The following is a 534,874-nucleotide window of genomic DNA, read 5'->3' on the forward strand; positions in this document are numbered from 1 at the left end:
TGATTATTTCTGGAAGATATTTGCTTCTCTCCTTCCTCACAGCTGCCTTCAGTCTCACTGGGACACCCAGGAGCCTCCTAACTGGGCCTCCTGTCTCTCTCAGGCCTCCACAAACCACTGTCCACACAGCAGCAGAGGTGATGTTCCCAGTGCAGAGCCCCCCAGAGCCCCCCACCTCCACCCCCACCGGCCCTCAGAGGCTGCAAACTCAGCTGCCTCTAGGTCTGGGAGGTGACGTGGGGGACTGAACCGAGGCTGGGCTGTCGAGGCCCACGGTGTTCCCCAGAGACCCCTTCGGCTGGAGGCCCGGGGCAGCCACCAAGGGGGCGGGGACCCCACCGAGCCCCGCAGGCCCTGACCCTGGATCCTGACTGCAAGGCAGGCTGGAGACGGGCAGCGTGATGGGGGATGTGGGGGGGCCGCGCTCGCTGGCGGCCACAGGGAGAGGCAGGGGTAGTGCTGGGGGAGGAGCAGGGTCCAGGAGGCCAGGCCACAGCCGTTGGGACAGAGGGTCCAGATGCGAGGAGAGACGGCAAGCAACAGCGTGGAGCTGCGGGGACCGAGAGGGGTGGCCGGGCACAGCTGGGAGGCCTCCCTGAGGGACTGGGTGCGGGATGGAGCACAGCCACCAGCGAGCCTCGGGTGGACACGCCGGCTGGAGGCTCAGAGTGGGGTGCATCCATCCCAGGATCTTCCTGGGATGTGTCCAGGAGCCCTTGGGGGCCCTTGGGCCAATAAGCAGGTGTCCCAGCCTCCCAACCCCCTGGGAGGTGGGGGAGGGAGTCGGGCTCTCATCTCTGCCTTCCCCCAAGGCCCATGGTGAGAGGGTGCGAGGTTCCCTAACGTGGAAGGGGGTTCAGAGGGTGGGGGGCTCAAAGGTAACCACGTCTTCTGTGTCCGCCCGACCCCCCGGGTCCTCCTGGGGGGAGAGGCAAGTGGACTATCCTCTCCATCCTTCATCCTCCTTGCAGGCTGACTGTCCCTTTGCTTTGCCCCATCCCGCCTCCTCCCTGTGCCCACCTCCAGGGGGCCCCAGGCCAGGTGAGCAGATAGATGCTGAAGGGACACTGGCAGCTCTGCGTGGCGTGATGAAGGGACCTGCGGGGATGGGGGGCGGGGGGAGGCAGAGGAGGCACCGATCCTGAGGAGGGCATCCAGGAGGGCCTCCCGGAGGTGGCAATGCTGTGCAGAGAAGATGCCATCCCAGGAAGAGAGAGCAGCTTGAGCTAAGCCGTAGAGGCACGGAGGGAAGCTCTGGGGGGTTCAGGCATTACTGGGGGTGCCAAGAGATGAGGGCCCCACGGGTGGCAGGGATCTGCTTATGGGCCCATCCGTGGGTCCCAGAGCTGAGGAAAGCCTGACACCAGGGCAGTGGTGTGACATGGTCAGAGGGGAGCTTGAGAAGGGCCCCCTGGATGGTGGGACCTGGGGCAGGAGGCCGCGCAGCTGGGCTGGGGCAGGGACCTCAGGGTGCAGGGCCCGGGGTGGGGTATGGGGGCACGCACAAGGGTGCCGCTGCTGCTGGGGCGTGGCCAGGTGTGTGGGAGGGACAGACAATACCCGGGCGCGTCCTTGGGGCCGGTCTGGGTCCTCAGTTTCCTTGTGTGTAACTAGAGGGGATGGGTTGTGGCAGCTCTGGGACAGGGAAGGGGAGCCAGCAAGGCCACCCTGCTTCCTGCTCCCCGCCCTCCAGCCAGGGATTGGGGGAGGACAGAGGAGGCTGCAAGGGCCCCCGGGTCCCCACACGCAGCCTCCCTCCCTCCCGCATCCCGGGAGCCCGGAGGGAAAGAGATCTGAGCTATTTACAGCCTCCCCCTCTCCCGGTGGGGGCCACCCCAGGCCAGATTTCTCGGGACAATTGATGCCATCATTCCGGGAAGCCTGCCCCAGAGAGGCCCTGGTCCCCCTGCATTTGCATAACCAAGCTAACAGGAAATAGGACTCCGGGTCTGGGCCGGCCAATGAGCTCCAGGCTCCCCCAGGACCCAGCCGCGCCCCCCCCAACCCCCCAGCCGGTAGGAGCCCCAGTTGGGCGCCCGGGCGGCAGCGGAACAGGTGGCCGGATGGGCACACCTGGATGTCCGATGCCAAGCCTCCCAGCAGGCCAGCTGCGTTTCCCGGGGAAGGAGGAAGGTGCACAGCAGCGACAGCTGGGTGCTCCCCGTGGGGGTCAAAGTGCACTGAGCTATCACTGAGCCATCCGGGTTCCCAGAAGTGATGGGGCGACTTCCCTCCTGCGGGAAGCGGGAAGCGTGCAGCTGGCTACCTGGCTCCTCCGGGTTCCTTCCCGGCTCCCCCACCCCCACCCCGCTCCTTTCCCGAAAGAAAGCCGGACTTTGGGCAGGAAGCCTATTTCTCGGAGGCCCCCAAGAGGTGCGGGGCGAGGCTCGAGACACCCCGGGCTCAGCTGGACTCTGCAGCTGGGAATCCGGGGTGCAGCTGGGGCTCAGCCTCGTCACAGCCGGGTGGGCTTGGGTCCCCCGGCCTCGCGGGCCTCAGTGTCCCCAGCTCTATGGCAGGAATCCGCAGGCTCACCTGTCAGGGCTGACAGGGTGGAGGGGTCAGAGAAAAGAGAGCCAGTGCAATTCGGTGGCCCACACCTGCCTTTAGGTGGCAACGCTCCGGGCCTCTGTACGAAGCTGTGGAAAGAGAAATGAGATGTTCGCAGCCTGACGCGGGTTCGGATCCTGACTGCTGCTTGCTGCCTGTGTCCGCAGGCAGGCTCCCTGGCTTCCTGGAGGCTCGGTTTCCACGGCTGTAGAATAAGGGTCACACATCGTGTGGTCCCCCCAGCCAAGGTTGGTAAAGGCCGCATCCCATAAGACATGCAAAGGCCCTGGGGGGAGGAGGAGTGCAATTCGAGGTGGCCACGAGCCCACCAACAGGCTGGTAAGCTCCCCTCTGCAGTGCCCCCCCACCAGGGGAAGGGGCTGGAGTTCCAGAAAGGATCCCCACAAGGCCGGGTCTGTGGGCCTCAGAGAGATCAGAGATGAGGGGAGGAGCGGAGGAAGCACCGTCTTATACAAGGAATCAGGGAGAAGGAATGAGGAAGGAAAATGCTTGGCTGGCCCAGAAACCCAAGAGGCTTCCTGGAGGAGGAGGATGCCTGAGCTGGTTTTGAGGACTGACAGGTATGACAATGAGGGTGGCAAGGGAGGCCTCCCCGGCAGAGGAGTCATCATCCCAGGCACCCACTGTGCCTCCCCCCAGGCGCTCCCGCCCCGCAGGGTGCCCGAGCCTCCTCACCTGCCACCCACTGCACTTGCTCCCCTGCTTTGGGGCCTTCAGGTCCCCATCAGTGGGGACGCTCCTTTCCCAGCATCGCAGACAAAGCAGGACGGCTTGACAGCGCCACACGTGGGGGCTGGGCCCTGTCTTTCCCCCTGGGACCCTGCCCTCTTCTCCTCCAGGTCACTGCTGCTGCCCGGTTCCAGCACCACCGTCCTCTGGCCATTATTTCTACGCAGACTCTTTCTAAATACATGAAAGCCTACTGAAGTTCTCAAACTCTTGCCACTTGCTTTTTCCTTTCCGTATACACCAATGACACTTTCCTAAAGGCGGAAATATGCTAAGGGTTTTATTTATTTATTTATTTATTCATGAGAGACACACAGAGAGACAGAGACACAGGCAGAGGGAGAAGCAGGCTCCATGCGGGGAGCCCGACGTGGGACTCGATCCCGGGTCTCCAGGATCACGCCCTGAGCCCAAGGCAGGTCCTCAACGGCTGAGCCCCCCAGGTGCCCCTGGAAGAAATATTCCAAACCACCATTTACATGGCTGGGGACGGTCCACGGTATGGATGGGCTGTACCGAATTTAGCCAGGTCTGCAAACACTTCTGGGGGCAGCTGGGGTGTGCGTGGGCCAAAGTCCTAGAATCCTTTCGTTCTGAGTTTGGGTCCTAACTCCCCTTCCTAGAGCTGTAGGCCTCTGGATGAGTTCCTCATCCTCTCTGGTTGTTCCTGGCTTCCTGGAAGATGGGGAAAGAGCAGCCTCTTCTCGCGCCTTGTGGTGACACTTCCTGGACACCTTGCATGTGAGGTGCTTAATTAAGCACAGGGCCCCGCAGACAGCCCAGAGAGGTGCCCCTCACCACCACCCCCACCACCCCCCACCCCCGTCTGGGGCGGTGAAGGGTGAGCGTGGTGAGGAGGTGGCAGAGGGAGAAAATGCTCCGGGATGCCTCCTCCCCTCCACACCCCTTCCAAAGAATACCTCTGCATCTCCTTGAGCTTGGCTGGCCTCCAAATTCCCAGAACCACCTGGGGCTGGTCCACCCAGAGGCTGGTGACATGTGTGCCTCTGCCCCGCGGGTGCCGGCCTCCTGGAAATGCACCGTCCGGGGAGAAACCCCTACCCCACCTTCCGTCGTGCACCCCTTCCTGGCCTTGGCTGCTGTCCTCTCTCCCTCCCCTTTTGTTGTGCAAACGAGCATCCCAGGATGGCTCTGTGGACCCTCAAGAGAGGGTCACCACTGGGGACCCAGGGGTCCCCTCCCCCCTGCCCCCGATGGCGGGCAGATGGCTGGAGGCACAACCACCCGGCTCCCGAGGGGGTCCCAGGAAGAGGGCGAGAAAGCCCCGGCTCCAAAGCCCCAGCACCAAATTCCCCTCAGGGGATGGCCCAAGGCAGCCCGTGTCGCCAGAGTCCTTGCCACCAGCCTCCGTCCCTGCCTCTCATCCCCCAGGGCTCCCGGAGGGTCTCTCCGCAACCAACCGCCCCAGAGCCAGGGCTGCCCCCCGCCGCCCCCTCCCAGCTGCTCCGAGCCTCAGTGTCCCGCAGAACGCTGACAGTGAGCCTAGCAGATGGAATGGGAATGGGGGGCAGAAGGAGGTCAACGCAGGCGGGCGCCCATCCCCCCTGCCCCCGCCCCCCTGCCTCCTGGTAGGTGGCCTTGGCAGGGCACTGGGCACAGTCCCTGCTATTATTTATTATTGTGGTGGGTGGGTGGCGCTGACGGTGGGGTGGGAGCTCAGCGCCCAGAGCAGGGGACACAGGAGGGCCACCCCCGCCCCACACCCGGGGATCCCCGTGCTCCTCAGGGCCCGCGGGCTCCCCTGCTGGGGCTGCACACTCCTTGCTGACTCTTTGGTTCTCATCTCTCCTGAAAAGCTCTGATTCATGGTCCGCCAGGCCCAGGAGGGGGGGAGGAGCTGCTGAGTGAAGCCCCCCCCGCCCAGGCCCATGACTCAGGGGGACTCGGGCTCCTCCGTCCCCTGGAGTGTTAGCCTCGGGCCCAAGTGAGTAAGTGGGGCGTCACGGTGTGTGCCATGTGCCCCTCAAGTCACCGCCTGGCCTCTGACCTCCTTGTGACTCAGGGCAGGCCTCTCCTCCCCTCCTGCCTCCCGGCCGCCCCTCACTGTGGGGCTGGGGAGGCGGTGCCGCACCCCGCTCATGCCTTCACTGTCCTCTCCATTCACAGAGTTCCATCGATGGCGGTGGCTCATTCAGGCGACATGGGCTGGGCCCCCGCTCATTGGTAGCAAGCCCCGCAGCCTTCTGTGGGCAGTGCTCCCGGCAGCTGCCTGCGGTCCTCCCGGTCCTCCCGGGGCCCAGGAGGAGGGCTATCGCCGCCTCCCCTGATGGACAGGAGAGCAGAGCCGTGCCACCTGCCCCCCCCAACCCCAGGCAGGCCAGCACCTTCCTCCAGCCCTCGGAGAACTTCCAGAGACTTCCAGCGATCCCACGTCTCCCCCCACCCACCCAGGCTCTCTCTGTTCCTCATCCCCTGGAGCCAGGAGGGAAGACTCAGCCCTTCCGTTGATGCCTGCAAACACACCCCACGCTCCCACGAGGCATTTGGGAGAAATGCGGGTTTCCCGGGATTTGGGGGAGTGGGCAGGGAAAAGGGGGGCAGCGGCGGCAGGAATACCTGTGGTTTCAGACCGACATCCCGTGGCAGATGGCAGAGGAGCTGGACACTCCGGCTGAGACCCCCGGGTGGGGGTCCTACAGGGTGAGAGCCCTGGGTGAGGGCTGCCGGGTGAGAGCCCCAGGTGAGGTTCCTGCAGGGTGAGAGCCCCAGGTGAGGGTCCTGCAGGGTGATGACCCCTCTCAGATGAGGGTCCTGCAGGGTGAGACCCCCCCCGGGTGAGAATCCTACAGGGTGAGGACCCCCGCCTCGGGTGAGGGTCCTGCAGGGTGAGGACCCCCCCAGGTGAGGGTCCTGCAAGGTGAGGACCCCCCCAGGTGAGGGTCCTGCAGGGTGAGGATCCCCCCAGGTGAGGGTCCTGCAAGGTGAGGACCCCCCCAGGTGAGGGTCCTGCAGGGTGAGGACCCCCCCAGGTGAGGGTCCTGCAAGGTGAGGACCCCCCCAGGTGAGGGTCCTGCAGGGTGAGACTCCTCCAGGTGAGGGTCCTGCAGGGTGAGGACACCCCCGGGCTGAGGGTCACCCCATGAGCTCACCTGCTGTGGGCAGATGCGGTGCGTGTGCCGGTCTCGGGATGGGACGGGCCCTGCTACGTGTGTTTGCAGGGGGTTCAGGGGGTTCACAAGCGGGAGACGGGCTTTCCCACCCCTGCCTTGGCTGGAGATGGCAGAGCCCTCGGTGGCCCTGAATCAGACCCCGACCGTCCACCCCGCCCCTGCCCTTCCTGCTTAGACTTTGTTTCTCTGCAGAGCCGCCTTCCTGACCCTTCCTGTCCTTTGGCTGCATCCCCAGGCCCGTGGGCAGTGAAGCCCCCTTTCCTGGAGCGGGATTTTTTCGGGGTCCTGCCTCCGGCTGCTCCTCTCACTGTCCCCTGTACGCTTTCTGTTCCATGGCCACGACCCCTGGTGCCCGATGGGCAGACAGAGGGCCCGGCTTGCGTCATGTCCAGTTTGTTCCTGGGCCCTGGGATTTCCTTTTCTTTCTTTTGAGTTTATCAATACCTATTTTAAAATTAGTCCTACTAATTATAGTTTATCCCCCAACCACCCTCCCCGCCGGGCTTCCCATAGTCCCCGGGACACAGTCCAGACTCCTTGAAACAGCCCTGCCAGCCTCATGCTGGGCTTCCTTTGATCTGCACAACTCCGGGAAAGAAGCATGGCTGTGCCCATTAGCCAGATGGGGACACTGAGGCACAGACGGGCAGAAGGAGCCCTGCCTGCTGTGGGAGGGGTTCGAGGTCCAGGCCTCCTGCTCCACCTCCTGTGGGGCTGGCAGGACCTGCCTGAGGCCACCTGGCCACCCCCTCCATCCTCACAAGTGGACACGTGGCAGGACCTGCCGGGACAGTGGCTGAGCAGGTAAACACCGGGCGAGGCCCTTCCTTCTAGGAACGGCTGCCTGCAGATTTCCTTCAAAGAAGTGGGCGAGTCCTGCCCATCACCCCCCACACCCAGCCGCCTGAGCCTCTCCGTGTGGGCCCCCCCAGCACCCGGCTTCGCCAGTGAGCACATGCGATGGTGGGGGGAGGATGGGGAACCCAGGCTCTGATGTCAGGAGGGCTGGGTCCTGGCCCCTACTCTGCCCTGAGCAGACCTCGGGCGGGTCCCTGTCGTCCCTCGTCCCTCTGCGGCCCTGGGCTTGGTGCAATGGGCTAGAGTGATGGGCCCTGTGGGCGGGGGTTGGGGGGGTGCTCGGGGTCCTCACGCAGCCTCTCTGGGCCTCTGCTTCCTCCACTTCCTCCTCCGTGAGTTGGGGGAACAGGGCCTCCTGGGAGGGAGGGTCGGGAGGAGCAGAGGAGCCCCCATGTGCAAAGTGCTGGGACCAGCCCCTTGCTTGTGCGCCCCCCTCCCTCCCTCCCTCCCTCCCTCTCTCTCTCTCTCTCTCTCTCTCATGCAAATATATAAATAAAATCTTTAAAACACAAAATGCCTGGGAGCAGGGCGGGGCAGTGGTGTGGCTGCAGGTGCCACCCGGGACTACGGTCACCGCCCAGATGTGCCGAGAGCAGGCACTTTCACACTCACTCCTGCTGACCCCGAGGCCCTGCTCTTGCCACTTGCCAGCTGCTTAGGGTGGCGCAAACGCAGTCCCTTCAGGTTACCTCTTCCAAGGGCTCGACTTGGGGTTCCTCCCCACCCTGTCCCTTTCCCCAGGGGAGACAGGCTGGCGGGCAAACCCCGTCTGCACCCCTCCAAAGGCCCCCCGGGTGCCCTGGACTGGCATCTGTCCATCTGGCCAGCAGGCTGCTCAGGTCTGGGCGTCCCCTGGGGCGTGGGAGACATCACTAGGTCCCCACTCCACATCCCCCAACAGGTCAGTGTGACTCGGGGGCATGTGAGCAGGTGTCATGTGGCGCCTCGGAGCTCATGCCCACGCGCGGGGGCCCAGGGAAGCTCCCCGAAGTTCATGTGGGGCTCATGGCCACGGCCGCCTCCAGGAAGCCCCACCGAGAGCAGGACGCCAGCCTCCTCTACCTTCGCCTGCACCCCTCCACCCTCCCCGGGCTTCCAGGCCCGCGCCCCTCATCCCCCGGGGGCCTCCCCGTATCCCACCCGCGGCCACAGGTCTGATCCCCGGCTCCGTGCGTTTTTGGCTGTGCTCAGGGCTCCCCGTGTGAGTGAGACGGCAGCTGCCTTATCCCACCGAGCCCCCCCAAGAGCCCCACGGTTGATCCCTGACGTCACAAATGGCAGGACTGCCTTCTTTTCACCTCGCGGCTAATAGTGCCTGGTGTGACCACGGGGTCTTTACCTGCCCACCCACTGGGGGCACGGAGGCCGCTCCTGAGAATCCTGCCGCAGGACCATGGGACGCGGGGAGCACTTGGACACAGCGATTCCTCTGGGCCCACACCCAGACAGGACACCTGCGGGATCGGGGCGGCGGGGTGGGGGGTGCACGGTTTTCTTAGTCGATTTTTTTTTTGAAGGAGCGCGTGCCCTTCTCCGCGGTGCTGTACGGGTTTGCGTTCCCACGACGGTGGACCAGGGTCTCCTCTGGCACATCCTCGCCCGCAACTGTCCTCTCTGGCCTCCTGGACTGCAGGGGTGAGATGGGATCCCGCTGCGGTTAACAAATTGAGTTTAAACCCGACGCTTTGAAAGAGCAATTTTGATTGAAGAGGATGCGCTTTACGACCTCGCCCCGGGTGGAACACGCGCCTGGCTGGCCCCATGTGGTGGCGAACTGTGAGTCCGGGAAAAATTAAAGACACTGGTCCCTCTGGCTGCACAGGTGGCCCTGCTGAGGGTAAGGGGGGGCCTGCAGATGTTTAAAGATGGGGAAGCACTTGCTTTCTCCTTTATTGGACGGACTGAAAGGAAGTGCAGAAAGGGGGTGGCTGTGTCCCTTGTGATCTGGGGTTACGGGGGATCCCCCCAGGCATATGTGCTGCCTGGGGAGCCCTGGTGGGGTGTGCAGAGCTCCCTGGGCCAGGCTGGAGGAGCCCCAGACTCAGCAGCCGCCCCCTCTCCTTGGCCCTCCACGGAGGCAGCGTGGGAAGAGGGCTGCCCCCTGGGGGGGGTGGGAGCACCCTCTGTCCCTGCCCCCTGGAGGCGAGGCGCGGGTAGTGGGGTAGGCCTGTTGGGGTGGGAACCCGCCCCAGCCTCATCTCCCAGCTCCGTGACCCTGGGCAAGTCTCCCAATCCGTCTGTGCCTCGGTTTCCACATCTGGAGGACAGGAGATCACGGTGCCCACCTTGCCGGCCGAGAGGTTACGCGACACGGGTGGTGACAGAGCGCTCCACCTGATTCAGAGGTGTTGCTGTGTGGAGGCTGGTGGCCAGGACACCGGGGACGAAGGACATGGCGCACGTTTGCCGGGGCTCAGCCTCCGGGGGGTGCTTCCCACCACGTGTCTCACCAACACCCTCGCCGGGTGCATCCAAGGCGGGACCGTGAGCGGCTCTGGAGGCTGCGGGGGCATGGCCAGACCCCGAGGGGGGTGGCTACCGGGGGGGGGCTGCCTCTCTGAGGCCGGGGCTCCCACGGGGCGCAGGTGGTCTCTGCAGCCCCCTGCCCAGCCGCTCCCTGGAGCCTGAGGCCAAAGACACCCGTGCATTGGCCGCCCGCGGCGTTGCGGGGAGGACAGGGTGTCCGTGTGAGCGCCTGGGGGCCTGCGCCCCACCTCCCCTCCCCGGGCAGGGTGCCAAGGGTACCTGCTGGCACTCTGGGAAGAACATGCGATTGCCGGGAAGAGCAACTGAGGCCTGGTCACACAGAAAGTTGATTTTGGAGGCGGGGGTGAGCCCAGGTCTCCGTGTCAATGCACACGTGCGTGTTTGCACATGTGCATGTGTGCGCGTGTTAACACACGTGTGTCGCAGCCCTCGGGGCGAAGCTGCACAGCCCGTCGGATCGTGAGCTCTCCTTCCAGCACCTGCCTCCCAACTGGCCTCTGGCCTCCGTCCTACCCTGACCCGTCATCTCCAAGCAGCAGTGTGCACGGTCCTGTTAAAACTGAGGTGGGGAAAAAACAAAAAAAAACAAAACTGAGGCGGCCCTGCTCCCCTCCCCGTCCTCCCAGGCCTCCCCCTCCCCCAGAGAAAAGTCCTAGTCCCTCCAGTGGCTGTGGCTCTCCCCTCGTCTCCGTCTTCACTATCACCTTCCCTCGCTCCCCTCCGGCCACGCAGCCCCCACGGTCCCTCCAATGTACCCCAGGGCCTTTGCACCAGCCTTCCCTCCACCTGGGACACTCTAGCCCCCCCAGGCATCCCTTCCCTACCTCCTTCAACCTTTCTCCTTCGTTGGCACGACCTTCCCTGACCTCTGTTTAGAGCTGCAGCTCCTTTCTCCCCTGGCCGGCAGGCCTGACCCCCCTTCCTCAGCCCTCCCTGTACTTCTTCCCGCACTCGCAAGTCACCGAGTCACCCGTGGAATTTGTGTGCCTTCCCTGCCTGGGGGCCCCGCCATGGGTGGGGGCGGCGTGGAGTTTCGTCCGACTTGTTTCCTATTGCCTCCCCAGCAGCTAGTACCATGCCCAGTACACAGTAGGTGCCCAATCAGTGTTCGCGGAATAAATGTTCCAGGGCCGGGGAAAGTGAAACTGGTCTCCCTGCCCACAGGGGCCTCCCCAGGAGGGGCCGGAGGGCAGGAGGGCTCTGCGGTCCCCTCTCCTCGGTGACGGATGGCGCTGGGGCCAGGGTGCAGCTCCCGGGTGTTTCGGCAGGAGCCACCCTCCAAGGACTGTCCCTGCCCGGGCGGGTTGGCAACAAGCCCAGGGGCGACACTGAGGGAGATAAGCCGGTTCAAGAGACAGTGGTGAGATAGGGCACATGCTCTGGGTCGGTGCCGGCGGGGGGGCGGGTGTCCCTGCCAGGGCAGCGGAGCCAGCCAGCGCCCCCCATCGGGCCCAGGGGAGCCCTGGGGCGGGGCTCCGGGGGGCAAAGGCTGTGACGGGGAGCCTCACGGACTCCAGGCTCTGCGCTTCTGAGCCGGGTGACCTGTGGCCTCAGAGTCAGCATCCGAGAAATGGGGGGTGCTACGGTAGTGCGGTGGGGTAGGGTTCGGGGAGACATGCTGGGTCGGCATGTAAACCGCGTAGCCGGGTTTAGGTACCAGTGTCCAGTAACGGGGAGCTGTTGCTAGGGTAGCCCCGGCAGCAGTGTGGCCCGGGCTAAGCCGCTCAGCCTCTCTGGGCCGGGCCTCGGGGGGTCCCTGTTCCAGGGCATGTGCCCAGCTTGCGGGATGTTTCGGGGGGCTCCTTAGCAACTTATGGATGCTCAAGTGCGCTGGCTCCTGGGGCTGGGGAGCTGCATGGAGGGCTCATCCGCCTCAGACAACGTTGCACCCTTTGCCCGCAAATGGTAGGACAGTCTAGGGGCGAGTGGGGATGGGGAGGGACTGGCCAGAGGACAGTGGGGGACCGAGAGGGACGCCCCACGGGAGGCGAGATCTGAGCTGTGCCAGCCGACGGAAAGGATCTGAAGGCCAACCACAACGCTGCATGCTGGGGGCGCTGGGGCGAGATGGCGGGGTGATGGGGGCGCTGGGGGCGCTGGGGAAGATGGCAGGGTGCTGGTGGGGGCGCTGGGGTGAGATGGCGGGGTGCTGCTGGGATCATTGGGGAAGATGGTGGGGTGCTGGGGGCACTGGGGTGAGATGGCGGGGTGCTGCTGGGGGCACTGGGGTGAGATGGCGGGGTGCTGCTGGGGGCACTGGGGGAGAGATGGCAGGGTGCTGGGGGCAATGGGGTGAGATGGCAGGGTGCTGGTGGTGGTGCTGGGGGCACTGGGGGAGAGACGTTGGGGTGCTGATGGGGGCGCTGGGGGAAAGATGTCAGGGTGCTGGGGGCACTGAGGGCACTGGGGGTGAGATGGCGGGGTGCTGCTGGGAGCACTGGAGGCACTGGGGGAGAGATGGTGGGGTGCTGGTGGGGGCACTGGGGGAGAGACAGTGGGGTGCTGGTGGGGGCGCTGGGGGCGCTGGGAGAGAGACAGCAGGGTGCTGGGGGTGGGAAGCCACTCTCTGACCTGAAAGCCAGAGCCTCACAGTGACTCCTGTGTCTACCATCTGGGGGTTCCCGCGCTCACTGCGTCCCCCCGGGATAGATGACTTGCAACCTGGACAAAGGTTCACGCATCCAGACGTCCACCGCGGGGTGGTTCTGAATAATAAAAGTGAAAACAGCTTCCCCGTCCACCCGTGGGCGGCAGTGCACCCGAGGGACACATCCCCCCAAGGGCCTTTGATGCGCTTCAGAAACGGAGTTTCCAGGGGACACGGGGAGATGCTGAGATGGTGGGGGGGGGTGCTGCCGAGCGTCAAAAGCAGGACAACGAAGCGACACCCACTTTTATTTCGATCGCTGAGAGGCGCGGAAAAAAGGCCAGGAGGGCACCTGCCAGCCAGCACCGCCGGGGGCTGTCCCTCAGCACGGGAACTCTGGAAAATGCTACTTGTCCCTACTTGGCCAAAGTGCCACCAAAGCCACGCCATCCTTAGCCCCTGGGTGCGGTCCCCACCAGGTGCGCTCCTGCCTCCGCGGCCGTCTTGCTCATCGCCCGTGCATGTGGAGCCTGCCCAGCCTGGAAGCCACCCCTGCAGCGTGGGGGCCTCGGCGCGGGCACCGGATTGGGTGAACTAGCAGGTGTTCTCTCCCCTCCTGTGTGGAGGTGGGGAAGCCAGGGGACCCTCGGGGGTGAGCCGCCCCCATGACACCCATTCTCCAGATGAGGACACGGGAGCCCCGAGGCGTTGTTGCTTGTGCCTTTTGTGCAGGTGGTAGGGACTGGAAAGTAACGGCCGCCTGCCCGCCTGTCTGGGTGTCTGTCTGCAGGGACAACCTGGTCTCTGCAAGGTCAGGGAGCGTGTCCCTGGGAGGAAGCCCAGGGTGGCACTCGGCGGCACTCAGTCTAGTGCTTCCACGTCAATCTGGACTTCAAAAGCTGAAGGACCAAACCGGTACGCTCCTGTCCACGGCTGCCTCATTGGGCCGCCCCAAGGGGGACACAATCCCGTGACCGACCACAGATGGCGGGTAAGCGACAGGCGGGCCATCCGTGCAGTGGAGTCCTGCTCAGCCTTCCAGGGAGGCTGACGCAGGCGACAACACGGACAGAGCCAGTCACCAGAGGTTACTTCCCAGGCAGATCCCGCAGGGGCGGGAAGGTCAGCAGGGGACGCTGCTCGGCGGGCCCAGGGCTTCCTTTGGGGGTGATGAAGATGCTCTAAAACTAGACGGGGGTGGTGGTGGTTGTATCACACTGGGAACGAGCCTGAAGCCCCAGAATCGCTCCCTTCATGCTGATTAATTCTTGGTTATGTGAGTGTCACCTCCGCGAAGAATAATGACAAAGAGCTGGAGGGGGAGCGGCCCCGCGACACCTGCCCGCAGTGCCAGCCCTGCTCCTAAAAGCGGGGAAGGTGGGTGCAGGTGAAGCCCCCGCCCCGCCCTGCGCTCTGGCTGGGAAGCGGGGCGCTGCCTCCATGGGAAAGGGCCGGTCCCTGCACAGACCCAGCTCCTCTCCAGCGCCTGGGCCCAGAGAACATTCCCCATCTGTTTGTGTTGTTGCCGTCAGTGACGTTTTGGGGGTGCGGCCTGGAGGGAGCCAGGACAAGAGAAAGTGGAACCCCAAGGGTGGCAGTGGGGACACTTCCCGGAGAAGAGGGATGGGGGGCCCCCCGGGTGGTTGGCCTCGGTTTACTCACAGGGGCTGGGTGGCACGCGGATGGGCTCCTCCAGCGATCGGGGGACAGGGTGCTGGGCAGAGGAGGGCTCGGCTGCTCGAGCCTGACATGGGCTGCACACTTGGGGTGAGGGGCGCGGGGCAAGGAAGCCCAAATCACTCGGCAAGCCGCCGGGACCCAGTCAGGACTCCAGGCCGGGGCACGGGGAGGTGCTGGGGGTGGTGGAGCCATGCACACTTGTGACGGTCACCACGCGGGCCCGTGGGAGAAGCCATAGGCCCAGCTACCTGTAGGAGAGCTCCACTTCGAGAACATTGACTCAGTTTCTCTTTAGAAGCCTGCTCGGGCCGCACGGAACCTGCCGGTGGGTTGCCCTGGGTGGTGGGCCAGCGGTGTGCACCCGCCTCTGAGGCCGGGCACCTGCCCGCCAGCGCCCCAGCTCCCGAGCTCCCGTCTTCAGCCCAAGGACGGCTGGCCTGGGATGACGTGGGCCCCACGCAGGGCGGCTGGGGGAAGCCAGGCCCTTTGCACCCCGAAACCAACGGGGCGGGAGAGTCGATGGTGGGACCCGACCTCCTGTGCTCCCCGAGGCGGTCGCGAGGTGGTTCTGTGGGGTTCTGCGGAGGATCCAGCGGGGCCCGGGCGCCGGGTGCCCGCAGCAGTAGCCGGTCCGGCCGCACCCTGCGTGCTGGCCTCCTCTCCTCTCCCTTCTCCGAGCACCCACCACACTGTCCCTGCTCCCACCCCTGCTTACTGGGGTCACCTCCTGAACAACCAGTTGGCACCCACGGCCTCACCTCTGGCTCTGCTCCCAGCGTTCTTCGTGCTAAAAACATGGCATTTGGAACATATTAAACAAACAGAAGTAATTTGAGGTGACAAGTGCCAGGAAAGAAGCGAGCGGATGCTGATGGAAGCAAGCAAGGGATTGACTTTGGAACGGCTCTGGCAGGTGACAAGCCCGCGGTGCTGGGAAGGCCGGAGGAGTAGCTGCTGCAGGTGCAGAGGTGGGGGAGGGGCGCTCGGAAGGAAGGTGGGGGCACCGGGCTTGTCCCAGGAAAGAGCTCAGGCCTTCTGGATATGGCTGCCATGAGGGACAGAGCGTGGCCGAGGCTTGTTCCCATCCTGACCACCCTTCGGTCACCTGAGCGCCATAAAAGGATTCCATGGCTCAGTCCCCCACCAGAGGCACCGGCTCGAGGCACCTGCGAGGGGCCTGGGCAGCGGGTACTTTCTGAAGTCCCTCCTTGATGGCAGGGACTGGCAAGGGACTCCGGGCCAGGCCGGGTGCTGAGGGCCCAGCTGACTTGTCTTCACCACACTACTGAGGCCCCTGCCAGGGTCGGTCCTGGTGCAGTCATGTGCTCAAGGCCGAGCGGCCTTGAACCTGGTCTGCCAGCTCTGAAGCCACGCGGTCCTACGTGAGGCTTCCATGGAAACAGGGACGGATGAGCAGCAACTGTCCCAGCTCAGACACCTGCGGAGGGCTGGGGGACACAATTTCTAATGGTGGCAAAGTCGAGCCCTTGAATGCTCCTGTCCTTGTCACCTGGCCCCGGCAGATTCTTTCAAAGGTCTCTGGCTGGCCTTGGGAGGGCCGGCAAGACCCCAGACCGAAGACAAATAGGATGAGCCTCAAGGCCGTGGCAATGGGCACAGACACATGAATGGAACTGGGGACTATGTCCAAGAATGGCTCCATTCATCCATCCATCCATCCATCTACCCACCATGCATCCATTATCCAGCATCCATCCTGCATCCATCCACCCACTGTCCACCCACCATCATCCACCATCCATCCATCCTGCATCCATCCATCATCCATCCATCCATCCATCCATCCATCCATCAATCCTCCACCATCCATCCATCCATCCATCCATCATCCATCCATCAATCCTCCACCATCCATCCATCATCCATTCTCCACCATCCATCCATTCCTCCATCCATCCACCATCCATCCCTCCATCCATCCACCATCCATCCTCCACCATTCATCATCCATCCATCTATCCCACCATCCATCCTCCATCCATCCATCCATCCATCCAACACACATTCAGTGACAGCCCACAGCATGCCAGGTACCCAGCCTTGGGGAGACTGGGTCAAATAAGACACAATCCGGCCTTCAGGTGAGTCTACCAGAGAAGGAAGATGGAAAACAAAACAAACAAAACCCCCAAACAAACCCATGGCTGGCACCACGCTGTGACCCGTGGTGTGTGTGTGTGCCACAGCAGAACCTGTCGTCTGGTGGTCGGGAGATTTGAAGGGGCACAAGGACACACCCTTCAAACATGGAGTCCCAGAGTGAGCTGCTGCTTCTCTTCGATCAGCCCTTGTGATCCCGTTGGAGAGAAAGTCTTGGTTGGGTGCTAGCAGGTCCCAAACACGAGCTGGTCTCCCAATTACAGAGAGAGGGTGGGCCGTGGGCCCAGAGCCCGTGGGAGGTAATGGGAGGTGGTTCAAATTTAACCACGTGGACTTGCTTGTCTTGTACGTACTTGTAGGGGATCTTTAATTTCCGGCAAATATAGCAGGTTGAATGGTGACCCGCTGTATTTTTGGTCCCCGCCAAAAAGATATGTCTGTATCCTGACTGCCAGCACCTGGCAGAGTGACCTCATTTGGGAACACGGTCTTTGGAGATGTAATGAAGCTTAGCACCTCTAGGCGAGATCATCGTGGGTCAGACGGAGTCCCGGAGAGAAGGGCGGTCTGACCCAGAGGGGCAGGGGGAGGCGGGGCCGTGAGAAGACACAGGCAGAGACTGGAGAGGGAGGCTGCGCGTCAGGAAAGCCAGGGCCACCAGCCACACCAGGAACCAGGAGCCAGGGCGGGGAACGGATGCTCCCTGAGCCCCCAGAGGAAACCAGCTCAGCCGATCCCTTGATCTCAGACCCCCGGGCTCCAGACCAGTGCGAACACGCTGCCGCTGCTGCTGCGAGCCACCCTGTGCGAGGTCACTTGTTACGGCGCGGCCCCGGGAAATAAATACAGTAAATGGTGCTGGTTTTGTGTTTTGGTTTCCAGCAGTCAAGTCTCTCCCTTTCAAAACACGTAGAGTCTACGAGGTCAGTCAGGAGTCGGGGAAGTAACAGTTCAGGTGTGTCCAGGCCGGCAGCGTCTGCGGGGAAATCAGGCTGCGCCGGGGGGATGTGGCCCGGGAGGAGGGCGGGCAGGGGCCAGAGCGGCTGTGCTAAGGTCCTGGGGTGGGTGAGGTGCCTGAAGGGCAGGGGAGGCCTCATGTGGTGCCCCCAACTCCCTGCCCAGCTCTGCACACTCCAGTACCTTCCTGGGAAGCCCCACGTGTTCCCGTCTTGCTGATTCAGACCTACCTTCCTTTGGAGAGAAGCACTTTAGCTGTGGAGGGTTTTTTCCCACGGCTCTGAAGTGCCATGAGGTGTCAGGAGAGGAAGGGGGTTTCCAGCAGGCGGCCGGCCGGGAAGCCGGCTTCCCTGAATGCGGGACCTGAGGTCATGGGCCGGGAGGACACTGCCCGCCCACCCTCACCTGCTCCTCCACCTGCCGGGCGCCGTCTGGTGAGGGAAGAGGCAGGGACAGGCCTGCCAGGCGCCTCCAAGAGGCAGGGCCCCCGAAGGCTTCACCTCCTGTTGGACTCCCGCGAGGCACCCCGAGGGTGCAGGGCACCCCGGGTGCGGCCTCTGAATCTGGTGCAGGGGCTCCTCACTGCCTTACACACAGGAACCCAGGACGCAAATGTAAAGCGACTAGTCCCAGGTCACTGCACGAGCCCCACTGCACGAGCCCCGCTCCTGGGGGCCTGAGCCCTAGGTCTTGGGTTTGCACCTGGGCTAGGAAGGGGGTAGGGGAAGCCATCACCGAGGGTGTCACGCCCAGAGCGCCCCCCAGGGCCCCAGGCCCCCGCCCTGAGCTGAGCACTCCGCCTGACGACCCACGAGGCAGGCTCAGTCCTGTCCTCACTTTGCAGACGAGGAGACCCTGGTGGCAGGGAGGAGACATGGCCACGGCCACGGCCACAAGCCTGCCGACCGCGAGTCTCGCTCCAGATTCGCCTTCTGCGATGCCGGCATTGCCCTAAGCGCCACTGCTGACGGAGCAGCCCCTCCATGGCCGGCTGCAGCGCACGGCTGTGTTCAGGAACAAGAGTTCCAGATGGTTCCAGCGCCCGAAGCCTGCGAACCACTGCTTCACCCCCCCTTCCCAGGGGCACTTGGCCCGGCGGCCAGGGTTCTGGGTGGCGTGCGCAGCACGAGCACACGGGCCTGGAACGTGCACCTGGGGCCCCGGGAAGGTGGTTGGGCCCCACTGGGCCTCCGGGGGCTCATTTGTGCGGAGGCAACGCCGTGTTGCCGGCACCTGCCCTTCGCCCCCCACTTCCCCGGGCCTCTCTCCACACCCTGCAGGCCTGGCCCTTGGCTGGCCTGGAGACCCTGTGGAGGGGGTCCCCAACAGCTGCTGTCCCCAGGGCTGCCCGCCCCTCACTCCCCAGGCCTGTCGTCCCCCTTCTCCCGGAGTATCCTCCCAGCAAGTTCCTTTTTCTAAACTGAGGTCACGGAAACGCGTGAGTGCCCAAGTGCTTGCGAGGCAGGGCGACTCTGGGGACGGGTGAGGTGGCAGGCCTGGCCCGGCGCTGGGCATCCGGGACGGATCCTGGTGGCAGGATCCAAGCTCGGCCCAGGGACTGCCCCCCATGCCTGCGCAGCCCCGGGCCTCACGGGCGGACATCGGGGAACTGAGCCCACCCTCAGCAGCAGCCGCCACCTTCTGCCAGAAACGCCTCGACTCTTGGCACGAGGCACGTGTCCCGTTTATGTTCTGGGCTCAGTTTGGGTTTTACCTCAAGGCCCAGAAGCCCCTGCCTGCTTCTGCGCCAGGTTTAAGCCGGAGAACCTGTGAACCCATTCCGTTTCCAGGGGTGCGTGTCGATGTGTTCCGGGACAGTGCCTGCCCCAGTACAGACTTCACCAGACTGTCCCCGCTGGGGAGCCCTGGGCTCCCACTTCCCCGGCCCCGCAGCACGAGGGAGCAGTGACGCCGAGGCTCCCTGGCCCTCCTGGCCCAGGCCGTGTGCTTACCCCATGGGGTTAGGCCTGTCACAACCGCACCCCACGGATGCAGGACCTGAGGCTTGCCCACGGGCTGGGGGGACGCACACAGCACAGACGGGGGTCACTGCGGCTGGCCAGGCCTGGAGCACCCTCTCAGGGCAGCCAGCTGCACCTGAGCTTTCCCGCCGTGCCCCCCACCCCCACCCCGTCGGGAGCTGGGGAGGGGACTACCTGGGTGGGGGCAAGGAGAGGCCCTGGGGCCACTGCAGGCCACTGAGCAGCTGCCAGGGGCCATGGGGTCAGGCTGCAGAGAACCTTCCCACTGCTGGGCCACAGCCTCCCTACCCCAGCACCACAGAGCAGCAGCCACATCCTTGGTAACTTTTTCTCTTTTATTGCCAAGTTCAAATTTACCAGGAAGTTCCAGTTTTCATTTCCACCCTCGTGTTCAGTGCCCACAGAACATGAGTCACGCTGGCGAGAGCAGGTACTTCCCTGGAACGGGCCCTTGGCCCAGAAGCATGAGGGTTTCCCAACCCTGGCTCTTCCTTGGGACGAGAATTATTTACATATTTTCACCTCAGAGGAACATAAGGAACCCTGATAGCTTATGCCCAACGTCAACACGACTACATTAAATATTTCTTATTTATTGCATCTAGAGAAGATGAGAATCCGTTCGCGCCGTGCCTTTGTACTTAACAGTGCATCTTGAGACCTTAGAGAAATCTAGTGTATGTCTTTAAAGAGGTATGTCTCTTCACTCCTGCCTGGGGAGGGGCGCTTGCTAACGCGGGGGCTTAGGTGGGGAAGCTGCCTCCACCGGGCAGGTGGCAGACAGGGTGGGTGGAGGCGAAGGTAGCAGAGAAGGCCCTCCTCCCGCCCCCACGTTCTTGCTGCGGCTTTGGGGCTGGTCCCCGAGAGACCTCTCGGCCTCACCCCGTCTGACGTTCAGTGAGAGGCGGCCCTGCCGTTAGGTTTTGGGGGTGCTCCTGAAGACTCAGTGTGCTCACTGCCACCAGGACGGTCACGACCTAGCAAGGCAGGTCCTTCATCAGAGCCAAGACGCCTCCAGACCCCATCCTCACCCGAGGATGTATGTACGCTTCCTGCTCGCCTGGGGTCAGGGCAGTGCCCGTCCCACCCCTCACGGCCCACTGGGGAGAGCTGCAGGACCAACACTGCAGGCCCCGCTCAGGGACAGTCCTGTCCTCGGCAACTGGCACCTTTTGTTCAACTGGTCCCGGAGACTGGGCTGAGCGCTGCGCTGTCTGGGCCCTGGCAAGGCTGCCGAGCTCCTCCGGCCACACTGTCCCCAACTTCTCCTCCTCACGGCTCGGGCACTGTGATGACAATCGGAGCCACGGGTTTCAGATGGCAGGCTGGGGGGCCCAGAGAGGGGCTTGGGTCCACCTGCAGGGACTTGCTCTTTATGGTAACGCCACTGGGCTGGGAGATGACTTGCCTTCCGGCATCTCTGCTGCCCCGGAGCCACTGCTAGGCCAGAGCGCCGGCCTGCTCTGACGTCCAAGCAAAAGATCAAGTGGAACGTGCGGCCGGCGGCTGGCACCTGCGGCCCGATGACCTGTCCTTTCTCCTCATTGACCCGCTGGCCCCTTCTTCCACCCCACCTGCCTCTCCTCCCCGGGAGGGGGGCTCTCGTGATGGTCATGGCTTATCCCTGCCCGAGATCCCTGAAATTTCTGCCTACACGGCCTTCTTTTCTGAACCGGGTCCCTCCCCCGTTGAAGCTATGTGGGCACACCTACGCAAAGGGCTTCTGATGACAGGCAGCCCTGTTCCCACAGGGACCACGGCCCTCTCTGCAGGACCACCGAGTTTCTTTCTTTGACTAGGCAGAGGGTGAGCACTCGGAGCACCTCCCGGGGCCACCCCGATAGCTGGGCCCGTGTGCTGGCACTCCTGGCGGGCACACAGGAAAGAAAGTTTGGAGAGTCTTAGTGCTGACCAGAGAGAGGCGAGTGTCGTGTGGCTGTGCCTGGCTAAGCGGAGGGACGGCGGAGGTGCTCGATGAGATTTGTTGGAGAACTGGCCTGCACGTGCGTCCAGCTCAAATGAAGCAACTGTGGAGTTTTCATTTGAAAAATAAGCTTGTGTCTCTGCAGCAGTGGCTGAGAGGGAGAGCAGCACATTTGAGCTCCCGGGACAAGGTCGAGATGGGACATGACCCTGCAGTAGGTGGGACCTGGCCCCTGGGCGTCGCCCTGCACACCAGCCTGTGCGCACACGTGGCCATGGATGATGGCCTCTGCGGCTTTTTTCCCCCCCATCACGGTCACAGGGCCAGAGTCTGCGTGGTCCCAAATGGTTCTTTCCAGACAAAGAGAGGTGGCAACAACTGAAGGTGACGCCGGGATGCCGTCCGGACTGGTTTGAGTCCAGAGAGATGAAGGATGGGTCCTGAGAGGGGAGCTGGCTGCACTGGCCCCTTTCCTGGGAAGATCTTTCCGGAAACGACGGGCGCCTTGGCTACCAGGACAGAGAAACATTTGGCTCTCTCAGCTCTGGGTGTACCTGAGAATACATGTATCTCCTTTATCTTTGTTTAAAAAATAATCTAAACTTTCCAGGAAGGTACTTTATCATTCCACAGGCTTGCAGAGTTAGCGAGTGGCAGAGAGGTAAGGAAACGGGGAAAGCCAAACTAAGAGCTCCTGAACAAAACACTGGGAAGTTCGAGGAAAAACGAAAATGAAATCTTTACAGTAATATTATACTGTTAGCATGACGTCAAACCTTAAGGGTTGAGGATTTTTTTGGACTTTTTTTTTTCTTTTTAAACACTTTTTAAATAAATGCTTTTCATCTGCTGCCAAAAGCGGAAATAAATATCCAAAGGAGATGCTTATCAAAGTTTGTTTCTCTACAAATCTCTACCCAAAGTGACTTGGTCCAATTGTTCCGTGCACACTGGGTGTGATGGCCAAGAAGCTTCCAGACTGGAGCGGCTGGCTGATGGAGAGAGGGGGTGGGGGTCCTGCCACCCCGGGGTCATGAGGCTCTGAGACCAGGAGGCCAAGCTCCTCCCCAAGGCAGCACCTCGTCATCTGGGCTCACCGCGTTCTCCACCGGGTCCAGCCTGCTCTCCGAGAGGTGCAGAGTGAAACAGGAATTCAAACGGAGTAAAAGAGTGCAAGGAAAGACGGCAGCGGTGGTGACTGGGGCCACGGGGGGCTGTGGGTGCTCCCCATGTGTCTCTGAGCTGTACCGGGTCCCTACCAGCGGGGCCACACACACAAGGGGAGGCCACACGGTGCCCGCTCAGTGCTCGGCGGGGCCCGCCGGCTCTGGGCCTGCGGCCTCCTCGCCTGGCTTCACTGTGCCCTCTATGGCCGGTGTGGGTGGTGGAGGGATCCCGGTGAGGGTGTGGAGGCTGTGGGGGTCGACGGGAGGGACGAGGGTCAGCGACTCCACGCTCAGTGTGTCGGCAGTGTCCTCACAGAGCAGGGAGATGGTGGGCTGCTGGGCGGGGATGAGGCTGGGGGACAGGTTGACTGTCTCTACGTCTGCGCTCCTTGCCAGGCTCCTGCTGGGCCTGGCATCTGCTTCCGTTTCGTTGACGATCACCAACTGGCTGGGAAGATTAGGTGGAGGCTGTTCCATAGTTATGGGGTCATCTGGGTGGGGGGAGAAAGAACAAGGGTACACTTAGTCCCGAGCTAGTCTGCTCACGCTGGCACCCTCTGCTCCCGTCCTGGACACCGGGGAAATCTGGGTGGGAGATGGTGGTGCTGGGGGGACAGCTTGTTTCCACTTCCTCCTTCTGGGGACACAGGAGCTGGTAAATCCAGTCTTACCTGGGCCTGGGGAGAAATCGGCCAGGGCCAGGGTTCCCCTGACTTGGGATGTGAGAGAACAATTAGGGGCTTGTGCAAAATCAATGGGCAGATTATGTCGCCAGGAAGTGGCCCAGGCGGGCTCTCCGTTAGGGAGAGTCTTGGACCACCTGCCCAGGGATTCAATACGTGTTTAGGGAGGAAATGGGCTTGGGTGTGCTTATCACTTCAGGCCATCTCCAGAGCCTACACTTGGTAGCATTTGTCCAAGAGGGAACTCATTGTGATATTAAAACAAAACAAAACAAAACACCAATAAAAAGGAAGTCTATGGAACTTTTCAGCTTGCAAAACCAAACCAAAACCTCAGACCGTGGTTTGTCTCCTGCTCCTTCTCTAGGAGTTCAGTTAGCACCCAGAAGGGGACCATTCCCATCCTGAGCGTCCCTTACAGGGGTCACGGAGAGAAACCACCAGGCAGGAGGAAGGCAGGCTGAGGCTCCGCCCAGTGCGGTTATTTTTGGAGTGGCAATTTCTTTTTCTGGTGCTTTTCAAAATCCTTGATTAGATTACAGACAAATGGCTTATCTGCTTTCCAATGGCGAGTCTGCCTGGATAGGAACAGAGCAGAGATTGGCGCTCACAGTGGAAAAGCATCTTCCAGGCTTTAAGCGCCAGTAATCTGAAAGCATCGACAAGAAGGCCCAGGGCATCTCGCTCAGAAAGCAAATCTCTCGTTTGTACAGATCTCGGGGGTGACAAGGCATCAGCAGAAGATACTGATGACGGGGTGTCGAGCCGTGAGTCGGAAACCTCTCTGGACCCTGGGAAGGATGGTCAATAGGTTCTGTTCGATGTGATTCAAGTTAGATTGGTATTTTTTTTTCCTCTTTAAAGTTAAGCCAAAACAAAACAGAACTGCAAACTAAACATACAGCGAGAGAACGGGAAAACCAAGAGCAAAAGAAAACCGAAGGGCATAGAGAATGGGATGCGGGAGAGGAAGAGAATCCCCACCGTGGAGAGAAAGCACAAGCAACAGACTGAGTTTCCCAGAGAATACGACGGCATTTCTTCCCTCAAGGCTCCTGGGCAAGGCCAGCTCTCAAAGATCCCAGATGACTCCTTCCTAAGGCCTTTTGGTTTTCCTTCCTTTATTATCATTGTGTTTTGTTTTTGTTTTTGTTCTTTTAAAAAAAAGTGAAATAAGGCCCAGAGAAAACCACTGCATGGGGCTTTGGGTCTGTCCTTGCTCCGGGGGTGGGCGGGCAGGGGTGGTGGTAAGCACTAGTGGAAAATGTGATTTGGGGTATGAGCTGAGCTCAGAAACGCTGAGTAAACAAACACTCCACGCGCACTCTGGTTTCTCTGAATCTCACTGAATTTGCTCCATTCAGCAAGGACGTCCCTGCAGCATGTGTGGCCTTCCACGTGCAGGCTCCCACTCTGGTCCCGTGAGATCTGTCTGCTGCTCCTTGGAGCACGTGGGTCCCTGTGGTGGCTCGCCTGCCCCCGTGAGGGTGGGCACGTCTACGGGCCTATGCACCTATGGATCCACACGTAAGCTCAGCTGCTGACAAGGCAGCTCAGAAATGCAGAAGTGCCATCTGGAGACAGAGCTGCCAAGCATTTCCTTCACTTCTCATGAAACTTCTATGTAAGAATTCCCTCTTTGCTCAAGTCTGCATTTGCATGCAGATATTCAAAAGAGCTGGCAAATCTCTTTCCCTGGTCCATGATGGGGTTTTCAGTAATGAGCATCATCAAGGATAAGGGAAATGTGCCATCAAATATATTAAAAAAACAACAAACAATACCACACACACACAAAATTGGTTTCTTCCTTGAGAAAAGAACCAACAATTTTATTAAAAGGCTCTAGGGGGTTTTTCGCCTTAAAAATAGCCTTTTTCGATTTTTTATAGGAAAAAAATAACCTCTCACTCATCACCCCCAACTCTAATTTTTTTTTTTTAAACTAAGAAGTGCTTCCTGAATGTGGTTTACAAATATATCCATTCCAGGGGCCCAGGGGGATGAAAAAGAACTTTTTCACCAGAGGAAAATAATCCAACCAGGACACACTTTCTCGTTCAGGGCAAAGGTAACTGCTGAGCCCTTGGTTTTGCCTGCCTGCTGGTGTTTCTGGCTCAGAGGCCACAGGTAGGGGCCTGGCCGAGAATGAGAGATTTGAAGAACATTCTGGTTTCCTGGCCAGGAGCCAAGGAGAAGAGTGGAGAGTCCTGGGTGTCCAGGTTTCTGTGAGAGATGCTCAGCCTCCCGCAGCTTTGCCCATAGGTAAGACTGAGGCAGCAGGTCCCCAGGTCCCCAGCCAGTACCCTCCAGAAGCTGATCTCCGGCTTTGGGGCAGGGGCTCAGCTGGCCCTTGCCAAGTGACAGTTTCCAGGAAACCTTTGGGTTTGCCGCACTCAGGCTGGGAGAGGGGAACTGAGTGGTGGTCGGCAGGGTGGGGGTGGGGGTGGGGAGCAGAGCATAGCAGGGAGGAAGCAGAGTTCAGAGGAAGCAGCTTCGAAATGCAAAAGAACGCAAAAGGCTCCTGACTGGCAAGTGGGAGGCCCACAAGGGAAACTCTAAAAGGAGCAAGGGGATGAAGGAGGGGCAGGCCACAGTAAGGGGCCCTATACTGCCACAGGCATGCAGGCTTGGGTCAGCAGCCCATAGACCAGCATCAGCGGCCACCCTGGAGCACTGGATATAAGAGTGGGGGACGGTGGAGTGGCCCCCGCCTGTGCCTGTCAGGTTGATGGCTTTGGCTCCTGGCTGAGGTGGGACTAAATCTACTACCAGGCTTTGAGCAGGGCTGGGGGGCAGTGGTGGGTGGGGAAGAAAAAAAGAACCTAGCTGATTTCCTGGCTGTTTTTTGCAAATTCCACTGCTCAACCCTGATGGCTTAACCCAGGGGGCCCCCCGAGGGGCTGGGCTGGAGAACCCCACCAGCTCAGTAGTCCCCGGAGAAGGACAGTGTTTCCAGGCTGCTCGAGGCTCGGGGCCTGGGGATCTGGTCCCCAGCCCAGGTGAGGCCGGAAGGGGACGGAAGAACGGGCATCGGGGAAGCTGGGGAGATGGTCCCCCGAGGCCTAGCGAGGCCGGGCTTGCCGTGTGGGCCGAGCAGGCTAACGGACGAGACCTGCCTGAGTTGCCTGCGAGAGTTGCCGCGACAGCTGCCGTTCGAAGCACTAAACCCAGTGGCCGCCGTGACTGTCGGCCTCCGACAGGCTGAACACTCGCCGGCGTCCTTTCCTGCCACTCCTGACTAGAGGGAAACACAGCGACAGGTCATAGAAAGCCTTTAACAATGGGACAGAGAAAGGTGACACGGAGAGGGGTACAGCGCAGTGACGGACGCCAAGCATGGACGAGAGCGCGAGGGAAGTGTGGCGGGGCCCCGGCAGGTGCTTGTGACAGCTGGGGGAGGGGGAGACATGCCCCCCCCCCAGGCGGGTGAGACCCCCCACTTGGCCCCACCAGGATGAGCACTGTCACAACAGCTAGGGATCAAATCGTGTGCTCACTCGTGGGGCTCAATCGAGGGTAAAGACAGCAAAGGTTCAGTCCTGTTGGAAAGGAAAGACTCAGGGTCGTCAGCAACATGTGGTGTCTGTCGGAGAGAAACCTCCAGGGGCAGAAGGACAGAGCTGCCGGTCAGTTCCACAGGCGAACCAGCAGTGAGGGCGAAGGCCCTGCGTCTCTGGGCCTGAGGAGGGAAGGCTGTGTGGTTGGGGGACGGGAGCCAAGCCGGCTCGTGAATCCAGCAGGTTTCTGAGCCCAACTGATGAGGCCTGTGGATCCTGACGTCACCACACTGGAGCCAAGAGCGCAGCTCAGCCAGTTCTGGGAAAGGCTGGGAAAGCCCTGGACGGGCGAGGCACTCCAGGACCCCCCCACCAGCCGCGGGGCGCCGCTGCCCAGGAGACACTCTGCTGGTCTGAACCTCTGGAAACCGAGACTGAGCCACAGCAGGGAGGCCTGAGACCAGGTGCTGAGCGGCCAGGGTGGGTTCTAATCGGCTGAAACAAAAACATTAGGAGCATCTCCCTGGGAAGGAAGGAACCGTCATCTCTGACACAAACTCGGGATTCAAGCAAAGCTGAAAATTAATGCCATAGAACACAAGGTGAATGTACCCCATGGCGCGGGGCTGGATACTTAAACAGTTGTTAAGATGGTACATTTTACAGTATGTGTATTTAACCATGGTTAAAAAAAAATTAGTGCTATGGAGAAAATTGGGGAGAAAAGAACATGCTTTGTTCTGAGTTTGGAACTGAGTTTGGTGACATGGGGTCAGTCTCGGGCTGTCTGGCTCCCACTGCACAGGGAAGGAACCGTGTGCTGGGGTGAACGTCATGTGTTCAGACAGCCCAGGGACCAGGAGAGGATGCGGAAAGTAGGACCCCACCCCTGCCAGGCCTCGACACTGGACCTCCAGGAGCCAAATCCTTCCTTCGACCTATAAAACCTTGAGGGAAGGTCAAAGTGCTCATAATTCTACAAGCCTTAAAAACGGACGACGGAAACACCAGGCTGGCCGTCACGCTGACTTCATTTTTTAACAGTGTTCTTTTCTCAAAGCAGCTCACCCAGACCGTGTGTGAAACACAACAGAGCCAGTCGCAGAGCTCTAGTACCCTGAGGAGTTCTCTTATCTGAGCCCCACACAGAGAGTACGTGTGTGAGCGTGTGCACTGGGTGTGCATGAGTGTGTATTTGCCTGTGTGTCCGTGCACGCGCGCGCGCGTGTGACAGCTGTAACCTAAAAAGGTTTTCTAAAGTATTCCTACTGGCCCGACATTTGGTGCCAAATTTGGTCTTATTTTCTCTTTCCTGCCATATGTCCTCTGCAATTTCAGCTTCTCAAAGCCATAAACTGTGTAAGGCAAAAAAAAAAAAAAAAAAAAAAAGAAAACCCCAAATCCTGCTAATTCCAACCCTGTGATTTTCTCAGTGGGGAGCAAGCTAAGGCCTAGTAGGGCAGCTGCAATGGACAAGTGGGTGACACAACACCAGGTCCCAGGACGTTGCCATGGACCAGGGCACCAGCTTCCCCCAGGAAGGCTTAGGGTAGTCCCACTGTACTTTCTTTCAAGGACTAGGGGAACAGGTCAATTCGCACACCAGGTGTTAAAACTGGACAGTAATACCTTCTGCACAGCCTTAACAGGTAAATAATTATAATGATGAAAGTAAAATATCCTGGCTCTCAACTCCTTCTAGTTGGTTTTTTTGGTTATCAGGGATTTCAGCTGTGATCTTTCCTTCAGCTGTGGGTGTCTTGTGGCCCTGATTTGGAGTCTAGCGCTTGTGAAAAAGCTGCTCACAAGCATCCACACTCTGTCCCTGGCATGTGAAGGAGACTCAGAAGTAGCTGCTCACAGCATAGAGGGCAAAGCAGTGACCCCTGGGCAGGTTCCTCCCCCTGCGGTGAGGGGTCCTCTGCCAGACTGGGCCAGAGGCCTCGGCCCCCACAGGCACATGGGCTGTTCCTCAAAAATAAACTGCCCCTTGTGGTCTGTATGTGGAAGGGCAGGATTTATAGGTAGACCCCAGGGAGACCAGGAAAAGGAATCAACTTGTCTCCTACCAGATGCCAGGTACAGCTGGGGTGGGGATGGGGGTGGGGGGGCTGTGTGAGACCCAAAGGCCACCCTCCTAATTAACCCCTCTGCCTTTGGCTTCCGTCTCCAGTGCTGTGGCCCCTGGGAGCCCGCCGGGCCCTCCTGCAGCTGTTCTGTGCTGCTGGAGCCCCTTGTACCTCTCCTTTGTCGCTAGCCTGTGTGTTCCACACTGTACTACCCTCTGTCTCTGGCACTGCACGTAGCAAAAACCTGTTTGGTTAGAAAAAGTTAGTACAGCAGAGATAGGGGACCCAAGGCTGGCGTAGATAAGATGCAGACAGAGGGCGGACGTGAGGGCCACCCTTGGAGAGACCCTAGTGAGATAAGGTCTGATATCCACAAAACCTGAGTCACTCAGACTCAAGGTCACAGGGCAGCTGAGAAAATCTCTATTTGTGATAAACAAGTGCTTCTTGCAAATCCAGGCAGAGAACTCGAGGTCCCCTGGGCTGGACAGACAGTGGAGGTGGAGGACAACCTCTTAACAATAGAGTTTTATGTCCTCATTGGGAGCATGAACCCACTTGGGCTGGCAGAGGAGGTCGGGCCATCTGGGGTCTGTTACTGATTTGGGGGGACTCCCGGGATTCTGTCCACAGGGGCCACAGAGCCCAGTCTTGGTTGACTGGGACTGCAGTCACTAGGGTCTCTGTGAAAGGGCTGTGGCTTTTCGTTGGGGATCTAGAGCAGTCATGCACACTGGAAGGAGAAATGTATGTACTTCACGGGCTGCCCCCAGTGGAGACCTGACCCTGAGGCCCAGGTCTCTGGGATGCCACACGGAGGCACCCAGAGACAGAATTAGCAGCTGCGTGGATATTCTGCTGGCTTACATGGGAGGGTGGAACAGGGGTTGGGGAGTTGCCAAGGCTGGGGCTCAGGTGTGGGCGTCTCTGCTTCCTAGCTGCACTGTCGTGGCCAGGTTGTATGATTTTTCCAAGCTCCCGTGTCTTCCCCTGTACAGCGTGAGGTGCAGGATGTCAAGTCTCAGTGAGGGGATGTCTGTCAAGTGTTTATGAGCACAGTGCCTGGCACACGGGGGGGATTAGGAGGTGCTCTGGGGCGGTACACCTCTTGGGATGCTATGCAGCAGGTGCCCATGCTCTAGCTACTGCTAGGATAGCGTAAGGCTCACCCCTGGCTTTCAGGGATATCCTTGGATAATTCCGGGTTTCAAAACCACAGAGACATAGAAAGCTGGGCCTGTCTTGTCCCTTGACGGACAGCATCTCTTGTCTGCTTCCCCAACCAAACACCTGCCCATGCAAAGTGTGGCTTTGAGAGCAAAGAGGCCAAGGGAGCTAATTCTGGCTGCAAAGGGCCTGGCAGCTGCTCTCCACACTGGGAACTTCCTGGACTCAGAGGCTCTGGACGTACAGGGATAGGAATGCTTCTGATTCAGCTCTGTGTCCTCAAAAACCACTTGGAGGACAAGTGGCCCCTTGACTGGGCCGCAGCTGTTTCTGCTGTCCAGGCTGGGTGGGCTGTGGGGAGAGGCCCTGGCTTGTCCTGCTGCCCAGCTGGCCCTCCAAGGATGCCGCCTCAGGCCGACTGTGGCCAGGCCCTGCGGTTGAAAAGTCTGGTGAGGAGGCAGCATGGGGCCAGCCCGTGCCAATCAGAAGCCTAAACACCGAGCCACCACTCCGGGCCGACATCAAATCAGGAAACTGGCCGAAGAGCACTCATCCTGACAAAACCTGCCTCCCTTCCATCCTTCACTTCCTGAGCACGGCCTGGTGATGGTGGAACCACCCAGGTAGACCTGCCCTTATGAGGAACACAGAAACCTCATGTGCTGTTCTCTGGACGGATCCAGGAAGCTGGAGCCTGGCCTGGAAGTTTGCCATTGAGAGACCAACTGAATGGTGGCCCTCCCAAGACCTGCCACCCCAGCCTGTGGTCCTGGGGACGAAGCTGACTCCTGTAGCCGGGTCCCTGTGACAGGGAGGAGTGTGTGGGTTATGATGCTTTCTCTTTCTAGGGACCAAAAACTGGGTCCTCAGTTCAGAGTGAAGTACAAGCTGCCTGATAGGCTGGCCCTTCATCAGGGGGTAATTTCAGTGTCTTCAGAGATTCGGACAGACAGGCTGGGCCTCAGGCTTTTACTGTCAGGCAGCATAAAAAATGGGGATTGGACACTTGTCTCTGCAGTCCTGCCAGGGACGCACGGAACGGGGGCAGACACCCAGGAGAGCCCATCACTTATCGACTGGAACCGCCTGGCTACCTGACAGCCAGGCTGACAGCCCATGAATTTCTGAGATAAGAAGACAGGTCACTGGCACCATGCGGGGGGTGGGGGGGTGGGGGTGGGGACAGAGGGGCTGAGGGAGGCCAAGGGAAAAGAACTTCGCATCGTGGGGACCCTGAGCCTCTAGGGGAAGGTACAGAGCCAAAGCCCCAGGGGCCTTGCTCAGGAGAACACCTGCCGGTACAGACCTGATTTTGATGATTGTGGGTCTTTGTTGGCTTTAGTTTTAGGCAAAGAAGTACATGGCTCATTTGTTTGCTTAGCTGCTGTCCGTACCTTCTTAAGCATGAAAGAAAGGCATACATAGCTCCACAGGAAAAGACCTTCACCCAAAATGTAATTCAAGTACGTGTGTGTTGGGGTGCACACAACACAGACACAGAAGCGTGCACACACATGCAGGCAGCACGTGGGTGCACACACAAGCACATGAACACATAGCCCTGCCCTTCAGTTCCCACAGCCAGTGTGCGATGAGGCTGCAGAGGGAGGTGGAGGGCTGTTCTCAGCTTCTGGGGAAAGCTCCATCTGAATGCCCCGCCGTGGGCCTGGGAACGGTCCAGCAACACCTGCAGCCAATCTCAGCTCAGGCTCAGACAAGGCGGCCATATCCTCCCAGCTGGCACGGGGTGGGGGGCAGGTGCCAAGTGGTAGAGGGTCTAAGTGAGGTGGTGTGAGGGTGACTCTGCTGCCTGGGCCTCGGGGACATCGATGTCAATGTTGATAGAGACGGACGTAATGGATGCTCTAGGCGGGGAGGGGGGCTGCAGGCAGCAGGCATGGAGACCACGTGGAGTTAACCCTTTGCTGGGGAATGCGGAAGCTGACGATCCTGGAGGGGTGCGGCCACCAAAGGAGATCTTGCGGTCCAGTGCTGAGGCATTGGGAGCCAGGGGCCGGTAGTTTCCTGGCACCACTGGGGTTCATGCCGTGGCACATGGCTTTTATCCTGACCCCCCGATCCACCACCTAAGAGGAGTTCAGGTGCCTGTGAAATATGATAGGTAAGGGCTCTGGATGGGACCCTGAAGGAACAGCAAAGGACAGCAACAGTACCCAAATGAGGGTGCAGACCAGAATCACTGGGGGCCTCCCAAATCAGACACACCCAGGGCCCTCTGGACCCAGGGGCTGTGCTGCTGGGCCGTGGAGCCTCACTCACCCTCCAGGCCATCCAAGCACCCCTCCTTGGGCCCTGCTCCTCTGGCTGCACTGCGTGGCCACATGGTTCAGGAAAAAAGCCTGGTACCTCTCTGGGCTCTCACATGACACAATGAGGCACTCACGTGGGAGGGGCTCATGTGGCTGAGAACACAGGGGCACCCGCTCAGTCCTCTCACTGTGGCCGCCTCGCTCATGGGGTCTGTCCGTGCCACGCCTGCACTTGTATGAGGTCCAGGAAGGCGAGATGGGACTCTAGCACATCCTAGCAGACTCTCAAAAGGCGTACACCTGGTCACAGACGACTGGAATGCACCGAACATTTACAGAGAAAACTGGTATGTTATGAAGGAAAGAAAAAATTAGCAGGCACACGATTCTTTTGCCAGGTTCAAACAATCCTGTCTGGGAGACCCCTCCTTGGGGAGGTGATAATGGGGGCAGATTCAGGCTCGGCAGCCATCCACCCCTCCAGCTCTGCAGTCAGGGAAGGCCTTTCTTGGAGGGCCAGCCTGCAAAAGGAGTGACTCCTCCCATGCCGGGAGCTACACCAGCCAGCCTGTGTGTGACGTCACAGCAGAACGAACGCGGAACCCCAAGCGGCAGTGTCCCCAAACCCGGTGGCAAGGAGGAGCTGGGGGTCAGCAGTCTTGGCATGGAGGGATCACAGAGTTCCCCGAAGCCCGCCCCCCACACCACGTCATGTGGCCAATACCTGATGGGCTCTGGGTGGCGGAAGGGGTGGATGACGAGCTGGCGCCTCCAGAGTCACAGTGGCTGGTGCTCCCGCTGGGGCTCCCACTGGCAGATGGCGAGGACAGGGATGGCGAGCTGTGCTGGTTTATGCACTGGGCCACGGCAAAGCCTGCAAGATAGGTGGTGAGGTGACCAAGCAGGAAGACACAGCTGGCCTAGCGGGAGGGGGTGCCACACTCCCCAATTCCACGTGAGATGCCACAGGGCAAGCCAGCCACACCCTCAAAGGTGGGGCTAGAGACCTTACCGTAAAGGCTCCACTAACCAACCCAATTCAGCCCCTTGAAGAGTCCCAGCTGACCTCTCTGGACATGGGCCTGACCTGGACATACTTCAAAGCTGTTTCAAGGAAGAGGGTGCAGCCGGCCATAGAGCCGAGGGCTGGGAGCCATAAATCTGAGTCCCCGATGCTGGCTCAGCAACGGGCTGGCTGTGCCCTTGAAGGGGACATGCAGCCTTGGGGCTTTAGAAGCATCTTGGTGAAGTTCACACAGGCACTCGGGACATCCTCACAGCAAAATCTTGGGGGTCTGCTGATGCATCTGAGTTGTCAAAGGCAGGGCACTGGGCAGGAGGGGAAGAGCCCCAAAGACTTTCCCTGCCACAGAGTTTGCTCAGCTCTGGAGGCTCTGGTGAGTTGGTGTAGGAGGAACAAAAGCTCTGGTGAAAAGCTCCCAATTGCAGCGTTCCACATGGCCCTTGGAGCAACACTGGGCCTGTGGCCTTCCCGGCACCAGGGAGTGGGGGAGCACCACACTTTGGAGACGCTCAGACCTGGAAACACTGGAATACATGCCTAGCGCCACCCCTACTATTAGCGGAGAGTGTCCTCACTAAGTTATCATTGCCGCACTATGTGGGGGGGGGGGGGACAGTGGGGCACAGGGCTTGGCACACGGTGAGAGTGGAGTATTCTTTATGACGAGCGGAGGCCCATCTGAACGAGCCCATCTGGGAGCCCCTTTTCTGCAGACCATCACTTTCTGTCCTTTCCACACTCTGCTTTTCTAAAGGGCTGTGTCTTCTGGTTTTATTCACTCAATACAGGAAAGCTCCTATATGGAGCAAACACCTTGTTGATGACCCCAGGGGACTACGTGGACCATGGTGGCTTCTGCCTCGGTCCCTACATGCTAGGCAGAACCACAGTCAAGGTGTTCTGTGGAGCCTGATGCTTGCCCCCGCAACTCAGAAGTGGCACCAAACTGGAGTGGGGGGTTGGGCTGGGGGTGAGGGTGGGGGCATGCTCCATGTTCTCCTGGCTGAGGGTGGGGATCCCAACACTCCTGGCCAATGACGTCACACCTCTCCACTCCCTGAGCACACTCACCCCAGCCAGCCCCAAATCCATTTGTGCCGCCTATGCTGGCTGACCTTCATGGGGATGCCCCTTCCAGAAGGTTCCCTAGGCTCTGACCTTGCTTTCCTCAGAACTCAGGAAGGCAGGGTGTGGAGCAGAGGGCAGTGGTCAGCAAACTATGGCTCACTGTTTTGTAAATGAAGTTTCACTGGAACACAGGCATGGCCCTCTGGTTGCATACACAGTCTGTGGCTGCTTTCAAGCTACACTGGCAGCACTATTTGCCATGTGGCCCACAAAGCCTCAAAGATTTTACTCTCTGGCCGAAGTGACACACCGAGTACATCCTAAGCCCCCTTCCCTTCACCTACCTGTGGGCAAACCTGGGCCTAGCTGGGGGGTGGGGATCTGCTGCTTCACCCCCCGCCCCCTTAGGACTAGTGGGCCCCCGTACCAGGCCACTGCGGGGTGGGGTGGGGGCTATTTTGTATTAATGTTTGTGTGGTTATTTTTGTCTAAGGATTAACTCTCCAAAAGCCAAGTCTCTACTGTTTTATTGTGTTGTATTTTATTTTATTATCTATTTAGTTATTTTATTTAACTTTGCTTTTTTTTTTGAGAACGGCTGACACACATTGTGACCTTGGTTTCAGGTGCCCAACATAGTGACTTGTCAAGTTTCTACATTATGCCGTGTTCACAGCGTAGCTCCCATCCGTCCCACGACAACACTATTACAATATCACCGACTATATTTTTTTATGCTCTGCTTTTTATTGCTGTGGCTTCCTCATTGCTTCACTGGAGGCCTGTATCTTCCTCATCCCTCTCCCCTCAGGCAAACCAGGTCTTCACGTACACCCTGAACCAGGCCATCTGGGTTTTGCAATGTAACGGCAAGTGGATGTGAGGCCTTGTGGCAGTGTGGTGGGTTAAGCTCACCAGCTTCTCTTTTGTGGAGGGCAGCACCCCCCACCCCCTCCACCAGTTTGTGCAGACAGACGTCTGCTTGTAGGGAGAACAGCAGGACTGACCCGCTGCAGTTCCCAGGAAGAGGCATGATGTGATACACTGTGTGTGTCTGTCGTGGAGGGGGAGGCTCAGATTCATACGGCAAACATCGAGGCAACTGCAAACGGCAGTCAGGAAGGTTCCCAGGGGACCATCAGCTGCAGCCCCACAGCGTCAGCTTTATGGCTACTTACTTCTTAATCACTTCAAGTGGTAAAACCCCCAGGTTTACTAGCTGTTAACTTGACTCAAAAATGAATCACGCCTTAACAAATCAAAATGTCAAGATGGCTTTTCCCCGAGCTGCTTATTTATCAGAGCAGTGAACACAGGGGCCACTGACGGTGTCGAAGCCTTTTATGCCTCCGACAAGGTGCTAGCCAGAACAGAGGGATGGTGGATGGCGTAGCTGTCACCAGGGTGGTCGCCATTCTCTTAAGACATGCTCTATAGAGCCCTGGTTTATTGCCGTAAGATGTCTGGGGCAGGGCGTGTGGGGTAGCCGATGAGAGGCTGAAATTGTAGCCAGGAGACTGAAATGCCTTCGTTTTGGAAATGGATCTGGGTCAAGCCACATAACTTTTGTTTGTGCTGAGAAACAAACAGAAACAAAAAAAATCACCAACTTCTGATACCACCTGTTGGCAGGATCTAGCTGAGCAGAGACAACTGAGCACATCTTCCCCTTGCTTGCTGGTGCTAAAACCTCTTGTACCCCTTTCCCCTCACCCACGGCGCTGGGGACCCAGAAAGGCTCAGTGATATTTTCTTTTGTTGCCAGGTGCCCAGATTCTCCCTGTCATTTCAAGGGGCTCCTTCCCCAATTGAGGCGGCGGCCACTTTGAGAGCCAGTCTGACATGTCAGAGGGCCAGGAAGGCTCTGGAAAGAACTTAGAAGTGCCTGTGGCCAGAGAGCCTGTCGGCCAGCTCTTGCTTCATCCATGCGAGGCAGTTCTTGATGAACCAGCTTCAGTGGAGGTGCCAAGAGGCTTTCTGGGCACGGGTCAAACACACATGGACTGCCAAATACTTGCAAACACAGACCAGCCAGAGATCATGGGACAAGGGCACAGGCGGAGAGGCCTCCCTGAGATCTTCTCCAGCAGATAAAATGCTTGGCTCTCCCTGAGTATGTGTCAAAAACAGCCTGTGAAATGTGTATCAGAGGCCATACGATTTTTCACGCCATCTGACTGACTTCACGCCTAGAACTTTATGCTGTGGATGGCACTGTGGACGGATCTCCAGAGTGAGCGATACAAGGTCCAAAGCACTGGTGTGTGTACCAGGGAGCTGGAGACTCGAAAGGCCCAGCAGTGGGGGAAAGGCCAAATGAATTCGAATACGTGTAGGTGGTGAAATCCTCTGCTGCGGCTAAACATGCTGGTGTGAGAGAAGATTAACTGTGGAAGAAAATACTCAAGACAGTAAATGAGAAAAGATTAGAAAAAGCACATCCCACATGTTCCTATTGTAAAGGAAGGAAAGGAAAGGAAAGGAAAAGGAAAGGAAAAGGAAAGGAAAAGGAAAGGAAAAGGAAAGGAAAGGAAAGGAAAGGAAAGGAAAGGAAAGGAAAGGAAAGAAAAGAAAAGAAAAAAGAAAAGAAAAAGTTCCAGCTCTGCCTCCCTCCTTGTGCAGAGCTGAGCAAACAGATTGCAAGGATCAAAGCTAAAGTCATGGGAGAACTAGGTGGTTTTATTACATGAGTTTTAGTTTTAGTTTTTGTGCTTTTCTGAATTTTGTCAAGATTCCTATGATGATTGTTATTTTGTACCAGAAATAGAAGGGAGGATGAAGGCAGGGACGCGAGCTGGAGAGGCTCAAGCTCCCGGGTCCCTGGGGCACCCCTGGGATCGGATCTGTCCTGGCCTCCAACATCCTCTCCCCTGGGCTCCCCAAGAACCTCCCCAGAGCTGGGCCCCTGCGCAGTGCTCCTGAAGCAGGCTGGCCTGTGCCGAGGGCCAGCCACATCCCCTGCTTTCCAGGAGCAAGGGTGTAAGGGGGGGGCAGGCCGGGGTCTTCCTGCTGCCCTCTGACCCCATTCTGCCAGTTATTCTGGGAGGATGAACTCATGAGTAACTCTCTGGCATTTGTCAAGCACAGAAATACCACAAAAAAGGTCAGCCTTCTATTTTAGGCTCCCTGATAGAGGGAGCACTGGGCTGGGAGTCAGAGCCCCAAGTCTGGGTTCAGGCTCTGGCCCAATGGCTTTGTGGCTTTGGACAAGCCTCCTCTGCTGTACGAGCCTCCACGTCTCGATGTGAAAAACAGGAACAGTTGGTGAGGATCTCTAGGCTTCAACGGCCAAGAGCTTTCTTTTTTACCTACAAATCTCCATCTGGTCTGAACCCTAGGACCCTTTGGGGGAAGTAGGCCAAGGAAAAATGTACCTTGAGCACACTCTGTACAACCCCCTTCTCTCTGGATAGAACGTCCACTAAAGCGTTCCCCGCCAGAACCAGGCTGCAGTGCGGGTCAGGGTCCAGAGCTGGCCGCTGCGGCACAAGGGCTCACAAAACGTGTTTTGCTCCGCTCATACCAAGGTTCTGGTTCGTTTGTCTTCTGGGTCCCCACGGACACATTGGGAGATTTTATGTACAAATCTGGATTTCTGGCTTCTTAAAACAGATCTGGTATTACTGGGCCCCATTCCCCCCGTGGCAGCAACTGGAGGGAAGGAGGGAGCGGATTCCTTCCCCTCCCCACCCTGCCTTGTCTTGTGCTCCCAGGTGTTTTTGCCGGCTTGTCTCCACTTATGCTTACTCGGACAAGTCCCCAGACTCAGGGAAGTTCCCAACCCCAGAGATCTCCTCAAACCCTACCCCCTAGAATCACTGGTGGGGCATTCTGAGATGGGGGCGCCTGCCCCGCAGCAGCCCAGATGGGTCCTCAGACCTCAGAGCGACAAGAACCCCTTGCTCTTGGCCTCAGCCGGGCTGTTCCATTGGTTTGGAATTCTCTTTGCCTCTTTTTCTATCTCCGTAAATCCCTTCCCCATTCTTTAAGGCTCGTGCAGCTCAGGGTCAGCTTGGGCCAAGAGTTTCCGCAACCAGCAGGGTTACTTCTCTGTACTCCTGCAGCCTGCCCTGTCAGCTGTAGAGGAGTTGGCCTCCTCACGTAGGGCATAAGAAACTCCACTGCCAAGATGCTTTGGTGGTGCATACAACAGCTTTCCTTAGTTTAACAGCTAACACCTGGGATCGTCTGGGGTTGAGAGGGCTTTGGACAGTACCTATTTTCCCCTTGGTCTAGTTACAGGCCCTGGCAGCTAGGCATGGCCAATGTGGCTAAATTGTGGAGAAGGACATAGAAATGAAAGCAGCATGTTGGATTTCCAGGAAGGTGTCTCTTAAAAGGAAAGGGGGTATACCTTCTTCTGCTGTGCTTCCTGAAACATGGATGTGATGGCTGGAGCTCCAGCAGCTATCTTGGACCACGAGGATGAGTCCCATAGTAGGGGCAGCAGAGCATGGAGGGGGTAGAGGCTTGGGTCTGGTGCTTTGTGGAGCACCTGACCTTCATCCAGGCTTCCCTACTTGAGAGGGAAATGAGCATCTCTCTGGGGTTTTTCTTTACTATGTAGTTGAACCTGATCTTCACTGACAGTTGCAAAAACGCTTTGTTAAAGCAGGAATGTGAGCTGGGCTCTGTGGAGACAGAGACTGGCAGGTCTCCAGAGCTGGTTAGGGAAAGCTGCCCTGCTCTTTCTGCGGGAATTTTGGGAGTGGCAGAGTGTGGGGAAAGAAGGAAAGGGACAATAGAGATGGGAGAGGAGGCCTTCCTCACACCCCCCCTCCCCCGCCCAATCTTTAGGAAATGTTCCTTCAACTCTTTCCTTATATGGTGCAAGTGGACTTTTTAGGTGGAAGCCTGGGAAGGGACTGAGTTTCCATCTGCATTCCTACCAGGCCATGCAGAGATTATGCACAAGGGCCAAGACCTGAAAATGGGTGTGTGTGTGTGGGGGGGGTGGGGGTGGGAGGGTGTTGGTGGCGGCAGGACTATGAGAGACCAAAGGGTGGGAAGGCTTACACGTGTGTGGCTGAGGGGGTTTGAGCCAAAGGCTTCCTAAATCTCTGAGGGGTAGTGAGGGGTAGGGAGGCCCTAGCTGACCTCTGTGTGCTGCCCAGAGCCTGTGCTGTGTGGCACTCTGATTCCTCCAAGGACATGGGTTACATGCAACCACTTCTGGTTAAAAACAGGGGCAGCCCGGGTGGCTCAGCGGTTTAGCGCCGCCTTCAGCCCAGGGCCTGCCTGATCCTGGAGACCCAGGATCGAGTCCCATGTCAGGCTCCCTGCATGGAGCCTGCTGCTCCCTCTGCCTGTGTCTCTGCCTCTCTCTCTCTCTCTCTCTCTGTGTGTCTCTCATGAATAAATAAATAAAATCTTAAAAAAAAAAAAAAACAGAAGATATGAAAGTTAGCTGAACATCTGGGAATTCCATGGGGACCCTGCAGAGGGTCGAAGTGGAGAGAGCCCACTGGGCCTACTGCTCATCAGAGGGACTCTGCACACTCTTAAAGGGCACGAGTCTCGCCCTGCAGCCTCATCCCCTACAGATGCTCTTAAGTATGACTTGCTTCCAGGAAGGGTTTGAGGTGGCTTAGATTTTAAATCCCAAACCCACGTGCTACAAGGTACTGAGTACTGACAACACTGAAACATAAACGGAATGACAAGAGTCCAACAATGAAATATGGGTGGAAACTGAAAAATCACAGCAGAACAGCCTCCACAATGGGAAGCTGACATCACCATTTGGCTCTGTGCTTCCTGGGAGCCAAGACCCCAAGGAAAACTGTCCTGGGTGACCTCGCTCCCATGACACATTGGCTCACATGCACAGTTCCTGTCCCTACACCCTCTTGGACGACACAGCTGCTTGCCTGGGGATGGTGCCCCATTCTGGAAACATAATGCCATCTCACTGCACTCTTCAAACGTTTTTTTCTGAGCAGTGAAACTCTCATTTACACATGAGCTAAAAATGGAACTGTCCGGCTGCAGGGTACCCTACCAGGGGTGGGCTTGCCTGCTTGCCCGGATACCTCTGCAGATCTGACCTCTGAAAATCACAGAGACGGCAAGAAGGTACCTGGAAGGCTGAGGCCTACAAGCTGCAGACTCGGGCACCCCGGGGCTGGACCAGTAAGGTCGGTGAATGAGGAGGGACCCACATGAAGGATGGGCATCTGCTTTCCCTTATTTGGTTAGGACGTGGGCACTGAGAAATGCTTCCCTTCTGTCAGGACAATAAACATGGCACACGGACATTCAGCATCTGTGTCGGGGGACGGAAGGCACTGGTCACACGCCTGGAAGAGGCAGGAAAGCACAGCCTCCCCCCCACGCACCCCCCCCCCCCCCCCCCCGGGCCTCGCCTGACTACTCCTGTCTCCGAGCAAGAGTCTTCATGAGGCCACTGTTTCCTGTCCTGCAAGAGAAGCTGGATATCCGGATTTTATGTAAAAATTCCTGATTTTTAAAATCGTTGACAACTTAATTTCTATTCCACTTTCTAAACAAGAAGCAGGCCACCCCAGGCAGGCCAAACCCAGTGCATCTCTGGGCTGCGTGGGCCACGAGTGCCTGGCCTCTGTTCTGGGCTAAGACCAAGGTGTCAGTGTCCTGGCCTCGTGGCCAAGGACGTCTGAAATGGGTGACTCTGAGCCGTTTCAGTCTCCTGTGGCTGTGCTTCCGGGAAGCTCAGTTTTTAAGAGCTCTTTTAGGAAAAAGCTAAGACTGTAAAGCCAGGGCTGCCCATCTTAGCAAAAACCAACATTCATTTGTGCTCGTTCCCCACTGAAAAGCACAGAATGAAGCCCGCTGAGGACTGCTGATTCAGGAGAAGCAATCCAGGCATTTTTGACCTTCCCCAGTGCAAGTGAGGGCTATGGGGTGAGGATGCCCTGCTTGAGCTTGCCTTGCGTTGGCAAATTCACAGCACCCGCTGCAGCTCAGGTTTTCATGATGCATCGTTCGTGCTTTCTCCTTCGTGCTGCTGGGAAACAGTCAGAAATCAATATGCCTTGTGACCTCATGCACAGAACACAAGACAGCAAGTGTGCCGCGGCCTATCTCCCTTCAATGGCCCCTTCCCCGACGCTGCCCTTTGTCCTCCCACTGCAGTCAGCCGGGTTCTGGGTGGGACTGAGTTTGGAGCCTCAGCGTGGGGGGTGGGCTCTGGGCGGACTGCAGCCTATGGGATCTACAGGCCACACTACATGGACTTGGGAGGCTGGCTCTGAAGCCTGCCCCCCACAAGAGGACAGTGATGCCCAAGAGCAGTGGGGGCCGGGCACCACGGAGTTGGCGGCCACACCAGAAATGCCCTCAAATTACCCTCAACTCTTCAAAGAGCACGTGCATGGGAGGACGAGGAGGCAAGGTGCAGATTCAAGCCTCACAAGAGTGCACCCACGATGGGCGAGGCCAGGCCTGAGTGCTCACTCGGGCATCCTCCAAGCAATTCACACAAAAATGAAAGAATCTACCAACACAGGAGTACGGTTCAGAGCCCTATAGGCCAGCAGGACCCCTGGGAGGTCCCCCACAGTTCCTTCCCCTACTGCTATGACTCTGAGGTTTGGGTGAAGGTAGAAGGCTCTGGAATCTGCACAGAGACCCTTCCAGTTTCCCTTTCTGGTGAGTCACACGTGATGTCCTGTTTCAGGGGGATATGCACAAAACTCTGGGCCTTGGGAGCTGTCTATGGGCTTCCCCCTCAAGTGGCGATTGGAAGCGATTTCTGATTTTCTTCATGTGCACTTCCTATCCGGTCTAGGAGGCAAATCAGGCGCTTGGGAAACGGGGTGTTTCTAATATCTCCCTTGGCAGAGCCTGGGCAACCTCACCACAGATGACCCCTAGATCACTGACTGGCTGCACCTCGAAATGCTTAAAGGCTTTTATTTTTGGTTGCTTTTAAAGGGATAACATGTCCAACATACAAAAATAGCTGGGAACTTGCAGAATCTCTTAGCCTATAGCTCTTTATCCATGGACAAATCCTCTTGGATTTTAAGGACTATACTTGAAAACCTGCAGGAGAGAAAAAATGGGTCTTTCAGTATCTTGCTTCCTTTTTGCGCCATCTCTGTCCTGTCCCAGCTTTGCCCCTCCAAGTTTCTGCTCCTGGGTGGGGCCTGGCTGAGTGGGCTGCCACCCGCGGGAGAGCCAAGGCCTCTGTGTCCCCGTGAACGCCGGGGTGCATCTAGGCGGCGGGAACACCAGCACCTTGCTGTGCTGGCACCCTTGTGCTGCCCTGGATGTGGGGGTCACAGGTGGACTAGGTCTCTCAGAGGATCTCTTAGGATGGCATTACCTCACTCTGCATTTTTAAAACTGAAGGCTGCCAGGACTTGGGTGTAATTCCCGAGGCCCGGGCCCCTGCCTCGCCCAGCCCCTGCCCTTCCTGGTGGCATTACCGTCTATACATTAGTAAGCACAGAACTCCACAACAGTCTCTCAGGGAAGGCACTAGAAAGCTCAGCAGTGGCCATCTCGGCTGCCTCTCTACTGAGGCAGGACACAGGGCTGAAAGAGCAGTGAGAGGGAGGCGGGTTAGAGAGGGGTTACCGACCCCTGACTCCTGCAGTCCCAGCATCAAAGGGGGTGGAACCTGGGATGGGTCGGCTACAGCCTCACTTGCAAAGGACACTCCCCAAGGCTCTCGCCAGCCCTTGATCACATGGTCCTTTCTGGCAAGTTTCTCATCTCACCAGCCCTGCTCTGTGCTCTCAGGACACACTTACGGGTACACTAATCTTGTGTGTTCTACAAAGTGGTGGTGTGCAAAGGGGCCAGGGAATCAGTTCTGATCTTCTGCAGGAAGCATGTGCCCTAGGTGCACACTTAACAGGTTCCCGAAGCCAAGCTGTAGACCTGTGTCCTGGACTCAGGCTCTACAGTGTGGGGCGGTTAATTTCTGCACCTAGGCCACATCACTGAATTCTCTCTTACTGTGTGTTCCGATTAGGGTCAGGCCAGACCAAGAGATGATGACATCCTATTGCACGTCATAAAAAGACCTGGAGATACTATCTGGAACCACATGAGTCAGATAGAATCAGGGAGCATGTGTAGAGCCATACAAAGATTGCGATGGGGGCAGCCCGGGTGGCTCAGCGGTTTAGCACCGCCTTCAGTCCAAGGCCTGGTCCTAGAGACCCGGAATCGAGTCCTGCGTTGGGCTCCCTGCATGGAACCTGCTTCTCCCTCTGCCTGTGTCTCTGCTTCTCTCTCTCTCTCTGTGTCTCTCGTGAATAAATAAATAAAATCTTAAAAAGCAAAAAAAGATTGCGATGGGTGCTGGCCCAGAGCAAGTTTCAAAAGCCACAGCTGAGGTCCTCAAACAGACAGGACTTTGTCACCTTCTATCATGGCAGACCTGTGGGACATGGGAAATCAAGTGGTTGTATGCATGGCTCTGTCATCTATAAGGGGGAGCGGTGAGAAGGGCACATGCCCTTTGCCTCGGCAAAGGGGACAGGGTTTGTGAAGAAAGCGCCAGGGATCCAGCCACCCCACATGGGCATGTGACTGCAAGGGAACCATTCACCCTGCAAACCGGCATGTCCTCATGTGTCAAGGGGGTGACCAATGGCACACCTCCCAGGGCAGGGAGGCCCGAGGGAGTTGGTTTAGCTCAAGAGTACAGTCAGCACTAGCTGTCTGGGTTATTTACCTGGCATGTGTGGTACCTACAGCTTGGGTCCAATGAGGCAAGAACTGGGGGTTTTCATGTGTACGTGTCTTTATGCATGTGGGTATGTGGGAGAAGAAATGGCTCAGCTCTCTGGAGAAACTGCACAATGCAAAGCAAGATTCTTCCTCATATGAGTGGTTATGGCTGAAGGCCTTAGGAGTTAATAGAGCCAGATATCAAAGTTTAAGGGAATCATGTGCAAACAGTACACAAGGGGTGCCTGGGTGGCTCAGTCAGTTAAGTGTCCGACCCTTGATTTCAGAGTCATGAGTTCAAGCCTGGCCGTGAACTCCACGCTGGATGGGGAGCCTACTTAAAAATCAAACCAAACCACAGTATGTGAGAAGGTGGTGTTCTTGTTACTTGTTACGCCTGGCTCAAGGCATGCATGAATGGGTTCTGTCTCTGTTGGTTTCTTGGCTGGGGGGGAGGGTTGTGAACGCATTAGGTGGAGCCGAATGAAATCGTCCTTAAAGACGTGGGATAAACTCATGGAGGAAGGGGAGGCAACAGCTGGCTGGGCATCCCAACAGGTGGCTCTCCCTTGGTCTCCTTTTCTCTGTCCCCGTTGCCTCCTGTGTGTCTGTGTGTACCTCCGTGTGTCTGTGTGGGCTGTATACAAACACACATGCACTCCCCTCTCCAGTTTACTTATTTTTAAAAATTTTTCCCCCCTCTCCAGTTTAGATTCGTCTTTCCATTTCCAGAAGGCAACTGCTTCAACAAAATGCTTGGAAATGATCTTGGCACTGAAGGAGGTGTATGTCTTCTTGATGGAAACCCCCCGATAAGGGGGCTTGCAAGGCCTCAGAGGGGCTTCTTGGATGGGCCCTGTATGCTCTGCTTTCCCTTTGTGTTTCCTTGCAAATGCTAAGCTAATGTGTTCGACGCTGAAATCACCCGGCTGTTCTGCGTTTGTAGTTTTCACTTATTATGTTTTTTTAGTATTATTAATATTTCATCATAAAACTATTGATTTCCTTTAACTAAGAGACTCTAAAGTTTGCTGCATCCTTAAGCATGATTTTATTATGTCTTGGGGCCAAATGTTTTTTCCAACCCCCTCAAAGGTATGCTTTTCCTTTTATATAATGTGTGTCAAGAAGAAAAAAGGAATTGATTCACACAATTCTGCTTTACAGGCAATTTTTAAGGAACGTGTATCTAAGAGGGTAGACTGAATAGACCTTTGCTAAATGTGACCACGCATCTCTCTGTTAAGCCTTTTTATCTTTTAGAGGTTAGAACCAAAGCACAAAATTTATATTAAAATATGCAACAGTTCCAAAAAATATGTATATACATATATGATACTGTTCTAAGAGAAGCCAATATGGGACAATCGAGACAATTTCAGACATGACCTCAAAGCTTTTTAAAAACTCTCCATGAGCGCCCCATCAAAGTCTCGGTTTTCACCATTTTCCGTCTTTCTCTCTTTAAAAGCCAAGAGAAAGTAAGAAGACACACTGCTGGGTTGGGGTTGCCTCAAAGAGGCTCTGCTACCCTCCCAACCCGAAGCCCCGGGGTCAGAGGCTGGCCACAGAGATAGGCAAAGGGCGTCCAGTTTTACAGAACCTGTCCTGGCCCCGGGCAGTAACTGGCAAACCAAACGAAGAGCTCTGAAATGTTTAAATATTGAACATCCTTTTTCTCCTTCCTCCACATTTATTATTAACTCGGACCCGCATCACTGTGTACGTTGATCGTTGACTTCATTTCTTCCCAAGAATCCATGACCCGACGGACAATGCTAGGGGCTGCCGAGTGGGGGCGGGGGCTGCGATTTGGGTTTTTTTCCTTTCATACCCTCGCTGGAAATCCTTTACGGTCAGCTTGTTTTTAGAGCCATGAATTCCTGGAAACGTCTCAGCCTTTCAATGACCCCTGGCGCCCGAATGCAGATGATTAGTGCCCCAAATATTGACAGACTGGACTTTTTTCCCCTTCCCAACAAGGGAGCAGTGTCAGCGCGAGGCAGCACGGAGGATGCTGTGGCCACCGGACAAGTGAGGTTGTGCAAACATCATTCAGACAGGCGCTCTATTGTTTGGGACCGTGGTTCTGTTGGCTTTGCCCAGGTAGAAACAATGCCCGTTGTGCCAACATCAGAAGTGCCTGGTTTTTTGGTTTGGTTTCATTTTGAAAAATAAATCTGTCTATGGCTACCAGATGTCCTCTGCTTGGTTCTGACAGACAGGGAGGAGGCTGGTGGTGACCCGGCTCTGACATACGAAGTGCATCAGATGTCAGCAGCCTGGGCCAGCCGCCAGCAAACTCAGAGCCGGGCCCGGCGTCATTCCTCATGAAGAGGAACCTTCGGGTTTGGAAATAGAAACCTAAAAATCTTTCCAGAAGACAAGGCAGCACCGTTTCTTGGGAACAAGTCAGGGGGGCTAGTGTGGGCCATCCATTATGCCCAGGCAGAGCGCGGCTGCCCTCCTGTCAGAAGGAAGCTCCTCCGGACCCGCCAGCAGGGCAAGCTGGCTGTACGCATTTGCTTTTCCTGGGCTTTTATCTGTTCAAGTGAAATTGTCCCAAATGACCGGCCTACAGCTTCCACTTTCTTTTAAAAGATGGTACTACATTTGAGATCGATGTTTTCCCCTGAAATGCTGGCTAAATTTATCCTTCCCTGCATCCTGCTCTCCGGTCTCTGCGCTAAGCTGGCGAGCAGCGCTGGCCTGGCCTTGCTGAGTGAAGCGTCTGTCTTGCAACACTTGCTCCTCGCTGGGAGGACCCGAGCACCTAGCCCCTGCCTGTCCTTTTGTTCACCACAAGCACCAAAACCCCAGTTCTCTTAAAGATGTCTCCTCTGTCTCATTCTCTGAGGTCCCCATGAAGTAAGCCCCAGCTGCCGGGGCTCTTTACCTGCCCTCAGCTTCCATCACCTACCCTGAAAAGCCATCAGGTTGGCTGGCTCTGAACGGCTCCTGAGAACCCCCTCCCTGGCCGGCCCCTGCCCCCCAGAGTGGCTGAGTGCTCATTATTCGACTGCCTTTCGAAGTAGTGGGATGATGTAGCGGCTGTGGGCTTTGCAAACTGGACTAAACCAGAGAACTTACTTCTGCCTCCTGGTCTTGCTTGGCAAGCTGCCCTGTGAGTGAAATTTCACTGATTGATTTAATGCCTGATGCCCAGAAAGCCCAGTATTTCTGAAATCTTTATTCGTATATGCGGTTGCAAGAGAACATGCCCTAAACAGACACTTTGAGCTACGGCTTCTATTTTGCTGTTAACCTGTGGACTCTCTTTTTGGCAGGAATAAGAGACAAAATAAAATGAGGCTGGGTAGAAAGCATGCACGTGCCCATGCCGGCAGGCACGTGCACACACACCGTGGGGAGGAGTTCTGCCTTGAAGCACTGGAGAGCCCCACTGAACGAAAGTGGGGGTACAGGTGTGGCCATCCCCCTGGACGTCCCCCACCCTACTCTACTTCCTGGAAAGCAGCCTGGCAAGGTTCTATCAAGAGCTTTAGATATGGCATTCTTGTTGACCTTAAGAAATAGTTTCCAAAGGAGTAACTGGAAACATGGAAAAAGATTCCTGTGTAAGGATATTCATCATAGGTGATGCAAAGTGCAGCAGAAACAATGTTAAGCAGCCAATGTAAGTGGTTTGGCTAGTAAATTTCAGCTGAACTTCAGACTGTTAAGAGCTGAATAGTGTCTCCCCAAAATTCTAATGCTGAAGTAACCCGCTAGTACCTCAGAATATACCTTTATTTGGAAACAAGGTCATTCTGCAGATGTAAGGAGCTGAGATGAGGTCATCAGGGGTGGGCCCTAATCCAGGGTCAGTGGTGTCCTTATATAAAGGGGAAAGGTGGGCCCATGGCGTGCAAAGGGGGAGCTCCATCTGAAGATGAAGGCATAGATCAGAGTGACGCTTGTACAAGCCAAGGAACCCCAAGACTGCCAGCAAAGTACCAGACCCTAGTAGAGAGAGGTATGGCTTCTCCCGGCCTCCTTCAGAAAGAACCAACCTTCCAACACCACGGCTTCTAGATTCGAGAGACGATACATTCTTGTCTAGGCCACTACTTCTCCAGCACTTTGTGACGGCAGGTGGGAGAGGCAATACTCAGACCACGGACTTCTAGGCAGCCATTGGTAACGAAGTATAGGAAGAGGTATTTTGCAGCACGGGGACGTGCTTCTGACGTGACAGCAATGTTGGGATAAGCAAAACCCCACAGCCCAGCAGCTCTGAGCTGCACGTGTGCACAGAAAGGTGCATCCGAGGATGTCCAACTCTGTGCTAGCCTGGGACAGTGAAAACCTAGAAACGATCAAATGCCCAGCCAAAGACACCCCATGCACCCATGCTATGGAATACTGCACCACCATGAAATGGAAGGAGTGAAATCTGTACCTGTTCACACAAAGATTTTTACTCACAGTGGTGAAAATTAAGCTGCAGAAATGTATTTGGAATTAGAATTCTGTTTAGGTTTAAAAAGTCGCGGGGGGGGGGGGGCAGCCCAAACCATAAGACAATTACAGATTCAGGACTCCTTCTCCTAAACCCTTGAGGCTAGACGTGTTTTAGAAATTAGAGTCTTTAAGGCTTTAAAGGCCATGTGGCTGACACACATACTAAGTCACACCCTCAGCCTATCTCTGACAGCTAAAACCCCAAATATTGCATTTCTGCAGGAAAAACACATGCATACATTCACAATAAATGGCATCTGTGATTCTTATAAACACCTTACAAATAGATCGAGGCAGTTTCTGCCACCAAGTGAGTTATGAAAAATCCTTTGGTTTTCAGTGCTGTCTGGATTTCAGAATTGCAGAGAACGGGCTGTGGTCCCATCCTGTCTGCTGCTTATGGGCACAGATAGAAAGCAATGGCATGCAGAAGGATCTGGAAGGAGAGAAGCCAAACTGTGGGGTGTCTGGGGAGGGGTGGGAGTAGGAAAGAGTACTCAAAGGGGACTTAAGGGGAACTTAAGTCCCATTTCGAAAGCTTTTTTTTTTTTTTAACTTTTCTAAAAGAAGAATCAACTCATGTATTTCTTGGACAGCTAAAAATTAGGGAAAAAAGAAGACACAGATGAAAAGAAAGCAGAAATATTAACAATGCTTTTCTCTGCTGTGGGAGGATTGTGGTGATGCTTTCCTTCTTGCACTTTTACAGTTTCTATTGATAAGTTTCTACATTCGGGTAAGAGTACACACAGATGAACAGAGCAGGCCCGTGGTGACGGCGGGACAGCTGACTGCTGACCGGTCCCGTCCCTCCCTGTCATCGGCAGCTCATCCCCCAGGGCCTTGGTGACCTTGCAGGCCGGCTCCCAGACTTGCTGCCACCGCTACCCCCGGGGCTGCTCCTGCTCTGAGACTCAGCGTGCCTCCATCACCATGAGATATGGCCTCTTCCCGGGGCACTACTCGCACACTGGCCACTTTGATTCATCATCTCTCTTACTCTCTCTCTGTCCTTTATTCTTCTGGCCTCATTGGCCTTTGATTGCTTTTCGGGAGTTTATCATATTGAACTTTTATCCCTTTCCAGGAAACCCTATTCTTTTTTTCTCTTCCCTTTCACAATTAATAAATAATCGTGAGAGCACTTATTTGGACAGAAGCACATCCTGCCTTCTAAACAGAACGGCTGGAGTGTTTCTTTGGGGCTCCTCTGGGCCTGTGAAGGGCACATCACCTGTCGCAGAGAAAGAGCATTTCAGTCTGTCACCGTGCTGCAGGGACGGGGGTGGGATGGGGTGGGTTTGGGGTGGTGGGATCAGTGCTGTTCTCCTTAGGTGAGCGGCTCCCGACTCTCCAGGACCTCTGTGCTTTCCCAGCCATCCTCTAAGGAGGGGCCAGCCAGGGTGGGTGCTGGCTGGGGGTACTGAGCGCTGGGGTAGGGACAGGGAAACAGAAGTTCAGTGTAAGAGTGTGGGCTTTGGGAGCAGACAGATGGGTTCAAATCCCAGCCTGCTACTGCTGGCCTGTGTTGCCCTGAGCCTCGGTTTCCCTGGGAATAATATGGAGGAAGTCATCCCTGGCTTACACACTGTTGTGAGGACTTAGCATGGGGACTGATAGGTAGCAACTGGCTGATAAAACAGCAGCAAGCACTGCTAAGTGGTAGCTCCAGCCGCAGCTCTGAGCACTTATCTCCAGACATCCTTCACCGGTTTCTACCAGGCAAAAAGAGGAGCACAAATGACCCTAATCATCTCCAAGAAGTAACGTGGAGCCTTTGGGATCACTTTTTTTTTTTTTTTGAAGTCACTGGAGTGAGCTGGGCAGAGTGGCTGCCCGCGTCACCTACCAGCACCAGGGAGGGACCCCCGGAGCAACAGACAAAAACTAATCTGTTTTTGTCTCACATCCACAACACAAATCGTCTGCCACCTCAGAAGTTTTCAACAAATGCTCAAAGCAGTGATTTTAATACCTACTTTCTTTCCCAGAAGCCTCGCTTCTGAGGTCAGACCACAATCAAAAGAGATTTCTGGAAAGGTATGAAATGCAAACTTATCTCATAATTTACAGGAAAGGAAAGGGAACGGGAGACTATTTTACCAGTAAGAACAGAGTCTTCTCTTCAAAGTCAAAAATAAATGGAAAAAAGGCAAATTTTGGGGAAGAGGAAGGGTGCCAGGTAAGTCTGCACTGCATCAAGGTTTCCAGATTATTCCTGTGTTGCGCGTTCCAATTTTTTCCCCCCACATCTGGACTACTTTAAGGAAAATGCTGCATAAATCGGACTATTTTATGATCAAAATAGGATACAAATGAGATAATCCAGTCTTTAGAAAAAGATGACAGCTTTGTAACAGGCTGACTAGTTTAGAACTGTTTTTAAACATACCACAGCTTTTGGGGCACCTAGGTGGCTCAGTCAGTTAAGCATCTGCCTTCTGCTCAGGTCATGATCCTGGGGTCCTGGCATAGAGCCCCGAGTTGAGCTCCCTGTTCAGCAGGTGGTTTGCTTCTCCCTCTGCCTATCTCCCTTCCACTGCTCATGTGCACTTTCTCTCTCTCTCTCAAATAAATAAAATCTTAAACAACAACAACAACAACATACAACAGCTTTCTCAAGATATACTTCACACACTATGTAATCTACACAATTTAAAGGTACAATCCCATGGTTTCTAGTCTATTCACAGAATTATGCATCCATCACTACAGTTAATTTTAGAACACTTTCGTCCTCCTTCTCATTAGTGCGATTATAACTTGTAGCAGGGGTTACAAACACATTTATCCCCAATCATATGAACGAGGCTGCAAGCTGGCCTTTTAAAAAACCTTCCACTCCAGATTCTGACATTTGTTCTCCTGCGTGTGGTGTAAAACATCTCATTCTTCATGTCAGGCCGGAGTCCATGAACTTCTATTCCAAAAGATTCATCAGAAATATGTCCTGGGGCAAATTCTTCCCTCCAGGCTCTGTTCACATGGGAAGAGACTTGGGTCATTGCTGGGAGTGAACCCAGCCAATTATTGGGCTGAACCCCTTCCTAGGAAATAGGCCTGGGCTCTGTGCCCCACTTATCTGGTCAGAGCGGAAAGTGACAAAAAAGGGGAATTCTGTGCACAAACTGGTGGAGGTTATCACCTGGACAGCAATGTTTTCATTCTTTGGGGATATGGGCAGCCTGCAGGCCCAGGCATCAACAGCTCTCCTGTCAGGGATGGATTCCTGCCCAGCTTTGCTCCTCCACTTCCTCCCAGGCCAACAACCCTTCCTCAGAGATGCTTTCCTGGTCTCCCTGTCCAGGTCAGATCCCTCTATTGCATACTATCCCAGGTCTCAGCTAGTTCCTTCACCGGGTCCCAGGTGAAGTTCCTAGTTCCTAGGACCCTGATCATGGTTCATATCTCTGGAATCCACAGTACCTGGGGGCTCCAAAGAGACTAGTCTGTTCAGCATACACTCTGAGTCCACAATGAACAATGTCTTACACGTAAAGGGGGTACTGAAGATTTGTTGGTTCCATTCGTCTATCAATCTTTCTTCCTGTACAATCACCCACCCATCCATCTATCTACCCACCCATTCACCCATCCTTTAACCTACCCATCCATCTATCTACTCACTCATCCAATACTTTCCAAGTACCACCTATATGGCAAACCTCCCAATGCAGCTCCAGGAGTTGGACATTTAGCAGGAAACAAGACAGTGTCTGCTCTCTTGGAGCATACAGTTCAAAAATGGGAAGGGGAAGGACAGGGATTGGGTGGGCAGAAAGTGGAGAAACAGAAAATGTTGGTAAGAAACCAATGTTATGAAGAGAACTGAGCAGGGCAGGAACATCTGGAGTGCCGGGAGTGGGGCAGGGCTGTGGGTTACACATGATGGTCAGGAAGAGCAGAGACAGAGAGGTCTGACAAACAACCCTAAGGCAGTGAGGACAGAGCCACGCAGGTACCTGGGATGAGAGTGCTCGGTGTAGGGGCTAGGAGGCAGGCACACTGGGTCATGTCAAGGCTCAGCTGGGGGCTTCTGTTGTTGCCCTGGAGTTGGCCAGGGAGATAGTGGAAAGACATGAGGTCTTGAGGGTCTAGACTGTGGAATCTTGGGGGCCCCTGTAAGGAATGTGACTTTTATTCTGAGTGAAAGGGAAGCCAGTGACACATTTAAGCAGAAGACACACATAATCTAACTTATACCTGAAAAGGATCTTTTTAGCTACCGTGTTGGGAACAGACTGAAGAGGCTAGGGAGTCAGGGTAGGGGGTGGGTGGAAGTTGGCAGGGTGATGGGGACGATTCTGAAGGCCAAGGTCAGGAGTCAGCAAACAACATCCTGCAGGCCAAATCCCAAAAGCCTGCATCAGGCCTGTTTTTTCCAAGTGACATTTTACTGGATGGGGCCAGGCCTGCTGATTTACATATTATCCAAGGCTGTTTGGCTACAATGGTAGAGTGAGACTATGACAAGGACCACATGACCAGCAAAGCCTAAAATATTGACTACTGGGCCCTTTAAGAAAAGTGAGACAATCCCAGCCTAGGAGATGGGGTACAGTGCTGGGAGAGACTGGGATCCTGACTACATTTCCCAGGTGTGCTAAAAGGCAGGGAGAGCTCTGGCCCTGCGGTGGACAAGCGCTCTGATTTCCAGCTGCTCTGTGTGAGAGCTGGTTTTCAGCTACTGCTTCTTTCCAGCTAAGTGTAAGTCATTAGATCCCATGGGCAGCCCAGCCTGGGGCCGACGTCTGTGAGCGACTACCTTCTTGCTGCCAGCCCAGTGTGTGGTCAGTTTAGATGGAAGCCTTCCTGTCCCAAACTGAAGCCATCAGCAGCTCCCATGGGCTCCTTGATGAAGTCCAAGACAGTCACCCGTGCATGAGAGACTGTTCCCACACGTCTCATCTCTTGCTGCCTCCTGCCCTGCATACCTCAGGCTGCTTGCAGAACCCACACACATACCATGCTTTCCATAGCCTAGAGCCTGCCATCTGCCCAGCATGCCCCATGTTTAACCCAACCTATCCATCAAGACCTCCTTCTGGAGCCTTCCTCGCCCTCCAATTCTGGTTGGGCTGGCCTCCCTGTCCTGGGCTACTACATTACAGCAAGAATCAAACCATGTAGAATAGTGTGTTGGGTGTGGTCTTCCCCAGGACACCATGAACTCCTGAAAGGTGAGGCCCACCCAGAACCTTCTACTCTCCAGTTCCTGGCAGAATGTGATGCAGAGCCCATGATAGGTGTCCTAGAAGCACATTGAGCACTGGTCTCTCCCGAAATGGGGTCCAGGGCACCAGATATATCTTCCCCCAAACCCTGAACATCCCTAAGGAACAGCTGCTCTGATGGAGGAGAGAGCCTGTCTGACCACACCTCCAGCTCACCAAGCTCTCAATCCATCTCTGGGCTACAGCTGACACAGCTGGTCACAGGGGCGCATCAGATCTCTGGAGAAGGGACCTCAGTCAGTCATGCTGGGCCCTGTGTTGTACAAGGCAATGGTAGGAGCATGGTGAAGATTTGTGGATTAAAGAAATGACAATCAGGCCACAACATTTGACCCCAGTGGTCACCCAGACTCTCTTCTTAAGCCACCTAAGGGAAATTCAGTGAGATCTCTTCATCTCTAACAGTGTTCTCAAGACTGGATGGCCTCTAGAATGAGCCAGGGAACTTCAAAAAACACCGACGACCCTCTCCTCATTCTGATTTAACTAGCCTATTCTGGGCTTTTCAAATGCTCTCAAGGTGATTCTAGAAATGCATAGCCAGAGCACGGAGGGCCACAGGCAGGGTTGGGTTGGTTCAGCCCAGGGCCTCAGAATGGGAAAGATCTTGCATGGGCCAGGATTCCTCTTCCCCCAGGAAACTATGAGGACAGGTCCCACAGGATCCTCTGGCTGACGGAAGGGGTCCTAGTTGACTGCCTTTCTGACCACCCAGTTGGCCATCTCACAGTTGACATGGAGCTACTGGACAGGGCCACCTGCTTGCAGGAGCAAGGAGATGACCCCAAGGCCTCTCCGAGCCGAGCAGATCCTATCGCCTACAGCAACAGGTGAATGAGGCCACTCTCCAGGCCGAGGCTGGAGGGACACCCCCGGACACTGCCCAGCACACTTGGTCCCTTGACTCCTTGGGGGTAGCACTGTTGTGCCTTGTTTGGATGGGGTTCTGACCAGGGCTCAGGGATGTGCTTACTCTAAGGAGGATGAAGTGGGGTTGGAAGTCATCTGCACGAGGCGTTTGCTGGAAAAAAGCCATGTGCCAGGGATAGGAGACACCTGCAAAGTGCAGTGTTAGGGCTTCTAGCTGTTTGCAAATTGGAGGTCAGTAACTCAGAAGAGTAATTATCACCCCATGGGCTTGTTAGTTATGGGGTGCTGATCCTTCTGGGGGGCCTCTGAGCTGTATCAGTGATAAGAGAAGATGGGGAATAAGGGTAAGAACACAGAGAGGGAGGCTGGCAAGAGCATGGGCCAGGTCTATGCAGAACAGGACACAGGAGTTGCTGACTCACTGTGTAAGTCTAGGTAAGTTCCTTAACCACCCTGGGCCTCAGGAAACTTCAAATGCAACATGAGCAGAGGTCTGCCTCTCTCCAGGCAGGTTCAGAAGGCGAGATAATGAATCCGTGGAACATACTTGGTACAGAACTTGAAGCACAGAAGATGGCCCATCGATGGGAGCAACATCACTGTCACAGTGATGGGGAACCAGGGAGCCTGCCCCTGTGGCAGTGACAGGGAGCCTGCCCTCTCGCTCTGTGCTCAGCTTCCTTACACATGGTGTCCCTGGCCTGGAACACCTTGTCCCCTCCCATCCAGTTGGCTGCACTGAGTCCTCCCACTGTCAGCTGACACCACCTCTGTAGGGAAGCCTCCCTGATCCCCGCTGGAGAAGACCAGATTCCCCATTATTAGCTAATCACTGGTTGGTACAATTATATGAATAATGTTATTTCTACCAGATTGCAAGCTCCATGTGGCAGGGCCATGAGTGTCTGGTTTGCTCCTAGTTGTCGCCTCAAACCCAAGCCCAGCCCCTGCCACACAACAGATGCTGAATACGTGTATGCTAACCTAAAGACTGAATAAAAGGATGAACTGCATGGATTTCCACAGAAGCCCATCTTTGTGGAGCCATGACGACAACAAGCTCACATCAATGAAGAGCTTAACTACATGCCCTAGAACCTCCCAGAAAGTTTCTAAATTCACTTCTGACCAGTAGACCTTAAATCTTCACTGCAGAGGCTTCTGTGCTTAGCTGGCACATCAGTATTTCCCACTGCAGGTCAGTGCTTTATTATTATTATTACAATTTTTTTTTTTTTAAAGTGTTCTGGCTGAGAGCCAGCCCAGGCTGCAAAAAGTAGGAGAAAAAGCTGTTGATACATCACACCTAGTGGGCAGATGTCAACTAGCCTGGAAAGCCTAGACAACCACTTAGTGCCACCGCCACGCACAGGAATCTCGGGCCTGATTTATCAGTGTGCTCTGGCAAGCATGCTCAGAAAACCCTTCTTGGCCCAGGAGCGAGGCTGGGCTCAGGAACCACGTACGTGTAAGGGGCTGCGGTTGAGATTACGGTGTCCCAGCTACCAAATATGGCTCCACCAGGGCAAAACTAAGAATTTCCTCAGGACCCCAGGCCCTGAGGAGGACCCCAGGACACAGGACTGGGCAGACTGTGGGGTCTGGGAGGAGTGGGTTTCAGCAGCACCACCGATGACTATGTGACCTGGGACAAGTTACTTAACCTCTCTGTGCCTGAGACTTCTCAACTGTTAGGTGGGGATAGTAACAGGGCCTTCCTCCCCAGGCTGTTGTAACCTGGATGGTGGAGATACTTAGCCAGACTGACGAGCTTCAGAAAACGCTCTTTAGTGGTAGGCGAGCCACTAGACATTTCAACCTCATAACAGCTCGAGGGGTAGAGTGCAAAGTACACCAGGGCTTCCCGGAGGTATGGCCTGGCTGGTCACCTCCAGGACCTCAGCTTCCCTCTCCCCATGGCATTATTGAGAGGATGAATGTGGAATGCTCTGCTGACCCTGAGGGGCTACATGAGGATGAGCATGTAAGGGGACAGTGCCATCCTTAGGAGCACATCTGTCACAACCAGGCAACCTGCATGCAAACCCATCACTGACTGCGCTAACCAAGGGTGCACCCACCCTGCCCCGGCTCTCAGCTTCTGATGGCCCCATCTGGCCCCTGCACTGCTGTCTCCAATCCACTCCCCACCCAATGGCACAAGGATTTCAGACAAACACGGATCAGGCCTGTACTCCCCGGCTTGAAGTCCGGAGGGTTCAGGATGAAATCCACATCTCCCCCTAGCCTGCCACTCCCGCCTGAGCTATCTTCTTCTCTATCTACCTCCCCTCACTCCCCACATTCTAGCAGCATCGGGCCTCTAGGCGGTCCCCTGTCCCCCCAGTAACTTCTGGCACAGTGGACACCCCATTTCTAGGTCTGCTTCTGCCACCCAGGCTGCCAGCTGGACGAGGGCTGGGAACGGAGCTGCAGGAGGTACTCTGCGCACTTGCCGGAAGAATGCACAATGGCTGAGGTGACGCTGGCTTTGGTGGCTCTCGCAGGGTAGGTGCCCAGAAGTCCCCTTGACTGGCAGAGCCCAAGAGCACCAGCTAGAACACTTGAGAGTGGCCTAGAGGAGCTGGCCAGCTGCCCCATAAGGGGCTAGAGTTCCAGCCACGAGGCTGAAGTGTTGGCCTACTACCCCCAAGGTCGACCTGGGCAGGCTGCTGCAGCCCTCTAGGCCCTGGCTCCCTCTTCTCCAACATCAGAGACTGATACTGGGATGTTGTGGGACCCCTTACAGGGGGCTGGCCCAGGGCTAAGCTCCTGCCTTTGGGAGGTAGGCTCTATCATACAGAAGAAGAAATGAGGCTCAGGGGCCTTTCAGAACTTTCCCGACAACACATAGTTGTCAATAGGTAGGTGCTGAAAAAGCTAGGTGGGCTAACTCCAGGGCGCGTGCCCCTAACCTCCTCACAGTGAGAGCTCCCTGGCAGGGCGGTAGCATGGTTTAAACAGCATGGTGGCATAGTTCTGGTATACAGCAGATCCCAAATGTTGGTAGCATGTAAGCTGCTTGAGGCTGTGGGTATCCCAGTAGGCACGAAAGGCGCCTCTGCTGACCCAGTGGGGACACAAGTCGGTGCAGGGTATTTCTGCATCTGCTCTGAGGTGGAGTGAAGAGGTCAGAGAGGGGACAACGAGCAGGCCATGCCTCCACCACATGCAGGCATTGTTTTAGGAGGCCAGGACGCTGCTCTGAGCTGTTGGATGCTTTCCTTGGGCATCAGGCTGGAAATCTGTTTTTGTTTTGTTTTTAAAAAGCATTTTTTCAGAATGCCCAAGATTTTATAAAATGTCAACTATCCCAGAACATTATCCAGGATACTAAAGGTAGGGGTGGGAGGCTCATTCCATCAACATGGACTCTTCCCACCATTGGACTGACCCCATGATTTAGGAGGACCTGTTCCATCTGGGAGGCTGGCGTGTGCATTGTACCCAGCACCTGAGGCCCAACTGTCAGCCTGTGAAGTCAACATACTCAGAAAGCCACAACAAAGGACTATTTGATCTCAGAAGCTCCAAAGAGCCCTTAAGTCAACTTAGCAAGAAAGGAAAGAACACTGAACAAGAGATAACCTTCTTCTCAGGAAACAGGTAGAAGCATTACAAAGAGCAGGAGTTTGAAACCACGCTCAACCTCTCTGGGACCTTGGGGAGGGCTCTGCATCTCAGTCTTGCTTGCCCCAGTTGCAAGAGTGGGGTTAGTGACATGACAGTTTTTACACACTTCTCTATTTTACATAAAGCAACTTGCTTATTACCTAGCAAGCACATAGCAGGCATTCAATACATGGAACTTTCATCCTGCAGCTTTACAGAGTCTGTGAAGCTAGAAGCATACCACATATGGTATGCACCTGAATTTTTACCAAACTTGCAACTGTTTTCAGAGGAGCCATTGCAGATCACAGCTCAAACTTCGTATTTCGTGCAGTTGAAGCATCTACTGCCCAAATCATGGAGTGATTTCAGGGACTTGAGTTCACGGCAGGCAGCAATGGAAACAAAGTCAAACAATTCATCAGCCCCGATTTGACGGGCTCTGGGATCTCTTTTTGCAATTACTCTGAGGCTTAAGGAGCAGACTGTTTAAGTGTGAAGAGATGTCACAAGACAGCCATTCCTGCCACAGTGGGATAATATTGACTTTTGGCCCTCTGGGAATCTGAGATGTTGAACAAATAATAATACTCTGTATGTGTTTCTGGAGACAAGCACATTCATACAAAATGCCATAGCTGGACAGCCACGAATACAGAAGGCTGTACTGAGTCATGGGATGCTGGCTACAGAGAGAAAAGAATCGAAGACAGTCCTAACTCCAGTGGAGATGCCAGGAGGTAGGAGGAGAACCTACGGGGGGTTACATCATGCCATTATGCCCTGTCTGCAATGACAAGCCACGTGGAGGGCAGGCCAGCCCTTGGAGGCCCCACGCCCACTCCTGGGAACCTTTCCAGGCCTCACAGCTCCTGGTGGCCTCCTGGACAGAACAACATCTGCAGGAATGAAGATTTTGCTGGCTCAGAAGTTGGGATCGTCAAAATGCCCTTGGTAGCCACATGCACACAGAAGGTCCAGAGAGAAAGGGAGACTCCTTGATGTTTTGCCTTAAACTAGCCCTGGGAACCTCCCTCTTCCTCTACCCACATACTTCATTGGCCACCAAGTCCTGTTAGGGCCACAGCCCCAGATATTTCTGGACTCGCTTCATGGTTACTTACTCCAGGGAAATCCTTGCGCAACGGTGTGCAGAGCACTCATTATTTGTTAAGGACAAGAAATTGGCCATGACCTGAACGTCCATCAGTGGGGGACTGGCTAAATAAACAGTGGTTTGCCCACATGACAGACTGCTCAGCAGCAATAAAAATGAAAGTGGAGACTCATGTAAACTAATAGAAAAAAAAATCCAAGACATAAGAGTGAAAACGACGTTCGCTTGTGTGAAAAAATACAAAGGCCATGCAACACGGTAGTACAAGCCTAGTAGGTACATACACAGAGAAAGGTATGGAAGGGGGTGCACCGAGGTGAGAAGGGAGTAGCTCTGTGGAGAGACCGCTTCTCACCCCTACTGTGCAGGTGTGGCACGCCAATGGGTGGGCAGAGAGGGCCTTCTGTCTCTGCCGCCCGTGCCCTTCCGGATTCCAGTGAGGAAAAGCCCAAGTCCCCTGACTCCTCATTCCTTGGCCTTAGCACCTCCAAGGGCTTCCTATAGCTCCCAGGGTACAGTTTAACTCCTCAGCAGGCTGCAAGCCCCCAGCCACTGGGACCCCAACCAGCATTGTGGCCTGTCTCCCTGCCACTGCCCTACCCAGGCCACGCCACCAAGTGTCGCCTGCTCCCTCAGGCCTTTTGCATGTGCTATTCTTGCCACACCCACCTCTTTGCTCTGCACAACCTGTTCGTGTGCCCCTTTCCCCTATCCAGTCCCATGTGCTGGGCATGCCATTATTTGACTCGTAAAGAAACCTCAGGAAACAGTTGCTACACGTGCCCTTACTTTCCTGACCCTCTTGGGGGTATTTGTCACAGAACTTCCTTGGAACTTTTAAGGTTTCTCTGAAAAAAAATACCAGTTCTTTCATCTCCTGTCCTCTTCAGTTTTTCTCCCTGGCCCTTAGGAGCTGCCTTGCTTCGAAGAGGCCACAAAGGAATGGCTTAAAGGAAAGAAATGTGTGGAGGACCCAATGACTAATGCCTCTCTGGGAACACGCAGCACCAGCACCACTATTGTGTCCCATGCCTGGCTTCTGCTCTGGTTCTGGCCACTCCTAGGGGGTCCTCATGAGTTAACAATTCCTCCTTATAGCTGTCTGCACACTCAGCAGGGCCACTTAGTTGGCATCTCATTCTCTGGGATCCCGAGGCAGGCACTAGGGATGGGTTCCTGGGAAGTGGTAAAGGGCTTCTCAAACCCAGTTCTAGGGGACCCTGGGGTTCCTTGAGCTATTTCAGAGATATTTTAAGGGGAAAAAAAAAAATCAAATCAGGGTGGTCTTTTTCCAATTCACAGATAAAATGAAAGGTTAGGCTCTTCTCTGTTTCTGGGTTTTATCCCACGAATGAGCCTTTGATCCTTGCCATTCGCTATCACTTGTCTGTTAATGAGAGGCTGTCGGTCGGTGGTAGGACAGATGACTCAGCAGCAAAAAATAAACATCTATAGGAAAAGGCTCATAAAGTTTATTCAAATAGTTTTATGGATTCTTCCTTTGGTCGCAGACACTTGTATCCACAGAATACAGTCATGTTCTCTAACTGATTTCCATGCTCCTGGCTCACACTATGGGATGGAGCACAATAGCTCATAGGGTTCCCAGAGCACACCTGACTCCCAGGTGTTTTGCCACTGAATAATCTTCAGCACTGAAGACATGGGTGTGGGGAGTAGGCCAGGTGCTCCCCTTGCCTGGGCTGAGGTTCCCTGGTCCACAGACTGAGGAGTGGCACCAGCCTCCCAGGGCTGTCGCGGGGTTCTGTGGGCACGGCCCAGCGCAGGCAGACAGGAAGCACGGATGGTAGTTGGTATCTCAGGGAGCGGGCCTGTGCTGGGCTGGGGCCATAGGGCAGATTTCTGCTCTTCTCTGGCTCTGCCTGTAGGAGCTACGGGGCCTCAGGCACGTTCCAGAACCAAAGTCTTCATGGCCCTCTGGCAGGAGGCAAAACCTACCCAGGTGTTTTATCAGCACCCGATGCAAAGTCTTTCTAAATGAGCAAATCTGTACAACGGTGGTGTGTCTTTGTTATTTACAGCAGAAGGTGCTGCTGGATGATTAACTTTGTGCAAACTGTTTTAACACGTAGAAAGGGAACCTATTATTTAGGGTCCCGAGGGTCAGCCCTGACTAATCAGTGACAATAAAAAATACCAAGAGCCTAACCTTTGCTTTACACTGCACACACATGAGGTGTCCTGCTAGGCACTTATGTGGATTAACTCCCATCATGCTCAAGACAGCCTAATGAGGTGGGTGACATTTTCATCCCTGCTATTTTTTCTTTTTAATTGTGGTAAAATACCCATAACATAAAAGTTGCCATCTTAACTATTTTTTTTTTTTAGTGTATAGTTTAGTAGTGTTCAGCACATTCCCAGTTCCTCTGTGGATAAACAGGCGCAGGGCGTAAGCCGAGTGGCCCAAGGCCACATAATGAGTAGAAGGTAGAGCCACGTCTTGAACCCTGATGCTCTAGTGCTATGTGACGCCACTCCCCTCTGCTGACTCTCACCTGAGCAAACATCATTGCTGAGAAAAGATACCCATGAGGGACGAACAGAAAGCATGATGGGAAAGGACACTGGATTTGTTTCATGGACAACTCAGGGTGGAGATATTTAGTGCATCCTATCTTTCCTTGTTGCTCTTCTATTTTTTCCAACTGCCCCGCCATAAATGTGCTCAACTTGTACTAGAAAGGCTGACAGTGCCAAGGGGCGGAAGGAGCTGCATTCTACGGGGCGGGCACAGGCGTGTGCCGGGGTGCACACACGGGCACGCAGCCATGCCACTTGCTCTGACACACGCCCGCGCATTCTGTGCTGCCAGCAAGGCTGCCCCTCGGGGGCCTGCCTTAGCCTAAAGAACATTCCAAAGTGCAGTCAAGGTCAAAGGGCAGAGTGAAGCTGGGGTCTGGTCCCTTCCCACAACCTCCAGCATAGGCTCTCCACTCTCTTCTCCATATGCAGCTCACGTTGCATTCCCTGCTCTCTGACATGCTGTGATCACCAGAAGGCTCCTGGGTACACAGTACCCAGTGTGCCCAGTATACACACATTACCCGCAGTGAGGTGGGTAATGACCTGGAAAGGTGAAGCAACACTTAATTCTGTGGAACTCTCTCCTCCTCTCTGTCTCCACCCCCTAGGGAGGCCCATCTGGGACCTGGAGGCTACCTCTGCTTGCTGTCTGTTCTGTTTTGCAAGAGTGCTCCTCAGACACCAAATGCCTGTGTGTCGACTGGGAGACAGTCCAAACCTGGGGGCATGTTCCAGGTGAGGGAACCTTGCAGGCCCTGATTCGGGAACGTGACTTCCTGTGGGCTGTGTGCTCCCAGCTGGACAGTGTGCCCACACTCCCTCTTCACGGCCACCCTGGGGGCTCCACAAGGGGGCGTGGAAAGCAGGGATCCCTGGGACTCAGCACAGGGATGATTTTTGAGTGGAAGCTGATCCCCACACCCCTGATCCAACCACTCAAAGGCTGTTCTCTTAGACACAATTGCCAGAAAGCTTTGAAGAGCGTTCAAATGCTGCTGCTTTTGCACAGGCAAGATTTTTTTAAGTCTCATTTCTGCTTTTTGGTCTTAATGGACCAGGAACAAATCTATACAAGGATGGGCTTTTACATGACTGTGAACTCTATTCAGTCTGGAGGTGGGGGTTCTAGGGGAAAAAGAGTGACTTTCCATATGGCTGCTGTGTAGGCTTATCCCTCATCTGGGGGGTGGCGGATGGGGGACTCTGGTGGCTGACAGTGTGAAGAGCAGTATACAGATGACAGGAACGGGGAATGTTCTGTCTATGGCCAGGGCCACCTGACAGCCCGCTCTCTAATGAGGGTCTGTCTCACCAACCTCTGACAATCAAAGACAAGTGGCAGAGCCATCGGGGTTCAGCCGCCACCAATGCCAGCCTTGAGATGAGGGGCATTTAGAGGCAGGTGGTGGAGCTATGGCTCTCGGCCTGCCCTGTGTGAGCTCTGCAGCCTTGGCCCAAGGCTTGGTTTCCCGTATGTAGAACAAGACAAGCGGTACCAGCTCACAGCATTGTCCAGAGCATAGAATCAATGCATACAAACTGCTTGGCACAGTTCATTCTTCCGGTCAGCTATATCCCATTGCTCCTGGAAACCTGATGTTTTCTGTCTGAAACACACCCACTTCTGGAGCCAACAACGTGGTTTTGCCAGATACTAGTGGGGCATCAGGTGGCTGTGGGGAGGTCACCATTATCTCTAAAATTGGAAAAGGAGAATTCACTTCAGATATATCAAAATGGAGTGAAGAACTAATAGGCGCAGTGGCAGTGGTGGTGGCAGCGGCTCAGGGTCTGATGCAGGCCGACCTGAGTTCATGGCCTCGCTAGAGGAAGGGCAGGGGCACTTGGTGTAACCTTGGGCAGCCAGTTTCCTTACATGCACAAAAGGAAAATGGAAAACCTCCCTTCTGAGTGTTGTTGGATCAAATGAGAAAATTGCATAAAGTGCTTAGCAGCTCAATACATCTTGCCTTTAAAAAAAAAGGTCTTGGGGTCAGAATCAAGTTTCTCTAACTCAACTGACCCAGTGGTTAGTCTCTGGCCAGGGAACTCAAGGCTGGGAGGGGGGCGGCACTGAGGAGACCAGAGGAAGGTGGCAGGGAGGTTCTCCTTCCTGTGTGACTCCAGAAAGGGCATTTTTTGCCTTGGGGAGCTGGAAGGAGAGAACTGACTCCAGCATTATAATCGGAAACAAGAAAAATAATGGGCCTAAAAAATTAGTTTCTGGGAAACACTGTCACGAGATGACATTAGCACCTAGTACATTATCCCAGGAGAGAAGTCAGGATTGAAGTCTATGAATTAAACATTGATTTTCTTTTTTCTTTTTTTTGGCTGTCAGTTCCGAGGCTTCGTGGTCAGCTCAGCTGGCCCTGAGCACACTGTAATCTTTGCATTCTTCCTCAGTTACTCAGCTGCCAACAGTTGGCTCTGGAACTGGTTGCCTTTCCACAGAACTATTAAGTGTTCTGGGTCAGTGACTGATAGGGCCGGTTTGTTTGCCTTTGATAAAGATAACACTTGTGGAAAGCACAGTGCTCCCCCTGTGCTCAGGGATTTCAATGTTTGCTCAGAGACAGATGGTGCCCTGGACCCAGCAGGACCTGAAGTTGGGACAAGAAGACTGTAAAGTAGAGCTTGGCCCTGGCAGGTGAAGTCTGACTCTTCAGGTGGCATCCTGAGCCACCACCAACAGGTGCCGGACTGAGGTTCGAGCAAGACAGCAACGCCCTGCCGCAGGAGTTGATAGGCTGCTGGGAAGATGAGACACTGAACAATCCATCAGGCCCTGCCTCCGTCCAGCGATCCATGTCCCTACCCGGGTTTGACAGTCACTGAGCACCTGCTCACTCAGTATCAGCAGCTGAAGGCGAGCCAGACAGGGACCCCAGGACCTTCCACGCAAGAGTAGGGCAAGTGACCAGACAGGAAAACCAATGGGCCAACTTCAGCCAATGGCAAGGGCTCTGAAGATCATGGGAAAACCATTCCATTCTGATGTAGCTATTCCAAAGAACTGGGAACAGGTGTTCAGATAAAAACTTCCACAAGCACACTCACACAGTGTTGTCTGTACTTGCCAAGAGGTGCAAACCAGCCACGTGGCTGTCAGTGGGTGAAAAAATGGATGAGTGGAACGTGTCCTATCCACACAGTGGCTAGCTCTGACACAGGCTACAATGTGGACAAACCTCAAAAACATGACGCTAAGCGAAAGAAGCCAAACACAAAAGGCTATGCAATGGATGATGTATATGAAATGTCCAGAACAGGTTAAGTCCATAGACAGAAAGCACAGCAGTGGTTGCCAGGGGCTGAGGGAGGGTGAATGGTGAGCAACTGCTCAATGGGAATGGCCTTTAAAAAAAGGGGGGGGGGATCCCTGGGTGGCGCAGCGGTTTGGCGCCTGCCTTTGGTCCAGGGCACGATCCTGGAGTCCCGGGATCGAGTCCCACGTCAGGTTCCCAGCATGGAGCCTGCTTCTCCCTCTGCCTGTGTCTCTGCCTTTCTCTCTCTGTGTGTCTATCATGAATAAATGAATAAAATCTTAAAAAAAAAAAAAAAGGGAATTGCCTTTTATTGGCGGGGGGGAAGGGTGGTGAAAGTATTTTGGAACTAGCAGAGGCGGTGGTAGCACAAGACTGCAAATGTACTAAATGCCACTGAACCATATCCTTTCAAAAGGTTTTATGTTATGTGAATTTCCTTCATGTAAACAAATAAAAGCCACCTGCCACACAAAGAGGGCCTGGGGGTGGGTCAGGGTCCCCAGCAGAGGGCACCCCCTCCCCAGGAGGTATCTGAGTGGAATCCTAATGCTGAGAAGGAACCAGCCACACAGAAGGCTCCAGGAAGAAGTTTGGATTAGAATGGGGAGGGGCAGGGGAAGACCTGAGCAACAGGGACTGTGGTGTTGTGCCCCCCTCCATGTCACCATGACCAGCATGCCAGGTGAACATCTGTGAACAGCCTCTGGGCCAGAAGGAACCTAGCATGGGGGACGAGGCTGCCCTGGGAGGTAAGGACAGAGCCCTGGCCCTGTGACTGGAGACCGCTGCCCATGCCCTCCCACGGGCACTTCTGGGAATAGCTTCTGCTTGGGGGTGGGCTGGTCCACTTGGTGTTTGTGGAGAGATGCCTCTACGGTCTAGTTCTGGACATCCTACCTCCGTTGGCAGATTCCAGCAATCAGCTGTCACTGTGGGTTGGTGGCACATGTCCTTGAGGGCACTAACTATGGAAGGCTGTACCCCAAAGGCAGATGCTAGATCTGGCCGTGCCTGTGCACCTGGACACGCTGTTTCTTGGTGACCCTCCTGGCGCTAGCCAGTCACGCACCCAAGCCTCTACCATCGGGGAGCAGAACGTTCTGCAGGGGCGAAAGCCATGAACATAAAATCGGCTAACAAACAGAACTTGTGATTCCTCTCCAAGCCCAGTGGAAGAAGAAAAATATACCAAAGTGGCTAGTCACTTAAGAGCCCTTGATTTATATTCTACTTTAGTATCTCTTGCAAGAAAATGGAAGATACCTTTTCTTCAAATATAATCATTTCCAGCTTGAAAGGGGGAAACAACTGCTCTGTAACAGCCACCTGGGCCTGCAGATGAAATCGGAAGGTATGTCCTAACAGAGCCAGCTTCTTTAGCAGTTTCCCCAAGGCAGGCAAGCAGAACTGTTTTCTCACTATTAATTAGCCCCCAGGGAGGAGTGAGGATCCTACGCAGCCTGGGGTTTTTGCAGCCGTATGGCCTATGGTGAGGGACACAGAGCAAGATTCCCAAAGTGGGCAGGGACGGCAAGGTGGCACTTGTGGGCTGCCAAGCATCAGAGGCCAACCGAGGCCATGCTTCTGATGGACCCCCTGTGGCCCCACGCTTTGGCTTGTGAAAATTTTCAAGGTGAGGGTGAGGAAATTCAGTTGAGTGCAACCAAGCGAAATCTATCACGTGGGTGCACTTGCCCACCCCGGATGTACATCTTGTTCACTCTGGTGACAGAAATGAAGCAGAAGAATGCTTAAGATCTTCTGGGGTCTCTGTTCCCTGGTGTTTCTTCCCTAGCCCAAGTGCCGCAGACTAAACAGCCCACGGCTGGGACCCCAGAGAGAACTTTATCTTCCCAGTGTTCACTCAGGCGGAAGGCTTTAGTGGGAGCTGCTCTAAGGCTGTGCAGAGCACAAGTGCGGGCTCATTCTCCATCTAATAAATACTGAAGGAAGGTACAATGCTAGGCACTGAGATACAGCAATGAGCAGGACAGATCATGTCCCCATGGAAGTGACGTTCTTCGTGTGGAAGAAAGGTCACAGCCACATACCCAAATATGTCATCCAGGTAAGGAATTGCAGGGAAAATAAATCAAGCTAATGGGGTAGAGGAAGGAGAAGTGAATCAGGAAAGACTTCTTAGAGGAGGCAGCCTATGGCCTGAGGCCTGTGCCGTAAGAGGAGGCAGCCACACACAGATCCGAGGCAGACTATTCAATAAGGGGGCCGTAAAGGCCCAGTAACTTGGAGGAATGGTTCTCAAAGTATGGCCTGCGGAACCCTGAGGGGCTCCCAGGGTCAGAACTACTCATGTAAAAAATAGTAAGATAGCATTTTCCTTTTACGTTCACTCTCCCAGGAGTATATGAAGGAGATTTTTAGGGGCCACACAATGTATGCTATGACAATGGATTGAAAGCAGAAGCAGATGCAGGAGCCCAGCTGCCTTCTATTAAGCCAGATATTACAGAGATTTGCAAAAATATAAAACATGAAGTTTGGTTGTTTTTTTTGTTTTCCTTTTTTGCTTTGGAAAACAGAGTTGTTGTTCATGAAAAAAACTGTTATTTACATTTACATGTGGTGGTTTATTTTTATTTTAAAAATAAATAAACAGCTAAAGCATTTCGCAGATTTAATTTGTATCACCTGAAATAGCAATAAATATAATCCATATAAATTCCAGCTCTTTAGGATTCTTAAAACTTTTTTTTAAGAGTATAACGGGGGGTCCTGACACCAAAACTTTGAGAAGCATTGACTTAGCAGCAGGAGCTGGTATAGCTTGGGTAGGAGACAGAAGGAAGTGGGAGGGAGCTGTTCATCTCAGAGACCAGCTGGGGCCAATCTCACAACAACCACATTAGACCAGAGTGAGAATTAGGATTTTCTTCCAAGTGCAATGGGAAGCTGCTAGAGGGGTTGCAGGGAGGGGTATGATGGGATGTGATTTATGTTCTAGAAAGATCCCTCTGGCCAAAAAAGAAGAGGTGAGGCTGGATGCCTGAGAACAGTGAAGATGCTCCTGCATAATCTAGAGCAAGGGCTGGTGGCCAGGGAGAAAAGATGTGATGCACTCTGGAGGCAGAAAAGGCCAGTGGGGATGGGGTGGGAATGAGGAAGATCAAGGATGATTCCAGATGCTGGGTGACTGTGGGGAAGGCTACTGAGACAGCAGGTGGTAAGGAGGGGCAGGGTGGGGAGAGCTCCCCTCTCTCTGAGTCATGCTGAGGCTCAGGGATTTTATTTGTTCTTTAGGTCACAACTCCAACCCAGGCCAGTGCAAGGAAGGCAGCAAGTCCTCTCTCCCCAAGGGCCCAGAGCAGTCATCTCCCCACCACACCTGAGTGGCACTTCTAAGGGCTGTCAAAAGTGAGAGACAGGCAAGGGGCAGATGGCCAGCTTCAGCAGCTACCTTTGCCCTGCCACAATCCCAAATGGCTCAACCTCAAATACCCCAACCCTGGTGCCAACAACAGGACTGTAAGCATTCCAGCATTTTAACTATGCCAGCCCCCCTGCTGGGCAGGCCCAGGCCATGGTAGACAGGATCACACCCCCAGCACTGGATGACCTCACTTCTCTCCTGGAGCCCAGGCAGGGCGGGAGAAGTTAGCAATCAGGCATTGTGAAGCCTTCTGCAAACAGAAGATTATGCAGATGCTGAAGAATGTGACATTTGGCTCTATTTATTTATTTACACTTGCCTTGTTCCAAAAAAGGATGGAATAGAATATAAGGCCAGGGTTTTTCCTCCTTAACCCATTCGTTCCTGATATGAAACACTAATGAACACTAAGAAATGGTTTCTTAACATAATGTTTTATGTCAATTATATCTCAATTACAAAAATCACAAAGCAGTGCTTATAGAAATGTTGTAAGTTATAACTGCGTATAGAAAAAAAAAAGAACAAAAGAAAGAAAAAGGAATGATTTCTTACCAAGCCAATCTGTATTTAACCTAGACTCATGGTCATCATTTATATTTACTTAAAAACCATCTCTATAGGAGACGAAGCAACCTGGACAATTTTTAATAAAGAATCCTTCAGGGGCGCCTGGGTGGCATAGTTGGTTAGGTGGCTGGCTCTTGGTTTCAACACAGGTTATGATCTCAGGGTTGTGAGATCGAGCCCCATGTCAGGCTCCATGCTCAGCAAGGAGTCTGCTTGAAACACTCTCTCCCTCTCCCTCTGTCCCTACTTCCCCCTCAAATAAATACATCTTTAAAAAAAAAAAAATGCTCCAGACCTGGAGTAGCAGAATTATCTCACATTTCATAGCTGAAAACAGGCCGTGCCAACAATTGGTCTTCTAGATTAAGGCTGGTTTTAAGGATGAAAACAGTCACAGGCAGGGAGTGGCAGCGTGAACTGGCACACTTTTCCAGAGTGCATGTTGGGACTACATATGTTGAGACAAAAAGCCTCCCGGCAGATCTACCGCTGAGAATTTATCCCACAGACACTCAAGATTTGCAGAGTTATACCAAGGCGCCTCAAGGATGTTTACTATGACACTGGAAAGCAAAACACTGGAAATGACCCAAATGTCCATCAATGCAACATGTTTTAAAAGATTTTCTGGTCCAGTCACTCAGTAACATATCATACAAGAGTTAATCATTAACTAGCATGAAGTCAATCTATATGCATTAACATGTAACACTAAGTGAAAAAAGAAAAGGCAAGGTGCAGGATTACATATGTGGTACGATCCCATGTGTAAAAACAGACATTTTATACACAGCATAAAATGAACACTTCTGGAAGGAGAAGTAAGAAATCGTTAACAGTGATTACTTCCAGGGCAAAGTTGATGTATTTCTCCTTTTATCACATCCTGTTTAAAATATCACATACTCACAGTATATATATTTGTAAGATTAAGTAATGAAATCAAAGAACAGATATAGGATAAATCATGGAGTGAAGGAAACGAAGGACACTGATTTTGAACAGGTCCTTATGGCGGCACTTTAAATCAATAGCTGTTCTTATATCAATAACTGCTTTCAAAAACATTTTGCAACATATCAATTGGAGTTCAAAACCCTAAACGCTTGCAGGGGACAGCTTGGCCAACTTTTGGAAGTACTGTAACCAAGGGCGAGGTTCTGTTTTGAGGGATCCAGGTATACATGGATCACGGATTTATCTGAGGTGGATGCACCAGAAGAGGAAGGGGAGAGCCCGCTGGCCCTTCTGGGGAAGCAAAGCTGCCCTTGAACTTTCCCTTCACGTTTCTCTTTTTTGGGAGGGGCCGGGGAAGGTGGTTCGAGATGAGCTTTGGAGAGAGGGGGAAGAGGTGCTCCCAGCTCCCGGATGGAAAACCCTGGCACAGACCATTCTGAGCTCTCACTTCTTCAGGGGCTGGAAGAGGAACCACACATACTGACTGTCTCTTTAGTCATCACACACGGAGAAGGAGACTACTCCCCCACGACCTCAATTACTAACAATCTAAGTGTTTCCAAGAAATTTCCAAGAAACTTCTTAGTCTTAATTCTGAGAAGTTCTACATCCCCAGAAAAAAATCTCTGGAAAACCAAACCCAGGCAGCAGAACACCAAAGAGAAAGCCAAGATTTATTTCTAGGGCTTGTATTTCATCGTGGGCTATACTTTAATGAATTCTAAGAAACGGGCGCTTCTAGCCGACGGGACTCAGAGGGGAAAGGAAGCTGGCTCATGCAGGCTCAACAGAGAGCAAGCCCTGGAGCCCCCAGCCGGGGACGAGAGGCGGCGTGGGGTGGGGGCGGCTTACCTGGCACCTTGTCCACGGATGCGAACACAGAGCGTTGTACTGTGGGGTCACTGCTGCCCCGGCGGCACTGGTCGTAGAAACGGAAAGGCAGGTGCTGGGTGGAAGAGGAGGAGCCAAGTCTAAACCCCAGGACTTCGGTCGTCGGCTGGATCGGGAGGTCCAGGAGGGCTATGTTCAAACAACACCGGGGTTCATGCTCATCGCGTGGGTCGGGGGTGTGGGTGACAGGGCTCTGGACGGGGTGGGCTGTAGCCCGCAGTGGCTGCGGCTCTGTCAGGCACGTCACTTGGACAGTGCCAAGCAGGCAGCCAGCAGCCTCGAACTGTGGAGACCGGTGGGAGACTGGCAGGACCCCAAAGGTCCTTCCTGCCTGAGCTCAAAACCTGACCAGTGCCTAGTGGGAGATCCAGAAATGGATGCTGGCCAGTCCCCACTTTGGATCCTTGGCTTCCGCACGCAACAGACCCTTGCCAGGGCATAGCCGCAGGTGCAATTTCAGACCACAAAGCAAATGGGGCCAGGTGTGCCGTGAAGTTCACGTATGTGCGTGCGCATGGCAAAGAGTGTGTGAGGGAGAACATATCTGCGTGTGTGAGTGGGTATTGATGAGCATGTGTTTATCTGTCACAGTCGCTGTCTTCCCTTCCATAAACAAATCTCATGATATAGCAATTTGGAGCGGCTTTTTACAATCAATTGAAGGAATACCCAAGGCATTCGTTCTAACAGCCACTTTACGGCATAATTCTCAACTTTGAAATGAAATATTTAGCCTTTGTGCCAGCGGTGAGAAATTGCTTTACGTTTAAAACAACAACAACAACAAAACACCTTCTGAAAATAAATCTAAGGGAAAGGACTGAAAGATTTAAGTCACTTTGCACATTACAAAACGCTTCTGTAATGATTCCACAGGCCAAGTCTCAACTAAGTGAGAAATGAAACGAGGAGTGCATGGGATGCAGGCCTGGGCAAATCAACAAGGCACGCGCGGTAAATACCCGAATCTGTACTGTCCAGAACCCAAGCCCGCCAAGTGTTTATTTTTAGGTAATCCCTTTAGAAAGCGCCCCTCCTCCCCAAGTGAGCTGGAAATCCTCCCAGCAACCACACCGGCATGACCATCGGTGCTTGGACTGAAAGGCATTGGTGTCTGGAGAAAGACTATTTATAGTCTGAAGAGCTGATAGAAAGCCATTCCCCAGGGGAATGCCGTGCTGTCAGCCCTGATGAATGGAACACCTCATTTTTGTGCCTTGATTTCTAAGAAAGTGGGGTCCTCCCTGCACCGGGCGGCGTTAGGTCTCCTCACAAATCCACCACAGTGCCTATGACACATACAACAACTTCTGAGTTTAGTGCTAGGTCATCATGGCCCCTTGCCAAGCAGGGCCGCCTCTCATGACAGCTGGAGGGGCCGGGGGAAGGGATGAGCTTTACAGTCAGAAGTTCTGCGTCTGGGGTCTGCCAACCAGCTGCTTATGTGACTCCAGGCAAGTCACTGAGCCTCAGTTTACTCTTCTGAGAAATGGGCAGAACAGACCCTATTGATCTCAAGGGTTAAGAGGAATGGGCAAGCATTTTGTAAATATGAGCTAGAAGATTCCTGTGTGTAGGAGAACAGTTGTCTCACACTGATGCCTGTATATGTTCATGGCCTCTTGGTGAGGGAGGGTTCTCCTTCTCTTCCATGCAGCCCTAGAAACTTTTTAGATACCAAATACTGGGGGAATGGGAAATTCTGAGCGGATTCCCTGTCCTTTCACCAAAACCCAATGAACTCTTAAGCCACATGTGTCCTCTTCTAGAGGACAATGTGAGAGCCTGAGGGCTCCAAGGAAGTTGCCAGAGTCAGCCACTCACCGGCTATCCTCTGCATCTTCATACGCCTTGCCTGGATGCGGCCCTTGGCCAGGCGCTGCTTGGCGATGATACAGCGGATGTGGTCCGAGAACACAAAGGTGGCCTGGAGGATTGGGAAGGGTTTGGAGTGGGGGCTGGACGCAGGCTTGTGGATGGTGATGTTCAGGGCGCGGCTGTCATCCTCCACGCCGGTCACCTGCATGTCCTACAGGAGAAGGGGCAAAAGAAAGGGTGTTCGCGGGGTTCAGGAGGAGGGTAGCAACTTGGAAGCTGTGGGATCTGTGTCTCATCAAGAAAGAGGTCGCCAAATTCAATTTTGCTTTTGCTCCAAAGGAGCAGCCTCCCAAGCCTGAGTCAAGGGTGGGCACAAATCAGACCAAGCCTCACAGAGAGGATATTCAAAGTGACCATGTGCTGGCTGCAGGGGCTGGGATCCTACCCATGAGGACCTGAGGAAGCTAATGGATAAATGGGTACCCCAGCCTCATCAGAGGGTCATGGGGACTCAAACAGTCGGACACCAGCAGTGATGACTTCTAAGAAACTACAGATAGCAAACCAAAAGCCTATCACCATCTGACGTGATCTTAGATATATTCACACATCTACTGACCAGCTTCCTCCTGGCTTCTCTTAAGAAGGGGGCATCCTGGTACCCATCCAGTCCCTAAAGGAAAATACTAGCCCTGGGAAAGGGACAGGGAGGACCCTTTGGCAGGCATGTGAAGAAAGCTGCATTTGAAAGATGCAGAAGAAAACTCACGCACAGCAAGTGAGCTAAGGACAGATCTCATCTAAAACCTTGGGATGGATTCTATGTAAAGAATCTGCTTCCCACAAGAGTTTGAGGTGTCACACGATAAAGGCATGAGATAGGAGGTAGATGTGGAAGTCGGATGTGCTACAGGAGGTGGGGAAAATGCTAAAAAGACTTTCAAGGTGAGATGGTTGCTGTTTGTAGGTGTTAAATCTGGCACGGGCTCTTTGGAAAGAATATCTGCCTCGGAAGGCTGCAGTGGGGATTAAATGAGCTACTACACATTTAAAGTGGAGAACCTGGCACACAGTAACGGCCTGACAAATAAATAGTAACTACTGGAAGTCGACCAAAAGGAAAGGTTTATGGGCCTTTCATTGTCTGATGGAGGACATGTATTAATCCTTTGAGGGAGAAAAACACTCTCCTGACACTAAATTCTTTTTTTTTTTTTTTTTTTTTTTTTTTCTGACACTAAATTCTAAAGGAAATTGATCCTAAGTCTAGATAAATAAGAAGCAGTAAGTCTCCTAATGGACAACCTCTTACATGGAAGTCTTTTTTTTTTTTAAATGAAGGATTCTTCATACTGTCTCTCACATCACCCTCTGTAAAAGAGATTTTTTTAAATGGAAAGACGTGGATGAAAAAGGAAGGGAGTGGGGGAAAAGGTTGTATCTTCAAACACGTCGGTGGCTCCCTCAGAGAGTAGGATGCGGCCAGCAGGTCTCACTGTGCAGAGGTGGACGTGGGTTGGCCTGAGCCAGACCTTGCCAGCAACCAGAGGCTGCCCAGCAGGGAAACGGGCTGCCTCAGAGCAGGGCAGGCCTCAGGCCAGGAAGAGTTGGCTGGATGCTCAGGGACTGGATGGGGGCGGGGAGGGTATGTGTGTGTATCTGACAGGGGATAGGAGCTGGAAAGCTGTCTTCAGCACTTCCAGTTCTTTGCTTTGTTCAGTTGATGAGCTGGCATTAGTCGCCCATCAGACAGACACACATTAAGAAAAACCCAGGTCCTGACTTGGTGTTTGGCAATTTAGAGTCCATCTCTGCTAGAAAGGGGGTGAGGACAAGGGGACTCATACATTGCTGGTGGCAACAATCCCTTTAGAGAAGAATCTGGCAGCAGTTATGAACACTGCAATAGCCGCCTAGGGAATCCCTTGCTCAAGAACTAAGGACAATTCTGTTCATGGCAGCACTGTGTGTAAAGTAAAAAGCTGGCCCCAGCCACAGGGCACTAGTAGTAATAAATAAATAAAGAATACTAGTAAGTCTGCATATACTAACACGTAAGCTCCAAGACATATACTGAGTGGAAAAAAAAAAGTTTAGAATACATTCAATGTGACACTATAACACACATACACACACACCCTCTCAAGTATGTGTACACAATGTTTATAAACAGTACATGTAGTTGTATTTATATGTGCATTTGGCAGAGCACCAGCTCCAGAAGGACCATAGTGACAATGCAGGAGAAAGTTTAAGAACTGAGGGTTTGGGTCAAAGCACACTTGACCCTTATCTGTGCAGTATTTTAACTTTTTTCAATCATAATCTCTCCACGTATTCTTTGTATCCTCAAAAATTAACCATAGAGATGATTCCTGTGTGTGTGTGTGTGTGTGTGTGTGTGGAAGCCAACCAAGAACAGCTTCCAGAGTCCTTGGCCATCATACCTGCAGGAGGCCTGCAAACTTGACCACTCCCCAGCCAAGCCTGGACACATCGGGTTCCACTAAACTCATCTGGTAAATGTCAACAGCCAGGAATCGCTGGACCATGCCGCCATCCTTGGTGATCACCGTGCACGCGATCAGGTCACTGTTGTCTGGGGAGAAGGAGAGGGAGAACAAAATGAGGCTCGGTCTGGTGACCCAGCCTGATGGAGACAGGCCCTCAGGCAGACTTGTGTTCTCTTGGGCAGCAGAATTTGGCCAGAGCCCAGGCTTGGAGTCACACACACCTGGGACCGAGTCCCTTCTCTGAGTCATATGGGACTTTTTTTTTTTTAAACCTTTTTGGGCTTCATATTCCTTATCTGAAAAATGAGGATAACGCATACCCCTCTCAAAGTGATAACTGAATATAGTACATAAAACATTAGTACAATGTTTACTGCACATGAAGCACTCAAGCTGTAGCTAAAAAAACAAAAAACAAACAAACAAAAAACAAATGGAGAATCCCTGTAACATTTCAGTGCTTCCTTGTAGACAAATGGTGGTTGACAGTTATGACAGTGTGCGCCTAAATTAAGCAAAGACAGGAAAACAAGAGTCCCCTGCTTGGTTACAGAACCACCAAGATTCCAATCTGGCGTCTGGCAGCTTTGAGCCAAGCTTTGTACTAGTTGGTGTATGATCTTGGGCAAGGCACATGGCCCCTATGAACCACAGTTTTCCGTCTATAAAATGGGAATAATCTCTCTTCTCTTGAGATGTTTGGTGCTTTACATGAGAACAGATTGGTAAAACATTTAACATAGAATCCTCCCTGTATGCCAGGCCCCTTTTCTTACTTGGAAATTATGCCCACATTCGATACCTAATTTAGGACCTGTCCTTGATGGCTTTGACATCACCAGAGTAACATGGGACCACTAAATCTATGGTCTGCTCTGTATTTCCTCCAATGGAATCCTCTGTTCCATGTTTAAAAAGAAAAAAAAAGAAAGAAAGAAAACCAAAACAGGGAACAACCTAAATATCCCCAAATAGGGAAAAAATTATGATTTTCCCCTATCAAATGTAAAATTATATACCCATTTAAAAATTATGTTTAACCAAATTGTGAACAGAGGTTGCCGAAGGAAAGGGAAGTGAGAATTGATACTCACTCCTGACACTAAATGGGATGGTGGGAGTGCATGTGTGGTGTGGGTATGTCAATGGGAGACCTTAAATTTTTGGATCATATACCAATGTATTCCTTGAAATTATTTTAAAATGAGAAGGTACTCAAGATGTACTTTTGGGGGATTTCTGGGGGGCTCAGCGTTTGGCACCTGCCTTCGGCCCAGGGCATGATCCTGGAGACCCAGGATCAAGTCCCATGTCGGGTTCCCTGCACGGAGCCTGCTTCTCCCTCTGCCTGTGTCTCTGCCTCTCTCTATGTCTCTCATGAATAAATAAATAAAATCTTTGAGAAAAAAAATGTATTTTTGAAGTATAGATTAAAAATTCAGGGCACCTGGCTTGCTCAGTCAGTGGAGCATGTGACTCTTGATCTCAGGGTTTTAAGTTTGAGCCTCATGTTGGGTGTAGGGATTACTTAAAAATAAAATCTTTTATGGGTGCTCAGTCAGTTAAACAGCTGAAGTTTGATTCCGGTTCAGGTTATGATGTCTGGGTCCTGGGGTTGAGCCCTGCACCGTACTGGGCTCTGTGCTCAGCAGGGAGTCTGCTTGAAGATTCTCTCCTCCTGCTCCTTCCCATTTGAGTGCACTCTTTCTCTTTCTTTAAAATAAATTTTAAAAATCTTTTTAAAAAATGATGTATGAAAAATCTAAGTTAAAAAAATCCTATTTACCAGTAACTGCAATGACCTTGGAAGAGACATTGAAATTTGCAATGAAAAAGGATAAAAACTGTATTATTCTGATTTTGCTATATTAAAAAAAAAAAAGTGTCCCTTACAAAGAAAATACAAGTGCAGAAAATAAAACTGAAACATTAGAAGAACTTTCTGATTAGAAGAATGGTAGGTGGGCTTTTTTTCTGAAGCAGCTTTAGAGTTATAGTTGATGCACCCATTTTTAGGTGTACAGGTGTAGGAATTTTAGCAAATTTACAGCTGTGCATTACTGCACTGGGTGTGAGACACCTGTGTCACCCCAGTGAGTTCTCTAGCGCTGTAACCAAATATTTGGCTTAAATGTACAGGGGATGGGGTGGGGGAGGGGAGGGAAGGTAACACAGAAGGTAGAAATCCTGCTCCAAACACAGGTGATGACAGACTTGGGCTCAGTAGTCCCCAAGGACACCCCCCACCCCCACCCCTGCCCTTTTTACTTTTGCCTTCAGATCTACAGAGGATAGGCAAGTCTCCCTCCTCTCTCAGCACTACCTCCTCAAATACAGCTCGGTCTAACCCTCTGAAAGCTAATCTGTTTGGGGCTTTAAAGGGCTTCAAGGCCAGCAGCCCCAGAGGCAAACACCAGCACTGGGCAGGATTAACTCTCCGGGTGGTACTTTCTTCTTATTCTGTGGCAGGAATCTTCCTCCCCTTCCCAACAACCCAGCCAAGTACCTTAAACGATTTCCAAAAATTATGTCATCCAGCATGTCCAATGAGTGCCCTACTGGAAGACAAGTAGCCCTCCGTATTCAGAAGTGAAGCCAGCCTACTCATTCTTACCAGCTTGTTCTCTGTGGCACGCAGTTTGTTTTCTTGACTCAGTACTTAAAGCTTTTTTCTTAATGGCAATCTTTACCTTTCTAAATAGAAAACAAAACTATCAAGGATGCTTTTTCTTTTCCTTTTCCCCTTTCTCTCCTCTCTCCTCCCCTTCCCCTCTCTAAGCAGGCTCCTAGGATTTCTTCTCTACATTTACAGAAGACAATGCCCCTGTGAATGTGACCAGAAAGCAAGAAAGCCGTGGGTGGGTGTCAGGTGTCGGTGTCAATGGGATTTGTTCTGACAGTAGGGTCTGCAGGAAGGCAACCCTCTCATAAAGCCTAGGGAGCTTAAGGGCTTGGGGGTGGGGGGGGAGGCGGGGAGGGAAGACCCACCCTCTCTGTCACTAAGAACAAAAAAGGAAGGACAAAACCCCAAAGCGGAACAACTTTCAGAAATGCAATTGAGACATCAAACCCCCATGAGAGATTTCATAAGAAAACTAAAAGGCAAGTGTCCCCAGGGAGCCAGGACCTTTGCAGTGAGGGAGCCTCTCTGGCTTTTCAGAAGCTTTCCAGCAGTTAAGGAGAAACAAAGTAGGCTTCCTCAAGGGAGAACAGGGAATACTGGGGGGGCTCATCTGTGGGCTTCTCGGTGTTGTCTCGGGGAACTCCTTCCTCACCTTCGGCTGCTCCCACAGTGGCTATGGGCATTTCCATCTGGAGGCCTGGGGACGGGGGCTGTGTGCTCATCTCTGGATGGCCACGGTGTCTTGGGTGGAGGATGACCCAGCGGAGGGTTGACGAACAGGCAACCAGGCCTACCCAGTCTAGTCCTATGCCTGCTGGTGCCCTGGATTTTGCTCCAAGACGGAGGAGCCATGCCAGTGCTGAGGTACTAGGACAAGAGGAAAACCTTCAGGGCGGGACGGCCTCAGAAGCCTCCATGACTGACTCCTAGGAGTAGCCTGTGGCCTATGCGCTGGCCTTTCCCAGATCCCGCTGCCCATCTCCATCGGCTGGGTCCCACCCTCACCAACTTCACATTAAAAGGGGTAGGGCCTAGGATTCCAGTTTAAAACTTTACAGAAAATTGCCAGAAGACAATTTAGGAGAACATCCATGTGACCTTAAGGTCTTTAAAAGTAAGTAAGTAAGGTCTTTAAAAGTAAGTAAGGGCACCTGGGTGGCTCAGTGGTTGAGCATCTGCCTTTAGCTCAGGGCGTGATCCTGGGTCCTGGGATAGAGTCCCACATCAGGCTCCCCATGGGAAGCCTGCTTCTCCCTCTACCTATGTCCCTACCTCTCTCTCTTTCTCATGAATAAATAAAATCTTAAAAAAAAAATGAAAAGAATCAACACATACAAAAAAAATATAAACACGAGACCGGTAACATGATCACATCAAAACTGAAGCTTAACCCATATAAAACAAATGATTTTACAGACTCAGTGAAACTATTAGAAAGTATCTCTAAGAGCCAAAAGATTCTGCAATGAATGTGAATGACTCCCACAGGCTATTCACAGACAAGGGAATGGGGACAGCCAATGAACACACACAGGGGTGCTCAACTTCACAAGAAAACAGGAAAAAATTTAAACAAGATCCTACCTTCTACCTATTGACTGGGAAAAAGGTGTTGATGAGGACACAGAGAAACGGACATTCTCAAACACTGCTAGTAGGAGAGTAAGTTAACACAGCCACTTTGAAGGGCAAAATAGCATTGTTTATTTAAACTGGAACTTTCACACTATATGACCTGGCAATTGGTACGTTCCCAAAAAAAAACAGACATGGGGGCCAAGAGATGTGAACAAGGATGTTGACAGGATTCGGGTCTAAGGGACCCAAATCTCCCACAAGGGAAAGCCTAAAAAAACGCATATGCCCATTCAGTGCAAAACCAGTGACAAGGATGGACTTAGATCCTTGGCTATTTCAACACAGTTAAGCCTCAAGAACATACCGTGGAGCAGAAAAAGCAAGTTGCAGTAAATGACACGCACAGTAGAACACAATTTGTGTAAAATCAAGCCTCAGAGAACTATGCTGTGTATTTTCTATGGGTTCCACATGTGGGCGTAAAAGAGACAGTTAAGAAAACATCTGGCAAGGCACATAATGATTGTTTTTTTGGAGGGGATGAGGTGGGAGTAAGGGTATGTGTGTGGGGGGTGGTCAAGGTCACGAGTTTATTTTTTAACTTAAAATGTTTTTTTAATTTATTTGAGAGAGAGCACAAGCAGGGGGAGAGGGGAGGGACAAGCAGACTCCTCGTTGAGCAGGGAGCCCAATGCAGGACCTGAGATGAGGACCCAAAGGCAGATGCTTAACCATCTGAGCCATCCAGGCATGATCATGAGTTTAAATGCTATGTTCTGATTTTTCAAAGGAAAAAGAGGTATGTCATCTGTGTGCTTAAAATTCAACAAAGAGAAAAGTGAATCTCCACGTTCCTACACAAATGGCCTCGAGACCTTCTGGGGCCCAGCGGGGCTGGGAAGCAGCACCAGGCTGAGCTGTTCGCTAGCCAGCTCTGCCTAACCTGGAAGGCAGTGACAATCATCATGAACAGGGCAATGACAAGAAGCTGGGTCTAACAGCACGTCTTGGTACACAGGCGTGCACGGCTCTGGCAGTGGGTTTGGCAGACCTGTGGGGGTCAGGTGTCTTTGGGAGCTGACTGAGAAGAGCCTCAAGGGGCTCAGGACCACAGAACACGGTGCAGGCCAAGTCTCCAACTGGGGAGCAACCATACCTTATAGGCAGAGCAGGTGGGAGGACAGATGTCTCCATCACACCTCGGGACCCTGGAGGCGTGGCACGCCTCCCAGGGGAGCCTCACTCCAAGGAGAGAGGACATGTCCCTCCTACTCCCTCCCCAGCACTGCCTTTTGTTTATTTGAAAGGGAGAAGACGTGCCATTTTGTTTTATTTGAAAATATTTAGATTATCATTCTCTTTTAATGTACAACACATGCCTATGTTCCCATTTAAAAAGGTGTGGGGGTGCCAGGGGCGCTTAGCCACCGAGTTAAGCATCTGCCTTCAGCTTGGGTTATGATCTCAGGGTCCTGGATAGAGCCTTGCATCGTGCTCCCTGCTCAGCAAGGAGTCTGCTTCTCCCTCTACCTCTGCTGCTCCCCCTGCTGCATTCTCTCTCAAATAAATAAAACCTTTAAAATGAACAAATTAAAAGGTGTGACATTTTTTACAGTGGGTGATAAGTCTCCCCTGTTGTTTCCCCCTACCCCCATCCCAGTTTCTTAGCATCTATCCCATGTATTTCCAAGTGTATGTACACTCACTCCCCCCACCTTGTTTGTCACAAAGGGTAGCATGCCACACGTTCTGCCTTGTGCTTTTGCCACATAACCATGTACCTTAGTGCCACACAACCATGTACTTCAGTGCTACACTTGCACACAGATCCCCCTCACTCTTGGTCACAGCTGCACTCTCTCCCACTGGAGGGCTGACTCTCAGTGACTGAGCAGCTCTCCAGCTGATGGCCACTCAGGCTGTTTATAAGCTTTTGCTGCATGAGACGAAGGAACTGCCTTATTTGTACGCCCATGAGAGAGTAGATCTATAGCAGCAAAGTAGGGCTTGTGCTTACTTCTCCTCTTGAAAGCACTCACATTTTGCTAAAATAAATTTACTTAAAAAAAAAGTCATATCATTACCATGAATGAAAAACTAGATTTACTATAAATACAGTGACCACAAAAACAGATTAAAAAGATCCTTTAATTAAACTGTGGCTGAGGGGTGCCTGGGTGGTTCAGTCAGTTGAGCGAGCGTCTTTTGGCTCAGGTCATGGTCCTGGGATGGAGCCCCATGTTGGGCTCCCTACTTGGTGGGAAGTCTACATCTCCCTCTGCCTCCCCCCCGCCACTTGTGCTGTCTGAAGTAAATAAAATCTTAAAAAAAATTTTTTTTTAAAATAAACTGTAGCGAAAGCCAATTCTTTTGATAAGAGAGAACCAAGAGTTAGAGAAGTTCTAAGACAAACCAGAGCCAATCTGAGACCTCCCTGATGTAATTGAAAGGATCAGAGGGGCACTGAAACTGGTTTTCTTATGGACCACTCTTCCCAAAGATGGCCACACTGGTATCCCCCACCTTATGCACTCTTCTTACAGTGTGACCGTGGCCTTCTGTCCATCAAGTGCCAGGGTCCTTCCTCCTGGAAACTTGGTAGGCCTGTGTGATTGTCTGGACCAACAGACTATAGTCAATGTGATCCTATGTGGTTTCTGAGGCAAGTCAGCAAATGTTCTTAGAACTGACCTACCTACCATGCTGTACGGAAGCCCAAGGAGCCATGGAGACACTTTGCAGGGACAAAGCAACACCTTTGGCCCAACTTGCCAGTCCCCAGGTGATGCTACATGGAGCAGAGATGTGCTGCTGAGCCCCATTGGGCAAATGATAGACCTGTGAGCAAAATGAATGACTCTAGATGTTCTAAGGCACTACATTTTAGGGTAGATTTTACTCAGCAATTGAGAATTGCAAAAGTGATCATTGTGATTTATTGTAATTTAGTGTTGTACCCAATCATACCTAAAATGCTAAATTCTTCAAGTGCCACCAAATATATATATATAACCACATATATATATATATATATGCACATATATAACATGTCATGGAAGACTAGTCTGGAGAAAGAGATCAAGGCTGGCCATCTTCAAAGAGGAAAGTTTCTGCAGTGTTTTGCAGGATGAAGGGAAAGGAAAGGTAGCCATTTTCCAATGGAAGTTTAAGGCGTCAAGAGAGAGAAGACAAGGAACAAGCATGAAGGAGCCACCTCACCACTAAGTGCAGATGCGGTAAAAGCATCTTGGGCTTGGAGCTGTGAGAGACCTGGGTTTAAATTCCAGCTCTGGCAGTAACTATGTGACCCTTAAGCCACTTCCTTCTCTGGGTCCTGAGTTCCTCCCTTATGAACCTGAGGTCCAAGCACTGGCAGGGCCATCAAGTGGACTGGAGGGAGGCCTGGAGCCATACCACCTGCAGTGCCCAGAGTGCGTCCCGGACACAAGCTGTGTGGCCCTCACCAGCAGTGGCTGGAGCTTGGCAGCACCCTAACTTTCCAGAGCCATGACTCTACTCAGAGCCCTTCTTCCCAGGACAAAGTCATGCTTTCTGAGCATAGGCTCTAGAGCAAGCAAGGCTCTTCAGAGTGGGAAAATGATTCATAGGTTTTGGTTGTTTCTCAGAACTCCTGTGGAGTCATAGGTAGGTGAGCTACACAGGCCTATGGCCTCTCCTAGGGGCCCCCGCCCTGACCCCTCATCCGTGGTTGTCCCACCCACCCCATCTCTCTCAACCACATCAATGTGACTCACCCCTGACTGCGTCCCAATGCCTGCCAGTCCCCCAAATCCCGTTTACCGTTTCCTTCCTGGTTGAGGCCTCCCCCCTCTCTAGATGTTAAGGCCTGAGAAAGGAGGGCCCCAGCCAGTCTCTTCACTGCTGGCCGCCCCCCCCCCCCAGGGGTTCTGGGTAGCGGCAGGCACTGAAAAAGTATCTGTCAACGAGATGGAGGGATGCTACTGTCTTCAGGTCCTCCCATGTAGAGGCAGAGGACTTCCCAACCAGTGTCCTTTCAGCCCCCGGGCTGAGCCTTCCTGCATGGCTCCCTCTGACAGGCTATAGCTCATTACGGAGCGATAAACGGGGCTGATTGACTTTCGCTGTATTTAAATAATCCCTTCATGATAAAATATGGATGCCAATACCGTAATTTAATTCTTGGCGTTGGTGGCTCCAAATGCACTTAGAAGCGAAGTCTTTATCCTTACTTACGGTGGGATTTCTAGGCCAGCTGAATTTCCATAGCTTTGAAATCCAATACTTTGTGCTTTAGGGTCAATTCTTGGAACATCACCACAGCTGGAGTTTAGATTGGCAAGTGTGTAACACTACCAAGTCTCCCAGGCACATGCCATTAACCAGACTTCAGGAAGGGCTTAGGTGGAGTATCCAGACTTCTTGTGAAAGGCAGGCCACCCTGGGATTTCTAAATACCACCCCATCCTGAGACTTCACAGCTGACAGGAGACTGGGACTGCTTTATGCACAGAAAGTCAAATGACTGCTTTTGCAAGGAATGCATGCGTCTGCTCCCTCTGTATGTCCGAGAGTGGGCTGGCTTTCTATTCCAGGATCTGTAGGTGTGCCTGGGATTAGCAAGGGAACTACACTGGCCTGTGGGCCCTCGCAGAGCTAGCTAGGATGACGAGATCATGGACTCTCCCTGGAGTTAATGGGTCTGTCCAGTGGGGGTCTGGTGTCACAGCAGGCTTTGGTTCTCTACAGCCACATACTGAAAAACTGTCGGGGCTTGGTTTTGGATACGGGACCCCTCCCTCCAGCAGTTTTATGACTGCTGCTGGCCCCATAACAACTTGTATGGAGTGCTTCTGTATGCCAGGTGCTGAGCTCCCACTTGACACGTTCCTGGGATCCTGTAAGGTGGGATCACTGACTGCAGAGGACACAATTTCGGGACAGCAAGGAATGTCCTAAGGACACACAACTGATAATGACATGGCAAGATATGAAGCCAGAGCAAACATGTGACCTGAACAAGTTGATTGTAACCTGGGTTCTAGTCATCTGGATGGTGCCAGAGAGAGGACTGATGCTTCTTTCCCCAGAGAAGGGGGTACCCTGACCCGGGCTAGCTCTTGAGGATCCAGGGTGCTGGCTGGCTTTGGCTCTGGCTCTGGCTCTGGCAGGGCGATAGTCAAATGGCTCGAGTTCTCAATAGGTAGGCCGTAGATCTCACGGTGGATGACTTCTCAAAGCTGCCTGTGTGCTCCTGGACTTCCTAAGTTTCCCCCGCACTGGGCACTTGGGGGAGCCCCCTCAAGTGGCAGACCTAGGCCCTTCTCTAGCTTGGGGAAAAGCTGTTTTTCTTCCACCCTTGAGAGTTCCTCTTCCTGGCACGGAGGGTAGATTCATCCTAGGTATTCATGTTTCCCCTCAGGCTGTTCAGAAGCAGGGATACAGGGAGAGCAAGGCAGGCTGACCCAGGGGCTCCTGGAGCCTTCAGACTCATAGACAGATGGCAGCCCTTTGGAGCTGTCCGACACCCGGGAACTGGCCTGTGTGAGACGCAGAAGGTACTCTATAGCAGTGAATAAAGCTTTGATGCTGGCTCCAGGAGAGCCAGCCTGGCATGGCTTCCTGATGACACAATGCAACTGAGGGGAGAGGCCATAACTGGCCAGTAAGGCACGGATGGAAAGCGACTGATGACTCATGGGGCTCTGCTTGGCTCTCTAGGGGGCTGAGGGGAAGAGGCAGACGGCAGCAGGGCGAGGCTGTCAATGCGAAACCTGGTGGGAAGGCACAATCCATTTCTTGAATGTCACTACTCCAACAACATCCACTACCAAAGTAACAAAGTCCTGGGGAGACAGGGGCCAGGGCCAGGTAAGTTCTATGGGCCCACCCAAGGAGGATGGCCTCTCATCAGCAACCCCAGCCCTTCTCGAGCCTGATGCATGCTACGGGGAGACTCCAGGCACGGCCCGTGACGTTCTTTGATCCAAACAGAAATGAGACTCAACTGTTCCCACTTAGGGTGCGAACAAGCACACTCAATTAGTTTGGCTGCTTCTCCTGACAGATCAATCCTTTGAAGAAAATTAAGTAACCATTTCTCCATCAACCTATGGACAGCTTATGGGTTATCTGCTCCAAGTAGCAATCAATTACTTTGTCTTCTTTGAAGCTCCCTAAAGCCTTCCTTCCCAGCACAGCTTGGGGGCGGTTGTAAAGTGCGAGGCTTCCTGGATGGAGAGCAAGTCTTGGCACATTTCTACTGCTGGGCATAGGAGTCAGGTCCCTCCAAGAAGAAAGGGAAAAAACATACTGGTCCTCGGATTTGCAAAGGGGAAGAGTATTTAGGGACATGGATATTAGGACGTGTGCTGATCCAGTGGCCCAGGGAGATTGTGATCTAGGGCTGGCTCTAGGATTTCTAGAAATCCTAGAATGAGTTGCTCTGCCACTTTCTGGTTGTGTTGACTCTGGGCACGTGACTTTGCTTCGGATGCTTCATCTGGAGACCAGGGTAATAAAAGGATTTTATAACTCTGTTTCCTGATGTGCGGGCTAATGTGTTTAGGGAGAAGGGTACTGAGGTCTGCAATTTACACTGTAATGCACCAAAGGAAAAAAAAAAAAAAAAGGAAAGAAAGGGTTGATGATCAAGTAGCATAAAATGTTAGCAGTAGAATGTCGATGTTAGATACAACCATAAGGCTGTTTATTGTATAATTCATTCAACTTGGTGGTATGCTTGACTTCTTTGAAAATAAAATGTTGGCGGTGGTAGGGGGCGGGGGGAAATACGACGTACTAGGGTTGTCAGGAAAGTCACCAGCACATAGCATTGTCTATGACACTGAGGGCCAGGGAGGCAACGGCGCCTGCAATGTGATTATTCACTCTGACCTTCTGTAGATCACACTTGGCGTGATTACTACGGGATCTCCTCGCTGTTAAAAATCTATTTGGTTCCTGCGTTTGAACAGCAGGAATTTAACAGGACGGGTGTGGACTGAGTGCTCTCTCTAGCGAGTCTTAAACCTTGCAGAATCTGACACTACCCTGTGGGTTCCGGGGCCACCAAGGATGCTATGTCAGAGCTGACTTTGTTGATATGGGTAGGTCGGTCTGTCAGGTGTTCATTTGGCAATTATTCAAGCAATGGCAGTCATTGTCTGGCTGGGGTCAGTGTCTGGCTGACTGTAAGTGACCAACTGGAGGGAAGGTACTGGTGCTGTTTTCAGACATGGAAGCCTAAGGCTTGGGGAGGCCAGCCCTCTGTCCCAGGTGCCCACAGGACAGTGCTGGGCGTGGGCTCAGCTCCATCTCCTTCCAAAAGAGGGGTTTTCCATGGTTACTTCCTTTCTCTTGCTTTTCTTGAAAAGCACATGCCATGTCTAGTCAAATAATGTGACCTATTTTCACAAAGTGGCCAAGAAAACCCATCACATGTCTTCATCTTTTCCCCCCTTGAGAATTTCAAGAGGCTTTGTTCTTGGGAGAACAAAGAGTGAGAATTTAATGTTCCTCACTCCTTCCCGTCCAGACGTGTGTGGGGCAGCTCCCTGTGACTGCTCCAGTCCGCACGAGGACTTTCTTATAACTTGCTGAAGCTTTATTCCCCGTTCCTTCTTTGTACTAAACAAAGTTCACAGACAGACAACTTGGCGAAAGTATAATTCCCAGAAACAGAATCCAAATGAAGCAGCAATTCCAAGTAGAGCATGGCATATCCTCTTATCAAGTGACACACAGGCTGCCACCAGAGGCAGTGATCTGATCTTTATAATGCCTTGGTGACCACACTTATCTCTACACCCGCTCTCCCCGGAATGCGACATTTGCATAGCACATTGCATAATTTCCTCTCTGAAAATGGCCCTGTTTAGCATGAGTAAATAAAGTTACCTAACTCTGAGGGCAGCCGAATGGAATACTTGAGATTTCCAAGAAAAGATTTGAATACTATGCAAGGCAAGATAGACTAACACAGAATCGACTTTCGACTTTCAGTATGGCTCCCTGCTTCCTGCCACTGGGCGGCCCGGCAGCTGCTGAAGGGGTCCATGTACCCCCCCCCCGCCCCCCTCCACCATTTCTCTGCTCTGGGCCCCTCCACAGGATGTGGTCAGGTTGACCTGGGCTCCAATCAAGGCTCTGCCTCTCCTCCACCTGCCTCTCCATCCAGTATTTGCTTGGTGGCGACGAGGTGTCAGGGGCTGGACTACATATCCCCGTGGAGTGATGAAGGAGGTAGACACATCCTTGCTCTGCGTGACTTTCTGAGCCTCAGGTTTTCTCCTCATTTAAAAAATGGGTTCACCACTTATTTCACAGGGATCCTGTGAGGAGTAAAAGAGATGAGGTACAGGAAAGCCTTGTGATTTTTTTTCTCTATGAGCCACTGTGTGAGTGTATGTTTCTCCCCTGCCCCCAGAGAGAAGGTTCTTGAAGACTGGGGCAAAATCTTCTCTTTCCCTGGATACTTCCATCAGAAAACTGCATGAGAGTATCCTAGAGAGCAGCTCCTGGCCCAGGGGATTCTCTCTCCTTGGGCTAGGGAGGGTCCTCCTGGCAGAGAACATGTGCTGGAGCATCTTCTCCAAGTATGAAACCTGGGGGGGGGGGGGGGGTTATATCGTTAACACCCCTAGAGAAAGCATCTGGGGGAGGGGATCCATGCAGGGGCCTCTTCTGGTCAATGACTCTGAGCTTGACCTTCAAGGCCTTTCTTGGGTGGGGAATGTTCTTTCTTGCTAACATCCAACCAGGCTAGATGTGGAAGAGAAAAAAATGGCTTTGTAGATAGAACTGTTTATACTCACTTTCCCCTTCACTGCCTCAGGCTTTTCATTCAAACACTTCAGGGTCACTTTTCATCCTTGCTAGATCCTGTGCTTGACAAAGGGGGCCACAGAGAAGGGAAGACTTGCCCCTCAGGGAGTTCCTGCTCAGTGGGGGAGACCAAGGAGGTGGCAGTTACAAATAATTTGTCAAAGATGATGGCAGGGGAAGAAAGGCTGGATGTGGAAAGCCAGATGAGGGGCATCAACACAGACCAGGAGTCAGGGAAGGCTTCCTGCAGGAGGCAACATTTTACCTGATTTCTGAAAGAAGCCCAGAAAGTGGCTAGGCATCCCAGGCCGAATCAAGCTGTTGCCCCTCCTAGAGGACTTGCAGACTCCTCTGATACTTTTTTGACCTTTCCTGGCCCAGCACTAGCTTCCCATTTTCCTCTAATCCTTCGGGGTTTCCAGGCTGTGCATTATTTTGGTTGGAATGGTATGTGTTTTCCTTGCCTATCCCTTGGTTCCCTCCCTCTACCACTGTCCCTTCTCTGGATGCTATTTCTATGAGGAGTAAGCAGTTTTTATAAAATACTAGAATAGTGCTTGGCACTTAGGAATCATAGGATTGTTCTGAATTCAACTCAGCAAGAGCCAGCAGGTTTTGGTGGGAACAGCGGGCCGAGAACAAGAAGAATCTCAGCTGGGCACTTAAGAGGCTGCTGGGCCTCAGTTGAGGCAACTGACCTTTCTGGGTGGGCCCTCGGTATTCCTCTCTCTCAAATGAAGAGGCTGGGACTAAACCACATGCCTCTTTTCTGATGGGAAAGAAGGTCTAAATTTCATACCAGGGGACACATTTATGGCCGTTTGGCAGAAATTAGTTCACAGAGTGAATGCTTACCGGCACAGCAGTCTGATTTTTAATTAGCTTGTGGGAATTCAGTATACTTCAAACATCAGAGTAAAATATGGGAGACCTCTGGTGGAGACAAGCCATACCTTTGGGCTTAAACAAAAGCTGTACACTTCACACCCCAAACTGCCTGCTTTCCGTCTTTAATCTCTAGTGCTCAAACTGAGCGTCAGGAAATGCCTGGCCCTAGAATGACACTTCCAAAGCATATGATTTAGATACGGCGGATACAAAACTAAAGTCTTATCAGCCTCACTCTGTAAAATCTCACGCAGACGGTCAGATGGATAGCTTTACGTTATTAAGCTCTTTCAAGCCAAATAAGAGTCGAGAATCTCAGCTATCTTTCCCTCTGAGGTTTTTGCCTTTTATTGAGTGAATCTGAACAGGAATGATGCCATTACATTGTTCTTCATTACATTAATGAAGAACAGAATAAGAAAGGGAACTCATTCATTCATTCTACTTTAGTCATTCTAGGGGAGTGGGTCCTGACACAGACTCTGGGAGGATGTGGAGTCAGCAGAGGGAAGGGCACGTGTCATGAATCAGAGACAGGTAAGAACACGGTGAGTTTGAGAACTCTGCTGTCCTTCACTGGGGTATAGGGAACAAGGCAGCAGGGACTGGTGTGGGGGCGAGGCTGCAGAGGCAGTGCGGGGCGGGGGCACGGGTGTTCATCAACAAGATTGTTTATTAAAGTCATGCCAAGGAGTGTAAACACATGTCCAGGAAATGGGAACTAAAGGAGAGTTGTCATGGCAACTGAGGGTTTTGCCTGTGGTTATTTACTGAAACTTAATTCAAGTCTTTAATTGGAAGTTTATAATTAAGAGCCAGTCTGGGTCTTATAGTACACATGAAAAAGGGTGCTTACTAAGGATATGAAAAAATTAACGATATTTCCTGATCATGTTTTTTTTAATTATTATTATTAATTCAACAAATATTTACTGTGTCTGTGCTTCATGCCAAGCACAGTCCCGGGTACTAAGGATGAAGGGGTGAAAAAAAAGGTCCCCGCCCTATGTGGCTTACGGTCTGGTGGATGCGGACAGACCACAAATAACCAAAATACATCTATGACCAGGAATTGTGCTAACACAACGGGAAGGTAATGCTTAACCTGCTTGTACAGAAACTCTTTTTAAAAGTTCCATTTCGGGAATCCCTGGGTGGCTCAGCGGTTTAGCGCCTGCCTTTGGCCCAGGGCATGATCCTGGAGTCCCAGAATCAAGTCCCACATCGGGCTCCCTGCATGGAGCCTGCTTCTCCCTCTGCCTGTGTCTCTGCCTCTCTCTCTCTGTGTCTTTCATGCATAAATAAATAAATAAAATCTTAAAAAAAAACCAATTTAAAAAAATAAATAAAAGTTCCATTTCACAAATCCTGCAGACATTATTTTGAAAAGTTCCACTTCCAAATGCGTACCTCTGCTAATTTCAAAAAATGACAGTTACGGTTTGTCGAGCATTTTGGTAAGTGCCTGGCTCTGTGCTGAGCCCTCAGAATAATCCAAGCAGGAAGATACTGTTACCCGCAGGTTAATAGGGGTTCCTGACTTGCCTGAGGTGGTACCGCTGTGATTTTCAGTAAGGTCAGGTCCTGGGGATGCCAGACAAGAAATGCCCAGAGTGAGTCAAGTCTAAGTTCCTGCCCACACTTAAAACCGACTCCCGATTGTATAAAAAAGACTCTGCGGGTCACATTCCGCTCAGTTTTGTGAATCAGGACCAGCAGAGGCAGCCAAGTTTGATCACCAGTGATCTGTGCTAAGACACAGCTGCAGTGACTTCATTTTGCTCAGGCTGCGCAAACATCACTGCCCTCGGCTGCTCTGCCCGATTTCTCAGCAGAGGAAATCTGCCACCAGGGAAAGGGAGAGGTTAGAGACAGAGACGTTGGAAGGACGGAGGAGGGCATAAAAGGTGGCCTGAAAGCCCAGCTCCCGAGAGCTGAGAGCCCCGCACACCTACCTCCTTGGTACCATATGGTCAGCACCGAAAACCCCAGGGCCTTCTTGAGCTTGACTCACAGAGCATGTTCTCAGGGCCAGAATGCCCGAGATTCAAATTTGTTAGGCAAAAGGGAAGAAAAAGAAAAGGCAGGAGCTGCCTTCTTTATTTGGAAGCTAACCAAGCTTCCGCTAGTAAGAATAAAACACAGGCAGAGGAAGGAATGGTCAGGCTGCGGAGGTCCACCTGGATGCTGGGTGGGGGTGCAGACACAGCTCCCGGAGCCGTGCCTCTAGCCACCCCACCCCACACCCCCGAATCACAAGTCCCACTGTTTCAACTGCCAGCCACGTGCTGTGTGCCTACACACGGCCCAGGCTCTGGGCCTCCATGCGCCCATCTGTAAATAGGGGTGCTAATAGCATTTAGCTCCCAGGGAGCTAACTGGGGAGCAAAGCAGCAGAGAGAAGGGGCAATGCCCAGTAAACAGCCCTGCTCCCACGAACATCACTGCTTCACCTGCCTCCAGCCCACAGGTGACGGCACCCAGGGCTCAACAAAGTTAGAAACACGGAGCCAGGGTTCAGAAAGACACCAAACCCCGTGGTTCTTCTGCTTCCTGAACCGAGCCCCACCTGTCAGAGGACTTTCTGCACTGACGAGCCATTCAGCATCTGCGCTGTCGGGCATAGGTGCCACCAGCCACCTGTGGCTACTTCGATGAAAATGAAATAAAAACATTTGCTCTGTTGGGCTAACCACCTCTGATGACTGGGCATCTAAATGCAACTAGTGCAGCCGAGGGACAGAATCTTTAGTTTTATTTCATCTTAATGGTATTTTTGCTCGTTGAAATCAAGATAGCCACACGCAGGTAGCAGAAACCAAAGAGAAAGAAGGAACCCTGAGCTCCGCTCTGTGTGGGGACTGTAAGAAACAGCCCCGCTCCAACTCTGGCTAGGAGCTCTGCATGTAAATGGCCTGTCTTGGGAGAGCTTGGTGCACATGCCCTCTGGCTCTCGGCTCACTCTGTGTGGGAGCGTTACTGTCCGTGTATTCTCTTGGCCCTATAGCCCCTGCATGTCTCACAGACATATGCGTCCCACACAGTTCTCTGGAGCATGAGGGATGACAATAAGGCAAGGGGCACTGCACCCTTTGCCTCACCTCTGAGTGGGGCCCCTCTGGACTGCTTGCTTCTCTCCAGAGAGGTCCCTGAAGACCAGCAGGGTCTGGGTGTTCAGAGCCTGGGTGTCTCCTCCACATGGGGCTGGGCATAGTGTGGGGGCAGAAGAGGCTCGTGGAAGAAATGAGCTGCACAGTTACTCCCACACAGCCAGCACTTGGAAAGGACACAGGAAGAGGCGGCAAGGCAGACACATCACCGAGGTGGGCCCCAGTTCTGCTCCCGGTGAGACCCACTGAGTGCCAGGGATACCCAGGCACTGGGGTGAGTGTGGATCTCAGGACTCAGCACCTAGGGGGAAGCCTGGGAGAGTATGGGGTCAGAGCCCCAGCACGATTAGAGAGATTACACTGAGGCTCGGCACTCAAGGCTATTCCCGGAGAAGCTGCAGCTGGACCCGCTCCCTTTACTGAGGATCCTGACTGTTCTCGCAGTGGGAGGGGACTCTGCAGAGACACAGGCCAGGATGGAGATCCCCGGTGGCAATTTAGAACAAGAGGCTGACCGTCCCTGGGTCTTCCTGTTGCAGGTGTGCACAGGCAACCTTCCCAGCATGCAGGCTCACCTGACCCTTCCACAGAGAGGAGGCTGAGCAGGATCTGGCTTCTGACATTCACCATCTTCCTGAATTGGCTTTTGAGGGTGGATCTGAGCATCCTATTAGTCACCATTAAGAGGCATTTGTTAAATCTTACAGTAGGGACTCCCAAACTTGGTTGCACATGGGATCACTTGGGGATTTTTATTTATATATATTGTTTTAGAGGAAGAGGAGGGGCAGAGGGACAAGAAGAAAGAATCTCAAGCAGGCTCCTTGCCCAGTAGTGAGCCCGACGGGGGGTTTAAATCTCACGACCCTGAACCAAAACCAAAAGTCAGATGCTCAATCGACTGAGCCCCCCAGCACCCCTCACTTGGGGATTTTTTTTTTTTTCACTTGGGGATTTTTAAAAGTGTTGATGCCAACTCCCACCCTAGATGGTCTGATTTCACGGGTATGGGGATGTGAGCTGGGCAGTGGGAATCTGCTCTGCAGCGAAGCTGACCATGGCCTTCTGGCATTGTCTGAGGAGGCGGGCACCCCTCTCCATCCCTCTGGGCCAGCTGGGGAATCGGACTTGGCCAAGGCCACACCTGACGAACAAGGAGCTCAGCCTTGATGAAGAGGCTTATGCTCCCACTATTACAATGCAAGGAACTTGTGGCCTGCTGCTAAGTCAAAACAAAACAAAACAAAACACAAAATCCTTTTCCTAATCTCATTCCGAGACACCAAGACACCAGGGGAAGAAATCTCAGGTCATTTGCCAAACAATGCCCAATGGAGCCAGAAAACTGGTGAGTGGCTCAGGTGCAGGGAGGGCACGGTTGAGCAAACATGGGTAAATACGGGAGGCCATAGGCATGCCATCCCAGGTCTGATGGATTGCTCACAGCGTCTTACACAGTTAGTGAGAACAGCCCTGATCTTGGTCCCGTGCATCAGTGCTCTCTGCCATTAATGATCCAGGTAAAGAAAGATGTAAAATAAGAAGGCAAGGAAGGAAACTAATTGAGCTAAGCCTTCTAAAATACTTCTGATACACTAAATTCTAATTAAAGATTAACACACACAATGGAAATATTAAAAAGCACTTACAAAGGCCCTCAGAACACAGTGAGAGCAAGAGATCTGTCAGGGGTGAGGGGGCTGATGAAATCTTTCTGATAAGGGAACTGGTAAGTGACGTGAGGCATATCCTTACAGCTGTGAATGTAATTCAGGGAAACAGCTCCTGGTTACTCACCCTGTGGTTCACACTGCCTCGGCCTTCCTGAAGGTAAGCTTGGCAACAGGTAAAGAAAACCTGCCAGCTGGGCTTTGCCCTTGAACCTGTGTGTCCATTTCTAGAAATGCATGTTGCAGCCTCACAGAGATTCGGCTACAGGGATTTTTAGACAAAGAGAGAGAGAAAGAAAGAGGAGGGGGAGAGAGGGATGGGAGGGAGAGAGAGAGGAGGGGGTAAAGAGGAGACTCTGTGTGTGTGTGTGTAGGGGGCTTAAATAGGGAAAAACTCACCCACTAAGGGAAACAATCTTGGCAGACCCTCACTGTGGGATATTACACAGACAGCTGTGGAAAATGCTGTTAAAACAGTATTTCCTTTCTTCACCACCTTAAGGACTGTTCCTAGTTGTATACCGTCTGCATCACTTGTTATTTCCCTTAAATCATGTCCCTCCCTTTTAACTTAGATTTATTTTAAAACGAAACTGCATCATTTACACCAGTGCAAAATCTGGATCAGCTGCCAATAAGGGACACCACCATTAGCAGGAACAAAACGCTCATGGGGGGGGCACCCCCACCCATGTCGGGGCCCAGTTGGAGAAGCATGGATGGGAGGAGTAGCTGAGGGTATGGAAAGGCGTGCCCCTTGGCCTGGCAGGAAAACACAGAGGACCCCACACCCAGCATGGAATAACCTGGTTTCGTGTAAAACAGACTTGCATGGTTATGGTTGGGTTATGGGATAATCACAAGGTCTTTCTAGTTCTAACATTTTACAGTGAACCGATAATGCTTTTGTAATAAGAACAGATGTTTTCAAACTTTAGCAGTCCTGTGTCTCTCCTATGGGTCCTTCTGCATGCCTTTCCAGAGACGGGTCTGGAGGGATACAGACCCCAGTAAAACCTGGTAATCTCCTGGGAAGTGGGGGTGGGGTGGGGCAGTGAGCAGAAACCACCTAGTTTTGCTTTCTCACAAGGACAATGTATTTGTATGGTATTTGTGTCATTAAGTTAATGAAAATCATAACTGCCCTGCCTGGTGCCAGTCTCAGACCACGGCCATGCTTCTAGCTCCTGCCTTGCCCGACCATCCCAGGGCATGTGGCCAACTGCCAGGCCTCTGCTCCAAGGAACGGTCCTTGGACGGCGCACAGCTTAGCTGGAGGGGATGCCAGGTCTGATCAAGGGGAAGACAGACAGGTGGGGAGAGTGGGGGCCCCAGGGATCAGACACAATGTCTGGGCTGGGGTTAGGGCCCACACAGCCTCCAGCCTTTATGGGGGCCTTTTTCTTGCTCCTTCTTGTTCATTCTCTGCTCTCCTTTCTTCTGCTTGCTGCCCTTCCTGTCTTCTTTCTGGTTTTTGCTCTTAAAGCATGGCCTAGAAAAGGCAAGCTTTCCACGTTCCATAACATTACCACCCACTTTTTCCTGCTATTTACATCAAAGATCCCAAGCTCACACATTTGAAACAGAATGTCATTTAAAAGACTACCAACTAAAAAAAAAAAAAAAAAAAAAAAAAGAAAGAAAGAAAAAGAAAAAAAGATTAGCAACCGTTCAAAGAAGAAACAAGTCATGGAAAATCTGACTTTCGTTCTGGTTCTGCTCGATCACACCTCCCCAAGAAGAAAGTAGAAACTTCAAAGGCATCCCGGGGACGGAGGGAGCCCAGAGCTGCAAAAGGTTACATGCTTTGCTGTGGCAGATCCACTGGTGGACAACTTTTTCCACCCCAGACAAGGAGTGTTCAAAGGCCCACGGCCCCTTCAAATGGGCCCCCACTTCTTCATAATAAGGATAACTTGATTCATTTTATAGACTTTATTGATTTAAATGTGATTCATGTAACATTCATGGCAGCCACACAAAGCTAATTTTTTACATTTGAGCTATATTATAAACTCCATGGCAGAGGCAGTAAGGAAATGAGAGGAGGCCCATTTGGACAGCGGGGGCCGGGGCAGGCACGTGGGGCCCTAAAGAGAGAAAGGGGAGGGATTCTTTCTAAAGAACTCAGATGCACACGGATGTACAAGGTCAGTTCTCAGGAAGGGAAATGCCTGGCGTGTGTGGTCAGCTGTGGCAGCAAGACTTGGCCTGGGGGCGGGGAGGCGGTGCCTGCAAATGCCTCCAACTCCAGAGGGCCTGGCCTCCTGCAGGACTCTAGGAGGCCCCTCTTCAGCAGCTGCTGCCTGGAGGGCCCGTTAAGCCACAAGAGCACTGTCAGCCTCCTCCCACGTAGCCTGCACCTGGAGGTGATGCCTGGCCTTCATGGATGAGGCAGGGGCCCTCCAAATGTTTACTGTAATCACACACTTGCGCTGGAAACTTGTCAGGCAGGGCCTGACCGGGACTGGCAAGGACCTTCTCAGTCAAGCCTCTGGAACCTCTGACTCAGGTCACCTCTCAGTTTCCCTTTGAGCCCCTGGAGCCTGCATCTTCTGTCACCCAAGGGCCACAGCAGCAGGGCCCATTATAAGGTGGCTCATTAGGACACTGGCCCAGAAGGGCCCAACAGAGCCAGCAGGTACCCCAGAGAAAAGGCTGCGCCTGGGGTATCCCTTAGAAGAATGGGGTCAGTCCCTTTTCCTAATGGCACTGTTATAAAAGAAGACAGAAATAAACCACCAGGGCCCTGTGTGGGCTGGGGAGACCTGCCTGCCTCTCAGCCAAAAGCACTTGCCCCCAAACCCTCCTCTGCAACAGGGCTGTAGGCTGGGGGCCCCTCCTCCGCCCACGGGGCACACTGCCATCTCACTCTCCCTCCAGGTGCAACAGGAGGTGCCTCCCACAGGCTGCCAGCCTGCCCTAGTTCCCACCTCCAGGCCCACCACCTCACCATCAGCCGCCTCACCATCACCCGTGACTGTGAAAGTGACCATTCCAGGGCACACATCCCAGTGCATCTCGCCTCTGCCCGAAGGCACAGCTCCTCCTTCCTTCTGAGGGGGTGCCCCCTCGCCACTGCAGCCCATCTGCATCCCATACCCTCTGCTCTCCCATCCAGTCCGGTGAGTGCCCTGCCCTTCTCTGGCCATGCTGTGTCTTCTGTCCGGCGTGCTCCTGCCCACCCCTGAATGCCTGGCTGATGTTGACTTGATCAGAAGTAAGCTTACTTTAAGAGAGATTTATGTGGTGGCTCTTCAGTGCCAAGTAGCTTGGACGCCGAGAGAAAGCCAATCTGTCACGGCCCTCCTCCCACCAAGGGAAACAGAGGAGAAGGAGACAACCAGGTCCAGTTGTCACTTGAGTGTCCACTGGGGCAGGCTTTATGGACAGTGATGACAGCTGTCATGCACTGGGCCCTGACACTGTGGGCCGGGCACTGGACCAGGCACTTCCTGGTAGGTTAAGTAAGGTGATTCCCACAATAGCCCTGGTTCACGAATAAGAAAACTGAGGTCCACGGAGTTTAAGGAACTTGCCTCAGGTCACATCGCTGATAGATGTCAGATCTGATGCTCAAACCCTGACAGATTCTGACTCTGGAGCCCCTACTCTTACCACTGCGCCCAGCACAAAAGGAAAAAGGAAACCACAAGTCTGGGGGGTGAAAATGGAAATCAGTTATGTTCAAATTTGTATTTGCAAGTCAACTTTCAAGGCAATTCTGGAAATGTCCCCAGCCAGGGAATGGCTTAAGCAAGTTTTCAAAGAGTTTGGAGGGTCCGTTCTAGCTGAGTCTGGTAGGCTCCTGTGCATCAGGCTCAAGGAGGCCCTGCAGGGAGTGCAGGCCCAACCAAGCAAACCCACGCAGCTGAGAGTGACCTGGCTCAAGAACTGGCCCCCAGGGTGCCAGAGCACTCCTGCTTGGGACGAGTTACACTACCACTCCTCTCCCACGAAGAAAGGTGGGGTGCCTTAGAAGGGAGAGCTCAGGCCCTGGATGGGCTGCAGCTCAGTTCCCAGAGGCCCAGCAGGTCATTTTGCAACCCTGGTCATAAAGCTTCGGCTCCCACGTCTCAGAGGCCTGCTGTGTTTCAAGTATTGTGCTCAGGGCCTTCCTGACAATTGTCAGGCTCACCTTCAGGGTCATGCCAAAGTTACCTGGTGGGCAAGCAGCAGAGCTGGCTTGAGGGTCACCTGCCAGTGTTTGGCCACCAGAGAACACTGCCAGGGGCCTGCAGAGGTGGGTGGGGGCCTGGGGACACACAACTCTGCCCACCCCAAGTGGCTGGGCCAGCATTCCAGCCTCCAAAGGCTCTCTTGTCCCCTGGCCCTGCTCTCAAACACTGAAGTACCACCCAAGTGGCCTTACTCTCAAGTGGCCAATGCTGAATGGGCCAGAGAGCTTTTACTGAAAGCCACACACAACTTCCCTTCCACCCTCTGGAATAAGTGATTTCTTCCTCCACACCAGCTACCAGTCTCCTGTTTCTTTTAATAGAAGCGGTTCACGGTGCAAGGTGGGGGCAGACATAAACACAGAAGGAAAAAGTGCTTACCACAGGACTTTACTGAGAAGGGAGGTTGGAAGCTTTAAAGGCAAAATCCAGGGGTGCCTGGGTGGCTCAGTGGTTGAGCATCTGCCTTTGGCTCAGGTCGTGATCCCAGGGTTCTGGGATCGAGTCCCACCATTGGGCTCCCTGTAGGAGCTTCTCCCTCTGCCTGTGTCTCTGCCTTTCTTCTGTGTCTCTCATGAATAAATATATAAAATCTTTAAAAATAAATAAATAAAATAAAGGCAAAATTTACCAGAGCCCCCCGACCCCCCAGACCCAGGACTACAGGCTCTGCAACAGTGGGGTGGGGTGGACAGGTGGGTGGGGAGGTGCCAGAAGAGATGTTGTAATAAAATGGTCCACCAGGGAGATGCAGACCAACTATGTGAGATGCCCACCAATCGTATACTCCGTTCCCTGAGGACATTCGTCATATCAGAAATCCACTTCTGGTCCCCTCCATGGTCTCTTTTTCAACCAGTCCCCAAGGATCATCTAGTGAAGCCACAGACATGGGAAAGGAATGGAACATTTCTACAGCTCTTCTTCAAGCCAAGGATTTTGAAATGAATGTTGATGGGTCACCTACGGGACGGATGAGGCTTTAGGCTTATGAGGCAGGTCCCCCCTTCTGCACTTCTGAGGAACCAGATTCATGCAGGGGACACACTGTTTTATAAGACAGAGATCTGGCAAAGGACCAAGCATATTTCTGGTACTGTTTTAAAATAAACAACTGCCAGGCAGAGGATTGGGAACGTCTAAACAAATATTCTGAGTGTGAAGAATGGTAGAGGTTGGAGAGAACACAGCTGTGTGTCCTCTCAATGGGGATAAAAAGAGTCAGGAATTCCAAAGGCAAGAAGTCTTCTCTGGCACCTGTCTGATGTGCAAAGATAGGGATGGGAAAAATGGAGTGGGGAACAGGGTGGTTTGGTTTGGACAGCACCTCGCTGGGCTGGGTGGGCTGAACCCAGGTTGGGAGCCGAGCCTAAGCTCCTTGCTGTTCTTACCACTGCCGTTCTCTGAGGGGCCCCCAAGCCTGGCCATTTGGGGTCTGTAAGGTGGGATTCCTACAGCCCCCTCTGAATACTGAAGCAGGCCGACAATGTTCAGGAGACAGATGTGTTCTTGGTCTGTCATGCTGGCACAGATTAGAAAGGCTGGTGGTGGTGGGTGAGGGGGAAGACAGGAGCACCCCTACACTGTCAGTAGGGGACCCCCTGGGGACGGCTGATTTCGTGAAGGGCAATTTGATCGCAGCTCTCATACATGTCAGGACACCTACCTCTCGCCTAATGATTTCTCAGCTAGGACTCCCTCCTACCATCACATGGCACTTGTGAATGGAGCTGGTCCAGACGACCGACTCTTCCTGGGTTCTTTGGGATAGGGGACAACCAGAAGCTGTCCTAATGCCCCATGGCGGGGGGTGACTGCACGGCACGACGCTCAGGGTGCATCCATTTAATGCAACAATATGCAGGTGAGTTCCACCCATGTCTCCCAACACAGGAAAGCCCCACTTTTAACTGTAAAAACCAATCTGTGGACCAAGATGTACATGGTCTCATTCATGCAAAAACCACAGGAGAGCCACATGTGTGGTAACTATCACAGGACCACGAAGTGCCAGTACTGTGCAGGGGTGACAGTGGTGAGCGACACAAGTCTGAGCCTATGAACACGAACTTCTGTGTGCATATGTGTGGAGAGCAGGGTCTGGAGGGACACGCGCCTAGAGTGAGCTGGGGCAGTGCTGGAGCGGCTGGTGGGCTTGGGGAGGGCCGCAGGGCGGTTGCGGGGTAGAAGGAGTCCTTTCATTTCTTATGCTACACGCCTCACCGTCTCAGGTTTTACGTGAAAGTGTTTCCTTATCCCTTGTGACATGAAATCACGGACTCAGTGGCAGGACTCCCATATGACTGGGCCCAGGACAGGTGTCCACTCTTTGGGTGGGCACGTGACCGAGATGGCATTATGAAAGGACCAATTTTCCAACCAATGCTAAGGTTTTGACTTTGCCTCATTTCCAGGCACTCTGGAAAGAGGTGTGCGGGGCACTGACTCTAGTAGCCCATCAGTCTACTCTGGAGTGTGGGGCCCAGAAGCCCCACCCTGAAACCTGGGGCTGTGCCTCAGAGGGCAAAGGACCCCCTGAGAATGCTGAGCAGGGGATCATTATGGGTCTTCTCCCAGCACCCCTCTCTGGGTGTGAGAAACACCCTGGAGGTTTTCTGGACCCATCCTCATCCCCATCATGGTTGCCACCCACCCCCAGCTGAAAGCCCCCACCCATCCTAGCTATGCACCCCTGTGCTGCCGATGGGAGCCTCGGTCCTCAAAGATATAAAGAGGTCGCCTGCCTCAGTGATACAGGAAGATTCCACAAGAATGCTCCTCATCCCCACCTCAGCAAACCCACAGGAAAGGGGACCAATGAATCAAGGTATGTCCTCCAACGCCTGGGAACTTTGCACCATATGCGACCGTGCACCAGTTTACCTGCATTTTAAGTACCTATCCCTGGTGACTGTGATACATAATTTGCATAAATTCTCTGCTTCCCTGGAAGAACAGTAGATGAGGCAGGAGTAGAACTTTCTTCCCTGCAGCCAAAGGAATCTGGGGTTGAATCTTACCATTACTCGAACCTAGTCTTCTAAACTGATGCTCAACCAAGCAAAATCTGTCCACATTTAATATCTACAGGTGGATGCTAAAAAAGAAATACAAGGAACTTAGATTCATTTGGTAAATTAAAAATGACGATATTGAAAGTTAAAGAAGACTGCCCTGCTGTCCCCGTGCTCTGGAATGAAAATCACAGCCTGACTCCTATGTGGGGGAGGTGGCTTCTTTCTGGACCCTGGGGACCAGTCAGAGGCTCTGCAGGCAGGCAGGGTCCCGAAGGGGACTAAACGAGTGAGTACACGGTCTGTGTACACTGTGGCAATGTGAGATGGTTTCAGAAGACATGTGTGTGAATGGTTACTTTTATTGAAGTCATTCTGTATTTACCTTCAAGTGTAGTGAGGAAAATGTACACTTAGCTTATGGATCCCCAAATTTCATGGGTATAGGTTTGGCTCAGCTTAGCCTACCCTCACCTGGCCCTGAGAGGGAGAAACTGTGAAGACTTTCAAAGAAAAATATTAAATAAATGATAATACAGTTGGTTCTCTGACCAAGGTGTGGTATCTGAATGCCTCTCACATGGGGAGTACTGGTACCTGGCCACAGAAATGTCTCTGCCGAGCAGAGGTGGACATGGATTGAGTGGAAGGGATAGATAGGGTAGCACTGATTTAAAAGATGACATGAGGCTCTGGAAAGGCAAGAACGGGGGCTGTCCAGGCACTCAGGCAGCGGTACAAAGTGGCCTGGCTGCTACCACCATCTGACCTCTGCACGTCTTGGCTAAGCCTTTGACAGGGTAATCAGTTACTGAGGAGTCACTATCCCCAGGACTTAGCACAGCAGAGCACTGTGAAGACAACATGGATTCTCTCACTGGGACGCTCATAATGACACCTCAAAAGGGGGAAATGGTTACTATCCCCGTGGTACGGGTGAGGTTAAGTAATCGGCCACGGGCAGAGATAGGAAGTAAGCCGGGTGGGGCTGGTGGGGCCTGTGCTCCCAACCACTACACCTCTGGCCCCCACCTGTTGTGAGGCTGGTGACCCCATTTGCGCCTCCTCCTTGGCTTTGCTGTTTTTTGTGCAACTCCAGAAACCAGAGAAGCCAAAGCTCCTTGGGCGAATCTTCACAGAAACCAAACACGATCATAATGGCAAAAAAGGTAAGAGCGCACTTTCAACAAAGAGTGGCTTTGTGCTTTACAGACGTGATCTTATTTTAGCCTTGTGACATCCCATTTAGTGGCCATTATTTATTATCCCCCCTGCTTCACAGGGGAGGGGCCGAGGACCTGAGAGGTGAGGCCATTTCCCACAGCACACATGAACCAAGTGGCAGAGGCAAAAACAGGGCCAGGCTCCCAAAGCTCCCATTCACACCCACACCACTCTCCAGCCTCCCCCGCCACATGGCTTCAGCCTTGCTACCCATGATGTTAGCTCCCTAGGTCTCCCTGCAGGTGCTCAGATATCCAAAGGTGTCCAAACCATGTTCATGCTCTCCCAGCTTCCCTCTTTTCTGGCAGTGGTACTAGGGTGCTGTGGTAACCCCAGGTCAGTTCTGGAGCTTCCTCTGCTCCCTGCTAGGCAGCCAGCATCAGGGATGGTTTAGGAATATGACCACTGGTAAATTACCATCATTGCCAAACTGTCCCTGCCTCCACCCCACCCCCCACCCCAACCCACCCCCATCTCCATGGGCCTGGTCCATTTCAGCCCAGCCCAGAATTTGCCTAATATTTTGAAATGGGTCAAGGCCCTAATTCACTGAGGTCTCCCCTTTCTCCTTCACTGTTAACATCTCAGTTTTCTTCTTGGCTTTAGTGGGGGGAGGGGGGCTTGGGTGCCCTCCGATTCCCAAACACCCAAATGCCAGGTGCTGCCTTCAAGAAGCTCCCAGGGATGGGCAGAGGTTGTGTGCTTCTGAGCCGAGACATTTGCTAGGCACCAAGCAGCCACGGCCTCCCCACTCCCCCAGCTGAGAGCCAGGTAGGTGGGTAGGGGGGGGTGACACAAACACGTGCCCCTTGCGGTGGGAGTGTGAGAGTCGGGGCATGGGCCTCCAGCTTTTTCACCCTCCTCTGTCCCTCAGGCTAGGGAGTGGGGGCCCTTCCCACTGGTGGAACCTCCACCAGCCTGGTCCCTGAGTAGCGTGAGGAGCAGGGCAGCCCGCTGACCCCTATGGTGCAAGCAGAGTGAGCAAGAAAGAAATCTGTGTTGCGTTAAGTCATCCTGGCCTGGCCTGGTCTGATGAAGAGAGCCCATGACACTCAACACTGGGATCCTATACACAGTGAGATGAAGCCACTTTGAGATGAAAACACGAAGTTGTTCTTGGGTCTGACATCCTGAGCACAGCAGTAACAATGGGCCGCTTGCGATACACACTGTGCTAAGCAGTTCTGAATGCATCTTCTCACCATCTCCTCTTTACGGCCATATGTTATGTTGTTGGGCCTCATTACTCTCATTTAACAGATGGAGAAGCAGAGACTTGCACAGATGAAGGGGGCAGCTGAGGCCTTGTGGGGAGTGACAAAGCTGGGACGTGGCCCAAGTCTGTCTGTGGTCGCCAGCATGCTGCCATCCAGCCATCTTCATCCCTGGGGACTCGATGTGGGGCAAGTTTTCTCTCCTTCACTAAAATCGTCACTCCGTTTGTTTTTTATAAGCCACAGATGTGCCCTCTGACCATCCAATTAAGGCTTGCGCTGTGAAAATGGGTCTGTCATGTTACATTCTGACAGCCAGGACAAAAGCCTCTGCCCATGGTCCTACCAGAAACGACGACAAGGGCTTCACAGCCCTGTCCATAAGAGTCCAGCGCTTGGGCCAGCTGAGAACGGGTGTTGGGAGAGGTGCATTTCAGGCCCTCCGACAACGAGAGACTCTGGGAAGAGGGGCTCTGGGGATGGCTCCCTTCCCCCACCCCTGACAAAGCCACCTGCTCACTCTCTCTGCAGAAGAACTGATTTATACTCAGGGCCAGGAGAGGCCTCCCAAACCAGGGCCCACACGGTCGTGAGTTATTCCAGTCGACGCACAGCCATCTGGCCGCGGGCCCTTTCTGCCTCCAGAATTGATGGCATGGTATTAATTTTCCTTGCGGTAATCACCAGCTGTGCCTGTGCTGCTTCTTCCTAAGTAGCATCTTCCAGGGGAGGTGCACAAGGACTGGCGTTGTGAGGGATGGGAAGGAGCACCAGGTAGAAGGCAGTGTGGTTTACTACGGATTTTGATGTACTGATTGACCTTTAGAGTTTCAGATCGCCTGTGTATGCAGCGGCGATGACTCACGTAGCCAGGCAAGTTCCGGAGATTCACGCTGGGCCCTCGGATCCAGTCTTAACCTGGATTCCAACTTACCAGTAAGAAAAGAGGCCAACTGAGGAAGAATGTCAGATGCATGTCAGGTGGCAAGTTCACAAGGATGCCCTTGGGCCCTAGGATCACGGTGTCATTTTTGAAAACAAGACCAAGGTCCTAATTTAGGGGTGCTGTTCCTAAGCCATTTTCTCCTTTCCATTCATTCAGATCCAGCAAATCCTCACAGGATACTTGCTGTGCTCTCAGCCCCAGAATTCAACTGTGAAGAGTCAAGGTTCCTCCCTACCACCCCCACGCCCGCAAGCAGCTTGGTGCCCACATCCATCAAATAATCACACAAGAACAGAAAATTACATATGGTGGCAAATGCCACGAAGAGAGCGAGATCTGGTAGTCAGAAAGGTTCTGGGAAGGGAGCTGTCCGCAGAGGTCTGGAGGATGTAAGGGAGTTGGCCAAGCAAAGGGAGATCATTGTGGCTGAAAAGATCATCTCAGACAGAGGGGCTGGCCCATGTGAGGGTCAGAAGCAGAGGGGAGGATAGTCAGGGAACTGAAAGTAGGCAGCATGGCTGGAGAGCAGCTGAGACACAGACCACACAGGCCCTGGGGCCCTGTGGGTCTCAGGCCTTGACCTTGCCGGTGCACAGAAACCAGCAAAGGGGAGCAGAGCTCGGGAGTGCCTGCCTCCTTGACTGGTGGGGAGGCCTACTGCCCGTTTCCGTACCCCGCAGAGTAAACGCACACACAAGCAGAACAGAGCCATCCCTTCTCCTTCAGTAGGGCAGACCCCATGACAGGTTCCCCTCAGATGGCCTGCCTTGCCCTCCCCAGTGACAAAGGAGCTCCACAGGCGGGAGACAGGGCTGGGACTCAGGCTAGTGCACTGTGTTTATTCTGGGCTCGTAGTACTACCTTCAACCAAATCCAGTGTTGGGGAGACTGGAGCTATTATTACATGTGCTGCGGATGAACAGCTTCAGGTGGAGAGCGGCTGGGCAATGTGAGGATGGATCAGAGGTCTGGGGGCTTGCTGGACTTTCCAGGGGGTCACTGCTATTGCAGTAGGCTGGGACCAGGAGGTGAACTCAAAGACTTGCTGGCAGAGGAGGTGCGACTGATGGGGAGCTCCCACTTTCTCCCTGACTGGGCAAAGAAGCCCTTGATGTAAGAGGACTATCCACCTCCCACAATTTCCAAAGCTAAACACAATCTCACATCCACACACAACCCAAGAGCAAAACCAGGATACAGGGTTGCCAAATATGGAAGTTTTAAATCTTTATGTTCAGGACAGGAGGAACCTGCTACCCTGGACCCAACTGTGAGTGGGCGAGGCCATAGGAGGGGCATGTCCCTTTGTTTTCCTGAGAAGAGGCAACACAGGATCCCTCATCTCTATGCCCGGGCCCAGCTGGGCACATAGTAGGGCTTCAGCAAATAGTCACATGCAGACTCACACCCAACCCTCCAGCAAATCAATTAATTTAAGTCTTGCCAAGTCTCACTGTCAACTCCAAGGTTTCACCCAAATGAGTCCCTGTCATTGGCGTCACCTAGTTTATCATGTAGGGGGTGGGGATGGGAGCTGCCACTTATTTTCGAGAGAAACACTTTCTTCACAGCAGGAAGAGAAGTGAAAGCCTGGACCTGGGTCCTGGAGAAGGGTGGCCTGGATGGGGAAGTGGTATTACCCAGGAGCCCACAGTCCCGGCCTGCAGGGGTGAGCGACTGTACACGAAGGGGTCTGGATTTCCACAGAGCAAGTTACCGTGCTTTCCCGTTACATGCACACGTGTGTGCAGGCGCGTGCGCAAACACATAGGGTATCCACAGTTACTGTGGGTTTGCCTTTGAACGAGAGCCATCAAAATCAAGGGAGGCATCTGCATAATTTGCTGAACCTCAGTTCCCATACATATACTTAAGGCCTGAACCAAAATGTTTTTCCATCATGGTCAACAATGTTCTCATTTCTTAAAACAAAACACAACACATTTATTTTATTTCATTTTTAAATCCAACCACTTTAGTCAATGACTAACATTCTGCAACAGACCATTTAATGACTGGAACTATCTAATCCTTTCCTGGAGAAAGGGCCCTCTCAAAACCAAACTGGGACTTTTGATTAAAATTCCTTCTGGCCAAAGTCAGCTAGAGAGAACCCCCAGTCTCAGCGCTGCTGTCCCAGACTACCAGTGTGCTCGAGAAGAAACAGTTGGGGCCCTGGTGGCCTGAGGACCCAAGGGAGTGGTGCCTTGTGTGTGGGAGTGGAGATCTGTCATTTGAGCTTTTTAGGGCAAAAAGAGAGTTTTGGGGAGAAGTGAGCCTCGGTTGCCTGGGAGAGCACCAACCACCATAGGAAGGCAGCAGGAACCCTGAGGAAGGACAGAGAAGACTGGCAGAAAAGGCAGGAAGTGGCTGGGGGCCCAGAACTGGAGAAGGTGACTTGAGGAATGTCAGCAGGCAGAGAGAGCAGGGACATCCTGGGGACAGAAGTAGGGAGGCACAGAGAGAAGAGTCTCAACCTGCACCACCAAAGTAGGGCCCTGCTGGGCATGCCTCAGCCCTCCATAGGGCTAGAAGGTCAGAAGGATCTGCCAAGGACGTGCCAGGGGGACAGGGCTCAGTCCTACAACCCAAGAACATCCAAGGGGTAAATATCCCTAGCCCGTGCCTCTGCCATTCATTCTTGAGGACTCTTCAACTGTGGGGTGTCATGCAGAGCTCCTGCCCATCTCTCTACCCCTACCTGCTGACAGTTTCTACTTCCCACCTGCAGTAGGCAGATACAGGCCCCCAATGATGCCATGCCCCAATCCCAGGAACCTATGAGTATGCTACCTTACGATAGGATTTTCCCAGATTGTGATTAAATTATGGACCTTGAGATGGGGAAGTCATCCTGGATTATCTGATTGGGCCACATCTAATCAGAAAGAGTCCTTACAAGTGGAAGAAAGAGGTAGAAGACGAAGTCAGAATTGTGTAAGAACGCCTCCACCCACCACTGTTGGCTTTGAAGATGGGAGAGGGCCATGAGCAAAAGAATGCAGGTAGCCTCTAGCAGCTGGAAAAGGCAAGGAAATAAATGAATTCTTCCCTGAACTTCCAGAAAGGAAAGCAGGTCTGCTGACATCTCGATGCTAGCCCAGGCAGATTTCTGGCCTACAGCAGCCTAAGATAATAAATGTGTGCTATTTGAAGTCACTAAGTTTGTAGACGTTCATCACGGCAACAGTAGGAAATAAATGCACCACTTGATGTTCTAGACATGGGGCACTGACCGGTCATGACAGGCACTGTTGTATATTCCCTGAGAGTACCCGCTGCCTTGGACACTCTTGCCAAGCTTGTCTGCCTGCTGAACACCCCCTCCAAACAATCGGCTCAACACCTGGGGCTCCCAGAAGCAAATGTTGTCCCCATTTACCCCCATTGGTTCCCCCCGCTGCACAATGAAGATTCCTTCAAATCACTCACATCCCCCTGTGGACATAACACCTGCTAGGATGGCTAGGTTTTCTTCTCTCTACTTCTACCACCAAGCACAGGGCCCACTCTGTAAATGGGGGATGGACAAGTGACTTGGGTGAGTGAACAAAGGGAGGAGTCCAAGTTCTGCTGTCCGAATCTGGCTTCCCCACCTCTCTGTGCTTCCATTTTCCTAGTTGCTAAGATGGGATAACAGTAGGACCTACTTGGCCAGGTTGTGAGGGTTAAGTGAGCTACCCCAAGCAAAACTCACAGGAGTGAGGAAATAGACCAATGGCCAAAGCTATCATCACTGCTGTGTGATCCAGCAGAGGGTGCTAGGACGGGAAGGGAGGGAGCCGTCCCCAGACACTGCCTGGGACTCCTGTTTCTACCTCCAGCTTCCTCTCCGAGAGTGGTACTGAGGCTCATTGGAGGGGAGGTAGCAGAGGGAAGGGGCCACAGCACGAACAAAGAAAGCTGTAGATCTTCATCAATTCTGCTGCTCTGGAGAGTGCAGCCTATCACTGAAGAGAGGCTAGTGTTGTGAACGACAGGTTAAAGGGTAAAGGTTAACTGGAGTCATTTAAATGACATGCATATTTCCTGGCTCTGCAGGGCTCTGGAAAACCCCAGTTGCACTTAGAAAAATGCAAAGCATATTATCAAACTAGCAGGCCTGGGTACGGGTGATGAAAACAGTGAATGCAAAAGATAACCTGGACACACCGAACTGAAAACCAGGAAGTTGAGCGGGGGCTTTTCTGCACAATGATGTGGCCTTGAGAGGAAAGGTCTACCTCACCTTGAGTCTGGTATAAGAAAGAGGGTCCTAAGCAGACCAAGGAAGGAAGGAAGGGAAGACAGGATGAAAACTTTTAGCTCCTTACTGTAAGAGAATGACTTACAAACACTCGGGGTGACCCGAGAAAGACAGGCTCAGCTCCACTGACTACTAAGCCTCCTGCTCCCAAGACATTTTTACAACTCTGCCTGAAAAAGAGCAGGCTGCTTCCAGGCCTGGCGCTGGTTCAGGACAACCGGAGAGTCAGGCCTGGGCTGGGGCTGCAGTGCTGCGAGGCTGTCGGCTCTCGTGCAGCCCACGTCCATCATAAACAAGGCCAAGCTCGGGCTCGGTGGTTGCCTGAGCACACAGGGAGCTGGGGGCCGCAGGCATGCTCCTGGAGGCCCAGCGCAGCACCCTGGTCCCTCCTCTCTGCAACAAGGTGCCCCAGATTGGGATCTGCATTCGCACTTCATGCACAGTTAACTGACACAAACCCAACTGTATGCACTCAGGAAGGAAAGGGAGAGAGAAATGTCGGGTTAAATACTTCGGGCTGCTCTGGCTGCCACCCTACTGAAGAAGCATACCCCCTCCCTCCCAAGTGAGCCTGATGGGCAGGTGAGACTCTGCCTCCCTCCTGGGCCCGGGTCCTCCTGCCTCTCCCCACGAGGACCCCTCACAGTGCCCAGTGGGTCTCTCCCTGAGACCTCACTCTCACATAGCACCAGCACAGCTAACTTCCTCTTCCTCTAGGACTCAAGGATGGGGACCTGTTTCAGCCCTGGTGTGAAGACCAGCTGTGTCAGGCTCATTCAGAGATGTGCCACTCTCCCATGGGGTTTGTAAGGCTGGCTTGGACAGGACAAGGTTCCCACCTCAGAAGCAAACTTCAGAATCTAGAGAGATGTGGCTGCCACATCACGTCCCCAAAGCGAGCCTCCTTGGCAACATCTGGTGGATTAGGAGGTGGGCACGGAGAGCTCCAAGAGGGAACTGGAGTTCATGGGGAGCAACAGCGTAGAGACTAAGTGTTAACTTCCAGAACATTGCTCGGTCTCACCCAGTGGTTCTCAACACTGGCTGCACAAAGAAATCCTCCAGGGAGCACTTAAAAATGGAGATACCAGGGCCCCACCCCCAGAACAAGTGAATGAGAACTTTCTGGAGTGGGGCCTGGGCATGGATAGTGTTTGAAGCTTCCCAAGTCCTCTTAAGGCACAACTTGGGCTGAGGACCTCCAGGGTCACCCTCTTCCAACAGAGGGAGCCCCAAGCCAGAAACCACCAGCCCTTCCACCACCTGCCCAGGGCTACAGCTCTGCCTGGGTCTAGTGGGCTAGAGGCAAGTAAGATGCCCAGAAGCAGGTCACTGATGCAAGATTGCACATCAGGGTGTGCAGCAAACCAATTTTTACTTCTATTTTCAGGTAGGTCAAAGTGAAATGGCAACGTGAACTTTTGAGCATCCCAAGATCCGTACTCTGTACGCTTACTAATGGCTTAGCACAGCAAATACCATTTGCCATTCATTTGGGAAAAAAAAAAAAAAAATCAGGGGCACCTGGGTGGCTCAGGTCATGATCCCAGGGTCCTGGAATCAAGTTCCACATTGGGCTCCCCAAGGGGAGCCTGCTTCTCCCTCTGCCTATGTTTCTGCCTCTCTCTGTGTGTCTCTTATGAATAAATAAATCTCAAAAAAAAAAACCCAAAAAACAAAAAACAAAAACCAATCAGTCCAGACCACCTACTGTGCCCCACAGCCCACTGGTCACCGGGAAATGGGGCGATCCTCATCACCGTCATCTTAAGTCCTGACATCTGCTTAAATCAGAGACCCAGTGGTCATTCTGTGTTAGGCAAGTGCTTCCTATGCTTTGACTGTGACCTCTACTTAGGAATTTAGGTGACAACACTAATCTGAATGGAACATGTCTCCCTCCTGAGAGGGTGTGGAAAGAATGTGCTGCTCCCACCTCCCTGTTTACTACCGTACCTCCCATTGGGGACTAGGGTGGGCTGGAGGGCGAGGGCTGGCTGAGAGCAGAGCAGGCCCAGTGGTGCTGGGTAAAGTGGCACCAGGATCCTGGGCTAGGGGAGAGGGTAAGTACAAGGCTGGTGGCCCTTCGATAAAGGTCACACTGCATGTCACTGCTTTAGTCTCCCCAGAGATTGTTTTGGGTGTTCTGTGGCTGATCAGGTATCAGGGCCTGCAGCCAATCCTCCCATCCAGAGGTCTGGGCGGTCCCGTGTTGTCCCTGGTGGCTGGGTAGGGCGGTGGAACGGGATGTGTGGTGGGCGGGGAAACCAGTGGCTTTGGGGTGAGGAGCCCTGTGTAGGCAGAGCCCCAGACAGTCTCAGTGAGTGGGTTGGAGTGAGGGATATCTTGAAACTCAACGTTAACCTTCAACCCACCACCCTCCAGGAATTCCTGTTTCCCATGGCAGCTCACTGCCCCTGCTTGTCAGCCAGATGTGGTCAAGGAGGCTGGTGACTTCAGCGGCACGGGGAGGCAGAATGGGGGCTCAGGAACCACCCTGAAGCTAGGGGTGAGACTCTCCCGTGTTCCCGTGACTGGAACAGCACAGGAGGGAGGGATGGAGGCACAGGGCAGGGGCACACCCTGCAGGTCACAGGCAGGACTCTGGAGGAGTCTCTGGAGGGTTGTGACAGCTACTTTGAAATGATGTCCTGGGCTCTTGTTGGTGGAGAAAGGTAGTGGGGGAAGCTGGCAAACCAGATAGAGGACAGTTTCCAGCATCTGTACAAGGGTAGAGGCATGGAAGGTGGTGAGCAGGAACCAGATTCTGAATCTATCCAGTAACTGAACTGGCAAGATTTGCAGAGAGTGTGGTTGTAGGGGCAAGAGAAAGAGAGAAGACAGGCTACCCCGAGGCATTTGGCCCAAGTGACTACACAGATGGACTTCCGTTTATTGTCCAAGGAAGACTGTCACGTTTGAGTAGCTTCTCTGTTGGCATTTGCTGGCTAGGCTCTACCAAGTTGGGCCAGGCCCTTGCTTGGTAGGGAGCATCCTACCCGACAGCCCCATGAGGTACAGATGGAGAGATCCAAGGTTAGGGGGACACACCAAGGTCGCAGAGCCCTTGTGTGCTGGGCCCCTGTCTGCTCTTCCAGCTGCCCTGGGACACAGCTGCCACATTCAAATATCTGTCTGCTTCCCAAAGGCCATGCCATGCCTCAGAAGATACTGCTCCTTGAGCAAATCGAAGCCACTGGATCCCCTCTGATCAGAGGGAACAAAACCACGGCCCCTTACAAACACATGGGAAGGACTGGGATGGATCTGGGAAAAACACTTAACTTACTCTGTAAAAAGCCTTCAGTAAAAATGACTATTTTCATAAGCAAGGAAGGAAAAAGCTCAAAACCAGTCTCTTCCACTCAAACACCTCATTTCCCCAGTGCATAGAGTGGAATTTAGAAATTATGCTTTGTAGAGGGGAAAAAAAATCCTAATTTCTGTCTTTTCCAGAAAATCTGTCCTAGTACTACTTGAATACATAACTGACAACAGAGGGCACAGCCATTAGGTGACCTTGTGATTTCAGCAAAACGTGTCTCTCTAATGTAGCTCAATTATGATTGTAAGTTTATAAAACAGGGAAAGATTACAGGAATATACATTAAACCACATCAATGAGCACTACTGAGAAAAAAAAAATTAGACCAGCAGACAGGTACCAATCAAATAATCAATACGCAGGAAACAGCTACATCACCCTGCTTTAAGAGAACCAAATAATGCTGCAATTGGATTTACTTTAAAATTTTCCACTTGAACAAAACTGACAGCTGTATTATAATCACATTTCCAGTCACTTTATAAGATACAAATTTCATTTCTCCATATTTCTACTTCATTTCTGAAAGGGGGCCAGCAACATTATTCATCAAGCACACAGAGGAGCCACCTAATTCATAGAGAGGGGGGAAATGCTGTTAATCCCATGTTTTCCGTCCCCTTAGAGAATTGGTGGTTTAGTTCAAACATGCTTCTTTCTGATCAGTCTAGTTCAGGGCCTGGTTGCAAAGAAGGGCAAGGGAGGGGAAAAAGCAGCATTTTAGTTCTTAGGTAAAATGATGTAGGATAGCTCAACTGTTGAAATGGAAAACAATCTACATGTTTAGAAGACACCCAGGGCAGTTTAAGACTGTTAGTATATTTCTTTGAGGGGCGGGGGGTGGTCTGCACTGGGAGCCCGACTCTTCAAATGCCTGGTGGTGATAAACAAACATGGTCCTTAACTCACGATCCAGTGGCCTCAAATTACTCAACACAACATTTAGAAATGCCACTTTCATGTTAATGAAAGCGCCTTAAATGTTTACAAATAATTAAAGGGGCTGCTCAAGCTCTAATCGGTTTAATCCAACGAGTCTTCTTTGAGTGCCTACTGTGTGCCAGACCCTGTGCCAGGCACTAGAGATAGAAAAAGGTGAGCCCCCTGACCGTGGGGCTGGAGGTCAGGAGCGGTCCCCAGCGTGCAGGTGGGAACGTCCACATGCAGAGACCAGGGACAAAGAGCGCTGGGGGGATGCAGGCTGAAGAGCCATAGACCACATTGGTCTCGGGTTTGACACTGGCACTGAATGAACTCGTCTTCAGGGGTTCTGGGCCCAAGGAGTCATCTGAGTCTGAATCAAGTCATCCTTGCAGATTTTGGATCTTCATCAGCCAGCACCCACTTTCCTAAAAGTCATCTTTCCAAGAAATGTACTGTCTAACAAGCCTGTGTGGCCGCCTCCACTTCTCAGTGTATCCCATGGGCAGAAACAGTCATGAGATTCTGGTTTGTCAGAACTCCTACAGAAAACCTTCTAACAGGAGAAAGCCATTCCCCACCCAGTGTGTCATCCTGATGATGGATGCTGGTGACTGTTTTTGTGAGGGAAGCCTGCACACACTGAGCGAGCGTGAGCCCGAGCATTTCTGAGGGATTCTCTCTTCTAATCTGCAAGCAGCTCTGATGCAGGCACTATCATCACCATTTTACCAAGAGGAAGAATGGCTCAGAGAGGTTAACTAGTTTGCCCAAGGTCACGCAGCTGGGATTCAAGCTTGGTTTCTTTCCTGAAACCAAAGCCTCACCCCTAAGCATGATGCTCATCATTAATTAAGTGCTGGATGTTCAAGGACTTGATTTCTATTTTGCCGCTTTCTTAAGATTTTGAAAAATATCAAACTTCCAGCAAGGATTAAAGACTAGCACAATAAGCATACTCGTAAAGCCCTCCACCTACATTCACCAACTTTAATACTTAGCTGCATTTGCTTCCTCTCTCTCTATACCCACACACTCACATTTTTATTTCGTGAATCATCCCGGAGCTGCAGGCAGCATGACAATTTACCCTGAACACTGCAGCCTGTACTTCCTAAAAACGAAGACATTCTCCCACAGAATGAGAGTTCCATTATCACACCTAAAAATGTAATAATGACCTCAAATTATATGAGCCAATCACAATCTACATGTAAATTTCCTTGGTTTTCAAAAAAAAGTCCTTTATGCTACTTGTTCCTTTCCATCCAAGATCTGATCCAAGTGGACAGTTGTCTCCTCCATTTCAATAATCTAGAACAAAAATCTAGACCTGGCCCTCTCCCCCTCCATGTTTTTTTGGTTTTCCATGACATTCACATTTTTGAAAAGCTTGTCAGCTGTCTTTGAGTGTGTCCAACATTCCAGATTGGTCTTTATTATTTATGCTATTTTCTCACTTTTGCCAGGATGAGGCATATGATAATGACCAGGTCAACAAAGTAAGGCAAAATAGAGAGTTTTTCAGAACTGAGAGGGACCACAAAAACTATTATTGACCTTGCAAGAGAAGCCAATCAATGAGCTCACATTTTCATGGACTTAAAATCAAATCACATCACTTACTCAGGGAGCTTCATTATACTCTTGCTGGAAAAGACTATCTCAGCAGTCGGATGAATGAGCCAGGAGCTTCTATGTGGCCTACAAGCTCTTGCCTGTCAAGACATCGGGATGAAGGGCACAGGGTGCTAGGGACTGGGGAAATGGGGAATACTGGCGGGTTGCTCGTGGCATTCACATCCATATCCATCAAGAAACAAAAAGATAACAAAGATGGGGGACTTGGCCTTGATTCAAACATGGATGCAGAATTTGGGGTATGGTTGTCATACATGTAAGTACGCACAGCTGCACTTGTCCTGGGGGAACAAGTGGTTTGTAGCCGGGGGAAGGTAGAGCCAGAGCAAAGGCCCTGGGCTAGGCATGTACCTGGTATGTCTGAAGGAAAGCAAGAAAGCAGAGAGCCAGGTGGTGCTAGATGATACTCAGCCTCTCAGTCATTGTAAAGTCAGAGGGGGAAAGAGGCCACTGTGAGGAAAGGGAGGACATGACCTTGACTCCTGTTCTAAGAAGACAACACTGGACATTGTGCGGAGAATAAACTGCAGGGGACGCTTTACGAGGCTGGCTACTACAGCAATGCAGGTGGCCCAAGATGGCAGGGCAGACCAAGGGCCGGGGTGGAGCTGAGAGAGGTGGTCGGATCTGGACACAGCTGGAGGGAGGGCGGAGCAGGTGTGCCGAGGGGCTGGGAGGCAGGCTGGGGAGGAGGAGGGGAGCCAGGGATGAGCCCCAGATTTTAGCGTCTGAAGGGAGCTGCCTGCCACCCACCAGGAGATGGGCAGGCTGCAGGGGACAGGTGTGTGTGTGTGGGGAGCTCACGCTCCCCTGTGTGGGTGGTTAAGTGTGAGGTACTGAGCACAGCTGGAGGGAAGGGGAGGCCCGAGGCCGGAGAAGGAGCGAGCTGGTGGGAGCTGCGCCCACCCACGAGAAGAGGCAGCCCACTACTGCCTGTGGGGATGCCGGCCCCACAGGACCAGACTGTTTCATATTCAAAATGAGACATATCTGGGTCTGTGCAGTAAGATGTCTTGATTTTAAAGTGCTGGCAACTCATATAAAATTGCAAATATTTTGCCAGAGACCAAGGGACATCTGTGGGCCCATCTGACTGAGGGCCAGCACCTTGTGACCTGACCCCTCTAACACAGCTATTGCTCCCCAATAATCCTGCAAAGGAAGGCGCTGCTACTCTGATCTGATCAATGAGGGAACTGAGGCTCAGAGAGGGGGATCGATTTGTCTCCAGTCACACAGTGAGGAAGAGACAGAGCTGTGACCCAGACGTCACATCCGTCCTCTCCTGAGTCTGTATTTTTCTCCACGCCCTCAGCTACCTTCTGAAACAGGCAAGCCCCGGGCTAGAAACACTAGGGAGAGCTGAGGGAAGGTCCACAGCAGCCTGCCTGGCCGGGACACCAGAACAAGTGAAATAGCATTACTGCTGTTAATCATTAGCTTCAAAGGCTCTATGGGTTGGGTTCCAGAGAACAAGCTAGATCAAACAGGATGGGTCTCCAAGCAACAAACAGTCCATGTGCCTGGGCCACAAAGCAGAACGCAAGCTCGCTCAAGACCCACTTGCTGGGGCACATTGGGGTGCGCAAGCAGCTGTGGGCACCACCTTTGGGACAACACTTCTGCAGGACTGGTCTCACAGGACTGGCCTCTCAACAGGGCTACCTGCTGGAATGTGGCCCCTGACCCCATAAATCTCCCCTCACACTGAGGCCAGAGAGGCCCTTCTGAGATACGCATGTGATCATCTCAGCAGGTGAAAAACACTTCTCACTCTTCTCAGGAGAAAGCTCCAAATCCTTGATCTATGTATGAGGCCCACGCACTGGGCCCCAGGCAATCTCAACGTCACCTCACCACCCTGCCCTGCCCTGCCCGGTCACACTGCTGCTTCTCCTCTTCCTCAACTCCTCATTGACTCTGGGGCCTTGTTCCTGCCACACCCCTTGCTGCTGTCACCTGCACCCACATCTAGCCCTCAGACAGGTGGTCGATCCCTCAGGAGCCTGCCTGACCTCCAGGGCAGGTCAAGCCCTGTTCCCTGTGCAAGCTTCTTAGCACAGTGGCCATCTGCCTTTGTTCTGTGTGATGATGTGATGGTCAGTGTCCACCTCCCCCATCAGACAGCTCAAAAAAGACAGACATCTTTGCTCTTGTGATTGGTCCACACTTGAATTATTTAAGGAACAGACCCCATTATGGCACAGTACTATTTCTTGGAAAGTCTGTCCCTTTTTCTGAAGTGATGCTCTTCCTACTTATCTGAGATTAACAATTCCCTTTCTTTTATGAAATGACAGTTCATAAATGTTTAAAACAAGCAAAAAAAGACTTGGTAAAATAAAACCTCCTAACCCCAGAGGTTTTGTGGGGTTTTATTTTTGTTTTGGCACTTCCCTGAGCTGTGCAGTTCCAAGGTCTAGGAACTACATGGAACCACCACTCTATCCTACATGGACAATTTCCACCCCATGAACAAGTGAGCCCAAGCCTGGGTGAGGAATCAGACCCAGAGGGCAGAGACCTGCTTGTATGTGGGCACTTCTCTGGGGGTTTGGGATGCCCCCTCACAGACTGTGTGATCTAGGATTCTCCTGACTGCTGCAGGGCTCTTTTGTGGAACTGCCGTCTATGTTGTAACACCGCACAAGTGGAAATGCCAAGAGCTGTGCAATAGTCACAGGAGGTGGCTCAGCCAATGAAAAGTCACCGAACATGGTAACTCTGAAACTCCTGAGAGTACGTGGAAAACCACTTCCAAGGAGAGCGTGGAGAGGTTTCTGACCCTCTCCCTGGACATCTGGCTGGGCTGCCTCCCAGTAACTTCCTCTGCCCACCCGCCTAACCTTCATCATCTTTTGGAACCAGCTCCTCCTCCAGGGCTGTCTCCCCAGCTTACAGAATCACAATCCCCTCACCCCTTGCTGTCTGCAGTGTCCTCAAGCTCAGAACCCAGAGTCCAGCTGGATGTCCAGCATCACCACAAAACACTGTCCCCAGATGGTGCTACCTGTTAGTGGTCCTCCCATCCCCCGGACCCCCACCCCAAACCAGAAGCACCACAGAGCAGAGACCAAGTCTGGCTTTAGATCCATCCCAGCACTGTGCCTGGCATACAGCGGGTGCTCAATACAAGATAAAGTAAGGGAAGCACATAGTATGGATACAACAAGTACATGTTGAATGTCCACATGGAAAAGGCTGGGAAGGAACCCAAGTGTGGCACCATGTGCTTCACCAACATGATCTCATTTGATTTTCAATGTCTCTCCCTGTAAGTGGTTTTAGAATCATTTTAAGGGTCAGGCTACTGAGCCTCACAAACATGAAGACCCTGGGCAAGGTCACAAGGCCAATGACCTCCAACCACACCAGGGGTGGCCAAAGCAGATGTCAGCATGGCCAGCCAACCCTCCCTCCCTGGCTCCCCTAGAGCCACAGCTGGGCTGCGGAAGCTCACTATCTGTGATGGTGGCGACCAATTCTATGACAAAGAGCAGCCGCAAGTCCTTTTCTGTTACAGGGAAGTATTTATAGATGCAGTAGTATGATGTCTTCCATTGGTTTTACTACCCTCAGAGGGGGGTGAAGTAGGGCAGGTATTTTGAAAAGAGAAATGGTGGAGCAGATGGAATGAGACATAGTGAAAGAATAATAACCCTTGAAGCTGAAGGCGGGGGTATGTGGAGATTCATGGTGCCATTCTCTCTAAAAGTCTAATCTATTTTATCTAGTCAAGCTGGTCCTCCCTTCCCATCTCGCCTCCCTCCCGCTCACGGCTGCCAGTCTTGGACCTGGGCCCTAAGCCACTCTCCTGTCCAGCAAAAACAAAACAGGCTCGAGCACAGTCAGCTCTGCCTCTTTCTGGAGGGGCGATGGCCTCCGCAATGCTCCTTGTCTGAAGCCACCCTGTCAGAGCTCACCTGGCACACATGGCCCAGAGGCCTGCAGCTGGTCAGCAGACATGTGACATGACTTCTGTGTACCCATACACTGTGGTTTCTTATCAGAGCGTGACAAAGTCAGTAAATACACTTTAACTCACCTTCTCCTGCGGTGTGGAACTGGCATGCCTTTGAGCTTGTCCGCCCGTATCACATCACCTTCCATAAAAGTTGACCAGCCCCCAGCATTTCTCCCTGAGTCAGCTTTCTTCAAATCACTAGGCTCAGAAGAAGCAGGCCCAGCTTCCAAGCAATGGCAAATATGAATGCCTTTGCCTACATTACAATGTTGCCTACATTTTATATACATAGAAGGTACTTTGTGACATGCAAAGCATACTGATTTTTCCCCACTGGAAGGTGAGGTGTTCCAGCATTTAAGAATAATCACCAGAATAAAAAAAAAAAAAAAAAGAAGAAGAAAACAAAGTCCAACAACAACACGTGCATATCTCATTCTAGTACCATATGCTCATCAAATCCATAATTCCTAGTATTTTCTGGAAGGCGCCCTCTTTAGCAAAGACATAATTTGTGATCACACTGGGTAAAGACAAACAGCCATTACTTTCTTAATGGCCAACTACCCAAAAGGGCTCAGTTAAGTGATCTCAACTAGCAATCTAATCAATTAAAATTGATAAGTGAAATACTTGGAACCCTTATTTCAGCAGGCCATTTCTAGGTGGGGTGGGAGTCGGGGAGGAAGGAATGTGAATTCCCAGCATAAAATTTAATTCCATTTCACGGATACAAACATTCTTGCTGCCCTGATGGAGTGGTCCCCTTGAAAGCAAGCTGTTTCCCTCTTCCCTTGAATCAAATCAGAGAAAGACTGGTTTATGGTGCTCTGCAGGCAACTCAATCAAGAAATTGCCATCAGAAATCCTGATGGCAATTTCTCAAGAGGAAAGGACCAAAGAAGATGAGCATAGAGCAGCCCAAGGGGCACTTAGTTTCCTTGTTCTTCTGAGAGAGAGAGGAAAAAAAGAGAAGAAGAAGACAAGAAGAATTAAGGGACGCCTGGGTGGCTCAGTCAGTTAAGTGTCTGACTCTCAGTTCTGGCTCAGGTCATGATCTCAGGATTGTGAGATGGAGCCCCAACCCCAAGTCAGGCTTTGCTCTCAGCAGGGAGTCTCCTTGAGTTTTTCTCTCTCTTCCTCTGCCCCCTCCCTGTGCACACGTGCTCCCCTGCCCTGCCCCGTCTCAAATAAGTAAATCTTTTTTTTTTTTTTTAAGTTAGACAAGGGATGCCTGGGTGGTTCAGTGGTTGAGCATCTGCCTTTGGGTCAGGGCGTGATCATGGAGTCCCAGGATCGAGTCCCACATCAGGCTCCTTGCATGGAGCCTGCTTTTCCTTCTGCCTGTGTCTCTGCCTCTCTCTCCCCATGTCTCTCATGAATAAATAAATAAAATTTTTTAAAAAATATTCAAAAGAGTCCAAAAAAAAATGTTAGACAAGTGGGTAAAAGCCATTAATAATGACTTTAGGAGACTCTTTTTTTTTTTTTTTAATTTTTATTTATTTATGATAGTCACACAGAGAGAGAGAGAGAGAGAGAGAGAGGCAGAGACACAGGCAGAGGGAGAAGCAGGCTCCATGCACTGGGAGCCCGACGTGGGATTTGATCCCGGGTCTCCAGGATCGCGCCCTAGGCCAAAGGCAAGTGCCAAACCGCTGCGCCACCCAGGGATCCCAACTTTAGGAGACTCTTCTATTCACAAAGAGCTCTTTATATGCATCACCTTATTAGCAGGTAACACAGACTACAGTCTCCTGAGCACAGTTGTATGCTGGACACTATGCTCCATCATATATTTCATGTTATATTCTGCTCAAGTCTCAAGCCCATCATATTAGGAAGTTCATCGACATTTTCCAGATGAGGAAATTAAGTTGTGGGGGTTTCAATCATTTGTTCCAAGGAATACACAGCAGGACAGGGGCATGGGGATCAAATGTCCACCCTCAGTGATTACCGGTCACAAAACTGAACACTTTTGTCAAAATTCACCCAACTATACACTGAAACTTACTGAGTTTTACTGGCTGTAAACTGCATCTCAGTAAAGCTGATTTAAGACAAGGGAGACCCTGCCCTTACCATGTGCCACAAAGAGTAGCCATCTACTGCTCCTGCTTGCTCAGCTTCCATCTCTGAGTTTCCTTTGAGGGCAAACTCCCTCCTCCCTCTCAGGTGATAGAGTAGAAAAGAAACTGGTCCTATCTCCCAGTTCCAGGGCTGGCCATGTGACCCTGGCCTCACCCAGTAATGAATCACATTCCTCTAACAACACCTGGTTCAGGGATGGTCCACCAACCCAGGCCAGACCAATGAGAGCCCTGCTGTGGAATTCCATCAAAGTTACAGGAAAAATGAAGCCCTGTTTCTGTCAGGGCTGTGTAGCTGGTTCAGAAGATTTGGACGCTGTGGACCGTCACCTTGTCAGTATCTGATGTGAGCCCTCCTCTTCTAGGTGAAGCCAGAACAAAGCGAAACTGAGCTAAAACAGTAGGTAGCAGCCTCCTAATGGCATTGCTTGAGTACCTAGATCCAGCTATACCTGAAGGCAGAGGTACTCCTGGACCTTCTAGTGACACCAGTCAATTCACTTTTCTTTTTCCTGAAGCCTGCCTAAGTTGGGTTTTCTGTCTCTTATAACCAAGGAATCCTACCATATCACAATACCTTTAAGAAACAGAAAAGCACCCTGCCTATCCATGTGCTTGTGCCCTATTGTAACTGGAGGAGAGAACTATATGTGTATGAGAAAGATTATAGGAGTGTGACCAGGCTTATACCCACTATCACTGTTAAATCACACCCTCATGCTCATGCTGCCAAGGAGAGCTGAGGGCCTGAGTGGTGAGGGAGGCCACCCAAGGCTGCAGGCTGAGCACATGGTTCTCCAGCCTCCACCTATTGGCTGGTGATTTGCATTTTTAAAAGTCTCCCCCTTTTTCGCAGCAGAGGCCTTTAATCGTTAGAATCCTACAGAAACCCAACACACAAAACCAATCAAGGTAGCACTGCCACAGTGATGTGGATAGCAGGGGTCCTGGAGCTGGAGATCCCAAACACCTTGCACACACTTCTTGGCAGACCACCCGCCCCGCTCCCTCTGGGCTCTGGGAAGCAGTCCGCAGATAGACTGCCAGCTCCAGGGCCCACTCTGAGAGTCTTGTGGGACATGCACGCTCTGTTAGCTTCTGGTGACAGATCAACCACAGCAGCAAAGGCAGGTGGCACGCCGACCTTTTCAGTGACGCTGGGGCCAGCGTGGTGGTACACGTGCCCCTCCCAGCCCCCCACCTCTGCCACAACTCACTCAGATCCAGCACGTCATCAGTTTTGATCAGGTCTTCCTCCCGTGTCAGTGGCAATTGGGTCTCGGGCTCCCCTCGCAGCTGCAGCGACAGGGAGCGGAGCATGAAGAACACCCGGATGGCCTGGATGGACAGTTTGGGGGCAGAGGAGAATGAAACTGGAGTTACTGGGGTGAAGTGTTCCATGTGGAAGAATAATATAGTGCCTCTCAATGTGAGCAAACAAATAAAACGAAGCAAAGTCCATTTCTCCCAGCATCACGGCTCTGTTGTTTTCAGAGCAAGGCCAATCGATCAATCAATCAATCAATCAATCAATCAATCAAATCAAGGGGCACAGCCTATTTTCAGTTCTCCAAAGCTTTCAGACACTTTGCCTCCACTAAGCACCTGGCATTTGCCAGGACCTCTCCCCCAGTGTCATGTGACCTTCAAGACATCCCTGCTTAGCAGGCAGCCCTGTTCTGCAGACAAGGCACTGAGACCCAAGGAGGCAAAGTGACCTGCCCCAGGGACGGCAAGAATCAGGCCTCTTCCAACCAAACCTGAAAATCTGAAATCACAAATAACAGTGTTGCAGTGTCGCCTCGTGAATGCAGGGGCAGGGAAGGCAGAAGAGGGTGACACCCTCATGGGGTTCAGAGCCAGCCAGACTCTGTTAAAGTCCTGCCCCTCCCCGTCCCTGGGTGAGTGCATTCATGGCAGATCTCTGTCCCTGGGTCTTACCCCAGGAGGTGTGCAGTGGGTGGGAAGGCAGACCTGGCACCTGGCAGGTGTCCCAAGTGCCCCTCCCAAGTGCCAGCTTTCTGGGGGCAGCGGCAGCTCCGTCAGTACAGGGGTTCCTGGCCCGTGAAAGCAGTATCTGGGTAGAATCCAGTGTGGCCATCAGACATTTCCAGAGAGCAGGAAAAAAACAGAATCTCAAGCCCAGAACCAGAGAAGTCTGTGCAGAAAGCATCTTTTACTCCAGACTCAGCTTGTCATGATAGCGCCCCAAACCTGGGTGCTATAGGGGCCAAGCTGTCCACTGATGAGAGGCTAAGAAGTGAGGTGCAGTGCATCAGAGAGGCCAGGTCCATGCCAGAGCTGACAGGCCAACCTGAGGCATGTGCCTGAGGGAAGTAACTCTGGAGTCAGACACATAAGGTCTGTTTAGACTCACAGGGCGAAACTTCTGACCTCCAAGAGCTTTGATTTCTGCATTTGTGAAATAGGGGCAGTAGTCCCTGCCCTGCAGGGCTGCTAGGAGGCTCTGAGACAATGCTGGGTGGTCAGGGCAGGGGGGAAGCAGCCAGCATATGTTCCATAGAAGGGGCAGCCATCCTGTACTCGTCACTCGATAGCTGGGCACAGGGGAGGGCACAGGGACAAACCACTGTCGCCACTGGTGAGCCACATGACGATGAATTCCAGCCCACTTCTGGTCTTCTTGTTTACAGTTCTGAGGCTACAGGCCTGGCCCACTGAGAGGGGAGGCTGCCCTTCGTGTAACAAGGTGGCTCCCCCCAAACTAAGCAGGGGGCAAATTCCTGCCTGCTGACCCAGGCAACAAGGATACCCACCGGCATGTTTAAAGCCTAACCCGGCCTTGGCCCGGAACTGGCAGGAGACCTTAACCATTTCCTTATCTCTTAATGTAGAACACTGGAAGAACAATCGTATCTCCTGGAAGTATTCTGAGGCCCATCATAAGCACTAGAGAAAGGTTAGTGTTTATATTATAATGATGGTGATGGTGGTGGCATTAGAGTCGATCTGACTGTTCTTACCAGCTTTTTTGAAGTATAGCCTTCCTAAGCCATCTGCAACAATCAGAAGAAAAAAAAGTGTAGGGATGCCTGGATGGCTCAGAGGCTGAGTGTCTGCCTTCAGCTCAGGTCCTGATCCTGAGATCCAGGATCAAGTTCCACATCAGGCTCCTTGCAGGGAGCCTGCTTCTCCCTCTGCCTATGTGTCTACCTTTCTCTCTCTCTCTCTCTCTCTCTCTCTCTCTCTGTCTCTCTCATGAATATAAAATCTTTAAAAAGAAAAGAAAAGAAGTGTAGTTTCATTAAAAAAAATCAGAACAGCTTTTGTTTATCAAGCACCCACCATGTGTCAGGGACTGTGGGCAGCCCTGCTGCAATGTAAAGCTGTTACATAGGAGACAGAGCTAAAGAGGAGCAGTCTATCCCTTCAGGAAGACTAAAGTTCACATGGCTGGTGATGCTTGAGCTGGGCTCTCAGAACCGGTAGTGTCTGATGTGAATCACTTAACCACACATACTGGGAAATGCATACACCTGCACCAGCCCGAGTGCAGAAAGCCCAACATGTGAATGGCCATTTGAACTACATGGCCATCTGAGCTCTCAAACAAGGAGCCATGGCCTCAGATGGGAGGTAAAAGGCCCACTGGTCAGGTCCAAGCTGAGTGAATGCTTCATTTCTATGTCAAAAAATCCATTCCTCTCAAAGGTTCTGAAGGCATAAGAAATCAAGCAGGCCCTCACTGGAGGGTGAGAAAAGAGAAATGTACAGCTTTCTATACACCACCACTCTGAGAACCAGAAACCTTCCAATAGAAAAGGAGTATCAATTGTTTGGGTAAAGCATCTGCTTTTGCTCTGCAAGCATTAAATGGAAGTTATTTCCAGAAATATGAAAAATATAAAACAACAATAAAAATATATAGAATATAGAACATGCTGACCACCAGCTCCACAACTCTGAGAATCCACAAAAGAGAGATAAACCACCAGGGTAAAGGTCCTCAAATTCATCCCACAGCCCCCTAAACAATAAGCATGCCCCCCTGCTCACCTGAGGCCTGCCAGGTATTGTTGGGGCTGGACTATGTCATCTCCCTGAAGCCTTTCAACAATCTTCCATGGTTCCCATTTTACAGACTGGAAATCAAAGCCCAGGGATGGCAGCCTGCCCATGGTGACTTAGCTAATATATGGACTCCAAAGTCTATGTTCTTCCAGCCATATGCCTTTGCCTTCAAAAGAGTTAAGGCTTGGGACCCAGGCTTTTATTGAGTGCTTCTCTTTACTTTGCCAAATAAACAAACATGCAATTTAAAAAGTATTACTAAAAAGGAAAAAGGAATTATTACTTCTTCTGATGCTTCCACAGAATGCCAGGAAGACAGACTGTGGAAGCATACATCAGTTTCAGAAAGGGTGACAACTGAGTATGCTCAAACATAAAGAGGCTTGCCCCATATGCTCCAACTCACCTGGGAGCTAGCGCTGCAGGAGGGCCATGGGAAATGAGACCACTACAATGCGGCAGGAGGGTTTCAGAGTCAAACAGACGTAGGCGAGTGAGTCACGTGAATTCCCCGAGCCCAGGCTTGAGTTCTAGGAATAGGACACCTACCAGCCCTGATCTCAGAGCCACCCTGGAGGTGTGCCCACCGAACTCTGAGGCAGCCCTAGACCTAGCACTCAGGTCTAGCCCTCTCTCTGCATGCCTTGTCGTGTTTGCAAGCCACGGAGTTCAGGGGTCAGTCACCCAGATTAGAAGCCCACCAGGCTGTGGAAGTGGCTATGAAAAATCAGTCACTCCTAATAGGGTGCCAAAGCAGTGCAAAGTGGGCACAGCCTGTTGTGAAAGCGCCTTGGCAATACAGAGAGTGTCACACACACAATATCCATGCCCCCTGAACCAGAAATTCTACTTCTGGGAAATTATCCTAAAGAAATAAGCCAAAAGAAAGAAAACACTGTATTTGTGAAACTGCTCATGACATTTTAGTTGAAAATAATGTAATACTGGAATGAACCAAAATGTCTAGCAGCAGGAAGGAAAATGCCTAAGTACATTATGGCAGAATTAGCCAGATAAATGTTTATGCACCAGTAAGAAACGTGATTTAAATTAAAACTGCCTGGAAAGTTTTGCATGGTACGAGGGAGAAAGGAAAGGAAGAGAGGTTGGAAGGATGACCACAATGCACTCTTCCTGCCGCCATGAGAAGACGGACATCTTCTGTCCGCACACACAGATGGGGAGTGCTGTTTGCCCACACAGATGGGGAGGAAACACGAAAAAGGTCTAAAACTTGTTTGTTTAGGGTGATGAAATCACGGGAAATTCTTTCCCTCTACTTTTGAAACCTTACGAGATGTTCTTTAATGCATAATGCACATCCAAAGAATAAAGCAAATATCCTATTTCCTCATGGTCAACAGCGATAAACACAAAAACTGTTTGTGGTTTTACGTGGGAACAAGGAACAGAATTCAGGGGCAAATAAAATTTCACGCAACTGAATTTATTTTAAACGGCTTCCAAGATTACCACAGAAAGATGGCCAGTGGCTTAAATTCAGATTTTAAGATTCACCAGAAATTCCTCCCTCTAACTCCCTTCTCTTCCCTTCAGTTTCAGTAGATCACTAAAAACTCTCTTTCCCTCCTGAGACATTAGGCTGCTCCACCCCTGTTCAGCCAACATTTCCTAAATACTTCCTGTCTGGTGGGCACCTTGCAGTCCTTCTTTATTATCTACTTTGGGCTGGAGCCCTCATGACAGGACATGTGAGGACCTGAGGCTCAGGGAGGGTAAGCAACTTGTTCAATGTCACACAGTTGGCACTGGGACCGAGCCTGGGTTGGTCCCATGAGCCTGTGATCTTTCTTATCTGCTTCTCTCAACTACCCCTGGGAAAGGTCCAGCCCACATCCCCATTTCTGCTTACATGTTCTCATCAGATCCCAGTACTTCCCATGACCTTCATTTCAATGTGAATTCCCCTTATCAGCTGGCATGGCTTGGTGGTACTCTTGCTATTTTGGTCTTATTTTATATTATTTCTTCACTGTCTGCTCTTGCATTTTACACAGTGCCTGGCACCTAGAAAATGTTCAACAAACATGTCAAATGAAAGAATAAAGGGTGTAATTTGCAAAATACAAGAGGGACAATATGACTTTAGTGTGGATGCCTCCCAGTTTGATGCAAGGCCTGCCTGTCCTCCTGTCCTGTTCACTCCCCTTACTCTGCTCGCGACTCTGGCTCTTTGAACATGCTATACTCTTATGCATCTCAGGGACTCTGCGCTCACTGTCCTCCCTGCCCGGATCATTTCTGCACCTGTGGGGCCCAGTATCTGGCATCCAGTAGGCTCTCTGGTGACTATATGGGGGGCTATTTTACAAGTTAGAAATGATGTGTTAGTAAGGGTTGTTTGAACTTCTCTGACAAATCCTTAAGGAAAATAAAAGGTTGGGACTTTTGAAAGGGTCAGCCTCCTAAAGGTTAAAAAAAGTCTACTTGGTGGGGGGAAAAAAAGAAAAGAAAAAAGAAGAGAAAACCTTTGAATCCAAACGGATGAAATGGAATGTTCTTTGGATACAAGCAAAGAACTTGAAACAAACCACATAAGCCCTCAATTGCTTGCTAAACCATACACTTCCTTTAGCTCAAATTCAAAGCACACTGCTATGTTCTGATGTCTGAAATGGGCTCAGGAGGTAAGCTTCTGGATGATTCTAAACAGCTGCCTTGAAACGGGGACCGGACTGAGGTGAGTGGTCAAAATCCCTCTTCAGAAACTGAATCCGGAAGTCACAGGGGATAAGGTGGATGGCTTTACTCTGAGATGGGCAGCCCTACCTTCTATATTGTGCCACCTTCTCCCTGGCTCTAAACCCAGGGAGCTATAACTTGAGAGCTGGTCTTATAAACTCATCAGTCAAACAAAGGCTGAACAAGAGACCCCAGGGAAGGCCAGACGTTCCCAGGTAGCAGGTGAGCTGTGCATCTCATCTGGGGCAAGGTTGCTGGGCAGCTCGGCCCTGGAAACTTACAATCAAGTGAGATGTCAGGGATAAAGGGAAGAAAGGAAACCCTTCCCTCAAGAACTATTACTGGCCCTCTGTGTTCTGTCTTTCACAGAGTCCCCACAATGACTCTGGGTAGCCAGGTACATGCTGCTTTTAGACAGGAGAAGGAACTCCAAAGCCCAAGCAACCCTCCCTCTGCCATATGCCTCATCCCTGAATGTCTCCCATTATTTCCTGGGGATCAGGGCTATCTACCCCAAGCCAACATGGGCTGATATCAGGAATCAGCTAACAGGGCCAAGTCCTTACAGGGCTCCAAGGCCCCTGAGATCGGCCCCCTCCAGCCTCATCACTTACCACAAAGCCTCCCTCACCCTGAGCTCCCGCCATGTCCCCTCCTTGGATGTGCGGGAATGAGCCACATCTGTCTGGGCGTTTGCCTCTCCAGCTGCCTAACCTATCCCTCTGCTGCCCGTTCCACCTCCCTCCCCAGGTAGGATTAGAGGCCTGACCCCATGACCCTTTAGCAAGAGCCTCAGCCACACAGACTGGCAATGCTGCCTTTCCTACCTTGCCCTCTAGACTCTGAATCCTTGAGGACAGCAGCAGTGTATTTTATGTCCCTGGTGTCTAGCACCAAGTAGGGCTACTAAATACAATGATGGTAGCAGTGGGAAGCAGCAGAGCAGAGTGGCTGAGTGTCGGCTCTGGAGGCCACACTGCCTGCACCAAGTCCTACCTCTGCTACTTATTAGCTGGGGGACCTGGAACAAATCACTTAAGCTCATCATGCCTGAATTTCTTCCTCTACAAGATGGGTTAATATAATGCCAACTTCCTAAAATGGTTGTAGAATTACATGAGGAGATTCATATGAAGAACTGACATGAATGACTCACTCTGTATCAAACAGGAGCTCATCTAAGTGCTGAGAAAACTGGTGGCCCAGGAACCAAAAAGAAAGCAGAATGCAACCCAGAGCAGCAGCTCTCACCATTCACAGCCTTCTGGACCTCCGCCTCAGGGGACGAGATGGACCTCGGGATAGGACCTTCATTGTAGCCCTGCTAGGGAACAGCTCTGAGGCCAACCAAAGGCTACATATGTGCCCGCCTGTGAAGGAGCTGCCAACATAACACATGTACGTCAGAACCAGCCCTTTGGTAAAGACGGTACCAAAGATGCCCAGTGCAAACAGTGCCACCCACAGATATGCTTGTGTTTCTGGCCGCGGGGCCTGCAGGCTGGCTGGGAGCATGAGGAAGGAGGGTGTCACTGGCTCAGACAGGGTGGGTCCTGCGGTGAGGTCTGAGGGTTTGGTCAGACAGCAGGGAATGTGGACTGACTTTCAACACACAGGTCGGACTTCCTCTGCACTCCCCTCTCTACCAGGCCTCCCAGGCATCATCATTACCTGGTAGAGGAGAGCCACGGAAGCCTCTTGTTTGAGGCAGATCCAGCAGGTCACTCCTGATTCTCAGAATCCCAAAATTAACACCTCTGCCACTCTGGTTAGACGGGGATTAACTGAGAAGTAGAGGGCAAGGAACTCATCTAATTTATCCTATGCACGTCTCCAGGGAATGATTTTCTAGGAAGAGGTGATGGTGCTTTCTAAGAAAGAAACTGATCTTACGCGAGAGATAAAATACCATGAACAGCCCTGCGAGACGGCTTCAGAAAAAAAGTGCTGATAAGGGATGCACACTCCAGCAGGGTTCTGAGAACCTCTCTGCTCTTCACACACAAGAGCAGGCCAGCAAGAATCACAATCTCATTTGTGTGTGCCTCGCCCTCAGATTCCTTACTGTCACGCCATCTCCGAGGGTCCTAAGCCTCTTGGGGAGAGGATTTCACACCAGGGCCTCACCTGGACTGCCTGTTCTCTGCTCATTCCCCACAGGTGCCTGACAGCAGCCCAGAGCCTGGGGCTAGGGGCCCTGCTCTGCACTGGCCAAGGCAGCCCACCTGGCATTCACACAGTGGAATCTCAATCCTGATTTAGGATTGGGAAGTTCCTCCTGGTGGCAGGTGGCCAGGGGGGTGCCATCCACGCAATCTTCCAAAGCGAGTTGGAAGGTAGTTTCTTGACCTAGATGGCTGGTGGGTCCCACCTGCGCTTACTCACCCGCCGGGTCTTCTCCACGTCACCACACGGTAGCCGCTTCACAAAGTCGATGCCAGTCAGTGGCGTGCCCGTTGGGGGCAACAGGATGGAGGCGTCCATCATGAGATACTCCACATTCATGGGCTTCATCTAGAAGAGACATCATAGGAAACCTCACCAAAGGAAGGAGATGGGGCAGGTCACACAGGCTCCTTGCCTATACCCTCACACAGCAAGTGTGTCAAGTGAGCCCACATTAAGGCTGCCACGAGGTCTCAAGGCAGCCAGGTATGTGAGACATGAGCCTCTGTTTCCCAAGACACAGATTTTTCCTCCCCTTAAAGTGACAGCTTAGACACTCTTGAGAAGCTGCCTCTGTTCTGTGAAAAGCCGTGCTCTCTCATGGGCTCATTCCCCTCCAACCAGCAGGGAGCAGGTCCCAAACCGCAGCCTGCCTCCCTCTTCGTGCTCTCAAGAACGATGACAGCGGACCTAGTGATGGCAGCTCCTGACATGGTGTGGGTCCTCAGTCAAAGAGTATTTGTATCAAAGTGAATCTTTCTGACCCATTTATGGCATAGCCCAAATAGCATGAGGGTCATCGGAAATTTCAACACTGGTGGAGATGAGAAGGCACCATTTCCAGTTCACTTCCCCACCAGTCCGGTCAGAAAGGCCCCGGTTAGACAGCGTTCTCATGGATCTGCAGGACGAGCCTCGCAGGTGACCAAGTGCATCCTGGCCCATCACTTACTGTCATGCTCCTGTATTCGTCTTCAAACATGTCCAAAAAAATTTCTTCTCCCTAAAATGAAGTAAGGGAGAGACATTATGCATATTTTTTCCATAAATGCCAAAGTATTATAAACTCCAGTTCATAGCTTTTGGGGCCATCTGGTTCTCATTAGTGAGTTCTCGTAAATCATCAGGAAGTAAAATACACACGTGAACACGAACACACACGCTCAAATGAAAGCCCCAATATCATATTGCACCTCTCAATGTTTCTCTCCTTTTTTTAAGCATATAGAGTTGGATTTCTTGTGTCAAGGCAGCTAATTAAAACGACAACAAAAATAAGACCGTATATAATTAAAATATAAAAGTGGATAGAATTGCAAGTGTTTAACATCATCTATGTGTTGTGGATGACTGGAGAAATGGGAAGCCTGGTTCTGTTGCCATGTTAAATCTATGAGGCTCCATGCCACAGAAAGGAAGAGGATAATTAAGCGTACTTATCACTAAAATTATATAGCTTGTTCTGTTCATTTCTGAGGCACACCTATGGGGCTGTGTAGTTCTGCAGGGCTGCGGTAGGTAAGAGCCTGGCTCTGAGACACGTAAACCAGGGGCCAAATCCCAGCTTTACCTCTCAGAGCCTCTCTCTGGTTCACTGCAAGACTGGAATGACAGCCCACACTTATGTGGGTCACTGTGAGGATGACATGAGTTAACCCAAGTAAAGTGCTGACCACAGAGCCTGCCACTAAGTTGGGGCTGGTAAATGCTAACACTCATGGTCATTATGGTCACCCCTGGAAGGAGCACAGCTAAGGAGGAGCAAAGATTCAACTGAATGCATCATGACTACTGGAACTGTCCTGTCTGTCTCCTAAGTCCTGAATCTCTCTCTCTCTCTCTCTCTCTCTCTCTCTCTCTCTCGCACACACATACACAAATACATAGTCAGGGTGGGAAAAGAAGGTCCTTTATATATTTTTCCAGTTGTCAGAACTACAAATAAACTTGAATATTCTTGCATAAGTATCATGTAAGAACCGCAGAAATCACAACCCTGAAAATATCCAAAAGCTTCTGAGACATTACACTTAGGGTATATACCTTACAGGATAAAAGAACAATCTGGGTAGGGGGAAGAGAGCCACAATTTAAATACAGCTCTCCTTTTGCTAAAGATACAGAAAAGCCCTCTGGACAATATCTACCTATATATCTCTGTCTTTCTGATTTTGCAATGTAAAGGCTTTCCAGGGGGGAAACAAACGAAGAGCAGTTACCCAGGAAAGAGACCCAGAGATGACAAATGCAGCCATAAGGCTCCCACTCTTTTCTGGATTTGCTGAGGACATGTAACCTCGTTCAGAGGCCAAGCCCCTCAGGATGGTTCATGGGGAGCTTGGAACCTCCGTGGGGGCCCACGGTGGCCCAGCCTTGTCTGGGTGCATCCACCATGTTGCAGCTGCATGGGGTTGTCTGAGCCTAGCAAGCTGGGTTTCCAGATTATAAGACCTCATTTTCTGTCAGCAAACACTGATAATAATGGACAGTGGCTTAAAAAGCTTCCTGCCAAGAAAAGGGATCTGGTGCATATGTGCCTTAAATCCACAACAGTTTGTAGAGACTACACAATACGACAGAGAAACTCTGGTTGACTGGACGCTGAGGTCAAAAACCCAGGGAGCCACAGCACCCGTGTGAATGTGGATTAATCCATCTGCTGCTGCCAGATGATGCACTGCCCTGAGAACATATCACGCTTTAGATACATGAGCAAAACAAAGCCATCCCAGTGAGATATTTCAAAACTAACCATCTGGAATCTGAAGAGGAAATCTACAAATTACTTGGTGACTCAGAGTCATGGTGTCCTGTACAAAGTCTCAATAACCTTAATGATAAACGTTTAGAAGCCTGCATGAGGTGCCTTGGCATACCCGTCATAAATAACACACAGGCACAGAATTCGTGAAACATACATAGCACACGAACATGTTAATTTACTTATGTAACTTAGTCACGTGCATGCATGTAATTCCCAATTTATATGTAGACTCATCAATAAACAAATGTATATGTAATTGAGAAACAAACTGTCAGACTCTAGGGGTGAGCCCTCCAAAGGTGTACAATAAGAAGAGCAGGGGCAAAAGAGAGGGGCCCGGGGCCCGGGGCCCGCGGCTCAGGGGTCTGGACACGGCTTACTCAGTATGCACAGGTATAAGAAGTAACCACAGACTTGTGATCTGTACATGCGCACGCCCAGATACTACAATCCCATATATGTGACACACACACCACACCACCTTCCCCAGCGCTCTGGCAACTCACCTTATAAAAGTGCCGTACTAGGTGAACGCTTTCTTCTCTGGCGCCCTGTTGAAAGAGAGGGAAGGTGGGAGGGAGGCCGGTGAGTTGGGTTAAGTTACCAATTCCAAAATCTGCGTGCTTATCAAGCAGATGAGAAGCTGGGCTCACATCCTTAAATCTGTAAAGTGGTTCGTAACAGAGAGGGAGGGACGGAAGGAGGGTGAGCTCAAAATTAAAACAGGCAGAAGAGAGGATTCTAAGCAGTGACACGGAAAGCTGTTAACATACAGGCAGGCGGGGTGACTGGGTTATAAAACATGGTTATAAACGTCAGTGCATGTGTATCTGGACAGACACACCAAAATGTCTACTGTTTTTGTTCCTTTTTACCTCTGTATTTTCTAAATGTTCCCAAATAAACATGAAAAATAAGGGAGAGAGCAATAAAAACTAAAAACAATGAATGTAGATATTAGCACAATAAACTATAAATAAAAAGAGTGCACGTGTTTGGCTATGTATAAAATTCTTGTAATACACAAAGTAACAAAATTTTGATTGGCAAATACAGAGCCAATAATTCTAACAGAAATTCCTGAAATTTAATATTTAGGAGGGCTCACGGAGCCAGCCTCAGAGGAAGGGTAGGTCCACCGGAACAAGTGGGTTGCAGGGGGGGCGTCAGGGCTATTAGGCACTGCTTCTCACTGGTGCCGCGAAACCCAGGACCCAGCAGCTTTCTTCCCACGGCCTCCCCCTTCCCGTGGAGCACAGGCAGCGGGAGCGGGCCCTCACCTCCAGGCAGGCCAGGTGCACGTCCTTTATGATGCAGCCCGTGCTGGTGACCACTTGCTGCTTTAGGAGCAGGCAGCTGAGCTCCAGAGTGGCCAAGCGGATCTTCCCATCTGCAGGGGAAACCAGGGTCAGCCTTGCATCCCCCAGGGGGAAGCCCTTAAACAAGGTTCCTTGCTTTACCCACTTTGAGGTTAACAAGGTCAGCTGATGGACCCTTGCCATCCAGTGGAGACACAGAGAACTCACATGCCAACCCCTCCCCCATCGATTGTAATAGAAGGTTCCATCTGAACTGCCTACGCCGAATTCTCCCTTGCACTCCTTTTCTCAGAGGAGGGGAGGCAGGAAAAGATTATTACTAATTATTCCTGAAGGCTGAGAAAGTGGTCATCTGTGGTTGCTTTCCTTGGCTGGGTTCCTTTCTCTTCTCAGGAACGAGAACCCCCTCTCTCCTTTGGAGAATCACCAACCCCACTCTTGGGTCTATAATTTGGGTGAAGCCAGTCCCTCTGCTCTGTCCCAGGGAGGAGCAGCATCACCCAGGCCGGTCAGGGTGCTCTATTCCTCCAGTCACAGGGACTGGGGAGTGGATGAGCTAGGGAACCAATCAGAACCAATAAGGCTCAATGCCACAACATGCTGGACACTGAGCAAGAGAACCTCTCCTCATGCTGGATTGAGGGCAGGACAGGAACAGTGGTGGCATCCTGGGTGGCACAAGCATTACAATCCACGTCAGCCACATCTGCAGCCTTGCCAACATTGTCGATCTTTCATACAGTGTTCCGTGTACTGACCCCAAATCCACCCTTCCCACCAGACTGCCCAGAGTGTGTCTAAGGCGAATCCAGAACCCCCATAGAGAAAGAGATGGCTGGAGCTACCACTGGCAGTTATCCTGCTAACACACAAAGTGGGAGAGTCCAAAAATAGTTTTGAAAACATTGTCTGAGCTTCTGTATCCAGCTGTGCCTGAAGCCAGGCTCCACTGGACTTCACGTTACACAAGCCAGTAGTTTGTTTCTCAGTATTGTTTCAGCTCTTCTGAGTAGGGTTTCTGACAATGGCAACCAAGCTGCGTGCCAGGCACGGTACTGGGCATGTGACAGACCCTCCCTCCAGGACTCTCTGGAAAAACCCACTGCAATGGGTGCTCTAAAGAGGTTGGAGAAAGTGCCTCTCTTCTCTCCTGCGGCTTTAAAAACCACCTACGTGCCTGTGAGTCCCACCATGTTAGTTCTGACCCTGAACTCCTGAGCTCTAGAGTGTCTCTCCAGATGGGGTCCCTGACCCCTGGGACTTCACAGACCCTCAGCTGTGGCTCCTAGAAGGCAGGAGCCACATCTGTCCTGCACTTCCTCTACCTTGCTCATTTGCACACAGTGGATGGCATGCAAGAGGCACTCAGTCAACATTTATCCACGGACCCAGTTCCCCAAGCCTCTGTACTCTCTTCCCCAAAGGCGCACTGGGCTCCTGGCTGCCTCATGGAACCCATACCCCTTGACATCTCAAGTCCCGGCCTGCAACTATCACCCGCAGCCCTGCCCTTCCCCTCTGAGCCTGACCTGGGTTTATCCACAGACTGTTCCTACTGTACAGAGCAGTGGCTCTCTCTTAACCAGACCATGTCTCTGTTGGGCCCATTGCTATGCCCTCACTCACATCCTAATGGCCCCTCTGTTTCTATTTTTTTTTTTTTTGGCCCCTCTGTTTCTAGAGAGATTGCCTTGCAATCAGGGTTTCTTGAGCTCAGATCTGTTTCTGATCCTCTGTCAATGGAGGCCACCCTGTGTGCAACAGGACATTCAGCAGCAGCCCTGTCCCCTAGATGCCAATAGCACCACCTCCTCAAGCTGTGACAAGCAAAAATGTCTCTGGACATCGCCAAACGTCCCCTGGGGGGCAAAGTCATCCCCACTTAAGAACCACTGTACTAGCTCATTCCACCTGCTATTTCCAGCCCTTGCTATGGCTGCAGATCCTTAGCAAGAATATCAGAACTGGGCTGACTGGTGCCAGACGCTGGGCACATCTTGTACTACCAAGAGACCCTGATTTGAACCTCCCCCCCACCGCCCCCACGCCGCACGCTTTCAGCCTGGTTCATGCTCAGACATGGCCTTGGCCACCCTGAGAGGAAAGCTGCAGACACTGGCAAAACTGGCAAAAGAAAGGTTGGGTATAGAGGAGGAGAAAGACAGAGTCTGGCACAAGCACCATGGAGGAGGCAAGAGGAGGAGACCCCGAGGTGAAGACATGGCTGGATAGGACGGGACGGGTGGCCCAGGGTATGCACGGCCCAGGAGCGGCTGGGATCAGCCTGCATTCCCAGAAAGGCCAGGTCTAGAACCCACGATTCCTGGTGCACCGTTGGGAGACTGGTCCCTCTGCCTCTACCACTCCCATGAGCAGCCACTCCCAGGCACCTGGCTGGGCAGCATTGTTCATGATCCTGATGAGCCTCTCAGCCAGGAGGTGGTTGTAGGTGGTCTTCTCGGCCGCACCGGGCACTGGGAGCTGGATTTGCTCGAGTTTCTCAGGATCCATGCCTAGAACCCAGAAAGGGGCAAGCTGTCAGTGCAGTCGCCTCATCAAGCACCCCACTCATCCTAAAAGGCGCCTTGGAGCGGTGCTGCCCCCACCTCGGCAACCCAGCGTCCATCTCCGTGATTTCTGTCATGACCGGCGCTGCATGAACTCTCACTGCAGCCGAGTTCTCCATGGATGGAACTTAAATCCACATGTTAAAACCTACATTTTCTATCACCATTTGTAAACGGGGAACTGGCACTGCTGCAACACTGCCAGTGACTGTACTAAAGAAAAAGACAACATTTTTCCATTTTTAACCAAAGACTGCCTACCGGATACTACTCAACGTGGCCCAAGGCCTGTTCTCTTTGTTAAAAAGGGCAGGGCGGTTGGTAGGTACGTAAGAGGTGCGGAAGATGTGCTAGCCCCCAATGGTGACAAGCTCCTGGACATACTTGGGGGTGGGGCTGCTCGGAACAGGGATGGAAACAAAGTAACTTCTGCATGGTGTGCTGCTCTGCCCTCCCATGCCAGGTCTGCATCCCACCAGTGGTAGCCCCCGTATCAGACACATCCCACAATGGGGCAAATGCAAACCCAGAGGAACGGACCAGATGGAAAGGAAATTACAGTCATACTCATGCCCCATAGTTGCGCCTCAAGCACCTGGCAGCCGACGAGCGCACAGGCAGGGGCAGCCTTGGCAAGAGACACTGGGCTACCCCTTATGACAGGCGCAAATACAAAGATGCCAACAGCACAGGTCTGTCCTTGAGAGGCAACAGAATCATTTTTTTCTGCCAGTAAAAGCTGATGGCATTTCAAAGACAAAAAGCCAAGATGGGAAAGAGGACAGGAGTGCACGCAAGTCCAGCAGTGAACTTGGTATCCTCTCCCCCAGAGCAGGACCTGGGGGCCGGGGCGGTGGGAGGACCTGTGAGGGCCACTGCAGCAGACCAGGTGTGGGGTGAGGGTTGCCTCAAATCCTTATCTCTCTAGTGACGTGGCTCTGGAAAAACACACTCACAGAAACAAACATTTTACTAGCCTCCAAGGTTGGAGAGCTGAATGGATTGTTTGTGCTTAAAGCACGTCTTTTCCTGTTATTCTACAAAAGGGGGGAAGGTGGCACTTCTCGGAACTCTTGAAATACGGCCCCTTGAGTACTAGATGACGCTTCATTTAGAACCTTGACAGAACAGTGGAGAATAGCATTGAAGAGCTGACTGTCTGGATTCTAAGTGACTCCTACACACACACATTGACGTAATAAACCATAACAATATATCTTGCTATATTGAATTCCTTCCAGCTCCGAACCAAAGGCTAAAGCCATGCCAAGGAGATGACATGGGTGAGGGACGGCCTGAGGGCTTGAGCTGGGTCGTTCTTGCATGCGTGCCTCACCAACGTGGCTTCATCAAAAAATCTGATTGCAGCGAAAATTTAATTTGCGGGTTCTATATCCCATTTTGATGCTCCATGTCCAACTCTGAAGCATCCTGGTTTATTAAATGGCAAGAAGAGCACCAAGTGAATCTTTGGGGGGCTGTTTTTTTTTCCCAGAGATGTCAACAGCACCCTCATATCTCCCTGCCCTCCCATTTCTGGCCCTTTGGGAAATGTCAGCCAGTGGTTCTGGGGAAGAAATGCTCCTCGGTCGGGCCATCCCTCATCCCCTCTCAGTGAGGTCAGCGGGAGGGGCGCAGCTGCCGGCTCCCTCAGGAGTGTGGAGGTAGTCGGCAGAACAGGACAGACCGAGTCTGGAGCTGGTTCTGGAATTTCCATGGCACACTCCATTCTATCTCTTTCCTGGGACTGCCTCCACTCTCTGAGAATTTGTCAGAAATGAGGAAATCTGTGGCAAAATCTTCTCTGGACAGGAAGATAAACACTCCAAGGTTATCCTGACCTTCCTCAACTGGTGGCTCCAATCTCTGTGAAGTGAGGGGGGCTGGGACCTCGAGGGACAGAACACTTCCTTCAAGAACTTCACAGAGCCGGATTCCAGTGCCAACTCCTCCTCTAGTTGGATAGGAGGGCCCACAGGTGTTAAGTCACGCCTCCAAGGTCACAGAGCAAGTTGGCACACAGTTAGAATAGGACAATTCCAAAGGTGCACAAGATCCAGCTAACTTCCAAATGCTCTGCTATTTGGGGGCCGACTCAGCGAGGGGCTGTTCAGGTAGGATTCTGAGGTTGGGTGAGACCTTGCCCCAAGCTGCACAGGGAATGGCTGCAAGGAATGTGGTAGAACTTAGGGAGGGTAGGGGATCCTTGGGGGCGGGGGGGGGGAGGGGGGGGGGCGGGGCTGGAAGGAAGTGATGAGGCAGACGGTCAGGGGAAGGGACAGGCAACGTTGGCCTGCCAAGACCCCTGGAAGGCAGCTGGCGGGGATGACATGATCTACTTGTGCTCATGCCTCCTCTGGAGTGGTCACCACTGGCCCAAGGTGACCTCTCTCCTCAAGGCACTCTCCCCAAAACAGACTTGGTATTGCAACGCATTCTATGTGAAGTAGATTTTACCACCAGCCAACGGGGAGACAGAGCACCGGGTCAACCCCACGCAACACGTGGAAAAACTTGGTTAAAAAAAAAAAGACCAAAAAACCCTTTGAAAACATCTCTGTTCTTTCCCCAAAGTTCTTTGTGGGCCAAGGGCCTCAGTTGCTCTCGTATCTCTCTTTTCCTTCCATTGTGGCCTCTAACACCCCTCCATTACTCTCAATTATCCCATCCCAGCCCTGGGCTTTCAAGGCCTGTGCATCCGTTTGAAAGCTCCAGATATTCTTCTGGGTCCAAACAAATTAGTGGTTGAGAGCTGTTAATGAACAAGGTCAATGTTGTGATATGACAAGGACATGCATGTGAACAGGGAACCGGCACATGTGTGTGTGTGCGCGCATTTTGTTGCAAGCCTGATGGAGTTTCTTTGCTAGCCATTCCCTTGGACTGAAATAAACACTGGGATAATATATTGTCCTATTTGCTTCAACCCTTAAGTGCTGAGCAACAGACAAATTCCAAAGAAACCCAGATGTACTTCACATGGCCTGGGAAGGCGCGCTAGCACGTTCAGACTTCCAGCAGACCACATGCCTCCTTCTTCTCTTCCCGCTGGGGTCAGATCCTGCTCTGTCCAAATGAGTCAGAAAGGGTCTCCCTTTGCATTGCTTCCACCCAGTGATCACAGGGTTCGGGGGGAAGGCGCGGGTGGCACTCCCAACAAATTCAAAGAGTCCAAAATAGAAGGGAAGGGTGTGGCTCCGTGATGTCAGGAACCAGTTCCTAAGCTTCCCTTCTGAGTTCTGACTTCTGGATTCTGCCTCCTTAACAGGAGCCCCCACCCAAGAAAGGGGTAGGAAAGATCCAGACCAAAGCTACATGAAAAGACACCTTGGCTAAAGAGACCACAATAGCACCAGGTAAATGATGGGCAAAAAATGTGTTTTGTTTGGCCACGCGAAGTCTCCTTGGCTGTAGTCACACAAGCACTGCCAGCTTTGGAAAACTATAGACCAACTATTTCGAAAGCTAACCAGATGTTGGGCCGATTTCCAATGTACTTCTAGTTCTGATTATGTGTCAGTTGAGATCCAAAATGACGGTTTGCCAGCTCTCTGCATGGCGAAAGCCTCCCCTTATCCTATTACCTTTCAACCTTTCCCATACCTCTTGTCTGTGTTCCAGTAACTTCTCAGCGAAACAAAACAAAACCCAAAAAGCTCGAGATTCCTCTCGGGTAAACAATGATAAATGGATGGGGCAAGAGGGTGGTGGGTGGAGTGGGGAAATCTGTAAGAATACAAAAGATGCAGGACTCACCCCCTCCCTTGGGCTGGGCCTCTGCAGACTTGACAAAGGAGGGAAGGCTGCATTTGCTATTACAGATATGAACCAGAATTCATTATGTGGCCCAATTGAATCACAACGAGTGCCTTTCTCCAACTGGTCAACCCTTTCCACAGTGGGATATTCATTTCGGTGCAGCATCTAATCTATTATGATTTACTGGAAGGCCTGAGCTAACATTTGGTTTTTATTAACATTGCTTTTATGTTAAAATTGTCTTATGATGAAAAATCTATCGGAAAGAGACCATTTCATTAGGGGCCCTGTTTGGAGGGTATGGATCCAGGGAAGAGAGGCTGAAGGTTAAGTACAGCTAACTGCCTGCTGCCTAAACCAAAAAACCAACCAACCAACCAACCACCACCACCACCAGAAGACCCCCACCAAATACAGACCCTGTGCCCACAGGCCAGGACTGGAGCATAAACCAGATAGCAGCTTCCTACTAAGCAGTTTCCTTTGGGGTCCCCCAGGCACTTGGACCCCAGGTACCAAACCTAAGTCTCTAGCTCCCTCTCCAAATCTGCTCACTGGGTTCTGGAAATGGCACCACTAGCTACACAGGGTAGGGGCAGGGACCCGGGTATCACCCAGACTCTTCCCTTGGTGCCCTCTCCCATCCAAACCAAGCAGGACTCCCCTCCCCCAGGCCTGCTCCTCTGTCTCCTCATCTTCATAAATGGCCCTAAACAGTTGCCCAAGTGTTCCCTTCACTCTATTTGCCACATCCAATCTATCAGCTCATCCTGGCTCTGGGTCCAAAGCATACTGTAAACCCTTCCAGTTTCCTCCAGCTCTATGGCCAACATGCTGATTCAACCCACATTATCCCTTGCCTGGACTACTGCAGTGGCTTCCTAATGGCCATTACACTTTCCCTCTTGCAACTCTCCCTCACCTGCTGAATCTACTCTCCATCCAGTAGTGACTGCTCTTTCAAAAATATCCGTTTGACCATGTCACTCTTCTACTTAAAAGTACTTGGGGCTTTTAGGATGCCTAGATGGCTCAACCAGGTAAGCATCCGACTCTTGATTTCAGCTCAGGTCATGATCTCAGGTCTGGGATCAAGCCCTGTATTGGGATCTACGCTCAGCAGAGTCTGCTTGAGGATTCTTTCTCTCTCTGTCCTTTCCACCTGCTCCCTCTCTCTCTCAAATAAATCTTAAGGGGGGGGGGGAACCCTTTAGGATTTCCCATTGCACTTGGAATAAAATATAAACCCCTTTTCAGGGCCTTTAAGGTCCTCTGAGATCTGGGCTCTACCTAGCTGGTCAGTACCTCTTTGCCACTACACAACCCGAGTTCTTCTCATTCACTTGTTCGCTTGATGGAGGCTCCTCAGACTTGTTCCAGAACTTACAATGCCCTGCGCATATTAAATGTACAGCACATACCCATCGAATGACGAGAAAGCCCTTCAGTTTCACCTCCTCCACACTGTCCACACCTGCCCCTCTCTCTCCACCCTGCCCGTCTTCTGGCTGAACTGTCATGAACCCTTCCCAAGGGATGCAGAGTGGTCAGATGGGCTCTCAACCTTCAGCATCCCCTGCACGGCTGTCACTGCCCATCCACTCCCTGCACATGGGCTCCAGCCTGCCCATCTCCTGGAGCACACCCTGCCCAGCATCACCCACCCACCCGCCCGGTGAGTGGAAGGGGATCCCAGCTTCAGCAGGCCTGGAGTCTGTAGCCCCTGGGCTGTGTGTACTGCCTGGCACGCAGCTGCACCCATGTGAACAACCGGGTAACTTCAAGCACACATTCTTCCCAACCGACGCAGTCTTTTGGAACGGAAGGCGATTTCAGACAAAGCAATCACTTTCAAAAGAAGGTAAACACAGAAGCCACGCAGGTTGCACAATGCTCTCCTGGTCCAACAGCCTTCGGAGCTCCTGCTGTATCAAGATACAATCAAAGGTCCTCACTGCCATGCGGTCCTGCTTACCTGTCACGCTCCTTCAGCTCCCGCCCCTCTCGCCCTACACTCTCCGCAGCGGGCACCCTCACCTCCGTGGAAATACGAGTTTGGTTCACCACTGTGTTCTCCATATTAACCACAGTGCCTGGCATCAGATAGACAAGGCTTCTAAAATCTCTGCTAGAAGGTTGAGTGAGTAAATAAATGAACAGGACCAGCAGGAAATGGAAGAAGGAATTAAACTCCCTTAACATACACTTCCAGTCTTTTTATTTTTTTTTTTAAGATTTATTTATTTATTCATGAGAGACACAGAGAGAGAGAGGCAGAGACACAGGCAGAGGGAGAAGCAGGCTCCATGCAGGGAGCCCGACGTGGGACTTGATCCCAGGTCTCCAGGATCACGCCCCGGGCCGAAGGTAAATGCTCAACCATGGAGCCACCCAGGCATCCCTACTTCCAGTCTTTTAAGTAGAAACTCCCTTAGATGTGGAGAAGGAAGATATGACGGAGGAGGGGAAAGAGGAGACCTTAAGAAAGAAAGGGCTGCTCCCCTTGACAGGTCCTCGGGAGGGCTATCCCATCGGACCACAGTCCTAGATAATGGTGCTGCAATGCACAAGGACTTCCCTCCGTGGCACCCAGGTCAGGGTCCAGGAAGGAAGCCCATCAGGAAAGCCAGCCACCAGAAAGACAAAGAATTCACCCACATGCCCCTTGGCCCTCTGGAGCTTGGCATCTTCACTCCCAAGACAGCACCTTCCCTGCTGAGGCCCCGAGCACAGGCCACCAGAAAGAGAGCAGTCCAGCACAGCTGCCACATGGCTGAGGTGATCGCTTTGGCTGAGTGCTGACTGGGTGCCAAGCACTAAGTTGGGTACTGTGGGGTACTATCGGGAGATACGTGATCTCTGCCTTTAGAGACCAGGCAGTCCAGAAAAGGAGAGAAAATATGCAGAAAAAAAGAGATATAGAAAGTCCCACAGGAACTTCACGGAAATTAAAAATGTTTGCTCTTCAAAAGACATTGCTAGAGAATGCAAAGACAAGCCACAGACTGGGAGGAAATCTTTGCAATACTGATAAAGGACTTGTATCCAAAACATATAAATAGCTTTCAAAACTCAACAATAAGGAAATGAACCACCCATGAAAAACTGGGCCAAGGATTTGAACCAACACTCCATCAAAGACGATGTGCAGAATGGCAAATGAAGCACAAAGAAAGTCAGTATCACTAGTCAGATGATTAGTATCATCTCACTTTTCTAGTGAGAAAAGTGCAAAATAAAATCACAATAGGACACTACTCTATACCTATTAGAACAGCTAACACTAAAAATGGCCATACAAGTACTAGCAAGTATGTGAAGACCCCAGAACATTCATACACTGGTGACAGGATATAAATTATACAAGTGCTTGGAAACAAATTTGGCAGTCTTGTCTTGTCTTTTCTTCTCTCTCTCCCCCCCCCTTTTTTTTTATAAAGTAGGCTCCATGCCTAATGTGGAACTTGAATTCACAACCTTGAGATCAAGACCTGAAATCAAGAGTTGGATGCTCTACAGACTGAGCCATCTAGGTGACCCAGGAGTTTTTCTTAAAAACAAACAAACTTACAGTAATTCTATGATTCAGCCATCCTCTTCTTCGGTATTCACCCAAGAAAAAAGGGAATATATGTCCAGAAAAGACTTGTACATAAATGTTCCCACTAGCATATGCTTAAGAACTGGAAATAAGCCAAATACCCATTAACAGATGAGTGGATAAACAAAATTGTGGTACATTCACATAGTGGATTGCTATTCAACAGTAAGAAGAAATGAACCACCAATACACAAAACATCATGTATCTCAAAATAACTACACATATTGAAAAAAAGCCATACCCCCTCCCCCAAAAAAGTACTGCATGATTTTATTTACATAAAATCCTATAAAGGGCAAACTAATCTATAGAGACAGGGAGCAGCTCAGTGTTGTTTGGGGAGAGGGGTGAGAGTGGACAGGGAGGAGGGGTGACAAAGGGGCAAGAGGAAACTTTTGGGGTGATGGATATGTACACTGTCTCACTGTCTTGATTGTGGTGATGGTTTCATGGGTATACACAAATGTCAAAACTTATCAGAATGTATGCTTTCAATATGTACAATTTACTGTGCATATCCATTAGACCATAAAACTTTTTCAAGTACGATCGATGGCTTTCAGCCAAGGTGGATTGGATATACCCTCCTGATTCAAGCAACTAGAAAACTAGGCAAAATACATTAAAAAATGATTATGACACATTGACAGGACAACAAGCAGCACAGGGGAGTGCCCTGTGAGAGAGGAAATGAAAGCTGTGGGCCTAGGGACTGCTCCGGCTCACCATCTGGAAAGAGTTTCCAGGTCTCGGCACGCAGAGAGAAAACCCCAACAAAGGCCATGGTCTCTCTGAGATGAGGAGGCAGAGTCTGGAGTGATGGGAATGGAAAGGAGGGAGGACCAGAGAGGAGGGGGCTGCAGACGAGTCTGTTGAGGTATCAGCTAAGTCCTGCACCCTGCATGCATGTGAGTGAAGAGAATGACCTTCAGGAATGAAGCAGGTGGAGCAATCCCAGGCTCACGTGGGCCGAGAAGAGCTCATGTTCCCAGCAGCCAGCATGGAAAGACCACCCAACCATGACCCATCAAGCACAGTTCTCAGAAAGGGGCTGCCTCAGTAGTGGGGCCAAATGAGCCTGAGACTAAAGGCTGTTCTGGACCAGCACCAACAAAGCTTAAAAGCTTCTAAAGGATCAAACCGATTCCAAGTAACTTTAACTATGACCCAGGACAGAGCCCAAAATCCAAACCAGGAGAAAAATCAATATTAGAAACATAACTAGAATTATACAGATGATACAATAGACAAGAATAAGTCAAAGGAAGATTATAAAATATTTCAAACTGAATAAAAATAAAACCACATATATCAAAATTTATTGCATGCACCTAATGCAGTGCTTAGATTTATAGTATTAAACTCTTATCACAAAAGAAGAAAAGCTTAAAAATCAATGAGTAGCATGGGAAGGGTATGATTGGAAAGGAATAATAGCATGAGGGAATTTTTTTTTTTTTTAAGATTTTATTTGAGAGAGAGAGAGAGAAAAAAAACGAGTGTGCATAGGCAGGGGGCAGGGGAGAGGGCAGGGGGCAGGGGAGAGGGCAGAGGGAGAGAGAAACCCAAGTGGACTCCACTCTGAGCATAGAACCCAAGTGGGGCTCAATCTCACAACCCTGAGCCAAAACCAAGAGTTGGACACTTAACCACCTGTACCATCCAGGCACCCCTAGCATGAGGGAATTTTTGGATGATGGAACTATAAGGTATCCTGATCATAGTGGTGCTGACCAAACGCATACCTTTGCTAAAATTCATACAACTATGCACAAAAAGGATTAATTTCACTATACATTAATTAAAAATAATAAAATAAACATTATCTTTTAAAAAATCAATGATCTAAGCTTTCATCTTAAGAAACTACAAAAAGGGGATCCCTCGGTGGCTCAGCAGTTTAGCACCTGCCTTTGGCCCAGGGTGCGATCCTGGAGTCCCGGGATCAAGTCCCGCGTCGGGCTCCCGGCATGGAACCTGCTTCTTCCTCCTCCTGTGTCTCTGCCTCTCTCTCTCTCTCTATGTCTATCATAAACAAATAGATCAATCTTTAAAAAAAAAAAAGAAACTACAAAAAGAATAAGTTAAATCTGAAGTAAGCAGCTGAAAATAAGACATAATGAACAGAAATAAAATATAAAACAGTAAAACAAGAATCAATGAAACTAAAAGAAAATCCCTTGAGTATCAGTAAAAGATGAAATTGTTAAATCTCGAGCCAAACTGACCAGAAAAAGGCAAATGAACACCTAAACTACTAATACCATGAATTAGAAAGGGGACATTACTACAGATCCTATACACATTAAAAGGGCAATAAAAGAATATAATGAATGAGTTTATACCAATAAATTTGACAATTTAGATACAGTGACAAATTCCTTGAAAGACACAAGCTATCAAAGCTCATACAAAAAGAAAGAGATAAAGCTTCATAAGCCCTATATCTACTGAAGAATCTGAGTAGTTAAAAACGTTCCCTTGGGGCGCCTGGGTGGCTCAGTGGTTGAGCATCTGCCTTTGGCCCAGGGTGTGATCCCAGGGTCCTGGGATGGAGTCCCCCATCGGGCTCTCCACAGGGAGCCTACTTCTTCCTCTGCCTATGTCTCTGCCTCTGTCTCTCATGAATAAATAAATAAAATCTTTAAAAAATAAAAAATAAAAACATTTCCTCAAATAAAACTCCAGGGCAAATGGAATCGCTGGTGAATTCTACCAAACAGCTGAGGAAGAAATACCAGTTCTACCATACAATCCAGGTATAGGAAATACCTCTGAATTTATTGAATAAGATAAGCATAACTCTGAAAGCAAATAAAACGAGAATTATAAGACCATAAACCAGTATCACTCTTGAACATAAATGCAAAAATCCTCAACATTTTAATCAAACCAAATTCAGCAATGTATAAAATGTGCCTGCCATATTAGATGGTACCAACCCAAAGTGAGTATCACCTGAAGGGATCAGAAAAAACTTCCTAGAGAAGGTGACTTGTGAGCAGACCTCCGTCGGACAAGCGAATTTCAATAGGTGCTAACACTGTGTGGTAGAGAAAATGGCAGGAAGAAACACAAATGAATCCAAGAAGGTAGAAGACTAGCGAGGAACAGGTAGGCATGTTGGTATTGAATGTGGGGGCTGCCAGGCTTCCAAAGCAGCTCATTTCTTTGGGAATAGTTTCAGACACGGGCTGAACCTCCTAGGGCCAAGTCTGTGCTATGTGACTCTGACCCTCAGCCATAACTACATGTTCCAGACTTAGACACACCCACCAAGCTGGAACAATTGGATCTCTTGTCCAAGAATTTGAAATCTGAACAGAGACAGACTCCCAGCCTGGGATCTGTTGGGGCCAAATCACAATCTACCTTGAGGGAAGTCCCTAGAACTGTTGGGTCCTGCCCTTCCCTCAGCTTTTCAGCAATTTCTCGGATCCTGGGAGCTGCCCCAGGGGCCTTCCTATAGACTTTCCCTTTTACTTAAGTTAATGAGAAGTAGTTTCTGTTGCTTATAACCAGAACTTTAAGGAATTCATTGAGTACTATGACAGCATCCCCAGGTATATCTCTGTGAAAGAGTTCTATCACCAGATAAAAATTTGAACCCAAAGCCAAGGGTCTGTGAAGGGAAGTCAGAGGAACCAGATCAAGTTGGAATGGTGAATGCAATGTGGATACTCAAAATGACGGGCAGAGGAGAGTGGGGTTTAAGTGAGAGAAAAAGGCACCAAAGGTTTCTGAAGAGGGGAGGGTGATGGTCAACATGGTCTTACGGAAGATCATCTGGCAGCGCTACAGAGGACAGATTATGAAATGGCCATATGTTTGAGACCCTGGGAGGCTATCATAATGGCCACTGGCAAGATCTCTCTTGCTCTCATGCCTCTGGTTCTCACCTCCAGCATCTAGCTTAGGACCAGGCCCCAAGTCACATTCAGTTCTGTTGATCAGACAGGGTGAAGAGAGAGAACTAGCAAAACCTGATGACTAAATGCTGGGATCAAAGGAGGGAAGGAACTAAAGGTCACGGTACTTTCAACCTTGGTTGGCAATTTCAACTGAGCCAGAAATGGCAGGAAGTGTGATGAGGTCAGGGTACATACACTTCATGGGGATGAGCATAGTGTTTCAAGGTGGTACTGAAACACCTGGGTAGGAGCCTCCAGCATGCATCCAGCAGGAGCTCAGATGCAGGGGGCAAAGAAGTCAGGGGCAAGGGGAATGGGCGAGTGATCCCAGGATGGGAGTCTGTCAATCACATGGAGTCTTTTTTCTGCCCAGAAACTAAGAGCTCCTGTTTGCCATGCACCAAGCCAGGAGCTAGAGGGGATCACAGAAGTCACAGGGGTGAATGAGACCAGAGGGAAATGGCAGCAGGATTCAGAACCCTCTGGGATCCTTTTAGAGGTCTTACATCAGGTCTACGGACTTGCATGTGAGCACAGTGACTTACACATGATAAGAGCCATCACGGTAGATCCTAGCCATAGTGGGAAAAGCCTGGGAAGAGTTTCAGTGCCAGGCAGTCTGGTGGCTCAGCGGTTTAGTGCCACCTTCAGCCCAGGGCCTGATCCTGGAGACCTGGGATCGAGTCCCATGTCAAGCTCCTTGCATGGAGCCTGCTTCTCCCTCTGCCTGTGTCTCTGTCTCTGTCTCTCTCTCTCTCTCTCTGTGTCTCTCATGAATAAATAAATAAAATCTTAAAAGAAAAAAAAGAGGAGCTTCAGTGCCATTTAATAAGGGGTTGATGGCAGAATAAATGATGCTCAGACATAGGATTAAAAAGAACAAGGCAGGGATGCCTGGGTGGTTCAGCAGCAGTTGAGCGTCTGCCATTGGCTCAGGGCATGATCCTGGGATCCTAGATCGAGTCCCGTGTCAGGCTCCTTACAGGAAGCCTGCTTCTCCCTCTGCCCTACCCGCTGTGTCTCTCATGAATAAATAAAATCTTAAAAAAAAAAAAAAAAAACTAGGCAGGGGCACCTGGGTGGCTCAGTGAGTTAAGCACCCAACTCTTGATCTCAGCTCCGGTCATGATCTCAGGGTCGTGAGACTGAACCCTGAGCTGGGCTCTGTGCTCAGCACAGAGTCTGCCTGAAATTCATTCTCTCCCATCTATCCCTCTTCCGCCTACTTCTGCTTGCTCCCTCTGTCAAAAGTAAAGAATAAAATCTTTTAAAAAATGAAGAAGAGGGCAGCCCAGGTGGCTTAGCAGTTTAGCACCGCCTTTAGCCCAGGGCGCGATCCTGGAGTCCCAGGATCAAGTCCCACATCGGGCTCTCTGCATGGAGCCTGCTTCTCCCTCTGCCTGTGTCTCTCCCTCTCTCTCTCTCTCCTCTCTGTGTATTCTCATGAATAAATAAATAAATTTAAAAGTATATAAAAAATAAAATAAAAAACAAAGAAGAACAAAAAAGGCAGTTCTCTAGGGATGGGACATGATGTGCAGATACAAGATGATGTGAAGAAAATGGGGTAGGAACAGACAATAAGGAGGTACCTGTTTTCACATTTAAGTGGGGGAAGAGTCATAAAAATAAAAGCATATGTCCTTGTACTCAGGCTTACAGAGATATCTTTTTTTTTTTTTTAAGATTTATTTATTTATTTTAGAGAAGAGAGTGCAAGAGGTTGGGGGGGGGGGGGGGGAGAATCCCAACCAGACTCCATGCTAAGCACAGAGCCTGAGGAGGGGCTCAATCTCCCAACCCTGAGATTATGACTTGAGTTGAAACCAAGAATCCAATGCTTAGCCAACTGTGGCACCCAGGCACCCCCGCATAGGTATCTTTAAAAAGACACATAAGATGGGGCACCTGGGGGGCTCAGTGGTTGAGCATCTGCCTTTGGCTCAGGTCATGATCCTGGGGTCCTGGAATTGAGTCCTATGTCAGGCTCCCTACATGGGGCCTGCTTCTCCCTCTGCCTGTGTCTCTGTCTCTTTCTGTGTCTCTCATGAATAAATAAATAAAATCTTAAAAAAAAAAAAGAAAAGACCCACAAGAAACTGCTAAGTTCTGAACCGCCTTAAGGAAAAGAGTGGAGGACAGAGATAGGAGGTGAGGCTTTTTTGACCATATATTCTTTTGCCACTAGACCACTTATTTATCAGGATTAATGATTTAAGAATAAACATGTATTATGTTGAGTGCTTTTTAAATGTCTCTAGACATAGGCTGTCTAGGAAAACCCACCTCCACCTACCTCCCAATTAGCTTATGAAACAACTACTAAAGCATCATCACCTACTGCAAAGTTTCATCTATGCCAAGCCCTGCTCTGGGCAGTGGCCAGGAAAAATGTTCTCAGTTTCTTCGTTGAGGAGCTTCTGAGGTGGGGGTTTCAGAACCTGCCCGTGCCAAGCCAGGTGGGGCATTCCTCCCAGGAAGGAAGTAAATGAATGAATCCTAACCAGGTCTCTGATCCTGACCACTCCGCCTCCATGGGGGAAGCCAGAGAACCACACCTTTCTTCAGAAAGGAAGCTACACTTCCACCCAATCTGCCCAGAGTCTATTTTAGCCCTCAACCCAGAGCAAGAACATCAGCTATTATAAATAGCAAAACCAAGATGACAATTTGATTTCAGTTCTGATGTTAGGAACAGAGGTCGGATGCTAAGCCAGTCGTCAAAGCCAGGGGTCGAAGGAAAACCACAGCGTGAACGTAGTCATGCTGGGTTAGACAGGCACTTGCACCTTCTCGCCCCCCCTCCCCACCCCAAACGACCTGAACAACCAATTCCTGTGGCTTTGGTCTGTCCAAAAGCACCTGAGAAATTCTAACGAGGCCGAAGAGGAGTTTTGTGGCAGTTTGCCAAAACCAGAAAGCATTCCTCAAAGTGGCTTTCTTTTTTCCTTCCACAAGGCAGAAGAAGGATGTCACGGAGGTAGGAGAGGGGAGTAGGCTTACCTTTGTTATGAGACATGGCATACAGAAGGCAGAGCACAAACAGTGCATGGTAATCGTCATCTTGGCTGTCCAGGGCGTGGTACACCATATCTAGGAAGGGTCTGGAAAAGAGGAGGGGCATACATGAGCCTCTTGGCACAGAGGCTGAACAGCTCATATGTTGTCTCCCACCGACATATGGAGTGCTAGCCTCCTCTGCCTTTTGTGGCTCTGCCATGAGCATGCAGCAGGTCCATCGAGAGCTCCGTTTGACACCAGGCATGGGGGACAGGCTCTGCCCGTGGGAAACCATCTCCAGGGGAAACTGACTGTGGAATGGACCACTTCATCACTCAATAGTCGTGGCCTAGCTGTTCCACACACTACGGGTAAATGATGCAAAGTCCCTGCTCTCCCATGGGCACTCCCATGCCAGAGAACAGACGGACCACATCGTCACCTCAAAGACAGGGTGAAGAGAACAGGGCAGTGTGGTAGGCTGCCAGTACCAGACGAGGCACCAAGTCTGAGTAATTTCGGAACCTGGGCCCTGGACTCAAGACTACTTGGGTTCCAATTCGGTTTCTGCCTCTTCTGAGCTGTGGACCTTGGGTTAGCTACCTAAAACCTCTCCATTTCCCCATCAGGAAGAGCTCCCAGGAGGGCTCAACGTGAAATGATGAAAGAGAGGCATTTAGCACGGGGCCAGGGGCACAGTGGGAAGAGTGCTTGTGCGTGGGAGCTGTGACCAGATTTCTATTTTGAGCCTTCCGAGGGCACTTCTCCAGGAGCCCACTTTGGCAGGTCCTGGCCCGGCAATTTCTTGGACTGACTTTCCCTGATGGGTAAGAATCGATGTGAGGGTTCACCTCTGAGGCTTGTGGGAGAGGCCGAGAGAGTGGCAGCAAATATCACAACCACACCCCCCAAACGCTGCCCTTCCAGGTGAAGGGCCTGGCCTGGAAAGACTCTTTATCGCAAGGATAATAGAATATGCACAGGTCTGGCCCTTCGACAGGAGGCTCTGAGCCTGTGGACCACCTGCAGCTGCCTCTGTGGAGGCCAGGCTGAGGCCAAGAAAGCCCCTCAATGAGTAACTGAGGGCAAAAAAAGCCCCTAGAAGGACACACAGCCACTGTCAACATCACTGTCTGGGGGTAGTGAAGAGGTATGGGAGAGAAACAGGGAGACTATTCACTGCTTTACCTTTTATACTTTTAAAAAACTTGAATTCTATGAACGTGCCAGTGATTCAAGATATTAAACTGAAAAATTCAAAAGAGAAAGTAGCACAACAATGTAACAATGTTCTTGTTACAACATTTCAAATAAACTTGCAGGACGCTAGAAAATGAAAGGAAGAGTCCTTCCTAAAGGGGACTTGTACATCCGGGCTATTTCTCCAGGGCCCCAGATCCTCCCCACCCCACATTGGGCACCATTCAGATGCATGAATAGTTTTGCCATGTGTGGATCTGGGTTTCTGTACGTGACTGGCAATAACACTTTCAAACTTAAGAGCAGGATGAAGTAGAAAACATTTTTTTGTAAACAAGCAGCCTGGAATGTGGATTGTGTTTTCATTCAAGAGCAATGTAAATAACCAAATGCCCAGTAGCAGAGGGACGGCTAGATGGGACATAACATCTTCTAGGAGATGAAGTAGCATGAAACCATTAGCATTTCGTTTACTGAGAGTACAGCAAGGTGAAAAAGACGCCTGGGGTTTGGTATCAGACAGCAAAAAAAAAAAAAAAAAAAAAAAGACAACGACGACCAATGATAGGCATGGAATGGTATAAGTACTGGGGACAAGGAAGGTACAATTCCCACTGAAGAACGACTGGCAAGAAACCACTCAAATGTTAGTTAACAGCTGCCATTGCCTGCTGGCAGCATGGAGACCCTTTTCTTTATGCTTTTTTCAAAATGTTTTTACATTTTTTGCATATGTGTTACTTTTAGAGGTTTATTTAACTTTTTTTTTTTTTAAGAAAAGGAAGAATGCTTTAAACATTTTTTCAGTTTCTTAGGCTTATATTTAATCCCGAATGCAGACACAGCCCACAACATACGAGGAACAGAACAGTTCCACTTTGTATGATACTGTTTCCTCAGACAAGCGGACCAATGTCAAGATCCAATTCATGTCAAGGAAAACACACTGCCCCCTCCTTCCTCTAGAGTGCCCTCCTCCTCCCTGCTCAGGGCCCAGAACGGAGATGAGGGAAGTCTGTGGCAGTGCTGCTGACAACCAGCAACTCAACACCTTCGCAAAGGAGAGGGCAACTTTCCACCTGGCATTTGGTCTCGGAGCCAAGGACAGCCCTGGTCCAAGGGTCCCCGGGGCCACAAGCTTACACGTAGGCTCAACTCAGGGCGCTAAGATCAGCTTCCGTTATCAGTCATGCGGTAGAAGATGTTAATTAAGTCAATGAAGGTAAAGAGACAATCTCAGCTGACTCTAAGAAAACCCCTCTTAACTAAAAATTAGGGGGGGGGGGGAGGAAGAAGTTTCAACCGAACACTCGAACGTAACAGCTCATTTATTTGCCTTCATTTAGCAAAGCTATAGTGTTACCATATATGTAAAATATGTGCTTGGTTTCCATTTATTAGATCCTAAGAAACCCAACGCATCCTAACGGTATTCCCTTAAAAGCAGCAGTCTATATTCTCTTAAGCAGATCTACCCCATTTGCTTATGCACCTCCCACTACTAGTCATTTGTGGTTTTTCCAATTATTCATATCCTCACTAATGCTGTGCCAAGCAACTAAGTTGTTTTTCCCTCCCTTTCTGTGTTTAGAATGATTTCCTGGGTTTTCAGAGCTTCAAGAGTGATGTTTTTTGCTGCCAAGCAAAATCAAAATGGTCTTTGTAAGTTTCAACAACCAATAACCCCCACCACACTCCAGGGTTTTTTATTAAACCCAACTGAAAATGGCTCCCTTGTGCATCTGATAGAAATTAAGCCTGACTGTTAGATAACTGAAACATCTGCCAAGCAAAGAGAGGTGGAGGAAAATACTGGTGTGCTTCAACTCTTCAATTTGCACTAATAAATAGGACGGGTGCGTGTGTGTCTCAGCCACCCCACCCTGAGGGCTCAGAAGTGCATGCTTTGTAGGCGGACAGTGAACTGCCACTGCTGTGCGTTTATTCACACTGCAGTGGGATGAGGAGGTTACTGCAGGGTCTGCCGGTGCAGCGGGGCTACGTGGGAGGGAAGTAGCCTGGAAATGAAGAAGTCCTCCCAACGGTTCACTGCACACTTTGGAAGCAGCCTTCCGCCCAATCCCATTTTTGAAGGGGTGGCGCTACAGCAAAATTGCAGGAAATGTGGTATCTTGAAGGTGTAAGAGCTCCAGTAGGCCATCAATGAAATGAACAATCAGGCAGGAAGTCGAAGGTGGACAGCAGCATTAAATCACATGGGCTGAGTCATGAGGGCAGGCCCTGTGGACGGTGGTGCAGCATGGCAGTGAATGAATGAGGCAGGGAGATCCAAATCCAAGGAGATCCTTTCTGGGAGCAGCAGAGCACCGCCGGGGGAGGCCAGTACCCTTTAGGACAGGGCCCAGCACCGAAAGGCTTGGGGGCAAAAGGGGCAGTGACGCCATGTCTAGGTCTTCCTCTTTCCAAGGGGTGAGCACTACAGAGTTCAGTGCCAGTTCTGTCCCTGGGCCTCTCGAGAGGGGGGTGTGCCTCTGGTGGCCAGAGGGCTGGAGAAGCAAGGAAAGGCAGGAAGCAGGACAACTCTGCCGAGAGGCAGAACAGACCATCTGGTGGTGGGAAGAGGCCCTGGGTTACCATTGGTGGACACTCACCCTCACCACTCAGCCTATCTCCTCATGCTAGCGACAGAACAGCACCCCACACCCTGATTGTTGGCTTTGCCTGGGGGCCCCCCACCCGCAGCGACAGCCTGAGCCCGCCGGTAGCACCTGCTCCACTGTGCACTCTCCAAGCCCGTGGCAGCGGCGCTCTTCTCTTCATCCGTAGTGTTCTGTTCCTGCACAGAGGTGTTGGCCGCCAACTCTGGGAGCTTGCCGCGCTCCATGATCACCATCTCTATCTCTAGAAGCAAATACAGAGACTGGGATGAGCTCAGACGGCTTCACAGACCTAGATTTATAGACACCGTCATACTAGAGACAAAGCCCAGTAGATCGCTCCTCACGCGTCCAACAAGGGTTCGCCAGCAGAGGCAGGAGCATCCGCAACAAGCTGGGGAGAAATCAGATGGAGGCCAGAGCCTCTCTTTCCTTTCATATTGGCACTGCCAAGAATCATGGCCCTGATTCTGACAAAAAAGTGCAAATTGCAGTCATTTATCTCAAGATGCTTCTTAAAGCACTAAAATGTTTTATTTTGCTTTATTCATGTTTTATTTTACTGACACCACACCCACCTGGCTCTGCCTCCCTGTAGCCCCTCGTCTTCTCCAAACAGACCAAGGGACTTTACATGGAAATTAGCTCGTGTCACCCTTTTGTTCCAAATTCTCTACCACCTTCCCACCGCGTTGGGGATTAAATCCACATGCCTTCTACAGTGTCAAGGCAGCATGCTGCGCAGCCTGGCCCCTGTCCACCTCTGACTTCACTGCCTGGCCTTCTCCACTCCACACCTCTCCAGCTGCGCAGAGCTTCTTCTGTGCTCTTTGATGGGCCTGAGCTTGTTTCTACCCCAGGATCTTTACACAGCTACTCCCTCTGCCTGGAATACTTTCCCCCACAGTCTCCCCTATCCTGGCCTGACTCAATGACATCCTTCAAGGTCCAGCTCCAGATGTCTTCTCAGATACCCCCTGCACCGGTTTTTCCTTTACCTCTTTAAATTATCAAAAATCCATTATTCCATTCAAATTTCCTTAGTTTTTCCCTACTGTCCTTTTCTGTTCCAGGATCTTATCTTGGGTACCATGTTACATCTAGTCATCATGGCCCCCTTAGGCTCCTCTTGGCTCTGAGTTTTTGACTTCCTTGCTTCTGGTGACCTCATGGTTTGAAGAGAGAGAACTGGCCAGGTATTTTGCAGAACGTCCCTCAATCTGGTCCGTCTGATGTTTTCTGGTCACTAGACCAGGGATACAGGTTCCTGAGAGGAAGCCCACACAGGGGAAGTGCCCTCTGCAGCCCACTGTAGGGAGGCTACCAACACGGCTCAACCACTGCTGACATTAAGTCTGCACCACTTGACCAAGCAAATGCTGGTCGAATTTTTCCACCAGAAAGTTACTTTCCCTCCTCCTTTCGCTGCATGCTCTGTGGGAGCAAGTCATTAAGTGCAGCCCACACTTGAGGAGTGGGGAGTTATGCACTGTCTCGTGAAGGAGGGAGTAGCTACATAAATTATTTGGAATTCTTCTGGATAAATCTGTTCCTCTCCCCCCCCCCCCCAATCTCAATTTTACTTGAGAGCATCTATAACTGATTGGATTTCCTATTCTCTACTTATGGTTCGCTTGTTCACTTGCCTTCCCCCACTAGAATGGGAATTTCATACGAGTAGCTGCCTCATCTGTCTTGCTCTCCACTGGAACTCTAGTGTCAAGTCCAGCGCTCAGTACGCAGCAAGTACTCATTAATGGGATGGACAGACAGATGGCTGGGCTATCCCAGAGTGGGAGGCTTTGGTGGCAGGCAGGCCCAACAGTGACGCACAGCCACTACAACATGTAGCGGGTGGCCCAGGGCCTCACCCAGTTTGCGCTCAGAGTTTTTGAGAGTGCACGTCATTCTTACGGGAGGCAGTGTGGGTCCACCACCCTCTAGAACCCCACTAGGCAATGGCTGTGCCTGTGACTGTCGCCGGCATAGAGGAATGCACCGCCTGCCGGTCCACACAGGCCTGGGCCACCAACCCATTCCTCCTAGCATGGACTGGAGCCTCCCACCCACGGGGCCGTCACACAGGTGGTGGCTGACCCATGGGTTCGAGTGGTATGTGGACAAACGTTTTGTTTGCATAGTTCTGTGTTTATTTTACTGTGTGTTAGAAGATTCTAACCGCACAGAAAACCTGCTGCTGTGGATGTCACTGCTTAGGAGAAGGCAAAATTTAAAGGAAAAAAATCCAAGTGAGTCAGTTCAGAGAGAGCTACTGAGTAAACAGCAGTCCAAGCGGCAGAGAGCAGGTGGTGGTGCAGACTGCTGTCTGAGAACCACCGTTTTCTTCCTGCGCCTGCACCCTCACCAGCCTCCTCCAGCTGCATGCCGATGAGCCCGCCCTCTCCACCGTGGTGGCAGATGCCTCAGTGGGGGCACAAGATGATTCACAGGGCAGTACTTCTCTTAGTTTTAATTATCCTCATCTTTAAACAAGTTGTTTTGTTTTGTGATGCATCGAACCCTGGGACAGCAATACAAATATGTATAATTTACAATAAAATGTATTACAATAAAATGTATAGACTTAGGAGATGCATGCTCACATACACGTATTTGATCATGTTTACCGAGAGAGCATGCCATCGAAAACATCTGAGGACTACCAAGCAGGACTGTGGTGCCAATGTCTAGCTTCCACGCTGGGACCTCTGACACACCTCCTGCACTGCTGTGAGCTCTCCTCCCTCCCAGCCTGGCTGACAAGGCAGGAATTCAGCTCCAAGGACTCCCCAAGGTTACAGGGCCAAACCCTAGTGCCTCAGCCTAGAGAATACGCCTGCTGTAACATGGTTATTAATCTCCCTGGACACTCAGAATTCTGGAGCAGTTAAAGGTAATCCAGTCCAGTGCTCACCAAACTTAGTTGCATATTAATTTTGAGTGACAATTTCCCGTGGCATATCACCGATGGGAACAGAGTTGCTCTGGGTAAGGGGTGGGTGGGTTTCCTCCTGCACGCCTGAGAGGCCCCTAAAGCTCCTTTCTAGAATTCTAGAGCTTCACACAGAACTGTTAAAAGCCACTGGTTCAGTCCTGGATACTGCATATGAGGAAACAGAAACCTGGAAACGTAGTGATAATATACCTAGAAAAGTAGCAGCAAAAGCCAGGACTACTCTCCTCCCCACTCCCAGGTCCCATCTTCGTGCAGAACCAGACCCACAAGGACCTCTCCAGGCACAAAGAGGTTTCTGAACCTCAGTTCTGTCACCCTGGTTCCTACAGCCGTACCTCATCCAGCCGGCAATTACAGGGCGAGCTGCTCCACTGGGATTAATTCTCTAGATGAATATATGACAGTCCTTCCAGTGCCAAAACAGGTTTCATCTGCCCCCTTCTTTTTTAACAATTTTATCCAAACAACTCTTTTTCTTTTAAATCTTTTTTTTTTAATTGGAGTTTAATTTGCCAACATATAGTGTTAACACCCAGTGCTCATCCTGTCAAGTGTCCCCCTCAGTGCCCATCACCCAGATCCAAACAACTCTTAAAACTACTGATTCTTCCTAGCAGCTCTGAACATCCTGAAACTGTATGCAAAATGCCATGTGAGCATGGTGGGGGTGGGTGGCAGTGGTAATGGGTTTGGGGGGAGAGAGTCTCTCCAGATTGTCACAATTCTCAAAGGGTGCCAAGAGTCCCTGGGTGGCTCAGTCAGTTAAGGGTCTGCCTTCAGCTCAGGACATGATCTCGGGGTCCTGGGATTGGGCCCTGAGCCAGGTTTCCTGTTCAGTGGAGAGCCTGCTTCTCCCTCTCCCCGCCCCCTTGTCATGCTCTCTCTCACTATCTCTCTCAGGTCAATAGATAAAATCTTTTAAAAATAATAAAATTAAAAAGTAAAAAAGTAAAAAAGGGTGCCAAAGGAGAGTTGGTCTTTCTTTTCCTGGTGATTCAGGGTCAAAGTGAACCTCCTCTTTATGCCAGACCAGAATACCCAGCACAGTTCTGTGTAGCCTTCTGGGGCCCCACTCCCACACATCCCTGGTGATACATGGCTATCTCGGTGCAGCCCTGCTTCCCCTCCCAGGGCACATGCACCATGCTGCCACCAAGGAAAGCAGATCAGTGGCCTTGTATGGATGGATTTCGAGGACTTTGGCTCTGATGATGAATTCCCAAGAGGCTGCATCTGAACCTGCTATACCATGAGCCTCCATCCTATCTGGGTTTCTATTCTGGAATTTGAAAGGACTGTGGCAATAACCCAGCTCAGTTTAACCCAAACTTCAGTCATCTGCCTGCCTCTATGATATCTGCCATGTGTATGTGTTGCTTGCACTCTTTGTTATTTACCTAATCATTTTATTTGATCTCATTTTTTTTTCTTTTGACTTAAATACATTTTAAAAGGAAACTTTAGGGTTGCCCAGCTGGGTTCAGTTGGTGGAGGCTATGACTCAAGAACTTGGGATTAGGAGTTTGTAGGGCACCTGGGTGGCTCAGTGGCTAAGCATCTGCCTTTGGCTCAGGGTGTGATCCCGGGGTCCTGGGATCGAGTCCCACATCAGGCTCCCCACAGGGTATCTGCTTCTCCCTCTGTCTGTGTCTCTGCTTCTCTGTGTCTCTTATAAATAAATAAATAAATAAATAAATAAATAAATAAAAACCTTAAAAAAGAAAAGGGAGTTTGAGCCCCATACTGGGTATAGAGATTACTTAAAATAATCTTAAAAAAAAAAAAGGGAAACTTTAAATCACTATTATAGCCTTCAAATAGCCTTCAATTGAGCAATCCCACTTGCAGGGATTTATCTGGAAGATACACCCCTAACAATGTAAAAATGCACATACACAAGGCTATTCACTGAAGCATTACTTGTAATTGCAAAATATTGGAAACTACCTAAATGTCCAAGCATAAAGATCGGTTGGATAAACTTTGGTACACACACACACACACACACACACACACACACACAGCTGTAAAAGAGAATGAGGAAGATAGCAGTGAGCTGATACAGAGTGATTTACAGGGAAGTCACTAAGAGAATAGAGTGAATACTATGTGTCACCCTGTGTGGAAAAGAAAAGGAAGAATAAGAAAATATATATAAACTGGCTTTTTCTTACAAAAACAAATACGGGAAGGACATTCTAGAAAGCAAGAGCGTTGGTTATCTACAGAGGTAGGGGAATGGGAATGGAAAGAATATGGAAGAAGGGTCACTTCCTGAACATACCTTTTTGCATAGTTTTAAGTTTGTTAATAATCCATGTTTAAAAAAAAAAAGAAATTCAATCTATAAAAATGGGAAAGAAAAACCCTAAACTGGACCTCCCACCCCCCAAAAAAGGACCAAGTATCTTTTCAAACGAATAGCATACCTACTCTGACATGGATAAAAGAACAAAGGAAGGGCAGACTAATCCAAGTCACTACAAACATGATACTTGACTCTATACCTTCAGTTGGGAGACAGGTGAAGCATCGGAGGAGGGGGGATTGCAAACCATCCCAAACTCTTGTTTATTAAATAATAAATAAACTGAAACTTTTTACGACATATTGTAGGATCGAGCAAACAAATGTGTTGACGTTGTTGGGAGCCAAGGCTCTACTGAAGAAGTGACACACAGATTTGGAACGGGGGAAGGCAAAAAAGAACGCTCTGGGAACTGATGTGCATTGGTATGATTACTGGAGGCATTGGTACGCATTCCTGATTTCTAAGATACATATACGTGTATGCATGTTTGTACACAGGTATATGTGTGCATGAATAAATGTGTATTTTGTGTATATACATGCAGCTGTTTTGTAGATCTGTCCACTGAAAGCCACTCCGGGAGCCACCAGCACATCTGGCACTCAGATCTTGGCCCCCAATACCACTGTGCATTGAGAGGAACCAGGGTTTTTCAGAGAAATGGCTCATCCTGGGGATGGGCATTCCCCCATCCATTCCAGGAAAAACCTGGAATACCTTATGAAACCAGAAAGTATAAGGATTGCCCAAAAGAAATGATGGGAGCGCAGCACCAGGACACAGCAGTCAGCTCAGAAGTGTTCCAAATGACCAAATCTGGGACAATCTGAGCACCATATTAATTAAATCAGTAATGAAACATAAACCACTGAAAACTGGAATCCACGAGTCCATGCCAAGAACCGATAAAGAAAGAATTGGGAAGAAGGGGGGAATCTTGCTTACAGTGGAATGCTGAAGGCTGACTTTTAAACTCGGAGAGAGAGTGCTGATGTTAGAAAAAATCAACATTTTCGCCACCATTCTGGTAAAGACTGGATCAGGCAAGTATCATCAATGAATGCCAGCTCCCAGGGATGAGGCCCAGGATACCTGCATCATCTCTAAGCATCTCCCCCATGTACTGCAAATTAGTTGTAAAGAAAAGAGAAAGCAATTATACAGTGGAGGGAACGGGAAGTACCTTGGCCAGGTGACCAATATTCACATCACCTGTGAGGGTCAGGAGGCCATCAGGTGCCTCCAGGTGGGACACTCCAAGAAGGACATGACACCACTTATGCCACAGTCCAGCCAGGAATGTATAACTTCCATCTAATCACAAAGAAAACATCAAAGACAGAATAGGGAACATTTTATTAAAATAAAAGAGGGAGAGGTACTGCATTCTTCAACAATGCCAATGTTGTAAAAGAGAAGGTTGTGGAAAAATGTTCCAGAGTCACGAAGGCCAAAGAGACATGACAATTAAAGGCACTACCTGAATCTAGACTGGGTTTTCTATTGGTGGCGGGGTACAGCGGGGAGGGGGGGGGGGAGGATATGCTCTAAAGGAGATTACTGGGCACACAGACAACTCCAAATAGGGACAGCAGAAACCTACACTGAGGTGGACGGCTGCCCTGGGGTCACAAGAGTGATTGTCCAATTCTTAGCAACCACGTGCTGCTGCATATATGGGGAAGCAATAGGATGGATGCAACTTACCCAGGAAAAAAGCATGTGTGTGCATGGACAGAGAGAGGGAAAACATAAGAAAGTAAAGGGGCTACAATATATTAAAGGATGAAACTGGGTAAAAAGTAAACAGATGTTCTTTACACTGTTTTTGTTTTTCCAAATTCTTATAAATTTGAAATTCTTTTCAAATGAAAAAAAAAATGCCTCATTACTACTCTAAACATATAGCCACAGTGTAGACAGGAAGCAAGTGTGAAAATGTACATGATGAGGGACCAACCAGGAGTGAGGCCTGCTGTGTGCTGGAAAGGGGGGAACGTGAGGGAGGCGAGGAGGACACCAGGTCAGGCTGCCCTGGAGCTGCTGTCAACAAGAATCTCACCGCCCCGTCCCACCTAAAACCATCCCCATATCCTTCAGCTGGGGCAGTGCTGATCTAGCCTAATCTCTGCATGCTACAGAAGGGGAAACTAAGGTACAGAGGGATCGAGGTGTTGGGAGCAACATCCCTGCTGCTGCGGCTCCTCTCCCAGCACTACCCATTGGCCACATCCTGGAAAGGAAAAAATCTGTGTGGTTATAGTCCCAGCACCAGGACCCATAATCTTGAAGGCTCTAGCACCCCAGTCTGGTGGGTGGTATGACCCCTTTATACAACAGGAATGTTGAGCCCCTGAGAGTCAAGGAATGTCCTTGTGAGGCTGAGTGGCTGGACGTGGGAACCCAGATCTCCAGCATCTCTGGTTTCACAGGCCTGCCCTGGCCCTCCTTGGCCTCTATCATTTCCACAAAAACCCCCAAGGCAGGAGAGGATTTGCAGACCCGTGGTCATAGCAGTCATGATGGCCAAAAGGTAGAAGCAACCCAAGTGTCCATCAAGGAGTGAATGGATAAGCAAAAATGTGGTATATCCAAAAAATGGAATATCATTCAGCCTTAAAAAGGAAGTCCTGGCACAGGTGACACCACGGATGAACCTTGAGGACATGACGCTAAGTGAAATAAGATAGTCACAAAAAACAAATGCTGCATGGTCCCATTTATAGGAAGTACGTAGAACAGTCAGATTCAAAGAGGCAGAAAGTGGAAAGGTGGTTGCTGGGAGAGGGAGGGGGGGAGATGGGGAGTTAATGTTTAACGGGGACAGAGTTTCAGTTCAGGAAGAGGAAAAGAGGGGTAGAGACGGATGGTGGTTCTGTTGCACAATAGCAGGAATGTACAGGAGAGGCCGGAGGACCCTCAGCACCCCAGGAGGTCAACCTCTCCCCCTCTAAATGACAGCTCTGGCCAGATCCCTGAGCTTCCCTGATGCTCTGACACTCTGATTTCTTTAAATAACAGCAATAATCCATCAACTTGCCCAGAATGATATACATTCTAATCTGATTAATATTTGGTAAATGAAGTGCTTTTCAGGGAAATGGCAGGCATGACCTCCCAACAGTCTTTGACTTCACAAATTCAAGGATTTTCTGAGTTGCCCTCTGTGTTCTACATTCCAGGAATCAAAATGAGGACAGACAATAAAAAGGGGGAAGGGGAGAATAAGAAGGCTTTAACGAGAACGTTCAGGGAAGGAGGAGAAAGATGCCCTTGCTGGTTACCTAGGAAATAAGGGAAGGACTGTATGCTATTGGCTGGCTTTGAAGCAGATTTCAAGAGGAAAATAGCTCCTGGCAACAACAGGGTGTGTATGAGCTGAGGATTTGGGGGGAACCTCTTCCTTTGTTTTGTGTTTTGCCTTCCCTGAACAGCACAAGGTTGAATTTAGATTTTTTTTTTTTTTTTCTGGGAAGTTCCTTATACAAGTTAAGCCCATTTGAAAAGGTAGCACTCCCACATCTTTACAATGGCGGGCCAGCCTCCTAATCCTCCTTCTCTCTCCCTTCCCACTGTCCCCCACCACACACACACACACACACACACACACACACACACACACACACACACACTCTCTCACCCACCTCACTAAGTCATTATACAAATTAATAGAGAACCGGGCTTCACAGAAACTTGCAGTAGGGGGTGGGGGATGCCCAACCCCAAGTCCCTCCAGCCAAGCCAAAAGGCCCCTTCAAGCTCCTCACTCTGCTCTCTAGCCTTTAGTGCTCATGAATCACATGGTTAAGTGCGGGGACAGAGACGTTCTCATTTCTGACAAGCTGAGGGCTGGGCATCGTGAAGGCCTCCCAACTGGTAGAGAAGCAATGACTTGCTGAGGGTCACAGAGCTGCTCAGGAGCAGCCCCTCCAGGGTCTAGGATTCAGACTCCAACCTCCCAATGGCTGATCCATGGCTCATCCCAATCAGGAAACTCTGCCAGCCGTGGGGTTGGCTCTGGGTTTTTAAGAGGAGCCAGAAATGAGGCCACGGTTCCATCTCATTTCAATAGAGACTTAAAACAAAACAAAACAAAAACACCAAAGCCGGAGTTCCAAACTTCCGGGTACCCCTCAATTCCCAGCTGACCTGGCAGGTTCAGAGTGAGAGTTGTCCTCTTCACCCCGTGCCTTTGTTGGGATGCAAGAAAAGAGCAGGTTTTCAACCTCAGGCCAGGAAATCGGTGCATTCTTTTCCCATAGGGAAAAAAACAAAAGCTAAACCCTTTTCCTCAAACAAGATGTCCAAGCCACTCTCTTTCTCTTGTCCTAGGTCTGTTTATCAAGCTACTACTCTAAGTGACTCCAAAGAGACAACTGTCCTTTCAGACTGAAGAGAAAGGTAAGATAGAACGAGCACTGAGTAGACACTTCTTTGGCTTTGGCCATCAGGGCACTCTTCTCTGGCCTTTTAGTGTGCAATTTCTGCAAATTTAGGGGCCCTGTGATTTTCTTGGTTTCAGAATGAGTCACTCGTCACTTGGGACCTGCAGTAGAGCAGAGGGTCCAGAGGCACACATTTATTTCACACTACTTCCTTGTCTGGGCTTAAATGTGGAGGAGGTGTGAATTCTGGTTGCATTTGTAGAAAAAGAACATGTTAATGCCACATTTAAATCAGGTCATGGCAAAATTGTGACTTGTGACCACATGCCTTTTTATGCCAGTGCTCTATATGTCACCTTTTTAAGGCAAGATTTCCCCACTAACATGGGGATGGCAGGGTTTGCATGGGCACTGGTGCCAGCATCTCTTCGCTCAAGAGTCACGTGTGCCTGTCTGTCACAAGCAGGACATCACAAGAAGTCTCTAGATCTAGGGACAAGGCAAGAAGCTTGCTTGGGAAAAAATACTCTGGAGGGGGAAAGAGCCACATAGCCACCTCCAAAGAGCAAGGGAGCAGACAGCCCTGAGAGGCATGAGGAGCACACAGAAACAGTGTGGCTTTCTAGGGGGGCATCTGCTGTTTCCTCTGCGTCAATAACCACACCCCTTTCTGATAAACACATCCTCTTTTTTAAACTGAGGGAGTCATCAAAGGATCAACAAGTGACCCAACCGGCACAGAACACACCTCTACAGCAGTGGGTGAGCCAGGCCTATCAGTGTCATGGAGCATCAGCCCCTAGACTAGAGCTGCAGCTGACGGGAAGCTGATGGGAAGTTTGGTAATAAGTTGATAGGATGTGAGCCTGGCACTGCTGATGGTCATCTATACTCAGGTCCGGGCCTGCCCAAGCCTTCCAGTGATGTGAACAATAATTGCCCTTTTGATGCCAGTCTGAGTTGAATTCCTAATTCTTATAACCATAAGAATTCTAACATATACATTTATTTAAAAAACAGAAAAAAAATCACATGAATTACATCTTTTCATATTCCATTTCCACACGAGGAAACAGGTACAGGGCTCGGGGAGGCCACTCAAGGCTTGCAATAAACCCAGACATGACTGTAAGGCTAGCATCCCATTTCTTAGCATCTGCCGTATTGATGCTGTGGCCTATACCCTTCCAAGTCACGGGAGCTAACAGCTGCATGCTTTTACCCCAACACAGTCTAAGGAGAGAATACCCACCAACTGTACCTTAAATCTGAAAATAACTAAGAGATCAAGGACACCATTCACATGAAAGCTGCTGCAGCCCAGTTAGGGGTCTCTGCTGGACAGGCCTGTGAGAGCTGTATTTATTTATGTTGAGCTGAGCGGGAAGATGCTAGGTCCATAATATTTTGGAATAACTAATGTGTGTTCAGGGAAACAGGAGGGCACTGAAACAACAAGAGGGTCACTGAGAGCCATGTTCGACCAAGCTCTAACATCAGCATCAACTGTCCAAGCAAAACCTCCAGGAGATCCCAGGGCCTTGTCTGGTACAACCTGGCCAAGTAGCCATCCAGAAAACAGGTTTTTATGGGCTGGTGATGAACGTTTCTCCCCTTGCCCCCTGCACCAGGCAGGGAGGCTCAGCATCTGGGGAGCCATCACCCCAATCTCAATAGTGAGCTGGCACAGTAGCCTGGCCGAGCCACAGGAGCCCCGCACACCAGGACTGGGCCTCCAGGCTGACTCATTTGACTGTGTTTGTGGCCAAGCCTGCCCTGTCCACACCAGGGTTAGTCATGGCCAGGCCTGGTTAGACAGCAGCCCTTAAAAGGACTGGAATGAAAGAGGTAGCATCTTTCCAAAACAAAATCGACAAGAACACAGAGTACAAAATGGGGTGAAATCCTCCTCCTTTTGCCCAGTGTGGCCACAGCACAGCTAAACCCCAGGTTTTAAGCAGACAATTTTCTCCTGAGTTTAAGAAAGAAAAGAAGAAAGATACAAATAAGCAAACTAAGAAGGCTTGCTTACCTTACGTTTGCCCCTCACCTCCCCACCAAAGTGATACTTGTTGGCATACGTGTTCTGAGCCAAGAACGAATGCCTATTCCAAATGCTGACTGCGCACTTTAAACAAAAAGAAAAGCATGCTGGGGATCTCAGCCTTAAAAAGAGGGCCGGGTAGCACCAGAGAGATGCTTTGGTTATACTTATTGAAATGTGATCGTGGCATTCCCTGAGAACTGCCAAGAAAATTAGAATGGGGCCAGCAGGGTGGGGAAAGGGGCAGGTTTCAGCTCCATAATCACAGCAAACTCCCCAAAACAAATGATTCCCAGTCATTGATTTACTGAGCTACTGCATTTTCCAGCTTCAGACACCGTGGACTAGGGACTCACATGGTCCAGACTGATGGGCTAAGGGCTTTGGAGCAGACACCACCAGACCAAGGCCTAGGAGGATAGCCTGCAGTAGGAGCTGAGGACAGCCCGTGTCTGTGCCATGAGGTGTGGTGGGAGCTCGTGTCCAGCACGCAGCTCCACTCTGAGTGCGCAGGGCCGTGGCCGAGACCCCATCTGTGTGGCTGTGCACCCGGCCCATGACACAAGAGACTGCACAGCTAAAGCTTGCCTAATTCCAGAGCAGACAGTGCTCTCCAGATTGAGGTGTGAGTATCTAAGCGAGAGGAAGGTGGAAATTAAACCAGAATCATCCCCAACACAAACCAAGAAGAGGAATGAATGATTCTGCTTACTGAGCACACATGCCCCAAAGCCAGGTGTACCTCATTCTAAACAGACAGGACTTTGAATAAATCTTGATGTAAGATTATCTAGGGGATTATATTTGATTATTTGATTCCGGAAAAAAATGACTTATTAAATATACATAATCTCATTAAACACAAGTTTTCTTCCTGCAGTGCACTAGGAATAATGACTGTGTCAAAAATCATAATCGCAGGTGATGGGGAGTAATAAAAACTCCAATAAACATGATGAGAGCAGTAGTGTCAGTGAATGCTTGTGACACGGGTCAGGCACTGCTCTGAGCACGGTACACGTATTAATGCATTTAATTCTTGGAAACACAGAGTAAGTACTATCTGCTACCTTCTTTTTACCAACGGGGAAACCGAGGCATGTGGCTCCAAGTTAAGAACCCTGCTCTGGGTCACCCGTGCGATGAGGGCAGGCCTTGCAGTGGACCTGCCCACAGCTGCCTGCGGAGGGCTGAGCCCACAGAATGAGGTACACTGGCGTCAGGAATGGACGGAAGGAAGTACCCACGGACACACAACGGGGACCAGACACGAGTGACAGCCTGGCTGACAGCGCAGGCAGCAGGGTGGTGTTCGCGGGCGCACTCACCTTCACTCTCCCCACTCGTCCTGATGCCTTTTGAACCACCCTCAATACCTTTAGTCTTCTCAGCGTCTTCCTGGGCATCCTCGGTGGGCCCCTTCTCGTCATCGTCTTCCTCCCCAACGTTTTTGTAGTTGGGTCTCTTCTGCACCCGCCTCTTGCCCTTGTGCTTGTTCATCTCAAGGGAGCGTTCTAGAGTCTCGGTGGGTTTAATGAAGCACCGAATGCTGGGCTTGGCCTAGGGAAGTCAACACACGGATTGGAACCTTGGAATCTTGCGGGACGCTATCATCAAGCTGCCTGAGTGCTGTGTCCCCAAGAAATTCTATTTCCAAAACAAAAAAGGCAACCTCCCACGTTGTCATCGTAACTATGATTAACACTACCATTGTTAAATCATCAGAACAATAGCACCAGCTACCATCTACTGCCCGCCGCCCTGAGTTAGCAACACTAGCTCTGTGCTTCCCAAAGGTCACTCGTTTGCCTAGGAAACACACCTCTCTTAGCACTTTTATGGTACTCTGCTTGTGCCAGATGCTCTCTAAGGGCGCTGACTGTACTATCTCACTTGAATTTGACAACGACCCCATGAGGTCGTCCTGTTGTTTCACTCCCTTTACAGACGATAAAACTGAGGCTCAGAGGCGGTGGATGACCCACCCGTGGTCAAAGGACCAGGAGGCAGCAGAGCTGGGATTCAAACCCACACACCCTCCACCCAACTTAGGTCTTAAGTACAGCACGCTGGTGGTATTAACTTCTAGCTTAAATACATTTATTTTAAAAGAAACTGTATACCACTACAGAACATGGAACACCAATATATCTTGCTGTTATAAAAATAAGAAAAAAAAAAGGTGCACTGGATGTAGCCAAATGCTGGCTCTGTAGAAAAGGGGCTTGTCAAGCACCAGTGAGGAGTTAAAGCTCATCCGCAAAGGAAGCTGACCCCAAAGAAAGTTTTCTAAGAAGTCAGGAGGCTTTCTAAGAGGATGAAAAAGGCCGGTGTGTTGCCTGTGGATCATGCCCCATCCTATGGGAAACACGTAGCCGTATCTCAGTCCAGGTAACACAGATGAGCTTGAGGGATCGCCACTCCCATTTTATAGATGAGAAAACAGAGGCTCCAAAGGGCAAAGTGACTCGCCAGATATCACACAGCTCCTGAGCCACACATCAGACTGGGAACTGAAGTCTGCACAATCCCAAAGCCCAAGCTCCTCCTGAAATAAGGGTGCTTCAGGAAGAGCTCAAACTCAGTTAGGTGCTCAGTACCCTTTAAAAAGTATTTACATACAAATGGACCAGGTCCAGAAGGGAACAAAGACAAAAGAAAACGGATTTGTTTGAGGCAGGATTCTGACTGAAGTATTTTTCTCTTTTCAGCATCTGGATGAGGTCCAGACATCGTTTTGTCATTTAAAAAATAAAAAAAATTAAAAAAAAAAATAAAGTTTTAAAGAAAACTTTTCCATTATCTTGATATAGTTTATCCATCTTCTGAATTCACCCTCAACCAACCGCCAGCTATATTCTGGGGGCCACCATACTTTGCTTAAGTGGAATGTCTTCAAGGAGCACAGATTAATTTCAATATCGTTCAAAACAAAACCTAATTGGAAACTAAATTAGCATCCAAATCTGAACATTAATTTTTATTTACTCACTTTGGATTATTCATCCACAAAAATGACAGATAAATTGAGATATGATTCTACTGCCCAGGAAACCCAGATAGCACATTACAGACGCCAACGGCTGCGAGCCCAGAGGTGGGAGCACCCCGAGCATGCGCCACTTGACAGACAGCATCCATCAGAGTCCACTTAGGATGCTGTGTGACCAAACACAGCCCCTCATCTTCTGCTGAAGGCTTCAAACCCAGGAAGTCGAGGGTCCCAAGATTAAGTCACCACAATCAGAGCTTTCTGAAACAGAAAGCTGAGACTAAATGCAGAGCAAAGTATCACCCAGTTAGAAGGTCCAAGCAAAAATTCACTGGACGGACGTAGAAAACTCTCCCTGAGCTCTGTATGAACTTGGATGTACAAAAGTGCTAAAATAAAGGGAAGTGAAAGTGTGTGTCCAGGGCTGCTCAGGGCATTACGATCCCCAGCTGGACTCCCATGAGCTGTGGGTCCTCTCCGAGTGAGCATCAGGGTCCTTGTCTAAAACACAGTGCGGATAACGCCAGCCTTCTAGAACTAAATGTCATCTCGAATATAAAAGTTCTTTTGGTAAGCATCCAACATATGAGAGTCACCTTCCTTTCCTTGCCTCAACAAAAATGGAAAAAAAAAAAAAAAGGCTAAGAGTCAACTGTAAAAATAAATTTTAAAACTTTCCAAAGGGATCTGCTTTTCTCAACAGTCAGGTATTGGGAGGACATGTTTACTGGGGAAATTTCAAACCTTTAAAATGCAACCTACCCAGTGAACAGCTGGAAATAACCTAAATGTCCATCAAGAGGGGAGTAGTTAGGTAATTACAGTCTGACCATAGAATGGGAATCCACATACATGTTAAAGAGACCCAGCTCTTTTTGTACCTATATGCATGCATACAGAATTGGTACCAGAGTGGAAAAGCAAGAGCAGGGAGCTCAGTAGGGGCCCTTCAAGTAAAGCTTTACAAGGGCTACACGTGATGCTGTGAACAGCTTTTCCTCGAAAGTGGCCTAAGAATGTCTTGGGATTTAGTCTTTGGGGGCTAAGAAAAAGCAGGTGGTCCTGTGTGCACACCCACACAAGCGCATTTGTATATTTTTTTTTTATTTCTAGACCTTTCTGTTTGAAATTTCTAATCCTGTACGCATGTTAATTAAAAAAAAAATTATCAGGAATCATTTGGACATTATAATTTTGGACTTTATTCTTCCTTTCATTTTTCTTTTATATTTAAAAGCCTGATTGTGGAGAAGCAGACAGGGCTTGGCTGGGAAATGTAAACAGAGATCCATGAACATTCCTGCTGCTCCTGTCAAGAGCCTCCTGGCTGCTGGCCTCCAGGAATCTCTGTGGGACAGTGGACAATCCCAGATATTCCAGATGGAAGGCCCCCAGGAGAAGGACCCATCCACCTTACCCTCGGGTATACTCTCAACACTAAACCAGGTGCCTGGAGCAGGGCAGGACCTCAATGGGCAGCTACTGAGTGAATTCATGGCTGCCTGTACCCATACTGTACCCAAAGCAACAGAGAGAACAGTAAAGAAGAAAAGTGAGGGATAGAAGAAACCAGGAGCCTGACAGCCTCAGGAGATTAGCACAGTGCAAGGGCAGGCGCAGAATGGGGAAAGTTCACTTCTGAGTCAAAACTCAGGAGGCCTTTGGGTTTATCTTCTCATAAAGCTAGCACACCATGTACGCCCCAGACAAAAATATTCTGCGAATCACATGTACAGTTCCCAAATGCCACAAGTTCAGGTTTTGCTAAGGGCTCATCTCCCAAGGACCTGGAGCCTGAGATGCCAAGAGGAGTGTGGAGATATGGGGCCATCCTTGCTGACAGCACAGATTCTTCCAGTTATCCAGAGAATGTAGCTGGAGAGCCTAGGCTCTGTGGCTGGCCATTAGAGCTGGCTTCTGAGGTCAGGGCCAGCGGAAGGCCAGCAATGTGATTTCAGGGGTGGCCCAAGGGCTGAACTCCCTGAAGTGTCTGCTTCCACCTTACTCTCCACCCCACCACCCTAAGGCTTCCATCCTTGTTTAAAATACTCCAGAAGGTAACTCCCCAGGGGTTGGAAGTAACTAAGGGCTTTTAGGGCTGCAGGATTTGAGAGTCAGCTCTGCACAGACAGTGAGGGGGGTCTGAAGCAAGGGGTCAGGAAGGAGGACGCAAACACCTAAGGCCCTGGTGTTGGACACAGAAATACCCCAGGTGTCAAACAGAATGCCCTCCATTAGGTCTGGGGGCACCCCATCCTAGAAAGGACACATGCACATGAAAAAGCAAGCTGCAGGGGCGCCCGGGTGGCTCAGCTGGTTAAGCATCTGCCTTTGGCTCATGTCATGATCTCGGCGTCCTGGGATCAAGCCCCGAGATGGGTTCCCTGCTCAGTGAGTTTGCTTCTCCATCTGCCTCTCCCCTCTGCTCATTCTGTCTCAAATGAATAAATAAAATAAAAACAATCAAGCTACAGTTGAGCCACCCATCCAGGATTCCGTTTACAATTTAAAAAACAAAAAAAAAATCAATTAAAACATGTCCATCTGAATTGTGTTTTCCTGTGTGGATAGATATGTAAATGATGGTGACCATGGCAAGGTATAGAAGGTTACAGACGCCCCAGCCCCAGAGAGTGGTCCCTTCTTGAGAGGATAGGGAGGTTGGGGGAACTTTCACTTTCTTTTCTAGTCGTCTCTATGTCATCCAGTCCTTGTGCCCCAAGAGAGTTATTACCAAAGCCACTTAAATGTCAAGAGTACCTTTAAAGGAGGTACCTAATGCCACTGAACTGTATACTTAAGAATAGGTAATCCATTATTTTATATGTATTTCACCAAAAAAAAAAAAAAAAAAAAAAAAGACACTTTAGGAGGAGTAGGTTATAGACCAAGAACGAGCTGCAAGAAATGTCTTCTGCCTTGACACAGACACACAGTCATAAGCAAAAAGCCATTGACACACCTGATTACTGAACTTTATGTTATCCCTCAATTGAAAAAACATTCACCTACAGAATCGTCAGCGAAAGTGATTGTTCTAACACCCTAAGGACAAGCTAGGAGCAGATGGGACAAGTCTGGAGGCTGGATGCACCGCAGTCACCACAGGACTGACCTCACTCACTGAGCCAGACCAAACACCAGGGGTGAAGCAGCCCTGGGCCTGCCTGCACAGGGCTCCCAGACCAGCCTGGAGCAGGCAGGGTTCTGGCGTGCGTCCACGTGGACTCCGGGGGCACGGAGGAAGGAGTGAGGAACCCTGCCAGGCAGGGGAGGCGGAGGTGAGAGGGAAGCTCAGGAGGGCTTCGTGGAGAAGGAAATGACTGGTCCAAGTCTTGAATGGTAGCAGGAGTTCACGAGAACACTTGGGAGGAGAGAATGCTAGGAAGGCCAGCTCAGAGCTCTGGCCCGTTCACCCTTTATTTCTGTCAAGGCCCGGATCACTGGAGTGGGTGGGAGTGGGTGTACCAGGTGACTGCAGCGGTGCCCCGGGACACAATGTGCTTGGCCAGCTCCCAAGGGAGCAGCAGGCACACAGCAAGTCACGGGGTGGTGCTGGGCCAGCTGGATGGTCCCTCCAGCCACCTGCTCCTGACGGGGGTTTACGGTGCTCGTGGCCCGAGCAGCGCTGTCAGAGTATCCCCGCCTCTGTACCTGGTAGATCCAAGCTGCTCAATGGGTTTCTTTGTACCCACTCAATGGTTCGGGGGAGAGGAAGGAGGGGATGGCCAGGAAAAGCAGCATGGGGACAGCAGGCAGGCCGCTCTGGGAAGAATCTTGGCTGAGAGGGAAAGGAAGAAGAAAAGAGGCTGGCAGCTAGAGAGGGCAGACAAGGGCTCAGACAGGTGACATGGCTCTGGTGTCTGGCTCTGGCTCTGTAGGAGCTATTGCCATGATCTAGGAAAGCTCACCTTCCACGTTCTCCTAGGCAGAGCCTGCTCACCTTCTGAGGAAGCGGCTAGAATCCTTTTGTTCAAACAGCTCTGCCGTTCTCTTCGAGAACTAGGAGCAAGGAGGCAGGCCACGCTGTCTAACAAAAATCTGCCCAACATAAGGGTAGACCCAAGTCCAACTTCATTCTCACTTACTGGCCCAGGGGCCCTGACCAAATGAGCCTCTGTCTCCCAGTAAGTAAGAGAGAGACAGTAGCAGCTCCATCGCATGCTGCCATGGAGCTACGATGAGATCCTGAGTGCAACCATGCCCGGCACAATGCCTCCCACAAAGAGACACTCTAGAAATACTTATTCACCTTTGACCCCTGGCAGATGGATCACCAGGGTAGAAGAGTAGCAGGGGAGGGGCTAACCTCTAAAAAACAATCACATTCTATTTTAAATTTGGCTCCCTGGCTCCTACAAACTTTCTGCTCGCTGGATTTCTGGTTTGTTAGTGGGCTGGACTCAGCCTCCTCAAAGTGCTCCTGGGCCCCTGGCCAGCCTCCCTGATCCCCAGCGTCAGGGGCTGGGCCTGCAGAGCATACAGCACAAAGGCAGGGCTGCTGGGGCGGCCAGGGCCCAGGCTCAGTGTCCTGCCGCTCACCACCTTCTCCTGGGGCCTCAGTTCCCACAGTCACCAAATGGGCCTCATGGTAGCACTTGCCCCACAGGGCTATGTGGTGCCAAGAAGGAGCATACCTCCTTGTTACCTGTCTCCCGGTACTAAGGACTGCCACTAATGCCCAATTACCTGTCTCCCAGTACGAAGGACCGTCACTAATGCCCAATGGGCATCAGAAATGGACCCAGTGCTGCTGTGAACCCAATATGTACACTGATTCACTTTATCCTCTAACAGGCGACCAGGGGAGGGAGGGAGCTGCAGTGGGCAAAGGACTGGTCCAAGGTCATCCATTTGGCAGAGGCAGAGCCAGGATTTGGATCCAGGGAGTCTGGTTTCAATGCCCACAGGCCTGATGACTCTACTGCATTGCTCCAGCACTCACCGCCTTCAGTGAGCATTTGTCAGCCTGCCAATGTGGGCCAGCCCCCTGCAGGGCAGACCTCAGGGCCCAGCCAGGCCTCAGTCACACCCGTCAGAGCAGCAGGTGGACAGCGCAGCAAAAGCTCAGGGATGGCTGACATACCTACCACTCATGAGGCAGCCTTCTGACCCGACCATCATTCCGGCTGCCCACTCAGTGTGATGACTGACCATTTTGTCTCATGTACACAGGGCTCCAAATGTCACAGGGGGTCATGGTGACCCAGGCATGCACCAACCATAACCAACAGCATGTGGCTTTGCAACTGGCCGTGAAGAGAAGCTCGGCTGATAACTTGCCGAGATCAGCAAGCAAACATCAGAGAGCACAGATGCCAGGATGATACACAGGTGCGCACTACATGCCTGACGCTGAGAAACCCAGTGCTGCTGAGCTGAGGCCAACACGTACAGAACACACAACTGCAACCACATCAGTGTGGCAGCTGGACACGCTGCCAGATGTAATGGGGAAAATAAAACCCATCGGGGAGGAATGTGAAGAGCTAACAGGCCACTTCCATTAACAAGAGGAGCGTGGCATTCTTCTCCACGAATTGGCCAATTATCAGGGAGTTTTAAAGCTGCAGAAGCAAAAAGTAAAGAGATGCCCATTGATCTCCGAGCTCAGAGGACTCGCACTGCACACATGCTGGGCACTGTGACTGTACGAAATGCAGCAGGTAACAGCAAGATGGTGCTGGAACCGCCTCGAAAACAAGCTCTGGGTGCTGCCAGGCCCATAAGAGACCAGCCTCATCTCATCCCCGGAGCTTCTCCACCTGGGCCATCATTTCTGTCCCTCTCAACACCTGGTGGGGTTGCCTGGTATGTCTCTTCAATGCCGTGCCTGGCATTCAACCAAAAGCTAATGAGTTCTGGGGGATAAATTAATTGCAAGATATTTATGATGGAAGAGGTGCATCCAAGGCTCATGTAAAATAAAACACACTCTCTCAGTAAATGACAACACACTAAACACTTGGGTATTTCTTCAGGAAGAGTGTTTTACTCTATCTTACTCTCTAGAAAGAGGTAACTGTGGAATATTGGGAACTCCTAATTACCCCAAACATTTGGCCCAGAGGCCCACATCTCATGCTAAACGGGAGTGACTATTGCTGCAGATGGTGACAGAAGGCCATGAAACAGAAGCAGCATGGGGGTCTGGGGCTGGATGCCTGCGATCCCCTGGTGATGGGGTGGGGGGCAACAGGATGATCACCCAAGCTCTGAGGTCATCAGCTTGCTTATGCAAAGAATATTAATACCACTCTCTGGGTTATCAGGAGCCTAAAAAGAAGATGTCAAAGGAGATGAACAAGATGAGAAACGCACCCCCTTCTCCCACTGACCCAGTATTTTTCTTTTTTTTTTTAAGATTTTATTTATTCATGAGAAACATGGAGAGAGAGAGAGAGGCAGAGACACAAGCAGAGGGAGAAGCAGGCTCCACGCAGGGAGCCCAGTGTGGGACTCAATCCCGGGTCTCCAGGATCACACCCTGAGCCGAAGGCAGGCGCCCAACCGCTGAGCCACCCAGGGATCCCCTGACCCAGTATTTCTTGCACAGTGGCCCTGTTCTGATCCTAGCCAGCCAGTTCATCCCCACCAAGGTCTCTGACTCACCACTGTCCAAGCCGTGCCCATCACAACCGCCCGCCCTCATGACCCCCAACTCAGCTCTTCACCCTTCAGCCCTTAAGCCAACAAGGCTACTTCTTCCGGGAGGCCTTCCCTCACTTTCATCTCCCAAAACTGGTTTCTGTTTCTTCCCAGATTCAAATCTTCAATCTGTGTTGACATTCTTATTTACTGTTTCCCTCTACCAGAATGTCAGGACAGAGACCTTGTCTGTCTTGCTTGTCCTGTATCCCGAGGCCAGCACAGTGGTGCCTGGAACATGTAGATACTCCAGAAACACACGTGGGAGGAGGAAGAGGGGTGAGCGAGCCAGCCAGCCTGGCACACAGGAAGTGCTCAACAGAAGGGCGCCACTCTTACTAGGGAATGAGCCATCGCTGTAGTGGCACCCAGGGCAATACCACATAAGCCAAAAATCCTGCAGGGCTCTTTTCCCTTCTCTGCTCATGAAGCTGGAGGTTTCCAGGGGGGGGGGGGGCCCACCTGTCTCCCGGGATGAGATCTGCCCACCTGCCTCGCTTGTGGTCTTCAGTGGACAGTGAGTAGACTGACACCACTCCCCTCCTGGCACACTGTCATTAAACCGCGGGATCACCGGAGATGGAACTGAATGGCGTGGCCCTTCTCTCACGGGTGTGCAGCGCCCCCAGCCTCCCGTCAGACAAAGCACCTTGAGCAAAACCAAGTTTCCCAGCTAGAGGATCGTGGCACTGACCAAGACTGGATCTCCTTGGCTTGGTACATACAAGGCACTCAATTCCCTCATAAAGTTCATTATTTCAAGGCAACTGACATTTACTGCAGGAGCCAGGCTAAACACTGTGGACACAAAGGTTATGACGTTCCCATTTCTCCTGATCTAAATTCCAGAATCTCCCAATGGCTCCAAAGGCAGCACATGCTTCAGAAGCCTGTTCCCTCCCTGACCTCATCCTACTATGCTCTGCCCTGCCATGCTGCTCCTTGCTAGTCCTCTGACACACCAGGCATGCTCCTGCCTCAGGGCCTTTGCACTGATTGCTCTTTCCGGCCAAAATGCTCTTCCTGCAGCAATCTACATGACTCACTCCCTCACTTCCTTCACATCTATGCTCAATTGTCATCTTCCCAATGAGCCCTACCCAGGCCACTCAATGGAGAACTGCACCCCACTCCAGCCTCTGAGCGCTGCCACCCCTTCTCTGCTTTACTACTGTTGCTTTTCTAAAGCACTTCTCACATTCTAACATGCTACAGTGTTTACTAATAGCTTCCTGTTTCCTCTCTCTTCCCACTGCATTAGAAGCTCTGGGAGGTCTGGGGCCTTTGTTTTGTTTCCTACTGCACTGGGGTGCCAAAAGAGTGTGGGTACCTGTCCAGTAATTGTGTATTAAATAGATTAATATGGGGCAGCCCTGGTGGCTCAGCCGTTTGGCACCTCCCTTCAGCCCAGGGCATGATCCTGGAGACCCAGGATCGAGTCCCATGTCAGGCTCCCGGCATGGAGCCTGCTTCTCCTTCTGCCTATGTCTCTGCCTCTCTCTCTCTGTCTCTCTCATGAATAAATAAATAAATAAATAGATGAATACGTAATGCGGACCCACCTTTGAGAAACTCATAGAGTCTGGTTAAAAAACTCAAATGCCCCCAGGGGCCAGGTGGCTGATAAAAACGAAGTCCCAGGGCAGAGACACCGGAAGTAGTGGATGCCTCATCTTTCTGTTGTCCCCCCACCGCCCCTCCCCATTTTCCAAATTTTCACAGAAACCTGGAGGAGTTCACCAGTGGCTCAATGCAGACTAGGGATGGTCCCCACTGAGCACAGGGCAGGACACTATCTCATACCAGGGAGCAAGCAGTCCTCAGCCTGGACGCCACCCCAGCCTCTGACATGCTGCCAGGCAACTGCACAAAAGCCATCTAAGGGTCTGAGCCACAGAATCTTGTCCACCCCTGGTTCACCCCCACTCTGCCCACTCTGCTCCCCCCTGCTGGCTCCCCTAATCTATGGCCACCCCAAGAACCTTGGGCCCTCCTCTGGCTCACTGGACCAGGACCAGCATCCTTGGTCCTCTGGTCACCTGCAGCCCTGGCTAAAGGCTATCCGTCTGTGAGCCTCCACGCTATGGGACTTCCGGCAATTGTCCAGCCGCACCTGCGCAGGGGAGAGGAAGAGGTGACTGCTTCTAAGGGGTCTCTCACCATGACAACACCCTACTTGCTAAGGGGAACGTGGTGCACTCTGGGTTCTCTCTCACTCTGTCACATCCTCTTAGGCATGAATCAGCACTGCCACACTTAATACTTCTTCAGGCCACAAGGATGACTGGGAGCTAGCATTCCGTTCAGGGGTTACGGGACAGACCACAATGGCCCCGCAAGAAAAGGAGAATACACAATGAGTTCCAATTCTCTTGTGGGATTATTTGTATCAGTGCCAATTAAAGCCCTGGATTTATAGTGGTCTATTTCTTCCTTCGGTGTGCACCACCAACCCTCTCCCAGAAGCCTCTTACCACTTTCAGGAAGAAGAATGTGTGTGCTTCAGACGCAGCATTGATTAACCAGGGGTCACGAGTAAGGTCATGGTCACTGAAAGATTCAGGGGAACTCTACTTTGGGCTGCAAAGGGGGCTACTCAGCATGATGCATTCAATATGAAGGAGGCTCGGCTGCTGTCTGATTCAAGTCCGGTTTGGAAAGACAGCCCTGCAGCAGTGACCAGGGGACCCAAGCCAATGATTAGTGCTCTGCTTCTGCACACACAGAAGCCAGAGGAGCCAGGCTGCTAGTTTTTCAGATGCTGGCTCCACACACCACGACTGGATGAGTGTTCCGTTAGCTGAGGACCTGGCTCTCAGAAAAGACAGGTGTCATGTAGAGAACTGGTGGCTAATGTTTTAGGTGTGCACTTACTCTTTTGGATTGCCAGAGAATCTGGACACCATTCCAACTGGCTGAACTGCTGCCTACAGAGAGGTGGTCAGCATCCTCACCTTTGGGACAAATAAACCTATTCTGCCCCAGGATTCTCAGTCTCTCTTCTGAAGTTACAGCCAGCCAACCACAGGAACACACCTAAGCGTGCTAAGTATTTGCAGTTTCCCGAGATTGAATCGGGGGCTGGCTAAATTGCAGGGCCAGGAATGCACAGAGCTCACCCACTGCCACCAAATGACAGTTAATATTAGCGCTATCACTGTCATCATTGTCGCTAACATCTGGCCCTCAGTGCCTTTGTTTCTGGTCGTATGGCGCCTCCCTAAGGGGTTGTCTAAGGGTACCTCTACATTAATCATCCCAGGAAGGGAGGTCCCAAGTAAGGGATGTGGGGTTCAGATACGAAGGTCATTGTAATGATAGTATCTAATATTTAGGTCTTGATGTGTGCTAGGCTTTAGGAGAAGTACTTTACCCTGCACTTAATCTTCTCTGCAGACCCATGTCCATTATTCTAATTGGAGAAGGGAGGACACAAGCCTGCGGAGGTAGACTAACTTGCCCTGAGACCTATCTAGTAAGACCAGGAACCAGGATTTGGGGGGCCCAATCTTATCAGAACCGTATGATTAATGTAGAGGCACCCTTAGAGCACCCCTTAGGGAGGTGCCGTACAACCAGGGCCAGGTGGTTAGTGACAATGATGACAGTGATAGCGCTAATATTAACTGTTGTCATTTGGTGGCAGTGGGCTGAGCTCTGTGCATTCCTGGCCCTGCAATTTAGCCAGCCCCTGATTCAATCTCGGGAAACTGCAAATACTTAGCACACTTAGGTGTGTTCCTGTGGTTGGCTGGCTGTAACTTCAGAAAAGAGACTGAGAATCCTGGGGCAGAATAGGCTTGTTTGTCCCAAAGGTGAGGATGATGACCACCTCTCTGTAGGCAGCAGTTCAGTCAGTTGGAAGCCTGATCCCAGAGTCCACTCCACTAGACTATTCCTTAAGGACGGAAGCAGAACAGTACCAAAAGCACCCCACTCTACCACTCTTCCCCCAAAGCCGGCCTCTGAGCAAAGAGAATGTGAGAGTCAGACTCTGAAGCTATTTCTGTTTTGAGAGTCATTAAGAACATCAAGAGAGCCCTCGTGACGCCACCCCCAGTTCACCCATCAGCTTGCTGATTCCTGCATTTAGTGCCCCTGAGCATCTCCGGCAAGCCCATGATTGTACAGGTGATGCCAGCATCTCATCTCCAATATATGGCTCCCTCTGTTTGCTGGGCACAGGAAGCCCAGTGAGACCAGGGGTCATGCCTTTCCTGTGCACTATCGCATCTCTGAAGAAACAGATTGAAGAAATGCAAAACGAAGTAAGCTATTCCACAGAAGTGGAAGATGAAAACAGGCCCTTTAAAAAAAAAAAAAAAAAAAAAAAGCACCTGTAGGTAATGATGCATATCCCATAATCTCATCTATATGTTCATGTTGCAAAAATAACAAGACGTTAGCAGTTTCAGGATTAGTGTTCTCTTACTCTATTTCCCTCGACAAGAAACAGGATCTGCTCTGCATTAGAATTATAGCAAGAACTAGCCCTCAGCAGGAACCATATGATTTTAATGCACAGATGAATTTCAATTAGACATTTACCTAACCATGCTGATGCGTTTTAAATTTAACCCTAAATTACAGACTTTTCAAATAACTCTGCTCTTCCCTCTACTTCTCTCTCTTCAATTTTGGTTTGGTTTTGTGAAAGGTCTGCTGGTAAAAATGAAGCAATACCAGTAACTTATCTACAAATTACGGGAAGGAGAAAGTAGGTTAAAAAAGATCAAGAAACTTAAAACAAGCATGATCAAACCACATCCGAGTTAGGCAGGAAACAATAGGAGACCGTTCTTGCTCAGAGGGAAGGAAGGCGAATCTTACCAGGACTATTGTCAAGTAAGTCATAAGTGGGGTTCACCTCCACTCTGCCCAAGTTTCAAGTGCGGTCATCCGAACACAACAGAGTTCGATTCTGCGCCCAGGGAAAGGCGATACCCGGAAGCAGAAAGCTGACACTTTCACTTGGGCTGGCAATTCCTTTCATGCTCAAAACAATCTCATTTTCAGCTCAGGGGTCCATTACGAGCAGTTGGGGGTCTATCACAATGGAGGCAGGAACTTCAGCCCAGAAGGAGGCCAAGAGGAGAAAGAACAGATCTCTTAAGCACTCCTTCTCGTTGAGGGTTCAATTGAGGCAGGTATCCCAAGCTAGGCGGTCACCAGGAACTTTGTGCAATTTGCTTTTGCTCAAATTGCAAACCCCAAGCATTAATGCTAGTATCCTGCTGTGATACTGTACTAGAGTTTTGCAAGATGTGACCACTGGGGGCTAACAAGCACAGGGATAGGATTATTTCTATTCACTGCATGCCTATCAATTGCAGTGAAAAAACCTGCAAACGCCAGCACCCCAAAGATCTCAGCGTTCACCTCTTGGACCACCAAGTCTAACTTTGGCACCACATGTCTTATAGAAAGACTTTCTGGGACAAAGCCGGAGCAGCAACCAAAGAAAGTCCAAAGGCTCTCAGCACATCCCAGCTGGTTATTAACGTAAATGGTGTACAAGTCTGCAGCAGGCTGTGTAGGGAGTAGGCACGCCCGATGGCAAACACATGCCTCATCTGATTGGGGAGGGGGAGGGGGCGGCGGGCGGGGCAGCCTCGGAGGAGCTTGCTGCAGAAACACGTGTATAATGGGGACCAGATCTTCCGACTGTTCAACGAAATCCCAAAATCTGGATTTTTATGTGAAACTTCCTAAATGTTAAAGTTGGTCACTCATAAAATCTTCTTTTAAATACTGCAAAGACCAAATCAAACAGCTCTGAGGGCCAAACTGCAACCTGTCACGTATTTTTGATGGATTTCCCTCCCATCCTCCCCAACAGCCCTCCGGAGTGGGACTCATTCCCCATTTTGTAAATGGGGTGAAACCACGTGCCCGAGGGGAGCTCCTGGCTGGCAGGCCCTCAGCAGCTCTGACCAGGAGGCCCTGTGGATTCTGCGGAGTCAGCACACGCCTGCTTACATTCAGTCAGCAAGAGAGGGTTTAAGAAGTTGTGGATAAATATCTCTGGCTCCAAGTCAGCTCCATGTTTTCTCATCTATGGTGTCATGGCATGGGCCCCAAAGGGAGTCCCTTCCTGGTTCAATACTCATCACCCCTGTTGCCTCTACGTTCCATCCTCTCGCCAAAAGCTACTCCTTCCCTTTAGAGCACTTCTAAGACTTGCGATAGTCCATTTGTTTGTGTATTTGGTCAACATCTGTCTCTCCTACTGGACTATAAAGCTCCAACAAGACAGAGACTATTTAGGATTTTGTATATCCCCGGAGCTAATGCGGTGCCTGATCCAAAGAAAGAGCTTAATAAATACTTGTTGAATGAACCAAAGAAGGGATAGGCCAGACAGGGGCCATGAAAGGGCCCCATTCAATTCAGCTGAACTAATGCCACCACCACTAAGGATAGAAAGTTTCTGGGAACCTTTTCAGAGGCTCTAATACTCCCTTAAACAGCAAAACAGCCCAGCCAAGCCGCCGCACACGAGAAAAACCAGCAGGGCAGGGACTCCTGTCACTGCACCCTGGGCAGTCCTGGCCTTTCACGCTACAGGATTGCATGCACTCCACTCGCCAGCTCGCTCAGGTATGGCAACAGAGTCGACTGCCCAAGGGCAAGCCTAGCCCTTTTACCTTTGTGTCTACTGCCTGAGAAACCGGTTGCAGAGACAGAAAGCTCACGAAACAGCCTTTGTACGAAACACTGTGCTCAACTCAGACACATGTGCCAAGCCCAAGCTGCAACAGATACAAGGAGACAAGATGCCTGCCAGAGCTGCTTAAAGTTGCTTTAAGGAGAGGGAGCTAGGAGCTAGGGCCTTCCAGGCTGTGGGTACGGTAAAGGCACAGATACGGAGGCAGAAACACAGGGCATGCTGGGGAGAAAGCAAGCTGGACCGGTACTGGGGAAGCCTGGAGCTCAGGACATATGAGAAGGATGGTAGGATGGAAGACAGGCAAGACACACAGGGGCCAAGCTGGGAAAACCTCAGAAGAAATCCTAACGCTGGTCTCAGGAGTTTCGTTTAGCAGAACACAAAATGCACAAACACGCACAAACCACAGACGTGCTCTGTTTAGGCCACAGCTGGGTGATCATTTAAAACTTGGGAGTGTTTGCATCCAAATGCAGATTTCCAGCTTCCCTGGAAATGTGAGGAAACCAGGTGACACTGCATCCATGCTCCTTCAGAACTGCAGGTGGGGGTGAGACAGCAGCTGCTGAGGAAGGACACACATGCTCTCCAATTTGTCACAGTCCCCACCCTTCCCTACTGTCTCTCACGGGGGCCCATGTCATTCATAGGTGTCCGGTCTCTGTAGGTATCTGTGCCTAGGACAAGGTAGTCTCTCATTCCGTCCCCGTAACAGTGCCTCACAGATACATAACCTAGGGTCCAGAGCAGTACGATTCCCTGTTCAATAACATATGATCAATTGAATCCACACCCAGCCCCAATTTTCTTGAGTACACATTTCAAAACTCTGATTAGGTTCCTTGAATCCCAGACCAGCTTATGCATCATCATTGCCCTATAGGCAGAATGTTGGTTTCTGGTTTTAGAGAAACATACGCACAAATGAAATGAGCAGCGGCTTCTTATCAAGGTCTAGAACAGTCCCAACGCTAATGACTTACACAACTTCTCTGAACATCCTGTTCGGTCTTAGCATACATCTCAGACAGATCACCATTCAGGATGACTTCAGCTAACGAGTTCACTAGGGGTGCGTGATGTATAATTAGGAAGACCTGGTGAGAAAGAAGACATCAGATTTGCATTAAAGCATGCAATCTCTCCACCTCTTCCTTCCTCGATCAGAAACAACGAGGTTGGGCTACTTGGGTCCTGTATTAAGGAACCATCCTCAGGAAGCAAAATCCAAAGAATGGGTCCCATTTAGGAGAATCCAGTTATGCCTTTCTCCTTCCAGGGTTGGCCCCTCCTTCATTCAGACTGTTGCCTATTTGGCTGGCTGCTCCCCAGCGGAAGGAAGTGCATTAAAGCTAGACTGTCCCTCATGGCTGGGTGAAGCCAAATCCGGCTGAAGTGGAACAACGTAGGAAAGAGCAGCCAAACCAGCACACTCCTTCCTCTCCACAGGCATTTTAGTGTCAAATTTGATTATGTTAAGACTGGAAGGCACAGGCCCAATATTTCAGTTAGACGGGAAGAAGGGGCCGGCGAATCTTGTTCCAATCAAGGACTTGGCAAAGGGTTGGCTACGCAGAGATCCCATCGCTGGGATGAGCACTGACCCCCGTGGTGTGTTTCAGCACACCAAGATTCCAGGGCAGCGGGAGGGAGGTATGGGCGCTGTGGGGAAGCAAAGCCACACGAGCCAGAGATGGGCCTAGTTGTGGCAGCATGCAAAATCAGAAGACGCTGGGCTTTCCGGGATGGCCCTGCTACCCCACCCTGTTGCCCAACACAGAACAGCTTTGGGAATCAGGGTATTCAAAGCTGCCTCACAAAGCTGACTCAGACACACCTGCTACTTTGTTTTAAAATATAAAGACACCACCAGTGCTGTACCCACCATTTATACAGAAGAAGGGTGTGTGCACATTTGCATTTACTTACATACACATTGAACAGGATTTCTAAACCCTGGTGCTACCATGTGGCCATAATTCTTTGCTGTGGGGGGCTGTCATGTGCATTGTAGGATGTTTGGCAGCATCTCTGGCCTCTACCCAACCAGAAATGTCTCCAGATGTTGCCACACATCCCTGGGGTGGGGGTGGGGGGGGAGGGAAGGGAGCATAGAATCACCCCCAGCTGAGAACCCCTGGCAGACAATGTCTCTGGAAGGGTGTAAGAAAACCCTGTACCTCCAATTGTCTCCAGGGACAGAAATCAGGAGATGAAACAAAAGTAGAAACCTGGTTTTCACCTGTTTGAACTTTTTAACTTAAAAAATTTATTAGAAACGTAAACATAGTTTAAAAAAAAAAAAAAAAAAAGCAGAGCCGGACACTGAAACGCTGCCACATCTGGGAAATGGGACTGGGCGCCTGGGGGACGGGAGCGAGGAGGAGACTTCTAGAAGGACGGAATCCCTGGTCACACTAACGTTAACGTGAGTTTTCCTGGTTTTGCAGCTGTGCTTGTCAAATGATTTGTAAGGATGCTCAAAGATACAAGATTTCTACCTGATTGGAGGTTTTCACACATTTTGGGCAACAACATAAAAAAGCTAATTGAAAATGCAGGGGAGGATGGGCCCTGTGGCTCCAGCTGAGGATGCCAAATCGCATACTATGCTTTTTGTGAGACACTGAAACAGGCATCTAATGCTTGAGCTGCTAGTCCTTCCCTAAGAAAACAGGAGCCAAGGGGCTCTCAGAGAAAGGGTGTGGCCAGACCCCACGTCCCTCATAGGGGACGCTGCCCACGCAATGCTCCAACAGCTAATGGGTCCTGGGAGTGCTTTCCATGGGATTCCTGTGGCTGAGCATCTGGCTGCGCAAGTCCTGCCAGACTCCCAGAATCCCAAGCAGGAGGTTCGGGCAGATTTGTAATGAGGCAGCAGTCAAGGGTGCCAGGAGAGGCTGGGGTTTGCACGGAGCTCCATCGCACAGAAGGGCATTCAGAAGGAGTGGGCACCGGTGCAGAGCTCTGAGCAAACAGATCCCCCAGGACAGGACTCCGAGGGGGAACAAGGAGCAGGCTATGTGCGGACCCCCGACTGGCTTTGCCACCACCAGGACGCAAGGGCTGCAACTCTCTTCTCAGCCCTGCCTCAATCGCCAAATGGCCCAGGGACCAGAGCAGAAGGATGTTCTCTCAGCAAAGCCAATAAATACCTGCGCCATTGCAGAAGTGGGAACAGAGCTCTGGTCAAACGTTTGACTACTTGACAGTCTAATGAGATGGCCTGAAAGTCTGGACTGCTTGTAATAAAAATATTTTCAAAGTTATGTAACTGGGTCGCCATGGAGTTTTTCCCTTCTTGTAAATATTACATAATTACGAGAAGGAAACACACTTGTTTAAGAGGGGGGAGGCAGACAGATTGGCTCAAGACACAAATCTGGGAACTGAGGCTGCTACAAGATACCTTCCAGAAGGTAATCTGGGAACTACCACAAGAGTCTTTAAAAACAGTCTCATTAGTGGAAGTTTCTTAAATGAAGGCTGCTGCAGGGATGCACATACTGGTTCTTGCAGTTTGGGGCTTATTTCAAAATGCCATGAATAAGACCTACACCTCTAAATTTCTAGAGTATTTAGAACACTCCTTGGTTGTTTGAAAACCTCAGTCCCCATGGTGAAAACCAAGCACGTTAAGTGCCAGGTTTGATTTACTTTCCATTCTTCTTTCAATTTTCACCCGTTACCATGAACAAGATACCAGCCCCTTTACTCTGTGTCTGGAAAACAGAAACTGTCACCTTTCCTTATGTTGTTGTTTTACTTCAAGATGCGGGATGCAGAGAGAAGACAGGGTGATGTGGCCTGGTCCTCCTAAGGACCCCTGAATGTGGCTGGGGACACAGGCAAACGATGAACCGTACCTGCGACAGGAGATACAGAGAAACGGGCAGGCTGATCTTCGGGCGCTCTCCTCCCTGTTGAAGGTTAGGGTAAAGAGACAGAGAGAGGTCCAGTCATACACGCGAACAGCACAAAGTACATGAAACCCAAAAGCCACCTGTCTGAAGGGGAGGTGCCCTGTCCCCCATCTCCCCCATGCCCCTAAGGCTGTTCTTTCCTGGTACTAGTTAAAAGTCCACTCTGCAAAACAAATTCGCAACCTAATCCCATCCAATATCATTCTCCAGGCCTCTGTTTTTCCACCTGAGAAATCCTTCACCATTAGTCACGGATTAGAGGCTAGGTCCAAGAGAAGAACTGCTCCTTAAATTACCAGGAATGTGAATTTCACCCAGCTGGGCCACAGAGTCCACTGCTCCACAGGAGAGGCCTCTTCTCAGGAAGAGCTTTCAAAATGGAGCAAGGAGGGGTCGGGGCACCCTGGCCTCAGAAAAGCCCCTCATTTGTACAGAACTTCAATGTGCCCCATCCTGTGTCAACCCTGGGATGATCATCAGGACGCTGGTTCAGGCAGGTTAGCTGCCTCATCCAAGGCCACAGAGTAAGGAGAGGGAAGATGCAGAATTTGATCCCAGGTCTGAAACTTCAAGTCCTGTTTTCTCTCTGCCTCCCAGAGCTGCCTCTGACCTAGTTAGGGTTGCAATTTTCTTCTATTTGCTTGTTTTTAGAAAGAATCTCCATGTTCCTCCTCCAAAAAGAAAGCTACAACCCCTTGGGGCACAGCCAGAGAGGATGGGTCCCTGCAGAATAACCAACTGGCTCCACCCTGCCTCCTGCTGAGGTCTCTGCCCCTTAGCTCTGGAAGGACTAATTCCCTAGCTCGGAATCTCTCCCCGTGGGGTCTGAGAACCGCCAGCTCAGAGCCACCTGGTGGACAGGTTAATGATGCAGACCACTGGTCCACTATAGATCCACTGAGCCTGAATCCCTGAGATAGAGAGAGGGCCCCCGAGAATGTGTATTTCAACACCCAGACAAGATTCTGAGCCTAAGTGTGGACAGTCACTGCTCTGGAATCTTTTCTGAAGAGCGTTCGCTCCATCCATCCCTTCCCATCCATCCTGTGCAAGCTCTGTGGCTGGCTGGATCTCCTTCAGAACAATGAGCTCTGGCGACTATCAGAAAAAGTTAACCAGGGATGAGAACACATTAAGAAAAGAATGCACAGAAATCAAAAATCTAAATTCAGAGATGTTTCCTTCTGGTGTCACCGTTCTTTTCTCACTCACTTTTGTAGCTTCCTGAAGCACCCCCCCACCAACACACTCCCTCCTAACCCTCCCTCTCTCCACTTCACCCTCGTCCCCCAGGAAATGAAAGGGAAGGGAAAAAAAGCTTTGAAAGGCATCTCTCTCAGGCTCAAAGCCTCGGTCCCTTGAAAAGTATGGTCTTATTCCAGATGACCATTCTTCCCCCTTCTGAAGATAGCCTTCAGCCCACAGGCATGGTGGGGCCAGGCCCCTAGCCCCACCTTGTCCTGGTTCTCCAGCGAGTACACATAGAGGGGTAGGAAGAGTCTGTTGAGCAGATGGTCCGTGAGCACATCGTTGAGGAACTCACAGTTGATGATCAGGATATCATTGAGATAATGCAGGTGGTCCAGGTGCTCGGCCACCAGGTCGCTCAGCTTCCCCCGATTCCGGTGCCTGCCAAGAAAGATGACAGCCTTAGCCTGGAAGTGGAAGCACAGATCCTTTGGGCCAAGACTCAGTGGCCACTTAGGTCACTGACAGTGTTTCATTCAGACAACAAATATTCACATGACAAACAGGCTCAAGGGACACTTATACTGGCCCTACCCATGCCATGTGCAAAGGGAAGATGGGCAGGGGTACCGTGATCGATTTTAAGGGACCTTTGGGGTCCCCCCTACTCTGGGGCCTCACTATGACTCATCCACCAACACCACTACCATAGCCCGAAACAATATGGGTAAATAAAGCAAAACTCAGCTCCCTTAGCAAGCCATTCCACAGGAGTAGTCAGTCGCTGGTCGACGTAGGAAGATACCCTGCCTCCCAAGATAAGCAGTATTAATGGAGCAATAAATCCTTGCTAATTAAAATGCTCCAGAGGAATTTCAAAGAGAAAAGCAGGCCTCAGCAGCCACATCCAAGCCCCTGGCCCTGACCATATGGGGGTGGGGGGTGGCACAGTGCAAGGATAGGACACCCCACATCCAGGAGGTCTCTGTCTCCTTCCAGGAAAGCAACAAGCATGCCGGCTGGACCCAGGGGGTAGTCAGTCTGACACCTGCCAAGGACGGAACCCCTCAAACAGCTAGCGGGCACACGTTCACTACCTCTCAAAGTGGTATCTGTTGCAAAGAGCAATGTAGCTGGGGTAAGACATTTTGTTTGTATTACAACTATTACTCTAGTTAACAGATGGTCGTTTCAAAGATGAGAAATTAAAGAAGACAATAAAAGCAAAAGACATCAAGGTCTCCGCTAATAGATAATATTTTGGGACTTGGGACCCTACAGTCTGTTTTTCTACATTTCTACATCCCCATACAGTCACATCTAAAATATAGGTATTAGGTATCCAACCATCAATCATGTGTGTTTTAGAAAGAAAAAAAAAAGAAAAAATAGGGTTTTGTTTCTTCCACGTAATTTTTAATAATTATTCATTATACTTTAATAATGTATTTAACAAATATTTGTGGCAAATACGTGTTGTGAAAGCTAACGGCATGATGGGTACCTATGAGCCCATCACCCAGTGGAGACCTAGGACATTTATTCACTTTATTTTGCAACCTTTTCCCCCATTTAATGAGATTCTATAGGAATTTCTCTTTAGCAAGATAGTTCATGCACTTCACTTTTTAAACCTTTAGTTTTAAAAAAATACATGTAGATGGGCTTACAAGTTAAATGCTATTGAGAAGCTGATGGCAAAATACAGCAGCTCTGGCCCAGCCTCCCCCACCCCGGTCTGCTCTCCAGAGAAGGCAGTTTTAAACTTTTGACTTGTTTCCATGGATAGCTGCCCCCACACCTCTAGAAAATCTGCAAGGTCACCTATTTTGAAATCGAGCCATTTTAGATATCATGTAGTGACCTCCTCTTATGACCTCAGCATCCCCTCCACCCCTACCCACCCCCCCACCACCATCAACAACTGGATTTGACATCATCATGACCATTCACTGTAGGGCCCACAGAGGACAAAGAGTCCACTTCCTTCCTGAAATAACTTTTTGTCTTGTCTGGAATCAAGCGCCAGATTACATGTCACATCCGTGACTGCCCATCCCCATAAATCTCCTGGTTTTCCCAAATGCCCTGTCAGATCTGCCACTCACCTAACCCAGCTTCCTCCCAAGATGGGGGCTGATATTCCCCAGCCCCCAGGAGACCTCCTTTCTGGACCCCCTCATCGTCCCGAGTCCACCTAGGCGAGCCTCCACCAGGGCTCTGAACTGACACTATGGGGCAGTGGTTCTCCACCGGTGGCGATTTTGCCTTAAAGGAGACATCTGGCAGTTGTCTGGGGACATTTTTCATTTAAACAGCTGGAAATGGGGCACTGCTGGCATCTACTGGGCAGAGGCCAGCATGCCTACCATGCCCAGGATGGCCCCCCAGAACACAGAATTCCCTAGTTACAAAGTCAATGGTGCCGACTTTGAGAAATCCTGCTCTGGAACTTGTTTCATCGCTCTGGGGCCCAAATCGTCATCTTAATTTGTTGTGTTGTTTGGTTTTTTCTTAAGTAGATTTACCGAGATATAATTCCCATACTATAAAATCTACCCATTTAAGGTGTACAATTTCATGGTTGTTAGTACATTCGCTGAGTTGTCCAACTGTTCTCCTGATCCATGTTAGAACATTTTTAACCCCTCCTCCCAAAACAGCCCTGTGTTCCCATTTCCCCCCAACACACCCCTTCCTCCTCCAGCCCTCGGAAACCACTAGTCTACTCTCAGTCTCTCCAGAGAAATGCCCTGTTGTGGGCATTTCATATAAACAGGGCCGCATAAAGTGTGATCCTTTGCATCTGGCCTCTTTCCCTGAGCATCATGCACTCAAAGGTCCAAGCACAGGGTACCACGTGTCAGCACTTCACTTTCTTTTACTGCCTAGTATGATTCCACTGTACGCAAACACCACATTTTGTTTATCTGCTCACCAGGTGACAGATCATCTTACTCTTTTTACCAGCTGCCTGGCATCCCATCTATGGGTGTGCTGAATTTAGTGACCCTACTCCCCTCCAGGAGGTAGGAGAGTTGTTTATATGACTTTCCACAGTTATAAAAAGCGGAAAGGTGGGTAGAACCTTTCAGAAGATGGAAGTCCACATTCTGCCAACACACAGGTGGGTGAGTTTTGTGCTAGTGTTTATTTTTCCTCAATGAAAACAGAATTCTCCCCTAACCATTCTCTCTGCCTGAGAAGCACCCCCACAAGGTGGTCACTTACTCCTCATCGGTCTGCACGCAGTTATCAAGTTCGATCACGTGGCTCCCGATGAACCAGACCAAATTGGAGAAGTAAGGAACAGCAGTTTTATCTCTGATATAGTGCAGCATGGCCTGGTTATCCACTGAGAAAATTCACAAGAGAAGAAGAAGAAAAAAAAGTCAAACTACCAAAAATAACTGGGGGAGATTAAAAAAAAAGAAAGAAAAGAAAACCACAATGAAAAAGCTCTCTGCTATAATCTGAACCTTCTCTGTCTTTCCTGGGAATACTTGAAAATTGGTTATCTTATTCATGAAATCATACACATCAAGGCAGTTCTTATGCTATTTTTATAATTAATAAAATGAATTAATTAGGTTAAATATTAATAGTGCAATCAGGAAGCCTAGTTCTCAGCAATGCATTTAGCTCGACTACAATGGAAACTATGCCATTCTCAGGCAAGTTTCCTGTATTTACATGAAAGGATAAGTTAAGAAAGCAGAAAACCAGAAGTTAATAACTTACATGACACTGGAATAAGGAACACAGGAATCGTCATTGAAGGAAAGGCAAAAAACAGACAACAGTTAACAGGGTTAGGAACTGGGATGGTGAGACAGTTGCTCAGAGGGACAGAGGGCTAGGGCAGGAGGCATCTAAAGATTCAAGCTGGAAAAGAACAAGAGAGAAGAGAGAGCAGGGGCAGCAGTACGGGGGCTCAGACCAGGGCGCAAACTCAGAAGCCTGCTGAATGGGCTGCTGACTCAGTGAGTGAGGCCAGGAGGCCCAGCCTGTGAACTAGGGAGCCCAGGCCTCGACCCCAGGGGGAGCCGCTCAGCACACCAGCTCACCACTGCCAAGTCTCTACTTTCAAGTCAGAAATCCAGAGAGTTACCCATGATCTCCCAGTGTTTAAATACTGGCAACTATGTATCTTTTCAAGGAATATGTAAGCCAATCAAAACATGTCTGAGGGCTGGTCCAGCTCTCCCGCCCTCAGTTTGCAACCCTGGGCAGGGGCCCACCAGGCTCTTAGACAAGGCTCTTCAATTTAGTGCAATCCCAAAGTGAGGCTGGAGTGAGTCCCTGAGGAGCTTCCCTCACCCCAATTAGGGGTCATCTCAAGTAATAACAAGATGACTCATAATCTAGAAGGTCAAAGCCCTTTAGACCTTGAGAAAATGGGAGTCCCAGCTCCAGTGTGGGGACTACAGGGGGAATAACCCCAGTGTCAGGCAGGGAAGGCATGTCCTCAGAGGGCAGTTCCAGGCTGGGAAACTTGTGTCCAGCCAGCGTTTGTGTCAAGGTGGGCGGGAATCTATGGAAGGGCTTTCTCCCAGAGGCGATGTTTTGGGCATTAAGTACATCTTGACAAAAGGAGAATTTTGGGGGTTTTGCAGATACTTGAGAATACAATACTGCCCCCTGCCGTATGAAATGCTTCTACACGTTATTTAGAGATAACATAACCCCAGGCTGTACTTAAGTGCATTGTACAGCCTGAAACACAAAAATGTAAATATGACATTTAAAAGACAACTTTGCTTTATCTAATTGTCACATGGCTGCTCGGAGTCCCACAAGTGCCTTTCTTAGGACACTACTACTGTGTATCTGCACTGATTAAGACTTCAACATGCAAAACCGAGTGCCTGCAGAGTGGCACAAAAATTCACACAAGGGGCCAATTAAATGTTGATGATTACAAGCCTTTCGTGAGACATGCACCCCCAGCTGTAATAAATGGGCTCTCTGTGACCACCAGAGAACTATGTATACAGACTCATGAGAGCAAGCACCAGGACCAGGTGTTAAGTTAGAAATCAGACGAGCTATGAGCGTATAAGGAAGCTTACCTTTGTAGACGTTCAAAGTTATGGTTCTTACAGCAATTCTAACCATGCTTTCAGGGTGATTGAAAAATTTTATGGCTTCTGTGTACAGGGCAAAGTCATTAGTGTGCTAAAACAGAAGAAGTACCAAAAAGAAGTTACAAACTCACAGGGCAGGCCTTGCCCCCACCCAATTTTCTGAATCCTATCAGACTTCTGTAAAAGACAGAAAACCCATTACCCTTCATGAACCTGAAGCCAGTGATTCATTACCAAGGGATCACAACAGTTGAGAAGCATAGAACTGCACTGCTTGGGGCATTAAGAAAAGCAGGACATGATCTGGGCTTGGACCCGCACAGGGCGAGCTCTGCTGCCCTCTTCTGGCCAGTTTTCCCACATGACTGGATCCCTGCTCCAAGGGCACCTGTGGGCATGGGGAAGAGCAAAGTGACAACTGTCTAATGAGGACAATGCCACTTTGAGCACTCGAAGTGTACACTTAGCAGGTGGTAGGTACAGTACTGGCCCACATGAAAGAGGAAACCAAGCCCACCTAAACATAAGGCTCCTCCCAGCTCCACTGGTAACCAGCAGGATGCTCTTCCAGAAACATCACTCTGATCCCAGTCTCAGTGTCCTGCCCTCCCATCCTGGTGTAAAGAAGTCCAGCTGCACTTGAGTGGAGGTAACTTTCTCCAGCCTATTTCACAGGCGGATTTTCATCCACCTGGGAGAGTCTCTGGCATGATGCAAAGATTGTCTACATGTCTCTGGACATGTTTAACAAGCACCTACTATCTGCCAGGTACTGGGCCACACAATGTTAATTTTTCAAATTGCCATACATTTTGTGGTCGACAGCTAGTATTTTTTTTCCCTCTGAGACCAGTTCTTCCCCACTCCTAATCTAGACAAGGAAAATCAAGGTTCAGGCTGTTCTTGCTGTACCATATGGGGACAACTGGATGGATTTTGCCCAAACTCAGAGGATATGTCTGAGAGTATCGTCTGACTATAAATAGAGGCTGTGCAGCATACATGACCACCAATTGGAAGACACCTGCCATGCAAACGGTACATCCTCCAGGATGGCCCAGTGACCATCACCACCTGTATTTGCACACTGTCATCCTCACCCACACTGAGTCAGGGCTGGCCCATGTGACTTAAGTAATATGGCAGAAAAGATGGTGTGTGGCCTCTAAGGCTGGGTCATAAAAGGCATTACAGCTCATCTTGGTCTCCTGAATTGTTTGTTCTGGGGAAAGCCAGCTGCCATGCCATGAGGACACTCAAGCAGCCGCTGGAGAAGCCTGTGTAACCGAGGCCTCCCGCCGATAGCCAGTGCTGACTGATCAGCTGCACTCTGAATGAGCTTCCTTGGAAGCAGATTCCCCAACCCCACCCAGCCTTCACATGTAGCCTCGTGATAAAGACCAAGCAGAATTGCCCTGCCAGGCTGCTCTCAAATTCCCGACACCCTCGCGAGAAACGTGGCATCATTCTGACCAGGAGAACATAAGAGGAAGTCTGCTGGGAGGCCTCTGAGAAAGTAGTGTTTTGGGAAGTTAGAAAGGAACACAAGAAGGGAAGCGATCTCTTCAGGCCTGCTGGCAGCACTACACGAATGTGTGATGTTTGGAGCTGCTGTGGCCATCCTGGGACCGGGAGGGGTCGAGTCTGAGGACAGATGCCAACTGTATGGTCAGCAGAGCAGGAAGATGGCAATGCCTGCTTCCTCAATGACGTGGTTGAGCCACAGGACGAACCAGCCCCAGGACAGCCGGCATCTGTACCTTTTGGAATGTGAGATAAACCGACTTTATCAAGTTCCTTTTTACACTGTGAAAGGCAATTTATTTATTGAAATGGCTAGTCATTTTCCCAAGGAATACCAGGGACGTTAGCATGTGAAAGGGAACAATGGCCCTGATTTTAAGGAGCCAGGTACATACTAGGGGCTCTGAAGACATCATCTCACTTAATTCAATCTCTGGAAAATCCTTCAAGGTAGAGACCATCATCCCCTTTTCTCAGATGAGAATACTAAGGCTCAGAGGACAGAGACTTCTCTGAGGTCACGCAGCAGAGAAGTAGCAAAGCTGGGTCTGACCACACTGCCTGTTTTTCCCACAGGGCAGCACAACCCCCAGTTAACTTTCGAGCACTTCTCCCTGCTGAGAATGCAATGTTCTCAGGTCTGTCTCACAAATTCAATTTTACGTTAAAAACAAAGAGTTAACTTTTAAATGAAAAAAAAAATTTTAAAGCATGTCAAGGTCAAACAGGGTCACTATGAAAATCAGGTAATGGTCAGCACCCAAGTGCTTTGTCAACAGACACGAGGCCACTCAGCCCAAAGGTGCTGCTCTGACCAGCTAGCTTTCTGCCCAAATGTCCCCCTCTGGCAGTTACTTACCTCATTGTAAAAGAAATGGACGGTGTGGTTGTTGAGTTTTAATGAAAGTGTTTTCAGGAACGATATATAATATGCCATAATCTCCTCATCGGAAAAGTCAAACTTATGGACGATGATAGAATTTACATAATTATTAGAGAGCAAATAATCTAGAGAGAGAGAGAAAAAAAAAAGCCAAGACAGACGGGTTAATTCATGCAGGAGGAAAGCCAAGCAAAGTCAGGTGACTCTGAATATACTCGAACCCATCAAGCTTCTGGGTCGCTGGGGCTTAATAGGCCGAATGGGAGCGGCCTCAGCTTTAGCCAGCATAGAAATCAGCCAGCTGCTCTCTCCAGCCTCAAGAAAGTTCAAGAACCATGAGAGAGACAGACTCAGGCTACCCATTCCTCCTACACCAAACAGAAAAAAACATTTCAACATCTTTTTTTCCTTGCTGGCAAAGTTCAACACAGACCTGGGAGTGGGGCAGATGTGTTGGTGTGTGGGCATTTTCACAAACCACCCACAGACAAGGGGAAAAAGCACTGGATTTTATTAAAAGCTGTTCCACGATGCCATCAAGAGTTACACTGCCATCCCTAAATGCTACAAAGGGCTACATGGTCCTTTTCTCCCCACATAGCCACATGATCCCATAAAAGCTACTTTATGCAGAACCTCCCTCCACTACATGCCCAGCACCAGGCTAGGCACTTGACATTATCCAGCAGAGCAGGTCTCATTCCTCTCATTTTGCAGAGAAGTAAAAAAAAAAAAAAAAAAATTGCCTGTGGCCCTGCTGTTCGATAGCCTAGCCTTGGGTCCCTGCCAGGCATGTGTCTGAGCCCTCACCAGTCACCCAGCAGAGCACTGCCATCCCCACTGTGTGTGTCCTGTAGGCTGCCAGTCTGTGAGCTCTGCACCATCCCACCGTCTCCCCCCTCCCCCAGTGGTTAAAGGCAGAATGGGACCAACATCCACACGTAAAGGCAGATGTGGTTAGGGCAGTAAACCAAGTGGTTTGGAGCCTGACTACTCAAAGTCTAGTTCTCAGACCCACAAACCAGCATCACCTGGAGTTCGTCAGATGCACAGAATCTTGGGCCCCAGCCCTGCCCACCTTCTAGGCTCTCTGGGGTGGCCCTGGTCCGCTCCCTGTGTAAGAAACACTGCATGGCTTCCAGTCAGGCTCATATTTCGAGGTCTTGCATTTGAAGGGGACTTGGATCCACCCTGCCCCTGCCACTCCCTCGTTGGGTGACCCTGGGAAAGCCACTTAGCCTCCTCACTCTCCAGTTTCCTTGCCTAAAAACAGGAGTAATAGTATCTTTCTCAGGGGTCTGCTGTTGAGGATTAAACTGGACAAAGCATCACGGACAGTGAGAGGCACAAAGCAAACACGCAGTCATGGCAGCCGCCACCACTCCTCTTAGCCCTATCGCACAGAGATCCCTAATCCCTCCCATGGACCCTCCAGCCACCAGGACTGGACACGGTTGCTCTCAGGAGCAGGAAATAGATTATTATTTGGTGTCAAAGAGGTACCCAACCTAAACCAAAGTACTACTAGAAAGGCTGACATCACCAAACGCACCCCCAAAGAACCATCCAGGAACACGGGGCTGTGAGAGGGGCCGCCTCCTCAGAAGCCAGCTCTCAGGGAAAGCCACGGCCTTCTGAAAGGCACACTGAGTATTCCCAGCTTGAGAGACAGGCTGTGTTCAATACCTCCCGATTCTAATAACTCCTGAGGCAAATCCTGGGGCTCTAGAGGCAGTGGGTCTGGGGTGGGGGTTCCTAAAAATCTTAATTGACTTAATTATTTAAAAATGACATTACATGTATCACAACTCTTAAGTATACAGCCTGGTAGGTGTGCAAATGTACACATAGGTGAATCTTAAATCCACCTACTTTGTACTTACATATATATTTATATATACATGCACCCCTTACAAATCTTAAGTGTCCAGTTTGATGAATTTCTGCAAATACATACACCATGTAAGCACCATCCAGGTTACATACAACATATTGCTAGCTCCCCAGGAGGCTCCTTGATAGCCCTGCCCAGCCTGTTTAAGATGAGACTCTTTCAAAAAGGCTGCCACAGGATAATGCCGGATTACAAAACCTCAAGGATGATTTAAATTAATTTATATGATGACTAATTCTGATAAAGGAAGGACAGTCAATACCCTCCCCCCACAGCAAGCCCTGGTTTGACTTGGATCACACCGACTCGTTTTGCTTGTTCTAGAGCTTCAAATCCATGGATCACGCAGCACGCACGCTTCTTGTGTCTGGCCTCTGTCACTGGTTCCCACATTGGAGAGTTACCCACATTGCTACATGTGGTGGTCATAGTTCATTCCCAGTCTCCTTTTTGCTATGTAGTATTCTATTCTATACACAGTCCCCAACCTACCCCCCTAGAACCTTAACTTGTAAGAAGCAGCCCAGTGGGTGCTGATGCCCAGAGCACTTCTCTTTCATTCTGTCATTGTGGCTATGGCCGGGGATGAACTAGCTAGCAGAAGGTTGACAGGTCTTGTGGGGAGCCACTGTGACTGCTTGGTGACTTCCGGGCCACCAGAGGCACGGATGCCAATGCTGGCAGCTTCAGACGTACCGCCATGAGCCTCTTGGCTACGTTCTTGAGCTGGAAAAGCCACATGCTCCCATCATTCCCCAATGGGGACTTTTTCCAGGGCCTCCACAAGATGACTCTGTGGGTGCTGCGGGCCACCGTGGGGGCAGCAGAGGTACCTCTATTATTCGGCTGGGATTTTTCTACTACACCCTCACTGGGTGGCCAACTTTCTGTGGTATCCTTTTCTAATCAACCCAGGAGTCTCTAAGTAATCTCAGTCTCTCGGGCCTTCTGTGACTTAGGTCACCGAACCCAACAGGCAACAGGTGCACTTGTGAGATGGCTGCTCGTAATAGTGAAAACCTGGAAACCACCCCGATGCCCGTGGGCAGGCAGGAGAACTCGGGGCTTAGAGAGATGAAGCTCTGGAGCCGAACTAGGTGGGGATGCAGGAACGGGCTGCCTGAAAACTTAAGATACGACAGGAAGTTGGGAAAACAGAAAACAAATGCTATGTGTCCACTGAACCATGAAGGAGAGGCTCTGCAGAACTTCTGCTTTCTATATTCTCGTCCTGTTTGATTTGTTGTTGCTGTTTTGGAACAAGGACGTTTTCTTCCCATGGTTGAAAAATAAAAATAACAGCAAAAGTCACCTGTCCTCCTCACCCTCACAAATCAAAGTAAGTAAAAGGCAGTCACGTCTGCCACTTCCGCGGGGCTTATAGAAGCACTCTGTTGAGTTCTTCCTAAAGATGGTGGCATCTTGCCTGCATTTCTTATAACACCGCACCCTTAGTCCTAATTCAAGAAAAGTCAAGGTGGTCCGAAAACTCCAGCACTTTCCACCATGCAACCCCTGCCCATCAATCCAATAGCCCCGTGGCTAGCTGGGCTTAGGAAGGTTACCCGAGAACAGACATTTGGGGGAATGCTGGATTTAGTGATAAAAGCAGCTCGACTGGACGCCTCCATTTGGCAGACCCCAGGCTGCCCACATCCGCTGCCACACTTAATCCCCACACCACTCTATTCCCCAGATATAAGCATCATCTCCACTTCACAGAAGCAGAAACTGCAGCCGGGAGCAGAGTCCACCCCCCACCCCCCCACCCGGAGCACAGGCATGGCCAATGTGGCAGAGGGGCCTGGGACCTGGTGGGGTCCAGGGCCTGCACCTCAGGGCTGGGTCTTCCCCCCTCGGAATTTTCAGAAACCACACACAATTCATATCCAGGGTAACAAATGCTGTTAACACGGGAAACCACTTAACGGAGAGTGAGTCAACTCACTTCGGGAAGTATGAGCAGAGGCTCCTAGGGCGGCAGCACCACCTAGTGGCCACTTCCCAGAGCCACCATTCACAGCCCCATCCCTGCCTCTCCTCTCCCTGCTTCCCCCTGACAGTGTCGCCCTCTCTCCCTCCTTCCACCCACCAGAAACTTTCTAAGCCCGTCTCAGGACCTAAAGTCTGCCTTTGACACAGACATTTGGCCTGTCATCTTCTCTCCCTTGCGTCCGGCGTGCAGAGCCTAGGGCCTGCTGTAGTTGTAGTAACAAAGCTAGAGGTCAAGCACGGAGGAGTAGGAGCTGAACCAGGTTTCTCACTCTCAACTCTGCTGACATTTGGGACTAGATAATCCTTTGGGGGGGCGGGGAGAGCTGTCCTGCACATTGTCAGATGCTTAGCAGCACCCCTGGGCTCGACCCACCAGATGCCAACACACTCCCACCTGCCCACCCATTACTACAGAGAATGTCTGCAGATGCTGACAAGTGTCCTCCCGGGGCACCCCTCCCCCACCCGGCAGCTGCACCAATGAACTAACCCAGCTGGACTGAGACCCCTTCTGGATTCTGGCATCACCAGAGTGCTCACCATGGGCCACTGCCTAGAACTCCCTGGGTATCAAGGGAGCTCTTCATGCTGACAGCACCTGCCTCACTGGGCAGTTGTTTGGGAGGAAGAGTCAGGCTTAGTGAGGGTGGAGAGGCAGCTCCATGTCTCACCCTCACCAGCCAGGAGGTGGGGGTGAGGGAGGCAGGTCAGCTGCCAAAGCCCACATTCCTGCATGCTCCTGGGCCCTTCCTTCCTCACCCTGCTGCCTCCAGCACTTATTCCGTTGGCTGATTATTCAGTGATCCCAACAAGTTACAAAGAAAAAAACGTGAATAGCCCAGAATCACTCAGCCCCTCAAGGATACCGCACCACGCAGGGATAAACATGGTGGTATGGACTAAACTGCAGGATACCCCCCATTCACACAGGAAAGCCCTAACCCCCAAAGTGACTATATTTAGAGAGGTGAGAGGCTTTAAGAAGGTGATTCAGGTTAAACAAAGCCCTCCCGTGAGGCCCTGATCAAAGACCACTGGTGTCCTTATAAGAAGAGAAGACACCAGAACTCTTTCTATGCACACACAACAAGAAAGGCAATTCCAGAAACAATAAGATAGTCATCCACAAACCAGGAAGAAAGGTCTCACCAGAAACTACCCCTGATGGAACCTCCAGAACTATGAGAAAATTTCCGTGGTCCAAGCCACCCAATCTCGGGCATCCTTGTTACAGCAGCCCAAGCATGCTAAGACATACAGAAAGAACAGACATGCAAAAAGCAACACGGAAACCACCCAAACTCCATGCTGCCAAAGCTCCATGGCGGGGAGGCAAGAGTCAAGGGTTGTCCTTACAAAGTGAAGTCTCGTGACTGATATTCTCAAAGAGGATGTTGAGGGTCTGCAGCAGCTGAACGCACACATAGCGGCCGGATTTCTGCCGCAGGATGTTCAAGAAGAAAACAAACATGTTCTTCTCCAGGAAGAAGCTGGGGAGAGAATGGGAGAGCATCAGTGGTCTGCTTCTACCCAGGGAAATACAAGACATCCTTCCAGCTGTGTGTATAGCACATGGGTGTAGACTGCCCCGACCCCCAAAGGCATCTGCAGAGCAGCAGATCACACCACTAGCAAGCCCCCCCACACCCCACATATCCTCTACTCCGGCTTCCCCGCTGATGCTGTCCTCCTCCACCCTCTCTCCCCAGAATGTGAGCACCGTGCTGGGCCTGGGAAGATCTTTAGCCACTAAACGATACACAACCATCTACCGGTGCTGTGGGAAACCCGATGGGCAACTTCTCCCATCAAATACTATTCTTAGTTTTCCTTACTAGGCCTCTTTGCTTTGCTTTGGTATTTTTGCGTGTTAAACACCACCACCTGGAGTTCCCTACTAAGGGGCAAGATAATGCTATTAAAAGAGTTTTCAAATCTGCGGGGGGGTGGGGAGAACTGGAAGGGATTGAAAGGGCTGTTGGCGGGGCGGGGCAACACAGTACCCAGGTCAGCTTCTGCCTTTGTTCTGGACAGGACATCTGTCTACATGCAGCCTGGGGACATTGCCTTTGGGAGTATGTGCTGGCTTTTTTTAGTCTTGCAATGGAGACAGAACCCTCTGATGCCTTTCTTGAAAGGCAGAAAATGGTGTTTTCTCATTATGTGTTCTCCATAATGCAAACTAAAACCAGGTAATCTCTCATCTGGGATACCCAGAGCAGGTCCCTGCAGTCATGAGGGTCTTGTCATTTGGTTCTGGGGATCTGTCTCCCCTTGACTGTCAGCTGCACGGTGACAGGATCATGGGCCTCACAGTTGCTCAGTGCTGCATAACTTCTGTTTGAATTCATGAAAAGGTAAATGAATAAAGGAAAAAGAAAAACATGAACTCAAACCTTTTCTGATTTGGGGAACCTGTCTGCCTACAAATGCCATTGCACATTGATCTCTATCATTTGACCTAGTTTCTTTTAAAGATTTTATTTATTTATTCATGAGAGAGACAGAGAGAGGCAGAGACACAAAGGGAGAAGCAGGCTCCCTACAGGGAGCCTAATGCAGGACTTGATCCCAGGACCTCAGGATCACGCCCTGAGCCAAAGGCAGACACTCAACCACTGAGCCACCCAGGTGCCCTCCATTTGACCTGTTTTGTCTCCCTTTGCTTTAGGTTGAATAAATCAGTGACTCCCAAGCATCACCCAACAAGTTCATTGCAGCACCAGACCAACTTGGGAACTTGTTAAAATGTTTGGACCTAGCTCTGGCCCAGAGATAGATTCTGCAGGTCTAGTGTGAAATCCAGGAGCCTGGATTTTTATATCTCCCCCAGGAGGAGGGAGTGGGGGGGTTGGGGTTCCTTGGAAAAATGGTTCATTCTAGATCTGGGGCAGGGAAAATATAAGATGAGCCTGGAGCATCTTAGAGTACAGGGAAGTAAGGCAGTGCTCAAGAAAACCAGAAGGACAGGGGTGTGTCAAAGGGACACAGGAACCAAACCTGAAAGTGCCCCAGTGCCCAAGCTGGGGCAAATGGAGCAACAGAATAAATAACACAGATTGGATCCAAAGTATACTTTAATCCACAATACTGTTTTAATTTAGTATTAATAACACAGTATTGGATCCACAATATACTTTAACCCAAAGAGTAAAATAAACATCCACGACCCCATATTGATATAAATGACTGAATGAATGGGAGAAGAGATGAATCTTCCCCATGCAAAAGAATTTCAAAAAGCATATATAGATATGCACTACCCCCCTTCCAGAAGGTGGAGCTAAATTCCCATGCCCCAGATGGGCTAAACTGAGCAACTCTCTTTCAAAGAACAGCAGAGAGGGAAACAGCTCTATAGTAGGAAAACCTGGCAGATACCCCCTTAACTAAGTGATCACATTAACCTCACCAAACAGCAGGTGGATGTCTTCACTGCTGATTGGGTGGGATGAGAAGGGCACCACGCCTCTGTGGCATTCTTTCCCATAACCCTTGGGCTAATCATGAGAAAGGCATCACAGAAACCCAGATTGGGGGCGGGGGTGGGCATCCTACAGGACCCTTGACCAGTACTCCTCAAAACCATCAAGGTTGGGGTGCCCGGGTGGCTCAGTGGTTGAGTGTCTGCTTTCAGCTCTGGTTATAATCCTGGGGTACTGGGATGGGGCTCTGCATCAGGATCCTCATGGGGGGCCTGCTTCTCCCTCTGCCTGTGTCTCTGCCTCTGTGTTTCTCGTAAATAAAGTCTTTAAAAAAAACAAGGTCATGAAAAAAATAGAAGACTGAAAAATCTGTCACAGATCAGAGGAGGCCGGGTAGACATGACAACTAAAAGTGCTGTGGGAACCTGGATTCTGTTCCTAGAGCAGCAAGAGGGTCTTCATGGAATAACTGGCAAAATCCAAATCAAGCCCGGAGTTTACTTAACACTAATGTACCACGGTTACCTTCTGACAAACGCACCCCAGTCAGATAAGACATTGGGAACTTTCTGTACCATCTTCGTGACTTTTCTATAAATCTAAAATTATTCTAAAAGAAATGGATTAAAAGCAAATTCTCCTGGGGACCCTACTGGGGACTTAGGAATCATGGAGCCTCTAAGAGCTGAACAGTTTCTCTGAGACAACAGATGGGTTCAGAAAATCCACTCTAGGGGCACCTGGGTGGTTCAGTGGTTGAGCATCTGCCTTCGGCTAAGGGCGTGATCCTGGGGCCCTGGGATCAAGTCCCACATTGGGCTCCCTGCAAGGAGCCTGCCTCTCCCTCTGCCTGTGTCTCTGCCTCTATCTCTCATGAATAAAGACAACCTTTAAAAAAAAGAAAAAGAAAGAAAATCCACTCTAATCAAGGGGACATGTTTCTAACCTTCAACCCAAAGAGCATTCACATTTCCAAAACAGACACCAACCAACCAAGCGATTTCTTAAAGGAATCCAGCCCCATTTGCAGGCAACATCTTCTTTACTCATGTTCTTCTCTGGGGAAAAGGCCTGTGTCACAGTTTGCATTTTCCACAAATAGCTTTATCTTAGATAACCCTCCTGATGAAAACAGAGAGCGATCTGGAAAACCAGAATATCTAATAAGAAGCCAGGCTAGAAACGGAACACCTTTTTTTGTTTTAAATGGGTTTAAGTGGCCTCAATACTTACAGTTGAGATTCTTTTATATAAAAATAAAATGTTTGGTGGCTGTCATAACCCAGATCCCTCTGCACTCAGACACTGAGCAGGTCTACTGGGAAATCTATCCATGGCTTCCAGCCTTTGCTTTTTTAACTCTCCGATAGGGACATTTTTATAAATTATCATGTGCTAACAATTCTTGAGTGCCTAATCTGTACTAGGCAGTGGGCAGGAAATTTCTCTCCTTTAGAGATGAGGAGGGATGCCTGGGTGGCGCTGTCAGTTGAGAATCGAACTCTCAATTCCAACTCAGGTCACAATCTCAGGGTCATGAGACTGAGCCCTGCATTGGGCTTCATGCTGGGCATAGGGCCTGCTTACTTAAAGAGTCTCTCTGCCCCCCGACCCCTTGCTCCCCCCCCAAAAAAAAGGAAAGTGAGGCAGGCCTAAAATTGCTCATCGGGGAAGTACACAAATGAGAAGCCCCTTCACTGCTTCCCAGCTGTGCCACCCTGAGCATAAATGGCGATGCTCATGACGCAGGGCCTCCACCCAGGGGCAGCTGGGAGACTTAGATTATCTCATCAAGAGCTCAGTACTGGGCCCGCCCAGCAGTATACACAATAAATATGAGCCCTTAGTCTCTCCACAGCAAGGGCCTTTCAGTTCACTTAGAAGCGAACTTCCTAGGATGTTTTCCCCTTCCTTCAGGGAGATCATCAGATGCGACTTGGAAAATGATTCATAATGTTTTCAGATTTTTCGAGAGACACTCATTTCCCTCACTTTCCCACTGTCAGCTTACGTTTCTCCAGTGTTTCAAGGACATTTTATATAGATATACATATCTGCACAAGACCAAATTGGTGTCAAACCCTGACATCATCAGGAATGACTCATGGTATACATTTAGAAGAATATTCAAAGGAAGAAGAGTCAGAAAACAAAAAACACTGGAAACCCTTACTCAAATACTGAGCTGTCATTTTGATCTCCCCAAATCAGGATCTCAGTGATGGAACGGATGGTCTCCACTAGCAGGTTCCGGTTTTGTTCTGTGACTGTGGTGTTTTTGGTCAAAACGTGGTACAGATACCTGACAGAAAGGAAAGAACATTAAGGATTACCAACTGAAATGAAAGCCAGACTCCATGACCACTAGTGACATTTTGGGGACAGTTTGGCAGTGCTCTTTCAGATGTGATTAGCACAACCCCCATTCGTAGAAGCAGCTACTCCACATAAGAAAAGTGGCAGATGATGCTGTGAAGTGTTAACCAGAAACACACCAACCCAAATGGATAGGAGAGAATCAGGCCCTAAAGACAGCCATCCTCAAACTCCAGTGGCAAGAGAATCACCTGGAGAACTGGGTAAAGTGGGGGCTACTGAAGCCCACCTGGAGACTCAGAACCAGCAGGACTCACGGGCCTTTCGACACCCCCCAGGTGATCCTGATGCTGGTGGAGCAAGTGGAGACACATGGCCCAGGCCGAATGTCTAGCTAAAACCCTCAGCCAGGCTGATGCAGAGCTTTAGAGGGGTGGAGTTGCAGATTAGGGCCTGGACCAGTCAGTTGCTGGGGCAAAGACCTGACAGGCAATCAAGACTACCCTTGGGGGTGCCGCGGATGGGGGGGGCTCGGTTAGGCTCCTCTCCTACTTGCACACTAGCAAGTCACAGTCAGGGGACACAGCCAGTTAACGTCTGACTCTTGGTTTCAGCTCAGGTCATGATCTCAGGGTTGTGGGATCAAGCCCCACATCCAGCTCTGTGCCCAGCCTGGAGTCTGCTTAAAGACTATCTTTCCCTCTCCCTCCCTGCTGTGCTCGAATTCTCTCTCATCTTAAAACAACCCTTGAAACCCATCAAAACTGATCGGTCCATCAGACCCATCAGAACTGATAGGTCAAATGAACTGGGTGGCTTGCAGTTCAAGGCATCAACCTTCTTTGCTGGGTACAGATTGAAGTTAGGAGGGTCTGGGAGGCTAAGGCCCCGTGCTTTACCCACCAAATGTTCCTGGGAGGCCTCTGCTGCTCCAGACTTGTGCCTGCCGCAGGGGTAGAGGCAGATAGACTGAGTCCCATCCTCAGGCCTCTACTGGTGGTCAAGGCAATAGGAAGAATCACCGAGGCCAGTGCTGGGCAGTGTGGGGCCTAGTGCCTGGCCAGATGCCCTAGGAGTGCCATCTGCATGGCTCGTGAGAGCACTGTTGCAAACAACAAGACTTCATTCTTTTCTATGGCTGAGTATTATTCATTGTCTATATAGACCACATCTTCATCTGTTGATGGGCATCTGGACTCTTTCCATAATTTGGCTATTGTTGTTCTACTATTATAAACATCTGAGTGCATACATCCCTCGAAGACAACTTGAAGATGCTGATGCCCCTGCCTCCTGGCTCCCAAAAGTGCCTCCCTCCCCTTCCCTCAGAGTTTTGTTTTTTTTTTTTAAGATTTTTTAAGTAATCTCTACATCCAATGTGAGGCTGACTCACAACCCTGAGATCAAGAATCTCATGCTGTATGGCCTGTGCCAGCCAGGCATCCACTCCCTTTGAGTTAGCATTTCTGGATCTAATGTGGATGGAGCTAGAGAGTATAATGCTAAATGAAGTAAGTTGGAGAAAGACAAATACTATGTGATTTCACTCATGCGGGGTTTAAGAAACAAACACTGGTGGGAGGGAGAGAGACAAACCAAGAAACAGACTCTTAACTATAGAGAACACACCGATGGCCCCCAGGGTGGGAAGGGGATGTGAGGGGGAGGGTAAAAAGGGGGATGAGGATTAAGGAGCACACTTGTTGGGATGAGCACGGGGTATTGCATGAAAGTGATAAATCACTAGATTCTACACCTGAAATTACACTGCTAATTAACCGGAACTTACGAACTTGAAAAATATTATAAATTTAATAAATTTAAAAAGTAGCGTCTCCAGGGCCCATAGACTGACTTCAGCTGTCACGGTTTGGGAAGAAAAGGGGGACAGCAAGAGGGACGGACTCAGGAAGAATCACCTCCTGACGTTATCACCATCTTTAGTCTGGAGGTGAGGCTGGTGAGAGCAAGGCAGGGAAAGAATAGGTAGGGTCCTACTTTGAAAGTCTCTAAAAATAGGTAGGGTATAATAAATCAGGAGAACCTTGGAACCGTAAGGACTAATCCGCATTAGGGGGCTGGGTTTTATGTATTCATGTTGTTGCTGCTCGGCACATCTGAAAGACAGTTTAAGGAGTCCCTTAATCATGTAATCAATTAAAGACTGAGTGCAACGTACAACTAGAACGCCTCTCCAAATTTAGAAATCTCCACCATGTGTGCCCAAATCTACCAGCAGGGCTGCATGGGGGCGTGGAGGCCATTCCCCCCTGTGCAAAGGGGGCTCCATGGCACTGAAGCACCCTGGATGAATCGTGGGAGGACCCACCCGGGAATCTCTGCCTCCACCTCCTCTCCCGTGCCTTCTCCTCCAGAAGCTCAAAGAGCAGAGTTTTACGAATTGTGCTTCACAGGCCCCCTCCAATAAAATCCTCTTTGAGTTGCAGCTTCTAGTTTCCCACCTGAGACCCACCCCGCCCCACCCCTGCCGAAGATGACTCCTGAGCGCAGGGCCCCAAGTTTGCATTCTGAACCAGCTCCCACTGACGTTTCAGAGCCGCTGCATCACTTACACTGTGGCCATCAGTGACACTCTGCATCTGACCCACAGTATACCCCCTACCGTCCAGGACAGGCATCGTCAGCAGCATGGGGGGTGGGGGTGGAGGGGTGGAGGTGAGGAAAGGCAGATCCTCCCCACTCTGGTGTTTCCCTCTGTAGAGAGGATGGCACCCACAGCATCTCACCAACACATCCTTCACCCGGTGGGAAAGGCAGAGGCCTGGGTAAGCGGGTCTGCTCTGAAGACCCCCAAGAGGGATAGGAGAGTTTGAAATCTTTAGGACCAGCCCTGATTTCTAAATCCTGGTATCTCTCGGTGAAGCCTTCTGTGTTGAGAAGCGGGAGCTGGAATGCTGAATTAAGAATATGCAGTTGAATGAAGAGGCACCAGCCACCCACACGGGGGCAGCAGGAAGCTCCCTTAGTATGGGAGCTCCCACCTTGGGGAAGTGAAACCCACAGGGTCGTTTTGATTGAAGGTGTAGTTTCAAGACACCCACGTAAAGGAAGTAGAGCCACAAGACTTATTTCTTACAGATCCCAGAAGCTGAGGGCCAGGGGTCGTGCAATGAGCCAGAGAGGGCAGTTCTCAAGCCCTGGTCACAGGAGCAGGAGACAGCAGGGTAGCAAGCACCTGTTATTGTGAACTTTCTGTTTTACCTTGCACATTTTGACTTAGCATACATCTGGAACTCATTTTTCTGTGTATTGGGCAAGATACTGGCCAAAATTTGTTTTTTCCCCTCTGGATATCTAGTTGACTCAGCATCAATTACTGAAAAGGTCCTGAGTTCTCCAACGCACTCTAATGTCACCTCTGTCGTTTATCAGATGACTGCACATGTGGGAACTTTCTGAATGTTCTAGTTCCATTGATCTATTCATTTACCTTTGTGCTAATACCATGCTATTGCAGCGTATCATAAAACCTGCTATGTGATAATGGAAGTCCTCCAACTTTTTTCCCTTTTTTTTTCATTATTATTTTGGCTATTCTTGGCCTTTTACCTATCTGTATAAATTTAAAAATCACCTTCTCAGCTTCCACAAAAATACTTGCTAAGATTTCCTTTAAGATTGCCCTAAATCTATAGCTAAATATAGAGAGAACTGACATCCTTACAATTAGGTAACATCATGACATTTACATTTCTTTCAGTATTGGCTGTGATAGGGGTCTGGCACATCTTGTGTTAGATTTATTTGTAGGTAACTGATGTTTTTCGATGCTGCTGTAAATGGTAGTGTTTGAAATACTCATTTTCTAAATGTATGTTGTTGGTAGATGCAAATACCCACCACTACATCTCAATCTCCAAATTTCTTTGATTGTACCTGCACCTTGCTCATCTTTTCACACCCACTATGCCCTAACACACTGTTTTGGGTAATGTTTTAGAAAGGAAGAGATCCTCAATACATGTTTGCTGAAATGTACTGGGGAAAAACGCTGAATGGATTAAGGTTTAATATTTTAATGCTGCATCGAATGCCAGAGCTTTGGAAGATCAAGCAATTCAACTACCTAGAGATATTAATATAGTTCAAAACTTTCTGATTCTCAGTGTAACACATTTTAGGAAGGTTAAACACCTCAACAACAAAAGAGATGTCAATAACACCACTGCCCAGAGATGAGCGCTGCTTGGAATGTGATGTATTTCCTCGGGTCTTTTGCTTTGCTGTGGATATTCACATAGTTGAGCTCATGGGTATTTCCATGCTCCTCTTTCCCACCTCCCTCCTTCAGGTAATAAAAGAATTTTTTGTCATTGTCAACTGTTTGCAAGCATCTGTAATGGCCACATAGTATACCACTGACAAGACAAACACTGCAGTTACTCTTCTGCTGGATATTAGGAGTCCTCATTGTTTAGATGATCAACAATGTTACCGTAGCCACTTTTGTGTGTAAGACTCTGTCCTTATCTCAGATAAGTTTCCAAGGGCAGGACAGAGTTTTCTCTTACAATGATCACTGGTACAATGAAAAAATTTTCTCTCAAACTGTGTGTGTGTGTGCACATTTTTATCATCATCATCAAAGCCACTGCACTAGGCCCTCCTTTTGCTAGGTCCTTTTCTGAGTGCCTCAGATGTATTCACTCATTAAACCCTTAACAATAATCCTGCGGGGTTGATGCTTTGGGGAGCTAAGGCTCCGGGAGGCTAGGACCTGCCCAGAGTCCCGATGCAGGGGACCCAGGCAGTCTGACTCCAGACCCCTTACTTATAACCATGATAGGATAGAAAATGCAAACAACAAAGTAAATGCTGCTATTAGCCAAGCATTTGGATAAAGTTATGAATGCTTAGCATGTAAGGAAACCAAGCAGATAAACAGCAAACCAAAAAGGCATGATACATATCAGATCTCGAAGTCAGTCCTGATAACTGACCCTTACTCTATTTCTTTGGAAAACAGCCAACATCATCATATCTCCAGCACAAGCTCTGTAGGATGTAGAATCTCAGTATCAGACCCTGCACACACACGAACTCTAGAGAGAAGCTGAAGAGTCTGAAATGCCTGGAAACTAGAACACCATAGCCTGTTGCCAGTATACAAGCAACATATACAGGCTCCTCGCCAAAGACAATGGATTGTAAACAAATTCTGCCTCCACAGACCCTACTCTCTCAAGAGTCACTTATTTCACGGGTTAAACCATTACAGTCAATAATAATTACGTCCACTTCAGAGACAGATACGCTATGTTCATACAAGTTTTATGACCTATATCATAATATGCCTCCTAGGATGCTCCTACCGGAAGATCCTGAAACTTAGCCATAAGCTAAAGTGTGAGAAAGGATAAGTAGAGTGGCAGAGGCCTAAGGAGACTAGAGGTCCACTCCTCCAAAGCACACATCCCCAAATAACAATGTCTGGGGGACAGAGGGATGCAGAGCCTTTGTTTGGTCTGCTCAGCACCAGGGCAGAAACTACGCAGAGCACTCTGTATCTTGGAAACCACACTTGGTCAGTGCCCAGCCCCCTGGCCAGCAGGACAAGGAGAAGCTCCACACGGCGTGCAGAGACCAGAGGATTGGGGAAAGGTGTTGTTATAGACAGTGTTTCTCCCAATGAATCACCCCAGAAAGATGCCAAACTGGGCCAGCCAGTGAGACTGGATCTGAGATTTGAGATGCTGGCAACCACAAGAGGGTGTAGGCATGGCTTTCAGCCCTACACAAAGTCACAGCTCCAGCATGGCAGCTGGGACCAAACTGGCCAGAACAGGCCGTTGTTAAATAAAGCCTGGCCAGAACTCGCCTCTTCTGTTCATCCTCTGACAAATACTCGTTGAGCACTTATTATGTATCAGGCCCTGTGCCAGCATTAGACAAAATTCCCAGGTGAACAAGCCACCAAGGTCTCTTATGAAGCTTATGCCCAAATTGGGAAAGACAACACACGATCAAGTAAGACCATTACTGATAGCAAAAGGACATGCCCAAGAAACTCTGGCCAGCTTCCTGGGGCTCTAACCCACAGCTGGGATAAAGCTTGAAAACCCCAGAGCTTCTAACAGCTAGTCTAACTCTGGCAATGCAAAGACTGTACATGATATGTTAATTGAGCAGAACAGTGGGAATGAGAACAAGTGACATTCGGACAGTAGAGCTTCTTGCTGGCTGAAGTCACCAGGGCAATTTTTATGTAAGAACTGGTACTTCAATGATACAGCTGGACATTTGGGTGGGCAGAAAGAGGAGGGGGAGCTCCAGTGGAGAGAACAAAGATGAATACAAGTGGGCTTGTGATGTGTAACAGAGTGAAACAGGAAGCCCATCAGAGTGAGGTGGCACAAGAAACACCCCTGCATTAGGTCATCCTCACTTCCCAGGAGGCAGCAAGCAGTCCAACTGGATGCCCACTTCCTGCCAGACCCACCCTTCAAACTTCGGCTGGACCATAGCACTCCAGATTAAAAAAAAAAACCTTCATCCGCTGCCCACTATTCTCAGCCTTAGGTCCAAATTCCTTAATGTGATTTGACCTCTCCTGCCTCATGGGTCTGCTCTGGGATCCTCACTTCCCCTCCCCCATATGCACCCCCTTGCTGAATGACCGGAGCCTGTCTCTCTCCTCTAAGCTTCTCAAATGCTATATCCTCTGCCTAAAGCATCCCCCCGTCCACCCTGCTCCCTACAGCCTGGCACACCTCTCATCCTTTAGACTTCCATTCCAATGGGTGACTGCCTACCAAGGATGCTCCTGACTCCCTAGCCTGCATTAGAGGGCCCTCACCTGGGCTCCAAAACCAGCTGGATGGCAAAAGAGTCTAGAGCACTCTGTTGGAAAAAGTTGGACTTGACATAATGGGTGCCTCTGGCTCATTATAAGTGATATGGTGAATACAACATTCTAAATAAAAAAAAAAAAATCAATCTGGCAACACTATACCCTTAAAAATAATCAGTGCTATCTTAGGCAAAAGTTGACTAAACCAGGAACAGGTGAGCATCTGCCTGCTAGATATACATTCCCCTTCTCTTTGGGTAACAACTCCTGATTTTCCCATGGGAAACCTTTTTCTCATTCTCTGTCCACTAGCTTGGGAGGAGCTGATGCCACCTCGGCTCCAGTGAAGGGCCAGTCAGAGCACCCCATACCCCCTGCCACAGTGACTAGATCAGGGACAGGCATGAGATCCCAGGCTGGTCCAACTATACTGACTTCGATATTTAGAAAAGAAGCTCCCTTTTCCCCCATGGATTGCTAGACTGATACGATGTAAGCCTGCAGCCTGCTGAGAGCAACACCGACACAGAAGAAAGGAGAGACAAGAACTGGAGACACATACTGACAGCTTTGTCTGAACACCTGACCTCAGCCAAGGCTTAGCCAGGAGGGACTGCTCAGGGATCAATTCCAAATCCTTTCCATTTGGGGCATAAGGCAATTCCAGCTGGGTTTCAGTCATTTGCAACCAAGAATGTTGACCCACACACAAAGGTGATTAAGGCCACAACACAACACCAAAATAGTTCCTACTAGTCTGTGGACTCGCAGTTCCCGCTAAAGGTGCTCTAAGCAATCACACAATTCCATCAGTAAAGGTTCTGCTTGTTGGTGGGCATTTGTTAGTCAATGTTATGGCCTTGCCTCTAGTTTGACCAATAAATCACCTGGGACGTGTAGCAAATAACCTCTTACTATCTTAGCCTGCCTCAACTGAGTCTCTAACTCGACTCAGTACACAAAGACCACAGGCACACGGTTTTCCAGTATTTAGCAAAAGTAAAACCTTGTCTAACAGAAAGTTTCCTTTCCAGTTTGAAAGCTGAGAATGAATGGAAAAAAAAAAAAGAAAGCTGAGAATGTTACGAAGAATAATGTAGTTCAAAAGCAATTCAAGCTCTCTGTACTATCTTCTTGATTTTTCTTTAAATCTCAAACTGTTCTTAAAAATAAAATCTATTTTTAAAACGGGGAGGGTTCCTAGATGCTTTGCATGTCCAAAAAACTTTTTTTTTTCCAGTTCTAAATTCTTTTAATCTTTCCTCTCCACCCACACTGCCCTAGGTCAAGCCCAGAGCATATTTGTGTGACCAGGACTTTCCCAGTTTTAGCACTGAAAGTCCCATCCTGGGAAATTCCTCAGTCCCAGGCACACTGGGATGCCCTTCCTATCAGATGAAGCCCGAGCCCCATTCTACCTGCAGCCTTATTTCCTACAACCACCAACCCCACCTTGATACTCCACAAACCCCAGGATCCCCTTCTCACATCCTGCAGCCCCACACAATGGCTCCTGCTTGTCCTTGAAGACTCTGCTCTGGTGTTGCCTCCCCAAAAAAGTTGCCAGGGGTTCCTACAGGACCCTGAACCTACAGAGATCCCAGCACTTGTCACACTGTATGGTCACTGGCGTTAATGGCAGACTCCCCCTCCAGCCTGTGAACTCCCTCAGGGAACAAGCTGGTCCATACCTAAGGCCCAAGATGTTTACTATCAGAGCCAAATGAAGTACATCACAACCACCGGGGTGTGAACTAGCTGTTTAGGACATTCTTTTCCAAGTCATTTTGGGATCTGCAAAGCCCCACAGCAGTATCCCAATTGCCAGGTTCCTCAGACTATAATATGGATCAAGCTGATCTGCCTCATAGGACAGGCAGCTCGGGTTTCCAAAAGCACCCAACCTAAACAATATACCTGGGCAGTTCCAGATACTTCAAAGGCATCTGACAACCTTTACCATTCCCTGGCTGGCTGGAGGGTGAGGATGCCCCATCCGGCAGAAAGACTCAACTGAGTTGAAAGTCTTCCCAAACTGACTTAGGAGGCAGTTTCACTCAGAAAGACCTGTGCACGGGGTGCAAGCGCTGAAGTCAGAGCCTGGCTTTGACCGTTTCAGTTGTTGTCACCTTGTGGCCAAGTAATTTAACCTCTCTGAACCTTAGTTTCCACTTCTATAAAATGGAAAACAATAACAGTTCCTATAACTCACAGACTTGTGAGGACTAAAGGAAATAACACACAGGAAGTCCTTAATAAGTACATGGCACACACATGTGTGCTTATGTACACACACACACATGCATTCAATAATTACTAAAGTACTTTACGAGGACTGGAGGCAGGCAAAGAGCTAGGTGAAAGCCTACAGGTGCCAAGATGCTGGCAGGAGGCCTAACCTCCTTTAGATAACCATCCTTCCCCATCTCAGCCACATCCACCTACTCTCTAAATTCCCGAAATCCTTCTGCCTCTCCCTTTCCAGTCCAGCTGCCCTCCCTTTTAGGATTTCTGGCTTCCCTAAACACCCCCATCCTGTCCTGTGCCTCTGTCCTCCCCATGTCCTCTCTCGTCACCCCCTTAAAACCATTCCTTACTACATACTGATTCTTCCTGCCCTCTACTCTGAGACCCACAAACATCTGTGAAACGCCTGCTCTGTGCCAGAAAAGACACAGCTAAGGAGCAGAGCACCGCAACCCTTGGCCAAATGAGAAGCCCCAACTAACTTCCCTCCCACCAATCCTCTCCTTGGGCCTTTGTCTCCCTTCTGCTCCCTGCCTTCCCCTTTTTTCCTTCCCATTAGTAATCTTGGGAGCTCCCTCTGGAAACCAGCCTATGTCTTCCCGTAAGCAAAAGATTGCCTACTCCCCACCCAACTGCCACCCCACATACTAGATTGCCCCCCTCCCCGAAGTCATTCCCTCCCCCAAAGTCTCTCTTTTCCATCGCCTCTCTCCCCACCCCTCCAAAAAAAAAAAAAAAAAAAAAATCCTAGGTTTGTGTGCATGCTCTGCACCCGTCCCCAATTCATTCATTTTTTTTTCTACCTTTTTTTTTTGGTAGCCACTGAGCTCCTACTGTGTGCCAGGCCCAGGGCCAGATGTTGGAAATACAGCTTTGAGCAAAACAAGTAGTCTCTGCTCTCCCGGAAGGACCAGTTTAGGAGCAGACAGAAAAGGAGTGGAAACAGAGTAAAAGCAGATAGTGGAGACGGGCACTGCATGAAATCAAGGCGAAGATACGACGGAAAGGAGCTGGGGTGGGGAAGCACTTTAGGTGAGGTGGTCTAGGAAGCCCTCACCTATAGCTTTGATAAACACAGCTACCCCCGTGTTGGCCACCTGCTGCATAAGAGACACTGGATCAATCTCTTTCTGCGCAGGACGTCGTTAAATCCTTGCACGATCCAGATCCACATCCTCCCCGTCTGCTGATGGGGACCAGAGGCTCAAGGAAGTGAAGTAACTTGTCCAAGGTCACACGGCCACTGAGCGGGTAGGAGGGGGGCGGTTTGAATGCGGGTCTGCCCGCCAGGCTTGCTCTGTGCCCTCCTGCTTCCCAGAACCGCGTGGGCCACCTGCCCTCCCTTGGAATTCTACTTCTGATAGTCCCCTCCTTAGACTCCCCAGGAAGGGAAGGGGAGGGGGGTAAAAAATAAAATTAAAAAAATAAAAAATAAAAAGTTTCAACGCTGCCCTTCATTGAGCACTTTTGTAAGTGCTGCCAGTTTCACGTGCATTCCTTTATCCTACCCTCCAAGCAATCAGAGGGGAGCAGCTGTTGTCACTAATATCCAGTTTGCAACTGAAGAAGCCGAGGCCTAAATTCACACGCTGGGATTCGAACCCAGATCTGCCTGCCTCCCAGGTCCAGGTCTCTGACCCCTCAGCTGTTCAGCCTGAGAAGTACCACCACCACCCACCGAAGTCTGCATCCGTCAGCTGGAGTCTCGTCCCCTTAACTTTAACGATGGGGAAACTGAGGCTCGGAGGAGCTAAGCCACTTGCCCAAGGTCACACGGCGAGGCGCGGCGGTGTCAGGATTCGAACCCAGGCGCCCGGGCTCCCCGCCGCCGCGCCACCCCTCCCGGGCCGTGCCTCTCCGTCCTCCACTTCGCGGCGCCCCCATCCCCACGTGCAGCCCCGCGGGGCCTGCCCGCCCCCCCCCCCGCTCCGGAGCCCCCAACACACTCACTTGAGATGGTCCAAGGAGTGGATGTTGCGGGAAGACTTGCCATGGCCCCCGCCCACCCAGCTCCGCGAGCGGCCAAACATGTCGGCGGCCCCGACCCGGTGCCCGCCTCACGGCCTCATGCCCGAGCGGCCGGGCGCCCGCAGCGGCAGCACAAGCGGAGGAGGCAGCGGCGGAGGTGGTAGAGGGACCGCCAACCACCTTCCTCCCCGGCCCACAGCTCCGCACTGACATTCAGCCGGAACCGGCCGTTCGACCGCCGCGCTTTACGGCCGCTGCCACGAGGAACGCTGGGAAATGCAGTTCGCCCGCGAGGCCACTGCCTACAGGACTCCGCGAACGGACTACAAGGCCCGGCGTGCATCGCGCAACTGCGGGCCGGCGGCCTTGGAAACGGAGGCGGAGCTAGAGGAGGAGGAGAGCCCGCAGTATCGGATGGTGGGCGGGAATGGGGGAACCTGTGCCCGCAGCCCTGAGTAGGGAACCCGAGAAGACGGGTGCTTCAAAGTAACCGCAGTGCTCACAATCGTTAGCTTGCATGATGAGGCTGAGCATAGCTATTGCATGGCGTAGACCGTGTGCCACCGTCCTGAGCGCTCTACATATACTGATATTTAATGCTAACAACTTTGGCAAATTGAACACCAATAAAAAAATAAATTTATAAATAAAATAAAAAAATAATAATAATGCTAACAACCAAGCCACGGGGTGGGTACTATCATCCGGGGAAACTGAATCACAAAGAGGTTGATTTACCTTGCCCTAGGTCACGAACCTACTAAGTATGTAGTTCGAACCCTGGCCCCTCATTTTATGCGCCCCCCCCCCCCCGTAAACCAATCTGTAGCAAATCGGTGATGGTCTTGATTGTCCCTACAGCCTTTTTCTTCTTCCACGTCAACTTAAAAAATAGATTTTTTTTTTTGAAAGGCAATCAGGCAACAAAACTGAACGTCCTGTGCTTTCAGAGGGTTTCTCTAGGCTTCACCCTAATTCCAAGCAATTCCCAAAACTATCACATAAAAGGGGGGGGAAGGAGAAGAAGAACCACAAGTCCCCACTTGAGCCGAGAAAATGTGTCTAAATTTCTGTCCTGGAGTAGGAGCGAGAAGCTCCCTGGAGGAGGCAAGACTGCCCTGTTCACCATTCATTCATTCATTCATTTGTGTCTACACCACACAGTTAGTTATCTAAGTCCCACAGTGCCCCACTAACCGTGCTCAGAGTTGGGCTAAGGGCCCATGTTGTCCCCACTGCCTATGGCACAAACTACCTGTCCCTCTGGCACATCAGAGGTGCTCAACAAATATTGGTAGAGTGGATGAGTGATGGAATGAAGATCCGTTTCATCCTCAGCAGTTGGAGAATTAATGGTCTGCTCTGTAATTCATCTAAAGGGGCAATGAGGGGAGCTTAGGTGGCTCAACTGGTTAATTGCCTTTGGCTCAGATTGTGATCCCAGGGTCCTTGGTTCAAGCCCTGCATCAGGCTCTTTGTTCAATGGGCAGTCTGTTTCTCCCTCTCACTTTTTGACAAATTATTCAAACGTTTATAAAAAAAAAAAAAGTGCGCTCTCTCAAATAAATAAGCAAATCACATCTTTAAAATAAGGGGCAAGGAGACAGTCATGGAGAAATAACGGGCGGGTCTGCTCTCCAAACACATGCGGACCTAGCATTTTCCAGGGATCTTCCTTTTCTCTGGGCCTGGATTTCTTCACCTGTAAAAAGGAATAACACAGTACCCTGCCGCACCTAGCTGCAATTAAGCAATGTATGTAAAGCATCCAGCTCAGCATGACCTGAGATTTCAAGGTCCTTTGCAGCGCCTGGTTGGCTCCATCAGCAAAGCATGCCACTCTTGATGTTGAGGTTGTGAGATCTAGCCCCACCTTGGGTGTAGCGATTACTTAAAATCCTTAAAAATAAATAAATACATACATACATAAATACATACATAAATAAAGGTCTGTTAAACTGCTCTGGAAGGCGCTTTGTGGAAGATCCGTCCCCTGAAGGATACGCAGGGGTTGCTCATGAAAAGGGGAATCAGCGAGTGCAAGACTCATTTTTTTTACGTTACTTTCTGCGTTGCCTCAATGTTTAACCACGTCCTGTTTTTAAACAGGGTTCACAAAGTAAAAACAAGAAGCCACTGTTACAGGTCTGACTTGCCTGGGAATCTCTTTAGGCAGGGGTCCCTGAACCCCATCATGCAGAACCCTCCTCCCCATCCCCCACCCACCCCTCACCTCCCCCACCCTCCCGCAATGGGCAGCCAGAATTTGGAGAGATGATGGAAGCACTGATCAATCTTCCCCATTACGGAAAATCGCCACTTTGGGAAAGTCCGAGATTTTCACGGGTAACTTCACCGCCCCCTCCCCTTTCGCCCCGCCTCCTTTGTGTCAGGTAAACTGAGTCCCGAAGAGGCGTGACGGCATATCCAAGTCCGGGGATGGGGTGGGGTGGGGTGGGGGACTGCGGAGGAAGCTCGGGTTTCCTGTTGGCTTTTGGGGGATACGTCTAGATTTGAACTGCGTTGGGCGTCTTTCCCCTCCCGCGGCTCCGTGGTGGGGGGGGGATTCGCAGAGCCAATCGGATTTGAGACCTGGGCGGAGCCTCCCGAGGGGGCGGGGCGATGAGGCTCCGCCCCCTGGCGGCGCGGGCCAATGAGCGCGGGCGTCGAGCGGGCCAATGAGCGCGGGCGGGGGGCGGCGGGCCAATGAGCGCGGGGCCGCTCCGGGGGCGGCGCTCGGAGGGCGGCCAGGAGGGCGACGCGGCGGCTGCAGCCATGGGCGCTGGGCCTGCGGGGGCGCGGAGGGGGCTCGAGGGACTGCGGGGCGCCGCTGGCGACATCGCCGCGGGGACCGGCCCTGGACGCTGAGAGCCGCGGCGGGGTCCCCGCCGGCGCTGCGAGGGCCGGAGAACGCGAGCCGGGGGAGCCGCCGGCCACCTCGGGGGGTGGGGGGTCGGGGGGGGGGGCCGCGGGGGGTCCCCGCCTGGCCGCGGGGCGGATCGACGGGGCCGAGCGGGTGCAGCTGGGGGTGCGTGGGCCCCGCCGGGCACGTTTCGGGGTCCGGGGAGTGTCCGCTGGGGCCCGGCGCCCCCTGGGTCGAGCCTCCCGGGGCGCCCCTGGATGGCTGAGCTGCCCCTCTGCCGGCCGCCCGGGCGCCGCAGCGGCTGAGGTCGCTGGGATCGCGGGGCCGCCGCCCTCGCCGCCCCCTGCATGCCCGGCGCCCGGGTCGCGGCCCACCTGGACGCGCTGGGCCCCCTGGTCCCCTCCGTGCCGCCGCCGCTGCTGCCCTCTATGTTCTACGTGGGCCTGTTCTTCGTCAATGTGCTGATCCTGTACTACGCCTTCCTCATGGAGTACATCGTCCTCAACGTGGGCCTCGTCTTCCTGCCCGAGGACATGGACCAGGCGCTCGTGGACCTCGGCGTGCTCTCCGACCCCGGCTCGGGCCTCTACGACGCCGACTCGGAGCTCGACGTCTTCGATGGTTACCTGGAGTAGGCTCGGTTACCGTCCTCCCCCGCCCCCGACGACCCGCGCCCCTCGACCTGGACCAGCCGCCCAAATGATGCCGCCGCCGCTGGTTGGGGGCATCGTCCGGCCAGGGATGGGACCCCCAGGACGAGGCCCTCTCCGGCCTCCAATATCTGTAAGTGCCCTCCTACAGATGAGGGTGGGTTAGGGGCGCTGGTGAAGAAGAGGGTGGCATCTCCAGAACGGAGGTGACTCTTCCCGGAGCCTCTGTGTCCACTTCTGATTTCCTCCATCCACCTCCTGGAGGTCTGTTTGGATGCCAGGAATGGCCAGACCCGCGTTAGGCCCTTAGTTGGGGCTGGAAAGCTTTCCCTGGTGAAGGTGACAGTTGCTGAAGACGGGAAGGAAGGCAGAGCAGAAGGAAGGTTGTTTGGGTTAGCCACGTACCTACTGCCACAGCTTATGGAAAAGCCTTTTCACCCAGATCCCTTTGAGGCAGAGCTGTTAGCTCCTCCCTTCTGCCTCAGTCTGGCTTGATGGTGACCTTGGCTTTTTTGGGGGGGGATTCCCATAGCCCCGGAAGGATAAAGATTTAGAGTGTTGGAAAAGGTAGCAAGCCAGGCAGTGACCACCTTTGCCCTGTGGCCCTGGGGACTGGGTGGTGACTCAAGAGCAAGGGCCCTGGCTGAAGCTGTGAGGGGAGAAACATTCAGCAAAAGTCTGTATACTTTCTTTTGGCCTTGGGTTTGCTGCTATTTGGGAGTCGGGTTTCATGGTGCCTGAGCTCGGCAGTTCTGCAGCTTACATCTGCAAGGGCTGCCAGTTTTGCAGGTTGCTTTTGCAGACCAGGCAGGCTGGGGCTGGCTTTGCCTGCAGTGTTTGCAAGGCTTCACGGAGCTCTTGGGCCAGCGGGGAGTAGGGGGGACCACAGGATCTTTGCCCTGAGGTGTTCAAGTCCCGCCTCTAGGTCGTGACCAGGAAGCTGTGTGACCCGCCCCACCTTGTGTGTCAATGGAAGGGAAGGGAAGGTCCAGGAAGGAGAGAGACTTGGCCAAAGTGTCACAGCCAGGAAGAGAGGCAGCTGGACAAGATGAGAGTTAGAGGTAGGCAGGCTGTTGGGTCTGGTGAGGGTTCATGGGACATGTAGGCACTCTTTGGCTAATGCCTTCCACTGAACTGTGTGCAGGGTCACTAGGCATAGGGCCTGAGTGGCAGTGAAGGGAGGACACTGAGGTGGCAGTCCATTTTTAGAAAACAGACACTAATGCCACTTACACACCATGTTACTCAGCAGGCTGAGTTAACTCCTTTGCTCTGTGACCTGTCTTTGCCGAGATGACCGTGGTCTGAGGGAAGCAGGACAGGGCAGGACCTACTGCAGATCCTGCAGTGCTGAGAACTGCAGGATCCCCCTGGGAGGTGGACAGTGAAAATTCTTTAATAAAAGCTTCATTTGAGCTCAGTGAGACCTTAGCAAGAGCCAGGTGCCAGGTGCCAGGTGGAGAGTGTGTCGGCTGTCCTGTATGCCTGCCGAGTCGGCTTGCCTACCTACCTGCCATCCATCCATCCATCCATCAGTACATTCCTTGATTGAACAAATGCTTACTGAGCACAGTCAACAAGAGAAACTTAGCTGTGGGCCTCCTGGCACCTGGCGAGAAAAGACAAGCAGATTTCCAAACAAGATCATCAGATTTTTTTGAGAACCACAAAGAAGGGAAGGGCAAGGACCCTGGGCATCCCCATTGAGTTCTTGCTGTTTTCTCAGCACTTAGAACAGTGCCCGGCATCTAGTAGGTGCTCAATAAATGTCTGTTGAGTGAGCAAAGCGAAAGAATAGAGGTGGGCTGCTTTAGAAAGGGGGATCGGAGAAGGTCTCTCTGAGGAGATGACACATTGGACCTTAGCCCTAAATTGGTAGAAGGAGCCAGGCTGAAAGATTTGGGGGAAACCAGTCAAGGCAGAGGGAATTGCTAGTGCCAAGGCTGTGGGGTAGGAAGGAGAGTTGGTTTTTGCAGCAACCAAAAGGAGGCCAGTGTGGCTGGAAAGCAGCCCCAGAAGAGGTCCGTGGGGGGTAGGGCAAGGTTAGACCATACATGACCTGGGAGGCCGTGGCCACAGCCATAGGCAATGGGAAGCCATCAGAAGGTTTTAAGCAGGAGAAGACACAATTTCACATTTTGCAAAGATGACTTTGGTGATTGTGGGCAGAATGGGCTGTCAGGGCAGGTGTGGAAGCAGGGAAGCCTGTTAGGGGCTATGGAGTTGCTCAGGCTGGAGGTGACCGGGGCTTGGGTGGGACGAGGTTGCTGAAAGTAGGGAAGCACAGACCGAGAACGGTAAAAAGGTAAAATCTGTGGAATTCCCCTCAAAACCTGGATTGAGCACTGATCATCGCACATGCCTGAGTCTAGGCCCTGTGCCTATTCACTCATTCAGTCATTCGACCAACTTTGTCTCTGGCTCTTCCACCAGGCCCTGTGTTAGGCCTTGCAGATCCTAAGATGAATTTCTGCCTCCAAGCCAAGCGCTTGACTTTCAGACAGTGTAACTCGGTGAAGAATGTCTTATTTTATCTCTTCCCTGCATCAACAGAAACACTTCCCCTTCCAAATGAAAACATTGGCAGACTCTGAACCAAAAACTGAAACCCAAATGCTTCGACCAACTTTGCAGCAAAGGCTGTTTGAGCAGAAACAACACGAAGTGTGTCTCAGGGACCCTTCCTTGCAAAGCTGTCCGAGCCCCTGGGCCTGTTCTGGGAGGTAGGGAGGCCAGGGGCTGGGCCAAATACTCAAGGCCACGCGCAGCATTCCTTTTTCCCCAGTCCTGAAGCCTCGCCAAAGCGGTCTTGGCCCCCGAACCAGGGAAGCCCGGACTAGGGGACGGGAGGGGTGGCTAGCGGCAGGAAAACCCTTCGGGAGAGCTCCAGAAATGGTCTGACTGTACCTCATCTCTGGGCCCCTTTCTGTAAGCGAAGTCCAACCTCATCCTTTCTGGCTTGTTCTCCTGTGGACACCTCATGTTGTGCACGAGAAGGTCAGGGAAGCACTGACAAAGGGTGTGGGGCATGCCAGGCAGGACTGGATGGCTCTCAAGGCTCACTCACTTGCTCTCTGTTTCTTTTTTTGTTCTTGCATGTGTGCCCACAGTATAGTCCCCAAACATTTGCTGAGCATCTATAGAAGGAGGCAATGTTAGGGCTGTGATAAGGAGTGAGAGCATGGTTCAAATCCCAATCCTAGCTGTGACCTTGGGTATGTTCCCTGTAGCTCCCTGGGTGTCAATTTTCCCTTCTAAAAAAAAATGGAGATAAATATGCCTCATTGCGAGGCTTACATGAGTTATACATAAAGCTCACAGACCTTCCTGTGTACAATAAATGATAGATTAATGTCAACCGCTGCTAGCATTAACAGATATGGGAAGTGTATACACACAGGCCCTTGCACATGTATAATCCTGCACGTGCACACGCATGAATATTTATAGCCCAGGATGAGCCACAGAGGACTGCCTGCCTGAGTGCGGGTGCGTTCAGGTGTAGACCCCTGGGATAGACTTCCCACTCTGCCTTCCTGGCCTAGGACACTCAGGACACCCTTCCCACTGCCTGTGGTCTCCAAAAGCCCCCAGATCTGGAGTCCTCTAGAGCTGTGGCTCCCCTGTTTTCCTCGAGTTTTAATCATTGCCCAGGAGCAGGAAGCAGGGAATCAGGAGCTCCCTCCTTCCCAGGAGAAAGGGCCACTGCGGCTGGGAGTGCCAGGGAGTCTTCACATCCCAGCACTTCTGATGCGGAGGCAGCGGAGGCAGCGCAGCTGGATTGATCTGTCCCTGTTCCTGGCACAGAGGGAGGGCTGTGGGAGAAAGCCTTTCTGCACCGGAAATGGAGAGCCTGCAGAACATTGCTGCCAGAGTCGGTGGGGCCTGGTATAGCTCAGATACATAGGGTAACCAGACCCATTGGTCTGCTTATTCTGGGGTTTCCCGGCTTCTATGTCCTGACTCGGTGCCACAGCAGAACACCCAGGCTGGGATATCGTTGCCCTGCTCAGAAACTCAGGCCTTCTGCAGGGACATGGACAATAGATTTAAGTCCTATGAGACCCCACAGGCAGCTGGTGGAACTCCTGCAGGGAGTGGGGGGAAGGAGAACAGTCAGGGAGGATGAGGGAAACCAAGTGGTCTCCTGTCCCGGTGGTCCAGATAGGAGACAGGTGAGGTGGTGAGGGGAGGCAGGTGCACCCCAGGCCTGGCTGACTTTCCAGCTGTGTCCTAGCAGAAGGCTCACCTGGAAGTGTGCTGGCCACAAGGTGCATGAGTGCTTCTTCCTTTGGACAGAAGCAGATCCAGTTAGGGGTCTCCAGACAGCTGAGATGCCAAGGGTTCAGCTCCCTTGGCCCCAAGTTAGACAAACTGGAGATTTCATCCAAGACTGAGACCATGACAGTCTTTGGGTCTATTCTGGTGAACAAATTCTGTTGGGCTCCTCTCAACCTGACCATTCATATTCCTGATTTGTTGGCTGTTCCAACCCCCCAACCTCACCCCACCCCACCCCCAACTTCTGAAAGCTTAGCCTGCTTGTTGGAAATCAAGATCAACATTAAAGGGACAGCAGCGCTAACCTCATCTCACAAATAAAGAAGTTGAGGCCCAGAAAGGAGGAGTGAGAGGCCAGGGAAGCAAAGCTGAGTGAGATAGCCGATCCCCCCTAACCCAGTGCTGGGTTTGCAGGGGGGCTCCAGGAAGGGGCTCCAAGATCCCAACCTCAAAATAGCACTCATGGCTCTGCCAAGCCTGCTGCATAGACGCTCTCGCTCCTTTTCGCTGAGTTACTTAAATAAAACTTTATTTTGAAATAACTTCACAAGTATACAGAAGTTGCAAGAAGAGTGCCAAGAAGTCCCCCATATCCTTCACCCAGAGTCACCAGTTGTGCCGATTTACCTCTTGCCACATTTGCTCACCGAGGCAGTGTGGGCTGGCTCTACATTTGTGCGTGTCTATATATATGTATACGTATGGTTATTTTTCTGAACCATTTGAAAACGGATTGTAGACATTGTTTCTTTACTCCTAAATACTTCACTTTCTGGTTTCTTAGATCAAGGACATTCATTTCCATAACAGTTGTCAAAATCAGCAAATTTAACACTGATGCAGGCCTATGACCAGTCTAATCTGTGACTTTATTCAGGTCTCACCAATTGTCCCAATAGTGACCTTCCACGGCAGAAGGCAGAGTTGAGGTTCCAGATCCCATCCCAGATCACCCTTTGCCTTAATCATTGTGTCTCTCAAGCTGCCCTCGATCCTGACCAGCTCCTCGCTCTGTCTTCATCTTTCATGACATTGACATTTCAGAGGAGTACAAGTCTGGTATCCTGTAGAATATCTCTCAGTGTGGGTTTATCTGATGTTTGCTCTTGCAATTAGGTTCAGATGATGCATTGTTGGCAGGAACCCCTCAGAGAGGTGAGTGCACTAGTGAGTGCATGACATCTGTCCCGCCGCTGGTGGTGGTAACTTTGATTGCTTGGCTAAGGTGGTACCATTTCTCCCTTTATAACTTGTAGTTGCAATTAAATATACTAGTTCTAGTACTTCACTTTTCAGAAGACTACTTTTTTTTATGTGAATTTATTTTTAAAAGGATGGCGTGTAGTCAGTTCTTAATAAATGATGCTGTGTTGATGGTGCGTCAGACCCAGAGGGGACTCCGCCCAGGAAGCCTTCCCCTCTCCTTGGGTGCTCGCTGCCTCTTGGGGTCCCATCACCAAGGAGGATCTGTCCCCATAAGTTGCCTTTGAAGCAGCCCAGGGTGATGATAACTGGTACCCAGTGAGTCCAGGTGATGCTGCTGTCCTTACAGCTATCATCCTCTGCCCGGAGCCTGGGGAGGCGCTGGGAGTGACTCCTGGTTCCAGGCACCCCTGGAAGGGGAAGGCTTCATTCCTGTGATTCCTTCCTGCCAGAGGACTTGGCTGGGTGGTTAAAAATAACTGCCTCTCCCACATCTAGCTTCCCCTAAGCGTCACCCTCGAAGCAGGCAGGGCAGGGCACATTAGCTCCATTGTACAGGGAGGAAAACTGAGGCGTAGGGATGTTGAGTGACTCACCCCAGGTACCCAGCTCTGAGGTGGCCAGTTGGGCCTCCTAGCCACACTCCCAGTGCTGCTTCGAGTGAGGCCCTCTGCCACAGGGGAGGCCCCTGAAGCAGAGTGTGGCCAGGCTGTCGGTGCTCTGCTACTCTCGTGCACCTGCTACTTCTCCCTTTGACCAGGCGTATCTGGCTAGAACTAAGGGTTTCACTTCCATTGTATTTGCTTTTAGTTTGCCTTCTGTTTATGACAAACGATCCTGTTTTTTATTCTTGATAGTGACATAAAAGTTCCTCTTAAAAATTTGGAGCTAAAAAAAAAAAAGTCCATTGATTTAAAATACCAAAAAAATAATCATCCGGGCAGTTCTTAGATTTGGCAAGACTCCTGGACAAATGCTGCCCTCCACCAACCAGCTGGAGACACGTTCTGGGCCAAGAATCTTGACAAAACCCACAGCTGGTGAGTGTCAGCAACTGACATGTCAACCGGAATCTGAGTCTGAGAAGCCAGTCCTTGTTTCTCCAGAACACCGGCATCCATCAGAGGCCCAGGCAGCTGGGCAGCCTCTCCTTTCCCATCCCCTTCAGGCCACGAATCCCTGGACTAGCCGAGGCAGAGGTCATCCTGCCACACGGCCCATCACTGAGCTGACAGTGGACACCCATGCACGTTGGCTCTGAGTGACATCTGCCTTTAGCCACTTGAATTGATTGGCGCGAGGGAAAAAGAACGAGCAATGGGTTTCCAGCCAGCAAGGACTTTGGAGGGTGACAGGGCTACATGTTTCAGGCCGCCAGCACTGAGGAGGCCCCGGGCCTGGTGTGTTTGCTAGCTGGGAACAGGTGGGAAGGAGGGGCGGGGCCGCTGCGCCCTGATGCGTCATGAATTGCAGGCACTCCACAGATGTGACTTCATACGATCCTCACAACAAACAGCCCAACAAGGTGGCCACTGTGCTCCTGTTTCAGCTGAAGAAACAGGCCTAGAGGGATGAAGTAACTTGCCTGAGGTCACACAGCTACCAAGGGGCAGAGCCAGGATTCCCACAGATCAGCCTTGCCGTGACTGGTCCCAAGGAGTGGGGTGGCTGAAGCACATAAGAGAAATCTCCTTGCAGCATGTCCAGAGCTTGGCCCACCAGCTCCCTGCAGACGCAAGAGCCAGTCCTAAAACTAGGCAGTCTCTCCACAGAGGTCATGAGCCGGGACTTGCTTCTTAAAATGGATCGAGTGCCCAGCTGTCATTCTTAATGCCAGAAATGAGTCAGCCGGCCACTCCCTCTGTCCAGCTCTCGGGAGTAGCCTGGAATAAAAGGTTATGGTTTCAGAAAGAAGGAGGAGGAAAAAAGCCAACAGCTAATGAATGGTCTGTCATGCTCCTAATGATGATTAGGAAAGCTGGAGAACCCACTGCTTTGGATCCTGCAGGCTGCAGCTCCAGGATGCTTGCAGCCTCAGGCTTTTCATGCCTTGGAGGAAAGAGATGCACCTAAGATCAGACCACAGAGGTTCAAATCCACCTCTGCCCTTTGCAAGCTCTATGGCCTTGAGCAATTTGCTGAAGCCTTTCTGAGCCCTGTCTGAAATTCCCGATGATGCCTGGCCCCACCTCCCAGGGTTGTCCTGAGGAATACATGAGCTAGGACAGGAGTTAAGGCAGATGGTACAATGTAAGCAAAGAGTGCTTGAGAAATATCACCTGTTGAGATTCTCAAGCTTCTCATTGGTGGATTTGCTGTGAGGCCAGACTCGCAAGTTAAGGAACAAGGGGATTGATCTTTAACATGGAGCCACAGTGGGTGGTGGCACAGATGAGAGGTCACAGGACGTCCTCTAGCTAAGGACAGGGAGACCTGAGCTGTCCTCAGCTTGCTGTGTGACTTAGGGCAGCTCCCCGCCCTGTCTGGGCCCTTTGTGGAAGCAGTGATATGGACTCCCAATCAGGGTTTCCCAAACCCCATATGACCCCGTCAACAATTTCTGCTCCTTAGTCTGAACTCTGATTTGTGTCATTGTTTTCATTAAACATCCTCTTTTTAAAGGGAAGTCGTGCTCTGAAAAGACATGTACTTTATTTTACTATCAGAAGTGGAAACCTGGCATCACTTGCCATAAATAGAAGGTGACCCTGCATAGCGCAGTGAAAACAGAGAGCAGTAGTGGGTCCAGCTGGAGCCGGCGCCAGCAGGGCCCTGGGCCTATTCAGATGGGAGATTAGCATGTGTCAGAGACATGTTCCAGCCAGGCTGATGCTTGTCTGGCCTCTGCTGGTGGCAGACACCAAGACTGGGAGAGGAGTGGGTCCCCATTCCAGAGGTGATTCTGTTTCTCTGACACCCAATCCACATGAGTCTGAAATGGGCTTAAGTATGAACCCCTCCCTTAGAGATCTCTGAACGGAGCCCTGCTCTCAGGAGCACCACCACTGACCCTACAGGAAACCCCAGGGGTTCCTTGGATGGAGGTCAACAAAGGTGGATTCCTGGTGGGATGGGAGAGGAGAGGGAGCCATGGACACCTTTCTAGAAGGCTGAGCTCAGCAGTGCTCTGGCTGCAGCCCTGGCTTCCCCTCCCCATGCCAGATCCATCTGGGGAGGTGGGATGAGGCCCCAGGACACGAAGACTTGGCCTGTGTCTTCAGCAGGAGCTGGGGACTCAGCAGTGGAAGGATGTGTTCCCAGCTGGCATCTAGAAGATGAATCTGGCAGACAGCACAAGAGACTCGGCTGATTTGGCCCATCCTCCCCTCTCCGCAGTGTCCACCATCGCCTGCCTTCTTGCTCCCCTCCCCCACCCCATACCAAACTCCAGGGGGTTCTAGGGGTTGCTGTGGACTCATCGCCTACCTCCGCCTACCTGGCATGCTCTTCATGCGCAGCCATCCCCCGACTCGGGGCTCTATCCGTCCCCTGTACCCCCTCCTGTCGGGCATATTACCTTGGGCTGCACTCGTTCACCAGACTGTGTCTCAGAAGCATGGCTACATTTATCACGGGGTCCCCAGCACCCAGCTCAGGACGTGGCACACAACAGGTATGAAATTAGGCAATTAGGCAGTGTTGAAAGTCTCCAGTGGAATGAAGCCCTGGAGAACTGAGCGTGTCTGGATGAGTTACTTACCGCGCCTGAACCTTACTGCCTTTGTCTGTAAAATGGATCATAGTAGCATGTCACTCCAGGAGTTGATGGGGGGGGGGGGGTGCTGAATGACATAATGTACGTAATGCTCTGCCTCAGGCCTCCTCTCCCCGGAGCAGACCCCTGGATAGAGGTTCAGGTGCAGGTCGTTTATTTGGGAGGTGATCCCAGGAACTACCAGCAGGAAAGGGTTCTCAGGTCACCACTGCAGCCCTGAGCTCAGTGCTGCTCAGGAACTCTGAGGGCCAGGGTACATAGAGGCTCAGCTGCGGGGTGCAGGAGCTGAGGTATTGATCCCCCACCCTCCTGGTCATCACTGACTGGAAGGCAGCTATGGGGGGACCTTGGCTGTGCCTGCACTTGCAGCCTGGGGGCCAGGCAGGCTTCAGAGGCAGCTCCCTGCAGGTGGAAGCTGCCAGGTTCGGGTGCCCTGGATGGGCGTGTGGAGGGACCAGGGCACCTCTGCCTTGGGGATGAGGCACACAGTCAAAGCTCAGGTGGTGGCAGCTGCCTGGGTGTGATGGTTTCTGTCATCATCGTCACCAGTCCAGTGCCAGCTCTGCCTGTCACAGTCGGTGTAACAGGTCACTTGGCTTCTCTGCACCTCGGGGAGATACGTGGTTCTCAATAGAAACAGTCCTGCCCCCTCCGCACCCCTCGGAAATGGGGCCAGGTGCATTTTTAGTTGTCCCTGTGCCCCAGGACTGCTACTGGCATTAGTGGTCCGCGACCAGGGATGCTGCTCACAGTCTCACAATGCCCACAATCGGCCTCCTGCCTCTGAGAATTTTCTGCCCCAGATGTTGGTAAACGACAGTACAGGTTGTGTATTTAACATGTAAGTTTTTATTTGACTCACGATGACGTTTGCAGGAGGTATAGTCTGAGCTGGCGGTGGTGAGACCCAGAGCTGGGCCAGGAGGGTAGGCATGGGAAAATGAGAGGCTGCAGAGACCCTGGCGCCCAGCTAGACACAGAAGGTGGTGGGTATGGGAAATGCCAGATTGGTTCTGGGAAATGGGGAGCAGCCCAGGGGCCAGGAGGGGAGGAAGAGCCATGTCCTGTGAGGACGAGTGCAGTGGGGCTGCTGAGTAGCCTGGCCTGCGAAGCATCTTCCGGGCAAGCTGGGAGGTGTTGCCAAGCCCTACCCACTGCCCGGGCTTGCTCAGCCACTCTGGGGCTCAGGTCAGCCAGCAGGCCTTGGGTCACCCTGAGCACGCTGCCGTCCTTCCTCAGGGACCAGGATCCCCCTCCTCTCGCCCAAGAATGGATTAAGTGAAATTGCACTGGCTCCCCGTCCAGGGTCCTTAGAAATCAGGCAAATTCATTAAAAAAAAAAAAAAAAAAAAAAAGTTAATAAGAGTTTAGGAAAAGATGCCCAGCCTGAGAGTGGGCGTTCTGATGGTTCACGAATGCAAGGGATGGAGGAAGGCCTCCCTGCCCCGCCTCTAGCCTCCTGAGGCCACCACCAAATGGGCAAAGGCGGGACAGTGCTTCCGTGCTGGTAACACCCCCTTTCTCCCCTCTTGCTAGGCCTGCTCCCCCCGAAAGCTCCGTGCCAACAGAGAGGTTTCCGTCCGGACCCCAGAGGGTGGGATGGAGAGATTGAAACTGAGAGCGGAGGCCCAGAAGGCCTTTGCCCCCACCCAGGGGGGAAAGGCAGGGGCATCCGAAGACCTCCCCCGCCTGCAGCGTCGCACAAACGGCCTTGCCTTGGCTTATGACCTTTCGCAGTTGCGATGGATGTTTACAGGAACCCAGCCAGAGTCTGCCTCCCCGCTCTTCACCCCCGACTGCACCTGCTTCTCCCACTTAATCTTCAGAGAGGATACTTCAAACTGCGGACACGCGCACAGAGGCCGCTCCCAGCTCCGTCTGCTGCCAGTGGAGCCTGAAGCCCGGCCCGCTTTGGCCCGAGGCTGGCCCTAGATGCAAGGATTTTTTCACGGAGTTAAATCAGAAGGAGAAGAAGCCGCAGAACGTGTTGGGCTGAAGGGTCGGGCTTGACTTATCCATTTCAAGTTCCTCGTTCTTCATCAAGTTGCCAGAACTGATACATCACGCCGAGGGGGAGTGCCACATTGCTCCTCCAGCCGGAAACATTTTTTGAAAATGTGAGTGGTGTGGATGCTTGATGTTGATAAACCTTGTAAAAGCAATACTTAGAGGAGGCTGACTTCTTTCAATTAAAACATGTATGCAACTCCAGCCTATGGGGCCCTGCCTTTTTTTTTTTTTTTTTTTTTTAAGATTCAGAACAGAAGCCCGTAGGCAGGACCTTGCGCTCGACAGAGGGCAAGAGTCAGGGCCTCCCCAGCTTGGGATGCAGCAGAGCGGGCCACGGAGTCAAGCCAGAGAGGCCAGCACCAGCCTGTGGGGTGCTGAGGCCAAAGCCCAGCGGCCTGCCTCCCAGAGACATGGGGTGCAGTATCCCCCCATCCACACCCCAGTGCACACAGGCCAGCCCCTGATGAGGCAATGAGGTTGGACAGGAAGGAGTAGGTGAATGGGCGAAATTGGGGCAACCTTCAGTTTCATGACAAAATAGCCATGACTCCATTCTGCAGCACGCCTGATGCTCCTCAAAGCACTTTCACGTACTACCCGAGTTAAAGAACAACAATTGTGTGGGTGAGGGCACAGGTGAGTGGGGGTCAAGCCCCTATAGACTAGAGGAAAACAGCTCCAGTACCCTCAAGTACCTGTGCTGCTAGGAAAGGGCCCCGGGGAACGTGAGCAGAACACATCTGAGAAGCCCGGGAAGGGAGGTGAGCATTCGATGGGGGAGAGGCCTGAAGGGAAAGCTGGGGGTTTATTTAAAAGATGCAGTGAAATTGGAATCATGCCATCAACGTACAGCATGACCCCAGGCCGATGCCTCGATTCCTCCAGGCCACGCTTCTCCCACTCAACAAATGGCACTCAGAAAGCAATCCCAGCACACTGTCCCTGGACCTCTGGAGACCAAAAGGCGAGTCTGCATCTCCACTCTCTCCTTGACAGGGATGTGGCCCTAGACAAGTCAAATCTGTGAAATGAGGACAGGAATTTGCACACCTCATGAGATGACTTTGTGCTAATAATTACAGAGGTGCCCCTCTGGGCTGACACGGCTCCGTATCAGGACACACAGCTTGGCAAGCAGAGCCCACGTTGATCTGCAATCCCCATTTGCCTCCTTGTTCAGGTGCCTTTGTGCAGTGCACAGACTGCCTAACCATACCAGACTGCCCTGCCCAGGGAGTTTTTTTTTTTTTTTTAATTTACTAAAATGCAAGACTTTCCAGAGCAGGAAGCCGGGGCATTTTATTGAGTACGCCACCGTGCCCTCTGTACATATTTGTGGGATGAACAAAGCAAATAAGCAAAGTTGTGGTGAGGATCATTTATCCCACAAACATTTATTGAGCACTTACTGTGTTCAGGCACCTTGCAAGGTGCAGAGCATACAGCAGTGCCCAAAGCAGACAAGGGAGTTGCCCACCTGGAGCTCACAGCCTAGGACAGCAGGCAACACAGCAGATAAGGATGAAAAAAGATAAAAGTAATGACCAGTTTGGAGAGTGGAAGTGGGGGGTGTCTATTTACTGGGGAGGTGCCCTTTAAGTCCTGGGGCATTTGGGTGGCTCAGTGGTTGAGCATCTGCCCTCAGCTCAGGTCTTGATCCCGGGGTCCTGGGATCGACTCCTACACCAGGCTCCCCAGACGGAGCCTGCTTCTCCCTCTGCCTGTGTTTCTGCCTCCCTCTGTGTGTCTTTCATGAATAAATAAGTAAAATCTAGGGGAAAAAAAAACCTGCGGGATCAGAAGTTGTCCAATGTGAAGGGCCAGGAAGAACGTGCCAGGCAGAGGCAGGAACAAAACATACATAACAAGGACTGGGCTGCATGCCAGGCTCTTGCTGTGACTGTGCCAACCCCTTGAATTGCCGCACAATGAACACGGTACTGTAATTATGCCCATTTTACATATGTTGAGTCTGAGGCACGGAGAGGTCATGTGCACACGTGGTGAGCTGGGCGCTGAGCCCAAGCCGGCTGGCTCTGGAGTCTGCTGCTGGCCCTGGACTGTGGTCCCTTCGAGCAGGAAGGGCTTAGCATGGTGCTGCCACAAAGTAATGATTACTGATATTTACTGAGCACCTACTATATCCCTTGCACTGTGATGAGCACTTCACACGCATCCACTTACTTAATAAATGGTAGCTGTCACACAGGCAGGCAGAGCTACGAATAATCCTGGCCCTGGACTAGGGTTTTGTCATCTCTGAACAGACTCAAAGCTGTGGGTGCAAGTGTCCCCCCACCCCTCTGGCTGAGGGGTGTCAGCAGAGGCCTGTCCCGCAGGAGAGTCCCCCCCGTCCCCCCTGTCGCCACACAACAGCAGCCCGTGGACTGCACACAATCCACAAATGCCGGCACACCCTGAGGAGTGACACCCAAGCCGGTCAGAATGCCTGGCGCCCTTCACAGCTGGGCCAAGGCAGAGGGCACCTCCCCTCCTCCCCACCCCCGCCCCGCACTGTCTCTGCGAGGACTGCCAGCTAGGCAGCCAGGTCCAAATCCCTCTGACCCTCCTGACCCCTGACTCCCACTTTCCGGGAAGAGGAGGAGAGTTTGGAAACCGGGCATCAGAGCCAGTGTGCTAGAGCCAAACAGACAGCTCCCCCCGCCCCCAGGAGAAAGCCGACTTGACCTGAACTGGGACATGTGACCAAGCAGGCCAAGCTCCAGCAAAACAACCACGGAGCGGGCGGCAATCTGTGTAGACAGCAAAGCTTCTGGGGCCCTTTTAGGCTCGCCGCGACCAAGGCAAGATGCCAGTTCGACTAAGAAACGGCTCCCGGGGTAGAACGACGAGTCGGAGGCAGAGGTAAACCTCTCCGCAAGGCTTATGATGCTTCAGCCTTGCTGATCCCCCAATAATAGATTTGCCACTACAGCTTGGGATGCCGGGGACCCCTTTCCATGGAGGCAGGATGTGGGCCAAGGTGGACTCTGCTGGGGGGCCGGGAGCAGTCGGGGGCAGTTGGGGGGTAGGAGAGCCACAGACCCTGTCACACGGGGCACAGGCTGTGGAGGAAGTAGTGCTGTGTGACCCCCAAGGCTGGGTTATAAAAAGGATGTTTCCTTCTGTGATCTCTCTTCCATGTTGGGTGGTGACCCTTCAACCCAGCCACCACGCTACGGTGAAGCCCAAACCAGCCCACAGGCAGAGATCTCCCTTCTGTGGTTCCATAGAGGCCCCAGGCCCACCCCCACCCCACCCGCACCCGCCAGCATCGAGTCCCTGAGCCTTCAATGATGCCAACCCCAGCCGCCAAGCCGCCCCAGCCAACACCGAGTGGGGCAGAGACGAGCTGTCGCCCAGCCCGCACAGCAGGCACAGTGTGAGCAGAATAAATGTGTGCATTGTTTCAAGCCATGGGGCATCCCGGGGAGCCTGCGAAGCATCAGATAACCGAACAGCGGGCACCCCAAAACGGTAATTGTGGTATGAACTCAACCAGTGGACACCCCCGTGAGATCAAATGAGCCCTTTATAACGTAGTGAAACACGACACGAGAAATGAAGGCCGAGGGGCAGGTGTGGTTCCAGCCCACCGCCCCCACGTTAGTGTACCATCAGCAATTTCCAGCTCCAGTCCAGTGTGTCAGGGCCACGCCTAGCTTTGGCCTCGACAGTTAGTGCAAAACAGTGAGTCCTGCAGATGGAACGCAGCAGTCACAGCCCCCGCCCCCCAACCTGTCACGGTCACAGTCTGGGAGTGAGCGGACGGGGCTGACCGCTGGCATCCGCAGGGCGCCAAGCATGCCCTGTTAGGACAGCAGCGTGGAGAGGCACTTCCTCCCCAGGCTGGAGGGGACTTGGGGACGCAGAGATGCGGCCACCTCCATCCCTCGTTCTGGCCCAGCCGCAGCTGGTGGGAGCGTCCTGTCCCGCAGGGGGGACCCCACCTGCCATCAACCTGGACCCCGCGGGAGCCTGGAGCCAGGCCTGGGTCCTTCTGCAGAGCAGGCTGCGGTCCTTCCCACTGCTGGGTGGGGGCCGACCCCAAGCCAGCGGGGCTGGGCACCACGATGCTCGGCTCATGGACACGAGAAGAACTGTGTCCACAGATCACCAGTTCAAGGTCCAGCGTGGTTGGCGTCCTCCAGGAACGTGCTGTGAGAGGTCGGGAGAAGGGGCCGGTCAGAATGCTCTCGGAGGGGCAGCTCAGCACAGGGACCGGGGAGGAGGTGGGGATGGAGGAGGACATCATGGGGGGTGGGGAGCACGGAAGTCACGGGTGCAGAAACTCCCAGAGCAAATCCTACAAAGACGATGCAGGGCAGGCAGCAGGGGTGGCTCAGGGACCTCTAAGGAAGCTCTTCCCAAAACTAAGGGCTGTGGACGGTGACTCCCCACCTCTCCACGCCTGGCCACAGGGAGGAGGCTCAGGGACCAAGTCCCCAAAGCCTTTATTTTATTTTAGTTTTTTAAGATTTTATTTATTTATTTGAGAAAGAGGGCACTAGAGAGACCAAGCAAGCACGAGTAGGGGGGGCAGACAGGGAGAAGCAGGGTTCCCACTGAGCAGCAGGCCCAACGTGGGGCTCGATCCCAGGACCCAGGAATCACGACCTGAGCCCAATACCGACTGAGCCACCCAGGTGCCCCCTCTCCAAAGGCTTTAAAGACCCCTCCACCAGTGACAGGAGGAGGCCCCGGACGGTACAAGGTCCCGACATGCTCACCCAACCACCTGCCACCCCCCTCACCCCCCTCCTGTGGATTCTGACTTCACAAGACACTGGCCCCAGCAGCCCCCTGTGGTTCTTCCCGCCTGAGCCCACCCCACTTACCTACCTCATCCCAGGCATCACGGAGATCATCTCAGGCTGATCCGTGAGTCCAGCTGCTGCAGGTGTTCATGGACGCCGAACGGGATGGTGGGCGTCCACATCCTGCGATGGGTGCGTCATGTGGGGGCCAGGTGAGAGGAGCCCCAGAAAGGGGAGCCCCCAGCACAAGCTGCCCCCCCATTCCCTCCTACCACCCAGCCTAGAGCCCTGGAGACTTCCCACTGGGCAGAACCAGACCAGTGAGGGGTTATAGCGACAGCAGAGGCCCGGGAGCCCCGAGACCCCCATTCTTTAGACCTGGTTCTGCTGCTGACTTGCTGTGTGACCACAAAAAAAGCCAGTTAGCCTCTCTGTGCCTCATTATCCTCATCTGTAAAATGGGTCTTATAAGATCTACGCTAGGAGGTATGAGGAATTATGTAGGTGAACGTGCCTCAGAAGAGTATAAAGTACTGATATCGGGCATTAGACATCACGGCACAGTATAATACGGAAGTTTGAACCATATGAAACTGCCAGATTTGCCAGGTCCAAAATAATAGAAGTGATTTCATATCGTTCACTCTTAATACACTGAGCATTTTCAGGTACCAACCACTGTTCTAAGATTAATGTGAACCTCACAAACCTGCTTGGGGGTAAATATTATCCCTCCCAGTTCACAGACAAAGAACCTGAGGCCAGGGAGGTAAAGTTTGCTCATCCAAGGCCCCACATCAGTGAGGCCCAGGGTGGGATTTGAGCTCAGGGCTCACAGAAGCTGCACCCCTGGGAAGCTGGTGGCTCTCCACCCACTGGGGGGCCGAGACTTACGCCAGTGTCTCCATGTGAGGGCACTTTCTCAGGCTGGCGGCGAGCTGCTGGGCCCCGGCGCCCGTGAACTTGTTATACTGGACACTGAGGAGAGAAATCCATTGTAGGGCCTGGCCCTTGGTCCAGGCCAGCCAGCCCCAGACCAAGGCCACCACTGTGCAGTCAATGAGCAGCTCTTCCCAGTGTGGCAGCAGGAACCCCACACTTCCCCAGAGCCCCAGACCCCTGCCACCCACTGTCCCCACTCACTCCAACACCCGGAGGGACACCATGTCTGGAAGCACCTGTGCCAGGCTCTCAGCTCCCACATCACAGATGTAGTTATTGTACAGGCTGCCAGAAACAGAGGTCAGAGGTCAAGGTGGAGGGCTGGGGGTGCCGGGAGGTCAGGGGCCATGGGGTTCCCCATTTTACAGAGGGACAAATTGAGGCTGCTCCTCGGGGGTCACACAGTGAGTCCAGGGAAGCTACAGGAGCGAGTGGAAGTAGTTTCCCGGCTGAGGCTTCCCAAGCTCAAATCCCAGCTCCAGGGCTTGCCGCCTGCATGACCCTCGGCAAGTCACTTAACTCCTCGGTGACTCAGCTTACTCCTCCATAAAATGGACACAACAGAGTAATTGCGGGGAGGAGTAAATGAGTTAATGCTGGTCCGGTATGCAAAACAGGGCCCGGCACACCGAATGACAAATCCTAGCTGTGGTTCTGACTACCTCCTGCGGGTGGAGGGAGGTGAAGGCAATACGAGCTACCGCAGACCGTGTGACCACCACTGGGGATTGCTGGGGACAGAAAACCAGAACCCCTGGGCCAGCTCGGTTCCCGTGGCGCAGTCACAGCTACCGCGGGGCAGAGCTCTACACTCAGTCACAATCATCCTTGCAAGCCACCGGTGCTCCCGAGGTTCCCATTCCAAGGCCATGACTTCGCCATGACTCAGCCTCAGGGCCCCACTGCAGGGCAGCATGCGTAAAAGCAGCAGGTCTACACTGCAGTAAAGCAGATTTAGGCTATACTCCAACACCCCCTGAGGTCACAGGTTGGCCAGGCCCAGGGCCGCGACCGGAGGGAGGCTCTACAGTTTCTTCCTGGGGTGTGTCTTAGAACCCAGGAGGCTCCCGCCGCCTCCCACAGACCCAGGATTCTTCCCATATTTCATTTACACCAAAATGCCCACATTCACATTCAAGTACCATTGAGACCCGGATGTGCCTGACAATCCATGAGTGTCATGGCTTAATTAGCAGAGTTTTGTCCTCTTAATGGTGTCTTACAGTGGATGGCATCTCAGAGCCCTTCCAGTATGAGGTTTCCTAAAGTGTCGGTCAGACCAGATATTACCCCATATGTGCCACTTGCTTCTCCATTCACAATGGAAAACCTTCAAAAGCCCCTTGGGGGCCTCCGAGGGCCTCCCTGCATAATCTGGCCTCCTCTACCTCCCCCACCGCATCTCCCACCCTCTGTTCCTATAGCCAGCCACCATGTCCCTTCTGGCAAAGACTCAAGGCCATTGCATCTTCTGTTCCCTGCTCCCGGGATGCCTATCCCTGAGCACCTCCACGGAAGGGGAAGGGCCTCCTGAGCTCCTTGGCGACTTTGATATTCCCCATTGACTCTCTTGGGCCCTCGTTAGTTTCCTTCCCAGCACGAGTCACTATTTAAAAATATTTAATTTGTGCATGTGTTTAGTTGTTATGCAAGAAGCTTAGAGGCAAAGAATGTTTGTTTTGTCCATAGCTGTATCTCTAGTTCCTAGCATAAGTGCCGGCCCATGGTTGATATTAGAGGCAATTAGATGCCCTGCACACTCCTGGAGGTGTGCCAGCCGCATAGACTATGAGTGGCGCAGTACACAACCTGCGCAGCTGTGCATGGTGACCCCTGCTGGAATGAAAATGGAGGGGATGATGGGTCAACAACTAGATGGACCAGATATACCATCTCCCCTCGGAACGTGACTCTGGCTGCCCTCGGTGGGTGTTGAGGGCTGAGGAAGGAGCAGGCAAGGCTGGCAGGGAGGAGGGCTGGCACGGCCCAGCTGAATGGCTGGGGCTCTGGGACCCTCCAACCAGGGAGCCCCGACTGGAAGCCACCCAAAGCCAGATGCGCTATGCCAAGGCCCGCCAGGAGGTGGCAGTGCAAGCACCCCGTGAGCGATCAGCACCAGCCCCCACGCCCACATGTGGTCCCCCCTGGACTCCAGGAAAGGCTCCATCCTGCCATCCCCTGGGGAAAGAGGGCCCACATTCACGGTGCACCACAGCCAGGTGTGGCGCCCAGCGCCTTCCACAGGCCATTGGGAGGGTGCCCATTGTCCAAATGAGTCAGCAACCTGCGCAGCTGGTCAGGTCCTGCTATCTTGCATGATCCAGCTGGGGGGGGGGGGGGGGTTGTGTTTATATTGGGTTTTAGGTCGAAGTCCCCCACCCCCCTCCACCTAGCAAGCGCATGCAACAGCTCAAGCAGGGACAGCCTCCAATCCCAGGGTTGGGCTCTGCACCTGCATGAAGGAGGCTCTCCACCCTCTCTACCTGCATCTGACCGATGGCGATGGCAGAGGAGGTGGGGGGGGGTGGGGGGGGTGGGGGGGGTGGGGGGGGGTGGGGGTCCCCACTCACCTCAGCCTGAGGAGGGATGGAGCCAGGGAGGGCAGGGCCTCGGCGAGCTTGCAGGCGCCCACGTCGGTGATGCTGTTCTGGGATAGGCTGCAGGGACACACAGCAAGGGGAAGGGCTCAGGGCCAAATGTGCAGGCCCCCTGCCCATCAACGCCCACCGACCCCGGGGCAGAGCTGGGGGGCTCCCACCTCCCCACACGGTGGCCCTGAGCAGCAAACACAGGCCAGCCTACCTGGAGGAGAGCCCTGGGGAACAGGCTGCGAACAGCACTGTGGATAACATGCTGACCCTTAATAAATAAAAGGACAGTCCTGCCCTGCCGCTGCGTGGGATGTGGGGTGAGGATCGAGAGAGAGAGAGAGAGAGAGATCATGCTCCCCCCACATCTGCTCTATGATTTGAGACCATCCTTCTTATCCCCGTGGACCACATTTCCACGCTATAATTGAATACGTATTCACATTATTTGTTTAATGGCAGGTCTTTTGATTTGTTTCTGTATCCGTGTGCCTACATCCGTGCCAAGTACATAGTAGGTGCTCAATAAATACTTAAGTGGGTGGGGAAAAAAGACAGGAAGGAAAGGGAGGAGAGGGAGGGAGGGACAAAGGAAGGAGAGGGGGGAGAGAGGGAGATCTAGCCTACCCACAGCATCACCTAGAATACTATAAATTACTGGGGAAGTCTCAGTGTCCCTACAATCAAGGAAATCCCAAAGTAAATCCTGCAGCCATCCCGGTCCCAGTTACAATGCGCAGTGTGGACAGACTTTGATGATCCCCTCTGGGTTCAGTAAATGCTCATGAAGATCCTCCTACATCAATCTGTCCACTTCCCAAAACCCAGGACAGTTGTTTTTTGTTTGTTCTATTGAACTAGGTTCCACACCTGGTGTGGAGCCCAATGCAGGACTTGAACTCATGACCCTGAGATGGGGACCTGAGCTAAAATCAAGGTTTGGATGCTCACCCGACTGAGCTACCCAGGCACTTCTTCTTTCTTTATATTTCTTAATTTTATTTATTTGAGAGAGAGAAAGCAGGAGCAGGGGACAGGACAGAGGTAGAGGGAGAAGCGGGCTCCCCACTGAGCAGGGAGCCTGATGCAGAACTCAATCCCAGGGCCCCAGGATGATAACCTGAGCTGAAGGCAGACACTTCACCAACTGAGTCATCCACACTCCTTTCTTTCTTTTTTTAAAATAATATTTAGTATTTTGATGATGTTTTAGGGACACATCCTGGTCCGCCCCACAGCCTAACTTTCTCTCACCGAACGTTATCTATGCTCATAATTATGGGTGGATTTGTTTGCTTGTCTACTAGGAGACCCCTGAGGTCAGAGCCTTTGTTTGTCCTGTTTAAAGCTGGGTCTCCGGGGCCCAGAATGGGGCCTGCACATAGCAGGTGCTCCTTCGGTATTTGCTGATTCAATCAACAGACGAGTGGCTGCATGTGTGATTCAATCAAGACACGAGTGGGTGACTGGGCAAGCGAACATGAGAATGGGGAAGCCAGACACAGAAGGGGGGCAGCTCCGGCACTCACTTGAGAGTCTCCAGGGCCTTCAGCCGTGGGAAGGTGGCTGACAGCTGCTCCACACCCTCGTCCCCGATCTTGTTCTCACTCAGCGAGTCCAGGCTGCAGGTGGAATCAGTCGGAGGGACCATCAGCCCGCACTCTGGAGGCCAGCAGCCTCCTCCCATCCCTCCCCACCTTGGATTCACCATAGGCAACCTTTGGAGAGCGAGAATGAGTGGGACCAAGTCTTCATCCCCACCCCACCCCCGGGGGGCCCAGCTGGCCAGCCAGGGGCCAAGGTTCTGACCCGCCACAGATCTGAATCTTTTCTTTTTTCCCCCCACCCTGAGAGCCTCATGAGCACAGGCGACTTCTTTAGCCTCTTAGCGCCATAGCTGAGCAATGGGATCATGCTCCCAGGCCCGGCACCGCACGTGAGCCCAGGGAAGGAAAAGAGTTTTCAAAGATCACAAAAGGACTCAACCTTTTCTTATTCTTGGGGATTGTCTCATCTGTCTTCCCTCTCCTGCAGGGTTGGGGGGGGTCCCCTGGTCACTCACACCAGCCATAGTAAGGAAGCAGCAGGAGAGCGGGAGGGAGGAGGGGAGTTTGGGGTTCTCTCTGCACCTTCCCCCAGGGGCAGAGTTTGGGGTTCTAAAAACCAGAGGTCACCCACGTCTATACTCACTCCAGATGCTGAAGAGAGGAAAAAGCCTCGAGGATCTTCACCAGTTTGGGGAAAGCCTGGGGGCCGAAGACCGAGCCCAGCCTAGGAGGCAAACAGCAGACGTGAGATGCCAGGAATAGTCACAGCTCCTCAATCTGGCGCCAGGGTCGGTGGACGTGTCGCAGAAGGCAGGTCCAGTCTGAGGCCTCCTCCCCAGTGGCCTCCCTCCCCCGGGCCCCACCAGGTGGCGCCCCAATCCCTTCTGATCTGGGGGTGGGGGGGCGTCACCAAAGCTCCCCACGCAGCAGCTGGGCTTCTGGCCTGGGGAAGTGGTTCCCAAATTCTGGCCCGAGGACCACCACTAGTCTCGAGAAAATTGGCTTATTTCTTTGCCATTACATTTATTTTTTATCTTTATTTTTAAAGTCATCTCTACACCCAGCATCGGGCTCGAACTCACAACTCTGAGATCAAGCGCTGCATGCTCTACTGACTGAGCCAGCCAGGCGCCCCTATGTCCTTACATTTTAATAACAAAACCATTCATGGGGAACTTATTATGTGCCAGGCACATGCTAGGCCTTTCACCCAGATCAGATTTCATTTAATCCTCAAAACAACTCTGAGCTAAGGGCACTTCTTATCCCTGGTTTACAGATGGGGAAACTGAGGCACAGAGGGTTAAGTAATTCACACGAGGTCTCACAGCCTGGATCAACGTTTACACCCAACATCCAGGGAACAAGAAAGATAAAGGCAGAGGAGGGCTGTCTCGTTCTGCTTTTCAAATATGGGTAAACTTTACTCCACGTAAAGAACGACTGTTTATTCTGAAATTACGTCCCCTGGCATGTTTTTGGCACGAAAATGCTCATTCTTCGATAAAATTACAGTGCCAGCAGTGGTTATTCTGCTTGTCTGGACGAACACGCTTGATGAAAATGAGAAGATGGTAACTGCATCCAGTTACTTGAATTTACTCTGGAATACTCTACACCCAGGAGCTTGTAGGAAGGATTAACGGAGTTTGTGCACCAGTGACCCACTGCTCGCCTCCATGGGCCGGGCCCATATGAGCCGCTCACGGAGAGGGCCAGGAACGAAAGAGACGGAAATCCTGGTCCCATTCGTGGAGCTGACAGTCCCACGGGCAAGATGGATAATCAAAAAAATCGGTAAATTATCTGGCGCAGGAGATGACCAGTAATATCAAGGAAAGCACAGGGGTGAGGGGGTAAAATTATACTTTTTAAACACGGGAATAAAAATGCCCCACTCAGTGGAAACCAGAAGGAAGTGACAAGTAGGGGCGTAGGCCGTGTGGATATCTGAGGAAGAGCATCATGGGCAGAAGGCACAGGCCATGCAAAGGCCCAGGGGCCAGGCCCTGCCCAGTGAGGTTGGATACGGTAAGGAGGCCCACGGGGCTGGGGTGGGGGGAGCAGGGAAGGCAGGACAGGAGATTGAGAGATGCCTCTTCAAGGCAAATGAAGGACCCTGCTCCCCCACAGAGCCCTGACGGGTTCTGAGCAACCAACAGGACTCATCTCTAGGCCGATGGGGCCCGCGTGGTGCCTGGCACAGTGACTGCCAGTCACACACCCAAAATACCCCTTTCCTTCCTTCCTTCCTTCCTCAGAACTTTCTTGGGGCTTCTGACCTCCAGGTGGCTGGTCTCCTGGTTCTGGGCCGTTCCACCTCATGGCTATTGTTCCCCAGAGCACACTTCCGACCTCGTACTAGGGGCTTTTTAAGCTGAAAATAATTCAAAGCCAGAAGGGGCCCTTGGTGATTGTTTTCATACATTTCCTCTTTCCAGCAACATTTTTTAATTTCTGCACAAATGTGGCACCTCATCTCTGTTCAAAACAAGAAAGGCTTGCCTCTAGCTGGGGTGCGGGGCGGGGAGAGCAGAGATCAGAAGGGACAGAGAGCTGGTGGGTGAGCAGCTGGGGACCTCGAGCAGGTCACTTAACCTGCCGAGGCCTCACTTTTCTCATCTGTAAGATGGGAGCGGGTGGGGACTACCTCCCAGACTATATATAAATCGCACTGAGCACACTATGGGTGTTTAATAATTTCTTCCTAATGGTTAGATGATTTTTTTTAAGATTTTATTTACTTATTCATGAGAGACGCAGAGAGAGAGAGAGAGAGAGAGAGAGAGAGAGAGGCACAGGCAAAGGGAGAAGCAGGCTCCCTGCGGGGAGCCCGATGCGGGACTTGATCCCAGGACCCCAGCCAAAGGCAGACGCCCAACCACTGAGCCACCCAGGTGCCCCTGGTTAGGTGATCTTAGATCTCTAACAAGGATGACACAAGAATTTAGCTTTGTCTTCCTTTGTTGGAGCAAGAGCCAAGCAAGCTTTAGCGCTTTGGTCACCTTCTCTGGGAGAGTCCCCGTGGCCTGCCCCCCGAGCCACCGCCAGCCTCCCATCATAGCAGGGGTGATTGTCTATTGACACCGGACTGCAGGCTCACTGAGGGCAGTGGACTCTGTTGAATGGAGGAATGGGAAGGAGCATATTCCCCAGCAAACGGACCCCTTAGCCTCACACCCAAGAAGCTCCAGCCCCAGCCCTGACCGGCCGGGCCCCAGAGGCTGGAAGCTGGTGTCCAAAGGGGCGAGTGAGAGGATAAGAAGGATTTTGGTGGGGCGCCTAGGGGGCTCAGTCAGTTAAGTGACCGACTCTCAATTTCGGCTCAGGTCAGGATCCCAGGGTCCTGGGATCAAGCCCCGTATCCGGTTCCGCGCTCAGCATTGATTCGGCTTGTTCTGGCTCGCGTGCTCTCTCTCTCTCTCAAATAAGTAAATAAAATCTTAAAAAAAAAAAAAAAAGGAATGATTTTGGGGACCCACGTCCATTCCCGGTGGCACAGGCCCAGCTAATAATGCTGGATAAGGACCCCCCACGGGGACCCGAGACCATCCACTGCTCTGCTTACGCAAACTCCAGCTTCTTGAGGTCCCGGACAGCAGGGAGTTCTCCAGCTGTGTCTTCCGAGGAACTCCTCGTCCTGGGGAGAACGGGCAACGTTCGCGGGGAGCGCCGTATGTGTCCCACCCAGGATGTCTGCCTGAGCACCCCCGAATTCCCAGGGAGGCCTGCCTTCTTTGGGGGCTGTTGTTGGCCTTCGTTAAAAAAGGAACACCCCAGAACAGGATGTTATGAAGGCATTCCTGTGGGTGTCGTGGAAAGAGCCTCGGAGAAGGTGCTTGTCACACCCGGCCCAGGTGGCACACAGTAGGTGCTCACCAAACCCGGCCCAAGTGGCACAGAGTAGGTGCTCATCAAACCTGTCCCAGATGGCTCACAGTAGGTGCTCACCAAACCCTGGCTAGATGGCACACGGTAAGTGCTCACCATACCCAGCCCAGGTGGCACAGAGTAGGTGCTCACCATACCCGGCCCAGGCAGCACAGAGTAGGTGCTCGCCAAACCCTGGCTAGATGGTGCACAGTAGGTGCTCATCAAACCCTGGTTAAATGGCACACAGTAGGTGCCCACCATACCCGGCCCAGGTGGCACACAGTAGGTGCTCATCAAACCTGGCCCAGATGGCACACAGTAGATGCCTACCAAATCCTGGCTAGATGGCACACAGTAGGTGCTCAACAAACCTTGGCTAGATGGCATACAGTAGGTGCTTTCCAAACCCAGCCCAGGAGGCACACAGTAGGTGCTCCCCAAACCTGGCCCAGGCAGCACACAGTAGGTGCTCAAACAATGGATGCTGACAGAATGAGAAACAGCTGTTTCATAGTCCTGTTTCCTCTGCCCTCTGGACCTTAGAGCTCTGCCGTCCTTATAGCACAGGGGCGATACTGGTCCCGGCCGCCTTGAAAGGTGGCCCCCGGTGTCCCTTCTGTCCCTAGATGCGGACGGCAGCTCCCCGACCCTGAGCAGGGAGTCTCTCTCTGGCTGTAGCTGAGCATGAATCGGGTTCACGATGGCAAGTTTTGAATGGCACAAAGTCATGGGTCCTGGAGGCTCTGCCCCGGGTGGCGCCTGCAGTGGGAGAGTCTGGGTGGCCTGAGGGAGGGCACGGATGTCCCAAAGAGGGGAGAGGTACTGATGGCAAACGTAGTGTTGGGTCCTGGCTGTCCTCAACCTGGGTGGTCTGAGCCACCTGTCACGCCCTCTCCTCCTCACCTCTGGATCTGCACGAGGTTGCCCAGGTCTTCCACGTCCTTCGGGGACTTGGCCTTGAAAGGCTCGATGGTGAACTTCTCCTCCACCGCCCAGAGCAGCTTGGTCTCCCCTCGCTGCTGGAGAGACTCCCACAGCCCCACCGCGTCACTCAGCGCAGCCCTGTGGAGGAAGGGCCTCAGACCCGGGCACAAGGACCGGGCTAGACCATAATGGAGGGGCAGCTCCATGAGGGGACCTCCTACCTATTTAGACACTTTCTGTGCTCAGCCTCATCCCTACCTCCTCCAGGAAGCCTTCCACGACCACTCCAGCTCTTACTGATTCCTCCCTTTTCTCAGCCCTCCCAGTCATTCTCTTTTCCTTTGTGCTTTGGCTACCAGGAAGCTGAGTGGTTGAACCACTATAAGGGCTCGGGTAAAGTGTGTAGGAGGTCCCCTTCCGGTGGGACAGATTTTCTGCAGATAGGACCCAAGGGATCAAACAGATCACAGAAGGATTTAAGTGAGCCCAGTTAAGGAATCGGAAGGGTGACATATGATCAGATGCAAGTTCTAGGAAGACTGCTCTGTTGCTTGAATGTGAAGCAGACTGGAAAAGGGAGGAGGGTCTTGGGGAGCCCGAGGGGAGGCTGTGGCTTGATTAGGGAACGGAGAGGAGAATACGAATTTGAGCCCAGATCAAAGTCTTAGATCCTAAATGTGGCCCAGAAGCACCTGGCAGGTGTTCGAATATGGGTTGAAGGCGTGCCTGCATGGCTCAGTGAGTTAAGCATCCAACTCTTGGTTACAGCTCAGATCACGATCTCAGGATTGTGAGATCAAGCCCTGAGGGGAAGGGGGGGTCTGTGCTCAGCTTGCAGTCTGCTTGAGATTCTTTCCCTCTTCCTCCCCACCCTCTAAAATGTAAAGAAAGTAAATTTAAAAGCACAAGAAATAAACATTACCCCCAAATATTGGTTGAAGACACTGCCCTTCACTGGCTGTGTGACCTTGGGCAAGCTACTGTCCCTCTCTGAGCCTTGATGTCCTCATGTTAAAAACAGAAGGCATTGGGACACCCGGGTAGCTCAGTGGTTGAGGTCTGCCTTCGGCTCAGGGTGTGATTCCGGGGCCCTGGGATGGAGTCCCACATCGGTCTCCTTGCGGGGAGCCTGCTTCTCCCTCTGCCTGTGTCTCTGCCTCTCTCTGTGTGTCTCTCATGAATAAATAAATACTTTTTTTAAAATGGAAAGCATCACTTCTACCCCCGCCCGGCTACTGTGCTGGCCTATGAGACCCCCACGGTGGAGGCCCTCTCCCCCTGTCGCCTGCCCCCACCTGAAATGGGTGACACAGCTGAGTCCCACGAGGCTCCCCAGTCCAGAGGGGTCGATGCCAGTGCTGCGGAGGTCCAGAGAGAAGTCTCGGCCCGCCGCTGCCAAGGCACTGCCCAGCACATAGGCGTTGGGAGGCGTGAGCCGGGTGCCCAGGAAGGACAGGCGACCCGGGAGCCCCTGCACCACGTGCTGCCAGAGCGCAGGGTCCGAGGCCTCGTGGGCACAGTGCAGCAGCTCCAGCAGCCGCCCGGCCCGGAGTGTCCCTGGCTGCAGCCGCTTCAGGTACCTGCTGAGCACTTTCTGCTTCCTGTCCCCCAAGGTGACCCCGGCCGGCCCTGCCAGGGCTCCGAGGCAGTCGGCATGAGGCTGGAAAAGCAGCCCGGCCAGGAAGCGCGGGACACCCTCCAGCCAGTTGTCATAGGGCCTCTTTTTCCTCGGCGTCAATGCCAAGTACTGTGGCAGCTCCTTGTCCTTGATCTCACTGCTCAGGGCCAGCCACACAGCCCCCAGGAAGCACTGCAGGAGGAAGCTGGAGAAGGCCAGCTCCGTGTCTGGGGCCCCCGGGACGGGCCGCACCAAGCCCTTGGCCACGGCCCAGGCCCTCACCTCCGCCGATGGGAACTGGCTCTCCTGCAGCGTGCCCCGGTGTCTGCGGCCCAGCTCCCACGCCAGCCTGGCCAGTCCCACCAGGGCCCCTGGGGGGCTGTCCTGGGCCGCAGGGCCTAGCAGGCCCACGTAGAGTCCCGTGAGCGTGGAGGGCAGCTCGGCCCCGTCACCCAGCTCCAGGAGGGCCTCGGAGAGCTGACACACGGCCTGGCACACGGTGGGGCTGTGGCTGTGGCTGAGGAGGAACGGCTGGCCACGGAGGAGGGCCAGGGCTTGCTCTCGGTGCTCCGTGGCCCCAGAGTGGTCCAAGTAGCGCGTCATGTAGGTCTCGGCCTGCTGGGCCGAGAAGCCGGCCACCTCGAACATGACGTCGGCCTTGCTCAGGCTCTGGGCCAGGCGGCCCCGGGGCCGGGCGATGAGCAGCAGGGTGCAGCCTCGCAGCAGCTTACGCTGGAAGAGGCCGGCCAGCAGCCCCCGGAGGGACTGAGGCTCTGTGGACGCGGGGCCGCACGTGCCGTCTTGGCCTTCGAGCCCCTCGAAGGCATCCAGGATGAGAAGAACGCGGTCGGGCCTCTTCAAGATGTGGCCAAAGACCTCGTCATCCACGGGCTGCGGCCGGGGCCCCAGGGAGAAGAGCAGATCCTGCAGGCGGTACGTGTCCCCCGCACGGTCCAGACAGTGGCAGGGAATGTAGAAGACGAAGTCGTACTGTGGCAGCTGGCCGCAGGCCCAGGCCCGGCTCACTTCTCGGGCCCAGCGACTCTTCCCCTGTCCTGCTTTACCCAGCACAGCGATCACCTGCGTCTCCCGCGGCCGCCGGCGGTCACCCGCGGCCAGCAGCACCTCGGCCAGACCCCCTCGGGCCAGCTGCCTCTCTGCCCAGTCCGGGGTGGCCAGCTCCCTGTCCTGGCTCTTGCTGCTGCTCTTCTCCAGCCGTGCCCTCACCAGCTCCACCTCCACCAGGATGCCATCTGGGCCTGCGGGCTCAGCCTGGTACTTGTCTCGCAGGGAGCTGCAGAACTGCTCCACGCTCTCTGCAAAGGCCCAGGAGGGTGTGAGTTGGGGGGGGGGGGGAGGGTGCCAGCGGCAGAACCGGCCATCACGAGGCCAGCATGACCACCATCACTAGCTTTTTCACCCACATGCCAGTCGATCCCCACCCACTGCCTTCTTTATTATTAGCTCGTTCAGCTACTCATTCATTTGTTCGCTCCCCATCATTCACCTGTCTTCTCCCTTGTGTACCTACCCACCCCTTCATCTACTGGCTAACCCCCTCTGCTCTTGCTCACCTACTCTAAGAAGGGGCGGGGGAGGCGTAAAGGGTTAAGAGAGTGGAATCCAGGTATCTGGTTCCAATCCCAGCTCCACCACTAATTACTGTAATCTGGAACATGTCCTAGACTCCGCTGTGTCTCGGGGCAATGCCCCAGGAGTCCCTCATCTGCAGAAGGGGGGCTAACATTAGGGCCGTGTGCGACACGTGCAATTTAACGTATCTGCTTAGAAGAGCACATGGAACAGAGTAAGACGTCGGAGCTCGGTCACCCTCGCATCCCACCTTCCCTCGCCCCCATGCCCGTAGTCACTCTTTCCTTTGTTCACTCTCCCCTCATCATTCCCTCAGCACTTGGGGAGCACCTCCGAGGCCAGGCCCTTGGTAAACATGACTTACGTGTTGTGCATGGTGGACTCAAGGGAGCATGTGAACAAATGCATGTGAGCCAGCTGACAGAATGTGGTTGAGTAAGGGATGGGTGAGCGAGTGAGCGAGTGAGCGAGTGAGTGAGTGAGTGAGTGAATGAAGGAGAGGCAGATTTGGGCTTCCACCTCCTGCCCCCCAGGTCACAGAGAGTCCACCACCACTCACCGGGCAATTTTGGAGGCTTGCTGGAGACCTCATGAGCTGCCACACATCGGGGAGGGGACAGCTGGTCCTCTGGAGATGAAGCAGTTAGGGTGAGAGGCCTGCCCTGGGACCGAAGACATTCAGAGGCTTCCCAAAGGCAGAACCACTGCAGGCTGAGTCCTCATCCCCCAACAGCCCCCCCATTCCACCCCCCCACCCCAGACCAAGGTCATAAGGTGGTGACCTGCAGGGAGCCTGCTTCTCCCTCTGCCTGTGTCTCTGCCTTTCTCTGTTTCTCTAATGAATAAATAATTGATTTTTTTAAAAAAATATTTTTAAAAAACTTTATCTATGTAAAACTTGAGATTTATAAATTCTGCTGACAATTCAGAAGATCTGGCCACACTGGGTCTCTTTTTGTTCTGGGTGACCAGGAGCTAAAGGCCAGTGGTCAGGTGTAGGTGGAGCAAGGGTTCTCTTATGACTTTCACTCCCTGGAGACCCTCTCTGCCTTGTTTTACCCGTACACACAGCCAGTAGGCCGTCCCTGGGGGCGGCTCAGTTCCTCCTCCGCAGGGCCTCAGTCTTGCTTTCTGTAGCTCTCACGGGCCCCGAGCGTCCTTACCTGTCATATTTGCACGGGAGGTCAGGGCTGGTTCTGGCATGCCAGGAAGGTCAGCGGCAGATGGGGCAAAGGGGCTGGTGGAGCCGGGCCGATCTGGGGACTTGGGGAGACTCTGCACGGCTGGGCCACTGGAAGGAAGCACCTGGCTGGCCTGGGGCATCTCCCCTACATTGGGACAAAGGCAAGCAGTGAGAACTAGCCAGGTATCCGCCCAGGCACCCACTCGGGTCACCCCCACCCAAATTAGGCTGCATGGCTTGGAAGTCTGGGGAGGAGATCCGAGGGCACTTCCAAAGGAGGACATTTCAGGACAGAACTGAGGAAAGAACTCTGGAGTTACATCTAGCTCACAGCGACTTGGTTTCCCCACCTGTGAAATGGGCACAGTCAGCTCACAGGCAGCTTAGGGCAAGTGCTACTATAATACTCTTCCTGGGGCCTGTGTCTCTGCCTCCCCCCCCCCCCCCTCTCTGTGTGAATACATAAATAAAATCTTAAAAAAAAATACTCTTCCTGTTGTGTGGTCAGTGTCCACTTGCCTAGATGTCAGGGGCACTCTCTTGCTTTTGGCCCCCGGTGCATACAGAAAACTGGTATACGACCTTTAAAAGATGCTCTTGGATTGGCTGAGAGTCCCCCTTGCCCCTTCCCTGGCTTCATCTTCTCTCTCATCCCCGAGAGCCCAAGCGAGCCTTGCCCTGGACAATTCACAACCCCCAAGCATGGGAGGTCAGCAGGGGCCATCCTGCCAATTGCGAAATAAAGCAATTCCAGAAAAGCCACACAAGTATGCACACCAAACCAAGCTACCCTGAGAGTGCGGAAGAGCTTCAGTGCCTCTGGCGAGCATCTCTTATTGTTTGGCTTGTGAATGAGCATGTACTGTCATCGTGATTTTTAAATAGCATGAAGTTTAGTACAGAGGAGGGGAAAAAAAAAAGCAAAGCTAAGGCTTGGTGGGGGGAAGTGACACATGGAAAGCTACAGGCCACTGGCTGGGTCACTCACCCAAACCACCTCGGGGAGCTCTGCTCTTCTGCTTTGATTTTTGGGAAAGGGGGTCAGAGAAGGGTGTTCTGGGGGAGGGCGGATCATGAGAAGGTGCTGCACGCCTGGGGTTGGGGCGAGGATGGGATCAAGGAGGAGGCAAGTAGCAGCGGGAGGGGGGTGCGGGGGCGGCCAGGCCTCACACACTCACCTTGATAGATGACCATGCCAGACACCCCTGTCCCAGCCCCCGAGATGGGCCAGAGCCCCTGGGGCAGGGAGGGGAGGCTGGGGACGATCTGGATGCCACCAGCAGGAAGACTCAGGCAGCTCAGCAAGGAACCGGAGGCAGGTACTGCAAGAGGCAAAGGCATGAGGTGGGAGCGTCTGGAGCACCTATGTTCCTCATCTCGTTTCATGATTATTCGATGGACATCTGACGGCGCCACCATCCCCTGGAGAAGCAGCTGTGTCTGGCTGGCCCGTGACGGTGTCCCCAGTACCCGCAGAGTGGCTGGCACAGACGGGGTGCTCAGTTCACAGCTGATGAGTGATGAGGGCTGATGGGTGGACGCCCCAATCGGTGGGGCTTCCCTGCTCTATCTCCCAGGGTACGTGTTTCCTTCCAAGGCACATTCCCCGGCACAGGCTGAGTTGATGGGGTGGGACTAGCTGGGTGGAAGTGGGCTACACAGAGTGGGTGGGGAAGCCTGCTCCCCAAGTCCCTAACGTACCTGGCATCAGGACAGTCTCCCCGAGCCAGCTCTGGACAGGTGCGGGCTGCTCGCTGAACACGGCAGGTGGTGACAGGCAGGGAAGAGCCAAGGGGTCACTCACTGACCCCACCAGGAAGGTGCCGGTCACCATGGGTACAGTGAGGGGCTCAGCTGTGAGGAAGAGGAAGCGTGTTAGATCAACGGGACCATGGGTGGGATCCGAGGGGGTCTGGAGGGACCCTTCTGGGGAGGACCTCAGAAGCAGAGTAGATCTCTCTTTCCTGGCAGTTAGAGGAAGCCCCCATCCTCTTCCCAGCCTGAGGGAAGCTGCTCTGTCAGCAGCTTCCTGTCTACCACCTTCCATGGCCAGCTGCTGAGCCCCTTGGGGGACACTAAGAGGCCCCAAGCACTCCCTAAAGAAGGCAGGGGCTGTATGTGCCCCCTTGTCCCCCATCAGACTGGGGCAGGGGTTTTTCTCCTCCATTTAGTAGGGACATAGAAGAGGGTAGAAATTTGCTTCTCCCATCAGATTGGGAGCTCCCCAGAGGGACGATTTTCCTATCATCCCGGGGTCTTCACAGGGAGAGCTATCTCCCCCATCAGACTGGGGGAAGTCTTTGAAAGTAGGAACCCAGTGTCTCCCATCAGACTGAGAGATTTCTGAGGCCAGGGATCACTTCTCCATCGTTCTGGATTCTTTTTTGTTTTTGTTTTTTTAAGATTTATTTATTCATGAGAGACACAGAAAGAGAGGTGGAGACACAGGCAGAGGGAGAAGCAGGCTCCATGCAGGGAGCCTGATGTGGGACTTGATCCTGGGACCCCAGGGTCATGCCCTGGGCCAAAGGCAGGCACTAAACCCAAGGATACCCCATTGTTCTGGATTCTTCATGGACAGGGCCCCAGTCTCTCCCATCAGATCGGTTCTTTCTGAGGGTAGGGATTAGGCTTCCTTCATTAGATTATGAGCTATTTCCTCACTCTGTCACTCAGGGGTTGGTCCCCCCGCCACACACACACTTTGTAATCACAACCGGGACAAGAGGGGAGGTGAAGGGAGAGGAGGGGGCATCTGGAGGGAGGAGGCAGGGAGCTGAGGAAGAGGCTGACTGTGGCATGGGGCTCTCAGGAGGCCAGAGGGTACTGGGTGACCAGCTGACCCTCGGTGACTCTGTACTATAAAAGGAGAAGTGTGGCCTGGAGGGGCAGTGGAATAAGGCAGGAGGCAGGATCTCCTCTCTGACTCAGAATTAAGAAGAAGGGGTGTAGAGGGAGAGGCTTGGTAGGAGAAGTTGAACTTCCCAGCAGCCCTGAAACTGCAGAACAAGGGGTATGGCATCACGATCTTGGTTTGCATCCCAACTCTGCCTCTCAGTAGCTGTGTGACCTTGGATGAGCCACTTCACCTCTCTGAGCCTTGGCTTTCCACTGCCATTCGTACATGCACCTGCAGAGGCCCTGGCCTTCCCGCCTCATCATCTCCCTGGGCCCACCCCACCCTGCTCACCTAGCTTCCTGTGCTTCAAGTCCACGGGCAGTTCCTCTGGGAAGGCTGCGGAGAGAATATCATGGTCAGGTGCCCAGAGGAAGGTGTGGTCCAAGCCATGAGGAGCCCAGGAACCCCAGCAGCCACATGGCCCTGCCCTAAATGGTGGGGAAGTGGCCTTGTGGGTCCCCTTGCCTCCCCTTTCTCTGATCGTTCCTGCTCCCTGCCTGTCTGGCTGTGCCCAAACCCCACCTTAAACACCCAGGGCTAGTGAGATACTGGAAGAGGCAGGGGACACAAGATGAGTTTGAATTTAGAAAAATAAGCATTGAAAAAAACAACCTGCTTTTGGTCTTTTCCTAGCTGTGCGTCTTTGCAACAGGGCCTCTGTGAGCCTTGATGGCTCATCTGTGAACCCGGGGCGGGGATTTCTACTTTGCCCTAGTGCACTGAAAAATCGTGAGCTAAGTGCCAAGCACTAGCACGACAACGGAGGAAAACCCTATGTGTCCCTCAGCCCGGGGCTGGCTAAACAAATTATGATTCACCCACCCAGCGAAATTCCATGCAGCCCTAAAAAAAAAAAAGAACAAGAATGCTAAGAATGCTAATGGACATACAGGGAAGGGTACTGGTGTCTGCACTTTACTTTGAAAGTTTCCCAAAATAAAACGAATGGATGAATGGGTGGGGAAAGGGGGTGACAGATGGATAGAGATGTGTTAAGGCAACTATAGCCAAACAGTTGTTTGCAGTACGATTCTTTCCCCTTTACTTTACACTGAAAAGTTTTGTAGTAAAATTCTGGGGAAAATATTTCTTGAATGAAACAAAAAAAGCAAGCAAGCAAGAGGAATATTCCCTGATGAATATTGTGTTCTCCATCAGTGATACAGAAATGACCTCCCAGGCATGTTAAATGAAGAAAGCCAGGTGCAAGAGAGCATTAGTAAAACTGTGGTTATTTGTGTAGTGAAAAAAAAATTTATTTTAAAGAGCTGGCTGATAGACAAATATAATATTCCTAACAGGGTAAAAAGGGAACTGGTCACATAGGCTGTTTTCAGGGAAGGAAACTGAGAATCTAGGGAACAGAGGTGGGAGGTTGTTTGTTTGTTTGTTTCACTGAATATTATTGCATCTTTTGAATTTTTATGCTATGTACCTGCTTTACCTGTTAACAAATAAAGAAACAGGTATGAGTCTGACACATGGTCTGGAGCACAGTAAGCTCTTACTCAACTGTTATACCCATTTTACAGATATGTTCATTCGGTGGACATTCACTGAGGTGCTACAGCAGGGACTGTGTCAGATTCTGGGGATGCAGTTAATGAGTAAGGAAGACAAGATCCCTGTCCTCACAGCAGGGAACTAGTCAAAAGGCAATAGATAGAGGCACCTGGGTGGCTCAGTGGTTGAGCATCTGCCTTTGGCTCAGGATGTGATTCCCAGGGTCCTGGGATCAAATCTCACATCAAACTCCTTATGGGGAGCCTGTCTCTCCCTCTGCCTGTGTCTCTACCTCTCTCTGTGTGTCTCTCATGAACACATAAATAAAATCTTTTTTAAAAAGGCAATAGATAAAAGGCAATAATAAAAATAAAAGTAAGTCCAGATGGTGGCAAGTGCTAAGGGGCTAGGAGAGACACAAGGTGAAAATCAGTGAGGTGATCTATGTGGAAGGGTGGTCAAAGAAGGCCTTCAGGAGGAGGTGACAAATTAGCCAAGACCTAATGGATTCAGAGGAGCCTGCTATGGGAAGAACTGGGGAAAGGGCATTCCAGGTAGAATGGCAAGTGCAAGGGCCCTGAGGCTGCAAAGAGTAGGTGAGCTAAAGAATGGTAGGAAGCCAGTGTGGCTGGAATGTCCTGGCCCATGGCGAGTTTGGAGAGTTGGGAATAGCCGGATCATAAGGCCTTGTGTATGTATTTTGTGGCTGTTGGAGGGTTAGGAGGACAGCTAAACTATCTGATTTGTACTTTCTGTATATTTGTAGACTGACTGGTGAGGACAGATTAAGGAAGCACAGAGACTGAATAAGAGGCTCAGAGAGGTCCAGGCACTCGCTCAAGGCCACACAGACCATAAATAGCAACCTGGGACTCTGCCCCAGTTCTTGCTGACTCCAGAATCTGCACCTGAAGACACCTCCCTCAAACACAGAGGTGACAATGAAGAGTGAAAGAGAAGCCAGGGCCCAAAGGTCCTTTGGGAAATGGCAATCAAAACAGCCAGGGGCAGAGACCCACATGGAGAGTGGCCCCTAGCACCCTGGGCTGTCCACTTCCTCCCTGGGTCACCAGGAGCAGCAGTGAGGGGCGTGGGGGGCGGAACATCCAAACCTGGGGAAAGCAGATAGGGCTTAACAGGGGAAGCAACTGGGAGCAGAGACAGGGCCAAGAGTCAAGCAGGCCAGGGTCAGGTCAGAGAGGGGTTTACTCACGTCTTTTCTGACTTTTCTGTCCTGCTTCCTCTAGCACCTCCACAGTCTCGCTGATCATGTCTTCTAATCCTATATGCTCGACTTTGGAGAGAAACCAGAGACACCAACACACAGTCAAAGGATGCCCAAAGTGAGCCTCCTTCGTCCCTACATTGGGCGGGGATGTGACCTTCCAAGGGTGGTTGTTAGATGTGACAAGGCTCCCCAAGCAACAAGGAAGGGAATGCAGGCTGAGCCAAGAATCCTCCCACTTACTGAAAATGTCTTTGCCCAGACCCTCCAGTTGGGAGTCCTGGAACACGTACTGGTCCAGTTCCGCTGCCCAGACAAGGAAAAGAACAGTCAGTCGGTAGAGTTTTCTGAAAGCCTATTGCACTCCAGGCCTTGGGGTAGGCCCTCAAGGCTTGGCACACACGGGTAGGCTCAGTGTGTGCTGAATGAATGATCAAATGAACGAAGCAACACTGAACCTTCATGGCCTCTTAATTTAACTGAAGGGATGATGTACATCCATGAAAACTTGACTATTGCTCTAAAGTAGTACAACACGGTTGTGGTAGCATTGTCATGGGGTTTAAGGTTAAATTCCAGCTCTGTCCCCATTAACCCTACTAGCTGTGCACACTTGGACCAATTACCTAACCTCTCTGGGATTCCACTTCCTCTTCTGCGTAATGAGAATAAGTAATACCTACAACCCAAGGATGGATGGTGAGCATTAGAGGTTCCACACCAAACACAGCAGCCAGTACACCACAGGCGCTTAATAAGTAGCAGTTCATTGTAGAAAGTGGTACAGGACTGGGAGCCAATGGGGAGACTGTGATCATGGCAAGAGGACAGAGGAAAGAGTGTAGGGTGGCATGGGCCCAGCAGGGAGGGCTCCTGAGGGAAGGGACCCCAGAGCCAGGCCTTGGGAGATGGTCAGAGTTAGGGAGGTGGGAAGTGGAGGGCTCCGGGCAGTGGGGACAGGGTGAGGGAAGGTGTTTGAGAAACTCGAAAGAGACAGGTACCCGCAGTGAAAGTTTCATGTTGGGGAAAGGGAGGGATTGATTTTTATCAGCAGTGGAGAGCCAGAAGAGGACAGCAGTGACCATGATGGCTGTGATGGTGGTGGTGGTAGCAGTGGGGGGCACCTGACTCACTCTTTGCAAACTCCTTTCCTAGACACTTTACATGCAGAAACTCATCCAATCCTCAGCCATCCCAGGAGGCAGGGGTGAGTATCATACCCACTTATGCACAAATGGGAGCTGTTTTCTAGACATATATCAAGATACCTCAAATGACTGCATGCCCAGGCTAGATCCTGGTTTTCTAGAAGCACAGAGAAAACCCACAGACGTGAGGAACAGATGTGGATAAAGCTTCCACCTCCACTTGCTTTGACAGCTTCTGTTTCCTGTGTAGATGCCCCCAAGCGAAAAAGCCCCTCAATCCTAAATCATGCTGCGATCCATCATCACTGCCTCCAGTTGTGAGGAATACGAACACCCTCGGCACCGAACACTTCTGCTTCCTCAAGTTAAGTTACAAGGAAGGAAAGGAAGTGGGCAGACTTCTCAGTTCTGTAATTTTTGAGACACAGTTACCACTCCTCTCCATTTTCCACTTTGTGTGCTACAGGATTAATTGTGCACCGTGGAAAGACTGGCCACGTTCATGCCAAGCACAGACCTCCTTTGTGGTGTGGTTCTTGGCATGCCGGGGAAAGGGCCACCGAGGCCAGTTGTGCAGGTCGTTCACTGCACATGGATGCCCAGCAAGAGGACAAACGCGGGCTACATCTCCAGGAGAGGGGGCATCTTTTTCTAATTCAACAGAGCCTGTTTGAGATAGAGGTCATCTTGGGAGACGAGGGAGCATTTGCCCCACTCCCCTCAAAAAAAAAAACAACCCCAAAACCAAAACATCAACAGCAACACCTCTCTCTGAAGAGTGTGTTATCTGAAAGCTATTGCCCTTTTTAAACCTGCAAATTAGCCTCCCAAGAACCTCCCCACCCTAGACACTTTCTTTTTTGTGGTTAAAAATAAGGACTTTGAAATGAGCAAGATCTAACTTTGAATCTACGCATGACTATTGGCCCACTACTACTTCTACCTAATGCAGCCCCGGGTATGGTGCTTTACTTCTCTAAACCTCTGATTTCCTGCTCCATAAAATGGAGATACTAACACTAGTTACTTCCTTTGTTGTTGTAAAGCTTCAAAGCAATGACGCACATACGGTGATCCACATGCAACAGGTGCTTCCCAAAGGGTAGATACTACAAATAGTAGTTTGGTTTAGGCGCTGGGGAGGAAATCAGGGAGGGAAAAAAAAATTAAAAAAAGAAAACAGAGAGGGGTAGGTGGTTTGGGCTGTGCAGAAGTAAGGAAAGAAGAGTAAGAAATATAAAAAGGTATAGAAATGGAGGCAGAGAATGTTAAAAGTGAGATGTTGTTTGCCCGGTGGTCATTGGCGAACGGGGTCGATCTCCCTTCTTCCCTGGAGTCTCTCTTCTAGCCCTCGCCCCGCATCCCCCCACGCCCTGATTCGTGAGGGAGAAGCCTGCTGTGGTTTGTGGTGGATGGCAGAGGTTAACAAAAGAGAAAAAGGAACTCTCCCCCTCAGCTAGCCGCCTCCCGGTTTCAAACGCTTCCTCACCGATATTGGCATAAGCCTCCCTGGTCTCTTCGTCACCTTCCATGTCACACAACAGTCTGCTGAACTGTTCGCAGTTGATGGTGTCCATGTCGGGTTCTGGAGGGAAAAGCCCCATGGATGAAGGAGGAAAGGTCTGGGAAGAGGGCTGGTGGGTAAGGAAGGCGAGGTGGGGCGGGACAGAGAGACCAGATGTCCCCTTTGAAAGCAAACAACCGGCAAGCGGTCTGGAGCTGTCTGTGGTGCTGACCCGAGCTCCTTGGCCAGAGCGTCCCCCAGTTGCTGGGTTGCTGACTGCATTAGCTGCAGGATGAGGGGGGAGGTGAGCAAGGCCATGCGAGGGGCGGGGCAGGGGGGGGCGGTGGAGGGCCCACCTGAGAAGAGCTCAATCTCTTCTCTAGCCAGGTCCGTCTGGTCATAGAGGTGGAAGAGCTGCAAGGGATCGGTACTGCTGTTGAGAAGCTCCAGGTACCCGCCTTCCAGAGGCCCCAACTCCATGGCGGCAAACTGTCCACTGTCTGGAAGGAAGACACGTTCGGTCATCACAGGGAGCGTTGGAAAGATGTAGAGAATTAACACCTACCACCGTTCCTAGCTGGGGCACCCAGTGAAGGCCAGGGTTTGGGAGGGCCAAGGATGTGCTCATCCAGCACCTCTTATATGCTCAGGGCAGTGGAGAGAGGAAGCCACAGCTCCTTCCTCCAAGGAACTTACAATCACTCTGGGAAGATGCTCGTGATACAGGGAAGGGGACTGGGGAAGCATAGACTCAAAACGCCTGACACCTGGGAGCCAGGTGACTTGAGTTCCACATCTGGCGCTGCCAAGAGTGAGAACAGTTGAGATTTGCAGAGCACCTAACACGGCCCAGACCCATGGGCTAGCACATTTCATTCTCACACCAACTACATGAGGTGGATACTACTACCATGCTTCTTCTCCACATGAAGACACTGAGGACCAGAAAGGTGAAGCTAACTTGCACAAGGTGACCCAGGTCCAAATGGAACCCGGATTTGGTTCTGGGCAGTCAGACACAAGGAGATGCAATTAAGTGTTTTGCTCTACTGTCTGGGGTGACCTCGAGCAAGTCTCTGCTGCTCCTCTCTGTGTCTCAGTTTCCCAATCTGTAAATTGGAGGAGTCGCAGCTGATTCTGAGATTCTTCATTTGGTGAAGGGCATATCATAGACACCAGTTCATTCAATCTTCCAAACACTCTGGACATGTCCACACAAAAACTTATATATGAGGCCAATGCTTGGAAATGTGGGATGCCTGGGTGGCTCAGTGGTTGAGCGTCTGCCTTCGGCTCAGGGTGTGATCCCGGGGTCTGGAATCAAGTCCTGCATTGGGCTCCCCACAAGGAGCCTGCTTCTCCCTCTGCCTGTGTCTTTCGTCTCTCTCTGTCTCATGAATAAATAAATAAAATCTCTAAAAACAAAACAAAACTTATATATGAAATTTCATAAATGTATAATTTCTAATGGCCAAAATATGGAAACAACTCAAGTATCTGTCAATAAATGAATGAAGAAACAAAATGTCATAAACCCATGCAATAGAATACTATTCAGCCGTAAAAAGAATAAAGCACGGACACCTGCTACAACATGAAGGAAATGTGACATTACGCTCGGCAAAAGAAGCCAGACACAGAGGGCCATATACGGTATGGTTCCATGTGTATGAAATGTGCAGAATAGGTAAATATTTACAGATAAAGTAAATTAGTGGTTGGCTAGGGTTAGGGGAGTTGTGGAAAAAAACCTGGGAAGCAACTGATCATGGGGTGGTGCTTCTTTTAAGGGGGATGCCAAAAATGTTCTTTAGCTGATGTGGGCATGGTTGTGCAACTGTGCAAATACGGTAAAAAGCCCACAGAATGGTGCATTTTATTTTATTTTTATATTTTTAAAGATTTTATTTATTGGGCAGCCCGGGTGGCTCAGTGGTTTAGTGCTGCCTTCAGCCCAGGGCGTGATCCTGGAGACCCGGGATTGAGTCCCACGTCAGGCTCTCCACATGGAGCCTGCTTCTCCCTCTGCCTGTGTCTCTGCCTCTCTCTCTCTCTGTATCTCTCATGAATAAATGAAATAAAAATCTTTTTAAAAAATAGACTTTATTTATTTGACAGAGAGAGAGAGTTCGGGTTGGCAGAGCAGCACAGAGAGGGAGAAGCCGGCTCCCCACTGAGCAGGGAGCCCAATGTGGGGCCTGATCCCAGGACCCCGAGAATCACAACCAGAGCCGAAGACAGACACCTAACCAACTGAGCCACCCAGGCGCACCCTGAAAGGTGCATTTTAAATGGGGGAGTTGCATGCTATGTGCATTACATCCCAATAAAGCTGTGCGAACAAAACAAAACCAGCTGGGAAAGATTGGCTTTATTGGCTCCATTTTGCAGACGAGGCCGCGCAGCCTCCCTGGCGCACGCAGCTCTTGCTGGCTGGAGCCCCTCGGAGGCCTCAGGCCTGCGGCTCCAGCCACCCTGCTCCACTCCCTAGTGGCTTCATTTCCTGGACTCCCCTTTAGCAGAGCACCACAAACAGAGGAGCTCAACGCAACAGAGCCTTAGTCTCTCACAGTTCTGGAGGCCAGAAGTCCAAATCAACGTGCTGCCAGAGGCTCCAGGGGACAATCCTTCCTTGCTCCTGCTAGCTTCTGGAAACTGGAAAGGATTCAGCATTCCTTTCTTTGTGACCTTGTGTCCAAATCACTGTCCTCTCTGCCTCAGAGAGGCATCCTCTCCCCTTCATGTCTCAAATCTTCTGCCTTTCTATTACAATTATTATTATTATTATTATTATTATTATTAAAGATTTCACTTATCCATCCATGAGACACAGAGAGAGAGAAAGAGCAGAGACACAGGCAGAGGGAGAAGCAGGCTCCCTGTAGGGAGCCCGATGCGGGACTCGATCCCAGCACCCTGGGATCAAGCCCTGAGCCGAAGGCAGACACTCAACCACTGAGCCACCCAGGTGCCCCGCCTTTCTCTTAAAAGACACCTGTCTTTGGATTTAGGGCCCATCTGCATAATCCAAGATGATCTTACTTCAAGATCCTTATCTCAATTACGCCTGGAAAGACATTTTTTCCAAATAATGGCAGGGAAGGAAGGAGAGGCAGGGCAGGGCCTGTCACATTCAGATTCTAGGGATCTGATGTGGACATATCTTTTGGATATGGAGGCCGCCATTCATGAAATGCAAGTATTTGCTGGAAGGACTCAGAGCTTTTTGGAAGAGACAAGAGGAGAGCTGGCCTCGAAGTGGCTTGCTTGGGCGGCAAGAAAGTGGAGCCAAAATGGGATCAGGAGAACACACACACCCAAGTCACCACCACCTTCCAGCTGCTTCTTTTCATTTGACTTATTAACGACGCTCACCACCTACGGAGGGTCTCCACCGGGTATCAGACCCCAGGTATCACAGAGAAAGAACTTTCCAATCCAACATGGGGCCCTGGCTGGGGCTGCCTGCTGATAATGGGTTGAGTGGGGGCCGCAGGAACCCAAACATCACAGACTCGCCTCAAAGGCCCAGCCAACCATGACTAGAGGAAGCAGGACCAAAAGATGGGGCCCCCACCCTCTTCTGGTGGTGAAACCAAGCCTGGGGAGCCGAGGGACAAGAATGCTACCTCTCCCAGCACTGGCCTGGGAGCCTGAGAAGTCTGTTCTTTCCAGGGCGGCTGGAAAAGACTTCCTGTCCCTAAATCTTGCCCACTGTCTTCCTACCCCAGAATCACTGTGCTATTTATGGACTGTTTACCTAGTAGCAGTCTGCCTCTTGTTCCAGGCAGCCAGCTCTGGTGACAACAGCTCTGGATGGAGCCCAGTCAGTTCACCAATGAGTTGTGTGACTTTGCTCAAGTTCCCCAAGTCTGCCAGGGACCTTCAGTTCAACCTCCTTCGCTCTACAGAGTGGATGAAACCCTGAGGAGGGACACCTGTCCCTGGCCAAGCCTGAACCAGATCCCCCCACCAGCACCCCCAGCACAAGACTCTCAGTCCAGTGCTTTTCCTGCCAGCCAACGTGTTTCCATTCATTGAACAACCCCCTTCATATCTAGGCCCAGGAATAGGGAGGGACCAGGTCCTATCACAGAAGGGCGATGGCAGGAGGTGCAGTGGGGAGGGGCCTGAGGAAGCATAACCCAGCCTCACTACTGACAGGCTCAGCTTCAAACTTTGGACAGCATCGCCAAACACGATCAGACATCAGAGAAACACACTGACAGAAGAGAGAAACAACTTGTGTGAGCTTTGGAGTCAAATTGTCCACCTCTGAAGCCGCCCCTACCTACCAACTCATCACAACCTGGACAAGTTCATTTTCTCAATCTCCTGGAGCTTCAGTGTCCTGATTTGTAAAATGGGAATAGTCATCAGTAACTCATAAGGATCAGGTGAATTAATTCTCATAAAGCCCTCAGAAAGGCGTCTGGCACTTAGCAAGCTCTTCGTGAATGGGAATGGGAACCGTTCATGAATGGTGGCTTAGAACAGCACCCAACACGTACACGGTGAGCAAATGAGGGTGATGGCCATCATCATCACTATCATTATTATTATTAATTCATTTCTAACCTCTGTGGGGTTGACAATGGGACTCTTTCTCTTTCATTCATCCATAAGTCACAACATTGTGAAGCCAAGCTTTCTGTCCTTTTTACATAAGGAGGCCCCACAGACCCCATAGGAACAAGAAAACCCCACAGCCAACAATGCAGCCTGGGAGGTCTGCACACTTCCCCATCGCTACCACTGAGAAGGTGCCTGGGAGAAAAGTCATCTATGGGCCCAAGTTCTGTGTCATTGGCTAAACCCAGACAATAAGACACTAGTATTGGGGTGCATGGGTGGCTCAGTTGATTAAGTGTCGGACTCTTGATTTCGGCTCAGGTCATGATCTCAGGATTGTGAGATCAAGCCCCGCATTGGGCTCCACACTGAGCTTGGAGCCTGCTTCTCTCTTTCACTCCCTCTCTGGTCCCAACCACTTCCCGCCCCCTGCTCAGGTGCGCTCTCTCTCTCTCTCTCTCTCTCTTTCTCTCTCTCAAAAGAAGGAGAAGAAGACATCCATGGTCAGATACCCCCAACATACACTCAGCACCTCCCTTTCAGCTACCCTGAGCTGAACCTTGCACTTCATGCACTTTGTCTTGAGCAGACAGAGATTTGCAGCTCATAATGGGCTCATAATGGGCCTCCCCCCATCAACCCCCCATCTGAGCTCCCTGAGGGCTCTAGGAAGAAGGCAGGATTTAACATTTGACAGACGAGGATACTCAAACACTTTTGTGTAATGGCTTGTCCAAGGTCACCTAGTTGGAGAGTTTGAGTTTGAATCCTGGCTAGCAGGCATTAAGCCAGTGACTTAACCTCTCTGAGTTATTAGTTTTCCCACTACTAGATCAGGATAATGACTCTTCCCTTGAACCACTGAAAGGCCAAGAGAGGTTCTCGGAGGCACCCAGGAGGCCCACAGTCAAAGGAATCCTATTATGTTGGGACGGTGCAGAGCTGGGGCTCAGTTCTGGAGTCCAGTCTCCTAGTCTCCATCTCCCAAAGCCACAGCACATCCCATTCACACAGGGATCGACTTATATCTTGGCTTGGGACCTCCCAGCATTCCCACAACCTTGTTCTCTATGTCTCTAGATGTTTTGGAAGTGCTTCGAAGGCCCCTGACTGGACTCTTTCCCCAACGTGCCACTCTAGAGGGGACTGGGGACAGAGATGGCTCAAATCACCCCACTGCAGAGGAGACAGTCCCCCTCAGCTGCCCCAGCCCAAGGCAGATCATACAGTCCAGGAGTCCCATGAAGGCAGGATCCCTGTCTGTCTAGCTCACCTATCCTCGAGACTGCAGCCTGTACTCTGCTGCAAGCCAGGGGCTCTCTCCAGCCATGAAAGTGATGCATTACTAAAATTCATAGGTGCCCATTGAGGGCCAGGCTCTGAATGACACGGTGTACAGACCATATTCCATTCAATCTAACACACACGTTTGTGATTTGCATTCCCATTTCTCAGATAAAGAACCAGGCCGAGAGAAGACTTGTAGGTTCTGAACCAACTGCCTGGCTCCAAAGGCCATAGCTTCTTTGAGTCCCTCTTGGTCCCAAGGCACCCTGGGGAGGCTCCTTTGCCTGGTGACAGAAGGCGTGGGTGACAAGATGATGTCTCCTTTTGTGGAACTGTCTGGGGCACAGCAGAGAAGTGGTCTGTGTCTTCTTGGTAAACAGGCAGTATTTTTAGAAGGTCCTCTTGGAACCCTCCCGTCCCCCTGGGCCACCACCTTCTACGTCCAACTTTTTGCCACCAAAAGTCCCTCTGGGGGCTCACTTCATCCCCACTTTGGACTACACCACAGATTTTTAAAGACCATAGGCACCCAAATGGTTTCTAGACTATATTCATTCCTTTTTCTCCCCTGAGAGAAATCAAGGAACCCCAGACCATGCCAACTCGCACTTCTGTAACATGACAACCCGGGTATGCAGCCCTTCCGGGTGCCAGCATACCGTTCCTTCACTGCTAGGAGATTCTTTTGTGTTGGGGGCTTGCTGGACACTCTATATGTATAATCTTGTTTCAATTGTCACAGCAACTCTGGGAAATTGGTCGTATTCTATTCATTTTACAGAAGATGACAATGAGGCGTGGCTCAGTGGATCAGATGCTTTCTTTCCAGAAAAAAGGAGTGTCTGAGGGTCTAAGGCAGCGTTGAGAAGGAGAAAGGGGCACCTTTGCTACCCCCAAACTCTTGAGTGCTGCTCTGCACTGTGATAAAAGAGCAGGAGAAGAAATACTTCCCGGCATATTGGCTATGCTTCTCCCCCTGAGGAAGGAATGGAAATCTTCGAACCGTGTGGCTAGAGACATGGCATTGTGTTCCTGCTCGGTCTTTGATCTTGAGAACCCTCTGAACCTTAGTTTTACCAAATGGGTGTGGAGCCCACTCTGCTGAGGTACTCTGAGATTCTAGATTCTTCATTGCTTGTCAGCCTTCCCCCCTCCCCATGCCCCCAAGACTCCCCCCCCCCCCGCCAACACCACCTTGCTCCCCAACTTCATGAGCACCAGCTGCTTCCGGGGTTCAGGTGGTGGCAGGAAGCCAGGAGCCCCGGGCCACCTTATCTTCCCTGACCAGTCCCCCATAGTCAGTGCCTCTGTGGGGCTCACAGATCAAATAAGTTCCTCTTTCCTTGCACCTTGCAGTCCTCCAGATAAATTCTAAGAGACATGCTGCACTATTTTTTTCCCAAATCCATAAAACAATGATTTACTGGGCACCTCCTCCCAATCCAGGGGTCCCAAAACTGTTTAAAACATAGTCCCTGCCAAGAAGCTTGCAATGTAGACTGAGATAATATTTTATGAGGGAGACAAAACATAATAATAATAATAATAATAATAATAATATGGTTAAGAGTGCGGGATCTGGGTTCAAATGCCAATTCCCCACTAACTGTGTGACCTCCTGTAAGTTCCTCAGCCTCTCCTGGTTCTGAAATCCACTGCATTTGGTTGGCATAGCGTCTACCCCATTGGGTTGCTGTGACTTGCCTCAAGTGATATTTCCAGGAAGTGCTACAGTTGTGTAAGTTATAAAATAAAAACAGCAAGGTATCGCTTGATACTGTACAACTGACCAAAATTAGAAAGCTAGGAAATGCCAAAGGTTAGTAGAAGTGGACTGATGGAACCACCTTGGCAAGCAACCCAGCAGTCTTCAAATACGAAAGGATGCAAAACTCCTACCACCTTCCAATTCAAGGTTGGGTAGAGACATCCCCAAAAAACTGCTTCCACAGTACCACAAGGACCCCCTTCAGAGGATGCTCTGTACTATTTGTGGTGACAGAGGACGGATGCCATGTGGGGGCCCATTGCTGATGGAGGGACAGTAAAAAATAGCCACTATAATCCACGGAGGATGACGCAGTGTTAGAAGCGACAGGCCAACGGCCCACACAGCAACACAGCAGAGTAAAAAAGTCAGAAACTGAATGAACTCTGAGAGCCCAATCTGGACGTGCAGAGCGACATCCATGTGCATGAAAAAGCAGCATAGATGTTACAAGAACACATGGAAACACAGCGACACACCCTGAATGCATTAGAATGCAAATCTTGGAAACGGCAGACCTGCTTTAAAGGGGATGGAGAGCCCACAGCCTTCCCTTCCAGAAAGGGGCTGCAGAGTCCAGTTAACACACAGCTTGGTAGCAGCCCGGGTGGTGCAGTGGTTTAGCGCCGCCTTCAGCCCAGGGCGTGATCCTAGAGACCCAGGATGAAGTCCCATGTCCGGCTCCCTGCATGGAGCCTGCTTCTCCCTCTGCCTGTCTCTACCTCTCTCTCTCTCTCTCTGTGTCTCTATGAATAAATAAATAAAATGTTTAAACACACACACACACACACACACACACACACACACAGCTCAGGATGAGCCTTTCGACCTTGGCCTCCAAATACTCTGACCATTTTAACTGTACGGTGCTATGCACAGGTGCTGCATGTAGCATCCCACTACAACCAGGATGAACCCCCTCAAGGGGCTGAGGCCGGGCGTTCATCTACCAGTTGCTGGAAGGCAAGGGGCTCCCAGCTCCCAGCTCTGGGAATAGCTCGAAGTCACAGCCCTTCTCCAAGGGGAGCCCATGTCTGATGACTGGTCTCTGCGGGGTGCAAAGCTCCGGTCTGGTGCCTCAATTTGCAGTAACCCCAAAAGCTGTCCCAGCTCCAGTGCGCTCTGTGGGAGCAGAGGGGTGGCTGAAACCCCTCTTGAGACTTCCGGCTGCCAGCCCAATCCTCCCTGTGCCCAATCCTGCCTCTTTCCTCTCCCTGCGGTGTCCCCCCACCTCGCCTCTCCCCAATGCACTTCTCCCATGTGCCAATCTTCAGCTCTGACCTGAGACCAGCTCATTCTGTTTCTTCACAAGGAGGCCTGGAAATCATAGAGAACCCCACAAAAGCCCCGACAGAGACCACCTCTGAGAGCTTGGGAAAGCCACCTATCTTCTCTGGACCCCCTGTCCTCCCTGCAGGACATTCACCTCCTTGCGACTTGGAAAATCTTTGGGATTCCAATGATACCATCTCAGCTGCTGCGTTTATATGGCACAGTTAGGGGGGCCGAGGGGCCTGGTGGAGGCAGGATGGGAAGGCAGGAGACCCCCCCCAAGAGTTGCGGGTGGGGGGAGGGGTGGTCCGTTCTTGTCCAGAGTACAAGTCCCCTCTGGCCCGCCTGGCCCCACCCACCTCCAGGTGGCTTCTCTCTGCACACCCCAACATTCCAAACTGCTGTCAGTGATCTGGAAAGGAGTACAACAGGTTCCCCCCCACACCCTCCCCCCTGCTCCCCGGAAGACAACCTGAGCCAGACAACCTGGGATGGGGAGGGGAATGAGCACCCGGTGGCTGCAGGGAGCAAAGCCAGGCCCCTAGTTCCAGTCGGGCCTCCCAGCCTGACCTAACCGGGTGCCTAAGCCTGCACCAGCACCAGGCCCTCTGCTGGGTGCTGGAGCCTCTGAGCCATGAGCCATGGGCCAGCCCTGCCTTTGACAACAGAGCCAAGCCATCAGCAGGCTTGGCTGTGAAGCAAAACTCCCTGGAAAGGGCGCTAAACACATCCTTCGAGCCCAGGCCCGACTCCCAGAGGTCCTGGATTTTTAAATGAGCACCCCCTGGTGTCCCCTCACACACACACACTTGCCTTGTAGTGAATTAAAATGGGTTTTATTCTCAAGGCAGCTGGAGTTTCCACTTGCCAAGAAAATCCTGCCCCTCGGAAAAGTCACACGACTTTTCTCGAACCCTGGGAGGTCTACAATTCTCCTTCTCACAAGGGACCCTTCCAGACTGTCCATTTCTGCCACCTTTCTGCTTCTCCCCAGCTGAAAATCCTAGAACCAGATTGAACACCTTCCTCGGTTCTTCTACCTCTCCTTCCAAGAGTCCCTGTCGACAGCCATGCCTTTGATGCAGGAGCCCCCAGCCCCACACCCGGGATGGTTACAGTTACTTCCAGGGTCTTTCAGGCAATCCAGTCTCCCAAACTTCAAGTGTGCTTCAGCCCCTTTTACAATTTTTTGGTCAGATCTGCATACCACCTGCTAGATACTTTATGTCTGTATTTTCCTCGAATTGACTTTTTACAGAGACAAATACGTTTATGTTAAAAGGAAACCTTCCAGAGTTGAAAGCAGGCGATCAAACACATACTGGTACATAATGTCCACAGCACACTGTTCATAATAGACAAAAGGTGGACACAACCCAAGAGTCCATTGACAGATAAATGGATAAACACAACGTGGCCTCTCCGAACACTGGAATATTATTAGGCCATAAAGAGGAAGGAAGCCCTGGTACATGCTACAACACGAAGGAACCCCAAAAACATCACGCCCGACGGAAGACAGCCAGTCACAAAAGAACAAATACTGTAGAATTCCACTTACACGAGGTACCTAGAGTGGTCAAATCCATAGAAACAGAAAATAGAAGTGTGGTCACAGGGGGAAAGGGGGGCGGATATGGGGATTTAGCACGTCATGGGGACAGAGATTCCATGTGGGGTGAATGAAAAAGTTCTGGAGACAGACGGTGGTGATGGTCGTATAACAGTAGGAATATAGCACAGCTCAATTAATTAAAAATGACTATGTTGGTAAATCATATCATTAAAAAAAAGAAGAAGAAAACTTTTATCACTACCGCTCCTCATTTAAAAACGAGCATCACTTGCCACTGAAAAAAACCCAAACAGTGTTGTCAGTGGCCGTACCACTCTGTCAAAAAGAAACATCAGCTGGTATGAGTGTTGTCAAAAATGTCTACACACGAAAATGAGGAAGGTGGCTTGAGATAGAATCAGAAAAACAATCATCTCCTGCCCCTGAGAACGAATGTCAATTGATGCCCCTGTGAGAACTATCTGTGGACCACCCATCGTGTATGCGTCAAAGTCTAGAAACCTCCCTTCTGCCCACAACTTCCCCTCGGATCTTTCCAGTACAATCCCTCAAGGAGCTGTAATGGTTACTCCCCAAACAGGTGTATTCTTTGGTGGCTCTTCCAAAGCGCTCCTGTGCACGCCAGGCCACCACCAAGACAGTGCTGTTGCCCTAGCCATCTTATAGATGCATCTCGGAGAAGGAAGTCATTAATCCAGGTGATTGATGGCAAGTCTGAACGCCAAGTCCAGAAGCTTCCCCCTCTTCCTCAGGCCAGTTTCCCGATTGTCCGGGATTGACCCCAGATTGGGTATTGAGTCATTTGGCTAATTTCCTGATGACTCCTCACAAGGTACCAGGAGCTAAAGTCCCAAGGAATAAAACTAGGTCCCTGCCAATCAGACAGATTTTGCTGTATCAGCAAGACTCTGACTACCCAGAACCTGCCCTATATTTGTAGAGGTTCACTGCCCAGGCCCTGGACTGAGCCCTCCCAACTTGGGCTCAAATTCTGACTCTACCAACAGCTCGACTATGTGGTGTTGATTACTAAACCTCCTTTGGAAGTCCCCAGAGGTTTTGCAACATAGTGAGAGAACAGGGTTTGGACCACATCAGTGCCTCTCCATGCATGTATAACCTCTTCACCTCTGACACAGGAATCACCCAGATGGGTGGTTCAGCCCAGGTGGGGCCTGGGGGCGGGGCCTGGGAGACTGTCCGGGAAGCCTAGGACCCCCTGGTTCAGTTCTCTCTGAAGATCTTTCCATTGCACATCCTGGGATTTTGGAGACCAGGTCCTTACCTTGGCAGCCTGCGGTTTGGAAGGTGTCGATTTTCTGGAATCTCCCCTTGTCCCCCCTCCCCGCCACCAGGCCCTAGAGCAAGAAGCACCAACTTCCTTAACCTTCTGATAGTCTGGGAGTGTTTCTTTTCTGGGTTGGTGGGGAAGGGGAGCTTCATAAATGGAAGGCGTCTAGCCTAAGTAAGGAACTCCTGGCTCCTTCCTGATTGGAAGTAGGGCACAGTGGACTGCTGGGTTTGTCTCCTACCCTGTGGCACCCTGGATGTGGGGAGGGTGTGGGACTCAGATGAGGACCGTGGGCTTTAAGGGTCCCAGACAGAGGGCATGGCCGCTCCAATTGTGGCATTCTGGAACCCCAGAAAGACACTCCCCCCTCCCCACCACCCCCTTCTATGACTCCTTGGTTTCTCTCCTCGGAAGGTGTGACTCAGGATCCCAAAGTGAGGTAGAGATGTCAATCCCGTCAAAGCAGTTCCAGAAAGCCCTGTCCCACCCCCGCCCCAGATTATCAAAGACAGTCCGGGTAAAATTTCTGGACTTGGAGACTATGCTTTAAAGTCCCATTTTCCTTTCCAACTCATGAACTCTTGAACTGGGCCAGAAGTGGCAATTGTTTTACAAGCAGTTGCTCATAAAAAGTCAACAGAACAACCTGCATTCAGATCAGATAGGGCCAGGAGAGCTCATACCTACAAGGGTCAGTCCCATCTGACAGCGCCAACAAAATAATAAGACAATAGAAGCGATTGGGCAGGTGGGCACTGAGTTAGCAGGCTTTCTCTTCTCTGCTTTTCTTTGCCTAAATCATATCATCACCCCTTCCTTCTTTTTCATAAACACCCCTGGCTTTCCCCACATGAGCAAGACACTTGTCTGTGCTCCCCTGTGCTCCCCAGAGCAATTCTGCGACCCCACCCCCCAAAAAAGAGCTTTATTGTTTTCCGGTTTCGCTGCCTCTTCTCGGGTGACAGAGGGGAGGATTTCCGTTGGGCGCGCACTAAATGCCAGGTTACCCCCCTCCACCCCGCCACAAACCCTTCTCGGCAAGGCACCCCACCCAAGCGCTGGCAACCTGTACCCCTGAGTCCGAGTGGGGGCTGAGATCCCACTGGAGAGCCGAGGCTCGGGGAAGGGCGGGCCGGGCCCAGGGACCCCAGAGGAGGGAGAGCCTGGGTGCCCCTCCACGCTGCGCGCCCCGGGCGCCCATCCACACTCCAGGGTGCACGGACAGCGTGTGCGCTCCGGGCTTGGGCGTCAGCACTGAGCTCCTTGGGGTGCGCTACTCCTGTGCGGGGTGCTGCACCTGCACCTGCACCTGCTGGCCGCCTCCCCTCACCCCGCGCCTCCCGCCCTAGCTCCCTGTGCTCCGCCCAGGGGTCGCTGCACTCCTGCACGCTCCCTTCTCCCTCCCCTCAGCCTTGGGGTGTTGGGGTGGGACCTCAGGACAGTAGCCTCCAGCCTCTGAGCCTCCACGGCCAGACCGACTTGCAGGGGGCCGCCCCCCCCACCCCCCCCCACCCCCGTCACCTACCGCTGCTCCCCAGACTCCCGCGTGCTGCCGGTGGCCTCTCCCGCCCGCCAGCCAGCTCCAGCGGGTCTGCCGCCCAGCCACCCCACCTCACCCCCTGCAGCCGGTGTCCTTTTCTCTTTCACTTTCTCTCTGCTGGGGCGGGATTTGGGCCAAGCTGGGGAGTAAGCACCCACGCCTCAGGCTGCTGCACCCACCACGTGCTTTCTCCGAAGCGCCTGGGTCACATCGCTGCACTCCAGGGCACTCCCCAAGCGGCTATCACCTCCTCCAAATGGCAATCCTCCCCGGTTTCGGGGCGGGGGTGGGGGGAAGCCAGCAGCCCTCCCTAGGTCATCTGCAAGCCCGGGCTTGCAGACCACTCACTCTCGCTTTGGGGTGGTCTGGATTTCTCTCCAGCTCAGCCCAGCCAGAAAAGTGACAAACCAAACCACCCTTGCAGGGGACATGGACCCAGAGCCTTGCCGGCTGAGCCCTTCACTCTGGAAAATGCCTCAGGGACCCTAAACTCAGCCTTGGCAAACTTGCCTCCCCATCACCCCATCCCCATTGGCAATCTTCCAGCCTCTCCTCCTTCAGAGGTCCTGGACCCCAGCTCCACCTACCAGAAGAATTTGAGGAGGTCACTTCCCTTCCCAGGCTTGGATTTCCTGTCTGGAATTGAGGGGATGGGTCAAGGGACTTCTGACCTTTTCTTCCCCATCAAAACTCCTAACCTGCTCTATGCAACGGAGCTGGCAACCTGGCCATCCGTGTGTGGATTCTGGGTTTGAAGCCACACTTCCGTGATGTACGAGGAAAGGAGTCTCACCCTTGTCAAACAGCACAGCGACACCATCAGACTGGGCTTCTAGGATGATATTCAGGTCCTACAATGTACCAGGCACTATGCTGGACCTTGATCCATTATTGCCCCACATGCTATTTCACAGCCCAGGAAAAGAGTCTCAGAGAAGGTGGGTGACGTGTTCTGGGTCACATCACACCCAGTCAACAGTGCAGCTGGCATTCAGACCCACCCTAGGGTGTCCCTCACCATCTGTCTCCTAACCCCCACTTCTTCCCAAAAGCACAGTTTGGACACTGGGGAGAGGGGAGCATCTGGCCAGGGGACAGGCCAGCTGGGGTTCAGCAGCTACACCAAGGAGCCGACACTGGCTCTGGTTTTCCTGCCTCTCCCGGGCATGGAGTGGGGTCTGGCAGGGAATCTGTCCTTCAAGGGCACCCCGTCAGTGTTTACCTGGGAGAGCAAGGCCCTTGTGGTTGGCTGAGCGGAGCCTTCAATGATGAGAGCTAACGACACGCCTCCCGAAAGCTGGCCTTCTAGAACCCTTCAGCGCTGATAAAGCCCTCTCACGTGCCAGCCACCTGCACTGATCTCAGTGTCCCTCAAGTGGAAGGAAATCACCACCCCGCTTTTTCCAACAACCCCGACAGGATGAGATCCCCTCCTCTCTCGGCCCCTCCCCACTCCGCAGTTCAGAGATGGTGGCACCAGCTGAGATCCCACCCGAAATCCAGAAGCATTTTCAGCCCCAACTTCCTCCACCTCCCTCCCCTTTTTTTACCTTGGGGCTCAGGCAGGTAGGGACCTGCAGGGCATGGAGCTGGACAGCGCATGGTGGGAAACCCGATGAGGCAGCTGCTCCCCGAGTCTGGAGCCCTCAGTCTGCCCAGCCGCGAATCGGGATGCCCAGCTCTGGAGCAGACAGCTTCATCTCCAGCGGAACCCCTCAGGCCAGTCAGGGGCCCCGAGACTAAGCAGTCGAGACTAAGCAGGCGTGCAAAGCAAGCAGGCAAGAGACCAACAGAAAACTCTCCCCCTAAGAAGGGGCATCCGGCTGTCAGATTTCTCTGTCTAATACTCTCTAATTTGCCCACACTCCCTAAGCCCTCCCCCCCTACACCCCACCCGGGGCCTCTGAGGTTAATTTCAGTTCCTTGTGGACCTAATGGGGCAACCTTGGAGGGCTGAGAGTTGTCTCCTAGAGAGGGACCTTTGTTTGACACAATGGCATTCTAAAAATCATGGTGACCGCAGTGGAGCCCCTCTGGTGCCAGCTGCCAATACCTGCCATCCTCTGCCGGACAGGGCCAGGCTCAGAGAGCCCCACAAATGCCTCAAGACCAGCTGAGCGCCCCAGCTGGGCTCCAACAGCCCTCCCAGATGCTATGTTCTCTCATTACCCCACCCCGAGCACCAAACTGCCCAAACTGCCCTGAATTGCCTTGGTGATCAGGACTGGTCTGCTCGTTATTCGTATTCCAAGACCTTGGACCAAAATGTGAATCGCCCATAAGAGAGTCCTACCCCTGGGCAGCCCGGGTGGCCCAGAGGTTTAGCGCTGCCTGCAGCCCAGGGTGTGATCCTGGAGACCTGGGATCCATTCCCACGTTGGGCTCCCTGCATGGAGCCTCTGCCTGTGTCTCTGCCTCCCTCTCTTTCTCTGTATCTCTCATGAATAAATAAATTAAAAATCTAAAAAAAAAAAAAAAAAAAGAGAGAGTCCTACCCCAAATGTGGTTTACTTAACAGGCAGATGGTTTGGGGTAAGATACGGATGCAGTGCTAAATAGCACTGACCCACAGGGAGAAAGTTGGGGCTCTTGCAAGTCTCTGCCCATGCTCCTGAGGGCATCTAGGAGAAAGTCTGTCAGGCCAATAGGTCCTAAACGCCTCTTCAAATGCATGATGCATCCCTGCTTCCCAGAAAGCAGTCCTCCGCCACAAGCCTTCAGTGAGACCACAGCATCTGGCTGGACTTGTGTAAACATTGCCCTGCCTTCCTGCTTCATAGTTAACTTCAATGGATGGCATTCCTTTCATTTTATGGTGGACATAAACGTTCCTTGGAAAATAAAGTTGAATTTTAAAAAAATGTGAGTGCTTTGAAAAAACACCTGCCAAGCAATTAATAGTATAGACGGTGTGTAGAAGTCACCAGGGAGGTCCTGAAGTGAATGAAGCTTGGGAATCAGTGACAGGTGCCTCCTTCCTGCATTTTTGCTGAAAGAGCATGGTGGGGTTGGGAGTCTGAAGAGCTGGTGTCAAGGCCCTGCTGTTACCAGCAGGTGTATGACCTTGGACCCCTCGCTCCCTTTGTGTGTGGGCCTTGGTTTTCCCACAAACGAAATAAAGATTATGATGCCTATGGTGGTTATTTTGAAACAGCCCCTGCTTTTAGAGGGCCCAAGGAGGAAGTAGGCAGACAAGTGGGAAATGCTAATAGTCAATTTGAAACAGGGTCTTGCCTTCTTAGGCTAATAAAACAGACGTGACAACTGTTACAGATCTCAAGAAGTCTCTTCCTCCCGTGACCTGGTGCCAAGGGACAGGCACTCCTGGCCATTCTGTTGCCTCGAGGCCACTTATGAGAGTCCCTTCCTATTCTTGGAGGCAGTTCTGACGGCCATGGCCAAAGCAGTTCTGATTCACGTTCATGGCAGGGCAGAGCTTGCAATGAGAGTCAAGTCAGACTGGGGGTGCCATCATCTCTCACCTGGTCCCATCTCGCTGCCTGGTCTTTCCACGTCTTCCCTGACCCCCACCCCCACCCATCCCCCAGGCCCATATTCAAGACCCAAATCTGGCCCTGCCTGTGTCAACCCAGGTCTCTGAGCTGGGTGATGACATGTACGGGGCTGTGTGTTTGGCTGATGCCAAACAGGCTATAGATTAGCACCAGGAGGGTACCCAGTAGAGACCCCACTGTGGTGCTCAGCCAGGAGCTGATGGGTCTGAATTTCAGCAGGGGCTGTGGAAACAAAGAGATGAGTGAGCAGGCTGGTATTGCAGCAGAGCTAGAAGGCCGAGCCGTCCGACCGAGTGGGGAAGGCAAGGAGCAGGGCAGAGGGGTTAAGCTGAGCCAAGGATTTCTCATCCTGCTGATGTTCCTCTTCAAAACTCCCTCAGAGGTGGTGACCATTCTCCTGAGCCCAGGGCTGCCAGGAATAAGCTCAATTCCCTCCCGACTCAGGGGCGTCTCAGCGCTGTTCAAGCCAGCCTTGCTCTGGGAGTGTGAATTTGTCTCCAGGGAGGATCCAGCGTGACAAAGACCACTGGCTACCAGCAGAAGTACTGCTAAAGTTGCCGGCTGGGGTCCCCTGCCAAGTCCCAAGGGGAGGACATGAGGGAAACTCAGCTTGTGAGTAAGCCCGTCATCCCTGTCTCCAGTCTTCCCCAAACAGACCTGCTCAGCCCTACGTGGTACCTCAGCTGGAGCAGGTCCTACCCTGGCCAGGACCGAGCTCCTGCCTTCTCCCCATCGGGCTCTGTCTTAGCCTCCCTTCAAGGCCTGAGCTCCTGCTTTCATCACCCTTCCAGGTAACATCAATCTTAGGCTTTATTCATTTTTAGAAAACTTGTTGCCATGTATTTGGCAATGCATGGGTGAACTTCCTATTTTGTTAAATATAGACTCTGTTGCCTCCAATTAGATCACGAAGTTGCTAGTGTCTGGGAGCCGGTGTTTTATTTTCTTATTTAAAAGCCACACTGCTCCAAAATTGTTTGAATGAAGGAACCAGGTTTGGATGTGAATGATCAAGGCAGACTCAAGTTTCAAATGGTGAAGGCCCCCCTCCCCCTAGGTTGTAAGTGCCTTTTCTTATGGTTTTTTTTTTTTTTTTTTTTTTTTTTTGGTGCCCACCAAAATCCCTAGCAGGTGCTAACACAAAAATTAGGGAGGAAGGCAGAAATGGAAGGAAGGAAGGGAAAGAAGTGATAGATGTGATAAAACTGGTTTGTATCCACATTAGACAGGTAGGAAGGTACATGAGAACGCAGGCCTAATAGTCGGTAAAATCACAAGCAGGTGAGTCAGTAGAAAGGCAGGTAAATCAGTTGATACATAAAAATAGGAATGTTTAGGTAAACAGATTGGTGAGCATGTGTAAGTGGGTAACAGATACCAGTTGGTGGATTGGTAAGTAGGTGTTGGTAGGTGGTTATGTAGACCAGGTAAGTTTGAGGGCAGGCAGGTAGGTGGCTGGGCAGGTGGCTACGGAGATAAATAGAGACTGAGTAACCTCACGGGTGGGCTGCTGAAGACAACGACAGAGAACAGAAACGGGCTCTGGTCGGAGCAGGTGCCAGGCTGGGAGCCAAGTGGAGTATGGAACAGGCCATTTGTCAGCCTGGGAAAACCCATGGGGAAGTGCCAACTTCCGGCTGTGGGCGCTTTTCCTTCTGCGACTCCGGGGACAGGATGGGGTGAGGGTGAAGGTGACGTGAGTCTGGCTGGCGGGGAGGCCATCCAAGGCGAACCGAGCACAGGTGTTCTTGCCAACACGTCTCCTTCCAAGAGGTAGAGTCTGCTCCCCCCAGATCAGAGCAGAAACGGGTCTTGGGGAGAAAAAGAGGAGGGTGCGAGGGCACAGCGCCTCTCCTGTCTGGGGTCAGAGGAGGTCCGGGCTCTGGTGGCTCTTGTGCTCAGAGTCAGATGGGAAAGGAAGCCAGAGGAATAGTTTGGCCGCTTGGGGTGAGTCCCTTCCTTTCCAATAAATCAGGCAACATCCTAGAGGGAGACCTTGTTCTAATGATTCTAGAAACAGTATCCCTGTGGGCAAAAATAACACATTGTGAAAACATCGAGGGACCAAAGACCAAATGAGAGCCAAGGAAAACCAACAATAACATCTAAATCTCCTGGCCTGGAGTGCACATGCCCTGCGTCGGATGAGGTCACTGAATCGTCAGAGCACCCTCTGAGATAACAGTACCTGGGTACTATTATCGCCTCCATTTTACGGAGGCGGAAAACTGAGGCCCAGAGAGGTTCCAGAGAGTGCTCACAGTCACAGCCCTGGGAGCGAGGGGGCCATGACCCGCCCTCAGCAGTCTGAAGGCAGAGACTGTGTGTCAGCCCAAGGGCAGGGGCACGCTGATGAGCTCCTCACATGCACTCAGCGCCCAAGCACTGAGTCACTCATGGAACAGGCGTGTAGATATTCGGTGCAGCCCCCGGTGGGACCGTAGACACAATTGTTTTCTTTTCACCTCACACCCCCCCCCCCGCCCCCGGTTTATTCATCCTTGTCCAATTCTCTCTGCCGGGTACCCCTCTAGGCCTCGCTATACAACGCCACGCGCTGCCTCAGATAGTTTCTAGCTATGGTCTCATTGAACCCTCACTCTAGAAAGCCCCTGGGGGCTTTATATGATCACTCCCATTTTCAAGATGAAGAGACAGAGGGTCAGAGTGGTCCAGTTATTTGGCTGAGGTCACACGGTTTGTAAAAATCAGAGCATTGCCTCAGACCCAGAGCTCTCCAGGGTCCAGCCTGGTCTTTCTCCATCACTGCCATCCTCACTGTCTCTTCTCTGCCCCCAGACTGCCTGCCACACGTTGTCACCCACTGTTGCCAAAGAATGGCCCGAGCATTTGTTCTGATTCTCCAAGGAAGCTGCTGGGTGCTGAGTTGTGTCAGAACCAGGACCTTGACTCTCAGACCTCCCCTTGAGTTTGCCTGGGGTTGGATGCACCTGTACTGCCTCGTGTAGCATGGGGTCGAACCCCCAGGGTCACAGCCCCGGGGATAAGCTTTCTGCACAATTGCACGAGGGCACTATGGGAACTGAAGGCGACTTCTGAATCATTGGCCTAGTTTCAGTTTGAAGATGGTCAACCTGTTTTGGGTGGATTTACGGTACCCCTTGGGTTGTCTAGAAGAGGCAGCCAAGCAGAAAGTGCGGCGGCAGGTCCAGCCCTGTGAGATCCGATAGCCCCCTCCCCAGGCCGTGACCTGAGGCAAATCTCGTAATCTCTCTGCACCTCGGTTTACCATTCTGTAAAGTGAGAATAATGGTAGTACCTGAGCCATCCACCCACACCCACTCATCCACTCGCCCACTCATTCATCCATCCATCCATCCGTCCAACCATCCAACATTCAACAAATCTACATTACATGCCCACCCAGTGGCAGGCGCTGTGCTAGGCATCTGGGAGGTGATATGATCAAAATATAGATCCCTGCCCACATGGAGCTTATTTTCCAGTGGGAGAGTCAGACAATGAACAACAGTCATATAATAGTTAAATATATAGAAAGAGGAAATGTCAGTCTAGGGAGGGGGCTCAGAGTGTGGACAGGACCTGCAGTTCTGAAGAGGATGTTACAGGTAGGCCTTGTTGAGAAGGTAAGATCTGAGCAAAGAGCTGAGGGGAGGCCTAGAGGATATCTGGAGAAGGACGCTCCAGGTAGTAGGAACAGCACGTGCCAGGGGCCTGTGGTCGAGAATGTGCCAGGCCTGTCCCGGGGACAGTGGGGACACCATTATGGCTGGGGGAGATGAACAGCAGTAGGGGATGAGGGCAGAGCAGCGAGAGCCGGATTGTGATGAGCCTTGTGGGCCACTGTCCGGATTTCGCTTTCCCTCTGAGTGATGGGGAGCCAGGGCAGAGTTTAGAGCAGTGGATGGTGCAGACCGGTAAGGGTTGCGGAGAGAGTTACAAAACCTTCACATGATGATTTCCTCTTCTGAACCCTTGTTGAAACCAAAGGCAGGGCCCTTTCTTTACAAAGCACTCAATTCTCCTTCCCCTTCCCTCTCTCCCCCTCTGAAGGTGCTCCCGCCCGGCTTGTCCCACAGCAGCACCCTTGGCAGCCCTGACGGGAGCTGGCCTGGATGACAGGAGGAAAGGGCAGGGAAAGAAGGCACCTTGCCTTTCTCTGTCTCCCAGGCGCCTGAAGACCACGTCATTCTGAGCCCAGTTCCCTTTCTCGAGTCACATGGGGGTCAGAAATAAAAATATTATGTCCCCAGGGAGGAAGCAGAGTGAAATAACAGGAACTGGCAGAGGAGGGAGGGCCAGAGGTGTCAGGCAGCCCCCACATAAAGGAGCTAGGAGCATGCAGTTTGCAAGGAGGGAGGATGGTGCTGATGCCCCTGCACCCATTCCGGGGTGGCTGCTGCACCCCCATCAAGACCACACCCCTGGGGACAGGAGCCGCTTGCACCCCCAAGAAGAAATCAGGGAGCCCATTTAGGTAGGAGAGGGACAGAGTAAGAGATATGTCCAGGAAACCAACAGGGACCATCCGGGCGAGACTGTAACCACGAGGAAAACCAACTTCTTATACATTTGCAACTAAAAAACCGGGGGGGGGGGGGGGCAACACGCATACACCACCCTGGCACCCAAATCAACACCCTCAGAAGAAGGCTTTCTCCCTCCTCCAAGCCAGGTTGAGGATAAAGCTTGCCTTCCTCCACATAAATCCAGCCTCCACCACTTGGCACCTGGGGACCCGGGGTGCTGTCCCCTCTGGGTGCTCTCTGTTTTCTTCATTAGGTCAGATCTAAGAGTGCCGCGCGGTCCCTGGGCTATGCCAGGTGCGTGATAAACACTCAACGAGCGCGGATTGTTGTGATCCTCTCCCACTCGAAGTGGCTCTGAAACCAGAAAGGACCCACGAATAACTGGACTCTACGGCGCCGAGTCACAAAGCTGGAAAAGCGCAGACCTGGGGAGAGCAGGTGCAGAACAGAGATGCTCACGCGGAGCCGAGAGCCTCTTGGCCGCAGGGAAGGGACACCTCACCTGTTTGCGGGGTGGGGGGAGGTGACACGGTGTAGGCTTGTTTTTCCAATTCAAGAGGCGTCGAGTGTCGTTAAGACTCTAAAAGTGAGACACTCTTCCCCTCTTCTCCGATCTGGTTCTTGTTCTGCATCTCCGTCTCCCTCGTTCTTTCTCCCCTTCTTCCCTCCACCTTCTCCCCCTTCCTCCTTCCCTCTGGCCTCTCCCTTTCTTTTATTTATCTCCCTTCTTCTATTCCGTCTCTCCCTTCCTTCCTCTCTCGCCCTGCCTGTCTTTGGATTTCTGTCTCTCGCTGACGCAGATGCACACACGCACGTGCACGCCCGCACACACAAACGCGCGCACACAAGCACGCACGGCATCCTCTGCTCTCTGGCTTCATGGTCCGTCCTCTGGCACCTTGTTTCTCTGCATTGGAGCCTCCCCAAGTGTCTGCAGCCGCCTTCCCCACTGGACCGTGAGCCCCTTGTGTCCAGCCCCGGTGCCCAGCGCAGGGCCTGACGCATCAAGGCTGCACAGGGTACAAATCAGGCAGGTGTTTGGTCGCATGCCTCCAGGATGGTCTTTTCTTAAGCAGAGTGGGAAGCGTGCTGGCTGGGCCTCCAGCACACCCGGCATCACAGACGGAGTTCTCCAAGTACTCGCTGCTCCTGCCAACTCATCCAGAGGCCCTGACTCCTGTCCAGCTCCGCCTTCCCATCTGGGGACGAGGATGATCACACTGGCTTTCCTTTCAGAGGGAAGGGAAAATCTGTGCGCTGTCTACAGCCAGCCTTTGCTACTCGGGCCAAGGGGATGCCGACTTACCAGCATGGTCCTTGGAGGAGTCGGGGTCCCCCTCCGCCACCGGGGTCTGCCACCCACTCCACGCCCACCTCAAGAGGGCCAAGTCTGGGTCTCCTTTCTCCAGCAGGGTCAAGGAGATCTTTCTGGCCAGGGCCTCGCCATCAGGCTCGCGGAGCAGGGCGCAGTGGTACTCTTGGGAGAGAAGCTCCTTCTCTAGCATGTTGTCCAAGAGGGCTTGCACTTGACTCGGCTGATGGCTGGACAGCAGCATCTGGACCCGAGCCAGGATGGTCTGAAAGTGGTTCATGGCCGGGCTCAGGGACAGGCCAGCTGCCTGGGCCAAAGCCTAGGATCTCTGCTCACCCAGCCTGCAGCATCCAAAACATGAAGTGAAAAACAGGATGAGGGAAACTCTACAGTTTGGTGCTGTTTATTCCTGCTTAGGCAGGTTTCCTCATTTGCGTCGCAGGCTGGGGTGCCTGATGTGTGGTTGGAAATGGGTGCTGGGGCTGATCCGGACCCCACAGATGCTTGCTGGGACCGCCCACGTGCATGTCAGAGAAGCCTGCAGCCTGTGGGCTCCATCTGATCCAATCCAGTATTTGCTAAACGGGAAGCAGACTTGCCTCTGTGGGAACTCGCACAGTGATGGTCCTTTTCAGATGTTTTATCATAACAAGAAGGCAGTTGGGGTGTAGGGGTTAAACAATTGGCTTTGGGGTGAATCTGCCAGGGTTCACAGCACAACACTGCTTGCTCGGCCTCTTTCAAGCCCCCATTCCTCCACCTGAAAAGGCTGGATGATGATAATCATACTTACCTCACTGGGTTAGATGGGGTGATAATAACAGCCCTGACCTCCCAGAGTTGTTGAGAGAATTAATGAGATAAGGTGTGCAGAGCACCCAGACATTATCTGCATGATACTGTTCAATAAATATCAGCCATTATTCTCATTATTGTTATTGATTAATCATGCATATGACCGTCATCTTGGGCTTAACCTCACTAACCCTCAGTCCCCTCCTTAGCCAAAATCTCCCAATAAAAGTAATCCAGCCTCATTAAGTTGTCTTGAGGGTTAAAAAAGATAATGCATTGGAAGGGCTTGGCGCTGGACCTAGTGACCACTTAATGAAAACTGACTACATATGAATATCATCCCCGATCTACAAATGCACAAAACAGAGGCTTTGCGTAGGAGCCAGTCTATTTTAGGATTCTATTCTAAAAATTCCCAACCCAGGGGTGTCTGGGTGATGCAGTCGGTTGAGCATCTGATTCTTGGTTTCCGCTCAAGTCACGAACCCAGGGTGGTGAGATCCGGTCCTGCACTGGGCTCTGGGGCTCTGCACTCGTCATGGAGTCTGCCTGAGATTCTCTCTTTCTCTCCCCCACCCACTCATGCCCTCTCTGTCTCTCAAATAAATAAATAAATCTTTTAAAAAAAATTCCCAACCTATTTTTTTTTCTCATAGTTGATCGCTCTCCCTTATCGTTTTGAAACATACCTGTGACCTCGTTTCCTAGCCTGGCCTCAGCTTTACCATCTCTCAGATGGGACCATTTGCATTGTTCACTTAAGTGAGACAAATAAAGATTTCGACTTCCAGGATGGCTGAGTAGCTCCTACCTGACTGACTCTACCACAGATAAAAACTAACAACTCTGGGGGAGGAAAAAAAAAAAAGACAAAAACAACTACCTAAGGGCACTGAAGAATGACTGGAACTGGCTGATATTAGAAGGAAGTCAACACATGAAAGACAAGAATACCTTTGGTGAGTGAGTTCTCAGCTCATGGGACTAGAGACTTGCCTGAAGGCAAGTCTCCATCACCACTGTGCAGGACAACTAAAACTCTTAAAAAATGCAAAGTTTTACTGCCCTGAATAACCAGAGGACAGAATTTGGGGGTAACAATAGCTGCTGGAAAGTGGGAGTAGAAACCCCAATAAGGAGGCGCTTGGGTGGGTCAGTGGGTTAAGCATCCGAGCCTTCAGCTCAGGTCACAATCTCTGGGTTCTGGGATCAAGCCCAGCATTGTCCAGCTCCCTGCTCAGTGGGGAGTCTGTTTCTCCCTGTCCTTCTGTCTCCCCCCCTCATGCTCTCTCTCTCTCTCTCTGTCTCAAATAAATAAATAAAACCTTTTTAAATTTTTTTTCAGAAAGGGGAGAGAGGAGTTGCTCCAAATTCTGTGTATAAACTGCCCAAATATCTAGTTGACTTCTGAACCATGTATACATTCACAGTTAGACTCCAAACAGCCCAGCTGAGGTTAAAGGAACTGAACTGAGATTTGAATTGCAACCTACTATAAAGGTCAGAGGGGGAGTAGGAGACTGCATTTGATTCCAGACAAGTTAGGAGCCCACTAAATCAACAACAACAAATTAACACTGTTCAGGTTATAATAATCCAGAGTCTTGGGGCGCCTGGGTGGCTCAGTCAGTTGAATATCTGCCTTCAGCTCAGGTCGTGATCCCAGGGTCCTGGGGTCAAGTCCCACATCGGGTTCCTTGCTTAGTGGGGAGCCTGCTTCTCCCTCTCACCCTCCCTGCTGCTCATGAGACTCTCCCACTCACTCTCAAATAAATAAAGTCTTTAAAAAAAAAAGGGGGTGTTTCCAACAAATGATGTGCAGCATACACCCAACATTACTTGCCTGTAAAGAAACAGGAAAAAGGGACTCATTCTCAAGAGAAAAAGACAATCAAGGAAACTGACTTCTAGACGACCCGGATATTGAAATTGGAAGACAAGGATTCTTAAAGCAGTGACTATAACCCTGAATGAAAAAGACATTAAAGGGGGAACCTGGCCGGCTCAGTTGGTGGAACATGTGACTCTTGATCTTGGGGTTGTGAGTTCAAGACCCATGCTGGGTGTAGAGATTACTTAAAAAAATAAAACCTTCTTTTTAAAAAAAAAATTTGAAAGAAAGAAATAAAAAGAGAAAGAAGACGTAGAAGAAAGTATACTCATAAAAGTGAAAAGATGGGAAATATCAGCAGAAAAATAGAAACTATTCAAAAGTTATCCAATGAGGGGCACCTGGGTTACTCAGCAGTTGAGCGTCTGCCTTCGGCTCAGGTCATGGTCCCAGGGCCCTGGAATCAAGTCCTGCATCGGGCTCCTTGCAAGGAGCCTGCTTCTCCCTCTGCCCGTGTCTCTGCCTCTCTCTGTGTGTCTCTCATGAATAAATAAATAAAACCTTTTTAAAACAAGCTATCCAGTAGAAATTATCAAAATGGAAAGTACAATATATGAAATTTTAAGTCACTGGATGGGATTAACAGCGAAATGGGGAATGACAGAAGAAACAAACTTGCAGACGGAACGATAGAAAGTATTCATTCTGATAAACAGAAAAGTTTGGGGGATAAAATGAGCTTCGAGGATCTGTGGGAAACTATTAAAAGCTCCACATATTTCATATGAAAAGCTTCTACGTATTTGAGATCACAGAAGGGGAAGAAAGCATGGGGCAGGAAAAAGATTTAAAGAACTAAAGCCTTAAACTTCTCAAAATTGGCGAAAGGAAAACAAATCTGTGAAGCTCAGTAAACTTCCAGAACGGTAAATACGATGAAACCACACCTAGCTTTATCATGGCCAAAGTGCTGAAAGCCAAAGGTAGGGAAAAACTCATGAAAGCAGCCAGACCAGAACATGTTACACACCAGAGAGTGTTCCAATAGTCACTGACTTCTCATTAGAAACCATGGAGGCCAGAAAGCTGAAATTGTCAACACAGATGACTTATTATTATTATTATTATTATTATTATTATTATTATTTATTGTTTTTTAGAGAGAGAACAAGTAAGGGGAGGGGCAGAGGGAGAGGGAGAGAATCTTAAGCAGCCTCCATGCCCAAAGTGGATGGAACCCAATGTGAGGCTTGATCTCCCAACCCCGGGATCATAACCTGAGCTGAAACCAAGAGTTAGCTGCGTTACCAACAGACACCAAGGCACCCCATTCACACAGACATCTAAACCCAGTGAAAAGACGTCTCAAGAATTCAGGAAATATTGATATTTTCAGATAAAGGAAAAACTAAAAGAACGAGTTGCAACAGACCTGTATGCCAAGAAACGTGAAAGTGTGTTCTTTGGGAGTTGAATGAGGCTAGCTAGCAATTCAGATCTACGGGGAGGATTAAAGAACATTAAAAACAGGATCTCTGGCCAATATAAAAGATTGATTTTTTTCCTCTTCATTTATTTAAATATAACTGGTTAAAGCAAAAATTGTAATATTGTCTATGACTTTTAAATATAGATAGAAGTAACACATATGATGCTTATAGCATAAAGGATGTTATAATAAGAGGGTGGTTATTAAATCTTTATGTAGTTGCAAGGTTTCTAGATATCAAAGTGATTGATTCTAGATATCAAATATTACCTCTATGGGACGCCTGGATGACTCAGCTCTGCTTTTGTCTCAGGGCGTGACCCTGGAGTTCAAGGATCGTGTCCCACATCGGGCTCCCCACAGGGAGCCTGCTTCTCCCTCTGCCTGTGTCTCTGCCTCTCTCTCTGTGTCTCTAATGAATAGATAAATAAAATCTTTAAAAAAAAAGGAATATTACCTCTATGTAGGTTGGGAGAAATAGAAGATGTATATTATATTTCCTTGGCGACCACCAAAATATAATGCAAAAAAGTAATAGCTAAAGAGCAACTTAAAATTAATATAGAATTTTGAATGAGGTGGACTCTCAACTCTTGGTTTGAGTAAGCAGTCCAAGAAGATCCTGACATTATAAACGTCATACGTAACGGCAGAGATGTCAACGTAAATATTATTCCCAGGGCAACATATTACCAATCAAGATAACAAATTTGCATACTTTTAGGCACTAAAAATCGCTTCTCGGACTTTTGACTGAGATCAAGTGTAGTATCTATTCTTATCACTTTTAGGCACTAATGGTCATGGTTCACAGGGCAGATCAATAATTTCTGCAGGTTGAGTATCTTAAAAGGCTCCTTTGTACAAACAGCACTTTCGAGAATAGTTTTATAATCACAAAACAAGCTTCATGTGTTCGCACGTCCCCTCTCATGACAGGAGATGGAGATGGATACTGATGCAAAGGTTCTCAGCTTACCAGAGTTAACTTTGGGATGTGTAACAGTGATCGCTACAACCAGAGGCAAAGGAGGAAACTTGCTCCATTTTTTTTTCCTGAGATTTTCTTGTCAGCAGTTAGGAGACCATGTGATTTCTTGGACAAGGAAGTAATACCCATTGATTAGATCTGAGAGAAGAAGAGAAGGTTTGAAGAGCTTAAAACATAGAGGAGGGCAGCCTGGGTGGCTCAGTGGTTTGGTGCTGCCTTCAACCCAGGGCATGATCCTGGAGACCCGGGATCGAGTCCTGCATCAGGCTCCCTGCATGGAGCCTGCTTCTCCCTCTGCCTGTGTCTCTGCCTCTCTCTCTCTGTCTCTCATGAATAAATAAAATCTTTAAAAAAAAAACAACATAGAGGAGTTAGGAAAGAAGGAGCCAAAAGGGAGTTTTAACAGATGGCATAGATGGCGTATAATCTTCAGCCAAGGCTGTGGAGAAAATGGCAGGGGGTTGGTCACTGGGAGAGATAAGGAAACCATGTTTTTAAGTACCTCACCTCTTAGGTACCTGAGAGAGAGGACCAAGTCATGAGGATCCATCCCCAAGCATCCGCAAGGTAGGGATGAGGACCAGCCATGGGGATTACCCCCAAGCATCCAAGGTGGGGTTGAGGACCAGCCATGGGGATCCCTCCCCAAGCATCCAAGGTGGGGATGATGGATAATGAAGCAGCAAATACTAGGGTCAGAGAACCAGGGATAAGGGTAGGTAGGTTCCCCTAGCCGCCTATAAGCTCTTTCCTCCTTCCTATCAATCCAACCACTACTCAGTCATGAGCTTTGTTGGGAAAACTTGAATGCCAGCCTCCACTTGACCACAGATTCACTGCGCCACCACAGGCAAGGCATTTCCTCTCTCTGGGCCACAATTTCATCACCTATGAAATAAGTGGTTCAGATTACATGGCCCCTTGAATGTCTTTCAGTTTTGAAATATTGAAAGTATTACATAGTTGCAGAACCCACTGGTCCCAGAGCTCCACAATATTCCCCTGTGATTAGTCATATGTGTTGCATTTTCTGTCTTTAGTCATTCAGGACCCCCTGCGTGTGACATTTCCCCCCTAATTATCACATGCAGTGTGTACTATTATTTATCTGATGTTTTGCTTTCATCTGGCTTGTTTATTTACCATAGGAAGAAATTTCATGCCCTTATCACAGTTGGAAAGTCACATCCCATGCCCAAGAGTAGTGAGCAGCTGACAAACATGTGGCAAGTAAAATGATATCAAAGCTTAGATTCTCCTGCTTATTGAAGCTTCTGATTCTGAGGTCCAGTCTCGCTTTGTGACAAAGCATGGTTAGCAGGTGTTAGAGAGATGAGAGAGAGAGACTAGCACCCAGCTGGGGCTGCCTACCTCCACGCACTGGTAAAAAGTATAGAACCTCTGCGTAAGGATGTAGAAAAATGAAAACTGTCCTACTCTCCTGGAGAGCATATGGGATGGTGCAATCACCTAGGGTAACAATTAGGCAGTACTTATTTATTTTATTTTTATTTTTATTTTTAAGAGAGAGAGACAGAGAGAATGAGTGGGGGGAGAGGTGGGGCAGAGGGAGGAGGAGAGAATCTCTCCGAAAACTGGAGGCAGGGCTCTATCTCAGAACCCTGAGACCGTGGCCTAAGCCAAAATCAAAAGTGGAAACTTTAACCAACTGAGCCCCCCTGGCCCCCCTGAGATGGGCATTCTTAAGCTTTACACACAATATACGGAGATTTGCTATTAGCTTAAAAAATCATCCAACTTTGCAATGATAATCAAATAATTTTATGAAACATAGAACGCAGCCAGAATTGGGAGTGGAATTCAAACTCTCCCAACACTTCGCCCGGCTCCAAATAGCTGCCACCCATGAGACAGGTTTAGTTCAATCATTTTCCCATTGTGGGATTGTCAAACAGAAATCATTTAAAGATGCTGTCCTTTGATACACATAAAGATAAATAGCACTTTTCTCTAAAATTATCTTTTCCTTGGAAGTGTAGCCAGATGGCCCTAAGGACACGCAATGTATAATGATTCTGGAAGAAATTACAGACCAATGCCACAAAAGGTATGGAGAAATTGTATGAGCAGCTGAGCTCAGGAGAAGATTCTGGAATGCCTGTATCCAAATTCATAGACCTTAGTAACCTATTAAGTCTCTTAGAAAAACTACATTCTCATGGATGTCACAGCTATTGGTTTTAACACGTAAGACCACGTTAGTATGAAAGAGAGAAAATTGCAAAGACTCAACCATTGAACCTTTAGAACATGCCCCATATCCCAGTGTATAACTGATTGGACTAACTTTATGTTAACAACCATTAAATTTCTCACATAATTGATTGGGTCCATTGCATTCAATTTATTGAAGCCACACTTACTCCAGAATATTTATAAAGGGCATTTGTATATCTATTTTTTGTTGATTTTTATTTCTTTATTTTGGTTATTGCGAATACTGCTGCCTCGTGTGTTATATGCACCTGTGTAAGAATTTATTTCTCTGGGGTATATACTGAGGAATGGACACTGTGGGTCTGCACTTCTCCCATTTAATAGGCATTGCCTAGGGGAACTCTAAAAAAAAGAAAGCCCACCTCAAAGAGGAAGCCATTATAATGACAAATAGCACTGTGCATTTCTAAAATTCCATTTTTCTTTTTTTTAATTTATTTTTTTAGGGACACCTGAGTGGCTCAGTGGTTGAGCATCTGTCTTTGGCTCAGGTCTTGATCCCAGGGTCTTAGGATCAAGTCCCGCATTGGGCTCCCTGCATGGAGCCTGCTTCTCCCTCTGCCTGTGTCTTTGCCCTGTGTCTCTCATGACTTAAAAAAAAAAAAAATCTTAAAAAATTATTTTTATAATTTCATCTTTCAGTGTTTGCCTCTTGATTAACTCTCTCCTCCTGTGTGATATTGCCACACATAGAGTCAGCTAAGCCCTCGTGATGTTTTGTGCGGCTGCAGGCTTTGACAATGTGAAAACAGCATAAGCCAAGGCTCTATGACTATAGCATCAATGTTAATGGACTTTTATTATTGAAAGATGAACCTTAACAGGTATCAGCAAAAACCATAATCATTTCATTGACTATAAAGAAAAAAAATCACGCCAAGAAACGAGGCACAACTTCACGATCCTCCAAAAGCAGAGTGGGTAAATGAGCTGTATATGTTACTGGACTGGAATCCTATACATGGTTAAAATATGTGAAGTAGGGCTACTTATTTTATAACCTGCAAAGCTAAAAAAAATTGAGTTGAAAACCAGTTTGCAGTCCACAGAGTATTATCTAGGGATGAGGTACACATGGAGGGTTGGATGTGCATGAAAATGATCAATTGTCAATTCAGGAGACTGGTTCTTTCTAGAGCAAAGAAGATGAGGCAGTGACAGGGAATGGCATCAGAGCGGGGGCTTGGAGAAACCTCTAATGCTTTATTTCATTAGCAGAGCGGCAATTAGATGGCTATTCGTTATTCTGATTCTTTTTTTTTTCTTTTTTGGGTATTTTTTTTGAAGATTTTAAAATTTATTTGAGAGAGAGAGAGAGAGGATGAGTGGAAGGGGTAAAAAGGAGAGGGAGAGAGAATCTGCAGCAGACTCTGCACTGAGCACAGAGGCTGACACGGAGCTCGATCTCACAATCCTAAGATCATGACTTGAGCCAAAACCAAGAGTTGGATGCTCAACTGACTAAGCCACCCAGGAGCCCTCATACTCTTGTTCTTTATGACTACTTCTATGTCTAAAATATCCTATTAAGTTGAGTCATATGAAATTGATGATAGTTGTTTTAATCTATGAAAACAGCCATTCGTATGATGTAATTTTTTAAAAGATCTTTTAAAATTTATTTATTTCAGAGAGACAGAGAGTGCACACAAGTGGGTGGACGGGCTGAGCAAGGAGCCTGAAGTGGGGCTCTATCCCAGTACCCTGGGATCATGACCTGAGCCAAAGGCAGATGTCTAACCAAGTGAGCTACCTAGGCACTCCATGGTGTAATTTAATAAAGTGATAATAATGGGCCACGTGGGTGGCTCAGTCGGTTAAGTGTATGACTCTTGATTTCAGCTCAGGCCTCAATCTCAGGGTTGTGAGTTTAAATCTCATTTTGGGCTCCATGCTGGGCATGGAACCTACTTAAAAAAAATAAATGTGTGTATATAATATATACATATTATATATATATATATATATATATATATATATATATATATATATAATATAATAATAATCGAAGCCTGAGGTCTAGCCTTGGGGATGGCAAACTTATGATCTGAGACTGGAGAGGGAGGATGCCGAAGGGTCTGCAGAGATGTAGGTAGTGCTGCTGGGCAGCATGCAAAGTGCTGATGCTCTAGCACCCCAGAGCCAGGTGAGGGTTCAGGTCCTTGGGGTCACCAGCCTGCAGAGCGAGAGGTAATCATGCTCTCTCTATCTCTGGCCCTTCCAGCTTGGGGCTACACGATGAGAATGATGACGTACTAAAATATTCAGATGCCACTTCTTGAGTGAGAAGAGTGAGTAGCTAGATGCTCTCTGTATATGGTCTCATCGTCACCAAAGGCATCACAAGGTAGACATTAGTCATCTCATTTCATAGATGAGGCCTAGAGATGTTAAGTCACAGACTTTGAGTGGGAACCCGGGGAGGAATTCCAGGCTGTGATTTGCAAAAGGAGAAGAGGGTGGAGCCTAGTGTCTGCTGGAGGGGCTGCTTCCTCCCTGGAGGCTGGGGAGATCAGCTCCCTGGGGCCATGGGGCGTCAGAACACACCAGGGCTGAGCCTTGTGGCTGCCACGTGGCTGCCCACAGACCAGGGGGATGAGCTGCTGCATCTCAGCCTGAGTCACCTTGACCACCGCTCAGGGACTTGGCTTCCTGCCTGTGTTCCCCGGGTTTCTCCCCAAGGCTCAGGGAGTCTACTGCTGGCTTATGACTTAGAGGTGAAGCGGGGACAGTAGGTGGGGACTGTCAGCATGATGACACAGTCTGCTATGGTTCCCGTGGGCCAGAAATGGGAGGCAGGAGACCTGGGCCCAGTGGGGTTCTGGAGTCGGCTTCCCCACTTCCCTCCACACCACCGCCACCACCTTCGCCCCCCTGCCCACCCACTGCATCCATTGTCACCATCATCATCTCCCACTCCACCACCCCTATCCCTCCCACCATCACCTTCATGGTCACCACCACCTCCACTGGCTCCGCAGACTCTTCCCCATAAGCACTATTTCCCACCACCGTATTAGTCCTACCTCTGGCACCATGCAGCATCTGCCTCAACCCAGAAATCGCTACACCAGCCTGTAAAGTGGGCATTTCTTACTATCACCATGGTATACGAAGCTCAAAGAAGATTCTAAGCCAGGTCTACAGGATTCCTTCTGACACTTCACAAGGAGAGGTTGGGCTCACTTGTTACCATGGAATTGGGCCCAAGATGGACATGCCATCTGTGTCTCCCCGTGGGTCAGTTCTGAAGACTCAGAGAGGATCAAATGGTTCGCTACAATAGGGCTAATGCGTACGCAAGGAGCTTGGAAATCACAGGAACCTGAGGATCAGAGACATTGAGTGTCCTCAAGATCACATAGCCAGTAACTGACAGGATTTAAGGAGCGTGTGTCTGCTGTGAAAGCCTACAGCATCGGGATGCCTGGGTGGCTCAATGGTTGAGCATCTGCCTTTGGCTCAGGGTGTGATCCTGGGGTCTGGGGATTGAGTCCCGTATTGGGTTCCCCATGGGGAACCTGCTTCTCCCTCTGCCCAAGTCTCTGTCTCTCTCTATATACTCTCATGAATAAATTTTTTTTTAATCTTAAAAAAAAAAAGCCTACAGTATCATAGCTAGATCTGTCTTCAGCACAGAGGAGCGGTGATGCGGGCCCTTGGCAACTATCAAGGCCATGGTAGCCAGGGGGATACTCACTTGGCCCTCTTCCAGAGAGAACCTGCCATGGATGGGAGGCAAGGGTGGGAGCCAGCTGACAGTGTCCAGCCACAGAGGCCCCTGGCTCTCCCTCAGCTTGTAAATCCAAGCCGGCAGCTTCCAGGCAATCCCTGGCCAATGACTGAGCATGGCGGTGACACAAGGTCTTGACGTTTCTTGACAGTGCGGGACTCTCTCCAGGCAATTTCCAAGCCCAGGCTCCCGGGGGGACCTGGCCGAGCTTCCCAGAGCTGAACCCCAGCCTGAAGCTCTCCCTACACAATCCTCCCGTCTTCCCTTTCTCTTTTCAAAGTGTCAGATCCCTCTGCCCGTATCTGTGGCCTCTCCCCTGGATCTTTCAGTGTCATCACCTCCCCATACATCTCGTGTATCTCGTGTACTCTGACTCTGCCTTGGTGTCTGCTTCTTGGAGGACCCCAAATGGTGCAGAGGTGTGAGTTTGTACCAATCACAGCAGAGGGCATTCTCTTCCCCACCCTGGCCTTAAGATCTGACTTTATTATTTTTTTCCCCAAATGTTATTATTAAGTAGCCTCTACACTCAAACTCCTAAGCGTGAGACCAAGAGCCATGCGCTTCAACACTTGAGCCAGCCAGGTGGCCTAAGATCTGACCGTAGACACACACAGTCTCCAGCCCTGTGGAACGAGTGTCTACCAACATAACTGCTTCCTCTAGCATCATACAACTATTACAAATTGTTAGCGTAGCTTGATTTGGATTCCTGTTCCAGCAAGTCCAAGCGAGAGCACACTTGTTTGCTTCTCTGTGACTTTAATGCCTGTGCATTTCCTCCTGTGGACCATTTCAAACTTCTAGGGTTGTTATGAGGTCTAAATGTTTTAAGTTAAGGATGCAATATTTAAAAAAATATCTAAAAAAAAGTTAAGGATGCCTGGGTGGCTAAGTGGCTGAGCATCTGCCTTCAGCTCAGGGCATGACAGAGTCCTGGAATCAAGTCCTGCATCAGGCTCCCCCCAGCCCAAGGGAGCCTGCTTCTCCCTCTGCCTGTGTTTTAGCTTCTCTCTGTGTGTTCTCAAATAAATAATAAATAAATAAATAAATAAATAAATAAATAAATAAATAAATAAATAAATTTTTAAAAATAAAAATAACTTATTTAAGTTAGCAGAAAACGTGTACACAAGTCTGGCACACAGTCGGCATCCAGCACATGTATTCCTTCATTGTGTGCCTGACCCAGGTGCGGAGCTCACGTTTAGCCCTGGGAATACAGCAGGTGAATGATAAAGAGAAAAATTTGTGCTCTCGTGCAACTTGCAGTATGATTAGTTAAAGCTAAATCTGGAAAGTCTTGAAGGTACCTTAATAGCTGCAAAAGCCAAATAAGATAGGCGCCTCCTTTCCTTTAGGGAAACATATGAGACCAGAACTCTGAGTATCCTTTAAGAGGGATACTTAGCCACTTTCCGTTAAAGGAAAACAAGTCACTTGAAGCTTTTGAAGCCCGGTGCCGGGCAGTAAACTCTCTCCGCCCTGACGGATGGAGCATAGATTGAATAGTTGACATAGATTAATTGGACCTAATAAACTAAGGTAAAAGGTTGTGAGCCCGAGTACGCTTGTGTCTTCTTGCGAAGCCCTGTTATCTCAAGGTCCAAAGAGATCAATGTTCTCTGGAATGTATACAAAGTCTGCTTTTACTTCTTCGGGTCATCATGTTATTATTTAGTTTCAACCTAACTAAGATAAGAAGTCAGAGAATGTAATCTATGTGATCTTTGTTAAGATTGATTCCAGCTCATGGTCACTTTTTGTAAACACTGCATGTAATGTTTAGAAAGGATGTGTGGCTGGGGGCTCCTGGGTGGCTCAGTCAGTTAAGCACCCGGATCTTGATGTCGGCTCAGGTAGTGATCTCAGGGCCTCACCTGACTAAGTAGGAAGCCTGAGGCGGGGCTTGATCCAGGACCCTGGAATCATAACCTGAGCCACAGACAGACGCTCCAACGACTGAGCCAGCCAGCCAGCTCCTCTCCACCCCTCTCTCTTTTTTTTTTTAAACTGTGAGCTACTCAGTTCTTTCGAACTTCATTGTAGGTGATCTTTGAGTCCTGGTGTAAAATTCAGTAGCTTCATTAGTGAGTTCTTTGCGGTCCAGTCCCAGGAAGGGATCTGCTGTTAAATTCTCACCTGGGGTGTGCCCAACAGTGTGTCTTGCCCTTACTCTCCTGTGGCCTTGAAAGGGGAAGCTGACATTTTGCAGAGTTTGAAAGAGACCTCAAAAAAAAAAAAAAAAAAAAAAAAGGCTGACTTTGGTGGGTCTGCCCCACCCAGCCTCTCTAACTTCATGTCTTTGGGGGCCTCTGTGGATTTATTACCTTTGTGCCAACCAGCAATGTGTTTAAGAGATGCGTTCAAGTATTGCATCCAGCATTTCAGTTGTCTCTGGGGGCAGAGTACTAGGGTCTCTCATCCCTCAGAAGACTGGAATTAGATGTCTCTTTATTACTTCTACTAAGTAAACGACTTTGCTTACCCTTCACCTACTCCAGGAATGTACAGGGAGGAGCCGGTGCTGAGCTCAGAAGCAGGGAGTTTGGTTTTGAGCAGAAGGAGAAGCACGCGATTGCCTTATCGTAGTTAGATAGCTTCATCTCTAAGTCAGCTTTCACTTATTGCAACCTTGTCATGTATCGTTCCAGAAGGAACTATAGAAACTGGGGTGCAGCTAGCCAAACTTTTATTTATTTTTTAAAATTTTTATTTATTTATGATAGTCACACAGAGAGAGAGAGGCAGAGACACAAGCAGAGGGAGAAGCAGGCTCCATGCACTGGGAGCCTGACGTGGGATTCGATCCCGGGTCTCCAGGATCGCGTCCTGGGCCAAAGGCAGGCGCTAAATGGCTGCGCCACCCAGGGATCCCTATGCCAAACTTTTATAGCCTGGATCAATGTTCAAGGAGGGAAAGGACTAAGAGAAGAAATGCTAGTAAACATCACACACCTTGCAGTCATTTATCTCTACCCAGGCTAACTTATAATCTTTAATTTCAATCCTTCACATCATCTCTCATCTAGCTGCTTTTCTTTTTTAAGATTTCATTTATTTATTCATGAGAGACACAGAGAGAGAGGCTGAGACACAGGCAGAGGGAGTAGCAGGCTCCATGCAGAGAGCCCGACGCAGGACTCGATCCCAGGCCCCGGGATCGTGACCTGAGCCAAAGGCAGACGCTCCACCACTGAGCCCCCCAGCTGCCTGTGTCATATAGCTTCTTCTTCATCTGCTCACACATTATTTGACAGCTAATCTTCCTGAAATCCCAGGAGGTGGGTACTGTTATTCCCATTATACAAATGTAGAAGCTGAAGCTTGTAAAGGTCAAGTGGGGGTGTCCCAGGGCTGGTCAGTGGTAGAGCCCGACTCCACACAGTAGTCTAACCCGGAGCCCACATGTTGGCTTCTACTCTCTAAGGTTGTTTTTTCCTGCCTTCAGCCTCACCTCCCTCACCTCACGCTCCCCTTGCAGCAGCTAGAGGGATCTTCGTGAACTGAATCAGTGATCATGCAGTGCCTCAGCCCCAAACCTTCCAGTGGCTGCCCACCGCCGTGGGACAAAGCGGAGCTCTTCAGCAGGACTCATATCCACAGCCTCTAGAGCCTCATCTCCTATTACAGAGAATCACCCCCCACCCCGCTCTGCTGTGGCCACATCGCAGCCCACTCACAGGATCCAAAGTGAGGCCATGCTCTTCCACACTTTGGTCACTTTCAACTCACACGACTGTCTCGCTGCATGTATTTTCTCCACTTGGTGAACTCCTACACATGCCTCAATACCCAGCCCAAAAGTTACTCTGTGGAACATGTTCCTGATCACCCCCAGGCACGACTAGCCATTGTGTACTTAACCTTATAACACCTTGGCAGGAAATTCTCGACCTTTGAGGATCACTAGTACCAGAAAATCCATGTGAAAGCAGATCCAGTTAGCATGGGACCAAAGTGTCATAGTAAATATTGAGCAAGAAATTTTATAAAAGGACTTGATTGATGCTTTACCTTAAAAAAAAAAAAAAAAGAAACGAACATTTAGCTAACAAAATTATCGTTGAAATTCTGTACTAATTCTTAGACCAGATTATGAAGTCAGGGCTAGCATATATTTTCTTCTTTTTGGTATAATTTCCTGACAAAAATTTGTTTGAAGTCATGATATGACATCCTTTTCTACCAGTTTCACACCATGATCACACAGAGTCATTTTGGGAAAAACACACACACGCACACAAAAACGATAAGATGCTAGCCATTTCCCAGAAGGCTTTCCTTAGCCTTTTCATACTGAAATTATTTTCTTGTAAGTACCTGTCCTGTCTTCTCAGCAGCATCCTCTTGTTTAGTTGTTCCTTGGTCTAAGAGTGGGATGGGCCGGATGCTCGTTCGTCAATATCTTCAGGGTGCTGCCAGCAGTTCTCCACCTGCAGGGACATCAACTTCAGGAAACTGTCACTTTGCAAGCAAGGGTGACAATTTAATGGTGCAGGTGCAGCAGACATCCAGACTGACCAACACCCAAGAAAGAGGGCGTTGATGTCGTGGGCAGAGCGAGACAATGGGTTCAGCAGGGAGGGTATAGCTAGTAGCTAATTCTTTTTTTAAATTTTTTAAATTTTTTTATTTATTTATGATAGTCACAGAGAGAGAGAGAGAGAGAGAGAGAGAGAGAGAGAGAGGCAGAGGGAGAAGCAGGCTCCACGCACCAGGAGCCCGACGTGGGATTCAATCCTGGGTCTCCAGGATCCCGCCCCGGGCCAAAGGCAGGCTCCAAACCGCTGCGCCACCCAGGGATACCAGCTAGTAGCTAATTCTTTATGACACACTGTAGTGAGATGTTGCTACCGGGGGATGCCAGGCAAGGGACACAGCGTACCACTTGGTACTATTTTTGCAACACCTTATGAGTTGATAAGGATTTCAAAATAAAAAGTTAAACATACGACAAAAATAACTCGCAGCCAAGAGGAACCTAAGGGCACAAAGAGACATCAGAAGTCCTAAACTCGCAAGTCAAACTTGTAAGTGACCTGACACTTCGTTAACATTTTCTTGCAATGGTCATATTTGTTTGCCTGGCGATTTCCCCAGGTCATTTTTGTTTTCCCCCCACCAGGTGGGGAGTAGGGGTTCTCATGGAATACTTAGGTTTTCACTAAGTCCTTCCATGGAGGGGCTCCTGGGTGGCTCAGAGGTTGAGCATCTGCCTTTGGCTCAGGGTGTGATCCCGGGATCCCGGGATCGAGTCCCGCATCGGGCTCCCTGCATGGAGCCTGCTTCTCCCTCTGCTTGTGTCTCTGCCTCTCTCTGTGTCTCTCAGGAATCAACCAATCAATCCGTCCATGGAATTGTGACTATTACATAACTTCATTCCCTTGGACTGCGGGCTCCTTCGAGCCTCGAAGTCGATCTTTGTCATCTTTTGGTTTCCAGGGCCCACCATAGGGCTTGGCATAGATTAAGCCTCTGATAAAAATGTAGTGAGTGAATGAATGAATGAATGAATGCGAGCACAAAGACACTAAAAGGTGGGGTTTCTAATCTGCTCCCAGCATAGCTCAGCCCTGGGGAAGGGTCGGTGCTGGAGATGGTTCCTCTAGAGGTGGTTTGCTTTGAGTCTCAGACACAGCAGCTCCTGCAGGGGATGCGGGGCCTCCGGGAAGGATCTGCTCTGCTTTCTCTATGGACGCGGGCAGGCGGTGCTTTGCCCACATACCTGTCTGGCCCCATGACCAGGGGGAGGGTTTGGGAAATTTCAGGGATGGAATGTTTGGGAAAGCCCAATGTGGGGTGAAGCCACCTCTAATGTCCCCCGAAAGATGCCCCACGGCCAAAACCAACTCTTCCCCGCCCCGCTCTGTAAGGGGCTCTGGGAGTTGGCCCTGTTCTCCTGGGAACTAACAACTGTCCGCCTGGTGGGGGTATCGATGCCCCCACCGTCTTGGCCTCCTTTTTTCTCCGAAACTGATACAAAAGATAAATACCGCTACCCACGCTTGTCCCTCTCCCTAGGGGCAATCTGGGGAGGTTTTCTGACATCATACCAAACCTGCTGTTCCACAACTCATTTTTCCTACCTTTTTTGTTGTTGTTGAATGCATTTTGGACATCTTTCTATGCCCTGGTGTGCAAATCTTTGTTTTCCCTCTCAGCTCTGTAATATTGTACCAAACGGCTAAAGCATTGCTCACCTAAGCAGTTCCCCCTAATGAGGTGCATTGATGCTGCACTGGGTTTTGTCACCGCCTGGCAACGGCTACACACCTCTACGTGCCTAGATGAGCCTGGCTGGTGTCAAGAATGCCCTCCCCACAAGTTGCACCAGGTTCCATACTCCCAACTGTGGCCTATGGGCCATGAAGCCAAGGCTTTTGAAAGAAAAAGAAATCCCACTGCCCGTCGTGCTGCTGCTGCTTACCCTAACAAGAGAATGAACCTCACTTTCAAGGAACTTTCTTAGCTTTTTTTGTTGTTGTTGTTCCATTCTCAGTCACCGTGGAACTGGGGACTGGCCTTGCTGTTACAATCATTACTGAGTTTATGCACAGTTTTGTGCCAGACTCATGCTGGATGCCGAACGGGGGGCCGGGAGCTGGTGATGGCCAGCAGAAGGCAGTCCCCTGTGCCAGCAGCCCCCCGTGCCACTCCTTGGCTCTCTTCATTTCCAATTATTTTCCAACTTGATGAGATATAATTGGCATATTATGTAAACTTGATGCGCCTGTATCTTACAGCCTTGTGACAGCCCTCCAACCAGCCTCAAGGATTAATTTTCTTCAAGCGTACACACTCCTTGCTTGCAGACCTAATTCCCTTCGTTTGTGGCAGAACTAACCTCTTTCCTTGAGATTTGCAGGCCGCTGGCCTTGGGGACCGAAGAACTGGACTTTCCCAGAAGATAAAGCCTGCCTTCTTTCAAAAACAGCTTCCCCTGGTGTAAGTCTGTTCAGGGTCACGTCCACATACGACTAACCACCCGGGCATCTGTTTCTGCACGCAGCCCATGTCCCCTTTCCAGGGCCTTCCCCTGGCGAGGCCTGGACAGAGAAGTTGGTCTTTGAGACATTAGTCCTTCACCTTCCCAGGCCACTAGTTTCCTGGATGAAGTCACCGTTTCTTTCCCTCTATCACCTGTTTCTCAAGTATGGGTTTTTCTTCCTGCCTTTTTTTTCTTTTTTTTTTTTTTAAATATATTATGTATTTATTCATGAGAGACGTGCAGAGAGAGGCAGAGACACAGGCAGAGGGAGATGCAGGCTCCATGCAGGGAGCCCGATGTGGGACTCGATCCCAGGACCCCAGGATCACACCCTGAGCCAAAGGCAGGCTCTCAACCCCTGGGCCACCCAAATGTCCCAAAACTTACTGTTTTAGCAATATCCGGGTATACAGTCCAGTGTTTTATCCACAGGGCATTAGAGCCCCAGAACTTATCTTCTAACTGGAAGCTTGTACTGTTTGACCACCGTCTCCCCATTTCCCCCACTCCCCTGCCCCTGCTCACCACCACCCTGCGCCTGCTCACCAACCTCTGCCCCTGCTCACCACCCCCCTGCACCTGCTCACCACCACCCTGCTCCCTGTTTCTATGAGTTCAGCTTTTTTTAGATTCCACACGTAAGTGAGATCACAGTGTTTGTCTTTCTCTGTCTGACTTCTCTCACTTAGCCTAATGCCCTCAAGGACCATCCATGCTGTTGCAAATGGCCACGAAAGGATTTCATTCTTTTTCGTGGCTGGATAATATTCCATCGTGTATATATACCACATCTTATTTCTCCACTCATCTGCTGACAGACACTGAGCTCGTTCCCATGGCCTGGCTACTGTAAATAATGCCGCAACAAACCTGCTATCTCCTCGGTATCCTGTTTTCATTGTTTTTGGAGGTGTACCCAGAAATGCGAAGGCTGGAGCCTATGTTCATCTGATTTTTAATTTTTTGAGGAACCAACTTCCATACTGTTTTCCACAGTGGCTGCACCAATTTACCTTCCCAGGGCACCAGGGTCCCTTTATTTCCACATCCTCACCAATACTTGTCTCTTGTCTTTGTGATGACAGCCATCCTCATAGGTGTGAGGTGGCATCTTTCTCGTTCCCTTTAGAGCAACACTTTAGAAGCAGCGATCGCATCCCACTTGGACAAGCAGCAGTATTTGGCACTGTCTACTACCCTGTCTTGAAACATTTTCTCCATCGTATCTTCTCTTTGCCGTCTCTAGCTCTCAAAGTTAGGGCACCTCAGGGCCCTGTCCTCAGACCTCTTCTCTTCTCTAGCCATGCTTACTCCCTGGGGGGTCACATGCAGTCCCACGGCTTTAAATAGCAGCCGTAAGCTCTTTTTTAAAAAAAAATCAAATATTTTATTTATTTATTCATGAGAGACACACAGAAAGAAGGAGAGACACAGGCAGAAGGAGAAGCAGGCTCCATGTGGGGAGCCCGATGTGGGACTCGATCCCAGGACCCCAGGATTACGCCCTGAACCAAAGAGCTCAACAAACCTCTGAGCCTCCCAGGTGTCACCACCTGTGTGCTCTTGACCCCAATATTCACGTCACCACCCCAGACCTCCGCCATGAACTCTGCATGCCCAACAGTCTGTGCATCATCTCCATCTCGAGATCCAAAAGACCAGCGCTAGCGGTCACACTTGCACATGAGCAGATGCTTGACATCATTAGTCATCAGGGAAATGCAAACCAAAACCACTTCACATTCACTGGTTGTGAGTGTAATAAAATAGGTGAGTGCTAGTGAGTGTTGGCAAAGATTTGAAGAAATTGGGTCCCTTATACAGTGCTCGGGGAGGGATGGGGGGAATGCAAAATGGGGCAGCCACTCTGGAAAATATTTTGGCAATTCCTCACAAAAGTTACACAGAAGGGGGTGCCTGGCTGGTTCCATCAGAAGAGCGTGTGACTCTTAATCTCTGGGTCATGAGTTTGAGCCCCATGTTGGGTGTAGCGATTCAAAGAAGGAAGGAAGGAAGGAAGGAAGGAAGGAAGGAAGGAAGGAAGGAAGGAAAGAAGGAAGGAAGGAAGAAATACACTTTTAAGAGTCACACAGACAGTTATGGTGTGACCGCGCAACTCCACTCTTAGATGTACCCTTAGAGAAGTGAGAACCTTAGAGAAGTGAGAACATGTGCACACAAAAATCTGTACGCAAACATTCTTAGTAGCTCACGTTATTCAGAATAGCTAAAAACATGGCCACAACCCAAACGCCCATCCGTGTGGACGAGTGGATAAACCGAATATGACGTAGCCCGCAGTGGAGCATCACGAACACATGGTAAACCTCAACCACATGATGCTGAGTGAGACACGAGTCACAAAAGGTCCCATATCGGATGATTCCGTTCATCGGAAATGTCCAGAATAGGCAGAGCCGCACAGACAGAAAGCGGATCAGTGATTTCTAGGGCCTGGGGGTGGGGGCGACGGGGGAGTGACTGTGGATGGGGATTCCTCTGGGATGATGGAAACGTTCTCCTGTTACATAGTGACGATGGTCACATACCCTCGTGAAAGTACTAAAAACTATCGAAGGGTACCGGAAGGGTGACTCTTATGGTTATGGGAATTTATCTCAATTATTTTTTTAAGAGTTAAGACCCCATTCAGATTTAACTTTTCTTTTCTTTTCTTTTCTTTTCTTTTTTCTTTTCTTTTCTTTTCTTTTCTTTTCTTTTCTTTTCTTTTCTTTTCTTTTCTTTTCTTTCTTTTCTTTTCTTTTCTTTTCTTTTCTTTTTTCTTTTCTTTTCTTTTCTTCTTTTCTTTTCTTTTCTTTTCTTTTCTTTTCTTTTCTTTTCTTTTCTTTTCTTTTCTTTTCTTTCTTTTTTAGAGGGAGAGAGAGAGTGCACATGTGAGGGGCCAGGCCGAAGGAGAGGGAGAGAGAGACTCTCCAGCAGGATCCACACCCAGCACAGAGCCCGGTGCGGGGCTCCATCCCACAACCCTAAGATCATGACTTGAGCCAAAATCAAGAACCAGACGCTTAACCAACTAAGCTACCCCAGATTTTGTGGGTATTTTTAGTGTAACAAACAATTTCCTCCTCCAAACCTACTCAGCCACTGCTGCCTTCATGTCTTTACTTTCTGGTTCCTCACACCCTCCACCGCAGCCGTCAACACAACCCATTAGCTTTACCTTTGAGATTTATCCTGAATCCGAGCACTTCTTACCACTCCACGGCCACCGTCTGTGTCTGAGCCACTAGCCTGTGTCACTTGCTTTTCCCCGTAGTCACTGCAGGGTGTTCTCCATCCAGCAGCTGGATGCTCTTCTACAAGAGCGGGCTGCTTCTCTGCTTGCTCACGGCTCCAATGGTTCCCATCTTGCTGAGATGAAAAGCCCAACTCCTCGCTGTGCCTGTGAGACCCTGACATTCCAACCCCCCCACTAGCTCCCTGACATCACCTCCTTCCAGCCTCCCCTTGCCCACTCTGTTCCAGCCCTACTGACCTCCCTATTATTCCTCAAATATGACACACTTGATCCACCACAGGGCCTTTGCACTTGCTCTTCTTGCTGCCTGGAATGTTCTTCCTCTCAGTCATCATTGTGGTTGTCTCTTTCTCTACCCTCTTCAGCTTTATTTCTCTCTGTCACATGTGCGTCCCACCTGAATATGAGCTCTACGGGGATGGGGATGTTTCTCTTGTCCACTGTTATGTCCCCAGGGCCGGGCACCCAATAGTTGCTCAGTAAATACTTGTTGAATGCATGAATGAATGAACTGTACCCCACAGATCATCCTAGGGAATGACCGCAAGAGGATGGGGAACAGGAAGCCTCAAGTGTCGAATATGTTTCCAGGCTTACAAGAGCTGAGTCCCGGGGCATCCAGCTGGCTCAGTTGGAAGAGCATGCAAGTGTTGATCTCAGTTGTGAGTTCGAGCCCCACATTGGTAAAAATAAATAAATAAACTTAAAAAAAAAAAAAAACCAAACACACACACACACACAATAGAATATTACTCCACCATCAGAAAGGATGAAATCTTGCCATTTACATCGACGTGGATGGAACTGGAGGGTATTATGCTGAGTGGAATAAGTCAATCAGAAAGATAATTAATCATGTGGTTCCACTCGTATGTGGACAATAAGAAGCCGTGCAGAGGATCATAGGGGAAGGGAGGGAAAACGAAATGGGGAGAAATCAGACAGGGAGACAAACCATGAAAGACTCTTAACTCTGGGAAACAAACTGAGGGTCGCTGGAGGGGAGGTGGGTGGGGAGAGGGGGTAACTGGGTGACGGGCATGAAGGTGGGTGCGTGATGGGCTGGGTGCTGGGTGTGATATGCAAACGATGAGTCACTGACCTCTACCTCTGAAACTAATGATTTGTTGGCTAATTGAATTTAATTGTGAAAAAGCAGACTTCGATACCTATTTTTTTCCTAGAATCCTCAACACGGCCCATGAGGTAGGCAAGCACTTTGACTCGTTTCAGAGAGGAAATGGAAGTGCAGCGCTGGCTTGGCAGAGAACCCGGCCCAGAGCAAGCCTTCAGCCAACATGAACGCTGTCATGGTTGTTTTTCTGACCCTCCCCACTTAGCAGCCCAGTTGCAGCTCAGTCCTCCTCAGCCCTCTCCCTGAGGCAGAGCCAGTCTGCTTCCCCACCCAGGCAGAGCTTGCTAACACCCCTTCCTTGCTTTTGCTGCCATCACCCCCCACCACCACCACCTAGAATCGCCTCACCCTTCCTCTCTACCTGTCAGTAGCCCTAATCCACCACTGACACGCTTGTGCTTGCTTCCTCCAGGAAGCCTTCTCGGATTAACCCGCCCACTGCACTGCTTACTGCTTCCAAATTCCCCTCCCCTCCGCTCCTGGTCCACTTGCAACTGTGGGCCGCACTGTAGCTTTACTTGGCTCTTGACCTCTGGCAACGTTCTTACAGATCCAACAGCACACTCTGGGGAGCCTGATAAACCTCTCCCGAGCTGTGTGACCCTGGGCACGCTGATGGGCTCCTCTGAGCTTCCTCTGTGATGCAGAGGCCTGGGTGTCTTAGGGTTGACACGAGGCGTGGTAAATGAGACACCTGCGCCCAGCACATCCTGGAGGTCCAGCACAGATTAATTATTATTATTATTATTATCTCAAAATGACCCCCCTCCCCCCCCCCCACCGAAAGGTAGCTAGAGGAGGACAAGGACGGAGTGATCTGTGCACTCATGACGACGAGCTGGCACTCGAACCCCGTGTCCTGCCCTCCTGTTGGGCTCCGCCACACTTTTCAGGGGTTCATTTCTTTTTTTTTTTTTAATTTTTATTTATTTATGATAGTCACAGAGAGAGAGAGAGAGAGGCAGAGACACAGGCAGAGGGAGAAGCAGGCTCCATGCACCGGGAGCCCGACGTGGGATTCGATCCCGGGGCCAAAGGCAGGCGCCAAACCGCTGCGCCACCCAGGGATCCCCAGGGGTTCATTTCTGATACCTCACCTTATACCCACTGCTGTTGGTGTCATGTGTGACCTTTGAATCATTCTCGATCGTCTGGTTTCACCCACCAGCGATGACAATGCCCCTTGCATCCCAGGCCACACTCACCTTGGTTTTTCTTTTTTCTTTTCTTTTCTTTTTTTTTTAAGATTTCATTTAGTTATTCATGAGAGATACAGAGAGAGGCAGAGACACAGGAGAGAAGCAGGCTCCGTGCAGGGAGGGAGAAGCAGGCTCTATGCAGGGAGCCCGATGTGGGACTCGATCCCAGGAGCCCGGGATCACGCCCTGAGCTGAAGGCAGATGCTCAACCGCTGGTCTTGGTCTTTCACACCCCAAGTCGCCCGGCCACCTACAAGGCAGGTCAGGTGCCTCCTCATTCTGCACTCGGACACCCGAGGCCCCCAGAGGCCAAACCACTTGCTCACCATCTCACGGCCACGAGAGGAGGATCCAGCTCCCAGCCTTCCCTAGCTCACGTGCCTTTGCTTTTCCACTCTCCTGGCCACTGACCGCCTCTGCCCTGGGCAGCCACTCCCTCTGCAGTGGGTGACGATAAATGGGCCCGATGCCATCTGCAGACACACTGAGGGGGACTGAAGAAGGGACCCATGGGGGTGAGCTGGGGCCTTGGACCCCCCTCAGCCCTGCAAATTCTCCCATCCTCCAAGGCAGTCTCAGCCACGCTCCTCCAGGAGCCTGGGATCTCGGACAGCGGGGAGGGGTGCCGGCAGCGGGGGGTGATTCTAAGCATCCAACGTGCCTTGGGAGAAAGTCTTTCAGAAACAAGTTTTGTTTGTTTATTTTTTGTAAACTTCCTCACAGGATGGAGAAACCACAGGAGTGAGTTCTCCTTTCCAAGTAAATGCTTCAACACTTCTCCAAACTGCAACTGTGGAAAGGACAGAGATTCTCTCCAGTTCCAGCAAATGCTGGCTCATCTCATCTGGGAAGCTGTCTCCTTTACTGCTCACTGTCCTTTCGTGAACAAACACGCTGCCCTGGCAGGGGGTGAACGTGCATGCGGGGTCAAACGGATTTTCATGCACACGAAAGGGAAGAAATGAAGAAACACTCATGAAGAGCATGGTGGGCTGGATTACAACCCCTTCCCCAGCATCATACACTGAAGTCCTAGCCCCCAGTGTCTTGCAATGGGGCTGAATATAGAGACGGAGTCTTTAAAGAATTAATTAAGTTAGGGAGCCTGGGGGGCTCAGTTGGTTAAGCTTTGCCTTCCACTCAGGTCATGATCCCAGGGTCCTGGGATCAAGTCCTGAATCAGGGTCCCTGCTCAGCGGGGAGTCTGCTGCTCCCTCTCCCTCTGCCTCTCCCCCCACCTGCTCATGCTCTCTCTCTCTCTCTCTTTCAAATAAATAAATAAAATATTTCAGAAAAAAAAAGAAGTAACTGAGTTAAAATGAGGTCACTGGGGTGGACCCTAATCCAAGGTGGCTGGTGTCCTTATAAAAAGGAGAGATTGGGGGCTCCTGGATGGCTCAGTGGTTGAGCATCTGCCTTTGGCTCAGGGTGTGAACAAATAAATAAAACCTTAAAAATCTAAAAAAAAAAAATCTAAAATCTAAAAAAGAAAAGGAAAAAAAGAATTGCACAGAGGGCAGACCAGAACTGTACAGAGTGAAGATACAGGGTTGGGGGTGGGGGGACGATGGCCATCTACAAGTCAAGAGGGAGGGCTCGGGAGAAGCCAACCCTGCCAACACCTTGATCTGGGACGTCTAGTACCAGAATTGTGAGAAAGGCAATTTCTGTTGTATAAGCTGTGCAGGCTGTGAGACTTTGTTACGGCGGTGCTGGCAAAGGAATACAGAGGACACGTGCTCCCTAGCTGGGCACAATCTCCCCCACTCCTTATTGCCTGGCCTGTGCCTGCATTGCTCGTTTACATTGCCCCTTTTCTCCTGATGGTATTTGAGTTTATACCTACTAGAAGGCTATTTGTGGAAGTAGCTACTTGTTTCCCTAAATTTTTATTGTGGTGAAATACAGGAAAATTTAAATTTATCATCCTAGCCCTTAAAAAAAAAGATTTTATTTTATTTATTTATGAGACACACAGAGAGAGGCAGAGACACAGGCAGAGGGAGAAGCAGCTCCATGCAGGGAGCCCAATGCAGGACTCGATCCTGGGATCCCGGGATCACAGCCTGAGCCAAAGGCAGAAGCTCCACCACTGAGTCACCCAGGCGTGGGTGGCAATGGGCTAGCCACCCATCCTAGCCCTTTTTACCTGTGCCACTCAATGGTATTAAATACACCCAGACCCCCAGCATCCATCTCCAGAACTTTTGCACCTTGTAAAACTGTTCCTCTATCCCCATTAAACAGCAACTCCCCATTTCGCCCCGGCTCCTGACAACCACAACCACCATTTTACTTTCGTCTCTATGGATGTGGTGACTCCAAAGATCTCGTGTAAGTGGAATCATAACGGTCCTTGTCTTTTGGTGACGGGTTTATTTCACTTAACCTCAAGGTTCCTCCATCTTTGTAGCAGGTGTCAGAACTTCCTTCTTTTTGAAGGCCAGATAATATTCCACTGTGTGTGTACACCACATTTTGCTTACTCATTGGTCGATGAATGCAAGTTGCTTCCATATCTTAGCGGCTATGAACACAGACACACGAATATCCCCTGGAGACCCTGCTCTCAACTTTTTGGGGTATATACCCAGAGGTGGAATTGTGGGACCAGATGATAATTCTACTTTTAATTTCCTGTGGAACGAGCAGACTGCTTTCCATAGCAGCTGTACCATCTGACACTCCCGCCAACAAATACACAAGGGTTCCAATTTCTCCACATCCTCAGCAGCATGTATTTTTCTGTGGTTGCTGCTCCTGCTGCTATAGCAGCCATACCAATGGGTATGAAGTGATACCTCATCGTGATCTCGATTTGCATTTTCTTGATGGTTAGTATCAAGGAATGCCAAGCACCTTCTCAGATGTTTGTTGTTCATTCCTATTCCTTCTTTGGAGAAATGGCTATTTAAATTCTTTGTGCAGGGGTGCCTGGGTGGCTCAGTCAGTTAAGCATCTTCCTTATGATCTCAGGGTCCTGGGATGGAGCTCCGTTGGGGGGGGGCTGCTCAGTGGGGAGCCTGCTTCTCCCTCTGCCCCTGCCATTCCACCTGCTTGTGCTCTCTGGCTCTTTATCTCTCTGTCAAATAAATAATATCTTTAAAAAAATACTTTGCCCATTTTGGGTCAGGAATTTTTTTTATTATTGTTGAATTGTAGGAGTTTTCTATATGATCCAGATACTCATCCCTTACCAGAGATATGATTTACAAATATTTTCACCCATTCTATGGGTTGCCTTTTTAATCTATTGATAGTGTCTTTTGATGCATGATTTTGTGTGCATGTAAAGTCCAATTGTCTATTTTCTCTTCTGTTGTCTGTGCCTTTGGTGTCACGTCCAATAAATCATTGCCAAATCGAATGTTGTGAAGCTTTTATCCTGTCTTCTTCCAAGAGTTTTTTTTTTTTAGATAGATTTATTTATTCATTTTAAGAGAGACAGAGAGACAGAGAGGGAGAGAGAGACAGAGGAGGTGAGAACGTGGTGGGAGGGGCAGAGCAAGATGGGGGAAGAGAATCTCAAGCAGACTCCATGCTGAGCATGGAGCCCAGCACGGGGCTTGATCTCACGACCCTGAGATCATGACCTGGGCCAAAATCAAGAATCAGGTGCTTAACTGACAGAGCTACCCAGGCTCCCCTTCTTCTAAGAGTTTTATGGTTTTAAGTCTTACATTTAGGTCTTTGATAACATTTTGAGTTAATTTTTGTATATGGTGTGAGGTAAGGGTCCAACTTCATTCTTTTGTGTGTGAATGTCCAGTTTTCCCAGAATTATCTGTTGAAAAGACTGCCCTTTGGGACGCCTGGGTAGCTCAGTGGTTGAGCATCTGCTTTTGGCTCAGGTCATGATCCCGGGGTCCTGGGATCGAGTCCCACATGGGGCTCCCTGCAGGGAGCCTGCTGCTCCTTCTGCCTGTGTCTCTGACTATTGAATAGTCTCAGCATTCTTGTCAAAAATCATTTGACCCCGGGGCACCTGGGTGGCTCAGTTGGTTAAGGATCTGCCTCAGGTCATGGTCTTGCGGTCCTGAGATCGGGCTGCACATCTGGCTTCCTGATTGGTGGGGAGTCTGTTTCTCCCTCTCTCCACTGCTCATGCTCTTTCTGTCTCATAAATAAATAAATAAACCAATCTTGAAAAAAATAATTTGAACATATATGTGAAGGTTTATTGATAAGCACCCTCTTTTATTCTATTGGTCTGTATGCCTGCCATTATGCCAGTATCACATTTTGTTTACTGCAGTTTTGTAGCAAATTTTGAAATCAGGAAGTATGAGTCCTTCAGCTTTGTTCTTTCTTCAAGTTTTTTTGACGGGGATGCCTGGGTGGCTCAGCAGTTGAGCATCTGCCTTTGGCTCAGGTCATGATCCCGGATCCAGGGATCAATTCCCACATCAGGCTCCCTGCATGGAACCTGCTTCTCCCTCTGCCTGTGTCTCTGCCTCTCTTTCTGTGTCTTTCATGAATAAATAAATAAAGTCTTTGAAAAAAGAAAAGAAAAGAAAAAGATTGTTTTGACTAGTTTATTAATTGTTTGACTTTGAGATTCTATATGAATTTTAGGATAGATTTTTCTATTTCTGCCAAAAATAAAAAGCCACATTGGTAATTTGATAAGGGATTGCACTGAATCTGTAGATCGCTTTGGATAATATTAACATCTTCACAATATGAAGTTTTCCAGTTCCTGAACATGAGCTGTATTTCCATTTATTTATGTACTCTTTAATTTCTTTTAGCAATGTCTTGGAGTTTTCATTGTACAAGTCTTTCACCTCCTTGGTTAATTCCTAAGTATTTCATTCCTTTCTTTTTTAAGATTCATTTATTTATTATATATATATATATATATATATATATATATATATATATAGAGAGAGAGAGAGAGAGAGAGAGAGAGAGAGAGAGGCAGAGACACAGGCAGAAGGAGAAGCAGGCTCCATGCCAGAAGCCCGACATGGGACTTGATCCCGGGACTCCAGGATCGTGCTCTGAGCCAAAGGCAGGCGCTAAACTGCTGAGCCACCCAGGGATTCCCCCGCCTTTTTAAAAAATTTCATTCCTTTTGATAACATTATAAATGGAATTATTCTCTTAATTTCCTTTTCGGATTTTCATTATTAGTGTATGGAAATGCAACTGATTTTTGTGTGTTGGCTTTGTATTATGCTACTTGCTGAATCCACTTCTTCTTAAGGATTTTATTTATTTATAAGAGACACACAGAGAGAGGCAGAGACAAAGGCAGAGGGAGGAGCCTGATGTGGGACTTGATCCCAGGATCCTGGGATCACACCCTGAGCTGAAGGCAGATACCCAGATGCCCCTCATTTATTAATTCTAACTGTGTGTATGTGCTTTTGTGTGTGTGTGTGTGTGTGTGTGTGTGTGTGTGTGTAATCTTTAGGGTTTTCTACATTAAGTTTATATCATCTCCATAAAAGAGATTATTTTATTTCTTCCTTTCCAATTTCTTTTTCTTGCCTGATCTGGCGAGAACTTCCAGGACTGTTGAACAGAAGTTGTAGAAATGGGCATCTTTGCCTTATTCTGACCTTAGAGGAAAAGCTTTCAATCTTTCACCATTGAGTGTAAAGTTCGCTGGGGTTTTTCATGTATAGTTTTTATTATGTTTATTGTGTATATATTCCTGTTTCGTTGAGTGCTTTAATCATGAAAGGCTGTTGACTTTTGCCAAGAGCTTTGGCAGTTACTTCTGGTTGTCCACCTTGTCTGACTGCCAAAGCACTATCTTTAACATGCTCCCTCATCCCCTTCATTGGAGCAAACTATTTGAAGAATCACCATTCATCGGTCATCTGCTGCTCTGTGTCTTTCAGTTGCAGGACGTTTTCCTGTGTTATCGCTTTGGTAACTTCCTCTCTCGCTTTTCTCAGTTCTCTTTCTGAAACCCCTTCTCATCAAATGTCAGTCATGCTGCCTTAACCCTCATAATTGTGCCCTTTCTCTCCTGTTTTCTCTGTCTGGGTCCCTTCCTGCCAGTTCCCTGCTCTGCTAGTTCATCACTATCTATTAGCTTTCTTTTTTTTTTTTAAGATTTTATTTATTTATTTGAGAGAGAGAGAGAGCAGGAGGGAGAGAGAATCTAAAGCAGACTCCATGCTGAGTGCAGAACCCAATGCAGGGCTTGATCCCACGACCTCGAGATCATGACCTGAGCTGAAACCAACCAAGAGTCAGACTTGTAACTGAGCCCCCCAGGTGCTCACCATCTGTTACCTTTTACCTTCCAGCGATGTGTTGATTTCTCTCATCCATTTTTATCTCCTTTCCATGTGTTTTCTCTCTCCCCTTTTTTTGTTCTATTCCTGTATAAATTATGCTAACAAGGTAATAAAGCCTGTTCACAGAGACTTCCCCAGAAGGAGAACAGCTAGATAGCCCCACCTGACTCATGTACCTGCTCAGGTTTTCTTCCCCCGACCTCCCTCTTGTGCTATACACAAAGCAGAATGATGGAAAGTATAGACACAGGCAGAGTGGAGGGGATTAAATTGTGCCTCTCAAAAAGATATGTCCCAATCTTCAGCCCCGGTGCCTGTGAATTTGATCTTACTTGGAAATAGGATTTTTGTAGATGTAATGAAGGATCTTGAGACGGGCGCAGCCTAAAGTTGCAGCGGGCCCTAACTCCAGTGACGGTATCCTATAAGAGAAAGGACAGGAAGATGTGAAATCCCAGGGGAAGGACCACATAAAAGATGAAGGTGCAGGAGTGATGCTGCCCTAAGCCAAGAACACCCAGGATTGCCTGTGAGCACCAGACACAGTGAGCACCTCCTCACTGCTCCTGTGAGCACCTCCTCCAGGAGGAGGCAGGGAAAGATCCTCCCCCAGGGCTTTCCGAGGGAGCGTGGCCCCGCGGACACCTTGCTTTTGGAATCCTGGCCTCTAGAACTGGGAGGGAATCCATTTCTGCTGTTAGGATCCACCCAGCCCTGGAAGCCAAAGACAGAGCTAGATGCAAATTCATGTGTCCTTGAACAACTCAAGGATATCTTTGTTCCCACCCGACCCTCCCTGCCGCCACCAATGGGAATGGAGAAAAGACCATCTCTCTTGCAGGGTTGTTGGACTTTAGCATGCTTCCAAATTCCCTAGGGGTCTGTGAAAGCCAGAATGTTGGTCTTCAATCCCAGACTTTCTGGATCTGGATGGGGCCTGAGAATCTGCTGATGCTGCTGGTCTCAGGACCACCGCTGCAGAGGATCCAAGAACTGGGCCAGTCAGAGGATAGTAAATTCCAGAGAGATTGAAGCTAAGAAGCTCCAGAGAAGGGAGAGAGCAAAGAAGCAGGGAAGCCACTGAGTTGTGTGTTGGGAGGGAGTAAGCAGGGGATTTAGAAGAGTGGCTTTCAATCGGGGATGGCTTTGCAGCCAAGGGGACCCTGGTCATGTCTGGAGTCCTCTTTGGTTCATACAACTGGGTAAATGGTACTACTGGTGTCTCTCAGGTAGAGGCCAGGGATGCTCCTAAGGATCCTAGAGCACACAGGACAGCCCCACAACAAAGGATTAGTAGGCCTGCATGTCAGTAGTGTCACGACGGGAGGGACAGCAACCTAGACCCATGCTTCTCACCTCTGCTGCATTATGAGAATCGCCTACTGGAGTCTTTAGACCATCTGATGCCCAGTCCACATCAAGCTTTCACGGGTGGGACCCCGGTGTCTCACTGATGGAGAGAGTTGAGAGCAGTGTTTATTCACACATCCAGCATGTAGGGACCTCATGAAAAATGCGGATATGAATTCACTGGGTCTGGAATGGGATGAGATTTTTGAGTTTCCAGCAGACTCCCAGGGGCTGCGGATGAGCCCATTGGAGATGGTCCCTAGGAGCTGGGGCTGGGTGTGTTTCGGGGGTGGGGGTGTCCCTGGGATCTCCTTGAATGCTGGAGAGCTTTTTCTAAATTCCTTTCTCCGCCCTTTGAGATGTAAATCTACCAGCCAAACTCTTTCTTCTGGGAGAGAAAGAGAGAGAAAGAGAGAGAGAGAGAGAGAGAGAGAGAGAGAGTCATCTCTTTGAGATGCAGACATTCAGAGAGAGATGAAGGTTAAGGCCCAAACTCCTTGGTCACTTTGCATCAACCTGCAGCCCTGCCTCCTGATATAAAGGTGCAGAACTTGGCTTCTCCTCCAGCCAAGTGTGAAACCGCAGGAGGCCCAGTCACAGGGACAAGCCCCCTTCCTACCCCTTCCCCCCCCCCTCCCGCAGCAAAAGCCTTTGATTTCGGGCAAGTCCAATCTAGTTTGTGCGGTGGGAGCAGGGGGGCGGGGGGGGGGGGATGTTTTTCCTGATGGCAGTAGCAGATCTGAATAAACCTGTCCTCACCACTTTATTAAGTCGCTGATGGAGGGAACCAGAGGAGCAAGCCTCTCAAGCCCAGTCTCCTCTGCTTGCTCTCCTGGGCTCCCCATTGGCCAGGAAGCAGGTTGGGGGTGTGGGGGTGGGTGCTCAGGACCTGCCTGTGGTTCTGGTGGGTCGACAGCCTGTGTGGAGAGCAGGGCAGCAGGCACAGAGGCATCTGAAGGGCAGCGCAAGGGCATGCTCATTGCAGCCCGACAATGGTCGTGCCATTTTTTCTTTTTTTTTAAAGATTGTATTTATTTATTCATGAGAGACACAATGAGAGAGGCAGAGACACAGGCAGGGGGAGAAGCAGTCTTCATGCAGGGAGCCCAACACGGGACTCGATTCTGGGACCCTGGGATCAAGCCCTGAGCTGAAGGCAGACGCTCCACCATTGAGCCACCCGGGTGCCCTGGTCATGCCACTGTTTTACCTTCGCACCCTGAAAGGGCCCCACTTCTGGAGAACATGCTCCCCACCCAGGACCCCGTTCCCACTCAGCCCTGTCTTGGCCACACTGAGACATCCAGCTGTCCAGGTTACCTCTGAGGTCCAACACATGCACCTCTCGGGCCACACACTGCAGCCTTGGCCTTGAAATTTTGCGTCCAGCCCGTGCCCAGATCCCAGGCAGGGAAGCAACAGCCCAGATAGAGCCCCAGCTTTCAGTTTAGGGCCCAGTGCAGATGCTGGAGGCCAGGCTGAGGCCCAGAACACTAGAAGGTATCTCCTGGCTCTGCAACCCCAGGAAACCCCCTAAAACCTCCAGCTGGTGCTAATAGAGGCCCCATGGGCCTACTTCATTCTCGACCTGGGAGTGTGGTTACCCTTCTGGCAGCTCCCCAGCCTGAGGCTGCCCAGCCTCCTCGGCCTCCCTGCCTCCTCCTTCTGGGCCCCGGAAACAGGAGGAATCCCTGGGAGGGGAGGAGGTCTGTCCTTTCTGGGAGCTTGCCTGGCTGTTCCCACTATAATGAGGAACACACCCAAGGGCATTGCTCGAACCTGGGAAGGTTTCCCCTAAGCCCCGGGGGCGGGCAGACGGTCCCTATGCTGGAAGGGGGCATGGAGTCACAGGCAGCGGGCCCCAACCCCTCACCAGGATGGAGAATATTTTAAATCCAGAGGGGAAAAGGGAACTGGGCTATCTGAAGGTGGGACGGTTGCTCCCCCGAGGGAGGGCCGGGAGGGCTGGACACATTCTATGTCCTGATCCGGGTGCTGGTTACGTGGGAATGCTCAGTTTGGGAAAATGCATTTAGTTGACACTTTGGGTTTTGCACTTTCTTGGGTGTATGCTCTGTTATGCTTCCATAAACAATGTTTTTTTTTTTTTAATTTGGTAAGGCTTTGGAGAACAATCTGGTTCCTCAAAAGGTGCTAGAAAGGGATCCTGAGACAAGGATGTGGGGGGAAATGGTTTCTATTTAGGAAGGATCCCAGAAAGGAAAGGATGCCCAACAGGCAATGAGCAACCGAGGGTCAGTCCCTCTGCAAAGCCGAGAGCGTGTGATCAAGGGGCCGCGGGAGCCTGCAGTGGGGCACGGGGGACACCAAGGGGTATGTGAGGGAGGGCGGCCCCCTCCGCCTTGCCTCTGAGACCCCGAGGAGCCGTGGAGCCCGTGTCGTGGCACCGGGGAACGTCTGAAGACACTGTGGGTTGTCCCAACTTCTGGCCCCTAGTGGGTGGGGGTCAGGCGTGCTGGTAAACGTCCTACAGGGCACAGAGTCCCAGGACAAAGCTATCCAGCCCAGTGCGTCCATAGGGTCGTGGTTGAGAAACCCAGGCTAGGGGGAAGCTAGGGGGAACGTGCCAAGCCCTGAGTGCACCCAGCAAAGGCTGGTGCTGACCTCACACCGGTGCAGCTTCACTGTCCCCTAGGCCACCGAGGGCCCCGGCTACCTTCCCAGGCAGGAGAGCCCGGCTTCCAGACTCCAGCACTGCTGTAGACCTTTCCTGCCCCCATCCCCATAACACTGGGGCTCCCTCAGGGGACACCAGGGGTGCAATTAGGGCGAGAGCTAGGGTCTGGAGAGAGACCTGTGAGCTCCCCACTGCTGAGAAGCTGGACTTTGAGGTTCAGGCTTCAGGTCACACACACCTGGACTCCAGCCCGCTCTGGCCCGTGGAAACTTGGCCAACTGGCTTAACCTCCCTGGGCCACAGGGGAAGTGGCACAGCCATACGGTGGCCCGCGTGTTTTGGAGAGTCTGCCCCTGTGGCTCCTAGACCAGGACTCATATAATAACCACTGTTTTTGTGTGGTTTGCATCTTAATACTGAAGGTCCAGCTCCCCACCTGGCAGTCCCCAGAGTCTCTGGTCACGCCCCGTGGCTGCTCCCCCGGCACCTGTATGAGTGCCTGTCATCTTTACCTTGGGTCCCAGGGTGTCTTAAGTCAAACCATCTTAAACATAACCCCCACAGTGCATGAATGTCCACCTAGCCGTTTAGGAACGACGTGGTGTGTGGGAGAAGACAAGAGCTATGGCTGCCGTAACAGCCGGGTAGACGTGTATTCCTCTCTCGTGTAACCGTAGATATACCAGCCATTCAGAATATGTGATGTGGCTCCGGGGGACAGGAACCACAGAAGCTCCCTCTCTTGTCTGGCTTTCTCATCTTTGCTCACGGTTTCCACCTCACGACCCCCAGTGGCTGCCCCAGCTCCTGCCATCACAACTGTATTCCACCAGAGGGAAAGGCGTAACCGGGAAGCGGCAGGATTGACTTCTACCGGCTTGGTCACATGACCACCCTTGCGGCAGGGGAGGCCAAGAAGGACAGTCGTTCATCCTTACCCCGAGCCAGCTACGAATTCTCTTCCAACATAGGGAGATATCGGGGTTTGCTAGCAGTTTTTGCCGCAGCTAACAGAACAGAGAATAATTTTATTTGCGTGGCTGGGTGAACGCACAGATTATGTGGCACGAGGAGAAGCACCCTTACCCCAAAACCCGAGCAGCCTCGGGGGGAGGAAGGAGCCATCGATATTTTCCCTCGGTCGGTCAACACACATGTGCCAAGCACCTCCCCCGTGTCCGTCTAGAGCGAGCGCTGCAGAGGAGGGGAGAAAGGCCTGAGCACTCCCAGCTGACACGGTTATCGAAGTGTCATAGACCCGCGGTCGCTCAACCCCCGTGTGCTGAGCACTGACTCTTCACCAGGCCCTGTAGGGGCTGCCAAGGAGAAAACAGTCCCAACCTGACCCCGAAGGACTCCCGTGATGAGTGTGCAGCACCCACAAGCCACATGGGAAACTCCTTCTGTTAGAATCATGACGGCCTGGGGGCCCACCCTCCATCAGCCCCGGCCACCTGGGCCCTGCCCCCCCTGCCCCCACGCTGTCCAGCTGTGGCCCTGCCCCTCCTTTATGACCCATGTCTGGAGCCGGCACCCAAGGGCCTCTCCTCTAGACGGTGGGGATCCCGTCCTTCAAGAGTGGCCAAGGTGGAGTGGGGTGGCTGTGCGGAGTGTCCCCCCGGGGGGCTTGGGGAAGTGCTCCCGACTCCTCCTGCCTCGCTAGGGTGGCCCTGGGTTTAGCACCTGCAAGTCTCGCATCCTGGGCAGGCCCCTCAGTCTGGGCAAACTGGGACCGTTGTCACTCGGCAACCCTGACCCCATCTTGGCCTCTCGCCCTCGCCCCCAAATCAGAGCTTCTCAACCCTGGGCGCCCGCATCAGCATCGTCTGGAGGAACTTCCAAAAAATGCTGCAGCCTGAGTCCCACCTCCAGCCTGTTGGATCAGAGTCTGCAGGCGGGGGCGGGGCACAGGGCTGGGGGCAGTGTGGGGGGTGGTTCTCTAGAAGATTCTGATGCGCAGCCAGGATTGAGGGCTCTGGGGTCTGGGCCGAGTTCAGTGGGGGATAGATTTTTGTTATTTTTTTTTTCTTCTCGATCAGGTAGGAGGTGAGGAGGGGTGGAGAAGGACCCCTGGCTAGGGGGCTTGTGGGTCATTCATTTATTCATTCATTCACCTGTCGTGAATCAGGTGCCGTCCTGGGGCTGGGGATAGGAGGTGGGGACAGGGGCAGCCAGGACCTACGTTCCTTCCAGCGGAGGACCAGGCCCGAAGCAAGGAAGCCACCTGGATCCTTGCAGATGAAGATGCTCAACTGAGCGACATGTCCAGGGAGTCGGGATACGTGGGGCGCACCTGTTCAGATGCTGTGTTTGCTTCCTCTGGCGGATGTGACAAATTGTCACAAACTGGAGGGAGGAGGGACTTAAAATAATGAGAATTTATTCTCTTCTGGCTTAGAGGCTGGAGTCTGAAGTCAAGGTGTCGGGCGGCAGGGCGGGTTCCCCGTGGTGGCTCTGGAGGGGCTGCTCTCCCTGTTTCCGTGGGCTGCCGTGGATCCGTGGCCCCCTCCCACTCCATCTCCACGTGGCCTTCCCTCCCGTGTCTCTCCGTGTCTCCACCTACTCTTCCCTCTCTCTGCGTCCTCTCTTCCTATGAGGACACCAGTCGCTGGATATAGGGCCCACCCGTGTAATCCAGGATGCTCTCATCTTTAGACGGTTAATTTCATCCACAAAAACCCCTTTTTCCAAATCAGGTCACATTCTCAGGTCCTAGGGGTTAGGATGTGGACACATGTTTTCTGGGGCGACAGTTCAATCGCCTACAGGTACAGGGTGATGGGGTGGGGGGGAGGGAGGGAAGGCCTCCGGGGACGTGTTCTGGTGTGAATCATCCGGAAGCCAAGTCCAGGGCGAGGATGTCGGGGGGATCATGGGAAGTGCTTGCTGGGGGCTGGGAAGGGGGGGTGAGGGACAGAATGGGCCAGTTTGAGGTGTACTCTTGTGCAGGTCACCCTGTGGGCAAGCTGGGGCTCGGTCCTGCCGGGGGGCCCCTCAGAGACCTCAGAGGTACCCGCCCACCTGGGGGGTGAGGGCGTGGGGCACTGAGATGCCAGCTCCTGAAAGTCCTCGGTGGGGACCCTCCCACTCCCCCACTGGGCCTAGCAGCTTCTAAGGACAGAGGGAGCCCCCCAGGCAGAGAATGGAAGGTGCTTGCAGGCCTGGGAAACATGAAGGCTGAGAGGTCCCGGTTGGGCCCCCACTGTGGCTGCTGCAGAGGTGACACCTGAGCCGCAGCCTGAAGGATATGAGGGCCGTGTGACAAGTGTGCCAGAGCACGCAGGCAAAGGGGACAGCAAGGGCGAACTTCCGGAGGTGGAGGCACTGGCCCAGAAGAGCAGGGGTGCGGGGCGGCCGCAGTCCGGGGGGGGGGTACCCCAAGCCCCATGGGGGAGTTTCCAGGGCCCGTCCTGCAGAGTTAAGAGCTGAGATTCGCTGGTGCAGACAAGGGCAAGCCTTTGGAGCGTGCGAAGCAGGAGTCCATCGGGATCTGGTTACTGTTTGACAACAGCCCGACCCAGACCGGGAGCTGGATTGCAGGGAGCTGCGGCGTGAGAAACTGAGCCCAGGAGGGTGGCCTGCCTCACCCTGCTGGGCTGGGCTGGGCCTCCCTCCCTCCCCAGCTGAGGTCCTTCAGAAGGGCGTTGGGTGGCTCTGGAGATCCCATGAGAAGTCCCCTGGGCGCAGCTGGGTGAGGGCCTCCCCGCTGTGCTGGGGGCCATTGGGGGGGTTAGGGGGAGCCTGGTCCCTTGGGCAAAAGTGGCCAGGCCTGGGCTGATCAAGGTCAGGGGCACGCCTTTCTCAAGGTCTCCGCCAGTGGCTGAGCTAAAATTATGAATCAAGGGTGCCATGTCCCGGAGGCGCGAAGCCGCAGGGAGTCGGAGAGGTGAAGACTGGGCCTTCGGGGTGCCCAGCCCTGGGGGTGGCCGGCCATCCCGTTCAGGGCTCTGGGAGGCAAGAGCTACAGACGATTGTTCTCTGCACCCGGCCTCATGGCAGTAACTCGCCACTCGCGTCGGGCGGTGAGGAAAGTCGAACTGACCCCTGAGCCCGCAGGAGCCTGGTTTCTCCGGATGGAATCCAAGGGCGGCCATGGTTCCGTGAAAGCCCCGGATCTCAATATGCCCAGCCCCCACCTGCCAGTGGGCGCCCCGAAGATTGCTCCCTCCCTCTCTGACTCGAGCTCCTGCAGGCGCCCACAGCAAGGCCGCACGTAGCACGCGGCACTTACATGCCAAGGTGGCCCCGGGGTGGGGATGGTTCTTGGCACCATTGCGTGTGGCGCCTCGAGCCACTGCTCCTCCCTGACCCCGGGTCTGGTGCTGAGTCAGACTCACCGCACTAGAACCTCAGTTCCTCCCACGTATCCTCATTTCTGACGCCCCTGCTGCATACAGATGCTTATTTTCACTGGCTGGGTTTGGATACCCCGGGAACCCACAAGGAGAGCCTGGGGACTCCAGAACCTGTTTCTCCCAGGGCTCCTCTGTCCGTGAGGTTGATGGGGATGAGGGCTCTGCACACCCTACCTGCCCACGGTCCTTGGGTGACAGCCACGTCGGGGTGCACATGGATGGGGTGGGTGGGTGGGTACAATCCTCCTCTGTGGCTCGTGCGGGGAGAAAGGAAGGCACTCAGTAGCCAGTGACTCACTTACAGTCATTCCGAGGGTGGTCATCCGTGGGTGGCCGATGTGGGGCAAAGATTTGCCTTCAGGACATTCCACAGACGGGGCTTGGGGGTTGGGGGGCAGCAGGATGGACATCCCTTGGATGCCTTTCCCACCTTCATGCCTGTCGGCACCCCCCGCCCCCCGCCCCGTGAGCTTTCACTCTCAGCAGTATCCCCTGTGCCTCTGCTGGAGGACAACCCCCCCACTCCGCCAGAACCCCCGTGGCCCGAGTGTGCCCAGAGCCAGAAGCACCTGTTCAGGGCAGCCCGCAGGCGGTGGCTGATGGGTGGGGGCCTTGAAATCCTCCTGCTCCCTCACCAGAGCAGAGTTTCTGAGCCGCAGTTCACCTGTTATGGGCTGAATTGTGTCCCCTGCTCCCCACATTCACGTTGAATGTGATTTTACTTGGACTTAAGGTCAAGGTCGCAGCCAGTGTAATTAGTCATGACAAAGTCATACTGGAATAGGGCAGGCCTTAGGTCCACAACGACCGGTGTCCTTATAAAACAGGGACGTGTGGACACAGACCTGCACGTGGACAATGCGGTGTGAAGGTTGGAGCCACTTTGCCAAACATCTATCAGAGGCTGGGAGAGGGGCTCGAAGCAGATTCTCGGCCCTTTGGAGTGGAGACAGCCCTGCCAACACTTTGATCTTGGACTTCAGGCCTCTGGAACTGTGAGGGCAAAAAAAAAAAACAAATTCTGTTGTCTAGACTACTGGAGTTGTGGTATTTTATTAGGGCAGCCCCAGGAAGCTAATAGGCTTCCCGTGGAATCTTGCCCAACGACACAGGCCTACACAGCCTCCCTCCTTGGGGACACTGCCTGAAATCTCACCTTCTCATGGGTTCTTGTCCCGGGGTTAGGTCTGCTCCGGGGCAGTGGCACCTACAACAGAGGGGTTTTGGTTTTGGTTTTGGGTTTTTTTTTTTTTTAAGATTTTATTTATTTATTCATGAGAGATGCACAGAGAGAGGGAGAGACACAGGAGGAGGGAGAAGCAGGCTCCCTGCAGGGAGCCCGATGTGGGACTTGATCCCAGGACCCAGGGATCACACCCTGAGTGGAGGGTAAATGCTCACCCACTGAGCCGCCCGGGGAACCCCCAAACAGAGGGTTTTTAAGGAGCAACGGTGAACTTACCAGGAGCAGACAGAGAACATAAATGAGCAAATGTGTGGCTGAGTGGAGTGAACCCCATCTCCAGGGGGACAGTCCCTGCTCAGCTCCTGCCATGGGGGACACAGGCTCCGTGTTGCCTGAGCTTCTAGTTTCTCAAGAGAAACCAGAGCGGCGGGCGGCCGGCGCAGTCTGCAGAGGGTGCAGCTCTTGATCTTGGGGTTGCGGGTTTGAGTCCCAGGTTGGGGCTGGAGGTGACTTACAAACAAATAAATCTTACCGAACAAACCCAGACACGCGGATTTCAAGAGAAACAAGTTGTGACATCCCCGATTTTTTAGATATTGGCAATCGACTTCAGTTTTGTTTGTCCTTCTAATCCACCCAGATCCAACTTAAACACGTCTGGAGGTCCGATGCAACCTCCGCGTGGCAACCCCAGGCCGAGCGCTTGGCGGGGACTGTGCACCCCAGCCTCGTGTGGCCAGAGCTGCGAGCAGGACGCGGGCCACCTGAGGTCCTGCCGCCGGTGTCCTGTGCGCACCTGCCTCAAAAGCCCTGGATGAGCCTCAGGCTCCATATGCGTAAAATGGGTACCACCTCACGTACCTGCTTACCTCCTGGACGGGTCACCAGGGGGAGGGACACGATCAGCAAACACTGTGTGCTGGTGACCACGTGGCCAAATAGTAAGTCTCAGACTCCACCCCACCAGCGCCCAGAAGTGGGTGCCCCATTTCATTCATACGGAGGAGAAGCGAGGCCAAGAGGCTAAGTGACACGCTGAGGATCCCCCAGCAGATGAGCACCGACACTGGGCGTCACTCTCAGCGACACTGACTGCCACCACCAAGTCTGTGTGCTTAGCCAACACACTCGGCTGCCTCTCAGGAGGCATTAAAATACTTTCCAAAGTGCTTTTGCCTCTTCTTTGTCTTCTTCTTCTTTTTTTTTTTTTTTTTTTGGTAAAGGGGAGGGAGGAGACGGATGGCTGCCCCTGTGCCTTTTCTTAGGGAGCCCACTCCCTCTCTCCCCACCAGCAGCTGCCGCTCCTGGGAGGAACCGAGTGTAGGCTGACCTCACCACGCAGGCTTCCTGACCGGGTTGGATTGGGGCCAGTGTGCTGGGCCAAACAAGACGCCACCCTTTCTCCTCAACAGAGCATTTCCCGTAAGTAGGGCTCCCTGCCTGCTGGCTCACAGACGGGCCAGGGCCCACAGTCAGGAGGCATCTGGGCTCCTCCCCTCCAGGGCCAGGCCATGTCTGGGCCAGTGGGGCCAGTGCTTCCCAACAACTGGGGACTGGGCCACTTGGTCCACACAGCCTGCACCAACCCAGTCTGTGTCTATGCTCTGTGTGTGTGTGTGTGTGTGTGTGTGTGTGTGTGTGTGTGTCAAAAATCTAGACCCAGACCCACCCCTCCAGGTGGGAATCCAGGCCACCATTCACCTTGATTTCAAAGTCCTCATCCATACAGTGGGCGGAGATTTGCAGGCTCGCAAAATTTCCAGAGTTGCACACGCTTCACTCACTTCTGTTGTACCGGAAACTTCTCATATATCCACAGTGTCCCCCTGGTGAGGTGGACAGAAGGGGCACCTGCTTTTATAGAAAGAATACCAGTAGGGGGTGGGGAGGAGAAAGATTGCTTAGCTAATAAAACAGTTTAGAATCATGGAAAGTGATAGAAAGAGGATGAGACATGTCTAGGCCCCAGGCCCTAGAAGGGCTGAGCGATTAGGTGAGACATGAGCCATGAGTTAGGGAAGGCCTCTTGGAGACAGACCTCATATTTTCAATCCTGAAAAATCCTGGCAGGGAAAACGGCAGGTGCGAAGGTCCTGAGGTAGGAAGAGGATTGAGAGTTTCTGGAAATCTTAGAGTCTGGCCAGGGTTATCAGAACACGATGAGTGACAGGTGAGGCAGGAAAAGGTCTGCAGGTCCCCTCCCAACAGGGCCCAGTGGGGGCATGGTGGTGGAAACTGTCTTCTCTAGTGGAGGGCAACCCAACTGGACCTCCAGCTGCTGGGGGAGAGACCCAGCGTTATGATGTCCCCAGCACTGGACCCGAGGGAGGGACTCGTCAAGCTCCCGCTGCTCCAAGAGGAGGCCAGAGCATGAGATGGATGAGAGCCGCTGCCCGCTTCCCAGCTTCTGGACCACAAGGCCAAGCCTGGCTGTGGACCTCCCATCCCTGTCCTTGGTCCTAGCCCTGGAGTGACAGCCTGAGTGCTGACTCCTCCACGGAGTGGCCAGATGGCAGGTGCCTCGGGTGGCCAGTCAGTCACATCAGAGCTTGGCTGTCCCTCTCGCCTCACAGTCTGGAACATCCCCTCTTGGGGCAAGGAGGGGAGGGGGTGCCAGGCTGTCTGAAATAAAGGCCTCCCCTTCCAGACAAGGGCAGACCAGAGTAGGAAGCAGCTCCTGGCATGGATGGAAGCTTCATGGGGCTTCAGAGAAGGAAGCGTCAGCAAGGAGAGAGTGTGCGGAGGAGGCAAGGACAGTCAGCGCCCAGATCTCCATGCAGGGCACTCGACATGGATCAATCCATTACTCCCATGGGCCCCACTCCCCGCCGGCCCTAAGACCTGCCCGCCTGGCACCTGCCAGTGGCCCTGCCATTCCTCCTCAGGCAGGGCTCAGGGTCTCACAAAATGAGCCAATAGAAGGGAGCCCGCTGACATGCACCTGGAGGGAAACAGCAAATCAGTTCTTAGGGTAAGTATATCCCAGGCAACATTTGGGATATACCTATGCTTGAGAAAGGCTCAGTCGCTTACCTCAAATTCACATTTACCTGGGGTCCTGTATTTCGTCTGGCAGCCCTGTGCCTCCAGGCCAGGGTGCACCCAGGCTCAGGAGGCCCCAGGGCTCCCACCCTGGTGCCCAGGCAGCTGTCCCCATGCCTCTCCCCTTCCTGCCTCCCCAAGATGCTCCGCCCACTGCACAGGGCTCCTCCCACCTGCCATGGCCTCTGGCAGCCTGGGCAGTGTGCCTCCGGTGGGCTGTCCCTGGGGGTCCCCCCTCCGCACCCAAAATTCTCAACTCGTACAGCCTGTCTTTGGGCATTGATACGCACCCTACTTCCCCCCTTCTGTATGATTTTCTAAAGATTTTATTTATTTGTTTGTTTATTGAGCACAAATGAGGGGAGGGGCAGAGGGAGAGGGAGAGAATCTCAAGCAGACTCTGTGCTAAGCCTGGAGCCCTACTCGGGGCCTGATCCCGTGACCCTGAGACTATGACCTCAGCCCAAATCAAGAATTGGATACTCAACCGACAGAGCCACCCAGGCGCCCCACCGCAAACCCCCATGGCAATCTTGAAGCGAGCCCCAACATCTTATCTTTTCAGGTCAAGGGACTCTTTTTGGAAAACAAAGCTGCGAGCAACTCCACTTCTAGGCATGTGCCGGAGAGAACTGAACCCATGTTCGCCCAAAGGGGAACAGGAGTGTCAGAGTGGCATTATTCCCACTCATGTCCACCAGCCGACGAAGGGCTAAACCAAGGGCCCTAGCTCCCTCCAAGCAGGTGTACGGCCATACAGAGGAACGAAGCCCTGACACCTGCTACGAGACGGGGGAACCTCGCAAACACGAGGCTCAGAGAAGGCAGCCAGAGCAGAAGACCACATGGTAGAAGATTCCACTTCTACGGGATGTCCAGAACAGGCAAATCCACGGAGGCTGAAAGCAGATGAGTGGTCCCCAGGGGCTGGGGTGGGGGATGAGGGGTGACTGATATTTATATAATCATTCCTTTTTGGGGTCATGAGAATGTTCTGGAGCTGGATACAGGTGACAGTTGCACCCCTTTGTGAATCTGCTAAAACCACCATAGTGTCACCATAGTGTCATAGTTTGAAAGAGTGAATTTTATGGCGTGTGAATTTTATCTCAGCCTTTAAAAGCCGCAACGTCATCATTATGCCTTAAAACAATGGCTCATTATCCTTAGCGTTAGGCGGATTGCCCCGAACCCCTTCAGGGCCCATCCCCTAACTGTCCCAGAAGTACTTTTACTGCCCGTGGCTGTTTGAATCCCATCCTAGTAAGGGATCAAGGCATGGGGGGGACAGCCCTCAGGAGGGCTGTGTGTGATCAACCCCTGAATAAATCTCTTTAAACCAGAAGGTTCTTCTCCCCAGCTGTTTTCTTGAAACATGTTTGTGGAGGGACCCAGGCCCTCTGCCCTCTGCAGGTTCCCACGGTCTGTGTTCTGTTGCAACCCTGGGGTGGAGGACCCCGCATCCTCAGCCTGCCTGGCACCCAGGCGGGCCACCCCATTCCCGCCCCAGGGGCAGCTGGTGAGACGGCAGACATCTCACCGCAGGGCTGGCGCGGGGGCAGAGCGGGTGCTGGGTGAACGGGAAGGGCTAGGCCTTATCTGTAAACCGTTTGCTGAGTGAATGGGGGAGGCTGCCTGAGACCGGGAGGTCCCCAACAAACAAGACCCTTGCCAGGCCCTCTTACCTTTCCACTGAGCGGGGATTGGCCAGAGCGCCACCACCACTGCCCGCCGCCCCCCGCACTGTCCCTGGGGGCTGTGCTTGGCCTTGTGCACAGGTAGGGACTGGAGAGCTGGGCCTCTGTCCTCATCCAGGGGTCTTTCACCTTCACCCTCCCCTCAGGTGGCCCCTGAACGCCCATCCTGGCCCCCTCCGCCACATTCTACCCAGGGCTTGCCCTGCTCAGGGCCTTTGCACCGGCTGTTTGCTCGGCGTCCATGCTCCCCCAGCACCCACACCCATGTGGATGGGCTGAAAATATAAATGACCCCGCAAAGCCCCTACTATCTCTATGCCTTTGTTCTCTCGCTCTCTCTCTCTTTTTTTTTTTTAAGATTTTATTTATTTATTCATGAGAGACACAGAGGCAGAGACACAGGCAGAGGGAGAAACAGGCTCCCCCCGCAAGGAGTCCAACGTGGGACTCGATCCCGGGACTCTGGGATCATGGCCTGAGCCAAAGGCAGGTGCTCAACCACTGAGCCCCCCAGGGATCCCTCCTTTGTTCTCTTCTTGACAGACCTTTAACATCATCCGTAATTCTTTTCTTTTTTTCTTTTTTTGCCAGGTTTGGTAATTAATTTTTTTTAAGATTTTATTTTTTTGAGAGAGAGAGCGCATGCATGTGAGAGGGGAAAGGTAGGGGGGGTGTGGAAAGGTAGAAGCAGACTCAGCTCTGAGCTCACCCCCATGGGGCTCTTGATTCTACGACCCTGAGATCAGGCCCCGAGGCGAAATCCAGAGTCAGCCGCCCAACTCACTGAGCCACCCAGGTGCCCTCAGCTTTGGTAATTCTTATTTCTCTCTTAAGTGAAATCTCGGCTTGCTGAGGGCAGGGCCCGGTGTCTGGACTCAGTAGAGTCGGTGGCTGAGTCCCCGCGAGTGTGCAAGGCTGCCCATCTCGCCCCATGTCACAGAGGTCCAGGCGCAGCTGACTCTGTCTGGTAGGAATCCAGGAGTCACTCAGGGCACCTCTGCCCCAAACAAGGCAGACGGGGGTGCGGAGGGGGGACCCCCAGGGACAGCCCACCGGAGGCACACTGCCCAGGCTGCCAGAGGCCATGGCAGGTGGGAGGAGCCCTGTGCAGTGGGCGGAGCATCTGGGGGAGGCAGGAAGGGGAGAGGCATGGGGACAGCTGCCTGGGCACCAGGGTGGGAGCCCTGGGGCCTCCTGAGCCTGGGTGCACCCTGGCCTGGAGGCACAGGGCTGCCAGATGAAATATAGGACCCCAGGTAAATGTGAATTTGAGGTAAGCGACTGAGCCTTTCTCAAGCATAGGTATATCCCAAATGTTGCCTGGGATATACTTATCCTAAGAACTGATTTGCTGTTTCCCTCCAGGTGCATGTCAGCGGGCTCCCTTCTATTGGCTCATTTTGTGAGACCCTGAGCCCTGCCTGAGGAGGAATGGCAGGGCCACTGGCAGGTGCCAGGCGGGCAAGTCTTAGGGCCGGCCCATGGCAATGCAGGGCTGAGGATGACAGGCCTGGAAGCTGAAGCTTTTGCCCTGATGTGGGGGGACAGTGCAGCTCAGGAGCTCTTTCCAGCCTCGGATCTGCTCCCCTGCGCCTGCTGTCCTTCTCCTATAGGATAAGGATCGGAGCAGTCCAGCCAGGCTGACCCCATCCTCCCCTTGCTCCTGGTTCCAGTGTTCAGCCACGGCAGTTCACACCCAAGCCCCTACTTTCTGGGACTCCTCGGGTCCCAAGCTCGTCCTCTGTCCCAGCTGTCACTTGTCCCAGCTAAACAGTGTTTGGGAAACAGCCACGCTGGATGTGCAGCGCCTGTTCCCCCATTAAGACAGATGCCTCTCAGTGGAACAAGTGACTGGCACGGGGCTCACACCCTGTGTGTGGCCCAGCCCCATAGAAGGGGTGTTCCTCAGACCCCAGGGCCCTCCGCTGATGATCAAAGTCAGTCTCCAGAGCTGCTCCGGAGGCCCAGCTCTGAGGAGGGCCTTCCACCTGTGTTTTCTCCAGGTCTTGCATCATCCCTAATGATGAGGGTGAGGGGAGGTGTGACCCCATTTTACAGATGTGGAGATCGAGGCCGAGGACATGAAGTCCCCTGCCCAAGGCCACCCAGACAGGAACTGGTGGAGCATGTTCCCAGTCGGGCCTGCCCAATTCCAGATGTTGGCCTCCAGGGGCCACCTGGACGCCAGTGGCTGCTGGAGCCTGGAGTCCCTTTCCTTGGGAGCCAGGGATCAGAGATGAGCCTGCTCTTTCAGACTGCTCCCCACACTCCTCCTGAGCCAGGACCAGCAGAAGGCGACTCGTGTCAGGACCCCAGTGGCCATATTCAGTGGCACCAGCGTGAAGGGGAAAGTCAGTATTTCCCAAAGGTCTCTGTGCTCAGGAATTCCCCAGAGAGAGACTGACACACACACTCTCTCTCTCTCTATCTCTCTCTCTCTCCATATATATATATATATATATATATATATATATATATATATTTTTTTTTTTTTTTAAATTTATTCATGAGAGTAACAGGCAGAGGGAGAAGCAAGCTCCTGGGTTGATCCCAGGACCCCAAGATCACGACCTGAGCCACCCAGGTGCCCCTCCCCAGAGCCCATATTAAAAGCAGATTCCTAGGCCCTGGCCCTGGCGATTCAGAAGGCCTGGAGTGGGGCCCTGGAATCTGCCTGTTAACCAGCAGCCTCAGGTAAATCCACTGTAGCTGATTTCAAAGCCAATGATGAATTCTTTGCAGAAGCGATGGGTTCTCTGCCCACGCCCCCAGTTCTCCTGGCCGACTCTGCAGAGGGCTAGCTGGGTATATATCCAGGGGGAGCACTTTCTCCTGGGGAGGGAATGCCTAGGCCCTGGGTCTGGCCCTGGCACCTTCATCCTTAGCCTGTGCCCTGATGTGGTCAGGAAGGGGGAGTGTGGCATGACGTTGCGTTTGTGGGGTGACTTCTACACGGCGGGGCCATGGCTGTTTCTCGAGGCATCCCCAACCTGATGGGCAAGAATGACAGTTTGTCCCTAGGTGGGGTTTCCAAGGGGGTTTTCCTACCTTCTCACCCCTTGGGGACTCTGAGCCCAGACTTAGCAGCTAGCAACAGCTGGTGACTTTCAGGGTTGTAGGAAAAGCCCCTAAATATTTTGCAACGGCTTTTCACCTCCACCTGCCCTCCCTTGCGTATCCCAGGCAGCTGGGGACTCGCGGGGTAGGGGATGCTTAGGGTCCTCTAGCCACTCAGCGTGACCCTCTCCTGTGCCTGGAGCCAACTTTGGGCTGGAAGACACAACAGGCCTTTCTAGAAACCCGAGTTCAGTAATGTAAGTCCTTATGGTTCAGAGGGCGGTGCAGAGGCCCGCAGCATCAGTAACACCTGGGAGCTTGTTAGAGAGACGCATTGCAGGCCAGCCCAGAGCTGCTGACCCCTCAGGATGGCATTCTGTCCCCAGGAGAAAGTATCCTCCCCCCACACACCTGCCAGGCCCTTTGTTGGGTCAGGTGAGGGGGGGAGGGAAGCGGTACTCACCCAGGGATCAGAGCTCAGGCAGCTGTGCTTCCTACTGCTCCCCCTGGGCACACCCCAGGCCACTTGTCCTTTCAGGGGCCAGCAGTGAAGGGGTTGTGTCAGGAGCTTGTGGACCAGTGGTCCTTTTACAGGTCACCAGGGATGGGGGAAAGGCCCGCATTGCCCGTGTCGGGTGGGCAAAGGCAGGACCAGGGGCCTCGGCATGTAGACTTTCAGCCCTCTGCTCCTGGGGGGCAGGGGGTCAGGACAGGGAGGGCCGTGACCTTGTCGGGGGCCAGGAAAGACTTTCAGGTGGCAAGCCTTCTTTCCTGGGAGATACTCAGGGAGCTCTCACCGGCCAGAACTACTATCAGAACTGCCCATGATATTTATTTTTGTGCTCAGTATGTGTTGGCGCCCGGATGAGGGAAGATCTCGCTGTGGTCAGCGGACTCACCTGTTTTTTTTTTTTTTTTTAATTTAATTTGTTTTTTTCGGACTCACCGGTTAAAAGCAGGTGCCTCAGCCTGCACCCAGGCCTTCCCAATCTCCAGGGCTGGGCCTGGGAATCTGCTTTTAATCAGGACCCAGAGAGGGGTGATTTCCTCCCGCTCAGAGACTTTGGGGAAACACTGGCCTTCTGCAAACCCTAAATGAAGCTGCCCAACACCGACATTCATTCCCTGGTTCGCTCACCCCTCCAATTATGGGACATCCAGCTCATTCACGGGCCCACCCCCTCTGTTCCCCCAGGGCCACCGTCCCCATCCCGGAGTGCACCTAATCGTCCCCTCCTGGGCGCGCTCGGTCTTCGCCCTGCATCCCTCCACTCTGGGCATCCGCTGTCTCCCTCCTCCCTCCGGGGGTCCCCAGCGAGCCAAGCCCCGCCCCCGCCCGCCCCAGCCCAGCTCCCCAGCCCGCGACTGCGCTCTGGGTCCCGCGCGCCCCGCCCCCACCCGGGACCTGCTCCGCGGGGCGTCGCCTCGGACCCCGCGCCCCGCACCCTCCGGGGACCCGGCCCCTCGGCTGGGGGCTCCAGGTGCGCTCCGGGGAGGATGAAGCAGGTAGGGCCGCGGGGATGCTGGGGGCTGGAGGATGGAGGAGAGGACGGGAGGAGGCTGCGGGGGCGCCCGGGGGGGGGGGGGGGGGGGGGGAGGGGAAGGGAGGAGGAGGGATGCACGAGCCTGGCCTGGGCTGGGCCGCACCCCAAATGCGCAGGAGGCCTCGGATTGCAGCCGCGGGGGAGGGGCCCCGCCGGCAGAGCGGGTGGGGGTGGGGATGCGCAGCGCCCGCCACCTGCCTTTGGTGTCCCCCAGGCGCTGGTGGACGATACTGAGGACGTGTCCCTGGACTTTGGCAATGAAGACGAGCTGGCCTTTCGGAAAGCCAAGATCAGGTACGTAGGACCTGGCGTGTGGCAAGCATCCTCCAGGGCTGCAAATTCGCTTGCTCACATTCACTCACCTGGTGTGTGCCAGGCGTGGGGCTAGGGACACACCCTGGACAGATCAGACATGGTCCCTGCCCTCCTGGCACCTGCAGTCCGTCCTGCAGGGGACTAACGGTGAGCAGACAAAGATGGTCATGGGATCGTTACAGCGGGAGATGATTTGGGAAGGAAATCAGCGGGTGGTGACAGAAGGTGATGTGAAGGGCCCTGGCCCCGGGTGCAAGCGAGGAGGGCTTCTGGGAGGAGGCTGCATTTGCACTGAGACCTGAATGAGGAGAAGCAGCCAGCCATGGGAGACTCTGGAGGAAGAATGTTCCAAGCAGAAGAATAACAGGTGCAGAGGCCCCAGGGCTGTGTGGAAGGTCAGAGAAAGGCCCTTGTGTCTGGATGGTAGTGGAGGAAGGGAGAGGGGTTGGCAGGGAGGCTGGGGAGCTGGACAAGAACTTCCATTCTTATTCTAATCCTCGCTTCGGCACCAGACAGATGTAGTGTCCTGAGCTAAGTCCCTTGCTACCAGAGACGTCCCGCACCCCTGGAGGCAGCAGGACTAGGTGTGAGGAATGACCCACAGACACCAGGGCTGACGACCCGGGCACCTCCATCTAGAAACATGTGCCTCGGGCACCCTCACCATCTCTCCTTCCTGCCCTCAGAGCCAGCAGGGTGGGGGGCCTCCCCTAAACGCCATTCCTTTCCGAGTCTCTGATCCAAATCCAATAAACCCCAGGTTGGAACAGGACTGTCTGAGTGTCCTCGGGCCACTGTAACAAATGACTAGAAATGTGTTGGCCTAGAAACAGCAGATGTGTATCCTCTCACAGCGTTGTGAGCAAAAGATTCACAGCAGCCATTGTGTCAGTTTCGAAAAGGAAAAGGAATGACAACGTTATTATTAACGTTAATGACGTTAATGACATTATTATTAACGTTAATTAACGTATTGAAACCTAACAGCCAGGAGAAGCGGGGAATCCGTGCAGGTAACAGTGGGCGAGACCCGAGACTACGGCGGAGTTACATCAGGTCAGATGTTTACAACCTCGGCCTCACCAGCTGGGAAGCCCCTTGGAGAAGCCGGGCTGGAGGTCTGGGCAGAGCATCCTCCTCTCAGCTGACCCTTCAGCTGACCCTCCCCATAAGGGCCGAATTTATAGGGCAAATGATGGGGTCTGAAGTTAAACATTTGTTCTCCTACATGCAGTTTGGAGCGAGCTGCATTTCCATGTTATCAGGCTTTTACATTTTCAAGGAGCCTGGGCTTCGTGTGCCCACCTCCCCTCCCTGATTCCGGATTCCATTGCGGGGGAGTCCAGGAGCAGAAGGGGGTGTGAGACAAGATTGGTAGCCCTTGCCTTCCCAAACAACTGGGCTCCCGAGGTCATCCATGCAGCACAAGCCTCACGAACAACATTCCTTAGCCTGCCTGCCTACCCGCAGGTCCCAGCTGTGCAGGGCAAATCACAGAAACACCTGTCTATCCAGAACACACAGTTCTGGAGGTCAGAAGTCCAAAATCTGCCTCCCTGGGCCGAAAAAAGGCATCAGCCTGGCCACACCCTGCTGGAGACTCGGGGGGACCATCTGTCCCTTCCAGTGGATGCCAGCTGGGGCCCCTTCCCCATCTTCACAGCCCGCATTGTGACATCTTACAATCTCTCTGCCCCATCTTCACGCTGCCTTTTCTCTGTCAAGTGTCCCTCTGTCTTCCTCTGCTAGGGGGGCTTGTGAGGGCATTTAGGACCCATCAGGATAATCCTGGAGAATCTTCCTGTCTCAAGATCCTTTACTGAATCACCCGTGCAGAGTCTCTTTTGCCATGTATAGTGACGCTCACAGGTTCCAGGGTTAGGACCTGGATATTTGGGTGGCGGGGTGGGAGGACATTATTCAGCCTGCTGTAATGATCAATGACTGTCATTCTAAGACCATGTAAGAGAACTGGAATCCTGGGGAAACTCTTAGAGAACCCCTGTACTCATTCTATGCCCAGCCCTGGGCTGGTGGCTGGGCATACAGGACACACACCTTTCCGTTACGGAGCTGTCCAGCGTAGAACAAGCATGGTCAGCCTCAACGCTGCCGACATTCTGGGCCGGATGATTCTTTGCCGTGTGGGGGTTGTCCTGTGCACTGTAGGATGTTAGCAGTGTTCCTGGCCTCTACCCTGGGTGCCAGTAGCACCTCGCTAATAATGAATCCAGGCACTGCCAGGTGTCCCCCAGGAGGGGCGGGCAAACTTGCCCCTCGTTGAAAATTGTTGGTATGGCTGTAATGGGTGTAGGCATGCCCATGGCTGTTATGACTCCGTGTTTTAAATGCTGTGATTGGCAAAAGCTTGGGCACTTATACTGGTTCGGGTAGAAGTGACAGCGGAGACCTGAAGTGTGGGTAGGAGTTAGCCAAGCAAGAAAGACAGGAAGGGTATGACATGCAATGGTTTAGAGGTGAGAGCGTGAGTTTATGTTGTTGAGAGTGGTTCACTGTGGCTCAAGACCAGAGATGCTGGGGAGTGGTCTGAGCAGAGGCTGGGGCCAGACCCTGAAGGGCTCATAAGTGAAGTTGTAGAGCTCCACTGTCCACTAGAACTTTCTGTGAAGATGGGAATGTGCTCTATCTGCGCCATCCAGTATGGTAATCACTGGCCACATGCGGCTCTTGAGCCATTGATATGTAATGAGTGTGAACTTTGGGCAGAACTTTGGATATTTAATTTAAATTTAAATAGCCATGTGTGGCTAGCATATTGGATAGTGCAGCTCTAGAGTTTGGTCACCACAGTAGAGCTCTGTGCAGGGCAGTGACAGGATCAGAGACACAGGACGGAGAATGGATGGTACAGGCAGATGGAAGCAGGGGGCAGAAGCTGGAAGCATGGACAACGGTGCTGGCAGGGGTGATAGAGGGAAGTGGGGGTGCCCAGAGGCACATAGAGAATAGAATCAGCTGGCCTTGGTGATGGTCGAGATGTGGGGTGGGGACAGGGACAAGTCAGTGGTGACACCCAGGTTTCTGGCCTAGTGATCCCAGTAAAGGAGCACTTCTGGGGTCACAGATGTTGGGCTCAGGAAGTCCTTGTTGGGTTGTGCTGGAATGGCTAAGAGCCAGGTTTGGTAGGTAGCTGAAGACAGAGGCTGGGAGCTTAGGCGATCTTCAGGGCAGCATTCTGAAGCCTGAGAGGCAGCAGCTTCCAGCCCCCCGTGTGCCTCAGAGCCACCAATCCCGGAATCCTCCGATGCACCTTCTGTAGATTTCTGAGCACAGCCCTATGCCTACTTTACCAGATCCACAAGAGATGGGCCTGGGAGTATGAATTTAAAATAACATCCTAGGATGCCTGGGTGGCTCAGTGGTTGAGCATCTGCCTTCAGCTCAGGGCATGATCCTAGGGTTCCGGGATCGAGTCCCACTCCCACATCGGACTCCCTGCAGGGAGCCTGCTTCTCCCTCTGCCTGTGTCTCCGTGTCTCTCATGAGTAAATAAATAAAATATTAAAATTTTTAAAAAATAAAATAATATCTTTCCTTGACTCAGATGCTCAAGAATATAGAGATGACTCTAAAATCCTGAGGATAAATGAGCCGCCCAGATAGCAGGGTGGAAAGAGAGTTCTTAATCAGGTCAATGAATGCACTTCAGGGGAGTCCAGGATTCCCCTAAAAACTAAAAACTATCGTCTAAGTCTCATATGCGTGTTGCTTTAGGAAAAGGACTCAGACCTCTATTAGATTGCCAAACAGGTCCATGATCCAAAAAAGTTAAGAGTCACTAATATAAGGCAAGAATTATTATTTGGAAATTCCTGTTGGAATTTCCTGAAATAGGGGCCTGGCTGACTGTGAAGGGCCATCTAACAGGAGTCTAGGATATCGGGGTCACCTCTTCTGTTACCACTTGCTGGTTTTGTGGTTTTAGAAAGGTCACCTTGCCTTGCTGAGGCTCCATTAGCCTGTGTATGAAATGGGGATAATTGTACCAGCCTGACCTTACTGCATGTTGTTGTTGTTGTTGTTGTTGTTTTTAAGATTTTATTTATTTATTCATGAGAAACACAGAGAGAGAGAGAGAGAGGCAGAGACACAGGCAGAGGGAGAAGCAGGCTCCATGCAGGGAACCTGATGTGGGATTCAATCCTGGGACTCCAGGTTCACGCCCTGGGCCGAAGGCAGGCGCCAAACCAGTGAGCCACCCAGGGATCCCCTACCACATGGTTTTTATGAAGTTTGTTCAGCAAATATTTATCCAGCATCTGCTGGGTACCAGGTATTGGGCCAAGCCCTAGGATAAAGACCAGAGCTGGTCCTCCCCTTCCTGTCCCCAGTTCTAGGTCAGCAAGGCGCAGTATTGTAGTAGTGGCTCTTAGGGCAGGGCACCTGGCAGGATCAGGGGAGGATGGGACCCTGCAGCACACCTGGGCAGGTGGAGGAGCTGTTAGCTATGCTGTGTGTGTGTGCACGCGCACGCACGTGTGTTCCCCACTGGCTACCTTTTCCTGTTTCTTTTTTTTTTTTTTCAATTTTATTATGGGAAAAACCCACAATCTAAAAGTTACCAATATAACCACTCTTAAGTATACAGTTCAGTAGCACTGAGTGCTATTTATGTTGTGATGAAACAGATCTCTAGAACTTTCTCAGTTTGCAAATCTGAAATTCTCGTACCCATTAAACAACTCCCCATTTCCTCCTCCCCAGCCCCTGGCAACCATCGTTCTTCTTTTTGTCCCTATGAATGTGACAACTTTAGATACCTCATGTAAGTGGAGTCATATAGATTTGGTGTCTGGCTTATTTCAGTTCCCCTAACATCCTTTTTAAAGGGTGAGTAGTGGTCCATCGTACGGACGTACCAACCCATCATGTCCTTCCATTCATCTATCAGTGGACGCTGACTTGCTTCCATGTTTTAGCTCTTGTGAATAGTACCGCAAAGAACACGGATGTGCAGATCTATCTTCAAGACCCTGCTTTCAGTATATACCCAGAAGTGGAATCGCTGGGTCCCATAGTAATTCTAATTTTTTGAGGCATTTTCATGCCATTTTCCATAACCCTTGTACCATTTTACAAGTGATGTGCAGTGCTCTAGTGCCCTGCCAGTGATGTGCAGGGCTCTAATTACTCCACATCCCCACTGGCACTTGTTATTCCCTGGATTTTTCACAGGAGCCATCCTGATGGACGTGAGGCAATATCTCATTGTGGTGGTGATTGACGTTTCCCCATTGATTGTTGGTGGTGAGCATCATCTTGTGTGCTTATTGGCCATTTGTACATCTTTTGAGAAATGTCCATTCAAGTCCTTTGCCCATTTTTAAACCGGGTTACTGGATTTTTTTACCATCAGGCTGTAGGACTTCTTTATGTAGTCTGCATATTAACCCCTTATGAGATACACAATTTGCAGATAGTCTCTCCTTTTTCATAGGTTGCCTTTCTCTATCAATTGTGTCCTCTGTTGCACAAAAGTGGTTTAGTTTGAAGTAGTTCTATTTGTCTATTTATACTTTAGTTATTGTTGCTTTTGGTGCCGTATTGCATTGGGCGTGTTTTAAATTGGAAATATAACTTAATATTGTAAACCACCATTTCCAAGAATGCAGCTCAGTGTGGGTTTTAGTATATTAACAGGATTGTGCAACCATGACCACTGTCTAGTTCCAGAAGTTTTCATCAACCCAGATGGAAGCGCTGTGCCTACTCAGCAGTCGTTCTTCCCACATCGCCTCCTCCCCACCCTGGCCTGCTGGCAACCACCAATCAGTGTCCCTACCAATGTGCCTGTTCTGGAAATTCTATAGAGTTGGAACCATACAGTGTGTGGCCCTTTGGCTTCTCTCACTGAGCATCATGCTTCTAGGTTTGTCCATGTTTTGACATTTCTTCATTCCTTTTTAAGGCTGAATAGTATTTCATCGTATGGCTAGAGCACATTTAGTTTATCCATTTGTAATTGATGGATATTTGCATTATTTCTACTTGTTGGTTCTTATGAGAAGCGCTGGGCACCTGCATGATGCAGTGGCTGAGCGTCTGCCTTCGGCCCAGGACATGATCCCGGGGTCCTGGGATCAAGCCCTGCATTGGGCTCCCTGCAGGGAGCCTGCTTCTCCCTCTGCCTGTGTCTCTGCCTCTCTCTGTGTGTCTCTCATGAATAAATAAATAAAATATTTAAAAAGAAAAGTGTTAAAAAAAAAGTGTTGCTATGAACATCCGTGTACAAGTTTTCCTGTGAGCTTGTGTTTCCAGTTCTCTCTGCCATTAACCTAGGAGGGAAGTGGCTGAACCATATAATAAACTCTATGTTTTAGGCATGCTGTGCTGCAGACCAACTTTTAGTGAGTACTCTGGGCTCCCAGGTGCCTCACGGAGTAGAAGGAGCTTGGACTCGAGATCAGAGAGACCCAGGTTTAGGTCCTGGTTCTACCATTCTCCAGCCAACTAACTGTGGTTAAGGGTTCAATTTAGCAGACAGCCTCACAAGACACAAAGAGGCTTTAAAAAAAAAAGTATTTATTTATTTGAAAGAGAGATAGAGGGAGATAGACAGAGGGAGAGGGAGGGGGAGAAGCGGGCTCCCACTGAGCAGAGAGCCTGTCATGGGGCTCGATCCCAGGACCCTGAGATCATGACCTGAGCTGAAGGTAGATGCTTCACTGACTGAGTCACGCCGGAGCCCCTCACAGGCAGGCTTTCTGACAAAACTACATGGATTCGGGATCCTATGGAAGGAGATGCAGGCCAGTGACACTGCGTCTTTGTCCTGTCGGGAGATCCACAGTTTCTTGTGCCTGCCACCTACATGGGCCATATTGGGGTGCCAGGTGCATCAGCCAAAGTGCTGTGAGTCATCTAGAAGCTTCGGCTTCCCTTTCTCACCAGCCTTTTCTATGATTCTCTTTTCTATGTTCACTGAGGTCCAGTTCCTCTGCAACCCAGGGGCAGTTCCATGCTAGGAGCGGGCAGGTGCCACATTGCCCTAGGAGACCCAGATCATTCCCACACAGGCCTGATGTTAGTGACCTTCACTCCCAGTGACCTTGAACAGATCAGAGAACCTTCTGGATCTCCCATTGTCTCAGCTGTAACATGGGGATGATGTTGGCTCCCTCATAAGGTTGCATAGAGAGGACTAGATGAGGTGACAAATGTATATAACTGGCTGGGCGGGACCCCTGACACCTTGTGTGGGCTCCATGAACGGTACCTCCTATCTGCCTACTGGTGACTTCTGTGTCTTGCTACTGTGGGCAGGGCCAGGGTGGAGGCGGGTTCTCAATTGGAACAGGAGGTCACAAGGGAGCTGGAGACTCTCCTCTTGTAAGTTTTGTTTATACTTCCAAGGTACTGTCTTTACAAAATTCATTTAGACCCAAAGGGCATGGGATCCAGTGGCCTCCCACTCAGAGTAGGATGGTTTCCTCCTACCGTGGGCAGAGTTCTTAGATCTGATTTTGGTCTTAATTATCAAGGCTGGTGGGTTGGTGGGTCCGTGTTCCATGGCTGGTCCTCATCCACCCCCTGCAAATCCCTGATGGGCTCATCACACAGAATAATGTTCTGTCTCTCAAGAAGTCTCTCTCTTCCCATGCTGGATGCAAAAGCTGTTCCTCAAAAATGAGCCATAGATGAAATCGTTGGCTTGTTTGAGGGGAAGTTATAGTGAATGGAAAGTAGTACGAGCAGTAACAAAGACTTAACCAGCACGTACTATGCTGTTTTGAGTGTCAGAGTTATAATGATGTGTTTAATCTGTGTTGCAAACCTGTGAAGTGGATACTGTGGGTTTTTTTAGTTGTTTGAAGATTCAATAAACTGATGGAGAGAGTTGAGTGACTGGCTCAAGGCCACACCACTACGAGGCTGCAGGATGGGGATTTGAACCCTTAGAGTCTGAGTCTTGTGTTACACTCTGCTTAGGAGGCCAGATGCTCATGTAGGGAGGGATGCTCAGAGATGAGCCGTGGGAGCAGAATGTTCAGGGCTTTCATCTTATGCTTACTCTGGGGAATACTTTACATTTTCCCTGTGTCCGTGAGAGTGCAGAATTGTTCCCAATTTTTAGAGCAGCTCTTCTTTTCTTTCATTCTTTCTTTTTAAAAAAAAATATTTTATTTATTCCTGAGAGACACAGAGAGAGGCAGAGACAGAGGGAGAAGCAAGCTCCCCTGTGGGGAGCCCAATACGGGACCCAATCTCCAGACCCCGGGATCATGCCCTGAGCCAAAGGCAGACGCTCAACCCCTGAGCCACCAAGGGTCTCTCTTTTCCTTTTTTAAAAGTAGTCTCCATGCCCAGTGTGGACCCTAACTCAGGGCTTGAACCCACACCCCTGAGAGCAAGAGCTGAGCTAAGATCAAGAGTCGGATGTTTAACCGACTGGGCTACCCAGGCGCCCCTTAGAGCAGATTTTCTTAACTTCGTCACTTATTGATATTTTAGACTGGATAATTCTTCGTTATGGGAGCTATCCTGTGCATTGTAGGATTTTTAGCAGCATTAGCAATGCATCCCCATCTCGGGGTGATAACCAGAAATGTCTCCGGATGTGGTCAAAAGTCCCGTAGGGGCAGAATCACTCCTATTGAGAACCTTGATGAGATTATTCTCTCTCTCTCTCTGGGGTTTGGATTTGGGTTTGGGTAAATTAAATGTGCATTTGAGGGGACCCAGAGCATTCGGGACACCTCTGTGTTTGACACTGTCGCAAGGGAAGCTGGCGAGGTGGGAGGTAAGGAAGGCGCACTTAGCAGGTGACCACAGACAGAGCCTTGGTGGCCACATGCAAGGCAGGTGCAGCTCTGTTGCTACACACGCATGCACGCACCCCATGCTCTTACATTCTGAGGAGAGGAATTTTGGTTTTTCTTTGCTGTATTTCCAGGAAGTCTCAATAAGTGAGACCCCTGTCCCTGGTGTCCCTGGGGAGGTCGTGCTGCCCCTCACTCCGCACTCTGAAAGCTGTATTTTAAAAATGTAGAAATAATAACACATAAGCAGGTCCCACCAAGAGCTGATTGTTTAGTTTTGAGGAAGGTCCATGATTACCAAGGAAAATAACCCGCAGAATCAGGGAACTAGGCGAATTTCAGTTCTCTTTGATTAGGGCACGGAATTACATATTTTGAAATTAACTCCTTACATCTACAGCAGCTTAACTTCCCCTTATTTTTATTTCTCGTTAACTTGAAATTGCATAAGCCCAGCCAACGATAAAATCACCGAGAGGAGATTTCTGCTGAAGTGGGACCCACACAGTCAGGGAAGGCATTTGGGGATGCCGCTCAGGTTCCCTGATGTTTGATATTGGACGGCAGGCTGACCTCGTGGACCGGGAGTGTCTAATTCACTCACTCATTCATTCAGGGGTTGGCACCATTGACATTTGGGGCCAGACATTCCTTGTGTGGGGGCGGTGCTGCGCACTGTTGGGTCTTGAGCAGCACTCCTGGCCATACCCACTAGATAGTAGCAGTCCCTCAGCTGGGACAACCACAGATGTCTCCAGATATCGCGGGGGGGGTGTGGGGGGGGATACAAAATCCCTTCCTCTTTGAGAACCACTGGCTTATTCTTGCATTCATTTCATGTATTCACTAAATCAGGAACTAATTTAAAAAAAAAAAAAAGGGATGCCTGGGTGGCTCAGCGCTTGAGTGTCTGCCTTCAGCTCAGGGTGTGATCCTGGGGTCCCAAGATCGAGTCCTACATCAGGCTCTTTGCATGGAGCCTGCTTCTCCCTCTGCCTGTGTCTCTGCCTCTCTGTGTGTGTCTCTCAGGAATAAATAAATAAAATCTAATAAAAATTTAAAAAATCAACAAAAATTTTCAAGAATGTTTGTGTGCTGAACGCCATTCTGGGGGACACAGAGAAAAAAAGCCAGGCCTGGTCCTGACCCTCACGGAGCTGACATTTTAATTAAGGAGAATACAGTGACCATCTAAGCAAATATCCATAAACAAAGTAACTTCAGAGAGGGGTAAGCCCTAGAGAGGGGTGTGTGGGCAAATGGGGGGCTCCTTCAGATTAGGGGGGCTCAGAAGTGTCCTCTTGGAAGAGGTACATTTGAACCAAGGGACCCGAATGTGGAGGAGGAGCCAGGCATGGGAAAAGGCACAGGAGGAGAGCCTTGGCAGGGAAACAGCAAGCACAAAGGCCCTGGGGCAGGGTGTGTATTTTAGGGCTGGTGGAGCCAGGGTGTAGGTGGAAGATGCGGGTGGCCTGGACCAGCTGAACACCAGGGACACGTCAGGGGACTTGGTGCAAAGCTGCAGGCTCAAGACTCCCAGGTCGGAGGGAGATGATTGGGAGCAGTGGGGCCTCGATGCAGGTCTTGGGGTCCTGACTTCATCAGCATCCCCGGGGGAACTCAAGGAAGGGCCATGACTTGGGGTTCTCGGGCTCCATCCCCGAGGATGCTGACTACATGTTGAGATGGGTATGAAAGTCTCCCGCAGCGTGACTCTGCTGTGCCCTGAGCAACGTGGCAGATTTTTCTGGATTGTCCATTTGTGAGTGAAGGAGGAATGCTCGCACTGGTTCGTGAGAGTGTGAGAGTGTGCGTGCGTGCGTGTGATCACCTTCTTTGGCACGGGGTGGGGGGTATTGTGTTGGTACAGAGCTTAGCTATAAATTCTGGCGAGTGATGCTCATGACATTTCCTTAGTAAGACCAACGCAATGAACTTGAGCTGGAATTCAAGGAGACAGAGCCTGGGGCAGGCCCTTCTCCAGCCCTGGGAGGAATCCTCACACAGGAGCCGAGCCCTGGGTGTCCCAGGGCTACTTAGTCACTCCTCACTCGTCACAGGAGCAAAGCGCTTTCAGGATGACTCAGACACAGCCACAGGTCAAGGCCGTGGATCCTCACATTTTCCCTGCATTTCACTACAGAGATGTCTCTCTCCCCTGGATTTTAAAATACTCTAGAAAAGGAATTACAAAAGGATAGTCAGGGATACAGATTCCGAGCCTCACACTCTCTTAGGCTGGGGAAGTATTTTAAATGAGTTTGAATTTTAATTTTAAAAAATTGGAACAGGTCACATGAGAAACCTGACTTGCTTAGCGTAGGTGAACCAAAGACAAGAGGAAGTTGGGTCATCACCCGGGGCTGCAGGGAGGACAGAACGAGGAGAGTGCCTGATGGGGTTTGGGGTTTTACTTTGGAAGGATGGGACGGTTTTGGAACAACAGTGTAAATTTCTAAATGACACTGAAATGTTCACTTTAAAACGGTTAATTTTATGTGATGTGAATTTCACCCCAATACATTGTTGTCGTGGTATTTTTTTTATTTTTAAAATATGTCATTTTTCCGGATGAGCACCAAATGTTATGCTATATGTTGGCAAATTGAACTCCGATTTTAAAAAAAGACATCATTTTTATTTATTTTTAAAGATTTTTTTTATTTATTCATGAGAGACAGAGAGAGAGAGAGAGGCAGAGACACAGGCAGAGAGAGAAGCAGGCTCCCTGTGGGGAGCCCTATGAGGGATTCAATCCCAGGACCCCAGGATCATGACCTGAGCCGAAAGCAGATGCTCAACTGCTGAGCCCCCAGGTGCCCCTAAAGATGTTATTTTTAAAAGCAGTTTTAAGTTCACAGCAAAACTGAGGAGAAGGTACACAAATGTCCCCACAGCCTCCTGCCCCCACACATGCACGGCCTCCCCCAAATCACCATCCCGCCCCCCAGATAAAACATTTCCTGCAGTTGACGAACCTACATCATCACCCAAAGTGCACACTTTACATTAGGGTTTGGTCTCATGTTGCACATTCCCTTTAGCATATCCTACACACTGGCTTCGCTGCCCTAAAAATTCCCTGCGCTCTGTTCATCCCTCCCTCCCCCCAACCCCTGGCAGCCACGGATCTTCTTTCCTGTCTTTATAGTTTTGCTTTTTCCAGAGCGTTGGGTAGCTGGAATCATCGTATGCAGCCTTTTGAGACTGGCTTCTTTCACTTAGTAATATGATGCAATGAAATCATTTAAAACAAGTAACTGATTGCTGGCTTCCTCGGGAAAGCTGTGAGAGCTGCAGGAGTGGGCTGAGTTTGGGATCTGCTCCATCTGGGTGAGCCCGGCCCTCACCCAGCTCTGGTGGACTTACTTCCCTGCCCAGCTCGGCCCTGAGCACCTGCATTTGCGCGCGCGCACACACACACACACACACACACACACACACACACACACTCCCTGTTCCCACCCCTTGAGGACAGCGGGGAGTGAACACTGATCCTACAGCAGAATTTCCTCCACTTTCCTGGGGAGCGAGAGGCCTTGAGTTGGAATTCCTCTGTGATGGTGGGGTTTTCTCCCCAAACTTCCTGAGGCCATTAGGGGGTTGAGGGGTCAGGGCTCACGCTGTGTGTGGACATCTGACACCACTTACCCTGAGCCCTCCACATTCCTGCTCACCCCCCACACCCTCCACTGGCCTTGGTTTACACTGAGCTCTCTGCTGACAAATTTGTCCTTTAGATCTTCAAATAGTCTTAAAAATTCTTTATGTTTTAACAGAGATATAATCATATATCACAAATGTCACCCCTTTAAGGTGGTTTTTAGGGATGCCTGGGTGGTTCATTCCAGAACATGTTCTCATCACTGCGAAGAAGCATCCCAGGTGCTCCTCCTCTCAGGCTCCCTGCATGGAGCCTGCTTCTCCCTCTGCCTGTGTCTCTGCCTCTCTCTCTGTGTCACTCATGAATAAATAAACAAAATCTTTTACAAAGTAAATAAGTAAGTTCAGTTTGCCAACATATAACACCAGTGCTCATCCCATCAAGCATCCTCCTCAGTGCCCATCACCCAGTTACCCCAAACCCCCACCCACCTTCCCTTCCACTACCCTTTGTTTCCCAGAGTTAGGAGTCTCTCATGGTTTGTCTTCCTCCCTAATCTTCCCTCCTTTCCCCTATAATCCCTTTCACTATTTCTTATATTCCATGTATGAGTGAAACCATATGATAATTGTCCTTCTCTGATTGACTTACTTCACTCAGTGTAATACCCTCCAGGTCCATCCATGTTGACGTAAATGGTAGATATTCGTCCTTTCTGATGGCTGAGTAATGTTCCATCATATATATAGGCCGCATCTCCTCTATTCATCATCTGTCGAAGGACATTGTGGCTCTTTCCACAGTTTGGCTATTGAGGACATTGCTGCTGTGAACATTGGGGTGCAGGTGTCCTGGCATTTCACTGCATCTGTACCTTTGGGGTAAAGTTGTTGACTATTTTGATTATGACTCTGCTTATCTCATTAATGATACTTTTCACACTGAGTTGAAATTGCCCATTTGCTTCTTTGCCTCTCCTGAGACACTGGTGATGTTTGTGTGTGGGGGAGGGGGAGACTTGGTCCATTTGTTCACTGCACTTCACCCACATGAGCTTGGTAAATAGTAGGTGCTTAACAAATGTGGTGGCATTGCTTTCAGCTCTATTCATTTATTAAACTCACTTCTTTTATTTTTAAATATATATTTTTTAAATTTTAAGTAATTTCTATTATACCCAGTGTGGGGCTTGAACCCACAATCTTGAGATCAAGAACCACAAAAGCCACCCACTGAGCCAGCCAGGTGTCCCTCAATGTACTTATTTCTTAAACAATTTTGAAAATCAACGTAAACTATATGTGGGTTGCAAATATAATTCTATGCCCTTGGACAATTTAAACTACCGTTTTAATTTTAGCATTAATTGTTTGGGGTACTGAAATGATCTGCAAACAATATCATTCTAATTTTAGTATATGTCCTGCCAAAGTGAACACCGACCTGCAAATAATAAAATCGCATGTGCAGCAGTGACAAAGCCTACGGCTTTCAATGCAATGGTTGATGGAATGCCTGAGGAAGAAAATCACAGCAACGAAGTATGTTGTTAGAAAATAATATTTTGAATCAACATCTTTAAAATGACTTAAACCTCTTATTTTGAAATAAATTCAAACTTACCAGAGAGCAGCAAGGATAGTACAAAGGACTTCGCTTTACCTTGGTTCACCAGTTGTTGGCACTTTGCTGTGTGTGTGTGCATAGGTGTGTATGGAGGTGTGAATGCATGCCAACCGGGATTGCCCACTGCATCTAGTTATTCTGGGATATTTCTACCCTTTCTTAATCTTTCATGACATAGGTTGTTTTGAAGAACTAAGGCCAGCTTTCTGGAGAAATGTACCTAAACGTAGGTCTGTCTGATATTATCCATGGTTAAAGCCAAGTGATGATTTTTGGCAGAAATACTGCAGAAAAAAAAAAGTGTTGTCTCATAAAAAGACTTTTTTTTTCAAGCTCTGTCACTACTAAAGATGGCCTAGAAGTGGCATTTTTTTCTTTTTCCTCCACCACCTCTTAGCTGCACCCCAGGCCCCAGATTTTGGTCTTCGATTCTCTCGCCATTCAAAGAACCCAGGGCTCCTTAGAGAGGAGCCAGTTCCAAATCTGGATGTGGAAACTACTCAGACTGGATCTGGCATAAGCTTTTGTTGCCAGAAAGCACAAATATGTTTTGAAATGTCACAGGAGTTCTACTTCTTTGCTGGGTGGTTCTGGTTCTGGGTCTCATGACGCTGTAGTCAAGTGATCGGCCAGGGCTGAGGTCATCTGAAAGCTCAACTGGGGCAGAAGGAGCCACTCCCAAGATGGTGCCCTCACACGTCTGTTGGCTGGAGGCCCCAACTCCTTGCCATGTGGGCCTGTCCCCAGCACTGCTCCCAGCACGACAGCTGGCTTCCCTCAGGGAGAGCACGAGAGAGCAAGTGACTAAGACGGAAAGCCAAAGTGTCTTATAACCTGGTCTCAACAGTGACGTATGGTCACATCTAGTCTGTTCTATCAGGCAGGCAGACCAGCCTTGGTTCACTGTGGGAGGTGACTACACAAGTGTGTACACACCAGAAGGTTGGGGTCATTGGGGAGCATCTCAGAGCCTCGCCCAAAGAAGGAACAAATGCATGTGTGTCTAGAGAGCGCCTACTGTGCTCCAGGCCCTGCTATGATGTAGATGTGATTATCCCCATTTTGCAGGGAAACCAGACCAGGAAAGTTAAGTCATTTGTCTAAGATCACACAGTAAATGGCAGAACTGAAATTCGCAAGGCAGTCATCTGCTTCCCTATTATCATAGAGAGTTCAAAACATATGCCAAATCGAATAGAATAATGAACTCCGTGTACCCATCACACAGCTTTGGAAATGATCGACTCAGGACCAATCTTTCATTTATACTCTGATCGTTTTGAAGCAAACCTCCAGACATCACGCCACTTCAAACATACTCTGTCATATTGAAAAGAACTCAGTTTTATTTTTTTAGAGAGGAGGAGGGAGAGGGTGAGGTGGGCAGGGGGAGAGAGAGAGAGAATCCCAAGTAGATTCCATGCCCAGTGCAGAGCCTGACCCAGGACTCAATCTCACAACCCTTAGATTGTGACTCGAGCAGAAATGAAGAGTCAGACACTTAACCAACTGAGCGCCCCAGCACCCCCAAGGACTCAGTTTTATTTATTTTTATTTATTTTTTATTTATTCATGAGAGACACAGAGAGAGAGGCAGAGATACAGGCAGAGGGAGAAGCAGGCTCCATGCAAGGAGCCGGATGCAGGACTTGATACCAGGACCCCGGGATCACACCCTGGGCCAAAGGCAGGTGCTCCACCGCTGAGCCACCCAGGTGTCCCAAGAACTCAGTTTTAAAACCAACACCTCGATTAGCATCACCTTTAATAGCATCAACTCACTTGAAAATAATGAATAATCCCCCAATACTATGAAATATCCAGCTGGGGCCTGGAGTTTGATTGTCTCATAACTTGTATTATTTGTTGGAGCTTGCAGTGCAGTAACGTGCACAGGTTGCGATGGGCTGCTGGATTCCTTAGGTCCTTAACCCATGGGCTCCCCGGCTGCCCCCTGTCTTTTCTTCCCCTTTGCCATCATGCTGGCGTTCTGTAGAGCTTCCTGGGATCTGGATTTAAGTCGCGCCCTTCGGTGTTTTCCTTCGGCCGCTCTACTTCTTGCTAATTAGTAGTTGGAGCCGGAGGCTTGATGAGATTCGGGTGTGGCTGTTTGGGGGAGCAGCCTCAGAGGGCGGGGGCATGCTTCCCCCAGGGGAGGCAGAGGGAGAAGCAGGCTCCCTGCGGGGAGCTCGACCCAGGACTCGATCCCAGGACCCCGGGATGGTGCCTGGTGGTCCTCTGCGGCTCCACCCCTGGGTCCTTTCGGGGTCATGGTCCAGATGCTTTCCAGTCCTGTCATTCGGTCTTCATTGGTGAGCCGAAGTGATCCAGAAACTTCCCCTCGTCGGCATGCAGGTCATTGCCAGGTGTACTTTGTAGAGAAAAGGCACGAGGCGCGTCAGACGCGTGCCCTTCACCCTGGTGCGTTCTGGTGGGGAGTCCTCTCGCACCTCGGGGGTGGGCGCCGAGGGCCCCTTGACTTAGGTGACTCGCGGGGGAAGGTGCGTGGTCCTTGGTACTCGGATTGGCCCGCCGTCGCCACGGGGCGCCCCTAGCAGGCGGCCTCTGAGCCTCCTGACCCGACTCTGGCAGCCTCTGCAGCCTCCGATGGCTTCCCTGCTGCCCCCGGCCTCACCGCGCGCATTTCTCCACCCGGGCCAGGAATCCGGGTGCGTGTCCTGCCTCAGCCCCCAGGCTCTGTGGTTATGATGTGCGTCAGGTGAGCCCGGACTGCCATCTCTTAGTGGACGTATTTTGGGGGCCGGGGTCACTGTCGTCAGCAAGTATGGGTCCCCTTTCCGTTGATCTGTGGCTCCCCGCGGGGCAGCTGGGGCGGCGCGGAAGCTCTGGGCTGAGTTGGGGCTCAAAGCAGCTGCTAGCCCTTAGGGCTTCCTGCAAACCTTCCTCCCCGGAGAGGGCGCCCAGCCGGAGACGGGAGGGGGGCCTGATTCCAGCTGCCATCCCCTGCGCCCTCGATGCTGCTTTGCTCAGACTCTGGGACGGTTCGCTTCCCTGGGCTTCCACGTCCTCCTCTGCAGGACGTCTCTCTAGCTCCTTCCTAGCTAGCTCCTTCCTCTCTAGCTCCTGGCTTATTTGGGCTCAGTTGTTGCTACACCAAGGTAGGTGTTAGGGGCTGACTTGTCTCCTCTCCAAAACAGGTGGGAGTTCTAGCTCCCCCCCCCCAAAGGTGACCTTATCTGGAAGTAGGGTCTCTGTGGACGTAGTTAAAAGGAGCCGGCGGGTGGAGGGGGGCTGCTACTGCAGCGTGGCTGGTGTCCTTGTAGAAGGCCAGCCCTGTGAAGACAGACCCGTGGAGAAGGTTGGGGGCGGAGGTTGGGGCGAGGAGCCACAGGCCGAGGAGGCCTAAGCTGCCATCAGGAGGTCGGGTGGGCGAGAGGCCTGAGGTGGAGGCTCCCCCGCAGCCCTCCAGCAGCCCGCCCTGTGCACACTGTGATTTGGGAGTTCTGGCCTCCAGGCTGTGGGAGAGAAATTTCTGTCTGAAGCCACCCCTGCTTGCGGTGCCGGGGGAAGGAAGGAATACAGGGCGACTGCTTTCCCCTCTTCCTGCGGCCCCAAGGGCAGCGGCATCACCTGGTGCTCAATGAAGTGCAGGCCCCACCCCAGGCCTTCTGAGTCCGCATCCTGATTTAACGGGAGACCCAGGTGAGTTGTCCGTGCAGCAAAGGGGCTTCTGCTGGTGGAAGGAGTGCACCCCAGTACAAGCGCGTGATTTCTGGTCACGCCTGGCACTTCCTGAAGCCCCGCCGCCCACCGGGCTGTATCCTGAGCCCTGCAGGTTCTCTGGGATCTTCCCCGCAGCTCGGCGCATGCAGTTGGTGCCGCTAGCGGCTCTCAGGCTGCACAACTTGAGGGAGGGAACATGCCTCACGTGAACTGTGATTGACCGGAAGCCCCTGGCAACCCTGACTCTGAACTGGGACTCCTAAAGGTGAAGTTACCTGCTCGAGGTCACACAGGTCTCCAGGGGTGGTGCTGGGGTTTGCACCCGGGCAGCTGACGTGTGTGTGCGCGTGCCTGAATTTGTGCCCACTACCCCCTGCTCCCCTGCCCTGCCTTCTTCCTGCAGAACTCCTGAAAGCTGTGCCTCTCATTCCTCCATTTCTTTTCTCTTGCTTTTATTTATTTTTAAAGATTTTATTTATTTATTCATGAGACACACACACAGAGGCAGAGACAGAGGCAGAGGGAGAAGCAGGCTCCCTGCGGGGAGCTCGACCCAGGACTCGATCCCAGGACCCCGGGATCACACCCTGAGCGCAAGGCAGATGCCCAACCACTGAGCCACCCAGGCAGGCATCCCTCTCTTGCTTTTAAATTGCGGTTAAATATACATGATGAGAAAGGGACTATTTTCACCATCTAAAGTAACAATTCAGTGACGTGTGCAGCCGTTACTATCATCTGGTTCCAGTCCCGTTTGGTCACCCCCAAAAGGAAGCCCATCCCCATTAAACACAAACCCCCCTGTGCCCCCAGCCCCAGGCAGCCTCTCAGGCGCTCACCATCCCCCTAGATTGGCCTGTTTCTAGATGTTTCCTATGAGCCGGATCCTACAGTACGTGACCTGGCTGCTTTTGCTCACGATCATATTTTCCAGACTCCTTCATGTTATAGCATTGGCTAGTATGGCTTCATTCCCTTTTTTAACTTTTGCCACATTTTTTTATTGTGGTGAAATAGGCCTAATCTAAAATTTACCATTTTCACCATTTAAAAAAAAAAAAAAAAGACTATTTAACAGAGAGAACACACAAGCAGGGGGGAGAGGCAGACGGAGGGAGAGGCAGGCTGCCTGCTGGGCAGGGAGTCCTACATGGGGCTCGATCCCAGGACCCTGAGATCATGACCTGAGCCAAAGGCAGGTACTTAACCGACTGAGCCACCCAGGCACCCCCGTCTTCATCATTTTCTCATGTACCGTGCAGCAGTGGTAAATAGGTTCCCACTGCTGTGCCACCATCACCACCATCTGTCTCCAGAACGTTCCTACCAGCCCACACCAAGGCCCCGGGCCGTCCTACCCACCTGCCCCTCCATGGCCTCTTCTCAGCACAGTCCTACACTACCTGTGCTTCTGTGACTAAGCCTCATGTTTTCCAGGTCTGTCCTCATGGTCGCGCGCGTCCCTGCCTCATTCTTGTCTACAGCGGGGTAACGTCCCACTGTGTGGACAGGTTGGTCACACTTTGTTCATCTGGTGAGGGACACGGGTTTCCACCTTTTGAGGATGGTGAGCTCACTTCCCTTTAGTGCTCTTACGAACATGCATGTGCCAAGTTTTTGTTCGAAGACAGGTTTTTCAGCTCCTTGGCTTCTAGGTGTTTTGAAAACTCTGGGCCATGTTGAGGTGCCCCCCCCCAGGAGAAGAGGGGAGGATCCCCCCCAGCAGGGCCCAGCCTAGGCTGAGCAGCTCCCCATCCCCGCTGACTCAGCCCTGGGGGGTTCACTTGGATTTGCCACTAAGCCTGTCCAGCCTCTAAAGTTGGGATGTCTCTTTAAGAAGAAATAAAGAACAGAAACAAGAGTTAAAACCCTGGTGACCAGAGGGAAGTCTGGTTTTTTAGTTGTTGTTTTTTTTTTTTTTTTGGGGGGGGGTTGTTTTGCGTCCACACGCAGACCTCTATCATGCTGCCCTTTGAATGGAAGCAGTGAGGACACAGACATCCTAGGTGTCTGCAAACCTGCCTGTCCTGGGCTGAGATCCCAGGAGTGGAGGGGGACGTGCTGTCATTTGAAGCAAGAGGCCAGAGTCTGAAGGACAGGGGTGCTAACACTGCCTCTGGGGCGTTCTAGAGGAAAAAAACCAGGTTCCACCCAGATGTTCCCCCCCCCGCCCCCCGCAGCTCGCCAGGCCCACGGGCTTCAGCAGGCCATATCGGGGTCTCTGCTCTCCGAGGTGTGGGTCCCTCCAGCCTCCCTCTGCTTTGTTCCTTAAGCTGAGTTTCCCTGGCAGATGGGATGGAGGAGGGCCCCTGGCTTGTGAGTCCCCCCCGCGGTCTTGTTAAAACTCAGATTTGGGCTTAGGAGGTCTGGGGGGGGGGGGGGGGGAAATCCCCTGATCCTGCATTTCTAACAAGGTCCCGGCAGGCAAGGGGAGAGGCTGAGGGAGGGGCAGGTGGTGCCTTAGCTGTCTCCCCCAGCGCGTGGGGGTCCCTTTCCTCTCGCATCTTCCTGGCGGCCGCCACCGTGAGCGGAAGAGCCACCTGACTCTAAGTGGGCGTTGGGGCTGAAGAAATAAACAGCAGCACCCTGTTCATTTTTAACAGTGGGGGAAAACCTCTGACACGGGATGTCCAAAAAGAGCACCACTGGCCAAGGCTTCCCGCCCCCCCCACCCCCCCCGTCACTTCTCTCAAAAATTGTGACGATGAATGAGAGACAGTAACTGGAGTGAGCAGCCACAGCCACCTGAGGTCCCCTCCGGCCTGGTGGCCTAGGTACTTCCTCTCTGGGAACCTCAGGCACCTAGGGTTGATGTTGTCCTCCCACTTCACAGATGAGTACACCAAGGCCCTGGATGGTAGTACGTTGTCCGGGGCAGTGTACCTGCAAGGGCAAGGATGGCGTGCGAATGCGCAGGTAGGCTCTGGCTCTCACAGCCCACTCTGTCCAGGTGGGGGCCCGGTGCGCATCTATGTTCCAAGTAGGGGTGGCCTCTCCCCGTCTCCCCACTATGTTTGGTTTTTTTTGTTTTGTTTTGTTTTGTTTGCAGTAGAACTGGTAAGTCCAGAAGGAAGGACCTGCTTTCTGAAATTTTCCTCATGCATCCAACTGTGATGGCCAGTTACTCAATTGGGGATTTTTAGGTCTGGATTTTTTATGTTGACCACAGAGAGCCCCCAGAATATCAGCCCATGCATGGGCTTGGTTTATTCTGAAAGATGTCTTGCCTCAATGCAAAGTGGAGGGTCCCTCTGATTTGTTTTTCTACTTTTTAAATTCAGATTGACTTCAAAGTATGGGGAACAGTGAGCCTCTGTCAGGATCAGCACGTGGCTGACTTCCTCTTCTCCCCCATCCACTCTGGGGCCTCAGCTTGTTGGGAAGCAGATCCTAGGCATCATCTCAGATGTTTGGGGTTTTTTTAAGTGGCAAAAGCCAAGGAGGAAAGGTTAAGTCTTTCCTCAACCTTTGTCCTGGTGAAAAGCAGAGACCTTCCCAGAGTGTCTGGAGAGTGAGGTTTTTTTTAAATTTATTTATTTATTTATTTATTTATTTATTTATTTATTTATTTATAATTTATTCATTCATTTATTTATTTAAATTTTTTATTTTTTGAGAGTGAGGTTTTTAAAGGAAGAGAGCTTAAAATAGGTTGTTTGCTGAGGAATTAAAGCCAGAGACAGTCTTTAAAAACCAGAGCACGGGTTTTCAAAGTAATTTAAACAGTGCAATGAAGGACAATGCTTTAGGATGCTGTTTGATCCTTGCTGACTTTAGGATTACACCCGCCTTTCCTCTCGGATCAGACTTGCTTTAGTAGTTTATGGGGGGGAAAAAAGTTTATGTGAAAGAAGATATGTGTGCTTATGGGACACCTTTTTTCCCCTGATTTTACTCTATTTAGTGTTTAGATACAACCCCACCCCCACCCACTGCCTGTGTCCATTTTTTAGAGTACTTTTAGGTTTATAGGAAAACAGCAAAAAGTACAGATTTCCCATAAGTCCCCCCACCCCAAACTTCCTCCTACTAACGTCTTGCATTAGTGTCTTATATTTATTACAAATGCTGAGCCAACGCAGCATTGTTACCTAAAGCCATTTATGTAAAGTTTTATCCCTGTGCATTGCCTGGGCTTTGACACATGTAATGACAACGACCCACCATTATTGTGTCATACAGAGTAGTTTCACTGCCATGAAAGTCCCCTCTGCTTTGCTTATTCATCCCTTCCCTCCCCTATTGACCTTTGGCAGCCTTTTATTTATTTTTTTTACTGTGTGCATAGTATTTATAGTATTTTCCAGAATGTCCTACTGTTGGAGTCCTATAGTATGCAGCCATCCCAGACTGGCTTCTTTCATTGTGTAATACACATTTAAGGTTCCTTGTCTTTTCATGGCTTGACGCTCAACCGCTGAGCCATCCAGGCGTCCCGAGAGCTCACTTCCCTTTAGTGCTCGGTAATATGCCACTGTGTGGGATGCACCACAGTTTGTCCATTCACCTGGTAAGGACATCCTGGGTTGCTCCCAGTTTGGGGCAATGATGCATAACACTGCTGCGAATATCTGTGTCCTGTTGCAGGCGTGGACCCAAGTTTTCAACCCCTTTGGGTAAACTCTGAGTGGTGTGATTGCTGGACAGGATCACATTTAGAACTTTTAGGGTGATTTGCAAAGATTTCTCTTTGGGTAGTGGTTTCAATCAAAACTTTTAAAGGTGTGATGTACATAAAGTGCACTAATCTGAATAGATGGTTTGGACTTTTGTTATGTGTATATACATGAGATCAAGATATAGGAATGTGGGGGGATACCTGGGTGGCTCAGCAGTTGGGCATCTGCCTTTGGCCCAGGTTGTGATCCTGGGCTCCTGGGATCGAGTCCCACGACGGGCTCCCTGCATGGAGCCTGTTTATCCCTCTGCCTGCGTCTCAGCCTCTGTGTATCGCTCATGAATAAATAAATCTTAAAAAAGATATGGGAGTGTGTCCAGGAGCCCTGTTTCCGTACCTTCCCAGGCACTGTCCCCTCAGCCGTCCCCATAGATAACACTACTCTGATTTCTAGTACAATCCATTGCTCCTGCCAGTCAGCCAGATTTCACCCTGCAGCTTTTGAAAGCAGACTTTTTTTGGGGGTGGGGAGGGGCCATTAGTAGCAATTTGCTTTATTTGGGTTTGTTTTGAACAGCACCTAATTTCATCATTGTTCAGGATAGCTCTGGAGCAGAGAGATTGGCATACTTTCTGGGTAAATATTTCCGACTGCCAGCGAGTGAATGAATAAGCATGGCTGCGTTCCAATAAAACTTTACTTACAGAAACAGGAAGTGGGCCAGATTTGGCTCTTGGGCCAGAGTTTACGAATCCAGTGTACAGCAGGGCTTTCCTTGTAAAATTTGGGTCTGGGCCGCGCTTTCCTCCAAGAGGGAAGATCTCAGTTGTGGGTCCCAGATCCATGAAAATGGATTTGAACTGAAACAGAAACCCAGCCAGACTCTCCCCAACCCCCCGCCTTTTTAAAAAAGACTTTATTTATTTATTCATGAGAGACACAGAGGCAGAGACACAGGCAGAGGGAGAAGCAGGCTCCTTGCAGGGATCCCAATGTGGGATTCGATCCCGGGATCTCAGGATCACGCCCTGAGCCAAAGGCAGATGCTCAACCACTGAGCCATCCAGGCACCCACAGATTTTCCCCACCTTCACCACCCTTGCATTAATCTCATTTTCTGTTCCCGTCTGTCCTCCCCTCCTCCTGTCAGCCTCCAGGCTCCTACCTGGCCTGCAGAGGGTGAGGGCTTTGCTATCAAGTGGGAAGCACCGCCTGTTAAAAGTGGAGAAACGAAGAAGGTTCTTCGGTGATGTGGAGGGAAGGGGGGGATGTGGAGCGGTCAGGAGATGTGGGGGATCCCTGCAGAGGTGAAGGTCTGCCCCTGGCTGGTGAGAGAGAAAGTTGTGGTCAGGTGGGGAATTTCACAGCGGGGCTCCTTGGAGGTGGATCAGTTTCGAGTGGCTGAGGTAAGCTTGTCACGGTCCCTGAGCACGATCTGGGTTTCAGGCACTTTTTATGTGCCACCTTCACTTGATATTTTAATAGCGACGAAGTGGCCACTGTTCCACTGTTGGCATGCCCGTTTTACAGGAGTGGAGACTGAGGTGTCCAGTGGGTGTGTGGCGCTGGTCTGAGGTTGGAGCTAGGATTTGAATGCTGGCAGCCTGGTACCTCTGTACTGGTTGCCTCTCGATGGGCCACCAGGTGGGTGCCTGGGAGGGTGGGGTTGCAAGCCAGTGGCATTGGGAGGTGGAGATGACTGTTAGTGTGCGTGTGCTCTGTGCCCATGGAGGTAGCAGAGAAAACCCTGGGGGACCCAGCAGGGAAGGGTGGACAGGTGTAAGCCATGACCTTTGCAACTCTCAAAACCAGGAAACTGGTCTGAGACCATGTAGGTGTTGGCGGCAGACACAGGCTGGGCCAACCGCGGAGGGGAACCGAAGGGAGGGCTTGGAGGGTGGCCCAGAGGACAGCCTGCATCAAATGAAAGGAAAGCAGTATTTGAGAGCAAAGTCAGCATCATTTTCTACTCTGGGCTTTGTCTGAGTAAGGACAGTAGCCATGGTGTTAGTACTTTCCATTACACGTTAAGGACATCATTTAAGAACCCAACCAAGAACCTTCCAACAATGGGAATTTTTCTGCATTTCAAGAAACCACAGCCGAAAGTGGGTGGGCAGGGGATTTATTCATATGCATTAACTTCCAGGTTTTACCCTGGATCATGGGCCACGTGGGTCTTTTACGTCTTTTAAGTCTATACTGTCCTACAATACACTGTTTGGCAATATAGACCTGATTACAAGGCTTAACACGGTAAATATTTGCTGAGAATCTTAAATGCCAGGTGCTATTGAGGACATAAAATAATCTCAGAAATGGCTTCTGACCTCAAAGTTTTCAGTTACTGCACGGGGGACTCTTATCTTCAGGGCAAAGAGGCAAGATTGTATTAAGACATTTAGTTAAAAGATCCTCAGGAAGATTTAAGGGTTAAAGGGTATGAGAGAAGGGGCACCTGGGTGGCTTCAGTCGGTTGAACATCCAACTCTTGGTTTCAGCTCAGGTCTTGATCTCCAAGTCATGGGATCAAGCGCCAAGTTGGGCTCCATGCTCAATGTGGAGTCTGCTTGAGATTCTCTCTCCTCTGACCCTCCTCCCCACTGCATGTTCTCTTTCTCAAAAAAAAAAAAAAAAAAAAAAGGCAATAAAATGTAATAACAAACAAACAAATATGAGACACACCCAAGGTTCTAATCTTTGGGAATATTCCAGATGTGGAGGTTGTGTGGGATCACGTCTGATTCTTCAGGGCCGGGTACATGTCCCAGGCTGGCTTGCACCCAGGCCGCCAGGAGAGGCCAGCATCTGGAAGGCACAAATGAGAAGCCTTGAAGTGGACAGCTAGGGTTTGGGCACTGCTCCTTCCTTTGGAACACCAGGAGTAAAATGCAGAAGTCACTATAAATCCTGCTTCTGAGGAAGTTCATGTTCCCTTGAGGGTCAGAAACTGCACAATTCCATATGAGCCCCCAGTTTGCTTACTTGGCATGGTCCTTCCTTGCGAGAACAAGCAGGTGCCTCCCTGACGCAACTCCGGCTCTGCTGGCTGTCTCTCGGACCACCCAGGTGGAGGCTCGTGGGCCAGCGTGAGACCCAGCCTGCTGTATTTCAACATTCTTAGCCGCCATCATTTAAAAACATTTTCCTGTCGCAACTCTCAATTTCTGGCTCCTTGTGAAACTAAAGGATCTGCCAGTACTGGGTGAGGAGGCTCTTCTGCCCCTTGCTCCCTAGCACCAGGTGGGGCTTTCACTGCCTCTCACCACCTGGCTTGCACTGTTGCCTTCTTGAGCTTTGTTGTTTCTACCTGTGCTCCACAGAGGTGGATTCCAAAAGGGGGGGGGAGGGGGAACAATGCCATGTCTTTGGTCTGGTCCGCGTCACCCACCATCCCCTGCCTGACCCCTGTGGGCATTTGTTCTCTCTGCACTGGATATGGGTGAGTGGTCTTCGTTCTTGAGCTAACTTTGAGTCTTTGATCTTTCTAGACTTTTTTCCTTTAAAGCAATTGGTGCGGGGTGAGTCAGGATTTCCCTCTATCCAGAACACGTGTTCCTTGGTGACAGGAGACTGCACCCCGTGGGCTGCATGTGAACTACTCAGTAACTGGTGGAACAGCCCAACCTTTACCTTTAGGGAACTGGTCCTTATCGCTACCAGGTGGGAAGGAGGTGACCACTGTCCTGTTTCACTTCAAAGGTGGCTGTGTTTCAAAGAGGGCAAATGATATTTGGAATCAAATTGGGGGAAAGTACTGGATTCTTCGAGAGGGGAAAGGTTCTAGTATAATAATGAGTGGCTCAGAACTTGTGATTTGCTGACGTCCTCAGGGCTGCAGCCTGACTTTGGCTTGACAAGCACTGGGGAAAACGTGACAAGTCAGAACCCACCCAGTGAGCTCGGGGATTGCCCTCTTGGCCTTTGCAGTGAGGGGGCTTCTGGGTTCTTTCCTAGGCACCCGCTGGCCACCTTTTTCCATCTGTTTTTCCGAGTGAGTGCCATTGTCACGTATGTGTGCTGTGACTGGTTCAGCAGAAGCTTTGTGGGCTGCTTTGTCACCGTGCTCCTCCTCCTGTCCTTTGACTTCTGGTCTGTGAAGGTAAGCCCCCCCCCCCCCCCCCCGGCTCGTGACGCCATCGCTCCTGAAACACGAGGGCCATAGTTCAACGTCACTGATGTTACCAATGAGTGTGGCTGGTTTGGGCCAAGAGGTGCTTTCGCTTAAAGAGCAGATCCATACTTAAAAGTATGAACCAGTATCGCTTGAAATTAGAGGAAAAATACGTTGTTTCAGAGTTGAAAAAAATGTCAATCTCAACTGCCACTGTCACCAATATGTATCTCAAGAGGGTGGCAACTCCGTAAGCTTTGCATTTTTTTGTAAAACGTATTGCAGGGCGGGGAAATCGCTTGTTAAGGTAAGCTTGGTTAAAAATTAGAAGCCTCCAGCTGGCTTTGAGAACCCACCACAGCTCAGACCCCTCTGCTCCTGCTCCCACTCCCCGGGCAAGTTCGACACCAACTGGAGACTTTTACTTTGTTCATCAGTGAAAAGACAATGACTCTTTTCCTATGGCGTGCTTAGAGTCCTTCTGTCCATTTCCCCCAGAACGTAACGGGAAGACTCATGGTGGGCCTTCGTTGGTGGAACCAGATCGATGAAGATGGGAAAAGCCACTGGATTTTTGAAGCCAGAAAGGTATTGTCCGTTAGGAGTTGAACCAAGGCAAAGGCTGTGGGAAGTCTGCACAGGTCCCTTGTGGGCTTTGTGCAGATCGGGTTCCCACACAGTGCTGAAGCTACCGCTGCAGGCACACCGCTGCCACCAGCATGTGGCGGAAGTTCATGGACGAGAAGCCAAGAGGACCGCAGGTGACTTTGCAACCATTTTCACTCATTCTGAAAATGCAGTCTTCCTCCCAAACAGGCCTCTCCGAATCACATTGCTGCCACAGAGGCTGAAGCACGTATCTTCTGGCTCGGCCTCATCATCTGCCCGCTTATTTGGATCGTGTTCCTCTTTAGCACCTTATTCTCCCTGAAGCTCAAGTGGCTGGTAAGGCGACACCCTGACTTGGACAGTGCTTTGCCATGTGCACAGACCAGGACTGCAGAAGTGGGTTTTATTAGCTGTTGATTTGCGACAGCTTTGCTGAGCTTTCACAGACCCTACAATCCACCCATTCAGCACATGCAACGCAATAGGTTTCTAGTATATTCACAAGTGTGTGCAGTCAGCACCACAGCCCATCCTAGGATATTATTGGCACTCCCAAAAGAAGTCCTGTACCCTCCTTCCAGCCATTACCACCTCCCCTGTGCCCCTCTTCCTCCATGCCTGGCACTCATCTTCCTGTCTCAACACTTACCTATTCCCAACATTTTCTGTAACTGGAGTTATATAACGCGTTTGTACCCTTCTTCCACTTAACGTAGTCTATTTAAGGATCATCTGTGTTCTAGCATTTATCAAGACTTCTTTCCTTTTTGTGGCTGCATAGTATTCCATTGTAGGGCCATGCTGCATTTTTTTCTGTTCATCCACTGACGGACATTTGGTTGAACCTTTCAGACTCCTGTGAATAATGCTGAGAGAAGTTGTAAGCAAAACCATGTGATATCCTACCTTAGAACTCTTTCTAAAAGCAAGCCTCAGAGTTCTTAAGTTTTTATAGGCTTTTTTTTAGCATGCTCCACAGCCAGCATGGAGCCCAATGCTGAGATCGTGAACTAAGCTGAGACCAAGAGTCTGACGCTCAACCGCCAGCCACCCCTATTTTAATTATTCTGTTTCATTGCTGTGATCTGGCTCCTTCGGTGAGAAAACATCCACAGACAGTAGAAGAGCAGTGTAATCAAAAGTGGGGGGCACTCTGGCGTTTGGCTGTTGGCCCAGCCATGCATCAGCTCTGAGACTTTTGTTTCTGTGGGTTTCAGTTTCTTCCCTATAAAACGGGATGATAATGGCACTGTCTTTTGTTGTTGCTAGATAAGGTGTCCATGATTTGTGAGTTCTCAAAAAACGTCTGGTTGTTACTAAGTACATACCAGAGCCACTTCTGTGGTTCGAGAGGAACATTCCCATACATGCTCTTAGAAGAACTACTTTTGCTTTGTGAGCAGGCCCTTGTGATAGCTGGGATTTCTCTCCAAGCCGCTAACCTGTATGGTTACATCCTCTGTAAGATGGGAGGTGAGAGTGACCTCAGCAAAGTCACAGCCAGTTTTCTGTCCCAGACGGTATTCCAGACGGTGAGTTCCTGAAGTCTTACTCCTGGACCCCTGCACTCGATGTTTGAAGCGCAGGTGGCCTAGTGGCAAATGCAGTTTTAACCGTTTTCGTATCAAGTCGGCTGCCACAGTGTTCTGTGTATGTGTGTGTGTGCATGCACACGCATGTGCCCATGGAGGCGGGGCATAAAATTTATACAACATAAAAATTACCACTTTAAACATACAGATCAGTGGTGGTAAGTACGTTCGCAATGTCATGCAGCCATCACCACCATCCATCTCCAGAACTTTCTCATCTCCCCAAACTGAGGTTCTGTCCACATGACACAGTAAGTCCCAGCCTCCCCTCCCACCATCTATTTGGCTCTCTGAACCTGACTCCTTTGGGAACTTCACGGAAGTCAAATCCTGCAGTACTGGTCCTTTTGTGACTGCCACTATTGGCTTTAAGTGATTTTAAAACTACAGGATTAAGTACCACACACACACCTAGCATTTATTTCTAGAAGCATGAGATCTTTTAAATTTGACCAGCTCCTCTTAAAATGGTTTGACCCGTCTTAAAATTTGAACAGTGCTGCTTTCTGCCAAGACCTTGATTGAGCAATGAGCCCTGCAGGTTTTTGGTTATGTTGTGGGTTTGCTCTGGCCCTTGAATCAGCAGAATCAGGCCCCTCATGTGTGGGGACAAAGCCACAGTGGACTTGTCTTCTTGCAGGCTGGCCCGGGTGACTTCCAGAAGCCTGGCCTGGAGGGGCTGGAGATTCACAAGCATTAGGTAAGAGGTGAGATCGATGTGGGAGCCAGCCAGGGTAGGGGGTCATCCCAGGGCTCCACGGCCCCCTCCCTTGGCTCACATGGAAGGGGTGCAAACTCCACCCTGTGTGCAGGCACAAGGGACGGGGCAGGAATGGGGGGAGAGAACAACGGGATTTGCCCAACTCTCCACAGCTGCCCAGAGGGAGTTGGAACTTGGGAATCACCTCTTCCCTCATTGGTGCCAGTTCCTGCACATCTCCCGGCAACGAGGAGAATTCTAGAATTTACGTCACTCTCTTTTACGTAATTAAAAAAAACAAAAAACAAAAAACAAAAATACCCCATAAATGGTCTTGGAGGACACTGGAAATTACTGGACATTGCACATATATTACTGCACGGGGCACAGACCCCCGTTCTGTTTACGTGGGTGATTTATGGGCTTTTTGGGACTATTTTCATTTTTCCTCTCAATCTGAAGCAATGGCGTTTGGACTGTTATTTAAAACCATGACTGGATTTTGCAATGAAGCCACACATCCATCCCTCTGGTTCTTTTTTAGGCTTCTCTTCTGAGCCTGCAGTGGCTGAAGCAAGAGGTTCTGTTCTTAAATAAGCTTCCAGCAGAGAAGAATTCCCTGACCAATAAGCCGTTGGTTTCCTGCCAGAAGTAGGCCTCAGGGGAGAGGCCTGAGACGTTTTTATTCTTAAGACAGCATGTTGGTAAAGAATGCCTTTATGTATGCTGACAGTGTATGAATATGACAATTAAAGTGTCTCTGAAAAAATGACTTCACGCCCTACCAGCATCTGGTCCCTTTCTGCCCGTGTCCCCAGGCTGCTTGGGCCGGGCTGCGGGGTCAGCTTGTGTCCTGAACACTCTCATGTTTCAGGAACTGATGAGGTGCCCTTCTTCTGGCAGATGGCGACCACAGAACTCCTGGATTCCTGGAACATGAGACAACAGAGAAGCAGTGATGCGGTGCCCCTCTCTCAGGCAGCCTGCCTGTGCTGGTGAGGCTGAAGCCCTGCACGGCTGAACTCCCAAAACAGTCCTGTTTCTGCCGATGCTGACTCCTCAAAAGTGCTTGTCCACGGTCCTAAGTGTGTGGCTCGAGATCTTACATGGGCCCATTCCACAGATCAAGAGCCTGGGAATGCCATACCCCGCCCTGGATGCCCTTCTCCTAGGTAAAAGGAACGCCATGACAGCTTTAACGACTGCCCCTGCCCAAGCTGCCTTAACGTCCAGGCCTCCACTGGCCACTCACCAGCACCCTCAGGCTGCACATGTGCTTTCTCCTCTCAAAAGCTTTCTCATGGACACCTGGCTTCCTGGGCTGAGGGGTCATCCCAGCCCTCACGAGCCCTACTGTCCCCACTCGAGGCTTAGGGGCAGTGACCCTAATGACCCATAAATGGCTCTAAATGGGATGGTCACACCCAGCAGGGCATAGGACTCAGGCACACACGTACTTTGAATGATACTTCTGTAGGCTAAAGTGGCTGGGGAATCCGGAGCGTCAATCAGAAAAGACTGTCCTTTGTCGCAACTCTTACCTTGAAGAGAAATAAAAAAATCCATGAAGAAAACTGTGGCAAGGTGAACTGGAGGCCCTCTCGGGCCTGTGATGTTAAGACCCTGAGCCCACCTCACTTGCAGTGGAGAGTATAGCTGAGGAAACACACGAGATGAATGCGAGCATAAGTACACATGTGGAACGTGTGTATTTACACTTCTCGGGGCTGCCCAGGCAGGTGCTCCTTGCCCCTCCTCCACTGCTCTGCCCACCCCCAAACCTGGCCGACCCCCTGCGCCTGCTCGGCACGACTGCAGAAGCAAGTCAGTGGCGCTGCTCCCCCACCTCAGCTGGGCCCTGCAAGGCCAGCTGCCCCAGGAGCCAGGGAAAGTGAGGGAGGAAAGGAGCCAGGAGGAGGGGCTGGCAGAGCTGGAGTCCAAATGAACCCGGGTCACCCTGGGAATGTGCTGGACCAGGTCCGGAAGTCCTAGGTCCCAGAAGAGTCACATACTAGCCACTGGGTACAATTTTCACAGTGTTCAAGTCTTCCCTGCCCTGGGGGACCCTCCCCCTCCCCTTCCCCGTTTTAATAAAACTTCCATCCCTCTCACTGTGCTCTCTGACCAGGCATTACTGTCCAAAGAACTGGTTTCTGCAGTTTTCTGGGTCTCCTCTCCTGTCATCTTTGCCACTCCCCAGGCAGGGGGCACGGTTACCACCCCCTCTTACAGATGAGGCCATCAGGGCTTGGAGCCTCCAGCTAGCGGTGGAAGAGCCGGGCTCTGAGGCTGGACATCCACCCCAGAGCCTCAGCCGGGTGGGTCCACAGGCTTAGCACAGTGCCAGAGATACGGCACCTCCTTCTGCCAGGGATCCCAGCACAGGCTGAAATGTGTGCCCTCACGCCGTCCTATTCCCAGGGATCTGCCTTTGCTCTCGCTGGACAAAAATAACTCTGGCGGGGAGGGAGGTGGCCTGTCACAGTGACCTCACAGTTTTGTCCTGCTTTCCAGTACAGAACAGCGCCAACCACCCTTCTCTGATGCCCACGGGCCTTGTGCTTTCAGCTAGAAGGGAGGCTAGGGCCACGTAACTTGTCACACAGGCCCACTCCCCAGAAGCTCCTTCATCCTCTGAGCTTGGGACTGAGTAGCAGCTGCCCTCAGGGCATCTGCTGTGCTACTGGCTCCTGGCAAGTACTCAGAACTTCACTTCTTTGTGAAAAGTGGCCCTAAAAAGAAAAGCCCGGCAGAAGCTGGAGCCAGGCAGGAGGGCAGATGCCTCCCTTCCCCTCGCCTTCTTGGGGGTTGGGTCCTGCATTGGGGTCTGAGGCTCTCCCAGCCTCAGCAGGCTGCCTGCCCGTTCTCTGCCAGGCATCCCCCTAATCTCTTGCCCACCACGCCTGTCCTCAGGGCCGCACTCAGGTGGTGGCACATGCTGGGGCTGACAGCAGTGAGTGAGCCAGGACGGGCAGTGACCCGCCTCAAGTCACTCATACTCATCCCTACATCCACCTGCCTCGAGGGGCCTCTGAGCAGGAGACACTCTTAGACCTGGAGGGTTAAGGTGGGGAAACTCGGCATCACGTCTGGTCAGTGCAAACAGATTCATCTTCCTGGGTGTTTGCATACTCGCTAAAGCAGCAGCTGGAGTTTTCCATGTTTCATGGGGGAAACACAGAGCAAAGTGGTGTTTCAGGGCCGGAAAATACGCGATGAAGGTTCTCTGGATATGCACTTAGGTGCCAGGCTTCTCAGAGCAGCCGTCAGTCCCTGAGCAGCCCCTCAAGGCTGCGCCCTCCCACCCCACTCTTGGCTCCTCCACTCTGCACACCCCCAGCAATCTCGCCTGAATAGGCACGTCCCACAATGTCCCTGAGCCTGCTGACCAACCAAAGGCTCCTCTAGACCCAACATGCGAGGGAACCTGCTCTCCTCAACAACACTGCCCCCCCCCCCCAAAGGTCACAGCTTCTGAGGGCTGTCCCCATCTTCTAGAGCACGCAGACATCTGCCATCTTTCTCCCCAAGCATCAAATCGTGTCCCCTTCCCACTGCTGTGTGCCTCATCTCCAGGTCTGGGCAAGCCCTAATCTCCTCCCCACACTCCCCTACAGGGACGCCTGAAGGCCTCCCTCTCAGTCTCAGGTTCTCATTTCCTCACCCTGAAGGCCCAGCTCTCGGGCCTGGCTGCAGAGCCGTCCACATCTGGGTTCCAGCCTGCCTTCCCGCCTTCTCCCCGGGCTTCCCTTGGCCCAGGCCCCTCTGCTGACGCAACTACCCTACCACTTCCTCACGTCACAGGCTCAGCTAACTTAAGCAAGTTTGACTCTACCTCAGGGAAACAAACATTTGGAGGCAAGTATAATTTGAGGAATGTGAGTGGCCCTCCCGATCATGGTGCTCAGCAAGCTGACACTCTAGAGTGAGTGCAGGATAGGGATGTGGTCCACCACCCCACCCCCTCTGTCAGTCTTGCTGCCGCTCATGGAAGGGACCCAGAGGACTCTGGGATGAAAAGGGTGAAACATTTTTCATGCACGGGGCCCCTGTAGGCAGGCCAACACCCTCATCTAATGCCGAGAGACGGGGCTGTCCACGCTGTGCTGGACCTCCCAGGAGGCAGGTCGGTCTTCCTAAGGGGTTTTCAAGGCTAATTCTGATTCATGCCTTTCACCGCAGAACCTAATTCCTGTCTGAGACAGGATCCCAGCACACACCCATGGCATTTCCCTGTCCTGTCCTCTCTACTTGGTGGATTCCTTTTCTGGGGCCTCCCAGCACCTCCCTGACCAGTCCTCGCCCCACCCTCCACGCCTCACCCAACCACACCCTTCATATGCGGTCTGCTCACTTCCATGGTGACATGCCTGTGTCCCTAGGCCGGAGCTGAGCTCCTGAGGGTGGGCTCTGCGTCTGCTGCCGCACTGCCCAGTCATGCCCGTGCGGAGTGAGCAGGGTGTAAAGGCCCCATCTGGCAATGGAGGGTCAGGATGGCATTTAGACTCACCCACCTATGTGTGGATCCAGAGGCACTTTTCCGAGGAGCGGGATCTTCAGATTCTGGCACATGACTTCTGCACCCCCTGTCGTTGGTGGGAATATCTGAGATTCCTTCTGTAAGGTAAGTTAAAAAGGGAAGAATTAGGATTTTATTTCAGAATCATTAAAAATGGACATTTTAAAACAACTTAAAAAAAAATGGCTGTCTGAATGTGAAACATTAACCACTAGAAGAATTCTCATTAAATCAGCAATAGAGATTGTGATTCTACTTTCCAAAGTGACAAGGAAAAGCATAAACCATGTCACAGAGACCCCTCCCCAGGCTTTCCTCCTCCTCAGAAGGGACTGCTTAGCCGAGCCATGGGCCAATGAGCCCCCACCTTGCACTTGGGGCAGATGAAGCCACTCATGTTCTCCACCACTCCGATGATGGGCAGCTTCACCTTGTGGCAGAAGTTGATTTCTTTCCGGACATCTTGGAGAGACACCTCCTATCAAGGTTCAAAACACCATTTCAAAGTCAAAGCATAAGAAAAAAGTTGGCGTGCTTGCAGGGACGGTTGGTGCAATGTAGTAGGTTGACCACCATGAAACCTTACAGAGTATTCAGTAAGTATCTCGTTAGTGTCATCCATGCACTAAGCCCTATGCTAGCTGCTATTCCCCGCCAAACCTCAAAAGGATAAATGTGAACAGCCAAATATCAACAGAAAACAAATGCACAAAAAAGGACCTTTTATCATATCCTCATGTTCTATTTTTCTCATTGATATACTACACCAAGCCAAACTGCACTATTTTCTAGGTCAGGGGAACAGCAAAGTGTGGCCTGTGAGCCAGTCTCAATGTCTGGCTTTTTTTTTTTCTTTTTTTTTTTTTTAAAGATTTATTCAAGAGAGAAAAAGGGCGTGGGATGGGGGGAGGGAAAGAATCTCAAGCAGACTCTACACCCAGCATGGAAACGGACGTGGGGCTTGATCTCACCACCTGAACCAAAACCTAGAGTTGGACACTTAACTGAACCGCTCAGGCACCCCTGTTTTTTTAAAATAAACTGGACACAGCCACATACGTTCCTCTACATATTATCACTGGCTGCTTTCATCCTACAATGGTACAAATGAGTGGCTGTGACAGGCCGTGTGGTCCACAAATATTTACTATCCGGCCCTTTATAGAAAAAGTTTGCTAACCTCTGATCTAGATTATGAGCACAAACAACTTTATAGACAAGAAGAAAATGAGGAATAGTCTAGTTAGATCAAATTCACTTCTGAACTCTAAAAAGCTCCTTTTACAGTGATACGTAGAGTGTGACATCCAGGCTTGGCACCCTCTCTATGCCCCCCAGGTCACGGTATCACGGACACATTATTCCTCACTTGCTGTTGTCAAGTGTGGCCACACTCTACCCTCTGTGGCTCTAACGCTTCTGAGTTCCCAAAGGTTCAAGGCTTCGAGTCACCTATTTCTCCCCAGGCACACATTTGGTTCTTCATCCCTATGAGATTGAGGTACAGACAAAAAGGCATTTAGCTAGAAAGTAAACCAGTATAAACTGGTATTAGTCTCCGTGCTCCTTGCACCACTGTGGTTCTCTCCTTGGTGGCCCCGCTTTGTCAAAAAGGACCCCCAAAAGAGTCACCTGCTTGTGCAAGTGGCAGTGAAGGGCTCTGAGAAGGTGGGTGACCCTCGTGTTAAGTCACACTCTCCATAAACGTTCCACACAAAGGGTGGAGTGTCCTCCCATGGCTTCCTGGAGAAGGGCCAGCATCTGCTCCATCTGTTTTCCTCTTCTGGAGCCCAAGGGGGGCACCACACCCTCTTTTCACAGTAAATGTGGCTTTGGACAGGCCATCTTGAGAAATGGTTTTATGTTCACAGCAAAACTGGGCAGAAAGAGTTCCCATATGTCCCTTGCCCCTACACCCATGAAACGTCCCCACTATCAACATCCCACAGCACAGTGCTCTATTCCAAAAAGATTTTTCCTTTCGGGTATCTCGTCTGGGACTCACCCTTGACAGTTCTGCTGGTCTAGAGTGGGGCCCAAACACTGTAAAAATTTGAAAGCATTATCAAAGACAAATCCATCTGCCACCCCCTAGGCCAGGTGTTCCCTACCTCTGGCCACTTATGCGGCATCCTGCTCTTCCACGTGCCTCCAAGACACCCTCCACGGGGCACCAGACATCTCACATGCATCCCGTCCTACCACTCCCCGACCCAGGCATCTTCACATGGCCCATGGGGCGTGTCACACCGCTGTTGGAGCACTGCATGTGTGCAGTGTCTGGTACCCACATTCCTCAGTGAATCATACAGGCCATGAGGGAGGACAGGCCCATTTCCTCCCTGATGCCTGGCACAGAGCCACAGATAGGTGCTGCTCTGTGAAGGTTTGGTGAAGCATGAGGAGATACTAATTCACAGACTGAGGCCCCCTTTGGTGTGCTTCCTTAGGATTGGAGAAGAGGATCATGACAAAAGGTACAGCTGAGCAGAATAATCTGCTGGTTTCTTGGCAACAATAATAAAGCACATCGCAGACCAGACTGCGTCTATTCACTGCTGGATTCACTCAGGATGACACTACCGCGCACTCTCAGTTTGGGTTCAGTATGGCCTCTGGGCCTGGAACAAGAGCTGGGCGTTGCTAAAGCAGCAGCAAGGACCACAGCAGCTTATCTAGAATACACCCCAGGGTGGCTCTACAGAAAACCAGGCGGTCTTGGGAGTTGGTGGGAAAGGTGCATGGAAGCAGCACTGAGGGTTATGAGGACTGAAGCATGAGCACAGCAGAGGTAACAGGACCACGAGGGACAAGCCAAACTGAATGGCACCAGTGGCCTTGCCGGCTGAGTGAAGGAAATGTGAAGGGCAATTCTGAGCCACTACTGCTTTGATCTGTGCACATACATAATCGTGGAATGCCTACTTGTTAACAGCAAATACCAAAGATAAAACTTCTAACAAAGTTTTTGTAGATCCATCCTGAGGACTATTGGAGCATGTGTTCTGGGGAGCTGCTTCCAGAAAAGGGTCTCAAAGCCATATGAGAAAGAAGCTCCCAACACAGCACAGTTCAAAGCCAGCTCTACTGGGGCACTCACTCACCTGGGGAGTGGTGATGATCACCGCCCCATCGATGTGTGTCGACGACAGGTACTGGACAGCCGAGAGATGTTCATCCGACGTGCCAGGAGGAGTGTCCACGATGAGGTAGTCAACCTCTCCCCAGTCCACGTCACGAAGGAACTGCTTGATCATGCCTAAGGAGAGAGAGGGCGAGCCAGTGATGCCTTTTCTCTCTTTTCCGTACCTACAACTCTACAGAGGCACTTTATGATCTTCACGTACACTTGACCTCTCTGGTTGTCATGACTGGGGTGCGGGGAACTACTGGCATCCAGTGGGTAGAAGCCCGGGGTGCTCTAACCTTCTGCAAGTGTAGAGCACAGTCCACCCCTCCCCTAACAAAGAATTATCTGGCCCCAAATGGCAACACTGCAAAGGCTGAGAAGCCCTGCCTTACAAATGACACTTCTGCATTGTTATTTTAAGCTCTGGGCCCAATCAACCTGCTAGGATTTCACCTCACTCACATCTTGGACCTAAATAAGCTACTATAAAACTAGAGTAAAAACAATTCCAATGTCACATAGGCTTTAAAGACAGAGAAACTCAAAGTAGACATTATAAATTATAAAACAAAAACGGGTATCTCTACTAGCTCTCTTCAACCAGCAAAGACAGAGGCAACCAGATGCTTAACCATGATCCTCTGCAAAGCCCAGCAGAGGACTGCTGCCATGCTGATGGGACAGGCTGCAAAGGAAACCTAAAGTAGTTCTGCTCTTGGAAGATCATGCTCACGGAGAGAAAGCAGGATGGCAAACCATTTTTCTTTGGTCCCCTCCAGATAACGGCATCATCAGGACTGCTGAGCAAGAAACCAACCGACATCACCCCCAGATTGTCTTCCACGAACTGGAGAGGATGAAGCAAAGAACACTTAAAACCACAGCACAGGTCACTTCCTTGTCATTTATCGGAGCTGGAAGCATTTTGAGAACAAAATGATCATGTGATCTTGGGTCTATTCATTCTTTGAATTCACAAATCATTTTGGGAGAGGAAGGGTTATCATACAGGGGGACCTGAACGAGGCCCCCTGGGGCCATGTGCTAGAGTGAAGAAACCACAGCAGAAGTATGTCCTTAGCTACCCTCCCCTGGGCTGACAAACCGCAGCCTCCAGGGCCAAATCTGGCCCACCTTCTGGCCCTGTCCATCAAGTTTTCTTGGAATACATGGTCATTCGCTTGCACATTATGACCCTCATGCTACAATGCTGGACAGTGTATGGCCCACAGACTGAAAATATGTACTGTCTGACCCTTTACAGACACAGTGTGCCAATCCCTGACATTACCTGTGCTCCCTATGTCTACAAGGGCACGCTGATTGTTACTTAACTGATAGACAGCTGGGTTGAGGAAAGTGCTGCCTGCCCAAACCATAGCCGTTCTGAACACACGACCCGGAATACACTACCCGGCAAATAAGACAAAGGTATAAAAACTCACCACTGGAGACCAGCCCGAGCCGCTCTGGTGAACCTGCATGAACATAAACATCGACGTTCACCGGTAAGAAATTCTGCACTCTGGGCATACTACAGTTCATTGTCTTTAAAGCTCCCACTCAATTCTCATTAGAGAGTGAGCAGCTGGGGGAGAGGCAGCGGGTAACAGAAGCTGTACCCCCCCACACAACACACACGTTGGAATGTTCTGAAACTCTGCTTAGAGATCTAGTCAGGAGGTAAACTTGGCTGAATTCAAACATAATTTGGCATCTAAGGTATTTTACAAATAGGACAAGGACCAGTTGGGGGTGGCTGGGGCAACGCAGGTGGTTGTGGTGCGGGCAAGGCTGCCTCTGCCAAATCCAGGAGTGAAGGTGTTTGCTTCAGCGAGATGGGCAGCCCAGGACCTGCCCCGCCTGTGGCCTAAGCGTCAGTGACTCAGTGCTGGTCTGCTGCACCCCTGGGAGGAGGGGGCCAACAGGAAGGGTGGGGCCACTTCAAGATTCACACTCTCCTTCAGTAGGTATTCTTTAACAGCCGGCATTCAACTCCGCACCGCCTCTTCATCGTGAAACTAGAACTGACTCAACTTCCAACTACACATGAGTCTCAGCAGCTGGGCTTTAGGGCAACCTAGGAGCTAAGACAGAAGGCCCATTTTCTTGAAGAAGTCTTACCTCCCTAACAGCTCTAGGGAGATCTAATTCACATACCACACCAGTCTCCTGCTCAAAGTGTACAATTCAGTGGCTTTCAGAATATTCCCAGAGCTGGGCACCAGTCAGTTATTTTCATCACTCCGAGACGATACCCTACACCTTGTGACAGTCACATCCAATCCTTCACCCCGACGTGCATGCCACCTCAATCCTAGGCGACTCCCATCTCCTCTCTGCCTCCGCAGATGTGCCTGTTCTGGACACTTCATAGAAATGCAACCCTGTAATACATTATCTTGGGTGACTGGCTTTAAGGTCTTTTTTAATTTTTGTGTCCTTTTTAAATTTCAGTACAGTTAACGTGCAACATTGTTATCAGTTTTGGGGGGTACCATATAATGATTCAACAATTCCATACATTGAGTCCCTGCTCATCACCCAAGGTGTACTCTTCATTCTCTGCACCTAGTTCACCCAGGTCTTAATTTTAAAAAAAGGGGCGCCTGGGTGGCTCAGTCAGTTAAGCGTCTGCCTTAGGCTCAGGTCATAATCCTGGGGTCCTAAGCCCTATGTTGGTCTCTCTGCTCAGCGAGGAGCCTGCTTCTCCCTCTCTTTCCTGCTCGTGCTCTATCTCTGGCCCTCTCTCTTTAATATTTTAAAAATAAAAATAAAAACAACCATCACTCTTCATTCCTATTTAAAACTCATTCTCCATGGTGACAGGCTTAAAAGAGGAATAAACGAAATGACCCGCAGTGTAGAAGAAAATAGTGGGACTTGTTTTATCTCACCATTCAACACCATAATGAAAATATCAGTGTTTATCAAACACTGATGTACCGGTAGAGTCAGTGCTAGATGTATATAACTCATAAGTAAACAAACACACAGCCATACTGTGGCTGAGTACTACAAAGTGTTACTGATGGGCACGTGGGCACAGACGTTGGACAGTGCAGCTCTGCCTCCACCCTGGATGGAATCACCCCTTTCCAGCACCCTCGGCAGCCTCGCCCAAGCCCTGAGCAGAGTCCACAGGCCTGGCCTGTATGCCTCAGGCCACTGTCCAGCTACCCTCCCCTTGTCCCTCTGCCACCGGTCATCCTGCTGCAGACACTCATGCCTCAGGACTCCTGCATTTGCTCCCTTGGCCCATAAGGCTCTTCGCTAGCTCTCCATAGAGGGGTGCCCTTGACCACACCCTTGCTCACCCCGTCCCCTTACCCAGCTTTCATTTTCTATCAGCTGCCTCTTCCCATCAGGGCTGGGGGCTTTATTTGTCTTGCTCACCACTATATCCTAGCACCCAACAGTCACATAAAGAATGAACCCATCCGACATCCTGAAACATCCAAGCACCCCCCTACCCCCCGCCCAGCCCCATTTCAGTGCACTGCCTTTAAGAGGGACCCTTTCTGGGACTGCTCCCTGCAACCCAGGAGGGAGTAACCAGTACCTGCATGGACTGTGGTGGTGCCACGGCCTGTCCCCCACCCCACATCACTCTTCCACCTCATAGTCTCAGTTCCCCAGGGGTGACAACAAGGGCAAAAACATTCCCTTGTTTCCAGGGTACAGAACCAAGCACAGACTGGTCTGGCTTTCCCAGCAGTGTGAAGTCTCTGTGTCCTACTTCTGCATTTTGCTTGCTGTTTCCCTTCCCCTCTAAGAAGGCACTGAAACTAATGCTTCTCAAGTGGTGCGGGTGTACTTTATATATGGTTCCAAACCCCAAAGCTCACAGTTGATGCTGAGGCCGGCAGGCTAGGAACACCGAGCTGCTCTTAGCATGGCCACCTAAGAACACATGGCTCTGCTGACCCCTTGGTTTGGGATTAGCAGTTCGGTGCTATGGTTTGCTGTGAGGATACTTTCCTGAGGTTCGTACTATAGTTATTACCTGTTCTCCCTCCAAGCCCATTATCTTGGGAATCGATGGCCCACATATATCAATGTCCAGAAGAGCAACCTGGGAAACAAGAAGAGACCAAAGCAGTGATGCAACAGAATATACCATGTTCCAGATGTGCACAACTGGGAGGGGGAGAGGGTCTGAGTTTGAAAGGAGGAAGGGGAAATGAAAAGGAATCTCGGGGGAGTTCCAACTTTCATCTTCCAGGCCACAGACACACAGTCTAGAACTCGTATAGAGAGCTTGGCAAAGCACATCCACACATCACTGACTTCCACACCCATCCCCCAAGTCTGGCGCCTAACTCCAGGGTGATCTTCTGGGCCCAGTATCAGGCCCAAGCACCATACACTCGGCATTTACCACATGCCTAAGGAGTGAGTATCATTACCCTGCTTTACAGAAGAGGACATGGAGGTCCGGAGAAGCCCAGTGACTTGCTCAGTAAGCAAGCAGCAGAGCTACGACTAACCTGAGGTCTGGTGATTCCCAACACCGGGGCTCTTTCTGCTACCCCAGGGGGCTGGATAGGAGGGCCAGAGTAGAACCTCATGCTGAGCTCTCACCGAGCTCACCTGTCTTGTGATCCTGAAGGTGAAGGATGGCTTAACCTCAATTTCTAAAATAAAACTGAAAATAAGAAGGAAGTCTAGAAAAGCTCTTTGCTAGTGAATATGCAACCTCGGAAGACTTTCACCCCAGACACGCTGTTTTCTGGGTGTGAGAAACGAGAAGATCTGAGACAGTCTGAACAGCAGAGTTAATATTCATCTTGAAAGCTCATATATCAAGCATCTAAAGTACAACACCACTGGGTAACTTTTTAACTTGCCCTAAATTAGTTTCTTTGCTCCCAGCAAAGCCCCACCTCCGCTTCTTCACTCTGTACTGTGATCAGGAAGACTCTTCATTCTCCTATCAGCCGCTTGCCTCCCCTGCCCTCTGCTGGACCAACTGAAGAAGCAACAGAGCGATGCTTGGGCTGACGACCTGCCTGCCTTCACCTACAGACAAAGAAGGACCAAGTGCATTAATGACTGCAAACATTCTACCTCAGAGCCTCCAGACTTAGGAAACCACACCCTCACCGTGACCCTAACAGACTGAAAGGGACTCCCAGTTTCTAGCCACTCAGTCTCTGCCCTTGCTTTCAGGAACAATTTAACATTTCAAGGAACTATGCTCCCCACAACCAATTAGGTGAATATGGAGTGGAAGGATGTGAGGATGCGGAAACAAATCACGGGCATTCACTCCTGGGGTGGTACTCAAAGAAGTTGTGACATGTCCCCGCTATGCAGACCTCCGAGGGGCCCCGTGTCCTGTCTTTTGCGGACTTCCTGCTGAACCTGTCACTACCCTAAATCTATCCAACAGATTCCCTTTCTGCTCAGGCCAGAGAACCTGAGCAGAGAGCAAAGTGCCTGGGTAAATCTTAACCAGGGCCTCTGTGGAAGGTGCTAGAAACCTGATGAGACAAACAGGTTTTGTCACAGCTCTCTTCCAGCCACAGACTGGTGGAGCAGAGTGCTGTCAGGATCCAGACCTTTCCCATACTCAGCACCCCCAAACATCCCCTTAAGAAGAGGTCATGGAAGGTGGGCTCTAGTCCTGATTCTTGGCACTCAAATGGCTGTGTCACCTCCTACAAAATGTTTTTGTTGGAGCTTCTGATCTGTGAAACAAGTGTGCAAATCATCAGGCCCCTTCCAGCTCCAAAGTCTACAAGCCACAGGAGCCTCAAACACTCCAGCCCGGAAGCCCCAAGGTGGACCCGTTAATGCTATAGTCTTTGGTGTCCCTCAGCTCAGGTACAACCACCAAGGCTCCTCCTGCTCCCTTCACCACAACTCACACATCCCTGGCTGGCCTGTGATTAGTCGGGGGGGTGGGGATGGTTCCCAATTCTGCTCCCTCTTGGCTCATGGGCCTTTGCTATAAGCCACCGGACGCCTGTCTGCCTTGAACACTAACATAGAACAGTCCTGCTGAGAGGGATGAGCTTCCACCAGACAGAAAAGGGATTGGGTGTTTCCCCTCTGAATTTAGGGAAGGGAGGAATGTGCGCTGAGATTAATCAACCAGGCAGACGGGAGTCTACGATCTGTCAACATCCCGCACCCTCTGGATACAGCGGCATTCTCAGTCATGAGTAGGACTTGTGGGGAAATACACTTTCCTAAGTACAGATTTTTTTTTTTTTGGTAAGCTATTGTTGCATAAAGAAAACCAGCTTACTTTGCCATATTTTCACACTGGATGGAGCATTTTCCGTCAGTTGCAAAGTCCGGGCAAACTACTTCAGAGCAGAATTACACAGAAGCACCATAATATGCAAAAAATTCTCTATTTCCAAGTACGTACTTGTATCTGGCCTGGTTAAAGCCCATCTTCAGAGAGTTAAGATACAAAACAGATGAACATGTGAGAAGGGAGGGGAAAATAAGATGAAATCAGAGACGGAGACAAACCATAAGAGACTCGTAACTCTAAGAAAGAAACTGAGGGCTGCTGGAGGGGAAGTGGGTGAGGGGGATGGACTAAGTGGGTGATGGGCATGTAAGGCACTTCATGTAATGAGCACTATTAACAATGAATCAGGGGATCCCTGGGTGGCGCAACGGTTTAGGGCCTGCCTTTGGCCCAGGGCGCGATCCTGGAGACCCGGGATCGAATCCCACGTCAGGCTCCCGGTGCGTGGAGCCTGCTTCTCCCTCTGCCTATGTCTCTGCCTCTCTCTCTCTGTGTGACTATCATAAAAAAAATAATAAAAAATAAAAAAAATTAAAAAAAATGAATCATTAAATTCTACCCTGAAACTAATACTACACCATGTTAATCATCTGATTTTAAATAAAAAAAATTATTGTGTGCGTACATACACACACATGCCTGATAGCTTCTAAAAGCAAAGAGCATTCTGGATGATACGGATACTCTCTTAGAAATAATCAGTTTTTGGCCAACCAATTGGCCAATACAAATTTGACCCTCAGATGGCAGGAGATTGTTGATTAACAGAAGAATAAATCAACAAGTGGATTCTGAACCTACTCAGCACTGTATTTGGTGGGGGTAGGCTACAAACTTGGTGCCAAAGCAGAAATCATCAGTGCCTTTCCCCCACCTTCCAGGCAGTGGATAAAGTAATACTGATTGCTGTCATGGACATTTACTGTGTGTTATCTCACTCGCTCCGGACTCTCATTTTACAAGGAAAACCGAGGCAGAGAGGCTGGTAACCTGCCCAAGGTCAGAGAGGCGGCATGGGCAAAGCGGGATGTGAACCTGGGCAGACTGCAGAGCCTGTACTCCTGGCCACCATGCTCTACCTTGCCCACCACCTTGCCCCAAATGCTTAGAGTTCTGACTTGCCCCTCTGCTCCAAAGTGCTGAGGCCCTGCTTCTTCTACCTCCCTGACTCTGCCCTCATTTGTTCCCTGATCTGGATCCTCGTGGCTGCTCACGGAGAGGAGAACACCAATTCCCATCCAGCTTCCTGTACCCTCCGATGATACCCAAATCACACACTCGGCTGACTATCCTTGCAATGCTCCCAAAGCAACACTCAAACCCTGCCTCTTTGCTTGCCAAATGTCCTAGCAGGTCATTCAAAGCCTCCCCCAGTCTGGCTCAGCCTCGTCCTCAGCCCTCTTCACTGGAGGAGCCACATACACATACCCCATCGGTCCCCCTCACAGTCCAGGCACCTCCTTTCCAAGCCCAGTCATCTCTCCCTGGTCCCACATCCCTAGAGCACATCTTGGGATGGTGGAGGCCAGATTCCAGAGAAGCCCACCTCAGCGACTGGCAGGCCAGCACAAACAGCTCCACTATTAGAAAATGATCAGAACTGGGCAGCCCGGGTGGCTCAGCAGTTTAGCACCGCCTTCAGCCCAGGGCCTGATCTGGAGACCGGGAGACCCGGGATCGAGTCCCACGTCGGGCTCCCTGCATGGGGCCTGCTTCTCCCTCTGCCTGTGTCTCTGCCCTTGCCCCCCCGCCCCCCGTCTCTCTCTCTGTTCTCTCTCATGAATAAATAAAATCTTAAAAAAAAAAAAAAAAGAAAGAAAAGAAAATGATCGGAACAGAAAGGAGGAATAAGGCAGAATGGAGAGCCTGGGTAAGTGCGAGGAGCACTGAGTTCACCAAGTCCAGCCTCCTCACTCCCAAGAAGGGCAGGCTGGCCCAGACTTTCAGTCTTCCTCCAAAGACGCACTCTCCCAGCAAGCACCAGTGCTCCTGGAGCCAATCGCAGTCTGCTACCTGTTTTTGTACAGCCCACAAGGTAAGAACAGTTATTACACTTTTAAAAGGCTGGGGATGGGGGTGGAATTTAAAAAACTCTATTTCATGACATAAACATTATATGAAATCCAAGTATCAGTGACAATAAAATTGTGTTAAAACACAGCCAAGTTTGTTTACAGATGGTCTATGGCTGCTTTTGTGTGTCAGGGCAGGACTGGACAGGTGCTATAGGAACCATATGGCCCACAAAACCTAAAATACTCACCATCTGACTCTTTACACAACAAGTTTGCCCACCCCTGAAGCAAACTCTAATTTCTTAATCCAGTGATTTGAAAACTGTATTCCTGGAGTCCTTGGGGACTGGGTGGTGTCTCAGCGCCTGTGTGTGTACTGTGCACGTGTCAGAATGGTGGGCCCACTGTAGCTGACTTTTTTTGCAGAGAAAATAAAGTCTTATGTTAAGGTCTTACAGTACGATTTCATGCTTACATAGGACGGCTTATCTACTATTAGCACACAACACTGAAATTTAACCAGCTTTTAGAGTTTTAAAATAGAAAGGACAATGTGTGGCAGTTTTGAAATTTCAACATTAGATTAAATGTACCTCTACAACCCCTACTGGTATTTTTTTTTTTTTAAGTCAAAGGGGAAAAGCTATTTATCTGCTAGAAGAGAAATCTGAACTGAAAGTCAGCTCTCATATATAAAATTAATTCATTCAAAATGCATGAAGAGAAAACAAATACTGAGAAATAAGTCAATGTACGAAGAAGGCATGAAGACCATGGAAGAATTGAAATGGGGAGACACAGCTTTCAATATGAACAAAACAACTGCTTTCCTGGAAAGGAAACATGAACAGTGTCCTGAGAAGGGAGAGGGCAGTTAATTGGCAATTCCCATCCTGAGAACAGTAGGCTCTCTAACCCAGGGCACGCACAGAGCCAGCACACAAGTCCTTAGCGAGGTCTCTTGCTTCAGGGCTCACCCTGACAGAGAGCTGGGTTCTTTATTTTTTAAAGATTTTATTTATTCATGTGAGACAGAGAGAGAGCGAGAGGCAGAGACACAGGCAGAGGGAGAAGCAGGCTCCATGCAGAAGCCTGATGTGGGACTCGATCCGGGGTCTCCAGGATCACACCCTGGGCCAAAGGCAGATGCTCAACCGCTGAGCCACCCAGGCGTCCCCGAGAGCTGGGTTCTAAGAGACATCCGTGGTGCTCTAGCAGTTCTGATGTGTAAGCATTTTTTCCACTAGAATTTTGAATAAAATTTCATTTTACAAGAACACAAAGATGGAATGTGTTCCGTGTTTAAAAAAAAATTAGAAAACACAGTATTCATGGTTTTATTAGGTATCAAGTGTAAACTAAGTGATAGGATCACTTTTCTAAGGTCAATGCAAAATTATCATGGGTCCCATGAATAACCCAATGTATTTTTAAAATCGCAGGTACTGTAAATTTCCATTCCAACTTTGTGGTGAAAATTATTTTTTTCTTCTTCTCCATACCGCATCTTTCATTAAAGCTGAAATCCAGAGAGCAGCTGGATTTTTACTGAGCAATTTGGTGATTGCATGCTCATGTGTATACTTGGGTACTAGGTGAGAGGCCCAGTTCAAGGCTTGGTAAATGTTTCCTTCCTCAAGAGCTAAAGAGAAAATACACTTGACTTTTGAACAAGGCGGGAATTAGGGGCCTTATACATGAAAATTCATGTGTAACTTCTGACTCCACCAAAATTTAACTACTGATAGCCTGTTGCCGACCAGAAGCTTATAGGTAACAGCTGATGAACACCTATTTGTATATTATACACTGCACTACTACAGTAAGCTAAAGAAAAAATGTTACGAAAAACATGAAGAGAAAATATAGTACCACTAAAAAAATCCACATGTAAGTGGAACCATGCAGTTCAAACCCTTGTTGTTCAAGGGTCAACAGTATTTTAGGTTTTGTAGACAAAAATCAAGGATACTATAAAACAATTTAAAAGCAACGGTTTATAGGGACGCCTGGGTGGCTCATTGGTTGGGCGTCTGCCTTTGGCTCAGGGCGTGATCCCAGGTTTGGGGATTGAGTCCCACATCAAGCTCCCTGCAAGGAGCCTGCTTCTCCCTCTGCCTGTGTCCCTGCCTCTGTCTCTCATGAATAAATAAATAAAATCTTTTATTAAAAATAATTTAAAAAGCATCCATTTATAGACGTAAAAACCATTCTTAGCTCACAGCCATAGAAAGGCAAGAGAGGGGCTGAATAAGCCCATAGGTTATAGTTTGCACACCCCTGGCCCAGACACAAGTAGAAAGTGGCTAAGAAAAAGAAGTCTGAACTTAAAATAATCAGCATGCCAAGAAACATTACACCTGCTATCCATTTTCACAGCCAGAGAATCTGATGCATTTCCCCATGCATTTCCCTCCTTCTCTCTGCAAGGATCTAGATTCCCGAGACCAATTCAACTTGGTCTAAGGGATCAGTTCTCTAGGAAGCATCACAAACTCTCATACAGGAGCCTCTTCCAGTTTTTCCCAAGGTCTCACCTGCGTGTTTTCATCCTCTGCTAGGCCGTGGGCAAGGTGGGCACTGAATGTGCTTTTTCCAACACCACCTTTCCCAGATAACACCAAGATCTTGTGTTTCACGGTCTTCATTTTTTCTTTGATTTCTTCTATGGCTACAAAGAAAGCAAATCAGGTGATGAAGTCTCTGACTAAATTTCAAACGTCACTCTTCCAATGGACTAGAAGGAGCTAAATCTCTGGGACTATTTCACAGGACTGTGTGTGAAATACCACATAATCAGTGACAGTAGTAAGTACTACAAAGGCTATTGACATCATTGACATTTTCTTGTTTATTAGTTCACTTCTCTGTCTCCTCTTGTTAGGATACAAGTTCCATGAGAATAGAAATTATCTGAACTGTTCATTGCTACACTCCCAGCTCCAGGAGAGCTCCACACGTAGTAATGGTTCCCAACTTAGGGGCAAAATCTGCCTTGGGGACATTTCTGGTTGTCACCAGGAAGGGGTGCTACTGGCATGCAGGGGGTAGAGCCACAGACACTGCTAACTGGCTAACAACGCAGGGTGCCTGGATGGCACAGTTGGTTAAGCATCTGACTCTTGGTTTCAGCTCTGATCTCAGGGCCATGAGATCGAGCCCTGTCTCAGGCTCTGTGCTCAGAGTGGAGTCTGCTGGAGAGTCTCTCCCCCTGCTTGCATTCTGTCTCTAAATCTTTAAAAAAAGGTCTAACAATGCTCAGGACAGCCTCCTACCCCAAATAATTATCCAGATCCAAATGTCAGTAGTGCCAAGGTTGAGAGTCCCTGACAAAGAGCAAACACTTATGAGGACCAGTCACAGGTAACTATCACAGATCATACATTTTCTGTGCATTCAACATTTCACTTCAATTCCTTAAAATAACACCATGAGGTAATTATACTAGCTTCTTCTTATTTAAAAAGCAGGTTCTCAGGGGATGCCCAGGTGGCTCAGTCAGTTAAATGCCTGACTCTTGGTTTCTGTTCAGGTCATGATTTCAGGGTCCTGGGATCGAGTCCCAGGTCCAGCTCCACTCCACGCTCAGTGATGAGTCTGCTTGGGATTCTTCGCCTCTCCTCCCCCTCTTCACCTGCTCATGCGTGTGCATGTGCGCTCTCTCTCTCTTTCAAATGAATAAGTCTTTTTCCTTTTTTAAGTTGGATCCAAGCCCTACGTGGGGCTTGAACTCATGACCCTGACATCAAGAGTTGCATGCTGGGGATCCCTGGGTGGCTCAGCGGTTTAGCGCCTGCCTTTGGCCCAGGGCGTGATCCTGGAGCCCTGGGATCGAATCCCACGTCAGGCTCCCTGCATGGGGCCTGCTTCTCCCTCTGCCTGTGTCTCTGCCAGCCCCCCATCATGAATAAATAAATAAAATCTTAAAAAAAAAAAAAAAAAAGAGTTGCACGCTCTGCAGACTAACCCAGCCAGGTGCCCCTCCTCCACTTTAGATAAGGAAACGGAGGCTCAGAGACCTGAGGACTCTCACTCAAGGTCACCCCGTTTGCAGGACCCAGGAATCCAGCCCCAGTCTCCCGCTCAACTCCTTCAGCATCCTCCCAGCCTCCTTTTTTTTTTTTTAATTTTTATTTATTTATGATAGTCACACACAGAGAGCAAGAGAGCCAGAGACACAGGCAGAGGGAGAAGCAGGCTCCATGCACCGGGAGCCCGAGGTGGGATTCGATCCCGGGTCTCCAGGATCGCGCCCTGGGCCAAAGGCAGGCGCCAAACCGCTGCGCCACCCAGGGATCCCGCCTCCTGCTTTTTAAGATCCTTTAGGCGAGTTCCCAGAGCCTTCCCCATCCTGCGACTTGTCCTTCACCGAACTTATCACTGCGATGATTTCCTCGCTCGCTCAGTTATTTATGGAGCGTCTCCCTATTAGCTTAATATCGTTAGGGCAGTAACCCTGTCTCACTCACAGCTGTAACCCCAGCGCAGAGCACTATGCTCAGGAGAAATCAATACGTATTTATGCTAAGTGAGTGAGAAAATCGCTCCTTTTCCCAAAAGAAGACAATTTTGTCTAAATAATAAGCCCGAGCAAACCCCTAGTTCAAGGTCTATAAACCCTATTCTCCAGCCGCGGGGGCCCCTGTCACTCAAACCCCTAGCCCCGCCCCTCCTGAGATCCCATTGGACTCCACGCCAGTCACTGATACTTCAGGCTCCGCCCCATCCCGCTACTTCCCTCTGTGCTTTCCCACTGCCGGTCTCCTCCCGGTCCCGCCTCTTCCTGGCTGGCGCCCTTCACTTCCGGTTCAGGCCTTGCCCCTTCCTCACCTGGGTCGGGAGCCGCGCCGGCTCCGGAAGCGCAGAGCCGCTGGTTGGGGCAGCCCTGACATGAGGCCCCTCGGCCCGCCTGGGCGCTGCCGGTCCCGGGACAGCCTGCGTGGTGACAAGGTCACAGTTAGAGTGGCTCCTGTCCCTTCAGCCCCACCACCCACGCCCCCCTCCGTGCGCTCACCCTGAGGCACCTCCTCCATTCGGCCGCCTTCGACGTCTGCGCGGTCACCGGAACCCGCCCTTACGTATTTCCGCCTCCCGGCGCCAATCTGACTCTCCAGGCGCGCCAAATAAGTCTCGGAAAGGGGGCTGTGCGCACGCGCGGACTTCGTCAGGTGCTTGGGAGGGGGAAGGGGACTGGTCTTTAATTTCTGTCCCGGTTTAAACTGAGCTGCCGAGAGCATTCGTCAATTATTCAGCACGGAGCTCCCGGGAACACGGGCGTTATCCTACGCGACACGTCCATGCCCTTTCATACCCAAGAAATTTGATACCGATGCAAAGTTATTAGCTAAAATAAACTTTATATTCAAGGTTACTCAGCTGTCCCAAATAAGATCTGCTCCCCCCACCCCCACCCCCACCCCCATCCTGGATCCAATCAAAAGTCGCACCTTCCTTTGTTCTCAGTGCCTTTTAATTCAGAACAGTCCTCTTCTCACCACCCCTTACCCTTTTTTGGGGAGTGGGTGGAGGGTCATCCTTTAGGACATGGATACATTTGGATATGGTGTAGGCCAATTGCCTTATAGAAAACCCACCCCAGTATCTTAATTTGTCTGATTCCCTGCCTCATGATTAGATTCAGGTTAAGAGATTCTGGCAGAAGGTACTTGACGGATGTGTACAACTGTTGTGCCACGGCCAGAGGCACAGGACACCAGTGGGTCCCATCCTCGACCACTTGGTGAAGGTGGCGTCCGTCCCACCTCTGCATCGGATGGTCCACTTTTCCGTTTGTGACGAGGAAAGAATCTGAAGCGATTCGTTGAGATCATGGGAGTATCCTGTTCATCAGCCTTGCGCTCAGCCTCATTCTGGCCTGAATCCGTTCTAGCAGTGTTTCCAGAATTGTGCCTTCGGATGAGAACACAGAATGTTTGAACTTCCTTCCTCAGGTCACACAGCTCCTAGCGAGGGAGCCAGAGTGATGAACCCGGGCTGTCATCCGTGATACGCAGTGCCAAGTGGCCGTGTGCGAGGTGCTGGCGCCACCAAACCGCCCCGAGTCCTGTCGTCCTGGCACCTAGCCTGGTTGGGGCAGCAGATGACGAAGCAGGTAACTACAGCTTTACAAAGGCTACGACACGAGACAACCAGGGCGATTCCTTAAAGCCGAGGGAGGGACGGGGTGGTGGTGGGGAGGACATATGGTATTTCAGACGGAATGAACCAGCATGAACAAGCCCAGGGGTCAGAGAGGTCAGAGAGGAATTCACCTGCAGGGACTTTTGTGACCTTAGTTTGCAGGTAGGAAGACAGGGTCACCAAGAATGACTTGCCCAAGGTCTCAGAGCTGGAAAGCAGCATAGCTAGGGTGCCAGGAAACTCTGATGTAGGGCCTGGGCTCCTGACCACTATGCCGTACACTGGGAGCAGGATGCACATTATCCTCCTTTCACTGAAGAAAGTGAGGCTCAGAGAGGTTAAGCAGCTTGCTCAGGGTCTCACAGCCAGAAGGCTCCACCCAACTCTCCTGACCATAGGCTCTTTCCTCCCCACCCTCCCAGCCACACAGTAGGGACCCGAGGCCTGCCCGCTTCATGTCCTCCTGAGGTCCCCGCAGACATTTCCGGCATGTTCCCGCCAGCTGTCTTCAGCAGCAGTGCCACATTAGAGCCCTGCAGTCTCTGATTACCCAGGGGACCCTTCCACTCAGCAAGTCTGTCTCCTCAGTAGCAGGGAAGAAAGATCTTCCATTCTTCAGTCTCTCCCTCACTACGCACTCCTCCCCACAAGGCTGTAAACGATCACATTCTACACTAAGAAATAAAATCAAATAAGCCTCCCCTCAGCTTTGCTCCCATCTCTCTCCCACCATCCCCGGCCAAACTCCTGTCTCACCTGGGATAGAATTTTCCACCTGTGGTCGTGCGAGCAGTAGGGCAAGCACGAGGCTGCAGAGCAGATTCCCAGGCCCATCCTGACCTCCTGAGTCAGAAATTCAAGGGCTGGGCTGGGGAATGCGCATCTTTACACTCTCACCAGATAGCAGTTCTGTCCACTAAAGTTTGAGAACCACTTCTGAAGAGGGGTGCGCCTCAAAACTCTGTCCTTGGCCCACTCGTAGGCACACTTTCCACGTCCTTCTGGGGTGAGCAGCTTTAGGTCCATGGCATCATCCACTATCCATCATGAAGTTCCAGCCCTGCTCTTCCTAGTTCAGCCGCCACCTGGCGGATTTTACCACGTGGGTGCCTCTCCGGCGGTAGAGGCACACTCCTCTATCCACAACTCCTCCCTCAAACCCTATTCCTCCTTCTGGAATTCTTATCTTAGAGAATGCTACTGCTCTACGAACTCGAGTCTAGAGTCTAAGCATCAGCCTTGCTTCCTTCTCACCATCTCCCCTGTAGCAAGTTAGCAACTCCCCATAACAAGTCACCCCCATGTATGTATGTTCATAGTGGTTAAAACAACAATGGTTTATTATTTCTCAGGAGTCCTCTGGTTTTATCTGGGCTCGCTCACGTGGCACCGTCCACGGGGGAATTGAGTAGGAGATTCTCATTTTCACGTGTGCCTTAGTTTCCCTCCATGTGGCCACTGTCTCTCCATGTGGTCTCCAATCATTCAGTGGTTTAGCCTGAGCACCTTTATGTGGCAGCTAGACAAGGTCACTTTCTCACATCGTACTGGTCAAAACAAGTCACGGGGCAGCCAAAAAGAGGCCACATGTAGATGGACGAAGTGGCAGGCATGTGTAGCAGTGGCAGTAAAGGCTAGTGGCCGTGGCTGTAAACAGTCACGATACCCCCCCCCCCATGTCCAATCAGGCATCAAGTCCTGTGGCTTCACCTCTGTGATGTGATGCTGTAGTTGCCCAAGTGGCCCCAACTCCTCACTCCTCTCTGTATGTGTGTCCTCTAACTACAGACAGAGCCTCTGTTCTACCCTAGACGCAAGGCTCAGGCATGTGACTTACTTTGCTAAGGAGACGTTAGCTAGTGTGACCTAACAAAAAACAAGTACTTGCCTGTTTTTGCTTTCTTTGCTTTCCTCTCTGCAATCATGAGGGGAACATCACGTAGGCTAGCCCACGGAAGGGAAGACATATGGGGTAGAGCCGAGCCACCTGGTGGTCCCAGCCAAGCCCATTCCAAACCAGTGACCCTGAGACAACAGGGAGACTCCAGCCAAGTGGTGCAGAGCCACCTCTCCAGACCCACAGGCAACCACCAGGTGTGTGAGTGAGTCTGGAAGAACCATCCAGCCAACCCACAGACACATGAGCTAAATAAACACTTATTATCTTAAGTTCCCAAGTCTGGGGTGGCAACAGACAGCTGACACTGCATGACACCATCACCCTGCTGCCTTCCTCTGGACCCTCATTCCCCTGGGCCTGCAGTACTTTCCTAGCAGCCCTGCTAGGCTCTGCTGCCAGGACAAACATCCCGCAGACTGCAGAGGTTCAAGGCAGCAGAGATCGTTTTTGGCTCCGGCTACTTGGACAGCTTCGTTGGCAGAGACCTGCTCGCCATTCCTCGGGGATTCAGGAGACAGAGGCCCTGCCATCTCCTGTTGCCACTGTCTGAATGCAGGCTTCAAGGGAGAGCGTGTGATTTGTACGATGCTGCTTAAATGCTTCCAGCCAGGATCGACCCCTCATCACATACGTTCCATCAGGAGAATCGGCCACACCCAAAAAGGTTCCCCAGGGGGTTTGTCTGCCACATGTCTTAGGGTCCTTTCCCCTCACAGTTCAGCCTGGGTCACTCTGCTACCTGCGCACCTTCAACAGCTCCCTATGGCCAGGTTCACACCAATCTGGACATGGTTCTCGGTGCCCACCTCCGGCCCATTTGACCCCTCCGGCCCCATAGCTCACTGTGTGCCACTGTGCGTGCCAGGCTCTAAAACTGAACAGCGGACATTTCCCTGGCACGCCAGCCATTATCCTGGCTCACACGGCTCCTTTGTCACGACTGTCCTCCCTGCCGACCCTCCTCTGACAGGTCACCTCTCTGCATCATCCCATGGAAGCAGGTGCTAATGGCCTGTGGAATCCACTGCCTTCTTTCCTGAACACGGCGGTGTGTTCCAGAAGTTGGAGCCCAGTTTGCTGTATTTAGCAGCGTGGAAAAGTGTGAACGCCGCAAACTGAACCAGACCCAGCATTTGAAGAAGTCTGTTTACCTCTCCTTTACATTTATTTAGTTTGGAGAGTTTGATAGGTTTTAAATTTAAAATTGTTATTTCTGTCCCCCCGATTAAAGGTGGCAGCGACTAAAAGCTACAAAGCGAGAGTTGGAAATGTTGTCGTTGCAAATGTGGAAACCTTACTAAGTGCCAAAAGATTTAATTAGCTACATTTTTAAGTGCTTTTAAAAATAAGTTTGTGAAAGTAGAGACACAGCAGAAAGATCAGTGGTTGCCAGGGCCTGGGGGAGGCGGAGGCGGAGGGATGACTGGACAAAGCGCAGGGGATTTTCAGGGCAGGGAAACTATCCTGATGCCGTGGTGCTGAAGACTTGACGTTATGCGTGCGTCAAGGCTCACAGAGCCTACACCACCAAGAGCCAACTCTGACTTGCACCAGGGACTTTAGTTACTGAAAACGAATCGTTATCATGGTTCATCCGCTGTAACAGATGACCACACCAACGCCAGAGGTTAATAATGGGGGTAATCGGGGTGGCGGAGGTAAAGAGGGAATATTCGGGAACTCTCCGAACTTCCTGATACATTTTTCCGTATGGCTAAAACGGCTTTAAAAATGTAGTTTTTCTTTTATTTTTATTTTTATTATTTTTTTTAAGAATTTATTTATTCACAGAGACCCAGAGAGAGGAGAGAGAGAGAGAGAGAGAGAGAGAGGCAGAGGCACAGGCAGAGGGAGAAGTAGGCTCCATGCAGGGAGCCCGTCGTGGGACTCGATCCGGGGTCTCCAGGATCACGCCCTGGGCCGCAGACGGCGCTAAACTGCTGCACCACCAGGGCTGCCCTTTTTTTTTGTTTTGTTTTTAATTTAAAGTTTGTTTATGCTTCTCAAGTTGTTAGACCTTAAATGTGGAGTTAGGGTGCTAAGTCACCTGTAGCTTGCACCAGGCAGCTGCATGTTATGATCCCCTAGGGGACCTTATACTAGGGACCTAGTCCCCCACAATTAGTTAAGTTAGACCCTTGAGCATGGGGCTTTGGCACGTAAAGAAGCTCTCAACCCAGTTTCCAATGTGAGGGGTGTGGTTTCTCTGAACAGACAATGCTGAGGATGCCAGCCAAGTGCCCTACAATTCAGCTGGGTCCCTTGATTCTGACGCTATTTTGCCTAGAGATAGTGATCAATTCTACAGGTTACAGGCTCAATTTTACAGGCCTGCCCCACCCCCCACCCCCGACATTATATGTCATTTGCAAATCCAGGTTGTCACCGGTGTTTTTGTCTGCCCAGCTGTAGGTTCGGTGACCCCCTCCCTCCTTGGACTGCAGATGCCTGTCAAAAGTCCAGATTGTTCTCTCTGACCGAGTGGCTACAAAGTCAGTTTTCCATGATCTCCCCACCCCCTTTGGATTCGGTTAACTTGCTAGAGTGACCCACAGAACTCAGAAAAACTTTCCACTTACCAGATTACCGTTTTTGCTATAAAAGGTTATAATTCAGGACCAGGCAGGTGGAAGAGATGCATAAGGCAATGTTACAGGGAGAGGGTACAGGGCTCCCATGCCCTCACTAGGCACAACACTCTCCCTAAACTCCCATAGGTTCACCAAACTGGAAGCTCTTCAAATGCCGTCCTTATGGGTTTTATGGAGGTTTCATTACACAGGCACACTTGATTAAATCATTGGCCACTTGGGGATTGGCTCAACCTCCAGGCCCTGGGAGGTCAGGTGGGGGTGGGAGGGTTGGGGGTGCGGAGGGACTGAATATTCCATCCCTCCAATCAGGAGGTTGATTCCCTGGCAACCAGCCCCTGTCCGTGCAGTCGCCTTATTAACATAACAAGATACACCTTACTCACTCAGAAATTGCCAGAGTTTTAGCTTTGTGTCAATGATGGGGAGCAAGACCAAATAGATACTTATTATAAATTGGAGCATCACAGCATATTTTAAAAACCCTTCAGGGACATTTAAAATTACTTTTTATGTCAAACGTGACACTTATTTTTTAAACAATAAAATTGTCAACATTTTTAAAAATGAGAAATAACCCTTCGGGGTCAGTAGCCATGGCACTACAGACTCCTGTGGTGGGGATATGTGAGATGGGTGAAGGCAGATGACACCGGGCTTTACAGCTCCTGCTCTGAAGTCAGAGGACATGTTCAAATCCTGATTCCAGTTCTTTTGAGCTGAACAACATTGGGCAAATGCCTTCCCATCAGCCTCGGTTTGCTCACCTGTAAAATGGGGGTGATAAAGGCATTTTATTTTCCCCCGTGAGGTTGCTGTAGGGACAAAACACTGTGATTCATGTAAAGCACCAAACACAGAACATCCAGAGAGCAAGGATCCAATACAGGTTGTGTTTAAGTAGACTCAGGGTTGCAGGTGAGAGCTGAAGGGGTGAGATCCTGCACCTTATTTACAAATGTGGGCAACAGGGGCCCAGATGGGGAAAGTTGCCCAAAATCACACAGCAGGTTAGTGAATGAACTAAGACTAGCACCTGGATCAACCTGGTTAAACATTTCGGTACTGATTCAGCAGGACGGGAGCATTTTAAACACAAGCAGGTGGAGAAAACACGCTTTCGAGGTGCCTGCAGTTTCACTCTGTGCCAGTAGGTGGCATTCTCACCCCACCTATGATCAAAGTAGTCCGAAAATTTAAGTTTTAGGTGTAGAGAATTTTCTCTCTCTTCCCATGGATCCGGCAAAAATATCTAACAAAGAGCTATCTATATATACTGCAGGCACTTAACATAAAATTGAGTCAAAAAATAAGAGATCTATTACATATAGGGAACCCCACTCATGTTGGTTAAGAACATGTATTCTTCAATGCCAGGTGTCTGCACCCAAATCCCAGCTCCCCATTTGCCAGCTTTTGAGTCTTTTCTCCATGCTTCAGCTTCTTCCTCCATAAAACAGCAATAATAATATTAACTGCCTCAAAAGGTTAGTTGTTGGGAAGATTAAACACGTTGACGTTCCTGTAGGTGCCCAGCCATATCTTACCGCGGCTTTAATTTGCATTCCCCTAGCGTGTAATTATGTTGAACATCTTTTCATGTGCTCATTTTCCATTAGCATATCTTCCTCACCGAAATGTCTGCTCAGATCCTAAGCCCACTTAAAAACATTTTTAGTTGTTTCATATTGTGTTTCAAGAATATTACATATTCTGGGGGATCCCTGGGTGGCTCAGCAGTTTAGCGCCTGCCTTTGGCCCAGGGCGCCATCCTGGAGTCCCGGGATCGAGTCCCACGTCGGGCTCCCGGCATGGAGCCCACTTCTTTCTCCTCCTGTGTCTCTGCCTCTCTCTCTCTATGTCTATCATAAATAAATAAATCTTTAAAAAATATATTACATATTCTGGATATGAGCCCTTCATCGATTATACGTTTGGTGAGTATTTTCTCCTAGTCTGTGTCTTGTCTTTTCATTCTCTTAATGCCTTTTGAGGAGCCATTCTTAATTCTGATGAGGCCCAGTTTGCGAGTTTTCTCTTTTATGGATTGCGTTTTTAGTATCACGTCTGAGAAATCGTTGCCTAACATGAGGTCACAAAGATTGTCCATTTCTTTCTAGAATCTTTATAGTTTCAGACTTTATACTTATGTCTGTGACCCATTTGGAGTTCGTTTTTTTTTTTTTTTTTGGAGCTCATTTTTATATGTAATTTTGGTATACAGTACAAGGTGTGGGCTGAAATTCATTTTTAAAAATATATATATGGATACCCAATAGTTCCAGCACCATTCGTTGGGAAGACTATCCTTTCTCAACAGAATTAACTTTGTGCCTTTGTTGAAAATCAGTTGACTGTGAATATGTGGATATATTTCTGGATACTTTATTCTGCATTGATCTCTTAGAACTCTGTGCTATTCCATTGATCTTTGTCTATCTTTATGCCGATACCATACTGTAGCTTTACAATAAATCCTGAATTCAGAAAGTCTAAATCCTCCTTGTTTTTGCTTTTCAAAGTTGTTTTTGGCTATTTTAGGTCCTTTGAATTTGCATTTAAATTTTAGAACCGGTTTATGAGTTTCTACCCAGAAAAAAAAAGAAAAAAAAGAAAAAAACCTGCTGGGATTTTCATTGGAGTTTGCTTTGACTTTGACCTTCAACTGGGGTAGAAGTAACATCTTAACACTTATGGAGGGTTCCTGTCCACACGCATAATATAGCGCTCTATTTAGGTTCTTCTAAAGTTCTCTCAGCAATATTTTATAGGTTTTTTTTTTTTCAGTCTTCTATTTCTTTTTGGAGACTTTCTATTGCTTTGTCTTCAACTTCACCGATTTTTTCTTCTGCATTATCCCAATCTGCCGAGTTATGGACTGAATGTTGGTCCCCCCCACCCCACGCCAATTCCTATATAGAAGCCCTGACTCCCCATGTGGTGGTGTTAGGAGCTGGGCCTTGGGGAGGTGATTAGGGTGGCTGTGAGTCTTGGGTCTTGTGATGTGATTAGTGCCCTTATAAGAAGAGACATCAGGGAGCTCACTTTGTCTACATGAGGAAAGGCCATATTGGGACACAGAGAGAAGGTGAAGGTGGCCATCTATCTGCCAGCGAGAGAGCCTCGCCAGAACCGACTGGGCTGGCACCCTGATCTTGGACTTCAAGGCTCCAGAACTGTGAGAAATACATTTCTGGGGGCACCTGGGTGGCTTATTCAGTTAAGCACCTGACTTCAGCTCTTGGGGTCCTGGGCTCCCTGTTCAGTGGGGAGCCTGCTTTTCCCTCTCCCTCTTATCCCCCCCCCACCCCTGCACCATGCTGTCTTTCTCTCTCTCCAATAAATAAATGAAATTTAAAAAAATCTGTTTCTGCTGTTTCTAATCCCCCCAATCTGTGATTCTTTACGGCAGCCCTATAATCCCATCTTGTGTATTTTTCATCACAGACATTGTAGTTCTATCTCTCAATGTTCAATTCAGGTGTGTGTACGTGTGTGTGTGTGTATATATCTGCCATGCCTCCACTCAACATATCCTATCTGTTGTCTAGCTTCCTGAACACATGTAATGGAGTTATAATGTTTAAAGTGTCCTTCTCAGGGGACCTGGGTGGCTCAGTCGGTTGAGAATCTGCCTTCAGCTCAGGTCATGATCCCAGGGTCCTGGGTTTCAGCCCCACATCGGGCTCCCTGCTGAGCAGGGATCCTGCTTCTCCCTCTGCCTCTGCCCCTCCCTCCTGCTCATGTTCTCTCTCTCTTTCAAATGGATAAAATTTTAAAAAATCTTTAACATGTTCTTGCCTACCCATTCTATTATCTGTGTGATTCCTGGTTTGGTTTCAATTGGTTGATTTCCCCCCACACCGATTATCAATCATATTTTCCTGCTTCCTTGCCTGCCTGGTAATTTTTTATTAAATGCCAGACATTGTGAATTTTACCTTGTTGAGTGCTGAAAATTTTACTCCTTTTACAAGTATTCTTGATCTTTTTTTCTGGGGCATGGTTAATTGACTGGAAAGATTTTTATCTTTTGAGATCTTGCTTTTAAGCTTCCTTAGAAGTCCTGGGCTAATTTTGTCCTAACATGAAGGCAAAATCCTCCTGAGTATTTGACTTGATGCTGCCCAAGTTATGAAATTTTCTACTGTGGTTGGTGGGATAGGGAGCTATTCCGCACCCCATGGGAGCTCTGGGGATGGTTCCCTCTAATCCTTCAGGATGATTCCCGAAGAGGGCCATTCTGCATATGTCCAGAGCTCTCTGTGGGTAGCTCCCTCCACTTTAAAGCTCTGTCCTTTGGACTCTGGCGACACTGGTGTCCTGCCTTCCCAGCTCTGTCTTCTCAACTCAAGGAATTGTGCCACGGTCTGGAAGCTTTGTCCAGGCAGTGAGCCTGGCCTAATTGTACAACTGGCTTCATTTGTTTCTCATCCCTCAGGGGTGACTGTCCTTCATGGTCTGATGTCCAGTGACTTAAAAATCATATATTCTGAGTGTTTTTGAATTGTCTCAGTTGGGAGGGTACAGCCAATCTTTATTATCCAATCTTGGCCAGAAGTGGAAGTCCTATTAAGTTATAAGTATGGAAGATATATAAGATATACACCAGACTCTATATACATTAGCATACATGAAATATATACATGTATACGCTAAAATAAAATCTTGTGAACGTGTGTGTATATATATTGGTATGGAAGGCTTAACCAAAAAGTAAAAGTCTCCCACTGTGCCCCTCACCCCTCAATTCCAGTCTTGTTCCCCGCCAAGAGTAATCACCCTGATACTGGTTCCTATGTATCCTTCCAGGAGTGTTTCCGTGTATACAACTACACATATATTTGCACAAGTGGCATTGTAGCATGTAAACTGTCCTGTATCTTGCTTTTCTTTACTTATATCTTAGAAATCCATTCTTACCAGCAACTACAAGTCCATCTTCTTTTTATGCTACAGCATAAAAAGATGGCTTTTATTTAGCCATCCCGTACCGGGGGACCTCAGTTAATTCTGCCTTTTTCCGCTGCTACAATCAACACAGCTGTGAATAATACATGGACCTATGAACATGCATTTAACACTCACAAAGGCATGTATCGGTAGGGAAATTTCCAGAAAGATTGCTGGGTTATTAGACACCAGCCAAGGGTATCCCAAAAGATACCCTCTTAAATTCAAAGGGGAGTGGGGAACGCTTTATGGTAAAATGCAGGTTTTGTTCTTGAATGATGCAATCTGACAGAGATGCTGAATTGAAAGCAGCTTCTTTCTGGATTTTCTGTTTCCTCCACGTGTGTCCCTATTTTGTCATTTTTCTAAGCGCTGCTTGGAACCACCTCCAGTCCCCAATTTTGGCTGCCAAGCAGGTGCAGGTCAAGATCCCTGCCTACCCACAGGGGGCACCCAAGGAATGTTTGATTTGATTTGATCGCAGCAGAAAGTTCCATGGGACAACGCTGCTCCAGCCATCACCTAAGTAAGATTCTTTTCTTCCCCAGACTATTGGGTTTCCCATTAAATTCACAGACATGAAGCTGTCCCCTTCACAGCCCGTGGAAGTCAGCAGCGATCTCATTACAGCGGGATCCAGGCAGAGATTGTGGTAGTCAGTGCTGGGTGTGGGTGTCTGCCTTTTGGGAGGCAGAGCTGGCTGACGATGGGGAGCCCCACTGGGGGAGGGGGGTCACTCAAGTGTCCATGTTCCCAGCTCCCCAGCCTCTCCCCATCCACCTCCTACAGAGATTCCAGAAAGAGAATGCGTTTTCCATCCACATGTCTTAAAAGAGACTGAGGGAGGAATCCCTGGGTGGCTCAGCAGTTGAGCGTCTGCCCTCAGCCCAGGGCATGATCCTGGAGTCCGGGGATCAAGTCCCACATCGGGTTCCCTGCATGGAGCCTGCCTGTGTCTCTGCCTCTGTGTGTGTGTGTCTCTCATGAATAAATAAATAAAATCTTTTAAAAAAATGGGAGACTGAAAAATGAATAAATAAAACATGGTGGATGAGAGGTCTCTAATCAGTGACTACCTACCGTATTTGACAGCCCAAGTAGATAATTGTATTAACACCCCTGCCCTGTATACAACAGTATTTTGGGAAATAGTTTTGTTTCTGGTTGGTTTTGATACAGCTGATACAGCTGACAAATACAGAGATAGCATTTCAGTTTTAAAGGCACTGCATTCAGAAAAGATTTCATGTACGAACTAAAAATGTACACTTTCCAAATAAAAATATTATACCTTGAAGGTCACTCTCTGCTTCACTGTTGTACATTCTGGGCATGAGTGGTCACACAGAATTACAGATGGAAGTAACCAAGTTCTGGTTTCTTTCCATCTTGGTTCCCCTTGTGTGTATCAAGCCTACTGTCTGCACAAGGGGTTGGAGATGAAAATTGTATCCAGAGAGAGCGCCACCGATTCCCAGCCATCAGGAACTGACTCTCAAATCAGAGTGTAGGGAGCCTGCCTGTGTCGGGGCTGACTGCATAGCTAGGGGTTCTTTGTTTTGGTTGTTCTTAAGATTTTATTTATTTATTCATGAGAGACACAGAGAGAGGCAGAGACACAGGCAGAGGAAGAAGCAGGTTCCCAGCGGGAAGCCCGATTCGGGACTCGATCCCGGGACCCTGGGATCGCGACCTGAGCTGAAGGCAGACGCTCAGCCTCTGAGCCACCCAGGTGCCCTCTAGGGGTTCCCTGATTTAACTTCTACGTATACTGTTTAATAGAGAATAAGCAAAAAAACATGCTAATTTGAAACTTTATTAAAACTCAACAATATCTTAAACAGAATTATCACAGGACCCAGCATTTCCCTCTCCTTGATACTGCTTGATATATATTCAAGAGGATTGAAAAGTTGTATAGGAATATTCATAGCAGCATTTTTCATAATGTCCAAAGGTCCATCTACGGCTGAATGGATAAACATGAACGATCCATCATACAATGGAATATTATTCAGCTACAAAAAGAAATAAAGTCCTGAGATCTGCTACAACATGGCTGAAACTTGGAAATGCCACTGCCCCACTGCGGCGAGGTAAAAAGTAAAAACTCTACTCCAAAGGCCTTACTTTCAGTATTTTCATTTGCTAAATGTTTAGAAGTTGATTCCTTGAGCCTCTTGAACTGTGCTGGCAGGCTTACCATTCCTTTTTCATTTGAGCTATAGCCTACTCTTCTCATCTTTCTCATTTAACGGCTTCTGAAGTTCTGTTGCTTCATCCATCCACCCATCCACTCACCCATCCATTTTTTTTCATTCATTCCACAAACCCAAATTGGGCACTGACTATGTTCCAGGTGTTCTACTGAGTGCCGTGGATGCGATGACAAGAAAAATCCCAAACAAGGTCCTTTCCCTCGTGGAACTGATTTCAGAGTCTCACTATTATTCCAAGTGCGGTCCCTGGACCAGCCTCAGCTGGGGACTTGAAAGAAGACAGCATCTCCAGCCCTGTCCCAGCCCAACTCAGCCAGATTCTGCTTGCATGTGCTTGTATATGCATGGGTGATCTCTGGAAAAATATACAAATTCTGATTAATAGTAGTTATATCTAGGAAGACTGAAAATAACTAGAGGTAGTGGGAGAAACCCAAATTTTACTTTATACCCTTAAGTATTAGTCACATTATTATTTTTAGACATGAACCTTTAGTGCTTAAAACATACGCCGAGTCTTTTTGGTCCCTTTCTTGACAGCTCTGGATGTGCAAGCACTTCCTGTGTGTGGTGTCTCATCTTAAAGAATCCTACAAAGTAAAGTGTGGGTGTGGAGGGGGTGCAGAGCCCACCCTGTAAGATGAGTGCAGAGCCCACCCTTTTGTTCTAGGTTCACTGTGGAAATTCAATGAGTATATGTAAAACATCAGATATGCAGAAGGGGCTTGGTCATCTCTCTCTGCCTTGGTCCTCTGTAACCCCTGGTTTCAGTTGTAATTAGGGCAAAAGTTCCCCTTGACCATCACACCTCCCTAACAAGGACCACTTATTTGCAGGTTAGGTTCTGCTTTTTCCCATATCAGAAGGGGGGAAAGGCCCCACCGGTCAAGCACCCCTCTGGTTCTCTGCCTTGGGATCTCGTTGCCACTCCCACCAGCCCAAGAAGGGAGTAAGTTTCTTGATGGATAAAAACATTGGTATAGAGTAGAGGATTGAATATGCTTTCTGGCACAATAAAACTCTTGATTCTAGATGCCCATTCATTGATTCATTCATTTACTCATCAGCGTGCTGGGTGCTGGGGCTTGGCGGGTGAGCTATGAGGTCTCTGCCTCACAATCTCTCCCCTTGCTGCCCTTCTTGAGTTAAAGTTATTGAAGTATGACTTATGTACAGTAAAATTCACTCTTTTCAGTGAATAGCTCTGTGGGTTTTGACAAACACAAACAGCTGTGTAACCCCCAACACAGACAAGACATGGGATAGTACTGTCATTGCCCCCACGTTTTCCCATGCTTCTTTGCTCCCTTGTGGTCAGTCTTCCTGCCCCACTACCCCCAGCCCCCAGTTGCCCCTGATATGTCCTCTGTCCATATGAATCCACGTCTCCAGAATGCTGTCTATTAGATGGAGCCATACAGGTTGTGTGGCCTTTTGAGTCTAGCCGCTTCCACTTGGCTTAATACATTTGTGATTCCTTTTTTACTGCTGAGTAGTACTCCACACCACAGATGCTCCACTTTGGTGCCATCTTGAGGACAAAGGGGGAAGGAAGACAACTAACCACCAGATGGCCTCTGAGCTGACATTATATTTTCTCCCATAGGCAGCGTTAGGTGTGAAAGGTGTGAAAGGCAGATTTGATTATTACCACAGAATAGATAAATGCCATTTCTTGCACCTCCAATTCCATGGCTTGAGAAGCCCCTATTCATTTTGTTTCTTGCTGTGTTTCGACTGGGACAATATGGCCTAGTGGGCCTGAAATGAGCAAGAGCCCCATGAGAGCCCCGTTCCCCTGGGGCTTTATGACAACAGTGCTGAGTCATAGAGGTCCTGCCCATCCCTAAGAGAAGATCCTTCCCCTTCCTCGGTGCCTTGTCCCCTCAGAGTTTTGCCCTAGTGTGGCTGATGGGGCAGGATGGAGTTTCTTGGAACCACTCAAACTGCCAATTACTGTGGCCCCAAGAAAGGCTGTGGCTTCAGTACGCTGCCCCCGGCTGTGCCGGCCCCAGAGATCCAGGAATGTTACCAGCCCTATTACCTGCCTGGGTACCGCTGCCTCAACTCCTGGAGACCCAGCCTCCTCTACAAGATCTCCAATGCCCAGACCTGCGTGGATGAGGGAGCCACGTGCCGCAGCGCCCTGCGGCCACCCACCATCCTGCCCGCGCTGCGCTCTGCGCTCTTCTGCCGCTACAACCCCCACGACTGGGACCAGTCCAATGAGCTGCAGATGCGTGGGGCCGAGGCCTCTCGGCTATGGGCCAGCCGGCTGACGGGTGACTCCATGCGGCTCATGCAGGACAAGGACCAGCTGACGCGCCAGATGCAGGAGGGCACCAGCCGGAACCTGGGCCAGAGGCTGTCGGACATTGGCTTCTGGAAGTCTGAGCTGTGCTATGAGCTGGAGAGGCTTCTGAACGAGAGCTACAGCTTGGAGACAGTCAAGAGGCGGCTAGAGTGTGCGGCTGAGGAGCTCAACTGTCCACTGCAGGTGAGTGCGGGGGGGGGGGGGGGGGCAAGGCAGCCTCTGAGATGCAGCCCTGTGCCATCAGCTCCTCTTGGGCGAAGGCCACAGGCACTTCGCAGGTCAGTTTGAGCTGCATTATCATCTGCGATCCCTTTCTACAGTCCAGGATCATCCCAGTCAAATCAGGGTTCCTCAGGCTGAATCGGATTTCCTTTTCCCCTTGGGATTACATCGGAACTGCAGAGGTTTTATACAGACATCCCGTGTGTGTATGCGCGCGCGCGTGTGTGTGTGCATGCACTCATGCACACAGGGTGGTCTTTAAAGGATATACTTAAAATAATTGCTGTATTTTGCCCCATACCCGTGAACACCTTCTAACATACTCTATCACTTACGCCATATATTTATTTATTTATTGCTCCCCGAGCTAGAATCTAAGTGCCACGAGGGCAGGGATTCTTGTCTGCCCTGTCACCGGCGTGTTCCAGACGGATCCTCAGCTGTGCTGGGCAGCATGTCTGTGCTGGTTCTCCGTGAGCAGTGTCTCTGTGGACGGCGGTCATCTGGGCCGGTGTTCTGAATATCTTCCCAGCCTAGCACAGTGCGTGGCACATAGTAGGCACTCTGTGTTTGTTGAGTAAATGAATAAATACCTGGATGGGAGTGTTCCCGACACTTCTGATCTCCAGTCACATCCCGGATCAGTTAGGCTTCTTTTGGCGGCATGTAACGGGTACCTGATGGCCACTCAGCCAAGGCTCAGCCAAGTAGGAACTGATTTTTCTGTCTTAATGAGAATTCCAGGAGGAAACAGAGCAGCCTGCTGCCGCCTCCACTTGATGCCGGAGGCGACCCAGGTGCCCGTCTTTCTGCTCTGCCATCGTCAGCATGTGGCTTTTGTCCTATTGCTTGCAAAGAGATTTTGTATCAAATCTCTCAAGAGATTTTGCAGGCTCCTGCTTGCAAGGAGCATTTTGATGTTCTCATTTGAGGCAGGAAGATAGGGCTAGGGCAAAGGGCACCTGTGCCAGCTGTGGCAGGGAATGTCAGTTTTCTGGAAGGAAATATCCTGTGTTTCCATTCCTAGCCCATCTGCCGGAAGTCTCCTGGGCTCTGTGGCTGCAGAGGAGTCTGGGTGGGTGAGTGGTCTTCACTGGGTCCTGGAGTGGACATCGGGTAAGGAACTGGCGTTACCTTCCTCTCATGCTCTGGGAGCCAACCTTGGTCACACAGGATGATGTTCTGCCGCTCCCCAGAGCAGGCAGGGACTCAGAACCTCCTGCCTGGAAGCCCCCTGCTGCCATTTCTGCTCCGTGTCAGGTGTGAGGACATCTGCAGGAAAGGTCCTGACTCTGCCTGTCCGGAAAACCTGGCTCCACTTGGTCATAGGCAGCTCCCCGACAGCCGCAGGGTGACTTGGGGATAAGAGATTTTTCAGCTCCATTTCTCCCCATCTCCAGCACTACTGCCCTCCCCTTGGACAACGATGACTACCTCCTTCCTCTCCTCCCCACTCCTGCCCTCCTCCTACCCATCTTCCAGCCAGAGGGGTGATTTTATATATTAAATTGGATCTCCACACGCCCTCACTAAAACCCCCTTGATGCACCCTGGTTAACATCTAAATTCCTTGTCACCGGCCCTAGCCTCTGCACGGCCCAGGCTCTACTCACTGCTCCAGCCTCACCTCCTCCAGTTCCAGGGGCTTCCTGTCTGCTCCCCTTCCTACCTCAGGACCTTTGCACCTGCTGTTCCCTCTTCCTGGCACATCATTCCCATTCACCTCTGCTGCTTCTGATAATTCAGGTCTTAGTCTGTCATCTCCCTAGCAAAGTCCTTCCTGGCCAACCCCACATCGCCCTGACTATTCTCATCCAAGTCTTCCTTACTGAAATGATTGCACCTCTTTCTGCGTTTACTTCTGTGTGTTCTCTTCTGTCTCTTAGAGCTCCATTAGTGCAGGGACCCTCTGATCAGTTAGTTGTGGTATCCCTAGCACCTTGATCGGGTGTGGTCAGAAAAGGGGCTCAGTAAATTCTTGTGATGTGAACCCCTCTCCCCTCCTGAGTTCCCAGATGCATTTGCATTCCAGCACCAAGATGGGCCGTTCCCTCCCTCCCTTCTTGCTTCTGCTAGTCTTTGTGACATCACGGGCTCATGGCCCAATCACCAGCCTTTCTCAGCCTCTCATTCTGGGAGCTCCCCTGAGCAGCCACTTTTCCCATTTTCTGTTCCATTCTGCCCATGTCCCCATGACAGCTGCAAGGTGCATGGCTGTGTCACAGGGTTGCCTGGGTCTCACGTGGCCTTGGTCACTTTGCAAAGCTTTCCCCTCCTCCCCATTTACAGATCTTCGAAAAGGGGCTTTCATACATGTTCATAGGTAATAATTTTTGACCATATTCTGAGTGCTTTACATTTGTCGAACCAACTTAATCCACACAGCAAACCTGAGAGATAGGTACCAGCATGCTACACATTGGCAGTCCTGGCACCCCGTGGTCCCCACGGAGGGAGAAGGGGAGGTGGAAGCCCGCTCATGTGCACAGCGATGAGGCCACATGAAGCATCCAGGTTTCCTGAGGATAAAACAGATTATAGCAAAGGTGGATGTGAGTCGCCTCTGGTCAGTGTCTCCATATGGGTGCAGGGAAAACATGTTACTCCTGCTGCTCCCTACAGGTGGCCCTGGAGTGCCTGTACCATCGAGAGAAAAGGATTGGGATTGATTTGGTCCATGACGATGTGGAGAAGAACCTTATCCAGGTAAGAGGCCCCCCGCCCCCCCACCCCAAGGGAGGAGGCTCGTCTAGTCACAGAGGTTTCTGAGCTGCCCATCAGGAGCAGAAGCCATGTGTCACCGCATGAAAACTCAGGGCTCAGAAAGCATCATTGAGGGCCTACATTCCATAGAGAACAGGGAAGTGAGGTCATGGGACCCTCAGTTTTGATCTCCAAAATGAACAACATAACAATAATACCAATAAGTAACAATAACAAAAGCTAGTGTTTATGGAGCACCTACTGGATGTCATACACTGTAGCATTTCATATGCATTATTTAATATAATGATGAAACAATCTACAAATGAGCACTGGGCACATAGTAGGTGCTAAATTTTCTTTTAATCAGAAAGTGTATAAAAAAGGAAGTAAGACGAGGAATGCAGGGGATCCCTGGGTGGCTCAGCAGTTTAGCGCTTGCCTTTGGCTCAGGGGGTGATCCTGGTCCCAGGATCGAGTCCCACATTGGGCTCCCTGCATGGAGCCTGCTTCTCCCTCTGCCCGTGTCACTGCCTCTCTCTCTCTGTCTCTCATGAATAAATAAATAAAATCTTAAAAAAAAAAAAAAGACGAGGAATGTAGAGCCTCCACAGCTGACCCTTACCTAATCTGGCCCAGGGATCAGGTGGGATGAGGCAGGAAATGGACCCTGCCCTGACATTTCACCTTGGGGGGATGGTCAAGGTGGGCTGCAAGAGGCAGGGGTAGAGTCACTAGCCTGGGAAGTGAGGTGCCATGACTTTCTAAGTGATGCTGTTTTTTTGTTTGTTTGTTTTTTTGTTTTTTTGATATTTTTCACTGCAGGAAGTAGATTTGCTAAAATGTTGCCAAGAACAGATGAGAAAACTAGCTCAAAGAATTGATATCCAGATGCGGTAAGAACTGCTTTCTCTCCCCCTTCTGGCATCTGTTTTGGGTCTCCTTGGTTTCCGAGGGCAAGCAGATGGCTGTCCGTCTCTAGGTGGTTCTTTTGGTCAGTGGTGCGTTGGCAAGTGTTTAACAACCAGCTCTCCAGGGAAGAAAATAAAATCCTGATTTATAGCATCTGCAAGGCCAGCGGGGTCGGTGCTGCCACCACCGTTGCTGATTGTTATTATTTGCACGCAGTGCCTTGGCAAAAGAAATGGGCCTCACTGAGGCCTCTCTTAGCCTGGGGCTTCCCCGTGTTTGTTCTGAACTTGGGGAGATGGCTGAGAGCGGGTGGCATCAGGCATCAAGGTGAGGGGCCAGGGCATCTCCAGAGGGGAGCTGGCAGGCGCCTTGAGCCGGGAGTCTTCAAAAGCAATCATCTTTTTGTTCTTGGAAGATTACATAACCAGTATCATGACAAGCCAGGAGGCTCCCCCTCATAATTAAAGGGAGACCTGAGTTTTACAGGGCTTGGGGCCCATAGCGAAGCCCTTGGTGCTTGGCTCCCCTGGAGGTAGCCTTCCCTCTTGATGCTGGAGCTGGGCACTGCCTTCAACTCTTATGGGGTGCGCTGTTCTCCTGGTTTCTCCTCTTCGTGTACTCAGACACACAGGACAAGAGCAGGGCTGGTCACCTAGCCACAGCTGCCCCTTCCAGCTGCGTGGGGCATGTGGGTAACCTGGACGAGATGCTCAGGGGTCAGGCGGCTTGCAGCTAGGCTCTGGGGGCTTGCTGTGCCCCAGAAGGAGCAGTCACCTGCCCTCCCAATACACACAGAGCAGCCCCCGCCTCCATTGAGGAGTAGGTGGAAGGGACAGGATCACCCAGGATAGAACAGCATCCAGGGCAGTGCTGAAAATCTCCCTGCAGATCTAAGGGTGTGGTCAGGGCAGATCTCAGAGGCGGAGGTGTCTGAAATCAGGTGCACACACAGCAGTGATGCAGGGACCTGTAAATGGATGAAAGCAGGGTCATTTGCACGCCTCTGACCTGATTTCTGATACTTTCACCTCCCACCTGGACTATTGTTTGCCTCGTGTTTGTCTATACATCAATATGCTTAAAAAAAAAACAAACCCTTACATATTTATATTTAAAAAGGAATCTTTTTAACAAAGGGAGTGCTTCGGGTAAGGAAATGTCTTCACTGGGTTTTTTCTTGCCCTTATTTTTATGATCACTTTGGGCAAGAAAGAGAGGTTCCCTATTTGTGCTTGAGGTTCCCTATTTAAGGCTATGGCAGGAACTCGGCATATGAGGGTGACAGAGGGCTGGAGTTTGGGACAGGGGATAGTTTGAGCCCACAGAGTGAACAGAATCCCAGACTTGACATTGGGGAGCTGGACTCAAGGAGGGGAAATCCCAAGATGGGACGGTGAGGGGGGGACTGCTTGTGCAATCTCAGCATGGAAGCAAGATGTGGAAGTGTACCAACAGCTAGAGAGGAGGAGAGGGGTGGACACAGAGACAGAGGAAAAGTTGGGGGGATTGAGGACAGACACTGAGAGGTGCAGGCAGCTGGGGCAGGGAGGGTGGGGGGTAGAGAACGTGAGCAGGTGGAGAGGCATCCCTCCCCTTTGCCAGAACAGAGGCTGAGCCACCCTCGAGAGAGGCTCTTTGACCTTGGGCAGTGGCTCTCTGGCAGAGGAGGCCTGTTTTCTGGCAGGAAGCAGCTCATGTTGCCAGGGCTCCCTGATTAACCTGGCACTGGCCGGAGCCTCAGTGGCTGGGTAGAACTCAGTGTAGCCTTGCCCCCGTGGGGAGGCTCCACTGCTGACCGGCTCAGGTGGCCTCCCTGGTGCTGGCCTGTGGCCTCATGGTTGTCTGGGGGAGGCCTCAGGCCTGCATCCAGGCGGAGCTGTGTCCCTATGTCACCAGAAGCCTTGGCAAGGCAGAAAAGGCTGAGCAGAAGCCCTATCAGGGCTTTTCCTTGCAGGCCGACAGCAGGGTGAGCCTTGGCTCTGGCTGGGCTCTACGTCACTGGCTGAGGTGGGGAGACAGGGGATGCCCCCTCTTTCTCTAGGCTCATTAGCTGGACCAGTAGACCAGGGATTCTGAGGCCCTGGGTCCCCTCTAAGGCTCTGGCATGTTTCTTTTCTACATTCTGGTCTTCACGTTCCAGTTCATTAGGCAGGACAGGGCCCCATTCCTCCATGGTTCTGCCAATTCAGAAGGCCTCAGGGGACTCAGGATGGTTTCTCCTGTCCCAACATGACTCCCTGAGCATTCTGATAAGTGGGAACCCACCAACACGATTTACTTTCTTTGCTTCCAGCCTGTTTGAAAGCTGTCACCAGCATCCGGTGTCCATAGCAGAAAGAGAAAGTGGCAAAAAAGATGAACAGAGACAGGGGAGAGGGACAGAGAAAGAGACACAAAATCCCCAAGACAGAGAGAAGCCAAGAAAGATGAGGGAGAGAGAAGGATCATGCACATGCACACGGACGCACAGACACACAGACACCCCAGTATGAAATGTGCACCACTCACTTTAGTTGGTGTCTGGACATCAGCTGGCTCAGTGAAGGTTACTCCCCGTCACTTCCAAGCACTTCAAGGGCAGAGTCCCAGTCGATGCTTGTGTGTCTTTAACACTGATTAATCTTGTTTCTATTAAGAGAGAGACAGAAGGGTTCAGGCTTAGAACCTTCTGGAGACAACAGATTCTAGCTAGGATTCTGTTAGTGTTTTCTTAGTATTTATGTTTGAGGTGACCCAATAATGGAAGGTGCTACTGATGTTCCATTAAAGAGAGCGATGCAGATTTTTCCCTTTAAAATACACTTATTTGGGATCCCTGGGTGGCGCAGCGGTTTGGCGCCTGCCTTTGGCCCAGGGCGCGATCCTGGAGACCCAGGATCCAATCCCACATCGGGCTCCCGGTGCATGGAGCCTGCTTCTCCCTCTGCCTGTGTCTCTGCCTCTCTCTCTCTCTCTGTGACTATCATAAATACATAAAAAAAATTTAAAAAAAATAAATAAAATACACTTATTTATATTTTAGAAGTGATTTATGAAAAGTAGTAAGTAAATAATAGCACAGGTACTTTGAGAACATGACAAGAACCACAAAAGTGGTTCTCCAGGGTCTGGAGTTTGGCACACGGTGGCCTGTAAGTCTAAGGTTCCCAGGCAAGATACCAGCCCTGAAGGCACCAAGTACTGGCCCTACCACTGTCCTCGGCTCACCTCTACTGTGTCCCTGACTCCGCCCAGTCTCTGATTCCCCCATCCCTGACCGGCCAATGTTTGGCTCCGCCCAGTCACTGACTCCGCCCACCCCGACTCCGCCCACTCCCTAACCCCGCCCACTCCTTGATGCTGTCCAGCCCCTCACTCCGCCCCCTCCCTGACTCCACCCAATCCTTGATCCCACCATCTCTGTCTAGGTCCTGGCTCCGCCCAATCAAGACCCTGCCCAGCCCCTGACTCCGCCCCCTCCCTGACTCTGCCCAGTCCCTGACTCCGCCCACTCTCTGATTCTGTCCAGGCCCTGACTCCACCCACTGCCTGACTCCGCCCACTCCCTGATTCTGTCCAGTCCCTGACTCCGCCCACCCTGACTCCGCCCCCTCCCTGACTCCACCCATCCCTGACTGTCCAATTCCTGACTGTCCCATGCTTCGCCCCACCAGTCACTAGCTCTGCAGGCTCCCTGACTCTGCCCGGTCTCTGATCCTACCCATCTGACTGTCCAGGTCCTGGCTCCCCCTAGCTCCTGACTCTGCCAGCCCCTTATTCTGTCAGCCTTAATGAGCTGCTAAGAGGTCCCTAAACACCTGGATGTCTCGTTTCTTTGCTTTTGCACATGTAAAGTCCTCACCTTGGACTCCTCATTCCCCCGCCCACCTGTCTACTGTTTTATGGAACCTACCTCAGAAACGTTCTCACCTGGAGTTAATGGCTTCCTCCTCTGCATTACTTAGTATCCTTTTCAAACCCTACCATTCTTTATTTATCTCTGCTCTATTTATACAAATCTGTAAGCAACTGGAAGGTAGTGACTGGATCTGGTAGTAGTGACTGGGTCACTGGTAGTGAATGAGTTCATGTCTTTTCCCTCTGTGCCCAGCATAGGGTCAAACACAATGATCTGTGAAGTGATCTAAATCAATACTGGGCTCTGTCCGCAGTGAGAATTCATATCTTCTCAATCGAGTCAGCAAAGTACAGCTGAGGGCCCAAGTCTGGCCCACCACCTGCTTCTGTAAAGTTTTATTGGGACATAGTCATGCCCGTTCATTTACTGTTTTCCTGCATAGCTGAGTAGTTGCAGCAGAGACCCTATGACTTACAAAGCCCAAAATATTTAGTATTTGACCCTTTACAGTAAATGTTCGTCCACCCCTGTTCTAGATGACAACAGATCCTAGTGTATTAAGGGGATGGGAGTAGTGTGATGAGGGCATCAAAGTGGGAAGAGGCCGAGAAGCCACTGGGGATAGACAGAGCACCCTTCTGGGAGTCCAGAGGCTTGGCTTTCAGCAATGGCTCTGCACCACGCTCCTGGGTCACGTCATGTGAGGGACTCTGGGTAAGTACATAACCTAGGGACAAATCCTTGCCCCACACAGGGATAACCGAGATGCTCAGCATGCTCTGGAGAGGGACCTGGAGGACAAAACCTCAGCCCAGTTTATCGATGAGAAGTGCTTTAACCTGAGGAACACGTCAGACTGCATCAGCTTTTTCCATGGCATGGAGAAAGTCGATGGCACGTAAGTAGTGGGCTCTTGGTACCCATCTCTGGCCGAGCTTGATGGATGTGAGGGCTTCCAGGTCTGCTTCTGCCAAGGAACCATAAGGGGTTATCATGCATCAGTCAAGTAAGAGGCAAAGTGGGTGAGTGAGGATTCTCTGTTGCAAGCCACGGAATCCAATGCTGGCTAACATAAGACAAGATGGAATTTACTGGAAGGCTGCTGAGGGAGCCACAGACTTCAGGAGAAGGCTGGATGGACAGGAAGGTTCTAGCAGCTTGAATGAGCCAGGCAGTGGGAGCTAATCAGCTGTATTGTCAGAGCCCTCCTCTCTTCATTCTTGCCCCACTTTGCCCAAGATTCAAGTTCCAGCAAGGGGGTGTAAGAGATTGGCTTAGGGAAGGTCACACAGCCACTGCCATGAGCCAGGGCATGCCAGGCACCCCGAGTGGCAATTCCATCAAACAAATCCAAAATAGAATGGCTGTAACCAGGCGGAGGAGGAATCCAAGCTCTGCTGCAAGAGCCAACGAATGCCCGTCAGTGCTGGTGGCGGCTTAAGAGTGGATTCTGGAGCCAGGCTGCCTGGCTTCAGATTCAGCCTCTGCACTCATGCTTGGGACAAAGTACTTAATCTCTCTGGGCCCCATCTGTACTGCAGTAAAAATAGTGCCCACCTCCCAGAGCTGCTCTGAGTATAAAAAGGTGGGTGTGTGGAGCGCTGAGCACAGAGTCCAGTGTGGGGGAAAGACAGCAGCGAACATGAATTGAGTGTTTGCGGTGTGGCCTCATTTTCTTGTCACAGCAGCTCCGAGGTAGGTGCCTTCTGTGTGCCTGGCTATGTCATAGGCATGTCCCTGTTGATGGAATTTCACGCAGAACTTAGGCCTGCTTTCCCAATCGGCAGTCTAAGGTCTGGGATGATGAGGGCTGGACAGAGCAGTGCTCTGGGTACAAGTAGAGATGGTGGTATCTCTCTTGGTCTCTTAGAAAAAGAGAGAGAGAGAGAGGGCATCCCGGGTGGCTCGGCAGTTTAGTGTCACCTTCGGCCCAGGGTGTGATCCTGGAGACCCGGGATCGAGTCCCACGTCGGGCTCCCTGCATGGAGCCTGCTTCTCCCTCTGCCTGTGTCTCTGCCTCTCTCTCTCCTCTCTGTGTGTCTCTCATGAATAAATAAGTAAAATCTTTTTTAAAAAAAGAGAGAGAAAGAAGACTTCTAGGACACATATTTGTGCCTGTCACACAGTAAACGCTTGTTGAGTGAGCAAATGAGTGAAAAGAGGAAGGGAGCGGGGGAAGAAAGAAGAGAGGAAAGGAATTTCTTGGCAGTCTCCTTGGTCTGAACCTGGGGCCACCAGCTGGACCCCAGTAAATATCAAAGTGTTGCAATGACCCTTTGGGGTTTCCGGTAGTGGCAACTCATGGGGACCCTCCTCCTCCTCCTGTTCCCAACAAGGGGACACCCCCCCCTCCGCTCCCCATGGCACTGGCCATGTGAGCAGGACTTCAGGCACCTCGTCGCCTCAGCAGCAGCTGGCTATCCGGAGTGGGAGTCTGGAGGATCCCCTTCCCAGACAGATGCCTCCCTGAGAGCTCAAAACCAGGAGCTGGCAGAGACTCGGGGCCTGCTGTTTAAAGTCCCCGTCCAGCGACTCCAGCTGGAGGGCAAGTGCCGCAGCTGTGACTGATTGCTCACCAGATGTGCTAACCCAGGCTCTGTATTGGAGGTTTTCTTGAAACAGGGCCATAGCAGGGCGGGCGAAAGGACGTTGGGAGACCACATTGCAAGGATCTCTGCTCACCCAAGTTCTCCTTGCCCCAGTTTAACCGATGATGATGATGATGGTGATGGTACTGGTAGTAGGTGCCCTTTGCTGGATGTTTGCTAAGTGCTAGACACTTTGCAAACAGCGTCTTGTGACTCTAAAACACTTATCAAGCGCTTCCTGTTGCCAGGTGCCAAATAGGGGTTTCACGTTTAGTTGCTCAACAACTGCAGGGTAGATACCATTATTCTCCCCATTTTACTATGAGGAGAATAAGGCTCAGAGAGTTGAAGCAACTGGACCAACCTCACATAGCGAGTGGCAGAGCCACAGTGTGAGCCCACGTTGGACACGGAGCCTGTGTTTTACCTCGGCACCTTCCGGCCTCCTGGCAAAGCTTGCCACCTCCTCCATCCTTAGAGGACACAAGCTCCAGAAAGATCGTCCCACTTACTAAAGCACACCACCTTCCAGCAGACAAGCTGCCTCTGGCACATGCCCCCCAAGGAGAGTGTGATGGAGCGGGTTGTTTTCTCTGGGGAGCACAGCTGTCTGCTCCAGGGGAGGGCGAGGGCTTAGAGGTTGCTGCTCCTGACCTTGACAGTGCTCCGTTCAGCAGCAGGAGGCACGCTCCCGAGTCAGTCCGCAGTCTCTCTGCTATCCCAGGTGCCTCTCCCTTCATGGATCGATGACGAGTAGCTGTGTGACCTTGGAAAAGACACTTCACCTCTCTGAGCCTCAAGTGTTTGTTGGCTGAAAGGTCTGGATCAGACACCGTGCCCTCTCCCGCCTCCAGAAGGCTGAGAGACCCCCGTTACTGCTTGATTTTTTAAAATTCCTGCAAAAGACAGACGAGGCGACCACATATGATATATGGTTTTTAAAAATTTCTATTCACCATGCAATCTAAGTGTGCTTTAAAATGTTGAAAGGAGACTTCTATTTCAGAAAATTGAGTCTCTTTTTTCTACTGCCTGAGAAGAGAGATGTTTTATTTAAGAACTGGAGACTTCCCAGCTAGGGGAGATCTTAAAAAGTCACCCAGTCTGGTTTGCCCCCGAAATGAAGCCGGCTCCCGAGAAATACGTGCCCCTCCTTCTAAGAGGCTTCCCAGAGGAGAAGACCCCCATGCAGTACATCGGCTGTGTGTTGCAGGGATTTGCAGACTCTGCCAGGAAGTACTTTCTGTTGTCTAAACTGAATACCTTATGCTGCACCACCTCTGAGAAGCTTTCCCTGCCTGCCTTTTCTGATAATAGTCTGTGTCTCCGTTCATCCCCCCGCCCCCCCAGATCCACTCTCCGGCTGCCGTCCTATAGTGGGGGCTGCCCACTGCAGCAGACCGCCTTCCCATCTGGTTCCCACTTGGGTTCAGCCTGGAGGAGAGGCACCAGCGGGAGGCGGAGGGCAGGAGGAGCAGGAGGTTGGGGGTGGATTGCTCCCACTCTCTCCCCCACCAGGGCTTCCCCTCTCCTTCCCCTCCCTCTGCTCTGGCCCTCAGTGGTGACAGCCTTGTGCCTCGGCTCACCCAGGAGCCCCGCGACGCCTTCCGATCCTTTTTCTTTCCATTTATGACCCTGACAGACGCATGATGGCTGCACTCCATCAGCCTGTCTTTCCCCGGCTAAAGTCCTTCACAGTACATACACCATGCGTAAATATCTTCTTTATTTGATGTCTATCTTCCCCTCCTGGAAGCTTAGCACCATGAGGTCAGGGACGTTGATGCTCTTGTTTCTGGCTCTGACCTGGGTGCCTGGAACAGTGCTTGGCACGTGGTAGTCGCTCAGACAACGTTCGTTGAATCGTTGAATGAGTGAGGTGGGGCAGGTAGCATGGGCACGCTCTCGTCACTGAATTGAAAGGGCCCTGCAGCCAGCACCGTGCCCCAGTGTCTGCTTCGTGGCCTGGCTCATGATTTTGGTGGTGAGAAGGGAGTGCTCAGAAAAAGAGCTTTTTGAAGGAATCTCTCTTTTCCCTACAATTCACCAGGTGCTCTGGGCTCCAGATACCTGCCCTGCAAAATGGGGGACGAGGGGGATGGATTAGCCCAGTGGTTCTCAACGAGGGACAGTGGATCCCCCTCTCCCAAGGGACATTTGGCAATGTCTAGAGACATTTTTGGTTGTCATGACTGGAGGGGCAGTACTATTGGCATCTGGCAGGCAGAGGGGCGCTGCTAAACATCCGACAGTGCCCAGGGTGACCCCCCAACAGAGTTGGTCCCACTCGAGATGGCAAGAGTGCCCAGCATGAGACTTGGGATTGGGGGTTCTCCAAGACCTGCCTTCCACCCCCATCCCAATTCCTGTCTTGAGTTCAGTTCATCCCTAGTTCATCCCTGTACCTCCTGCAGGATCTCTGTGCCTGAGACCTGGGCCAAGTTCAGCAATGACAACATCAGGCACTCGCAGAACATGCGGGCCAACTCCATCCGGCTGCGTGAGGAGGCTGAGAACCTCTTCCAGACCTTGTCAGATCAGCTCTGGAAGCAGTTTACCCACACCAACCTGGCCTTCAGTGCCCGAATCTCCGAGGTGACAGACGTGAAGAATAAGCTGCAGATACAGCTGGCTAAGGTAAGTGAGACTCACGCGTGTGCACGTAAGGACCACTGTCCACTCAGCTGAGTCCTCACCTGCCTCCTGAGGGCCTCAGCGGCATCTGGCCAAGCTGCCCACCCACCCCTGGCGCTGAACCGGCCTATTGGTCCGGATCTGGAGCGTGTCCCCCAGAAAGGGGAAGGGCCATGAGCATCCCACAGGGATTCCAGCATCTGGGGTAGACCCTTCCCTGCTCCCCCCGATGATGGAGCTTGGAGCTTGGCCTGCCCATCAGCACATCACCCAAGAGGATGCTGGCGGCCCCCAGGGTCCCTCGCTCCATCTGAAGGCCCTGCAGCAGAACATAGTCAGTGAACATGGCCGCAGTTATCAGAGCCCCAGGAAATGGGCCGAGCAGCTCTTGGCCCACATCTTTGGAAATGTAACCTTTTGACCTTCGAAGGCTTCCACAGCATCAGGGGTGAAGGATTGCCTAGTTTTGTCACTATCTCCTGCCACTGCCATATTGCCTGCCCTTTCTACTGCTCCTGTGGGAATGCAGTGTGCTGTCTCACATTTCTGGGGGTCCTCCCTGCATGGAATTTATCCTCCCTGCTCCATCTACACTCAGTGAACATACTGGGTGCCACATGTTTGCTGGCCGCTGGGAATGAAAGCAGGGGCTGTGCAAATAACCCCTTGCTCCCTATCCTCAGGGGATTTGCATTCTGGTGTAGGAGCAGTGGTGGCTATAAAATCTACACATTTGAAGGACATAGGTACGACAGTCTGATTGGGGGAGGTGGTGACAAAGGACTAGCCTTGAACCTGCATTCACAAAATAGAATTGTAGATTCAAGGATATGTTGTATGTACATATATAAAGGATATTATATATATGTATATGTATATATATATATACATATATATATATATATATACATATATATATATATATTTGGAGGTGTGGCATGCAAGGTTCAATGGAAATTAGACAGGGTCAGTGTAAGCCCCCACAAACGCCACCCTAGAGCCTCAGGTATGGAGGGAGCAGAGAAAATGGAAGTTTCTAGTATGAGGGAAGAGCAAAGAGAAGCATCAGGGCTTCACATAGGGACCTACACTGGGTGGCATCAAGAGCAGGTCACTAGGGAGTTGGGCAGGCAAGAGATGGTGGGAAGAGTATCCTGAGAGTGGCCAGTGAGTACAAAGGACATGTGTGGTATGAGGTTGAAGCCCTGGGCAGGCTGAGGTCCTACAGGTCCTGGTAGGTCATGGTGAGGGGTCCTGACTTTACTCTGAGAACAGTAGAGAGGCTTAGAAGGTCTTTAAACGGAAGGGATTGGGATGTAATCTCATCCTTGGTAGATCTCTTTCCAGAGAAAGAGGGGAAACGGTTGCAGAGGTGGGGCGTGGACACAGCATGGTTAAGAGGCTCTTGAGGGCATCCAGTGAGGGGCGATGGCCACCTGTGCATCAGATGGGAGGGGGAGGGAGAGATGTGAACTATCTTGAGAAGACAGAGTTGGCAGATGTGCCTTCCCTCCCTCCTTTCCTGAACACTTTTCTATTAATCTTCCCAAAGCAGGGTTGAGACACTTTCTTTAAAAAACATCAACAGGAAACTCAACATTGTAGATTCCTCTCCTTCATCGAACAAAGATCTAAGGGGTGTCTACGGTGTGCCAGGTGATACACGAAGCAGGGGGGCTACATAGCTGGGTTGGGAGTCATGTTCTGGGGAGATGCAGACAAGTCAACCAACTAATACAGTAAAATCATAGCCACCGACACAGTGTTTACTCTGGACCAGGCACTAGTTCGGCCAGATCCTGTAAAGGGCCAGATCCTCTTTTTGGCTCTGTGGGCCGTACGGTTTCTGTCGCAACTACTCAAGTCCTGCTCATCTGGACGGCCGTAGACAATATGGACACAAATGAGCACGGCTGTATTACTTTTTTTTTTTTTAAGATTTTATTTATTTATTCATGACAGACACAGAGAAAGAGGCAGAGACACAGGCAGAGGGAGAAGCAGGCTCCCTGCGGGGAGCCCAATGCGGGACTCAATCCCAGGAGCCACCCAGGCATCCCACAGCTGTGTTCCAATAAAACTTTATTTACCAAAGTCGGCGGTGGGCCAGATGTGGCCTACGGGTTGCAGCTTGCTGACTGCACGTGCAGTTTTACATAGATTATCACTACGGACAGAGCGTGGCTGCCTGGGTATGAGTCCTGGCTCCCCATCTCAGCAATCCTAGACAGTTTCCTTAACCTCTCTGTGCCTCAGTCTCCTTATCCGTAGGATGGGGATAATATTGGTTCTGACTTCAGGGTTGCCAGAAGGATTATCTGAGTTAACGTAGTAGGTAAACCAGCCGAACTAGTGCCTGGTCCAGAGTAAACACTGTGTCGGTGGCTATGATTTTACTGTATTAGTTGGTTGACTTGTCTGCATCTCCCCAGAACATGACTCCCAACCCAGCTATGTAGCCCCCCTGCTTCGTGTATCACCTGGCACACCGTAGACACCCCTTAGATCTTTGTTCGATGAAGGAGAGGAATCTACAATGTTGAGTTTCCTGTTGATGTTTTTTAAAGAATGATCCATGAATCCAGTAAAAATTAATACTTTTAATTTCAAGCCTATTCTTTCTTTCTCTTCATTCCTACTTTCCTTCCTTCCTTCCTTCCTTCTGGGGAAAGTTGTCCTATTATTGTGGTACAAAAAGAGTACCATTTTCTTAGTCTGTTCAGGTTGCTGTAACAAAAATGCCGCAGTCTGGGAGGCTTATAAACAATAGACATTTATCTTACATGATTGTAAGCCTCAGGAACCAAAGCTTGGGCAGATTCGGTGTCTGCTTCTTGATCCACAGACATCATCTTCTCGCTGTGTCCTCCCATGGCAATGGCACAGATGGGAGGAGCTCTCCGAGGTCTCTCATATCAGGGCACTAAAATCCCATTCATGAGCCTACTAGGGACCTCACTGTCTCTCTGAAACCCCGCCTCCTCTTACTGTCACAATGGGGATGAGGTTTCAACATGAATTTTGGAAGACACACACTCAGTCCGTAGCAACCACTATTAAGTGTATAGTTCACTGGTGTAAAGTAACTTCAGGCTGTTGTGCAAGCATCACCACCATCTGTCTCCAGAACGTTTTCCCATCTTCCCAAACTGAAAAGAACTCCCAGGTTTAAGGAACTCCATGTACATTAAACCACTCACCAGTCCCCTGTCCCCTGGCAGCCACCACCCTCCTTTCTGTCTCTTACAAATTGACCACTCCAGGTCACACTTCCACATGACTGGAATCTACACTATTTGTCCTTTTGCGACGGGCTAATTTCACCGAGCATGGTGTCTCCGCGGTTCCTCCATGTAGCAGATGGACCCTGAGATCATGTCCTGAGCTACAGTCAGATGCTTACCCGACCGAGCCACCCAGATGCCCCAAAGGCAGATCAAGCAGTTTCTTTTGAGGAGACATTTCATATTGTGGGTCAAATACAGCACCTTGTCATGTTTCATGGCACAAGGTCTGAGGCCTGGAGGTGACTTGAAGAAGCTCCTTCGGTGGGTCTCAGCGACTGGTTTCTCCTCGGTGAAACAGGGAACAGTAGAGTTAGTTGATCAAGGCATACATTTCTGTGGTGTCCTTAGCACAGTGCTTGGCTCATGATAAACATTCAATAAAAGGTAACTAAGTATTCATACTATTATCAATGGGGAGAAAAAGGATCTCTTGGGTGATGGTGGGGAGCAAAGCCTTTTCCCTAGATTTCTCCAGGGAAGTTTGGAATTGTTACCAACAGTCTCCTCCTCCCTGATGAGAGAGTTTTTGTAACTATGAGGATTTTTATTAATATTTATCATTTAATCACCACCTGCTTTGCAAATAAGCCAGCACCCATTTGAAACACACCACACCCCAGCCCAGCACCTGTGACAACACTCCCTGAGCGAGGACTTGCCTCCTGGTTGGTGACGATCCTATATCATGTGCTTCTAAGATAATAAAAGAAGGAGTTGATGGAATGAAGGTAAATATATAGCAATCATGTCACTTTTTAAAAAAAATTCATAAGAGACACACAAAGAGAGGCAGAGACATAGGCAGAGGGAGAAGTAGGCTCCTCACAGGAAGCCTGATGCGGGACTTGATCCCTGGACCCTGGGATCATGGCCTGAGCCAAGGGCAGATGCTCAACTGCTGAGCCACCTGGGCATCCTAGCCATTTCATCTTTCAGTGGTGGGTTCAGATGGAGGATTTGAAATTCTCCTTTAAAATTTTACTTGTTAATTGTTGAGCTCAACCTGATTCCCTTGGCAAGGAGCATTTCTGGAAGCCCCCATCCTCACCCATGCTACAAAGTAAGTATTGTCCAGGTAGTCACAGGAATCCACTTTGAAAGGCCAGGTCTACACAGTTCCCCATGCAGACTTTGAATCCAGCAGGGGTATGGAGGTGTATAGATAGCCTTAGCTGTTCACCATGATCCTAGGGTTCCCACCCCTAAGGCCACACCCTAAACTTTGTAATATGTCCTGGATCTCGTCCATGCACTTTATCCTCGCACTCTGGGGCCCGGGGTGTGTCCCAGTCATGTTGACCTCTGCTAGAAGAGAGGCTGGTGACTTCTCTGGGCTGGAGCAGTTGCTGACCTGGGAGCAGGCTGCTGCCTTTGAGAATCGATGCCTCCTGAGAGCTGGGAACCCCCTAGGGGTCCTGGAGTGCCCGGGACTCCAGATCAGCATGAGTCCCCACCTGTATCCAACGACCCAGTTGAATATGCTTTGTTAAGGGGGTGGACTCTTAATGTGGGGGAAAGGTGACCCGGGGGAGGGATGGGGTCACCGCTCTAGAGCAGTGCTTATCCTGAAGTGTGGAAGCCAGGCCCTGGCAGGGCAAGTGACAGTGAGTGTATCGCAAGCAAGAACGTGATTCTTCCTTCAGGCCTGTTTCAGTCCCTGAAATGATCACATGCTAGACGACCTTCTCCACCTCTTCTAAACAGCGAGTGCCGGCCTTGGGGGAATTTGAGAAGTTTTGACCAATATATGTTATGAGGCCACCACCTTAAATAGCATGGTTTTACTTGCCTCTTGTTTCATGCACTTTTATGGTTATTTGCACTTACAAAAATGATGCCGACTTTCCAGATGATAGGGATACAAAGTTTTATTTTCGAATAGAGGCATTTGAGGTGTTTTGTTTTGTTTTGTTTTGTTTTTAACAACTGAATGGATTTGCAGCTAAGATTGTTCATTGAGCGAGGAACGGTGTGAAGGGGGTATGGTGGACATGGTAAGGGTGGTTGGTGGAGGCCTGACTCTTGGGAAACAGCCGCGTAGACCCGTGTGTCAGATAGTACCAGTACCCGGATATTGCACTGAAATGCAGATGCTGGCGGAACAATCTGCTGGGCCTGAGGGCCTGTGTTTTGAACCGGCTGGGGCTGAGGGGGCAGTGAGGGTGGCGGTGCTGCCAGAAGGAAGTAGCCGGAGGGTGGGTTGTCCAGCAAAGTCAGCTTTGACAGACATCTGGGTGAGCAGCTGTCTCCCTCCGTCTCTCTTTCCTCCCCTCTTCCAGACTCAGAGTATTGGGGGAACCAAATCCTTCCGAAGGCAAACCTCGGGCATCCAGTCTAATCCGATTTTCCCTAAGTGCAATTTGTTTCCAAGCTTCCAAGCCGAGCCCAGTCGTCCCTCCCGCATGGATCTGGCCAGCTTACCCTGTCACCAGGGTCAGCCCCATTTGTGCAGAGGCAAACGCCCCTCTGGGGTTTCTGCACCTCTTGGTCATGCGAGCCCTTGAGTCAAAGTCATATTTTCCTGTCTTGGATGTGAATGTGTCTGGAGCAAATGAGAACGTCAGGAGCTGGGGGGTCAGGCTGTCAATGAGATAAGTGGGATTTCTCAACTTCCTCTCAGCAGCTTTGTCCTTGCACGTGCTGTGGGCTTTCTGGTAGCAAACAGGAGCCAGCTTTCTCATGAGGATATCTACCCTGCTGCCTGCTGCCTCATTTTTTCTCTGTGGCTCAGGCTTCCAGGGGCTTCCAGGGGCTTCCAGGGCTCTGACTTGGAGTGCTCAGTCCCAAACCTTGGAGCCCACTAGGATGCCTCTCTTCCTCTCCCATCCCGCGGCCGCTCCATCAGTAAATCCAGTCGGTTCTACTTTCAGAACCTCACCGTGATCCTCTGGCTGCCCCCTTCTGCCTCCACCCTGGGGGACCTCCACCATCTCCTGCCTGGGTTACTGCTGTGGCCTCCCTGCCGCCCTGTTTGCTTTTGAGAGTACCCACGGAGTAGCTGGCAGCTCGTTAAAAGGGCATTTGATTTACAGAGAAATTTCAACCGCTTTCGATTTCCAAAGAGAAAACCTTGAGAGTGTGGCCAGAAAGGTACAGGTGACAGGCTCTGTCTGGGTAGCACCTGCCAGTTGTCCATGGGTCAGCATGTTCACAGGGACCGGGCTGGTCTGCACCACTGCTGTCCCGGGGACTCCTCGCCTTTGTAAACCCAGCACCACCCCCTGAAATGCATGGTGCACCGCACCTCAGGTAAACGCTGGTGAGTGGTTTCAATCCAAGGACAAAACCTAGTAGTCCGTGGGCTGAACTTGGCCCACCTGTCTTTGGCCCCCATGTTTTTTTTTTTTTTAACAGCTTTATTTATCCTTGACATGTAATTAGGTGCACATGTTTGAAGTGTACAATTTGAGAAGTTTTGACCAATATATGTCATGAGGCCACCACCTCAATCAAGATCGTGAACACATAAAAGGCGGTTTCCTTGTGCCTCCTTGTCATCTTCCTCCACCCCCGACCACCATCCCACACAACCACTGATCTGCTTGAATTTGCATTTTCTAGAAATATTTTATAAAGGGAGAGGTACCCTATTCATTTTTTTTTTCATTTGGCTTCTTTCAGCGTAATTGTGAGTCTGGTTGACTCTCTATTGTGGGGCAGTGTGTGTTGTGCGGATATTATATTGTACGTAGACACCCCTGGTGTGTATTGTATCCACATACCAGAATTTGCTTATCCATTCCACTGTTTAAGGACACGAGAGCTGTTTCCAGTTTGGGCTGTCACCTTTAAAGCTGCAGTGGACATGAATGTCCATATGTTTATGGACTCCTCATACAGGTCTTTTGTGGCTTGTTTTTGTTTTTAACTTTTTGGTTAAAAAATGGAGATTTCACAGAACAGTTCAGATTTCCAGAACCTGTAGAAAAGTGGGTAGCTCTAGCAACCCTGAGCTCAGCTTTCTCCAGGGGAATAGTGAGTGGGAGCCCAGGCTCTCCAGTTCACCTTGGTCCTCACCACCCCTGTCATGGGCCACTTAACTCATTTGCATTACTCGCCTGGGTTCCTGTAGGCTCATGCATTAGCACGTTTTGCCACATGCGTCGGGGGAAATGTAAGAAAGCAGATGTATAAGGCAGTCAGGCATGGGAAGAGTTGAGCAGAACACAGAAGGACTATGAATTTTAACCTTGAAAGCCATTGCTTTTACTCTGAGATGTCTTTGGGGTTTTGCTTTCCAAGCGGTCATTAACACCAAAAGAACACCCTTTCCCTGCCTGGGATGCAGTGCCAGCGCAGGAAGTCAGTGTCTGAGGGGTGAGGGCCCAAAGCCGGCGATCTGAGGGCCCCAGCTCCTACTGCCAGCCCCCGTGTTTGTCCAAGGAGGTCTGGAACCCATTGTGGAGTGGGAAATACTTTTGTGCTTTGCAAGCAGCCGGATCCTGTCCAGCACCGGTACCCGCAGCCAAGCTACTGACGGCTCTTTCTAAAACTGGCCCAGCCCAGGGGAAGTGGAGCCGGCCTGCCTGCCCCTGTGGCTGTGGGTAGTCTGGGGAGGAGGGGCGGGTGCGAGCCTTCAACACCATTGCAGCTTGGCGAGAAAGTTCCCTTTTCCAAGTGTCATCAGGCTTTCCGATAGCGCCAAGACTGGAAGTGATGCTAATTTGCCTTTAACATCTTTCTATCTGACGGCGAGGCATTGAGTCTCAAGCAGGCTTTGAAACCCTAAAGACAAAAGAACTTAGACTAACCTTTTTCCCACTTTCTCTCTTGTTATGGTACCCTCTATTAATGGTGAGGGAGATTGGTTTTCCACTTGTGGCAATGAAATTAAGATCCTATTTCAAATACATTTGTCCAACGCTGAAAAGGGGGTTGATTTGAAGAAAAATGAAATCCTTATACAGATGGTATGTGGGTAGGGCAGGGTAACTCAAGAAAAGCCTCGGGGTGGCGTGCGGTAGGTCTCTGCCTAATATTCACCCTTACACCAGGAGGAATCAGAGGCTCGCCTGTGTCCCTTGGACATAGGTCTCATTGCTGTACCTGGGCCACGTGTGCCTGAGTCACCCATCCTGAGGGGCCTGTGAGAGACCAGGTAAGGGCAGTTCTGAGGGCCGGGAGATGGGGAAATGGACTGTGTCACCATATATCTGTCAGCAGTGACACTGAACAAATGGGAGAGAAACTGCTGGAATCAGGAAGAGAGGGCTGAGGTCCAGAGCTGGGGAGGCAGCCAACAAATGCAGAACACTGGAGGGACCAGACAGGAGAGGCCTCAGAGAACAGGAGAGAACCAGCAGTCCTGAGCTCCGGGTGGCCGGTGCAAATGAGGCTGTGTCGGGCCCACTTTGTGGCCACCATCAATACTCCAAGCTCTTCCTTCCCTCTCCCCAGTGTAAGCTCCAGCTGGTGTTGGCCTTTGACTGGAAGCCAAGGGTGGGGCCATCGCTGGGATTGGTTACAGCTGACACAGGAAGCCGATAAGATGCTGCCTGGCCGAAGAAGAGCGTTGTCTCATCCTCAGCTAGGTCCTAGCGATTTGCTAATTTCTTCCAAGTTGTGGGTTGTCCACTTCTGGGTCTTTGGCTGTTTGCCTGCTCGGGACCTGCTGCCCGGCTGTTGCATTTGCTCTCCTTGTCCCGGTCCAGATACCCCTGGCATCTCCACGTGTGAGCCCCACTGGTGGGTGCAGATGGCTGCACTCAATTCTGGCCCTAGTACTTCCTGGCTAAGTGGCCAAGGCCAGCGTTTTCCCCGTCTGCTGGGAAAGTGGCAATGGTTGACCCCTATCTGTGAGAATAACAACAGCTCTGCCCACCTCCGTGCTGGTGCTCCATGAAGATCAGCTGGAAGGATGGTTCCAAAAGCCGGGCTCTGACCTCCCATCTGGAGGGAAGAGCAAGCAAGGTGGCTGAAAGAACATGGAGTTTGGAGTCAGAAGACCAGGGATGAATTTTGGTAGAGCTAAGGGATCTCGGGAGAGTGACTAACTTTCTGAATCTCCGTGTCTTGATGTATAAGACTGTGAGATGAGAGGGGAGGGTGCAGGGGAGCAGTTCTTGGGCTTGGCTGCACACTGGAATCACCCAGAAGCCCAGGTCTTGCCTCTAGGGATCCTGATCTAAGTGGTTGGGGTGTGGCCTGGGTATTTATTCAACCTTTTAGACTCCCTGAGCCAAGATTGAGAACCAGAGGTTCTGAGTTCAGACCAGTGTTTCTTAGAGTGTGGTCCTTGGATCGACAGCATCAGCATCACCCAGTCCCATATTTGAAATGCAAATCCTTGAGCTCCATTCCAGACCTTCTGAATCAGAAACTCTGGGACCTATCCATCTGAGTTTTAACAAGTCCTCCAGGTGTATCTCCCAGGTGTAGACATGCAACAAATGTCTGTTAATTCCCTGACTCCCGGAAGCAGATGCCCACTTAGCATATCTTATGTATTAGACTCTGATTTAGGTTCTGAGGATACAACATGAATGGGACAAGATCCCTGCCCTCAAGGGGGCTTATGTTCTAATAGGGGAGACTGGTTTTTTAAAAAACAAACACATTTGGGATACCTGGGTGGCTTAGTGGTTGAGCATCACGCTCAGGGCGTGATCCCGGGGTCCTGGGATGGAGCCCCAATCAGGCTCCCTGCATGGAGCCTGCTTCTCCCTCTGCCTATATCTCTGCCTCTCTCACTGTCTCTCATGAGTAAATAAATAAACTCTTTTTTTAAAAGCACACAATTAAATAGAAATTTTGATAAATATGAAGGGAACTTGAAGATCCGAGCTGATGGACGACCGTGAATTTTCACACTCACACAAGTGTCCTCTTTAGCAGAGAGCCTCCTCCAGGGCTTGCAGGACCCCTGACCTCGGACGGCCTCTCAGCAGCTTGTGTTTGCATTGGCTTGGCATTGTCCAAAGGCAGCTGGCCACCTCTGGACAGCAATGACTGGGAATAGGGCTTAGTCAACAGGCTCCTCCTCCTCACCTGGGGCGAATTTCCTCCCCGGTGGCATTTGCCAATATCTGGAGATGTTTTGGTTGTCGTAACTGTGAGGGCAATGAGCTACTGACATGGCAAATAGAACCCAGGGCTGCTGCTAAACACCCCACGAGGCACAGAGCAGCCCCCACAACAAAGAAGCATCTGCCTCTGTCAATGTGCTGAGTTTGGGACAGCACGCTCTCGAGCTTTCATGACCTAAATTTCTGGTGAGGTCACTCTGAGCGGTCCTGTCCTCTCTCTCTCCCCTTGTCCCCGGGAGTGGCTTTACTTGAAAACCTTCCACCATTTGACCAGCAAAAGGATTCCAAGCTGCCTTCTCCCTTCCTGAGCAGAGAAGGCTGCACTTGAGCCAGGCACCTCCTTGGAAACCCCTTGGCTTGGCGCGATTTGGAAAACAATGAATCTGCAAGGTTGCACAAAGCACCCAGAAGCCTAAGGCCGGCTAGAATTGCTAAATCCATTTTTTTCCCCCTCCACATCAAAAGTAATTTCCTGGCCTTAGACGCTTTCTCTGCTGTCACAAGACAAGACGCAGGCAGATAGTTTTACATGGCGAGCCACCCCGCCAGACCCATCCCCCCCTTTCAAAGCCTTTGGGTGGATTTCTGTTCCAGCCAGGAATATCAGGGCACTTTTCCGCTGAGCCGCGGGGTTGGTTTGGGCACAGACAGACCTGGCAATTGCCGTTCACACCTCACACAGCCAGAGCCCATTTCCAACGTGGACCTCGCCCTTTCCCCACCCAGGGGCCTGGAGGGGGGCAGTGGGTGAGGGGTGCAGTTTGCCCTCAGCTGCTCCCCTGCGAGGGCTGACAGTGGTTGATCCCAGTCTGGGTCTGGTGAGCCATCAGGCCACAAGCAGAAGGAGAAAAAGAAGAATCACCCTAAAGACTAAGCTTACTGTGTGCAGCCAGGGTTCTCAGTGCTTTCCTTGTGTTAAGTCCTCTTTCCCTCGGGCAGCCTTGTAAAGAAGGAATTGTCGTTAGCCCCATTTTACAGATGAGGAAACCGAGGCTGAGCAAGTTGCGTAAAGCCTGCCCTCATCCAGCTAGTAAACGGCAGGGCCACGATCTGAGTCCGGGTGTCTTGCTGCAGAGTTCCTGCTGGGAATCGTCGTGAGCATCCCCCCACTCCCATGGGGGCAGCCTGAGAATAATAAGAATGGTAATGATTTTTTAAAAGATTTATTTTTATTTATTTATGATAGACATAGAGAGAGAGAGGCAGAGACACAGGCAGAGGGAGAAGCAGGCTCCATGCAGGGGGCCTGACGTGGGACTTGATCCTGGGACTCCAGGATTGCGCGCTGGGCCAAAGGCAGGTGCGAAAGCACTGAGCCACCCAGGGATCCCCAAGAGTGGTAATGATTAATAATAACAGGTCACGTTTAGGAGTGCCTGGGTGGGTTGAGCATCTGCCTTCAGCTCAAGGCATGATCTCAGGGTCCTGGGATCGAGCCCCGCATCAGGCTCCCTGCTCAGTGGGGCGTCTGATTCTCCCTTTTCCCTCCACTCATGCTTGCTCACTTTCTCACAAATAATTTTTTTAAAAATGAAGACGAAAGAAAAAAGATAGCAAATAGGCAGATGGATGGATAGATGGACAGATGAACAGGTGGAAAGTGCTCCAGTTGAGAAACCCAGATCTAGAGCGTGCTGGCTGTGTGCCAGCCACAGTGCTAAACGTGGGGTGCCTACATCAGTCGTCTCGGTCACCCCCTGAGGTGGATACTACTGTCATCTCCGTTATATGGATGGGGGTACTGAGGCTCAGAGAGGTGTGGCGATTTGCTCAGGCCGCATGCTCAGGACTTAGGTGCTGGCATTCGTGTGCAGGCTGGCGGCTCCCACGCCTCTCTTCTAGGAGGTTCCTCCTAATTTTAGGGCTGGGTAGGCTGAGATCTGTGAAACCTGGCCTCGCCTCACTTGGCCCCCTCCCATCTGCTACCAGTGCTCCTTGTTTTACCTTTTGAATACCCATGTGACCTTTCTCCTTCCATGTCTCTCCATCCCACCTCGGTGTGGGTCCTCTTGCTTCTCCAGTGCCCACTGCCCTCCTCCTTCCACCCTCCATGTGGCAGCAGCCAGAGAACTCCCCCTCAAACTACAAATTCGAGCTCATCCTCCCACTTTATAACTTTATGGTGCATGGGATCACCCTGAGGGTTTTGCTGAAACGCAGATTCCCTTGGTAGGTCTGGGGCAGGGCCTAAGACCCTGCGTTTCTAAAAAGCGCTCTGAGTCCACAGCGATGCCGGTCTACAGACTGCACTTGGAGTGACAAGGCAGTAGAAAAATGATTTTCTAAATGTAGGAAACCCCAGAGGAGCAGCAGCCTTGCACGACATGGGCTGCTTAGGGTAATCAGGACTTGTCTGTGATGGGCTACAGCAGGGTGTCTCAAAATTCTGGCCCCAAGGCCCACTCTTCCCCCTCTCAGCCTATTTTTGTACATAAAGTTTTATTGAAACACAGGATTTCCGCCCCCCCATCTCTGTACATTTACATATTATCTGGGACTCCGTTGGCACCACAGTGCCCGAGTGGCCGTGACAGAGACCACATAAAGCCTGAAATATCTACCACACTGACCTTTACAGAAAAAGCTGTCCACTGTTAGAGCATCTTCCAGATGCTCCGGAAGGCTGTGTACTCGGACTCCCTGACATCTGGACAGGGTTGAATGAAGGCTTAAAAACACACACACCAGAGCCATCCCTGCAGCTAACAGGTCTCAGGCTGGGTTCCAGGAAAGTGGCTCCAGGCACACGGGGAAGACTGGCCATGGTTTAGGGTACAGAGCACATCGCCTGGTCCGGGAGACCTTGCAGCACCCTAGCCAGCGAGGGAGCACAGGCCTTGATCCCCATGTGCCCGGTAAGGAAATCACCCCAGTGGCCCAGGGCTCTGAGTGGGCGTGGGCTTCACAGCTGGTTTGTGTTAGGGTTTGGATGGGAACCTGGGTCTCCTGACTTTTCGACCCAGGGCTCCTACCTCCGAGACACCCTGCACGGAGGCCCCTGTGGCTGGGTATCTGCCTGGAGGAGGGTTGGTTAACAAAAAGAAGTTTGGTTGGGAGGATGTGGGCCGCCATCTGCCCTGGGCTGGCCGCCTCTCCGAGCCACATTCCAGAGGCTGGGAAAGAGGACATTCCTCCTCCCTTGCACAGGCTGCCTTGACCCCTTACATCCAAATAAGTGGGTTAATGGAAGCTAAGCCTGAGCCCTGGACTGGAGGTCTGAGGGAGTTTATGGGTTGCCTGAGAAAACAAATTCTGTCAAATGAATCTAAGTTTCCTACTTTCTTACAGTAAAAAAAAAGAAAGAAAGAAAGAAAGAAAGAAAGAAAGAAAGAAAGAAAGAAAAGGAAAAAGACCAATGATCCCAAAAGAAAAAAATCTAATAGCCTGAACATTGCAGGAGGGGGTCAGGGATAGAGTGGGGGTGCAGGACAGTCCCATGGTATGTGCCAGGCACTGGACTAAGCAGTTTGCACACACTATCTCATGTAATGCAGGTGAGTTATTGTTATGCTGGTTTTGCACAGGAGAACCAGTGCCCCACCCAGTGTCTGGCTCTGTGAAAGGGGCTCCTTGGTGAAGGGGCTCGGTAGATGTTAAGAGCTTGATTGCATGAGGCATAGAGACGTGGAGTGGCCTGTTCAAGGTCACACAGTGGGGAAGAGCAGGAGCTGGCATTTGAACCTAGATCTGTGTGACTGCAGAGGGGCTTAGTGGCCCAGAGTGACTTACTGCTCCCCCACACCATGCACTACAGATGAGAGGCTCAGGACTCCCCCAGACCTCCTGTCTCAACCCTGCGGCTGCAGCACAGAACACAGAGCCCTGGCCTAGGGGAGCCCGGTGGGTGAGCTGAGCCCTCCACTGCCTCCACCTCCTTCCCAACTGAGTTCCAGCTTCTGAGTGAGGCTGCTGAGGCTCCTCCCATGGGGTGACCCCCTGGGCCAATCCCGCAGCGACCCGCCCAGCCTGGGTGAGCCAGGCTGCACCCTGCCTCAGGAGCCTCTTTCCCCCTGCTTCTTGGGCTTTGTGGGAGCAGAATGGTTAATACCCCTGGGGCCTGCGGAAGAGGGGATGTTTCTGGGGCTCAAGGTGCCCCTCACAGCTCAGGGCTGGGAGAGAGAGGATGAAAGAGAGAGACAGACAGACAGACATCACTCACCCCGGTCTAGGAAAGATGGGAAAGGGGGATGATGACTTTCCTGTGGCTCTTTCCAGGGTGCGTTTGTAGGAGAAATGCACACACACACACACGCGTGCACATACTTGCTTTGGGAAGCAGGATGCTGCACTGGTGCTCATCGTGTGGCTCCAAGGATGTGTGTGTGTGTCTCTGTGTGCTGGGCAGTGGAGGGGCTCCTCCCAGGCCTGCCCCCAGTCACCTCACCTCCGCTCTGCATGTGGTGGGAGTAACTAGCATCCCCTTTTTACTAGAAAGGCTCAGAGACCCTAGGACACTTGCTAAGGTCAACCAGCTTGGGCCAGGATTTAAACAGACTCAGGCAGGCTCTTTTTAACCAAACACCCCATGGCTTGTATTAATCCGTCCTGGGGGCAAGTGTTCATTGAGCACCAACCAATTGGTCCATATATGCAAAGCCCTCTGCAAAGTGCCTGGTGCACAGTGAGCACTATTTCAAGTGTTGGCTGTTCAGTATTATTATTATTATTATTATTATTATTATTATTACTATGTGCCAGGGACCGATTGGTATAGACACTGGGGATTCAGCAGTGAGCAAAACAAAAGTCCTTCCTCACTTTGAGCTAACTTTCTGGTTGGGGAGATGAATAACATAAATGAATAAAACACATAGTGTGTCACCTGGTGTAAGGGCTATAGAGAAAATAAAGCAGGGGTTTGGGCAGTTGGGAGTACTGGCCAGTTTGGGGGTGGCCGCTTGAAAGGAAATGGTCAGAGAAGGCCCTTCTGGGCATTCTAGCCGCACCCCCAAGGAGGTGAGAGAATGAGCCATGTGGACGTCTGGGGAAGGAGCATCCAGGCCGAGGGGACGGTACAAAGGCCCTGTGGTGGGAGTGTGTGGGTTTGATGTGGGTGCGTGGGATACACCATCTCTGGCAGTAAGTGGGTGGGTGACTGCAAAGGGAGGTGGAGCTGTTTGGGGCACTCATTCTGTGGGGGTGGGAGGGTGTGCGCGTGCACCGGAGCAGGTGCGTGCATGTACATTTGCATATAACAGGTGCCTTGAGTCTGAGGGATCCTGAGCTTGGGACCGTGTTCAGCTTGCCCCGACCTTCCCACCTAGGAAGGCTACATGTGCTCAGACCTTCCTCCCTGCCTTCCTTCCTCCCTGGGGTCTGGATTCCCCAGGGCATGGTGGGAGGAGGGCACAGCTCTGGGCTGCGCCATCAGAATACCAGGTTTTTTTTTTTTTTTTTTTTTAATTAATTTTTATTGGTGTTCAATTTACCAACATACAGAAAAACACCCAGTGCTCATCCCGTCAAGTGTCCACCTCAGTGCCCGTCACCCATTCCCCTCCAACACCCGCCCTCCTCCCCCTCCACCACCCCTAGTTCGTTTCCCCGAGTTAGGAGTCTTTATGTTCTGTCTCCCTTCCTGATATTTCCCAACATTTCTTCTCCCTTCCTTTATATTCCCTTTCACTATTATTCATATTCCCCAAATGAATGAGAACATACACTGTTTGTCCTTCTCCGACTGACTTATTTCACTCAGCATAATACCCTCCAGTTCCATCCACGTTGAAGCAAATGGTGGGTATTTGTCGTTTCTAATCGCTGAGTAATATTCCATTGTATACATAAACCACATCTTCTTTATCCATTCATCTTTCGATGGACGCAGCAAAAGCAGTCCTGAGGGGGAATACCAGGTTTTCAATCCTGTGATGAGCCAGTTGCTCCTTCCCCAGGCTCCTTTCTGGAAGCCCAAGGCACGTCTCAAAAAAAAAAAAAAAAAAAAAAAAGTCTTTTACCTTTTTACCTTCTGGTAGGTGTTGGGGATGAACTTAGTCCCTTTACCCTCCCTGAGGCTTCCCGCCAAGACAGCCACCCTGACTTACAGCACCAAGTCCCTGGCTGTGGTCCTTAACCCGTTTCCTTCCCTTGGAGACTTTCAATGTTTGCCTGTCTCTGCATCCCTCGCACCAGTGGTTCCTGACCATGGCTGCACTTTTGAATTGCTCAGGGAGCTCTGCTGACCTGATACACAGACCGATGAAAGCAGAACCTCTCGGGAGAGGGGCCCAGGCATCTATCTTTTTAAAAACCCTCTTGGTGATCCTAACATGCAGCCAAATTCGGTGTGCCCAGGTGGCTCAGTGAGTTGAGCATCCAACCTTTGATCTCAACTCAGGCCTTGATCTCCAGGTTATGAGTTCAAGCCCCACGTCGGGCTCCATGCTGGGTGTGGAGCCTACTCAAAAAAAAAAAAAAAAAAAAAATTAACATGCAGCCAAATTCAAGAAACAATACCCTTTACTGTCAGATGGTATTTTTTTTCTTTAATTGGCTTTCTCCCATTTAAAAAAAAAAAAAGCAAAAACTAAAGTTATTTTAAAAGGAAGCTTAAATTTGGTAGGGTTATGGGAATATTTTCCTTTCTGACCCCAGTGAAGAGAGAGGAATTTATCATACTCCTCACTTCTTGGCACATCCTGTTTGTAAAAAGCCCTTTGCTTATTTTTCGTTTCCTTCCTTTTATCCCCCTACTTTACGCTCACTCCCTTTCTCCCCTGGACGACTTTCCCATAGACGACTCTTTTAATTGTTGGACATGGATCCCTTAGTTGAGATGTATTCTTTCAAAATGTATATGGCTGTTGTAGGTGCAGGGATTTTAATTTTCTCAAAAGGGATCCTGTAATATAGCTCATTCTGTTTCCTTCTTTGCTCATCCTGCATCCACCCCTAACCCTCGGCACCTGATAGCCACCAAAATCCTCTGCAGGGCCCATTTGCTGTCTTCTTCTCGTCCTTCTCTGTGGCCAAGGGCACCCATTGCCAGCTCACTGCCCACTGCAAGTGATACCACACTCAACATCCTCGACATGGATGTTCCTAGTGGTCTTGCGATACAACAGTGTATACCCAGGAGTGGATGTACTCGGGTATGTGCATTGCCCTTGTAGACTTGGGGCTCTTCTCTCAGGGCACATTATGGAATCTGGGGTCCCGGAACCAGGCTGACTTAGAGCTTGGTGGGCCAGGCTGGCACTTGGAGCCTCTGTTGGCACCAAGCAGGTCCTTAGCTTCCTTGTGGGAATGAAGTCAAGGCTACTGTGTGTGCAGACCACTTGGTCTCTGCCTCTCAGCCTTTGCAGGTGTCATTCCTCAAACTTCTGGAGGCTGTGTCATTACACATGGGGCTCCTGAAGCTTTAGAGGCTGGCAGGACCGGGGTGGGGGTGGGGGTGGCTGGGCAGGAGCTGCCCCCAAGACAGAATGAATGGGTGTGTGTGTGTGTACATGTGTGAGTGCGTGTGGCTTTTTTCTCCCTTCCAACGAAAAGGACCCTGGCATGAGTGACAGAGCCTGGAGTTGTGGGGAACCTCCCACGAGGTTGTGGGGAACAGTCTCAGCAGAGTACATTCACCTGGGCATATTTGCTTTGGGTGTGAGTCATCGGCCGGTTCTAGAGTGGCCAATTCTGGAAAACCCCTACTGTTTTGGAACATCCACAGGCAGGCCTGCTCAAGAAATGCCCACAGGAGACAGGAGGTGGTGACTTGGAGAAACAACCACCAATCAGCCCCAGCACTGCCCCCACCCTCTCAACACCACCAGATGCCAGCCTCCGGAAGATGGGAGGTGGACGACTTCACAGGGGACTCCACCCCTTCACATCCTCATTTGGGCTGTAACTGCCCGCCCCCGCTCCCCGGCCCCCCTCCATTCTCTCACCTGCTGGATCTGTGTACCTGGGAGACAGTGTGATGTGGGGTTTCCCAACTCTACTCGCTCCTGGGCCACCCTCCCAATATTACCATATCCACGAGCCCCCAGGGCTAGGCTAGTATTTGTATTTCTCTGTAACTCCAGTCCCTGACAAATGCTTAAAACCACGATCCTTCAAACTGTATTTCTATCCCTTGTTTAATTGGAGACCCAATAGCACTTGCCTTCACTGGAGGGATACAGAGAAGGATATAGAGAAGGAAAGCAGAGCAAAGCTGCTAAAAGGTAGCTACAGCCTGTTGCCGGCAGAAACCTCTGGGTTTCACCCACCGGGCTTGTGGCTGTGTCCCTGTCCCTCCACTGTGCTCACGAGGGACTTCCCCAAGAACTGAGACGAACTCATATCAGATGCCCCTCATGTGGCCCCGTCCCCTGCCAACGTCCTGTACACTAAACACACCCCCTAAGTCTTTTTTTTTTTTTTTTTTATTCATGAGACACACACAGAGAGAGGCAGAGACACAGGCAGAGGGAGAAGCAGGCTCCCTGCAGGGAGCCCGATGTGGGACTCCATCCTGGGACCCCGGGATCACGCCCTGAGTGGAAGGCAGACGCTCAATCATTAAGCCACCCAGCTGTCCCGTCTTTTTTTTTTTTTTTTAAACCGAGAGAGGGTGGCAGCAGGAACTTGAATTTCTGTGATGTTGAAGAAAGTGCTTACAGCTGTAGGAAGCACTTGTCAGTGCTAAGAAACACGTGTTGGATCCAAAAAATGTTTGTTGCACAAAGGAGCGGATGAATGAGTGAAGTCGCCACTAGAATGTGAGCTCCCCCAGGACAGGGTTTTTTCCATCTGTTGTGTTCATTGTGGCGTCCCCTTCCTAGAAGTGCTCTGCACCCAATGTGTGCTCGGTGAACGTTTGAGAAGGCAACGTGTGAATCAATGAAACCCTAAATAGAGTGAATTGAAAAGGCGATTGAGCCTGTGAATGAGTGTCAACACCATCCCTAGACCCGAGGGACAGGCCTTATGTCAAGTTTCAGGCCATTAGGGAGGCTGGCCAAGCTCTGAGCTGGGGACCAGGGGATGGAGGGAGCAAATAGGAAAGAGCAAGACAAGCACAACCTTGGCACACTGGCCCGGAGCATCTCAACCCTCAAGGTTTCCTTAGCAGCAGCTCTTACTGGGGGGAGACGAGCGTGCTGGGAGCTGCCTTCACAGGCTGAGGCTGAGGCATGCCTGGCAGGTCCCACCAGCCGCCAGACCCTCTGTGATGTCCTCAACCCCACGCCGCCAACAGGCCACAGATGCGTAGATGGGGCTGTTTTCTGCACAGGGCAGTGTGATGCCAAGAAGCTTTTTTCATCTCTAGAAGTCTTGGTTTTCTTCTGTATCAGGTTGGGGTGGTGCTTCCCGAGATCTGCATCTGTGGCAGCTCCTCCCCACCCCTCCACACACAAAAGGGCATGTATTTCTAAGGAAAAATCCCTACAGCTCCTAAGAGATATCCAGCCCTCCCTCCCCCACTGGAGTGTTTACATGGCAGCTCACGTGCTGAGCGCAGAACATTCTCATAGGATAATGTTTAACCAACATGTGGTCGGCGCCACTCTGGTTCTGGGTGGCTCACTGAGGACCAGGTGAGGAGCCTTCCTCCTCCCAGGGTTTGAAGGAGGCCCAGCAGCCCCCCACCCCTTCCCATAGCCCTATAGGGAGAGGGCATCCTGTTGTTACCTTGAAATAGCAAAATGCTCTCTTTCTAGCCTCCCCCCTCCCCCCCGCCCAGCTAATAGGGAAGCCAGGACTTTAAATCTTTGGGGGAAAAAAAATTTTTTTTAAAGCAATGTCTTGGTGCCCATAGAATATGGGCTCCACCCAGCTAAAATAGTCATCCCAGTACTGATAGGATTTGTGAATGTTTCCTAGCTCACAAATAGATGAAAAACAATGTGAATGTAATGTCCCGGAAGGCAGGGACTAGGTATCATACTTGCAATCCCACCCCATTCAGAAGCCCTGGCATTTTTGTGTGTGAGCAATTTTCCCTGATAATCGAAATCAGGGATGAACCCGACCATATAAAGTCCAGGGCCACACTATTCCCAAACCTCAGTTGTGGATAAGGACCATGGAGGAGCTAGCTAAACATCCAGACTCCCAGATCCCACTGTGATCCATTCATTCATTTATTCACCTATTCTATGACTTTATTGAATTCCTACCATGAATAGAGTTGATAGATTTAGAAGAAAAAAAATGCAAAAAAAAAGAAGAAAAATGCAAAAAAAAAAAAAAAAGAAGAAGAAAAAAAAATGCAAGATGTCCAGTTAAGCTTGAATTTCAGAGCAACGACAATTTTTTTTTTTTTTAGGTATGTCTCGTGCAGTAGCTGACATGTACACTTAAAAGGCGCTTTGTTGTCGATCCAAAATTCACACTAAACTGGGTGTGCTGTGTTTTATCTGGCAGCCCTCAATCTGCACTGAGCACCGTTCCTGGCGACGGGGATGCCGCAGGGACAAAACAGAGCCCCCGACTTCTTGGAGGGCACATGCTAGTGAGGGAGACGGACAGACAGCTAGCAGAAGGAGGGATGTGGGAGGTCCCGGTGGCAGGGTGCCACCTGGGGGCTGGTCAGGAAAGGAGAACACGGAACCTCGCCACTGGAAGGGGGGTTGGCACAGCCCACGCACAAGGAGTCTTCTGGAAGGCGAGGGCCACCATGAGAATTAGACCCGGTTGCATGGTGGTAGGGAGGGGAGTGGACGTGTCAGCCACAGTGGGGTGACGTGCGCGAGGTACTCTCAATTCTGGTGTGCTTGTGGTCAGCCGGGTGCGGGATCAGGGTCCCTCGGGTCACAGACTGCGCCAGGGCACCAGTTCTTCATTCGTCCTCTCGTGCTTTTATTTTTTATTGTGGGAGATTTCAAACATACAGAAGTAAAGAGCATCCTTGTGTAAAAGACCCCCAGGCACCCAACACGAACATCACCATTTTGCCAATCTTCTCTCATGATTGACCTTTTTCTGGCTTTAGCTTTATTTGCTCTCGAAAGTGTACAGCCTGATGAGTTCTGATAAAGATTGTCCACCCATGTTTACACCTAGGGAGCCTCCACCCAGATCAAGATATAGAACGTTCCCGGTCCCCAGCAGGCGCTCTCCTGTCCCTTCCTGGGATCGGTACTTCCATCGATTGTAGGGCATTATATTGGGGGAAATACTTCTACATGGAAATAGAAAATTTTGAGTCTCTTTCTCCTCTCCTTTCCTTCCTTCCTTCCTTCCTTCCTTCTTTCCCAGTTTATTTGCTGACCTAGTTACTATAAAGGTAAATTTTGGATTATAAAAACAGCTAGAACAATCTAGATTAAGTCAGATTGAAGTGGATTCAGAGATGAGCTGTCACTTTGGATTATCGTGTTAATCTTACGGGCCTTTCTCCCCCTCCTCCTGTCCCTCCCTCTGAATACTAACTGGCTGACTCCAGTGGATGTTGGAGATTGGAAACACAACCAGCCTTGGTACCTGCCCCTCTCCGGTGTTCACAGCGTCCTGGCTGACCAGAGGGGCTCCAGCTGCTTTCCTGAGGTTGCTTTAGGAAGAGTGCAACACCCCATGCCCCCCGCCACCAACCAGGTCAAGGTTGGGGAAGTCCTCACTGACGCACCCAACCTGGAGGCTGCCCCTTCTGTGACACACCCCGCATGTTCCCCACAGACGCTGCAGGAGATCTTCCAGGCGGAGAATACCATCATGCTTCTGGAAAGGTCCATCATGGCCAAGGAGTGCCCGCTGAAGGTGGCGCAGACGAGGCTGGAGTGCCGGACCCGGCGTCCCAATGTGGAGCTGTGCAAGGACATCCCACAATTCAAGTGAGTGGGGGAGGCCAGGACGGGGCGGCGTGGGTCTCCAGAGCCCCCCGGGAAACCTGAAAACTGGGCCTCTCCCCTCTCCCCAATCAGGACAAGTGGCCCCACAACTCAGCAGGACACTGGGCAGGGGTCTGGGGTTCTGGGGTTCCCTCCATGACCTCCCCTACCTTGTGCTCCGGGACCCCCTTGGTCTCCAGCACTCTCTCTTGTAAAGTTCTCCGAGAACCCTGGAAGAGCTTAATCCCGCCCATCCCAATTTGTGAAGGAGGGGCTGCTTCTGTTGGCCAAGGGCCTCCTCATCAGAGGCGGGGGAAGCTCATTGCAGGCCCAGAGCAGGGCTTTGTGAGCCTGGAGTAGGGGTCTGGAATGGGATGAGGGCCAGGCAAAGCAGGAACAGGCCATCAGATGTGGGAATTTGTGTGCCCTCCACGTTAGGGGCACTGTATCAGCCACCTGTTGCTGTATAACAAATGCCCCACGACTCAGGGGCTTGTCCTCATCCTAAGCTAGATGTGTGCAGATGGGAAGAGAGCCGGAGTAAAGAGAAGAAGAATATTATAAGAGAAAATGCTGGATGGCTCCAGGTGATGGCGTTTGATGTTTGCACAGCCTCGTTGCTGCCAGATAATCACTCAGGAAACGGAAAAGCTGGGTGTGTGTGGGCAGGGAGTGGGCAGGGAATGTGACCCCAGGCTTTGAACTGGAAGGCCTGGCTACCTACTCCGCAGCCTGCTGCTCCCCGGAAGCTCTTCGCCCCTGGAAGTGGGTGCAGGGTCCAGGGTCCCACCCCGGCTGGGCTGGAAGGGGGTCTAGGTCCCTGTTGAGGACTTGGGGGAAGCTCTCCCCATCCCTCCTGCACTGCCCCCACTTTTTAGATGCTCAGGTTAGGTTCCAGCACCCTCTGGGGCCGAGGGCTCTCTGATGACCCACCCGAGGGGTGATCATCACTTACACAGAACAGGGCTTTTGGGGACTAGATTTGTCCTGGAGGACCTCCTACTCTAGAACAAGCTCCCCACCTCCTCGTCCACCAGCTGTGCCTCTGAAAGGGGTAGACGAAGAGCATGGATGGGCCATGTTTGCCTAAGGAGCCCCAGGCAGTATGGGTGCGCGCACACGTGTGTCTGTGCGTGTCTGTGTGTATGCACGAGTATATTGGGAACTGAGCAGAGAACTGGACTCAAGCCGTCTGCCTTCTCCAGCAGCTGAACTGCCCTGGCTTTGCATTACCTCCCTCACCTCCCAATCCCTCCTTTCCCACCTCTGGGCCTTCTTTCCTGTTTTTTCTATAGGTAACCCCTCCCCCTCTGACCCTCCCTCATGGGTCAGGTCCCATCCATGCCCATTCCCGAAAATGAACACCCATTTAAATTTACATTTAAATTAATTAACAGAAATAAATGTTAAAACTCAGCTCCTTATATCCACAAACCACATCTCACGTGGGTGGTGAGAGGCTGCCATGTTGGACAGCACAGAATGTTCCTGAGGCTTCAGAATGTTCTGGTGGACAGTGCTGGGCTAGAGCCCCAAGGAGCAGAGGGGTTCCAGGCTGCTCTGTGACCTCTCTTTAGCCCAGGCTTCCTTCCAGGAAGCCCACCTGATAGCCAACTCAAGCCCTTCCAGTAGCGTGTCCCTAGGCCCGAGCACAGCCCTGCCACCAAGCTGCCATCACAGCTCATGTGGCATATCATTCATTCCCTAAGGCTGCTATAACAAGTCAGCAGAGACCAAGTGGCTTGAACAACACTCCTTGATTCCCTCACACTTTGGGAGGCCAACTGTCTGAAATCCGGGTGTTGGCAGGCCTGGTTCCTGCCGAGGTCCTGAGGAGAGGCTGCACCGTGCCGCCTCCTGGCTTCTGGTGTTGCCAGCCATGCTTGGCACCCTTGGCGTGGAGTGGCCTCACCACTTGGTCTCCGCAGCCTTCTTCCCGTGTGTCCCTCCATGTCTCATATCTCCCCCTCCTTCCTGTTATAAGGAGCCCAGTCGTTGGAGTTAGGGCCCATCCTAAATACAGGATGATCTCATCCCGAGATCCTTCACTTAAATATGCCTATGAAGACCCTATTTCCAAATAACATCACATTCACAGGCCCTGCCAGTTTGGACTTGGACACATCTTTGGGGGTCACTGTTCAACTCACTCGATCTGGATATTGTGATAACCTCCTAACCCTTCTCCTGCCTGTGCTCTAGTCCCCTTCCAATCTCTTTACACAGCAGCCTGGAGACTTGTCCAAAATGTGAGTCACCCCACCCCATTAAGCCCCCAGTGGCTTCTCCTTGCATTGAGAACAAAATCCACGCCTCCCAGCTTTGGATTTGGCATCTGTCCTTTTCTCTAGAACTACGCTGTCTGTCCACTTGGGTAGCCAGCTTCCAGCTGTGTATGGTCCTCCCACTTACATTTCAATGATTAAAAATTAAATACCATTAAAAATAAGTTCCTCCGTGATCTCTCTGCATCGCAGGTGCTCACGCACCCTGTGTGGCCAGTGGCATGCAGAGTGGGCAGTGCAGGTATAGAACGTTTCCAACATTGTAGAGTCCTGTCCCATGGCACAGCTATTGCATACTCTCCCTCCTGGGCTTCACGCAGCCAGCTGGTTCTCATCTTTTATTCTCACATCAAAAGTTCCCTCTCCAGGGGGGCCTTTCCTGGTGCCTTTGGGAGTTTCCTTAAGGAGAAGGTGGGTGGAGAGGTAGAACAGGGGAGCTCAGCTTCAGTCCGATCCCACTGGAGAGACTGGAGCATGCTTGCACCATGGAGCTGTCTGTTCCCACCTTGAGGCAGGAGATGGCCTCCTGTCCCCCTATGTTGGTGAGCCATCAGCTTCTCTGGAGAATTGTGGACCTATGAGCTATCAGCAGCCAACACATGGAGGATGGGTGCCTCAGCCAGAAAGGGGGACCAAGTTATCGGAGTTGCTTTTTTTTAATGGAACAAAATACATACAACATAAAATTTAGTATTAGCGACATTTTGTACATTCACAGTGGTGTGCAGCCACCCCTACCATCTAGCTCCAGAACATCTTCATTTATTCCACCCAAAAGGAAACCCCACAGCCACCTCCCCCCAGCCCCTGCTAACCACTCACTTTCCTGTCTCTATGGATTTACCTATTTTGGCATTTCATGTAGATTGTACAATATATAACCTTTTGTGACTGGTTTCTTTTCGCTCGGCACGAGTCTTCAAGGGTCATCATGCTGTTGCGGGTGGCTGTGCTTTATTTGTTTTTATTATGGCTGAATGATATCCCATAGTATGGATAGACCGCCCATTGTTTATCCATTCATCTGGTTGAAGGATGTAGAGATTATTTTCACCTTTTAACTCTTGTGATTAGTGCTGCACCAGGATTTGTACAAGTATTTGTTTGAGTGTCTGTTAGCAGTTCTTGGGGGTATATATCTAGGAGCGGAATTGCTGCCTCTGGTGCTGGGCACAGTTCCTGGCACCTAGCAGGCACATCTGTGCTGAGCAGCTCGGTAACCTGTGCCTTCTCTTCTGCTCCTGCCCCAGGCTTGTGAATGAGGTGTTCACCATTGATGACACCTTACAGACCCTCAGGCTGAGACTGCGGGAGACGCAGGACACGCTGCAGCTGCTGGTAATGACCAAGTGCCGGCTGGAGCACGAGCTGGCCATCAAAGCCAACACCCTCTGCATCGACAAGGAGAAGTGCATGAGCATGCGCAAGACCTTCCCCTGCACGCCGCGCCTGGTGGGCTACACCTGAGCCGCTGCCGGCCTGGCCCCGCCCCAGCATCCTGCTCTGCACCCGATCCCTGTGCAGCATAAAAATGGAAAAGGCAGAGAAACAAAATAAAGTGTCATTTTTCTCCCTCTCCTCCTATCATGGAAAAAAACCCCAAATTATATAAATATATATATTAAGAGCCAAATAAACATGCCCAAACCAAAGATCCTGGAGCTCATTCCTTGCTGCAGAACTAGCCTCATGACAGATCCTGGGAGGAGACCAACTTCATGGGGGATGAGCATCACGAGGTTCTTAGCATCCGCAGGAATGGAAGGGGGCACATATTTTTTTGAAACCTGTTTGTCCATTTAGGAGCATAGTATAGACCACAGGATCCATAGATTAGATGCCGGAGCTGAGAGTCCAGAGCCCAGCTGTCACCTAGGAGCTGTGTGACTTTGCACGGGCTCCCAACCTGATGAGCACCCTCATCTATAAAATGAAGTCAGTGCCAGGCAGAGGCGACTGCCTGCTGTGGGGGGCAGAAAAAGCTAGGATTCATAGCCAGAAGTCCTGGGTTTGAATCCCAGCTTTGCTATGTGGAGTGGTTTTTGTTTTGTTTTGTTTTTTAATTTATTTTGAGAGAAGAGCACAGAGAGTACAAATGATGGGGAAGGGCAGAGGGAGAGGGAGAAGCAGGCTCCCCACTGTGCAGGGAGCCCAAAGGGGGGCTCAGTCCCAGAACCCTGGGATCATGACCCGAGCCAAAGGCAGACTCTTAACCAACTGAGCCACCCAGGCACCTCAATGTGGGGTGTTTTTGAAATTGCTTAGGAGGCAAAGGAGACAAAATTAGTTCTGAGGGTCAAGGAAAATCTCTATTTTGATGTGACATTGCATGAAAACATTTTTTTTTTTTTTTGCCTGAAAACATTAAATGTAGAACTGCACCACTACCCAGCAGTTGTACTCCTAGGTATATAACCAGGAGCACTGAAAACAGATACTCAAAAAGACACTGGTACACGGACATTCATAGCAGCGCTACACACAATAGCTAACCAGTGAAAACCCAAGCGTCTATAAATGAATGAAAAAACAAGATGTAGCCTGTCCATGCAATGGAATTTTATTCTGCGTAAGAGACAAAGCATCGACACCTGCTTCAAGATGGGTGAGCCTTGAAGATCTCACACTAAGTGCAAGAAACCAGACGCAAAGGGCCACATACCGAATGATTCCATTTCTCTGCAAATCCCTGAAACAGCAGATTAATGGTTGCTGGGGAGAGGGGGTTGGGGAGCAACGCTCAGTGGTGACAGGGTTTTATTTGGAAGGGATGGAAGTGTTTGGGGATTAGACACAAGTGGAGACACAACATCGCAGATGTGCTGAATGCCATAAAATCACTCACTTTAAGGGGTGAATTTTGTGTTACGTGAAAGTCACCTCAATCAAACAAGAGGACAAAAAGTCCTCTTGGATCTGAGTCTTGAACGGCGAGGAGGTGGAGACAGAGGAGGGTGGGCTTTTTGTCCTGAGGTCAGTGTTTCCCAGACTTCATCATACACATCAGTGCTTCCCAGAGTTTAACGTGCATGCACAGATCACCTGCAGACCTCGTTCAAACACAGATTCTGAGTAATGGGGTCTGAGGCCGAGCCTGGGGTTCTTAAGTTCTGACAAGCTCCCAGGTGCTGCTGAGAGCCCAGGGACCATCCTGGGAGGAATTGCAACACCTCCACCTGGTCTGCTGTGATCCAGCACCACCTTTACTGTTATTCACTCCATCTTCTAGATTTTTGCACTTTAAAACAAAAACAACTTAGATCTGGGATCCCTGGGTGGCTCAGCAGTTTGGCACCTGCCTTCGGACTGGGGCATGATCCTGGGATCCTGGAATCGAGTCCCGCATCGGGCTCCCTGTGAGAGGTCTGCTTCTCCCTCTGCCTGTGTCTCTGTGTGTGTCTCTCTCTCTCTGACTCTCATGAGTAAATAAAAATCTTTAAAAAAACAACTTAGATCTATTTTTTAAATTATGTTATTTATCTATTCATGAGGGGCACAAAGAGAAAGAGAGGCAGAGACACAGGCAGTGGGAGAAGCGGGCTCCCTACAGGGAGCCCAATGCAGGATTCAATCCCAGGACCCTGGAATCGTGCCCTGAGCCAAATGCAGATGCTCAACCACTGAGCCACACAGGTGCCCCAACTTAGATCTATTTTAAAGGCAAATCTGTAGCAGGACTGCAGACAGGAACCTGTGCCCAGGGTTGCACAAAACATATTACTAACGATGTCTGGTTAGGAAGTATTGTCTGTCCAAGGTGATGTTGGCTGAAAGCTTCTCTCCTTTGTTCTCAAGGGATATCAGCAAGTCTAAAAAAAGTATTAAAGCCTCCGTACTGTCCAGCGTCCAGCACAGAAGACGGTCCTTGAGGTAAGCTTGCTTGAAAGAGAACAGAGTCAATTTTTCTACAAATAAGCTTCAATCCTATTTCAGGCCTTTGAATGTGTGAATCTGAGGCACTCGGCAGGCAGTAGAGAGTCCACGGGGTCTTCAACATGGGGATGTGAAATGACCAGATTGGTGTTTTAGAATTAATTCCTCCATGCAGAGGAGTCAAGAGGAGAGAGAAGTTGAGGGTGGGGGGTGGGGGTGGGGCACAATTTGTTAGAATTTAAGGCAGAAGGACAGACAGCTGCAGGAGGCATGTTCGTGGGGCCGAAGCCACCATCCTTAAGAGTGTGGCTTACAGGGAGTGAGTGGAGGTCAAGATGGCATAGAGGTGCCCTGCCTGGAGCAAGGGGTTGCGGGAGACAGAGGCAGAGAGAAGTCACAACTTCCCTTTTGCGCTGGGAGTCAATCCGCCTGAGGGATGTCCTGGTGTAAACATCTGAAAGGCAAGTGGTGTTGGAGCTCCAGAGGGAGGCTAGCCGAGGCCGTGCCTGGGGGCTGGGGGGATGCCTGAAGCCTCAGGAAGAGATGGACTGGCGCAGGGAGTTCCCGAGCAAGAGAAAGAGGGGCACTGTGGAGTGCGGGCAGGGGCCACTGTGGAGTGTGGGAGGGGCCACGAGAGGCCACTGTGGAGAGGGCAGAGACATAGGCAGAGGGAGAAGCAGGCTCCATGCAGGGAGCCTGATGTGTCCAGGGGTAAGTAGAGTCCAGGGGGGAGCAACGTCCAGGGGATTGCAGCCAGAAAGGCAAGCATGGGGATGTTCCGAAGAATAAAACAAGCCCTGCAGAAGCAGGTGTCCTAAATATCCCTTTGGCTGAGGTACCCACGAGAGTACTGTTTTGGAAGGCAAGTTGGGAACACCCGTCAAGAGCCTTGAAAGTATCCACATCCTTCCACTTAGGAATGCTTTCTCAAGACTCACTTTAGGAAACTAGCCCCCGTGCAGACCCAGCTGTGCGTGCTAGAGTTTATTTATCATAAGAGGACCTCTGAACACCGCGTCCAGCAGCAGGGAGAGCAGCTAAGCAAAGTACGGCGATTCCTGGGATAGCGAGGAGCTACAAGACCGGTGCCCAATGCTTGAATGCCGAGGGGATGTGCTCGGAGGGCTGAGAGCCCCGAGGCCAAAATTCGCGAGGTTACCTTACCCTCGGTTGCGTCAAGAGCGCACAGGAAAGAAAGGTCGGATTGAAATACCCTGGCACGTTCACAGCGGACGGTAAGCAAGCGCCGGTTACTTGTTTATGTGATGAATTATCTGCGGTGAACATGCGTTCCTGTATTAATCGTGAGGAAGGGCTTTTATAAATAGTCTTTATTTTGCAGTCGTTTGGGATTTCTAGCAAAGTTGCAGGGAGGATACAGGGGGTTTCCGTGCGCCTGTCACCTGCCTCGCCCTCGCATTGGCGTCTTCCTTAGGCGTCCTGGGGTCGCGTTTGACATTGGTGCCTTGGCATTAACCAGCTCTGGAGTTTGTGTCTGTGGTTCATCCTCTTTTTGTCCGAGGATCCGACCCGGGGGAGCACATTGCATTCAGGCGTTAATTCCCTCTATGACAGCTTCTCCGGCGGCCTCTGTTTTTTTGTGACCTTGAGGTTTTATTTTTTAATATTTTATTTACTTATTCATGAGAGAGACCCAGAGAGAGAGAGAGAGGCAGAGACACAGGCAGAGGGAGGAGCAGGCTCCATGCAGGGAGCCCGAAGTGGGACTCGGTCCCGGGTCTCCAGGATCAGGCCCTGGGCCGAAGGCGGCACTAAACCGCTGCGCCACCCAGGCTGCCCACCTTGAGGGTTTTGAAGAGTCCTTGTGTTGGTAGGGAAATTGAAGGTGTTTGCGAACTGTCTCCAAATTGATTTCTTACTTTTTTTTTTTTTTTAAAGATTTTATTTATTTATTCATGAGAGAGAGAGAGAGAGGCAGAGACACAGGCAGACAGAGAAGCAGGCTCCATGCAAGGGGCCTGATGTGGGACTCGATCTGGGGACCATGGTATCTGGGGACCCTGAGCCAAAGGCAGATGTTCAACCGCCGGGCCACCCAGGTGCCCCGCTGAATTGGGGTTTGCCTGAGGTTTTCCTCAAGATTGGTCCTGGATTATGGGTTTGGGAGGAAGACCACTGAGGTGAAATGCCCTTCTTGTCTGCTCATATCAGGGTGTTTGTGACGTCCCCGTGGTGGATGGTGTCCCTGGTGATGAGGACCAACGGGTAAGGGGTAGTGTCCGCCAGGCGTCTTCCACCATATGTTACTGCTTTTTCCTTTCCGTGCTCTAGAAGTAAGTCACTAGGCCCAGCCCATGCTCAAGGGCAGGGGGACTAAGACCCCCTACCTTGGGGGGAGAGTATTTACCTGCTTTATTTATAATTCTTCTCCAAGTACCTGCCTTCACCTTCATTCATTCTAACATTTATTTGTATTCATACATTCATGGATGCTTATTTTATGCTTTGGGTTATGATCTAATACTACTATTATTTACTGTGTCACTCCAATTATTCTGGCTTTGGCCAATGGGAGCTCTCTCAGGCTGGTTCTCGTGACCCTCTGACACCCCCCCACCCCCCCACCCTGCCCCACTCGTTTGTTGTTTTGAGTACTTTTTTGCTTTCCAACCCTACAAGACGCTCCAGGCTCATCTTGATTTTTTTTTTTTTCCCCTCTGCTCCATCCCTAGAATCACCTGTTTATCGAGGGAGCCCTGGTTTGGTTTTTGTTTGTTTCTTTCTTGGTTCTAGTTGTTTTGTTTTAAGACTTATTTATTTGTTTACTTGAGAGAGAGAGAACACAAGCAGGGAGAGGGGAGTAGAGGGAGAGGGAGAAGCAGGCTCCCCTGCCCAGCAGGGAACCCAATGTGGGGCTCAATACTAGGACCCTGAGATCATGACCTGAGCCAAAGGCAGATGCTTAACCAACTGAGCCACCCAAGTGCCCCAGTTGTTGTTTTTTGGGGTTTTGTGGGTTTTTTGAGAATAATATTTAGAAACCAAGGTCTGGTAATATGCATCAACTATACTCAAAGAAAAAAATAGTTTTTGAAGGAAACCAAGGTTTGGGTGTTGGGTGTGCTCATTGCTGAGATTTTTTTTATTTCTCTCATTGGTGGTAAAATCCACATAACATAAAATTGACCATCACAACCACTTTTAAATGTACAGTTCGGGGGTATGGGATACACTCGTAATGCCGTGCAAACATTACCACCATCTGTCTCCCTAACCCTTTCCATCTTAGAAAACTGAAACTCTCTACCCATTAAGCACTAACTCGCCATTCCCCCCAGCCCCCACCCACCACCATTCTACTTTCTGTTCCTATGATTTTGACTATATCATACATGGGAGATCACACGGTACTTGTCTTTTTTGACGGCTTATTTCACTTAGCAGTTGTCCTCAAGGTCATCCATGTTGTAGCATCTATCAGAATTTCCTTCCTTTTTAAGGCTGAATGGTCTTCCATTGCACGTATCTACTACATTTTGCTTCTGCACCCATCCGTCGATGGCCACTCCAGTTGCTTCCATGTTTTAGCTGCTGGGATAATGCCAGCAGTATGGGAGTGGGAGTACAACTATCTCTTTGAGGCCCTGCTTTCAATTCTTTGGTGGTGTTGTTATGATTTTATGTATTTGAGAGAGAGTGAAAGCAAGCATGGGGAGGGAGAGGGACAAGCAGACTCTGAACGGAATAGGGACCCCAATATGGGGCTCAATTCCCAGGACTCCGAGACCATGACCTGAGCTGAAATCAGAAGTCGGACATCCAACTGACTGAGCCACCCAGGTGCCCCCCTGCTTTCGGTTCTTTGGGGTATATACCCAGAAGAGGAATTGCTAGGTCATAAGGTAATTCTAGTTTTAATCTTTTGAGGGGCCACCATGCTATTTCCAGTGATGGTTCTCATTTCCCCACATCCTGGTTAATACTTGTTCTTTTCTGGTTTTTTGATAGTAGGCATCCTCATGGGTAGGAGGTGGTATTTCACTGTGGTTTTGATTTGCATGTCCCTAGTGATGAGTGATGTTGGGTGTGCTTACTGTTAAGAAAATTTTTTAGTGAGGACAAAAGAAAGATTACCGGCTTTGGTGCCCAGGAGACTTTGGATGAGCTGTGAGAAGTGGTTTTGGCAGAGTGATGGGGGGCGGGGGGGCAGGAGGTGATGCGGAGGGAATGGGGATGCCCTGAGATTTTAGTCACTTCTGTACCCTCAGTCCCTGCACACAGTAGGCATCCCATAAATCCTTTATTGAGTGAATGATGAATGGCCAAGCATATACAAACGCATATGTATCCATCTTGGACCGGTGTGTCGTTTCTGAGTTTTAGGAGAAAAAGAGGAGGGTAGTTGCATTTGGATGTGGAGAAAGTAAGTAAGCCTTCCAATTTGTGTGCTGTTTACAACCCAAGAGGCCAGTAATGCGGGATCCCAGAGTGGCCCTCAGAAGCTGGCACGCTGACCCAGCCTTACAGGGTGTCTCCCCATGACAGCCCAGGCAGGAAATCCCAGAGGCAAGGGCTGGCTCCCTGCCAGGCCTGAGAACAAATTGGGAGAACTTGGAGGATCTCCCAGTTGACTTGCTTTCCCAGTCTGCTTGGAAGGGACACTCCCCAGCTGGCTCCAAGGGACACACCACTCCCTAAACAGGGCTTGTGTGTGTGCATGCACATGCACACATGCGTGCATGTATGTGCTCACACTTCTAGCATTCTCCTGCCTCCGGCCTAACCCAGCATTTTAACATTTTTCAGAAGACCACACGTGTGCTAGACATCCAGCAGACTTTGGAGATGAGGTGAGGAACCACAAGAAAGGAGATGAGATTGAAGATGTAGGGGCTGGCAAGGTTGACGGGCCCGGACCTGTCTCAACTTGTAGGAAGCCTTCAAAAAACGTATTGAATTCATTACCAACGTTTTAATAACAAATTCTGTGTTACAATGTATTCTTTTGGGTTTTTGGTAAAGATTGGGTTATCTGATGACCCCACACCCACATCTCCCCATGTAGCTGATATGCTGAGCTTATGGCATTGATTTTGTCACAGTCCCCACCACTCCTTATTGCCACACACCAGTCCTGCTTCACCCCGTATCTTGCCTGCTGACCACTTAGGGACTAGAGAAAGACAAGGAATGTCAGGCAGCATCACCTAACCACAGAGGAAGCCCATCTGGGATGGGGACCAAGGTGCCGGGCTCCTGTCCTGCTGACTTCCTGTGATACCGTGCTTCCTACTTGCTGTGTTGTTCCAGACACCAAAGCGACCATCCTTGCAGTCCACTTCCCAGTAGGGGCACACTGGAGGATCATGGGATCTAAGACATAAGGGCTAGAGCTGCAGGAGGTCAGGACCCTTACGAACTTGAAGGCTATTGTGCGTCTTCTCTTTCCCAGTTCTGTTTCATCATTCCACAAAACTGAGTCCAGGAAAAGGATAGCGAAAGCTCAATAGCGATGCTCTAGGAATGCAAAAGTCTGGGAGGGTTTCCATTTTCTGGTTAACAAAGGTGATCCCATAGGCCCCTTTTCGGTTTTATGCTTCAGAATTGCAGGATGTTTCTTGAGTGAATGGATAGAGCTAGGGAAGCCTTTGGGAGCGGATACTTTCAACCCTTTATTTTTGAGAAGAGAAAGCCCCATCCAGAGAGGCACGGTGACTTGCTTATAGTCACGCAGCCATTTAGAGGTGGAGCCAAGACTCCTGTTCCCTCCAGAACTCCCAGGCCCATTGCGGGAAACCCTGTTGTGGGGTCTCAGTCCTCCTCCTTGGCCCAGTTAGGAGAGCTGAGGGGTCACCCTGGCTCTGTCTGTGCTGAGGGGACCCTGCAGGCCATAGGAGTTACACCGTCTGCTCTGGGAACGAAGGTGGCTGTGAGTCAGGATGCGTGGGCCAGCTGCCCTTGGAGGCTGCCTTCCTCAATAAGAGGTTGTCTCTGTTCGTTCGTTCGTTCATTCATTCATTCATTCATTCATTCACACCTTCATGTGAACTATTCTCCGAGCGCCTCGCACACGCCAACACCTGTGCCAGGCCTCGCAGCCCCAGCAGGGACTACGCCAGGCCAAGTCCTGCCTTCTTGGAACTCCCAACCTCCCCATTGCCTGTCAGCATCCCGGGGTCAGGGAAACAAGTGTTTGGCTGAGGAGTCAAGTGAGATTTTTAAAAATGTATACTCCAGTATATACTCATCTCTTGAAAAAAGTGAATTTGTAGGGCCTTCTTTTATTCCTATTCCCTGAAGCTGAGCTCCACAGGCTCCACAGGGATTGTCCACCCTTTGCTCTGCCTGGGCACCCTCTCCAAGTCCTGCTCCAACCCAGGGTGCTCTCCAGGTGAGTTTGGCCATCCCACACCTTGTCTCTTCACCCCTGAATTCACCCAGAGGCCTCAGATTGTTTAAGATTTTTAATTATTTATTTGAGAGAGAGCGAGAGAAAGAGAGAAAGTAGGGGTAGGGCAGAGGGAGAGGGAGAAGCAGGCTCCTCACTGATCGTGGAGTCCAAAGTGGGGCTCGATCCCAGGACCCTGAGATCATGACCTGAGCCGCCCAGGCACCCCAATGTGATCGGTTTTAACATATGTATTCACCTAAGAAACCTTAGCTACAGCCAAGACAGCAAATGAACCCATCACCCTGACGAGTTTCCTGTGTGCCCCCTTGGCCATCCTCCCTCAACCAGCTGATTTACTGATTTGCTTTCTATCACTAGACATTTCTAGGGTTTTTTACAAATGGAACCATACACCGTGTACCTTCCCCCCCACCTTTCTTTCTTGCACTCAGTGTAATTGTTTTGAGATTCATCCAGGCTGCATGCACCAGTGACTGGCCCCTCTCTACTGTTGAGTAGTGCACTGTCCCTCCCTTTGTGGTTTTAGTAAAACCCAGTGCTCCCTAAGCCATCCTACCTGTCCCACTCACTAAGCACAGGAGATCCCATGCTCGCCCTCCCTCTGCCCCCAGCGTGCCCTCCTCCAGGACCCTAAGGGAGGCCTCAGCATTGCCAGGAGCGGCTCCTTGAGCCCACAGGACCATCAAGGCATGGGCAGAAAACTACATAATACATCTCAAACAGTGCATAATCAACTATTTTAAGTGTCGATGGATGCTGCTGTGTTCAACCAATACATTGTTGGATGATACTGGCCTTCTGTTGTTCCAGATTTTTCTCGACAAATCCTGAAGACCAGGACTCTCTGTCATGGGTGGAAGGGGGCCTCTTAATCATTATTTTTTAATCATTATTTTTTATTTTTTAATCATTATTTTTTTTAAAGATTTTATTTATTCATGAGAAACACAGCGAGAGGCAGAGGGAGAAGCAGCTCCATGCAGGGAGCCTGACGTAGGACTCGGTCCTGCGTCTCCGGGATCACACCCTGGGCTGAAGGCTGCGCTAAACCGCTGAGCCACCCGGGCTGCCCCCCTCTTAATCATTATTTAAAAGAAGCAGTGGAATAATGTCATGATTAAAAGCTGGGCTTTCAGGGGATCCCTGGGTGGCGCAGTGGTTTGGCGCCTGCCTTTGGCCCAGGGCGCGATCCTGGAGACCCGGGATCGAATCCCACGTCGGGCCCCCGGTGCATGGAGCCTGCTTCTCCCTCTACCTGTGTCTCTGCCTCTCTCTCTGTCTCTCTGTGACTATCATAAATAAATAAAAAAAATTAAAAAAAAATAAAAGCCGGGCTTTCTAACGTGGTTCTAACGTGGGTTCTAACGTGGACTCCACCCTCTACAGGCTGTGCTGCTCTTGGGAGAGCCGTTTCACCATTCTGTTTTCTGTCTCTGTTTTCCCATCCATAAAATGGGCCCAGTAAGACTCTCCCATTGTTGTTACCAAAACACCCTTTTATAGGTGACTGTCGAGGTTCCCTATAATCCTACACACGAGGGTATTCAGGAGTGTGTTTTTGGCAGCTCACCTTTATTGAGTGCTGCTCTGTGCCAGACAGTTTTGTAAAGTGCCGTCTCATGTAATCACTCAGCCCTGGAACATGGGTTCTGTTTACATGCCATTTTATGGAAATGGAAATAGAGGCACAGGGAGGTTAAGAAACTTGCCCACAGTCACACAGAGAGTAAATGGCCGAGACAGGACTTAAGCCATAACGGATTCTCCCTCTCTCGATTTTTTTAAAGCCAAGGTCAAATTCACATCATGTAAAATGCACTGAAGTGCACAGTTCAGTGGTATTTAGTACATCCACCGTGTTGCACCGCCACCACTTCTGCGGGTTCCAAGGCCTTTTCGTCAGCTCCAAAGGGGGGCCTGCACCCTTCGAGCAGTCATCGCCGCCCCACCTTTCTCCCCAGATCGGTAAGAGTGAGGCGAATCTGAGGAGCACTTGCTGGCAGTCCGGCCCTGCTAGGATGTGAGGCTTCTCAGTTCCCTATCAGGATGACCCTTTATCAGGACAGGAGGCCACACACTCCTCGGGGAGGCCAGTTCTCTGACTCATATCCCGGCCTGATGGGTCTCCCTCATCTTCTGGGACTGCCAGCAGCCAAAACCCCGGGGAAGGGGGAGGACACTCCCTCCTCCCTTCTCCCACTGCCAGGCTCAAACCCACCAGGCATGTGGTGGGGGGGGTGGGAGGTAGGTAGGCAGGGAGAGGGGGAGCTGGGCAGGCAGCCCCCTGGGTGCTCCCCACTCAGGCTATCCTGGGCTCTGCTCCCCATGGGTGCCCACACCCGTGCCTGCCCCCAGAGGAGCGCCAGGAATCCCAAGCAGCATAGTTGGGTGGGGAGGAGGAAAGGACCAGCTGTCTTCTGGGACACGGAATTCCTTCCTCCCTGGAGCCTGTTGCCAGTCACATGGGCACAGAGAAGGTGCAGCAAGAGGCTTCAAGTCCAGCCCCCAGCCCGATATAGAGACCAAGAATGTTCTGTGTGTTTTTAGGGGAGGAATAGAAGGGCTTCACATAGTTCCCTAGGAATTTTAATTGTGTGCTTTGAACCTGCCTCCCATTCCTGCCCCTCCGCCCTCAGCCTTCGTGAGGGGACACTTGTCAAAAGCTCCCCGGGAACTACAGGAGCAAACAGCCAGGACTTTGTGTGATGGTGACGCACAGACATTTCTGGGCAAGGCCAACAATGCAGCCGCCCCCCTCCCAGAGCCTCGCAGCCTGACGCTGGCTGGTGTGTGTGTGTGTGTGTGTGTGTGTGTGTGTGTATGGGTGGGGAGTCCCAGTGGGGAGCCACCTGGGGGCCAGAGCCAGCTCAGCCTGTGTCACTGTGGGGGAGCGACCTAGCCGCTCTGTGCCTCAGTTTCCTCTTCTGTAAGATGGAGACAGAAACTGCAGCTACTCTCAAGGATGAGTTGGGTAAAGCACCCGGCATCTCAGGAGCACTCACAAGGTGACCTCCAATTATTATTATTATTGCTATATGTTAGCAGAGGAGGAGAAATGCTCTTCCCCCAGGGCAGCTGCTGGGCGAGTAAGGCTGGGAGGGGACCTCTGTTCCTGTGGGGCTGGCCTTTGCCAGCACCCTTGCCAGACCATCTCCTGGACTCTCGGGCCCCCTCGACATATCTCTCCTTTATCTGGGAGGCTCTGGTCAGTGGTTCAGACCCTGACGTCACACAGCAGGGCTTAAGTCCTGTCTCGGCCATTTACTCTCTGTGTGACTGTGGGCAAGTTTCTTAACCTCCCTGTGCCTCTATTTCCATTTCCATAAAATGGCATGTAAACAGAACCCATGTTCCAGGGCTAAGTGATTACATGAGACGGCACTTTACAAAACTGTCTGGCACAGAGCAGCACTCAATAAAGGTGAGCTGCCAAAAACACACTCCTGAATACCCTCGTGTGTAGGATTATAGGGAACCTCGACAGTCACCTATAAAAGGGTGTTTTGGTAACAACAATGGGAGAGTCTTACTGGGCCCATTTTATGGATGGGAAAACAGAGACAGAAAACAGAATGGTGAAACGGCTCTCCCAAGAGCAGCACAGCCTGTAGAGGGTGGAGTCCACGTTAGAACCCACGTTAGAACCACGTTAGAAAGCCCGGCTTTTATTTTTTTTTAATTTTTTTTATTTATTTATGATAGTCACAGAGAGACAGAGAGAGAGGCAGAGACACAGGTAGAGGGAGAAGCAGGCTCCATGCACCGGGGGCCCGACGTGGGATTCGATCCCGGGTCTCCAGGATCGCGCCCTGGGCCAAAGGCAGGCGCCAAACCACTGCGCCACCCAGGGATCCCCTGAAAGCCCAGCTTTTAATCATGACATTATTCCACTGCTTCTTTTAAATAACGATTAAGAGGGGGGGCAGCCCGGGTGGCTCAGCGGTTTAGCGCAGCCTTCAGCCCAGGGTGTGATCCCGGAGACGCAGGATCGAGTCCTACGTCAGGCTCCCTGCATGGAGCTGCTTCTCCCTCTGCCTCTTGCTGTGTTTCTCATGAATAAATAAAATCTTTAAAAAAAATAATGATTAAAAAATAAAAAATAATGATTAAGAGGCCCCCTCCAACCTCATTTTCCCAAGTAAATGTGTGGACTCTGGCCCATTTCCACTAGATACAAGCAAACATGTTGATGGAAAAATTGGACAATATCTTGACATTTTACATAATAAATCAATGCACACACATAAACGTAAGGAGGCCTTGGGTTCAGGGGCTCAGGGGCTCAGGGACCTACCAGGACAGGGACCGCAGGTGCAGGAACCCAGGGCCTCCTGATGCTTTGCTCCTGGCTTGCCTTACCTGGTCTCCACCCTGCACCAAGTCACCTCCCCAGGTGCTCTGGGCTTCTGTCTCCTGTCCCCCAAGTTTCCTTTTCCCTACAGGTGAGGGGGAGTCTTTTGCCTTCTTTGTGAGTCAGTGTAATGGTGAAAAGCCCTCCCTGTGAGGGGTCTGGAGCCCCTTTGCCTGGGTGTCAACCTAGGCTCTCCAGCTCACTCTCTGGGTGACCCTGGGCAACTCTCTTCACTACCTGAGTCTTATCTGTCAAATGCAGACAATGTTGTCATTGTTTCCGCTCCCAGGGGCTCAGCCAGGGTCGTTTGAGATAAGATCTATGAACTTCTGGCCACAGAGACTGGCACACAGCAGGGGCTGGCTAGGTGGTCCCACTTGCCTAGGATCAATTAGGGACCTCCTGCCACCACTCAGAGAGCTCCAGGGCATGTGAGGGGGCTGGAGGTGGGGGGACAGGCAGGGTTGGGGGCCTTCACTTCAGAGGCCTGGATAGCACAGGGACTCGCTGATTTAGCAAACAATGGAGTAAGTTTGGTGAAGGGGCTTCACTGCTGCTCTGGGACAGGAGCCGGGGAGGTGTAGGGGGGAGAGTTTGGGGCCCCCAGGAAGGGATTGGAGGGGGTGATCACCTTGGAATGGAAGGATGCATAACCCACCCACCCCCATGCCCACTTGGCTTTACCCAGAAATGTTTTCCAGAATGGGGGGCCATTCTTCCCCTTCCTCTCCTTCCTGCCCCTCCAACTGGTCCAGGAGCTTTAATCAAAGTAAAGGTGCTGGGGAAGCGGTGGAGGCGCGCCCCCCTCCCGTTATAAGGGTGGAGGTGGGGAGATCACAGATGAAGAATTAGGACAGGGATGCCTGGGTGGCTCAGCGGTTGAGCATCTGCCCTGGGCTCAAGTCGTGATTCCGGGGTCCTGGGATCAAGTCTGGCATCAGGCTCCCTGTGAGGAGCCTGCTCCCTCTGCCTGTGTCTCTGCCTCTCTCTCTCTCTCTCTCTCTGTCTCTCATGAATAAATAAAATCTTAAAAAAAAAAAAAAAAAAAGACAGGCTTGGCCCCGCCCCTCATGCCATATGCAAATAAGGCCCAGTCTGTAGCCCCGCCCCACAAGCCATGCCAGGCCCCCCCAGTCCCTGAAGGGACGGAGAGGAGGCCTGCGGGCCCTGGCCACCCACTCCCTGAGGCACCGCCCGCCTTCCCCAAGTGCCGCCTCCTCCCTGCCAGCTTCTGCAGGACTGAGGAGGGGCCGCGGAGCCCCCAGCTCCGGGCTGCCAGCCACCTGGGGGGCCTGAGGATGTGGGAGAGGGGGCTCCAGCTCGCAGGTGAGGAGGAGCATGCCCTGCAGGGCTTAGTGTCTGCTCTTCTGCATTCCCCCTGCGCTGTTAGCTTCTTGGCAGGTGACCGCTGGGGTGGGGAGGGGGGGGGGGGGAGGGGGTAGTGCAGAGGAGGTGGGTGGAGTGGAATAGGGGGCTGGCCCTGGCCTCTGAGGGGCCAGAGAGCAGGGGTGGATCTTGGCAGTGGCACTGGAAAACGAATCCTTGCCCAAGAGGTGGGCTCCAAAGGTGGGAGCAAAAACCAAGTCCAAAGCTTCCTGCCTGCCAAGGCTGGCCCCCGGGCTCCCTGGGCTCCCCGCCCTCTTCAGGGCCCCACAGGAGGAGGAAATTGCCAGAGAAGCCTGATTTTGCCAGTCTGGCGGTGGGGCTTAGCATGCCTATCAGCTGGATGAAAAATCCTTCAAACACCAAGCATGTTGGGCCCTTCTTGCACAAAACCTTCCCAGGGCTCCCCAGGGCTCCAGGTGTGCCTCCCCCCTCACTCCAACTTCCACCTTGCTCCTCCTCTCCAGCTCCTCCTCCCTCCTGAGTTCCAGCCACACTGGCCTCCCACTTTCCCCGCAGGGCCTTTGCACATGCTGTTCCCACTCTTGCACGCTCTCCCACTCGTGCTTCAGCGCCCACCTCTCCCTCAGTGCACCAGGACAGCCCTACCTGCCCTCAGCATCCTTCCTTTCCCAGGGCTCCGCTCTGTCTAGAATTCTTGCTCCTTGGGGGAACAGGAATGAGAATCATGCGAAGTACTTTGGAAATGCAGAGTTCTGGGTCCTTCCGCAGCCCCGGCATCGGACCGGGAAGGGTACGGTTTATCGCGCCCCTCAGGTGATCCTGTCCAACACCTTGGGTGGTCATTGTCTGCACCCCAGCTCAGCTCCCGGTGCCAGGAGGTGGGCACTATCTTTTTCTTCATTCTTGCAAGCCTACCTCTGGCCCAGCGTCTGGCAGTTGATAGGCCGCCAGAGATATTTGTTAAATGACTGGATGACTACAGAATGAATGGAATTCGTTCCAGTGAGCAACTTTAATTCAATTCCAAGTGTACTTCTTACCCTGCCTCCACAAGACCATCTCCCTAGGAGAATCCCACGTGGATTGATGGACCCCTGGGAGTTGGAGCCAAGTGACAGAGAGTTGACCAGGACATGAATAAACCCATGCTGCGGTCTGAGATAGAGGCAGGTTTTCAGGGAGGGGTGGTGGGGGGAGGAGCCTGCCTGGGCTGTGAGCCCCCGGTAGAGGCCAAAGTACCCTGGAGGCCACCCAAGGTAGCTAAATCCATCCCCTCCCCTGGGAAAGTATTGTCAACCCCCCACCCACCACCACCACCAAAGTAGGCGGAGGCCGGGGAACTGTTGACACCTGTGGGGAGGTGAGGAAACAAGCCAGGGTAGCAACAATTATAATAGTAACCATCATTAAGTACGCATTTTTGGCACCCCTATAATGCTAGGCCCTGTTCTGAGATTATACAAGTTCGCTCTTGCAACCCAGTAGCTGCTAGGGCAGAGGCAGCACCTTTATTCCCTGCCCTGCACTCCCTTCCTCTCCCTTCCCTCCCCCTCACCTCTGCCAAGTGTTAAGCTCTGAATTGGAACAGCTGTTTCCCGCCTTCCTTCTGCTCTGCGCGGTGTCCTTGGATGTCAAACGGGTCCCCTCTGCCCAGGGTCCCTGCGCACGTCACACAGGAGCTCTTGATTTGGGGTTCTGAAAACATCCTGGAATGCGGGCGAGGGGGAAGGGGGGAAGGATGGGGTGCAGCAGAGGGCTCCAGCCCCACCCCAGCCCTTCTCCATCCTGGCTTCCCAGCCTGCAGCCGCAGCCGGCACCCACAAGGCAGCTGCTTGCATTTCAGGATTTTGAGCTTGGCAGGCAGCCTGCGAGGTTCATTTCTGAGGGGGCAGAGAATGGAAAGCGGTGGAGGAGCAAGAGGCTTTCCCAGTGCCCCACCCAGGCTGGGATGGACCCTATCTTCCAGATCAAAACCCAGCTGGCCCGCACCCAGGCCTGCAGGGAGTCCCTCCCCTCTGGTGCAGCAGGGGAGGGATGGGTATGCAAAACAGAGGTGGGTGTGGGGGAGGGCAGGCTTTGGGGGCCTGTTGCCCTGCAGTCCCTGAGCCCCGAAGGGTTACTATCAGACCCCCACCCCACCTTCTAGGACTGAAGAGACTAAGTTTCTAAGCCTAATTTCCTAAGGACTGAAGAGTGTTTCTGAGCCGGGTGGGCCGTGCTGACACTAAAGGCTTGTTTGCCTCCTGCCCACACTCGCTGGGAATTGCCTTAGGCTGGGCACTGGGGCTGCGGCTTACACAGTGCCTGTGGCCAGTAGGCAGCCTTCCACCCCCCACCCCCGCCCAGGCCTGCATCCCCCTGCAGCTCTGAGAGTGCCCCAGAGGGCAAGGGTCCCTGGGTGGTGACCTTTGGGACAGGGTAGGGAGGGACCAGAGTGAGCTGAGCCCCTGGACTTTGCCAGATCTGGTAAACAGGGCCCCCGAGAGGTAAAAAGCTCTGAGGTCTCTCTCTGCCAGCCCCAACCCCTGGTGTGGGGGCTGTGCATGGCCAACTGGGTGGACTGAGGGTGGGGAGTACGTGGACCAGGGGTTCCCAGTCCACCCTGGGCAAGGCTCCCAGAAACGATATTATTAGCCCTGTCCTTTCCCTTTCCAAACCTGGCACCCAGCTTTGGTGGGTCCAGAAAGGAGGCCCCCCAGGAAACTGGGGGTCTGTCCAGGATTTGAAAAGAAAGCAGGCAGCAAAGTATTGCTCTCGGAAGGGACGCTGGGATTTCTGGGCAGGCGTTGCATGGGTCTGGAGGGGCGAGGTGTGCTCACAGCGTGGAGGTCACTATATTCCTGACCCAATGGGGAGGAGCGGGCTGGGTCAGCAGAGGGGGAAGGGCAGGGTGGTTGGCATCCTAGATTCTGACTGCCTTTTTGGTTTGTGTAACCTCACTAGGCCCTGAGTTCACAAGGGCCCTGCACTCCATTTAATGCTCTGTCTGTATACCTTCTTGAAATTCCTAATTTTGAACCAGGGACCCCGCTTTTCATTTTGCACTAGACCTTGAAAATTATGGCTCATCTTGGTCTTAAAACTCAAGGAAACAGTGGTGGCTCTATAGAGTTTCTGCTAAGGGGAAGCTTTTCGGTGAAAGACTGGGTGGAAGTGAGAGCTGGACAAGTCCTGAACCTGCACTTGGATAATAATAATGATGGCGCTGAAGAGATTATAGTCTTCCAGCACTTACTCTGTGCCAGTCTTCATTCTAAATGCTTTATATGAATTAACCAATCCTCACAACACCTCTATATGATCAGAACCCCTCCTATCCCCATTTCACAGCAGAGAAAACGGAGTCTCAGGTTGAGGAAATGGCCAGGTCAGTCCTGGGCAACTTGGTTCCATAGCTCTTTGCCTTCCACTCCCATTCATTGGTGTTTAAAGGGGTTTCTTGTAGGGGGTACCTGGGTGGCTCAGTGGTTGAGCATCTGCCTTCAGCACAGGGTGTGATCCTGGGGTCCTGGGATTGAGTCCTGCATTGGGCTCCCCGCAGGGAGCCTGCTTCTCCCTCTGCCTGTATCTCTACCTCTCTCTCTGTGTGTCTCATGAATAAATAAATAAAATATTTTTAAAAACTAAAAATAAGGGAGTTTCTTGTAGACATCATATGATTGGGTCTTGTTTTTTATGTACTCTAATGGTCCATGTTTCCTCACTGGTGTATTTAGGCCGTTCACATTTAATATAATGCTATAGTTGGGTTAATATCTACTATGTCTGCATAGTACTCAGTGTACTTGTTCTTCCTTTAAAAAAAACTTCCCCTCCTTTCTGCCTTCTCTATGTTTAATGGTTTCATATGATTCCATTTTTCCTCCTCTCCTTGCCTATCAATCATACTTTTTTTTTCAATTATACTTATTTCAGAAAAATTTTATTTTTTTTAAGTTTTTAAAAATTTATTTATGACAGAGAGAAGGGCAGAGACACAGGCAGAGGGAGAAGCAGGCTCCATGCAGGGAGCCCGACGTGGGACTCGATCCTGGGTCTCCAGGACACCCCAGGCCGAAGGCAGCACTAAAACACTGGGCTACCGGGGCTGCCCTATTTCAGAAAAATTTTAGGGGTGCCTGAGGGGGCTTAGTTTGTTACCTGACTCTTGATTTCTTTCTTTTTTTTTTCTTCTTTTTTTTTTTTTTTTTGACTCTTGAGTTCAACTCGGGTCATGATCTCAGGGTCTTGGCTCTGCACTCAGCAAGGAGTCTGCTTGAGATTCTCTCTCTCTCAAAAAAAAAAAAAAAAAGAGCGATTCTCTCTCTCTCCCCCGACTCCTCTCTCTCTCTCTCTCTCTCTCAAATACATCTTAAAAAGAAAAAATATATATATAATATATATATAAAATATATATAATGTATATGTATGTTTTTAGTGGCTGACCTAAAGATCTTATAATATGCATCTATAGCTAATCTCCATGCACTTTCTATTGCTTCACAGTCTTCCTACGCTCTCCCTCCCCTCCCTTACAGCACAGCTGCCACTCATGTCCCTTCCCAGGTGCTACAGTCACCCAACACATTGCAGTTATCGATCATTTATGGAAGTCATTCGATTTGCAGAGCCTCACATGACCTTAGGAAGTGGGGCTGTCCTCAGCCTCATTTTGAAGGGGAGTCAACAAAAGCTTGAAATGTTTAATGAGCTGCCTCCGGGCCGCTGCCAGCAAGTGGCAATGCTGAGCTTTGAACCCTGGTGTCCTGGTGCCCTCCCTCTGTGTAGCAAGCAGCCTGCTTTTGTTTAGTTGCCAAAGTTCTGTGTCATCCAGCGGAGCAAAGTTTTCTAAAGAGACTTTTATTCTCATTTTATATGGTGTTTTCAGTTACTATTGTTCTGGTCAGTGTATTATTAATATGGCAGGAGGGGGTGCTTTGGAGAGGTCCATGGAGATGAGGAGCCAGCAGGAGAATTGGGGTCTGGCCTCCTGTGTTGAGGACTCCTCAAATCTTGCCCTGCTCCCCCGTAGGCTTAGAGGGTGGGGCTTGCAGTGCCAACATCTGTGGCGTGATGCACTGAGGGCTGGGGCGTCCTGTGTAGAAACACAGGCTCCTGTCCCCCAAGGTCAACATTCTGGCCTGTTGCAAAACCTCTCTGCAGAAGAGCTTGATCTCTGTATTCTATCCCTAGTGGCCCAGGGGCTGCCCTTGGAAGGAGGCCAGAAGAGGCATTCTGGGGACCCTGCCTGTAGTAGCTCAACTTCCTGAGCCAGTCCTGACAGCACCATTCTCAGGGACAGGCAGGAAGGAGCCGCTTTCTGTTTGTAAACAGTGGCCCTGCCCTGCTGTCACCTTTCCTTCTTCCTGCCCTCCCCGAGCTTCACCCCCTTGGGCAGGGAGAAGGGACCTGGCCAAGGGTCCTGGGGCAGGAGTCAGCAAGGCAGTCTCCACCCCCCGGCTCCACTGGGCTGATTTTCCAGGCTGGTGGGGATCCCTCTGCAAGGGCATCTGGAGCCAGATCTGAATTTCTGAGCAGACATGACCCTAGCTGATCCTTGAGGGCAAAGCCCAGCTAGTACAGAATGGACCTGAAGGCCTCCCTCAAAATGTCTATGGAGCTTGGGCTCTGGGGCACCCAGCGACAGGCTAGGAGGGTCCACATTGTGCTAGGCATGTTTTTGATGATCAGCATTTATTCTTCTGTCTCCAGCATCCCAATTTCCCTTTGAGGAACTACCACCTTCCCCCACTTTCTCAAATGTCCTTACCCCTCTGCTCCAGGAGACAAATAGATCAGACTTGGCCTGTTAGCATAATCTTTTCCTGGCCACCAGGTTGGGTCAAGGGTCTGCCAAGAGTCAGCCCTGGGACTTTTGCTGGCACTACCTAGAGAAGACCTCTATTTGTTGAGCTGGTCGGATGTAAATTTGGAGCGGCTGGTGCCTCATTTGCCTGCCAACAGAGGGAAAACAGAGCTCAAAGATGATTTTTAAAAATGGCATTTCGTAAAGAAAAGAATGAATTATTCACTAAATGGGACAATTGGCTACACACTTAGGGGAAAATTAAGTCAGATCCCTTCCTCATATCACAAACAGAATAGTTCCAGCTGGATGAAAGAAAAAAGGATTGAAAAGTGAATATAGTAGAAGAGAATGCAGAGTGCTTTTTTGATAGATTTGGGAGTGGGCAAAAATCTTAGATTTCTCTGAATTTCTGTGATCTGAAATCCCAAAGCCCCCGAGGAAACTATTTGCAGATGGGGTGCATAAAACCAGAAACCTATGTGGCCAAAGACACCACAGAAAAAGTCGAAAGGCTGATAATGATTGGGAGAAAATATTTGCAATCTTGCAATGGACAGAAGACATAAATGCCTCTAAATACAAAAAAGTCTCACATCCAAACTGGGCAAACGACATGAATAGGCAAATCACGGAAGGATAGTCAGCCAGACCATTGATCGTTACAAGAAGAATTGATCCAAAGGAGCACCTTGGGGAAAGGATTAGAAATGATGTTATGCCTGAACTGGTAAAGGAAAGGAAAATATTTAGCCCAGAAGGAAACAGGCTAGAGCAGCATTGTCCAATAAAATATAATGCCAGATGCATAGGAAATTTTAAACTTTCTAATAGCCACTTTAAAGAAAAACACAAAGAGAAACAGGAGTAATCAATTTTAATGACCTAATATTTTACTTAACCAAAATAGTGTCATTTCAGCATGGTATCAACAGAAAAATGATTGACTGGTTTTGGGTACTAGGTCTTGGAAATCAGGTGTGTATTTTACACTTACGACATGCCTCAGTTTGGGCCAGCCACGTTTCAAATGCTCGGGCTGTGATAGATGGTGGCAGCTACCATATTGGGCAGCCTGGTGCTACAGACGAAGTGAGTGGATCACAGACCTGGGGCTGTGTCCTGGCTTTCTCGTTTGCTAACTATGTGACCTTTTTGATGTCTTCCTTTGAAAACTGGCACTATTGGGCTGTGTGGGTTTTAAATGGAATTCACATAAGGCATCTGGCTTACTGGCTGGCACTAGAGTTAAGAGCATAACAGTTTATTTGTAGCTACTCATTGTTACCAAATAGCTGATCAGTCTGTAAGCACAGTGAACAAAAAGAAAACCAATGGGCAGCGTGTTAGATTTTAATGCAGCATAAGAAAGGAGTCCGGGAGCGAGAGCTGCACTGCCCAGTACTACAGGCGCCAGCCCCATGTGACGTTGGAGCACCAGGAGAGCTAGCCTCATGGAGAAGTGCTTTAGTGTAAAAAAAAAAAAAAAAAAAACCCAGATTTCCAAGACCCAGTGCAAAGCAACAGGATGTAAAACATCTCACTAAATGTTTTAAAATGTTGGTTCCTTACTGATCGTATTTTGGATATGTAGGGTAAAAAAACAAAAAAAACAAAAAAACAAAAAACATTATTAAAATGAATTTTGCCTGTTTTCTTTTTACTGCTTGAGGCAATGTGAATGTGCTTCCATTATAATTCAGCTGCATGGTGTGGATTTAGGACCCTGCAACAGTGGGATAGAGCACTTTGTTGGTACTGAGTTCCTCATCCTGAGCATGCTGCAAGCCGAGGACACATGATGGAGAGGTGGTGGTGGCATAGGATGATGAGGAGCTGGAGACTTGTGGGTTTCTTTCTTTTTTAAAAAAGATTTTATTTATTTGACAGAGAGCACAAGCAGGGGGAGCGGCAGAGGGAGAAGCAGGTTCCCCACTGAGCAGGGAACCCGATGTTCAGGACCCTGAGATCATGACCTGAGCCAAAAGCAGATGCTCAACCGACTGAGCCGCCCAGGTGCCCTGACTTGTGGGTTTCTAGAGCTTGAGGCTCCTAGCCATAGAGGGGCTCATGGGGCCACAGCCCACTTTCCCCTTGCAGGTGATGTAGAGAGCTGCCCTCCCTCCCACATGGCAGGACCCAAGGGCGTCCAGCATGATACAGTGTGGGCTCAGGGGGCAGCAGCAGGCTGGAGGAAGGATGGGGCCCTGCCTGCCTTCCTGGTCCTAGTGGCTTAGAGCAGCTCCAGGTCAGCTCCATGAGGTCCCCTTCTCTCCTGCCCCCAGTGTCTAGAGGGTGCCCTGTCCCATTGCCCTCTGCTCAGCCCCAGATCCTGCGCAAAGCTCCCGAGTGGGGGACATTCTTGGCTGCCTGGACAAATGGAGAGGCCCTCAGAGAGAGTATCTTAGCAGATGCAAAGCCAGAAACACCTTGTCCCCTGCTGGCTGTCCCCAGCAGCCAGACCGTGTCCTCCTCCCAGACTGTGTCATCAAGGAAGGGTCAAGTTGGCCAGTTGGCCCAAGGCAAGCAGGGCAACCAAGAACCAGGAAATTTTACTGCCTATTGAAACCCACAACCAACAGGATGGTGTGGCCGGTGCTCAGCCTGGAGGCTCTGCTCCAGCCCCGGAGGCTCTCCCATTACCAGGAGACCTTGGGCAGGTCCCTTGTCCCTACTTGGCCTCAGTCTCCTCATTTACCAGGACAGGTAGGGGACACCAAGGGGCCTTTCCAGTTCCTGGATCCAGGGATCATGTCATTCATCCACATTGGTTTCTGGGCTCTTACTGTGGCATCATCTTATTTTCTGCTATGCCTGTGTTGGAATCTCCTGTAAGGACCCCAGTCCCTTCGATGAGGACCCACTCACATGACCTCATTTTTCCTTAATCCCCTCCTCAAAGGCCCTTGTCTCCAAATACAGTCACAGTCTGAGGTGCTGGGGTTTAGGACACCCACAAATGAATTTGAGAGGGGAGCACAGATCAGCTCAAAGCACCCCTGGGAGGCAGTGTTTAAAGTCAAGGTTGGGGGGACAGGGAATGGAAAGCACCCCTTTGGGGTTCTTCAGCCCCACCCCAACAGTATCCCCACCTTGATGCTGACAGCTTAGACAGGGGACATGGCCACTGGAACAGAAATTGCCTCCTCATCATAGAAGAATGTTGACCCCCGAGGGGAGGGTCCGGAAGCCTTCCTGGAGGAGGTGCTGTAAGGACAAGAATCCCAGCCAGGTAAGATGGGCTGGGAAAGAGCTTTCTGAGCAGAGGAAAGAAACAGCAGGTGCAAACTGGTGTACATGACGGAGGGCGTCTAATGAAGGGGGCTCCGGTGTCAGGTTCAAAGCCGGTGGACACAGATGGCAATAGAGGAGGGGAGCAGCCCAGGAAAGTCCTGAACGCTGAGGAACAGGACTTCGCCTGAGAGCTTAGGAGGTATTGAATGATGTCAAGCAAAGATGCAGACCGACGTACTGACCAGCGTGCACCTTGGGGTGGGGGGCGGGCTGGCACCATCCCAGCCACACGTCTCACTCACTCGCAGCCCTTTCTTCCCCTTCCTCTGGGAAGCCAGGGGCCCCTCCACCCATTGTTGAGCAGGGACCACCCTGACCCTTCCAGCATCCCTACCCTTAGTCTTCAACTATAGCTTTGCAGATGCAGCGGCTTTTGGGCACAGAGTCTGGGAAGGCTGCATCCCATCCTCCCCGAAGCAGCATGTCATCTCCCTCTTTATAGGACCGCATGTGCCTTGCTGAACTCCCCACACACCGGGAGTGGTGGGGCAGGAGGGACACAGACTGTCCCTGCTCCAAGCCATTTAAGCCACTAATAACAATAAGAGAGCAAATATCTACCGAGGGCTTACTCTTTGAGCCCTTCACAAAATTCATTCTCTTTATCTTAATGCCTTAGTGCCTTAATGCCTTAGTGCCTCTGACCTTTATTATCTCTGTGTCACAGATGAGGGAAGAGAGGTACAAAGTGGTTAGGTCACTTACGCAGGGTCACTGGTGAAACTGCTCCCATAAAGGAGGGATCCTTTTGCCAAGTATAGATGAGGGAAGCACCCTATCTGTGGCTGGGAAATGGTTATTATGCCATTAATTTTTGGCCAGATGCTTCATAAAAATGATAGGGCCAAAACCGACTTCTCCAGTTTTTTTAAATTTTAGACACAAACCTTTGCATTTTAGAAATTAGATGCAATAGGTATGTTTTTTAAGATGCCTTTTTAATTCATGAGAGACACATGGAGAGAGGCAGAGACACAGGCAAAGGGAGAAGCAGGCTCCATGCAGGGATCCCAATGCAGGACTCGATGCTGGGACCCCAGGATCACGACCTGAGCCAAAGGCAAATGCTCAACCACTGAGCCACCCAGGCATCCCAGACGCAATATTTAAATCGAGAGATTTAACAGAAAGATCTGGCTCCTGGCTCCCTCTTGGATAATTGGAAGTGTGGGTGCCTGGGGCCCACATTCCCAACATGGCAGCAGTTGTCCAGATGGGATATGCTACAGGAAGGGTGCGTTTACCCCTGCGGGCTACACTGCCTGGCCCAGGGGTGGGGGTGGGAGTAGGGGTGGAATTGACCCCCCCCCACCAACATCGCCCTAGAAAGTAATGTTAGAAAGTGGCTTAGAAATTGATTTCCAAAAAAAAAAAAAAAAGAAAGAAATTGATTTCCACACCTTTCTTTTACATGCAGGGAAACTGAGTCCCAGAAAGGCAACCACCCATAGTCACACAGCAAATTACATAACGTTTATGTGTTTTTGTATGTGAAATGTCAGTGTCTCCAGAAACCACTTGAGGAATTAATTAAAAATGCAGGTTCCTCAACCCTGTTGCCTGAGGTTTAAGATTCTATGTTCTCACAAGCGTTGCCCTGGCCCCCACACAGGTGGGAGTCCCTCATTGGTGGTCCTGGGACCATGCTCTGAGAAGCAATGCTTTAGTCCCTGGGCGCTCAGAGTAACTGGGTGGCGTGCTAGCAAACAGCTCTGGGCTGGGGGAGTCCAAAGGCTCAGTTCTTTATCCGTGGTCCTGAGTGACCGGAGACAGATCCACCTCCAGCTTACTCAGTGTAACGTCTTCCAACACCAAGACCGCACATGGTGCTCTCCTTCCCCGAATGTGTAGTCTAGACTCCCAAGTGGGAGCCTGGACACCTCAGCCCCTCCCCTTCCACACCCTCTCTACCTGCCCTACCCTCCTACATGCAGCTGAAGGTGCCAGGTCCGCGTAGAACCTGTTTCCCTGCTGGCTGTGCAAGTTTGGATGAAACAGACTGGGGGGGGGATGGGTTTTAGGGAAAGGAACCCGTGTGCAACCCACTCCCACTGCTTACCACACAAAAGATTGGCAGGCGATCACTTACCAAGGCTTACAGATAAGCAGCCAGACTTACTAGCCTGCCCCACAGGCCACCGGGGCCATCCCACAGACCAGCATTGAAAAGGAATTTTCCCATTCGCCACCAGACCAAACACCACTACGTTTGCAGCTCGGAATCAGGCTGCACTGTCAGTAATGCGCACCACAGCCGGAGGTGGCCCCTGAGTGCCTGATGTGTGGCTGGTGTGAATTTGAAGACTTAGGTTTTTGGTTTTTTTTAAAAAGATTTTATTTGACAGAAATAAAGTACAAGCAGGGAGAGCAGGAAAGGGAGAAGCAGGCTCCCTGTTGAGTAGTGGAGCCTCATGCAGGGTTTGATACCAGGACCCTGGGATCATGAGCTGAGCCAAAGGCAGATGCTGAACCAATGGGGGCACCTAGGTGCCCCTGAAAACTTAGTTTATTTTTTATTTTTTTCAGACTTAGTTTTAAATTTTTTTTTAAATTTTTTATTTATTTATGATAGAGAGAGAGAGAGAGAGGCAGAGACACAGGCGGAGGGAGAAGCAGGCTCCATGCACCGGGAGCCTGATGTGGGATTCGATCCTGGGTCTCCAGGATCGCGCCCTGGGCCAAAGGCAGGCGCCAAACCGCTGCGCCACCCAGGGATCCCCCAGACTTAGTTTTAAAAAAGAGAGATGTAAAATATCTTATTGGTAGACTGCATCTCAGTTGCATGCTGCAATAATATTTGTGATCTCTTAGGTTAAAGAAAATGTATTATTCAGTTGAATCTTGCCATTTTTTAACATGGCTACTAGAAAATATAAAATTATATATTCTCTTTTTATTGGACAGCATCTCGATTACGTCCTTCTCAGAGGGAATCCAAATCCAATCCAAATCCCTTTTCCAAAATTTCCTAACTGTATCCTAGCTACCTTTAAAGTACAGACCTCCTGGGACACAGGGATGGGAGACTCCTCTTCATGCACCTACAGACCCCCGTCAGAAGAATACCACTAGCAGCTCTCTCTCCCCCAGCCTCCTATTAATAAAAAAGGGAACTAGACAGAACATAAAGACTCCTAACTCTGGGAAACGAACTAGGGGTAGTGGAAGGGGAGGAGGGCGGGGGGTGGGGGTGAGTGGGTGACAGGCACTGAGGGGGACATTTGACGGGATGAGCACTGGGTGTTATTCTGTATGTTGGTAAATTGAACACCAATAAAAAATTAATTTATTAAAAAAAAACTAAAAGAACAAAGGGAACTGTATGAGTCTCCTGGGGCTGCTCACAAGTTCTCATAAGGAGGGGGCTGAGAAGGGCAACAGTGTTGATCTCTCTCATTCTGGGGGCCACAAGTCAGAAATAAAGATGTGGGCAGAGCCGGTTCCTCCCGGCTCTGGGGAGTGTCTGTTCCCAGCTTCTGCTGGCAGCCGGCAGTCCTTGGGGTCCCTGGGCTTGCACTACATCTCCCCATCTGCTCTCGCCACCACATGGTCTTCTCCCTTGTGTGTGTCCAAAATTCCCTTTTTATTTATTTTTAATATTTATTCATGAGAGAGACACAGAGGCAGTGTCATAGGCAGGGGGAGAAGCAGGCTCCCTGTGGGGAGCCCAATGTGGGACTCGATTCCAGGACCCCGGGATCACACCCTGAGCTGAAGGCAGGTGCTCAACTGCTGAGCCACCCAGGTGCACCCCAAATTCCCTTTTTAGTGTAACTTTTTTTTGAGGGAGAGAGAAAACGTGAGTTGCAGGAGTGGGGGCTGAGGGAGGAGGGGAGAGAGAATCCTAAGCAGGCTCCACGCCCGTCGCAGAGATTATGACCTGAACTGAAATCAAAAGTCAAACGCTTACCACACTGAGCCATCCAGGTGCCCCCAGCGTGAACTTTGTAATTATTAACTAATGATATCCTGTTTCTTTTGTGTATATTTCAAGTTTTTATTTAAATTCTAGTTAGTTAACATTTGGTGTAATATTGATTTCAGGAGTAGGATTTAGTGATTCATCACTTACAAATAGGACTTCGTGCTCATCACAAGTGCCCTGGTTAATCCCCATCCCCGCCCACCTCCTGCCATCAACCCTGTTTTTTCTCTACAGTTGAGAGTCTCTTACGGTTTGCTTTCCTCTGTGTGTGTGTTTTTTAAAGATTTTATTTATTTATGAGAGAGACAGAGGCAGAGACACAGGCAGAAGGAGAAGCACGCTCCTCGCAGGAAGTCCAATGTGGGACTCGATCCCGGGACTCCAGGATCACACCCTGGGCCGAAGGCAGGCGCTAAGCCACTGAGCCACCCAGGGATCCCCTGCTTTCCTCTGTTTCTGTCCCCCCTGTCTCCTATGTTCATCTGTTTTCTTTCTTAAATTCTATATCAGAGTGAAATGGCATCTGGTATATGGTATTTGTCTTTCTCTGACTTATTTCACTTACCATTACACCCTCTAGCTCTGTCCATGTTGCTACAAATGGCAAGAGTTCATTCTTTTTGATGGCTTAGCAATATTCCATTGTGTATATATGCCACATATTCTTCTAAAAAAAAGATTTTATTTATTTATTCATGAGAGACACAGGCAGAGGGAGAAGCGGCTCCATGCAGGGAGCCCCATGCAGGACTCGATCCCAGGAACCCGGGATCACACCCAGAGACGAAGGTGGACACTCAACCACTGAGCCACCCAGGTGCCCCCCATGTCGTCTTTACTGTTTGTCTATCGATGGACATTTGGGCCGTTTCCGTGCTTGGCTATTGTAGATAATGCTGCTAGAAACCTGGGGGTGTACGTATCCTTTTGAATCAGTATTTTTATAATCTTTGGGTAAATACCTAGTAGTGCAATTTCTGGGTCATGGGGTAGCTCTATTTTTAACTCTTTGAGGATCTCCGCGCTGTTCTCCAAGGTGGCCGCACCAGTTTGTGTTCCCACCACCAGTGCAAGAGGGTTACCCTTTCTCTGTGTCCTCGCCAACACCTGTTGTTTCCTCTGTTGTTAATTTTAGCCATTCCAACAGGTGTGAGGTGGTGTCCCATCGTGGTTTTGATTTGTATTTCTGAGACCCTATTTTCCTAATAAGGTTGTGTTGTGAGGCTCTGGGTAGACATGATTTTGGGAAGGACACTGGCCATCTCAGCACCGGGATCTCCTCGAGTAGAGCAAAGGAGGTCTTCCGGGTGACCTGTTTTGGAGAATAAAAGAGGCAGGAGGGGAGAAACAGCAGCATGGACATAGCCTGACATGGGCTTCCGTCAGTTCTTTCAGTTGTTTCAGGATGCCTGGGAGGCCAGCCCTGCCCCAGAGTGGCCGTGTGGGGGCAGCTCCCTGTGAGCAGAAGGTTGGGCATATTAGCTCTGGGGCTGCAAGGCAGAGGTTCTAAGTCTTGTCTCCACCAAACCCCCCGTGGGTGAGCTTGCAGCCCCAGGGAAGTGACCGTGGGTATGGGAACCACATGCCAGGACTGGCTGAGTCCCTAACTAGCTAGGACCCTGGGATCCCAGTCCTACTCCAGGCAGTGGTTTCTGGGGCTGGGGATGTGCCCCTGTGTCAGGAAACTCAGTGCTTCTCAGGTGTCACTGAACTCCCCTTGGGGATGGGGGCTGCTCCCAGCTGCAGGAGCTCCCAGTGTCTGCAGGAAGCGCATCTTATTTCAATCCTGGGTTCAGAGCATGGGGTCCCTGGGCATGCGGTCATATGTGTATGTGCCCCCCCGCCCCGGGTTCTTGGCCTCCTTGAAGGGGAGGGCAGGGAAAACCAACCCATCTGTGAGGCAGCTGTGCTCCAGGACACAGGTGTAGCACTCTGTCCCCAAACCGTGGAGCTGGACACCCCAGACACAGGGACGGTGCTCAGAGTGCTGACCTGGCTTCCTCTTGAGTCCCCAGCAAGGCTGTGGGGGTGCTTCATCCTCACAACCACCCTGGGAGGTAGACATTACTGTTGCCCCCATGAATTCATTTAAGGTCTTGGTTGCAAGTAACAGAATCCACTCTGGCTAATTTAAGCAGAAAAGGTTTTTCTTTCTCTTTTCTTTTTTCTTTCCTTTTTCAAAAAAGACAGACAGACAGACAGACAGACTCAAGCAGACTCTATGCTGAGCACACAGCCTGACCTGGGGCTCGATCCCACGACCCTGAGATCACCACCTGAGCCGAAACCAAGAGTCGGATGCTTAACTGACTGAGTCACCCAAGTGCCCCCAGGAAAGGTTTTCCTTAAAAAAATAGGTAGCTCTGCGAACTCAGGGTGGGGGAGACAAACTGGGTTTACACAGCACACGGCTTACACATAACACTTAGCGTGGGGGACGCTCTAACAAGCACACACCGCCCCAACAGGCAGAGCTGCTGTGGACACACGGGCGCCGCCACAGCCATTCCCAGAGATCCAGGTGCCCCTGCCACCGAGTCCACCAAAAGCAAAGACGACGCCCGAGTTATCCAACCCCCTTCCCGTGGAAGTCTCTCGTGGCTGCATCTGTTTATGATACAGCGCTTGGTCCAAGGTCCGAGGGGGCTGCAAACTTGGGCTCTACTTCCACGCCAGCGAGGGTGGGCTCCTACCACGAGCCCTTCCCCAGAGACGGAGGGTTATCCGAAGATGACAGGTGGCCACGGATGTGAGAGATGCTCCCGACTTTTCTCACGTCACAGATGAGAAAATAGAAGCACAGAGAGGTCGAGTGACTTGCCCAAGGCAGCACAGCTGGAAAGGGTGGAGGGTGGATTGAGATCCCAGCCGGCCAGCCATAAGAGCTGAGATCTCACACGGTGGGTTTGCAAGGATGGAGGTGGGTGAGGCCGTGTCCTGTCGTGTCCTGCCGGGTGGAGAGCCCTGTGTGGTCCGGGACACGGGAGGAGGGGCTGTCTTTGGAGGAGGAGCCGTTATTCCTTGCGCCCCTCTGAAGAAGAAGGGAGGAGAGAAGAGGGGCTGGGGGCCCAGGCAGAGAACTGCGAGGACCCAGGGAACCCCCGCCACCACCCACCTGGCTACTCTATCCCAAGGCCCAGAGAGGCCTGTGCCTGGTGTGGGGCTTCCAACCTCGCAGGCCTTGTAGGGGGCTGGGGGCTGCTCCCATCCCCCCGGCCCGTGTTCCCCCTTGGACCCCAGCAGGCCTCTTGGAGCTGGATGTTCTTGAGTCAGGTTGACACTGATGGTAAACAGAGACATTCCAAACCCGAGAGGAATTGGAACAATGCAGCCACCACAGGCCTGAGGAGGCCCGGGAGGTGACGCCGGGCGGGGTTCGGGTTCCATGCAGGCCTGGCTAAGTGCTTGAGCGCCTACTGTGTGCAGGAGGTGGGGAGCTCCCTGCCCAGAAGCCGTGGCAGCCAGCCTGTGGGGCGCGGGGGTCAGCCGGCTCTCGAGGGTGTGGGGAGAGTTTCGATCTCCCCTCCCTCTGTGTCTGGGGCTCCTTGGGAACCCAGGGAGGGGCAGGGCGGGGCAATGAGGGCTGCCATCCCCGGGGCACACTGGGCAGGGACAGCATCGCCACCCCACCCTGCCTGCTGCCCGGCCCCCCGCTGAAGCCAGCTGTCCCCAGGCTGGGCCCAGGGAGCTGCGAGGCCTCCGACCCTGCTTTCCTGTCCTTAGTGTGCATTCCTCTAGGACTGGAATCTGCGCCAGGACGCACTTGACAAACAACTCCAGAGGAGTTTAAGGACTCCAGGCCAAAGTGGAGTGGCGGTGACAAGCCCCGGGGCAGGGCAGGTCTGCTCCCCGCCCTGCAGAACTTCCCCTGGACATGGATTCTGGGCTGGGGGACCCCCTCTCACCGAGCCTGCTCCCCCCCATGAGCCCCACTTCCCGGGGTTTTTCTCCTGGTTCCCACCCTGGCTCCTTCCTGTCGGGGTCACACACTGTGACCTCGGAGCCTCCCCTCACTGGGTCCCCCATCGTGCTGCCCCCGACTTCCGGGCATGTATCTGGGGCCTTGTAGCAGCCAGCACCTGCCCACTCACGCCACCGTCCATGTGTCCAGACAGCACGTTGTCCATCCACACATCTCACGAATTGCTCCCAGCCCACCGAGTGCCGAGCACCACAAGTGGAGTCCAGCTTCGGAAATCTGGGGAGCTGTTAGCTGTTAGCAACGTGCAGGCCTGTGGTGGGTTTCATTGTTTTTATTGCATGGTATGGAATGGGCTCGTGATGAATGGATCCCCCAAAAAAAACAAGCAAACTGGCCCTTCACCGAAAAATGGCTTGGTAAGCACCAAGCTCTGGGGATTGCAGCGCAGGAATGTCTCCCCTGGGAGCCGTCAGGGCCATTGGCCTCATCCTCCTTCGCTTCACCTCTGAGCTCAGGCCCCTGGGAGCCTCAGGACCTCCTGGAGCTCTGGGTGAAAGTCTGGGGGACCCAGGTGGGTGGGCTTGGGCGTGCAAGATGCTACCCACAGGAGAAGGCAGGGGTTAGACAACATAACCAGGCACAGGCAGCCGTCCTAGAAGCCATCAGGGGAAGAAAGAAGGACAGAGAGGGAGAGGCCACTCCAGGCAGGGGGCTCTGTCCTGATCAAGTTCAAGCCCAGCTTTGCTGTCTGCTTGCTTGCACCCTGGAGGGCCGCAGCTGCTCCACCTCCCAAGTGCAAGAGGAGGTGAGGTCCTGCCCTGTAGGGGGCTTAGGTTCCCCAGGGCCCCAGATCTCACCCCAGACATGGGGAGGGGTCTGTGGGACAGTATTGATCCCTGGCCCGTGTCCCACACCTGTGCCCACGCCATCCCCTCATTTATGCCCCCTTGTCTGAGTTGCGCTGGAAGGGGGTGGGGCAGGAGGACGGGGAGGGGCATCACCCTTGGTGTGTCCCGGGCGGTGTGGGGCCCTGGCTGAGCTCCATGCCCACCTGTTGTCACCTACCCCCTTGGCTGCTCCGTCTGCCTGGCCTCTCTGGCAACAGCCCTCTGACTTCATCCTCACAGTCTCTCCTTTCCCGGGTGCCTTGGAGAAAGCCTGGCTTTGGAGGGGGATCTGGGGGTGGGTCAGGCTTCTCCTCCAGCTGCGGGGAGTACATTGGGTCTCCACCGCAGCATCGCAAATCCCCTGTAGGTGAGAAGGCCAGGCGTGGCGGGTTCCCTTCTCTAGGACCCCCGGGGGTCTGGATTCAGGGGGTGGGCCTTTACATGGAGACCCCAGAGGGGAATCTGCTTCCAAGCTCACTCTGCCGACAACAGAGCACAGTTGCTGGCGGCTGCTGTGTGGTCCCCGTCTCCCTGCTGGCTGTCCCCGGGGTGGGGGACGCTCTCCGCCTTCTCCCATGGCCCCATTTCCCAAGCTGACACTGACAAAGCAAGTCCTCCAGTGCCCACTTGAGTCCAATGACCCTACTCCCCCTCCCCCCACCGGCCAGGGGAGACGTCTTGGTTCTAGGGGGCCCATGTGACTAGGCTTTGCTCACCTGGGGAGCGGCCCCCTTTAATGAGCTCAAAGTAAACTGCCCTGTGAGGCAACAGAACCCCAGGAGTGCACCCCACACTCAGGGATCCCAGCCTAAATAGTCTGGGGAGAAGTCCAGATGGGGGTTTATTTAAAAAAAAAAATCTGCCAAGGAGATTGGGCTAATCCCTCAGGGTTGAGAAGCACAGAATTGAAACTTTCTAAAGCAGACGTTCTTGGCTTTGGCTGCACAGGAGGATGCTCTGGGGAGATTTTCTTTTCTTTTTTCTTTTTTTCTTTCTTTTTTTTTTTTTTTTTTTTTGGTGGGGGCAGAGATTTTTTTTTTTAAAGACAAGTGTCCGGGCCCCACCCCAGGGCCTAACTGAATTGGGTAGAGGTGGGGTCCCCTTTAAAATCTCTCCAGGGGTTGCCAATGTGCAGTCCTAGGATTGTAATTACATATCCGGTTCTTTTCCCCTTCACACCGGGTGGGATGCCAGGTTGAAGGAGGCAGGGGCAGGGAGGGTCAACCTGCATTCTGGGTCAGCCCCAAGGACCCCCCCTCCCACATCATCCCCTGTGATCTTTCTCCTGAACCCACTTCACAGGACTAAAGATTTTTTATTTTTAAAGATTTTATTTATTTGAGAGAGAGCACCGCAGAGGCAGAGGGAGAAGCAGACCCCACTGAGCAGGGAGCCGGACGTGGGGCTGGATCCTGGGACCCTGAGACCATGACCCGACCTGAGGGTATACGCTTCACCCACTGAGCCACCCAGGCTCCCAGGACTGAGGATTAAGAGCCATCACATCCCTCCTTGCTCGGCGCGATGCTCTGAGCCCCTTGGAGCCCCATGGAGCTGGTGCCTCACTCAGTTTCCCCCGCCACAGCCCCGGGAAGGCCTCCCCATTCCTCAACTGGAATTGCGGCCTTCAAGCTCCCAGGTCAGCCCTGGAAACAGGTCCCAGCCCTATTTTCAGCGTGGCCACTGCCTCATTCTGTACCATTTCCTTCCAAACAACCGGCTTCCCCTTCGGGGAGGTTATCAGAGCACAGTGCAGGGTGGGCAGGGCCGGATTTCTGCCCTGGGCACTCCCTGGAGGTGGGAGGTGCGAAGGAGCCGTGGATGGGGCCAATCCTGCCAGAGTTCCAGGCAGGAATGCTCGGCTCCAGCTGTCTGCCGGGGGCACCCCGAGTGCAGCGAGCTCTCATTCCCCCTCGGAGTAATGCCGCCTCCTTGCAGACAAGGCCCAGGCTTCTGGCTGGTGGGCCACGCTCCCAGGTGGCTGTGTAAATGGCTCTGTAGGGATCTAAGGGCGAGTCTCTATCCTCACCATCTCTCACAGCTGAGAGCCTCACCACTGATCTCTCCCCTTCCAATCTTGCCCCTTCCATTTGTTTTCCTCAAGGCAGCCAGCGTGTTCTTGGGAAAACTGGAGCTGGATCCATCACTCCACTGTTTAAACTGTTCATGGGCTCCCTGCTGCCCTAAAGATAAATCCCGACTCCGACTTCTACTACGGCCCATGAGAGCTGCTTGATGTGGCCCCAGGCTCTCTGATTTCTCCCCTCCCCCTTGCTCATCCCGAGTACAACAGCTGGCCTTTCCTCACTGAACTCTTTCCTACCCCAGGGCCTTGGGACTTGCTATTTCTTCCCTCTACATGAAACACTCTTCTCATGGCTGGTCATTCTTCTGTTCTCCCTGTTACCCTTCAGAGAGAGACCTTCCCAGACCAGATCACTCTAAAATAGCCCCCCCTCCATCACCGTCTCTGTCAGTCTGTTTTGTTTCTCCCCAACACTTATCACAACTAAAACTGTCTTATTTGTGAATTTTGATCTGTCTCTAGAAAGTAAACTCCTCAAGGGCTGGGACCTTTTCTGACCTTTTTGCTCTGAGTTCCTGGGCCTGACAAATAAATGCTCAGTAAGTTTTGGCTGAAGAAATGGACAAAAGAAAGTGACAGAGTTTCAAAGCACGCAGGGCGGGCGAGGTACTGTCGGGGTTGGAGACTGCACACGTCGCCATCCCAACCGCAATACGTGCCAGGGGCGATCTTCAGGGATTATGTAGGTGAACCCACTTTCTCTTGCAACCACCCTGTGAGGGAGCTGAATGCTACTAAGTAGCAGTATTTGCATCTTACAGACGAGAAAATGAAGACATGGAGAGGTTAGTGACCTGGCCAAGGTCACACCGCTGGTCAGACCCAGGCGTAGCCAGCTCCCTATGCTGTAGGTACCTACGGCCCCTGGGGAGATAGCAGGTGCACATGGCTCGGCTGGCTTGGTTGCAGAGGCAGAGGAAATCCACTCCATTATACGGTGGCCACTCTCTCTGGGGCATAACCAGGCTGCAGAGGGCAGGGGTCAGGGAACAAGGGGTTTTCTCCAGACCCTGATGGAAAGAGGAGCCATTAAGATAATGGCTTAATGAGGTTCCCCATCTAAGAATATTTACGTATTAATCAGCAACAGCTTGAGAAGCCAAAGGAACATTCTCCGCAGAGCCCCCCACCCCACCCCGGGGTGGAGGCAGGGGTGGGGATAAGCCCAGAAGGGGCTTCCTGCGTTCTCCTACCTCTCTCCAGAGCACTAGTACCAAGCCCTGGGTATATTGGATGGGCGGGCGCTCACACAACTGGAAGGAGGAAAGTGGGGAGACAGTGAAGCATTCCCCTGATGGGGGAAATCAGCAGCCCCAACTGCTTCCTACCACCCCAGACTCAGTTTCCCCATTTCCAAAGTACAGAGGAGATGGGCCTCCCTCTCTAGTTTATGATTCTAGTAAGTGAGAAATCAGTGTCACCTGCAAGCATCACATAGACTCTAGGGTGGGGGCGGGGGTGATGGCAGGGAAAGACATGAGGGTCTGCGCCAGAACTTGGAGGTGGGGTGGAGTGCCCATGCTAGTGCTTGGGTTGCGTCAGGCCCCTCCGTCTGCTGGCAGCGCCCCGTTATCTGCTGGGAACTAGCCCTTGGCCACCCCATGTAGAATCAGCGGCTCCTGGCACAATGTCCTGCTTTCCCCTGGTGGCCACGCAACCCGATCTCGGCCAATCAGCTCCCCTCTCCAAATTGGAATTTCAGCTTGGGGAAGCAGGAAGGGAAAGAGGAAGTCAATGCCCGTTTCCAGATCCCACCCCCCACCACCCCACCCACCCGGCCCCACCAAGGTGACACCGCAGCCACAGATGGCCCTCTGACCTCATTTCTCATCACTCGCCACGGTCAGGCTACCCTGTCGCTCTTTTATTCCTCTGACAGGGCAACTCCTTGCCCCACTGGGGGGCATTTGCACTTGCTGTTCCCTCTGCTTGGAACATTCCATTCCAGACCTTCCTTCTCATTCCTAGCTTCTTTTTTTTGTCATTTCAGCCTTCACCAAAGGTGTCCTCGGAGAGCCCTCCGAAGATCACCCAGCTGAGCCCATGCCCCACCCTCCCGCCCGGTACCTACTGTATCCTCCAGTTGTATTTGCTTTCTTTTTTGTATTTGCTTTCTGACATACAACTGTGGCTCCAGTTATTTTGCCGACCTATTTGTTGGTTCATTTCTGTTTTCCTTCTCTCGCTTGACATAAACACTGGGAGAGCCCTTCTCTGGGTGTCTTACTTCCCTGAGCCTGGAAGAGGCCCTGGCACATGGCTGGTGCTCAAGAAATAATGTTTGAATGAATGAATGAATGAGGCAACGGGGTGAGTCTAACCCCAGGCAATCCTCATATGGAATACTTCAAGATTCATGAGGGACTTCTTGGTCCTATTTCCAGAGGGGAAAATTGACAGTCGGTGAGAGAAGAGGCCGTATCAGGATTCTCTGAGCCTGGACTTCCTTCCCTGTGGAAGCAGGACTGCCCCAGCTCCCTCCAAAGGGAACGCATGGGTTTTGGGGTCCGGGAGGGAGTCTTTGCTTCTCTTCTTTGTGAGAAACCCGAAGTGGACGGAGGAGCCCCAGCGCACCTGCAGGGTGGGAGGATGGGAGGCCAGGAGGACAGGCGGCGGGCAGACGAGCTGGGTCCTGCCATACAGCCGTCCATGCGGCTCTGGCTGGCATGTGGGTGGTGTGGTCTGACTGGTTGGGTGAGTGTGGGGTGTGGGCCGGTGACGGTGCCAGCCGGTGAACTGTGACACCCCCAGCCTGGAGATGGAGAGGCACTCCGGGAAGACAGGTGGCCTCCCAGTGTCTCTCCAGTTCGTCGGCACTGAGGCCAGTGTGGAGACCAGAGAGGAGTCCCTGGCATCCTTCCAGGAGCCAGGGAGGTGCTGGGCTCAGATCTGGGGGACAGGGCTTCCCCAGAGCGGCTCATGGGTGGAAGGCGAGGAGGAAGCATCGGGGCGAATGGAGTGGCCCCGAGCATGGAGATTGGCTCAAGATAAGCCGCTGGAGGAAGAGGCAGCGAGGAGAGAAGCCTTGGTGGGGGCCTTACGGGGTGGGTGTTTCGAGCCACAGAGACCTTTGAATCCTGGCTCTGCCTCCTGTTTAACTAACCTGTGTGAGCCTCGGGTTCCCTATGTGTGAAACGGGGACCACAGTCCCCACCTCTTCATGGTGGTGTGAGGATTAAATGAGCCAGGACATGTAAGGTGCTTAGCGCTCAGTACTGGCTCAATAAAATGAGCTTGGGGGACGGCTTTGAGGACGCTCTTGCTCCCTGCAACCCTTGCTTTTTTTTTCTATTCTATTCTATTCTTTTCTTTTCTTTTCTTTTCTTTTCTTTTCTTTTCTTTTCTTTTCTGTATATTTTTTTATTGGAGTTTGACCTGCCAACATATAGTATAACACCCCTTGCTTTTTCTCCTAATGCAGTTTTCCTTTCCTTGTGTAGGAAATGTAGGGATGGGCCCCACCCTTCTGGATCCTTCCAGTTCCGGATTCTAACCTGTCCCTCTGGGAAGTGGTTGCTAATGGCTCTAGCTAAGGTGTTAATGGCTGATTGTGGCTAATAGGATAATGGCTTAATGAGGTTCTCCTTCTAAGAATATTTACATATTAATCAGTGACAGCTTGAGAAACCAAAGGAACATTCTCCCAGAGCCCCTGGGGTGGGGGTGGAGGTGGGGATAAGCCCAGGAGGGGCCTTCTGCATTTTCCTACCTCTCTTGAGAGCACTAGAACCAAGCCCTGGGTGTATTGGATGGGCAGGAGCTCACACAACTGGAAAGAGGAAAGTGGGGAGACAGCGAAGCATCCTACATCATTTCCCTGGGGATCCTGTGATACTCTGCCACGTGTGGGCTGCACAAGGACAGGATCAAAGATGTGCCCGGGAAAGGTCTGGGGGCTGCATGTGGGAAGAGGGCCCAAGATTGACTCTCTTCCTTTTTCTTAATTACTTACGTTTATTCTAGAACAAGTTTCCCTGAATTCCGTCCTCTGAGTATCACCTTCACTATCGCTGTCATTTCTGTACTTCTGACCCATGCTATCATTTCAGAGCTTGTTAAACTTTGGGGGCCAAATGCAGTCCCATGGCTGCTTTTAGTTTTTTTTTTTTTTTTAATTCTATTTATTTATTCATGAGAGACACACACACACACACACAGAGGCAGAGACACAGGCAGAGAGAGAAGCAGGCTCCATGCAGGGACCCTGATGTGGGAGTCGATCCCAGGACTCCAGGATCAGGCCCTGGGCCGAAGGCCGAGGCTCAACCACTGAGCCACCCAGGTGTCCCTGCTTTTAGTTTTCTTGGTGCACAGCCACCCCTATTCATCTGGGATTGGCTGCAGAGCTCCGAGGTCTGTGCTCCCAGGATCAAAAATATTTGCCATAAAAAGTGTGCTGACTCTTGATTTTGCTTCATTTAAAAAAAAAAAATCAACTTGTGTTTTTGACTCAAATAGGCTTCCTTAAAAGTGAAACTTTTGGGGCACCTGGGTAGCTCAATCGGTTAAGTGTCTGATTCTTGGTTTGGGCTCAGGTCAGGATCTCCGGGTCCTGGGATTGATCCCCAGGTCAGGTTCTGCCCTGAGTGCTTAAGCTTCTCTCTCTCCCTCTCCCTCTGCAGCTATCCCCCTGCCCCTGCTCTCAGGCTCTCTAAAAAAAAAAAGGGGGGGGGGGAGAGAGAAAATTTTATCACTGCTATGAATAGAAAACCAGACTCCCTACCTGTGAATGAAAATAAATGTAATGAAAGCAAAAGAATATTTTTCATTTCTACCTACATCCTCTTGCCTAAGAAGACTACTTTTTTGTTTTTGTTTCAGGTTTTTATTGAAGTGTAATTGACAAATAATACCCTCTTAGTTTCACATGTGTATCATAGTACTTTAATATTTGTAAAATTATGAAATGATACCCATGGTAAGTCTAGTCACCACCTGTCGCCATACAAAGTTATTACAATGTTGCTGACTACATCCTGTGTTCTGTATGTTATATCCCCACAACTTATTTATTTTATAACTAGAACTTTGTACCTCTTAATCACCTTCGCCTGTTTTGCCCCCCACCTAACCAAACTTTTGAGTTGTGGCCTGAGCCCTCTTTCTTTAGAAAGATATGATTCTTTCATTCATGCAACAGGCAATTATTGAGCACCTGCTCAGTATGCCATGAGTTATAATGAGTGTTGCCCTTGTGGGGCTTGCTTGGTGCCAAGTGCTATTCTAGGCATTTTGTCTGTGTCCGTTTGTTAAACTCTATAGTCCTATGAGGTGGGTACCATCATCCCCTTTATCAGATAGGCAAAAAGAGGCACAGAGAAGTTGAGAAGTCTGTGAAAATTAGACTACTGGGAAGGTTGTTATGGGCTGGATTGTGCCCCCCCCCCCCCACACACACACACAGAAACTCATACAGAATAGTCCTAACCCTCAGTACTTCAGAGTGTGACTGTTTGGAGACAGGGTCTTTAGAGAAGCAATTAAAGGTAAAAGGGAGTTGTTGGGGTGGGTCCTAATCCAATATGACTGGCATTCTCATAAGAAGAGGAGATGGAGGGATGCCTAGGTGGTTCAGTGGTTGAGCATCTGCTTGGGCTCAGGTCATGATCCCGGGGGTCCTCGGATTGAGTCCCACCTCGGGCTCCCTGCAGAGAGCCTACTTGTCCCTCTGCCTGTGTCTCTGCATCCCAATCTCCCAATCTGTGTCTCTCATGAATAAACAAATAAAATCTTAAAAAAAAAAAAAAAAGAAGAGGAGATGGGAACACAGACACACATACAGAGGGAAGGTCATGTCAAGACTCAGGAAGAAGACAAGCCAAGGACAGAAGACCCAGAGGAAACCAACCCTGCTGACACTTTGATATTGGACCTCCAGCCTCCAGAACAGTGAGGGAGTCAACTTGTCTTGTTTAAGTAGCTGACTTACATAGAGATGCAGAACCCGGATGTAACCACCATGCTCCATCCATAGGTGCTGAAGGCATCCTAGCACCCAACTGAGACTTTCTCCTTGTGGTCATCAGAGAGCCTGAACAGGACTTGAGAAGAAAATAGCATTCTTACTCCGTAATTTAATGGTATGAATTCTATGGCCATGTATTGCTTGAAACCATCTCCCCGACTGCCAGGGTATATGCTCCTTGCTTTGAGGAATATAAACCTGACCAGTTAGGACCAGCCTGGGTCCATGACAGCCCATGGCCTCATGATGCCCAGTGGTTGGCTCTCCTAGACTTTTGCATGACCACTGAGCGTCTTGAGACTCTTCAGGCCAACCCTTGGCTCTACTGAGCTGCTTGGATTTTTTTTTTTTTTAAGATTTTATTTATTTTAGAGACAGAGTGGGAGAGAGCATGTGCAGGTGGGGGGAGGGGCAAAGGGAGAAGGACAGAGAGAGAAAGACTCTCAAGCAGTCTCTGTGTTGGGCATGACCCCGAAGAGGGGCTCGTTCCCATAACCCTGAGACCATAACCTGATTCTAACTCACTGTGTGATCCCGGACAAGCCTTGGGCATCCATTCTAGAATATTCCAACTCCTTTTCCAAGGATTAGCCACCTTCTAAGCTTAACACATACCCTTCAAGAGTGTCCTTCCCTTCTTTGGGCCCTCTGACCACTGGTATTTCTTTACTTCCTTAATAGCAGTTGCCACAACTTATAATTATATGATTGTTTGTTTGTTCACTTGTTATCTCAGGGCTCCCTTGCCAAATTGTACCCTCCACTGGGTCAGGGACCATGTCATTTTCATTCACCTGTATGTATCATTCATCTCTCAACACCTAGCAGGGAGCCTACAGTCAACAGTTGTTGGATGAAGAAACAAGGATAGCAATGCTTCTCAGCTTTAATGTACATGTGATGCACCTAGAGAGTTTACTAAAATGCAGATTCTGATTCAGTAAGTGGGTAGGGCCTGAGAGTCTGCATTTTTCAAGGGTTCTCATGGGATGTTGCCAGCCTCTGGATCCTGCCTTAATTAGCAATATCCTAGGTAAAGTGTGTCCATCTCACCACCCTCATCCATCCCCTTTCTCTTTGCCCAATGCCTGAAGAGAGGTTTCTAGTGTTTCAGAAGCATGAAAGGGGCTACTGAAACCCAAGAAAGGATTAGTAAAGAAGTAGGAGAAATTTCAGGGAGTGCAGAGCTAATGAAGCTCCAGAAGCTTAGCTGAGAATGGCACACCAGGCTTTCAGAGGTGTCCAGTGGATACAACCCAGCATGTGTGGACCTTGGGGGCCTGAACAAAGATAGTCACACCCTAGGTCTCTCCCAGCAAGGTGGTAGGCTGTTCCAAGGCTGGGATAGTTAGCCTCTGCCTCACCAGGTTGCCTCCCTTCTCAATGCAAAGTTCACCATGCACGGCCACCAGCTTACCACACCTGGCCTGGCTGTTCCAGAAGTGGGTGCTCCCCACTGCTGTGGTGACAATATCTGGTTTCCACCCCACCCACGGACTCACCCATAGCCCTCTCTGGACACAGAAAGGAACAACTGTAGGACAAGTTCAGCTAAACTGACGCTTGCTCCCCAGGGGCCCATGTCTATGGGAAGGTAAGGTTGCCCTCTGCCACCAAGATGTCAACTCACCGCATGCCTAGTGTTAAGTTGGATACTTGGTGACTATGACCATGTTTGGTTAAAGGACTAATATTTTCTCAAAATGTGGGTCACACACCACTGGTACCAGAGTTACTTTGCAGTTGAGGGTAGGGAAAGAGCTTGTAAAATATGCAGACACACTCCACCCAGACCTCCTGTTCCAGCACCTTTGGAAGCCGGGCCTAGGGAGTTGCATGGTTCCTAGGCTCCCCAGATGATTCATATGTGCTTTCACCTTTCAAAGTCTCTGGGGTCATATATCTGCCTCCTCCTCAGTCTATGTACATAGTTTTTATTTCCTTTTGTGTCAGCTCTATTGTTGTGTGTCTTTGATCATAAGCTACCTCAAACTTCTTTGGAAACCAGAGAGTAGAGTAAATACACTAGGCTTTATATGTGACTAGGTGCCTTGGGATCCACCCTGCCCCTTTGATGCTCCTCTTGCAAAGAACCTGCCATCAAAGTGCAGCCCACATAGAAGCTACCCGATGAACTCTTCCTTATTACACCTTGAGCCAACCAGTCCCCGAGCCCAGCCCATCTTTGCAGCCCATATCTGCACCAGCAAATACTCCAGTGATCTAAACCATGCCCCACACACTCAGATGTTCATCGGAGCCCCAGACTCTTCAGGCTTCTCTATGATGTTTTTTCCTTACACATTCACCCTTAGTTTTCCTAGACCCGGTGCCATTCTAAAGTGTGAGTGCAGTCTTGAATTCCACATTCCTATCATTTCTCACCTCATCATTTCTCTGCCTGAGCCCACTCACCCCCCACCCCTGACAACCTCCATGCAGCAGTCACGCGGACCATGTCACGGCTTTTCCTTGTTTTAATTTCATGCAACTGTATTGAAGAAAAATAGTTCATTTACTAGCAGAGCTAGTGGTTGATCATTCCCCGCTGGGAATTTGCATCATCGATTCAGTGCTATATTAAACGGTGTACTGGAAGATAGATTAACCAATAGCACCAAACCTCCTCTAACAATTTATTTATTTTTTTTTCCTCTAACAATTTAAATGAAAACTTCAAACTATGTTGAGGCTCTGCTTTGGAATACAAAGGGTGTTTGACTTCCAATTTCCATTCTCTGTGGAGCGATAACAGGTGTTCCCTTTACGGACATGCGTAAAATATTTCACTGTTCTGTGCATGCTATAAATTCAATACTAATTCTTGAGCCACATCAGATTATGACCACAAAATATATCATGTAACCTCCAATCTCCCAAGCAAGAAGGCTTAATTAAACAGGAGTGGGTACCGTGAGAATAACTCTGCTTCCTTCGATGTGATAAGCGAACAGGGAGGACGGGCCCCTCAACCCATCTGGAAAGAAGCTGGTGCAATGAAGCCCCCAATCCTACCTTGGCCCCACTGCCTTCCACAACCTCAACCTTGCTTTTCCCTTTCTAGCCACACTGCCTTCTTTCAGATGTTCCTGTTCAATCACAGTGCCTTTGAACTTGCTGCTTCTCTACCTGGGGCCCTCTCTCTTCCCTTTTCCAAGCCAACTCCTAGGTGTCCTTCAGATCTCAGGCCTAAGCTCTGGCACCGCTTCCTCAGGGAAGTCCTCCCTGATATCTCTGCCTGGGTCAAATCCCCTTCCTGCAGGCTCTCAGAGCACTCTACCTCTTCCTTCAGAGCCTGCTTGTCACGCCACCATGTTTACATTTAGCTGAGTGATTACTTAGTTCAGTAATTCAGTACAGTTAGGGTGATTGTGCACCCCAGTTACCCTGGAACTCCGATTTATGATTATTGTCCCACTGCAATTATTAATAGCACCCCCTTCACTCTCAAATTGCCTTACTTTGGATTTTTTAAAGTTTATTTTTTTAAAAAGTTTATTTTTTTAAAAAGATTTTATTTATTTATTCATGAGAGACATACAGAGAAAGAGAGGCAGAGACACAGGCAGAGGGGGAAACAGGCTCCATGCAGGGAGCCCAAAGTGGGACCCAATCCCAGGTCTCCAGGATCACACCCTGGGCTGAAGGCGGCACTAAACCGCTGAGCCACCCAGGCTGCCCTGGATGATAGTTTATATGGTCGTCTCAGAGGTAGCCACCCCACCAGACTGTAAGCTCCACAAGGACCAGAGCTTTGCTTGTTTCTGCTCATCATTGTGCTTCCAGCACCTGGCTCCAGAGAACTAGGGAGATCCTGCATGGTTATTTGTGACGTCCCCTTGAAAGTGATATGGCATCGCTTCCACCATAGTCTATTGGTTGATTGGTCGCCAGTGAGCCCAAGCTCTCAATGGGGTGAGTGTCAGAGAATTTGCAGACATGTTTTGAAACTACCACCTATCTCCAAGGATTTGAATTTTATTAATTTATTCCTCAAATATTTATTGATTCCAGTGCTCCTACCTCTTGTCGCATAGTTTGAGCATGGCACGAGAGTTCCTAGCTGAGAGGTAGGTCCTGCAAGCCACATGCCTGGCTTGGGTTTGTGTCTGCCTGGAGATGGGCACTTTGTTTTGTTTTTCCTTTGCACAGAGGTGACCTCTTTGTGCCAAGCTACCTGTACTGAAAGGATGCCTTTTTCTAAATCATTGGTTTGCAAGAGGCAGCTTTTTCAAATGTTCACAAAAGAGCTGTAGGGACTAACGGAAAACCCTGATTCATCACCCACTATGTGTCAGACAGTAGGGAAAAAAACCATGGGCAAGAGAGATACGGCCTCTGCTCTTACGGAGCTTGTGTTCTATTGGAGGATGAAGACAATGAGTAATAGTGTGCATAAACAAAAATTTAAAAAATATAACCACAGATTGTAAGCAGTGTTTTGGGAGAAAAGCCCTTCTGCTAAGCACCTACTCTGTGCTGGCTCCTCAGAGGCAGAGGCCAGAGTCAGGAGGTGTAGACTGCCTACACAGGACCACCTATGTTCAGGGGTTATCCTGCAGGGGAGGAGGGAACAAGAGCAAACAGAAATAGGCTGTGTCCAGAGGATCTGAATCCCACACAAGGAGGGAATTCCCAGGCTGTTCAGGTGTAAGGACTTCAAGATCGAGAATCTTAATGGCCCAGCATGGTTCACATACCTTCATGCCTAGAAGCTTGGGAATGGACAAGAATCTCTAGGCCCCTTCCTCCCAAGTTGTTGTCATTCTTTGAGTTTGGGACTAAGGCATCATGAGTGGGGTATGTGTGTATGTGTGTGTGTTCTGGAAACAGAAGACTTCCTTACTTCCCCCTACCCAAAGTTCATACGGATTTGGGAGTCTCGCCTGAGTCCTGAGACTGGGGTTGCCTGGCTGGGCCAGGGGTCACTCAGCTTAGGGGATATTTCTATGAGCTTACAGCCTAAGAGTCAACTCCCCCCCTCCCCTCCCCAATAAGGATATCCAGGTATCTTAGGAAGAAATAAAAAAAAAAATCTGTATCATGTCCAGCAGGGTAATGAAGAGAGCCGATCAGTGTTGGTCAGTATGTGCCATGAGACCTAGGATCTGCTTTGTCCAAGGTGATATTCCCAGGGCCTCAAGCGGTGGGACATTCACAGCAAGTATCCTTTAAGTGAATGATTGGAAAAAATATTATTTCCATGAGCAATTGTTTGGCAGGAAGGAGGGAAAAAAGGGGATTTTTTAAAAATTAAAAATATTTAGAAAAGCACAAAGGATGCTCTCAAAGCCTGAAGGAATAATATTTATGGCTGTGCTTGAGGTCCCATGAAAATGAGAGCACACCTTGGAATACTATTAACAGCAGCAGCTTTTTTCTTCTCCTTTGCCTTTTCAGTGTTAAACTGTACTCTGTCTCTTCAGAAGATGGGCTAGGAGAGCAGGCCTCTACCCGCCTTGCCACGCTGGGAGACACCAGAGGATTTTCTTCTGTGACTTGCCAAGAACATCCCACAGGCCCTACCTGGGCTCCAGATGTTTGGGTGGTAATGATGCTGGCGGTAGGGAGCAAGCTCCCCGGCTTCCTGTTCCTCTTTCTGACTGTATTTCAGGGAAATTCAAGCTCTGTCCCTCTGGTGCCAAATCTCCTGATAGAAATTGGGGCCTACGGTCAAGCCGCCAGATGCCCTGGGGCTCAGCGCCAGACATTCCCAGGATGGGAAAAACCCAGACACAACCCGATAGGTTTGTTCTATTCACTGTCCATTTGCATTCATTACATGTGGTATCATTAAAAGACGTGAAAGCCCATGATGACGTGGCGGTGAGCCGTATCTCCTTTGACTTTGGTGAGAGATCTCTCAGTCATAAGACAAATGCACAATATTTGTACTGTGAATCCTTCTTTTACTCGCAGGATGTTTAATGATGGGGAAAAGCGATGAGATCCAGAGGTCCGAGCTGTCCCTGGTCCAGAGGACACCAGGGCTTGTTGCTCTGCTGGAAACCATTGTCTCCAGCCCGCCCCCACCCAGTCTGTGGATGTGGGCGACAGGGAGGAAATGGTCTCTCAAAAGAGTATATTTCTCAGATCCCACTCCAGGAATTCAGGTTTCTTGGCTCTTCATACAGAAGGCACTAGAGGCTTTCCCAGCTGTCTCTGTTATGGCAAGATGGGCAGCCAGCTAGCTGAGCCATGCCTGGAAGTGCTGATGGCAGGGCGTTTGACTAGCAGTGGGGGTGCGGCTTTGACCCCACAGTAGTTGCCTGTAACTTTCACACTTGGAATTTCTCCCGGGTGGCTCTCCTCTGAGGGTCCTGCTTCACATCTGGAAGAGTCGCCGAGAGAAGATGTCGATTGTGAGCTCCTTGAATGCACTTGCTGCATTCCTACTTCCAGAGGCATTTAGAGCTGTAAGCCAAGGTCAAAGATAGAGTTGGACCCTGAGAGAAGAAGTGATTGGCCAGGATAACATGGCTAGTGGGAGATTTTTTTGCCATTTGGCTTCATGACCTGCTTTCCCCATGAAATGTGAGCATGCAGAAGCTTTTAATAGCCAGCTTGTGCTTCGCTCCCCTATCTTCCTACCTCCCTGAGACCAACAATGGCCCACATAGAGGCTGCTCCATCAGCCTGCATCCTGCAGTAAAGATGATATGGATACATGGTCACGATCAACCCATAATGGACGTGTAACACAAGCAAGATATAGCAATACCTGGGTTGCAAGCCGCAGAGATCTTGGGATCATTTATCATGACATAACCCAATACAGGGATACAACTAAACACCATCCTTCCAAATCCGAGGCAGTGGATATTAATTACTCCTTTGCGTGTGAGTTATTTATCCCTGCATGACAAATTACCCCAAAATGTAGGAGCCTAAAGCAACACACATGTATTAACTCACAGTTTCTGTGGGTCAGGGACCTGAGTGCGGCTTAACTGGGTTCCTTGCCCCAGAGCTTCTCGGAATTCTCGGAAGGCTTCCGTCAGGGTGTTGGCCAGATCTGGGGTCCCATCCGGAGGCTCACCTGGGGAAGGATCTGCTTCCAAGCTCGCATGGTTGTTGGCAGCACCCTGGTCCTCGGGGAGTGGTGAGCTTAAGGCCTCAGTTCCTGGCTGGCTGTTGGCTAGAGCTTGCCCATGGGGCCTCTCAAACACGGCCACTTACTTCATGAGAACATGCAAGCCTAGAAGGCAATAGACGGTCTGCTAGCAGATCAGAAGTCACAGTTCTTACAACCTAACCGTGGAAGTGACATCCATCATGTTTGTCTTACTCTATTCATGAAAAGCCAGTTGTGTGTCCCGCCAACTCTCCAGGGCGGGGCATTACGGAAGGGTGTGGGCTCCAGGAGGTAGGACCACATGGGGCCACCCTAGCAGCCTATCCACCAGTTTGTTTTCAAAGGAACTATTTGTTGGTTGGAAGTCGGGGAGCCCTCTGCCATCTGCCAAGATTACACTGGCCCATCAACCAAAAGCAGGTTTCGATGGCTAAATCACCTTCATTCATACTTGATCCATTCCCATCCCAGCTTTATGGATTTAGATATTTTCTTTAGGTCTCAATCCTTCCTTGACAAAAGCCCACATGTTCTCTGTTACCTATCCTGCTCCAACCCCTAGTCATCCCTTGTAGCGACAGAAAAGAGTCAACGAAGCAGGTTAGAAGCAACTTGTGGAACCTTGAAACATTCAAGCCACAAAGGCCACATGAAAGAGGACGGAGTTCTCAATGCCTTTGTCTCCTCAACCCCGACCCTCACCCCCAGCCTTTTATCAACCAGTTATTGCTATGAAACAACTAACCATGATGCCTCGGTACACACAGTAACAGACATGCATTTCTCATTTATGTGTCTGCAGCTTGGCTGGCACAGCTCTGCAGCCCAGATGGAGGTTCTATAGGTCACCCTGAGGGTAGCTCTGCTCCCCATGTCTTTCATTTTTCTGGGAACAATGGGCTGCCGCAGGTATGTTCTGCTTATGGACATGGCAAAAGCACAAGAGGGCAAGCCCTAATGCCCAAGCACATTCCCAGCCTTTGCGTGTGTGTCCCGTCTGCTAATATCTCACCGGCCAAAGCCTATCAACGGTGTAGCTCAAGGTCAAGGGGGGATGCATGCTCTGCTGGCCATGGGGGCTAGGTGTGGATGCACCGTATAGAGGGTGAAGATTTGGGACCCAGAACTCAGTAAAACACACTTATCCGTTCCCCCCACCCCAACCTCACGCTGCACCACATTGAAGTTTCAAGTTTATTATGGAAACACCTGGAGGGAAATAGAAGTGGGTAAAGGCAGGTGTCTGCCTCAAGTCTTAACCGGAGAGACAGGACTGTATTTAAAGAAACCAGACAAGGTGGTGCAGGCTGCAGGTGAATGGCAGGGTAGGTGGGGCTGTGGAGTGGTTTTGGGGACAATAGAGAGGCACTGGGGATCCCCTCCTTTCTCTCCGTCCTGGAGATTCTCTCTGGTTTCTGGCGAGGTTCTTCCCACGGTGAGGCACACCCCACGAGCCAGCACATGGGAGGCAGTTTAGGAGATACGATACAGGAGGAGGCACCGCCTAGCTTTGAATCACAGTGTGAGAGTGAGATTCCCTTTCCTGGTGATCTTGCAATGATTCTGATGCCAAGGAGAGTGTCCTTCTGTGCTAGCGAGTCCCCAACCCCTCCCTGGCTGACTGATAGACTCTGAACCCCAGGTTCCCGGACTCTTCCAGGCAACAGGATCTGGCTGGAATATACTAACACTGGGTATTTTGGGGGCAGTGTTTGTATCTGTGAGTTAGTCCTCTATGTTGGGTAAATGGCACTGGTTTCCTGTTTACTGGGATGCTATAGGGCTTCCTTTGTAAATGAATAGAGTTAAATAAACAGTTGAGTTAAAGAGAAAATATTAAGTGAATGCTAGTACAGGTGGCACGTGGATATGGCAGGAACAATGTCTTGGCCTTTGGTTAGCATTTGGTAAACAGTGAAGTGGTAAGAACAGAAGAGTGGGGCTTGCTGCAGTTGGTCAGGGTTCAAACCCACCCTTCATGTGTCACCTGGGGCCTTTGAGCAGGTTCCTTAGGTAGCTTCTCTGACCTTCAGTTTCTTCATGGTTAGAACTTCTTTTGTAGGGCTGTTGTGTTATATTGAAGGTAATGTTTGCAAAGTGTTGGGACACAGTAAACACTCTGGAGATGATGGAAACCCACCGGCTCCAGCCCCTATCTGGGCTGTCCATTCTGGGAGAACTTTCTGAGTTCCTCTGTCTTCCAAGTGGCCAATGGGACTCTAATCCTCTTCTGTTTTTCTTCCCTTTTAAAGGCAGGGCCTCAGTTCAAATGAACACCTTCCTGCCCCCACCCCCTCCAGCCCTACAGAGAGTCCCCTGCATCGGGGTTGGTGGCCTGGAGCAGCCATTAAATCCCGGAATTCAAAGGGAGAGAACAGATGGGCCACAGGAACAGCCAGGAACCTCAGGACTTCGGCAGGAGGGAGGAGGGCCTTTAGAGGGGGTCTCTAATCTCCTAAAGATCTCCAGTTTCTACCCAGGGAGGCTCTCAATCCCAGCGGGATTGAAAAAAGGCACCAGACAATTTAAACATCACGTCCTGGCCCCACCAGCCAGTGCGCAATACATTTGTATTTCCTAAAAGTGTTTCTAATTCTCTCTTCCGTAGCACAATCTCTTGCCTTATATTTTGGGGTGTATGTGAATATCACTCACCTGTTAAATTATTATTATTTTTTACCTGTTAAATTAAAAGCTTGAAATATACCGTACCCATTGGGGGCCTGTTTTGGAATTTCAACTGTTCAATATGCTCCCTGCTTCCCCCACTCCGGAGATGGGAGGCGGGTCCCTCTGGCCTCCTCCCCCATCCCCCCAAGAACCTCCAGAGCACATTTGTCCTCTCAGCTTCCAGATGGGGGAACTGAGGCAGGGACCGTGAGGGGTAAGGTCAGGAAGCTGAAGAAAAGCACCAGAGAAGGTGTTCTAAAGCTGGGAGTCCGATTCTAGAACCCTCATCCTTAACCCTCACGGGAAGGGAAGGGGAGAATCCGGGAGGGAGTGGAGGCAGGTCAGGGCGAGCACCCAGGAGGGAGTCCAGGCTGGAGGAGCGGAGCTTTTCTCCCTCTCTCTCCAACCGCGCCACAGACTCTGCCCTATACTAGGCCGGAGCGGTGAGGGGAGGCAGCAGGGGACTGGGTGGGTGGGTGGGTTGGGGGGTTGGGGTCCGAGGGTGCTCCTCGGGGATCGGGGGTCCCGGGGCGCTGGAGGATCGGATGGGGGGGCGGGGTGCCGGGGGCACTGCCGGGGGACCGGGAGCCGGAGGTCGAGGGGCCGGAGTGGCTGGGGAGGTGGCCGGAGGGTGGGGGCCTGGGTCCGGGGGCGTCCCCGGGGGATGGGGGGCCGGGGCACCGAGGGGGCGGGGGCACTGCCGGGGGACCGGGGGCCGGAGGTCGAGGGGCCGGAGTGGCTGGGGAGGTGGCCGGAGGGTGGGGGCCTGGGTCCGGGGGCGCCCCCGGGGGATGGGGGGCCGGGGGCGCCCCCGGGGGATGGGGGGCCGGGGCACCGAGGGGGCGGGGGCACTGCCGGGGGACCGGGGGCCGGAGGTCAAGGGGCCGGAGTGGCTGGGGAGGTGGCCGGAGGGCGGGGGCCTGGGTCCGGGGGCGCCCCCGGGGGATGGGGGTCCGGGGGCGCCCCCGGGGGATGGGGGGCCGGGGCACCGAGGGGGCGGGGGCACTGCCGGGGGCCCCGGGGCCCGAGGTTCGGGGCCGGGGGGGGGCGGAGTGGCGTGGGGAGGTGGCCCGAGGGCGGGGGCCTGGGGTGCGGGGTCCGGGGGCGCCCCGGGCTGCGGCCTTTCCCGCCAGCCGCCGGCCCTCCCACTCGGCTCTCCGGGTCCCTGACATCACGCCCCGGGAGGCGGGATCCGGGAAGGAGGGGACGCGGGGAGGAGGGGGGGGGGGGAGGGGGGAGGGAGGAGGGAGGGCGCGCAGTCCCAGCCCAGAGCTTCAAAACAGCCCGGCGGCCTCGCCTCGCGCCCAGCCCGTCGGTCGGTCCAGCCGCGCCAGCGCCGGGTGAGTGGGGCTCGGCCTCCGGGGAGGCGCGGGGCGCGGGGCCACGGGGGGCTGCGGGCAGCGTGCGCCCGGGGAGGGGCCGCGAGCCCCCGCACCCTGGGACCGAGGGCGCCCCCGCCGTGGGGAGGGGCCGAGGCCCGTCCGTACCGCCGCCCCGGGCGCGGCCGACCCCCACGGGCCGAGCTCGCCCGGACCCCGAATTCCACCTCCCCACCCCCGGACTGCTTCCTGCGCCTTTTGCGCCGAGGCGGGCGGGAAAAGTTTGGGGAGGAGTCAGGGCGGCGCCCCTCGCCCCCGGACCGCGCTCCCGGGGCTCCCGGGGCTCCCGGAGTCAGGGCAGCCCCTGGCCGCGAAGGTCCCGGCGCCCCGCGCGCAGTCTCCCTCCTGGCCGAGCGGACGGGGCGGGCTGCGCCCAGGCCGGGTCAGCGGTCCCTTGCTCTCCCCGGCGGCGGCTCCGTGGCGCCCCCCAGCGACCAGGAGCAACTTCCTGAGGTCTGGAGGGGCCGAGGAGCCTGGAGGCTCTGCAGGGCCCACGCTGGTCCCTCCCCACTCTGGTTGGGTTGGGGGCTTTGAGGATCCCCCCTGCCGTGGGCTCCGGAGAAGGGAGAGGCAGAGCTCGCGTAGACAGGGCCATACACTCTCCAAATCCGGGGTCCTCAGCACACCCCACGGAGGCCCTAATTTGGGGCTGACCGGGGAAACCTCACAAGCAGAGACCAGTGGAGGGACACCCCGCAGGGCAAAGCCCTCCCTCCAGGCCACAGAACCCAATACATTATTTGGGAACAAGGCAGACAGCCCAGTTTCGGGTTTGGGAAGAACCTGCACTGGCCTCCTCCCAAGCTCCAAAGATATGGGGTGGGGTCGGAGGTGGTCTCTTAACCTAGCTGTGTCTGCAGTGGAGAGACCAGCCTGAAAAGTGGAGGGCAGAGGAGAGGTGAGGGGCTTGAGAAGCCTGCAGCCCACCTCCTGTGTGACCCCACTGAGGCAGGGTGCCTAGGAGGGGCAGATTCATAGGGGCAGAAACAGAAAGTACAGGTCACCAGGCGCCGGGGCAGATGGGAGTCATTGCTTTATGTGTCTGGAGTTTCTGTCCAGCAGGGCGAAAACATTTGGGACATAGGTAGTGGTGATGGTTACGTGACATTTGGGGTGTACTTAATGTATGTGAATTCTGCAGTTAAAGTGGTTACATGATTGGTAGTAGGTTATGTATATTTTGCCACAATTAAAAAAAAAAAAAAGTCTCCAGTTCCCTCTATGCTTCCATCTGAATTAGTCAGGAATCCCCGAGGCTGTTGACTGTTGCAGGCCACCTGTCCCCAGGATTTGGCCTCAGTATAAGGAAGTGGAAGGAGGCCGAGGGGAGACCAGGAGCCCAGGTTTCCCCAGCATCAGGAAGGGACCAAGGCGAGAACCAAAGCTAATGGAGCTTTTGCAGGGCGCCCATGCTCTCCACTTCTGGAAGCCTCGCGTGGCTCCTGCCATCCCTGCTCCCCAGGTGGCAAGTGGGGAGGGCCAGGCCAGAGATGTTAAGTCAGTTTCTCAAGATCACTGAGCCACTAAGGGCCACGACTTTGAACCCCCGTCTGCCTCTCCCCATCTGCCCTTCCCTTGTCCCCCTGGATATGCCCTGGTGGGTTTTCCGAAAAGAGAGGGAGACCCTTCTGGAGAAACCAGGGCCCATGCCCAGGGGGGCCTTGGCAGATGCCAAGCCCACAGCCGAGGGAGGGGCATGGGGGTGGCAGGAAGGTGCCGAACCTGTTCTCCCACTGAGGGATTTGGGATCTGCCGCCACCACCCCCGCCAGGAATTGGGGAGTGGGAGAGAGAGTCAGAGAGCAGGCCACGTAGCCTGGAGCCTCCTATGTCCCCAAAGTGGGGAAACTGAGATTCACGTAAAACCCGAGGACAGGTGTTGGTGGTGGAAGCCTCGGAGGGGGCCAGCGTGGTGGGGAGGCCCTGGGGCTGTGACTGCACTGCCCCACCCAGAGGAGAAGTGGCACCGTGTCTGGTGGCGTGGCCCCCATTACATGGCACAGCTCATGAGGGGCCTGCAGGACTCCCTGGCATCTAACCGCGGATTCAGGGCACGTCCACTCAGTCACCCTGCCCCACATGCAGATATTTTATGAGGCCCTTTCTTCCTGGAGTGGAAGCGGAAGGCTCACCTAGGTTTCCTTTCCCTGCCTCGCATATGTATTTCAGGCCTGAGCTGAAAGCACGTACGTGTGTGTCCAGACTCTCAATTTCATGGCAACAGGTGATTCATAGGTTGACTCAACTGGCCAATTTTTCACCCCCAGGGACTCTCTTGTCCCTCTCTGCAGCCCCTCTGGTTGATGGGGACACAGCAGAGGCTGGCTCTTTGTCATAGTAAACTCGGCCAGACATGACCAGGAAGGGAATCTGTCAAGACAAAAATACATAAATGCCTTTCCAGGCCAGAGGGGATGGCGTTGGATTGCTGGCTGGTTGCCGTGTTTGTTTGGGAGGAAGAGTCCAGCCACCATCCTTGGGGGGGGGGGGGGGGGGCGGCAGATAATTGTGTCTGTCTGTGTTGTAACATGTGGCTGGTGCCCAACTCCGTGGACAAGTAGGGCCTCTGACCCGGGCTCTGGGGAGCTGCAGAGCTGGGGTGTTGGCAGCCATCCCCCCAAAGTAGGGTGGGGTTCCAGGCACTGGGACTGGGGAGCAGAGCCCTTCCAGAAGAGGCAGGTGAAGGTCCAGGGGGAGACTCCTGGGTGGGAGAGTGGGCTCTGGATGTCTTACACGGCTTAGGAGAGCAGGCGATTGGCGGCAGCAGCTGGAATGGGGAAAGAAGGCAGCTGGCACCAGAGATGGACTGGGAAGGACTAGGGGGTGGGCTGGGGGTGGCAGGAAGAGGAGGCTCCCCTTCTTGCCCCAGGAGCAATGGAGTCTGGCTTCCTACAGGAGCTACCCAAAGAGTGCAAAGAGTGGAATCCTCTTCAGATGCATCTGGCTTTCGTTAGGCACAGGCCAAGGGGGGAGTCTAAATATATCAGAGGCAGAGCTGCCACCCAGCGAGAGAGAGTGCTGGGCTAGAAACCCGATACCCAGGGTGGGGGCTGGTGGTGGTGCCTCTGACGCAAAACTAGCGAAGCTCTGTTCCAGTCACTTGGGCTCTTCCAGGCAGCCAAACCTGGGGCAGAGGCCTGGAGGGGGTGAGAGCTCACAGCAGTCCGGCAGTCCGGGCAGCCATGGGCTAAGGTGGGGGAATTTCAAGGACATGAGAACCTTAGAAAGTCCCGGTTTGACAATGAGGGGCACAGAGGTGGGGGGTGGCTCACCCAAGATCACCCAGCAGATTGGCAGCAGAACCAGGACTAGATCTGGGTCTTGGGATTCACTGCCCAGGAGCTCAATGGCTTTGGAGTGGTCACTGGGGCTCCAGGCCAGGTCCCCAGGGCCAGGGTCCCTTGTGGCATGTGTCTTCCATCTGGGATGCCGAATTTCCACACTCATGTATTGATGGGAGAAAGGTGGGCAAGAGGCATGCTCAGGCAGTGGGTCACTTGGCACAGGGCACTGGGGCACTCTCGGGCACAGCTGTCGGGCTCTGGGGATGTTGGCCCATCCTGGGGCAGGATGCAGGGAGGAGGGGGCTGGAGGGGAACCGGCTAACCGAGTCCCTCCTTCCTTCCCATCTGAAGACACTGTTGGTTGTGTTCACACGGTGTCTCCACTGCCTGACGAGCAGTTGTTAACCAGAATCATTGAATTCCTCAGGCCATCACCGTCCTCAGGAAGCTCACTGTCCTTGGGAAGCAGGGTTTCTGGTGATCTGAAAGGGAACTGAGGGTGAAGAGCTTGCCCACATTCCTGCCCTCTGGGGACAGGTTGGATGACCTCAGCTTCTAGAAGCTTCCTAGCACTCTTGGGTCTAGGGCTTAAGGAAGGATCACCAGGGTGACATTCAGCATCAAGGCGATCTTGAGAAATACAGGCGTAAACTAACATAGGGATGGACAAGTTAAGTCCCTCAGTGCAGACTGCTTCCCCATAGACGAGGCACTTGGAGGATTTCTTGTTCTGACGCTTCTGATCGCCAGCTTACCTGGCAAGTGGCCTCTCCTTAAAAAAAAAAAAAAAAAAAAAAAAAAAATTAAAGATTAAAATAACAAAATTTAACTTTTAAAAATTTGCAGTGAATAAATACAACCTGGAGTTGTCCCATTAATCTTGTTCTCATGAATGCTTCTCACAGCATGCTGTCGCTGGTGGCAAGGCAAGATCATTTTAAAAGTTTCTGCAACTGAACATAAAACAAGAAAGAGTAATTAGTGTCTTTTTCTCCCTTGGTATTTCAAAAAAAAACATAAGCTGCACCCAGACCCGTAATTTCACAGATGCTGTTTGGTAGAGTGAAACTAAGGTTGATACTTTGAACTTTAAAAGTTTTTTTTATATATATACTTTTTTTTTTTTTAAATTTTAAAGTGAGCTCCGTGCTCAGCATGGAGCCCAGTGCCAGGCTTGAACTGACGACCCTGAGATTAAGACCTGAGCTTAGATCGAGAGTCGGACGCTCAGCCAACTGAGACGCCCAGGCGCCCCAACTTTAAAACTTTTTTTTTCAATAATTGAAATATTTTGTCAATAAGCACAGGTGACCTGAGGCAAAAATCTTAGGCCTGGAGTGACTGACATTTGGGAAGTGGCACAACTGTAGCTTATGGGGTGGACACGGTTCACACTTTCCACAGCACAGCCCAGGGGGGGGCATCCAGGAGCCCCCCGCCCGAGCTCCTCTGCTGCAAAGAGGCCCCTGCGTTCAGCTTCAGGCCGAGCGGCCACTCGGCTTGCCAGGGAGTCTCTCCTACTTCACTGAGGGTCGTCGTGGTGCCCGTGTGAACTTGGACGTTATTCTAGGGATCAGAGGAGTTGGTATAGTGGTGTAGATGGAAGTGGCTTGCTTGGGGCACGGGGCGGGGGGGGGGCTCAGCGATGGAGTGTCTGCCTTCAGCTCAGGGCATGATCCCGGGGTCCTGGGTTCGAGTCCCGCATCAGGCTCCCTGCGTGGAGCCTGCTTCTCCCTCCGCCTGTGTCTCAGCCTCTCTCATGAATCAGTAAATAGAATCTTTAAAAAAGCAACAACAACAACAAAAAGGAAGTGGCTTGCTTGAACCCAGGAAGGCCGAGCAAGAGGCTGGCTAGCCCGCTTTCACCTTGATGGGTCTTACTGAGCAGCACTAGGCAGAGGGGCATCTCTCTCCTCAAAGGAGGCCTGCCGGCTAGGGAGGGGATGATGATTCCAAGGATGCATGTGCGCCAGGATCGGGGACGGGAGATGTGGTTTCAGGGCAGCCCATGGCCATGGCAGGCAAGGCTTTCCTTAAGCCTGTAGGACCAGGGACGGTCTCAGAAGAGTCCCTAGGATTTCCCCAAGCAGCGCCGGCTCTGGGGGGTGTGCAGCCAGGAAGAGAGAAGAGAAGCAGAAGATGCTGGCAGGGACCCTGCGGGGGGAGCTGTGCAGGTGCAGAGCGTGAAGGGAGGGCAGCTCTGGGGCACAGAGCCCGGAGGGCGGAGAGGCGCCGTGGGGGGACCTGGCGAGCGAGGCAGGCACGGTGATGTTCACACGGCATTGTTGGAATGGGGACAGGAGCCAGGGAAAATGTGGGAGTAACCCGAAAGCAACCTAAATATCCACCGATCACAGCAGGACCGTTCGCAGAAGTTAAGAGGAGCGAGGTTCATCTGTGTGCACCAGTGTAGAGAAATCTGTGAGACATTGTTGAATTAAAAAAAAAAAAAAGGAGCAAGTAGCTAAGCAATAGGTGGAAAGAAAATAGCTTTTTATGTAAAAAACAAACAAGAGCTCGCTGGGTTTCCTATGGCCTCCTATGTGTTACGTGCGTACGAAGAAGGACACATCAGAATAGGTCAGGTGGCTGCCTCTGGAGAGAGGGGAGGGGCAGGAGAAGTAGCGGAAGGCATGGACGGATGGACTCCAGCCTCATCTACACCAGGGAGGACGTACTCACGAGCTTGCTCTGGACCCAAAGTTCAAGAATAATAGTAAAATGGTCTTCCCTGAATTCAGCAAGCCGCTCAGGTGCTGCAGGTGTGGGGGTGGGGAGCCTTGGGAGCTAGGTTGCCTGCTGGAGAGGGGCAGGTGGGGGCGGCGCAGTCACCAGGGGCCAAGGTAATGGGGACTTAGCTCAGGAGGTGCCACCCGGCCCCCCACCCCACCCCGGAGCATCCCCTTGGAACATCCCACCGTGGACACCTGATGGGTGTAATGGGTCTCCTGTGTGGGTGTTAAGGGCAGAGGGGGCAACATGGGCACAGTGGGCCCCAGCAGGGCCATCATGAGAACCCCAGCAAGGTGGCCAGGACGCCATGGGGAATGGGAGTCTGGAGCTTTAAAGAGCATCTGGAGACACACGAGGGCCCGGGTCTGGAGCTGCTGTTGCAGGTTGGCATTTGAAGGTAGTAGAAAACGACTTAGATTTCAGCAAGAATGATGACCAGCATTGCAGTTAGTATAGCTTTTGTGGGGTGCAGGGCAGTTTCCTGGGCTGTGGCTTGATATCCTTTGCCTCGTTTAAAATGAGCAATGGCCCCTATGAGGTGGGGACTTCTGTTATGCCCATTTATAGATGGAAAGGTGGAGCCTTAAAATTTTCGCTTAAAACCACCCAGTACAAAAAAACAAAAAACAAACAAACAAACAAAAAACAAAAACAACAAAAAAAAAACACCCAGTAGTTGTGTTTGGATTTGAATCCAAGTCTGGCGGAGCCCAAGGCCCCTGCTGCGTTTGCTGTATCCCGTCCCGTTTGTCTTTGTAAAATCGGGCATCTGGGTCCTCCTGGAAATAATCCCAGTGCTTTGGTTCAGGAAAGCCCCTTTGTTACGGATGTTCTGGGGGTGTCCCAGGGCAGGGATTCTTCATCCAGAGTCAGCCGTCTCCGCCCCGAGGGTCCTGGCCATGAGCTTTCTGCCCCCCAACCTGTCTCACGAGGACAGACCTCCTGAGGGAGGGAGGGCTGGTGGACGCAGGGACCCCCGTCTGTTGAGCTCCCCGGGGGAACCTCCAGCACCCACAGAGCTAGGGATGTAGGTACGCAGTGAATCTCTGGCACCCGAAGAGCCGAGACGGGGAGTCACCGGGAGTCTTGGGCTCCCTGCTTTCCAGCCGGTCCCAGGGGAGGAGTCCCAGAAGGAGGCCCCAGGGGTGGGTGAGGAGCCAGCTGGAGGCTGCAGGGGGTGGGAAGGGAGGGGCGAGGTTTGGAGGGTGAGAGTGCTAACTGGGGCCGGGCAGCTGCTCCCTCGCCCTCCTGCAGCTGGCTCTGTCGCCTGGAGCCATGTCAGGCCCGGGCAGCAGGGTCAGGGTCCATTTAGACAGTGTGACAGGGGTCACATTCTTCTAGGCCAGAGCCCCAAAGAGGCTTCATCACGGCCACACCCAGACTGCGGGGTGCACGCCCACAGGCATTTGGAGATGCAGTGTGCGGCGTCCGGCCCGGTACAAACTGTGGTGTGCTCACGTTTATTTTCAAGTGCATTAGTAAAATGTCAGCTGCTTGGCAAGGGGAACTGAGTCTCCTTTCTACGGAGTAATAGCCATTTAGGAACTAGTCGATTTAAGCTGACTGTTGTCAAGGCGATTATGGGCTGCGTGTAGGACAGGTGGTGCACAGACAGGTCCCCTTCACTCGATGGTAGGCGCCCCCCCCTCCCCCGCCCCGAGATGCCACGAGTGTTGGCTGCTAATGATTCTCCGGAGAATCCCGAGAACCCCTCACCCCTCACCCCTAACTCCAAGTTAGGCTCCTGGCCTCTGGGCTTGTGGACCACACCCCAGGGCACCCACCCAGCTGTGATCCTGGAGCCTGGCCTGAGCCCCAGCCCAGCGCCCCCCGTGTGGGGCCCTGGTGCTTTCACGACAGGTTCCAGGCAGGAGCTGATGAGCCTCGGGGTGCCAATCTCCCTGCACTCAGAGGCCTGCTGGTCCTCAAAGCCAGGAGGCCGACCTCGAAATCAAGAGGCTGTCCTCGAAACCAGGAGGCTGACCTCAGAACCAGGAGGCCAACCTTCAAGCCAGGAGGCCAACCTTCAAGCCAGGAGGCCATCCTCAAAATAAAGAGGTTGTCCTCAAAACCGGGAGGCTGACCTTGAAGCCAGGAGGCCAACCTCGAAGCCAGAAGGCCATCCTCAAAATCAAGAGGCTGTCCTTGAAACTAGGAGGCTGACCCCAGAACCAGGAGGGCAACCTTGAAGCCAGGAGGCCACCCTCAAAATAAAGAGGTTGTCCTCAAAACCAGGAGACCGACCCCAGAACCAGGAGGCGAACCTCGAAGCCAGGAGGCCAACCTCGAAATCAAGAGGCTGTCCTCGAAACCAGGAGGCCGACCCCAGAACCAGAAGGCCAACCTCGAAGCCAGGAGGCCGTCCTCGAAATAAAGAGGTTGTCCTTGAAACCAGGAGGCCGACCCCAGAACCAGGAGGCCAACCTTGAAGCCAGGAGGCCACCCTCAAAATAAAGAGGTTGTCCTCAAAACCAGGAGGCCGACCCCAGAACCAGGAGGCCAACCTCGAAGCCAGGAGGCCAACCTCGAAATCAAGAGGCTGTCCTCGAAACCAGGAGGCCGACCCCAGAACCAGAAGGCCAACCCTGAAGCCAGGAGGCCAACCTCGAAGCCAGGAGGCCGTCCTCGAAATAAAGAGGTTGTCCTTGAAACCAGGAGGCCGACCCCAGAACCAGGAGGCCAACCTCAAAGCCAGGAGGCCGTCCTCGAAATAAAAAAATTGTCCTCAAAACCAGGAAGCCAACACTGAAGCCAGAAGGCTGACCTCAAAGCCAGGAGTCTGTCCTCGAAACCAGGTGGCTGACCTCCAAAGCTAGGAGGCTAGCTGGGATTTCCAAGGTGGGAGGAGGACACTGCGCACCTGGAGACCCTCTTACTGGACATCCTTCCAGTCTTCATGGTCTCTCCCGTGTCAGGGGCTGCAGATGGCTCTTAGGTGCCTTTATGGTGTCAGGGGGCACAGGTGTTGGGATACCAGCCCCTGGGGAGCTCAGCCCCTAATCTGTATTCTCTCTCTACAGATCCGCCTATTGCAGACACGTCCTATAAATGGGGTCATACACTACATGGCCCTTTGTGTCTGGCGTCTTGTACTCCACGTAACGTCTTCAAGGGCTGTCTGTGTTCTGGGGGGAGTCGGGGCTTCATTCCTCTTTAGGGCCCAATCTCATCCTACTGAGAGGCTAGACCGAGTTTTGTTTACCCACCTCTGAGTTGAGGGGTAGGTGGGCTGTTTCCACCTTCTGGCCGTTGTGAATAATGCTGCCGTAAACATTCGCATACATATATGGACCCTTGTTTTCTTTTCTTTTGGGTCAGCCCCAGGAGTGGGACTGTGGGTTCCTATGGCAACCATGGGTAATTTGTGTGAAGCCGATGGACTGTTTTGCAAAGTGGCCGCACCTTGCCACGGTCCCCCCAGCATGTCTGAGGGCTCCGGGTTCTCTGCTTCCCCAGGATTTAATCCTGACCCCGGGCCTGGCCTCGGTTCTGGCTCCTCTGGGAGCCTCTCTGCTGGTGAGGCTCCTATGGATCGCAAGCAGGTTCCTGGGAGCTGGGGCTAAGTGAGGACCCCCCCAAAAGTTCTGAGACCTGCTGGCCCGGCTCAGTGGGCGGGAAGGGAGTGTGTATGTGAAAGGACAGTGGGTCCCATGCTCTGTGGTCCCCTGGGTGGGGGCTGCCCAAGGTAGAAATGGAACCCAGATGCCGTAGGGACTCTGGGTGGCCCTGGACACAGCATTCAATGGCGTTAAATCACGCTGTGAGAACATGGTCCCCTTTTCAGCCCTCATTCAACAGTTCTGATTCCACTGCGGACACATCTTGGCCGGTGCTGGCATGTCTCATGCCTTTCCGACTTCATTTGCCTTCTTGAACCAGACAGAGTGGGTCTTGGGCTGAGCCCTTTGACAGCAGCAGCACTGAGCCAGGACTTGCAGCCTTCGGTGGGCGGGGGGTGGGGGGGGGCAAGGGGTGTTTGCTTTCACAATCAATCTCTATTTGTGGCAAATGATGCCGATTTTCCGCTTCCAGGGAGCCAAAAGGCCTCTTTTTAAAAGCGTGTGTTTCTGTTGGAGTGTGGGTTTATTTAAAGCCCAGTATGCAGGAGGATCCCACAGCGGTGCTCCAGAGGTGACAGGCCAACGAAGCTTGGGGCAACCTTGTCCTACGATGCAGGGCCCCGGTGATCGGAGGCAGTGTCAGGCGGCGGTGAGGTCCCCAGTCCTGGGGCACATATGGATGCAAACCGGGTGCTGTAAAAATAATGCGGGCGGAGGCTGTGGGCAGGCAGGGGTGGTTCTGCGGGATCGCACGGTGCCTTTCCGCTGACACTGCATGAGTTCGTGAGTCTCATTGTGTGAGGTCAGTTTCCCGATGCCACGGCTTGACGGTGTCATCGCTGCAGATGCCGCGTCATCAGAGGCACCCCAGTCAGAGGGGTGAGGGATTTGGGGGGATAGCCTTTGCTCCGCAGCCCATCCTCCCCCACTTCCCCAGGCATCCTGGTGGGGAAATGTTACACGGTGATTCCAATGCAACCAATAGGATGTGTGTGTGTGTGTGTGTGTGTGTGTGTGTGTGTGTAGACAGAGACGTGTTTTAAGAAGTCAGCTTACCTAGTCATGGAAGCTGGGGAGTGCAACGTCTGCAGGGTGGGCTGGCGGGCTGGAGACCCAGGGAAGAGCTGATGCTGCAGTTTCAGGCCTTGGAGAAGGTTAGCCTTTGTGCGCTGGTCACACCTTCACCTGATGGGACGAGGCCCACCTGACACAAGGGAGGATAATCTAAATGCTAATCGCATCCAAAGACACCCTCAGAGAAATCTAGTGGCTCAACCGAGTTGACACATACAACTAACGATCACACTGTGTTTTAAGTAAGGTAGACACACAGCGTGACATAAGATAGATCCCCTTTAAAATCATTCCCTTTTGAATTCCCATCCAACCTTCCAAGGAGAAAGTCTCAGTTCTGCGCCAGTAGGTCCTTTAACACTTCCCAAACACACGTGACATCCTGCTTCAGCACGGAGAGAGACAAAGTTGGCCTTGGACGTGAGCTTTCAGCGGCCGCTACGTCTAGCTGGGCATCTAACCACGTTGTTTTCATTGCATTTCCTTTTCCCAGCTCCCTTGATTAATGGCAGGCAACGCTGACTTTGTGTTTGAGTCCTGCTCCCAGGTTTCCTTTTATGAAGGATGTGACCTTAAAAAGTGAGGGACCTACTAGGAAGCAAGGGTGGTACGTGGAAATGCCCGAGATTTTCAAGGCGGGCACAGGAGTGATGGATTTGGGGAAACGGACAGGAGCCTAGTGGGGATGGTGCCTGGAACATCTTCTAATGGTCCAAGTGCCCTGAGGTGCCCGTTGCCGGGTTGCACTTCTGGCCCGAGGAGACAGATGCTAGTGCTTGATTTCCACGTGGAGGCTCCCATCGGAGAGTGGTGGTAGGGACAGGAGGAGAGCATGTGGCTCCGTGAGCAGGAGTGGCCTGGGGGTGGCGGCTCTAAAGAGCTCCTTGGCCATGGTAAGTGGCCACAATGAGTGGCGCATCTGGCACCAGCTGTGTGCCAGTCGCTGCTCTAAGCACTTTCTCCACTGTCGTATCTCCCAGGAGGCCTGACAGGTAGGCATGCCACTGTCCCCCTTTTACCGGGGAGGAGACTGGCACAGGGTACTGACATGCTAGGCTCCAGTCCATTCCGTCCGGCTCTGTCGCTGCTCCTGTCTCTGCACACCTTACTCCCTGCCCACCCTTCTCCCCTTCGTCCACCTTCCTGTGTTAACCTGTCTGGAGGCCCAAGCCTGGCTTTCCTGATCGTGGGGCTCCTCGGACCTGGCGAAGTTGTAGGAGGTGATTCCTGGTCCCTAACTTGCCAGCAGAATGAGCCTACAGAAATGACAGCTCGTGTCACTTAGGAAAGATGACAAGGCTGTTAAAGTGAATGCCACTGAATCACCCAGGGATGATTTGAAAGTCACTAATATAGGGGATGGGTAACACCCTGAATTTGACACCTGCTTCACCCCTAGCCGCCTCATCCAAACCCACTCCACCCCCACGCAGACATGTAGGCCTGCAGGTACTACCACCAACCCTCTCTGAGCCGGAGTGTGGGTTTGCCGGGTGACATAATTACAAGGAACTCCTCGGATGACAGCAGCCAGCAGTGGGATCTTTAATTGAGGGGTCAGGCACAGTCATTGGCAGAGTGGTGGTTATTAGGTCTTCTGCAAAAGCTGCCCAAGGTAGCAGGCATTCAACAAGTATTTAATGAATAGCCTTGGACCCTGGGCATGATGAAAAGGAGTAAGGCATGATCTCTGTCCTTGAGAACTGAATCTGTGAAAGTGCTGTTTGCCCTATATCAGCGAGCTCTTGCTGCGTAACAAAGCATCCTGAAACGTAATGGCTTATAACAGAAGACAGCGATCTAGTTCCTGATTCTGCAGGTGGCCAGTGCGGGCTGGGCACAGCTGGGTGCTCTCACGTGTCTGTGGTCAGCTGGCGGGTCAGCTGGGGACTGGCTGGTCCAGCATGGTCCTTGCTGGAAAGGCTTGTCTGGGCTCCGTGCGGTCTCCTACCCTCCTACCGCAGCAGGCCAGGCCAGGCTTGTTCATGCAGTAGCTGAGCAGAGAGAGAGAGAGAGGAAGCGCTTGAGGCCTCTGGAGGCCCCGGCTCAGCATTGGCACCATCTCTTTTCCACTGCCTTTTATTGATAGAAGAAACCACGAGGGCAGCCAGGGTTCAGTGGGTGGGGAAATAGATTCCACCTCTTTTTTTTTTTTTTTTTTTAAAGATTCATTTATTTATTTTAGAGAAAGAGAGAAAGCATGCTTGAGCGGGAGGGGCAGAGGGAGAGAGACAACCTTGAGGAGACTCTGCGCTGAGTGTGGAGCATGATGCCAGGGCTCCATCCCACGACCCCGGGCTCACCCCCTGAGCCAAAAACCAAGAGTTAGATGCTCAACTGAACAACTGAATGTGCCCCCCAGACACCCCTAGATGGCACCCAGGCACTTCCCTCCAAGGGAAGATTTGATTTGCTGAAATTTTGTTAGAACCTCTGTACTTGTGAATGTGAAGGATATTGGTCTGCATTTCTCTCTCTCTCAAAGATTTTGTGTATTTATTCATGAGAGGCACAGAGAGAGAGAGGCAGAGACACAGGCAGAGGGAGAAGCAGGCTCCCTGCGGGGAGCCCAATGCAGGACTTGATCCCAAGGACCCTGGGATCAGGCCCTGAGTCAAAGGCAGATGCTCAACCACTGGGCCCTGCATTTTTCTCTTCTTGTGATGTCTCACCTGCTTTTGGAATCAGGATGATGCTGGCCTCATAGAATGAGAGCATGCATGTGGGTGCAAGGAGGGGATGCTCCCTCTTCTTTGATTTTTATGGAGGTGTGTATCATATGGAGTTGGCATTATTCTTCCTCGAATGTTTGGCAGAGTTCATCGGTGAAGCCACCCAGGCCCTGAGTTTTATCTTGGGGAAGGGGCTCCTTGATAAACATTTCTTCCTCCTTCCATTACCAAACTTGGAAGAAAGGCCTAGTTCCGTTTCTTCTTCTTACCTCTTCAGCTCCTGGAAACCTGGCTCGTTCAGCTCTTCCTTCGGCACATGCTTACTGGGCACCATTTGGAGGCCGGGCACCGTGCTGAGTTCTGGGAGTCCCTGCACGAGGGCCCCGCCGCCATGGCAGGGGAGGGCGAGGGCACGCAGGGCAACAGCTGCAGCGTAGCATCAGGCCAGGACAGGTGCTACGGGGGAAGAATAAAGAAAGGCTTTAGGTTTTGTTGTTTTTGTTTTAAGATTTTGTTTATTTATTCGGAGAGTGCGTGCACAGGCAGGGAGGAGGGGCAGAGGGAGAGGGAGAAGTGATCCCCCACTGAGCAGGGAGCCTGATCAACCACTGAGCCACCCAGGTGTCCCCAGAAAGGCTTTAGTTCACGTCACGAAGATTGTCATCAGCAACTTTGCCCGATGCCCTCTTCTCAGATCTCTCTTGGCTTCTACCTCTGCGTCCCACCATCAGCTCTTGGTTTTCTCCCCACTCTGTGCCCACCCCCAGTCTTCCTCCCAGGTGGGATTTGATACCCACCAGGGGCTCCGTCTCCCACCCCATGACCCCAGGGGCTCTGCTGGCCGCTCCTGTTCTCTCCTGAGGGAAGGTCCTGCCCATATTTCCACCTTCCTGGACACGTTTCCGCATTGCTACCAGACTTGGCTAAATCCAGGGCACCATCGGGGCGCCTGCGGGGCTTAGTTGTTAAGTGTCTGCTTCGGCTCAGGTCATGATCTAGGGTCATCAGGGAACCAGTGTCTGCTCTGCTCAGCTGAGCCCCCCACCAATCCCCCCAGCCCAGCGCCAGGCCTGGTGACTGTTTATGGGGAGCTCCTGCTCCCTCCTCTGCTCCCCAGCCTGCTGCCCACCCTGGTCCAGACCCTCGTTTCTCCCCAGGATCTGCCCCTTAGCCTCCTTCTAACCCATCCTCTGACCGTGGAATGTGTTTCTTCCAGAGTCAGATGTCAGTATGTTCCTCCTAAAAGCCTCTGCCCCTCCCCACGGCCTCTAGGACAATGTGCAAGCTTCCAAGGCCCAGTAAGCTCCTGGCCTGGCTCCGGGCCCTGCCCAGCACACACCCTGCTCACACTAGTGCTTTGGTGCCTCGAGCACCAGGGTTCTCCTGCCAAACCGCCGGTCCTCCCACCTTCCCCTTGGAGACCCAGCTGGGATGTCACTTCCTCCATGAAGCTGCTGAGGCTGCCCCCACGGGGCCGCTCACACCTTCCTCTGTGTTCTCACATCGGGCGTTACAGCATGTCATGTTTGTTTATTTATCCACCCAGGTTCTTCACAGACCAGCAGCTCCGGGGGGACACGGCCTGCCTGACTCATCTGTGTATCACCAGAGCCTGGTATCCGATGGGCTCTGGTGATATGATAACTGCTCCATTTTAAGGCAGTGAGCAGCAGGCTGGGCTTTGAGCCTGCTTCTGCCACCTGCTAAGTTGATGATATGGGCAGATCCTCTGAGTTGGACTTCTAGCCTGCAAAGGGGACCATAGCCTTTGCCTGTTCTTTTTTTTTTTTCTTCCAAGATTTTATTTATTTATGAGAGACATAGAGAAAGGCAGAGACACAGGCAGAGGGAGAAGCAGGCTCCATCAGGGAGCCCGATGCTGGACTCGATCCCAGGACCCCGAGGTCACGCCCTGGGCTGAAGGCAGGTGCTCAACTGCTGAGCCCCCCAGGTGTCCCAGCCCTTGCTCATCCTCATGACGGGGGGCTGTCTCCTTACTGACAGGCGTTTACCCTGCATGCAATAAAGAGAGATGCTTTCAGCCTGGGGGACTCCTGGGGAACTTTGTCTCCAGGGTGCTTCACAAAATGTGTCTCACCTTGTGGGTCCTAGAGGAATGGTGTGTAGTGATGGCCAGCATCCAGGGCCACCTGTGGCCCCAGAAACTTGGAGCAATCTGATCAGACCTTAAAGTAATAGGACCCCCCCAAGGGAAGAGGAATTTAGATTTCAGGTGGGCAACATGATAGTTTCTGTACTGCCAGATGCAGCCTTTCCTGGCTGTGTGACCTTGGGGAAGTTGCTTCACCTCTCTGAGCCTTCACCTATTAAATGAGGCTAACTACAGCACCTACCTCGTAGTGTTTTCGTGAGGAATGAATAAGAGCTTAGAACACTGCCTAGCATCCAGTAGGCACTAAATGTTGGCTGCCAGTATCAGTGATGTTGTGGTCCCGATTATTCCAATGGACTGAAAGACTCAGGCCTGCACGGCCGGGATCCTCCCCAGCGGCTTCTGCCCCGGAGCACTGCTAACTCCCAGCGTCCCGCCTGTTGCCCTTTCTGCACCAGGCCAAGTGTTGGCGCCGCGCCCAGAAGCCCCAGCCACAGGGAGCGCAAAGCTGGGCCGCCTGGGGCCAAGGGGCTTCCGCCAGCCCCAGGGCATCTCGGACGCCTGGATGTCCCAGTATGGCCAGTGTCCAGATACCAGGCAGGAGGCTGAGCTGACCTCTGCCTTCCTGAAAACGGAGGCCCAAGCCACCGTCCCCTCCGAGTGCCGCGGGTGGCGGGAGGGGCCTGGCTTGCAGCCAGCCAGCCTGGGGTGACAGTCCAGCTCCAGAGCGGACCTCGGAGTCCCTTGGGTGGGGCACGGCCCTCCCCAGGGTTCCACCCAGGGCCTCCTTGGCCTTTGCAGCCGGAGCTGTGGGTGGGGCGCTTCTGGGTAGAAGGAACTACCCCGGACCTCCAGACGCCAAACATCTCAGGTCTGTTTTGAAAAGTCCCACATCTCGGGATTGTCCTCCTGCTTACAATTCCGGGAACGGGCTCCAACTCAGGCTGAGACTGGGCCGTGGTTTAAATTGTAGGAAGAACTCCGGAGGGTGGGGATAGAAACCAGGAGGTGGGGGTGGCGGTGGCGAGTGGTCATCTTAGCAGGGAGGCGGGCCGGCTCGCTCCCTCTTGCTCCCCGGCATGGCATGTAGCGGAGCAGGTGCCAGAGCCCCTACCTCTTAGCAACAGGCAGGGGCTGCAGTGTGGAGCTGCGTCTCCATGAAGGGGACCAGACGAGGGACCCTGACACTGCCCTGGGCAGGTTCCGCAGCCTTCTTTTCACCCGCGACACGTCCTGGTTGTGTCCCACCATCGACAGCAGATCTGATGCTGCTCCTGGGGGAAGAGAGGGCCGGTGAGTCACCAGCAGGACATTCTCCACACCCGGGGGTAGATGTGCCTGCACGCACGCACACACGTGCACACACGCACACGTGTACGCACGCACACATGCTTCAGGCAAACATCGGACCACAGCGCAGCAGGACAGAGCCTCTGCCCAGGAGCCAGTGAGGGTGTGCCAATTTGGGGCATGTCCTGTTTGTTGCCTGAGGTCTGGCTGGACATCTCTGGGAGTGCCGTCCCTCGTCCCGTCCACCGTCAGAACATAAAACTCACCGAGTTGCAAATGCTCCATTCGGTGTGCGGAGTTTCCGTAGTCCTGACAACCCACCCCCCATGCTTCACCCCCGCTCGCTGCTGCCCAGAGGGTGCTTGCTTCCGGAAACCCACTAGCTACTGCTCCTACTCCAGCTACCGTTTCTCTTTCTTTCCTTAAAAAAAAAAAAAAAAATTCTTTTGAGTCCTTAAATTCTCATACCCCAGGTTCCCTCTTATTTTATGTGATTATTTTTGTGGGTGTTTTATAGAATGGAGAGCCTGTAGGCCTTCAGTCTCAAGGAACTTTCCCATGGCCCTGCGCCTCGATCGAGCTTGGAGGGTCTAGGTGTTGTGCCCTGCAAGAGCCACCTGAGTTTCCAGGTGGAAAGTGGGGGAGGGGGCATTGTGATAAATGTAGAAAACAGAACTGAGTCCCTATACTTTCTATTTTTTTAAAAGATTTTATTTATTTATTCATGAGAGACACACAGAGAGAGGCAGAGACCTATGTGGAGGGAGAAGCAGCTCCATGCAGGGAGCCTGATGCGGGACTCAATCCCAGGACCCCGGGAACACGCCCTGAGCCGAAGGCAGATGCTCAACCGCTGAGCCACTGGGTGCCCCAAGTCCCTGTACTTTCTGAATGAATCCTCTCAATGATCAAGGAAAAAGCTCTCCCCCCACATCCAGACCAATCTCCCAAGGAGATCAATAAAGACAACACTCGCTTCCTGTGGGGCCGGTGAACTAATAGGATCAAAACTGCAGGAAACACTATTTTTAGTACGAATGAAGGGTCGTATGCCAGTTTAGCCAATGGGTCAGTGCAGAGGGACGCCGCCTCCCCAGGGCCCTCCGGCCTCCTACAGAGCTTGAGGGACATCCCACCAAAGGTAGTGGGTGCAGACACCGCCTGCACCCTCTCGCCTGATGCTAATTAGGCCACCATGTGATCTTCATCAGGCCCTAAATGTGGGAGCAGGGATGAGGGTAGCAGAAAATGTCCTGGAGCCAGACTTGGAAAACCCGGGGTTGGAATGCATCTCTTGCCAACGTTGACAAATCACCTGACGCCTTCGTGAGCCTCCATCTTTTCATCTGTAAAGTGGGGATAATGATACCTCGCCCTGCCAGCTTCACAGGGTTGACATGAAGGTCCGACACAAGACCTGCCATGTAGACTGCAGCTCCAGCTTTAGTCATGAGGAGTCTTGTGGGATGAGCCCTTGGAGCACCCCCGCCCCACCCTACCCCACCCCATCCGGGACCTGCTTTACCTCCTACATGTCCTGGGGTCCTGCGGGCATTCCTGTGCCCTGGTCATGGTCAGGGGCGAGTTTGCTAGTCCTCCGTGGCAGCAGCAGCTGCTGAAGCTGCACATGGCCAAGAGCAGAGGGGACCAGGGCTGGGAGAGAGGGCCTGGCCGGGTCATGTACCCTGCAAGGGACATCTGACCATAGGCTGGTGACTGAGACAGTGCCTTTGCTTGGCATCTGGTGTTCTGCGACCAAGGGCTCGGAACGATCCAAATGTGGGGAGAATCAAAGATGTGGGGGACAGTAGACGGAGCCACCGAGGGCTGGAAAAGGAGCTGGTTGCGCCAAGGAAAAGAAGGGAATGGGCAGGTGTCGGTGGGGGGGTGGTGATGGTGGCAGAGAAACTCTCCCGTGGGCAAGAAGTCGATATTTACAGTGGAGGAATCGAGAAAGAGAAGGGCATGAATATTGTTTGGAAACATGGAAAATTGGGGGGGAGGGGGGAAACACAACTGAAAGGGTTAAAAGTGATGGCTTCCGGAGGAGGTCCGGACTGGAGGCAGGGTAGAGGCTGTGGTTTTTTTTTTATCACATGCCTTTGGTTCTTTTATCTTTTGTTTTTTTTTTCTTTGTCATCACATGTATTATGTAGATCAAAACGTATTTTTAAAAGAGAAGCCCTGCAAGTCCTAAGACTTTGATTTCTAGGCAGGGACTTGAAAAGCTCCCCCAGCGCGGCCTCCCACCTTCGGACAGGTGAACGCCCAAAGCCAGGTGGCCTGTCAGAGCCTGGGCTGGTGTGGCCCCTGAAGACACACGCCGCCTGGTGAAGGTTGTGCTGGCACGTGCAGAGGCCACTGGGAAGTGCTTGCTGACGCTGGAAGACCGTCCCCCGTCCTCTGCGGGGTCTCCCACTGAGGCCCAAGGGACAGTTAGAGCAGCGGCCAGGACACCCTCCAGTCCTGCCCTTGCTCCTGCTTTGCTGTGGGATCCGGACAAGGCGTGGCCCGCCCTGGCCTCGTTACTGCCTCTGGACGATCAGGGCCTTGAGTTTTTCGAGAGCCTTCACAGTTATACGTTTTTAAAACTACCAGTGATAGGACATAGCTTTCTATACACTGGCACAGCAGCGAGCAAAAGAGGAGATAGATAATACACATATGAACAAAGGAGATACTCTGAGACCCTGAAAGTCCTTGGAAGAAAATAAAGCAGGGGGACAGGATCGACCCTATGGGAGGGGGTGTGGGTGCTTCACAGCAGGTGATCCGGGCGCTTCCCTGAGGGTGGGTGTTGGAATTGAGGCCCAGGCGGTAGGAGGGAGAGCCAGCTGATGGTGGCGAGGAGGGAGTCCAGCCCCGCAGAGCCCTGAAGCCCGCAAGGACAAGGAGAAGCAGGAGGGATCTGCACTGAGTATGACGTTTGTCAGAGGGAAAACAAATCTCTGTGAACAGCAGGGGTAAATTAGGCACTACGTTGGGTTTGGTGGGCGGGTGTTCATGCAGCCCCCAATTCAGGGCACTGTCTGCTTTTCAGGATCCCCAGAGAGGGTGCACGGAGACCCGGTACAGGAGGGAAAGATGGGGTGGGGGGGTGTCCCGGGAAGGGGTGCTCTGCTGGGAAGGGCCAGGAGATGACAGAGGATTACACTTCCTGGGGAACTCGGGTGGTAACAAGTCAATGACGTGACCATAGAGGGCTGGAAGAGGCAGCTGGTTGTGCCAGGCTTCTCTACCCACCCAGGCCATGCACAGCAGTTGGTCCAGTAGGTCACCTTTGAAGGTAGAGGATGTCACAGCACCAAGTGTCCCGGGTGCTAAATTGAGTTAGAAAGAAAGTAAAAGGGACAGCCGGTGGCTCAGTGGTTTAGTGCCGCCTTCAGCCCAGGGCGTGATCCTGGAGACCCAGGATCGAGTCCCACGTCCGGCTCTCTGCATGGAGCCTTCTTCTCCCTCTGCCTGTGTCTCTGCCTCTCTCTCTCTCTCTGTGTCTCTCATGAATAAATAAATCTTTAAAAAATAAAAATAAAATTAAATTTAAAAAGAAAGTAAGAGCAAAATCAGCTACAGGTGCAAATCCTTCTACCCAGCCCCCTCACTTCTAGGACTCTGCTCTTCAGATGCACTGATGCCAACATGCAAAGAAATAAGTGTAAGGGGGGGTGTCTGGCTGGCTTAGGCAGGGGAGTGAGTGACTCCTGATTTCGGGGTCCTGAGTTCAAGCCCCACATTGGGAGTAGAGATTAGTTAAGAATAAAATATTAAAAAAAAAAAAAAAAGAGGGAGAAGAAGGAGAAGGAGAAAAAGGAGGAGGAGGAGGAGGAGGAGGAGAAGAAGAAGAAGAAGAAGAAGAAGAAGAAGAAGAAGAAGAAGAAGAAAAGAGGAGGAGGAGGAGGAGGAGAAGAAAGGAAAGAAGGAGGGAAGGAAGGAAGGAAGGACGGATGGATGTAAGGACGTCCGGCAAGGACTGAAGTGGCCACCAGCAGGAAACCAGTGAGTACACTGTGGCATCAGCAACAAGGTGGACTGGCTGGAAGAGAACCATCCCGGAGGGGTCGTGGTGGGATGAGAAGCTCGGTTGGAGGATGGGCTCTCTGCTCCACACCCTGCCCCCCCGCAGCTCAGGGACCCCCCACCCCCAGCCCAGGGAACCCCAGGACTCGAGCTGAGCAGACTGTCCGGCTCCCCGGGGTTGGGAAGAGATGCAGAGAGCTCCACCAATCTGGAAGGCCGGCACTGGTGCTCCCTCAGGAGCCAAGGAGAGAGGGCGAGGCGGGGCATGAGGCCATACCTGTCACTCTGGTGCAGTTCCACCTGGCGGATGCTTCTGGAAGGACGCCCAGCAGACCTGAAGAGTGGTTCCCTGAGGGAAGGAGGAGAGTGGCCTCAGGGAAAGTGGTTAAAGGATGCTTGGTGTAAAGATGCAGGAGCAAAGGGTCCCTCTTGAAGGTTCAAGGGATCTCTTGTACTTATGAATAATTTCCTCCCAAGCCTCTGATGAGGTCACTAGCAATGCTCTAGATCCACAAGGTCTCTTTTTACCCCCATTTTCCTTTTGTGGGAGAGCCAGACATCATCATGGGGGAGCGCCTAGTAGTTGGCATTTACTGCTCTGCGTCCTAATCTTCCGGGACGTCTAGCCGTTCAAGCCAATCTGTAGCCACCTCTTAGGCTCCTAGATCTTTCTCTTACACTGGACTCGAGACCACTTGTAAAAACGTACCCTCTTCTCTGCAGGGGTCCTTCCTAGAGTCTGGAATTCCAGCTGGACTCACTCCCAGGTGGTAAAGCAGTGCCTCCCAGACGTGAGGCATTCGAGAACCACCCTCAGGATTTTTGTAAACGCTCAAGGCCACCTGTCCTTTCGTTGACATAATATTTTTCTTAAGTGACTCACTTTTAAAACTTCAAATTTGTCTATAAATAGCATCACTTCTTATAAACAGAAAGAACCTTAAAAATAAATGTAATAAAATCTAAACAACGTTGTTAAATTCTAGCCACACTATAATCTGCCTAAAGTGCAGCTTTTGCTTTTTCTTTTCTTTCTTTTTTTTTTTTTTTTTTAAGATTTATTTACTTATTTGACAGAGAAAGAGCACGCAAACGGGCGGAGCAGTAGGGAGAGGGAGAAGCAGACTCCCCCCTGAGCAGGGAGCACAATATGGGGCTCAATTCCAGGACCCTGGGATTATCACCTGAGCCAAAGGCAAATCCATAACTGACTGAACCACCCAGGTATCGCCTGCCTTCTTTTTTTTTCCTTTTTTAAAATGGCAAGTATTGAGTCAGGCTAGCACCAAACTGGGTCTCTTTCCTTGATGGACTGAGGAGGATTAGAATGGGGACTTTCTCACTATGTGTTTCAGTGTTAATTTAATGCCCTATCAATCAATGTTCCAACCAAATCATGCCCTGGAGCATCTGAACTTCACACTTTGGAGAAAACGGAGTTTGAACCTTTTCCCCCCTCTTCTGGAAAGTTTTAGTTATGTGTCCATATGCTCTTGTGTCATCTGAACTGGATAACATATGAAGTCCGCTATCACCCTGGTGTTGATGGCCCTGCCTGCTCTGGTTGGCATTTTGGCAGGGGTCAGAAATGTATCTGTTTGGAAGCAGCCCATGGTGACAGTTAAGAATGATGCAGGCGTGGGGCACCTGGGTGGCTCAGTCGGGGAAGCGTCTGCCTTCAGCTCAGGTCATGATCTCAGGGTCCTGGGATGGAGCCCCGAGTTGGCTCCACACTCAGTGAAGAGTCTGCTTCTCCCTCTCCTTCTCCCTCTGCCCCTTCCCCAACTCTCTCTCTCTCTCTCTAATAAATAAAATCTTTTTTAAAAAAGTGGCACCTGGGTGGTTCAGTTGGTTAAGCATCTGCCTTTGGCTCAGGTCATGATCCCAGGGTCCTGGGATGGAGCCCCACATTGGGCACACTGCTCAGCAGGGAGTCTGCTTCTCCCTTTCCCTCTGGCCCTCCCTTCCTCGCTCATGCTCTATCTCTCTCAAATAAATAAGCAAAATCTTTTTTTTTTTTTAATGATGCAGGCGTAAACAAAGTAGTATTTGTCCTTTTAAAAAGAATTGGAAGCATCTCGAAGCTGGTTCATTGGGTTCTTCTAAGTGATGGTGTGCAGACTCACAGCTGGGACTCCCCAGGCGGGGCTCTGCAGCCAAGGCTCCTGGCTGGTTGTTAGTGAGTCCTGGGTCTTAGGGAGTCACCTTGTGCGAGCGCACCAGCGTCCGTCCCCATGACGGAATGAGTCCCATGAGTGAGAGTCAGCGTGGTCAGACAGGACAAGGCCTCTTGTGCGAATGCCTTTGGCACCTTTTGAGGAGCTCTCCAGCATCACTTTGAAAAAGCAGATACAACCCCAGTTCTTTTGCAAGATTTCCAATTTAACTTTGCAGTTGCTTCCCATTGCATATTATTCAGACTGTCCAGCCACAGTAAAAAAAAAAAAAAAAAAAAAAAAGTACCCTGAAATCTCAGTGTTTTAACCTCCAGAGAGGCTTGTTTGTCCATCACAGTATCAATCCAAAGTGTGAGGCTTCCAGGGGAGGGATTTGGGAGAGCTCACACCTGCTCTTCAGCCCCCAAATGCCTTGCACCAGGGTTGCTACAGCCCATTGCCCAGAATTAGGCACAAGGCTCCAGTCTAACCACAGGGGAGGCTGGGATATGCAGCCCTTCCAGGTCCTGGGAGAAGAAAGTGAATCAGCAGCCGTGGGCCCTACACTGTGTCTTCACTTAGAGGTAGACGTCAAGAGGAGGGGGCTTTGCGTGAGGATTAATTTGACAGATGGCCGTATCATTAGGGAATAGTTTTGTGTTGGGATCGATTTTACCTTGTTATGCACCGTGGCTGTGATCTGAATACTCAGACCCTGCACCTCCCCCCGCCACCCCTTAGGCCATGACCCCCCCGCCCCCGCCCATGGCATTGCCACCATTGCCTGGTGGGTGGCGGGTGGGGAGCAGCCCTCTAGCCCATATAGAGCCGCTCCTTCCTGCCCTGGCGCCAGCTCTGAGGAGGTGCGATGCTTTTCTGAATTGGGGATTTTAATTGGTCCTCACCTGTCCTCCACCAGGAATATTTGGCATGTGGGTGCAACAAGGAGCAGCTCCTTAGGCCAGATTTTGTTCAGTAAAGTCTCTCCAGGGGAGGAATGATGAGAAGAGACGTTTTAGATGTTCTTTTTTTTTTTCCTTTTTAAGGTTTATTCTATTTATTTATTTATTTATTTATTTATTTATTTAATTTTTAAGATTTTTATTTATTTATTCATGAAAGACACGGAGAGGGAGAGAGGCAAAGACACAGGCAAAGGGAGAAGCAGGCTCCGTGCAGGGAGCCCAATGTGGGACTCGATCCTGGGTCTCCAGGATCACACCCTGGGCCAAAGGCAGCACTAAACTACTGAGCCACCCAGGCTGCCCGATTTTATTTATTTATTGAGAGAGAGAGAGAGCAAGTGTGGGAAGGGGCAGAGGGAGAGGGAGAGAGAATCCCAAGCAAACTCCCCACTGAGCGCGGAGCCTGACTCAGGGCTTGATCTCAGGACCCTGAGATCATGACCTGAGCCGAAATCGAGAGTTGAATGCGCAACCAACTGAGTTACTCAGGTGCCCCAGTTTTTGATTTTCTAAAACCCCCACTAAAAATTGCCTGTTTTTCATTTAATTTTGTTCTGGCATTGACAAGTGTATCTCTGTCTCACGCTCCCTCTAGCGTCTCTCTCTCCAGGCTTTAAAGCGCGACCCCCGCCCCACCGTGCCCCGTGAAAATGTTGGTGCTCCTGGCTTTCATCATCCTCTTCCACATCACCTCCGCCGCATTGCTGTTCATCGCCACCATCGACAATGTAAGTTCCCTTTCCTTCTGACCACCCCAGAGCCCCTGGGTCCTGCAGTCCTTGGAGGCAGGATTGAGAGCTTCCCCAAGGGGATGAGGATTTGGGCCCGTCCTCCCTACCCAGACACGCCCATCTCGACTCAGGCCCAAGGACTCGGCCTACGTGTGGAGGTTTGGAGCGTCTCTGGTTAGGCCTGGATGTGCGGGGACTGGCTGCTCTCATCCCTGATTCCCCCACAGAGCCTGGTGTGGTGCCTCTGGTGTCGCAAACTCTTGAGGATGCTGCTTGAATCCGACCCTCTTCTAGATAAACTTCTCAGCCTCAGCAGTGTGCCATATGGGGCTGGATCATTCTTTGCTCTGGGGCCCTCCTGGGCCCTGTAGGGTGCTCAGCAGCATCTCTGGTCCCTGCCCACTAGATGGCAACCCCTCCCACCCCTACTTGTGACAACCAAAAATGTCTTTGGACACGGCCAGACGTCCTGAGGGGAAGCAAGACCGCTCTCATTGAGGACCACTGCTCCAGATCCCCCCAGGTGACCCATCCCAGGTGCCAGATCCCCCCAGGTGACCCATCCCAGGTGCCAGATCCCCCCAGGTGACCCATCCCAGGTGCCACCCCTCCTGCCTTCATCTTCTTACAAATCAGGAACCCAATTGATAGTCACCTTGCCCTGCCCTCCCCAGCAGAGCTCATGCCTGGAACTCTCCTGGCTGCCCATGCCCCCCTGGAAAATTGAACGTTTCACTTTAGCATCCAGTTTGCAGCCATATGGCAGGGATGCATTTGATAAATGACCTATTGGTATAGATTACTGTCTCTCCTAGCAGGAAATGAAGCTTTGTGCCAGACAGTGGCCCACGCCTTGACCCAAAGGCCTGGCTTCAGTCATGACCATTTCAAACTCAGAGGCGTCTCGAGTCAGAAACACTGCCCAGAAAGCCACCAAGCACACCCCACGAGTGGCCAACAGCTCTGCCAACATCTAGGCTCCTGTTGATTAATCATCACAGAGCAACATAGACCATCCCAACCCCTGCCACTTAGAGTGCTCACTCCAGCCAGGTCCTGCGCGTGGCCCTTTTACCTGCATCAGCTCATTTGGTCCTCACCTCAAGCCTACGAGATGGGCCGCCTTCTGGCACCACCTCGGGGCAGCTGGGACACCTGTGAAGTCTCTACTGCAGTGAGTGGCGGAGCTGGGATTTGAACCACTCCCAACCCTAGATCCCGTAAGGGGGTTAAATGCAGTGATGGGTTTGGGTTCTTGCAAGTTCTCAAGTTGCCGTGAGTGGCCAGGGCAGAGAGCACACTGATGCTGTGGCTTAAAGTATTTGGACTGTCATTATCCAGAGGGCCCACGCTCTGTGAAATAAATGGTAGTAAATGTTCTTTTTTTTTTTTTTAAGATTTTATTTATTCATGAAAGACACACGGAGAGAGAGACATAGAGGGAGAAGCAGGTTTCTTGCGGGGAGCCTGATGTAGGACTCGATCCCAGGACCCTGGGATCACACTCTGAGCTGAAGGCAATCGACCTCTGAGCCACCCAGGTGCCCCGGTAGTGAATGTCCTTCTGAAGGCTCCTTTTTCTATGCCTTGCATCTACCCCTTTGGGATCCTGAAAGGGATGGAGGGACATTAGGGGGAGAAAAGCCATTGGCCCCAGCACCAGTTAATCCTTTGGGGGCACCGCTGGGTGTTTGTGTTGCTGTGGCACTTATGAGAAGACACAGATGGGCCTTTTTTTTTTTTTTTTTGCCCACCAGGGACTCCTGTGGTGTTCATCTGAGTTAGGAATTGGGCTTGGCATGTGGCTGGCACATAGTAGGAGTTCAGTGAACTTTCGTTGACTGGAGGAAGGGAGGGGGAGATTCCAGTCTGGATGGATGGAAGGGAGAGAAGGCAGGCAGAGGCAGAGAGGCAGAAGGCCTCTGATAGGAGAGTTGTATCATTCCCTCCGTAACAGGCCTTGGCCCTGGATCTCAGCCTTCCTGACTCCACTTGACATCACCCCCCTAGTTCTTGGGGATTTACCACTGTGCACACTCGTCATCACCAGCTAAGCCTTGCCGCTCTCCTGCGCCCTGTGAGGGCCCAGCCCGCGACTTACCTTTGAGCAGCCCCACAGCATGGGGCTCACTGGGGAGCCTGTTGCAAATGCAGAAGCCCAGGCCCCACCCCCGACCCCTCACATCAGAGCCTGTGCTCTAACCCGATTCCCAGGTGACTCATGTGCACACGGCACATGGAGAAGCGCTGGTCCCGAATATCTATTTACCGCTGTGCCTTACACTCCAGTAGAAGGCAGCGTTTTCATGATTAACGCGCAGCCCCTCCCTGTGTTTCCTATGTTACAGGCCTGGTGGGTAGGAGAAGAGTTTTTTGCAGATGTCTGGAGAGTGTGCGTCAACAACACGAATTGTACAGAAATCGGTGCCAACTTTCAGGGTGAGTGCCCCGCTGATACGGAAACCCCCAGTGAAGGAGCGCTCAATCTAAGGGCTCCTCTGTTCTCTGCTGTCACACCCTCCCCTGAACACTTGGGTGCCCAGAGGGGCCTGGCCGGGGGGGGGGGGGGGGGGGGGGGGGGGGGGGGGGGGGGTGTGCTCGGCCCGGGCTGGAGACGGGAGGGGTGGGCAGAATCCGGAGGCCGGGGGCTGAGTTGGGTGCACCCTTCCCTTCCCCATTTCTGGGCAGAGCTTCTGTGTGTCACCAGGGTTCAGCGGAGCTGTGTGTGGTGAGGCCTCTCTTCCTGGCTTGTGCACAGCCGCCTCCTCCCTGGGGCCTCCCAAGGCCGAGGGCAGACAGCCAAACAAGCTGCTGTGCCTTCCATTCACGAGGCCTCCGCCCTCGCGCCCCCATGACCTCCGTCCTAATGCCGTCCTGTTGGGGGTTAGGATTGCAACATAGGAACTCTAAGGAGATCCAAGCCGTCCACAGTGGTCCCTATGGGCACTGTCACCTGGGGTACTTCAAAATGCAGATTCCTGGTGCCCATCCCAGAACAACTGTACCATAATCTCAGGGGGAGAGGTCTAGGAGTCTGTTCCTTGCTCTTTTCTTTTTCTTTTTTTTTCTTTTTCTTTCTTTTTCTTTTTCTTTTCTTTTCTTTTCTTCTTCTTCTTCTTCTTCTTCTTCTTCTTCTCTTCTTTTCTTCTTCTTCTTCTCTTCTTCTTCTTCTCTTCTTTTCTTCTTCTTCTTCTTCTTCTCTTCTTTTCTTCTACTTCTTCTTCTTCTTCATTTCTTTCTTCTTCTTCTTTCTTTCTTTTTTTTTTTTTTTTGAAACTGTATTTTCCACAAGCCCCCCGGTGATTTCTGAGATCCGCCAAATTTGAAAACACTACTCTTAGCCAGAGAGTCACAACCTGGGCCCCACATTGGACTTGCCTGGAGAGCTTTGCCCCCTCGCCTCCGTGCCTGGTCCCCACCCCAGAGATGCTGATTTATTTCATCTCAGTGGAGCTGTAGCATGCTGGGTTTTTCTTTTTAATGGAGCTATAATTTACCACATGCTTCCTAAGGGCTCAGTTTCAGGAGTTTTGACAGTTATATGTATGCCCATGTAGCCACCATCCAAAGCAAGATAGAGGACTTTCCCATCACCCTAGAAGTTCCCTTGGGCCCAGTTCCACTCATTTCCCACGAGCTCCTGGACTTTGTACAAATGCAGTCGCAACATGTGTATTTGTGTGTATGTGTGTTTGTGTGCGGGTCGGGCTTCCTTCTTCAACATGAGGAATGGGGCGACGGCCTGGGTGCTCTGGGGGTGATCGTGATGTGCAGCCCAGAGGAACCATGGTCCGTGGCTCCAAGCCTTTCATTACATGCTTACGAATTATGCTTCAGGCAAAATTGGGGAAAAAGAAGAAGGTTGGTTTTTAGATTTTCCTGGGCAACTTTGGCCACTGTCCCCTCACCTGTCTTAGCTGCCATCCTGGTGATAACGTTCAGCCCTTATGCGGGAACCCCCCCTTTTGCAGCACCCCCTAAATTCAAGTGGATGAATTCTTTCTGCCTCCCCTGCCTGATGGAGTGGGAGCTGTTACCATCCCTGTTTTTTCAGGCGAGGACACTGAGGACCAGGCAGGAGGTCCGGTCTGTGCCCTTGACCCTGTGCCTCTCCACCTGCAGGGTGTGCCTTCCACCGTGTCCTTCCCACATACGGTGCCCTCCATCCAAGACGGGCTCCTTTCTCTGCTGGGACTTCCGTCGCCGAGCCCCGCTCCCCGAGGCTAATCCAAGAAACCTCCCTTTCTCTTTTCCTAAGCAGCACTCGCAAGGCTAACTCTCGTCCTAACTCTCGTCCTTTTAGGGGGTGCTAGGTAGTCTGCAGAGCACGTTCTGAAGGTCACTCAGCCCCGTGAGCCCCAAATCCCCCCAAGAGTTCCTTTGGAGATCCCTAATCATCCCCCATCCATCCTGAGCTCCCAAACCATAATCGGCCAGATTGAAACCTGAGCGTTTGTACATTTAAAAAAAAAAAGAAAACAAATTCCCCGACCACGAGCCTTGCATTTGGGGGCAATACCCAGGCTGAGACGAATGACAGAGCAGGTGCTGCTCGCTCCATTTCCCGGATAAGGCCAGTGGGGTCATCTGGTCCCGCGCGCAGATGGTCGCCGCAGGGAGGGGATGTTGGGGAGACCGCTTGGCTGTTCTCGAGCCCATGCTATGCAGATTTACTTCTGCTCCTGTCATCCTCACCCTGGAGCCGGCACCGTCGCTGAACCCCCCCGAGGGGCCCCAGGCGTCTGCTGTCCTCCCTCATGCTCTCTCGCCCTCTCCCCACAGATTACTCCACGATGCAGGCGGTCCAGGCCACCATGATCCTGTCCACCATCCTCTGCTGCATTGCCTTCCTGATCTTTTTGCTCCAGCTCTTCCGCCTCAAGCAGGGAGAGAGGTTCGTGTTAACCTCCATCATCCAGCTCATGTCGTGTAAGTACAATGGCGAGCTTCCTGGAGGAAGCACTCCCTTCCCCGGCCACCGAGTCGGAGGAGTCAGGAGCCGCGGGGCAGGTGTGGATTTGGAACGGGGACGTCGGCCGCCATGCTGAGGCGGGACATCCTGTACTTCAGAGTCTGGAAGGGTCAGGTCCGAGGGTCGGGGCCAGCGTGCCCAAGACACGAAGCCTGAGCCAGCCTCTGTAGGGTAAGGAGGAGTGGTTGTGAGAACGTCCTGTCTTGGTACCGAGGGACGAGGCACAGTTTCCCCAAGGAAGATCAGGGTACTTGACCTCATCCTCCCACTAATGTCTGTTGGTGCTTCACTCAGGATGCTTTTGACTTGGAGTAAGAGAAAAAAAGCCAGTTAACAATGACTTTGGCCACAAAGGCCTTTACTTTTTTGATACAACAAGAAGCTTGAAGGTGGGAGGTGCCATTGTAGGTTTGGCAGCTGAGCAGCATCAAGAACCTCCACTTGATCCTCGGATGCTTTCATCTTCAGGGTGTCAGTGATGACCTCCTCATTGGCCCCTGAAAGGCTGCTGCAGCTCCAGACATTCATCCTGACCTGACAATATCTAAAGCAGTAAACAAGGGAAAGTACAGCAACAAAAAATGCTTTCTCCTCCCTATCTGTGTTTTTCTAGGGAGTAGTCTTTTTCACTCTAGGATTTTTCTGTGGCCAGAACTGGGACACATAGGGATCCATAAACTGTTACGAGTAAACAAGAACAGGATTGCCTGGGGTGGGGTAGGGTAGTGGGGGGATGGTCAGTTGGCAGACTATGGTCCAGGGGCCAGATCTGGCTCGCTGCCTTGTTTTTGTAAATGACATTTTACCGGAACATAGCTCCGCCCTCTTATTTGCATACTGCCTCTGGCTATTTCCACACCACCACTTCCACGCCAGTAGGGCTGAGCTGAGTAGTTGGGACAGAGCGTGTGTGTGGCACACAAACCCGAAAGTACTCTCTGTCTGGCTGACCCATGGCTTAGATCAGTTATGGCTTAGCCTCTGGGCTGGGTGTACAGCTGCCCGGGTAAAATCGGGCTCAGCCAGAGCAAGCGGGAAGTGAAGCGGCTCCAGGGTAGGCAGCAATGTCCTGCCACAAACTACCACTTGTGATCTTTCCCATAGATTAAAAGGAATACCCGCCAATAATCAGAGCCTGACTTTGCCTTCCTGTCCGGCCACGGTCCGCTCGGGTCCGTGGTGCACCCTGTGACGTGGTCTGTGATTTAATTATCTGCTTGCTTTCGGCAGGCCTGTGTGTCATGATTGCAGCCTCCATATACACAGACCGGCGTGAAGACCTTCACAGGAACAACCCGGGATGGTACTCCCTGACCCTGGATGGCAGCTACGGCTACTCCTTCATCCTGGCGTGGGTGGCCTTCGCCTTCACCTTCATCAGCGGCCTCATGTACCTGATCTTGAGGAAGCGCAAATAGAACCCGGGGAGCTAGGTCGCTTTTGCTGCAGTACAGAATCCACATTCAGATAACCGTTTTGTATATAATCCATTTTTTTTGTGTGTGGTTTTTCTAGCAAACATATTGTTTCCTTTAAAAGCCAAAAAAAAAAAAAAAGAGAGAGAGAGAGAGAGAGAGAAGAGTGTTTTTGCATTCTTGAGATCAGAGAATTGACTATGAAGGCTGGGATTCAGGACTCCTGTCCATCTGAAAGTCTCAACGGCGGCACAAAGCCCAAAATTCAGCCATACTCAAATCCATAAATGCTCAGCAGGATGTTCCTTAACCATGGGCGTGTGATGTGATGGGACAGGAGACCAAGAACACCAGGTCTCGGGGGACATCCTTCCGTAGGTTTTGAGCCATGCCGAGCCCCCCCACCCTGTCTCAGCTCAGCCCTCCCTCCTCATTCTGTCTGTGTTAGTGTTGGAGGTGGGGTGAGGGGAGTCCAGGGGAGGGGTGAAGCCTCCTCAGATGTTTAGCCAAGTTCCATGTGAGAAACAGGTGTAGTAGGCCCTGCTTTACTGTCTATCCAGACCAGAGCCCCAACCTTCCTGTAATGGGCTGGTGCCCAGAGGGTGCCACCCACCTTTGCTGACAGTGTCACTTGCTTCCTGTTTGCCTTAGGGAAGGCGATCTTCAGCCTGCGGTCAGATTTGGGCTCACCCTGAGGCCAAGAACCTCAGCATGTGATCCCCAGCAGATGCAGTAGGATGCCGACTGGCAGGGGGCCCCTCCCTAGACCTGTGGAATCAGAGCCTTCAGGATGGGGCCTGGGCACCTGCATTTCTGACAAGCTCCTTGGGGATGTGCAGGTGCAGTGAAGCCGAGGACCTCGGCCCCAGGGCCAGGCGAGTGGAGCTGCCTCCTAAATGTTAAAGATCTTGTCGTGGGGAGATGGCGAGGTGCCGGCTGCCCCTGGCCTCCATCAGCTCTCGGCCTTCACGGCTGCTCACAGGTGGGCCATCCCCACGGCAGCCGGGCCCTGTGTCCAGACAGACAGCCCAGGGGTGCTGAAGGCCCATCTTCTCCTGCCCTGCCTTTTAAGGCTGGCCGGCCTCTGCAAAGCCCCATTCCTAGAGCCTCCACGGACCCACCTGCCATTCATTCACCAGCATACATCACGGAGGGCTTGGTGCCTGCTGGGCACAGGGGCTGCCGTGTGGGGACAGTCTCTGTCCTCGGGGCCTCACCATCCCGCGGCGGAGGTAGATTGAAAACGTAGGGAAGGTAATCACACGCTGCAAGGAAAGCTGCAGGGGACACACCGCAGGTTCAAACGAGAGCATTTCTAAGTGAAACGCTCACTTAGATGGGCTAAAATACCGCTGCCACCAGCCCCTCAGAGTGCCTTCGCTGGACCATGGTGTCTGGGTCACACCTAGAGGACACTTCCTGGAGGGTCTGGGGGTCCCGATGGCAAACGAAGCCATGAGAAGCTTCCAGATTGCCGTGACTCTCAAGCTGCAGCGTGGACCGTGCCACTTGGGGACGTGCTTTGCCAGGGTCTGGGTGAAGAGCGCTCCAGGCGATTCTGAGACTGTCCTGCGGAACGCGGCCGTGGGGAGTTTGTCCTTAGGCGTGAAAGCACCTGTGTGTGGCAAGGCAGGTGGCCCCGGAGTACCTGTGGAAGAAGCTCTTTGCACCTCGCTGCCTATTAGCCTCTTGGGTTTTGAGCGCACTGTTGGGGACATGTGGCTGGGGCCGCGGGTGGACCTGATGGCCACGCCTCCGCGCTGACGCTACGTGAGTGCTTCTGCTGAGTGCACCTGACCTTCTGCTAAGTGCAGTGATGCTCTGTCATCAGCCCGGTTCCCGTGGAGCTGGGAGGATGTCTGGTTTGAGTGGTTTCAGGGCCGCCGTGGACACCAGGGCAAGATCAGGTTTTCTCTCCATCCACCCATTCATTCACTCATTCGTGCATGCATTTTCAACAGAGTATTAAATGCTTGTTATGTGCCAGGCACTGTGTGAGGCTCTCAACACACGGGGCAGGCAAATTCAGACATGCTCTCTGAGACAGGGCCCCCTCCTCATGGAGAGGTCACCAGCACAGTGGAAGGTGACACAGGGACAGGGACGGGACACATTGTCACCTCCTGTCTCCATGGAAAACTCTTTTAAGTCCTGTTGTGGGTAGGAGTGTGGGTCACACCCCTGGGGTTTGCAAAATGCTATCTGAGCCTCAAGGAGGAAGGTGGGCCTGAGTGCCCCAGGGCTTTCCACCCAGGTGGCTCTTCCAGATTTTTCTTGTAGCCACACTGGAAACAAAAATGCTCAGAGCCAGAAATCTGGAAAGCCTACTCTCCAGGTAGTGTGTGAACATCCTTCCCCAAAATTTGAGGGGTCCGTGAGCATCCAAAACGACCCCATGGGTTTTCCTGGCTGGTCACCACTACCATGTAGCATTCAGTGTCCACACCCATCTGCGACACCAAGGTTTTGTGAAACGTGAGAGCAACTTTCCATCCCCCACGGGTGTGACATGCCTTCGGGGAAGCAAGGAAGAGGTGATGGTGGGAGGAGGAAACTGTCCAAACTTCTTACCTATAGGCAGAACCAGCCCTCACTCAGTGCTTATTATCAGTGACTCAAGAACAACCCCAATGAAGAAAATTAGCTGAGACATCCAGGAAGCAAATATTAGGACCAAATGTGTTACCCGTAACAATTGTATTTGAAGGAACTGTAGTTTGCGCATTTTAGAACATTTTTATAAAGTACTGTACTTCTTTCGTGGAGGGGCTATGGATGGAGACAGACTAACTTGTTTTGTTATTTGCATTAAAATGACTTTGGGTCTCTGTTGAGATGAGTTTGTAGGATTGATTTGTTGCTCTGAGTGAATGTGTATATTCATACGTGAATACAGGAAAGTTGGCGACGTCCCCCCACCCCCATGCTCTCTGCTGTAGGTTGTGAGCCTGAGCGCATCAGAGTCCCCTGATGCTCTGTATTTACTGATGATGCAGAAACTCTGACCCCAAGCCCATACATACACACACTAAACACAGTAGCTGGAAGGTTGATAATAGCTGTGGCTTCATTTAAAATCTGCCTGAGTGGGGAATCAACTCGCTAATAGTTGAAAGGTTATTTATAATACAGCAGACTAGACAGTTTTGTATACTGGGGGGAGTAGTGGTTTGGGGGAAATGTGAGGGAATGGCCTAGAGGCTAAATCTGAATCTTGGTTTGGGGACAAAATGTGACTTTGGTTAGATATGTTCTATTTCATGTGCCTTTCAAATAGTTTATTTCCTATATTTTATATACTGTGAAACTGTACATGGCAAATAAAGTTTGGAACCAAATGGCCCAGAGCAACAGACTCCAGTGTTCCAACTGTGCCAGCATCCAGGGTAGACTGCCACCATTTTGAGTGGCAGGGCACCACGTGATTTCTCATCGAGATAATCGTGCGGTTTTTATAGCGAGCAACTGATGTTTGAGAGTTCCTCACAGGACAGCTTCCACCCCTTTGCCTCTCATGGAACCAGCTTCCTGGAAGAATGACCTGCAGTTGTTCACGACTTCCTGTTTGGTTAGCAATCTGCTGGTGCCGTCTTAAAATTCTTAGTGATATTGAACCAATGGCTTCACATTTTCTATTTGCAGGGTCCCTGAAAGTCATATAGCCAGCCTTATTCTCCAGTTTGCTTAATAAAGACTTCTGCTTTAAAGGGTTGGGCGATGATGAAAATCAGACTATCTTTACAGCACACTCTGCTAAACAATGAAAAATTCAGCAGAAAGAAAGAAAGAGATGATAGATACATTGGTAGGTAGGTAGATAGGTAGGTAGATGATAGATAGGATGGGTAGGTAGGATGGATAGATAGAAGATAGAATGGATAGGTAGATAGCTAGGATAGGATAGGCAGGTAGATAGGATGGATAGATTGATGATGATGATAGGTAGAGATAGATGATAGATAGATAGATAGATAGATAGATAGATAGATAGATGATAGATAGATAGAATGGATAGGTAGATAGGATGGACAGACAGGATGGATGGATAGATAGGATGGATAGGTAGGATGGATAGATAGAAGATAGAATGGATAGGTAGATTAGATAGGATGGGTAGACAGGATAGATAGATGATAGATAGATAGATGATGATAGATAGATAGATGATAGATGATAGATAGATAGATAGATAGATAGATAGATAGATAATAGGATGGTTAGGTAGATAGGATGGACAGAGAGGATGGATGGATAGATAGATGATAGATGAAGAGAGACATAGTGAGATCTTGAATTTTTAGTGAAGGAATGCCAGAAGTAGTAAAGGCAATCTATCTGGAGAACCTGCGTTCACTTGTCTCTACGTAGGAGTTGCAAACTAAAAACCTCCAAGGCTTACTTACTGTCTGTATTCTTTGTGTTTCTAGGGTCTTTTCATGGTCAGTTTGGTTTGGTTTTTGGTCCATGTGGAAGATAGATGGTGGGCACCCCAGAGAACTCAATTTTATATATTTCTTCCACTTGGAAGGAAGTGTGTCATTCATTCATTCACCAAGTATTGGTGGCCTAGCATGATTCATCCTGGAGAATGCTCCCTCCGTGCTTGAGAAGAATGTATATTCCGCTGCTCTCTGAGGGAACGTTCCATAGATGTTGTCTGGTCCATTTGGTCTAAAGTCTAGCTCAAACCCAATGTTTCCTTATTGATTTTCTGCCTGGATGATCTATCCATTGCTGATGGTGGGGTACTGAAGTCTGCTACTATTACTGTATCCCTCCCTTTGGATCTGTTACTTGGATCTGTTACTATTGCTTGATATCTAGGTGTTCTGATGTTGCAGTAATGATGGTGCACTAATATTTCTGCTAAAGGGGTCAATTCATCATGAGGGTATTGTAAATATTTATTCACCAAGTATTTGTGTATGTATTATGGCATAAGTGTTGTGCTGGGTGTTTGGTACTTAGTCCCTGCCATTGTCTAGACTTATCTTAGTTCCCAATTTAAAAAAAAACAAACAACAAAAAACAGAAGTGAAAAGAGGAATACTTGGTGACACATGAAAATTACATGAAATTCAAATCTCAGCGTCCATCTATAAGGTTTTATTGGAGCGCAGCTGTTTTGTTTAGATGTCATGCAGGCTGATTTCAGGCTACATAGGGAGGGTTACCACAGAACACGCACAGCCTGCAGCCTGTAATACTATCTGGCCTGTTACAGAAAATGTTTGCCATTCCCCGGTCTAATCAAATGAGAAGGGTACTGTCTTTTTTCGTGTGTGTCTCTTTTTAGGAACAAGAAGAGTTTTCTTAGAATCCTTTGGCAAACTCTTCCCAATGCCTGAGGATTCCGATTTTCATGCTTAACCCAAACACTGAGAGAGGTAATTAAAATGACCACGACTGGTGTTGACCTCTTAGCTGGGCATTAGAGTCTCTCAGTGAGGGATATACTTATCAACCACACTCCTAGAGAAGAGAAGAGGCCACCAACAGGGTCTGCCACAGTCTGTCCCTGGGCTGCCCAACGTCCACACACAACTTCATAAGAATTTTTAAGATTCTTATATATTCATGAAGTGAACTAACCCCTTCCCAAGAGGTACACACCCTGACGCCAAAACCAGTTAGTACTTCCAGCTCCAGAATCATTTGGTGACGTGGATTATCCTGTGTCAGATCCAGATGTGGCTCCTCATGGCCCAGTGACCTATGACGAAAAGCTAAGTCCTATACGCCCAACGCAGCAACACGTAATGGGGGAAAAGGAACAGAATCCCTGTAACAGATGATCCCCTTTGGAAAATGGATGAGCAGAAGGAGAATCCATGCCCAGTGGCCAAAGTTCCTTGTCAGTTGCAAGTACCACTGCCTGGTGGAGAGTGAGGTCAGTGGTTGGTCAGTCCGTGGCCTTTGATTCCACTCAGGGGGACCATCTCCTGGGCACAGCCCTCCAAGGCCATACCCAAGATGGGCAGTGGAGACGAGCCCCTTCTTCCTTTCTGTGGACATGAGGCCCAGTGTCTCAGAAGTGCCTCAGGGGAGGACAGTCATGGGATATCTTTGGTCACAGATAAGGTTCCTTTGGCCATGCAAGGCCAAAGATGCGTCCATCCGATGGGCGAAGCCTGGGTCATGTGACCATGCCCTCGCTGCAAGGGAGGCTGGCAACTAGTTAGTGGGCCAGTCAGCCAGAGATCGTACCTGGATCTTTTCTTTTTTTCAAACAACAAGTATTTGAGGTTTTTGTTTTGTTTTAGATTTTATCCATTTATTCATGAGAGACACAGAGAGAGATGCAGAGACACAAGCAGAGGGAGCCCAATGTGGAACTCGATCCCCTGATCCCAGGATCACGACCTGAGCTGAAGGCAGGTGCTCACCCACTGAGCCACACAGGTGCTCCTGTCGCACAGGTTTTGACAGGAATCCAGGCACAGCATAGCTGGATGGTTCTGTCTTATGTTCTCTTATGAGATGGGCCTAATCTTTGAGCTCGAGAATTGCTGTCTCCTAGTGTCATGGCTCTATGTCTTGAGGCAGTAACTTCAAGCTGTCATAGTCCAAGCTATGTCCCTGGGCTTGTCCCTCTGGTGGAAAAGGCTAGGACCTGGCGCATCTTTTCTAGTTGTCTCGTCCATTCCACTCCGCTTTCTGCCTCCACACCACTGATCTGTATAGTTTAGAGCACAGTTGAGCACATGACAGGCTTGCTGGCCAATAGCTTGCTTTTTAATGGCCCAGGAGATAAGAATGGTGTTTTGGTTTTATTTTTATTTTTTATTATAAAGATTTTATTTGTTCATTCATGAGAGACAGAGACAGAGACAGAGGCAGAGGGAGAAGCAGGCTCCATGCAGGGAGCCCGACGTGGGACTCGATCCTGGGACTGTGGGCTCACGACTGGAGCCAAAGGTAGATGCTCAACCTCTGAGCCACCCAGGTGTCCTGCTTTTTTGTTTTTAAAGAGTTGCAAAAAAAAATGTGAAGAAGAAACAAAGGCTTTATGTGGCCTGTAATGAGCTCTTTACCATCTGGCCCTTACGGGCCAAGCGCACAAATTCCTGGCTTAGAATTTGAGTCGCCGGTCCCCACAAACCTCTGAATCCCTGGACTTATCAGTTTAGATTGTTAAGGCTTCAGGCAGAAAGAATCTCAGTGATGCCCTATTGTCTTCCACTTTTGCCACTCAAGGAGCCACCTGTGGCTCAAGATTGACTTTTTCTCGAAGGAGCTTAGTGAAGACTCTAGGAAGCTGAACATGGCAGCAGCAAGATATGTTTCCACAACAGTTTAAACCAGGGTCAAACATCTGATCCATGGGCCCAATCCGGCCCACCACCTGATTTTGTAAGCAAAATGATCTTGGCAACCAGCCACACACACACCAGCTGACACACTGTTCGCGGCCGCTTTCAAAGGCAGAGGTGAGTGGCTGCCAAGGAGACCATACTGACCCCTAAGCCTGACGCAGTGACTATCTGGCCCTTTACAGGAAAACTTGCCGAGCCTTCGTGTCCAACAAATGTCTTGCAAAGATCATGCAACGGCCACCGCGTCCCAGCCTGGAATAACAGGCCCTCATGGCCCTGCCGCCTCGACTGGCCAATTGCACACTACAGTGTCTGTTGCTCGTAGCGTCCAAATTTTGTATCATTCCTCTTCTTCGTTGCAAGCAACAGTGACTGGCTGACTTCCACAGAACAGGAATTCAGTAACAGGAAATCGGGTGGGGCAGAGGCTGGGAGGTAGGCAGCCAAGTCCCTGTTGATTGCCTCACATTCTTCCACAGAACAGTTTGGTAAGGAATCCACCGCCGGCGCCGCAAGGTGGTTCGTGCTGGGAACTTGATCTTGTGCAGCCCATTGCTCCGATGGAAGGCAACAGTCCGTGCCATCCCTACTCCTTCGGAGGCCGAGCCTGGCAAGGTGCATCCATCCGATGGGCGAAGCCTGGGTCATGTGACCACGCCCTCGCTGCAAGGGAGGCTGGCAACTAGTTAGTGGGCATTTTCAGCATTGGTGGTGGGAGGTAAGGTTGCAACCTGCCAAGACTCAGGAGGAAGGGATTTCCCCAATAGAGGACGGAAGTTCAAGTGCTGGGCAGTCAAACCCAATGGCAACTGCCGGCTACATCCTATCAGAATCCCATTCCCTGCTAACCCACAGCTGAGCGCATGCTTCCCAGCTTTACTGACCCATCTCTCGCCCGTTACTCTGCTTACAGGCACTGATAGCCTGCACTATTATTTACTGGACATTTTTCTTTAAAGCAACTATTTCTTTACAGAAATACATTTATTCAGAGGGAAACTCTAAGGTAAGTTGAAAATCGGCATCGGGTGCCCTAAGTGACCTAGATACGATTTAAAACAAGAATGCGATTAAGAGTATAGTACAAACTGTCATCCAGTGGAGGTTTTGACCTGAGGACTGGTCCTTCCCCAAGAAAGGAGGCTAGGAAAAGACGGGAAGGTGTTAAAATATGATCAGGACCATAGCTGCCTGACGTAATCAGAAAGCTAACAAGAGAACAGAGAAGGCAGTGGCCTCCCTCCGTGGGGGTGTCTGCAGGTGCTACCTAGATTCGTTGGGTACCACTTGGGGTATTTGCCTCATAACAACAGTATAAAAAAAGCATAAGCCAACGTCCTCGCTGGCTGAAGGGGATTCACACAGGCCTGCGGCTCCTCCCTACCGGACTGCCTGAGCCTGCTCTTTCTGAACCTCTTTCAAGCTGGCCTCGTAATAAATCCCAATCCAACGGGAGATGAGACATAGGCATTTGGGTTTAGCCACACCTGGGTGTGTGATCGGATGCTGCCAGCCTCCACGGAAGCCCGCACGCCCCATACTCTCACCCCCCCTTGCCCACAAGCCCCACTCAAGCTTCTGGAACGGCAGTGACCCAGGAGGACCCTTGCGTGATTCTGCACGGCCGGCAGGAGCGGCCGCTCTGCCAGGGGTCTGGAGTGCACTAATTACAGAGCGTGTCTGGCTTTTTAAGGAGCTGAGGTTTCTGACTCATTGCCCCGGAGAGCAGGAGCTAGGATTTGGCTTTTCTGATCACTGCATTTCTTGCTCCCACCCAAGGCCATGGCCTAGGACTTCTGCAACCAACCAAACCCTGCCTGGGAGGCCAGGCTGGGCCACGTGAAGGAACACGAAGTACATATTGATATGCGTGTCCTGGTGTTTACCTCCAAATGTAAAATTAAAACTCCTCTGACTTATGTACATCGGTCTGACCCCTTAAAAGGATGGTTTGCCAACAGTGACCATCTGAAGAACCTGGAAGTCACTTCATGGGCCCCAGAAGCAGACAGGCCCAGGTTCCAGTCCAACTCAGCAGTTAGTCACGGAGAGGCCTTGCCAAGCTATTAGACTCTGCAGACCTCATGGCCTAATCTGCAAAATGGGGTAATGCTTGGTCCCTCTGGTCTCCCGTTCGGCCGATTCGTGTTGAGCGCCTACTGGGCACCACACACTGGGGCAGGCATGGAGACTCAGGGATGTACCAGACATCCCACGCGCTCATGGAGCTTTCATTGCAGTGGGGAGCAGATGACAAGCAAGGTGAACAAAATTACAAATTGGAGTGCAATCTGTGAACATGGAAATGGTGTGACAGGAAGATAGCAACTCAGGGCAGGTGAGGACTTGTTGCTAACATGACGTTAATGCCAAGACCTGTGTTAGGAGAGCTGAGGGCAGATGGGATGGGGCCACAGGACCAGCTGTTTCACAGGGTTGTGGGCATTCAGGGCACATGCAAGACAATGTGGCACCATGCAGAGGATGCTAAGTACCCGCAGAGACACCCAGAAGGAACTCTGGTTTGCACAACGCCTTCACATGAATTGTATCATTACATTTGATTCTCATGACAGCCCGTCAGGTAGAGAGGCCTCAATTTATTGGTGGGCAAGTGACAAGAGGAGCAGGGAAGTACAGTAAGGAGACTAAGCCATTTCCTTTGGTCTCTCTTCTTCCCAGAGCCACCTCCTTTGACGGATGGTGGACACCTGCAAGATGGGAGTAGATATGCTAGCTACAGCTGCATAACAAGCAGCCACAATGCATGCTGGCACATACCAGCGAGTGTTCATTGTTCACAGGTCCAGGCTCAGCTGGGGGTTGGCTGGGCAGCTCTGCTGGCTCTGGCTGGACGTGCCCCCAAGTCTGGGGGTTGGCTGATGAGGACTGGCCTTGTCTGAGATGGCTGGGGCACTCAACCTTGTCCCACAGATCCCTCGTCCTGGATCAGACTGACCCAGGCATAGACTCACAGTGATGGGGGAGATGCAGGAGAACAAGCGGAAACATATATGTTCTCTTAGGCTTGAGACTGGGATACCACTTCCGCTGCCTTTTCTTGGCCAAGCCGGCTACAGATCTCTCCTAGGTGCAAGGGAGGGGAAACCAACACCCTCCTTCAGTGACAGGACTACACAGTCACCTCAGGGGATAGGGGTGAGAAGGTGAGGGCGGGAGGGAGCCACGTATTGAGGCTGTTAATGCAATCCGTTAGTGCAGACTTCAGGGCCATAAAATAGAGAAAGGTGTGTGTGTGTGGCAATGGAACCATCTAGAACACACACCATTTAGGGAATCCTCACGAAAATGCAGATTCCAGACCTGTTATATCTCAAAGGCACTGACCCAGGATCTGAATTTTAGGACTTTCAGGTTCTTCAGATGGTCACCGTTGGCAAACCATCCTTTTAAGGGGTCAGACCGATGTACATAAGTCAGAGGAGTTTTAATTTTACATTTGGAGGTAAACACCAGGACACGCATATCATTATGTACTCCACCCCTCCAAAAAATATGTATCCAAAAATTATCCAGCACCCCAGGCACTTGCTCTGTGGACTCCGGGAGGCCAAGAGGCCAGAAAGTGGACGAGCGGGTGACACTATCACCCCCTAGGGGTGCAGTGTGGCCACACAACATAGCAACGAAGCTCCTCCTCCCCGTAGTGAAGCTAAGGTTCTTTCACATACAGTTTAGCCAAACCCAACACAGCTGATGGAAGCTGACGCGAGTTGATCCCTATTACCATGCAGTTCGATCTATGCGACCAGAGCATTGCTTTGTACCGATTTTCATTAGCTTAATTAATTAATGTTTAGCCATGCGACCTCTGTACTCTTGTTGACAGTTGGTAGAGTATTACAGCCTCGAGACAGATTTACAGTTTACAGCGGAGTGTCAGTACAGAAGTTACCTTTTTTTTTTTTTAAGGGAAGGAAAGACCATCGTAGCTGCTGGTCTCTGCCTCACTACTATTGCCTTTTTTTTCCCCCAAAGATTTTATTTATTTATTCATGAGAGATACACACACATAGAGAGAGGCAGAGACACAGGCAGAGGGAGAAGCAGGCTCCCTGCAGGGAGCCTGATGCAGGACTCGATCCCAGGACCCCGGGATCACGCCCTAGGGCAAAGGCAGATGCTCCACCGCTGAGCCACCCAGGCGCCCCCAGAAGTTACCATCCTTCCATGAGACGAGAGTATCTTCAGCACAAAACTACTTTGAAGCCATTTTAAATACTTACATTATGGGGGAGCCCTGGTGGCTCAGCGGTTTAGTGCCGCCTTTAGCCGGGGTGTGATCCTGGAGACCTGGATGGAGTCCCACGTCAAGGTCCCTGCATAGGGCCTGCTTCTCCCTCTGCCTGTGTCTCTGCCTCTCTCTCCTTCTGTGTCTCTCATGAATAAATAAATAAAATCTTAAAAATAAATAAGTAAATAAATACTTACATTATGAAAAGCACCTGTCAATGTGTCCTTTCGAAATTCGTCCTTGTAAGAGCTCCCGAGTCCATACTGAAGCTTCTCAGCGTTGGCGCAATGGACTTTGGGGACCAGATCATGCTCTGTTGTGGGGACTGCCTTCTGCGTACCTGGCACTCAGCAGCAGCCCTGGCTTCCCCGCATCAGATGCCAGTAGACACCCCCACCACCACCCACAAATTGTGGCAGCAAGAAAAGTCCCCTGGGGAGCGGAGGCCAAACTGCCGCCAGTTGGGAGCCCCTGCTGTAGGGTTTTAAATACCAGGAAATACGGTGCCTGGCGATCCTGGGGACGCTGCCAGGGTGAGGACGCTGCTAGAAACTGCTCTGAGGGTGGCTGGCCCCATGCAGCTCGCACCATTGCGGGAGAACAGGGCAGAGCCAATAACGGCCTTGCCCCACTGTGGCCCTGGGCTTGTCTGAACACACGGGAGGACAGCACGGGATGTTCCTGGTCCCCAAGCTCAAACTGCACATTTACTCAATATTTGTCATCCAGTGGAACAAACAGAGGCGGGAGGAGCCAGGAGGAAATTGCTCCTCCGTGTTTGCAGAGGGATAATAGCGCCATTTCACCAGGAGCTTGGACACAGGCGAGGAAAGAGAGGGGTGACCTGCCCTTGGCACAGGGTCACCTTCAATAACAGATTTTTTTTTTCTTTTCCCCCAGAAGGAGAAGTTAAGTTGCCAGGATGTGCTGCTGCCTCGGCCAGGAGGGCGGCTGCCTTCCTTGTCTGACCCCGAGCGGTGACGGGGGCCACTATGCCTCTATGCTCTTAGCTTAGCTTTTTTTTTTTTTTTTAAGTTTTATTTTATTTTTTTAAAAAAAGATTTTATTTGAGAGAGAGAGAGAGAGACCATGAGCAGGGTGAGGAGCAGAGGGAGAAGCAAGCTCTGTTCTGAGCAGGGAGCCCGACGTGGGGCTCGATCCCAGGACCCCGGGATCATGACTTGAGCTGAAGGCAGATGCTCACCCGATGGAGCCACCCGGGCGCCCCACTACGTTTGCTTTTTTCTGAAGCCCACCCTTCATCTTTGTCATCCTGCGGCATCCTGGGACTTTTGTCCAGGAAAAAGGATCCTGCGAAGCCCCCCAGACCTTTTCAGAATGAGGTGTGGCACCCAGATCAAGGGGAATTACCTCTGTAGGACCCAGGAGCCTGGCCTCACCGGGCTAAGGACCCTGCTGAGCTGGCCGCCTCCATGCAAATCTGGTCCCAGTGGTTCCCGTGCTGTGTACCCCACAGCCAACGGCTGGATTTCTCTCGGCCTCTGCGTCCTGGAAAATGGGACTGGCTGTGGCATACTTGCCAGGGGCATACAGTCAGTGCTCAATGAGGGCCGTTAATCTCTTCTTATTGTCAAGGGCACCTACCAAGTAAGTGGCAGATTCAAGGCTTGGGATTAGATGTGCCGACCCAGCATCCCGGGTTCTTAACCTTGGCACGTGCTGGAGCCCCTGGGAGTGCTCCTGGAGCCCAGATCCCACAGAGGTGCTCATTTACCGGGCTGGGGAGCAGCCTGGGTGGGGCGGTTGTTAAGGTTCTCCAGGTGATGCTAACGGGTAGTGGGTAGCCCGGGGCAGAGAACCTGTGATGGGGCCGCCTTGTAACTCAGGTGCGATCAAGTCAGGACCCTAGAGTATTTGACCTTCTGTGACTGGCTAACTTCACTTAGCATAACATCCTCCGGGGCCGTCCACAATGTTGCTCGTCACCGGATTACTTCTTCTTTACGCCTAATACTCCATCGTATGTACACACCATCTTTTCTTAATCCACTCAGTGTTCTTAAACACTCAGTGTTTTGGTTTTTTTTAAAGATTCCATTTATTTATTCATGAGAGACACAGAGAGAGAGAGAGAGAGAGGCAGGGACACAGGCAGAGGGAGAAGCAAGCTCCATGCAAGGAGCCCAACGTGGGACTCGATCCCAGGATCCCAGGGTAGGTGCTCAACCGCTGAGCCACCCAGGCGTCCCCACTACGCGTTGTTCATGGGGACTCAGTTTGTCACTGCCTCTAGATAGCACTTCACCAGGTACCTCAAATAGACTCACAGGAACAGAAAGTAGGATGTGGTTGCCAGCAGCTGGGGAAGCGAGAGGGGAAGCTGGGGTTCTAGGGGAGGTTCACTCATGCAGCTTTGAAAAAGTTCTAGAAATCCCATATACATCATAGTGTTTATGGGGAATGATAGTGGACAGTCAAGAAGCTGTTTTATTTTTCATCACAATTAAAACACCACCACAGTGTCCAACGGGTGGTTCAGAGAAGTGCTGAAGGCTCCAGAGGGGAAAGAGCCCCCAAAGAGCAGGGCTGCATCCAGGGGGGCTTCCTGGAGGAGGTGGGGGCTCAGCTGACCTTGGGGATGGAAGCTCTGGGAGCTTCCCGGAGGGGGGGCGCTGACACAGCATCCAGGTGCATGTTGAGGGAGTGATGGCTCAGTGCCCCCTGCCAGCCCCCACCATGCTCGGCCTGTCTCCTGGCCCCAGCAGGCAAGACGGGGCAAGACATGTGACCAGCCGCATGGTGCTGGCAGCTCCGCCGACTTCAAGTCGGCGGGTGCTGAGCTTGGGGTCCCGGCCCCCCCCCCAGGCTGAGCCTGACCCTGGGCAGTGGGGCCCGGGAATCTGCCACTTAACAAGCTCTGGGGACCCCAGAGAAGGTGGCAGGGGGCCGGCGCCGGGAGTGCTTCTGGGGAGGTCTGGGCCTGCCAGCCCCCCACCTCCTTTCCTCTCTGCCACTCCCCGCTCCATCTCACTGGGCGCCATCAGGTCACAGTGCACCTCGAAGGTGGCTTGGAGGCACAGTGACCCGATGGAAGTGTAGCCCAGCCAAGACTGATAAATTAAAAATGAAAAGGGAACCTCCCCTCCCACACATGGCCTGTTGATTGTCAAAATACCTGTTAATCATCTGGATATTTATTGATTTTTTTTTTGGCTCATACACGGTCCCCCTTGCTTTGGTAACAACACCCCGGAATTCCTTTTGGAGAATCGTCTCTCCCTCCCTGTGGGCAATCTGACGGGCAGGTCACTTAGGGGTCTTGTGGCGTGTGAGGCCAATCAACGTTTCTTTCGTAGACCCTCCTCGGCTCGGTGAGGGTGGAAAAGCCTGTTGGTGTTTACCCCCTGGAGCAGGTGCATCCCATGTGTGCCCCGTTCTGAGCCTGCCCTACTCTACACCACAGTTATGTGACCCTCCTTCCATCCCTCTCTAAACCCCACTCCTTAAATTCTGGTCTGCTTGGCAACTCTGAAGGCCTCTCTGTGTATCTGAGTGTCGCTGCAAAGTTTTGGAAAGCTTCGTCTTGTCCTGGGAAAGGGGAAGAGCTGAGGTGGGGATGAGAATGGGAGTCACTGCTGCGCCATGCACCTGCCCCACTCAACGCAGTCCACCAGCGAAGCTTCCCATCTTCATGGCGGTCAACACAGGCAACGCTGCCTCTATAGAGTCTTACGGAGGTGAGTCTTCCACTTGTGCTGGGTTCTGCTTAGAGAAAGTGATTTAATCTGCATCATTTGACTCCCATGTGACAAAAGTGTGGAAGAAGGAAAGGTTGGGGAAGGTGATAAAATCCACCTGCAACGGCTTTTTTTAAAAAAGAAAAAAGAAACAGATTTTATTGATTTATAATGAGAGACAAAGAGAGAGGCAGGGACACAGGCAGAGGGAGAAGTAGGCTCCCTGCGGGAAGCCCGATGCGGGACTCGATCCCAGGACCCCGGATCACGTCCTGGGCCCAAGGCAGATGCTCAACCGCTGAGCCACCCAGGTGCCCCCCACCCCAAAGGCTTTGTGTCTAAGTAGAACTGAAGTTCTGAAATTGAGAACAGTCAGGGAAGGGCTTTTGAAAAGCTGACTTCTGTGACAATTCCAGTTGCAATTTGTGAGTCAAATTCAAAATTGAAATCGAGATTGCCAGCAAGCATTTTTCCCCTGCCCTTCTTGGCTTTGTTTGCTTGGGATTGGTCCAATAATCAAATTAACATGGGACAGATTAACAGGAGAAAAATAAATTGAATTAGTACATACCAGAGCCCCACAAAGACAGTGAGACCCAAGGACAAGCCAGGCAACTGAGGCTCGCCTGTCATTTTGAGCCAACGAATGAGACAAGGTCCTGGGGCTTCAAAGTGGGGGAGGGAGCCCTCACAGGGCAAGGAGAGCAAATGCTTGGTAATTAGCTGAAACGAAATTTTGCCCTATGGACAGGTCATTTCAGATTAAAAAGTTATCTCTTGGTAATGGCTCTCTTTCTGGGCCAGACCCCCTACCTGAATTCTTTTAGGTAGTTTGAAGCAGAGGTAAAAGTTTTTCTTGAGTTGGCAGGGTCTTGATTGCCTTCAGCTCAAAATGGTCCCTGTGCCAAAGTGGCACATTTTGGGGGACCCTTGTTCTGAGCCCCTTCAGAATCAATGTTGTATCTAGGTGTTAGCTAAAAGACCGGCCACACTGGCACCATATTTCAAATATATTAGTAGCGTTATTACAATGGGTTTCAACGCTTCAAGAAAAAAGGTTTAATTCCAATTTCAGAAAGATGGGGAAGAGGCGTACTGCCACCTGGTGGCTATTTTTCCAAATTGTGTGATGAGGCCTTTTAGGGAAGAGATTGGTGACCCTGAATGTAGTAGTGAAACGCAAACATCCCAATGCTCTCAAGCAGTTGGCTCTTGACCTGGGATACCGACGTCTCTATAGTCAACAAAAATTTCAACTATGAGCCAGAACCATTTGGTTTGGTCCGATAAAATTTATTTTTGTAAAAGTAGATATCCCCCCCAAAGAAGAGGAACGATTCCAAGCGATTCCCTCCGCGGTCATTCTACATTTCCCTCTGCTGAGTTATTTTTCCTGGAGGAAGGACGGTGTGCATCTTTACTCTGGCCTCCTCAGTGGCCTCAGGGCAGAGTAACTGGATCCTGAGGTCGGCCTGGTACATGCATTGAGGGTTCCCTAGAAACCCTCTTGAGTCTCCCGCCCCTGGACGGGACTTCCATGACCCCAGGCCGGCTGCTGTCCTGCTGTTCAGCACATTGCAACAGGCTTGCAGTTAGTCACCCTAGTCCCCTGGTCTACCCACCACTCCCACCCATTCTCCAGTTTACGTTCTACACGGCAACCAGAGTGATCTCAACTTCATCTGATCCTGTTACCATCTTGTTTGAAGTCTTCATTGTTGGCTCTCCATCACTCCCAAGATAACGACCCAGATTCTTCTTTTTTTTTTTAGTTTTAATTTTAACTCCAGTATAGTTAACAGCGTTATATTAGTTTCAGGTGTACAATATAGATTCAACACTTCCATCCATCACCTGGTGCTCATCACCGCTCCTTCATCCCCATCACCTGTTTCCCCATCCCCCCACCCCCACCCCTGGGGTAAAGTGTGCTCTCCATAGTGAAGAGTCTATTTCTTGATTTGTGTCTTTTTTTTTCCTTTGTCCATGTGTCAGTTAAATCACACATGAGTACAATATGATTTCCTATGGTATTTGTCTTTCTCAGACGGACTTATTTTGCTTAGCATTGTACTCTCTAGCTCCATCCGTGTCATTGCACCTGGCAACGTTTCATTCCTTTTTATGGCCAAATAATATTCTGTTGTATATTTACACCACATTTTCATCCATTCATCAATCGATGGACACCTGGGCTGCTTTCAAGGTTTGGCTACTGTAAATAATGCTGCTATAGTATAGAGGTTCCTCAAAAAGTTAAGAATGGAACCACCTATGATCCAGTCATCGCACTACTGGGTATTTACCCAAAAAATACAAACACAAATTCAAAGGGATACGTGCACCCCTATGTTTATAGCAGCATTTATTTATAATAATGGCCCAGCTTCCTAACAGGGGACTGCCAGGCTCTAACAGTGTCTCAGGTGCTGTTGCTGCCTCATAAACAAGCCCCAAACTTAGAGGCTTAAAATAACTTTTGTTTTGCTTAGTTGTGTGGGTCAGGAATTTGGGGCTCAGCTGAGCTGCTTGTCTGATCCACATGACTTCAGTGGGGGCATCTGAAACCCAGCTTCTGCTTCAAAGACGGCTTCCTCACTCGTGGGTCTGCCCCCTGAGGGCTCCCTGGCCGCCCCCCTGCCACCATGTGTGACATCTCGTCCTCCAGGGTTGCATGGCATAAGCTACTAGCAGCAAGGTGATCATAGGGTGGCTGCACTTCTTAGACGGTGGCTGGCTTCCAAGAAGCAGGGAGTGGAAGCTGCCAGGCCAGCTCCAAGAGCTGCCACAGCATCGTTTCCACTGTGGCCAAAGCAGTCACAGACCTGCCCGGGGTCAAGGGGCTGGAGAGACAGACTGCCCCGCTAGCTGGGGGAGAGGCAAGGCCGCACTGCAGGAGACCAGGTGGCCTGGGAGGTACTCCACACTCTGCTGTCCATGTCACGCTCACCTCCGCAGGCCTCGCTCAATGATCCTAAACCACCTGCTTCTTGCACCTTTTCTTCTCTGGGCTCTTAACCTGGTGAGCTCTACCCGTTTTGCAGATCTCGGCTCAATCAGGATTTCCGGACCCCAACATGGACTCTAAGAGCTGTCTCCTTTTTATTTTGAAAAGTTTCAACCTACAGGAGTGTTGCAAGAATAACATGACACCCATACACCTTCCACTTAGATTCACCAGCTATTAACACTGTGGTTTTATTTGCTCTCATCTTTCTCTGTGTGTGTATTTTTGAACCATTTGTTAGTTGCCGTCAAGGCATGGAGTTAAGTGTCCATCATTTAACACGGACACAGCACTATTATCTATATAGCCTATAGTTTGGGACTTTGCCAGTTGTCCAAATACTGTCCTCTGCAGCTGTTTTTCTGAATCCAGAACCCACCATGAATCATGCACTGCATTTCGTTAGCCCACGGGATCCCCTCTTATGCCCAAATCCTCTTCCATCAAAGGACTTTCCAGAGAGTGGGTTAGACCCCTTGACCTGGCACAAACCCTTCCAGCAGACGTACTCTGTCTTGCACCCTCTCCTCCTTCAGGCCTAAGGGCCGCCCCCCTCCGAGAAGCTCTCCCTGACTAGCTTGTCTCACGTAGCCTCACCACCACGCTCCCCTGTATCGCTCCTTTTCCTCAAGGACCACATTGTGTCGCTCTCTGAAAATCTTGTTTACTTTTACTTGGTAATGTCCTTAGGTCCGTTCCTAAAGGGCAGGGACAGTATCTACTCATTTGCCATGTTAGCCCCCGGCCTGGTGTCTGGCGTATGGCAGCTGTTCAATAATTCCTTGATGAATGAATACATGAATATTTCACTGGGAAAATTTAATGAATCGGTGAAAAAAATTTTGGGTTGGCTGAGCTTCATGTTCCAAACCTTTACCATGTCATAAACCTCTTGGCACAACTGCTAAGAATTTCTCCTTGGTGTCGGGCTGCTCCCCAGCCTACCTAAGCCTGGCCTCTCTGTTCGGCTCTAAGGAATAACCTGTGCGCATAAATTTACCAAACTGGTTTTATACAGAGCCCGTTTGGGCTGAAACAAGGTCCCAAATC

General features: G+C 51.2%; 7 protein-coding genes, 2 long non-coding RNA genes and 1 pseudogene across 27 annotated transcripts; 5 read left to right on the forward strand and 5 right to left on the reverse strand.

Moving 5' to 3' along the window:
- Positions 1-19,424: 19,424 nt before the first annotated feature.
- Positions 19,425-215,563, reverse strand: CLEC16A (C-type lectin domain containing 16A). Of its 9 annotated transcripts, none has more exons than XR_012000644.1 (24): positions 215,221-215,487; positions 204,070-204,198; positions 199,828-199,961; positions 194,559-194,707; positions 192,161-192,266; positions 190,320-190,443; positions 187,355-187,529; positions 185,844-185,897; positions 182,961-183,074; positions 166,996-167,227; positions 154,083-154,215; positions 150,157-150,257; positions 135,705-135,827; positions 133,276-133,385; positions 132,502-132,546; positions 130,184-130,234; positions 129,451-129,579; positions 121,548-121,668; positions 74,825-74,976; positions 72,384-72,588; positions 70,521-70,614; positions 32,607-32,756; positions 25,996-26,117; positions 19,425-22,684 (listed from the first exon to the last, which is right to left on the reverse strand). XR_012000644.1 is itself a non-coding variant. In XM_072753856.1 (24 exons), the coding sequence occupies exons 1-23, from the start codon at positions 215,298-215,300 to the stop codon at positions 26,041-26,043; spliced, it is 2,814 nt and encodes a 937-aa protein (XP_072609957.1). In that variant the 5' UTR covers positions 215,301-215,563; the 3' UTR covers positions 19,425-22,684; positions 25,996-26,040. The 9 variants fall into 9 exon arrangements, 7 of the variants coding, with proteins under 7 accessions (XP_072609957.1, XP_072609956.1, XP_072609955.1 ...); XM_072753856.1 differs by having other exon boundaries at positions 70,521-70,688; positions 167,044-167,227; positions 215,221-215,563; XM_072753855.1 differs by having other exon boundaries at positions 70,521-70,688.
- Positions 215,564-218,047: 2,484 nt separating this feature from the next.
- DEXI (Dexi homolog) lies at positions 218,048-230,161 on the forward strand. Its single transcript, XM_026003110.2, has 2 exons — positions 218,048-218,884; positions 229,487-230,161. The coding sequence occupies exon 1, from the start codon at positions 218,449-218,451 to the stop codon at positions 218,734-218,736; it is 288 nt and encodes a 95-aa protein (XP_025858895.1). The 5' UTR covers positions 218,048-218,448; the 3' UTR covers positions 218,737-218,884; positions 229,487-230,161.
- A 3,313-nt stretch (positions 230,162-233,474) lies between these two features.
- On the reverse strand, positions 233,475-280,404 carry CIITA (class II major histocompatibility complex transactivator). 6 transcript variants are annotated; one of them, XM_072753861.1, is made up of 20 exons: positions 279,903-280,404; positions 257,621-257,764; positions 257,250-257,345; positions 254,856-254,918; positions 254,601-254,681; positions 252,176-252,220; positions 250,687-250,839; positions 250,164-250,307; positions 248,966-249,130; positions 248,362-248,430; positions 245,887-247,525; positions 244,571-244,729; positions 243,363-243,434; positions 240,438-240,518; positions 239,777-239,869; positions 238,230-238,316; positions 235,861-235,944; positions 235,612-235,695; positions 234,803-234,900; positions 233,475-234,118 (listed from the first exon to the last, which is right to left on the reverse strand). In XM_072753861.1, exons 1-19 carry the CDS (start codon positions 280,186-280,188, stop codon positions 234,825-234,827), a joined length of 3,621 nt encoding a protein of 1,206 aa, XP_072609962.1. In that variant the 5' UTR covers positions 280,189-280,404; the 3' UTR covers positions 233,475-234,118; positions 234,803-234,824. The 6 variants fall into 6 exon arrangements, with proteins under 6 accessions (XP_072609962.1, XP_072609963.1, XP_072609964.1 ...); XM_072753862.1 differs by having other exon boundaries at positions 234,799-234,900; positions 279,903-280,301; XM_072753863.1 differs by lacking the exon at positions 279,903-280,404 and adding an exon at positions 272,121-272,426.
- A 4,352-nt stretch (positions 280,405-284,756) lies between these two features.
- LOC112923399 (U2 spliceosomal RNA) lies at positions 284,757-284,914 on the forward strand (annotated as a pseudogene).
- A 31,258-nt stretch (positions 284,915-316,172) lies between these two features.
- On the reverse strand, positions 316,173-322,137 carry LOC140598320 (uncharacterized). The gene is made up of 3 exons (XR_012000646.1): positions 321,057-322,137; positions 319,326-319,376; positions 316,173-319,162 (listed from the first exon to the last, which is right to left on the reverse strand). It is a non-coding gene; the product is annotated as an uncharacterized lncRNA (long non-coding RNA).
- A 6,320-nt stretch (positions 322,138-328,457) lies between these two features.
- On the forward strand, positions 328,458-360,449 carry TVP23A (trans-golgi network vesicle protein 23 homolog A). Of its 4 annotated transcripts, none has more exons than XR_012000647.1 (9): positions 328,458-328,657; positions 328,910-328,989; positions 355,281-355,425; positions 355,936-356,025; positions 356,254-356,382; positions 357,447-357,578; positions 358,279-358,338; positions 358,883-359,042; positions 359,242-360,449. XR_012000647.1 is itself a non-coding variant. In XM_072753866.1 (8 exons), the coding sequence occupies exons 1-7, from the start codon at positions 328,649-328,651 to the stop codon at positions 358,336-358,338; spliced, it is 645 nt and encodes a 214-aa protein (XP_072609967.1). In that variant the 5' UTR covers positions 328,458-328,648; the 3' UTR covers positions 358,883-359,110. The 4 variants fall into 4 exon arrangements, 2 of the variants coding, with proteins under 2 accessions (XP_072609967.1, XP_072609968.1); XR_012000648.1 differs by having other exon boundaries at positions 357,450-357,578; XM_072753866.1 differs by lacking the exon at positions 359,242-360,449 and having other exon boundaries at positions 358,883-359,110.
- NUBP1 (NUBP iron-sulfur cluster assembly factor 1, cytosolic) lies at positions 353,432-379,358 on the reverse strand. 2 transcript variants are annotated; one of them, XM_026003106.2, is made up of 11 exons: positions 379,288-379,358; positions 379,104-379,208; positions 376,811-376,944; positions 369,994-370,062; positions 367,433-367,465; positions 366,744-366,834; positions 365,962-366,116; positions 363,225-363,335; positions 362,853-362,955; positions 359,796-359,879; positions 353,432-359,267 (listed from the first exon to the last, which is right to left on the reverse strand). In XM_026003106.2, exons 1-11 carry the CDS (start codon positions 379,304-379,306, stop codon positions 359,209-359,211), a joined length of 963 nt encoding a protein of 320 aa, XP_025858891.1. In that variant the 5' UTR covers positions 379,307-379,358; the 3' UTR covers positions 353,432-359,208. The 2 variants fall into 2 exon arrangements, with proteins under 2 accessions (XP_025858891.1, XP_072609969.1); XM_072753868.1 differs by lacking the exons at positions 376,811-376,944; positions 379,104-379,208; positions 379,288-379,358 and adding an exon at positions 370,478-370,622.
- Positions 379,359-391,815: 12,457 nt separating this feature from the next.
- Positions 391,816-433,287, forward strand: TEKT5 (tektin 5). Its single transcript, XM_026002976.2, has 8 exons — positions 391,816-391,954; positions 392,218-394,574; positions 397,236-397,319; positions 398,142-398,212; positions 402,821-402,964; positions 407,069-407,291; positions 429,199-429,353; positions 432,886-433,287. The coding sequence occupies exons 2-8, from the start codon at positions 393,999-394,001 to the stop codon at positions 433,100-433,102; spliced, it is 1,470 nt and encodes a 489-aa protein (XP_025858761.1). The 5' UTR covers positions 391,816-391,954; positions 392,218-393,998; the 3' UTR covers positions 433,103-433,287.
- A 51,120-nt stretch (positions 433,288-484,407) lies between these two features.
- Positions 484,408-518,382, forward strand: EMP2 (epithelial membrane protein 2). Of its 2 annotated transcripts, none has more exons than XM_072753869.1 (5): positions 484,408-484,528; positions 509,026-509,158; positions 511,510-511,600; positions 513,944-514,090; positions 515,364-518,382. In XM_072753869.1, the coding sequence occupies exons 2-5, from the start codon at positions 509,081-509,083 to the stop codon at positions 515,549-515,551; spliced, it is 504 nt and encodes a 167-aa protein (XP_072609970.1). In that variant the 5' UTR covers positions 484,408-484,528; positions 509,026-509,080; the 3' UTR covers positions 515,552-518,382. The 2 variants fall into 2 exon arrangements, with proteins under 2 accessions (XP_072609970.1, XP_072609971.1); XM_072753870.1 differs by lacking the exon at positions 484,408-484,528 and adding an exon at positions 506,371-506,533.
- LOC140598321 (uncharacterized) lies at positions 517,894-527,742 on the reverse strand. Its single transcript, XR_012000649.1, has 2 exons — positions 527,317-527,742; positions 517,894-523,527 (listed from the first exon to the last, which is right to left on the reverse strand). It is a non-coding gene; the product is annotated as an uncharacterized lncRNA (long non-coding RNA).
- Positions 527,743-534,874: the final 7,132 nt, after the last annotated feature.

This window comes from Vulpes vulpes, chromosome 3, assembly GCF_048418805.1.
Source record: "Vulpes vulpes isolate BD-2025 chromosome 3, VulVul3, whole genome shotgun sequence".
In the NCBI taxonomy this organism is placed as follows: Eukaryota; Metazoa; Chordata; class Mammalia; order Carnivora; family Canidae; genus Vulpes; species Vulpes vulpes.

Coding starts and splice junctions, on each gene's coding strand:
- CLEC16A (XM_072753853.1), bottom strand. CDS start 215,300: ATGTTTGGCCGCTCGCGGAGCTGGGTGGGCGGGGGCCATGGCAAGTCT. Junction 204,199..215,220: donor CACTCCTTGGACCATCTCAA/GTGAGTGTGTTG, acceptor CCTTTCTGTCAG/GTATCTGTACCACGTTTTGA. Junction 135,828..150,156: donor TGCCATGTCTCATAACAAAG/GTAAGCCTACTC, acceptor TCTGGGTTCTAG/GCATGGATCCTGAGAAACTC.
- DEXI (XM_026003110.2), top strand. CDS start 218,449: ATGCCCGGCGCCCGGGTCGCGGCCCACCTGGACGCGCTGGGCCCCCTG.
- CIITA (XM_072753861.1), bottom strand. CDS start 280,188: ATGAACCACTTTCAGACCATCCTGGCTCGGGTCCAGATGCTGCTGTCC. Junction 257,765..279,902: donor CTCCTCCAAGGACCATGCTG/GTAAGTCGGCAT, acceptor TCTTCCTTCCAG/ACAGTGGACAGTTTGCCGCC. Junction 243,435..244,570: donor AACCTCGTGCAGATCCAGAG/GTGAGGAGGAGA, acceptor CGTTCTCCCCAG/GACGAGGAGTTCCTCGGAAG.
- TVP23A (XM_072753866.1), top strand. Junction 328,990..355,280: donor TTTCGGAAAGCCAAGATCAG/GTACGTAGGACC, acceptor GTTCTTTCCTAG/GCACCCGCTGGCCACCTTTT. Junction 355,426..355,935: donor TTGACTTCTGGTCTGTGAAG/GTAAGCCCCCCC, acceptor CATTTCCCCCAG/AACGTAACGGGAAGACTCAT.
- NUBP1 (XM_026003106.2), bottom strand. Junction 367,466..369,993: donor TGGGCTTGGAGGGAGAACAG/GTAATAACTATA, acceptor ATGTTCATGCAG/GTTCACCAGAGCGGCTCGGG. Junction 363,336..365,961: donor TGATCATCACCACTCCCCAG/GTGAGTGAGTGC, acceptor GAACCTTGATAG/GAGGTGTCTCTCCAAGATGT.
- TEKT5 (XM_026002976.2), top strand. CDS start 393,999: ATGGAGTTTCTTGGAACCACTCAAACTGCCAATTACTGTGGCCCCAAG. Junction 407,292..429,198: donor TGCAGATACAGCTGGCTAAG/GTAAGTGAGACT, acceptor TGTTCCCCACAG/ACGCTGCAGGAGATCTTCCA. Junction 429,354..432,885: donor AAGGACATCCCACAATTCAA/GTGAGTGGGGGA, acceptor CTCCTGCCCCAG/GCTTGTGAATGAGGTGTTCA.
- EMP2 (XM_072753869.1), top strand. CDS start 509,081: ATGTTGGTGCTCCTGGCTTTCATCATCCTCTTCCACATCACCTCCGCC. Junction 511,601..513,943: donor AATCGGTGCCAACTTTCAGG/GTGAGTGCCCCG, acceptor CTCTCCCCACAG/ATTACTCCACGATGCAGGCG. Junction 514,091..515,363: donor CATCATCCAGCTCATGTCGT/GTAAGTACAATG, acceptor TGCTTTCGGCAG/GCCTGTGTGTCATGATTGCA.